This window comes from Homo sapiens, chromosome 3 (assembly GCF_000001405.40).
Source record: "Homo sapiens chromosome 3, GRCh38.p14 Primary Assembly".
In the NCBI taxonomy this organism is placed as follows: domain Eukaryota; kingdom Metazoa; phylum Chordata; class Mammalia; order Primates; family Hominidae; genus Homo; species Homo sapiens.
The window spans coordinates 72,533,066-73,076,806 of record NC_000003.12 but is presented as its reverse complement, the minus strand read 5'-3'; the positions used below and the strand labels follow the sequence as shown (position 1 = coordinate 73,076,806).

Sequence of the window (543,741 nt, the reverse complement as noted above, 5' to 3'; positions counted from 1 at the left end):
TATAGATGATATAGATAGATGATAGATAGAGATAGATAGATAGATAGAGACTAGACATTTTCTTTTTACTGTTTTGGGTGTTTTTGAGACCAGGGTTTTTGCTGTGTCACCCAGGCTGGAGTGCAGTGGCTATTCACAGGCAAGATTGTCGCACATCACAGCTTCCAACTCCTGAGCTCCAGTGATCCTCCCACCTCAGCTTCCCAAGTAGCTGGGACTACAGGTGCATGCCAACATACCCAGCTAATTTTTATTTTTGGTAGAGATGGGAGTCTTGCTATATTGCTCAGGTTGGCCCTCAAGTGATACTCCTGCCCCAGCCTCCCAAAGTGCTAGGATTACAGGTATGAGCCGCCAAACTCAGCTCTAAGATAATAGGTTTTAATTCTTTTTTTTGAGACAGGGTCTTGCCCAGCCACCCAATGGCACAATCATGGCTCACTGCAACCTCAATCTCCTGGGCTCAAGCAATCCTCCTGCCTTGGCCTCCCAAAGTGCTGGAATTATAGGCATAAGCCACAGCACCCAGCCACTATATATTTTAATTTGCTTGTATTTGCATCAGGAAATACTAAAAGCAAGAAACTAATAAAAATGGTTACCTATAGATTGGGAGCAAGGGGGATAAGGACAAGAGTGGGAAGGAGAATTTTGTGTCATTTTGACATTTTAACCATTTAAAATTGTCTAATTTTCTTTTAATGAGTTCACTTATTTAACAAACTTTAATTGAGCAATGCCCCAGGCACTCATGAATACCTGGGTGTCAAGGAGTGGATGCAGACAGAGAATGTGACAGTAGGCCAGGTGCAGTGGCTCATACCTATAATCCCAGCATGTTGGGAGGCCAAGATGGGCGGATCATTTGAGGTCAGGAGTTTGAAACCAGCCTGGCCAACATGGTGAAACCCCATCTCTACTAAAAATACAAAAAAAAATTAGCCGGGCGTGGTGGTGGGTGCCTGTAATCCCAGCTACTCAGGAGGCTGAGGCAGAAGAATTGCTTGAGCCCAGGAGGCGGAGGGTGCAGTAAGCAGAGACCGCGCCACTGCACTCCAGCCTAGGCAACAGAGCAAGACTCTGTCTCCAAAAAAAAAAAAGAGAGAATGTGACAGTATGCTCATAAATATGTATACTTCTACATATTAAAAATATATCTCTGAATATCTGCTTTGGTGCAATGGAAAATAATTCAGTTACATGATTAAGAAACCAAATCTAATTAGTAATTGAAAGTGCATGTGTATGAGAAAGAGAGATGGAAGAATTAGAGACCCTATTCGAGATGCAAGTGCGTTCTCAGAGATGGCAGTTGCTGTCTTCAAGGGAACCGAGCCCCTCTGTGGGGGACAACCACTGCACTCAACATAAAATGTCATTTCAGAGACACCATGTTTGAAATAGAACTACCTCCTCCCACAACCCTTCTTTCTTTCTTGCTTTATTTAGGATCATTGAACTTATCACCATCTTACATATATTTTTACTTATCTTGTTTGTCTGTCTTCATTAACTACCCCAGGGCCATACTCATAAGAAATCCCTTAATAAACATCTGTGGATGAACAAATGAGCAGATCGCTGCCTGGATTGATTGATGGCTCTTTCTGAGATGTTTGACTCCAGAACGCTGGTTTTGTTGTCTCAGAAATCTCGATGCATAAATCCCTGTGGCTGCTGCTGTTGCAAGAACGTATGCAAAGTTGGTCATCGCGGTTGATCCAATCGAAGTTATGTGCGTTGCTGGCGTAGCACACATACTGAAATTAATCACCACTGGAAATGTCTTTAGGAGGACTATACTGACTCCACAGTGAGACAAAAAGTTAGCATGTCCTTCCAAAAGTCAAGGAAACAGAGCAGGAAGGAGTAACTTTGACATTAGAAGAGCATGTATTTGTCATTGTGGGGATGACTGAAATTCCACATTTTCTTGCCAAGCCAAAACTAAGAGCTCTGCAGAGCTTAAGAGAGGAAAATACCCACAAAATTCCTCTGAAGAAATGAAAATGTCAAGCCAGGAGAGGCTGTTGTGACCAGTCCATGCATTGTGCAGGCACGTGTCCTGTTTCAGTGGGTGGCTTATTTCCTTACTTTACATAAAATAATGGTGTATGTTACCATCTTAGATGACTGGGAATATAGCATGTGGTTTGCCTGCCAGATAAGGTTCCATTCTCACCTCCAACCACATCCCTAGGTGCAAGGATGTCTATTTCACATTACCTAATAATTCGACAAAGAACACTTAAAAGTTTAATGACTTGTTTTTTTCTTTCCAGAGGGCGCTGATTTTAAATGTCTCCATCTCAAACTGCTTGAACCGAGCCAGTAATAGTCACAAGTCAAAATACTATGAGATCACTTAGTAGGGGACTGGTTAAATTAATTATGGTTCATCTATATACTGAAAGACTATGAAGCTGCTAAGGTGACTAGAGCACTTTCTAGGTACTGATTTGGAATATCACAAAACTCCAGTAAATGGGGAAGGAAAAAAAAGACCAGGTGCATCCATCTCAATGGGTTCAGTGTGAACTCACTATGAAAAGGGGAGTGGGATAGGCTGGGCACATTGGCTTACACCTGTAATCCCAGCACTTTGGGAGGCCAAGGCTGGTGGATCACCTGAGATCAGGAGTTCGAGACCAGCCTGACCAACATGGTGAAACCTGTCTCTACTAAAAAGACAAAAATTAGCCGGGTGTGGTGGTGGGCGCCTGTAGTCACAGGTACTCGGGAGGCTGAGGCAGGAGAATCGCTTGGACCCCGGAGGCGGAGGTTGCAGTGAGCCGAGATCATGCACTCCGGCCTGGGCAACAAGAACGAAACTCCATCTCAAAAAAAAAAAAAAAAAAAAAAAAAAAAAAAACAAGAAAGAAAAGAGGAGTAGGGGAGAGGTAGTGATGGCCACCTTGTGCTTGCCAGAGTATGCAGTTATCTCTAGAAAGGTACAGCACATTTCTTTTCTTTTTTCTTTTTTTTTTTTTTATGGTGAGACGGAGTCTTGCTGTCACCCAGGCTGAAGGATACAGGACATTTCTGCAAAATGCTTTTTTTTCTTTTGAGACAGGGTCTCACTCTGTCACCCAGACTGAAGTACAGTGGCGTGATCTCAGCTCACTGCAACCTCCACCTCCTGGGTTCAAGTGATTCTTTGTGCCTCAGCCTCATGAGCAGCTGGGATTACAGGCACACACCACCATTCCTAGCTCATGTTTTTGTATTTTTAGTAGAGATAAGGTTTCACCATGTTGGCCAGGCTGGTCTTGAACTCCTGACCTCAAATGATCCACCCACTTTGGCCTCTCAAAGTGATGTGATTACAGGCATTAGCCACCACTTCCGGCCTGCAAAATGCTGTTTTTTTGAACTCATTTGTAGGTAGGGCTTACTATCTACCAGTTAGTAATTGAAAGTGCATAAGTATGTTTTTTTCTAGTAGTTAACGATTGATCCTTTTCTAACGGTTAATCCTCTTAACAGCCCTGTGAGGTAAGGGCCTCATCCCCCTTTTCTACAGATGCACAGAGATCACACAGCCAGAAAATGGCAGAGCTGGGATGAAAACCCAGGGAATCTGGCTCCTAGTCCTGGAGCATTCTGCCCCACTGTTAAGACTGGCCTGGGGCATGGGGGAGAGGGGTGTAACCAAGGGATCTGGAAGCAAGGGTAGGTGGATGGAAATAGTATATACTATTTTGTTCTATTTGAATTTTTGTCAGGTGTAAACATTACCTATTTTTAAATAATTTTTAAATTTTATTTTTAAAATAGATAATGCATTCAAAATGTCTAGCTGGAAAATCATGGGTGATCCATTTAGAAGGATCAGGTGAAAACAGATGGTGAAATACATGGAATGTGAAACCAAGAGCTTGGGTTTGTTGTGAATGATGAGGAAGCTTTTTGATGTTCTGAATGTGGGCAACTAACTGGAAGTGGCTCTGAGAATCTTCAGCCACCAGGCATGGCTTCCTCTCTGCGGTTCACCTCCTCAGGGTCACCCTCCCCCTAATTCTACAAGTCCTCCAAGACTAGCCAGCACCTAAGCATAATGGATAACAACCACTGGGCTTTGGAGGCAGAGCCACTGATTCTCATTCTGACCCTCCACTTTTAAAGGGTCCCTGGGCAAGTTGCCTTTCTTCACCTTATCTCATCCATAAAATGGGCATAAGATTAAGCACCTCACAGGGTTGATAGTATGGTTAAATTAGGTAATACGTGATATGTGCTAAGGATAATGTCATGCATAAAGTAAGTGTTCAATTAGTGCTTATTATTATCCTAGCATTGACCAGGATTGAAATCTCAACTTTGATTCCAAAAAAACTGTTGTCTTCCCCAGGGACAACCAGTATCTTCCCCTCTTCCCTTCATGTTTCTCCTTTCTCCCTTAAAAGAAACATCAGGTGCTGGACCAGATGTAGTTTATACCCATAGTCACTTAATGTTTCCAACAATCCTACCAGGTAGATATAACTATACCCATTTTCCAGATGAGAAAACTAGGCTCAAAGAAATATTGTAACTTACACAAAATGCCTCAGCTGGGAATGGTGAAGTTGTGACTTAACCCATATCGTGCAACTCCCATGCCACTCTCCTCTGCCCATTACACCATGCTACCTGATGGTCCTGCTCACCTAAGGCCAAGCAGAACCTGCCTCAACTGAGAAGCCTTCCCAGACTGCCACAGCTGCACCAATATGGTTCTCCTGTGCACCTATGCAAGTCACACACCAATTTGTTAAAATCTTGCATTGCTTATTTTCTTCAGGGTGATTGAATTCCTCAAATATGAAATTGGACTAAATCTACTCTTTTTAGCCCCCCAAATACACAATTCATGAAAGTTGCTACCTAACAACAGACATGCTTTTCTCCATCTGTATGTTTTGTCTACCTCTTCTTAACTCCCTTTGTTGGGATAAGTGAAATCTGATAGTCATCATTTCATGAAATTCCAAATGAATACTCAAAACACCTGGAAATCTTTCTGTGCTGTTGTTTTTTAGAGGGAACTTATGAAATATACTGGAAAATATTCCCTACCTCCTATATCTGGATACACTTCTAATATTCAAAACACCACCATCATAATGATCCCAAGACACTGCAAATTCTATTGCAGTTTGAATCACCCAATATTGAGATATATTTAGTTTATGCTAAATCCCTGACTTTAAAATAACTGACATATTTGGCGAGCTGCTGGATCTTAACACACTTCCACCTTCAGTCTTTACTTGCACTGCCAAAGCTGTGGGAGAGGCATTTTCGACAAACCCACAGTGGAAACTGACCCACATATTTCAATAGAAATGTTACAATTGCTACATTTAACCACAGTAATACACTCAACATTAAGGCCTAAACAGCTTCTTGTATAATAGCCTCAAAGTTAGCCACATTTTAAATAATTTACATGAGAAACTGTATTCTGAATTCCAATCAAGTAACGTTTTCAGGTTGAAAGTGGGAAACTGCATGCATTCTTAAATACACATGGGAATTGTTAGTCACCAACTAAGCTTACCCTTCCACTCTGTAGCATTGCATGAAATGCAAAGAAAAACAGTTATCATCCAAAATGAAGACAGAATACTGAACCCATATTTATCTTTCAAATTCTCAGCGATTATAGGCAGCATCAAAAGTCTCACAAGCCTACTCAACTGCAAAAATTTCTTGCTGCAAGTATTACTGAATATCAAGTCCCATTATACCATGTCTAAAGCAGGACTTGGGTAATTTAATGATATATCCTCCTGTAGCAGCACCTATCCCCTGTAAGAGGCGGGTGTGCTATTGTGCTTTCTATAGGCAGGGGGTAGCTGGTCTCATTCACGGAAATTTCCTTTGTTAAGATGCTCACTTTCTGGTGATACCATCCAACTGCCCACTGATTTCCTGGCAAGGGCATTCAACAGAATGTACTGCTCCCAATCCCACAAACCTAGTAGCAAAGTTGCAGGGGTGACCTTAGCACACTTGAAGTGGGCAAAGTAGACACAGAATCGGTAAAACATAGGAATCTAAAGTGGGCTGTGGACCTACCACTTGCTTTCAATTTTGTTATCACTTGTCAAGCATGGGGCTAGCCTGTGAGGTTACAAAGATGAGTAAAACAGTGGAGATGGCAGACTAGTATACAGGGAATTGCTGGCATTTTGGAATATTCATTACTTTTAGTTATGGGAAGAAAAACTCTGAAAATGTACAAACAAAACCTAAAGATGACAAACTACTGCTAAAGTTTAAACTTAAAACGTTCTGAAGAATAAAAGGGAATTGCATACTCTTCATTTTAAATAGGGAAGAGTTCACGCAGTTTATTCCTAGCCAGTGGAAAAATCAGTCTTCCCATCATTAGCCCTGAACTACGTACTAGTTATACTATTTAGTAAACAAAATTAAGTGGGGGTAAGAGATCAAATATGAGAAGCTGAAAACTAAGACATTCTTAAGGTTAGAAACACACCGACTAGTACTCTCCTTAGTTCAGAGCCACAGATCTTACCCTCTACTGTAGCTACTGTGCGATAATATGCCTAGAGGGCCAGTCATGGTGGCTCATGTCTGTAATCCCAGCACTGTGGGAGGCTGAGGCGGGCAGATCACCTGATGTCAGGAGTTCAAGACCACCCTGGCCAACACTGTGAAACCCCATCTCTACGAAAAACATATATATACAAAAATGAGACGGGCATGGTGGTGCATGCCTGTAGTCCTAGCTACTCAGGAGGCTGAGGCAGGAGAATTGTTTGAACCCGGGAGGCAGAGGTTCCAGTGAGCCGAGACCGAGATCATACCACTGCACTCCAGCCTGGGCAACGGAGGAAGATTCCGTCCCAAAAACAAAAACAAAAAGAAGCATAGGAAAGGAGACCCACAGTTGAAAACAGAACCCTCCTCTCCACTTCAGGTAATTCTACACTTCTTACCATGTAGTTGCCTGAAGGTGGGATTTCAAAAATGATTTTTTTTATTTTTAAAGACGGACTCTCGATCTGTCGCCCAGGCTGGAGTGCAGTGGTGTGATCTCGGCTCACTGCAACCTCTGCCTCCCAGGTTCAAGCAATTCTCCTGCCTCAGCCTCCTGAGTAGCCGGGATTACAGGTGCCCACCACCACACCTGGCTAATTTTTGTTATTTTTAGTAGAGACGGGGTTTCATCATGTTGGCCAGGCTGGTCTCGAACTTCTGGCCTCAAGAGATCTACCTGCCTTGGCCTCAAGTGCTGGGATTACAGGCGTGAGCCACTGCGCCCAGCCTTTAAAATGATTAACACAAATATTGTAAATATATACATGTAAGCTAGTGCCAAATTATACCAGTGGAGACTTATTTAAATCTGGATTTTGTTGACAATCAGCATGACTTGCCTGGCAAAGAACCACAACTGTCAAGTCCTGCTGGAACACTTTGTCACCATGTAAGAAACAGGGCTGTAACAAAGTCACACATTGAGTTTCCTCAGTTAAGGATTTGAGGTGGGTGGTGGCGCAGGGTCGGGGGGGGTTGGGGGGGTTGGGGGGGAGTCGGAGTGGCAGCAGGGCAAATAAACCATTATGGCACATAAAATAATTACACACATAGAAATATTCTAATTTATATTTTATTGCATTATGAAAATAATACATTTGGCAAAGTAATCTAGGCTCCAAGTTGAAATAAAAGAAAATCCTGAAGAGTGTACTGATTTTTAAAATGTGAAATAGTAAGATGTAGTCTAACCAATACATACTAGCACTCTTATTAGGCCAAAACCCAGCAAACCTAATTTTTATAATTCCATATGAAATTACAAGGTGTTTTGCATTCATTCATTTTATGATTAGCACAAATCTTGAGAACTGACCCTCACCTTCATCAAAACCAATGTTAAATTCCTGTTCAGAAGACAATTTGAAACACTACCGAAAATTTTTAATTCCTTTGGTTTTGTAAGTTGCATTTTCATCCTTACCATGTTACATTTTTTTCATAATCAAACATTGTAGCAGCTTTAGATTCTGCCCAAGTACCTTTAAGTAAACTAGTATATTACATTTACATTATTTGAAAAGTTGATTTTACAAATGCAAAAATGCATAAATACATGCCTATCTACACCGGCAAAACAAAATACTCTGAATCTCAATGCTTTAACAAGCCACACCTTCTGGCCGAGGATTTCTGGGATGCCTTTCCAAGCCACAGGGCCTGGCTGGCAATTCCACTACTCCAAAACACACGTCTGAAAGGTGTAGTTACAATAAACCCTAAGCAGGTTAAATTTATCTAATAATCAACATTTAAAATATGACATTTTCACTACTTCTGCTACATTTTTCAGAACTGAAAATATATTTTTCAAAAATGTACAAGGATATTTTCACTTTTTAAAAGGGAAAAGTGCTAGAAACATAATACATATATATATATATATCTCACTTTCCTCATCACCATCTTCAAATTTTTTTTACATGTTGGGTTATAGTCTAGAGAACAGGTAAGCAATCTGCTCAAGGTCAGAAACAAAATATCTTTAATCACTGAGGTCTCCATTCTTCATTTAGATCTTTTAACAGGACTTTGCTTGATATATGTTAAGAAATATGCCTAAAATCACTTCTGTTCAGAAGTGAATCAGTTACTATTAGAACTGACATTTTCATTAAGCAAAGTCTGTGTTAAGTGCACCTATGAATACCTGCGGAAATTTACTTCCAAATGGCCATCAATATCTAAAACCAGCTGAACAAGGTTTCCCAATTTAACTACAGAAGTATTCCACCTACCCTAAAGATATTCCATGAGCATTCTACAATTATCTGTATAAACAGCAACAAGTTTGATCTATGATCAACATATGAATATCTAATAAATATTAAAACTATTAAACTATAGATTAAAATGCAGATCTCTCATAGAGTTAAGTGATGTCATTTTGGTACATTCACCATTATTGTACTTTATTTAATAAAGAAATACATTTGCCCTTGCAAATATAGCAATTGCAAGTTTACAAATAAAACCACAGACCTCAAAGTCATAATGCTAAATCTTCAACTTACAACCAACAAAAGTAAATCAATTTGTTTACAAATGGTCCATGGCACTACAATTAAAATAAAAAATATCAAAAGGTCACAGGATCTTAGGTAAGTTTACTGACAATTTCATAAATATTCAAAAGAAAATTTCAAAATTTGTAAACTTAAATTTGCCTCATTTTAACATTTTTGAAAAATTTTTTAAAAATTTACAATGGTTAATTTTTCTCCCCTCTTGGGTATAGTAAATCAATATTCAGATTTTATTTCAACTATTAGACATAGTCATAAATATATCATCTAGCTGTTGTGAACCTGACAGTCAAGTCAGTCAGTAGTATATTATCCTACAAACATAAATGGATCCAAATCGTTTTGGTATTTATAGCCATGATGATTTAAGTAGTCAAAACGCAAAACTTGTGGTTGCCCCCCAAATCACCCAAAAGCATATTATACAGTGTCAGAAACTGTTTGCATCAGTTTTAGAAGCTCATCTGTGTAGTTCAGGTATCTGAAACTAAAAAAGGGGGGATTCTTTCATATTTTGATAAAAATGTAGTCAAATATTTCATAACATTAATATTTATTGCTTTATATGAATACTGTATTGAAAGCCCAAGCATTCAGTTTACACACAGAAATTATACAATTATATACCGCTTCACAAAGGCAGTGAACACATTACATTCTACAAAATCTACTTTACAGAAATTTAAAAACTTTAAATATCAAAAGGTACAGCTGAAGAAACAGGTATAAATTTGGCAGCCAGTAATTTTGACAGGGAAGTTACAGCTTGCATGACTTTAAATATGTAAATTTGAAAATACTGAATTTCGAGTAATCATTGTGCTTTGTGTTGATCTGAAAAATATAACACTGGCTGTCGAAGAAGCATGTTCAAAAATATTTAATTCACTTCAAAATGTCATACAAATTATGGTGGTTTCTATGCACCCCTAAAGCTTCAGTCATTTAGCTCAGGTACATACTAAAGTAATATATTAATTCTTCCAGTACAGTGGTGTTTCATACCATTGACATTTGCATACCCTAGAATAATTTAGAAAGACATGTGTAATATTCACAATGTTCAGAAAAGCAAGCAAAAGGTCAAGGAACCTACTTGGTTCTTCTGAGATGGTCTCATATCAGCTTCATAAACATTCATTCTACAAAATAGTAAGCTAACATTTGAACACAATTTCCAAGATAAAGCATATTTTCTCATAAATAATGAAGTCTTTTTCTCAGGCACCTCAGAAGTATACAAAAGAATTTGAGTTTGAACAGATCTCTTGGAATGTGTTTAACCTGGTATTTCAACAGACTTAAGATTTCCAGGGTTTCACAAGGGCCAGATTTTATTTCAATTACTCAGAAGAGAAAGAAAATGTCTTCTGAAAGAGGTGAACTCAATCATTACCAATAGAAAAAGTATCCACTGTATTCATCTCTTATAGAAACAGAAAAATATAACATTTCCCCCCTTAGAATTATATATATATATATATATATATGTATGTATATATGACTTAAAGTTCCATTGTACGTAGCCAAACAATAAAATCTGGAAACCAGCATGAAACCCTATAATTCACATGTTAAAATGTTGAAACTATGACCAAAATATGAAAACTGCTAGAGCTATCAGAAAGAGACAAGACAAAAAGCTTCTTGCATATGTATAAACTAAATGTGATAATCTCAAAAAACTTTTCAAAATTGTAATTACTTTCCAGTTTAAAAACTTCAATCCTAAATTAAAAAAAAAAAAAAATCTATACACAAACCACTGATTTGCCCAGACCAAAAAAAGAAAGAAAGAAAAGTCAGCGGTAAGGTAAGCAGGACCCAGAGGAGCTGATATTCACAGTTCTTACATGTACAACTCTTTCAGGAATTATCCATAAAGTACTTTATTTTACAACCTGCTTCTCTTGTAAAACTAAAGGTCCATTTTATTACACAAAAGTTTTATACAGTGTTAAAACCAGAACTGTATGTAAAATACTGCATCTAAATGTTTCTAAATAGTTAGTCTTGTTCCATTGGTTCATCGGTGACTTCTGTGGCTTCGTCATCATTTTCCATGGATGATTCTGAAAGAATCTCTCCAGTTTTACTGGAATTGGATCCTACTAATTCTTCTGTTTCACGGCAGTCAGAAGAACTACTACTTACAGGGCCTTCGTTTTCACTACCTTCAGAATGTAGCAAATCTTTCTCAGCTTGAGACACATCAGATTCCTCCATTTGATTATTTTCCTCAGAAGTCTCTTCATTCACAGTTAAGGCATCATCAGATTCTTTTTCTTGATTTTTTCTTTCTGGGATCATTTCTCTTGATGTCATAAAAGACTCTAAAAATAAGCAAATGTTGTTGTAGTTAAATTGTATTTTCAAAATACCTCCACAGTTAAGTTTCATGAATTCTGATATTCTATAGTTCAAATCACATCCCCTGAAATTCAGCAGCAACTACATACAGGTGGGAGAAAAGCCCAACATCAGCATTATAAGGAGTTCCATTACGTAAAATTCTTTCACGAAAAAAATGAAGTACAAGAATTTGAGGATCTCCTTACTCCACCCTTTTACAGATGGTCTCTAAATACCTTCTTCTTCCTCTTCATCCTCTTCTTCATCCTCTTCTGTACAGTGCTGCCGGGTACAACGGCTATCTTTGTCTTTATCCTGAGATGAAGATGATGCTTCTGTTTCTCCTACCATAACTGAAGAAATTTCGCTGGAAGTCGTTTGACTGGCTGTTTCTCTGACTTCACCTTCTTTGTCAAACCTGAGTCTTTTTACCTCATGCCCCTCAGCTTCCACAGCATCTTCATCTGGATGTTTATTTTTCAAAGGGCTCACTGAGGAAACTTCTGATTCAGAGGTCGAAGAGTCACTGTAAATGTTTTTTTAAAGTGTCATTAATAAGATTATTTTCCCCATCTTCTACATCCCCATTTTTAAGGTTAAATAATGTTTTAAATTGTATTTCAGTGTCAAAGTTAAATTATAACACCTGAACAAAGAAAAACACAAGAGAATAATTTCAAGGTAAACTAAACTGTTTGATGAATAATTCCCAGTAGGACTCAGAAAAGCTATATGACCTTTCTGTGCAATTCTCCAGTAAGTTAAATATTCTCCTACAATAAACCCGCAAGTCTTCCATACGGACATACTCTCTTAAGTCCTCTCCCTCATTTAGTCTTCCTTCCCTTAATGTGATACAGAAAATTTGAAGATATAAACAAAAGGTGTCCTTTTATGAACTACAATGAGAAACGACTCACAAAAATCAACTTATTTATAAAGATCATTTCTTTTCAAGTAACTTTCAGAAACAACAAATGAAATGGATCATCATATCTACGTTACTTTTAGACCCTACATAAACAGTCTCCACAAATTAGCAGTTTTAAGTCTTGTCTATGTCCACCTTCAACATTTGCTACAGCTGCAAAGAGAAGCCAGTGCTCCTATAAACCGCATGAAAACCTTGTTCTGTCCCTCAGAACTTATAAATAGTAAGTGATAAGTACTGATTAAATGTTAACTTTAACTTTTAATAAAAACACTGTTTTTAAATATAAAACATACAAACCTGTGATTTTTCTCCTCATTTTGCTGCAAATTTGCCTCTTTGCTGTCTGTGCTCTCAGGCAACCCATTTGTTGTCATGGGGGCTGACAAAGAAACCTTTGGTCGATTAAGTGGCCTGGGTGTCCCAGGCCCATTTATATTAGACCTATAATAAGATAAATGAACATCATTTCCTATTTTTATAAAAAGTCATCCCTCTTAAGGTATGTTGATGTGAATACATCACAGAAGTATTTGCTGCAACTTTGTTTTCAGGCCCATGCCTTACCAAATTAACTAATTCTATGTAGTTCATCCTATGGTGTCCATAAAATGCCCAATTTTTAAAAAGTACACTAAGCCTGCTACTCAAAATCAGGACAATGCAAACTCTGTAGGTATTAAAAATCTAGAATCTCACCTCTCAGTATAGCTTGGTGAATTTCCAGGAAACATAACACCATTCATTCGATTTAAACTATTGGAATTGTTTTTCCTATAAGAAAAGAAAATACACTTGTGGATGACTTAATTTTTTTTTAGATGGAGTCTGGCTCTGTCACCCAAGGTGGAATGGAGTGCAGTGGTGCAATCTCAGCTCACTGCAACCTCCACTTCCCAGGTTCAAGCAATTCTTATGCCTCAGCCTCCCAAGTAGCTGGGATGACAGACGTGTGATGCCATGCGCAGCTATTTTTTTTATTTTTAGTAGAGACGGGGTTTTGCCATGTTGGCCAGGCTAGCCTCAAACTCATGACCTCAAGTGATCGGCCCACCTCGGCCTCCCAAAGTGCTGGGATTACAGGCGTTAAGCCACCACACCTGGACTTTTTTTTTTTTTTTTTTTTTTAAATAATGAGAATTAGTTCATGTTAGGAGTGCATGGATCTATGATTCCACCCAACACTCCCCCCTCAAGATCTTACGGGGTAGATGCCATTTGAAGCAAAGGGAGTGTGATGGTTGATCCTGGTATAACATCAGGAGCTTTAAATCCCAAAAATGTGGGGTTGCTCATCTTGGCCCAGTAGTTTGCCGCTGTTGCTAAGTTTGGGAACATTCGTGGTGACAGCTCCCCAATAATGGGGTGGCAAAGTACACCCCCAAACTCAAAATATTTCCCCAATGCCTTTTTAACCATTGTTTTTTTTCTCCTCAAAGACTGGGATCTCAGACACAATGGCCCGTAGAGCAATGGAGCCATCCATGCACTGATCTAGAAACATTCTCACAGCATTAATAGGTTGTCATCTGTGCTTTCTTGGCAACTAACTTGACTTGCGTAGCTTGTGTAGAGGGGATTCAAAGTCTCCAAATAGAAGTGTGAACATTAATTCTCCAACCCATGGTCTTGAGCTGATCCAACCTATGGCTGATTCTGCATTGCAGCTGATTAGCAGATCAGCACTCTCACCATGTGAAAGTCTTCCAATAGATGCCATCATTGCCTTGAATCGTCTCTGAACTTGGAGACTGCTGGTGCAAATCTTATCACTTGATCCAGCCGCAATGCCTATCAAAAGGTCACAGCAGTGGCGGAGAACTGATGACTTCTCAAGGGCAATAAAGTTAGGCATATCTTTGAATCTGCTAGCATAAGGAGTACCCCTTTCCTCGTTCTCATTCCCAACCACAGTATTAGACCTCTTGCTCACACCAACACTCAGTAATGCCTGGTGTAACCCATCAAATATGAAACACAAGAATACTAAACTTGGGGTCACAGGGTGGAAATGAGATTTATGTGCTGGGTCTAGCATAGACTTGGCTGCTTTTTTAATGTCCTTAATATCCCCAATGCTGGGTTGGGGTTCCAATGCATCCAGTGGATACTGTCTGTTTTTCCCAGATAGCTCAAATCTTCCTTGAAGGTCAGGGAGCCCACTCCTGTCCATTGCGTCATCTCCTGGGCTGCTGGGCTGTGAGTCCTTTCTTAGATGAGACATTGTGGAAAATTGGTTCCGACTTAATTCTTTAATTTTGTTAAGAATCATAGGTCTAAAAGATCTTTTGTAAGATCTGTCACAGACCCAAACAAAAAGACTGTGAGAATTAACATAAGCATACAATTTAAGAAAATAACCCATTATTAGTCGCTATGACTTGACTCTGCACTTCTTTACCATTTTTCCAAAATACCTCACGTTCATGAGCAAAACAAAACATATTTTGCTTCATAAAAGAAATTTTTATCATGTATACATTTTAATAGTTTTTCTGTCAAGAAATATAGTATGGGATTATTTTAGTATCTTATTTAGCAACATAACTATATTCTTGGGAACATTCTAAAAACAAATTGACTGGGCTGGGTGTGGTGGTTCACATCTGTAATCTCAGCACTTTGGAAGGCCAAGGCGGGAGGATCACTAGAGTTTAAGGCTGCAGTGAGCTATGATCACTCATCACCGCACTCCAGCCTGGGTAACAGAGTAGTCTATGAAAGCAGAGCCAGATTAACCTTAAACCAATGGTTCTCAGCAGGGGACAACCTCCCCTCCCTGCCTTTCACATCTCCAAGAGACATTTGGCAATGTCTAAAGATATTTGGAGAGGGGAACACTACTGGCATAAGTGGGTAGAGGTCAAGGACAGTGCTAAACCTCTTATAATCCCCAGGACACCCACTCACAACAGAATTATCTGGTACAAAATGTCCATAGTTCCAAGGTTGAGAAATTGTATCCAAATTTAATTCTTACTTTGCTATATCTAAATCTTGACAACTGGAAATATTTTCCATCATAAAGAGAAAAGCCATCAAGTAGTTATTCCAAACATGGGAATTATGCCCTAGAGACACCCTGGAAAGGCATCTAGAATGGCATCTCAGGGCAATGAGTGCCACCACAGTATGTAAATCCAACAATATTAAAATTACAGTAAATCACCAATCTCTTTAATCCAAATCTCTTTAATGGAAAAAACATATAGATAATGTTATTAGTAATATTCTACTTTGGGGACTGAATGGTAGGTTCACAAGTATGTTATCACACTTAATTACATATTAAATAAATTCAGTCTATTTTAAGAATAATATATTAGAAGCAATAAAATGATTAAATATAGTAAATAATATACTAGAAATAGAAAAAATATACTTACTCTGAAGAAGGATAAACACAGCTAACAACCATCACATTCTGCAATAACAAAAATCAGTGATTTAGTATGAAGAAAAGTACTACAACATAAAGTTTCATCATTTTTGTTTCTAAAATCACTCTGGTGGGTTAAATTCCCATTGATTCTAATTTTGCTAGTAAAGGAAAATGGTTAAAAATGAAAACTGGTGAAACAGCAAAAACTAAAACAATAACAAAGGACCAAAAGAGAATATCCTACTCAGCCACTAATTTTTTTTTTCCTATACTTATTTTTTACCCTAATCTAGTTATTCTAGACCCGTAACATCATACACTATACGTAGTAGAGTAACTAAGCTCAGATGGAATCAACAAAGATGTTGAGAGATTGAAGTACTTAAGACATATGTAATTGATTTTCCTTACAAAGCAACACCCAATCCACGGCTTGTTGTGTTGCATCATATATCCCACAGAAAGAGACTCAAACCTTTTTTGTAATATATTTATGATCTTCCCAGTAAAAATAACTTTACTAATATTCAGTGTTCACTGAAAGTTTAGTATGAGTCACAGTAAGTGTTTTGCATTTAATCCCCCTCCCAGCCCTATTATTAACCACATTTTACAGAGGAGAAAACTAACTGGCCCAAGGTCACACAACTATGAAACACTGCAACCCTGATTTAAAGGCAGGGCACCTGGTATGACTACTGTAACATATTGCTACTTTATCTGAAAATCTCCAAAATGTAATTATTACAACTCCTGGAGCTGAAAAGTAAGTACTGATGAGCCATCTCAGTTTCCTGGCCTTTGGGGATATTATTCAATTGAGTGTACAGAGGATCAACAAAATATATTAATCCAGTATGGCCACAAAAACTACTGTAAATCACTATGTAATGGTTTTTGATTCCTGTTCCCAGGGTAAAATAAAGTGGATTTGAACCAGATCCTTAAATGAACAGGGGAGTGTTTCCGGACCAACCATCAACTGAAAATTAGAACTCATTAGTCCAATCTTGGTTCTCACAGGGCTTCCTTCATTTTTCACTCAAGACAAGTCAATTTCTTACTTTTCATTCCCTTAAACACCTTGAATCTTTGTTCTTCACACCATTTCCTTTTTTTTTTTTTTTTCTGAGACAGAGTCTCACTTTGTTGCCCAGGCTGGAGTGCAATGGTGCCATCTCAGCTCTCTGCAACCTCCGTCTCCCAGGTTCTAGCAATTCTCCTGCCTCAGCCTCCTGGGTAGCTAGGATTACAGGCGTGCACCACCACGCCCGGCTAGTTTTTGTATTTTTTGCAGAGACAGGGTTTCACCATGTTGGCCAGCCTGGTCTCGAACTCCTGACCGTGATCCACCCACCTCAGCCTCCCAAAGTGCTGGAATTACAGGCATGAGCCACCACACCCAGCCCACACCATTTCCTTTATTCAGAATACCCTTCCCTTATTCTAACACTCCCTCAACCCCCTCCACACACAAACACTAATGTTTATCTCTAAATCTGACCTGCATCTTTCTACTCAATACCTCATTTACATGCTTGGCACCAGTAAGTTTCCAAAGTTATGTACCTTTGAACTCCAGAATTGAGAAAATGAATTCCATGTGTAAGTTTATAAAACACTCTATAAAGTTAAAATAGCAATTATAACTTCACAGAACCTTTAATAAGTTGATATACACTATGAATTTCCAAGAAATAATAAGCTGCTTTCACCAAACTTCAATGACCAACACACAAACCCTCCTCTACCCGGTCCTATTAAATCTCTCTGTAAAACAGAATGCAATTTGGAAAACAATTTGGGAAACTCAAGGTAGGCTGAAAAACATATTTCAAGAAGTGGTACCCGAAACAGATCTTACTCAATGTTCTTTTCTAAAATAAAAGCTATTACACCACAGCATAATATAATTCCAATAATAAAATAAATACCTTTTCTACTCCTCTGAGAAATTTGTCTGTTCCTGTATAGTTTCTCCTTGGATCTGTTAACAATTCACATAGTCGCTGAATAGTAAAAGGGATACTGCAAAAAAATATAATTTTACAGTGTGAGATCACTGATAATCAAGAAAACGAGGAACATTATTTCTTTTGCTAGGTAAAGCTGTATCTAGTCACCCATGTATTAAGCTACAAAAGAAAATGCTATAATAGGGAAATAAATGGATGAGTCATTTAAAAAAAGACAATAAAATAAGCATACCTTTCTATTTAACAAAAAAACCATTCTCCCTTCCTTTAAAAAGCAATAAAGGTGGGGGGGGAGGGAGGGGGGAATGGTTAACGGGTACAAAAATATAGTTAGAATGAATAAGATCTAGTATTTGATAGCACAACAGGTTGACTACAATAATTTATCGTACATTTTAAAATAACTAAGAGTATAAGTGTACTGTTTGTAACACAAAGCATAAAGAAACGCTTGAGGTGATGGATAACCCATTTACCCTGATGTGATTATAATGCATTGTATGGCTCTATCAAAATATCTCATGTACCCCATAAATATGTAAACCTACTATTTACCAACAGAAATTCTTTTTTAAAAAAAAAGCAACTTAGAACACCCAAAATCAACAGAAAGCTTCAAAACTGAGGAAAAAATTTTTATATAATAGAAAATTCTAAATCCTGATAATTTGATTTTTAAGTTTACAAGAGAGGTAACACAAATAATAATCAAGTTGGGGGTTATTTAATATATGTATTTTTCCTCAAGTATTCTTCTGCACTCAAAGGTTTCTTTAAAATGTTCAAACAAAACTACAAATATTTTAAATGTGGTTCTGCTCCATTATTGCAATTTCATATATAATCTAAGTTTAATCCAACTTAAAATATACACAACTTTTATTTAACTTTACCAAATAATTTCACTATACCTCAATTTTTCCTTGACCACAGTAAATACAAAACTGATATAAGTTGGAACTAAAATCATTTTATAAATATTTTTAAGTTTTGAGCTCATGTAGCTATTAGCATTCATAAGAATTACAAGCTGAACAGAACAGCAAAGTTATGAGCACGAGGTACGACAAACGCAGCTAACAAATACAAACAAATCTTCAGACTTCAGTGTCTGCCATACCAATCTATTTATTCTCTTTAATGAAAAGAATTACAAAGCCTCAAATTAATAGTTAACATTCACAAAGGTCTTCATTTTTTATAGGCAGTGTGATACAGAATTTTCTTCCACCACAAGGTATAGTAGTTAGTGAGTTAAAATGCCAGGACTCAAACTCAGTCTCTCTAACTTCAAATCTCATGTCCTTTCCATTGTACCACACGTATTTTACAAAATTATAGTTGTTTATTTTCTAACTGGATAAACTACATTTGGTTCTCATATTCTTTGTGTCAATACTATTCTTATGTTCAAAGTATAAGATGTGCAAAAAATTCTGAAAGTGCTTAAAGTGCATGTTATTCATATGAGAACAAATGTTTTTAGATAAATTTGAGAGTCCAAGAATCAATCTTTTGTCTCAAACCTAAAATCGAATCCAAACCTAAAAGTGAGAAAACTGTTCTACCAAAAGACAAGGCACAGAATAAAAGATTAAATGTTTGCCTGATATTCCAAACATTCAGAAGCAACTAGAAATTCCTCTGGGTTTCTGAGGAAGAATACTTTTTTGCTTTTGAAAATCTACTCAGAGTGAAGTACAATGTCAAAATGAAGAATCCTTTTAAATGGGGAAGTACAAAGCACACCAACAGCGTTACTAAGTATGAAACAATAAGCTTATACATCTTTTGTTTCATTCCTATAAAGACAACCATTAGAAATCTATAGCTAATACACAAAACTAACTCTACTTTAAAAATGTTTAAGCATTTTCCACATGTATAACAAACAGTATTAGTTTCTCAATTGTCTGTCCGTGAAACCCAGTATTATCGTGGATTTCAGATTAGTGGTATAACTCACCTTAGCTCCTCTTCTAGTTCATGGCTCTTCAAACCTTACACACACAACACACCTAAGCTATTTCCTCATTAATCACCCCATAGTGATACTGTCATTAAAATTTATTATTCAAAATATACAAAATAGCACCAACAGTTTGGGTATTCAACAAGTGTTTGGGTATTCAAATAGTACTTAACTGAAAAATACTGTCTAGTCATTATGCTTTTTCTTCCTACTAAAATTCTTTCCCACATTAAAACCTAATGTTTTCTCACTAATTAAAATTAGTTTTAACAGATGAATATTTTAAAACTTCTTGTTTAACAACATGTACACTGAATGCTTTGGCTAATTTTCTTTAGAAATGTAAGTTAAATTGTAGCCAATTATTAATATTTTATGTGTTGTTTAATATTAATACTGCTTTGGGAGGGGGGTATGTGTTTACATAGCAATACCAGCAATGATAAAACGAGTTTAAGTTCTTAGACAATTTCAGAAGCTTTTTTCAAAAGATCCTTATTTCAAAAAGTAAAAGAAGCTTTAAAAGTCATTTTACCAAGTATCCAATAGATGGCACTAAAATGTCACACAACACTTCCTTTTCTCACACGACAGGCTAAATCCCAACCAAACACTTTCTGCAAATCAATGGATCCACTGGAAATATTAGTATGATAAATGAACGTAACAGCATTGAAAGGTCTCTTTACATACAGACTGTACTTTTAAACTTATTCCATAAATATAAGAGCCTATTATAAACTAGAAATACCAACCTTGTTCAACAGCAGTCAAAAGACATGTAAATAATTACAATTACAGTAATAAATAACAACACTGTATAAAAAGTGCCATGGAGACAGAATAAACTGTATGCCAAGCTTAGTAAGCGTGACACTGGGAAAACTTAGTGTGAGGTAGGCCTCTAAAAGGAGGCACAAGAATAAACCAGAAAAACCAGTACAAAATGAAAGCATTTGGTACAAGTATATGAAAGCTCTGCTCTCTGATACTCATCCATTAGACATAGCATACAAAATAGTTTATTCTAACTTCTGAAAATATTAAGGCTTTTCCCACACATACTAAGAAAAGCAAATATAGGGAGAGGAGCGTTAAACACACATGCCACTCATTCTCAATGAAAAGTCTATTCAGAAATCCTTAAATTTGGGGGGAAGTGGTGATCAGATGTTCATTAGCAAAGTTATACTGTAAAATAAAAAACCCTGGGCCAGGCACGGTGGCTCACGCCTGTAATCCCAGGACTTTGGGAAGCCGAAGCAGGCGATCCCCTGAGGTCAGGAGTTCAAGAACCAGCCTGGCCTGTAATCCTAGCTACTCGGGAGGCTGAGGCAAAAGAATTGCTTGAACCTGGGCGGTGGAGGTTGCAAGTTGCAGTGAGTCGAGATTGAGCCACTGCACTCCAGCCTGGGTGATAAGAGTGAGACTGTCTCCAAAAAAAAAAAAGCGTTTGGTTTACTCTGCAATGATATATCATCTGATTTATTCATATTGTAAAATGGAAAACTAAGATGATATAAGGAACTGAAAAAAGGACATGACTAGCTAGCATCTCAAATTTTTTAAAACAGTGCCTACAACATCCAGTAACATTTTTTAAACCCCCCGCCCCACACATTAAGGATCCACCTTTGCTAAATATATATATATATTTTAATACACACACACACACACACACACACACACACACACACACGCTACCCCACTAGGAGACCTTACTCAAAACTGAATTTACCTGAGTCTTCATGGGTCTCATGGGTCTTGTCTGAAAACAAGGGTTCTACAAGTACACTTCAAAGATTATCATGACGACTAAATACGACATAATGTATATGGTATATTAAATCACCTAACAGTGCCTAAAATATTTCAGAAAGTTCAATAAATCTTAGTTCTTATTGTCATCATTCCATCTACTCTTTGATAGAGATTGTGGGAAGGCACACATGGTCCAAAGACCAACAAAACCAAAAGTATAGGTCTGTCTTTAAAAATACTCCCTTTAATTCCAAGGAAAATAACTTACCCTAATTAATAGGACCACACATTTTACCTTATATATCTTAATTTAAATGCAAGCTGTCCCTATTTACTTTTTTTTAAAAGCAGAAGTCTTGTACACCTAAAAGCTATGGAAATTCAAATACCAAGAAAGTTGCTGAATATCAGGGAAAGACATCTTAACATAAAGTAGCAATTCAATGCTATTTTTTAAAAGATAAATTTTAAGTCATAAGGCTAAACACTAAAGAAATAATGTCTTAAGCATGTATTTTAACCTAAATTTCTATAAAAGTACTAAGTTGACAAGGCACTCAAAAAATAAGTGCGCACTTCATTCAGACTCTAAAAAAATCAGTTTAACTACCTTAACTTTAAATTATATAAGCAACTTTTCCACATGAAAAAGACAAAGGAATGTAACATGTAGCACAGAGGCTACTGGAGTAAACAGCTAAAGAAATGACCATAAAAATCTGACATCCTACTAAAAAAAAAGTCAAAACAGTCATTCACTTTTGTTTTACCCATGTATATGTGGATTTTACTGTCTTTTCTGACTAAATGACCACATTAGTGGTGTCTTAGTTAACAGAAATACTGAGTTAAACTTAACTGTCAACATGGAAACTAACAATATCTCTGTTACCAAAGACTAAGTTCATAATTTTGTTTACACCTACAAAGTCTTACAAAAGTCAGAAATACCATTAGAATCCTGTGATACTAGCTTTACTTGAAGCAGTATGTTCTTTCTCTACTCAGGCTTTAATATTTACATAAACATACACATTCATAAATATTTATATTTATGAATTTTGGGTTAAGGAGTGGTGCAGACACTAGTTTACTTACATCATTGGGGTTCCTTATCATTATTAAAAGAGGCGAAATTAGCTGAGCACGGCGGCTCACGCCTGTAATCCCAGCATTTTGGGGGACCGAGGCGGGTGGATCACCTGAGGTCAGAAGTTCGAGACCAGCCTGGCCAACATGGCGAAACCCTGTCTCTACTAAAAATACAAAAATTAGCCGGGCATGGTTGATGCATGCCTGTAATCCCAGCTACTCAGGTGCTTGAGGCAGGAGAATTGTTTAAACCCAGGTAATAGAGCAACACTCTGTCCCCACCAAAAGAAAATTCATACACATATAATCTTATGTCTCAAATCAAATGACAGATTTCGCTTTTTTTTTTTTTTTTGAGATGGTGTCTCGCTCTGTCACCCACGCTGGAGTGCAGTGGCACCATCTCGGCTCACTGCAACCTCTGCCTCCTGGGTTCAAGCAATTCTCTTGCCTCAGCCTCCCGAGTAGCTGGGACTACAGGCGCCTGCCACCACGCCCAGCTAATTTTTTGTATTTTTAGTAGAGACGGGGTTTCACAGTGTTAGCCAGGATGGTCTCCATCTCCTGACCTCATGATCCGCCTGCCTGGGCCTCCCAAAGTGCTGAGATTACAGGTGTGAGCCACCACGCCCAGCTAATTTCGCCTCTTTTAATAATGATAAGGAACCCCAATGATGTAAGTAAACTAATGTCTGCACCACTCCTTGACCCAAAATTAATCTATAGCAATTGTCAAAGCTTTTAATAAAGTTAATCATCTCTTGGAGTTCCTATAGTCTGAACTGTTATTTTATTTGCATCAAATATAACTAGCAAGAAAAAGTTAATTAGGCTTTCTGTTAATTTCAATTTTTAAGTTTATTAAAGAGAGTATCACATCAAGCCATATTACCACTAGACAAGACCAGGTGGGGAATAGTAAGGAGGGATGGTTACAAAGTCATGCTAATTCTCAAGTAATTATTCTAAGAGAAAGAAAGGGGATAAAGAAAAAACAAGTAAGTAGGGGTGGGTGGGTGTGGGTTTGTGTATGTGAGAGAGACAGAAATCTGCCACAAATAAGTACATTTTAACTAATATACTCAACAAACACTGACACAAATAATTAACAGCACAAAAACCTATTTTCCCCAGGCAACTGGGGAGCACAAAAATCAGGAAGCAATAAAGTGAATCAACAGTGTCAGAGAACAAAGTAATAAACGGCTAAGGACCCATTCTCTCAGTCCCTGAATCATCTGGAGCTAACCGTAAAGCAAACAACACACAAACTGAAAATCAAATGTGGGTTGTTTTATTCTACAATCCAGACTTTGGAGTATAAAAGTCTCATATATAACTTTAAAAGATCATGAGCAGTACTCTCAGCTGTGACTGACTGTACCTGCTTAACAGATGATATAAAGATTATTAGGTATCAAAAGTTTTCCACTTTTTCCAGACCTCCTCATAAATATATAGGAACACTATTTTAGTTTACTATTCACAGAGTGAGGAGGCCGACTGCCTACTTTAGAGAGGACTTAGAGGTAACAGCAATGACAAGAAAGGGTCAAGACTTGAGAGATTAACTTACTTTTATATTCATTATTCTTTCATTTTGAAAAATTCAGAGAACATAAAATGGTATCTTTTAAAACTGCCAGGAATGTAACTTACATGCTCTCTATCCCTCAACAAAATGCCTCTTTGTGTATACCATTATAGGAATGAACCATTACCTATTAGCAATTCCTAAATTATATTCATGGTCTCTGTAATAGGAGGAGGATTTTCATAAATGGCCCTGGTTTGAGTAAACCCATATACTCTTTTTTATTATAATTCCAGAGGGCATAAAATGGTCTTTTAATTGACCATTTCATTAAAATTTTTAGTTTCGTTCATTTTAATTTTTGGTGTTTCTCATCTGACAAACTGTAACTTCACTTTTGGAGAGTAGTTATAATCCATCTTCTATGAAATTTTAAAGTTCCAAAGTAATTTTAAAAGACAAGAAAATGACCAAAAAAAAAAAGAAAAGAAAGAAATTAAGCATTCCATTGTGATTCTTCTATGCCTCAATAGACAAAATAGATATAAATATACTTTTATTCTTTTTTTTCTAGTCCCCAGTTATTCAATATTCTTTTCTTTACTCATTCATTCATTTATCCATCCACGCACCTAGTCATTCCATACTTGTCTGTTTAAGAACCTACTATATTCAGGCACTCACTCTTCTAGGCCTTGTTTGGAAAAGACTGTTACCCCAGCTCTCCAGAAGCTTATAGTTCAGGAAATCAAGTAAACAAGTGCATGGACAATTTCCACTTCAAAGAGGGAAAAATCTGTACTTTGGCCGGGCGCAGTGGTTCACGCCTGTAATCCCAGCACTTTGGGAGGCCGAGGTGGGTGGGTCACAAGGTCAGGAGATCGAGACCATCCTGGCTAACAGGGTGAAACCCCATCTCTACTAAAAATACAAAAAATTAGCCGGGCGTGGTGGCGGGTGCCTGTAGTCCCAGCTACTGGGGAGGCTGAGGCAGGAGAATGGCATGAACCCGGGAGGCGGAGGTTGCAATGAGCTGAGATTGAGCCATTGCACTCCAGCCTGGGCAAAGAGCGAGACTCCATCTCGAAAACCAAACAAACAAACAAACTTGTACTTTGGTAATATACTAAAATAATTTTAGAAAGCGGATAATCTTTCTTACGGCAAAATACTAGGAAGCATTTAATATAAAACTTTTACAAACTAAAAGCAAAAACAACAAAAACTTACCAGTAAGAAAATTAGCAAAAGAAAGTCAAAAGAAGATATAAAGGGCAATTCACAGAAAGGCTGTAAGTACACAAAAAGATGTTCCATTTCACTTGCAATCAAAGAAACACAAATACAGACACATATACAGTACCGAAGAATTACAATATCTGCACTTATTACAAAAGAAAGCATCAACAACCACATTTTGCTAAGTCAATTTTGCAGCACTGATAAACTGAAAATTAAGTGTTCATAAGCTAACCTAGCAATTACATTTCTACAAATTAAAAAAAGTAACAATCTGGCCAGGTGCGGTGGCTCATGCCTGTAATCCCAGCACTTTGGGAGGCCAAGGTGGGTGGATCACCTGAGGTCTGGAATTCAAGACCAGCTTGACCAACATGGAGAAACCCCATCTCTACTAAAAATACAAAAATTAGCCGGGTGTGGTGGCGCATGCCAGTAAACGCGGCTACTCGGGAGGCTGAGGCAGGAGAATCGCCTGAACCCAGGAGGGGGAGGATGTGGTGAGCCGAGATCGTTCCATTGCACTCCAGCCTGAGCAGCAAGAGCGAAACTCTGTCTCCAGAAAAAAATAAAAAAAAGGCAACAATCTATACGTATATTCAAAACATGACATTCATCAACAAAAGATACGTGGAAGGATGCTCACTACAAGCACTGCTTGTTAACAGCCAAAAAAATAAATGCCTACCATCAATCAGGACAGGCAAATAAAAACCTATTATTCACATAATAGAAAACAATGTAGCCATTTCAAATAAATAAAAAGATAGCTTTAAATGTACTAATATAGACATGTTGAAGCTTCTCTAAAAGGAAAATACCACTAGCATATAGCATGATTCTACTTTCATTCTTTATGTACTTCTGTAACAGTGGGGATCTTTTTAAAAGCGTGAACATACACCGCTTTTGTAATTTAAAGATTATCTATTACAAATGGGGGGAGGAGTGTATAAGAATGGACAAACCCTCAAACTGGTGGAAAACCAACAAAATGTTACTTCTTAGTAAATATTTTAAAAAACTATATATATATAAAAAACACAAAAATTGAACATTTTGTAAACATGTTTCAACATACCAATATATTAAAATACAGACAAAAAAAGAGTAAATTAAAAATAGAAAAATCTTGATGTATCACTGATTAAATAAGACTTAGATTCTGCCTGCTCAGAGAAAGTGATTCATAAACTGAAAAATCAAATTTAAAAAATGTAAGTTCGGGCCAGGCGCGGTGGCTCAAGCTTGTAATCCCAGCACTTTGGGAGGCTGAGGCAGGTAGATTACTTGAGGTCAGGAGTTCCAGACCAGCCTGGCCAACATGGTAAAACCCCGTCTCTACTAAAACTACAAAACAAATAAACAAACAAACAAAAAAAACATAGCTGGGTGTGGTGATGCACCCTGTAATGCCAGCTACTCGAGAGGTTGAGGCTGGAGAATAGCTTGAACTTGGGAGGCGGAAGTTGCAGTGAGCCCAGATGGTGCCACTGCACTCCAGCCTGGGTGACAAAGACTCCATCTCTAAATAAATAAAATAAAACAAAACAAAACAAAATTTCAAAATACGGTTCAAAAATAAAGTTGTAAAAGAAGAATGCTCAGGCATTTAATGACTGTTCAAATCATTTTCTGAAGTAGGTGAATTACCTCTTTTACAGATTAAGAAATTACAAATATTTAGATTTATGTAATAAATAATACACAATATTAATTTTATTATATTTATATATAATATATAATACATGTATTTGTTTCTAGCCCAACTTAATGTGAATGAACTGAAAATGGTATTTGCTATTACTAATTCAGAATAACAAGTAAATATGCTTACAAAGCAGCAGTATAATTTGACCTGTTTCACCTTAACTTTTATTTTTGAATGACGGCCATAATTTATTGAAATAAAAGACGACTCACTATGTCTAAGTACTATTTATATATATGTACAATTTATAAATAACCCCGAGAAGTATTCTCTTTTTTTTTGAGATGGAGTCTCACTCTGTCACCCAGGCTGAAATGCAGTAGCGAGATCTTGGCTCACTGCAGGCTCTGCCTCCTGGGTTCACCCCATTTTCCTGCCTCAGTCTCCCGAGTAGCTGGGATTATGGGCGTCCGCGACAACGCCCAGCTGATTTTTCTGTATTTTTAGTAGAGACGGGGTTTCACCGTGTTAGCCAGGATGGTCTCAATCTCCTGACCTAGTGATCTGCCCACCTCGGCCTCCCAAAGTGCTGGGATTACAGGCGTGAGCCACCACACCTGGCCCCGAGAAGTATTCTAATCTTGAATGTATTCATTTAGTTCAACAGTAAATCTTATGCAACATGCTTCTAAAATGTATCATGTGGCTATTTCTTGGATAAGTGCCTTTAAAATGTTTTTTTTCCTTTTTCTGAAAAATTTTAAAATATTGATATGGAAATATACACATATTGGTTAAATAATTTCAACAGTCCAACAGGGTGCACAGTGAAAATAGGTCTCCTTCCCATCCCAGGCCCCCAGGGGTAACTATAACTGATGAACCTCAAAGACAAAAGCTATGATTTCTCCCCCACAAAATATTTTTGTAACAGACCCCAAGTCAAGGCCTAAGGGTTTGACATTTCAAGCAAAATTCTTAAACCTAAAAACAGTGGAATATGATATAAAGCAAACCGTTAACTGGATTACACTATCTTATTTCAAAATCCCATGCAATTAAATACCTAAAGAATCAAGCCATTTATGCCATCTAAAAATACAACTGAAACCCTTCAAATACTATCTAATTCTAACTATGAATTCACTGGTTAGAAAAACCACAATTCATTATATTTGGTATTGTTGTTCCACACCCTAAGTTAACGCCAAACTAAATATCGAATAATTCAACTTCACAAACACTTCTTCCCTTCAATAAAGGAAACCGTAAAAATACAAAGTCCTGGCTGGGCGCGGGGGCTCACGCCTGTAATCCCAACACTGTGGGAGGCTGAGGTGGGCGGATCACAAGGTCAGGAGTTGGAGACCAGCCTGGCCAGCATGGTGAAACCCCATCTCTATTAAAAAATAAAAAAATTAGCCGAGCACCGTGGCGCGCACCTGTGGTCCTAGCCTAGCTACCCGGGGGGCTGAGGCAGAATTGCTTGAACCTGGCAGGCGGAGGTTGCGGTGAGCCGAGATCATGCCACTGCACTCCACCCTGGGTGACAGCGAGACTCTGTCTCAAAACAAAACAAAATAAAACAAAAAACAAAGTCCTACAAAAATAGAATTTAAAATGACAGAGTATGAGACACAGTAACATTTCTTTAAAAATGAGTACTGCCGGGCGTGGTGGCTCACGCCTGTAATTCCAGCACTTTGGGAGGCCGAGGCAGGCGGATCATGAGGTCAGGAGATCGAGACCATCCTGGCTAACATGGTGAAACCCTGTCTCTACTAAAAATACAAAAATTAGCCGGGTGTGGTGGCATGCGCCTACAGTCTCAGTTACTCGCGAAGCTGAGGGAGGAGAATTGCTTGAACCCAGGAGACAGAGACTGCAGCGAGCCAAGATCACGCCACTGTATTCCAGCCTAGGTGACAGAGCGAGACACCTTCTCAAAAACAAACAAAACAAAACAAAAAAACCGGGGAGTTTTACTTTTGTACAGAATATCTTTTTAGTGTTTTTAATGTTTTACAAGCGGCCAAAAATGGTTACTTGTAACTAACAAGCAAGCCGTTACTTAGGAGAGAAATGATGACTCCAAAAAAAGTCTAAACAAAAACTCACTAAAATACTTCCATAAATTAGTATTTCGTTTTAAAAGAAATGTGATTTCTCAATGATATAAAGGTTCTATATAAAGTATGAAGACATAACACCAAATATAAAACAGGAAAGAAAAACCATTAAAATGTTTCCTGATAAATGACTGTTTCCACTGATACCTATAAAAAGGTGGTTCAAGTTTTTTAAGAGGCTACAAATATTTTAAATAGTTGTAAGCTAAAAATCATCAACTACTACATGTCACTAGAAACAAGGAATTTATTCTAATGGATAATCAATCATCAACCAGACACATCAAAACTAAAAGAAAAATCTATTCATCTTCTGCTAAAAATTAAATCTTTAAAACAGTATTAAGTGCATACCCATTAAATCCAGTGACAATTTTCAGTATTCTTTCCTTCATTTCATCAAAGGGAATATATTCGACATTAGGGTTGGGAGGACCTCTTGGCTCAGGAGCTGAAGTTCTGAAATCATCCATCACTTTCTCCAGTTTGAAAATAAAATAGCCTTTAAATTGGGACCACTGAATCCTATAAGCAAAAAATTAAAAAATATATAATACCATGTAGCTTCACAATTCTTGAACACAAAACACAAATATAAAATATACTATGACACTAATACTAACAAAATTAAGATGTGAATAATTAGTAATGAGAATGCCGTCATTGAAGAGCACACATCATGCCTCATTTATCACAAGCTCCATCCTGATGCTATCCAACTCCCAACCCAAACAAAACCCAGATCTCTCATTTAGATCTTTTAAATGAACTACCTCTGCCTGAAAGTCTATGGTGTGTTAGGTCCTATTCTTAGTATGTTTAAAATAATATTTTGACTCTTTCACTCATAACAAACCTAACCAGGTGGGCATTAGTTACACTATCCTATTAAGTCAGAATGAATCCATACCTTAATCATCCAAGTTACAATGTTTGCATGGACTAGTAAAATTTGTCTATTATCTACTAAATAACAAAATAAACTTTACTTTCTCCTTTTTTTTCCCCTTTCAGTTAATATCTTCAGGCTCTTTTGTCACTTAAGAGACAAAAGGCATGTACCTATGATTAAGGCACATAATCACAGGTTCTATCCAACCAGTACTTGCACAATAAAAATACATAATTTGCTTAGGTACTTTTCACATCTATTCATTTATCAAATTAACATAAACACCTTTTTATCCCTCTTTCCTCACATTTCACCAGTAATATAAAAGGAAATTTTGTGAGGATACCTGCCTGAATAGTGTAAATTCCAGGAGACACGGGAGTCAGGAATGCTAACCATTTCCTCAGGCAGACAGTACTACCATTAGTGACAGCAGATCAATCTCTTTACACAGGTTGACTACTTAAACAAATTTACACAAATTAACGGGAGCCCATCTGTAATCACCTTCCATCCCATGCAGCAACCCTATAAACTAGGGTAGCAGTTTTCAAATTGTGGTCCAAGAGGTCAAAGCTATTGTCAAAAGAATAAGGGCTGACTAGTTCACTGTTAATGTGTGCACTGATGGTATAAAAGCAAGGTGGATAAAACTGATAATCCATGTAGCAAGAGTCAGGACAGCAGCACCAAACTGTATTACTAGCTGTAGCAGAAGCCAGAATTTTCACAAACTCGTAATTTTAAAAATCTGTTCCACTTAAAGTGTAAAAGATATAAAAATTACTAATTTCATTAAATCCCAACCCTTGAATACATCTTTTACATATTCTGTGTAACAAAATGAGAAACAGGTATTAAAAAAATTATGCTGCATATCAAAGAGGTATGAGATTCTCAAAGAACAATACCTTTATTTAGACCGCTGCCAGCTGAACTAGCTATTTTTCATAGAACAGCATTTTAACCTGAAAGGACTGCCACACAAATAAAGCTTATTTAGATTAGCAGACTGGGTGTGATGGCTCACACCTGTAAACCCAGCAGGCGGATCACCTGAGGTCAGGAGTTCGAGATCAGCCTGGCCAACATGGTGAAACCCTGTCTTTACTAAAAATACAAAAATTAGCCAGGCGGGGTGGTGCATGCCTGTAATCCCAGCTACACAGGAGGCTGAGGCAAGGAGAATCACTTGAACTGAGGAGGTGGAGGTTGTAGTGAGCTGAGGATTGCATCACTGCACGCCAGCCCGGGCGATGAGCAAGACTCCATTTCCAAAAAAAAAAAAAAAATTAGGAGAATGTGGTAGACATTTTCTCAAAAATAAATAAAGTGAACCTGTCATTTCAAGATAAATAACTGACAGTATTTGTTACCAATGATAAAAATTTGAACTTCTAAGCAAAAAACTAAAAGTCTGGACAATTTTTATTCTTCACTGTGAGCTTGAAAGCTTCCTGATATAGTCCCAAAATATTCTGAAGGCAACCAGTGTCGACATAAAAATATTATACGAGGCCAGGTGTGGTGGCTCACGCCTGTAATCCCAGCACTTTGGGAAGCCGAGACAGGAAGATCACTTGGGCCCAGGAGTTGGAAGCCAGCCTGGGCAAACAGCAATACTCCGTCTCTACAAAATAATTAATTACTAATTAATTTAAATTAGGCATGGTGGTATGCACCTGTAGTCCCAGCTACTCAAGAGGCCGAGGCAACAGGATTGCTTGAGCCCAGGAGGTAGAGGCTGCAGTAAGCCAAGATCACACCACTGGAATCCAGCCTGAGCGACAGAGCAAGACCCTGTCTCTTAAAGATACTGTGTGATACCAAAAGCACAAGCAACAAAATTGATAAATTGAATTACATCAAAATTTAAAATTTTGTGCATCAAAGGACACTATCAACAGAGCAGAAAGTCAAATCGTGAAATGGGAGAAAATATTTGCAAATCTTTTATCTGATAAGGGGTTAATATCCAGATTATATAAAGAACACCTACAACTTAACAAAAAAGATGACCCAATTTAAAAATGGGCAAAGTACTTAAATACGCACTTCTCCAAAGAAGATATACAAATAGCAAACACACAAGATGCTTAACACCATTAATCTTGGGGAAATGTAAATCCAAATCACAATACCACTTTACACCCATTAGGGTTGGCTATTATCTAAAAAACAAGTGAACAAGTATTGGCTGGCCAAGGATGTAGAGAAACTGAAACTTTCCTTTCTGAGACAGTGTCACTCCGTTGCCAGGGCTGGAGAGTGGTGGTGCAACCTCGGCTCACTGCAACCTCTGCCTCCTGGGTTCAAGCAATTCTCCTGCTTCAGCCTCCCAAGTAGCTAGGATTACAGGTGCCTACCACTACGTCCAGCTAACTTTTTGTATTTTTAGTAGAGACGGGGTTTCACCATGTTGGCCAGGCTGGTCTCGAACTCCTGACCTCGTGATCAGCCCACCTCAGCCTCCCAAAGTGCGTGAGCCACTGCCCCCAGCCAAGAAACCAAAACTCTTGTGCATTGCTGGTAGGAACAATGCAGTCACTGTGGAAAGCAGTTTGGTTGCTCCAAAAACAACAACAACAACAACAACAAAAATTATGAAACCACCCTATGATTCAGGAATCCCATTTCTCCATAGATCCCCAAAAGGTGAAAACAACCCAAATGTGCCAACAGCACATGAATGGATAAGCAAAATGTGAGAGATAAACACACACACACACACGAATATTATCCAGTCTTTAATCTGAAAGAAATTCTGACATGGATTAAGCTTGATGGCATTATGCAAAGTGAAATAAGCCAGACACAAAAAGAACGACTATTGTATGATTCCACTTATATGAGCTATCAAGAATAGTCAATTTAGAGTCGTCTGGAACTGTGGGGAGGAAGGTGAAGGGACTTATTCTTTAATGTGTACAATGTTTCAAGTTTGTGTAAATGAAAAGTTCTGCAGATGGATGATAGTGATGGTAACATACATCGTGAGTGTACTTACTGGCAATAAATTGTACACTTCAAATAGTTAAAATGGTAAGGTTTACATTAGGTATATTTCAATAGGTATTTCCCCACAAAGAAGATACACAAATGGCCAATAAGCATATGAAAAGATGCTCAGCATTATTATCTATTAGAGAAATGCAAATCAAAACCACCCATTTCACACCCACTAGGGTGGCTATAATCAAAAAGATGAATAATGAACGAGTGCTGGGTTGATGTGGGGAAACTGGTAATGTCATACATTACTGGTGGGAAAGTAAAATGGTGTAGTTGCTTTGGAAAGTACTTGGGCAGTTCCTCAGAAAGGTAAATGCAGATTTGTAATCCAACAATTCCATTCTATTAAATGAGTGAATTATGTATTTTAAAAGTATGCTATTACTTTTAAAAATGGTGAGGATAATTAAAAGCTATTTGCATGATTAGTTTTTTCCACCTTTCCCTATCCTATTTTAGAAAGGGGAATTTGAGGTTTAACAAGCAGAATTTTTAATTTTTAATTTCACAGAATTTTTGATATGCCTAATATTAATCCTTATTAATGTACAATTGCTTTTGGTTCCTAAAATTTATCTTTAAATTTTATGAGACTCTCCACATGCACTTCATACTTAAACATACCAGGGCAAGTTATACTGAAATAGGACGCTTATACTTTTCATTTCTTAAATTAATAATTTTTTGTGCTTTTAATAATCACCAATTCATAGCGTGAGTTCAGATTTCCATATGCACAGAGTCTTGTGGTGTGTTTTAATCTCATCTTTCCATTAACCATCTGACATGACATGTTTGCGGTCCAAAAAAAGCACATTAATGGGAACAGCCAGACAAGAGGTATGGGATCCCAGGTAATGGAAATTCTGAAGAGATTCAAAGACTCTATGGCACTAACTCATGAGACAGAAATTAAGCCCCATAAATTGACATGAATTATGAACACACTGTAGTCTTAACTTTCAAATAAATCAAGCAGTTACTCTAAATTAGATCAATACGATGCAATTCAAGTGATACTATTCCACATATATATATGGGGAGGGCATTCATAAAATGTGAAAGATACAGCTTTTTGATGGAGGACAACTATTTGATAAAAACAAAAACAGAAAATGCTTCCCTAAAAGTTATATAATTCAGGGGCCAGGCGCGGTGGCTCACGGATGTAATCCCAGCACTTTGGGAGGCCGAGGCGGGCTTATCACAAGGTCAAGAGACCAAGACCATCCTGGCCAACATGGTGAAATCCTGTCTCTACTAAAAATACAAAAATTAGCTGGGTGTGGTGGCACAAACCTGTATTCCCAGCTACTCGGGAGGCTGAGACAGGAGAATTGTTTGAACCCAGGAGGCGGAGGTTGCAGTGAGCCAAGATTGCAGCACCGCACTCCAGCCTGGGTGACACAGCGAGACTCCATCTCAAAAAAAAAAAAAAAAAAAAAGAAATTATATTCAGGCACAAAAAACAGGCCATGCGCAAATCAACTAAAAACTTGGCAACAAAAACAATTTCTTAGGAATGTACACTCACTGGATGAGTAGAAATGAGAACAAAAAAACCCTTGGCTTTCAATATGAAAATCAAATTATTCTAAAAAGATGCTCATAAGACATAAACACATTTTCAACTTCAGAACAAATTTCTCCACATAAAATCCCCTCCAATAAAATACATACTCAAAATTTAAATCTACTTTACTGAAATTAACTCAATAATGTACTGAAATTAATCACCATTAACTAAGTAGCTTCACCTCCCTTCACTTCCTTTTTCTTCTCCCCTTCCATTTTCCCATTTTTGCAGTTTCTCCTGTAGGAAAGTACAATTCATATCTCTAATAAATATATCCTGGTGCTAGATTTTACATTGACCTTTTTTCTCCATAGGAACTCACAAGTTCATATTCAAACATGTTTCTCTCACAATTCTCTAAAGGCTAAAGGTATTTTCCAGAGGCTTAAGGACAGAAAATCCATCTTTTCTTTTCCCAAGTGGTGCTACAACAATTTAGTGGCCAGCGGCCAACCACCTTAACGTACTGGTTCCTAACATTTCCAGTTCTACTAAGATTACTCTCTACTCAGCCTATCTGCATTGCACACAAAGTGTGAGGAACACTAAGAGCACAACAAAGCTCAGGAGAGTCCTACTACTATTAGCTACTCCAAAGGATAGCAAATACTGCACCATTTATAAACATCAAACGGGAATCTGAGAAGAATGAATAAATAAAATCTAATGGAGATGATCATTCATTAAAGGTGACAGGCTTAAAATACACTTAATGTTTAAAAGGCAGATATTTCAATCAGATGACTTAAAATGTCAAATAATTCAGTCTTAATTATATGACTGAGGCAAACAAAACAAGTATATTTAATCTGAATACTGAATTAAATAAGTGAAAGATCTGCAAAAGTAAGAAAACACTGAGTTGCTTACATAAAATTATGACATTTTTAAAAGGACTAATTTTAAAACACAAATTACTCTCTCTATAAATGGGGCACGAAACAAGAGATTCTTTTACATTATCATTCCACATCATATTACATCTTGTCGACTAACTGAACATTAAAATAGATCAGTGGAACAGAAGAGAGCGGAGAAGCACACCCACACATATATGAAAATCTGATATATGGTAAAGGACAGATTAGTCAGTAAACTGAAAAATATTGAGACTACTCCAAAATGTTAATAGGATTTAAAAACTAAATAATGTGTTTTTTCTGATTACATTAATAGTACAGCCATTATAAGAAATAATAAAGACATAGAAGTATGTATCCATAATCTGCAGTCAACCATCATCACTAAAGTAACATTTTAATATATTTTTCAAATTTGACATCCTAATATTCCTTTTTCCCTCCTCCTTACTCACTACGGGTATTTGCATGGGACAAACAGTCTTTGAGGGCAAGATTTTTAACTGCACCACGTATTTGTGCCATAATTTATTAATCACAGTTTAAAAAAATATTTAGGGCTGGGTGCGATGGCTCACGCCTGTAATGCAAGCACTTTCGGGGGCTGAGGCAGGCAGATCACCTGAGATCAGCAGTTCAAGACCAGCCCGGCCAACATGGTAAAATCCCACCTCTACTAAAAATACAAAAATTAGCCAGGCATGGTGGTGAGCGCCTATAATTCCAGCTACTGGAATTACAGACAGGCTGAGACAGAAGAATCGCTTGAACCCAGGAGGCAGAGGTTGCAGTGCGCCAAGGTTATGCCACTGCACTGCACTCCAGCCTGAGTGACAGAGCAAGACTGTCTCCAAAAAAAAAAAAAAAAAAATTAGGTCACATCTACTTCATTACAATTAAAAATAATTATGTAGTTATGTGATTAACAGCCTAATAATAAACCCTGTAGGCATCTATTTATCACCTGAGGATAGATTTCTGTAAGTGAAATTATTGAGTCCGAAGTATGAAGTACATACGTCAAGACTTTTGTTTCAACCTTCAGAAACTCCCCAGACACCATGTACCATACTTTGTAGTGTCATCAGTAATATAAAGCAACATGTTACATTTGAGTATGATAACCTTTCAAAAATTCTGTCAATATGCTAGTAGAGAAACAGTTTAATTTACATTTCCTTCATTGCTAGTGAAATGGAATATTTTTACCTGATTTTGACCACAAGACACTTGTTTTATGTGTTAACAGGTCCTTTGCAATCCCTCATCCCAGGGCTTCTTCAATTTTGGCACTACTGACATTTTCTTTTTTCTTTTGGAGACAGAGTTTCACTCTTGTCGCCCAGGCTGGAGTGCAATGGCGATCTCGGCTCACTACAACCTCCGCCTCCCTGGTTCAAGCAATTCTCCTGCCTCAGCCTCCTAAGTAGCTGGGATTACAGGCACCTGCCACCATGCCTGGCTAATTTTTGTATTTTTAGTAGAGACGGTGTTTCGCCATGTTGGCCAGGCTGGTCTCAAACTCCTGACACTTCAGGTGATTCGCCGCCTTGGCCTCCCAAAGTGCTGGGATTACAGACGTGAGCCACCAGGCCCGGCCACTGCTGACATTTTCAAGTTGGATAGAATTCTTTGTCACAGGAGGATGTCCTTTGTACTGGAGGATGTGGAGCTACATCCCTGGCCTCTACCCACTAGAAACCTGCAGCACACCACCCACTCCAGTTGTGACAACCATAAATGTCTCCCAACATTATCAAATGTTCCTTGGGAGTCAAAAATTGTCCCCAGTTAAGAACCATGGGCCCATTCCCCACCTCTCTAAAATTATCTGTCTTTTGCTTATTTTTGTGTTATGGAAAAGGTAAATTATGTGATACAATTATGAACAGAATTTTTGGATTCTCATTTTGTACTGACTGCTTCAAAGGTAAAAAGTATTGTTTTTGGCCAGGCATGGTGGCTCACACCTGTAATCCCTGCACTTTGGGAGGCCCAGGTGGATGGATCACTTGAGGTCAGGAGTTTGAGACCAGCCTAGCCAACATGGTGAAACCCCATTTCTACTAAAAATACAAAAATGAGCTGGCATGGTGGGGCATGCCTGTAATCCCAGCTACTCAGGAGGCTGAGGCAGGAGAATCACTTGAACCTGGGAGGCCGAGGTTGCAGTGAGCCAAGATGGCGCCACTGCACTCCAGCCTGGGCAACAAAAGCAAAACTCAGTCTCATAAAAAAAGTATTGTTTTTTATATAAATGAAATGACACTAAAATATTTCTCATGTTTCCTATTTTGAAATTATCCTTGAAGTGTTACATATTTTCTTGCTCATAAACTTCTATCTGAAGATGGCATAGTACCTGCTTTGAAACAATAAAGTTTTGACAAAAATTCTGAAGGGAAAGTATTTGCCACTGAAAGTGACAAATTTTTCAAATTAGAGTGCTAAATGGTTGTACACATAAAGGATCCAATCAGATGAAAAAGAAAGCTTCAGAAGGTAACACAAACTTTCAGACAATAGCTCAGTGTAAACCTGGGTTTCTTTCTTGGCAACTTACATATTCATGATAAGGATTCTAAAAATGCCTAAAGATTCAAATTACTACCTATTCATCCACCTCTCCCTACCAATTAAAACAAAAAGTCCAACCAACAGTATATTCCGGTTAGCCTGACTTGTGCTTAATTTTTAGCCTTTGAGCCCTTATAGAAAATGTCCCTGGCTGGGCGGATCACAAGGTCAGGATTTTGAAACCAACCTGGCCAGAATGGTGAAACCCTGTCTCTACTAAAAATACAAAAATTAGCCAGGCTTGGTGGCACGCACCTGTAGTCCCAGCTACTCAGGAGTCTGAGGCAGGAGAATTGCTTGAACCTGGGAGGTGGAGGTTGCTGTGAGCCAAGATCATGCCACTGCACTCCAGCCTGGGTGACACTGCACTCCACTGGGTGACAGAGTGAGACTCCATCTCCAAAAAAAAAGAAAAAACAAAAAGAAAAAAAAATGTCCCTAGAATCTATTACTATACCAACATAGACTCCTCCCTTCTATGTCAGTGCTGTACCAAAGATGACTCTTCTAACAGCACGGCTCACAATGACCACAGCCAACAAAGAGATGTTGAGTTTTTTAACTTGTACTAGCTTAATGGCTGAAGTGGATCTACCTTCCTCCCTGAAACTAGAGTGTCACTTTTCTCACCACTTTTGCTCCTGCTTTTTACCACCCCCTCTACAATCTAGTTGATAACCAATTCCAATCTGCCATCAAAAGGGACTGATCTATCCCTTCACCCCCACATGTGTCAGACAGGACCGGGTTGGTAGGACCTGGGCCCTTTTTTTCATTCTACCAACTCAGCCCTAACATGAAGGTCAACAGCAGTTAGCAAGTCCTGAAGAAATATGTAACAATCCTTGACTAACAAAATTACTTTGTTACTGCCAGCAGGTGTGCTTAAAACAATAAAACAAAATTCATTTGGAAAACCAGACTTACAGATATTAAATAGAAAATAAAACATCATAAACACTTAATTGCCGAGATTTCAGTGATGGTACAAGAGAACCTAAAGATCACAGTGTAGGTTTAGGGCTCAACAAGGAAGGGCCTCAGGACAAAGTTGGAACTTTAAGCTGAACCTTACAGAAAAAGGAATTGGAAATATATTGACTAAAGTAAAGCCAAGAAGCAGGTGTTTAATATAAACAATAAATGAGTTTCTCAAACTCAGCACTATGGACATCTTGAGCCAAAGGGTTTTAGCTTGTGATGTGCTGCTGTCTGTGTGCACTGTAGGATATTTGCATCCCTGACCTCTATCTAGCAGCAATCCTCACTCCAAGTGGTAAAAAAAAGTCTCTAGTCATTGCCAAATGAACCATGGGAGGGAAGTGGTTCCTGGTGGAGAACACTGCAATACACAATCCCTTTTGTTAACATCTTAACTGGTTACCTTAAAATAATAAGGCTGGGGAAATCAGAACTGCCAAGATCAAAGTCACAAAATTTGAGGAATAAGATTTGTAGCACATGTATATACATCTTTTTAAAGAAAGAGGGAAAGAGAAATCTAAATAATCTAAACCTAATATACAGATGATTCATTTAAAAAAATATACTCATTAGCATTAAAATCTCATGAATCACTTTCAGTTGTACAGGACAATGTGCTATGAAGATCTAATCTAGAATTTTTTTCTTGGGTGTAGTCGTCTGTGTATTAAGTGGAGGGGGAAAAAAAATCCCCCTTCTATCCAACCCAAAGACCAATCCATGTGATATACAGCAAAGAAGACAATAATCATTTCATTTTTAAATTTAGGGAGACTGAAAGACATATGTAAATGATTAAAGCTTAAAATATCTGTTACTGAAATATAAAAATGAGTTAGCACTGCCACAAGTGGTGAGAGATTACTGTATATTTTAATACAAAGGTTTTATCCTGAAGAATCTTGAGTTTGACAGTAAAACAAAAGTATCTTAACAATGTCTGCTATGTTAGCTAATATTTTGGTATTCGTTTATTTTGTGTAATTTTATATACAGATTACTTTCACTGCTACTTTAAAGTATATCCCAGAGTTATGTGCTACTTTAAAAATGCCAATCACGTAAGTAATAATTATCTGGAATGCATCTGGAATGTATCTCATACTTTCAAAAAAAGAAGAAAAAAATCATTAAAAGCAAAGTACCTATCACAAGAACAATTTGTACTTTGGTTTAAGGACTGAATACATGGAAAATGAACATGTCAACGCTACTAAATGAATTAACGCTTCCTGGGAATCTCCATTTACATATGACAAAACTAAAAAGATAAACTGGAAATTTGTACTGATACATAATTATACATATTTATGGGATACATGTGATACTTTTCATACATGTTTGCAACGTGTATTGGTCAAATCGATATTTGGGCTATCCATTTCAAACATTTATCATTTGTGCTGGGAACATTTCAAATCTTCTCTAGCTATTTTGAAATATACAATAAATTGTTAACTATAGTCATCCTACTGTGCTATCAAATACTAAAACTTATTCCTTTTATCTGACTGTACTTTTGTACCCAGTAACCAATTTCTATTCATTCCTGGCCCCCCACCCTTCTCAGCCTCTGATAACCCTCATTCTACTCTCTACCTCCGTTAAGATCAACTTTTTTAGCTCCAACATAATGCATGAGAACATGTGATATTTGTCTTTCTGTGCCTGGCTTATTTCACTTAACATAATGACCTCCAGTTCCATCCACATTGGTGCAAAGGATGGGACTTCATTCATTCTTTTTATATCTGAATTGGACTGTATTTCACTGTGTGTGTGCGTATATATACACCATTTTCTTTATCCATGCATCCATTTGTAGATACTTAGATTGATTCTCTATCTTGGCTACTGTAAATAATGCTGCAATAAATATTAAAGTGCAGGTATTGGCCGGGCGCAGTGGCTCATGCCTGTAATCCCAGCACTTTGGGAGGCAGAGGTGGGCGGATCAGGAGTTCAAGACCAGCCTGGCCAACATGGTGAAAGCCCGTCTCTACTAAAAATATAAAAATTAGCCAGGCGTTGTGGTGTGTGCCTGTAGTCCCAGCTACTTGGGGAGGCCGAAGCAGGAGAATCACTTGAACTCAGGAGGCAGAGGTTGCAGTGAGCCGAGATTGTGCCACTGCACTCCAGCCTGGGCAACAGAGCGAAACTCCATCTCAAAAATGGAAAAAAAAAGAAAGTGCAGGTATCTCTTTGACACACTGATTTCTTTTCTTTTGGACATTTATCCAGCAGTGGGGATTGCTAGGTCAGATGGTAGACCTATTTTTAGGTTTCTGAGGAATCTCTACACTGTTTCCCATAGTGGCTGTACCAATCTACATTTCCACTAGCAGTGTACTAGTGTTTCCCTTTTTCTGCACCCTTGCCAGAATCTGCCATTTCTTTTTCTTTCCTTTTTTAGACAGGGTCTCACTCTGTCACCCAGGCTGGAGTGCAGTGATGCAATCTCACCTCACTGCAACCTCTGCCTCCTCGGCTCAAGTGATGCTCCCACCTCAGCTTCCCGAGTAGCTGGGACTACAGGTGTGTGCCACCATGCCTGGCTTGTCTTTTTGATAATGGTCATTTAACTGGGGTGTATAACATCTCATCGTGGTTGCGATTTACATTTTCCTGATGATTACTAATGTTGAACATATTTTCACATACCTGTATGTCTTCTGAAAATGTTCAGATAATTAGCCCATTTTAATTGGATAATTTGGTGTTTTTGCTTTTGAGTTGAATTCCTTACATATTCTAGTTATTAATCCCTTGTCAGAAAGATAGTTGGCAAATATTTTCTCCCATTTCATTTTCTTCACTCTACTGACTCTTCCCTTGTGCGGAAGCTTTTTAGCTTGATGTAATCCCATTCATCTGTTTTTGCTTTCGTTCCCTGTGCTTTTGAGGTCTCACCTACCTTTGCCCAGACCAATGATCTGAACTGTTGGAAATGTTTTTTTTTTTTTAAGAACAAAACTAGGGCCAGGCAGAGTAGCCAATGCCTGTAACCCCAACACTTTGGAAGGCTGAGGCAGGAAGACTGCTTGAGCCCAGGAGTTTGAGTCCAGCCTGGGCAACATAGCGAGATCCCATCTCTACAAAAAATTTAAAAATTATCCAGGCATGGTGGCATGTACCTATAATCCTAGCTACCTGGGAGGCTGAGGTAGGAGGATTGCTTGAACCCAGAAGTTCAAGGCTGCAGTGAGCTATGACTGTGCCACTGCACTGCAGCCTGGGCAAAAGAGGAACAGTCTCTAAAAAACAAAACAAAACTATAGCTTGCTGCAGTCTCATCCCTCCAAAAGAAGTTATTCAAAAAGCACTACTCATAGTTATCAAATGGAGCTAGGATTCTTGAAGACTAAGAAATTGGAGGAAAATATGTGTCCACTAACTGGTAGGAATCTCCATAGCCTGAGTAATAATAGTCAGCAAGTGTTCTGCGTTACCTGGAAAATTCTACACACACAAAAACTATAGATTTGGAGGGAAGAGGAGGAGTTAAAATAAAACAAAACTACTAACTCAATGATGGCACCATTTAACACTCTTTTTTAAAGGTGCATTGTTTAAAGACATTTATAAAAAGGAGGGAAGTAATCAGAAAACTGTAATAGTAGTACAAGAGGTTCAAAGTCTAAATGACCAGTTTAAAAAGAAAAAAATACACACACCCACACACAGAAAAGTGGAGAAGAAACCAATGATTATTTTAAATCAAAAACATTTTCTAAAATGAAAAATAACAAGCACTGGTGAGGATATGGAGAAACTGGGACCAATGGGCACTGCTGATGGGAACGTAAAATGGCGCGGCCATTGTGGAATACAGTTCCTCGAAAAGTTAAACACAGAACTACCGTATGATCCAGCAATTCTACTTCTAGGTGTATACCCAAAAGAAGTAAAAGTACAGACTTAGACACTCGCACACCAACATTCACGGCAGTGTTATTCACAATGGCTAAAAGGTGAAAACAACCCTGAACCCTGAAAGCATTACGTGAAGTAAAATAAGCCAGACACGAAATATTTTATAATGTCACTTAAGTGAGGTACCTAAAATCCATCAAACTCAAAGACACAAAAGCTAGACAGGGATTGGAAGGAAGGAGGAATGGTCATTATTGTTTAATGGGTACAGAATTTATATTTGGGACAATAAAAAGGTTCTGGAAATGAATAATGATGATGGCTCTACAACACTGTGAATGTACTTAATGCCACTGAACTGTACATTTAGCAACGGTTAAAAAGTGGTAAATTTCATTTTATGCATGTTTTGCCTCAACCAAGCAATCCATAAATAATTCCCAGAATTAAAAAATACTAGTTTTCAAATTAAGAGAACTCACAAGAGTTGCTGAAGAGTGACCAACACAAGAGTTGACAAATAGTCTCACAGCAAAGCACACTGCAGTAAAACTGTGTAATTCTGGAATCAAAGAGAAGATTCTACAAAACTCCAGGGACATAAACCAGGTCACATACAAAGAGGGCTCCAGATTTATCAACAGGTGTCAAAGAAAGCAATGAAAAAATTCCTTCAAAATTCAGAGAGACAATAATTTTCAACCTAGAATAACCAGACTATCAAATAAGTAGGTAGAATAAACACATTTTCAGACACTAAAAGTACAAAACAAAAAAAATTGTTATTGTGCCTCCTCTCATTCCACCAAAACAATGATGTAAACCAAGAAAGAGCATGATATGGTATCTAGAATACTGAGACTCCAACACAAAAAGTTAATTACAGGATGATAAAAATGGGTCTCCCACCGTAAGATGGTAGAATTTCCATTTTCATCATAACTTGGTAGGATTCAGGCAGGTCTAGAGAGCAACCAGTCCAGAATGGAGCAGTTAAGAAGGCTCAACAAGAGATTTTTTTTAAAACATGAAATTGATATATAAACAACTAAAATTTGGGGTTGAATTAGTCATAAGCATACAGAAAATTAAATGAAAAAAATAGCATTAACAGAGACAACGTATATATTGAATGCTAATGTGACCAAAATTTCAATGTAATTATACTGGAAAAAATGAGCAGTTAAAGTGGGAAGTTTGTGTGCATGCTTGGAGAAGGAGTACGTAAAAGAAACTAAATCTTAACTTTCATTACTAAGAAATCAGACATTAAGGGAAAAAGTAACTAGACTGTAAAATTAAGAGAAAAAGTAACTAGTAAAAAGACTGTACCTTAGAAATAGGAAGGTAGGCTGGGCACGGTGGCTCACGCCTGTAATCCCAGCACTTTGGGAGGCCAGGGCGGGCAGATCACAAGGTCAGGAAATCAAGACCATCCTGGCCAACATGGTAAAACCCCGCCTCTACTAAAAATACAAAAATTAGCTGGGCATGGTGGTGCCTGCCTGTAATCTCAGCTACTCAGGAGGCTGAGGCAGGAGAATCGCTTGAACCAGGGAGTTGGAGGTTGCAATGAGCCGAGATCATGCTACTCTACTGCACTCCAGCCTGGCAGCAGAGCGAGACTCCGTCTCAAAAAAAAAAAAAGAAATAATTTTAAAGCAGTTTTACTTGTAGCTCAAAAAATAAAAAACAAAGAAAATTTAAAGTGGGTGTCTCTCAGGAGAAAAAGAAATAAAAGAAAGTACACAGACTTTTTTGTGACCTTTATCGTATTAATAAATTCACTAATGTGTGTGCATATAACTTTAATAAAAGTAAAAACTAAATAATAAAAAAAATCAATTTAAAAAGAGTCAGGTGGTGCTCTGGAGTCTGGAAGCCTGACCAGGTATTTCAAACACTTTCTCATTTGTAGGGCCTAAGGCAGATAACCCTAGCCTCTCTGTTTCCCCCATCTGTGAAACAGGGATAATAATATTTAGTTCTGTTGCTGTAAGGGTTAACATTAGTGTAAGCAAAGTGCTTAGCAAAATGGCTGACACCTAGTAAGCACCCAATGGTCGTTATTCCTCAAGAAACTCAGGATGGGGAGAACATCTGAGTAATACAGTAGATATATGCAGACAGCTTTGGGTATGAGGGTAGTGTTCTGAGATGGCATTAAGTAAGGAAGACTGCAACAGTGAGAAAGACCTGTGTTAGACCACAGTAAGATGCTTGGGCTTATATTGGCATTCTCTCTGGCCTAGAAATACTTCTAAAGGCACTTTAAATATCCTCTTTCATCAGAGAGGATAAAGTCTCCACCCAACGTTGCTTTTCCACCCATCACAAAACTGCTTGTTTTTTAAAAATAAATGAAATATTTCTTTCTTTTTTTCTTTTCTTTTTTGAGACACAGTTTCACTCTGTTGCCCAGGGTGGAGTGCCATGACACAATCTCGGCTCACTACAACCTCCACCTCCTGGTTCAAGTGGTTCTCCTGCCTCAGCCTCCCGAGTAGCTGGGATTACAGGTGCATGCCACCATGTCCAGCTAATTCTTTTTGTATTATTAGCAGAGACAGGGTTTCACCATGTTGGCCAGGCTGGTCTCGAACTCCTGGCCTCAGGTGATCCACCTGCCTTGGCCTCCCAAAGTGCCGGGATTACAAGCGTGAACCACCGCGCCCAGCCATAAAAATAAATGAAATATGTCAACTAACAGAAAAGTATAGAGAAGAGGTGTATCACTTAGCTTTGTCAAACCTTAGCTACATTTTTATAGTTCTTGATGAGCTAAAAGACATTTACATATGTTATACTTACTCCAAAAATTTTGACTCCACCAGGATTTCCTATCCATTGATTCTATTACCTTTTTACTGTCCCTCAACCCTCTGACAACCTCTCTCCCTTCATTACCCAGCTTCAACTGTAAAAATTATAATCTGGCCCAGTGCGGTGGCTCACACATGTAACCCCAGCATTTTGGGAGGCCGAGGCGGGCAGATCACCTGAGCTCAGGAGTTCGAGACCAGCCTGCTCAACATGGTGAAACCCCGTCTCTACTAAAAATACAAAAATTAGCCAGGCATGGTGGCGCGTGCTTGTAATCCCAGCTACTCAGGAGGCTGAGGCAGGATAATTGCTTGAATCCGGGAGGCGTAGGATGCAGTGACTGAGATCACGCCACTGCACTCCGGCCTGGGCAACAGAGTGAGACTCCATCTCAAAAAAAGAAAAAAAGAGGAAAGAGAAAAAAAAATATAATCACTCCCTCAGATATAGTTGGTTCTCTAGCCCTTCTCTGGCTTCACTGTAATTAAAAAAAAAAAAAAATCAACGTAATCCCCACCAAATCTGTGCCTACATAGGGAAGAAAGCAAAGACAAAGAAAAATCCACAACCATGCTGGCTGATCTTGAGTACGCTACAAATGCTACCAGACATTATCCCCAGTCTATTTCATTCTCTGACTCTCCCAGTAACTATTTCATATCTTCTCACCTCAACCCTACATTGAGTTTTCCCTCCCTCACACTCAATGACCTTGCTTCTTGTTGCACTTATAAAACTGAAAACAATAGGGAATTTCCAGGGTCCCACCAGTTACCTACTGTCATGTACATGTACACACCCTGAACTCCCACCTGTTATCATAGATGGAACTATCCATGCTCTGGTCTATTTATATACCACATTTGCCATTTGATCACCTACTCAAGAGCATCACTTGAGCAATTCTCCCCTTTCTCCTATCATCTACATCAACTTTTTATTTGCTAATAATGGATCATTCCCACCAGCATACAAATATAAATACACTGATATTTCTCCCTTTTAAAATTTATTCTTTATTCCACTTACCCTCCCAGTTCCAATACCATTTAAAAATTTGCTGTGCTTTGTAATAAAAGTCCTTAAAACAGCTGTCTCCCTCCCATTATCTCTCAAATCTACTCCAAGCTTTCTGTCCCACCACTAAACCTAATCTGCATTTATCAAGATCACCAACGAACTCCAATTGCTAAATCCACTGGTTAGTGGACAATTTTCTTAAATGTCTCACTAACAATATTTTACAGTTGATCACTCCTCCTTAATTACTTTCCTGGGTTTCCTTTTATCTTTCTTGTTCATTTTCCTTTTCTGGTTTCCCAAACTGCTTAATGCTGGAGCACTCACAATTCAGTCTCTCTTTTCTATCTACACTTGGTGATCTCATCCAGTCTGGAGTTTTTAATACTATCTGCATGCCAATTTTATCAGGATGACTCCTGATCCCCAATCATCCACCCAACCATTTGGCCAAGTAATATTTGGCATGTCCAAAACTGAACTTCTGATCTTTCCCACATATTGCTCCTCCTACAGCCTTTCACCTCTCAGATGTGATGAAATTCCACACTTCGGATGCTCAGACAAACTCCTGAGTCACTACTGACTCCTTTCTTTCTTTTTCACATCACACTCTATCTTGCCTGGAAATCCTGTTGGTTGTACCTTCAAAATACATACACAATGTGACTAATTCTTAACACCTCCTGCTACCACTTAATTCAAACCACAAACATCTCTTAGCCTGATTTCAATACCCCTGCCTCTAGCTTACTTTACCTCAAATATATTTTCAGCACAGCCATTCATTGGACAATTCTTTTAATGCTTAAGTCTGATAGTGTCACTTCTCTGCTCAAAACTCTGTAATACTAGCCAGGCGAAGTGGCTCACGCCTGTAATCCCAACACTTTGGGAGGACAAGGTGGGAGGATTGTTTGCATCCAGGGGTTCAAAACCAGCCTGGGCAACAAGATCCTGTCTCTACAAAAAAATTAAAAATTTGCCAGGCATGGCGGTGCAAGCCTGTAGTCTCAGCTACTCAGGAGACTGAGGAAGGAGGACTGCTTGAGCCCAGGAGTTCGAGGCTGCAGTGAGCCATGATCACATCACTGCACTCACACTGCATGACAGAGTGAGACTGTCTCAAAAAAACAACAACAAAAAACTGCGACGGCTCTGGATTTCACTCAAAGGCCAAAGCCTTTACAGTGCTCCACATTGCCCTACATTATATTTCCCCCATTCCCTTTACCTCCTCCTCTCCTTGATCAGTCTACTTCAGCCACAGTGGCCTCCTTGTTAGTCTGTGAAAGGGCTAGACACACTAGTCCTACTTAAGGCTTTTGCACTGAAAGATTCTTCTACCTTGGCCGGGCGCAGTGGCTCACAAAAGTGCCTGTAATCCCAGCACTTTGGGAGGCCTAGGCGGGCGGATCACGAGGTCAGGAGATCAAACCATCCTGGTCAACATGGTGAAACTCCGTCTCTACCAAAAATACAACAATTAGCTGGGCATGGTGGCGCGCATCTGTAGTCCCAGCTACTCGGGAGGCTGAGGCAGGGGAATTGCTTGAAACCAGGAGGCACAGATTGCACCACTGCACTCGAGCCTGGTGGAAGAGCGAGACTCCATCTCAAAAACAAAAAAAGTCTTCTACCTGGATTTATCTTCTATATATTGCACGGCTGACTCCCTTATTCTTGGGCCTCGATCAAATGTCACCTTCTAAATGAGACTTCCCCTGACCATCTTATTTAAAATTCCAACTACCTGGGCCAGGCATGGTGGCTCACACCTGTAATCCCAGCCTTTGGGAGGCTGAGTAAGACCCCGTCTTTTTTTTTTTTTTTTTTTGAGACGGAGTCTTGCTCTGACACCCAGGCTGGAATATGGTGGTGTGATCTCAGCTCACTGCAACCTCCACCTCCTGGGTTCAAGCTATTCTCCTGCCTCAGCTTCCTGAGTAGCTAGGATGACAGGCGTGTGCCACCACGCCTGGCTAATTTTTGTATTTTTAGTAGAGATGAGGTTTCACCATGTTGGCCAGGCTGGTCTCAAACTCCTGACCTCAGGTGATCCACCTGCCTCAGCCTCCTAAAGTGCTGGAATTAGAGGCGTGACTCACTAGTGCCCAGCCCACCCCGTCTCTTAAAAAAAAAAAAAAAATCCAACTACCTATTCACTCATAAAAAAAAAAAAAAGTTTTTTTTAACATGGGAGTTTGAGGGGAGCGGTGGGGAGGCTTTCTGGTAAAGACCTCCCAGAAAGCCTACTAGACAAATTCTAAAAGAGCTGTAACATTCTCCACTCTTAACCCTCATTTCCCTTACCCTTTTTCTTATTTTTGCATTGCCCTTACTATCCAGTAACATAATATATAATTTATTTATCTACTGTCTGCTCACATATTTATTCACACACACAAACACACACACACACACACACACACACCTCACAAGTACCAAGAATTTATTCATATATATAAAACAAATACAAAGTCTGGCAAATAGTAGGCACTCAATAATTATCTGGTGATTGAATAAATGAATATCCTGAAGCCCACTCTGTGGGAATAATGTCTACAAACCATCTACAGTAGAAAAAACAAATCAGGTAGAAAAAATGCCACCTTCCAAGCAGATCTGGGAATTATGTGTAGAACTGCTTTGGCAATTAATAGGGGAATAGCTGGGAGCGGGGCTCACGCCTGTAATCCCAGCACTTTAGGAGGCCAAGGCTGGCGGATCATGAGGTCAGGAGATTGAGATCACCCTGGCCAACATGGTGAAACCCCGTCTCTACTAAAATGCAAAAAATTAGCCAGGCAATGGTGGCGCACGCCTGTAGTCCCAGCTACTTGGGAGGCTGAGGCAGGGGAAGAGCTTCAACCTGGGAGGTGGAGGTTCAGTGAGCTGAGATCATGCCACTGCACACCAACCTGGTGACAGAGCAAGACTCTGTCTCAAAAACAAAAAAACAGGGGAATAGATTCATATTTGAACTGTAATGCATAATAAAAATAGCAAGCACATACATAATCACAAATGCCAGGTACTGTTCTAAGCACTTTGGACATATTAACTCAATCTTCAGAAGCATATGTATGAGTTGGGTGGTACTACTCTCCGCATTTTATTATCAATAAGACAACTTCGAAACAGGTTAAATAAACTGCCCATAATTGCACAGGTAATAAGTAACAGGGCTGGGATTTCAACCCAGGCTTTATGGCTTCAGAATCCATACTCTAATTACATCATGACATCTAGTTACAGGAACAGTATAGGCCAGGATTGTCCAATGTTTTGGCTTCCCTGGGTCACACTGGAAGAGAAATTGTCTTAGGCTGCACATAAAATACACTAACACTAACACTAATGATAGCTGATGTGCTTTTTTTAAAAAAAAATCGCAAAAATCTCATAATGTTTCAAGAAAGTTTATGAATTTGTGTTGGGTCACATTCAAAGCTGCCCTGGGCTGCATGCAGCCTGCGGGCTGTATAAGCTCGGTATAGGCCAAAAAACATTTAATGCAAATATGCATCCCTAAGCTATTATGTGGTAAGAAAAGATATATAAAGAATTTAGTTGTCCTCAGGGAACTCACTCTAAACAAAAAATAATGGCACGGCAAATTTTATATATGATGATAGAAGTGGGCTGAGTCACATCTAATTCAGGGTCAATGGAGGTTTTCTAGAAGAGATGACCCCTTGCATGTATCTTTTAAAATGAGCACAAAGTCAAGAGCAACACAGAAGAGGGAGAAAAAATGTACACAAAGGAAAAGTAAGGTCTTTGTTCCAGCAAAGGGAACAATATGTACAAAGTCACTGGGACGAGGCAGTACGAATTTACTAGAGAATTGAGTAATTTAGGAGAAAAGAAAAACACAGGGAACAAATAGAAAAATATCAAATTAAATAGAGCTACAATTATTTATTTATGCCTTAAATCTCATAAGAACTTTAACTTGAGCAAGGGAGAAGGTGCAGAAAGATTTTAATCATGGGAATAACATACTTATATTGTAGCATGACTACTACTAATAGCATATATTAGACAAGACTAGAAAGGGCAAGCAAAATCAAGTTAGGAAACCTATAAAAACCCAGGCAAGGTGAGAATGATGAACAGATATTATCTACAGATCCATAACCTAATGTTGTCTGTGAACCCTCATGTTCATTCCCACTAATGCTGCACCATTACAAATTCTCATCTCCTCTAGCTTAAATACCATAATCATCTCCTGAGTGATTTCCCTAATTCCTTTGAATTAGACTCAATTTCTCCAAGGCAAAGCTCTGATTTATCTTTTCTCTGCTCAAAAGCCTTCATTAATTTCTAATGTCTTTCTAAAGCCAAAATTCTATGCATTAGCAAGACCCTTTCTAATCTATCCTAATTCTTCCTCCACAGCTCTGAACTTTACTATTCCTTTGCTCACTGTTCCCTCTGCCCAGACTAAGTTGAAATGCCTCCTTGCACCATGATGCACTGCTAAATATTCCTTGTCAGAAATAAACTTTTTAAGTTACTGCTCCCAAAGCACTTTGTTTATAACTTCCTTAAAGCAACTATTATATTCTTCCCCAGACCATAATCACCAGTTCTACGTCTTTTTTTCCTTATAAAGATGAGGTTCCATGATACTAGGCTAACAGAAGCTACAGTATCAAGAAATATAAGCATTTCAACAATTCAAAGATCTTAGTAAGAACAATAAACGTCTCACAATAATAGAACAAGGGTCAGTGCTAAATTTATCTGGACCCTTAAAGGTCAGAAGGTGATTCCCACTGACACAGTAAGTTGCCATTATAACCTTCACAACAGTTTTAAGATAATAATTTTAACATATTTTACCAATATGATGAATTGCAGGTACTGTATACACATATATGCTGGTTATAGCACATACTAATGAGTCAGCTCCCCAGCTCATGGTTCCCATTTTCTTTAAAAGGTACTGAATACACAAGGATGGGCCTCCAGTAGCCAGCTCTGTTTCTCTCATCACCCCACCTGACCAGGGCCAGGCCAATCAGATTATTTTCCTCCAAAAATGTGAAATATGGAAGACACCAAGACTGGAACTCAGTCCTTTGCTAGAACCTGAAGAACAAGTCTAACAACTTCTGCTGCTGAGGTCCCTGGGCTCCATCCTCATACCCTTTGGCTTGGTAGTGTAGCTCAACCCTTGTTTCTAAGTGTTATTTCAATATCCTTCTAATAAATATTTCTTTCCCTTCTTTTCTAGTTTTCTTTTGGGCTTACGTGAACCACAATCAGTTGTGCTGCTTGGAAGCAAAAATTTTTAAATGAATTTGATGCTTTCAAAAAGCCAAGTATTATTTTGGGACTAAATCTTAAATGCTTTAGCTTAAAAGCAGAAATCTGAGCTGTGAAGAAAAAAACAAAGGGAAAGGAAAGGAAAGGAGAAGGAGGGAGGGAGGCAGGAAGGAAGGAGAGAGAAAAGAAACTCCTTTGGGCTTTCAAATTATAATTTAGAAGTTTATTTACCATTTAATATTTAAAATGCTGTGAGACTACTAAATTAATTCAAATCTGGGTGGACATTCCCAAATGAACCATTTAAAACACTGAGTCCAGCAGACTACCCAACACCTTAAGATCCACCAAAATATTCAGAGAATTTAGGTTTTAGTTTGGTTCTCCGCAGGTAACCCTACAGAATGTACAAGATCCTCTATGTTGTTATACACATTGACAATCCTCCTAAGACAGATCACTACCAATAAAGTAACTTTATTGCTATTTTCCTTTCTTCCTAGAAATTTATCCCTTGATTTTAGTTTGATAAATTTTCCTTTCTACCCTTGATTATAAATTGGTGAATTTTACCTTTTTCCAATATAAGTATCATAGATCTTCAAAATATATAAATGTTCCTGCATCAGACCCAAACACTGATTTTCCTACATTAGAAATTAGATCTGAATTTATTATGTATATATTTATGAATTTAAGTTTCTAGTCTGAAAAAGGCTGTTCATTTCAGCCAATCATATCTATAAAATCTATTTTATTTTTAATATAAGCTTTTTACCTTTTAAAAGTATTAAAAAGGTAAATGCTTAGTGAAAATACAAATTAAGAAAAATTAAGCTACTAATGATGAAACTTTGTAATTCAGAAACAAAAACATTCAAACTGAATATCAAAAAGCAAAGGTAATCCAAATTATTCTTTTAAGTGGCTTCTGGCATTTCTCTTCCAAGTATATTATACCTGAAAAATCTGAATTTAATTCCTTAACATACAAAGGTTTGCTCAAGTATACTTTCATTTTTCACGGTGACTTTTTAAAAAGCAACTTACTAAATGGTCCACTTCCATTTTTTATTTTACTGAATGCACATAAATATTAAGTATATTCTAAATTAATATGCTATATTACATCGGATAGAAATGGAGGGACTGTCATGTCTTCCTTTGATGAACTACTGCACTGTTTAAATTGTTTTAAACAAGGTTTCCTACTTTTGTAATAAAAAACATATTTTAAATATGCAGCTGTGTTTTTTAACACCTTATGCCTCATCTCAATACCAAATTCAGTGATTTTTAAAAAGGGCACATTAAAGAAATCTTATTCTGGCCAGGCACTGTGGCTCATGCCTCTAATCCCAGCACTTTGTGAGGCCAAGGCGGGTGGATCACCTGAGGTCAGCAGTTCCAGGCCAGCCTGACCAACATGGAGAAACCCTGTCTCTACTAAAAATACAAAATTAGCCAGGCATGGTGGCGCATGCCCGTAATCTGAGCTACTCGGGAGGCTGAGGCAGAATTGCTTGAACCCAGGAGGCAGAGGTTGCAGTGAGCAGAGGTTGAGATCGCGCCATTGCACTCCAGTCAGGGCAACAAGAGCGAAATTCCATCTCAAAAAAAAAACAAAAAAAAGGAAAAGAAAAGAAACCTCACTCCATAATGATTCCATAATTTAAAGTTTTTGTATTGTTCCATTAACAATTTTAAAAAGGCAAAATCTCTTAAACAGTCACAAAGTAAGGATGCAATTTTACCCACAAATCCTCATAATGATCTGAACTTCTGAGCAAACAATACCAACTAAATATAAAAGCAACATACTAAACTGTCTCTTAAAACATTTTCTTACCTGAAACACACCATTATTTAAATCAGCCTATTTACACTGAATACTCAGAAGTCTTTCCTTCAAGAGTGAATGTCTCTTCCAAGTTGCTTGTACTATCCAATATCCTAAGGCTTCCAAGAGTTATTAATATTGTATCCATTAAATATAAGTCAGCATCAACTGTAAGACTGCATTGTTTAAAAAAAAAAAAAAAAAAGAAATGCGGCAAGCTGCAATTCTAGGTCGCTATTGATGTTTCAAAGACTTTCCAATTTCAGAGATATTAAAATGTGGAGAAAAACATAATGATGATATTTATTGACGTTCTTAAACTTGGTAGCAAAGATATTATAGGATTAAACTTCATTTTACTGAAGTTTGTAATTGTGTCAAAATCTTTGGAATTTACATATGTAACAGAAAAAATTCTAAAGGAAAAAATTTAAATTTCAATTTTATTCCCATCTAATCTAACCAAGCTCTCTCACATTATGAACTAAGCACTTCACACATTATGAGGCTTCTATCACTTGACACTGTAACTTTCACCTTGTAACTAAAACTTTTCAATGCATAACAAAAGTAATAATTGTTTGTTGACCTTCTATATACCTCATCAGTCTTAGGCCCCTAACCTAAGCTTATTTAAAAATCAACTGAAAAAAATTACTCTCTTAAAGGGCTACATTTATAAAAGATTTCCTCCAGGCCTAATTTTTAAAATGAAGTTAATGTATTTTGTACAGGCCAATGCTGATAAAAGCAATAAGCAAAATATTAAAAGAAACAGGCTGGGCGCAGTGGTTCGTGCCTGTAATCACAGCACTTTAGGAGGCCAAGGAGAGCAAACCACTTGAAGTCAGGAGTTCGAGACCAGCCTGGCCAACATGGTGAAACTCCATCTCCACCAAAAATACAAAAACTACCCAGAAGTGGTGGCAGGCACCTCTAGACCCAGCTACTTGGGAACCTAAGGCAGGAGAATCACTTGAACCTGGGAAGCGGAGGCTACAGTGAGCCAAGACTGTGCCACTGCACTCCAACCTGAACAACAGAGCGAGATTGTTTCAAAAAAAAAAAAAAAATATATATATATGCATATATACACACACACACACACACACACACACACACACATATAGAAATGTAATACTTCACTGTTAAAGTAATTTTTAAAATTACTACCAGATACTGTGGTTTGCTCACCACAGCACCCGCAATACCTAGCGCAGTACTTGGAACAGAATATATACTCAATAAATATTTGTTGACTTAAGTGATACCTTAATAAACATGAGAAGGAATGTGAGCAAACAATGTAAAATCAGGAATTACACAAATACTGTGATAAACAGAGCTTCCCCTTTGAGAAAATTCACACCAGTATTTTTTTCCTAATTTATGTTGAAAGTATCTAACCTGTCACATGGTATACATTTAATAAATTCCAGGCTGGGCGTGATGGCTTATGCTTGTAATCCTAACACTCTGGAGTCAGAGGTGGGAGGAAGGCTTCAGCCCAGGAATTTGAGACCAGCCTGGGCAAAAGGGCAAAACCCTATCTCCACAAAAAAATATATAAAAATTAGCCAGGCATGGTGTTGCAAATCTGTAGTCCCAGCTACTCAGGAGGCTGAGGCGGGAGGATCACCTGAGCCAGGGAGATTGAGGCTACAGTGAGTAGTGATCTTGCCACTGCACCCCCAGCCTGGGTGAAACAGTAAGATCCTGTTACAAAAAAAAAAAAAAAAATTTTTTTTTAATGAAATAAAATGAATCCAAGCCCCTTCTCCTTCCTACTCTTTTTAAGTGAGCTATATGAGTTCACTTAAAACATTTACTACACACAACTTAGTTAACATAATTTTCAAAAACATATCTGCATAAAGCAATCCATACCTGAATTTAACCAGTAAACATTAAGCAACATAGACTAATGCACAAATCTTTGACAAGTGTTACATACCAAATGTGTGCCCTTACCCGCCTGCCCCACACCACTAAAATTCATGTGTTGAAACCCACCTCCTAATATGATAGTACTTGGAGCCCAAGCCTTTAGGAGGAGCCCTCATAATCGGATTAGGACCCTTATAAGAAGACACCTGAGAACTTATACTCTCTCCACCATGTGAGGACACACCAATTATGCCAGAAACACCAGGCACGGTAGATCACACCTATAATCCCAGCACTTTAGGAGGCCAAGGTGAGAGGACTGTTTCAGCACAAGAGCTCAAGACCAGCCTGGGCAACACAGCAACACCCTGTCTCTACAAAAAAAGTTTTTTAACTTTTTTTTTTTTTTTTTTTAAAGAGACAGGGTCTCACTCTGTGGCCCAGGCTGGAGTGCAGTGGTGCCATCTTGGCCCCATGCATCCCTGACCTCCCAGGCTCAAGTGATCCTCCCACCTCAGCCTCCTGAGTAGCTGAGACTACAGGCACACACCACCACACCCAGCTATATTTTTGCATTTCTTTGTAGTGACAGGGTTTCAGCATGTTATGTTACCCAGGCTGGTCTCAAAACTCCTGGGCTCAAGCGATCCGCCTGACTCTGCCTCCCAAAGTGTTGGGATTACAGGCGTGAGCCACCCACCACAACTGGCCAAAATAATGTTTTTAAAATATAAGCCAGGCGTGGGGATGTGTGCTTGTAGTCTCAGCTACTCAGGAGGCTGAGGACAGGAGGACTGCTTGAGCCTAGGACTACAGTGAGCTATTGTCCCACCACTACACTCCAACCTGGGTGATGGAACAAGACCCTGTCTCAAAAACAAATGAAACAAAAAAACAGGGCCAGGAAGAAAGCCTTACCACATAACCTGACTATGCTGGCACACTTATCTTAGACTGCCAGCCTCCAAAACCATGAGGAAATAAATTTCTATTAAGTCACCAAGTCAATGGTATTTTGTTATAGCATCCCAAGCTAAGACAGTAAATTTGTATTTTGAAGAAATCGTGACATATGATGCAGAAGGAAATAATGATAAAACAACCAAATTATGCCCTCTAGAAGAAGCCTACACCTTGGCAGAATAATATTTATAACAAAATACCCCTAATATAGAGTGGAAAATAAGACAAAATTGTAAATGGCAAGGCTATTATATTCTAGGAAAATCTGGGAAGCTCTCAGACAAGAGCCAAGTGGACAAATAGACAGAATCTGGACATATGGAAATTGGGAGAGAAGAGAGAGAGCAAGTATACTTCACTCAGAATACACTTTCACCCACTCACACTCATGACTCCAATCCCAATAATAATTTCTATTATTTTCTAAAGTTACAAATAATAGCTTCTAGGGGCCGGGCATGGTTGCTCACACCTGTAATCCCAGCACTTTGGGAAGCCAAAGGGAGCAGATCATCTGAGGTCAGGAGTTCGAGACCAGCCTAGCCAACATGGCAAAACCCCGTCTCTACTAAAAATACAAAAATTAGCCGGGTGTGGTGGCACATGCCTATAATCCCAGCTACTAGGGAGGCTGAGGCAGGAGAATCACTTGAACCCAGGAGGAGGAGGTTGCAGTGAGCTGAGATCACACCACTGCACTCCAGCCTGGGCAACAGAGTAAGACTCCGTCCCAAAAATAAATAAATAAATAAAATAATAGTTCCTTTGTAGATGAAGACAGTGTTCTGTTTTTCATCTACAGTGATGTATCTTTTAATGACGAGGGTATGTTCTGAGAAATGTGTCATCAGATGATTCCAATGTGTGAACATCACAGAGTGCACTTACACAAACCCACATGGTATAGTCTACTATACACCTAGACTATATGGTATATGGCTTATTGCTCCTAGCCTGCAAACCTGTAATGGTAAGTATTCGTATGTCTGAACATAGGTAAAATAGAAAAAGTACAGTAAAAATACGGCATTATACTATTATAGGACCACCATCATATATGTGGTCCATCGATGACTAAAATGTCATTATATGGTACATATCTCTATTCATTTATCTAACCCAGCTCCTACTGTGTGACACATTCTGAGTAACATAAGTTCAGCCCCCTCAAAACTTACAGAACCACAAGTAGAAACAGACTAGTAAGCAAACAGCTATAACAGAAAATGCAATTGATACATGTCAGAAATATGGCAGTTTTTATTGAGAAAAGGAGATCCAAGAAAACTTCTCAGTAAATAATATATATTTGAATGGGGGCCATCTGAACAGTCTTAAAAGACAAGTTGAAGGTATCCCATAAGGAAGAACATATGAGGCAATTAACAACAAAGTGCTATGAGAATTTAACACCAGCACAGTAGAACACTGCATATTCAGTGAACTTCAAGTAATGTGAAAAAGTTACAAATGGTGGAAAGAGAAGACTGGAAAGGTAAGAAGAACCTAGGTGAAGAAAAAATTTTAAAGACCAAGACACTACATGGGAGGCTGGGGTGGGAGAACTGCTTGTGCCCGGGTGGTTGAGGCTGCCATGAGCCATGGACACATCACTGCACTCCAGCCTGGGCAACAGAGCAAGACCCTGTTTCGGATACTAACATAACATAAATAACATAACATAACATAACATAACATAACATAACATAACATAACGACTATGACAGCAGAGTCATCCCTTGGTATACTTTAGGAACTGGTTCCAAGACTCCTGTGTATACCAAAATCTGCACATACTTAAATCCCGCTGTCAACCCTGTAGAACCCACGAATACAAAAAAAGCAGTCCATTGTGTAGGCAGGTTTCACACATCCTACAAATATTGTACTTTCAATCTATGTTTAAGTTGACCCCCACAGTTGAAACCTGTGTTGTGTAAGGGTCAAGTGTATATCTGCCTGGCTAAAAGTATAAGAAAGATAGGATAAAAATATAAGAAATATATTAACTAGGAATGATGTACAAAGGACATCAAAGAAACAAAATAGAGTGACCATACCTCCTAGTTTCCCCAAAACCAACCTGGTCTGTATCTGCACGCCCAGTGTCCCAGCCAGTTTACCATCTCTACCATACAGTAACAAAATATTGTTAATAGTTGCATTAAAACATGCTGGTATGAGCCTGGCCAACATGGTGAAACCCTGTCTCTACTAAAAATACAAAAATTAGCCGGGTGTGGTGGTGGTCGCCTGTAATCCCAGCTACACGGAAGGCTGAAGCAGGGAGAATTGCTAGAACCCAGGAGGTGGAGGTTATAGTAAGCCAAGACTGAGCCACTACACTCCAGCCTGGGCGACAGAGCAAGACTCCATCTCAAAAAAAAAAAGCTGGTATGGATTTAGTAGACTTCTCCACACTTCCAGCTTCTTCCAAAGTTCTTCCAACTTTGTCAAGAGTTTCCAAAATGCATATATATGATGCATACATAAGGAACAGAGTCCTCACTTTAACATACACTTAATTCTGAAAGATGACAGAAATAACCAATCTCTTTCTCTCTCACTCTTTCTAGACTCAATATATCTAACTCTTCCCTTTCAAGGACAGCATGCAGGGGACCCACCAGTGGCTAGGGCAGCTAGCTCCTTTGGGTGCTAATTGGGGGTGGGGGAAGTGGTCAGCACTGCTGTCACTGAAGACTGGTTGGTGTATCAGCAGTGGCCTGTGACCTGGACTGTAAAATACACACAGCTTCCAGGCTACAACAGGCAGAATTTATGGGAAACTAAAGGTTAGGTATACCTCTATGGTTACCTGTGGTTAATGAAGCCATGAGGCTACTAATCCATCAAGAAAGTGAGGAATTGAAGGCTCTCTCCCCACAGATATGAAGAATGACCTGGCTGGGCACAGTGGCTGATGTCTGTAATCCCAGCACTTTGTGAGGCTGAGGTGGTAAATAGCTTGTGCCCAGAGCTTGGGACCAGCCTAAGCAACATAGGCCATATCCCATTCTCTATTAATCCCAGCACTGGGAGGCCAAAGCAAGCAGATCACTTGAGCTCAGGAGTTCAGGACCAGCCTGGGCAACATGACAAAACCCTATCTGTACTAAAAATACAAAAATTAGCTAGATGTGGTGACACATGCCTGTAATCCCAGCTACTCGGGTGGCTGAAGCATGAAAATCTCTTGAACCCGGGAGGTGGAGGTTTCAGTGGGAGGTGGAGGTTTCAGTGAGCCACTGAACTCCAGCCTGGGCGACAGAGTGAGACTCTGTATTTAAAAAAAAAAAAAAAAAAAAAAGAAACAATGAACCAGTAAAGCCAGTTAACAGAATGGGTGACAGAGTGAGACTCTGTATTAAAAAAAAAAAATAATAAAAATAAACAATGAACCAATAAAGCTAGTTAACAGACACCATATTTAAATAAACACAAAAACATCTAGGACATTCATATTATTTATTTCTCAAAATTATACTTTACCGTCTCAAATAGAATTCTGATAGGTAAAACTAAGACTTGGTTAAAGACCTTAATTGGTGGTCTTACCATTTTTTTAAATTTCAGAGGTCCTAGAAGAAAACTTCAAGACACTTTTAAAATCTTCAGGTATGCTTTCTCCTATAAAGCAGTCTCTCAACCTTGACACTACTGACATTTGGGGCCAGACAATTCTTCATTGCTGGGGAGTGTCCTAAGCAATATAGGATGTTTGGAGGCATCCCTGCCCTCTACCCCACTAGATGCCGGCAGCATGCCCCCAAACTGTAGCAACCAAAAACATCTCTAGACATTGTCAGCCCTGGTTTAGAACCACTGCTATAAGGCATTGAAAAAAAAAAGTGAACGAGAATATTATAGAATTAAAGGAAAATGTGGAAAAAAAACTCCCACATCTCAAAGAATCTCACACATCTTCAAATAATTTCAGATCTAATTTATTGTCAAGGGTTATTATTAGCTTAATTAAACAGCATTGGTCAAATTAAATGTTTTATTTATATTTAGATTAAAATATGTCATTTAAAACTATGTTTCAGATAGTAGAGGCCAGGCATGGTGGCTCACACCTGTATTCCCAGCACTTTGGGAGGCCGAAGCAGGCAGATACTTGAGGTCAGGAGTTCGAGACCAGCCTGGATAACATGGTGAAACCCTGTCTCTACTCAAAAAAACAGGGCGGGTGCAGTAGTTCACGTCTGTAATCCCAGCACTTTGGGAGGCCAAAGCAGGTAGATCACGAGGTCAGGAGATCGAGACCGTCCTGGCTAACATGGTGAAACCCCGTCTCTACTAAACACACAAAAAAATTAATCGGGCATGGTGGCGGGAGCCTGTAGTCCCAGCTACTCAGGAGGATAAGGCAGGACAATGGCATGAACCCAGGGGGTGGAGCTTGCAGTGAGCCGAGATGGCGCCACTGCACTCCAGTCTGGGCGACACAGCGAAACTCCGTCTCAAAAAAAAAAAAAAAAGCTGGGCATGGTGGCACACGCCTGTAGTGCCAGCTAATCGAGAGGCTGAGGTAGAAGAATCGCTCGAACCAGGGAGGCAGAGGTTGCAGTGAGCCGAGATCATGCCACTGCACTCCAGCCTGGGCGACAGAGCGAGACCCTAAAAAAAAAAAAAAAAAGACAGTAGGCTGGGCACGGTGGCTCATGCCTGTAATCCCAACTTTGGGAGGCCAACGCGGGTGGATTACTTGAGGCCAGGAGTTCAAGACCAGCATGGCCAACATGGCAAAACCCTGTCTCTACTAAAAATGTAAAAATCAGCTGGGCATGATACACACCTGTAATCCCAGCTACTCAGGAGGCTGAGGCAGGAGAACTGCTTGAACCAGGGAGGCAGAGGTGGCAGTGAGCTGAGATCAAGTCACTGCACTCCACCCTGGGCAACAGAGAGAGACTCTGTCTCAAAAAAAGATAGCAGAGAGCAATCTTAGATCTTGTGGGTAGTGTTTTCATTCCTTCTGTTTTATAGGACTTTATGACATTTCTGAGATCTCAGAGTGCTCTCAGTATTTATTTTCTTCCTATATCCTAAATGGCTTGCTTTGGCATGTTTATTAATAAACAGGCCAGGAGTATATTTCGAGGAAAAAAAATTACGACTGGGTGAGGCTGCTTACATCTGCAATCCCCGCAGTTTGGGAAGTTGAGGCAGGTGGATCACTTGAGGCCAGGGTTTCGAGGCCAGCCTGGGCAACACAGCAAGACCCCATCTCATTAAAATGAATAAATAAATACACAAGGATTCCAACTAATAAATGATAAAGCAATGCTAGATTTAGAATATTATCACTTTCAAATCTCCAATGAAACAAATGATACAGGCAATTTTTTTAGTCTAGCCAAAAAATCTGAAAAAGGAACAACTCTATCAATGAGGCATCAGATAGAAAATTACAAGTGGCAATAAAAAAAAACTATAAGATGTTAGCACAAAATAAAACAATGCAAATTAAATAAAGCATTTTTCACCTACCAGATTTTCAGATTTAAAAGCCTAATAATGGGCTCTGCACAATGGCTCATGCCTGTAATCCCAGCACTTTGGGAGGCCAAGGTGGGAGAATTGCTTGAGTTCAGCAATTCTCAGTTGAGACCAGCCTGGGCAACCAGCCTGAGCAAGACCCCATCTCTACAAAAAAATTAATAAATTAGCTGGGTGTGGTGGTGCATACCTGTAGTCCTAGCTACTGGGGAAGCTCAGGTGGGAAAATCACTTGAGCCTAGGAGTTTGAGGTTGCAGTAAGCTATGATCATGCCACTGCACTCCAGCCTGGGCCAGAGTGAGACCCGGTCTCAAAAATAAATATAAAAATAAAAATAATTTTAAAATCTGAATAATGCTTGGTGCTAACATGGATATAGAGATAACTTTCATATACTGCTAGTAGAAGCACATACTGAACAAGTTTTTTGGAAAGCCAGCTGGCAGTATCTGTCAAACATAGTAACGTACATAATCATGAACCCATAAATCCCACTCTTACATCTGTGCCAGTATATTAACTTAAGCACTGTTTGAATTGGTTGGTAACTGTAAACTGCCCAAAAAACCATCAAAGAAGACAGGTTAAATAAAGAACACCCAAAACAATAAAATATTATGCAGCCCATGAAGACAACGAGGTAAATTTTTGTGTTTTGGTAAGATATCCAAATACAAGCCCGGGCGCGGTGGTTCATGCCTGAAATCCCAGCATTTTGGGAGGCCAAGGCAGGCGGATCAACTGGGATCAAGAGTTTGAGACCAGCCTGGCCAACATGGCAAAACCCTGTCTCTACTAAAAATACAAAAAAATTAGCTGGGCACGGTGGCACGTGCCCGTAATCCCACCTACTCGGGAGGCTGAGGCAGAAAAATTGCTTGAAACCAGGAGGTGGAGGCTGCAGTGAGCTGAGGTTGTGCCACTGCACTCCTGCCTAGGCAACAGAGCAAGACTGTCTCAAAAAAAAAAAAGAAAAAGAAAAAAGGTATCTAAATAAAGAAAATAACAAAAGGCAAACTGAAGTTTCATGGCATTTAACAAGAGGATTAACACACATACACTTATGTGTACAGAACATTCTGTTAAGAATATACAAGAAATAGGTAACAGTATAGTTTGATTTTTTTTCTTACATTTTTGTAAAATGAGACAGAAACATCTAAAGCAGTATCAATTTCAATCATCTTTGCACATGAGTTTTCCACATTTATAGGCACAAGAATTACCTAATTTGTGTGATCCATTACACTCAAAATGCAGTTATTCTCACCAAATTCCTCCTTAACCAAAATGAAGATGTAAATAGAAAAAGCATATATCAAGATATTCTCCATATTTTAAATCCAAGTTTTTAAAGCTACTTTTAAAATTTTACCTGTTCATCTAACCATCTAATATTTTGTCAGAAATAATTTTTAAAGTAACCACATGCTGGCTATGGCACTGATTTTAGCCATATCCTACCAAAAGCAACATAGCAAAACCAAAGACCACACACAATATTTACAAGAAAACTGAATGACAACTTAACAAGGTATCATCCCCAAAAACTCTCTACTATGAACAAGCAGGCAGGGCAAGACTAGAAAAGTATCAGTATCTACACAAGAGGAAAAGAAACACGACTTGTCTTGCAATGACCCTACAAACATGAAAATCTCAAATTCACCACTAGTATTCACTGGTAAGGGTGGTTTAAAAAAAAAAAAAAAAAAGCCTACATTCTACCTACATTTAAGATTGCTCCTTACAGCAAGACACACTCTAGTATGCAAAAGCCCTAGAAAAGGTGGACCAGTCTCCAGTTAACAAATCTCTTTGAAACAAAAACGGCCACCACCTCAAAAGCCACCCTGGAAATCACCATAGACAACAGTATCCCTAATAAAACAATCTCTAAAAATATTAAATTCCCTTTAGTTGCACAATTTTAAATAGAAATACAGTGCGCCCTCTGTATCTACGAGTTCCACATTCGCGAATCCAACCAACCTCAGATTGAAAATATTTGAGAAAGGGCTGGGCGCAGTGGCTCACGCCTGTAGCCCCAGCACTTTGGAGGGCAGAGGTGGGTGGATCATGAGGTCAGGAGATCAAGACCATCCTGGCTAACATGGTGAAACACAGTCTTTACTAAAAATATTTAAAAAATTATCCAGGTGTGGTGGCAGGCGCTCGTAGTCCCAGCTAAGCGGGAGGCTGAGGCAGGAGAATGGCGTGAACCCGGAAGCCAGAGGTTGCAGTGAGCTGAGATTGCGCCGCTGCACTCCAGCCTGGGTGACAGAGCAAGACTCCGTCTCAAAAAAAAAGAAGGAGAAAATATTTGAGAAAAATTGTACTGAAATGTGGAGACATTTCTCGTCATTACTTCCTAAACAATATAAGGTATAAAAACTATTTACGTATCATTTATATTGTATTACGTATTATAAGTAATCTAGAGATGCACCAAGGATGTGCAAAGGTTATATGCAAATATTATACCACTTTACATCAGGGACTGAGCATCCACAGATTTTATGTCCAAAGGAGGTCCTGGAACCAATCACCCACATATAACAAGGGACAACCGTACTTTGCCATTAGTTGATAGAAAGCTACCTCACTCTCCCCCTTCCTCCCAGATATACACAATAGTGCAAAAATTACAAATGTTAAGACCTCGCACTTTCCTTAAATTTCAAATTCTATAGCATATATTTTTCTCCAGTTTCATCACCTACAAATGGGAATATTAGAACTACCTCCCAATATTGGTGTGGTAAGATTTTTACTTAACTGAGAATAACAAATCCAAGATGCATATATTAAATAGAAAGCTTAGAGTCACTTCAAGTTAAAATACACGTATCAGTCTCATCACCTGTATGTTTCAAATTTATGTCTCTACAAAATTACAATTACTTAAAAGTTTTTTTCCTTGAGGTGACTGGAAAATAGTCAAAATTACAAATGTTAAGGGTACATCAGTCATCTATCTTATTGACCCACACTCAACCTTCTCATAATTGCCCCAAAATACCCCACAGTACATGAGGTCAAGCTTAGGTAAGCCACTTGAAAAATCTCAGAAATTACAGAAATAACGATTATAAGAGTCCTAACAAAAGCAAAAAGCTCCAAATTTTTTTTTTTCTGAGACACTGTCTCACCCTTTCGCCCAAGCTGGAGTGTGGTGGTGCAATCTTGGCTCACTGCAACCTCTGCCTCCCGCGTTCCAGCGATTCTCCTGCCTCAGCCTCCCGAGCAGCTGCGACTAAAAGCGCCTGCCACCATGCCCAGCTAATTTTTTCTATTTTCAGTAGAGGCAGGGTTTCACCATGTTAGCCAGGCTAGTCTCGAACTCCTGACCTCAGATGATCCACCCGCCTCGGCCTCCCAAAGTGCTGCGATTACAGGCGTGAGCCACCGCACCTGGCCTGAAAGCTCCGCATTCTAACAGTGGTTTTGAAAAGATTCTGGCACTGTTACAGTAGAGGAGGAGGATGTAAGACAACTGAACAAGGGGCAAATGGTATATATTAATAAAATGCAAATTACAAGAGGATTTGGAGCCAGAATGCCTGAGTATAAAACCCAGTTCCATTACTTAGCTGTACAACCTTGGACAAATTATTTAAGCCTTCTAAGACTCAACAGCCTCATTTTTAAAAAAGAGAAAGACCTACTTCAGATAGTAGTTGTAAAGACTAAATCAGGTTATGCATATGAAATATTTGATAATGTCTGACACAAAATAAATGTTCATTAAATATTTGCCATTTAGGAATAAAAGAAAGGCTGAGCCCAGTGGCTCATGCCTGTAATCCCAGCACTCTGAGAGGCCGAGGCAGGTGGATCATCTGAGGTCAGGAGTTGAAGGCCAGCCTGGCCAACATGGTGTACTAAAAATACAAAAATTAGCGGTGATGGGCGCCTGTAATCCCAGCTACTTAGGAGGCTGAGGCAAGAGAATCGCTCGAAACCGGGAGGCAGAGGCTGCAGTGAGCTGAGACTGCACCACTGCACTCCAGCCTGGGAGACAGAGTGAGACTCTGTCTTAAAAAAAAAAAAGAGAGCGAGAGAGACAAGTAAATTATACTGAAAGAAGTAGAGTTTTAACCATGACTGTCTTCTAAGCAACGGTCAAACAAATTACAAGCATAGAGACAAGAGAGATACTATGACACTTATAGCTGCAAATGGCTCTTCACTCTACAGAGCCTCTCAATAAAGCTTTTTATTTTTCTAGCCAGGCATGGTGGCACATGCCTCTGGCAGCTACTGCGGGCGGGGGCTGAGGCAGGAGGATCATTTAAGCCCGGGAGGTCAAGGCTGCAGTGGGCCATGATGGCACCACTGTACTCCAGCCTGGATGACAGAGCAAGACCTTGTCTCAAAAAAAACAAAACAAAAAAGTTTTCTATTTTTTTGCGTTAAGTGGTTAACTGATAACGAAAAAGCCCTACTTCCATGCCACATTTTAAAAAATACCACTAAGGGCATTATTACTACTGTTTCATATCATTACTAATTTGAGACTTGAATTAGCTATTATTCACTTTATAGTCAATGGTGTGAGTTCTCAAAAATATTTAATATTCAGGTAATAGGTTACCCAAGGTATCCGATAGGGATGGAATGTGCAAGTGGTTACATGTAGATTTCCACACACATGTATTACAAGCAATGCAAAACCTGGGCAGCCTGACACATCAACAGGACTGCTCATGGGTGAAACCAGAGAGAAGACAAGCAAACGAACACATCAGAGAGCTGGTGAAAATGAAGATCTAAAATACATTTCTCAACATATAATGTTTTCCATAGGCACATGTAATTAAACAGTAAACACTCTCAATTATCTACACTGTTAGTTTTAGTCAGCGATTCAGTTTTTTGCTATGGATCCTGAATAACAAACTTCTACATCAAAAAGGGAAAAGACCTTTAGTCTACAAGCAGAGAGAAAGCAAGGTGCTCTGTGGACTATAAATTCCTTATCTTCTTACTAATGAGATCTGAAGCTTACTAATGATGTTTTGAAGCAACATGAAGTTTTTGACAGGTATCCAGTAATGTCATATACAGTAATAGTCCATAAACATTATGATTCCATACATTCACTGGCAGACACTAAGTGGATCTGTAGATACAGATACACATGTGCATACAGGTAAAACTAACAGATATTTTAAGAACCTCTTTGTGACTTTAAAGAGTTTAGTAGTAGTGGTGACTGCTCTTTCTCATGCAATATAGACAACTGCTTCTCAACTTTTTAATGTCTCCACACCATTCACCAATTACTAATTACTCCCGAACAGTTAACATCTCATATTATTATCAGACACTTTAACACTAAGCACTATCACCATGTCCCATTCCCCACTCGTAGTCGCTACTGCTACAATACCACCCCCAGACAAACAGTGCTGCAGCACAGAGATTCCTCTAAGCTTTCAAGCTGGAAGGAACCTTGGAGATCATCTATTACAAGCCTCTCATTTAGTATCTGAGGAAACTGTGACCAACAGTAACTTAAGTGATGAAAATCACTAAAAGTAGAATAATTAGTTACAGTAACTCCCACTTACAGGACACTCACTATCTGCCTGTCGCTGCATTAAGCACCTTATAAACTCATTTAATCCCCACAACATCCCTTTAAATAGACCTACTTTATTACCTATATTTACACACCTGGAAATTAAGGGAGAGAAGTCAGCCTTGGTCATATAGTAACTACGTGATGAAATTCAGAATTCAAACCTAAATCTGTTTTGTGCTCTCCTGACTGTCCAATCAGAGTTCATTCCACAAGATTAAGTACTTTAGACTCGTTTCTTTAGCCATATTCATTCTATTTATGCCCAGCATACAGATAATTTTTACTGTCCCCCAAGTTTTCTTATCTATAGCTATATACTTTATTATTCAAGTCCTCACAACAGTTGAAACAACTAAAGGTACAAACCCCATTTTTTTAAGTGAGGAAACAAGCTCACAAATAATTTGTCCAAAGTCTCACCAAGAAGTAGAAAAGCTAAGTTTGGAACTCAAGCAATGTTCTCTCCAAGACATGACATTACTCCGCCATCACCACATGCTAACTCACATGCAATTAGGAAACTAGCCAACGACTAGTAAAAACTAAACCGACCATGGAAAACATGAGCTTATTTGGGCACCCGAAAGAATGAAGATAAGAAAAATTAACTCTACTCAGAAAGTTGGCGTGCCTAACTTCCAGTGTACCATTCAGGTTTACATGATGTGATGAAAAAGAAAACTATAATTTTATTCATGTTCATATCTTAATAACTTCACTCACTGGAATATACAGAAGCAAAAGGGCATCTATTCAACTTATATTTACTGAAAATCTATTGTGCTTCCTCTGTGTACCACTGTGATGACAGCACATGAGAGGACTTTAGGTGACACATGGATAATTCATATTTTAGTAATTTTAGTATTTATAGATTGTAAAGTGACTCAGAAAACGTAACCACTATACCAAGCCAATGGCTTCAGATCTTATTTCCCAAAGCAAGATTAAGGGAAAAAAATTAACACAGTGGTTATGGGAGGGGGGGTGGGGGCTGGGGGTTGAGGGTTTGACCTTTATCTGTAATAGTCTTTCCACTTAAAAAAAATTTTGAGGGAAAAAAACTCAGCTGACCTGAAAAAAAGCATTAAAGAAGTAATTGTACAGATGTTACAAGAATGTGGAAAAATTCATAAAGGTAGTATTTGGCTGACATTTTAGAAATAATTTTCAAAGTGTTTCAAGAAATACTACGTTAGACAAAATAAAACAAAATTCCCTCTTAAGAAACCCCATAGAGGCCGGGCGCGGTGGCTCACACCTGTTATCCCAGCACTTCGGGAAGCCGAGACGGGTCGATCACTTGAGGTCAAGAGTTCGAGACCAGCCTGGCCAACATGGTGAAACCCCATCTCTACTAAAAATACAAAAATTAACTGGGCGTGGTGGTGCGCACCTGTAGTTCCAGCTACTTGGGAGGCTGAGGCAGGAGAATCGCTTGAACCTGGGAGCTTGAACCCGGGAGCCAGAGGTTCAAATGAGCCAAGACACCACTGTACTCCAGCCTGGGTGACAGAGTGAGACTCTGTCTCACAAAAAAAAACAAAAAACAAAAAACAGAAAAAAACAGAAAAGAAAAAGATAAAAGAAACCTCACAAAAGGATCTAACAGCCTCATGGGCTTAAGGAGAATTTCTTTGTAATAATGCGGGTCTTAGTTGTCGATAACTACTTTTAAACCACCTTTTATTTTCTTACTGTTTTGTCAAAATACCTGAACACAAAGAACTTCAAACTGTAGAGGGGGAAAAAAAAGCAGAATCAAAATATGCATTATCAACAACATAACAACGAGTATTATTATCAAGCATTTACTCTGCATACCAAGCACTGTGCTGAGTTTCCTATGTATTGCCTGCCCACACTTCAAGGTACTATTATTATCTCATTTTATAAATGAGGGAAGTGACTTAACAGGGATGTAAAAGTTTTCCTAAAAAGCAGAATTCTAAGAAAGTGGCAGTGGTGCTACAGTTTTTCATCTCTCTAAAACCTTATGGCTGACCAAACTAGAGAGCAGAACCAAAAACCAGTGGACCATATTTACAACAAAACTAGCTGACACAGTATTCCCACAGACTCAAAAAGTGGATGAGGAAAAACTGATAGTCACATGACCTCAACATTACTGGGATCTGTGACAGAGAGAAGTCAAGGTGTATTTCAAAGGCCTAGGAACAGGAGAATCATAAAATAGCCAACAGGTACTCATTGGAAATCACTGCAGACCAATTTGAGAACAGCAGCTGAAACTGAGATGGATTTTGCCAACTCTAGCAATGAGTGAATAGACTGCTCTGAGTTCGAAAAGACGAAGCAGGTCTTGCTCACTTGAGCTCTTGAAAGTGACCCAACAGTGCTCCAATCTAGAGGTAAGCCCCACAATGAGGAGAAAGAGTCAAGAGAAATGAAGACAAGGTTCAAAAAAAAGCAGAAGTGGAGAACACAGCCTGGAATTTCAGAATGCAAACTGCCGTGTTCTTAAAACACTTCACAAAACCAACGAGAGTGCTCCATGTAGTTAGAAAAGCTACTCTGGGCCAAGTGTGGTGGCTCACGCCTGTAATCCCAGCACTTTGGGAGGCCGAGGCAGGTGGATTACGAGGTCAGGAGTCAGCCTGGCCCATGTGGTAAAACCCCGTCTCTACTAAAAATACAAAAACTAGCCAGGCATGGTGGCGCGCGCCTGTGGCCCCAGCTACCAGGGAGGCTGAGACGGAAGAATAGCTTGAACCTGGAGGCAGAGGTTGCAGTGAGCCGAGATCATACCACTGTATTCCAGCCTGGGCAACAGGGCGACACTCCATCTCAAAAAAAAAAAAAAAAAAAAAAAAAAATTGTGGCATATTCATACGATGCATCTACTCAGAAATAAAAAGAAATACAAACTATGTTGAATAGAAGAAGCCAAAGAATACATACTGTATGGTTCCATTTACATAAAATTCTAGAACTCACAAACTAATCTACATTGACAAAAAGTTGCTTGGAGGGAAGGCAGCACACACAGGGAGGGAAGATTACAATGGGGCATGAGCAAACTTCTGGGAGTAATGAATGAACATGTTCACAATCTTGATTGTTGTGATGGTTTCCTGAGTGTAGATATGAAAACTTAGCAACCTGTACATTTCGAATAAATACAGTGTATTGTATGTCAATTATACCTCAATAACACTGATTTTTTTTTTTTTGCAGACAGAGTTTCACTCTTGTTGCCCAGACTGGAGTGCAACGACGTGAGCTCGGCTCACTGTAACCTCTGCCTCCCGGGATCAGGTGATTCTCCCGAGTAGCTGGGATTACAAGCATGCACCGCACCCAGCAAATTTTGTATTTTTAGTAGAGATGGGGTTTCTCCATGTTGGTCAGGCTGGTCTTGAACTCCCGACCTCAGGTGATCCGCCGGCCTCAGCCTCCCAAACTGCTGGGATTACAGGCGTGAGCCACCGCACCCGGCCCGTAACACTGCTTTTTAAAAAAGGACTCAAAAGAAGAATTCAAGACAAAATGATAAGTACTGAAGATATGCAAAGATGCAGCAATATAGTCTCCCTCCCCTCCCCAACAAAAAAACCAAAGACAACAATTCACTTTCTTGAAATATTTAATATTTTTTAAAAATTTAAAAATTCATATTGAAAGACTACACCACCAGTGTGTAGATAAGTGGATAAAAAAAAAAAAAAAGACCACACCATATACCTGAGTACAATGACTCCAAAATATCCAACATTGATTTTCAAAATGCTTTTAAAGATCTAGTCTATAAAAACCACTGTATTTTGGCCGGGCGCAGTGGCTCACACCTGTAATCCTGACACTTTGGGAGGCGAAGGCGGGGAGATCACGAGGTCAAGAGTTTGAGACCAGCCTGGCCAATATGGTGAAACCCCGTCTCTACTAAACATACAAAAATTAGCCAGGCATAGTGGTGGGCACCTGTAATGCCAGCTACTGGGAGGCGGAGATTGCGGTTAGCGGAGATGGCGCCACTGCACTCCAGCTTGGGCAACAGAGCAAGACTCCGACTCAAAACACACACACACACACACACACACACACACACACACACACACACACGACTCCGACTCAAAACACACAAACACACACACATGACTCCGACTCAAAACACACACACACAAACAAACAAACAAACACACACACACACACACACACACACCCCACACTGTATTTTAAAGAAAAAAATCTTTTAGGAAGGTAGGCAAAAAGATTGGGCAGTTTATAAGGTAAAAAAAATTATCATCAGATGTTAACAGCTGGCCAGGCATGGTGACACCTCTGTAATCCCTGCACTTTAAGAGGCCAACAAAGTGGGCAGATCACTTAAGCTCGGGAGTTCAAGCTCAGGAGACCAGCCTAAAAACATGGTGAAACCCCATCTCTACAGAAAACACAAAAATTAGCCAGGTGTGGTGGCATATACCTGTAGTCCCAGCTACCGGGAAGGATGAGGTGGGAAGACAGAGTTTACAGTGAACCAAGATTGCATCACTGCACTCCAACCGGGGCAAAAGAGCAAGACTCTGTCTCAAAAATAAATAGATTTTAACAGTTTTACTGGGGGGAAACAATAGAATTAACAAACTTAAGACACTCAAGGATAGAAAATGTGAACCAAAGATTTTACTTCCAGCCAAAGTGACCTTCAAGATTAAAGGGCACATGCCAGGCACGGTGGCTCATGCCTATAATTCCAGCTCTTAGGGAGGCACAGGCGGGAGGATAGCCTGAGCCCAGGAGTTTGAGACCTGCCTGGGCAATATAGCGAGACCCCATGCTCAACAAAAAGGGGAAATAAAAAGGGGGGCAAAAAAAAAAAAAGAATAAAAGGCACAGACAACATACAAGACATACACATAAGAACTCCAGGCCAGGCGCAGTGGCTCATGCCTGTAATCCCAACACTTTGGGAGGCCGAGACAGGCAGATCACTTGAAGTCAGGAAATTGAGACCAACCTGGCCAACACGATGAAACCCCATCTCTACTAAAAATACAAAAGTTAGGCCAGGCACAGTGGCTCACGCCTGTAATCCCAGCACTTTGGGAGGCCAAGACAGGCAGATCACCTGAGGTCAGGAGTTCGAGACCAGCCCAGCCATCACAGAGAAACCCCGTCTCAACTGAAAATACAAAAAAGTAGCCGGGCGTGGTGGCATGCACCTGTAATCCCAGATACTCAGGAGGCTGTGGCAGAAAAATCGCTTGAACCCAGGAGGTGGAGGTTGTAGTGAGTCAAGATCGCACCACTGCACTCCAGCCTGGGCAACAGAGCAAGACTCTGTCTCAAAAAAAAACAAAACAAAAAAAAACTCCAGAAATATTGTTTCAATTAGCCGCTTTTCAATAATCTATTAAAGAATAAGCTTCATTCAGACAACCAAACTGACGAGAGACAGAGAGAATACAATGACAATGACATAAGGACTGGTTGTAGGCATGAGATATATACCTACTGTAAAACTAAGATTGACAGTTAAAAGGGAAAGTCAGCCGGGGCAGTGACTATGCCCGTAATCCCAGCACCTTTGGAGGCAAAGGCAGGGGGAGGATCACTTGAGGCCAGGAGTTCGAGAACAGCCTGTTCAACACAGCGAAACCCCGTCTCTACTAAAAACACAAAAATTAGCCAGGCAATGGTGGCACGTGCCAGTAACCCCAGCTACTCAGGAGGCTGAGGCACAAGAATCACTTGAACCCAAGAGGCAGAGGTTGCGGTGAGCTGTGATCGCACCACTGCACTCCAGCCTGGGCAACAGAGTGAGACTCTGTCTCAAAAAAAAAAAACAAAAGGGAAAGTTACGTAATAGCAATATGCTCAGACAAGGGAGACAGAAAAACTTTTAAATGGGGGCTAGAAATAGAGAATATGTAAAAAAAAAAAAATTTAACATTCCTAGTAATTATATTGGTGGCAGTAATATTCGCATTATTATTTTAGACTTTCTGATGTGTAATGTTGGTTACAATCAGTAATTACAAGACATCCTGATTCTATCATACCCTGCCTGTGTTCTTGAGAGAACCAGGATTCCTGGTATGCAAAAAGTTATAAAAACCCTGGGCCAGGCGCAGTGGTTCACACCTGTAATCCCAGCACTTTGGGAGGCCAAGGTGGATGGATCACGAGGTCAGGAGATCGAGACCATCCTGGCTAACACAGTGAAACCCCATCTCTACTAAAAATACAAAAAAATTAGCCAGGCGTGGTGGCGCATGCCTGTAATCCCAGCTACTCACGAGGCTGAGGCAGGAAAATCGCTTGAACCCAGGAGGCAGAGGTTGTAGCGAGCCGAGATCGCGCCACTGCACTCCAGCCTGGGTGACAGAGCGAGACTCCGTCTCAAAAAAAAAAAAAAAAAAAAAAAAAGAAAAGAAAAGAAAAGAAAAGAAAAGAAAAATCCCTGTGCACTCCCATGTTTACTGCAGCACTATTCACAACAGCCAAAATATGAAACCAGCTCAGTGCAATGGCTCATGCTTTGTAATCTTTGCACTCTGGGAGGATTGCTTAAGGCCAGGAGTTGGAGATCAGCCTAGGCAACATAGCAAGACTTTGTCTCTACAAAAAAAATTATAAATTAGCCAGGCATCGTGGCATGTACCCTATCTGTAAGTCCTAGCTATTCAGGAGGCTGAGGCAAGAGGATCCCTTGAGCCTAAGAGTTTGAGGTTGCAGTGAGCTATGACTGAGTTGCTGCACTAAAGCCTGGGCAACAGCAAGACCTTGCCTCAAAAATACATTTTTTTAAAACAAGGAACCAACCTGAGTTCCCATCAATGGAAAAGAAAATGTGGTATATTATTCAGCAATAAAAAAGAATTAGATCCTGTCATTTGCAACAACATGGATGGAACTATAGGCCATTATGTTAAGTGAAGTTAAGTCAAGCACAGAAAGACAAACATCACGTTTTCACATATGTGGGAGCTACAACAGTGGATCTCACAAAGGTAAGAGTCTAAAGACTGATGATTACTAGAGACTGAGCAAGGAACAGGAGAGATAAAAGGGGAGAAAAAAGAATATACATGTATTTATTACCACCAAACTGTACACTTAAAATGCTAAAGATGGGGCCGGGGGCGATGGTTCACGCCTGTAATCCCAGCAGTTTGGGAGGCCAAGGCAGGTGGATCACGAGGTCAAGAGATAGAGATCATCCTGGCCAACATGGTGAAACCCTGTCTCTACTAAAAACACAATAATTAGTTGTGTGTGCCTGTAGTCCCAGCTACTCAGGAGGCTGAGGCAGGAGAATCGCTTGAACTCAGGAGGTGGGGGATGAAGTGAGCCGAGATCGCGCCACTACGATCCAGTGTGGCATAGGGCGAGACTCCATCTCAAAAAAATAAAAAAAAAGAAGAAAGAAAACTAAAATGGTAAAGATGGTAAATTACATAAGTGTGCAAGTGTGCATGTGTGTGTTTGAGACAAGGTCTTACTCTGTTGCCCAGACTGGAGTGCTGTGGCACAATCACGGCTCACTGCAGCCTCAACCTCCCAGGCTCAGGTGATCCTCCTACCTCCTCCTCCCAAGTAGCTGGGAGTAGCTGGGACTACAGGCGCATGCCACCACGTTAGGCTAATTTTTTATATTTTTTGTAAAGACGGGTTTCACCATGTTGCCCAGGCTGGTCTCGAACTCCTGGGCTCAAGTGACCCTGGGCCACCTGCCTCAGCCTCTCAAAGTTCTGGGATTACAGACATGAATCACTGCACCTGGCCAGTAAATTATATAAGTATATTTTACCTAAACAAAAAAAAAACTTTTTAAAACGCTGTATTCCTCATTCTGAATTGCAAGTCTTAGTATTTTATGTAGCTGAGTAATAATAAACTTCTCTACCACCAAGATTGTAGTCTTGAAATGCCATTTCCCACTAAAAGGCAGGTCTTCTTGAGAAATATCTGATTCACATCTGGGGCAGGAAATGAGCTTGGAACATATTCTTATACCAGAGAATAAGGATACTATCAAAAACTACTAAGGTCACGTCAAAAGGACTCTGGAGCCAACTGGAAAAGGCTACCACTGACCAAATGGGAGACAACTTGACCGTCAAAAAGGATAATAATTGCAACTCAAACCCATCAAATACCTTTAAATCCATGACTGAAATGCATCAAGTGTTTAAATTCATGATTGAAACACACCATATGTTCCTGTTTATTCAGCGCATACTATATATTTAGCATGATGTCAGAAACTACATTACCTTCAGAAGAGTGTATTCTTTCCAACATAAAAACAATTTTTTGAAGTGGCCAGAAACAATTCACCTGGGGATTAATTATTTTAGTTATATACATATATAGTTTCCCTCTTCACATCAATTTAGTATGTCTTGGCATCTTTCCTAACTTCCTACATCAGATGTTTACAGGTAATTTTAATAGACTAAGAAGTAAAAATGTTCAAATTTTTCCTACGGCCTCCTCCATTTTTCCTACAACCTCCTCCATTGTAAAAGCCTATACTTACAATTCTAAAACCTCTCTAAAGCTAAAAGCAAGTGTCAAATCAATTGTCTTTTGAAAAGAAAACTAAGCAGCCTGGGGGGTCACTGATTTTGATCCATAAACAGTTTCACATACTACTTCTGTTAATGCTTTCTTGCTATAATGCATCAGTGAAAATAAAAACAACTATGAAATTTTTTTTTGAGACAGAGTCTCACTCTGTCACTCAGGCTGCAGTACAGTGGCACCAACCATCATGGCTCACTGCAGCCTCAACCTCCCACATTCCAACAATCCTTCTGCCTCAGCCTCTGGAGAAGCTGGGACTATAGGCATGTACCAACACACTCAGGTAACTTAAATTTTTTGTCCTGAGCTCAAGTGACCCACTGTTTCCCAAAGTGCTGAGATACAGGCATGAGCCACCACATCCGGTGGAAATGCTTATCTTAAGCAATCCACCCATCCTAAAACATCAGAAAAGTCTAAATTGCTGTTCTTTAAATTTTCATTTTCATTCTCTCGTTACAATCTCACATACTAGACAAAGCTTAGTTTAGCCATAAATAGGTAGCAGAAACTCTGCAAATGTCAGTATCAAAGATATGCCATGTTGATAAAAAGAAATCAAAGCTTAAAGCTAAATGCATAAACACTGGCTGCTATTTACATAATAAAATAAAAAATATTTTCCAAATTCCATTGAATATAAGAATCTAACTACACCAATCATTTCAGTACAAAACATGCTTAGTGAATACATAAACACCGAATATGGGGTGGAGGATTGGGAATTTTAAGTCCTCTTCTACCAGGATAAAATAACTGTCCAAAAAAAATCAGATAACTTCCCCAGCCACTTGGTGTTCCAGTAAGACAGGATATTAAAAAGCTATCTTTTAGAAACTTTCAATTATTTATACATTTATAGGCAATGTACTTTATCAAAAAGGGAAAGCAGTGTGTACAAACCTGATAAACTGAGTAAGACGTTTTAAGTACTCATCTCCAAATAGTTTGATATCATCTTGTATATCAAAAAACAGCCAAAAGTAAAATGCTATTTGGCTTGACATTGTTGACAGGGCTAAGTCTGTGCCGACTAGCAATTCAAGAGGAATAGTGGCAGTCTAAGCATTTATGTTTTAGGGATTAATTTATTTTTGAAAGATGGCATGTGGTCATTTTTAGGCTTATCTATATAAGCACAAATTAACAGTTTTACATTGTTCTAAATCAAGATGTTCTATATGAAACCCTAATGCGAAGGTAAAAATGACTTCCCCCGCCCAGAGGGTCCCATTTTTTAATGTAATAAATAGAAATACAACATTGAACACATCACACTGACGTTCTCAAAATGACTGGTGTATTTTAATAGAATACTAAGGAGACTCAGCTTGCAGGCATGACCATTAAATCAAGCACTGAGGCAGCAAAGGTTTTTTTCTTTCTAAAATTAGGCTAGTTGTTAAAAGGCTAGACTACAAATAAGCAAATCTTGTGAGAAATGAACACTTGCTAATAATAAAGCCAGAGAAATTATACAATTCTTGCTGAAAGCTACACTCATACTGGGCAGATAACCCACTTATTAACATTGAAACCATAGAAACCTACCCCTTTCCTGCTGCCCCAGCCCCCACCCAAAGACTACAAAAAGAAGTCATCAAAGATGCACTGTTGTCTACAAATAAACTTAGCCAGATTGTGTCTACCACACAAACTGCAAAACAATGACCTGGAATGTTCCTTCTGAACACAGCCCTAACTTTATAGCGTAAGTTTCAGATTCAGAACATTTGGAAACGAGCTGAATAAAATGCTGAGCATATGTAACAAGTCAGCTATCTTAGAAAGTCTACAAGTCAAAACTGTAGCATCTGGAATTTGTCAGATAATAACAGAGTCCTCCAGACGATAAATAGAAGTGACACTTTAAACACCTACATATGCAAATATGACCAAAAAAAGGCTGGACACACGACAATATGAGAAAATACCACCAAGACTCTGAAACAGAATCAAAGCCACAAAATTCTAGGAATAAGCCTATTTGTTATGGCCAAAAAGGGTCATAATGGAATAGGCATTCTTCCTTTCTCTGGCTCGTTAAGACTAATACATTCTCTAAGCGTGCCAAAGCCTAGCTATAAAGAAAATTTTAACATACACAGGTTTTTAAAATCCGTTACAGACCATGTATAAAGTAAGTAAGCGTATACGTTCTTTAAATGTAAATATATAAATTATTTAAATGACCAGGACTTCTACAATTTAGAATGAATTATTTAATTATCCCAAAATATACTTTTTTCCCTTTCCTGAGCAATTCTTAATAATGCACTGGTCTATAACGACAAATGCATGTTTTCAACTCACATTGTTTCTCCAGTCTTGGCTACATGACAAAGAAACTGATCCAGGACAGGACAAACTTCCTTTTTCCCCCTCTTCTCAAAATCTAGATGAAGGAAGAAAAAAAAACGTTATCAGTTTTCTCAAAAGCGCTCTAAAAACAAACTTTCCTCCTAGTCCTTTACCTTATTAAAAATCAATTAAATACAAAATTAAAAAAATAAGGCCTCTCAACCAAATTACCACCTCAATCCTCCAAGTTCTACTTCCAACATGTCACCCTCTTTACAGATAACAAGAATCCTCCTAAAGGGGGCACTCAACTTCACAAACCATTTTTAACGCAGTGCTTCTCGAAGTGTGGTCCGGGGGAACACCAGCATTATATTAAGCTGGGAATCCAGTGAAAATAAAAATCCCCAGGCCCCGACTCCCACCAATTGTTCATCTAAGTCCATAAATCTGCCTTTCTAAGAAGCACCAACTACCCCAAGTTGCCGTCCCCAAATGATTCTGAATGTCAAAGAATAATTCTCAAAACGCTGAAATCTCTCTACTCGAAGTTTGTAAGCCACTGTTCTCAAGCCTGTTGCGTGGAAGGCGTGCAATCAAGAACAGTGAAGGCAACCACCTCGAAATTAGGGCGCGGAAAGATGACTTCAAAAGCCCTGAAAAAGGCATACTGAGACAACTTAAAAGTTGCGATGCTACCCCCTACCCCCGCCCCCACCAACCGTTTACTTTTTCTCCCACCCCAACGCCTAGCGTACGGGTAGCCTGGTGGAGAAAAGAGGATATCTGGGAGGGAGGGGTCTGCGGGTCCGCCACTCGTCCCCTGAACGGGTGGGAGAAAGACTGGGGCCCCCGCAAGAGTTTCCCCGGCTCCCCTCCCCCAGCCCAGACGCCGGCGGCCGACACAAAGCCAGAGCGGGGCGGGAGAGAGCTGCCCACAGGGCTCCCCGCCCCTGGGGAGGTGGAGGGGGATGGGAGCCCGGGAAGCACTCTCCCCACGCCGCGCCCGGCCCCGGTCCTCGGAACCATCCGCCCTGAAAGGAGAGAAGAGCGAGCCGGAGAAGGTGAGGGGGAATGGAGAGGGGGCAGCTACCCCCACCTTTCAGCGCCTCCTGGAGCCTCTCGACGTCCATGGCTTCCCGGAGTCCCTCACAGCCTCCGCCTCCCTCCGCGGGTCTCTTGGGGACCGGAACGCCTCCCCCCACCCCCCCGACGCCCTCCCCCTCCCTCGCACACACTCCGGCACGCAGGCGACCGGGGGGGGGAAACGAAGGGAGCCGGGGGAAGCGTGCGAGAGAGCAAGACCGACAGAGCGAGCACCTCCCCAAGCCGCTACCACCAACCCTCCAACATGGCGCCCGGTACGTCACCGCGCGCACGCTCCCTGCCGCCGTCCTCGCTCCCGCCGCGCGCTCCGGCCCGGAACCCGAGAGCGCGTGCGCGGCCGAGGTGTGACGCTGGGGCCCAGTGGCGTCTGCGTCCCGGCGGCTTCCAGAGCCTCAGCCCCAGCCCCAGCCCCAGGCCCAGGCTCCGCGGAGCTGAAGACTGGACGGTCAGGCGAGAGGGTTGCAGGCGGACTCCTAGGCTTTGAATCCCTGCCATTTCCTCTCTGTGTGAACTTAAGCTACTTACTTCGCCTGTCTGAGCCTCATTTTCCCCATCTGTACAGTAAGGGCACTGGTACTGATGCCCTATGCAGTTGCTGTGAGAATTCAGTGTATACACTTCACGTTCAGAATGCGCCTAAAAAACGTAGAGCGAGGCCGGGCAGGGGGCTCAGGCCGGTGATCCCAACACTTTGGGAGGGAGGCCGAGGCGAGAGGATCGCTTGAGCCCAGGAGTTCGAGACCAGTCTGGGTAACAAAATGACCCCGCTCCCTCGCCCTTCTCTATATAAAAATAAATACAGGCCGGGCGCGGTGACTCAAGCCTGTAATCCCAGCACTTTGGGAGGCTGGGGCGGGCGGAGCACCTGAAGTCAGGAGTTGAAGACCAACCTGGCCAACATGGCGAAACCCCGTCTCTACTAAAAATACAAAATGTAGTCGGGCGTGGTCGCTCGTGCCTGTAATCCCAGTTACTCGGGAGGCTGAGGCACGAGAATCGCTTGAATCCAGGAGGCGGAGGTTGCAGTGAGCCGATATCGCGCCACTGCCTCCAGCCTAGGCGACAAAGCGAGACTGTTTCAAAAAAATAATAATAAAATTAACAATACATACATACACTAAGCATTGCTAATAATCCTAACAAGAATACCTCCCTGCTTAACCCAACGTTCGTTCGTCACTGGCCCACCTGTGGCAAGAAGTAATGTATACAGCAAAGTCATTAAGAGCTCAAGGTTTGGAATCAATATTCAAATCCCAACTCAACTACTTACTCCTTGTGTGGCCCTGAAGTAGTTACCTAAACTCAGGCAGCTTCAGGGTTCTTATTTATAAAATGAGGGTTGTAAAACGGCCACGAGGATTGAGTGAAATGGCAAATGTGAAACATTTGGCACAGTGCGTGAAACCTGGAACACTCAACGTGGCTGGGTTTTTATTACCACTGTTAGCATTATTACATGACATAATCTCCCAGGAGGTAGGAGAGGGCGGAAACCTCAGAAGTCCTCTGCAGCCCTGACATTTTACAAATGGGAAAGCTGTGTCACAGACAGCAAGTCTGGGGAGACAGAACTAGAACCCAGAACCCAAATCATCTGGCTCCCAGCCAGTGCGTGGACATTTTTATACTCATCTGTGAGCTTTTAAAAGAAAAGGTACTGCCCGGGCACGGTGGCTCACACCTGTATTCCCAACACTTCGGGAGTCTGAGGCAGGCGGATCACCTGAGGTCAGGAGTTTGATACCAGCCAGGCCAACATGGCAAAACCCTGTCTCTGCTAAAAATACAAAAAAAAAAAAATTAGCTGGGCTTGGTGGCGGGCACCTGTAATCGCAGCTACTCGGGAGGCTGAGGCAGGAGAATCCCTTGAACCCTGGAGGCTGAGGTTGCAGTGAGCCGAGATACTCCAGCCACTGTACTCCAGCCTGGGCACGACAGAATGGGACTCCGTCTCAAAAAAAAAAAAAAAAAAAAAAAAAAGAGAGAGAGAGAAAGAAAAGAAAAGGTACTGCGTTGTTCCACCTCCTCTTCCCAAAACCCAGCATAGCACAAAGTCATGGAAGGAAGGAGGGGAGAGAAGGACCAAGGGAGGGAAGGAAGGTTATTGTTTGGTCTAAGAAGATGCAAGTTTGGACACAGCCTTTACACTGTTGACCCTCTTAAAAGACAGTGGGTCTGACCCTGATCCTAGGTGGTAGATGTAGGCAAAAGACATTCACACCCAAAATAGCTCTCTCAAATTGTGCCATCAGAGAACCAGTCCCCTGTGTCTTTAGACCTTCGTTGTTCAGAGCATCTAGCTCAATTACAAATATCCTTGCAGAGAGAGGGAATAGGGTAGCACATCAAGCACTTGGCCAGCACTTGCCAGGCACCAGGTTTAGTTTATCCAGGTCCCTTCCAGTCTGAAAGGGCCTACTGCCTACATGGCAAAGCTTAGCCTCTCCTTCTATCTGCCACTCTACTATTCAGAAGGGTCTCTTACTGTAAGAGCTCTGCTGTACAGTAGATATTAGCCATGTGTGAATATTGAAATTTAAATTAATTAAAATTAAATAAAATTTAAAATTCAGTTCCTGAGTTCTTCAATAAAAATCCAATTCTTTTTTTTTTCTTTTTTCTTTTCCTTTTTTTTTTTTTGAGACGGAGTCTTGCTCTGTCGTCCAGGCTGGAGTGCAGTGGCGTGATCTCAGCTCACTGCAACCTGTGCCTCCCGGGTTCAAGCAGTTCTCTGCCTCAGCCTCTCGAGTAGCTGGGATTACAGGCTCCCACCACCACGCCCAGCTAATTTTTGTATTTTTAGTAGAGACGGGGTTTCACCATATTGTCCAGGCTGGTCTTGAACTCTGGACCTTGTGATCCACCCGCCGCAGCCTCCCAAAGTGCTGGGATTACAGGTGTGAGCCACCGCCCCTGGCCTAAAAATCCAATTCTTTGGTCACACCAGCCACATTTTAAGTGCTCAGTAGCTACATGTGGCTAGTGGCTCCTGTATTGGATAGTTCAGATAAAGAAAATTTCATTATTGCAAAAAGTTCTATTGGAACTTTCTGTTGGAGAACACATTATGCTAATTTCTAACACTGTTTTGTCCCTTTCATTGCTGTCAGCTTAACTGAATTTCTTATGGTTTTTCAGATCCCACCTGGTCTTCAGATAATCAAGGCTTGTGCCCCTCTGGTTAGCTCCTCCTCTCCAATGCACTTTGCTACATTCCTCTGCAAATTCAGATCTCTACTTAAACACCACTTCCTCTGGTACACTTTCCACGATTCCCTTAGGCTGTCATTGCTGTGTGCACTTTGTCGCCCGTCATAGACCTTATCCAGTGTCTGGAAGTCAAGATTACAAGGGGAGAAGAGGCAAAAGATGAGGCTGAAAAAATAACTTCGTTTGGTTCATTCCTTCCTTCTTCCTTGAATTCTTCTCCAGCCGGCCTGTATCACAATGTCTGCAATTACTAGAGCCTCCTACTGGCTGGGCATGGTGGCTCACACCTGTAATCTCGGTACTCTGGGAAGCCAAGGCTGGAGGATCACTTGAGACCAGCCCAGCAACATGTCTCTACAAAAAATAAAAAATTACCAGGGGTAGTGGCGCACACCTGTAGTACTAGCTACTTGGGAGGCTAGGAGGATTACTTGAGCCCAGGAATTTAAGTCTGCAGTGAGCCGGGATCATGCCACTGTAATCCATCCTGGGCCACAAACATAGTGAGACCCTGACTCAAAAATAAAAAATAGAATAATAAGCCTCCTACTGATGCCGATTTCCTGGGAAGAAAACAGAATACAAATGTGGCAACCAGCCCCCACAATTACCCCTCATGATCCTCACTTGCTGAGATTCATGCCCTAGTATAATCAGGCACACCAAATCACAGCTGTCTGTGTGAAGGCACTAGGGCTTCTGCCTTGGCCTCTTGAATTGGTAAATGGGGCCTCAATGGGGGAAGCCAGCTGCCATGTCATGAGAACATTAGACAGTCTTGTGGAAAGGCCCCACAGAGAGAAGAACTGTCCTTGAAGGTGGATCCTCCAGCCTCAGGAATTCCTTCAGGTAACTGCAGCCCCAGCTGACATCTGGATCACAACCTTAGCAGACATCCCACACTAGAGCAGCCCATCTAAGTCACTTCCCAATACCTGATCCACAGAAACTGTAAAAGGTGACAATGTCTATAACTGTTCTAAGCCTCTAAATTTTAGAAACTAATGCAACAAATAAGAAATTTAATAGTAACAGCTAATATTTATTAAATACTTTCATGTGTCTGGCATTCTCCTAAGCAGTTTACAAAACTATCAAAAAGTGTCTCCTAAGCAGTTTACAAAAGTATTTAATTGAATCCTCACAAAATCCTATGAGGATCCTCCTCACTTAACAGAAAAGAAAACTGAAATATAGAGGCCCAGCACAGTGGCTCACGCCTGTAATTCCAGCACTTTGAAAGGCCGAGGCGGGTGGATCACCTGAGGTGAGAAGCTGGAGACCAGCCTGGCCAACGTGATGAAACCCCATCTCTACTAAAAATATGAAAATTAGCTGGGCGTGGTGGTGGGCGCCTGTAATCCGAGCTACTCGGGAAGCTGAGGCAGGAGAATTGCTTGAACCCAAGAGGCAGAGCTTGCAATGAGCCAAGATCACGCCACTGCACTCCAGCCTGGGTGACAAGAGCGAAACTCAAGAAAGAGAGAGAGAGAGAGAGAGAGAGAGAGAAGGGAGGGAGGGAGGGAAGGAAAGAAGGAAAAGAAAAGAAAAGAAAGAAAGAAAAAGAAAGAAAGGGAAAGAAAGAAAACGGAAATATAAAGAGGTGAAATTGCTTGCACAAAATCACACAACTACATAGGCAGGTGACTGACCCATGATTCAAACCTAGACTGGCTTCAGAGCCCCCAAACACTTTCTTGTCCTCAAGAAGTTTGCAAAATACTAGGAAAGATAAGATGTAAGTGTAGGCCCTCATGCAAGGTAGAAGGCAAAGCTGTGTATCAGATATTCAGAGGCCTGCAAAATTTCTTCCAGGAAGAGATGGAAGGGTCTCACTTAAAGACTGGAAAAGATTTGTACGGACAGAGAAGAGCCCTCCTGGCAGAGGGAATGGTATTAACAAGGTAAACAGTCTGTGAGGGTCTCCAAGGTGCTCGGGAAAGTTGATGCATAGTCTCTTTTCCCCCACGGAGCTCATAGTCTAATAGGGGAGGTAGACCTTAAATAAATATGAACATTCAGGAAGACTGGCAAGATGAAGGCCCATGTTCTGGGTGTGCACAAGAGGGAAAAGGCCTGAACAGGGAGGAGACACAGAGTAGGCTGTAGAACATGGAGACACAAAGAGATGGGAGGGAGAAAACAGCCAGAACTATGTCAGATAACATGTGGGTGGATCTTTTTTTAACCCCAGGGAAAAGTACTGGAGCTTGGCTGTCCTTCTGAGATGGGTCTGTGGGAAGGGACAAGAAGAGACTGAAGAAAAATCTAGAAAAACCAATATCCAGTCTAAACAAGCTGCAGAACAGAGGACAGACTGGGTTACAATACCACTACACAAAGCTTTAGACGTTCTTTGATTCTCGTGGCTTTTTATTCATGCCCTGAAGTCCTTATTTGTATATATAATGGGTACCAAATGAAGTTGAGATAGGAAGATAAACTAAACTGAATACATTTTTCTAAACAAGTATGAGGGCAGTTTCACAAACCATCAGGCTTCACTTTTTTCCCAGAGACTTTCCACTTTTTTAGTGGAAACAAGGGTGACAAAGGGTCTATGCAAAAAACCATGGGTTGTTTTCTCTGGAGTCACCACAGGCATGATGGCTGCTGGTGGCCATGGTGGGTGTTTAAGAGCAGTGTCAGAGAAGGGAACTGGCAGAGTGAAGCTGCCTAGGTGGCCATCTTGATTAGGTCTGACTGTAGTAGTGGAAGTTGGCTTCGAGTTGTGTGAAAGAAAATGGGAATATATGAGGAGAGTAGGGTATTCCACAGATTAAGGACGCTCACTGAACCCAACAGCCATTCTCTTCTTCAACTCTGCACACTTTCTGTCTCTTTCTCTGTCTCTCTCTCTCTTTCCCTTTCTCCACACCCACACCCACACATCCTATAGGTTGTGTTTCTTTGAAGAACCCTGATTATACATATACAGTCATGTGTCACTTAATAACAGAGATAGATTCTGAGAAACGTGCTATTGGGCAATTTCATTGTTGTGCAAGCATCGTAGAGTGTACTTACACAAACCTAGATGGTATAGCCTCCTACACACCTAGGCTATGGTACTTTCTATTGCTTCTAGGCTACAAACCAATACAGCGTGTTACTGTCCTGAATATTGTAAGCAACTGTAACACAACAGTAAATGTTTGTTTATCTAAACATACCTAAACATAGAAAGGCATAGTAAAAATACAGTATTATAATCTTATGAGACCATTGTCATTTATGTGATCTGTTGTCGAATGAAACATTGTTATGTGGTGCATGACTGTATATACACAAATACACACACATATATATATTCGATAATTGAATATAATAAAATCAAATAGTGTATTAAGAGAAAAAGGTCTAAAATCAGATATCTAGTTTAATTCCTGGCTTATTACTTCCTAGCTGTTTGAATTCAGGTAAATGATTAATATCAAAATGCCTCAGTTTCCTTATGTATAAATTGAAGTTAATAGTGGTGACTTACTCATTGGTTTGCTGAGAGAATTAAGCCAGTGATCTGACTCAATCAATATTAGGTATTGTTCATACTTACATAGGTTAAGAATTACAAAAATAATTTATGGTTTTTCTTTCTCTTTTGAAATGATTTCAAACTCACATAAAAGTTGCAAGTACAGGCCAGGCGTGGTGACTCAAGCCTGTAATCCCAGCACTTCGGGAGGCTGAGGCGGGCAGATCACTTGAGTTCAGGAATTCAAGACCAACCTAGCCAACATGGTGAAACCCCGTCTCTACTAAAAATACAAAAAATTCACCAGGCATAGTGGCACATGCCTGTAGTCCCAGCTACTCGGGAGGCTGAGGCAGGAGAATTGCTTGAACCCAGGTGCTGGAGGTTGCAGTGAGCCAAGATCTTGCCACTGCACTCCAGGCTGGGTGATGGAGCAAGACTCCATCTCAAAACCCAACCAACAAACAAACAAGTTGCAAGTACACTACGAACATTTCTTTTCCTGAACTATTTGAGAGTAAGTTGCTGAAGAGATACTCCCAACCCCCCGAAAACTTTAGTATATAATTGCTAAACATAATGGTGCAACAATTATTATTATACAACAATTGAGGCCGGGCGCAGTGGCTCACACCTGTAATCCCAGCACTTTGGGAGGTCGAGGCAGGCGGATCACGAGGTCAGGAGATCGAGACCATCCTGGCTAACACGGTGAAACCCTGTCTTTACTAAAAATACAAAAAATTAGCCGGGCGTGGTGGCGGGTGCCTGTGGTCCCAGCTACTCGGGAGGCTGAGGCAGGAGAATGGCGTGAACCCAGGAGGCGGAGCTTGCAGTGAGCCGAGATCGCACCACTGCACTCCAGCCTGGACGACAGAGTGAGACTCCATCTCAAAAAAAAAAAAAAAGCAATATATGTAGTTTATTCTATTTCAATTGTATCTTAAAAGAGTTGTACAAAAATACTGACTCCCTAAACACAAGTCAGAAATTAAAAAAAAAAAAACTAGAATACAATGCGTTTAAAATACATACCTTAAAAGGGGAAATAGGGATAATAAAAGCATTGGGGGATTTTTGGAGTTAAAAATAAATCACCCAACTATGTTATCATTTGTAATAAAATTAAAGTAATAGCCATGCTACAAACTGGAGGAGAAATGTTATAAACCTTGAATATGTAACATCATAATAGCTAGTAAAATCCAATGATGAGAGAAAAATAAGAGAATATATAAGTATGCTAAATTCTAAATACTTTGTGCAGAGTTGATTCAAACTTTCCAAAATAGAAACAGAGATTGGCCGGGCACAGTGGTTCATGCCTGTAATCCCAGCACTTTGGAAGGCTGAGGCGGATGGATCACTTGAGGTCAGGAGTTCGAGACCAGCCTGGCCAACATGGTAAAACCCTGTCTCTTCTAAAAATACAAAAACTAGCCAGGCTTAGTGGCAAGCACATGTAATCCCAGCTACTCGGGAGGCTGAGGCAGGAGAATCACTTGAACCCAGGAGACGGAGGTTGCAGTGAGCTGAGATCGTGCCATTGCACTCCAGCCTGGGCAGCACAGCCAAAGCTCCATCTCAAAAAAATAAATAAATAAAAATAAAAATAGAAACAGAGATGAAGGGCCAGGTGCAGTAGCTCATGCCTGTAGTCCCAGCACTTTGGGAGGCCGAGGTGGGCAGATCACCTGAGGTCAGGAGTTCAAGACCAGCCTGGCCAACATGGTGAAACCCCATCTCTACTAAAAATACAAAAATTAGCTGGGCATAGTGGCTCACGCCTGCAGTCCCAGCTACTTGGGAAGCTGAGGCAGGAGACTCGCTTGAACCTGGGAGGTGGAGGTTGCAGTGAGCCAAGATCACACCACTGCACTCCAGCCTGGGCAACAGAGGGAGACTTGGTCTCAAAAACAAAACAACAACAACAACAACAACAACAAACAGAAACAGACGTGAAGAAGGAGTAGAGCGGGGAGGAGAATAATTATTCTTACGGTTAGTAAACTTAGACACAATATAGGTATTATTATTTAAGTTTTTTTTTTTTTTGAGACTGAATTTCACTCTGTTGTCCAGGCTGGAGTACAGTGGCGGGATCTCGGCTCACTGCAACATCTGCCTCCCGGGTTCAAGCAATTCTCCTGCCTCAGCCTCCCAAGTAGCAGGGATTACAGGCACGTGCCACCACGCTCAGCTACTTTTTGTGTTTTTAGTAGAGATGGGGGTTTCACCATGTTGGCCAGGCTGGTCTCAAACTCCTGACCTCAGGTGATCCTCCTGCCTTGGCATCCCAAAGTGCTGGGATTACAGGTGTAAGCCATCTGCACCCGGCCAAAATTCCATTTTTTATTCACATGAACAAAAATTACCAATTGCAAATGACAAGACAAAGATTTGAGTTCAAGTGGTCTATTTGGGGGCCAAATCCAAGAAAACACTGGCAGGAGTGGGGAAGTGTGATGGGGATGGCAAGAAGGCCAATAAAGAATATATATTATTAAAGAAGTTACTACTGTGGGCAACTTGAGCTTCTTCACACTGGGAAATTCTGGGATGCAATTCTGGAACAGACCAGAGTTACCCTTCCAGAGAAGATGAGGAGCTGAGGTATTTATCTACCAACTCCTGTCAGTCAGTGATTGTTACTACTCCCAGAGGTGTTAATTTCCCAATACTTTGAGCCTGCCTGTAGGCAAGTGGAGCAGGCTGCAGTGGCAGAAGGGAGCCTTCGGGCAGAGTCACAGGTTGGGAATCAGAATTTTGAGCTGGCATGCATGGAAATAATGTATGTTAAGGGAATAAGACAGGGCATGCTATGCTGGTCATCTATTCTGTGCCAGAAATTGTGGGTTCTAAATAGGCAGATGGCAGCCTTAGGAAGCTTAAATTCTGACACACCATACACCAACTATTTTCTTAATTAGTTATTGACTTTATTTGAATTTCCTCTCATTTGAGCACGTATTGGTTTTATGTTTTAAAACCTCCATACACATACAAACAATAAATATCAGAGAAGCTGTTATAAACGGTGATCAAGTTTTAAACATTTAATTTTTTTTTAAACGCTACTATCGGCCGGGCGCGGTGGCTCAAGCCTGTAATCCCAGCACTTTGGGAGGCCGAGGCAGGCGGATCACGAGGTCAGGAGATCGAGACCATCCTGGCTAACACGGTGAAACCCCATCTCTACTAAAAATACAGAAAACTTAGCCTGGCGCGGTGGCAGGCGCCTGTAGTCCCAGCTATTCGGGAGGCTGAGGCAGGAGAATGGCGTGAACCCAGGAGGCGGAGCTTGCAGTGAGCCGAGATCACACCACTGCACTCCAGCTTGGGCGACAGACTGAGACTCCGTCTCAAAAAAAAAAAACAACAAAAAACAAAAAACAAACAAACAAACAAAAAGCTAGTATCAGTCCTTTTACTTTTCTTTCAACTGTGTGCTTGCAATCTTTTCTTTTCTTTTTTTTTTTTTTTTTTGAGATGGAGTTTCGCTCTGTCACCCAGGCTGGTGTGCAGTGGCGTGATCTCGGCTCACTGCAACCTCCGCCTCCTGGGTTAAAGCAACTCTCCTGCCTCAGCCTCCCGAGTAGCTGAGATTACAGGTGCCCGCCATGGTTTCTGGCTATTTTTTTTTTTTTTTTGTAATTTTAGTAGAGACTGGCATTCTGCCATGCTGGCCAGGCTGTTCTTAAACTCCTGACTTCAGGTGATTCACCCACTTTGGCCTCCCAGAATGCTGGGATGGATACAGGCATGAGCCACTGTGCCTTGCCGCTTGCAATCTTTTCTAATAACAATAATTTAGAAGAATTCAATTTCCTAATATGATATTTAGACTTGCATTGTCACTTGACCCAGAATAGCAATCCTGAAAAAAGAAATGCTATTGTTTTGATAAACTCTAAGTGCTCCATAATGAGACAGGCATAGGTGTTCCCAGGTGTCTCTTTATAGTTACAGCCTATATGCATATACATGACATAGAGCCTATATAAGTATAGTGGATACATCAACATTTATGATTTTGACTGTCACCTCTAGGAGTCTATGGGGACTGTGGAACTGAGGAATTGTTGAAGTGCTCTTGTCCAACAGATCAAATTTATGATAAGGAACCACCCCCTCCCAAATCATTCATTCATTTTAGATTATTGAATTGTTTCTGGTACGAGGGGTTTATTTGGTTAATGATAGTTTTCAATGAGGGGAAAAAGATATATTATAGTTGTCTTAAGTTAAACACCAGGAGAACAATTTTCTTGATATTTTGACCCAGGTTGGCAATACCATTTTTCATCTGAACATGGAGACAAGGTATTTTTCCAAAGATGGAATGATTCTATTAAAATGACATGAAAATTTTATGGCTGGAATCCTAGAAGGATGTGTGGTTTTCAATAAAATATTAATGAAAAAAGCATTGTTAAAATGATACATTTCCCTTGGCATCTTTTGAGCCTTTGAATATAGAGCTATTTCCAGATTTTTCACTTACACAAGACCTTTTTTTTTCTCTGTACTTGTTTGAGTTGTGTTTGCTGTCACTTACAATTTAAAGAGTTTTAATGACTAAAGAAATTGGTACCAGGAGTGGGGTGGTTTCCAGGCAGCCAAAATCCCACAAATATCTATTATAGAGCTATAAAAAACAGATTATGGAAATAGAGAGCATTTACACAAAAAGGAACTTTAACCTCATCTGACCTAACCATGTCATTTTATGAATAAGTAAATAAACTGACTCAATCAATACATTCTCTCTCTTTCTTTTTTTTTTTAGGGACACGGTCTTGTTCTCTCACCCAGGCTGGAGTATAGTGGTACAATTACAGCTCATTACAGCCTTGACCTCCTGGGTTCAAGTGATCCTCCTGACTCAGCCTCCCAAGTACCTAGGACTACAAGCATGCGCCATCACTCCCAGCAAATTGAAGTGTGTTTTTTTTTTGATATGGGGTCTTGCCATGTTGCCCAGGCTGGTCTTGAACTCCTGGCCTCATGATCCTCCTGCCTAGCCTCCCAAAGTGCTGGGATTACAGGCATCAGGCACCACACCTGGCCTCAATATACTTTCACCGACTGAGACTTTATTTATTTATTTATTTGAGACAGCGTCTCACTCTGTTGCCCAGGCTGGAGTGCACCTGGCCTCAACATACTTCCACTGAATGAGACTTTATTTATTTATTTATTTATGTAAGACAGAGTCTCGCTCTGTTACCCAAGCTGGAGTGCAATGGTGCGATCTCGGCTCACTGCAACCTCCACTTCCTGGTTCAAGCAATTCTCCCACCTCAGCTTCCCAAGTAGCTAGGACTACAGGTGTGCAGTACCACGCCCGGGTAATTTTTGTATTTTTAGTAGAGACGGAGTTTCACTCCCACAGTGCTGGGATTACAGGTGTGAGCCACCAAGGCTGGCTGAGACTTTATAGGATGGGTTATTATAGTCCAGCACCAACATTTACAGGAAAAGTAGTTTCTGAGAACACTGAAAATCAATACAGGGTATTGTGAAGCTTTGCCAATAGGAATTGGTCCCAATTCATGATGCAGATGAATAACTTCATTTATTTATTCCTTAAAGTTTTTTTTTTTTTTGAGACAGAGTTTTGTTCTTGTCACTCAGGCTGGAGTGCAATAGCACGATCTCGGCTCACTGCAACCTCTGCCTCCCTGGTTCAAGCGATACTCCCGCCTCGGCCTCCTGAGTAGCGAGGATTACAGGTGCCAACCATCATGCCCAGCTAATTTTTTTTTTTTTTTGAGACCAAGTCTCACTCTGTCGCCCAGGCTAGAGTGCAGTGGCGCAATCTCAGCTTACTGCAACCTCCACCTTCTGGGTTCAAGCAATTCTCCTGCCTCAGCCTCCTGAGTAGCTGGGATTACAGGCACATGCCACCATGCCTGGCTAATTTTTTTATATTTTTAGTAGAGATGGGGTTTCACTGTGTTAGCCAGGATGATCTCGATCACCTGACCTCATGATCCGCCCGCCTCAGCCTCCCAAAGTGCTGGGATTATAGTCATGAGCCACCGCGCCTGGCCTAATTTTTGTATTTTTAGTAGAGGCAGGGTTTCGCCATGTTAGCCAGACTAGTCTCAAACTCCTGACCTCAGGTGATCGCCTGCCTTGACCTCCCAAAGTGCTGGGATTACAGGCATGAGCCACCGCGCCCGGCCCTCAAATATTTTTTGAGCATGAGAAATGTGTTGGCTGGCCCTCAAATATTTTTTGAGCATTGAGTTGATGATGGGCATAGAGCAGAGAACAGGATCAGCAAGGACCATACCCTCAAGGAACTATGTGTCTACTGGGGCAGGTATTCAATAAATTAATATTTTAATACAAATAAGTATTATTATTGTTATAATAATGCAAATAAAAAGTGCAGGTTGATATGAGTCAATATAAAACAAGGACCTGCCCTTATGTGGCATAATAAGAGAAGGCTTCCATGAGGAAATGGCATTTAAATTCAGACCTGAAAGATAGTGGAAATTTGCCAGGTGAAAGAAGGTGCGAGGCAAGGTGTAGGATTCCAGGTACATACGAAAACCCTGTGGGAGGAAAAAAGCTTGTATACTTAAAAGAGAAAACAAACCAGCATAAATAGAAATTAGTGTAGTGGGGGAGAATAACTCAAGATGAGAATAGGGAGATAGGAGATAGATTATACAGGAACTTTCTGAAACATTTGTTTTTCTTTAGTTTTGTTTTTGAGACAGAGTCTCACCCTGTCGCCCAGGCTGGAGTGTAGTGGCACAATCTCAGCTCACTGCAGCCTCCATCTCCCGGGTTCAAGTGATTCTCCTGTCTCAGCCTCCTGAGTAGCTGGGACTACAGGTGTGCACACCATGCCCGGCTAATTTTTGTATTTTTAGTAGAGATGGGGTTTCACTGTGTTGGCCACGCTGGTCTCAAACTCCTGACCTCAGATGATCCACCTGCCTTGGCCTCCCAAAGTGCTGGGATTACAGGCGTGAGCCACTATGCCTGGCCTCTGAGACATTTGGAAAGGAGCTTAGGCATTATCGTAAGAGCAAAGGGGAATATGGGGTAGGGGTGGGTTATGGTTTAGAGGAAACCAGAGGGAATGTAGAGAGTGAAGAGAGACATAGGGCACAATGCAGGCTGGAGATGACAGGGACTCAAAGGGTTCTGAGCAGAGATAGCAGTAAAGATAAAAAGAGGAAGCTGACTCAGTTAATATTCAGGAGGTAGACATAGTCCATTCTCTTCTTTTCTGTGCTAGTTTGAGCTGTGTTTGCTGTCAGTGGAAATTCAAAGGGCTTTAACTTACCACAGAAATCGGTACTGGGAGTGGGGTGGTTTAGTGGCAAAGTAATGATTTAGTGATGACAATGATGTAAAACCAGGGGGAGGAAAGAGACAAGGATAATGCCCAGGTTTCTGGGATAAGGCAGGGGGTAGGTGTTAGTGACATTTATGACTTAATGGAACAATGAAGAAGGAGAAGGAAGAGAAATATGAGATTGTGATGAAAGAGGGTGAGGCTGCTTTTGAGCTGTGTTCCAACTAAAGGACTTGATTAGGAAGCAAACAGAAACAGGACTGCAGTGAGAATTGTAAAGTGCAGCCAGAGAGTCACGCTTTTCTAGCTAAGTTCCTCTAAAAAGATAAAGAAGGCAGAACTTCTGCATATGAACCCCCTGGGAAGTAAACATAGGACATCATGGTAGACTGGTAAATTGTCATTCCTTAAATCTGATATTTAAAAAAATCTATTAGCCATTTATTTAGTTGAGGCAGGGAGCACAAATAAGATATTTTTAATATTCTGAAATTTCATGTTTTGCTTTATTTATTGTTTTTGAGAAAGGGCTCACTGCAGCCTCAACCTTCTGGGCTCAAATGATCAATCCCCTCAAGTAGCTGGGACTGTAGGCGCATGCCACCATGTCCAGCTAATTTTTTGTATTTTCGGTAGAGACGGGGTTTCGCCATGTTGCCCAGGCTGGTCTTGAACTCCTGAGCTCAAGCGATCCACCTGCCTCAATCTCCCAAGGTGCTAGGATTACAAGCATAAGCCAGTGTGCCTGGCCTCATGTTTTACTCAAATGCACCCAGACTTTACTTTTCTACAGTAACAATGTAGATGTGATAATAAAGCATGCTTTTAAAATTAGCAAGTGCTTTGAATCAGCATTATGCTAAAAGTCTTATTTTTATATCTCTTGTCACAATAACCCTTATAAGGTAGACATTTTAATGTCTGTTGTTTAAGGCACAGAGAGGTTAAGCTACTTCTACAAGGTTACACGACTAATAATTTATAAGCTAGGATTTGAGTCCAAGTTTATCTGAATATAGAAAGTTTTTTGTTTGTTTGTTTTTTGAGATGGAGTCTTGCTCTGTCGCCCAGGCTGGAGTGCAGTAGTGCATTCTTGGCTCACTGCAACCTCCACCTTCTGGGTTCAAGCAATTCTCCTGCTTCAGCCTACCGAGTAGCTAGGATTACAAGCGCCTGCTACCACGCCTGGCTAATTTTTGTATTTTTAGTATAGACTAAACATGGTTTCACCATGTTGGGCAGGCTGGTCTCGAACTCCTGACCTCATGATCTGCTTGCCTCAGCCTCCCAAAGTGCTGGGATTACAGGCATGGGCTACCGTGCCTGACCTTTTTTTTTTTTTTTTTTTTTTTGACAGGGTCTCACTCTGTTGCACAGGCTGGAATGTAGTGGTATGATCATGGCTCACTGCAGCCTTGACTCCCCTGGCTCATGATCCTCCCACCTCAGCTTTCTGAGGAGCTGGACTACAGGTGTGCACCACCGCACCCACCTAATTTTTAAAAAAAGATTTTTTTCTTGAGAGATGGGGGCTTGCTTTGTTGCTCAGGTTGGTCTAGAACTCCTGGCCTCAAGCAATTCTCAAGCCTCAGTCTCCCAAAGTTTGGGATTACAGGCATGAGCCACGGTATTTGGCTTAGTCAGTTATTTTTGATGTGTGTACTAGCTAGCAAGTTAGGCTCAATTTTGTTAAATAAAATGTAGGAACATAGATAACTAATTTTCACATTCTTCAAACTCTATTTATTCTATCTTAAACACAAAACACCATTAAAACCAAATAACATCATTTGTAGTATGGCATTCTTAAAAACAAAGCAAATTTTAATGATTTTTTAAAATAGACTAAGCTAATTACTAAACCAAATATTTCATTACTTGTTATAAGAATTTAAATATTATTACTTATTGTAAATGTTTAAACTTGAAATCTTATATAAAAGAAACATACCTCCAGAATAATACCCAAAGACATGTTTTTAAAGCTTTTATTTAAAAAAAGGGTAAAACAAGAGATGACATTTTAAAAAGACAAGACAGTAATTAAATCATAGTACCGTGTCCCTTTTAATTTGCCATAATAATTCCTTTTCTTTGGAGTATTCATTTTTATGCTCATTTCTTTGCAAAGAAAAATTACAAAAAAAATGTTTTCCAGTATAAAAAATGAATACGGGGCCAGGCGCGGTGGCTCACTCCTGTAATCCCAGCACTTTCGGAGGCCGAGGTGGGTGGATCACCTGAGGTCAGGAGTTTGAGATCAGCCTGGCCAACATGGTGAAAGCCTGTCTCTACTAAAAATACAAAAATTAGCCAGGCATGGTAGCGGGCACCTGTAAATCCCAGCTACTGGGGAGGCTGAGGCAGGAGAATCACTTGAACCCAGGAGGTGGGGGTTGCAGTGAGCTGAGATCGCGCTACTGCTCTCCAGCCTGGGCAACAAGAGCAAGACTCCATCTCAAAAGAAAAAAAAAGGATTTGGGGTCTCCTTGGGAGCTATAAACAGTAGATGCATTTTTTCAGTGACAACATGAACATGTGAAACTGATGAAGCAGAAATTGTATCTGATTCTTACATGTTCATGCATATGGTGATAGAAGCACAAACACTTTATCTTGCAGACAAGAGAATATTGCCAGTTTTGACCTATGAAGAACAAAAACTAGGACAAAGCTCTCTGTCAGAGAAATCTCATCATTTTTCAATACCACCAATGCAATTGTGAAATGATTTGACCTAAGGTTTATCTATAATTCCTCAGTTCACAGGTACAACAAATATTGGCTCCTCCTTTTAAAGGCAGTGTGTGTGTATGTATGTGTGTGTGTGTTGTGTTGATTGATTTTTTTTTTTTTTTTGAATTCTGGAAAACTCTTAACATAAAGATTTGGTCTAAGGGTCAGAACTTTGTTCTAGCCTGCAAGGGATCCCTAAGTTCTGTCATTCTACCACTAAAGCCAAGCTTCTTGGTTCTCCTCAGAAGCCTACATCATAGACAGAAACGGAAAGGCAAAAATGAAAAAGAGGAATATGAAAAAGTGGGAGAGAAAAAGAAAAACATGAAAAATTTCTCTATAATTCTATTAAGTGAGAATATGTCAGCTGGGCACAGTGGCTCATGCCTGTAGTCCCAGTACTTTGGGAGGCCAAGGCAGGTGGATCACTTGAGCTCAGGAGTTTGAGACCAGCCTGGCCAACATGGTGAAATCCCATCTCTACTAAACATTCAAAAATTAGCTGGGCATGGTGGTGCACACCTGTAGTCCCAGCTACTCGGAAGCCTGAGGCATGAGAATCGTTTGAACCTGGGAGGCGGAGGCTGCAGTGAGCTGAGATTGTGCCACTGCACTCCAGCCTAGGTGACAGACGGAGACTCCATCTCAAAAAAAAAAAAAAAAGAGAGAATATGTCCTGTGTTAGCTTGCTTAGGAAATAAAGAGAGAGAGAGAGAGGGAGGGAGGGAAAGAGAGAAAGAGAGAGAGAGAAAGAGAGTGAGAGAAAGAGAGAGCAAGAGAGCAAGAGTAAGAAAGAAAGAAAAAGAAAGAAAGAAAAGAGGCCGGGCGCAGTGGCTCACGCCTGTAATCCCAGCACTTTGGGAGGCCGAGGCGGGCGGATCACGAGGTCGGGAGATCAAGACCATCCTGGCTAACACGGTGAAACCCCTTCTCTACTAAAAATACAAAAAATTAGCTGGGCGTGGTGGCGCCTGTGGTCCCAGCTACTCGGGAGGCTGAAGCAGGAGAATGGCGTGAACCCGGGAGGTGGAGCTTGCAGTGAGCCGAGATCGTACCACTGCACTCCAGGCTGGGTGACAGAGCGAGACTCCATCTCAAAAAAAAAAAAAAAAAAAAAAAAAAAAAAGAAAGAAAGAAAGGAAATATGATTTGTGCTGTCATAGAACTCAACATATTTCTGATTTCAGTGATGAAATCATGTTCATGTTGGTTTATCAAACACATGTAATTTATCTTTTATACGTATAAATATCAGATAATAATGTATAAATATCAGATAATATTTATACATGAATCTAAATTTGTATGAATGTCCTGCTTTCAGGCTGGGCTGCGAGTGATTATTTTGTTACTGGATCATTATTTTGTTTTCAATCACTGTGAATAATAATGTTTTGTATGATTTGGTTTATTTGTTTTTGCTCATGAACACCATAACTGCAAATAAAAGAAATACTCTCAAACGTCTGAGTCCATATAAATACCCATTTCAATACCAAATTTGGTAAAAGTCACAATAATTTGCAATGGAAGCACTGAATATGAACTAGACATATCCCATAAATAGTAAAGCTTGGAGCTTTGTATCCAAAGTGCTAAATTGCCATTTTGGAAGTTGAAGAAAAACTTAAATTGCTTTTCTAGCCAGTTAATTGTTTAAATATTAGAATTTTCAATGTAAGCCATGATTACTGAGATTTATATTGGAGAAACACTCAGCAAGAAAAATATTGGCAGCATTTCCAGTGACACTGCTGTTGAAAAACCTCAATCTCGATGCATATAAAAATACTGTCACCTTTTGCTATCAGAAAGTGCTCTTTTCTTCTTTAATGGAAGTCCATAGTTATATGCATTAAACAGAAATTAAAAAGAAATGAGTAAAGAAGAAAAGAGAGGGAAGAGAGAAAAGGCAGGGCAGGAGGAGAGGAGAGAACTGGCCCACCTTCTTCCCAGTATTCTTTTTTTTTTTTTGAGACGGAGTCTCGCTCTGTCGCCCAGGCTGGAGTGCAGGGGCGCAATCTCGGCTCCCTGCAAGCTCCGCCTCCCGGGTTCACGCCATTCTCCTGCCTCAGCCTCGCGAGTAGCTGGGACCACAGGCGCCACCACGCCCGGCTAATTTTTTGTATTTTTAGTAGATACTGGGTTTCACCGTGTTCGAAAGGATGGTCTTGATCTGCTGACCTCGTGATCCGCCCGCCTCGGCCTCCCAAAGTGCTGGGATTACAGGCGTGAGCCACCGTGCCCGGCCCTTCCCAGTATTCAATGTGGCATATGGGGCAGCACCACCTCTGGCAAACTTTAAACCAGAGAGTGCATGTTTTAGCAGGCCACTGAATTAAAATTTGTGGCTCCTGGATTTCAAAGGCGGTTAATGTAGTAATTTGCTGGGAGTTATCAAAGGCAGAGAAAATATTGCTCCATGGTAATATCCTAGCTATGGAAAATAATTAGCACTTTCAGGCAGCAAGGATTAGAAAAGCAAATTTTCTCTGAATTCTCTGCCAAATTCAGCTAAAATTTCAGGATACAGCACAGGAATTCCAAGGCAGACAACCGCACGAGGTTCTAAGGTTTCACATTCTCAAAATTCATCATTCTAGAATGTTCTAGGGTGATATCATTGACCTTTGCGGGCAACCCTTTTCTGCACAGTCAGACCAGTACTGGTAGTTGAGAGTTGTGGGTAAACTTGGCTCTCATAAAAAAGAAAGGCATTGTATTTCAAGTCTTTACAGTAGATGTTTTTGTGGGACTTATCAAAGGAGAGAAGGAACCTCTTTGAGTTGGTGAGCCATCAACAAATCTGAGTGCCATTTGTGTGTTTCACTGGCCATTCTGAACAAGTAGAAAGGAAACTAGGATGGAAGTTAGGAAATTATGTTCCATCCTGGCTCTTTCACTAAAACCCAATTTATGGGTATATAAGATGCAATTTCCCCTATGTGAAAGACAATTCAAAAATTGCTCCATATCATACGTGTCCATACCACAAATGGAAAGCCTAGTACTAAAGTTACAAAATAATGATGTCACCTCTAGTGGTGAAATAAGGAAACAAAATATAACAGCAAAAATAAGAGTTTCCCGTCATAATGGTAGTTTCCTTAACAAAAATAACCACAGGGCAACTGATCAGAAGGAAAGTATTACTCTAAAATTTTAGATTTAAATTTGTTACTACTATAATAATGCTGCATACCAAAACTGATTGACATCTAAACATTTCTGTGTAGTGCTGAGATTTTCATATCTATTTTTTTTTCAGGGTAAGACTGACTTTTTTTTGCTAATATTGCGCCCATGATATCTTATTGGATTCTAATATATATAAGGATATCATATTTACATCAACAAGATAATATTTTTCTTTTTATACTTCCAGATCATTGTCTCTATATAACAAAAAGTATTTAATATTTTAATTTTCAAAAATGTCTCTGTAAATAAGATACATCTTACACAGACTGTATGTCTTACAGAATAGCAATTATATTCAATATGTTTATTTCTTTGTGTTACAATTTCCTTGTTTGCCTTATAGAGATGATTCAGGACCCTACCAAATCCACTAGGCTGTTGCAAATATCAAGATCATCTATGCAATAGTCATTTGAGAAAAATAAAGCATTATGCAAAATATTGCTATGCTGATACCAACTATATGAGCAACTAGGGATTAAGCCAGATCCCCGTGGGGAACAGAATATTCAACTTCCTCCTTGCAGTGAGGTGATAAAACCTGTATGGACCAGCTAGGTAACCCTAGGGGGAAAGAAATTGTTTAAAGAGACCTTTCTAAGGCTGGTAGGAAGTTGAATTTTCTTACCAATAGAAGCAGCTGAACTATTTGTTTTTTACACATTAAATTTGAAGTTGGTCTCTGATTTCCACCCATTGCCCAAGAGTTTAAGAAAGAGAGATGACCACAGCTACTGATGATTAACAGATCAAATGTTTTTGTCTGTGGTAAACACAAACATTCCTGAATTTCCTCTCAGAAGCTATTGTTGCATAGAAATGTATTATGATTTAGTCCTCCACAAATCAAAGTAATTTTTTTCTTTAGAAATACTCCCAGATTGGCTGAGTGCAGTGGCTCACACTTGTAATCCCAGCACTTTGGGAGGCTGAGGCAGGCAGATCACTTGAGGTCTGGAGATCAAGACCAGCCTGGCCAACATGGTAAAACCGTGTCTCTACTAAAAATACAAAAATTAGCCGGGTGTGGTGGCACACACTTGTAATCCCAGCTACTGGGGAGGCTGAGGCATGAGAATCACTTGAACCCAGGAGGTGGAAGCTGCAGTGAGCCGAGATCCTGCCACTGCATTCTAGCCTGGGCTACAGAGTGAGATTCCGTCTCAAAAAAAAAAAAAAAAAAAAAAAGAAAGAAAGAAAAAGAAGAAATACCCCCAGATACATGCTTCATCCTTTAACACTACCCAAGTATCTGAATGATTCTCTCAGATGTATTTTAAATAAAATTCTGTACACATAATCATCTCATCTAATATTTTAGTCTCCCACATAAAAATCTCAGCAAAAAGGCCAGCTTTTACTGAGATTACCTGTTTTAGATGTGTGTTAGAGTGGAAAATGCAAAAGTAGAGAAAAAAGGTTGTAAGGAACTGCTTTAAAATGGAAACAATCTTTTCCACTGGTCAATAGGATTATGGCTAATCTAATCTTGATGTTGAGCCCTTGACCCATATGCTCTACAAGTGTGTCTCTCTGTTTCAAAAGTGTGTATTACTTTTATAACACGGGTGTGGGGGAGTCAGTTGCATAGAAAGAGTCTCAGGAATGCTAGATCAATATAACACCTCAGGTGCCACTGAAATGGTCTCAGACGTTTAGGAATTAGAAGGCTCACAAAAGCTATTTTCACAGCTAGCTCAACCTGCTTAAACAATGTTAAATGAGTAATAGTCTTTTTTTTTTTTCCTTAGAGATAAATAGCATTTTAGAAAAAAAAATAAGGAAAAGCATATTCCCTTTTGGGGGCAACTGATTTGGCAAAATTTAACGAGGTTTTTAAAACTCAACAGTCATGGAGCACCATTAAATATTCACACAAAAAGACCCAGGCAGCTTAGAGATTAGTATTTCCTTGGTCACAAGACACCTAATTGACTTGCAACAAGACAAAATATTCAGTGCATCTGGTTGGGGCCAACATGGATGATGACGTGTTTCTCATAAGCCCTTTTCATTGTTTTCTCAATTTGCTTCAGAAAAACTTGCGGGATTCGTCCACATAAAGTGTGCACAGTCTCCAAAAACTTCAGCTGAAGGGGGTAATACATGGATTGAAAGAGATTGTCTTGAAAGGGAAACTGAAAGATGACAAAAAAAAAGTTTATTTAGTAACGGAAATGCCATTTTAAATGCAGATCATTTTTACTAAGAAATGACACAGGAATTACGATAAGCCCACAGGCACAGGTTTGGACAAGTGAAAAGACCTTTGAGGATCTAACTTAAAATCCTGTCTCAGCTGTGCAACCCCAGGTAATCATTTAAACTCTCCGAACCTCAGTTTCTTTACCTCTTTAAAAAGAAAAAGGCTAGGCATGGTGGCTTACACCTGTAACCCCAGCACTTTGAGAGGCCGAGGTGGGAGGACCACTTGAGCCCAGGAGTTTGAGACCAGCCTGAGCAACATGGCAAGACCCCATCTCATTAAAAAAGAATAGTAATAAAATTAAAAAAAAATTTGGGTCCTTAAGGGTCTTACAATCTAAAAATGATGCATGTCTCTAAGGACAGGAAAGTCCATATATCATAGCATGTTTACGCTGAGTAGAAGGAAGGCTCAAGATACTCACTTGAAATCTACTACAACAAAACAATGAATTCTTCATCTTTTTTGACCTTAATGAAGAAACTTTAGGGTATGTCTATGGTAATCTCGTGAAGTTCAGGGTTTAACAATTACTAGTAAAATTTATTGGCAATAAACCAGATTTTAATAATTCAGGTACCAAATATTAGTGGTTGTTTATTTCCCTCTTAATATTGGGCTTTTGAGATCATCACTGCCATTTTTTAAAATTCTTTTGTTTTCTTCATGGAATACGTCTATGAGCAGTATAACCCAAAATAAATCTTTCAGACCACTTAGTTACGCACATGTATCAAAGTTTTATTACAATCTTGTTGAAAGGGAAAAGTCTGGTAGTAGATCAAGTCAAAGATCCACTCTTGGTCAGGACATTTTATATGGAAAGACTAGTGAGAAATGAAAGAAGAATGGTTAAAGATCAGTACACTCTTGCCTAACAGGAGAGGTGGGTGTCTGGTTTCCTAGAACAAATGTTAATCCTTTAAAATTAATCAGAAATACTGCTTACACAGGTTTATCAGAGATGCCAGTTTCTTCTCGGAAGGAGATTATGCATTATGTAATGCAAGAAGGTTCTCTCCCAGACCAGGTTGGTTTGGGATACTTTTTCTTTAATCATGAAATTTAAATCATTGATAAACCCCTTGAAGCCAGTCCTGAATCTGTCCTTTTCACCACTGTAGCTCCAGTAATGGGAACAGGATAGGTCAAAACCTTGGAATCACCCTCAATTCCTCTCTTTCCCCCCACAACCCTCATCCAATTCATCAGCAAGTCCTGTAAACTCTATCTCAACAGCATATCCCAAATATGGCGACTTCTTCCCATTTCCTGCCACCACGCAAGCCCATGCTGGCCCCATTGCTCACCCAGGTGGCTGCGATTAGTCTCACAAATAAATAGCCTTTGTGTTTTCACTCTTGCATCCCTTCCACCACATTACCAAGGTGATATTTCTAAATCATAAATCAGAGCCTATCACTTTCCCGAAGGGGCTTTCCACTGCCATTAGAATGAGATTCCAACTCCTCCCTTGTTCTAAAGGTTCAAGGTGACCTGGAAACTCTCCCCTCTCAGTTCCTCCTCTCTCCTCTTATCTGGCCATTCCTGTCTTTCCAGCACACCAAATTCATTCCTGCCTCCGGGACTTTCCCCTGGTCATTCCTTCTGTTTCACGGGATTTTCCCCAGATTTCCCCTGGGCTGCCTCCATCTGATAAGTCTAGGACTTACAAGCAGCCTCCCTGGTGCCCCTCCCCCAGCTGGTAGAACACTCCTCTCCAGCCCAGGACTTTGGACCCATCAGCCCACTCTTTTTACACCTTTTGAACTCCTTTCACCTTTCACTATCTCAGAGGATTTTTTTTTCTTTTGAGATAGGGTCTTGCTGTGTCACCCAGGCTGGAGTACAGAGGGGCAATCACGGCTCACTGCAGCCTTGAACTCCTGGGCTCAAGTGATCCTCCATCTCAGCCTCACAATTAGCTGGGACCACAGGCACTTGCCATGACGCCCAGTTGTTACTATTTTTTTTCCTAAAGAGGCAAAGTCTTGCTCTGGCTGGAGTACAGTGGGGCCATCCTAGCTCACTGTAGCCTTGGCCTCCTAAGCTCAAGAGATCTTCCCACCCCAGCCCCAACCCCTCCCCACCCAGTAGCTGGGACTACCTGCATGTGCCACCAGGCTAATTTTTTTTTTTTTTTTTTAATTTTTGTAGAGACGCATCTCACTATGTCGCCCAGGCTGAATTTTTCTTTCTTTTTCTCAATCAGTATTGTCTGGCTTCCCCCACCAGAATATATGCTTCTTTTTTTTTTTTTTTTTTTCCGAGACAGAGTCTTGCTCTGTCACCCAGGCTGGACTGCAGTGGTGCGATCTTGGCTCACTGCAACTTCCACTTCCTGGGTTCAAGAAATTCTCCTGCCTCAGCCTCCTGAGTAGCTGGGATTACAGGTGCCTGCCACCACGCCCGGCTGATTTCTGTATTTTTAGTAGAGATGGGGTTTCACCATGTTGGCCAGGCTGGTCTCGAACTCATGACCTCAGGTGATCCACCTGCCTCGGTCTCCCAAAGTGCTGGGAGGTGTGACCCACTGCGCCCAGCTCAGAATATATGCTTCTTAAAGACTAGGGCTTTGTTCATCTTATTACCTTCCAAATTCCTAGAAACTAGAATTGTTCCTGCATAAAATAGATGCTTCATAAGTGACTGTCAAGAGAATTACTGCAAAAATGTCTATATGATAGATGCCTTCTTGTGGGGAGGCTGCACTGCCCTTTCACACAAACACGTACACACAAACACACAGGTTAGGATGTCTATGAGCACCTGAAACAGAGAGAGAAATAGAGAGAAAGAGAGAGAATATTTTCAGAGACAGATGAAGGGAGAAAAAGAAAAAGGTATATAGAGAGAAACTGTTTATAAGCAAGAAGAGAGAGAGAAATGTGAAAAAGCTAGAGAAAGTGTGAAATTGTTATCATCAAAACAACTTCCTTATATCTTTTTTTTTTTTTTTTTAGATGGAGTGTCACTCTGTCGCCCAGGCTGGAGTGCAGTGGCACGATCCTGGCTTGCTGTAACCTCTGCCTCCCGGTTTCAAGCCATTCTCCTACCTCAGCCTCCCAAGTAGCTGGGATTACAGGCATGCGCCACCACGCCCGGCTAATTTTCATGTTTTTAGTAGAGACAGGGTTTCGCCATTTTGGCCACGCTGTTCTCGAACTCCCGACCTCAAGTGATCCACCTGCCTCAGCCTCCCAAAGTGCTGGGATTACAGGTGTGAGCCACCGCACCTGGCCAAAACAACTTCTAATTATTGCACAAACTGTATGTCAGGCTCTGTACTAAAAGCATAAAGACTATCATTTTGTTGAATTTTCATAACACTTGTTTGAGGTAGATAATCTTATTATCTACACTTGACTGATGAAAAAACTGAGGCCCAGCAAGGTAAGGGCACAGTTAATGGCAAATCACCAGAAAGCGGCAAAATTGGGATTTGAACCTGTCTGTCCAGGCCCAAAGCCAAGCTCTGACCCACTACACAATGGTTCACAGCATTGTAGAGAATGGGGAAATACATCTTTTATGATGGAGTCTCTTTACATTTACTCACATTTTGGGTCAGGGTTAGTCATTTTTCTGATTGAAATGCCTGAATGAAAACTATATTTTCAGGCCCAACTGAGGAAAATCATGGAGTGTACTAAGCAGAATCATTTATGAAACAAAGTTGTTCAGCCCTCTTTCTGATCCCCCAGAAAACAAACAAGATGAGTTGCAACTCAAGAACCACAACTGCTCAACTCCAAACCAGGGGTGACAGATCACAAAAGAAACCCAAGAGTGGCTCTGATAGACACACGGCTGCTGTGTACTTATTTAACTTCTGCTCGTACTCCTGAATGAGTTTGCCCCTGGAGTCAGTGTTTGAATATTTAAATGTGAGGATATCATTAAGCACAGAACAAATTTTCTGCATAATTAAATCACCTGGCCTTTGAAAACCAAATAGCAGGAAATGCAGAAGGAAAAGCTTGGATGCATGCTAAACACTTTCCCTGTACAGAAGTCAACTCTAGAAATTGCTTTTTTCTTTTTTTGAGATGGAGTTTCACTCTTGTTGCCCAGGCTGGAGTGCAATGGCATGATCTTGGCTCACTGCAACCTCTGCTTCCCAGGTTCAAGTGATTCTCCTGCCTCAGCCACCCGAGTAGCTGGGATTACAGGCATGCGCCACAACGCCCAGCTAATTTTGTATTTTTAGTAGAGACGGGGGGATTTCTCCATGTTGGTCAGGCTGGTCTCGAACTCCCGACCTCAGGTGATCCACCCACCTCGGCCTCCCAAAGTGCTGGGATTACAGATGTGAGCCACCACGCTCAGCCAACTCTGCGAATTTCAGAGTTAGAATTCTCCAGGACTCTCCCTAGCAAATGCATACTTTCTTTTTTTCATTTATTTTCTTTTTTTTAATTTGTTTTTTCAGAGACAGGGTCTTACTATGTTGCCCAGGCTGGTCTTGAACTCCTCACCTCAGCCTCCAAAGTGCTGGGATTATAGGCGTGAGCTTCTGTACCGGGCCTATTTAATTAATTAATTAATTGGTTTTTTTGAGATGGAGTGTCGCTCTGTCACTCAGGCTGGAGTGTAGTAGTGCAATCAAGACTCACTGCAACCTCTGCCTCCCAGGTTCAAGCAATTCACCTGTCTCAGCCTCCCTAATAGCTGGGATTATAGGCGTGCACCACCATACCCGGCTAATTTTTGTATTTTTAGTAGAGATGGGGTTTTACCATGTTGGCCAGGCTGGTCTTGAATTCCTAACCTCAAGTGATCTGCCTGTCTCAGCCTCCCAATGTGCTAGGATTACAGGCATAAACCACCACACCAGGCCGATTTTATTTTTTTTTGAGATGGGGTCTCACTATGTTGGCTGCGCTGACCTCAAACTCCTGACCTCAAGCAATCCTCTCACTTCTTAGCCTCTTGAAGTGCTGGGATTACAGGCATGAGTCACTGTGCTGGGCCTTAAATGTTTTTGTTTTTTTTTTTTCAAATGCACATTTTCATACACAAAAAATTGTTACTATGTTACAGGATTTACCCCCTACCTCACTTCTACCAAAGCCTGTTCATGAAACTTAGAGAATTCGATCTTTAACAACAAAGCCTAATAAATTCTACATGTTTTATGTCAGGGGCTGGCTAACTTTTTCTGTAAAGGAGTAGATGGTAAATATTTTAGACTCTGTAGACCATATGTCCTTTGTCACAACTAATCATCCTGTTATTATAGTGCCAACATAACCATAGATAATACATAAATGGCCAGGCACGATGGCTCAGACCTGTAGTCCTAGCACTTTGTGAGGCTGGGATGGAAAGATCACTTGAGGCCAGGAGTTTGAAATCAGCCTGGGCAACAAAGCAAGATCCCATCTCCACCAAAAGAAAAATGACAATACATAAATGAATAGGTGTCACTGGTTCCCAATATGACTTTATTTACCAGTGCTGACATTTGAATTTCATATAGTTTTCTTCTGTCGTGAATTTTTTTTTTTTTTTTTGAGACAGGGTCTTGCTCTGTTGCCCAAGCTGGAGTGAAGTGGTGCAATCATAGCTCACTGCAGCCTTGAACTCCTGGGGTCAAGTGATCCTCCTGCTTCAGCCTCCCAAGTCACTCAGATTACAGCATGAGGCTTGCCTTATTTTTTAAATTTTTTGTACAGATGGGGTCTTACTATGTTGTAGTTTTCTTGAGAAAGTTGCATAAAGGGCTCCAGACAGCCATGTTCATACACATACCTGCATTCCCACCCTATTTTCTCCTCTCTTTTCCCATCCCTAGCCCACGAGTCCATAAAGAGGCAAGAACCTTCTTTTTTTTTTGAGATGGAGTCTTGCTCTGTCACCCAGGCTGGAGTGCAGTGGCGCCATCTCAGCTCCCTGCAAGCTCCGCCTCCTGGGTTCATGCCATTCTCCTGCCTCAGCCTCCCGAGTAGCTGGGACTACAGGCGCTCGCCACCACACCCAGCACCAAAAAAAAATTTTTTTTTTGTATTTTTTAGTAGAGATGGGGTTTCACCATGTTAGGAAAGTCTCGATCTCCTGACCTCGTGATCCGCCAACCTTGCCCTCCCAAAGTGCAGGGATTACAGGCATGAGCCACTGCGCCAAGCCTAATTTTTGTATTTTTAGTAGAGACAGGGTTTCACCATATTGGCCAGGCTGGTCTCGAACTCCTGACCTCGTGATCCACCTGCCTTGGCCTCCCCAAGTGCTGGGATTACAGGCATGAGCCACTGCATCCAGCCAAGAACCTTTTCTTCAGTGCCCCTTGGCAGTGAGAAGGTTCCTGCCATGTGTGCTGTATGCACTTGACTCTTATCTTGTACCCTTTGGTGGGGAAAAATGGAAGACTGGGGAGTCAGGGCCTCTTTCTGCTGCTTGCATGCACTTCTGCAGTTAAGCAAATAAAGGCTTGATTGTTACTTTTAGTTTGGCTCCTTGTTGTAACTGAACACCTTGACCCCTGATTGAGTAACAGATTGGAGTTGGCAACCAGGCAACGTATTTAGCTAGAACTGAGTAATATCATTTTCTTTTTATTGTCTAATCTTGATCCTATGTGTTACCTTACACTATGGCAAAAGGCACAGAAGTTGTCTTTGTGACATGAAATTTCCTCCTAAAGTAGGTGGCTCACACCTGTAATACCAACATTTTGGGAGGCTAAGGCAAGTGGATCACTTGAGGTCAGGAGTTCGAGACCAGCCTGGCCAACATGGTGAAACCCCATCTCTACTAAAAATACAAAAATTTGCCAGGCATGGCGGCGCGTGTCTGTAGTCCCAGCTACTTGGGAGGCTGAGGCAGGAAAATCACTTGAACCCAGGAGGTGGAGGTTGCAGTAAGCCAAGATCCCACCACTGCACTCCAGCCTGGGTAACAGAGCAAGACTCCATCTCAGAAAACAAAAACAAAAAACAGAAATTTCCTCCTAAAGTAAATTTGGTTAAGTAAAAGATAATGAATGGTGTACGTGGAAATAAGTCAAGTAGATATGACATAGTACAAGGTGGCAAGAGGATATAGTGACAGAGCGTGACTGAGGTCGGGAATAACTGGTATAACTCTATGCTTTGGGAATATTTGGCCTTCAAAGGGACAGGTGACTAAAGCGCCAATATTGCTTCATGCTGATAAGCACATCTGCTAACAGCAGCAAGGGCACACTTACATCCCGTATTGCTTCATAGAGTGCTCTGAACGTTGGTTGCTTATCGTCATGGTAGACGCCTCGGTTTCCATGCAGAACAGACACACCTTCATGCTCAGCCTCTCTGCAGTTGCTTCCGTACATGCAGTGATCGGGACGGTAGTTCCACTGGCAGGGGAATACATAGAGACACTCTGGTGGTAAAAAGAGAAAGACATATATGTCCACGGTTAGTGCCAGCTCTCATGCACATGTGGCACGATTAAACTGTTTCCACTAACTGTACACAGCATGTAATTTCAAAGTACAGGAGTGTGATTTTTTACTCATAGATCAAATTTTGCCCCATTTGTCAAAATTCTGAGATCAAGAATTGAAGGGGCACACAGTGATGATGTAGGTTTCATCCAAAAAAAGAAGAGAGTGTTGCATCTTAAATAAGAAAGCAAACACAGGCACGAGGCAGCCTGGGTCCAAATCTCAACTCTCTCACTCAAAACCACTGAAATCCATGTCTAGTCACTTAACTTCCTGTACTTCTGTTTTCTCATCTGTAAATGGGAATAATACAACCTCTATCTTATTTTGATGATTAAACTTTAAACATACATGTAAAATGATTAGCAGGGTATCAAACATACAGTAGTGGTTCAATAATGTTAGCAGTTGCACTGGCTGGGTGTGGTGGCTCACACCTGTAATCCCAGAGTTTGGGAGGCCAAGGTGGAAGGATCACTTGAGGTCAGGAGTTTGAGAACAGCTTGGGCAACATAGCAAGACCCCTGTCTCCATACAAATTTTAAAAATTAGCAGCTGGGCCAGGCATGGTGGCTCACGCCTGTAATCCCAGCACTTTGGGAGGCCAAGGCAGGCAAATCACCTGAGGTCAGGAGTTTGAGATCAGTCTGGCCAACATGGCGAAACCTGTCTCTACTAAAAATACAAAAATTAGCCAGCCATGGTGGCACGCACCTGTAATCCCACCTACTTGGGAGGCTGAGGCGGGAGAATAGCCAGGAGGTGGCAGAGGTTGCAGTGATCCAAGATCGCACCACTACACTCCACCCTGAGCAACAAAATAAGACTGTCTCAAAACAAAAAAAAACGAACAAACCAAAAAAATTACAAAAATAAATTAGCCAGGCATGGTGGCACACTTGAAGCTACTTGGCAGGATTCCTTGAGCCCAGGAGTTAGAGGTTACAGTGAGCTATGATCATGCCACTGCACTCTAGCCTGTGACGGAGTGAGATCCTGTATCAAAAAAAAAAAAAAAAAAAAAGATACACACAAAAAAATGTCAAAAATAGTGTTAGCAGTTGTAATCAACTCTTTGGAAAGGTTTTATAAAATGGACAGAACTAAAAAAGAGGAGTCAAGATTAAAGTAAAGATTCTGCTTCAGATTAAGAACAAACAAAAAACCAAAGAAAAAAAAAAAAACAGCAAAAACCCCCACCTTCGGCTGGGTACAGTGGCTCACACCTGTAATCCCAGCACTTTGGAAGGCTGAGGTTGGTGGATAACTTGAGGTCAGGAGTTCGAGACCAACCTGACCAACATGATGAAACCCTGTCTCTACTAAAAATACAAACATTAGCCAGGCATGGAGGCAGGAGCCTGTAAACCCAGCTACTCAGGAGGCTGAGGCACGAGAATCTAGAACCCGGAAGGCAGGGGTTGCAGTGAGCTGAGATCACACACTGCACTCCAGCCTGGGTGACGGAGTAAGACTCCATCTCAAAAACAAAAACCAACACAACAAAAAAACCCCACCTACAACAGGAAAGAGAAAAACCCCAAAGCAAAAAGCAAAGAAAAAAAAGCCCTGTGCCAAGGTAACTATATGCACCATGGCCATATGTGCACATATGTACACAGGTGTGTTTGTATCTCTAAACCCTGGTTGGTTCTCAACCAGGGGCAATTTTGCCCCCTCCCTACTCCTCTACCCCAGGGCCATTTGGCAATATTTGGAGGGAAACACTGTTGACTGTTATACATGGGGGAGGCTGCTACTGGCATCTAGTGGGTGCTCTGAACATCCTATAATGAACAGGACAGTCCCCAACAATAGCAATAGTGCTGATGTTGAGAAACTCTGCCCTAATCCTATTGGATTCAGAAAATTTCCTCTTGGTGACCAGAATTATACAATTAGCAATAAATTCATGACCCCCTAGCTTCCTGGCTTCTCGGCTTGATGCTTTTCAGGGTTGGGGGCAGAGGAGTATGGATCAAAGCTCTCTGCAAATGTGTGTTGCTGATCATGAGAAAGACCCTGTGAGAGAGCACAAGAGAGGATTACAGCAAATCAGTAACACCACCACCATTGGAAAAGCAACTTCAAGATGTGCTTGTTCATTGGGTTGATGGCATTCCTGTCTCACAGAAAAAAATCATTGCTTAGTGATTACTTACAGAAAGCTTCAAGATGGAAAGCAAATAATGAAGTGATTGTCACCCATCCCATCTGGCAGGCTGTGTATGTTTTCAGGGCTCAGTCTTTTATAGGACAGTGACATTTAGGCATCCTTTATCAAATTTCTAATTGCTCATAACACACTGTGACATTTCTCTTTTCTCAGGAGAACTCCATTCCACCATGACATTCCCTTACTTGCATTTACCTGAACATTTGCACATACATAGTCCCTAAGTGGGATGGAGTAGTGGCCATCCTCAAGTCACCCTATATAGATTTGAATCACAACTCCTCTATTAGCTGCCTGACCTTTCTGCAATTTAATGCAGAGGCTGGATGTGAGGATTAAATAAAGGAAAATATCTAAAAGTGCTTTTGAACTGTGCCTGGCCACACCCAACTGCTTCCTTTTGTCACCCAATGGGTCATATCACTCATTAATGATGCTCACCCAAGCATTTACATTGTCTTGTTTAAGCACCTTCTAAAGTTTCCAGTTGAATAAACTGTGCTTGAGTCTGTTTTTGTAAACACACTGATTGATTGAATCAATGACTATTTGTTGAGTGTCTGCTGTGTGCACTGTGGACAAATAATAGAAAAATCCAGTCCCTGCTTTCATGGAGTTTAGATTAGTGATGAGAGTTTTTGCCTCTTTCCAAGTAGTTTAGGGCTTACAAAAAGAAACCTTTTCTCGGCTGGGTGCAATGGCTCACGCCTGTAATCCCAGCACTTTGGGAGGCCAAGGCGGGCGGATCACGAGGTCAGGAGTTCGAGACCAGCCTGGCCAACATGGTGAAACCCCACCTCTACTAAAAATACAAAAATTAGCCAGGCATGATGGCATGTGCCTGTAGTCCCAGCTACTCGGGGGGCTGAGGCAGGAGAATTGTTTGAACCTGGGAGGTGGAGGTTGTGGTGAGCCGAGATCGCACCACTGCACTCCAGCCCGAACGACAAAGCAAGACTCTGTCTCAAAAAAAAGAAAAGAAAAAAAAAGAGAGAAACCTTTTCTCTCTTTGCAACCTCCTTAGAGGACTGAGCCCAGTGAGGGGCACTCCAAGGCAGAAAACAAACAGAAAGGGCAAAGACTCTGGAATCAGAAGTGCAGAGGTGTAAATCTGGCTTCTACCCCCATCTAGCTCTATAATCGTGGTAAGTTAGAAAAACATTTCACCTCGATTTAACAGCAGTAAAGAGAAGCCAAGGCCGGGCATGGTGGCTCATGCCTATAATCCCAGCACTTTGGGAGGCCAAGGTGGGAGGATTGCTTTAGCTCAGGAGTTTGAGACCAGCCTGGGCAACACAGCGAGACTCCCGTCTCTACAAAATTAAAAAATTTGTCCGGGTATGGTGGCTCACGCCTGTAATCCCAGCACTTTGGGACGCCAAGGCAGGTAGATCACCTGAGGTCGGGAGTTCGAGACCAGCCTGACCAACATGGAGAAACCCTGTCTCTACTAAAAATACAAAAAAATTAGCTGGGCGTGGTGGCACATGACTGTAATTGCAGCTACTTGGGAGGGTGAGGCAGGAAAATTGCTTGGACCTGGGAGGCAGAGGTTGCGGTGAGCCAAGATCGTGCCATTGCCCTCCAGCCTGGGCAACAACAGTGAAACTCTTGTCTCAAAAAAAAAAAAAAAAAAATTAGCTAGGCATGGTGGTACACACCTGTAATCCCAGCTACTCAGGAGGCTAAGGCAGGAGACTCACTTGAGCCCAGGATGTGGAGGTTGCATTGAGCCAAGATTGTGCCACTGCACTCCAGCCTGGGCAACAGGGTGAGACTCTGTCTCAAAAAAAAAAAAACAAAAAACTCCGGACCTCAGGTGATCTGCCTGCCTCGGCCTCCCAAAGTGCTGGTATTACAGGCCTCTACTGTGCCCAGCCAGAGTTTCGTATTTTTAGTAGAAACAGGGTTTCGCCATGTTGGCCAGGCTGGTCTCGAACTCCTTATCTCAAGTAATCTGCCCGCCTCAGCCTCCCAGTGCTGGGATTACAGGTGTCAGCCACTGTGCCCAGCCTACTCCTCTCCTTATATTTCTGATTATTTCATACTCTTGGGATCTCTAAGATTATGAACTAGTTTATGCCTGATCATTTTAACTTCATGGTAATACAGGCTTGCTACATTTTTATTTTTATTTTTTATGTATTTTTATTTTTTAGTAGAGATGGGGTCTTGCCACGTTGCCCAGGCTGGTCTTGGACTCCTGGCCTCAAGCAATACTCCCTGCTCAGCCTCCTAAAGCGTTGAGATTACAGGCATAAGCTCCCACACCCGGCCTCGCTTAATACTCTGTATCAATAGAACGGAGGCTGTTCAACTGCTCTGCTAATAGTTTTTTTGTTTTTTTTTTTTAATGTCCCATCCTGGAACTGAGATTTCCTAGCATTCTCTTTTTCCTTATTTCAGAATGCTCCTTGTTCCAAAAAAGGCAATTACTTTTTTTGAGAAGGCTTTTCTGATCACACAATCTAAGGAAGCTCTTCTCTCTCCAGCCTTGAGGGTCTCTCTCTCAACCCCTCATTTGTTTCCTCCATCTCATTTATCACAATTTGTGATTTTGAACAACTAGTTATTCTTTAGGAGTCTACCTTCTACCTCCTCCAACAAAAGGTAGGCTTCATGAAACCAGTAACTTTGTTTAACTCATCTGTTGCCATATTCCTGGGACCTAGCCCTGTGGCTGGCACATAGTGCTCAAAAACTAGTGCTGAATGAATGAATGAAATGCAACTTATACCTCCTTTCACCAAATGCATCTTTTCCCTTTCTCCAGCTTTCTATCTCCTTTCTCTCCTGAACTTCTCTTTTCTCTCATTTTCCTTGCTGTGGCTCTTTCTCTTCCATTTATTAATACTTTTCCCCTTCACTCCCTTCTCTTAATTCCATTCATTCAACCAAACAACACTTCTGAACACCAACTCCATTTAAAGCACTGAGCCTTGCACTGTGAAAGACACAAAGTTGACACAACCCCTTCTCACACAGACCATACAATTTTTATCCTTTTCTCTTGCGTTTTACATCAGGGCTCATGAACTTCCTAGACTCCTGAAACAGTGATTTGTTACCAGTTTCCTAGAACAGTCCCAATATGAAATAACTGGGCTTGTCAATCCCACAATGCAGCACTCATAACTGCCTGTTGCTGGGTGCTTTGGTGTGGTGAATATACAGTGTGGTTGCACGCTCAAGGGCAGGGCTCCAGTGACCCCAGGCAGGATGAGAATAAGGCCCTCCTGGAGCCATTGAAGAGACTTGTCCCATGTGAGTGAGTCCTGCTCCTTGAGGTTCCCATGAACTCCTCCTGCCTCCCTAGTATCACACACTTGACTCACAATCTACGTGTACTCCATGGGCATTTCAGCTCTTCTCTCTTCCCTCAGGCAGAATTCTGCCTCTACGCTAGCCTGATGCCCTGCCTTATCACTTATACTTGGCTGGTTTCATTTTCTTCCCTACCCACATCTCAGTTTTCTAGAAATTGCCCTTGTAGAAGGAGCAGACCTATGTGGTCACGTTTGAGAGAGGAAAATGCCTCATGACTTTGCCCTTCTAGAGCCTGATCAAGGGTGGTCTCCCAAATTAAAGAGAATTCAGTCGCAGCTGGGCTGGGCCAGTCTCTCTCTCTCTCTTTTTTTTTTTTTTTTGCTAAGAATTCAAATTAGGAAACAGAGGAGATCCATCATCATTGATTGTGGACTTGTGAAAATGTATTCACTTGGGGTTGACAATCAGGTTGGGCCATGGGCAAACAGAGAATGTGGTCTGAGAGACAGAATAGAATCAGACTGGCACGGAGAGAAGCAAAGATCACAGAAACCATGAGGCCTCTGAGAGATGAAGAAACTACTTTGGTCCTTGGCAACTTCCCAAGGCCAGTTCTCATGAAGCCTGGCTTGATTTGACTCGTGTGATCATGAGACTGCCCCTGGCCTCTTACAGTATCTGCCCTCACTTAGCTGGCCTGAGTGGAGCTGTGTTCCCTGAAACCTAAGTGCATTCATCTAAACACATCTTCCTATATAGAATTCTCTTTTGGTTCCTGTCAGATTTATCCCTTCTATAGAACTCTGCTCTTGACTCAGACTCACCTTTAAGAGTGTGAACTCAGTTTTCCACCCCTTGATGAAGCTGCGTTGGCTCACCTGCCAGGAAATGTCCTGTGAACTGTCCTGAAAGCCCCCACGCGTTTCAGCTATCTCAAGTCAGTCTATTACCCAGCACTGCAATTATGCACCCACAGGCATTTACTATCTAATTATAGCAAGAGTTTTAAAACACTTTCTAGCTAATGACTTTTAAACACATTTTAAAAAGCGGTGTTATCAGATACAAGACACTATAATAATGACAACATTTCCTGATGTGTGCTACAGGTTTTATGTGCATTGGTTCACCCATGGCAACCTGAAGAACCATAACAATAAACATGTTTATCTGCTGTGCCGTGGCCAATACTGTCTCCCTCTCTCCTTTCCAGGGATAAAGGTGACAAATCTTTTTTTCAAATACAGTTTGTTCTGGTTTGTGGAAAGTACTCTGCAATCAATATACATGAAGAGAAACCTTACAATGTGATAGATATTGCTGGATCTCAGTTCAAAGATCCCATGTTTAATCAAGTACCTGGGTAAAGTATGAAATAGGAAGATCAAATGCAGGCTGTACGAAGGACAGTCAGGGAGTTAACCTAACAATCACTCATCTAAAACCAGAAAACTTGGTTATTTACTTGATACTGTGCAGAACCAGGATTTAGAACAACGTCACGATTATTTTCCAATATCCTGTTTTACTCAATGGATCTCAGATGGAGAGTGAAGAAGCAATTAAACTCCTCTGGTTTCAGCCCCAGTTAAAGACAAGGGACTCCTGTTTAATTGCAAAGCTGCTTACGACTGCCTTCGGGTATTATTTATTTACTCACTAATCACATCCTCAAATAATCAGCAACAGGCTAAGAGGAACTGGGGAGGCAACTGTGTGAATCTTTTGGATTCCTCAATTTGGGAATATGGACAGGGAGACTTAAATTAGATCGTTTTGGCCACATGACAAAGAGGAAAATGCAGTATTTAAAGAAAAGGGCCGGGTGTGGTGGCTCACGCCTATAATCCCTCAAGTGATCCACCAGGAGGATCAAAAAATTACCTGGGCATGGTGGCGGATGCCTATAATACAAAAATTACAAAAATTAGCTGGGTGTGGTGGCAGGTGCCTGTAATCCCAGCTGCTCGGGAGGCTGAGGCAGAAGAATCGCTTGAACCCAGGAGGCAGAGGTTGCAGTGAGCCGAGATCGTGCCACCACACTCCAGCCTGGGTGACAGAGTGAGATTCCGTCTCAAAACAAACAAACAAACAAACAAACACAAAACCGGTCATGGTGGCTCATGCCTGTAATCCCAGCATTTTAGGAGGCCAAGGAGGGTGGATCACCTGAGGTCAGGAGTTCGAGACCAGCCTGGCCAACATGGCGAAACCCTGTCTCTACTAAAAGCACAAAAATTAGCCAGGGGTGATGGTGCATGCCTGTAGTCCCAGCTACTTGGGAGGCTGAGATAGGAGAATTGCTTGAACCTGGGGGGCAGAGATTGCAGTCAGACGAGATGGTGCCATTGCACTCCAGCCTGGGTGACAGAGCCAGATTCCATCTCAAGAAAAAAAAAAGATGAAACCTACCTAAGAAGAAAAAGGAAGAGATGCAGACCTACTGTCACAGTGAAATGGATTAAGGCATGAACTAAGAGGCTGGGCCTGGTTACTCATGCCTGAAATCCCAGCACTTTGGGAGGCCGAGGCCGGAAGATCGCTTGAGCCCAGGAGTTCCAGATGACCTTGGGCAACATAATGAGACTGCCCCCCAATCTCTATAAAAAATTAAAAAAATTTGGCTGGGTACAGTGGCTGATGCCTGTAATCCCAACACTTTGGGAGGCCGAGGCAGGTGGATCACATGAGGTCAGGAGTTTGAGACCAGCCTGGCCAACATGGTGAAATACTGTCTCTACTAAATATACAAAAATTAGTTGGGTGTGGTGTTGGGTGCCTGTAATCCCAGCTACTCGGGAGGCTGAGGCAGAAGAATTGCTCAAACCTGGGAGGCAGAAGTTACAGTGAGCCGAGATCATGCCACTGCACTCCAGCCTAGGTGACAGAGCAAGACTCCCTCTCAAAAAAAAAAAAAAAAAAAAAAAAAAAAAGCTGGGTGTGGTGATGCACACCTATAGTCCCAGCTACTTGGGAGGCTGAGGTGGGAGGATCACTTGAGCCCAGGAGGTCAAGGCTACAGTGAGCCATAATTGCACCACTGCACACCAGCCTGCAAGACAGAGTGAAACTTCATCTCATTAAGAAAAAAAAAAAAGAAAAAAAAATACCTGGGCACCGTGGCTGATGCCTACAATCCCAGCACTTTGGGAGGAGGAGGTGGGCAGATCACCTGAGGTCAGGAGCTCGAGACCAGCCTGGCCAACATGGGGAAACCCCATCTCTACTAAAAATACAAAAATCAGCCAGGCATAGTGGCACACTCCTGTAATCTCCGCTACTTGGGAGGCTGAGGCAGAAGAATTACCGGAACCCAGGAGGCAGAGATTGCAGTGAGCTGAGATTGTGTCACTGCACTCCAGCCTGGGCGACAGAGCCAGACTCTGTCCCAAAAAAAAAAAAAAAAAAAAGCCACAAGTGAACAGCTAAGACATTCCCCTTTCCTCTACTAAATTGGTATTGGGAATCTTTCCAAGAAACTCTGTATCAACCTGCTTTTTTTTCTTTTCGAGGATTTGATCCTTTTTGATCCAAAGACATATGAAATTGAGTTTTATTCCAGAATTTTTTTTAAAAAGGTACACAATATGTGTTCCAAGGGTGACATACAAACAAACACAGGCAAAGTCTTTCTGAACAGCAGTCTCTACTTCAGGATTTTTAAATCAAAAGGAAAGGCCTGAAAAGGGTAGGGTAAGGATTGCTTTTTTTGCCCAAAGATCTCTCTCAAGAAGAAAACATAGTTTTAATTTTTTTTTTTTTTTTTTGAGACAGAGTCTCGCTCTGTTGCCCAGGCTGGAGTGCAGTGGAGCAATCTTGGCTCACTGCAACCTCCACTTCCCGGGTTCAAGTGATTCTCCTGCCTCAGCCTCCCAGTAGCTGGGATTACAGGTGCCTACCACCACATCTGGCTAATTTTTTTTGTATTTTTAGTAGAGATGGGATTTCACCATGTTGGGTAGGCTGGTCTCAAACTCTCGACCTCAAGTGATCCGCCCAACTTGGCCTCCCAAAGTGCTGGGATTACAGGTGTGAGCCACTGTGCCTGGGAGTTTTAATTTTTAATAAGAATAAAGTTTTAACAAGGAAGAGGAAAAAAGAATTTTATTAGCTTTACGTGTTAATATAAACACACAGACCAGAAATGTTCATCTCCCTTTTTCCCTCTACCCCACCAAATCATCCACCTAACAATATAAGAAGAATTTCTTTTGCCTCAGATGAAAAGCAAAACGGATTTGGGGATCTGAGTTCTTTTTCTAGGATGTTTTGACCCTGAATATGTTCCTGAACTCCAAGGACCCTGAGAATCAATTCCCTTCAATCTAGCAATTGTTCAGGCTACAGGGTCTCCCGCCTAGATTATAATATTTCCATTTAGTTTCACGCCTCACATCAATTTTAACTGCACTTCTTAGAAGAATGGTATAGCAAAACCTAAAAGATACTCTCTAAAAATGAGTCCAGTGTTGGAAGTTTCAACATTTGGCCTTTTGTGTCAGTAGTGCAAGGCCCCGCCTCCATCAGATACCCAGGGGGGCGGATGAAAGGGCAAACTTCGCTGGGGAACACAGGCTCCTCTGTGCACAATTCAAGCCTAGTCAATAGCAACCCGGGCATGGAATGTGCTCCGTGGGGTGTGCTGAGTGTACTCCTACACAAAAGGCATTCTCCAAAGATAACCTACCTGGGTTGAAATAAAAAATAATATTTAATAAATCCTGGTCTCCCCACGTGATGGCATTCTTGTACTTCTGGTACAGAGGGTACAACATGTCCTCCCAAGCCAGGCCTGTTGGAATCATGCTGTTCTGGAAAAAAGAAAACCATCAGAACAGCTGAAGCAAAGCAAATACATTTTGTCCACTGAGAAACAATGTAAAGGGACTAGTTTTCTTCCCTTCAGAGGAGGGAAACAAATACAGGAGGGGTCCTGCTATTCTCAGGTCACAGAACAAAGCAAAATTTGGGCTGTTGATTGTATCGCTTTTTTCAGCTGTACACACGGATACTAGATAGACCAGGGACTGAAAGTTGAACCTATGGTTTCTACTCAGAAAACCATGCCTGGAATTGAACCCCTTCCTTTCTTCTCTTCCCTCCCTCCCTCCCTCCCTTCCTTCCTGTGTTTTTGTTTTTGTTTTTGTTTTGAGACAGAGTCTTGCTCTGTCGCCCAGGCTGGCATGCAGTGGCACAATCTTGGCTTACTGCAACCTCCACCTCCCGGGTTCAAGCGATTCTCGTGCCTCAGCCTCCCAGGCAGCTGAGACTACGGGTGCACGCCATCACGCCCGGCTAACTTTTTGTATTTTTAGTAGAGATGGGGTTTCCCCCTGTTGGCGAGGCTGATATCAAACTCCTGACCTCGAGTGACCCACCTCCCTCCCAAAGTGCTGGGATTATAGGCGTGAGTCCCCACACCTAAGAGGCGAAGTCTTTCTCAACAGCAGTCTCTACTTCAGGATTCTCTACTCTACTTCACCTTTCTTAGGTGAACATCTTTCTTAGGCTTATTTCCTCACTGTGAGGTGAAGGAACAAAATACAGATAACAGAGTTCAGGTATCTTAAGGAAAAACACCTTTCCTTGTCTTAAACAATGATTTACTTTTAAAATAAAAGTAACATATTCACAGACTGAATTATTCAAACAGCACACAAAAATATAAAATAAAAAAGTAAAAATATTCTTCTTCCATATCCCATTCCCATTTTCCCCAGACGTATCCACAGTTAACAATTAATGGTCTCTTAGGTATTCTTCTGGACATGTCTTTTTCTTTCTTTCTTTCTTTTTTTAGAGACAGGGTCTCACTCTGTTGTTTAGGGTGAAGTGCAGTGGCTATAATGCAGCCTCGACCTCCTGGGCTCAAGCGATCCTCCCATCTCAGCCTCCCAAGTAGCTGAGACTACAGCCACGTGACACCATGCCCCATTAATTCTTCTGGAAATTTCTAAGGCATACAAATAATCACAGTCTCTGTCGCCAGGCTGGAGTACAGTGGCGTGATCTTGGCTCACTGCAACCTCTGCTGTTCGGGTTCACACGATTCTCCTGCCTTAGGCTCCTGAATAGCTAGGACTACAGGTGTGCGCCATCATTCCTGGCTAATTTTTGTGTTTTTAATAGAGACAGGGTTTCGCCATGTTGGTCAGGCTGGTCTCAAACTCCTGGCCTCAAGTGATCCACCTGCCTTGGTCTTCCAAAGTGCTGGGATTACAAGTGTGAGCCACCACCCCTGGCCAGGAGGATAATTTTTTTTGACTAGTTCTCTACTGATGTTCTTTTAGCTTCTTTCCACTTCTTTGCTAGGATAAAAGATGAGATCACGAACATCCTTATACAAATATCGTCACGGACTTACATAAATAATCCCTAGGGTAATTTGAAGAAATTTTACATAGTCTTTGAAGCATTGGGTATGAAGCGTTCAAACATTATGGAATTCAGAAATGCAACATAGTATTCCTGAATGGCGACTTTGCTGAAGCTTTAAATTCCATTGCCATCTGAGCTTTTCCTGAATAAACAAATATTCTATAATTTTCTAAATACTTTTCTCTGGTTCCTTTTATCCTCACCTATAGGCCACCCAATTTCCAAAATCAGCATATTGACACTCTGGTAGTGCCACTGTTGACAAGACCAACTCCCAGTCTTTAAACAAGGAATTTTAAAGCACTCGTTTACCTTGAACTGGGTACTTCTTATCCGAGTTAAATTCATTAACATGACTCCTGAATTAACTCCTGCAGAGCCATAGAAAGGATGCCTAGCAAAGCGGCTGTACCAGCCAATCTTGGGGATTTCGTGCTCAGGGGCCATGGCTGCAAGCTGGGTGGAATTAAACAGCCTCAGAAGCTTCCAGATGTCATCAACAGGTCTCAGAAAGAGGACATCGGTGTCCACGTAGAGAAGTGAGTCCACATCCTTTAAAATCACCTTTGTGTGTAAGGAGTGGGTGTAAAGGGGAGAGGAGGGAAGAAAACAAAACAAAAACAGGTCAGAAACAAAGGAAGTAGCCTGATAGGTAAATAATGCTACCAACTTTTGTTGATTCGTATTAAATTCTGGAAAGGTACCACTCTTAGCTTCCATTCCTTCCTTCTCCTTTGACTTGAGGAATGAGTGTCAATCAAGAGGTAGAGACTTAAAAGAAGATAAATCTTGGTCTGGATTAGCCCAATTCTGGGACCCTGGACTATATTTGATAAGGGTTGAACTTACAAAAAAAAGAAAACATCAGCAAATTATTGTGGCTCTCACTTCTTCCATCTTCCAATAAGGCCACTTGTTTTTCTCTCTTAGGTTTTCCTTGGAACATCCAGTGTGGCATTAGAAAACCTGAAGTGGACAATCTCTATTTATTTATTTATTTATTTATTTATTTATTTATTTATTTTTGAGATGGAGTCTCACTCTGTCGCCCAGGCTGGAGTGCAGTGGCCTGATCTTGGCTTACTGCAACCTGAAGTGGACAATCTCTAAAGCAGCTCATACCAAGCCTTGGGGGTAAATACTCTCCATCTTTGGATCCATTTCTTCTAGTGTTAATGGGGGGCCCTGCATCTTTTAAAATATATATAAATATATATAAATACAAATACACACACACACACACACACACACACACACACACAGGCTGGGAGCAGTGGCCTGTAATTCCAGCACTTTGGGAGGCCAAGGCAGGCGGATCACGAGGTCAAGAGATCGAGACCATCCTGGCCAACATGTTGAAACCCTGTCTCTACTAAAAATACAAAAATTAGCTGGGCGTGGTGGTGTGCGCCTGTAGTCCCACCTACTCAGGAGGCTGAGGCAGAAGAATCGCTTGAACCCGGGGAGGGGGCGGAGGTTCCAGTGAACCAAGATAGCACCACTACACTCTAGCCTGGCAACAGAGCAAGACTCCATTTCAAAATAAAAAATTAAAAAAATATATAGTTTGCAGATGAGGGTCTTGCTCTGTTGTCCGGGTTGCAGTGCAGTGGCATGCTCTTGGCTCACTGCACTCTCAATCTCCTGGACTCAAGTGGTCGTCCCACCTCAGCCTCCCGAGTAGCTAGGACGACAGCTACACACCACCATGCCTGGCTTTTTAAATTATTTGTGGAGACGAGGTGTTGTTATGTTGTCTGGGCTGGTCTTAAACTCCTGGACTGAAGTGATCCTCCCACCCTGGCCTCCCAAAGTGCTGGGATCACAGGTGTGAGTCACTGTGACCCGCCTAAAATGTATTTTTAGCTAAGACTTGGTCTTGGGATTAGGCAATGCAAGTCATTGGCTAGCTTTGTTTGTGTATCAGCATGCGGCAACCTTTTTCCTCTAAAGGGCCAGATAGTAAATATTTCAGGCTCTGTTGCAACTCCTCAAATCTGCTGTTGTAACATGAAAGCAGCCACTGATAACAGATAAACAATGAGAGTGGGCCGGGCACAGTTTCTTCAAAACAACAGAATTTGAAGATTCTAATTTCAATCCTAGCACTTTGGGAGGCCGAGGCAGGCAGATAGCTTGAGCCCAGGAGTTCAAGACCAGCCTGGGCAAATGGTGAAACCCCATCTTTATCAAAAAATAGAAAAATTAGCCAGGCATGGTGGCATGCGTCTATAGTCCCAGCTACTCAGGGAGCTAAGGTGGGAGGGTTGCTTGAACCTGGGAGGCAGAGGTTGCAGTGAGCCAAGATCACACCACTGCACTCCAGCCTGTGCGACAGAGACTCTGTCTCAAAATAATAATAATAATGACAATAATAATATTAAGAGAGTGGCTGTGTGTCCTAATAAAAGTTTATTTCAGGACACGGAAGTTTGAATTTCATATAATTTTCAGATGTCACAAAACATCCTTCTTTTGATTTTTCAACCATATGAAATGTAAAAGCCACTCCTGGCTCACAGGCTGTGGTTTGCTAACCTCTGCTTGGATGATTCAAGCCACCTTAGGTAAATTAGTTCTCCTGTGCGAACTGCTTAGCTTTCCAGAGCTTTGCTGGGTGATTTGAGACTTCAAAGCCTTAGCTAGTAGTAGCATTATTTGCTTTGTTTTGCCATTGTTCCTCAAACTTTGGGGTAGCTTAACCAAGGAAGGATTTGAATCTTCCTGTATCCTTGGCCTAACATCATCCCAACACCATAACACTTATGGACTGAATGTCTGTGTCCCCAACATTCATATGTTGAAGTCCTAACCCACAATGTGATGGCTTTTGGAAAGGGGCCTTTGGGAGATAATTGGGTTTAGCTGAGGTCAGAAGGATAGGGCTCTCAAGATGGGATCAGTGCCCTTATAAGAAGAGACACCAGAGAGTGCTCTCTCTCTCTCTGCCATGTGAGGACAGAGGGAGAAGGTGGCCATTTGCAAGCCAGGAAGAGGCTCCATCACCACAACCTGACCATGCTGACACCCTGATCTCAGACTTCCAGCCTCCAGAACCATGAGAAAATAAATTTCTGTTGTTTCAGCCACCCAGTCTTGTATTTTGTTACGGCAGCCCAAGCAGACTAGTATAACATGCCACTGGGATCCCCAATATTTAAAACTGATGAACATGGGTGCTACACGATACAAGTATCAAAGGAACTTCAGACCTGAGTAATTCTGAAGCCCACAGAATTAGCCACAGGATTTATCTTTTGTTCTTCACCTACTAGAGAAATGGATGTTGCAAACCAATAAAATGAAATTAAAAATACTGATCATCTACCATTTCATAAATGAAGATTATCTTAACATCCATTTTAAGAATTTGAAGATTCTAAGCCAGGCACGGTGCCTGGGAGGCTGAGGCAGGCAGATCACTTTAGGTCAGGAGTTTGAGACCAGCCTGGCCAATATGCTGAAACCCTGTCTCTACTAAAAATACAAAAATTAGCCGGGGGTTGTGGTGTGTGCCTGTAATTCAAGATACTCGAGAGGCTGAGGTACAAGAATTGCTTGAGCCCGGGAGGTGAGCGTTGCAGTGAGCCGAAATGATGACACTGCACTCCAGCCTGGGTGACAGAGTGAGACTCTGTCTCAAAAAAAAAAAAAAAGCTGGGCATGGTGTCACGTGCCTATAATTCCAGCTACTCAGGAGGCTGAGGCAGGAGAATCCCTTGAACCCGGGAGGCAGAGGTTACAGTGAGCTGAGATTGTGCCACTGCACTGCAGCCTGGGAGACAGAGTGAGTAAGACTCTGTCTCAAAAACAAATAAAACAAAACAAAAAAACAAAAAAATAAACAAAACAAAACAAAACAAAAAAACAGAATTTGAAGATTCTAATTTCAAAATTAGGAAGAATTCTGAATATTGACTGCTTCTTAAACTAAGCATTTAAAGTTTCAGCATGCTCATTTTGGTATGTAGATCATATTTCAAAGGAACACACAAAAGTAGCCCTAAGGGTACATCTCAGAGAAATGTGAGAAAACAGCACTTAAGAATCGTGAGTCTGGTATTCCTGAGTTCAAGTCTTGGCAGCCTGAGGTAATACCCTCGTGACTTCAGACAAGTTCCTCAGTTTACCACCCACCCAAGTTGTTAAAAGGATGCAGTGAAATGAAACCCACGAAGTACTCAGTACAGTGGCTGGCACATAGTAAGTACTCAATAAATAGTGGTTTTGTAAGAAGTCTCTGTGTTTTCGCTTTTAAAATGTCAAGTATAATTAGTTACCATTCGCATCAATGCTCACAGCACTTCAAAACACGTGTCAACCACAAAAAGCCTTTTATGTAGTCAGAGTCAAGCAGTGCAATGAAGTTTTTGAACCTTCCTAATATGATCCACTCAGTACCTGGACTGAAAATAAGTACATAAGGACTTTTTACTCTTTATCTGAAAAAACAAAAGACCAAAAAAAAAATCACTTTTTGATAACATTGCATCTCTAGAGGCTAATTCTGCAGCAATTACTGCTGGTATTAATTTGAAGAGGATCATTGTTGGCCATGTTATAATGGGATGTGGGATATTTATCGAAAGGATATAAAATTAGCCATTCTAATTCCTTTATGGAAATTAGCCAGCACTAGCAATGAGGCCTTTGTTTTTTTAGAGTGAGGGGCGGGGTTAAAAGGCAGCACACAATAGTACTCTGTACCCGATGCTGCTGGCTATAATGTAATGGATCTTCCTGCTCCTGCTCCATGCACCACCCTAACCTGGGCACCCACCTCCAGTGAACCCTGCTCAGCCATCTGCACCAAGTGTGAGCCAAAGACTGGCCATGGGCAGCAAGACGATCAGGGGCTCACCAGTGCACCTTCAAATTCATTTTCAATTTGTTGTAATTCTAGTCTGAGTTTGACAGTATGACTTGGTGGTTAAAAGTTTTAGGTTTGAAATCTGGCAACCTACGTTCAAATTCCATTTCCACCACTAACTATGTGATCTTGAACAAGCTCTTTTGGCCCATTTTTTTTTTTTAGACAGGGTTTCACTCTGTCACCCAGGTTGGAGTGCAGTGGTGCAATCATAGCTCACTGAGCCTTGACCTCCTAGGCTCAAGTGTTCCTCTCATATCAGCCTCCTGTGTAGCTGGGTCCACAGGCATGAGTTACCGCGGCCAGCTAATTTTTTCTTTTTTCTTTTTTTGAGATGAAGTCTCGCACTGTCGCCTGGGCTGGAGTGCAATGGCGTGATCTCGGCTCACTGCAACCTCTGCCTCCTGGGTTCAAGCGATTCTCCTGCCTCAACGTCTGGAGTAGCTGGGATTACAGGTCTGTGACACCATACCTGGCTAATTTTTGTATTTTTATTAGAGACGAGGTTTCACCATGTTGGCCAGGCTGGTCTTGAACTCCTGACCTCAAGTGATTCGCCCGCCTCAGCCTCCCAAAGTCCTGGGATTACAGGTGTAAGCCACTGTGCCCAGCTGCTAATTTTTTTGTTTTTTTGTAGAGACAGGCTCTTGGTTTGTTGCCAGGTTGGTCTTGAACTCCTGGGCTCAAGTCATCCTCCTGCCTTGGCCTCCCAAAGTGCTGGGATTACATGCCTGGCCTGCTTAAGCATTCTAAGTCTCAGTTTCCTCTTCCTGTAAATGGGATTGATAACCCATTTCATAATGCTGCCAGGATGATTAAATGAGATGATGTGTGTGAAGCCCCTGGCACACACACAGCAAGGACTCAATAAATGCTATGTGATCTTATTCTCATCCCACTCTCATGAGGGCTAGGTTTCCTGACTGACAGCCCAGGTAACCAGCAACTGGCTATGGTAGTAGTAGTAATGAAAGAATGAGGCCGGGCACTGTGGCTCACACCTGTAGTCCCAGCACTTTGGGAGGCTAAGGCGAGCGGATCATGAGGTCAAGACATAAAGACCATCCTGGCCAACGTGGTGAGACCCCATCTCTACTAAAAATACAAGAAAAGTTGGCTGGGCATGGTGTCACGTGCCTGTGGTCTCAGCTACTCCGGAGGCTGAGGCAGGAGAATCGCCTGAACCCGGGAGGCGGAGGTTGCAGTCAGCTGAGATCGCCCCATGGCACTCCAGCCTGGTGATGGAGCAAGACTCCATCTCAAAAAAAAAAAAAAAAAAAAAAAAAAAAGAAAAAGAAAGAAAGAATGATACATATTCCCTGTTCACAGGAGCTTTAATGGGGGAGACAGAAAAGGGGCAAAGCAAAGTGATGATGAGAAGGTTAGCACAGAAGCACAAAGCAGAGCCCTTAAGCCAGGCTGGAGGAAAAGTAAGGAAAGCTTCCCAGCAGAAGTGACATCTAAGCTAAGAGATAAATAAGCGGAGAGCAGGGCAAACATGGAAGAGCATGTGAAAAGAGAGGGCATGGCAAAGGGAGGACTGCCAGTTGCTCCAGGGCTGGAGTTTACAGTGGGAGGAGGGGTGAGAGATCAGGCTGTCCAAGTGGGCAGGTGCCCGATCAGGAACTATGTTGACAAATTTGGACTTAATCCTGAGAGCAACAGGAAGATATGTTCAATGACTTGACCCAGACACCTCTAGGTCATCCTTGCTTCCTCGCCTACCCATACTGCCCGCATCCAATCCTCAGCAAGTCACACAGGCTCTACCTCCAAAATGTCTGAGTCTGTCCATTTCTCTCCTTCTCTGCTTCCTCACCCGAAGTCCAAGGCACCATGACAGTTCTCCTAGAATTCTGTAAAGTTCTGTTCCCTGGGCTCCCTGTGTCTGCACTTGCCCCCTCCAATCCACTCCTCACAGAGCAGTCAAAGGGATTTTTTTTTTTTTTTTTTTTTGAGACAGAATCTTGCTCTGTCACCAGGCTGGAGTGCAGTGGCATGATCTTGGCGCACTGCAACCTCCACCTCCCAGGTTCAAGCCATTCTCCTGCCTCAGCCTCCCAAGTAGCTGGGATTACAGGCGCCCACCACCACGCCCAGCTAATTTTTGTATTTTCAGTAGAGACGGGGTTTCACCATGTTGGCCAGGATGGTCTCGATCTCATGACCTCGTGATCCACCCGCCTTGGCCTCCCAAAGTGCTGGGATTACAGGCGTGAGCCACTGCGCCTGGCCCGGGATTTTTAATTTCCATTGTGACTTGTTCTTCAACCCATCAGTTCTGTACAAGTGTCTTGTTTAATTTCCAAATATTTGGAATTTTCCAGATATCTTTTTGTTATCCACTTCTAAGTTAACTCCCTTGTAGTCAGGGAGCACACTGCAGGATTGCCATCTTTTCGAATTGACTGAGACTTGTTTTATGGCCCAGGATACGGCCTATCTTGGTGAATGTTCCCTGTACATTTGATAAAAAAAAGTTTATGCTGCAGTTGCTGGGAGGAGTAGTCTATAAATGCTATAGCTGTTGATGAGGTCACTTGGTTGATAGTGTTGTCAAGGTCTTCTATATCCTCACTGGTTTTCACGAGCTCCATGGAGCTTTACATCCAGACACAAAGAAAAAGGGATGGAGAAATGTGGAGTTACTGCAAATTCATTTATATCAACAGGTATAATTAGGGAATCATTAATCATTTTCCCACTAATGATAGTTAGTTATTAAAAGAGGAATGTTGGAATCTCCAACTCTGTGAATTTATCTTTTTCTCTATTTGTCTAGGAATGTTTTTGCTTCGTGGAACTGGAAGCTTTGTTATGAAGTGTACACTCATTTGAGATGGTTACGCCTTCCTGATGGGTTGATCCTTACATCGTTATGCAATGTCCAGAGGGCTTTGAAACAAAAACAAAAACCTACAATAAATCATCCTACTTTTATCCTCAAACCCCTCCAAGGCCTTTCACTGCATTTCTTTCTTTTTTTTTAGAGATGGAGTTTTGCTCCTGTTGCCCAGGCTGGAAGTGCAATGGTGTGACCTTGGCTCACTGCAACCTCCGCCTCCTGGGTTCAAGCGATTCTCCTGCCTCAGCTTCCTGAGTAGCTGGGAACACAGGTGCCCACCACCACACTTGGCTACTTTTTTGCATTTTTAGTAGAGGCAAGGTTTCACCATGTTGGCTAGGCTGGTCTAGAACTCCTGACCTCAAGTGATCCACCCATCTCCACCTCCCAAAGTGCTGGGATTACAGGTGTGAGCCACTGTGCCCGGTCTTCACTGCATTTCAAATAGTCACACCTGTACCATAGTCTATGAAAGGCTCCATAGGATATACACACTCCGTCTACCTCTCCAACTTAGTTTGCTGTCACCAGTGTTCCTCCACCGCGTAGCACAATCCATTTTTTTTTGGCTCCAGGGCCTTACACCTTTCATTACTGCTCTATTACCGTCAAAGTCAGCAGTGGATAGGGAGCTAAATAATCCTAATAGAAAGCCAATGAGCTCCTAATTCTCTCCCCGTCTACAGCCAGGGTCTTCTCTATCTGAGATGCGCTTAAATATTTGTTTCTATCTTTGTCTTTGCTTAGATAGAAACAAATATTTAAGTCCCCTCTGTCAGAAAGAAAACACAAAATTGAAACAATAGGCCAGGTGTGGTAGCTCATCGGGCACTTTGGGAGCAGGAGGTGGGAGGATCGCTTGAGGCCAGGAGTTTGAAAACAGCCTGGGCCATGTAGTAAGGCCTCATCTCTTCAATAATATTAATAATAGTAATAATAGCAATAATAGTAATAAAGTAGCTGGGTGTGGTACTGTGCACCTGTAGTCCTAGCTACTTCGGAGGCTGAAGTGGGAGGATCATTTGAGCCCTGGAGTTTGAGGCTGCAGTGAGCTATGATCACACCACTGCACAGAGGCCTAGGCAACAGATGGAGACCTGTCTCTTAAACAAATAAAAACAAAATTAAAGCTATAAATTTCTAATTTAACAAAGGAATCATCTTATCATGGACTAAATGTTTATGTTTCCCCCAAGTTCATATGTTAAAATCTTAACCCACAAGGTGATGGTATTAAGAGGTAGAGTCCTAAAAGGTGATAAGGTTATAAGGGTGGAGCCCTCACGAATAGGATTAGCACCCTTATAAAGAAGGCCTCGGAGAGCTCTCTCACCCCTTCCACCACAGGAGGACACGGTGAGAAGGCACCATCTATGAATCAGGAAGCAGGTCCTCACCAGACAGATGCTGAATCAATCTTTTGGTGCCTTTATCTTAGACTTCCCAGCCTCTGGAACCGAGAAGTAAATTTCTGTTGTTTATAAGCTACCTAACTTATGGTCTTGTGTTCTTGCCGCCTGAACTAAGACATGCCTTCTGGAATGACTTAGTCTTCTCTACGACTGGGATGTCTTCTCTCTCACTTTATTTCCTAAGTTCATTAAGATGATAAGGCCCTCAAATGTACTTTAAAATGACATCCTTTTTTTTTTTTTTTTTTTTTTTTTTTTCAGACAGGGTCTTGCTCTGTCACCCAGGCTGGAGTGCAGTGTCACAATCGTGGCTCACTGCAGCCTCAACTTCCTGGGTTCAGCTGACCCTCCCATCTCAGCCTCTCCAGTAGCTGGGACCGCAGGCATATATCATCAGGCCTAGCTAATTTTTAAATTTTTTGGAGAGACAAGGTCTCGCTATGTTGCCCGGATTGATCTCAAACTCCTGAGCTCAAGCAACCCTCCCATCTTGGCCTCCAAAAGTGCTGGTATTACAGGTGTGAGCCACCACACCCAGCCAAAAGAAATGGCATCTTTATTGATTATGAAATACATGTATTGCCCCTGATGCTTTAGTCAGTTTCTAGGTTTGTGAACTCTTGTTTTTGATCATTGCCTAAAGTACTAAAACTGTGATTAGTGCAGTATTAAAACTGTGATTAGTGTGAAAATTAATGCTTCCCAATCATATCTGCTGATGTAGGTGAATTAGCAGTCACTGCGCATTCTGCCCTCTTTCCCTGAGACTGCAGGTAAAGCTTCAGGGAGCTCCTGCTGTTCATGATAAGCAACTTCCCAGGCCTGCTGGTGAAGTGTCACCAAATGCTTCCCAAATGCCAGGCAGAGCACTTCACTCATTATTCTTGAACACTCAGGTCTGACTCATCCCTTCTTAGAAAGATTTTCCCAGAGGGCTCCCCCTTCCTTCCTTCCATTTTCTCTTCATCATACCACCCGACTTCCTTCCTTCCGTCATGTCTCACAGTCAATGGCCTTTGGTTAAATTATTTTCTCATCTGTTGCTTGCCTCCTCTAACTAGAATAGAAACCCCTTGAGGGCTGGGATCTTCTGTATCTAGGTAACATCTAAAGTCTGTGTGCCTGGCCCATGCCTGACATAATATATGCTAGGCATCCAATAAATATTTACACAAGCTAAGGAATTCAACTGTTGAGCTCACTCAGAAACACTATTATTTTATTTTATTTTTATTTTTTTATTTTTTGAGATGGAGTCTTGCTCAGTCGCCCAGGCTGGAGTGCAGTGGCGCGATCTCAGCTCGCTGCAAGCTCCGCCTCCCGGGTTCACACCATTCTCCTGCCTCAGCCTCCTTAGTAGCAGGGACTACAGGCGCCTGCCACCACACCCGGCTGATTTTTTTTTTTTTTTTGTAGTTTTAGTAGAGACAGGGTTTCACCGTGTTAGCCAGGATGGATAACCACTATAATTTTAAATACGCTTTGAGGCTGATTGTAGAAGAGAAGGACAGGTTCTAAGTGACGAGAAGATCTGTGAACAAATGAAGTGCAGAAGACTCAAGTTCATGAAGGAAAACCACTGCATTGCCAATCACGGGAATATCCTGCTTTTGCTTGCATGTCTGGGACGTCACCCTCTAGGCCTCTGTTGACAAGACAGCTAGGTTGCTACGCACATCATTCCACTTCCTTACCTCTCATGCATTTCGAAAATGCCCTGCAAACTAAAGGGCTAGAAAGAGAGCTAGGGGAGGAAAAGAACAGAAGCAAAGACAAAGTTGTCATTCAGATTCAAGCAGAAGTGAATTTCAGAGAGGGAAACTTTGGAAAATGAGCCTGCTGATAATCAGGAGAGAGAGGAAATATTAAAGAGGATTAATTCAGGAGGTGGAAACAGAGAAGAGCAAACAACAGTTTCAGAAGAAAAAGAGAAACACTCTTTTTGTGCCAAGAGAAGATATCACCTACATACATAAAAAACAAACAGCTGGGGCCGGGTGCGGTGTACTCCCAGCACTTTTGGAGGCTGAGGCGGGCGGATCACTCGAGGTCAGGAGTTCAAGACCAGCCTGGCCAAGATGGTGAAACCCCATCTCCACTAAAAATACAAAAATTAGCTGGGCATGGTGGCACACGTTTGTAATCCCAGCTACTCGGGAGGCTGAGGCAGGAGAATCACTTGAACCTGGGAGTTGGAGGTTGCAGTAAACTGAGATTGTGTCACTGCACTCCAGCCTGGGCAACAGAGCCAGACAGTCTCAAAAAAAAAAAGAAAAAAAAAGAGCCAGGTGTGGTGACATGTGCCTGTGGTCCTAGCTACTTGGGAGGCTGAGGCAGGAGGATTGCTTGAACCCAGGAGGTTGAGGCTGCAGTGAACTATGATCACACTACTGCACTCCAGCCTGGGTGAGAGAAAGAGACCCTGTCTTTAAACAAACAAACAAAAAGACTTGAATATAATGAAAATATCAACTATTAATCTATACAGAATCAGAAAGTCACAGTCTTGATGTATAAAAAATCAAATTATAACTAAAGAAATGATGCTCCCAGCCAGGCATGGTGGCTCACGCCTGTAATCCCAGCACTTTGGAAGGCCAAAATGGGAGGACAGCTTGAGCCCAGGAGTTTGAGACTAGCCTGGGCAACATAGCAAGGCTCCACCTCTAAAAAAAAAAAATGATGCTCTCAATGGAAAGGTGCAAGCAATACAGACACTAGTTTCAGCTCGGGAAGATGCAAACATTTTAGCACAACAGTGTGTCTGTCCTTAATGCCACAGAACTGGACACTTAGATATGGTTAAAATGGTACATTTTATGTGATTTCTATTTATCATAATAAAGAACAGGAAAAAGAGGCTGGGTGCTGTAATCACGCCTGTAATCCCAGCACTTTGGGAGGCCAAGGCAGGAGGATCACTTGAGGCCAGGAGTTCCAGACCAGCCTGGGCAACATGGTGAAACCCCATCTCTACAAAAAAATAAAAAGTTAGCCAGGCGTGGTGGGGCGTGCCTGTGGTCCCAGCTACTCGGGAGGCTGAGGAGGGAGGATCACTTGAGCTCAGGAGATCAAGTCTAGAGTGAGGCATGTTCATGCCACTGCACTCCAGCCTGGGCAACAGAGGGAGACCCTGTCTCCAAAAAAAAAAAAAAGGAAAAAGAGAAATACAGATACCATTACTGCATTTTTTCAGTTAAAATAAAGATTGCTTTATGTGTACTCTATTGTATTTATTCACCCATTTTTATCTTTGTAAATTTTCACTTCCTTAAGCCAAATACATTTTGAGAAGTTATTCCAAGATAATACTTAATTTCTGTAATTATATGAGGTCCCTGTCCTCCTTTTTCCCCCTTTTCCTTTTTGAAGCATCCATCATTTCTGAAACACACATCTCTTTGGGTAAAATGTGTTGTCAAAGCTGCTTGACTGTGCTGATTTTCACCCACTGTGTCTGGCTGTGTTTTTAAATTTTTTATTGTGAGATCATTTTAAATTTACAGAAGAGGTGTAAAAAGTTCAGAGAGTTCCCATATATTCTTCACTCAGCTTTCTCTTGTGTTAACATCTTACATAACAAGAGAACAGTAATCAAATCTAAGAAATTAACCCTGGTATAAATACTACTAAATAAACTAAAGAACTTATTCAGATGTCACCAGTTTTTCCACAAATCTCCTCTTTCAGTTCCAAGATCCAAACACTGAATTTATTTGTCACATCTCCTTAGTCTCCTCCAATCTGTAACAATTTCTCAGCCTTTCCTTTTTTTTTTTTTTTATAACCTGGACAGCTTTGAAAACACTGGCCGGTTATTTAGAACAAAGTCCCTCAATTTGGGTGTCTGATGTTTTCGCATGTTTAGATTGAGGTTATGCTTTATTGGGAAGAACAGAGGTGAAACACGCCTGGGCATATACGATGTTGACCGGGCCAAGTGATATCAGTCTTGATTGCTTGGCAAAGGTGGAGTCTGACAATATTCTCCACAGTCAACTAAGGATTTCCCCTTTTTCTTTACTAAATATTTTGGAGGAGATACTTTAAAAATCATACAAATATCATGTTTCTGGTTAAACTTTCACTCCTTAATTTTAGCATTCACAGGTAGATCTTACCCGCAGTAATTATTACTATGGTGCTCTAACAATGATTTTCTATTTGCCTCCTTCTTTCTACATGTATTAACTGGAATTTTCTATAAGGAAGAGGTGTGATTTTTCTCCATTTATTTATTTATTTATTCAGTTATGTATTTATTTTTTTAATTCAGTTATTTATTTAGATTGGTGTGGACTTATGAAAAATTATTTTAAGTGTTATAATTAAATACTATCATTATTTATTTTGTTGCTCAAGTTGTTCCAGCTCAAGTCATTTGGAGCTCTTTCAGGTTGGCTCCTACCTCTTCCAATATGAACCCCCTCCTTTTAAAAATTATTTTTATTATTAAAAAATATTTTTTAGCACATCCTTACCTTCTGGCACCATAAGGTTAACTCCAGGGGCATCTTGCATTTTCCCTGCCTTCAGCCAGGAATGAACAGTTCTCCCAGGAGCCCTGGGTTCCTTTGGAGGATGGAATTCAGAAACCAATATCTAGGTGCTAGGTGTGTTCATTGCTACTCAGGTGTCACTGCTTCTAGCCTCCTAACAGTAGACAGAGCTAGGAAATACATGTATGTATACAAACCCATGTATACATACATATCCATAATTACTTCTTTTTCTTATTTTTATCTTTTCCTTTTTTTCACAGATGTTGAGTATCCATAATTACTTCTTTACTTATCTGTACCTATATATTTATTTAAAAAAACATGAGTCCACATTGACACTGATCTCAGGACTGTGCGGGCATGTGTGTATGTGTGTGTGTGTCTGCCTGTGAGAAATAATTTGTTAAAGGCAAAGAGAATTCTGAGCTTAGATTACTAGGGTGTTGGGCTAAGATTACTAGGTGTGATTTTAATAAGTGAGGCTGGAGGTAGGGGCGTAGAATGGCCAGGTTATTGTCTCCAGGCAACAGTATGGCAGAGGGTAATGTGCACAGCATCTGGGAAAGAGTGACACACACTAGAGTGGCTGGAATGGGAAATTCATGACTTGGAATAATGCTGAAAGTTAGTATGTAAACTCAGAATGCAAAGGGCCCTCAACATCAGGCCCAGAGGCCTGGACTTGACTCTGCAACAGGGACTCTAGGAGGATTCTGGGCCAGAATCCATCTGATGAGGATAGCATTCAAAAACCAAAAATGCAGGAGTAGTAACAGGAGAATAGAGACACATGTAGCAGGGAGATGAGTAAACAGGATAATATAATAACCCTTTTCTCTATTATCATTGCCACCTTTATTTTTTGTCTTAATTGTAAATACATGCAGACCCAGAACACATGGTCAGAAAGAGGCCTATACCTTCACGGCTCTGTACTTCTGGTGCATGCGAATGTCTTTGCAAATGTGAACAGATAGCTTGCATACATTACGTAAAGCTCTGATGCTCTTTGTCTTTTTTCTCTTTCTTACTGGTTTACTATTTTTAAAAATTGGGCCAGTGCGGTGGCTCATGCCTGTAATCCCAGCACTTTGGGAGACCGAGGTGGGAGTATTGCTTGAGGCCAGGAGTTCAGTTCCAGCCTGGGCAACATACAGATCCAATCTTTACAAAAAATTAAAAAATTAGTCAGGTGTGGTAGTTTGGGTGGGTAATTCCAGCTACTCAGGAGGCTGAGACAGGAGGGTCCTCTGAGCTCAGGAGGTGGAGGCTGCAATGAGCCATGATTGCACCACTGCACTCTAGCCTGGATGACAGAGGGAGACCCTGTCTCAGAAACAAACAAACAAACAAAACACGAGTTGTCTGAATTCCACAATACACAAATTCATGCATGTGTGTTGTAAAAACATACAAACAATTCAGCAATCAACAGAGTAAGTTCAAGTTGCTCTTTACCTGTCCTTATCCTCACCACACCACCACTCCAAACCCCCATAACCAACCCCCGCTCTCTCTTCAGAATTAACCAACATTAACAGTGAACCTCATCCCAGTCTGTTCCATGGGGTCTTCATATGGCCAGGAAGTCAGATCTCAACTCAATCAATCCATCACTCTTTAAACTCTTTTTTCTGTAATTCTTATTACTGCCTGAAATTAACTAATTTACTTGCTTTTTGTCATTCTTTTCTGACTTGGATATAAGCTCCATGAGATTAGGATATTTGGATATCTTATTCACAGTCATACTTCTAGGGCCAGTCACATAACTGAGGCTCAATAAATATTACCGAATAAATGGTTGTATGTGTAAATGTTTATAAACACACACGAACACATACATTTTTGCATTTTCATTTTATTTACTTTTTTGAGGTAAGGTCTTGTTCTGTCACCCAGGCTGGAGTACAGTGACACAATCATGGCTCATTGCAGCCTCCACCTCCTGGGCTTAGGCAATCCTCCTGCCTCAGCCTCCCAGGTAGCTGGGATTAAAGGTGTGAGCCACAGCGCCTGGCCATTTCTTTGCATTTAAAAAATACTGGCTGAGTGCAGTGGCTCAAGTCTGTAATCCTAGCACTCTGGGAGGCCAAGGCAGGCGGAGTGGATTGCTTGAGCCTAGGAGTTCAAGAATAGCCTGGGCAACATGGCAAAACCTTATCTCTACAAAAAATACAAAAATTAGCCAGGTGTGGTGGTGCATGCCTGTAGTCTCAGCTACTCAGGAGGCTGAGGTGAGGGAATCACCTGAGCCTGGGGAGGTTGAGGCTGCAGTGAGCTCTGATAGCACCACTGCACTCCAGCCTGGGCGACAGACTGAGACCCATGTTTAAAAAAAAAAAAAAGGAAAGAAAAGACTACCTATAGAATCATACTATACATGCCATACTTTCTAATTGTCTACTTTGAGATACTTCCCTTTAATTTTATGTGTGCAGACAACAAAGAACATTCTGTTTGATGCTGCATATTCTCAAGTATCCTCTTTGATATTCTTGAAATAGTTTAAGATAGTTTAGAGAATAATGAATACTTGGAAAATAATGTTGCTATATAATGCTTCCTTTTCTGTTTTGTTGTTGTAGTTGTTGTTGTTTTTGAAAGTCTTGCTCTGTCACCCAGGCTGGAGTGCAGTGGTGTGATCTCGGCTCACTGCAACCTCTGCCTCCTGGGTTCAAATAATTCTCCTGCCTCAGCCTCCCAGGTAGCTGGGTGCCACCACGCCCGGCTAATTTTTGTATTTTTAGTAGAGACAGGGTTTCACCATGTTGGCCAGGCTGGTCATGATCTTTTCTGTTTTAAAATATATATATAATTGGGAGTTTGTAATAAAATAAATATGCATTCTTAAGTAGTGTTCCACACTGTTTTAATCTGAGATTTTAAGATTGCTCATTTTGTTAAATTATTACCTTAAAATGGGGTGGCACAGGAGAAAATTAAAGCCTATCAATTTTTATTTTTGTTTCTATTGTGCCCCCTTGTGGAATTACATATAACTTACATATTCATTTTTGTGACGTTCTAACAAAGAGCAGGGTGTACCAATGTCATGGCTGCATTCAGGCATGCACCAATCAATGAAGTAGCCTCTTCTGATCAGTTTAGTCTTTGCAAACAAGATTCTGATTGCTTCTGAGTTGAGCAAAGCAATGATGGCTTTGTTCAAGATGGTTCTTCTAAAATTCTGGCTCATTAAACTTGTGTTTGGTCTTTGATTTCATCATTTCAGCTGTGTGGCCAACTGTTAGAACTGCATGCAGGACGTTTTCCACAGGCCTTGCGTAACTGAAAAGTATCTGGTTTCTCCGGCATGTTCTGAGATAATGGCTCTCTAAGATGTTCCATCTGCTTCCATGCTTGCTTTTGGCTTGCTTCCTCCTCTTATCAGGTGTTGCAATCCCAGCCAGCAAGCACACAGTATCTTTCCTTGTTGGCTGTAGACATTCCGTTAGCCATGGCAACTGTCATTTAAAGCAGAGTCTAGTTTCTTAGTCAGATGGTGCCTCCCCAGAGAATGTGTTGCTGAAAACAGGATCATTGGATCACAAGGAACTGTAGCTCTTTACTCAAATTAGACTGATTTTCAAAGAAGCTTTTCCCTTTTCTTATATTTGAGACTCTAATATAGCCAACATTTACTGAGTAGACACTGGGTTCAGGGCTCAGCACTTTTATAAGTTATATCTTTAAATCCTCTCTGTCACTTTTTGAAGCAGTGGTTAAAGCCCTTTTTATAAGACCATCCATCCATTTGTCCGTCTTTCCATCCATTGTCCATCCCCCTATCCATCTATACATCCATCTTTCCTTCCACCCATTCATCCATCAAAAGAGTTTTACAGAGTGCCTTCTGTTAGTATGTACCAAATATTTCTGTAGGTGCAGAAGATCAAAGACCTTTTACATTTTTTTCTTTTTTTAAAATTAAATTTTTGTAGAGAGGATCTCACTGTGTTGCCCAGGCCAGTCTTGAACTCCTGGCCTCAAGCATCCTCCCACCTCTGCCTCCCAAAATGCTGGGACTGTAGGCATGAACCACCATGCCTGGCCAAGATTAAAGATCCTTGCCCTGAGAGGGCTTACATGCTCCTGAGAAAAGCGAAAAAATAAATGAGTAAAGTGTGTAGTATTCCAACTTTGAAGATGGTAGGATATGGAAAACTAAAGCAGGGATGGGGAGCAATGATAAATACAAACACCTCACTAAACTGGCGAGTCTGAGCAAAGACATATGTTCTATTTCTTTTTTCTTTATCCATTTAACAGTTAAAGAATGGAAGGTTCAGGGGAATTTTCCTAAGGAGGTATTTTGGGAACACTTTAGGAATGTCTTCTACAAGTAGAGGAGAAAATGCTGTCACTAATATTCTAAGAAGTAGGGCAGAATGACTATTCTTTAGGAGAATCTTGGGCTTCAATCCAGACTCCAAGATTTACCCCAGGAAAAGGATTTAGTTTTCCTCAATTTCAGTTTCCTCATTTGTAAAGAGGATGCAAATGAGCATATTCCTCAAAGAGTTGGGGAAGAGTTAATGAAATCATAAACCTAAAGATCGCAGCCTGGGTTAAGTGCAGTAGGCATTGGGTGGTCATTGGCCACCTACCATACATTTCCCTTTTTTCAGTGTTATGTCCTGAAGACATATTTTAAAGCAGCATTTCTTAAACTATTTTCAACTGTACCTCATAGTAAAAAACGCATTTTCATCACAATTCTAGTTTATGCATACATAAATATATAAGACAGAAATGTCAAAAAGAATACTTGTTTTTACTAAATGCAATGCATATTTATTCTATTCTATTTCTTTTTTTAAAAAAAAGCTGATAATAATCCACTAAACTGGTTCCAAGAGTCACTGGTGGGTTATTCCTCGCAATTAGGGGAAACTCAGAATAGTCAAATAGTTAACCAAAACTTAGTAAATAATATACATAGATAGGTAGGCAGACATATGGAAAAAGAAGTAAAAATGGTCCTTCCTCTATGTCCTCCACCATATTCTCTACTATTTTCTTCCCAGAGAAAACCACCAATTCCAATTATTTAAATTGATTCTGTAGGTATATACCTCTGTGTGTCTAAATAATATACCTTATCTATTAACTTCCTACCCTGGAAGAATAGGTTTTAGCTCTCTTTCACACAAATTCCCAACCCCACACATATACCTTCCCATCCCCCAATACAATTGTATCAAAATATCATTTAGATCAATACACAGTATTATGATGGCCATGAAAACATTATTTCCAGTGAAGCCACAAAATGAGTAGCAATACTTTCCCTCTCTGTACAAGTGTTTTTCCTGGAATTAATGACTCTTTTTGCTGTTGTTAATTTGTTTCGGTTTTTTTTTGTTGTTTTTTTGTTGTTGTTGTTTTTTGAGATGGAGTCTCACTCTGTCACCCAGACTGGAGTGCAATGGTGCGATCTCAGCTCACTACATCTTCTGCCTCCTGGGTTCAGGTGATTCTCCTGCCTCAGCCTCCCGAGTAGCTGGGACTACAGGCATACTACACCACACTTGGCTAATTTTTGTATTTTTAGTAGAGACAGAGTTTCACCATGTTGGCCAGGCTAGTCTCAAGTGATTCATCTGCCTCGGCCTCCCAAAGTGCTGGGATTATAGGCATGAGCCACTGTGCTGGCCAGTTTTCTATGTTTATTAAAGTTTCTTCCACGACTTCCTGATTTTCTCTTCTTTTTCTTTTTTTTTTTTTTTCTTTTTTTTGAGATGGAGTCTTGCTCTGTCACCCAGGCTGGAGCGCAATGGCGCAATCTTGGCTCACTGCAACCTCCGCCTCCCAGGTTCAAGCAATTCTCCTGCCTCAGCCTCGGGAAATAGCTGGGACTACAGGCGCGTGCCACCACACCTGGCTAATTTTTTGTATTTTTAGTAGAGATGGAGTTTCACTGTGTTAGCTAGGATGGTCTTGATCTCCTGACCTCGTGATCCACCCACTTTGGCCTCCCAAAGTGCTGGGATTACAGACGTGAGCCACCGCGCCCGGCGGGCTTCCTGATTTTCTCCAACCAGGATGCTGTGCAGCTATCATCTCCTTTCCCCTGATACTCCTTTCACGTCCCCTTTGAGTAGTATTCCCTGCTTCTAGGATCTCACATCTTCATATTTCTTAATGTACTCCATTTCAGTGGAGTACATTAGACTCACAGAAGGAATTACAGAAGACTCACAGGAGGTAAATATTTTGAAGCGGTGCACATCTGAAAATGTCTTGCGACCTAGACACTTAATTTGTAGTTTGGTTGAGTATAGAATTCTAGATTGAAAATAATGTTGCCTGTGAATTTTAAAGGTATTGCTCCAATATTTTGGCACTTTGCCCACTACTGTTGAAGAGTTTGAAGTCCTTTTGATTTCTGGTTTGGGGAATGTGACTTTTTCTTCCCTTTCTGATAGCTAATATTATCTTCTATTTCACCTGTTGTTCTGAAAGTTCAGTCAATATGCCTGATACGGTATGGTTTTTTCCATTATATGTGATGTCTTCTGATGGATTCTCTCAATCTGGGAATTTATGTCTGCTTGTTCTGGGAAATTTTCTTGAATTAATTTCACGGTTGATTCCCTATCCTGTGCGTTGATTTTTCTTTCCAGAGCTCCTATTGTTCAGATGTTGAACCAGTCCTCTAAGTTTCTGATCATTTTATTGCTATTCTCCTTCTATTTAGTTTTTGTTTTTTGCTGTACTTTCAGAAAGAGTTCAATTTTCCCAGTTCTTCTATTGAGTTCTATTCTGCTGTACTTTTAATGTACAAGAGGTTTTTTTAATCCTCTAAATATTCCATTCTTGACATAGAATCCCATGCTTCTTTAATACATATTGTGTTTTATTTTATTCCTCTAGGATCCTAATAATAATTTCTTTAGAAGTTTTATTCATCTTCCATATATGATTTTCTGTAGGTTGATAAGCTCCCTTTGTTTGTTTTGAACCCTGTCTTTCCTATTAGAGGGTTTCTTCAAATGTCTAGCAATCACTGGATCTCTATTCATATTCCAGCTGTTTGGAAGTAGGTGGAGTAAGCCTGTCAGCTATGCACATCATTGGAGGAAGATCTGTGGGCCACTCTAATGGGGAATCCTTCCATGTCAGTGTTCTTAAATCTCCATAGATATGCTTCCAAATCTCTGTAATTTTCTTTGCAAGGTTCTGGGCTCTACATGGTAGAAACAGGCCTGGGGTCTTAACATTCATGTGTAAGTTTTTTACTGAATCTCATGTTTTCAACATAATATCCTTAACTGTGCCTGGATTCTCCTAGTCCAGAGACCCCCTGTTTTACTTTCTTTAGAAACTGAATTTCCAATATTTTGCCCAAGGGAGAATCAAATTCCAAGTTAAACAGTATGAAACAGGCAATCTGAAGGCGTAACTGCTTTTCAAACATAAATGTAACTACACCTCCTGATTTTAGGTTCATCTTCATTGCCATCTCCAGACATAGTGGATGCCGCTAATTCATTGGCTTTGGGGGTCTTTTTGCCATATATATCATTTGCTTCTGCGTTTTTCCCACTGCTGGTTAAAGATTTAGCTGTCTCAAGTCAAGGTTGGTAAATACTATTCTGGTTGTCCTAGAATATATTTATGCTATTAAAAAAATTAATTATCAGCTAGGTGTGGTGGCTGGTGCCTATAATCCCAGCACTTTGGGAGACTGAGGCGGGCAGACTGCTTGAGCCCAGGAGTTTAAGACCAGCCAGGGCAATACAGCAAGACCCTATCTCTACAAAAAAATACAAAAATTAGCCTGGCATGGTGGTGCACACCTGCAGTCCCAGCTACTCCAGAGGCTGAGATGGAAGGATCACTTGAACCCAGGAGGAGGTTGAGGCTTCAATAAGCTGTGATCACACCACTACACTCTAGCCTGGGTGACAGAGCAAGACCCTGTCTCAAAAAAAAAAAAAAAAAAAGAATAAAATTAAAATTAACTATCAATTTTTGTATAGTTTTAGGAAAGAATGAATACAAATACAAATAATTTCCTTGCCATCTTTAATCCAACACAAGTCCAGCTGGCTAAGCTCCTCTTTCATTCTGAGAACTCCCAACATCCTTTCCTTTCTTTATTATTATTATTCTTAATTTTTGAGACAGGATCTCACTCTGTTGCCCGAGTTGGAGTGCAGTGGGGCCATCACAGCTCATCTGCAGCCTCGATCTCCTGGAGCTCAAGTGATCCTCCAAGCTCGGCCCCCCCAGGCTGCTGGGACTACAGACCTGTGCCACCACACCCGGTTAATTCTTTGTAGAGACAGGGTGTCACTTTGTTGCTCAGGCTGGTCTTGAACTCCTGGGCTCAAGTCATCTTCCCATCTTGGCCTTCTAAAGTGTTGGGATTACAGGTACGAGCCACTGTGTCCAGCCCCAACATCCTTTCAATCAAATTCTCTTCTGATTAACTCAGCCTGAATCAATTATGATCACGTTCATTTATTTTTCTTTTTTCTTAATATTTGTACTTACTATAGCCAACATCATATATGATCACTTTCAACCAAAGAACTACGTTACAGTAAGTAATCAACATATATTATTGTGATTCTTACACTAGGCTTCGTAAGAAATATAATGACTCTTCAGTTGTAGAACTATTGCATCTATTAGCATTTACTAGCAACTACTGCAACTATTAGCATCTAATACTATGATGCTAATTATGCTGGAGTCAAAAAGACAATTCCCTACAATGTGACTGATGTTTTAATAGGAGCGTTACCTGCTGGGACATGTTTACAATTGTTCATGGTTAGTTATGGCTTGGCCGACTGGGTCAAAAAAAATGATGTTGCTATTAATCAAGATAAAGTCCTTTTCGGAAAGAGAATTAACTGTCTCAGTAGTTTCATGCTACATATCAGTCCTAAAAAAATAGGTATAATAATAAAAATAGTATCTAACACTTTCTATGTGCCAGGCATTGTTTCCAAGGGTGTTAAATGTATTCACTAATTTGAATTTTCACAACACTATGAGATAGGCAATATTATTATTCTCTTTTTACAGATGAGTAAATGGAGGCAAGGAAAGTTGAAATTATTTCTTCTGGTTACAAAGTGGTAAGTGGTAGAAACAAGATTTAAATGTATTTGGGCTGCTTCCAGAGCCTGGGGTCTTAACAACTATACCATACTGTCTCTATATAATAATATCTCAAATTAATTTGTCTCCATTAAATGCTTCCTAACACTGTGGCTATTACATTTTCTAAAGGCCACACTTTGTATATTATCTCATATTCCTCATCTTAACAAAGTAACTGGACCTCTCTGAAGGCCTGAGAAGAAATGTTATATAACTATTCATTGTTAAGCCAAACAGATGTTTATTGTTTGCCCTCCCCTTCATATCTTTCTCCATCTCCTGACAAGAGCCACTCTCTTGTGGTAAAACCCAATCCATGTGGCTTAAATGTTGTTGGCCCCTGTGGCCCATGGAGGAGAATGTGATTCAAGTCAAGCCAATCTGAGTATCCTGTCTTCCTGGACATAATGATTGGTTCAGAAATAAGCATGACTTTGGATTAAACAATGGTTTCTTAGATATGACACCAAAAGTACAACAAAAATGGAAATAGATAACTTTGAATTAAACAAAATTAAATACTTTTGTGTTGCCAATGACACTATTAAAGTGGGCCACGTACGGTGGCTCATGTCTGTAATCCCAGCACTTTGGGAGGCTGAGGCAGGTGGATCAACTGAGGTTAGGAGTTTGAGACCAGCCTGGCCAACATGGTGAAACCCCATCTCTACTAAAAATACACACAAAAAATTAGCTGGGCGTGGTGGTGGGCACCTGTAATCACAGCTACTGGGGAGGCTGAGGCAAGAGAATTGCTTGAACCCAGAAGGCGGAGGTTGGTGTGAGCCAAGATCGTGCCATTGCACTCCAGAAAACTCCATCTCAAAAAAAAAAAAAAAGTTAAAAGACAATCCACAGAATTCAAATTTGTCCATTTCATCTAAATTACCTAATTGATTGAAATACAATTATTCATAGTATTGCTTTATAATCCTTTTATTTTGGTAATGTTGGTAGTTATGTTCCCTCTTTCCTTCCTGATTTTAGTAGTTTGAGTCTTCCCTTGTTTTCTAGCTCAGTCTACCTAAAGGTTTGTCAATTTTGTTGATCTTTTCAAAGTACCAATTTTTAGTTTTGGTGTTACTCCTCTACTGTTTTTTCTCTTCTCTGTATCATTAATTTTCAGTTGAATCTTTATTATTTCCATCCTTCTGCTTGCTTGGATTTAGTTTGCTCTTCTGAGGTGCTGTAAAGTGGAAGGTTAGGCTATTGACTTGAGGCCTTTCCTCATTTGTACTGCTGAAGTTTATAAATTTCCCTCTAAACCCTGTGTTAGGTGTCTGCCATAAGTACTGGTATGTTGTATCTTCATTTTCATTGTAGTTTCCCTTGTAGTTTCTTCTTAAAGCAATTGGCTATTTAGAAAGAAGTATGTTACTTAGGCCGGGCGCGGTGGCTCACGCCTGTAATCCTAGCACTTTGAGAGGCCGAGGCAGGTGAATCACGAGGTCAGGAGATCGAGACCATCCTGGCTAACATGGTGAAACCCCGTCTCTACTAAAAATACAAAAAATTAGCCATGTGTGGTGACGGGCACCTGTAGTCCCAGCTACTCGGCAAGCTGAGGCAGGAGAATGGGGGGTGAACCTGGGAGGCGGAGCTTGCAGTGAGCGGAGATGGAGCCACTGCACTCCAGCCTGGGGACAGTGCAAGACTCCGTCTCAAAAAAAAAATAGAAAATAAAATAAAAAAATAAAGAAGTATGTTACTTAATTTCTACATTTTTGTTAACTTCCCAAATTTCTTTCTGTTATTGACTTCTAATTCCATTCCACTGTGGTCAGAGAACATACATTGTATAACTTCAATCCTTTTATGCTTTTTACAGCTTCTTTTATGGTACAACATATGGTCCATTCTGGAGAAAGTTTCATGTGCACTCACAAGAACGTATTCTACTGGTGTTGGGTGGAGTGTCCTAAAGAAGTCGGTTGGTTCAGCTGGTTTATGGTGTTGTTCTTCTATTTCCGTGTTGACATTCAGCCTAGTTGTTCAATCCATTATTGAAAGTAAGGCAGCTGGGTGCAGTGGCTCATGCCTGTAATCCTAGCACTTTGGGAGGCTGAGGCAGGTGGATCACTTGAGCCCAGGGGTTCGAGACCAGCCTGGGCAACAGGGTGAAACCCCATCTCTACAAAAAGTATGAAAATTAGTTGGGCTTGGTGGTGCACACCTGTAGTCCCAGCTACTTGAGAGGCTGAGGTGGGAGGATCACCTGAGCCTGGGAGGTCAAGGCTGCAGTGAGCCATGATCATACCACTGTACTCTAGCCTGGGTGACAGAGTGAAACCCTGTGTCAAAAAAAAAAAAAAAAAAAGAAGAAGAAGAAAAAGAAAAAGAAAAGAGGGGCACTCATATCTCCTACTACTGTTGATGAATTGCTTATTTATATCTTTTTTTTTTTTTTGAGACAGGGTTTCACTCCTGTTACCCAGGCTGGAGTGCAGTGGCATGATCTTGGCTCACTGCAATCTCCGCCTCCTGGGCTCAAGCAATTCTCCTGCCTCAGTCTCCTGAGTAGCTGGGACTATAGGCACATGCCACCACGCCCAGCTAATTTTTGTGTTTTTAGGAGAGATGAGGTTTCACCATGTTGGCCAGGCTGGTCTTGAACTCCTGAGCTCAAGTGATCTGCCCGCATCAGCTAGAATTACAGGCATGAACACCTCCTATAGAGAGCACACAGTTCGACTGTATTCTTTATCAACTATAACTGCAACTCTGTTTTTTTTTTTGTTTTTTTGAGATGGAGTTTCGCCCTTTTTGCCCAAGCTAGAGTGCAATGACGCAATCTCAACTCACTGCACCCTCTGCTTCCTGGGTTCAAGTGATTCTCCTGGCTCACCCTCTCGAGTAGCTGGGATTACAGGTGCACGCCACCACGCCCAGCTAATTTTGTATTTTTAGTAGAGACACCATTTCACCATGTTGGCCAGGCTGGTTTTGAACTTCTGACCTCAGGTGATCCACCTGCCTTGGCCTCCCAAAGTGCTGGGATTACAGGCATGAGCCACTGCAGCGGGCCTGCAACTCTGTGTTTTTATTTGATTGTCGAATCCATTCACATTCAATGCTATTATTTATATAGTCGAATTTATGTCTGCCATTTTACTATTTGTTTTCTATATGTCTAATATTTTTGTTGTTCCTCTATTCTTTCTTTTCTGCTTTATTTTGCATTAAGTGAATATTTTCTTTTTTCTGGATGTTGTGGTGCAACTTATAGAAAAAGTAAAGGAAACCCCAACATGCATGCACTGCCTTGGTGACCAGGGAAGTCACCCCATGGCTATGGGGAAATTAGCCTGAGGCTTAGCTTTCGTTATCACTGTCTCCCAGCGTGTGCTTGTCAAAGAGATATTCTGCCGAGCCAGATTCGGGTGCTCCCATCTTGCACAAGTTGGTCACGTGGCCACCCAATTCTTTGATGGCTTTCACCTGCTCATTCAGGTAATGTGTCTCAATGAAGTCACACAAATGGGGGTCATTTTTGTCACTGGCCAGTTTGTGCAGTTCCAGTAGTGACTGACTCATATTTTTTTTTCCCCAAATGTAATGCACACTCCATCGCATTCAGCCCGCTCTCCCAGTCGTCACAGTCTGGTTTCTTGATATCCTGAAGGAAGATTCGGCCACCTCGTTGGTTCTGCAACGTCATCAGTTTCTCGGCATGTTCCCTCTCCTCATGAGATTGGTGAAGAAAGTATTTGGCAAAGTTCTTCAAAGCCACATCATCGCGGTCAAAGTAGTAAGACATGGACAGGTAAACGTAGGAGGCGTAGAGCTCCAGGTTGATCTAGCGGTTGATGACGGCCTCTGAGTCCTGGTGGTAGCTCTGGCGCACCTGCGAGGTGGACGCGGTCGTCACGGCGGCGGCTAAGGAGAGGCGGCGGTGGCTGCGCGGCGCTGGAGCGGCGGCGGGCCTTGGGGCGGTACCGAGGGCGCGGTGAAGTGGTGACGGAGGACTGGCTATGGGCGGCCGGCCGGGATGGGGGACGAACGCCGGGTTCCGTCCAAGCACTGTTGAAGCAGGAAACCCCGACGACTCCCGGCGAGGAACGTCTGGCAAAGTGAATATTTTCTAATAGAGCATTTTAATTTATTTTTTTATGGGGTTTTTTTTTGGAGTTATTTCCTCAGTGGAGCACAAATTGCCCCCACAGTCTGATCCAATTAAATTAAGGACCATTTGAATTTTTGAGGCTAGTCTGTGATATCTGTTATGACTCCAGGAGGGCACGTTTTACCTGCATTGTCCTCTGGCTCTCCCTTGTAAACTAACTGGCCTATGGTTTAGCTTGCTGTTCTCATTAAGGTGCAAGCCTCCTCTTAATTAAGAAACACCCTGGCTTCTAGGCCACACCTCCATGGAATTTAGGCTCTGCAACACATAGCTAGCTAGTAGCAATAAGAAATGCTGATGGCCTGTGCCTCCCAAGGAGATACCATGTTCCTCAACTGGGAGCTGGAGAGAGAGGAATCCCTGTGTTCTTGAATGAACTTCAGGTAGAAGGTGAATTTTTATCACACTGAACTGGAAGGGGGAAGGAGGGAGGCTGTGGTTCAAATGTCACCGATTCTCACTCTTCTTACCAAGTTTTAGTAGATTTTCTTGAATAAATGTTCCTTCATTTGCCTAGGTCCTTAGGACAATTTCCAAAGTATTTAGATAGTTATTTTAAAAATTATTTTCACAAGTTATGCTTGTTTCACTGGGGAGCAATTCCACAGGGCTCCTAATGTCACCATTTTGGAAGTTGCTACCTTGCCATGCTCTTTTTCTGCCGTAGCTGCTAAGCTGCTAGAATTTGGATTTCAGGCTGCTTTGAGCAATCATTATGCTTATGGAGTAGCCTTGCAAGGGACTGAAAGAGAGAGACAGAGTCCTGATGACATTATGTTAGCCTCTGGATCTAGCTGTGCTTGGAATCAGCCCTACAGTGTGGACTTTGCAGTTAGATAAGCCAATAAATTAATTTCCTTCTTTGCTAGTTGGAGTTGAGTTTCTCTCACATATAACCAAGAGTTGTAGCTAATATCCTGAATGTCAAACTTTTAATAGTGTATGAGTAAATGATAAGTACTGTGGAAAGCTTGTTCAACAAAATTGGTATCTAAGGTCATTTCATGTAATCATTTAGGTGGCTAATCTCATCCAAATAATTTATGGCCTCTTGGTGCTTGATGAAATGTATAAACATCATTTATGGTGATTCTAATTGGTGTTCCCCTTAATAAGGATTTTTAATATATTCCTATATGTGTGTCAATATTTGTTAATATCCAAAGGGTTTGTTGCAAGGATGTCTCAATGTTAATTGCAAATACTGAGGTGTAATATTAATAATAATATAGAGGTCTGACCTTAATTATAAAAAGTTCTAAAAAGTATGATAAGCTTCCTTTTTCCATTAGCCTACAGCTAACTCATGAAGACATCATTGGTAAGCATGCAGATTTCAAAACATTAGAACCAGTTACCGGTCTCTTTAACAAGCCGTAAGTAGAAAAGAGAAGATTATACATTGTTGCTTTCACTACATAAAATAAAGATTTATCTTTATTTGGCATGGTAGTCCTTTGAAATATTAAGGAGTGGGACAAGTTTCTTGGAAATATGGAGTCAGAAAACTTTCAGAATACATTTACAGGTTAAAGCTATAACTAATTTGGCCAGGTGCGGTGGCTCACACCTGTAATCCCAGCACTTTAGGAGGCCTAGGAAGGAGGATCACTTGAGCCCAGGAGTTTGAGACCAGCCTGGGCAACATGGTGAGACTCTTGTCTCTACAAAAATTTTAAAAATTAGCTGGGCATGGTGGTGTGTACCTGTGGTCCCAGCTACTCAGGAGGCTTAGGTGGGAGGATCACTTGAGCCCAGGAGGTTGACGCTGCAGTGATCCATGATTGCACCACTGCACTCTAGCCTGGGCAACACAGTGAGACCCTCTCTAACTCCTTCCTTAAATATGGCTATCTATGGTGAATGTTGGGAGCAAAAAAGACATCAGACATTATCATAACCTTGGAGCTTATTAAAACTTGGTAAAAACAAAACCAAAAACATTTATCCCTGGATACAACCTTACCCTACCTCAAATTACCATATTGGGTACCACTCACTAATAATGTCTCTAAAGGTTCTGCAATCCAGTGATGTCTGTCATGTTTTACCTATCTCTAGGATTCCCAGAAGACCACAGTTATTGAGGAGAGAAATCTTCATAATTTCTCTCCTCACAGCGTGTAGCAAAATGTACAGATCTATTATAAAATCTCACTACTTCCAATTAATTGGGGGAAAGGTGATGTGAATTCATACAACTCAATTACTCTTACAGATGTAAAGGATTTCTGGCCTGTACTAAGAAAATAAAAGTATTCCAGAATCAATTTTAATGAACACATTTGATTTATTTGTAATTGGCATATTGTTTTAAATATTTTAAGCTTCTGAATTACCTGAAATATGCATTTTAGAACGCTTAACCAAGCCATCTGCAGTTTAGTTTGCATTCATAATGATCCCATGTCATAGGACCATTAGTCACAGAAGTAGAGGAGTAAATGTCCACTGATTTGTAGGAGTTCATAAATTTTGAATTGGTGGGATCTGAATCACACTAATTGTACCTGAGAATCTAATTGGCTTGAGTTGCAAAGACTTATGCTCTGATATTATTCAGATAGTAAAATCTTAGTTGAGAAAGGGTCTCTTCCACAGTTTTGGGTAGATGACAGCCTCTTGGAAAATGGGTGGGACCATGGTCCTCAGTCAACTGACTACCTGATAGAATGTTTGCACTTTAGGATCTCCATTTTCTCTGTGCTCCTGAGGCAGCACACCTGATATGGTTTTAAAGAGATGAATTCCAAGGAAAACACAACCTAGACTTTAAAATTACCCTCAAGATCAATACATCTCACTGATGCCCAAAAATGCCATGTTCATAATCTGCTGTTGTGATATACAACTAGGAAAAGGTAAATGTCCTGTCAACCACAATCTCTCTTTATTATTTTTAAAGAGGGCTCGTTTCCATTATCAGAAGCAGATAAGGAATGCCAGCACCCATTTGTCATTCAAAACCAAGCACCTACTTAGCTGGGAAAGAATTAAGGCCATTAGGTGATGAATTTGTTTTTTTTTAAATAATGGTAATAAAGTCACAATTCAAGGTCAACAAAAATTCAAATGTAGTTCCATTGGGTAGCTAATATTTTGGATAGAATGGGAAGACCATTTCCCAACATTACCTTTGGTTTTCTAATACTTATTTTTTGCAAAAATGGAGACAAGCAACAAACCTAACATTTTCTCTCACCTCAAAGAGTAATCAGTTTTTATATCACCAACCTAGAGATTTTCGTGTCAATTGGAGGGAGTCTTTTCCTACCCCAGTTTTTATGCGATTATATATAAAGGTCTGTGACATGTGAAGAACAGACGATGTGGCCAGGCGCAGTGGCTCATGCCTGTAATCTCAGCACTTTGGGAGGCCGAGGCGGGCGGATCACCTGAAGTCAGGAGTTCAAGATCAGCCTGACCAACATGGTGAAACCCTGTCTCTACTAAAAATACAAAAATTAGCGGGGCATGGTGGTATGCGCCAAAATCCCAGCTACTTGGGGGATTGAGGCAGGAGAATTGTTTGAACCCAGGAGGTGGAGGTTGCAGTGAGCTGAGATTGTGCCACTGCACTCCAGCCTGGGCGACAGAGTGAGACTCTGTCTCAAAAAAAAAAAAAAGAAAGAAAAAGAAAAATAGATGACATAATGAGCAAGTGAGCTTGGGCAGCTGATCGCTGCCAACAATTCATCCAGGGTTTATTCTGCTCACAGGTCTCTGCGTAGGAAATGCCAAAAGGGCTACTCCCCAGTTAGTGTTTCCAGACCGATAGATGTGACGATTCCTTCTGCTTGAGTATCCTCAGCCACCTCAAAATCAAAGTATGACCCAAATTAAACTCATTTGACCCCTTTACCAAAACTGCTTTTCCCTGTCTTTTCTATCCCTAAATGATTCTGCCATTTATTTCTTACGTTGAGCCATAAGAAATTACCTTTTTGTAGGTCATTAATGGTTGAATACTGGCAATTTCAAATGGATCAACCTTAACAGTTGTTCAGGTTAAAAAAAAAATCTGGTAAAATCCTTTTCATGTCACTCCCCCTTCAACTCTTACAACGAGCCAATCATGAAGGTTGGTAAATTCCGTTTCAGGCAGGTCCATTATCCATCTCTAAGGCAACCATCAAAGCCCAAACCAAGTTAGTGACCTGGCTTCACCAACCCTGTCTGCGCTGCCATAAACCAGAGTGTCTTCTCTAAAACACAAGTTAGAACATGCCACTTGCTGCAAAAAATCATCCAGTGGCTTCCCACTGCCCTTAAGAAAAAGACTGGGCTGAGTGCTGTGGCTCTCATCTGCAATTCCAGCACTGTGGGAGGTCAAGGTGGGAGGACCGCTTGAGCCCAGGAGTATGTGAGGAGTATGTGACCAGGCTGGCAACATAGCAAGACATCATCTCTACAAAAAATAAAAAAATTAGCTAAGCATGGTGGCTCACACCTGTAGTCCCAGCTACTTGTGAGGCTCGGGTGGGAGGATCACTTAAGCCCAGGAGTTGGAGGCTGCAGTAAGCCATGACTGCACCACTGCACTCCAGCAGGGGCGACAGAGAGTGACCTTATCTCTTAAAAAAAAAAAAAAAAAGACAAAGACCAGACACTTCTAGATGGCTTGCTGAGCCTGCAAGCTCCAGTCTCTGCTGATTGCTTCATTCTCATCTCACTTTCTATTTTTTGGTTACTATGACCTTCTTTTATTTTCTTAAACATGGCCCTTCCCACCTTAGGGCCTTTGTATATACTGTTCCATCTGCCTGGACCCCTCTTTTCTCTCATTACCCCCAAGGCCCTTGTCACCTAGTAACCCTTACTTCTCCTTCATTCATGTCTGCATAAATGCCACTGCTGGACAGGCATGGTGGCTCATGCCTGTAATCCTACTACTTTGGGAGGCCAAGGCGAGAGGATCACTTAAGCACAGGAGTTCAAGATCAGCCTGAGCAATATAGCGAGACCCCATCTCCACAAAAAAATATGCCACTGCCTCAGGAGAACCTTCTATGATCTCTCTCAGACCAGGATGGAACCCCATGTTACATACATCCATGAGATTATCTCCTCTTAGTACTGGTCATACTTCTAATTATTTGTTCAAGGCCCTACTAGACTCAAGCTTCAAGGAAACAGGACCATGGCTGTCTTATTACCATGTCATCATCACTGAGCCAGGGCCCAGCACCCTGGTGGGCACTCAACAAATGTCTACTGAAGGCATGAATCCCTCACAAAAATTAAGGCAGCAACTGACAATTCAAAGTTGCTATCCCTGTGCAATATTATTCTCACTTTTGAAATATCTTTTTCTATTGAATATTTTTATTATTATTTGATTTTTAAAATTTTATTTCTTTATTTACTTTTTTGAGACACGGTCTCAGTCTGTCAGGTAGGCTGGAGTGTGATGGTGCGATCATGGCTCACTGCAGCCTCAACCTCTTGAGCTCAGATGATCCTCCCACCTCAGCCTCCCAAGTAGCTGGGACTACAGGCATGCGCCACCATGCCCAGGTAATTTTTTTTTTGAGATGTAGTTTAGCTCTTGTTGCCCAGGCTGGAGTGCAGTGGCGTGATCTTGGCTCACTGCAAGCTCTGCCTCCTGGGTTCAAGCGATTTTCTTGCCTCAGCCTCCTGAGTAGCTGGGATTACAGACATACACCACCAAGCCTGGCTAATTTTTGTATTTTTAGTAGAGACAGGGTTTCACCATGTTGGCCAGGCTGGTCTTGAACTCCTAACCTCAGGTGACTCACTCGCCTCAGCCTCCCAAAGTGCTGGGATTATAGGTCTAAGCCAACACACCCCGCCTAATTTTTGTATTTTTTGTAGAGATGGGATTTCACCCTGTTGCCCAGGCTGGTCTCAAACTCCTGTGCTCAAGTGATCCGCCTGCCTTGGCCTCCCCAAGTACTGGGATTATAGGTGTGAGCCGCCATGCCGGCCTCAAGATTTTAAAAAAGCAACCAAAAACATGCAATTTAAAAATTCATTAAACTAAAAGACTAAACCAAAATTCTGGACCCTTTTGGAATGATAGCCTAGTATGGCCATAACTAGTAGTTGTTATTGTGATAAGAGAAATAACAATAATCCAGGCTAATATTTATTGAGGGCCAGCTATGTGCCAAGCCTATGGATAAAACTGAAGTTAGTAAAGTTGGGGGATTTAACGAGGTTCACAGGAGCCAGTAAATAATGGAACCATAGTCACAAAGACCAATGATCCAAGACAGGATTTGAATGCTCACAGTCCCTCAGTCTTTCGGTATGACAACCTCCAGAACACAGGGATCCTCTCTACATGCTGCAGACTTAGAGCATCAGCTCCAGAATCCAAGAGACACAGGTTTTCAGCTGTTAAGTTAAATGTTTCTACACACATCTCAGCTAATTTTACCTTATTTCCAGGAGCAAGCTACAACTTATTAAAAACAGGTGTTCCTACCGGAAGAAAGAGTCTCTGGGCAGCACAGGGTTTGAACAATTTCTTCCACTCCTGAGGGTTTCCAACAGAAAATGTGATGGGGTAGATTCTGTGCTCAAACTTCTTTGTATATGAGTCAGGCCACTGGCGTAACTGAAAAACATGGGAAGCAAGGGAAGGGTGATTAGGCCCTAGGAAATATGGAAAATGCCTGCGAAGCTTCTGGATGGTCAAATGGAAATTATTCAGGCAACTTACACAGAAAGTCTAACTTCATCACCACTATGAATGTTCACTAAATGAAAGAGTATTTGCTCCTACTAAAATTGCTAAGATTTTAAAAAATAACATTCACCGTTGGCAACAGTGTTGAGAAACTGCAGAGGGGAGTATAGATTTGAACAAACTTCCAAAAGGTTAACTTGGAAACTGGTAACAACACCCCAAAAGACAGAGGTACAAGGACATTCACCACAACCTAGTTTGTAATAACAAGACTTGAGAACTTTGCAGCTTGGAAGAGGAAAAAAACCCAACAAACTTGGGAACAATCAAAATGTCCAATAATAAGGAATTGGGACAATTAAGTATGACAGAACTATATAATAAAATAATGTACCGTTAGAGGGACCAGGGATGGTGGCTCATGCCTGTAATCCCAGCACTTTGGGAGGCTGAAGTGGGTGGATCTCTTCAGGCCAGAAGTTTGAGACCAGCCTGGCCACACAGCAAAACCCCATCTCTACTAAAAAACACAAAAATTAGCTGGGCATGGTGGCACATGCCTGTAGTCCCAGCTACTCGGGAGGCTGAGACACGAGAATTGCTTTGAACCAGGGAGGCGGAGGTTGCAGTGAGATCGTGCCACAGTACTCCAGCCTGGGTGACAGAGCGAGACTGTGTCTCAAAAAAATTAAATTAAATTAAATTAAATTGAAAAAGAAAAATAGAATAATGTACAGTTAGAATAAAGTAGATGTCTTTTGTGTTATTTGTGGCAGGCTGGATTTGGCTCTTGTACTCCCATAGTTTGCTGACCTCAGTTCTATATCATTGTCACTAATGACTGCATTGTGTTCTGTTATGTAGATATGTACTGACATGGAAAACAGTTATAACATATAGTTGGGTTTTGGAAAAAGCAAAGTGCAAAAAAACTATAAATTTTTTTTTTTTTATTTCTTCACTACTGTCTGAATGAATGGTTCTGTCTTATAGGAAAAAATATATGCATGAGGCCGGGCGTGGTGGCTCACACCTGTAATCTCAGCACTTTGGGAGGCCCAGGCAGGGGGATCACTTGAGGTCAGGAGTTTGAGACCAGCCTGGCCAACATGGCGAAACCCCGTCTCTACTAAAAATACAAAAATTAGCTGGCGTGGTGGTGGGCGCCTGTAATCCCAGCTACTTCAGGAGGCTGAGGCAGGAGAATCACTTGAATCCGGGAGGCAGAGGTGGAGGTTGCAGTGAGCTGAGATCATGCCACTGCACTCCAGTCTGACGGACAGAGTGAGACTCTGACTAAAAAAAAAAAAAAATACATATATATATATATATGCATGTACATTTTATATGTAAAGAAAAACCTAGATGGATATGCACCAAATTATTAAAAGTGGGCACTCTATAGCTGGTGATGGTGGTTTCATTTCCTCGGGCTACATTTCCATATTCTTTAGAATTTTTACAATGAGTATATATTACTTTCTTTGCATATATTAATTTTATAACAAAATTTTTAAAATACACTTTTAGATTTTAGAGCAGTTTAATGTTTACAGAAAGTCAGCCAGGTGTTGGTGGCTCACGCCTGTAATCCTAACACTTTGGGAGGCCAAGGTGGGAAGATTGCTTAAGCCCAGGAATTTGAGACCAGCCAGCGCAGTATAACAAGACCTGCCTCTTAAAAAAATTAAAAACAAGGCCAGGAGTGGTGGCTGACGCCTGTAATCTCATGACTTTGGGAGGCCAAGGCGGGTGGATCACTTGAGGTCAGGAGTTCAAGACCAGCCTGGCCAACATGGTGAAACCCGGTCTCTACTAAAAATTCAAAAATTAGCCAGGAGCGGTGAGGCACGCCTGTAGTCCCAGCTACTCAGGAGGCTGAGGCAGGAGAATCACATCAACTCGGAAGGCGGAGGCTGCAGTGAGCCAAGATTGGACCACTGCACTCCAGCCTGGGTGACAGAGTGAGACTCTGTCTCAAAAAATAAAAAAATAAATAAAAAATAAAAAAAGTAAAAACAAGAACAACAATGAAAACAAACAAGAAAAAAGAAAAATTGAGCAGAAATCAGAGTTTCCAGATAGCCTCTCTCTTCTCCCTCCCCTACAGTTTCCCCTATTATTTATATCTTGCATTCATGTGGTATATTTGTTACAACTGATAAGTCAATATCAATATGCTATTACTAACTAAAGTCCACAGTTTACATTAGTGTTAATTCTTTCTGTTGTACACTCTTTCTATGGATTTTGGCAAATGCACATCATGTATCTATCATTACAGTATACAGAACAGTGTCACTACCGTAAAAATCCTCTCTGCTCCAACTTTTCAACATTCCTGCCTGCCCTCTCACCTGAACTTCTTTTTGTTTTTGAGACAGAGTCTCGCGCTGTCATCCAGACTGGAGTGCAATGGCGCAATCTCAGCTCACTGCAACCGCCGCCTCCCACGTTCCAGCAATTCTCCTGCTTCAGCCTCCTGAGTAGCTGGAATTATAGGTGACTGCCACTACACCCAGTTACTTTTTGTATTTTTAGTAGAGATGAGGTTTCACCATGTTGGTCAGGCTGGTCTCAAACTCCCGACCTCAGGTGATCTACATGCCTTGGCCTCCCAAAGTGTTGGGATTACAGGCGTGAGCCACCGTGCCCAGCCCATTACTGATCTTTTTATATAGTCTCTTCATGTTACCTTTTCCAGAATGTGATATAGTTAGAATCATATAGTACCTTGCCTTTTCAGACTGGCTTCTTTCATTTAGCAATATGCATTTAGGTCTCCTACATGTCTTTTTGTGGCTTGATAGCTCATTTTATTTTAATCATTTAATAATACTGTATGCTATGGTATGAATATATCACAGTTTGTTTATCCATTCACCTACTGAAGGATATCTTGGTTGCTTCCAGTTTTGGGAAACTGTGAATACAGCTGCTACAAACATCTGTGTACCGGTTTTTGTGTGGACATAAGTTTTCAACTCATTTGGGTAAATACTTAGGAGTTCAATTCCTGGATTGTATAGTAAGCCTATATTCAGCTTCCTAAGAAACTGCCAAACCGTCTTCCAAAGTGGCTGCATGATTTTGCATTCTTACCAGCAATGAATGAGAGTTCCTGTTGCTCCACATCCTCACCAGCATTTGGTGTTGTCAGGGTTCTAGATTTTAGCCATTCAAATAGGTGTGTAGTGGTGTTTCATTGTTATCTTAAGTTACAATGCTCTAATCACATATGACACTGAACATCTTTTCATATGCTTGTTTGCCATCTGTGTATCTTAATTTTTTTTTTCTTTTTGAGACAGAGCCTTGCTCTGTTGCCCAAGCTGGAGTGCAGTGGCATGATCTCAGCTCACTGCACTCTCTGCCTCCCGGGTTCAAGCAATTCTTGTGCCTCAGCCTACCCGAGTAGCCTCCCGAGTAGACGCGCACTACTATGCCCAGCTAATTTTTTTGTATTTTCAGTAGAGATGGGGTTTCGCCATGTTTCCCAGGCTGGTCTTGAACTCCTGAGCTCAGGCAATCCGCCCGCCTCATCCTCCCAAAGTGCTAGGATTACACGCATGAGCCACCGTGGCTGGCCCTTCTCAATTTTTTTGAGTTAATGCCTTCCCGTTGCTACAACAATTCTAAGAATTATTCCTAAGGAAAAATTTCAAAAATGGATACTTGTTTATTACAAGGTTGTTTGTTTTAGTGTTGTTTGTAACAATGAAAAATTAGAAACAATCTAAAGAAGAGTTTGGTTAAGTAAGCTCCAGAGTCTATCTATATAACAGAATGCAATGTAGTCATTAGTGATAATGTCATAGAACTGGGGTCAGCAAATTATGGTAGTACCAGAGCCAAATCTAGCCTGCCACAAAGAGTACACAAGCCAACAATGGTTTGGCATTCTAAAATAGTTTTAAAAAATCAAAACAAGAATAATATTTTGTGACAATTATATGAAATTCAAATCTCAGTGCCCATAAGTAAAATGTTACCAGAACACAGCCACACCCATTTGTTTATATATTGTTTGTGGCTGCTTCTACTCTAAATAGCACATTGAGTAGTTGGGATAGAGACCATACAGCCTGCAAAGCCTAAAATAGTTACTATCTGGCGTTTTCCAGGAAACATTGGTCAACTCACTTTAGAGGAAACTCAGTAATATAAGCATCAGTGATATAAAAGAGATCCCATTTCTGATGGTGATATGAAAAGAAAAGGAATGGAAATAAGTATTATATATATACACCAAAACTGTTCTCCCTGAGCATTAGTGTAATGGGTTTTTTTTCCATTTATTATTTATGAATTTACTGGTTTTTACAATGTACATATATTGTTTATATAACCATATAAACTTTTTTTTTTTTTTTTGAGATGGGGCCTCACTCTGTTGCCCAGGCTGGAGTACAGTGGCACGATCATGGCTCACTGCAGCCTTGATCTCTCTGGGCTCAGGTGATCCTCCCACCTCAGCCTCCCAAGTAGCTGGGACCACACATGCATGCCATCATGCCTGGCTAATTTTTCTATTTTTTACTGAGACAAGGTTTTGCCATGTTGCCCAGGCTGGGATATAAACATTTTTTGAAATACATGATTGGAAATACTTTAAAATTCTTAATAGGAAAGGAGTGACAGACAAAGTATTTGACATTTGATATATGAAGGGTACTGACCAATTAGAACCCACACCAGGCATTACCTAGTATTTACCCAGTATAATTGCACAGATCCCATTAGAACTGACGCTAGGCATAAACTCTCAGTATGACAGTACTGACCAGTCAGAATGAACACTGGCACAAATACTGGGCACAAATACCAGTACAATTGTACCACCGCACAACAGCCCAAAATCAGCCCTCGAAAAAGTATGGGAAATTCACATGGTTCACGGGCTCCCTTAGCTCTCGGCATCCTCTAACAGTCTGAGAGGTTGGGGCTGCAGTGAGCTGTGATGGCACCACTGCACTCCACCTGGATGACAATGTGAGACCCTGTCTCAAAAAAACAAACACAAAAACAAAAAAATCCTTGCCACTCTAATTGTTAGCATCCTATCTTCCGAAAGGTTTAACTACCTTTGTCAATCTAACCGCCCACCTCATCCTTTACCTCAGTAGGTAACTCCTCCTTTCTTGCAGGTTCATTCATTCTTTTCAAGTTATAAAAAATATTTTTGAGCATCTACAAATGTTATAGAACAGAAGACTTTTAGGATCTCAAATCCATTACATTGCTTTCACAAGGGTTTGGCTGGTTTACAATAACACACTAGATACAATGAAGCTGTTAAAACTCAACTGCGGCTGGGCGAGGTGGCTCACATCTGTAATCCTAAAATTTGGGAGGCCGAGGTCAGGAGTTCGGGACCAGCCTGGCCAACATGGTGAAACCCCCGTCTCTACTAAAAAATACAAAATTAGCTGGGTGTGGTAGTGCACGACTGTAATCCCAGCTACTAGGGGGGCTGAGGCACAAGAAGCACTGGAACCCAGGAGGCAGAGGTTGCAGTGAGTGGAGATCACGCCACTACACTCCAGCCTGGGCAACAGAGCGAGACTCTATCTCAAAAACAAAAACAAAAACAAACAAACTCAGTTGCATCAGTCAGGATAAACTAGGGTTATCAAGAATTTATGGCCAGGTGTGGTGACTCATACCTATAAACTCAACACTTTGAGAGGTCAAGGTTGGAGGATCACTTGAGACCAGGAGTTAGGGACCAGCCTGGGCAATATAGCAAGACCCCATCTCTACCCCCACCCCCAAAAAAGTTTATTTTAAGGTGTTTTTCTTTTCTTTTTTTTTTTTCCTAAAGTTTGTTTCTTGCTCCTGCTACATCTTCAGACTGGCAAGGGGCTGTGCTCAGTATTCTCACTCAGGGGCCAAACTCATGGAGGCTCCATCTCAACTCACATCAGTGAACGCAGATGCAAGAGAAGGAAGTGTGGCAAAACACATACTAGATCTTAAGTTTCCACCAGGAAGTGACATATTTCATGTTAAAAGTGACGCTCATCACTGTCACCTACATTTCATTGGCCAAAGCAAATCACACAATCACACCCAACTTCAGAGGAGTCAGGGAGGTGCCAAATGACCATGCATCTAAAAGGATCATGGACCATGCATCTAATAATGACCACGAAGGTAAGACAACAAGGACCACACAGGGACAGTGAAGTGCAGCCGTTACCTTTCCCAAGTCCTCCATGGACATCCCTGACACTGCTGGGCCAGCCTCAGCTTGTTCCTCTAGTAATGAGAAACCCAATCTCTCTTTTTTTTTTTTTGAGACAGGGTCTCCCTCTGTCACCCAGGATAGAGTGCAGTGGCGCGATCTTGGCTCACTGCAACCTCTGCCTCCTAGGTTCAAGCAATTCTGCCTCAGCCTCCTGAATAGCTAGGATTACAGGCGCATGCCACAACATGGGCTAATTTTTGTATTTTTAGTAGAGACGGGGTTTCACCATGTTGGCCAGGCTGGTCTCGAACTCCCAACCTCAGGTGATCCGCCCGCCTTGGCCTCCGAAAGCGCTGGGATTACAGGCGTGAGCCACCCGCGCCCAGCTCCCTCAATACCTTTAAAAAGGGCTCCTTGCATGGAATTAGAACCAGCTGCCTGAGACCTCCCCCACATCACCCCTCGTTTTGTTCTGCAGAGCAACACGGAAAAAATCTAATTCCGATTGTATACGTCTTTAAATTACTGAAGAATACCTTATCATCTCTTTCTATGGGCTATTTTTCCTAAATCCCCCCCCCCCCCGCAAAAAAAAAAAAAAAAGGAAATGGGTAACGAAGAGGCATGGTCCCCGTCCTCTAAAAGCACGTGGTACTATTTAAAAGCAGCCCTTTGGTGCTTTTTTTTCTTTCTTTAAAGGAAAAAAAACAACTCCTCACCATGTTTTAGTTACTTTGTGTTACTCTCAGGATGCTAGGTTGCTCGCAATAAAACCAATTCAGGCTCTTTTTGAGATGGAGTCTCACTCTGTTGCCCAGGCTGGAGTGCAGTGGTGCCATCTTGGCTCATTCAACCTCCACTCCCGGGTTCAAGCGATTCTCATGCCTCAGCCTCCTAAGTAGCTGGGATTACAGGTGTGTGTCACCATGCCCAGCTAATTTTTGTATTTTTAGTAGAGACGGGCTCAAACTCCTGGCCTTAGCCTGCCTTGGCCTCCCAAAGTGTTGGGATTACAGGTGTGAGCCACTGCGTCTGGCCCAATTCAGGCTCTTTAAGCCAAAAAGAATTTAATGAAAGGATGTTAGGTAGCTCAGAAGACCAGTGGGAGGGCTGGAGAACCAGACTCAGGGGTCATGCCCTGATCCAGCTTGAGACAGACCCAGGCTCTATGGCGTCGGTATCTTTTCAATCTGTTAGAGCCTACCACAAGCCAGTCTGGTAAGGAAACCCCAGCTACTGTCACCACAAGTGCCACAGTTTGCCCCACTGACTCCAGGCACTGAAAGCTCCTGATGACAATTCTTCCCATGGCAGCTCTCTTCTTGCCACCCCCTCACACACACGCACATGGGCACACATACGCGCATATACATGCGCACGCAAGCGCGCGCGCGCACACACACACACACACACATATATATGTAAATATATATATATAAAAACATACATATATATACTGGCCGCCCCTACCACCAGAATGGATTGGTAGCCTCCTTATTTGTGTGTCCCACTACTTCCTGATTCTGAGTTGGGCAGTAGCACAGTTTAGCCGAATCTCAACCACATGCCTGATCCCAAGCTGCCGGAAAAGCCTAGGAAACCAACTGGCTGGCATCTCCCACTTCTCTGTTGGGAGATGACGAAAATAAATGAAACTTTAAAATATGAAGTATCTACCACATAGATGGCAAATACCACCAGACATCCTGTACATATGCAACTTTAAAAAGTCTAATTAAATACAGAAGAACTCGCCCATACTGCAGCCTTCGGAGGAATCATGACGGTACTGGCATTTTGTTTTGTTTTCACCCTGAGGTAAAAAATATGTGGCCCTGAGCTTCCCAGAAGTTATCCCAAAAAAAACCCTGGGTTGCCCACAATGCCCTGGAGAAGGGTGACAGAGCCCACCCCTTCAGCATGTGCCAGTGGCTTGGCAGGACCCAAAACGGCTGTTCTATTTCTTTAGACCTAACAAAGTGCCCAAAATATAGGAGATGTTCCAGAGAATCTTTGTGGGATTAAAAAAAAATTCTTTATCTGATTTGGCCTCACCACCATAAGCAGGGTATCATTTGCCCCACGACACAGATGACAAACTGAGGCTGAGGAAATTCTATGGCTTACGTAAGGGCAAAGGCAGTATGCAGCTAAACTGGCAACATAATCCCTGCATGGACAAGAAAGTGACGGTAGTATACACCCTGCCTAGTTTTTCTAAAAATTATTTTTATTTATTTATTTTTTGAGACAGAGTCTTGCTCTGTCACCCAGGCTGGAGTACAGTGGCGTAATCTTGGCTCACTGCAACCTCCACCTCCCAGGTTCAAGTGATTCTCATGCCTCAGACTCCCGAGTAGCTGGGACTACAGGCACACACCACTAAGCCTGGCTAATTTTTGTATTTTTAGTAGAGATGGGGTTTTGACACGTTGGCCAGACTGGTCTCGAACTCCGGACCTCAGGTGATCCACTGGCCTTGGCCTCCCAAAGTGCTGGGATTACAGGCGTGAGCCATCATGCCCATCCCCTGCCTAGTTTTTAACACCCTGTCATAATTTCCTTCATTAGATGAGCTTCACTGGTTTAATAAAAACCTGAGGAGGCCGGGCGCGGTGGCTCACGCTTGTAATCCCAGCACTTTGGGAGGCCGAGGCGGGCGGATCACGAGGTCAGGAGATCGAGACCATCCTGGCTAACACGGTGAAACCCCGTCTCTACTAAAAATACAAAAAAATTAGCCGGGCGTGGTGGCGGGCGCCTGTAGTCCCAGCTACTCGGGAGGCTGAGGCAGGAGAATGGCGTGAACCTGGGAGGCGGAGCTTGCAGTGAGCCGAGATTGCGCCACTGCACTCCCACCTGGGCCACAGAGCAAGACTCCGTCTCAAAAAAAACAAAAAAAAAAACAAAAAAAAAACCTGAGGAAATGAACCATCAAAGGGATAAAGTCATCAGGAAAATTCAACACCTAGCACAACTTCACAACTATCTGCAATAATTTTCCCATATAATTTAGCTCTTAATTTATAATGTTCCAGTTCTTACAGCTCATAAAAAATTACCCCAAAACTTAGTGGTATAAAACAATCATTTATTATGCTTACAGATTTCATGGATCAGGAATTCAGACAAGGCAGAGGAGGGGACAGGTTGACTCTGCTCCACAGTGTCTGGGGCCTCAGCTGGAAGCCTTGAAGGCTGGCGGCTGGAATCTTCTGAAAGCTTATTCACTCACATGTCTAGACGTTGGGGCTGGCTGTTGGCTGGAGGCCTCAGTTCTTTTCAGGGGCAGGCATCCTCACAAAGAGCCAGGCAGAAGCTGTATCCTTTTTTTGTCACATAGCATTACATTTGGCATAATGTATTTCATACATACATATATGTTTGTGTATGTATATGTGTATGTACATGTGTATGTACATATATATGTAATATATTAACTGTTGCCTTATAACCAATTACCTCAAAACTTAGTAACGTACAATCACAAACAGGCAAGGCATGGTGGCATGTGCCTATAATCCCAGTACTTTGGGAGGCCAAGGCAGGAGAATCACTTGAGCCCAGAGTTCAAAACCAGCCTGGGCAACATAGGGAGACCGCATCTCTACAAAAAATAAAATATTAGCCAGTGCTGGGCACAGTGACTCATGCCTGTAATCCCAGCACTTTGAGAGACTGAGGCAGGTAGATTACTTGAGGTCAGGTGTTCGAGACAAGCCTGGCCAATGTGACGAAACCCTGTCTCTACTAAAAATACAAAAATTAGCCGGGCGTGGTGGCGCAGTTTGTAGTCCCAGCTACTTGGGAGGCTGAGGCATGAGAACTTCTTGAATCCAGGAGGCGGAGAATGCTGTGAGCTAAGATCATGCCACTGCACTTCAGCCTGGGAGACAGAGCGAGACGCTGTCTCAAAAAAAAAAAAAAATATATATATATATATATATACACACACACACACACATGCACACACACACACACACACCCAACTTATATATTATATACATTTAAGTATATATAATATATATTTTTATTAGCCAGGCATGGAGGGGATACTGAGGCAGGAGGATTGCTTGAGCCCAGGCGTTCAAGGATGCAGTAAGCTATGATTGTGTCACTGCAATGGGCAACAGAGTGAGACCCTGTCTCAAAAAAATAAAAATAAAAGTAAATAAAACCACAAACATGTATGATTTTACATAGTTTCTTAGGGTTGAGAATGTACAAGCTGGGTTGTTCTGTTTCAGGGCCTCTCATGAGATTACAGGACTATGGTCATCTGAAGGCTTGAAGGGGTTGGAGGATCTTCCATCCAGCTCACACACAAGTGTTGGCAAGGGTCCTCTGTTCCTCACCATGCAGGCCTCTCCAGAGGGCTACTCTGACATGGTAGCTGGCTTCCCCCAGACCCACTGATCCGAGATGGAAGGTGAAGTGCCTTTTGTAACTTAATCTCAGAAGTGACATACCATCCCTTCTGCCCTGTCCTATTAGTTACACAGAGGACCCTGGGACAATGTAGGAGGGAAGTATACCAGCATGAGAATAACAGAAGGTGGGACCATTGGGGGCCTCCTTGGAAAGTACAACCTGCTAAACAGATATGGTTGCACGTATACATCTTCCTTCCCTTCCCTTTCGTTATTTTTTTTGAGACAGAGTCTTTCTCTGTCGCCCAGGCTAGAGTGCAATGGCACAATCTCAGCTCACTGCAACTCCGCCTCCCAGGTTTGAGCAATTCTCCTGCCTCAACCTCCTGAGTAGCTGGGACTATGGCGCACTCCACTACACCCAGCTAATTTTTGTATTTTTAGTAGAGACAGGGTTTTACTATGTTGACCAGGCTGGTCTCGAACTCCTGACCTCAGGTGATCCGCCCGCCTCAGCTTCGCAAAGTGCTGGGATTACAGGTGTGAGCCACCACGCCTGGCCCTTCCCTTCCCCTTTTAAAGTCCAAGTCTGTATTTTGTTCTGCTCCATCCCCACATCCTTGCTTTTTAGTATGCAGCAGGTACTCATTAAGTACTGGGTAGACAGATATTGTACAAGACATGAGTAGTGTTTGCACATAGCCAGCTTCCCTTTGTTCCGCCACATAGAGCACTTCTCAGTCCCCTGCAGTTGGATGGGCTTGTGACTACTAGCCAGTTAAACATGCATGGAAAGACCTGTGTCACTGCCACACTGAGGGAATGAAAGGCGGGGTTATGACTCTCTAGTCTCTTTCCTGCCATGGCATCCCACGAACTACAGATGTCAAATGCTCTGGCAAGTGTAGCTAACACATGAATAGCCTCAGTCTACTTCCGTCCCAAACCTAAGAGGCTGTACAGAATGGAGGCTCTGTCCCCTGGGAAGCAAGCTGCAGGCACATGAAAAGTGTCTGAGTTTTGGGGGAGTTGTTACTGAAGCCTGACCTGACCTATCCATATTACAGATCTACCATCTCTTTTAGCAAACCCGCTAGCCTCAAGTTGCAGATGGGGAAACTGAGGCTCAAAAAGGCCAAAAGACTAACCCAAGGTCATATAGCAAGTACATAGTGGAGGTGAGTTTTGAATTTGAGTCTTCTGTCTACTAGTTGAGGAGGTGGTATGGCATATCGATTAATTCCATGGAAGGGTGAGCCATAAACTTGACCTGAACCCTGAGGAGCAAATCACTAAAATTCTCTAAGCTCAATGATCTCAGTCTGTAAAATTGGGACATAATAATTACCTTCTTCAAAGGTTACCTTTGAAGATTATGAGGATTAAATGAGATGAACTCATAAATCATAAGCCCTTAACAAATGCTATATATTCTCATTATCATTTCCCTTATACTTCACCCTCTGAGCTAACTATATAGAGTTTCAGCCCTTTTCCTTCACCCTTCCCCTGATTCAGATCCTTTACAAGGCATTTTCCAATCAATTCCAAAGCCCCAAGACTATTTCCTCCATGGTTTCTCTTGGTAAAGATGTCAAGGTACTTTTTTTTTCCTACTCAAACATAACACATTTTCCATCTTTCTATTATTAGCCTTTCTCTGCCCAACATGCTTTTTTTGGGCATTTCTCATTAGTCCAGCTAGCCTGGTGACAGGATACAGCACTGTTGACTCAAGTTGGTAGACACAAAGCAAACCAGCTTCTCGCTCTGCCACCATTTGAGAACTTACAGCAAGAGAAAACTCTCAAGGAAAACAAAGCTTGATCTGCAAAGGTCACGTGTGTACCTACGCTGGGGGAAGAGACCTTTCCAAAGCTCTTTTTGTGTACTGGAAAAAACTCATTACCTGTTCTTCAGTATGGGAATAGTCAAATAAATGAGGACCCAGCCCCATAATAAAATACTATGTAGTCACCAAAAAGAATGAGGTAAGAATGTAGGAGTACTGACTGGGAACAATGCTGATGATACAGTTTTCAATGCAAAAAGCAAGTTCCACAACAATATACAGAGTACAATCCTGATTTTCGTAAAAGAAATACAATTTAATCAGGATACATACATATGTATGTAATTATACATATGCATGTCTATATGTACAAACATAGACAGACAACTATATATGGGGAAAAAAAAACCGGCCAGGCGCAGTGGCTCATGCCTGTAATCCCAGCACTTTGGGAGGGACAGGCAGGTGGATCATTTGAGGTCAGAAGTTCAAGACCAGCCTAGGCAACATGGTGAGACCCCCATCTCTACTAAAAATACAAAAATTAGCCAGGCATGGGGGCACAGTCCTGTAATCACAGCTACTCGGGAGGCTGAGGCAGAAGAATCGCTTGAACCCAGGAAACAGAGGGTGCAATGAGCTAAGATCGCACCACTGGACTCCAGCCTGGGCAACAGAGTGAGCCGCTGTCTCAAAAAAAAAAAAAAAAAAAAAAAAGAAAGGAAGAAAGAAAGAAAGAAAAGGAAAAAACGGGGGCTGGGCATGGTGGCACATGCCTATAACCCCAGCACTTTGGGAGGCCAAGGTGGGTAGACTGCTTAAGCCAACCTGGGCAACACGGCAAAATTCTGTCTCTATTAAAAAATACACAAAAATTAGCCAGACATGGTGGTGCATGCCTGTAGTCCCAGCTACTTGGGAGGCTAAGGCGGGAGGATCACTTGAGCCTGGAAGGTTGAGGCTGCAGTGAGCCGAGATTGCACCACTGTACTCTACCCTTGGCAATAGAGTGAGACCCTCGTCTCATTCAATCCTCACCATGTCTCTATGAGGTAGGTATAATTATCCCTGTTTTACCAAAAACTGAGGCTCAGAGTCAAGTGTTCAAAGTCACACAATTGAACATGCAGCAAAATACATTAGTTAACAGAATATGCAGTTCCTAAAATGTAGTCTGTTTGTACTTAGTAAACACTGTGCCATGATTTCTGCAAATTCACCTGCTTATCAAACTCGGGCTTCAGAGAGTCTTCAGTGAAGATGTGGAATTGGATCTTCCTGTGGCTAAAAAGCACAGCTGATTTGAGCATGACCAGCGTCTCCTCCAGCCGATTGCCACAGGCCACCACAGCCAGGTGGATCCAGAGCTCGGGTGGCAGCACAGCTTGGAAACTCCTGGGTTCTCCAGGCCTCCTAGAAAGAGGGAAAACAAGTGAAAGCTATTACTAAACTCAAAAAAGTAAAAACAACAAAAAACCGGCGAGTGAATGGTTAGAACATTTCAAAACATGATCAGGCACAATCTGTTATATTTTATAAAGTGATAAGCATTTTGACAATTCTTCCTGCTTAGAGAAAAATACCATTTATTCCCATATTTATCCTGGCAATAGCAGGATGAGTCACTGTTTGGACTGCTATAGGTGTCTGAGGCTTTTTCTGCCAGCACTCAGCTGTCTGGTGCCTGCTGGCTGCCTACTGGCCCATGTTTGGAAATAGTATTGCTAAACTTCGACAGCTGACACAAGGGCTGTGGAGCTCCCACTCGCACAGGCCGTGGAAATTAGATTTGAATGCAACTTGAACAAGAGGAGTGTGGGTTGTGGCTTTCCCATGTGAAACGAGCAACATGATATTCCCATCATCTGGATGTTTTTAGGTTGGGGTGGAATGCATGACCACTGGACCAAAGCAAGTCATGCAAGTCTGGGAGGTGAGCAAAGAAAACAACATATGCGCCCTGACGACATCTCAGGAGAGTCTTGAAGAAACAGGTGTTAATCCTGACCGTCTCGCCAATACTGGTGAGGTGGTGGGTATGAAATTCATCTTCCAGTATGAAATTCACATTAATGAGAAACAGGCAGGAGAGGGGGTAGGTTAATCTGAAAATGATCAAGGTATCAAATATTGAGTCAACAGCTGACAGAGGGATAGGGTCCAAGGGTCCAGAATCATCATCCAGCTATTTCCTAGTAATAAAAGATTTGTTCCAGACGAAGGGATGCAGCCAAGCCTCAAACACACCACTGAGAAACATTTGCAGTCAAGTTGGAAGAAGTTGGCCTGGAAAAGGTGCCCTGAGACAAATGAAACTAATTTACTTGCACAAAAGATTTGGAGACCAGGGGAACTTGGATGTCAAATGCTACCTTCCTTCCAAAAACTTCGAGTTCAATCAGCTTGCTGCTCCATTATTCACTGCATGGTTGAATAATGGCAGTCTTGCTCCAGATTTCTTTCACCAGGAGGAAAGTTGAAGATGTGGGTGGAGCATTTTGGAAAGGCTCCCAGTTTGATTACTTATGAGCATGCTTAGTAGAAGCACAGCCTCATGGCTCAGCTAAGACCAGATGCGGAGAGTTACTTGGATTCCATTTACTTCGGGGATCACAGGAAAAGACAGTAGAGACATCCCAAGTATCTCTGGAAATTGTCCACTTCTCTCCATTCTCCCTGCCATTATCTGGTGAGGCCACCATCTGCCTTCCCTTGGATCACTGAGACAGCCCTCTGGGTGGTCCACCTGTCTCCAATCTTATCTTTAACCCCCAGCCTATGCTTTCTCCTGGTTGGTGCCAGGGTGATGTTTCTCTAAAGTGCAAATAGGATTGTGTTATTCTCTTGATTAAAATCATGCAAGGGCTCCCCGCTGTCCCCAAGATCAAGTCCAAGCTGCTGACTATGGCTCCTACTTGTATCTCTCACAACTGCCCACAGCACTCCAACCTGGAGAGACGGCCATTCATAATCATAGTCATATTCTGTTTCACTTCCAGTGCAGGTGACCACACTGTGTTGGCTCCAGGTCTTGGCACATACATTGCCTGTCTCTCTTTATTTCAGAAATGCTCTTCTTTGCCCTCTTTTCCTTGCTAACTTCAGACCATTTATTAATCAACAAATCTTTACTAAGTACTGTTATGTGTAGGCATTATTCTAGGAAGACAGTGAACAAAACAAAGACGCCTGCACTGGAAGAACTTACGTTCTGCAGGGAATAAGGGAAACACAAAAATAAGTAAGAGTCAAAGTGGATGGTAACTAAATAATTTATATAGAAAGCTAGACAGTAATAAGTACTATGAAGGTAATACATAGTGAAGCAGGATGGGGGTGCCAGGAGTGGCTGGCGGGCTGGGGCAGTATATTCCCTACAGTGCCAAGTTGGAAAAGGCCGCACTAAGGTGAGCTCTGCAAATGACCTGCAGGAGGGGAGGTAGCGAGCCATGTGCACGTCTAGGGGGAGGAGCATGCCACGCAGAGGGGACAGCAGAACAAAGGCACTAAATCAGGGATCTTCCTGAACAAAGTGAGGACCCCCGCCTGCAAGACTCACAGGCCTGGTCTCTTCCTTGGCTTCATGGTTGGGTTTTCATGTTTGCTATTTAAGTCAACTCCCAAGTCACATGTAAAGGGATGTGGAGATGTTAAAGATAATGCTAAAATGACAGTCAATTTCTAAAAATCAGTCAAGACACTAGCTGAAATACACTACGAAAAATTATGCCCAATATTTAGGGATATGCATATGATTCAAATGGACTAACACCATAAAGGCAATCACTTAGATATCTTAAATATGAATACCCTCACCTGCCCCCAAACAGAATGACTCCATCTAGTTTAGCTTTACATATTGGGCTTCTGCCAAGGATAACAAGTTTTAATCTTAGTAATCAGGGAAGTACAAATCCAAATAATAAAGAGATTTATTTTTATTTTCAGATTGGCAAAAACTACAAAGTAAAATAGAAGCTGCACCATATTGAGCTTTCATGTGGATATGGGGCAGGGAACAGCTCAGGCGCTGGTGGGGGCAGTGTAAGTTGGACTGAACACTTTGGAGAGCCATTTGGCAACATAGAGCACAGGTGAAGATGGATGTACACCTTCCACCCCCGCAGTCCAACTCCTGCATATATAACCTGAAGAAACTCTTGCACATTTGCACAAGACCTATGCAAGAATGTTCACAGCAGCTCTGTTTATTGAAAATGAAAAATAGGAAATAAACTTCAGTGACTATGCAAAGGAGAAAAGTGAATATATTTGCTATGTTTTTAAAGTGAATACCATATAGCAGTGAAAAAAAATAAACCAGACTGGCATGTACCAACGTAAGGCCAAAGAGAATGAAAAACAACAGGCCAGTGCGGTGGCTCATGCCTATAATCCCAGCAGGAGTTCGAGGCGGGCAGACCACTTGAGGTCAGGAGTTCGAGACCAGCCTGGCCATCATGATGAAACCTCGTCTCTACTAAAAATACAAAAATTAGCTGGTTGTGGTGGCGTGTGCCTGTAATCCCAGCTACTTGGGAGGCTGAGGCAGGAGAATTGCTTGAACCTGGGAGACTGAGGTTACAATGAGCTGAGATCGTGCCACTGCACTCCAGCCTGGGTGAGAGTGAGACTCTGTCTCAAAGAAAACAAATGCAGGACAGTGGTTATTTTCTTTTTCTTTTCTTTCCTTTTTTTTTTTTTTTTTTTTTTTTGAGACAGAATCTCACTCTGTTGCCCAGGCTGGAGTGCAGTGGTGCAATTTCAGCTCACTGCAACCTCAGCTCACTGCAACCTCCATTTCCCAGGCTCAAGCAATTCTCATGCCTCAGCCTCCCAAGTAGCTGGGACTACAAACCGAAGGCCATCACACCTGGTTAATTTTTTTTTTTTTTTTTTTTTGTATCTTTAGTAGAGATGGGGTTTTGCCAGGCTGGTCTCGAATGCCTCGCCTCAAGTGATCCGCCCACCTTGGCCTCCCAAATTGCTGGGATTACAGGGGTGAGCCACCATGCCTGGCCGGATAGTGGTTATTTCTGATTAAAATCTTATTCCTTAAGCCAAGTGGTGGGCACTTCATTTTGTTATTATCTATATTTTTTGTGGCCCCAAACCATTTGACTTTTTTTTTTTTTAATTAAAAAAAAAGCATGCACTGTTCTGCAAGACAGCAGGCCACCTCTTCTCTTCTTTGCAGGCTTCAGTGATTTGGGTCTGCACAGTACAAAAAGCAGGGGCTAGGGACGACAATCATTCACAGTGTCTGGTGACAGGTACTAAAGAAAAATAAAACCTCTCCTGGTGCCAGTTCAAGTATCAGTGGTTGGGATTTAATGAGACCTTTGCTGGCCTCACCCTATTACTTCTCACATTACATGAAAAATCTCAGGCTTTAGGTAATCAGTGTTAGTGCTGTGCAGTCACAATGCATAATAAAGTTTAAGGGCACTGGCACGGTGTGCCTTTCACCAGCTCCTACTGATGGCACTCTCAAATGTCAATCAAGATTGTGAGGATCCAGGGGAGGAGTGCAGTCTAGGGACCTAGGACTTCTTAACCCCTTGAATGACTAGGATTGGGCAGGGAATGGGTGATAGGGAATTCTAGCACTGCTGTGACTGATGGTTAATAACGTTCTTATTTTTACTTTATAAAAGGGGACTGGAGTGAACATTTGCTGTCCAGGAATTTTAAGGACCTGTTGCTAAGGCAGGGGCTGATGGCAACGATCCTGGTAACCATGCTGGTACAGCCTGAACAGGAGTCAGCTTATCACAGTGGAAAAGCAGAGTCAGATGATGGCAGGGCAGATCTCTGGTGATACCACCTGGATCTAGGTGCATCTGACCCTAATCTTAGGTAGTTTAGTTATTAAGCCAATAAACTCCCTTTTGCTTAAACCAATTTGAAACAAACTTACAACTTAGCAATCAAAATAAGAGTCGTAACGAAGGTCCTAAAAAGATGTTCCCAATCAACTTTGACTCTTCCTGCCTCGCTCATATTCACCTGATTTATCCTTTGAAATGCCCACTGAACCCATTCCCTCCTTGTTGCTCACTGCTATGACCCTTACCCAAATCCTGACCATTCTTCCAGTTTTGTGGCTGGAAGAGATGCCAAACACCATGTAGGGCAGGGGATTCCCTACCTGGCCATGCATCATAATCATCTGCAGTGTTTGTTATTTTGCAGACTCCCAACTCACAGAGATTCTGATTCCATGGGTCTTGGGTGAGGCCCTGGAGTCTGCATATTAACACACTTGTACTACACACCACCCATAGTTCAGCTATGGTCAGGAACCAGGGATCTGAGCTCAAATCTCACCTCTCCTCCTTTCCTTAAGACTTACATTCCCAGAAATGGAATTACTGGGTTAATATCTATGATCCTTTCAAGAAAGTAGCAATTTTGATAGTTTCTCAAGTTTACCCAAGTTCTAAAGGAAAGCATCAGACTATGAGAAGAAAACAAAAAGCGTAACAAACACTACCCTAGCCATCTCTGGATTACTTGTATTATGTAAGTGGAAATGGTCTTGCGTAAGACCTATTGCCTCCTAATTCCATGTATTCCAATGGGGTGATGCATAGGTGCTAGTAAACATTGAGACTCCAATGCAGCAAATAACACTGAGTCACACAGGGAGAAAGCTATTCCATTTTCAGTGCTTTTTCAACAACACCAACAACAATAAAGTCTCAGCTTGATGCTTTTTAAGAATTTTAATATTTTCCTATTATTTTTTGTTTTGTTTTGTTTTTTGAGACGGAGTCTCACCCTGTGGCAAAGGCTGGAGTGCAATGGTGTGATCCCAGCTCACTGCAACTCTATCTCCCAGGTTCAAACGATTCTCCTGCCTCAGCCTCCCGAGTAGCTGGGATTACAGGTGCCCACCACCACACCCAGCTAATTTTTGTATTTTTAGTAGAGATGGGGTTTCATCATCTTGGCCAGGCTGGTCTCAAACTCCTGACCTCGTGATCCTCCTGCCTTGGCCTCCCAAAGTGCTGGGATTACAGGCATGAGCCACCATGCCTGGAAGTACAGGCATGAGCCACCGCACCTGGCCTTTCTTATTTATTTTATTTATTTATTTATTTATTTTGGTAGAGATGGGATCTCACTATATTGCCCAGACTGAACTCCTGGGCTCAAATGATCCTCCCACCTTGGCCTATCAAAGTATTGGGATTACAGGCGTGAGCCACTGCACTCGGCTCAGCTTGCTGCTTACATGTCTTGAACACTTTTCTGATATTATCTAATCCTCCCTTTCAATTGAAAAGACACTGTAACCTTCAGCAGGAAAGAATACCAAGCTAAAAATGACAACATTCAGTGTTCTTAGTGTTTGATTTGACAATTATCTTCTATTTATGTTATCACTGACAATTTCTGGCTTTCTGATATAAAGTTTCTTTTAAAAATAAATGTACTTAGGATGTGGAGAAACTAGGATCCTCAAACATTGCTGGTGGGATTAGAAACTGGTACAGCCACTTTGGAAAACAGTTTGGTAGTTCCTGAGAATGTTAAATATAGAAGGTACCATATGACCCAGAAGTTCCTTTTCTAGTTATATACCTACAGGAATTGAAAACATGTGTCCACATAAAAGGTTGTACACAAATGTTCAAATAGCAGCATTATTCCCAATAGCCAAAAAGTCCAACTTAAATGTCCATCAACTGGTAAACTGATACATCAAATATGGTATATCCATACAATGGAATAGTATTTGGCAATAAAAAGGAATCAAGTATGATAACGATGCATGCTACAACATAAATGAACCTTGAAAACAGTAAACCTGTGAACATAATGACAATGTAAAAAGCCACATATTTTATGATTCCACATATATGAAAAGTCCAAAATAGGCAAAGCCACAGAGACAGGAAGTAGATTAATGAGGCTGGGTGCGGTGGCTCACCCCTGTAATCCCAGCACTTTGGGAGGCTGAGGCGGGCGGATCACTTGAGGTCAGTAGTTTGAGACCAGCCTGACCAACATGGAGAAACCCCATCTCTACTAAAAATATACAAATTAGCTAGGTGTGGTGGTGCATGCCTGTAATCCCAGCTACTCGTGTGGCTGAGGCAGGAGAATTGCTTGAACCCAGGAGGCGGAGCTTGCAGTGAGCTGAGATCATGCCACTGCACTCCAGCCTGGGCGACAGAGTGAGACTCTGTCTCAAAAAAAAAAAAAAAAAAAAAAAAGCGAAAATGTTCTGAAATTCTATGGTGATGATGGAACAATTATTTGAATAAACTAAAAACGATGGAATAGTATACTTTTTTTTTTTCTTTTGATGCAGAGTCTTGCTCTGTAGCCCAGGCTGGAGTGCAGTGGTGCGATCTTGGCTTACTGCAACCTCTGCCTCTCGGGTCCCAGTTCAAGCAATTCTCCTGCCTCAGCCTCCTGACTAGCTGAGATTACAGGCATGTGCCACAATGCCCAGCTAATTGTTTTTTTTTTTTTTTTTGAGACAGAGTCTAGATCTGTCACCCAGGCTGGAGTACAGTGGCATGATCTCACCTCACTGCAACCTCCGCTTTCCAGGTTCAAGCAATTCTCCTGTCTCAGCCTCCTGAATAGCTGGGACTACAGGCACCTGCCACCACGCCTAGCTAATTTTTGTATTTTTAATAGAGACGGGGTTTCATCATATTGATCAGGCTGGTCTTGAACTCCTGACCTCAGGTGATCTGCCCACCTCAGCCTCCCAAAGTGCTGGGATTACAGGGGTGAGCCACCATACCCGGCCAATTTTTTGTATTTTTAGTAGAGATGGGGTTGCACCATGTTGGCCAGGCTGGTCTTGAACTCCTGACCTCATGATCTACCCACCTTGGCCTCCCAAAGTGCTGGGATTACAGGCGTGAGCCACCGTACCTGGGCCGAATTGTATACTTTTAAAATGTACTTGAGTTAAACTGCAATAAAGTTATTAAATAAATAAATACATTAATGCACTTAACATTTATAACATGGATAGATGTCGTAAAAATTTTTAAAGCAGGTAATGGTAGTATAGCAATATTATAAGAATTGTGGGCTGGGTGTGGTAACTCATGCCTGTATTCCCAGCACTTTGGGAGGCCGAGGCGGGTGGATCACCTGAGGTCAGGAGTTTGAGACCAGACTGGCCAACATGGTGAAACCTGGTCTCTACTAAAAACACAAAAAGAAGTAGCTGGGTGTGGTTGCGGGTGCTTGTAATCCCAGCTACTTGGAAGGCTGAGGCAGGAGAATCGCTTGAACTGGGGAGGTGGAGGTTGCAGTGAGCCGAGATTGTGCCATTTGCATTCCAGCCTGGGCAACAAGAGTGAAACTCCGTCTCAAAAAAAAAATAAAATTGTGATGCCATGTGGGAATGAGTGAAGTTTGTAAAACGTTGCCCTAGTTGTCCTGGCTCAAGTGTTCCCCATGCTCAAATGAAAAATGATATTCAGAATAACACAGAAGCCTAGGAGGGAGAAGCAACTTCCATGCTTCCTCTCCAGGGTGCCTGAGACAAGCGTCTCCTTAATCGCTTAAAAGTCTCAAACGTGCGACTTAATTAAACTTCAATTTCTGGAGTGTATAAATAATGAAATACGGCATTTATGTGTAGTGCTATTTACTTTGTAGCCTATTACTGCAAAACACACTGAATTATTAAAGTGAGTAATTGGTTCTACTCAGACCCTCTTTTCTGCCATCTCCTGCTACTTCTCTTATCAGCGCTTCTCCTGAACTGTCAAGCTAAATTAACTCAGGTGAACCTGAGGCTGCCATACAGACTAGCAGGGTAAGTTGGATGGAAAATCGCACTTCTTTCAAATACAGCCCTAACCCATGCTGTTGGCCACTAGTTTTACTTACAGAAGGAAACAGAAATATGTGGGGGAAAAATGGTAGAAGATGAATTTTAAGAAGCTGAATACCCTCACCTTATGGGAAGAATAGATTAGTGATGTCCCCCTCCCTAGTGGAGTATTTTGCAAGATGAAACCGTTTTTGCTATTTTAACAAGGAGAAAGTCTGCAAATGAGGAGAGAGTGGCAGTTCAGGAAGCAGAAACAACACCTTGATATGGCCCCTAGAAGAAGAGTCCGGCGATGGATAATTATAGCCATGTCAAGTGTTGGCAGTTGAGAGTTACTACTAAAGTTCCCTGCAAACCACAGGCTTTGGAAAGCATGAATCCCGACAAAAATTTTCTCCCTTGACGTCATGATTAGACTCTTCGCTCAGAACCCACACATGACACTAAGGACTTTGCTAACAGTTAAATCACTTTTAATGACCCATGGTTTCGAGTTAAATCAAATATCATAAATCTTTCAAGATAGAAGAGCTGGCATTTGCCTTGAAGTCATGGTGTTACATGAATAATGCCAAGAGAGTGCCAAAAAACTCCATGAAGGGGGCTTCATGACATTATTTGATAAATGCATTTAGTTATTAATAGTACATATTTAGCTTGGCTCATGATATCTGAAATGAGGCTGTATTCTTAAACAAAGTCTAGGTCTAACGCATGGGAGGTGTTCAGAGCCTAAAGTTGGTAATTACAGCTATGTGTATACGTGTGTGTGTTTGCTTTTAGACATCATCGTGCACATACATAAGCTTTAAAACTAGTAAGTGTCACAGCAAGGATTCAAACCCAGAGAGGGGGACTTAAGAGGCCATGCCTTTAATCTTTATGTTGTATTTGGAACCACATACAAGTAAGTTAGAAAAAGAGCCCTCTCTGGCCGGGCGCGGTGGCTCACGTCTGTAATCCCAGCACTTTGGGAGGCCAAGGCAGGCGGATCACCTGAGGTCGGGAGTTCAAGACCAGCCTGACCAACATGGTGAAACCCTGTCTCTACTAAAAATACAAAATTAGCCGGGCATGGTGGCACATGCCTGTAGTCCTAGCTCCTCAGGAGGCTTAGGCAGGAGAATCACTTTAACCCGGAAGGCGGAGGTTGCAGTGAGCTGAGATCGCACCATTACACTCCAGCGTGGGCAACAAGAATGAAACTCCATCTGAAAAAAAAAGAAAAGAAAAGAAAAAGAGCCCTCTCTGAGCAGATGAAGCCCCTACGCAAGGCTCCTGGCATGGACTGGATTTCAGTCTCCCATGCCTCCCCGGGTGCTCGGGTGCAGGGAACGATCTCCACAACAGACCTTTGCCAACTCTACCTTCCTAACCCACCCCATCTGCCATTCGCAGAGGTTATTCACATTTGTGTTGATTTATTCCCCCTCCAGAATTCTATGAAGGCACCTGGACTATTCTCATTTCATTTTTTCCCTTATGATTGTTCCTGACATATAGGAGATTCTATTTCTCCATCTCCTTCTTCTTTCCAAATTAACATGTTATTGAGATTTTAAAATATGAATCTGCAGCGCTAGTTTGAAATAAATGGCTGTTGACATACGAGGGAGAAGAATTAGATGAGGATTACATATTTCACAAAGGGGCATTTCTGTCTCATTTCCTGAAAAAGAACATGAAAGACTTTAAAGCTTAGAGGGGGGAAACGAAGAAAAATGGTCTCCCCAACTAATTTCCAGCTTCCTAAGCCTCAGGCCATCAAGGGATTTTTAATTTTTATGGTAATTTATATACTTTAAATTGCTTAATGCATATACAAGTAGTGCATATATCATAGAAAAAATTTTAAATACCACTAGCAAAAATGAGGGGCACTCAATTCCAATTTCATAACTACTGTTAAAATTTTGGTATACTGTCTTCCAGAGTTATACCCAATATATGTGGGTGTGTGTATATAAATATGTAAATATATAAAAACTTTTAAACTTGAAGTAGGATAATTTTCATACCTTGCTTTTTTCCTTACAAATCTGAACAATTACAAAAAACTAGAGAGGTTCTAACAAAAAACTAGAGAGGTTCTAGAAAGCTATCAAATGGTTCAAATTGTGAGATTTGTTCTCAGCTACAGCATGGTGGTTAGCAATTTTGCTGTAAAAGCACATGGACCTGGCTTCAAATTCTAGGCCTGCCACTTGACTGTCCTATCTTGGGCAAGTGCTTTAACCACCTTTAGCCCTCAGTTTCCTCATCTGTAAAATGGGCATACCACTGATAATGGACATCTGCTTTGGGTTTTGGGGTTTCTTACTGGCATCCATTTTTAGGACTTTTTGGTAAAAGCATCTTAATTTTATTTTGGGGACACCACTCTTTTTCTGTTCTCAGTCCATGAGGCTTGGAGGGGATGAATGAGCTGCCCCTCACCCCACCAGCTGTAAGCACATTTCACTTGTAGCCATCGGTGATTGGAAACACATGTTATTCAAGTGAGGTCAACAGAGGCAGCCCTGGGACTTTTGCTGGATGGAATTTTTCCCTTAGGGGCTACCAGAAGAGGAGGTTGCACACCCAGACCTATTGGGAATTGTTACATGGAGAAAATTTACCTGAGAGTGTCACCCACACAGAAGGAAGCAGAGCTAAAAGGAGGCAAGATTGTTAGAAATCCTGGCTTCACTTGCGACTGAAGCTTTATCTCTTTGCACTTTCCAGTTTTATGAGCCAGTTAAAACCCCTTTTATGACTAAGTGATACAAACAGATGAGCTGGTATTCTATCACGTGCAACTGAAAGAGTTCTGCCCTATCCAATATGAGTTCCTACCTCCTAGGTTATTATGAAGATTAAGTGAAATAATGCAGTGAAGTGCTTAATAAGGTACGTGGCATATTTTAAGTCATCATTCAATATTAGTTATCATCATCATTATTACTATTAACATGACATTCATCAAAAGCCTTCATTTTTCTCTAAATATGTTATATCCATGCCAAAACCAGGCTAGGCAGGGCAGCAAAAAGCATGTTATTTTATGTGTCAACATTCTACCTTACTACAAAACGGATTTGAACTGCTAGTAAACATTTTTTTTTTTTTAATGTGAGACAAGGTCTCACTCTGTCACTCAGGCTGGAGTGCAGTGGCGCTATCTCGGCTCACTGCAACCTCTGCCTCCCGGGTTCAAGCAATATCTCTTGCCTCAGCCTCCAGAGTAGCTGGGATTACAGGCACCTGCCACCATGCCCGGCTAATTTTTGTATTTTTGGTAGAGACCAGGTTTCACCATATTGGCCAGGATGGTCTCGAACTCCTGATCTCAAGCGATCTGCCCGCCTCAGCCTCCCAAAGTGCTGGGATTACAGTCTTAAGCCACCGCGCCTGGCCACACTCCTTCAGCTTTTAATGAGTACCAGGAGACTGAGATTGGTGTATCCTTTATTATATATAGAAGCTGAGTCTCAGTTTCCTCAAGTCATACCTACCCCCACAAGAAAAGGCTGCTTGAATCTGCATCTTTTTTAAAAGATATAAAACTGAAATAGAGATGGGTGTCTCACTATATTGCCTAGGGTGGTCTCTAACTCCTGGGCTCAACCAATCCTCCTGCCTCAGCCTCCCAAAGTGCTGGGATTACAGGCATGAGCCACCAGGCCCAGCCTTGAATCTGTAGCTTAGCCCTTGCTAACACTTGCTGGGAGTTTCTGGTGTGGCATGTTCGGTGTCAGCACTTTACCTGCATTGTCTCATTTTGTCACTGAGCTTATTTCTGAGAAAGCCACAATTTGCTGAGGACCGACTTGTTCAAAGTCACGCGGGTACTTAGCTGGGTCTAGTTATGGCTCAATTCCTAATGCAATGATGGATAATAATAGTACCCAGAACAGCAAATCATTTGGTGACTCCTATGAGCTAATCTACTGTGCTAGGTGCTTTATGTACATTATTATTTCACCTCTCGGATCTCAGTTTTCTGACTCATAAAAGAGAGCCATATTTTGGATTATGTATTCTCTATTGTCTTATGTAAAGCTTGGATTATAAATTGTACCATATGAGATTACAGTCTCTCATGTTGCTAAAAGAGATGGGGGATCATCTAAAAGTCACTTGAAATATATCAAGGTTACTCTTTTCTGGCACAAAATCAGCAACTCCCAATGAAGGTATCATGTCAAAAAACTTCTTTTTCCAAGAGGAGTTTTCGGAACTTCATAATTTGAAATAAATGCTGGGGAATATTTAAGGGAAACATAAAATGAATAAATGAATTCTATCTTCAACAGAAGTCTCTTTTCTTTTTATTATTTGTAAAATTGTGCTAAAATACATACAACATAAAATTTTGTCTTTTTTTTCTTTACAGTGAATTATAAATGAAGTATTCCTAAGGAAAACAAATCTGTTCTCAAATTCTCTTCCAAAGACTCTCACCTGTGAGTTTTAAAAGGAACCGTGTCAATATGGCCAATATTTACTGAATTTAGTAAAGGTGTTAAAAGCAGGTGCTACATATTCAAATTAGTCAGGACTCTCTGGTAGCAAGTAACAAATGCAAGTCAAACTAGATTAAGAAAAAAAGGGGAACTCATTACATCACAGAATCTAGAAAAGGTTGAGACAGCACAGCCAGTGAAAGGCAAGAAGCTGGCCTTGGGAACAGTGTTGGGAGCTGCCCCCCAACCCCGCCACCAGCCCACCTGACCCCACTCCGCCCTACCCCATCTGGGTTGCTCTGCGTCACTTCTCATCTCTCCATATCATCTTGGTTTTCATGAGCTCCTATTGCAGAACAGCCTTCTCCACTGGCAGAAATACAGTTGCAATCCCTGAGTTGCATAATGTAAAGCTTCAGCCACTAGAAACAGTTTGCCCTTACGCTGTTCCCTTAGCCCTCTGTTGTGCCAAACCCCTATTAACCTCAATGGGGAAAGCACCAGGTTCAAGAGGCTGAAGAAAAGACCCAGAGCCAGCAAACGAGACCTGGCGTTTTACTGGGGGCTTCCATACAGGGGAGAGAGTCCAGTGGCAATGGGCTGGGCAGGAGGACCGCCTTACATACAGTCCAGTGGCAGTGGGTTGGACAAGATGACTGCACAGCCCAGTGGGGAAGGGCTGGGCAGAAGAACCACAATTGTTTGCAAAAGGTGTGCAGTTTACATATTATAGCGTTTTCACTTGCCATCCTCCCCTCAACAACCTCCACCTGGCAATCTTCATGCAACCCAAAACTCAAGGCCTTAATCCCCTGTATAGCCCGTGTTCCACGGGGCAGGACGAGGGCTCAGATGTTCCTCACTGAATGTAAGACTGACTCTCTGGGTTGGCCACTCCAGGATTCCCTAGGTTGGAACACACATTCAGGTGCGGCTGGCATGCAGGGTCATTCTAAGGGTATGCTCAAGCTATTGCTATCAGGTACATTTACCATATAGTCTCTGATCCCAATTTTTAAAAATCCTTAAGAAAAGTCTGATTTTGCTCAGGAACCTACCTCTGGTAAGTCACCCGCAGGTTTTGATAAAGTCAAGTGCACATAACGGCTGCTCTAGGGTGTGGTGGATGCTCACTTCCTGGGTGCCCCCACCCAACTATTCCCCTTTCTCTCCATCAATAGTCCCAAGATTTTGATTTAAAAGAACCATCTAGTTCAGCTAAGATGATTTTGGATGCAGTAACAGAACCCTCAACTCCAACACAGGGCCCAAGAAACGTTAGACCTCAGGATGCCTTGATTCTGGGACTCAGCAGTGTCCTCAAGGACCTGTATTTTCTTTTTCTACTGCCCAAACAGATGGCTTCATCCTAAAGGCGATTCCCTTATGAATATGGTGGCAGCTGGGGCTATTTATTTCCTTGGTTGTATCTAGAAGATGGAGTCTTTTGTTTAATAATGTAAAATAAGTTCTTTCCTTCTGGCTGATTGGGCCAGTTTGGGTCATATGACATACCTGTGGACCAATAGCTGTTGGCAGAGAAATGAATGTATTGACAGGCTTAGTACTGGATACAAGAAGCTCACACTATGAAAGGCATGGATCATGATGGTGGGCTTAGACACTCCCTTGGGGTGACACAGTGAGACACTATCTCAAAAAAAAAAACCCAAATAATAAAAGTAATAAAAAATAAAACCTATTTAAAAGGAAAAACATTCCTCTCTTTTAATGGTGTTACTATTAAAGACCCTCACTATTCTTCGAAAGGGTATGGGACTATTTTGAATATTATTAGATAATAAGGAACTTAATACTATAAGTAAATCTTGGAACACGGCTGGCACAGGCAGGTCCTGCACCCATTCATTAGTTCATTCAACAAGTATTTATTGAATATCTGCTATGAGATCATCTATCTCTGTTTTAGGAGTTAGTGAAACAGTGATTTAAGGAGATCACTGTTAAGTGTACATGAGGGGGCAGGAGCAAATAACATACAATATTCACACAATGAGTGCTGTGAAAAACAAAAGACTACACAGGGTAAGGAAGAAGAGAGTGATGGAGAGGAGTACTCGAGCGGCTAGCAGGACCCCTCTCAGGAGAAAACATTTGAGCATAGTCCTGAAAAAAATGGAGGAGTTAGCCGTGTTAGGATGTGCACAAACATTCCAGCACAGAGAGATGCATGCTGCTGAAGCAGGAATGGGCTTGGTGTATTTGAAGCCCAGTGTGGCTGAAGCAGAGCAAGTGAATGGAGAGTGGTAGGAGAGGAGGCCAGAAAACTAAATGGAGTTGAGATCAGGCAAGGGCTCAAAGGCCACACTGGGAAACTTAAAGTTATTCTTAGTGTGACAGGAAGTCAGTCACTGGAGGGCTTTAACCAGCAAATAGGTGGACCCCATCTGGTCTACCTATCAGATTATTGAAGCGGCCGTAAGGAAAATGGACTGTAGAGGGCGCTAGAGTGGACCCACACAAACCAGAGAGTAGGCACCTGCAGGTGTCCAGCTAGGGAATGATGGTGGTTAGGAGCTCAGTAAGTAACTATGGAGTGGAAATGGTGGAACTGGGGACATATTTTTGAGACAGAACCAATAGGGCTTACTGACTGAGTAGGTGTGGAGGGTGATCGAGGGGATTCATGGACCAATCAACAAAAATGAATTGTGGATAGAATCAAGACTCACACTACATAATATCATAGATGGTACTCAAGATCCAGACACCTTTAATGTGCTCTGGGGCTATTAGCTAATTATAGGATGGCCATAGATGAAGCATTTTGCTACAGAACACCATCTCTTTTTAGCGAGACCTTTATTCAGGTTTGAACACTCTGAGAAGACTTATCTCAGACACTAAAGGGAACTGCAGGAAATGGTGCCTCTTGATGAGACACATGCTTCCTTTCATTGGAGCAGCTGGGGAGGCTGCCAAGTGTAATGTGTTTCTGTATTGTCTCCTTTCCCTCAAATTCTGGGAGGGCAGCAACTCCATTCACCATTGTACCAGGAGTGCCTGGCAGAGTAAATGTGCAATCACGTTTGCTGAATGACTATGGAATAAAATGGCAGAGGAAAACTACAGGGCTTAGAGGTATCTTAAGTCTCCCTTAGAAGCCATATTTTAAGAGAAACAACAATATCCAGGCCAACACAGAAAAAAAGAATAAAGTTCAGGACAGGGTTGCGGTTGAGTAATCAGTAAGAGCGCTAGGATGGAGCCCATAAATGAGAAACAGTGATTTTGCAAGAGTTAGCACAAAGGGCCATGCAATAACCATTGTTGGGATTTTGCTGCTAAACTTGATGATCTCATCATAGGATCATCAAATGTCTGAGCTGGAAGATATCTTAGACAACTTTTGGATTAACTTGCTCATTTCACAGATGAAGAAAATAAGGTGAAATGGCTTTGGACTAGAACCCAATTTGCTGGACTCCACATGCCAAATTCTTTTCAATATTGCACTGATTAGCAGTTAACCTTCCTTTTCTGTATGTAGGCTCAAGGAGGAGTTTTCAGAAGCAAGCTAGAGTCTTCTAATGTCTAAAATCTGTTCCCAAGTACAATTCTCATTTTATCATTCAGTTTCATGAAAAAAAAAAATCTCTCTTGATAAACCTTTCCTCTTGTTCAGTGAAAATGAGGCAGCCCATCATGGTTCCCTTTTTGAAATGGCTGCCAGGCTTAAATTGAACACTTAATCCTACTAACAAAGGTACTGTTTATTTTTGACAAACAGTATTTATTTACCCCTCTTCTTTATGACTTTTCATTTTTTATACCATTTCAATGGACTTATTGTATATGTGTCTTTTACTATACGTTGTCTTAGACTCTTTTTGGAAGTCAGCCAGCTGTAAATCACCAATAAGCCAAAATAGAAGGAAGATTTCATTTGTTTTGTGCACTGGGACTGCTGCTTCCAGAATGGTGTCCATTTTCAAATCCCCCCTTGACAGAAAAGCTCAGACCTTACTTACCTCTTGGCTTTATATTTATAGAGAAGGAGGCCACCACAGGGCAGATTGCATACAAATGACTAGTTACAAAATTGAAGGGTCTGCCTACTAACGAGGCAAATCCTTGGAAACTTCTGTGAAATGAAAACAAGATGTGGAAGGAGAGTGCTATGTTTCCTGCGTTGACGTGGCAGAATTTCACTTACAGCAGCCCCCTGTGGGAGGCGAGGCAGCACAGGCTGTGGATGGTAAGCAGGTGGTGGACTGTGTCACATCCAACTCCAGGCTCTCAGCTAACTACAACCACAAGCCTGACCCTCCCCAGGCCAGAGAAATGAGATCACGTAGCCTTCATCTCTTCTGGATTCTAGCCATGTAAAGAGATTAAAGCACTCGTTTTCTGAAAACACGAGGCTTTCTCTTCCCTCCCTAAATGAAATTCCTCCTAAACCACAAAAATTTAACCCAAGCAGAATTAGGAAAGCAATAAAGGAGACCGAGCAGAGATCTTTCCTCCTGCTCCCTCACAACTTCAGAATCTTCTGTTGCCATTTCTGTGGAGGTAGCAAGAGAAACAATAAATAAGTCCCAGAAAATGTCAACTGTTTATGCATTTGAGCCTGAGACTTCCTGTGGCTTTTGTTTTTTACTCCTTCCCCAGTTTTAAAATTTTGTTCTGTATTCCTATGGTGTTGGCCATAATTTCCACGATAATCTAAGAGATATGTTCAAAAGAAAAATGGCTTCAAGGGTACTGTTACTCCTGGAAATAGAAACACTCCTTCCCTAAAACATCCATTTGGATTCTGTTCATGATCTCCTCCTAGTCAGAGACACTTTGTTCAGATAGACACAAAAAGATGCTGCGCCACTGTTCTCGACACCTTGAAGAATGAGACAGATCCAAAAATCTACAGTGTTTCTTTAAAAGACATCTCAGTAAAATTACGAATTGCAGGCAAGTCTATGGCCTGACATCAGCATAGCAGGTAAGTGCTCAACCTGAGCCCACACTGCCTGGATCTTTATCCTTCTCTACCAGGTTACCTGTGAACCTTGGACAAACTGCTAACCCTTGTGCAATACTTTCCTCATCTGAAAAGTGGGGATACCATTGGTGCTTACTTTGCAGAGCAGGTTCTCAAACTTTGTTGTGCATGAGAAACAATGGGAGGGACGTGTTAAAACACGGTTGCTGACCCCCCAAAGCTTCTGATTCTGTAGGGTTGGGGTGGGGCCCAGGAATCTGCATTTCTAACAAGTTCCCAGATGATGCCTGTGCCACTGGTCTGAAGTCCACACTTTGAGAACCACTGTCAAAGGGTTATGGTTGGGCCCGGCGCGGTGGCTCACGCCTGTAATCCTAGCACTTTGGGAAAGGCTGAGGCAGATGGATCACTGGGCTCAGGAGTTCCTGGCCAATATGGTGAAACCCCGTCTCTCTACTAAAAATACAAAAATCAGCTGGGCATGGTGGCACACGCCTGTTTGCCAGCTACCTGGCAGGCTGAGGCACAAGAATCACTTGAATCTGGGAGGCCTGAACCCGGGAGGCAGCGGTTGCAGTGAGCAGAGATCGCAGCACGGCACTCCAGCCTGGGCGACAGAGGAAGACTTTGTCACAAAAAAAAAAAAAAAACAAAAAAAAAACCAAAAGAAAAACAGCGGTGGGGGGGAAGGTTATGGTGTGGATTATGTAGTTGTATATGTTAAGTGTTAACTGTGACTATTTGTATGTACTGCGGTTAGCACTGTCCCTGGCAATAGGTTAGCGATGTTAAGGATGACAGTTATTATTATCTTACCAGTTGTCCCATCAAACTTAGCAATCATATTAAACTTGCAGTTAAACCCTAATTAATCTCTTACAAGAAACTCCAGTATAGAAGAGGGGAAATCCTATTAATTTCCTAACAAAGATATCCTTAAAGACTGTATACATCCAGAAAGGGCTGTAAAGTGTTATAAGTACTTTAAAGCGACAGATTGTTGGGGTTTTTTCCCCCTAAAACTTGTCAGTACCCATTTGTACTGAGACAGAAGGGAAACAAAGGCTGACACAGCTACTTCTTGAGGTTTCGTGTCTTTTAGTTACAGTAAAGGCACCAAAGAGATTTAGTCATTATGGTCAAAAATAATTTTTCAACTCCTTTCAGGTTGAAATTAAGGAGCCCAGCAAACAAGGACGTTGCAATGGCAGTTAGAAACAACAGTTTTGAAAGGGCAGATGAAACAGACTCGCTACAAGACAAGGGGATTGTTGAAAAGCCCTCCACAACAAAGGAAATGAACTCAAATCCCTAACCTGCGGGGCGTTCCAGCAACCCTGAGGCCAAAAATAAAGCTCTCTGATGAAAAGCCTCCGCGTGTTAGGCTTTGTGTAGGGAAAGAGAGTATCAAACAGAAGGTCGAAGGTTAAGTTGTTTTTCTTGTAGGAGGACCCTTTGACCACACTCGAGCCTGAAACAGAATGAGGATCTGGAAACCCCCACTCTGTCTTTTCTGTGCCACGCATCAGTCCTTTCAAGGAGAAAACTTCTTTTTAATAAACTTAGGTCAAGTGTCCCTTCTGTTCTAAGCATGGGGGTACTCGAGGTTAAATGAGAGGCTGCCAGTCCTTGGTAAACATCTAACTTTTCCAACTCAACCATATCTAAGGTTTCGGTAAAATTCTCCAGTGAAACATGAGAATTAGATAAAACATTCTTGCACCGTGATGGCTTTTGACAAATTAAACAAAGGGTGCATGTTTGCAAGAGTGCAAAAATACGCCTTGCCTTGACAGTTAAAAAATGTAATGTACGAAACCACTTTCCTTGACACTTCAAAAAATGTACGTGATTATCAACACCGAGCTGTTAGGGGGACTCCACCAAGGTGGGTCTTCTTTTCTATCGGGTTAAGAAACAGAAGTGGGCAGCCCGTGGGTGAAACTTGGAAATCTGTCTCTCCAGCGCAAAGCCTCCCTTGGACTTGGCACGGGTGTAGGGAGCGAGACACGGGTCCGCAGATGGGATTCTGGGGTTGCCACGACTCACCTCGCCAACTTCTCCAGTCTCGCAGCGCCCCGGCGGCCCGCTCGGGGGCGCGGACGCGGGGGCCGGCGCCTCCGAACTCCCGGGCTGGCCCCGGGGAGGGCGCCCGGCCCCGGCCAGCGCGCGGGGACAGGCGCGGGGTGGCGCTGCGGGGCGGACGCGGGGCGCGCGGGCAGCGCTGGGGGCTCAGCGCGGCCAGCGCGCAGGGACAGCAGCGCCAGCAGCAGCGCGGCCAGCGCGAGCAAGAGCAGCGCCGCCGCCTTGCTGCGGAGCTTCATGGTGCGGCGCGGCGGCGGCGGCGGCCCCCAGGCGGCTCGGCCCCTCTGCGCATCGCGGCGGCGGCAGGATGAGTGCAGCAGCGCGCGGCGGTCGCCTCCTCCGCCCGCCCGCCGGGGACTGGGGTCGTGGCGGCCGGCGGGCGGCCGGCGGCGGCGGCGACGGCGAAGGAGGAGGAGAGAGAGGAGAGGAGGGGGAGGCGGTGAGAGCTGGGTTACAGGAGGAGCAGCCTGCGCCTACCGTACTGTGTGGAGTAGCCGCCCCTCCGCCCGCCCGCAGCCAGGCTCTCGGGCTTCTGGTAGCTCAGACTCAAAACCACTTCATTCATTCATTCGTTCGTTCGTTCGTTTACTTCCCCATTCACTCACACACCCATGCCATCCACTGTTCCCGCTGATTCTCTCATACCATGATTCACTTATTTGTTGATGTATTCCATGTGCTTCCTCCTTATTTATTTTATCCATCTATCCACACATTTGTGCACTTATCCACACATCCTTTCAGGCAGGAACATCTCTGTCCTGTTTGCCCAGTGCAGGGATCTGCGGGTGGTGGTGCCCAATAAATATCTGTTGAATAAACCCCTATTGCCGCCTCTGTCTTGCCACCTCCCTTTTTCCTGGAGGAGGACATATTCAACAAGGACACATGCAAAATAAGGCAAAGCGAGTAAAAGTAACACGTGATTAGTAGTTGGGGTTTCAGACTCAAAACACCAAAGTAGAACTTGGGACAGCTAGACTGGACCGAACCGATCCATGTAGTCTGAAGAAATTAGAGAATGAATTTCAAAGTTTGGATTTGAAATCTGACACTGTGCTTAACTGGCTTGGTGATCCTGAGGAAGCTGCACAACTTTCTTAAGCCTTAACTTCCTTACGTGCAAAATGGGAATGACAATACTGCTCACTACAGAGGCGTTTTGTGAGCATTAAATTAAATAATGCCTTCAAAGAAACTAGCACAGTGCCTGGCTCACAGTCGGTGCCCAATAAAAGTTCTGTAATGATTAGTTCAATAAAACATAGCTTATAATATACACATAAACACACATTTTATTTTCTTTCTGGCACAGATTTGAGATAGAGTAATAATTTCACAACACAATGTAAGAATGGCTTCTTTGGAGACTTTAACAGCTGCAATCGCCAGATGAAGGTCGTAATTTCCAGACGATTCTTCCAGGGGATCCCCAGTTACAAATCTGAAACATTAGGACACATCCTCTTATGACTCACGGTGAACTGACAGCCAGGACTCCATTAACTCTCTTTTCAGCACACCACAGAACAAAGAACACTAGTTAAGTTATAACAACGTCCCTGAGTTTTTCAGTTTTTTTTTTTTTTTTTTTTTTGGATCACTCTGTAGCCCAGGCAGGAGTGCAATGGTGCAATCTTAACTCACCGCAGCCTCCGCCTCCCGGGTTCAAGCCATTCTCCTGCCTCAGCCTCCCAAGTAGCTGGGATTACAGGCTGCGCCACCACACCCGGCTGATTTTTGTATATTTAGTAGAGACGGGGTTTCACCACGTTGGCCAGGCTGGTCTTGAACACCTGACCTCAAGTGATCCGCCCGTCTCGTTCTTCCAAAGTGCTGGGATTACAGGCATGAGCCACCGCGCCCAGCCCGTCCCTGAGTTTCTACAAGATTCCATGTTGCTTTATAAATAATCTAAAATTTAGTTATATTCTGAATTATTCTCATATTAGCATTTTATTTTAATTCCTTGAGAACCCATTGTATTAAAAGTTCTAGAGATGAGAATATTTAGTAATTTGGAAGCTCTTGCCAAGCAGACATCTAGGAAATGGCAGGGTGCAAGTTCAGTGTGGGGGACATGTTGTAGGTGAGTAAGCGCAAAGAATCCATTAGTTCTCAAAGATGAGGGAGAAGGTTCCATCCTACCAGGAAGCATCTGGAATTGTGGGAAGGCTGACAGGTTCTACTAGCATATGCAAAACCTCCTGCAATGCTCAGGACATACCAACAACGAAAACTATCCTGGCCCAATGTGGGACCCTGTTGAGAAACACTAGGCCAGGCTAAGGCATGATGTTTAGATCTTTCAGGTTTAGAAATGGCCACCACTCTGTTGACATGTGGCCCAGAGAAGCAGGCATTCCCAACTCTGTCTTGCCCCCTCCCTTCTACCTCTAGGAGGACAGATGCAACAAGGATAAACAAAGGCAGAGTGAGTCAAAGTAACACTTGATTAGTAGCCAGGGTTTTAGCCTCAAACACCAAAGAATCATGGACCAAAGAGAGGACTCAGTTTTCTTGAACCTCACTGAAGCCAAAAAAAAAAGCCTAATCTGCCTCCTTCCACTGAGTCCAAACTCAACTTTTGGATTTGTTTGGATTGCTCTGATTGGTGGAAAACTACATCCTCTAATTTTTTTTTCTTTGGATGTGGTCAAATCTCATTTTAGTTGCAAAAGACTTCATTTACAGCACATTCAATAATGAACCAACAGGAGAGTTGCTGACTTTGGAACATATGAATATATAAAAATCCCTCGCAATTCAGGTAGTCAAGATAATAAGCACATACAAGGAAAGCAAACCTCATTTCTCTGAAAACGTTTACATTTTAAAAGATGACTAGGCATACTTGGACGTTCAAAGCAGTAGGATGTCCCTTGCAGGGAAAGAAGGAGGAAAACCCTTTTCCGTGTTGTTAGGCAAATGTATATCAAATATATCCCAATTCCACTTGATAAAGTCAGTTGGATGACCTCCTTGAACCAGGCTAGGGCAGAACACTTAAGAGGGCCTTGGGTGGGGATGTGAATCCAGGAGAAGAGGAACACCAGATCCCATGCAGTGCCAAACACATCTGTTCCACCCTCTAACACAGATGAGGCACGTCGCCCATGTCCCTGGACACCAGATGCACAAGAACAGTCATCAGATGGTTACTGCTCCCATGGCCTGGTGTTTTCTAATGGTCTTAATTCAGGCCATGGAGAAAATCCTTTACCACCAAGCGCAAACTGTCATCGAACTTAAATCATAAAGGATGTTATGGGGGAAATTCTTGTAACACATACATAAGGACTTCTATTTAACTAATTAGAATAATGATTACATAATTGACATTCCTGTTTTCATAAGGTTTTGTTTTCTACACTGGAATGGCTTAAGAAAAAGTTGTCTATTTTTGATTTTATTTTACACTTTCAAAAGAGAGGGAACAGAGAGAAAAAATGTGACTAACTGCTCAACTTTGGGTCCCAGCAGGTACAAAAGTGGACTTCTCTGACTCTAGGTCCATCAGATTTGGGGGAAGTTTCAGTGCCTAGGGAAGGTTAGTGAAGCCCGTTACACCCCCAATCCTACAGAAAGAATTCTATAGCTAATCTATCACAGTGTTCTAGCAAAGCATACGTTAAAAACTACAGGCTTCAACCTAACATCTAAACTTTTAAAAGTAGCATTTCAGCAACAAACAAGCTCAGAGAGCTCATTGCAGAAGTGAAATAACAGAACTATTTCGCAGATGTCCTAAAAGTCAAGCTGCTGCCCTCAGCTCTGCCCACTTGAAGGCTTAGGCAGACATGGAAGGTGGTGGTGGCTCCTTGGCAGCACCATTCACAGTGGTATCATCATACAGGGGCAGTGTCATTGCTGGTAATGTAAGTCAGGACATCAGAGGAGTTCCTGGCATTGATAGCAGTTCCAAAACAGCTAATCAAGTAACCCTTAAAAGTCAAGATAATGCTAATAAACAGAAGAATAATAAGGACCAAACAGGTAGGATTCACTGACATGACATCATCTCTGTAGGGAAAATTCGGAGGCAGTTGTCGTATGTATTCCTGAATGCCGTTTGGATAAACAAGCACAGTGATTGCAACCAAGGTATTCAGGGCAAAATTAAAGATCTGGTAACAGAAGAATGGGAGGATCTAGGCTATGTGTTGCTTGTATGCTCTGTAAGTAGCCAATAGCACATATCAGGATCATGAGAAGAGAAATCACAATGGCAATGCACATGTAGTTCCACATGGCTGGGGAGGCCTCAGAATCATGGCAGAGGGTGAAAGGCACTTCTTACCTGGTGGTGACAAGACAGAATGAGCTACATCCTCTAATGTTATAGAAAAGGCTTCTAGACTCCCTTACCCATGGCTTACCCAATGTCTCACTTAGATGTCTGATAGAAAAAAAATGCTTAATTTTAATGCTTTATAAATCATCTAAAATTCAATTATATTCTAAATCATTGTCATATTAGCATTTTATTTTAATTCGTTGAGAATCCACTGTATTAAAAGTTCTGGATGTGGGAATATTTAATAATTTGGAAGCTCTGAAATCTATTTTTTCTCCTAGAATCTTGACACCTCTAGTTACCTAGTTGCTCAAGCCAGAAATTAGGTGGAAACCATCCTCTTTCCCTCACCTCTTATATTACTGATCTATTGTTGCAAAAAAAATGACCCCAACATTTAGTGGCTTAAGATAATATGCATAATCTCATAGTTTCTGTCAGTCAGGAATCTAGGGATAGCTTAGTTGAGCCCTCTGCTTCACAGTCTCTCACAAGGCTATAATCAATTGTTGGCCCAGGTCTGTGGTCTCATCTGAAGGCTCAGCTGGGGAAAGATCTGCTCCTGGTTTCACTCACATGATTGTTGGAAGGATCCAGTTTCTTTTTTTTTTTTGAAATTCAGCTTATCAGTCTTTTCTCTCAGGGTTAGTAGGTTTGGTGTTTTGTCTAAGAAATCTTTGCCTACCTCTTGGTCTCAAGAAATTCTTTTATCTTCTTTTACAATAGAGCTGTCTGGGCTGGGCATGGTGGTTCACACCTGTAATCCTAGTACTTTGGGACAGGAGATGGGAGAATCACTTGAGGCCAGAAGTTCAAGACTAGCCTGGGCAACAAAGTGAGACCCTATGTCTACAAAAATAAAAATAATAAATAAAAGATAGAAGTTTCTGTGATAATGGTAATGTTCAATATCTTTTCCATCCAATATGGTAGTCCAACAACCCCATGTGGCTGTGGAGCACTTGAAATGTGGCTGGTACAACTAAGGAAATGATTTTTAATTTTATTTAATTTAAATAGTAACATGGGGCTAATGGCTGCCATGTTGGAAAGCATAGTTCTAGACTCTATATTATTTGATTTTTCACAGGTAGATCTACAACCGATCGTGGATTATTTTTACCTGTAAGGTATAAAGGCAGAGGACAGGATTTATGTTTTTCTATGGATATTTAATTAACCCATTTGTTAAAAAGATCATCTTTCTCTCAGTGAATATTATTAGTATTTGTTGTAAATCAGCTGACCATTTATACCATTGTAGAATATTATACAGCTTTTAAAAAATAATAAATTAGAAGGCAGAAAAATATGAGCTCACGTTCTGTAGTAAAATTTCTTAGGGTCAAATATTAGCTCCATTCCTTACTAGCTGCACACTTCTGGGCAAGTTACTTTCTCTTCCTAAGCTTCATGTCCTCATGTATCAAATGAGGATAATAATAGCATTTATATATTTCTTGTGAGAATTAAGTGCAGCAATTCTATGTGAAATTAATGGTTACCATAAAGCATTCATTGTCAACTACTAGTTGTTAGCTATTCATCCTAACTTGGCCCAATCTGGAGCCCTATCCAGCAAACATTGATCTAATAAAGCAGCGATTAAGGAGTAATATATATTTATTGATATTATAAAATATTTATTATATCTGTGTATATATATATATACATATATTCCTATTTTGAAGTTACATCACAAATGCACTAATAGTAGTAGTCATTATTAACATTCATTATGTCTTACTAAATGCTAGTTCCATTCTAAGAACTTTACATGTGTTAACTCATATAATCTAAGGGGTAGATGCTATTATGTCATTTATTGATAAGGAGATTAAGACACAGAAGAGTTAGCTAATTTGCTCAGCTAAAAAGAAAAAGCAGATACGACTTCTGGTTTCCAGTCTGTCAAACAACAAGTGAAAAGTTGCACGAACTGAAATTTAACAATTATTTTTAGGTCCATCAGAGAAGTAACATCACAGGGCAAACCATTGTCCCAGAATTTGAAAAGCCAGGGAAATACAGAGAATTAAGTGCAACTTAACCCAAGCAGAAACCTCTGCAGGAACCAGTGCTGGGGTAGGAAAACCTAAACTATAATTCACAAATTGCTGAAGGCTTAGTGTGGAAAAGTCAGAAAGTTAAAAATCCTGGTGGTTGGTGGGGCTCAGTCTTACAGGACCCACACTTCTGTGAGTTTACCTCCAGGAGCTCTGCCAGGTTCTCACAGTGAACACTAGAGGAAAATCCCCTACTGCTCTGGCAAGGGGAGGAAAACGTAATCATTTTTAAATACATCAGGTCTTCTTCCTGCCCTCAAGAGAAACTATTTTTTATCATCCTATTGGGGTTTATCGGAGCTTAAGTGAACTGGGGAAGGGAAATACCCAACTTCAGCTCCCTTTAACCATCCTGTCCCACCTACGTAGAGGGGGACTGGAAGCACTTGTGAAGTTTCTAGCCAAGGGGCATAGGCTCATTAAAATCAGCGACCTAATCATAGGACTATAGAATGCTTCCCCTCCCGACACCTTACCACCATATCACTAAAAGCCTATTTACCATAGTTTATTTTCTCTATTACATTGTATACAGCATGTAACAAAAAATTGCATGGCATACTAGAAGACTAAAAATACAGTTTGAAGAGACAATGCAAACACTAGAACTAGACTCAGATATGCCACAGATGTTGGAATTATCAGACTGGAAATTTATTTATTTAATTTTTTTGGTAGATAGATTTTACTTTTTTTTTTATTTCAATAGGTTTTTGAGGAACTGGTGGTGTTTGGTTACATGAATAAGTTCTTTAGTGGTAATTTCTGAGCTTTTGGTGCACCCATCACCTGAGCAGTGTACACTGTACCCAATGTGTAGTTTTTGTTTGTTTGTTTGTTTTGAGACGGAGTCTTGCTCTGTCGCCCAGGCTAGAGTGCAGTGGCACAATCTCGGCTCACTGCAAGCTCCGCCTCCCGGGTTCACCCCATTCTCCTGCCTTAGCCTCCCCAGTAGCTGAGACTACAGGCACCTGCCACCATGCCTGGCTAATTTTTTGTATTTTTAGTAGAGACGGGGTTTCACCGTGTTAGCCAGGATGGTCTCGATCTCCTGACTTCGTGATCCGCCCACCTCGGCCTCCCAAAGTGCTGGGATTACAGTTGTGAGCCACTGCGACTGGCCCCCAATGTGTAGTTTTTATTCCTTGCCACTCCCCACCCTTTCCCCCATGTCCCCAAAGTCCAATGTATCATTCTTATGCCTTTGCGACCTCATAGCTTAGCTCCCACATATGAGTGAGAACATACAATGTTTGGTTTTCCATTCCTGAGTTACTTCACTTAGAATAATAGTCTCCAATTCCATCCATGTTGCAGAGAATGCCATTATTTCATTCCTTTTTATGGCTGAGTAGTGTTCCATGGTATACATGTTCATTGATCGATGGGCATTTGGGCTGGTTCCATATTTTCGTAATTGCAATTTTGCTGCCTAAACATGCAAGTGCAAGTATCTTTTTCGTACAATGACTTCTTTTCCTCGGGTAGATACCTAGCAGTGGGATTGCTAGATCAAACAGTAGAACTACTCTTATTTCTTTAAGAAATCTCCACACTGTTTTCCATAGTGGTTGTACTAGTTTATATTCCCATCAACAGCGTAAAAGTGTTCCCTTTTAACCACATCCACGCCAACATCTATTATTTTTTGATTTTGTTTTATTATGGCCATTCTTGTAGGAGTGAAGTGGTATTGTATTGTGGATTTGATTTGCATTTCCCTGATAATTAGTGATGTTGAGCATTTTTCCATATGCTTGTTGGCCATTTGTATATCTTCTTTTGAGAACTGATCAGACTGGAAATTTAAAACAACTATGATTTATAATCTAAGGGCTTTGTCTTAGTCCACTTAGTGTTGCTATAAAATGATGCCTGAAACTGGATAATTTATTTTTTATTTTTATTTTTTTGAGATGGAGTCTCGCTCTGCTGCCCAGGCTGGAGTACAGTGGCAAGAGCTCGGCTCACTGCAACCTCCACCTCCTGGGTTGAAGCGATTCTTCTGCCTCAGCCTCCCAAGTAGCTGGGATTACAGGTACCTGCCACCATGCCCAGCTAAGTTTTGTATTTTTTAGTAGAGACAGCGTTTCACCATGTTGGCCAGGCTGGTCTCGAACTCCTGACCTCAAGTGATTCACCCATCTTGGCCTCCCAAAGTGCTGGGATTACAGGTGTTAGCCACCATGCTTTGCCTATTTTTTTAAAGAGGTTTATTTGGCTCACAGTTCTGCAGGCTATAGAAGAAGCATGGCATCAGCATCTGCTTCTGGTGAGGGCATCAAGCTCCTTCCACTCATGGTGAAAGGTTAAGGGGAGCCAGCCATGTGCAGAGATCACATGGCCAGAGAAGAAGCAATAGAGCAAAAGGGAGGAACCAGGCTGAAAAAGAAATGGAACAGAATATCCAAAAAGTGTGGGGTAACTACAAAGGTATATGTAATTTATGTGTAATGAGAATACCAGAAGGAGAAGAAAGAAACAGAAGAAATATTTGAAGCAATAATGACTCAGAATTTCTTCAAGTTAATGTCAGACATTGTCTTAGTTTATTTTGTGTTGATATAACAGACTGGATAATTTATTTTAAAAAGAGATTTACTTAGCTCAATTTTTTTTTTTTTTGAGACAGAATCTCACATTGTTGCCCAGGCTGGAGTGCAGGCACGATCTTGGCTCACTGCAACCTCTACCTGCTCGGTTAAAGTGATTCTTGTGCCTCAGTCTCCTGAGGAGCATACTTCCACGCCTGGCTAATTTTTGTATTTTTAATAGAGACTGGGTTTCACCATCTTGCCCAGGCTGGACTCGAACTCTGACTTTAAGTGAGCCATCCGCCTCAGCCTCCCAAAGTGCTGGGATTACAGGCGTGAGCCACTGTGCTCAGCCTACTTAGCTTAATGTTCTGTAAGCTAGGAAGTTAAGGGTGTGTGGCTTCTGGCAAAGGCTTTTGCACTGTGTCATAACATGGCGGAGAAAGTAAAAGGGGAAGTAGACACATCCAGAGAGAAAACCCAAGGGGCATTCTGGCTTTATAATAACCCACTTTTGAGGGAACAAATCCATTTTCTCAAAAATGAATTTAGTCTCGCCAGAGTGAGCACTCACTTACACCCACAAGAACAGCACCAAGCAATTCATGAGGGATCTGCCACCTTGACCCAAACACCTCCCAGGAGGTCCCATCTCCCCACACCACCACATTGAAGATTAAATTTCAACACGAGTTTTGGCAGGGACAAACAAACCATATTCAAACCATAGCAGACCCTAAGCCACAGATCCAAGAAGCTCAGAAAACTAAGCAATGTAAGTGTGAAAGAGAAAAAGAAAGAAAGAGACTATACCTAGGCATATCATATTTAAACTGCATAAAATCAAAGGTAAAGAAAAAAACTTGAAAGAAGTCAGAAAATAAAATCTTAACTGTAAAGGAGTAAAGATGAGAATTACATCTGACTTCTCCTCAGAAATCATGCAAGCGAGAACAGAGTAAGGAAATACATGAAGTGTTGAAGAAAAAAAAAACACGAGTCTAGAACTCTGTATCCTGATAAATTATCCTTCAAAAGTGAAGGAGAAATAAAGAATTTCTTAGACAAACAAAAATTGAGGGAATTTGTTGCCAGTATAATTGCTTTGCAGGAATCGTGAAAAGAAATTCTTCAGAGAGAAGGAAAATGATGTAGGTCCAAACCTCGGATCTACATAAAGAAAGGAAGAGCTTAAGAGAATGAATAAGTGAAGATAAAATACAACACATATTTTTAAAAATTCTTAATTGATATAACAAAAGGTTTGTTCAAAATAATAACAATGTATTTGATGATTAAAGCTTATGTATAAGTGGAAGGAATGACAGTAATAACACAAGGGATGGGAGGGAAGTATTAGGAATATTTTGTTATTATAAGACATTTGCGGAGCAGGTGCGCGGGCAGCTTCCGGTGTGGGTGATGAGTGGTGGCCAAAGCAGGGGGACAGCAAGGGACACTCAGGCAGAGACCATGGCAGACGGCCACTTGCAGCAGGCTGACGGGCGCATATTCAAAATGGAAGTGGACTACAACGCCACGGTAGATCAGTGCCTACCCGAGTGTGAGAAGCTGGCCAAGGAAGGAAGACTTCAAGAAGTCATGGAAACCCTTCTCTCTTTGGAAAAACAGACTCGTACTGCTTCTGATATGGGGTCAACATCCCAAATCTTAGTTGCAGTAGTGAAGATGTGCTATGAGGCTAAAGAATGGGATTTACTTAATGAAAATATTACACTTTTGTCCAAAAGGCGGAGTCAGTTAATACAAGCTGTTGCCAAAATGGTTCAATAGTACTGTATTTATGTTGAGGAAATCACAGACCTTCCTATCAAACTTCAATTAACTGATACTCTATGAATGGTTACCGAAGGCAAGATTTATGTTGAAATTGAGTGTGCTCGACTGACTAAAACATTAGCAACTATAAAAGAACAAAATGGTGATGTGAAAGAGGCAGCCTCCGTTTATAGGAGCTACAGGTGGAAACCTATGGATCAATGTAAAAGAAAGAGCAAGTGGAATTTATTTTGGAGCAAATGAGGCTCTGCCTAGCTGTAAAGGATTACATTCGAACATAAATCATCAGTAAGAAAATTAATACCAAGTTTTTCCAGGAAGAAAATACAGCGAAATTAAAGTTGAAGTACGATAATTTAATGACTCAGCTGGATGAACATGAGGGATCCTATTTGTTTATTTGTAAGCACTACAGAGCAATATATAATACTCCCTGTATACAGGCAGAAAGTGAAAAATGGCAGCAGGCTATGAAGAGTGTTGTACCCTATGTTACCCTGGCTCCTTTTGACAATGAACAGTCAGATTTGGTTCACTGAATAAGTGGTGACAAGAAGTCAGAAGAAATTCCCAAATACAAGGATCTTCTAAAGCTTTTTACCACAATGGAGTTGATGCGTTGGTCCACACTTGTGGAGGACTATGGAATGGAATTAAGAAAAGGTTCCGTTGGCAGTCCTGCAACTGATGCTTTTGGTTCTACAGAGGAAGGCGAAAAAAGGTGGAAAGATTTGAATAACAGAGTTGTTGAACATAATATTAGAATAATGGCCAAGTATTATACTCGGATGACAATGAAAAGGATGGTACAGCTTCTGGATCTATCTGTTGATGAGTCCGAAGCCTTTCTCTCAAATCTAGTAGTTAACAAGACCATATTTGCTAAAGTAGACAGATTAGCAGGAATTAACAACTTCCAGAGACCCAAGGATCCAAATAATTTATGAAATGACTGGTCTCAGAAACTGAACTCATTAATGTCTCTAGTTAACAAAACTACACATCTCATAGCTAAAGAGGAGATGATACATAATCTACAATAAGGGTCTTAATGCTTTTAAAAAAGAGTTAAAATTTGAAGTCATTTTTTGTTTAAAAAAAACTGTTTAAAAAAAAGACATTTGCATTACCAGCGAAATGATACAGTGTTATTTGAAAATGGGCTGGATGTAGTGGCTCACATGTGTTAATTCCTGAACATTAGGAGGCTGAGGTGGGAGGATGTAATCCTAGCACTTTGGGAGGCTGAGACAGGAGGATCACTTGAGCCCAGGAGTTTGAGACCAGACTGAGCAACACAGGAAGGCTGTATCTCTAAAAAAATAAAAATAAATTAGCTGGATGTGGTGGCTTGTGCCTGTGGTCTCTCAGCTACTTGGGAGGCTCAGGTGAGAGGACTGCTTGAGTCCGGAAGGTCAAGGCTGCAGTGGACTATGATTGCACCACTTTACTCCAGCCAGGGCAACAGAGCAAGACCCTGTCTCTAAATGAATAAATGAATGAATGAATGAATAAATAAATAAATAAATAACTCAGTCTGTGGTATTCTGTTGTAGCAGCACAAAATGAACTAAACAGTGGAGAATATAGTATATGGAAAAATATATGTGCATGAGTGGGGGCAAAGACCATATGAAAACTCTCCTTTCTACTCAATTTTGATGTGAACCTGAAACTGCTCTATTAAAAACTCAATTTTTATTTTTGGTTTTTCACTCAGGTATTCTGGCTCCACTGTCTATGGTTTTGCTTTTTTTTTTTTATTTTTTTTTTATTTTTTTGTTTTTTTTGAGGCAGTCTCACCTCACTTTGTTGCCCAGGCTGGAGTAGTGCAGTGGTGTGATCTTGGCTTACTGCAGGCTCCATTGCCCAGGCTCAAGCAATCCTTGCACCTAGGCCTCCAGGGTAGCTGGGACCACAGGTGTGCACTACCAATCCCGGCTAATTTTTGTATTTTTTGTAGAGACAGGGTTTTGCCATGTTGTCCACGCTGGTCTCAAACTCCTAAACTCAAGTGATCTGCCTGCCTCGGCCTCCCAAAGTGCTGGAATTGCCGGCATGCAACACTGTGTCTGGCCTCTAGGTGTCTATGCCTGGCCGCTAGGTGTCTATGTTCTTTTTGCTTTTTTTTTTTTTCTTTTGCGATAGTCTCGCTCTGTCGCCAGGCTAGAGTGCAGTATTGCGCACTGCAACCTCTGCCTCCCGGGTTCAAGCGATTGTCCTGCCTCAGCCTCCCGAGTAGCTGGGACTACAGGCATGCACCACCACGCCCGGCTAATTTTTGTATTTTTAGAAGAGACAGGGTTTCCACCATGCTGGTCAGGATGGTCTCGATCTCTTGACATTGTGATCCGCCCGCCTCAGACTCCCACGTGTCTATGTTCTTAAACATACTTCCCAGGGGGTGTGTGTGTGTGTGTGTGTGTGTGTGTGTGTGTGTGTGTGTGTATGTTTGCTTGAGCAAAGAGAAGGCTGTAAACTGACATATATGAGGTAGTAGTCAATGAATAACTTGGGTGGGAAAGATATTTTTGGCTATGTCTATATTAGTTAGAATGTTTTCAACTGCACGGAAGAGAATACTTGAATAACAATGGCTTAAACTAGGGCTTTCTAACTTTATGGTGTGGATGAATTATCTGAGGATCTCATAAAATTGCAGGTATGAATGTAGTATATCTGGGCATAACCTGATATTCTGCACTTCTGACAAGCTGTAGTAACCTGTTAGATCCTGCTGCTGCTGCTGGTCCAACACTTTAATTAGCAGGATTTGAATAATGAAGACATTTTTATGTTATACAGTAAGAAGCCCAGAGCAGATGGAGGACAGGGGTGAAAGGAAATCTCTTCAGTGTATACCTTCTTTGTACATAATTGTGTACATTTCTGCTGGGTATACACCTACGAGGGAAATCACTGTGTCTCCACGTAAGCATATATTTAGCTTTTGTGGATGCTGTGCAACATTTTCCCCAAGTGATTGCATCAACTTACCTACCCATCAGCAGGGTATAAGAGTTGTGGTTAATGCACATCTTTTTCATTACTTAGTATCATTAGGCTTTTTTTTTTTTTTAACCATTCTGGTGGGTATGTAGTAGTATTTCATTATGGGTTTAATTTGCACTTCCCCAATGACTAATGAAGTTAAACATCTTTTCATTTATTTACTGGCCAATTAGACGTCTTTTTTCTTAATTATTATTTTTTGAGATGCAGTCTTGCTCTGTCGCCCAAGCTGGAGTGCAACGGTGTGATCTTGGCTCACTGCAACCTCCGCCTCCCAAGTTCAAGTGATTCTCCTGCCTCAGCCTCCCTAGTAGCTGGGATTACAGGTGTGTGCCACCATGCCCAGCTAATTTTTTTGTAGTTTTAGTAGAGACGGAGTTTCACCATGTTGATCAGGCTGGTCATGAACTCCTGAACTCAGGTTAGCCACCCACCTCAGCCTCTCAAAGTGCTGGGATTACAGACGTGAGCCACCGTGTGCGGCCTAGACATCTTATTTTATGATGTATTTGCTCAAGTCTTTCGCCCATTTTTCTTTTGAGTTACTTCTCTTTTATTGATTTGTAGGACTATCCAGAATATATATAAATAACTCTTATCAGTAAATATAGTTTCATTTTAAAATTTAAATCTTTGATCCACTTGGAGTTCATCCTGATGGAGGTATGGGCCCAACTTAATTTTTTTTCAGGTGGTTACTCAGTTGTCTCAAACAAATACCATATAGTCTGTCTTTGCCACATCAATTTGAGATGCCACCTTTGTCATGTAAGACCCTCTCATGTGTATGTGGAATATTTTTGGGCTTTCAATCTTATTCTATGTCTGTTTCCCAGATACAAATGCAATTTTATGTACTTAACATTTTTAATGTGTTTAAATGTTTAGTAGAATAAGTCTCACAGTTTTAAAGCTTTCCAGGCTATTTTATTTTTCCATCTGAACTCAAAACTAGTTTGTCTCATTCTAAAATTAAAAAAAAAAACTTTATTGGTACTGAGACAAATTTATAAATTAAATTAGGGAGAATTAAAATCTTCATGATGTTGAGTTTTTCTATTCAACATGATTACACACCTCTTATTTGTTCAAATTTTAGTTGGTGTCCTTCAATTGTGCATAAACTTCTTTTGATATGCATGACTGAGCTGGTGGGAAAATGAAGAAAATCTCTGAGGCAAAGACACTATAAGAAAATCAGAAACCAGAACGGTTATTCAGCATTAAAATCAAACTTTTCTTTTCTTTGAACAGGAGACAGCTTAGATCCCAAGCAAGGTGTGAGGTTAGAGTTGGGATAGTTAAAACAAAATGAGGTCCTTCATAGATTAGCATTTTGATTAAGAATCTAGAAAACACCTAGGGGGTGGTGGCTTACGCCTGTAATCCCAGCACTTTGGGAGGCTGAGGCTGGTGGATCACCTGAGGTCAGGAGTTTGAGACCAGCCTGACTAACATGGTGAAATCCCGTAACTACTAAAAATACAAAAATTACCCAGGCATAGTGGTGGACGCCTGTAATCCCAGCTACTTGGGAGGCTGAGGCAGGAGAATTGCTTGAACCTGGGAGGCGGAGGTTGCAGTGAGCCGAGATTGCACCATTGCACTCCAGCCTGGGTGACAGAGGGAGACTCCATCTCAAAAAAAAAAAAAAAAACTAGACTCTAGAAAACACTTCACAGAAGATGGGAGAAATATTGTTTGTGTCAACTGTGTTTCTCAAAGGAGGGAAAGGGAAAAAAAATAATTTGAGAATTCTTAATAACTCACCTTCAAATGGGGTTGTCTTCTATGAGTTAAAAAAAAAAAAAAATCCGGCCAGGTGTGGTGGCTCACACATGTAATCCCAGCATTTTGGGAGGCCAAAGTGGGAGGAATGCTTGAGCCTAGGAGTTTAAGACCAGCCAGGGCAACATAGTGAGACCCCGTCTCTACCAAAAATCTAAAAGTTAGCCAGACATGGTGGCACACACCTGGTAGTCCCAGCTACTCAGGAGGCTAAAGTGGGGGGATCTCTTGAGCCCAGGAGGTCAAAGCTTCAGTGAGCTGTGATTGCACCACTGCACTCCAGCCTGGGTGACAGAGTGAGACTTTGTCTCAAAACAAAAACAAAAACAAAAATGAAACCCCAAAAAACAAAAAATAACAGCAAAAAAACCCCAAGCCAAAATGTTAGGTTAAAACAGTTCCAGGTTGGTAGTTCCTCCAATTTCCAAAAGCAAAAACAAATTTTCATTGGCCACAGATATTCTAATCCTCATTGTAGTGGGTTGAAGAGTGTCTCCTTAAAATGCATGTCTACCCAGCACCGTCAGAATGTGACCTAATTTGGAACTAGGTTCTTAGCAGATGTAATTAATTAAGGATCTCAAGATGAATCATCCCGGATTTAAAGTGGGCCCTTATGACTGATATCCTCATCCTTACAAGAAGAGGAAAGGAGGACACAGAGAGTCCTCTCTGTGAAAGAAGGCCATGTGAAGACGGACAGAGAAATTAGCATCATGCTGCCACAAACCAAAGAATGCTACGAGCCACAGAACCTGGAAGAGGCAAGGATGGATTCTCCAGAGAGCCGTCAGAGGAAGCATAGCCTTGCTGGCATTTTGATTTCAGACTTTTTGCCTCCTGAACTGTGGGAGAATAAATTTCTGTTGTTTAAGCCCTCCAGTTTAATTTGCTATGGCAGCCCTAGGAAGCTACTACACTAGGTTTCAAGGGATTTACACATACAAAATTTCAAGGACCCTCATTTCGTAATCCCAAACTATAGAACACACAAAGAAATAAGCCATGATAAGCAAGAATGAGCAGAGATAACAAACTGCAGAGAATAACCTCCAGTATAGGCCTTGGAATGGCCAGTGTGGAATATTAAATAAGTATGCTCAATAGTTCTAAAAAAATTAGAAGGTTATGGAAACTATGATGTAGGTATAAGAGATTATCAAAAGGGATAAGGAAGATTAGAAAAAAATGTATAACTTCTAAAATACAGAATATGTGATGATTAAAACTAGAAACAATTTATGGGCTAAATAGTACATAAAATGTAGCTAAGGGCCAGGCACGGTGGCTCACACCTGTAATCCCAGCACTTTGGGAGGCCGAGGTGGGCGGATCACGAGGTGAGGAGTTTGAGACAAGCCTGACCAACATGAGGAAACCCCGTCTCTACTAAAAATACAAAAATTAGCCAGGCCTGGTGGTGCGCGCCTGTAATTCCAGCTACTCAGGAGGCTGAGGCAGGACGATCACTTGAACCTGGGAGGTGGAGGTTACAGTGAGCTGAAATCACGCCATGCACTCCAGCCTGGGCGACAGAGTGAGACTCCGTCTCAAAAAAAAAAAAAAAAAGGAGCTAAGGAGGAAACTAAAAAAACTGGAAGATAGATCTAAGAAAGTTACTGAAAATAGAGCACTAAGAGATTTTAAAAATTAAAAATTAAGACATTAAAGACAGGATAGAGTGAAAAGATTTAGTATACTTCTAATCAGAGTTCTAGAAGGAAAGACTGAGGGTCAGAGGAAAGGGAGGTGATATTAAAAGTGAAAATGGTTGAGAGGTCTATAGAACTGAAAAAGATACAAATATTTAGATTGAAAAAGCAAAGGCTGGCATGGTGGCTCACACTTGTAATCCCAGCACTTTGGGAGGCTCCGGTGGGCAGATCACTTGAACACAGGAGTTTGAGACCAGCCTGGGGTATACGGTAAAACCGTCTCTACAAAAAATACAAAAATTAGCTGGATGTGGTGGTGCATGCCTATAGTCCCAGCTACTTGGGAGGTTGAGACAGGAGGTTCACCTGAACCCAGAAGGTTGAGGCTGCAGTAAGCTTTGATTGCGCCACTGCACTCCAGCCTAGGCAACAGAGCGTGACTCTGTCTCAAAAAAAGAAAGAAAGAAAGAAAATGGTAAAATATTTTGACAAATGTAAAAACAGCCACAAAAAATATTTTGGAGGTGGTTTATAATCAACATGTGATGGACATCTATAAACAAAAACTTGGAAGATAGGTGGGAATAATTCAGAGTAGATTTAAAAAGTTGGCCGGGCGCGGTGGCTCACGCCTGTAATCCCAGCACTTTGGGAGGCCGAGGCGGGTGGATCATGAGGTCAGGAGATCGAGACCATCCTGGCTAACAAGGTGAAACCCCGTCTCTACTAAAAATACAAAAAATTAGCCGGGCGCGGTGGCGGGCGCCTGTAGTCCCAGCTACTCGGGAGGCTGAGGCAGGAGAATGGCGTGAACCCGGGAAGCGGAGCTTGCAGTGAGCCGAGATTGCGCCACTGCAGTCCGCAGTCCGGCCTGGGCGACAGAGCGAGACTCTGTCTCAAAAAAAAAACAAAAAAAAAAACAAAAAGTTAAGACCTGGTGCAATGACTCATGCCTGTAATCCCAGTGTTTTGGGAGGCCAAGGCAGGAGTCTCATTTGAGGCCAGGAGTTTGAGACCAGCCTGAGCAACATAGCAAGACCCTGTTTCTACAAAAAAATAAAAAAATTAGTTGGGTGTGCTGACACATATCTGTGATTCCAGTTACTCAGGAAGCTGAGGTGGGAGGATCACTTGAGCCCAGGAGTTGCAGGCTGCAGTGTGCTAAGATCATGCCACTGCACTCCAGCCTAGGCAACAGAGTGAGACCCTGTTACTTAAAAGAAGAAGAAGAAGAAGAAAAGCAAAAAGTTAAGGTTCCTGTTTTGTTCAGAAGGAAAATAGTAATATTAGCTATATTTTTCCTAACAAAATCTAAAGTTAGTTGTTTGTTTTTTTAACAGAATGTATAGCTAATGATAAATGGAAATATTAAAAATATAAGAGTATAGGTGAATATACAATATTCATTATAATGTTTCTTTAGACTTCTCTGTGTGCTTGAAACAGTTCTTTTTAATTATTTATTTGTTTTTTTTGAGACAGAGTTTCACTCTGCCGCCCAGGCTGGAGTGCAATGGCGCAATCTCAGCTCGCTATAACCTCTGCCTTCTGGGTTCAAGCGATTCTCCTGCCTCAGCCTCCTGAGTAGCTGGGATTACACGTGTGCACCACCACGCCTAGCTAATTTTTGTATTTTTAGTAGAGATGGGGTTTTACCGTGTTGGCCAGGCTGGTCTTGAACTCCCAACCTCGGGTGATCCGTCCACCTTGGCCTCCCAAAGTGCTGGGATTACAGGTGTGAGCCACTGTGGCTGGCCAAAAAATTTCATAACAAAATATTGGGAGGCATAACCAATGATGACATATCTTTCAGAATAGCTAAAATGAAGAAGACTGATAATATCTAGCATTGGTGAGATTGTGAAGCAACGAAAACTCATACACTCCCAGTGGGAGTGTAAACTGGTCCAACCAATTTGAAAAACTCTTCGACAGAATCTATTAAAACTAAATATATGCATAGTCTATGACTAGAAATTCCACTCCCAGATGTAATATACATTTAATAGGAATCATACTTAAGTGCATCAAAAGATACACAAAAGAAAGTTCAGAGCAACTTTATCTATGATAGCTAAAAACTGGAAATTATTCAAATGCCCAACAAAAGTAGAGTGGATACATGAGCATATTCAAGTGATGAAATACTACATGTCAATGAGATTAAATAAAGCTGCTGCTATGTCCAACTGTGGGTGAATTGCATTAACCTAATATTGAGGGTAAAAAGCCAAAGACAAAAGAGTGCACACTATCTTATTTTATTCATATAAAGCTCAAAAACAGGTCAAACGAATCTCTGGTATTAGAAGTCAGGTTATTGGTTTTTTCTGGGAAGGTGGAAGAGGAAGCACATTTACTTTGTGATATGTACATTTGATATGCTTTCCTAAACCTAAAAAAGATTATTGTTTTAAACATTTCAAGATAATTTCTGAGTCTATTAGCCTATGGTAATTTCAAAAGAAACACTAGAATAGTGGCTCACGCCTCTAATCCCAGCACTTTGGGAGGCTGAGGTGGGTGGATGACCTGAGGTCAAGAGTTCGAGACCAGCTGGCCAAGAGGGTGAATACAAAATACAAAATTACTAAAAATACAAAAATTACAACATGGTGAATACAAAATACGAAATCACTAAAAATACAAAAATTACTACTAAAAATACAAAAAATTAGCTGGGTGTGGTGGCAGGCGCCTGTAGTCCCAGTTACTCAGGAGGCTGAGGCAGGGGAATCTCTTGAACCCGGGAGGAGGAGACTGCAGTGAACCGAGATCACGCCATTGCACTCCAGCCTGGGCGACAGAGTGAGACTCTGTCTCAAATAAAAAAAAAAAAAAAAAAAAAAGAAAAGAAAAGAAATTCTAGAGTGAATCCCTAAGGTGTGGTGAACAATATACAGTTATTTTGAGGAAATTGAGGCTAAAGGACACTTGAATCTGCTTTGCTGCTGGAGCCCTGGGAGGTGTTGATCTCAAAGGTGTTCCCTGGGCTCCACAGAGCAAGAATAATAAGGTGGAGTGGGATGGCTGAGACCTTCAGAGGAGAGAAACCTGAGGTAGCCTCCCATGGCCCTGGAGTAGGTCATGGCACGGCCAAAATTTCTATGTCCCAGGGAGAATATTAGGTTTCTGAGCCAGAGAGTCCTATCTGGCTCACCCCTAGTATTCACAGGCTCTGGGGCAGGAGTACAAATGAAGGCCTCCTACTATATGTTTACACAGAAGTTATAAGTCAAACTAACCACTGTCAAATGAGTTATATGCTTCTGCTTGACCAACATGCTTTTATAATGACCTTGAAGGCCATAACGCACATTGAGTTCTAGACTTGTACATGGCCATGGTGGAAGGCCAGTCCCCAGTTCCCAGCTTTTGCTCTATCCCTTTTCCCTCCACCCTGGGAATGCATGGACACCCCTGTCCACATGTCCAAGCTTCATCCGTGCCTTTGCAGACAACTGCTGTACACCAGAGGCACAGTTTGCCTTCAGGAGGACCACTTGGCAAAGAGGTCAATACCAGCCCTGGAAACAGACTCAGGATCATTAATGTAGGGAATTATATTGGGAATTATGGGGTCTTGGCTATCCAGTGTGTGTTCTAGAAGTGGGGATGGGCTTGGTCTCTAGACAGGAGGGCACTGCCTGAGGAAGGCCAAACTGGGAGCTGGTAAAACATAGGGTCCACTAGGGACCCTGATACGGTTTGGCTGTGTCCCCACCCAAATCTCATCTTGAATTGTAGCGTGGGAGGAACACAGTGGGAGGTAACTGAATCACGGGGGCTGGTCTTTCCCATGTTGTTCTTGTGATAGTGAATAAGTCTCAGGAGATTTGATGGTTTTATAAAGAGGAGTTCCCCTGCACAAGTTCTCTCTCTTTGCCTGCCGCCATCCATCTAAGACATGACTTGCTCCTCCTTGCCTTCTGCCATGATTGTGAGGCCTCCCCAGCCATGTGGAACTGTGAGTCCATTAAACCTCTTTCCTTTATAAATTACCCAGTCTCTGGTATGTCTTTATTAGCAGCATGAGAACAGACTAATACAGATCCCCCCTCTAGCTAGGGTATAAGGAATAGTGTAGGTCCTTGTGCCAATGAGGGAATGTCTCAGACTGTAGAGCTATGAAATAGGACTTTGGATGCGTCAGCAAACACTAGTCTTCATGCCTGGAGACCATATGGGACTGGACATTCCTGCACATGTCTGTGTAAGACAGGACTCCAAGGATCAGATGTCCTCTCAGGCTACCCCAACTCTGTGATTCTTTGAAAACGTCCTAGAAATGAAATGGCACCTTGAGGGGAATTATGGAGGAAGAAAATAACCTTAACTTTTTGAATGTTCTCCAAAGAAATTGAGGAAAAATTCTGAAGTGATGGAGTTTACTATGAATTTACTGGCAAACTGCAGCTAAAGAGAGAAATTAAGTTCAGAGATGGAAAATCAAAGTTACTTTTTTGCACGCCTGAGTCTTGTGCATTGAAAGTTCATACTTAATACACATTTTATCAATGCTGCTTAGGTCTACTATGGTTTTAAGATTCATCCACTTTTTAGAGGCTGGGCATGGTGGCTCACACCTGTAATCCCAGCACTTTGGGAGGCTGAAGCGGGTGGATCACCTAAGGTCAGGAGTTCAAGACCAGCCTGCCCAATATGGTGAAACCCCATCTCCACTAAAAAATACACAAATTAGCCAGACATGGTGGTGTGTGCTTGTAGTCCCAGCTACTTGGGAGGCTGAGATAGGAGAATTGCTTGAATCCACGAGGCAGAGGTTGCAGTAAGCTGAGATTGCACCACTGTACTCCAGCGTGGGGCTACAGAGCGAGACTCCATCTCAGGAAAAAAAAAAAAAAAAAAGATTTACCCACTTTTTAGAAAACCTTGACTCATAGTTCATGTCCCTCTCATCACAGGGAAAGGGGAAGAAGTTCACCAGTTTTGCCTGGTTAGAAGATGGAGAAAGAGGGAGGAGAAAAGACCATGATTATGTATGCTACACATAGATCACCCAAGAGGTATTTCAATCAGTGAACTGGTGAACTCAGTTGTTCATCAGTCACTGGTTCTTGTCACGGTAAACTCCGAATACAATTTTGCCCCCAGTTGTTCACTAGTTCACCAGTTCTTGTCATGGTGAACTAAGACACGATTTTGCAATTAAAATGTGTAATTTTTTGGGGTGAGGGGACAGGGTCTCTGTCTCCCAGGCTGGAGTGCAGTGGCACAATCTTAGCTCGCTGCAACCTCTGTCTCCCAGGTTCAAGTGATTCTCCTGCCTCAGCCTCCTGAGTGGCTGGGATTACAGACATGTGCCACCATGCCCAGCTAATTTTTGTTTTAGTAGAGACAGGGTTTCACCATGTTGGCCAGGCTGGTCTCAAACTCCTGACCTCAAGTGATCCACCCGCTTCGACCTCCCAAAGTGCTGGGATTACAGGCATGAACAACCATGCCTGGCCTAAAATGTGTAAATTCTATCCCAAATTCCCAGGACATACATATAACTAAAATTAGACATCTTGGGATTATTTTTGGGGGGGAACTGGACAATATGAAACAGGATAATGGTGAAGGAAGACTGATGTTGCTATGTGTTAGTAATGGACTTGCTCACTACAATAATTAAAACAAGATGCCATTGGCACAAGTAGCTTCATCAAACAGCATAAAACCCAAGAAAACAGGCCAGGTGCAGTGGCTCACAACCGTAGTCCCAGCACTTTGGGAGGCCAAGGTGGGAGGATCTCTTGGGTCCAGGAGTTCAAGACCAGCCTGGGCAACATAGTGAGACCTGCCTCTACAAAAAATAAAAATTAGCTGGGCATGGTGGTGTGTGCCTGTAGTTCCAAGTACTTGGGAAGCACAGGTGGGAGGATCTCGAGCCCAGGAGTATCAGGATGCAGTGAGCCATGATTGCATGGAGCCACTGCACTCCAGCCTGGGTGACAGTGAGACTCTCTTTCCAAAAGCAGAAGCAGCAACAAGAACAACCCTCCAAGAAAACCCCAGGAAAACATTCTGGCCAATATTAATCTGTGCAGTACAATAAAGAATGCTGTTCAAATCAGTGTGGAAGGATAGCTTTGGGGTGAACTGATGCCAAAATGCACTCAGGATGAAATAAAAAGTTGCATGTAAACAATAAACCATAACATAACTGAAAGAAAATAGAACTAAATAGTTTTATGATTTTAGTTAGTTTAGTTTAGATAGATTTTGTGAGTATAGCAACAGTCAATGTTGTTTATAATGACAAATTGGATATAACTGAATTATCTAATAATTGCAATTAGATAATGGATGATGATACATCAATTCAATAAAATGTTACTGACGTAGATTTTTTTATGACGTGAATTTAAAAATAAGCTATCAAAAAGTAAGTACAACTTAGTCTTATACAGAAAGAAAGCATAGAGGCTTAGAAAAAAGAATGTAGATGTGGGCTGGGCACGGTGCCTCACACCTATAATCCTAGCATTTTGGGAGGCCGAGGCGGGTGAATTACCTGAGGTCAGGAGTTGGAGACCAGCCTGGCCAATATGGCAAAACCCTGTCTCTACTAAATATATAAAAATTAGCCAGGTGTGGTCGTGGGCGCCTATAATCCCAGCTACTCGGGAGGCTGAGGCAGGAGAATCGCTTGAACCTGGGAGGCAGGGGTTGCAGTGAGCCGAGATTGCACCACTGCCCTCCAGCCTGGGGGACAGGGAGAGACTCCGTCTTAAAAAAAGAAAAAAATGTAGATGTTAGTTAACGTGGTTATCTCTAAAAGCTGAATTTATTTACTTTGTGTTCTCCTGTTTCTTTTTTTTTCTTTAATAAGGAATTCCCTCAGAAAACCCTAAATTCTTTAAGAGATTGGGGGGGGTCTCCCTATGTTTCCCTGGCTGGTCTTGAACTCCTGGGCTAAAGTGATCCTCCTGTCTCAGCCTCCCAAAGTGCTGGGATTACAACTGTGAGCCCCCAAGCCCAGCCAAAATTTCTATATGTAGCTTCTCTTACTAAGCAATGCTTACTACTTTTAAAACTTAATGGATGGCTGGGTGCGGTGGCTTAGGCCTGTAATCCCAGCAGTTTGGGAGGCTGAGGCAGGCGGATCACAAGATCAGGAATTCGAGACCATCCTGGCTCACATGGTGAAACCCTGTCCCTACTAAAAATACACACACAAAAAAAATTAGCTAGGTGTGGTGACAGGCGCCTGTAGTCCCAGCTACTCAGGAGGCTGAGGCAGGAGAATGGTGTGAACCCGGGAGGTGGAGCTTGCAGTGAGCCGAGATCACGCCACTGCACTCCCAGCCTGGGGGACAGAGTGAGACTCTGTCACAAAAAAAACAAAAAACAAAAACAAAAACAAAAACAAAAAACACTTAACGGATGCAGACTTATGAATATGAGACGAAAAACTAGGAATGAGCCAAACATCCCTCAAGGGGTAAATGGACACACAAAATATGGTAGACCCATCCACAAATACAATTCCTCAATCGAAGGGAATGAACTACGGGCACACGTTACAGCATGGATGGACCCTAAAAAACGTTGTTATGTGAAAATACCACATATTGTATGATTGCATTTACATGAAATATCCAGAAAAGACAAATCTACAGAGACAGAAAGTAGATTAGTAGCCTGCAGCTGGAGGCTGGACCAAGGGTTAACTGTTATGAGCAGAGAGATTTTATTGGGGAGATGGAAATGTTCTGAAATTGGACTATGTTGATGATTACACAAATTGATACTAGAAATCACTGAATAATAAGTACAATTAAAACAGAGTGATTATTATGAAATGTAAATTATACGTCAGTAAAGTTGTTTCAAAAAACTTAATGGAGAATTTGGTGAAAGTTTAGAGACCTAAAGGTTTAGAGGTTTGGTTCTGTTTTATTTTTAATATGAAGGAGAGGAGGAGGAAAAACTGATAGAGATTTTACAACTACAAAATTAGAGAATCTTGCTTTCAACATGATAGCGTCTGTACGGATGTTTAGAGTGGCTACACCACAGTACTTTTAATGCTAGGGGAGAAAGCCTATCTAGATTTAGACACAGAACAGTGATGCTCTTTCCCTAACCAACTGTGGGTTCCTGGAGGAAAGAAACCACTCCTTGGCCTCAAGTATTAACATCTCTGGCCGGGCGCGGTGGCTCACGCCTATAATCCCAGCACTTTGGGAGGCTGAGGTGGGCGGATCACTTGAGGTGAGGAGTTTGAGACCAGCCTGGCCAACGTGGTGAAACCCTATCTCTACTAAAAAATACAAAAATTAGCCGAGTGTAGTGGCATGCGTCTGTAATCCCAGCTACTGGGGAGGCTGAGGCACGAGATCACTTGAACTTGGGAGGCGAAGGTTGCAGTGGGCTGGGATTGCACTACTGCACTCTAGCCTGAGTAACAGGGCAAGACTCCATCTCAAAAAATAAAAAACAAACAAAAAAAAAACCTCCCACCAACCAGCTGGGTAACCTTCCAGGGTTACTTTCTCCAGCTTTCAGTTTCGTCTGTTAAAAAAAAAAGGGGGGGGTTGGACTAAATGATTTTTAAGGTTGGACTAAATGATTTCTATAGTTCTGTTCAGCTATAGAATTATTCTCCTTGCCATTCACCACCCTCAGCAATTTGCCCTAGACTCCGTTCCAATCCCATTGCTTGTTGCTTCAGTTCCTGTATCCTTTACATCAGATAAGGTGACCTGGTTCTACCCCATTTATCTGCATTTTTTTCTCCCCAGAGCCTTTACTGGGGCCCCAGACTTTCTTACTAGAAATGTGATTTTTCTAATTGTTTCAACCCTCAAGCATTTCTCTATCTCTGGATCTCTCAGACATGAATTTGTACACTGTTGTTTCTTGCTGCTGTGCCATTTATCAACTGCTACATTATAAACTTCCTCCAAACCCACTGACTTAAAACAACAGCTATTTTATTATGCTCACAAGTTTGTGAATTAGGAATTAGATCAGGCACAGTGGGGATGGCTCTGTCTCATCTGACATAACTGGACCCTCTGCTGGGGTGGGTCTGATGATTGGAGGTAGCTGGGATGGGGCCTTAAGCCTGGAGCCTTCTTTCCGGCTGTTAGCTAGATTTTCTCCACATGGCATCTGCTAGGGTTTGAATGTCCAAAATGGCTTCTTTACTCACGTGAACCGCACCTGGGCTGAAATGGCTGGGACAGCTGGGATGGCCACATAGCCTCTCCATGCGGCTAGGCTGGGTTTCCCCACAGCATTGCGGTTTTAGGATACTGGATTTCTGATACCATGGCTGGCTTCCATCAGAGCACAGGTTCTAAGAGTTGAGGATGGGAGCAGCAAGGCCTTCTATGACCTGGTCTTTGGAAGTCACACAGTGTTCTTTTCTGCTGCATTCTGTTTGCTTCACAGGGCCAACTCAGATTCATTCTGGGAGGGTACTACACAAGGTGCGGGTAAGTGTTGGGTGTAGTGCTCATGGTGGCAGGGGGCATCTTTAGAAACTGGCTGTCACAACTGTGAATGCTTCTGTGTTTTATTTTCATAACTAAAGTCTAAATTATTTGAGATTAGGAAAGATTTCTTTCCTCTTTTATTACCTTCACTGTCTCCTCCTTCTCTCTTCCCACAGCATAAAGAAGAGAAACACATGTTTTATAGACTATAGGCAGGATGGCTGGGCACTATGGCTCATGCCTGTAGTCCCAGCACTTTGGGAGGCCGAGGTGGGCAAACCACATGAGGTCAGAAGTTCAAGACCAGCCTAGCCAACATGGTGAAACCCCATCTCTACTAAAAATACAAAAATTAGCCAGGCTTGGTGGTGTGCACCTGTAGTCCCAGCTACTTGGGAGGCTAAGGCATGAGAATCGCTTGAACCTGGGAGGTGGAGGTTACAGTGAGCCAAGATTGTCCCACTGCACTCCAGCCTAGGTGACAGAGTAAAACTGTGTCTCAAAAAATAAATAAATAAATAAATAAAAGAATATAGGCAGGAGTCTGGATAAGCTCAAGGGTCCCAATCCTGGCTGTGTCATTTACTAGCCATGGGACAATCACTCAACCTCTCCATATCCAAGTTTCCTCATTTACACAATGGTGGTGGTGGTGGTGGTGACATGATAGCACTTTTTCTCATATAAATGATAGGAGGATGAAATAGTGATATTGTTAGCAAATCAGTTAGAAGAAAAGGCTACTATACAACAAGCAACCAATGAATACCAGCTATTATTGTTGTTGATTTAATTTAGACCATCAATTTATCATGATTTGGGGGCAGCGTTGCCCAAAGGAAAAAGGAAGAATCTAACCATTGTTTTCTGAAATGAAAAAAACAAATTATCCCACAAACTGTGATGATGAAGGCAACTGGCTCTACAGCATCTGTTCAGACACTATCCCAGAGGCTGGAGACTTCTGAAGTCAAGAAGACATGTTTACATTTTCTTATTTCTTCATGTCTTATCTAAAGATATATTTAGATAAGAGAGTATAAGTGGATACAAAGGCCTTACTCCTTGCCTCAATATGGGACAACTCTGAAAAAGCTGTTAAAAACTGAAGAGGAAAAAAGCCATCCCAGCTCCAGAGCTCCCAGTAGAAATGGTTTCTTTTTTTTTTTTTTTGGGACGGAGTCTCGTTGGAGTGCAGTGGCTTGATCTTGGCTCACTGCAACCTCTGCCTCCCGGGTTGACGCCATTCTCCTATCTCAGCTTCCCGAGTAGCTGGCACTACAGGCGCCCGCCACCATGCCCGGCTAATTTTTTTTGTATTTTTAGTAGAGACGGGGCTTCACCGTGTTAGCCAGGATGGTCTCAATCTCCTGACCTCGTGATCCTCCCGCCTCAGTCTCCCAAAGTGCTGGGATTACAGGCATGAGCCACTGCGCCCGGCCAGAAACGGTTTTTTCATGTCTTATCTAAAGAGAGTATATGCTTAATTGGCTATAAATTACAATGTAAAAATCACAACCAAAGGAAAAAAATAAAAAGAGAAAAAAAAATCACAACCAAAAGGCTGTTAAATACTGAGATGACCACGAAAAACAAGTGTAAATAAACAAAACCTGTAAGGCAAAAAAAAAAAAAAAAAAATTCATCAAAAAACTGATGTGAAACAAAGAAAATGTCAACGCAGAGAAAAGAAGTTCAAGTAAATGGAAGCATGAATGAACACTTGCAGAGGATATGCAAAAAGCAGGGTAGAGAATGGAGCACAAATCAAAAGAAGAAGATTAGAAGAAGGATCTGAAGGCATGTTTTGATTATGTACAATTGACAATACCAAAATTGCTAACTGCATTTTAAACACTAAGACATCCTGTTGAAAGGATTGGTCCTTATTTTGGAAAAAAAGCAACTAATGTGAACTCTTCTGGGAAAACAATATAAAACAAGCCAGTAATACTATTTTAACTTTACAGAGAAGTGCCTGTAATGAGTTTACAATACATATAATCTACAGAAATAGTTTCAAATTGCAGGAGGGCCAATTTTCCTCCTACTTAGAGCTCGTTTTGTTTTGTTTTTTTCCTTCAACAAGATTGGCTTTCTTTTGGGAGGCTGCAATAATCAAAAGACATTCAGGAAGATAGAACGCCCTGGCAATGGATTTTTTCCCCCTAGAGACAGGGCCTCGCTGTGCTGCCTAGGCTGGAGTGCAGCAGTGCAATCATAGCTCACTGAAGCCTCAACCTCCTGGGCTTAAGTGATCCTCCCATCTCAGCCTCCCAAGTAGCTATGACTACAGGTGCACGCCACCACACCCAGCTAATTTTTTTTCTTTTTTTGAGATGGAGTCTCACTCTGTCACCCAGGCTGGAGTGCAGTGGCATGATCTCAGCTCACTGCAACCTCCGTCTCCCGGGTTCAAGTGATTCTCCTGCCTCAGCCTCCCCAGTAGCTGGGATTACAGGCATGTGCCAGCACACCCAGCTAATTTTTTTGTATTTTTAGTAGAGACGGGGTTTCATCATGTTGGCCAAGCTGGTCTAGAACTCCTGATCTGAAATGATCCACCCGCCTCAGCCTCCCAAAGTGCTGGGATTACAGGTGTGAGCCACTGCGCCCAGCCCCAGCTATTTTTTTAAAAATATTTTTTTGTAGAGACAGAGTCTTGATCTGCTGTCCAAGTTGGTCTTGAACTCCCGGCCTCAAGTGATCCTCCTGCTTTGTCCTCCCAAAGTGCTGGGATTACAGGCATGAGCCACCATGCCTGGATGGATTTTTAAAGTAAAGTCATGCATCATGTAATGACAGGGACACGTTCTGGAAAATGTGTCATTAAGTGATTCTGTCTTTAAGTGATTGTGTGAACATCAGAGCATACTTACAAACTTGGATGGCCTAGCCTCCTATACACCTGAGCTGCATGGTATAGGCTTTTGCTCCTAGGCAACAAACCTGCACAGCATGTTGCTGTACTAAATAATGTAGGAAATTGTAACAGAATGATAGGTATTTGTATATCTAAATATATCTAAACATAGAAAAGGTACAGTCAAAATACAGTATTATAATCTTATGGGGCCACTGTCTTTTATATGTGGTCTGTTGTTGACTGGAAAGTCATTATGGGGCACATGACTGTACAGGCAAACTCATGGCTTTAAGACCCCTCAGTGAAGAAATGCCGGGAAAGGACACTGCAGGAAAATCAAGAAGGAGGCTGCAGAGTTAATTTGGGGAATTTCAGTATTGAAGGGAAGGTCAGCATTCCAGTCTAAGACTCTAAGAAGGAAAGTTGAGTGCTGATGGTTTTGGGGGATGCTTTTGGAGATACACCTATACAAAGAGATGGAGTCTTGCTCTGTCACCCAGGCTGGAGTGCAGTGGTGTGATCTCGGCTCACTGCAAGCTCTGCCTCCGGGTTCATGCCACTCTCCTGCCTCAGCCTCCCTAGGAGCTGGGACTACAGGCACCCACCACCAAGCCCAGCTAATTTTTTGTATTTTTAGTAGAGACGGGGTTTCACCATGTTAGCCAGGATGGTCTCGATCTCCTGAACTCGTGACCCACCCGCCTCGGCCTCCCAAAGTGCTGGTATTACAGGCGTGAGCCACCGCGCCCGGCCATACCATTTCTACCAGGAGCTCTGGAGTTGGGATGACTTTTTTCTTCTTCAGTATTTAACAGCCTTTTCGGAGTTGTCTCATATCAGGGCAAGGAGTTAAGGACTTTGTATCCACATCAGCACTCTGGAGGAGGGTAACTGGATAAGGTAGTTCTCTCTAGGTAAGGGCAGTGCCCTGTGAGGAACACAGCTATAAGCCAACAGCAGCAGCATCCTTTCCCAGCATCCAGAGTCTTCTGACTGTTGTCCAGGCACCCACAGATTCTCTTTTTTATTGAGATATTACACAGAGTAATGTGCACAAATCTTAAATCCATGGCTCTATGAATTTTTGTGTATGAATAGACTCATATAATTCCCATTCAAACTAAGATAAAAACCAAATTTTCAGTACTCCAGCGGGCTGTCTCATGTCCCCTCAATAACCATTCACACAGATGTAATCACTATTCTCACATCTATGAGCATACACTGGTTTTGCCTGTTTTTGAATTTCATATAAGTGGAAATATCTAATATATACTCTCTTGGGTCTTGCCTTTTTGGCTTAATGTGCCTAATGTGATTCATGTATGTTGCCATGCATAGCAGTAATTTATTCTTACTGCTGTGTGGCAATATTGAGTGAATATACCACAATTTGCTCATTCTACTCTTTTTTTTTTTTTTTTTTTTTTTTTTTGAGGCAGAGTTTCACTCTTGTTGCCCAGGCTGAATTCCAATGGTGGGATCTTGGCTCACTGCAACCTCCGCCTTCCGGGTTCAAGTGATTCTCCTGCCTCAGCCTTCTGAGTAGCTGGGATTAGAGGCATATGCCACCACGCCTGGCTAATTTTGTATTTTTAGTAAAGATGGGGTTTCTCCATGTTGGTCAGGCTGGTCTTGAACTCCCGACCTCAGGTGATCTGCCCACCTTGGCCTCCCAAAGCACTGGGATTACAGGTGTGAGCCACCACACCTGGCCCTTACACCTGGCCCTTGACCATTCTACTCTTTCTTTTTTTCCTTTTTTTTTTTTTTGTTGAGACAGAGTCTCGCTTTGTCACCCAGGCTGGAGTGCAGTGGAGTGATCTCGGCTCACTGCAAGCTCCGCCTCCCGGGTTCAGGCCATTCTCCTGCCTCAGCCTCCCAAGTAGCTGGGACTACAGGCACCCGCCACCACACCCAGCTAATTTTTTGTATTTTTAGTAGAGGCGGGGTTTCACCGTGTTAGCCAGGATGGTCCTGATTTCCTGACCTCGTGATCCGCCCACCTCAGCCTCCCAAAGTACTGGGATTATAGGTGTGAGCCACTGCGCCCGGCTCCGCCCATTCTACTCTGAATGAGCACTTGAATTGTATCCAGTTTTGACTATTATGAATAATGTATCCATGAACCCTCTGGTACGTGTCTCTCGACTGAATATTACTTCAGTTCTGTTATGTATAAAAGAGGAATTTCAAGGTATACATATGTTTAGCCTTAGTAGATACTGCCAAACAATTTTTTAAGGTAGTTATACCAGTTTACAATCCCACCACAATCTTTCTAGCCAAAAAAGGTACATTTAAATCATTTCTGCATGAGGGAATAAAAATATGTTCACACCCATCTGTACTAAACAATACAAAAATTAGCCGGGTGTGGTGGCATGTGCCTGTAATCCCAGCTACTTGGGAGGCTGAGGTGGGAGAATCCCTTGAACCCCAGGAGGCGGAGATTGCAGTGAGCCGAGATCGCGCCACTGCGCTCCAGCCTGGGCGATACAGCAAGACTCCAACTCAAAAAAAATTATAATAAAAATAAAAATATGTTCACTCTGAATCAAGGAAAACATTAGTTAGGCTAAGGATAACTAGACTGTAAGAACTTTTTAATAAGTAAGATAAAGACTTGAATCAGCTGTTCTCCATGGGTACTGTAGAAACTTTTCTCCAGTAATTTTGCAGGAGTGTGAAGAATGTTTAAGGGGTTCCGTAAGTGTGGTCATAGGTCAGGTTCCTTAGAAGCAGATCCTGACAGATTTTTTTTTTTTTTGAGACAGAGTCTTGTTCTGTCGCTCAGGCTAGAGTGCAGTCGTGCGATCTCCATTCACTGCAACCTATACCTCCCAGGTTCAAGCAATTCTCCTGCCTCAGCCTCCCAAGTAGCTGGGACTACAGGCATGCGCCACCACGCCCGGCTAATTTTTGTATTTTTATTTATTTATTTATTGTTATTTATTTATTTTTGAGATGGAGTTTCACTCTTGTTGCCCAGGCTGGAGTGCACTGGTGCGATGTCGGCTCACTGCAACCTCTGCCTCCCAGGTTCAAGTGATTCTCCTGCCTCAGCCTCCCGAGTAGCTGGGATTACAGGTGCCCACCACCATGCCCAGCTAATTTTTGTATTTTTAGTAGAGATAGGGTTTTACCATGTTGGCCAGGCTGGTCTCGAACTCCTGACCTCAGGTGATCCACCCATCTCGGCCTCCCAAAGTGCTGGGATTACAGGCGTGAGCCACCATGCCCAGCCTATTTTTGTATTTTTAATAGAGACGTGGTTTCTCCCTGTTGGCCAGGCTGGTCTTGAACTCCTGACCTCTGGTGATCTGCCCACCCCTGCCTCCCACAGTGCTGAGATTACAGGCGTGAGCCACTGTACCCAGCCAGATCCTGAGAGATTTTGATGCATGTGATCTATGAGGAAGGGTTCTCTGGAGAAATTTATTAAGGAGGAGGTGAAAGGGAATGGGAAAAGGGAAGACAGCCAAAGAAAGATGTGGGTTTGGGGAAAATCTAGCCTCGGCTGGATCCCATTAAAAAAAACAAAACAAAACTCTGGAGCATAAGCCATGCCACAGAGTCACCTTCCCTTTTGAGGTGGTCTTCTGAACCCCATATCGCTCTTCATGATTGCAGGCTTGGGCAAGGGGGTAGCGGTCGTCGTGGTAGTAATTAAATCCTGGAGGTTTCTTCTATCAATCTAGAGCAGCTGTTCTCAGCCCTGGGCAATTTTGTCCCCTCAAGGGCATTTGGCAAAGTCTGGAGAAGTTTTGTGATTGTTACACCAGGAAAACTCGTGCTTGTATTGAGAGATTAGACGATAAGGATGCTGCTAAACATCCTACAGTGCATAGGACAGCCTTCTGCAACAAAGAATGATCCTGCACAAAATACTGGAGTGAAGAAACCCTGAGCTAAGGCAATTCTTTGGCGGGATCAGTGGCAAGCCATTACATTCACTGCTAGTGACAGATGAGCTTCCTGGCTCCATAAAGGGAATCTGGGCAGGGCATCAGAATAGTACCTTTTGCAGATGCTTTTTCAAAATATGATGTTAAACAATGAAGGAGGCTTGAAATGCTGTTCAGTTAGCATTCTTTTGTGATCCTGCATTTCATTTAATGGGATAAGACTAGCATCTTGATATATATATCACTAAGCCCTTAGGTACATTGCTCAGAAATCTTGTCAAAAAACACTCTTATGTCAGCTGTAGCCATTTTGGATTTTCTTTGGAGCTTTATCGAACTTGTGCAAAATTGGAATTGGGCTGAATCCTCCCTGAAATACTCATTACTATGCTACATTAGTGCTAACACTGTGCTCCTTAGCAAGTTTAACTCTAACAACTGTAATGTGAATGGGCTAAAGGATTGGGGAAAAGAACAAAAATAGCTGCACTTAAATCCAGAGGGGTTTGAAAACCACTGGAGGTCACCAGTGTCAGACTCATGGTCTTCTTAGTCTACATCCTGTTGGGACCATCCCTTAAACCTCTTTTACAGTCCTGTATTTATCTGTCAGTTACCCACGAATTTATCTGTGTCCTCTTAGAAGCAGTTTATAGCTTGGAATTGCAAAACTCAGGGTATCAATGGCAGGAAATATTTGCAAATTATGCCTCCAACAAAAGACTAATATCCAGAATTTACAAGGAACTCAAACAACTCAACAAGGGGGAAAAAACCCAGTAAAAAGTGGGCAAAGGACACGAACAGACATTTCTCCAAAGAAGACATACAAGTAGCCAATAAACATGAAAAAATGTTCAACATCACTAATTAGAGAAATGTAAATTAAAACAACAATAAGACATTATCTTAACACCAGTCAGAATGGCCATTATTAGAAAGTCAAACAACAACAGATGTTGGCATGGATGTGGAGAGAAGAGAATGCTTATGCACTGTTGGTGGGGATGGAAATTAGTACAACCTCTACAGAAAACGGTATGGAGATTTCTCAAATAAATAAAAATAGAAATATAATTTGAACTTGCAATCCCACTACTGGGTATCTACCCAAAGGAAAATAAATCATTGTATTACAAAAAGACACTTGGCTGAGTGCAGTGGCTCATGCCTGTAATCCTAGTACTTTGGGAGGCTGAGGTGGGCGGACTGCCTGAGCTCAGGAGTTCGAGACCAGCCTGGGCAACATGGTGAAATCCTATCTCTACTAAAATACAAAAAAATTTAGCCAGGTGCGCACCTGTAGTCCCAGCTACTCGGGAGGCTGAGGCAGAAGAATCACTTGAACCCGGGAGGCAGAGGTTTCAGTGAACCAAGATCGCACCATTGTACTCCAGCCTGGGCAACAGAGCAAGATTCCATCTCATAAAAAAAAAAAAAAAAGAAACCTGTACTCATATATGTATTGCTGCACTATTCATGATAGCAGTCATGAAATCAACCTAAGTGTCCATCAGTGGTTGACTGGATAAGGAAAATGTGGTGGCTGGGTGCAGTGGCTAACGCCTATAATCCCAGCACTTTGGGAGGCCAACGTGGGTGGATCACTTGAGGTCAGGAGTTCAAAATCAGCCTGGCCAGCATGATGAAACCCGTCTCTACTAAAAATACAAAAAATTAGCTGGGTGTGGTGGCACACGCCTGTAGTCCCAGCCACTCGGGAGGCTGAGGCAGGAGAATTGCTTGAACCCGAGAGGCAAAGGTTGCGGTGAGCCGAGACGGCGCCACTGCACTCCAGCCTGGGCGACAGAGCGAGACTCTGTCCCAAATAAATAAAATAAAAAATGTGGTATAATTACACCATGAAATACTATGCAGCCATAAACAAGAATGAAATCAAGTCCTTTGCAGCAATATGGATGGAGCTGGAGGCCATTATCTTAAGTGAAATAACTCAGAAATAGAAAATCAAATACTATAAGTTCTCATTTATAAGTAGGAGCCTAAACAATGGGTACACATGAACATGAAGATGGAAATAGTAGACACTGGGGACTCCAAAGGGGGGAGAGTGAGAGGGGTAAGGGCTGAAAAATTACCTAATGGGTACTGTGTTCACTATTTGGGTGATGGCTAACTAGAAGGACAACCCCACCATTATGCAATATATCCATGTAACAGAATTGCACATGAACCCCCGAACCTAAAATAAAATAAATTTAAATAAAAAACTCATGAGTGCCATTGTATTACCACTGTTATACAAAAGGATTTTTTTCAAACTTCAAAATGTGTTATCCAGTTTGTACTCTAACTTTTGTATTTTTTTAATTTTTTTTAAATTATACTTTAAGTTTTAGGGTACATGTGCATATTGTGCAGGTTAGTTACATATGTATACATGTGCCATGCTGGTGCGCTGCACCCACTAACTCGTCATCTAGCATTAGGTATTTTTACTCTAGTTTCATGATCCTAGTATTAGTTTTTTTTTTCCTTTCTTAAAATGAATCATCACTGTGTTCAATTCTGTTTTTAAGAGTTCTAACACTAGGCCAGGAGTGGTGGCTCACTCTTATAATTCCAGTGCTTTGGGAGGCTGAAGTGGGAAGAGTGCTTGAGGCCAGGAGTTTGAGACCAGCCTTCACAACATAGCAAGACCCCGTCTCTACTAAAAAAAAAAAAAAAGTTAGCTGCGTGTGGTGAAACATACCTGTAGTCCTAGCTATTTGGGAGGCTGAGGTGGGAGGATTGCTTGAGCCTAGGAGGTTGAGGCTGCAGTGAGCTATGATCCTGCCACTGCACTCCAACCTGGGAAACAGCACAAGACCCTGTCTCTGAAAAAAAAAACAACAAAAAAACAAAGAGTACAATTGTGGATAAACTTATTCTTGACAAAAATGTAGTCAAATGGAAATATTGTAATGCCACATATGTATTTTATATATTATATATATATATATATATATATATATATATATATATATAGAGAGAGAGAGAGAGAGAGAGAGAGAGAGAGAGAGAGAGAGAGAGAGAGATATGGAGTCTTGCTCTGTCACCCAGGCTGGAGTGCAATGGTGCAATCTCAGCTCACTGCAACCTCCACCTCCCAGGTTCAAAGGATTCTTTTGCCTCACAGCCTTCCGAGTAGCTGGGATTACAGGTGGTGCCACCACACCTGGCTAATTTTTTTGTATTTTTAGTAGAAACAAAGTTTTCCCATGTTGGCCACAGCAGTCTCAAATTCTTGACCTCAAGTGATCCACCCGCCTAGGCCTCCCAAAGTGCTGGGATTACAGGCATGGGCGACCGTGCCCAGCCTGTAATCCTATATTAAGTGAAGAAAGCAAATATAGATTATGACATTCTTTTGTTGAAAATACTTCCCATACTTTTATGAATAGGAGTCTGAAAAGATGTATGCCAAAATAATAACAGTGGTTAAGACGTAGTTTGCAAATACTGTGTAAGATTCCACCACCTCCCCAAAATGGCTCAGAGAATGAACTAGCGCTATAAACAACTTATTCAGGAAGCTATTTTTCAACATAGGTTAAAGCTCCATTCTTTGAGATAACATTGTTTTAATCACCTATATGCATGCCACCTTCTGGAAACAAGGAGTATTTCACCATTAAAAGACTTCTAACAATAGAACTTGGTAATAAAGCTGACATTGGAATTGTTTATAAAAACCATTTTTAATTTAACATTTAATTTGGAAGCTTATGGATCACAATCAGGGTTGTTAGACCAGAGGAGGGGCCAATTTAATATAATGAAAGATGATAGGTTACACACTTGTCCTACATAAGTTGGTCATGGAAAAAACTTTATCTTATTATTTTATTTCATGTTCTCTATAGGCCAGAAGGAAAAACTATTTTTAAAACAGTGGAAGGCCATTCAAAAGTAAGCTTTCAGAAAATGAAAAGATAAAAAACACTGCAACATTTGAATGCTCAAAAATGATGAAAAATTGCATTCCTGTTTTCCCCTCTAAACCAGAGCTAATTTAAAACATTAAAATAATGTCTTTATTCTCAAGCAATGTCTGTATTCAGAAATAGAAACTCAATTTGATCTATGAATCAATATAGCTATGTCTCAAAAATGAACCAAAGTAGGAAAAAAAGCATGTTGCAGAATTACTTTCATAGTGTGAGAATGTGCCCATATAAAGTGGGTCTAAACACAAAGCAACAGGGTCCATAGAAATGGATGTAGAAATAGAAAAGGGTCTGAAGTGATAGCTAGGACTGCCTTTGAGGAAGCAGGAGAAAGAACCAAAGTTGCATGGCAGCCAAAAGGAACTTTATGTTCTTAAGTGAGAATGAATCTATAACTTATATTTACCACTAATAGAAATGCAAAAATAAGAGAACTATTGCCTGCAAGAAAACAAAAACCAACAGAAACCCAAAACAACAAAACCTTGTTATATACTTGAAACTATCCGTATTTTGTGATTTAGCAGATGCAGTATATATTTCTTATAATGACGGCAGCACTGAACCATGTTGTCTGTTTTCCTGTGTTGCAGTCCTGTGTGTGTGTGTGTTGCCAGACACATAATAAAGTACCCAGGAAATGCACAGCTCTAGTTTGCAAAGTGCTTTCAATTAGAATTTCCTCATGGATAGCATAGCTTGTTTCAGTTGATTCTCTGGCATTAATAATTTAAAAATATTAATGCTTGTGACCTACAGGAATGAGGTCCCATGGCAGATGTAAAGATTATTTCTTTTTTTTTTTTTTGAGATGGAGTTTCACTCTTGTCACCCAGGCTGGAGTGAAATGGCACAATCTCGGCTTACTGCAACTTCCGCCTCCTGGGTTCAAGGGATTCTCCTGCCTCAGCCTCCTGAGTAGCTGGGATTATAGGCACACACCACCATGCCTGGCTAATTTTTGTATTTTTAGTAGAGACGGAGTTTCACCATCTTGGCCAGGCTAGTCTCGAACTCCTGACCTCAGGTGATCCACCCCCTCGGCCTCCCAAAGTGGTGGGATTACAGGTGTGAGCCACCGCTCCCGGCCAAGATTCTTTGTAAAGAAGCTAATTTGGAATAGTTTAGTCACAGGCCTATCTCAAGGGACCTTTTGAGAGCTTTATTAAATCAAAGTTGGCATCAATTCATTGTCAATATTGAGTGCCTATTACTTGTAAGGCTCAGTATGGTCTAAAGCAGGCAGGCTTGGCTTTAGAATGTGAAACAAAGTAGGTGGTAATAACAGAGGGAGTCAACTCTGTAATAGTGTAGAGCCTGGGCCTAGGAATCAGACTCACCTGGGTTTCAATTCCCATTGCACCACTTACTAGCTGTGAGATCCTGTGCAAGCCAAGGGAATATATAATGCCTACTTCATAGAGCGGTCAGGAGGGAGAATGAGATCATTACAAAGGGTTTGCTGCAGTGCTGGCACATAGTAAATATTCAGTTAATGTTAGCCCCTGTTACTATTAATTTTTTTTCTGAGTCCTAATGAAGTTTCAAGAATGTCTCCTTAGAATCATAAAACAGCTGGAGATTGAAAAGACTTTTGAAGTTTTCTGGTTATCTCCACTGTCCTAGGAGAGTACTTTTCATCCCTTTTCCACTGATACTTAAAACCACGGAATAAATACCACAACTGGATTATTCTAATTAGTGGTGGAATAACAGGAAACAACATGTGTGGAAAGGCCAAGGGAATATGTGGGGGAAGAGGGAAACCAGCGGGAGAGGCACTGAGAGAGTGTAAGGGGCACACTCCAAAGGGAGAAAATACAAGGAAGACAAGTAGAAAAAAAGACAGAAAAGATGTCCTCAGACAAGTGTAAGGACAAGAGTGAGAAAAAGGAAAGAAGGGGAATACAGAGGGACCTTAATTTGTGAATGCAGTCACCGACACGGTTTAAGAGTCAAACGTTCTGAGTTCTAATTACTGTAAAATGCATGGTTATAAAACGTACTGATTAACCTCTCTGAGCCGTTTTCTTTAGAGTTTGCAGCGTAGATTAGATGAGATTAGCGGGACGGACGCTCTGTTAAAGAGAAAACTCTTCAAATAAGCCGTTAAGAATGAGAGAGAAAGCTGCAGAAAAAGAGAAGTGGAAAGAGAGAGGGAGGAAAGGGAAAGTGTAAGAGGAATTGTTCACAAGGCAGGTGAGAACTAAGGGAAACCACTGTAACGGTGCTGCTGTGGCTACTGCGGTGACTACTTCAGCACATCAAGCGTTGACAACTTGCCAAGTTCGTTATTAGAGTTCTACATGCACAATTTCATGCTACCCTCACAGCATTTCTATGGGGCTAGGTTCTCGCATTATCCGCGTTTTACAGAAGATATAGAGAGGTTTTGTAACTTTCCCAAGGTCTTACAGCTGAGAAGTTGTGGCCAGGAAGGGATTCAAACGCACGTCTGTTTACCTGTCAAGCCAGTGCTGTTAAAATCATCTCTAAGAACCTCGAAAAAGGCTCGGTTGCTAGTCATCCCGCCGGTTCAACGCCGGCTCCCAGGCACCACTCGCCACGCCCTTTCTCCGCCCGGGGGTTTTGAAAGTTCCGCCTCTTCTCGAACGGCGTCCCGTCTCCATGGAGATTGGCGTGGGGAGAGACTTCCTGCCTTACGCGCGAGCACTTCCGCCTCGAGCCGGAAGCTCCGTCCCTCACACCGAGAGTTCCTGCGCGTGGGGAGTTGGAGAGTTTGCGTGGCGGGAACGCGGCGGCAGTGAGAGCGAGCGGCGCCGGCCCTTGCGTCCGGTGCGGCGATGCTGACCCCGGCGTTCGACCTCAGCCAGGATCCGGACTTCCTGACTATCGCCATCCGCGTGCCCTACGCCCGGGTCTCCGAGTTCGACGTCTACTTCGAGGGGTCTGACTTCAAGTTCTACGCCAAGCCATACTTTCTCAGGCGAGTTCGGGGTGCCTGGCCGCAGGAAAGGCGCATTCGTTAGATAGCTGCTTTAGAGGGAGAATGCAAGGTCGAGAGAGCAGTGCTCGATTGCGCGAATGCCTTTTCCCGACGTTTCCGCAGCTTCTCTTGGTGCCAGGGAACTGCCCTCTTCCAGGGGTGCGTTTTAGATGCTGCGGAAGCCCTTTTCCTTCTTGAGCTTTCTTAAATCCCATATCAAAGGATTGCGGAATCACTTGAAAAAGTGACGTTTGGACCGTGTCACTTTCCCGTTTCTGCCCTGTCGCCCTAGTTCTCGTCCCGTTCTGACTTGTTCTGTTCTTTCCTTTCACTCCGCGTTTGCTCTCCCAGTCTCTCCCTTCCTGGGAACGGCGCGCGCTGACATCTCCGTGACTTCCCAACCCGTCGGTCCTTTTAACTTTGCCCAGGCCGCCTTCTGTTGATCTATCTCTTGTCTGTCCGCTCCCTACTTACCGAAATTCTTACCTTTTTTGGACCTCTTGACACCAAATTAGCCTAGTTCTCCTGCTTCCCTGCTGTCTGCTGCTCTTCTGTTTGGTTTTGTCCCTGAAGTGTGGTTGTTTCCCCCAAGTCTCCGTGAGGGTCTGTCAGCACTTGATCTGTTTAAATTATTCTCCTTGCAGAATCGTAACCTTGGTAGCAGCTAACACTGATAACTCGTAGTGTGGTGGACAAGCAGTTCCGTTAAGTGCTTTATGATGGTGTATCTCATTTAACTTTGACGGTGATCCTTAGGGATAAGCACTGCTATTAACCCCATTCCACAGAACCCGCTGCTACATATTCATCCTAAAGTATTGCCAATCTCTTGTCCTTCTCTTTATCCATCCTCCTAATCTTTCTGAAGTGTAGCTGCATCCTACTTTTCCCACCCAAGTACTTTTGTGGTACAAACCTTCTCCACCAGTCAAGGTGGTTTTTTCACTGTTGCTGAACCAGTTTTGCTCAGATTTCCCTTAGACCATATAACGTCCGTATTTGAATTATTGCACTTTCCAGTTTTTTAATTCACTTATTTCTTTAATTTATTTATTGAGTTTCAGTGTTGGTATTATTGTGCTGAACAAGACAAAGTCCTGCCCTCATGTACTTTTCACTGGGGAGAGGAAAACAATAAACAGTGTACTTAATTGTGGTGAGTGCTATGAGGAGAAAGAAGTGCACTAATAGAGAATGAAAAAGGGCCCATGTTTTATAAAGTGGTCAGGAAAAGCCTTTCTGGGGAGGCGATATTTAAGCCAAGATGTGAAGAATAGGAAGAAGATTATGGTGGTAGCAAATATTTATTGAATTTTTACTCCAGGTTAGTGCTTTATACGGATTATCTCATTTGTTATTAGGACAGTGTTACAACGAGGCTTTATTATTTACCCGTTGCCGTGGATGGATTATTTGTGGGCACCCCCCCAACTCTTGTCCCCAAATTCATATGTTAAAGGTCTAATTCCTGTGTCACTTCTGCTTTATTGTATTCATCAAAACAGTCCCAGAGCCTGCTGAATTTTAAGGGGAGGGAACATAGACCTTCATGGTTGGGAAGAGTGCTGTGAGATGGGCATTCTTTGATAATACAGTTTGCCCCCAGATGTGGTGGCTCACTCCTGTAATCCCAGCACTTTGGGATGCCGAGGTGGGCAGATCACTTGAGGTCAGGAGTTTGAGACCGGCCTGACCAACATGGTTAAACCCCATCTGTACTAAAAATACAAAAAAATTATCTGGGCTTGATGGCACGCGCTTGTAGTCCTAGCTACTTGGGAAGCTTGAGGTGAGAGAATCGCTTGAACCTGGGGGGCGAAGGTTGCAGTGAGCCAAGATTGCGCTATCGCACTCCAGCCTGAGTAACAGAGCGAGACTGTCTAAAAAAAAAAAAAAAAAGAACATACAGTTTGCTATACCAAGGATGAATAAAACCTGGTCCCTCTCCTTGAAGAATGGAGACTGTAGCTGCGGAGGCCCCATGTAAGCAAATATAATTTTCTCTGCAGTAAGAATTTAACTCTAGGCTTATAGAGTTTAGGGGAAGGGAGCTGGTAATAATAGCTCACATTTTCTGAATGCTCACCTGTTGTGCCGGCCACTAAGCTCTTTGCATTATCATTTCATGCTCATAGTAACGCTTGGATAGTTACTGTTATTTCCCCCCTTTACAGAAGAGGGATTTATGATTCTTGAAGAATAATTAACTTGTACAAAGAAGGTTGTTACACATCTGGTAAATGGCAGATCTAGGAGTTAATTCAGATTCTGACACTAAAGTTAGCGTTTGTAACCATTATAACAAACTCATCCATAAACTGACCCCTTATTCTGGCTTAGAGGGATTTTCATTCTGAAAATGTATTGAAGCTTGAGGAAACCTTGGGATTAAAGGTCCTGGGCCTTTTGGGACTGTCAGCTGTTTTTGTTTTTAATCATATTTAGTAGGAAACAAGGGGGAGGGCCATGGGAAGAAAGGAAGCTCAAATTTCAAGTTTGGAATGATATGGAGTGGGCCTGATATGCCCTTCTGATAAGTTTAAATTATCTAGGCAACATGAGGCAGCCATAGACACTTTTTAAAATAGAAAAGTGACAATTAGATTCCTGTTTTAGAAAAATTATTTTGGAGCCTCAGTGGAAGACTGATTGAACTAGGGTAAAACTGGAAGCAGGGAAATCACTTCATTTCTTTTTTCTTTTTTTTTTTTTGGACACAGAATCTCACTCTGTTGCCCAGGCTGGAGTGCAGTGGCAAATGATCTCGGCTCACTGCAACCTCCCCTTCCTGGGTTCAAGTGATTCTTCTGCCTCAGCCTCCTGACTGGCTGGGGTTACAGGTGTGCACCACTATGCCTGGCTAATTTTGTATTTTTAGTAGATATAGGGTTTCTCCATTTTGGCCATGTTGGTCTTGAACTCCTGACCTAAGGTGATCGACCCACCTCGGCCTCCCAAAGTGCTAGGATTACAGGCGTAAGCCACCACGCCCAGCCAATCACTTCATTTCTTTTAGTACAAAAGAGGGGTAAATCCCTACATAATAATGATGAGATTTGACACTTTTGCTTTCTGCTTTTTTTTTAAAGTAGTAATTTGCCTGATAAAATCAATTGGTTTTGTGTTTCTTTATTGTTTCCCATTGAGTATCCCTTATCTGTACAGATTGAGTGTCCCTTATATGAAATTTCAGATTTTCTAGAGTTTTGGAATATTTTTGCATACATAATGAGATATCTTGAGGATGGAACTCAAGTTTAAACACAAAATTTATTTGTTTTATATACACCTTATACATATAGCCAGAAGATAGTTTTATGTAATTTTTTAATACTTTTGTGTATGCAGCCAAGTTTTGACTGCTTTTTGACTGTGACTCATCACATGAGGTCAAGTGTGGAGTTTTCCACTTTGTGGTGTCATGTTGGTGCTCAAAAAGTTTCAGATTTTGGAGCATTTCAGATTTTCAGATTAGGGATACTCAACTTGTGTTATAACAATAGTGATAACTACTATTTATTATGGCTTTTCTTTTTCAGTATCTATTTTGTTGGTGACTAGGGGTATTCAAATAGAAAGATGAGTCATCTCTAATTTCTACTTTCTTGGTTGGGGAAAGAATCTAACTTAGTTTATTAAAATGTGAAAGAAATACTGAGGAACTTCTTAAAAAATGATTGATATATTTTGATGGTTAAATGTTTGCAAGTATTGATGGCCACTTATGTTACGTTATAATTTAAGGACTTCATGAGACCTGTGTTAAATCTGCAGATTAACCCTTCCTGGAAGAATTGTAGAAAATGGAAGTGAGCAAGGGTCCTATGATGCAGATAAAGGTATTGTCTTTGGAATTTTTGTTAGTTTATTTCTTGGGATTTTTCACATTATTTACATAATAATCTTACAAGATACCATGGGGACCTTTTGATGTCTTTCAAATACAATCTGTTCCTATCACTCTTTCTTGTTTCTTAGTGTCCAGTGCCTGTTATTGATGTTCCCCACCCCTCACAAGTCTTTTAAAGTATTTCACAATGTTCTTCAAAGTAAAGTTAACTGCTCCGGTTCTATTTCCTAGAGTACTTCCCCTACATTTAGTAGACATTTAAAAGTAAAAATTAGAACATGTGAAATGATTGATCATAAAAAATGTAGATGACTTATGAGCTTATGAATGGAATCTTTCTGGTATAATTTTCAAACTTGAACTTTAATAACAGGTAGGTGAGAGAGAAACTATGCATGGGTGGCATTTAAAGGCTAATTGAATTTTCTCCTCATGATTGATAAGCCCTTCATTTCAGCTAGCCATGAACCCATTTATTTTTCCTTTATAGAAGCCACTGGCTTCCTTTGTCATCGGATTTAGAACACCTTGTGTAGTCTTGTGTACTTTATTCAATGAATATTGACCTCAGTGAACTAGGCTAAGGGTAGGGTATGGGGGGGTGGGTTAAATGACAGAGATCTAACCCATAATGCAGTGTAATTAATGTGTAATGAAGTATAGTGAAACTGCCTTCCTAGGTAGTAAACCAGCTTTTAGTTATAGGTAAGTTGCATATTGAAACAAAATTATTAAATTTTTAAAGTACACAGGAGTTAAGGAAGATTGTGTATGCGGAGATATTTGGGCTGAGTTGTATTTGATATGTTGGAATTCAGTTCAGTACACTGAAAGAGGCAAAATGTTTTAAAATGTCAAAGTGCTAAATAATGTAGTAAGTTCCCAGGGAAGCCTAAATAAGATAGATAAACTCAGTCAAGGAAAGAAAAGAAGTACATAGACTTTAGGGATTTGAGTCTGCCATAGACTTTAGGGATAGATCTCCTGACATGCCAGAAAACCTTATTAAGCCATAATTGTTGTATCTAAGATTCTGTGTATTTTTAAAACTGTTGCCATTCTCCATTGGATTAGGTATTCTGATTTTTTCCTCCTTTCCCAGAAGTCTAATTAGTAACTCCTGGTTAATTCTAAGCTATTACCTTCTTAGGCCATTGATTTTTATAAGTTTTAACTTGGATTTTTAATATTATCAGTAGGTAAAGGTCATACTGTATAAGACTAAAGTATTCTGTAGCTTTCACAGATAAATAATTTTTTTTTTTTTTTTTGAGACAGAATCTCGCTCTGTTGCCCAGGCTGGAGTGCAGTGGCGCGATCTCGGCTCACAGCAACCTCTTCCTCCTGGGTTCAAGCGATTATCCTGCCTCAGCCTCCCAAGTAGCTGGGACTACAGGTGCACATGCCACCACTCCCAGCTAATTTTTGTATTTTTTAGTAGAGATGGGGTTTCACCATGTTGGCCAGGATGGTGTTGATCTCTTGACCTCATGATCCGCCTGCCTCGGCCTCCCGAAGTGCTGGTATTACAGGCGTGAGCCACCTTACCCAGCCAGATTAATAATTTTTGATAGAAATGACAGCTTCTGAAAAACCCTTGTTAAGAACCTTTTTCTATCTTGACTTGTATTCACCAAATCTATGAGGGCATAGTTTTAGAGCCTGTAAAATAGAATTATGTTTTACCAAGACATGTATTTCTCAGATATATTTGTGAAGTCTTTGACTATTTTATTTATTTATTTTTTTCTTTTAATTAAAATGATTTTATTATTATTTTCTGTAGAGATGGGGTCTTGGTATGTTGCCCAGGCTGGTCTTGAACTCCTGGGCTAAAATGATCCTCCTGCCTCAGACTGCCAGAGTATTGGGATTACTGGTGTAAGCTATTGTGCCCAGCTTTTTAAATATTTTAATCTAAGCATAAAACAAATTTATCTTTAAGGAATTTTTACCATTCGCCTGCCCAAAGAAACCCCTGGCCAGCATTTTGAGGGGCTGAACATGTTAACTGCTCTTCTGGCACCAAGAAAATCCAGGACAGCAAAACCACTTGTGGAAGAAATAGGTATGTTTATTACAGTTGGGAGGAAATTAGGATAAATAGAAATATTTGGAATGCTGTGTATTTGTAGGGGAAATGGGATATAGTGAATAGGAAATTGAAGAAAATACTTCAGGTATAAGGTGATCATGTGAAACCATATGAAAATAGCTTCTTTGGTGATATAATTAAGACATTAAAAATCCTATTGAACCAGATCACTCACATTTTTGGACCAATTGAAACAACATTTTGTGGTTGGCAAAATATTAGCATCTTGAGCTAAGATCAGAAGTATACAGTTAAGTGAGTTACGTAAAACAGGGGTCCCCAACCCTCAGGTTGCAGACCAGTACTGATCCATGGCCCGTTAGGAACCTGGCTGCACAACAGGAGGTGAGCGGAGGGCCAGGAGTATTACTGCCTGAGCTCTGGCTCCTGTCAGATCAGATTAGATTCTCATAGGAGCATGAACTTACTGTGAACTGTGCCTGCGAAGGGTCTAGGTTGTGTGCTCCCTATGAGAATCTAAAGCCTGATGATCTGAGGTAGAACAGTTTCATCCCCCAAAACTATCTCTTTACCTCTTTGATCTGTGGAAAAGTTGTCTTCCACAAATCCGGTCTCTGGTGCCAAAAAGTTTGGGAACCACTGATGTAAAGTGAACACCACCTCTGTCAAGAAATGGAGCATTTCCAACACCCGAAGAATACCATCCTGTATTCTTCCATTACTTTGCCCTCTCTCCAGGGTAACCACTATCCTCTGTTTTGCCTGTTTTTACGTTGCATATGTAGATCATACAGTATGTGTTCTTTTTGTCTGGCTGCTTTCACTTAACATTATTTTTGTGAGATTTATTCATATTCTAGCTGAGATTCGTTTGCTTTCATTGCTCTGTAATATTCCATTGTATGAACATACCACATTTTTGGTTCTTTTTTTTTTTTTGCTGTCACGAATAGCGGAGCTATGAATATTCTTTTAGTACATTTGGTATATGTCTTTTGGTACATCTTTGTGGGCATTTTTTCCTATACTTTTTCTTCCCCTAGTTGTACTTAAATCCAATACTTAAAAAAAATTAAAATTTAACACATTCAGGTGCTTCTGAGATTCCTGAGGAAGTAGTTGACGATGAAGAGTTTGATTGGGAAATTGAGCAGACACCCTGTGAAGAGGTATCAGAAAGTGCTTTGAATCCGCAGTGCCACTATGGATTTGGAAACTTACGATCAGGAGTGTTGCAACGGTTACAGGTATGTTGTCTTTCTGAAAGATCTTGATCTATAGGGTTTTTCCATTTGGATATTTTAATTTCAGTTATGCTTACACTTGGTAGTTTTTAAAAATAATATTACAGGAGGTGATTGTATTTAAAGCACTTAGCACAGCTAAAGTACATAGATGTGCATTCCCTTCCATTTCATTGGCTGTTCTGCCTAACTGTACTGCTCTTACAGACACCCCGTGGCTTTCTTTTTTCTCCCCTTTATTCAGTATTCTAGACATGAAGTTTCCCAAGTACAAAGCAGAACTCCTCTCTCATACTTCCTGCAAAGCTTTATGTTTTATACTTCTGAAAAGTGAGATCATGTACTTACGGCATGATGTCTCTTCTTTTCTGTATATAAATGAAATAGAATGTTCCTGGCGAGAATGAGATTGTGTGTTTTGATCAAATTGTCTAATTCTTGGTGTATAGTAGGCACCATTTTCTATTCTCTTTTTTTTTTTTTTTTTGAGACGGAGTCTTACCCTGTCGCCAAGGCTGGAGTGCAGTGCAGTGGCACGATCTCGGCTGATGGCAGCCTCTGCCTCTAGGGTTCAAGCAATTCTTCTGCCTCAGCCTCCTGAGTAGCTGGGATTACAGGTGCCTACCACCACGCCTGGCTAGTTTTTGTATTTTTTGCGGAGATGGGGTTTTACCATGTTGGCCAGGATGGTCTCAAACTCAAGTGATTTGCCTGCCTTGGCCTCCCAAAGTTCTGGGATTATAGGCATGAGCCACTGTGACCAGCCTATTGTTTATTTATTCTTTTTTTTTTTTTTTTTTTTTTTAAGACAGAGTCTCACTTTGCTGGAGTGCAGTGGCACGATCTTGGCTCACTGCAACCTCTGCCTCCCGGGTCCAAGTGATTGTCCTGCCTCAGCCTCCCAAGTAGCTGGGATTACAGGCGCCCATCACCACGCCTGGCTAATTTTTCTATTTTTAGTAGAGATGGAGTTTTGCCATGTTGGCCAAATTAGCCGGATGTGGTGGTGCGTGTAATCCCAGCAGTTTGGGAGGCTGAGGCGGGTGGATCACGAGGTCAGGAGCTCGTGACCATCTTGGCTAACACGGTGAAACCCCATCTCTACTAAAAATACAAAAAATTAGCCAGGCATGGTGGCACCCACCTGTAGTCCCAGCTACTCAGGAGGCTGAGGCAGGAGAATCCCTTGAACCCGGGAAGCAGAGGTTGCAGTGAGCTGAGATCTCGCCACTGCACTCCAGCCTGGGCAACAGTGTGAGACTCTGTCTCAAAGAACAAACACAACAAAACAAAACCTGTTTAGAATGTGGTTTATTATCTTAAGACATATTTGAATTTACGAAGGAGAGGGAAAAGACCTGGGTTCTGGTCCCGCTCCTACCTCTGTTAAGATTTGGGATACCAGGCCAGTTATTTGACCACAAGTAAGTTTTGTCTCCTCTTTGGAAAGTGGAGATAAATTTGCCCACCTACTTTATAAGGCTGTCTTGAAAATTTAAAAAGATAATGCATGTGAAAACTCTTTGGAAAGTGTAGAATGCTGTAAAGACTCCTGCCTTTGAAAAATATAAAATGGTCTCAAAATTCCTTAAAGGGAACAACATTGAGATTTACTTAGGAGCAAATGCTGGTGAAATAGCCTTCCTTCTAAAAACTTAGGTGTTTTTCTGCTGAGTTGTGGTCTGCCCATATTCTCTGCTTGATCACAATCGCTGGTGATCTCAGAGGTAATTAGAGTAGAGTCAGTTTTGTCTGTAGCAGGAACTACAGTGAATGGCCCTCAATTGTTGGCCAAGAGATAGTTTGTGGTCAGGCTGTTTTGGGCTTGCCAATCTAACGCTGTACATGAATGATAATAAATGTCACACAGGCTAAGTATGGATTTTACATTTACATTAGAAGTGCTTCTTTGAGGCCAGGGATTTGTTACTTAATTGTTGCTTCTGTTTACGGAAAATCCTTTTGAAAGATTTCTGACAGGTTGCTGAGATGTTGTAGGAATGCCATAATGTGAGCCTAGAATGAGTGCCTTTTAGGTCAGAAATTCTTGTATCTTGAAAATGTTCACTTAATAATTTAGGTTTTTTTTTTTTTTTAAGCTGCTATACTTTCTTTTTGGATGTCTTAACTAATGTATCAAATACCTAGACATCTATTACTTAGGTTAAAAACATTAAACATTAACCAATATAGTTGACTCCTGTCTAATCCCTTTTTGTTTACATCCCTCTGTTTCCCATCAGAAATAAACCACTGTGGCTGGGTGCAGTGGCTCACACCTGTAATTCCAGCACTTTGGGAGGCTGAGGCAGGCGGGTCAGGAGTTTGAGACCAGTCTAGCCAACATGGCAAAACCCTGTCTCTACTTAAAAATACAAAAATTAGCTGAGCGTGGTGGCGCATGCCTGTAATCCCAGCCATTTTGGAGGCTGGCAGGAGAATCGCTTGAACCCAGGAGGCAGAGGTTGCAGGGAGCCGAGATTGCGCCACTGCACTCCATCCAGTCTGGGTGACAGAGTGAGACTACATCTCAAAAAAATAAAAAAGGAAATGAACCACTGAATTTAATGTTTATTATTCTAAGCTTTTAAAATGGCTTAATCATCTAAAATCATTAAACTCTTCTTCAAATTTTAATTGCAAGAGCATTGCTTTTCTAAACAATTTGAATGAATATTCCCTAATGTAGGGGAAAAACAACTGAGCATTTGGGAAAACTCTAAGGGTTTTATAACGTAAATAGTATACTACTTGTAGTACAGGTTTATAACCCCATATGTGCAATACTGGGATCACACAAAGTTCTGAAAACTAAAAGTTAAAATATTTAATTTGGTGGCAAAACTTAACCTGAACCGATACAGATTTTTAAATCCCACTTAGTGTACGTATTCAAAAATTTCCTGTAGAAGTAGTGTTTGGATATGGGCGCTGCCCCAGACATCTTAGAGGTTATTACATAAAGTATGGTGTGTGCACCATGTTACCTTTCTAAACTCTGAAAGAGTGAATCCTGAAGCTCACCTTGCTCCAGGGGATTTGGATAGCACTGTGCTGAGCACTGCGTGTGCAGCAACCAGACTTAGAAATCAAGTGTAAGCCCAAGATTCCAAAAATTGAAATGTATCCTCTTGAAGATATTAAGGTAGATAGGTTTTATGAAATATTGCCACAGAAATCTTGCATAATTGGTTAATTACTTGTAGAGTTCTTCTTCATTCACAGCTGCTGTTTATGGCAGCCGTAACAAGTGGTTCAAAACTGAGTGATCATGTAAGGTTAATAATATGACCCTAATTCTATGAGTAAAGCAGCTAGAAGAAACTGAAATGATGATCACAAATAAGAGATTTTAGAACATCTTTTCTAATTTAAAATGATTTTGAAAACTTCACCATTTTCTCAAATAGTATTTTCTCACAAGTTTATTTTTTCTAGTTCTGCCTATAGATGAAGAGATGTCCATACAGCTTCATTGACTACTCATATGAGTATTTTTACAGCTTTTTCCTCCCCCTGTAGATGAAAAATGGCTTTTTTGTTTCTAATAATAAAAGCAATACAGATTTATTATAAAAATATACAAAGAAGAAAGTAAAAAAATTATTCATAATTTCAACACTGAGGGATCTTTTCTTCATTGAATAATTTAGCCCTTTACAGAAGTCTTTCATATTTTTTTGCCTCCAACTTTTTAGACAGGATTTGTTTGTAAACATCTATATTTTATACTGATAATAAGAAAATAAAATATTTTTGCTGAAACAAATTCTCTTTGAACATTCCTCCCTCCACTCCCCATACCCAGAGATATATTCTTCCTATCCCCAGTCTTTTTTTCCTTTCTGAAATTGCTGCCAGCCACCAGGGTGCCTTTGGAAAACTGCCCTAGCTGCTCAAAGTCAGGACTTCACAACAAGCTTCTGGCAGTGGTGGCTGCCAGCAGCAACAATCCTAGAGTCTCTGGGCGCCAACCCAGCAAGCTCCTGGGACTGCTGCTGCCAGTGCTGCAGGACGCCAGGCTTGCTGGCCCTGTCCTTTTGGCTACACAGGGACCTGAGGCCATTGTTTCCGGGATACCCACTAGCCAGATGTGTTCATTGTTCTTTATTTTCTTTCTGGATTGTCTCTGCCTAACCTGTGCCTAAACTTCCATAAACTTAATTTAAATCCTACCTGACCTTTTCTTGGCAATGTCTATCTTTAAATAGCTCTAATAACTAGTGGCCATAGCAATTGTTTAAAAGAAAAAGGAACCTTTTTTTCCTACTGTAGTTGAACACTTCTCATCCTCTTTCTTCCCTTTGGTTGATTAATGCCTTCTACTTCTAAACCCCAAGCTACCTTTGCTTTTAGTTTGTTTCTGTTTCTTTTTAGAGTCCAGTTTGAACAGGGCTGCTGCATGTGACTGTGCATAGAACAAGCCTGGGTGGGGCTTGCACTGCTCTGAACACTCATGTTCTGCTGTGTACATGTTGCATGACTATAGTGGAGGCCCTGAATCTGGAGGCCAGGGGGAAGAGGAAAGAGGAAAAAGAGCTGCTTTCTTTTTTTTTTTTGAGACGGAGTCTTGCTTTGTTGCCCAGGCTGGAGTGCAGTGGCGTGATCTCAGCTCACTGCAAGCTCCGCCTCCCGGGTTCACCCCATTTTCCTGCCTCAGCCTCCCGAGTAGCTGGGACTACAGGTGCCCGCCACCACACCCGGCTAATTTTTTGTATTTTTAGTAGAGACGGGGTTTCACCGTGTTAGCCAGGATGATCTCTATCTCCTGACCTGGTGATCTGCCCGCCTTGGCCTCCCAAAGTGCTGGGATTACAGGCGTGAGCCACAATGCCTGTCCAAGAGCTGCTTTCTTATTGGTCAGTTCTCCTTCCCATGAGAGTAGAGACCTGGTCTGTGTGCTGTGTGTTTATTACTGGATTTCCACTTTGGCACCCAGAACAGTTTCTACTCCATAGCAGGCCCTCTAGCACTATTTGCAGAATAGATGATTTAATATTGGACACCGGGCACAGTGATGGGGATACAGTGAAGAAGATGATAGATGAGATCTCTACCCTCAGAGAACATTCTAGTGAGGAGATGGACAGTAATTATGTAAACACATAACAAGTAAACAGGATAATGACAGATAGTTACAGGTAAAGGGAAAGGATGGGGTGAGGTGAAAGACTGGGGGTACTACTTTGGCTAGGATGCCCAGAGAAGACTCCTTTGAGAAAGTGACATTTGCACTGAGTTCTCAATGATGAGAAGGGTACTGTAAGCGTAAAGGCTCAGGATTGGAATTGATTGACGTTATCTAGAAATGGAAAGAATAGTGAGTGGCTTGAGCGTATTTGAGCCAGAAGAGGACGGTGAACATGGGGTTGAAGAACAAGATGGGCTAGATTGTGCAGAGCTGTGCTCACAGTCTGGGGCTACTCTCAGCGCAGTTAGAGTTTTTAAATTTCTGGGGTTATGTCGGTCCATTTACCCTCTGAAATGTAGAGTTGTCTACAGAGACTCACAGGTTATACCCCATTTATGACTTTATTTCTGGTCAAGGTGAAATAATGAAGCAGAACATGTAAGTCTGTGTTTTAAAATTGCTATTAGCAAGTGAGGAAATGGAAGTGGAGGGGAGGCTTTGTACTCAGTAGGAAGTTTGCCAGTGAGTAACAGGGAGCAGCAGTGGAAGAGGGAGACAGAGAGAAAGGAAACCGACATTATTGAATGTATTGAGGCCTCTGCTTGTTCCTTACTTGTATTATCTCATTTAATCCTCACAACAGCCTGTAGTACAGAAAACTGTCCCCTTCCCCAAAAAAATGTCCTTGTGCTTCTCCCCAGAATATGTTACATTATGTTGCAAAAGGTATTTTGCAGATTTGGTTATGTTGAGGATGTTGAGATGGGGAGAGTATCCTGGATACTCTGTCTCAAAAAAAAAAAAAAAAAAGAAGCTGATGGAGGAATGGTATTATGATGTGGGGCTGCAAACCAAGGAATGAGGACAGCTTCTAAGATGGTATGGACAAACAATCTCTCCTAGAACCTCTAGAAAGGAGTGTAGCCCTTGATTTTAGCTCAGGGAGACTGATTTTGGTCTTCTGACTTCCAGAACTGTAAGATAATAAATGTGCATTGTGTTAAGCCCAAGTTTGTGCAAATTTGTTATAGCACAGGAAGCAAAGAGGAAACTAATACCTAGTGCTGTGATAGAGATGTTACTGGACTTGACAGTAAGAAAGCTGAGGTTCAGAGAGTCTGCATGATTCCACTGGAGCTGAGATGTAGATCCAGAACTTTTTGAGCACCAGCATGGCACTCAAAGGAAAATACTACATAATAGTATTTCAGTAGGATATGGTATAATATATTCTAATTCTCCAAAAAGTAAATTGCAAAGGAACTTTTGGAATGTAAATTTTTGTAAGTTTGGAGACAGCCAGTAATCTGGTTTTTGCCCAGAATGTTTGTACTTGACAACATTAAGATGTTCTGGATGTTCCAGTGACGACGACTTCTTTTTTTTTGAGATGGAGTCTTGCTCTATTGCCCAAGCTGGAGTGCAGTGGCACGATCTCATCTCACTGCAACCTCCACCTTCTGGGTTCAAAGAATTCTCCTGCCTCAGCCTCCTGAGTAGCTGGGATTACAGGTGCACGCCACCACACCTGGCTAATTTTTGTATTTTTTAGTAGAGACGGGGTTTCGCCATGTTGGCCAGACTGGTCTTGAACTCCTGACCTCAGGTGATCCGCCCGCCTTGGCCTCCCGAAGTGCTGGGATTACAGGCATGAGCCACTGGGCCCGGCCTGTTCCAGTGACTTCTAAAAAGGTCTCTGGACCCTTTTTATTATATTAGTATGTGCTTAGATGAAATATTATTGATACTACTTAAGCTAAATGGATTGTGATAGGGATGAGAGAATTTTAAAATTATTATATGGAAATTTTGATTGGAGAGGCTCTATCCTATCTCTAACTGATTCAGCATTGCTCACATTTGTTGCAGTGGTTTTTGCATTACAGCCATCAACTTTTAAACTTGCCTATTAGGCACCAACCTATAAGTCTGTTTATAAATGTCTTAACAGTTTGCTTTCTCAACTCTCTAAGTTATTTCCCTTGATTTCTTTTCAGCTAATATTCTTTAAGCTTCTTCCAGTTTCTGTACTTCTCACTTGTGGTTGGTAGCAGGAGTAGTGAGACAGAAGAAAGAAAAAAAGACACAATTTTAGGAGTATTTCACATTGTATAAGGTTTCTTTGCTTCGCAATTCTGGTGAAACGAATAAAGACCATATGGCATCCTAGGCAGTTTTCCTAATGTCCATTTATTCTGTAGGATTTGGCTTGGGAAACATGTTCCATATCAGTATGTATGCATCTAGGCAAAGGCAATGACAGGAAAACTGATTCTTAGGATTCGACTTTTACATTTTTCAATGGAAAGTCATATACTGTGCATCAAAATTGCCCGTAAAAATTCTATCTATCTATCTATCTATCTATCTATCTATCTATCTGTCTATCATCCATCTATCTGTCTGTCTGTCTGTCTATCTATCTATCTATCTATCTATCTATCTATCTATCTATCTATCTATCTATCTATCATCTCTGATAGAGTCTGGCTCTGTCGCCCAGGCCAGAGTGCAGTGGCATGATCTTGGCTCACTGCAGCCTCCATCTCCTGGGCTCAAGCCATCCTCCCACCTCAGCCTCCCTTGTAGCTGGGACTACAAGCATGAGCCACCATGCCTGGCTAATTTTTGTATTTTTTGTGGAGATGGGGTTTCTCCATGTTGCCCAGGGTGGTTCGAACTCCTGGGCTCAAGCAGTCTGCCTGCCTTGGCCTCCCAAAGTGCTGGGGTTACAGGAGTGAGCCACCACACCCAGCTTGTATGTAGTCTTTTACAGGATCTGAAATCTGAAATGGTCCAAAATCCAAAACTTTTTGAGCACAAACATGGCACTCAAAGGAAATACTCTTTGGAGCATTTCGCATGTGGGATTATTGGAATAGGGCTGCTTAACTGGTATAATGCAAGTATTCCAAAATTTAGAAATATTCAAGATCCAAAACACTCTCTTCCCAAGCATTTTGTATAAGGGATATTCAATCTGTACGGTAATGCTTCTTTAGACCAGCTGAGCTAGACTATAGGAAGAAAGAAGAGACCGTGTAGATGTCTGAAAATCCAGCCACTCTACGTTTAATAACTTTCAAATCTCTAGGTGTAAATGGGGAAATGGATGTTGAGTTAAATGTTCCTGCTTGCTTGTAGGGGTTTATTCCATTCTGTTTTTTATGTTAAACTTTTATAGCCTTAATATCTGTCAGTCAGCTTGTTTGTTGTAAGGATTAAATGAGATAATTTATGAGAAAGATCTCACAGGCCCTACCAAGTAGTAGGTGCTTAAACATTTGTTGGATTTGAATCTAAATGTCACAGGTGGCATCATGGTTTACTGATCAGTTAGGTTCTTCCTGTGCTTTGGCATTTTGTATAAAATTTGAGTTTTAAATGCTAAAAATAGGAGATAGCAATTATTCTTTCTTTTCTGGGTGTCCTCAGGATGAACTGAGTGATGTTATTGATATTAAGGATCCAGATTTCACCCCTGCAGCTGAACGAAGACAGAAGCGCCTGGCCGCTGAGCTGGCCAAGTTTGATCCTGATCATTATCTGTGAGTAATGAGATTTTTGAGGATTAAATAATTTACTTGACATTTATTTTAAAATTTTTGAGTGTCTTTTAAACTCTGCTAGGGATGTGCATTTCGGATTCCAGAAATTATTGATGACTGAAGACCTTAATGGACATTTGAATTAACCTACAATGGTTGTACCTCTGTAATCTTTGTAAGATGTTGCCTCTTATATCTCAAGTTGTTCATCTTAGCAACAGAGAACTCTTCTAACATACTTTTTAGTTTTTTTCTCGCCAGGCTTAAAAATATAATACTGAATTCATGAGACTATTACACTTCTTTTAAGTAAACTTTTGGTTGTGATTAATGGTATGCATAAATGAAAATATGTTTCAATTTCTTTAAGAATTTAAATGTACCTGTACCACATTTCTTGGCTGATCCCAGGATCTTCCTAATAACTTTCATCCACTAGCCCTTGTAATCAGTGATATGTTTCCAATGAACAAATAATTATTCTTCGTGGTAGAGAATAAATAGAATCTAATTTGAAGTTTTGCTGTATTATTTCCCACTGGCATTAATTGTGTTTTTGGCTATAATGTATCTCCATCAGGCTTAAATTTGCATAAAGAACTTATCTAATTAACAGATAGGTACATGATGACTTGAGAGATTGTGATACCTCCCACTGGCCAGGATAGCAGCATTTCTTCCAAGGATTGTCGCTTGACCTCTCTTGGACATGTGGCTCTGCTAGGATGCGTGGAGAATGAGGGTTTTATGTTGATGTAGACCTTAATTATTAATTCTGGGTCAAGATTTTCCAAACTGTTACATATATAGCTATAATCATCATATCTCCTTATATTGGTATAGTACCTGCAGCTTATAAAGTGCACTCATGTGATTATTCAGTTTTCACAACAGATGAGGAGAGGAGTTTAAGGGACTTGCTCAAGGTCACACTACTACTAAGTGGCTTGGCCAAGACTTGAAAAGAGTCTCTCCATTTGTCATTTTGTATATCCTTTTCATGTACACTATTTCAGTTTAACTGCTGTAGCTCTCGTGATTAACATTCTATCTCCTGTGACACAGTAGGATACTAATTGGAATGGCAGGGATATATCTTGTGATGTGCAAATGGAATGAGTGATGTGTAATGATAAATGGTTGAACTGTTCAACATCCTAAGGGAAACTGGGTAAGAGCAGGGTATGTTACATTTTGGAGGACATCTGAGAGATTCAACTCCATTTACACTGCTATTTCTAATTACCTTTATCTCTCCAATTGTGGTTTTAAAGGTCCACTGAAGAGCAATTTGAAGAAACCCATTTAAAATCATGCTGAATATTTAAAGTGGAAATTTCATTGTCAGCAAATTTCTCAGGCTAGCATAAAAACAGAATGAACTTTACAAGACTGAAATTTCAAGTGGGAGGGAGCTTAATTAGAAGAACTGCCTATCTCCTCTCTTCTAAAACTAGAAGAATAACTATGGCCTGAGAGAATTAGGAAATTGGAATTTATAGTTAGCAGTGTGATATTATAAGCAGCCCTTATTTTTCTCCATCTTCTGTGTGTCTTTATCCAGAAGCTCATTTTCTTTAATACTATGCATGAAATATTCTTTCCACTTCTCAAAGAACTGTTCTTACAAGAATGGTTTAAATTTAGTTATGGGCTAAGTGAGGAGAGTGGGAGTCATGAGGTAAAGATTCTTTGTGACTTTTCTGATAGCAGTAAGACTTTGGCTCAGTGTAATTTTTGTGTTACTACTCACTATTTATATTAGCTGACTGACTCACCCAAATGTATTAATATTAAATGAAATGCAACTAAAATTCTTTTTAATTTTTATTTAAAAATTCTTTTTTTTAGCTCAGTGCTTTTTTTTCTTGTTGTTAGTGGTTAAAACAGTGGAGAAAAAAAGGCTCACTTTAAATTACTATCACCATGCAGATAATACATTGTGATATACACATGTAATACATAATGTATATAATATTAGCATAATAATGTATATAAGATTAGCATAATATTACCTATTTGTAAGTTGTTTGACTTGTCTTTACAAGTCATAGTGTTTCCTCATGTTGTCAGGATTTGGGGGGCTTTAGGAAAATGAATTTTAATTTCAGCCTAAGCAGAACACGGTGAAGTCAGTTGATTGTAAAGAAAAATTTATACATTTCAAAGGCACATATATGATTTTAGATTGTTATTTAAAAGTCTTTTATTGTAAAATCTGGATGTTATTTTGGTATAATCTGTTTTTTTTTTTTTGGCATGTTTTGCAGCTCACTATAGTGCTGGGCATGTAACAGATGATCCATAAATGTTGATTGTTTTTTATTATCCATTTCTTATTTGTAATTCCTTTGGGGTATTATTTTTACACTAAAATATGTTGACAGCATCTTGAAGCATTTCTTAATAGTCATTCCTCACTGCTTATTATTATAGCCAAGTATTCATACTTCTCTTGCTGAGAGTGTTTGGTTTTCTTCTTCCCAAATAGTTTTCTAATTGTTGGCATACATTTTACATTAACCAGTTCATAAAATCTTGCCTATTTCTTTGGGAGAAAACAAAAGAATTCAGTCAGTATTCTAAACATCTGTGAGATAAGAAAAGGGACAAAAATGATCTTATACCATTTGTTGTACCATTTTAAATTGTGATAATTTTTCATTACTCTAAATTTGTGAAAAAAGATGTATATTAATTAAGTTCTTGGGTTTATTGAGTAGATATTAAGACAACAAATAGTAATTGGATGGCTGGGAGCAAGATCACCTGCTTCTGAGGTGGCTCTCAATTCAAAACACAGAACTTGAGAAAAAGCATTAGAATACAATTTTATGTATCCCTTCTTTCATTTATGTATTTATTTGTTCAACAAATATTTGTCTGAATGAAGTACATGCTAAGCAGTGTCATAGATACCAAAGACACCGTGGTGCCTACGGCAAGATCTCAATCTCTGTGTTGTCCATGGGGCTTCCATTGTAGTGGAGGAAGTAGACACTATTTTTATTGTAATTAAGTGCTATGAAGAAGAAGCGTACTAAAGGGGTTTTATTGTAATCAAGTGCTATGAAGAAGAAGCATATTGAAGAGAGTGACTAGGCATCCCACTGACTTGACTCCTCTGTTCAACATGTCCAAAATTGAACTCATCCTTTTACTTCTAAAGTCTTTGTGAATTTTCTAACTTGATTGATGCCCCATTTTTCACTCTATTCACCCAGGTTAGAAAGCGGGGATTCATCTTTGCCTTCTTTCTTATCCCACACATTCAATCAATCCTGAAGTTGTACCATTTTTCTCTGTAGTATTTTTTTTTTTTTTCACTTCATCAGTTTCTGGCCCTCATCTGTGTCTGGTTTAGTGCAGCACTCACTAACTGCCTAACTGGCATCCCTGCTTCTAGTCTGGACTTCTTCAGATCCATCAACCATGAACCATTAGTATGATGTCTTACGTGCTGAAAATGAAAATCTGCTTAACTCTGTCCTTGGTGCTCTTCTGCTTAAAGTACCTAACTCCTTTGTGTGTCATCGCAATTTCTCTGTGATCCCGACCCTGCCTACCTCTGTAGCTTCACTTTTGCCACTCCCTGCTCACGTTTTACACCACAGCAATAATGAATGTTTGCATTTCCCCACCTATACCACACGGCTTTTCTCTCTCTTTTTTTTGAGACAGAGTCTTGCTCTGTCGCCCAGGCTGGAGTGCAGTGGTGCGATCTTGGCTCACCACAGCCTCTGCCTCCCGGGGTTCAAGTCATTCTCCCGCCTCAGCCTCCTGAGTAGCTTAGATTACAGGTGTGCACCACCATGCCCAGCTAACTTGTATTTTTAATAGAGACCAGAGTTTCACCATGTTGGCCAGGCTGGTCTTGAACTCCTGACCTCAAGTGATCCACCTGCCTTGGCCTCCCAAAGTGTTGGGATTACAGACATGAGCCACCACGCCCAACCCACACTGCTTCTCATATATTTCCTTTTATCATGGTATCCCTTTGCCATTTATTTCCCCTGACCCCACATTGCCTGAATAGTGGTTGCTTATCTCCTCAGACTAGGCTCATTGTTTCTTCCATGCACTTGCCCTGTTAGACTGGCTTAGGAAGCCCACCTCAGTGCTCCCCTGTTACAGTTTGTCTTGTTTTTTACCGCATTGTTTTATAATGTTCTGTATTTGTGTACATGGTTCTCCTTAAATTGTGGAGTCCTTAAGGGCAGAAGTGAGTTTTACAGATCTTCATCTTCCTGATGATGCACGTAGAGGGCATTCAGTGAATGCTTGTTCAATTAGTGACCTTGAAAGTCTTGAAAAAGGCGGGGCATGGTGGCTCACGCCTGTAATCCCAGCACTTTGGGAGGCTGAGGGGGTGGGTCATGAGGTCAGGAGATTGAGACCATCCTGGCTAACATGGTGAAACCCCATCTCTACTAAAAATACAAAAAAATTAGCTGGGCATGGTGGCGGGCGCCTGTAGTCCCCGCTACTTGGGAGGCTGAGGCAGGAGAATGGCGTGAACCCAGGAGGCGGAGCTTGCAGTGAGCCGAGATTGCGCCACTGCACTCCAGCCTGGGCAACAGAGTGAGACTCTGTCTCAAAAAAAAAAAAAAAAAAAGTCTTGAAAAAAAATTGAGATCTCAGATGAAAAAACAGACAAAACTTGAAAGTAATTTATTATGAAAAGTAAAACATTAGTCACCGTCAGCGCTTGTTCATGAAACTCTTAATTCATGGACAATTCAAGCATAGACCACAGTTCAGATTACTAGGACTGTATTAGTGAAATTTTACTCAAAATAATCAAACATTTTGGAGGTGTTTTTGGTGGGGAGGGGGATGGAGGTGGTAGAAATACCATGTTACCAAGCCAGTTTTCTTTTTCCCTTCATCATGGTCCCTTGGGGAGGAAAACAGCATCTTTTCAGTTAGGCTCCTTTACTCTTGCCTTTGGTGTCCTCTGCGCTGTGGTGTCCAAGGCCCTTTTCTCTCACTGTGCCAGTTCTTCCTGGGCAATTTTATCCTCTTCTTGGTTTAAATGCTTATGACTCTCATATCTCTGTCTTGAGCATCAGACTTGTATGTCCACCTACCTATTGGATGGGTCTGTTTGTAAATCCTAAAAAAAGGCATGTCATACTCAACCTATCCCAAGCAGGAGTCGTTATTTCTCACTCATGTCTGTTAGCTTCCCTGTCTCAACGAAGGACACTGTTGTCCACTGAGTTGTGGAGGCCAGAATTCTCAGTGTCATTTTTCACTCCTCGAGCTCTTCATTCCCTACAACCTGAGGGTTCTGTCATCTACGTATAGGTCAGATTCATCCACTTTTCTCCATGTCCACTGCCACTCTCTTATCCTAGGCCACCATTATGTCTGCTTCTCCAGGTTTCTCCCTTTAAATCATTTTCCAGGCTGCAATAAGAGTGATGTTTCTAAACCATGCTAATGTCATTCCCCTATGTAAAAAGCTTTTAAGTGTTTAGTTGGTAGGGATAATCTTTGAGATTTTTTAAACATGGCTTACAAGGTGGTTGCCACTATATTATGTTCAGCTTCTTTCAACTTTTTTTCCCTTAAATGTGCCTTCTTGTTTTCTAGCCTTCGCCAACCAGTTTTTCATTACAGAATACTCTGTCCCACCCCCTTCATCTGGTTAACTGTTCATTATCATTCAACCATTGGTTTAGGTATTATATCCTCCAGGGTCCTTGCCTGTCATTCTAATTTATTTTGCCCTAGAATCCTGTACTGCTGATATGTCATAGCATTTTGCTATATTGTAATTGCTTGACTCTCCCATGGGATTGTAAGTTGTGTGAGGGCCAGGACTGTCTGTGTCTTGTCATGAATGGAACTCCAGTGCCTAACATGGATCATGGAACATGGGACAATGTCAGTACTTTCTGTTGAATGAATGACTTATTTAGCATTTTAGCCATTTATTGTTATTGTTTATCCCTTTGAAATTCATATCCTAGAAAAAAGCTCACGTTCTGATTTGTGGATGAGTTTATAGTAGAACTTCAATTCAAAAGAGTTCCTTCACTTTAAGGAGAAAGAGATAGCTAATAAGAAAATAGGCTTAGCAGGATTAGTTTATGAAGCAGCTATTTTGTCCTTGTCTCATATGTCTGTGCACCTGTTGGAAATTGTTATTGAGAATTCCTATTTCAAGATATTAGCTGTTCAGTTTTGTCTAATATGTACTTTATTTCCTCATATATAAAAATGGAATATTTATGTTGGTTAAGAGCTTGGAGTCTGAAGTAAGAGTTCAGTATGTCTACATCCTAGCTATGGTTTTTACTTGTTCTCTGAACTTGGCCAAGATACAAAACTTTTCTGAGCCTCAGTTTCTACCTTTGTAAAATGAGGATATTGATAGTACCCCATGCCTATAGTGATGGTGTGAGGATTCAAGGAAATAATGGATGCAAAGCTTTTAGTGCGGTGCCTGGAACATACAAAGAACTCCGTAAGTTGTCTGTGATCTTTCTAATTTTTAAGTGATTTCAGTATCTCAGTTGAAAGGGAAGGCTGTGGAAAACTATCAGTTAGAAACTGATATAAGATTATAGTTTACAACTATAAGGTTGTAAAACTATCAGTTAGAAAATTCAGTGTATCAAAGCAACCAATTCCTTGAGTTTCTAGTTAACTAAAATATAAATAAAATTTTCACCATGAGTTATACCTTGTTAATGCTTTTCCCAAGAATACCAATTTCCAACTTTGAATGCAAGATAGAATCATTTCTGAATAAGTGTCCTCCAAGAGTGAGAGGTGTATTTTGAATGTGGCTGTTATTTTTCTAGTTAAAACAGGAATGTAGAGTGCAGGAAAATTAGCTTTCTGTTCTCTACAAATGTTGCTTTTATCTTCTTCAGTAGTTTAAGGAACTTTAAAATTAGTATCTTAATAAAATAGATTTTATCTTGGTAGAAAATATGAGTGCACATGCCAAAAATGGTGTGTGTGTGTGTGTGTGTGTGTGTGTGTGTGTGTGTAGCCCCTTTTAGCCTCTTTGTGGAGATGCAGTATCCTGAATTTCCTACTCATCTGCTTGTTTTTCTTTGCTGGTTGAGTTCAAAAATTTTTTCCTTTATTGAAATTTTACTAAAGTCTGTAGTACTTGCATACCTAGCACAAGTGCTAGATTTCAGTCCAATGTGTCTTCAGATTTGCTTCATTTCACATCATCGAATATGGGATGGGACTTCAGGGTAGGACCAGTCTTCTATGTACCTTCTATTTAAAGAGATCAGAGGTTGGACACAGTGGGTCAAGCCTGTAATCCCATCACACTTTGGGAGGCTGCGGTGGGAGGGTCACTTGAGGCCGAGAGTTTAAGACCTGTCTGGGCAAGGAAGCAAGACCCTGTTTCTATGAAAAAATAGAAATTAGCCAGGCACAGTAGCATGTGCCTATAGTCATAGCTACTTGAGAGGCTGAGACAGGAGGATTGCTTGACCCCAGGAGTTTGAGGCTGCAGTGAGCTGTGATTATGTTACTACTGTACTCTAGCCTGAATGACAGAGTGAGACCCATCTCTTTTAAAAAAAGTTAAAAAAAAAAAAAAAAGAGATCAGCAATGTTATATATCCCTTTAGGCAGATACTTACTTTTGTTTTATGGTAAATAACTTATGTTTGTGGTTAGTAACTACAAAGAAAGTAAATATAGTGTTCAGTCTTTCCTTGAAATGTACTTTGAATTAAAATCTGTATTTCTAGTACAAATATGAGTTAAGATAAAATGTTAAAAAGTAAAAGCCAGTGAAATCCTGTATAGTAAGTTCTTTCAATGTTTTTTCCTAGAGCTGACTTTTTTGAAGATGAGGCGATTGAACAGATTTTGAAGTATAATCCTTGGTGGACTGACAAATATTCAAAAATGATGGCCTTTTTGGAAAAGAGTCAGGAACAAGAAAATCATGCTACATTAGGTAAGAAACTCAAATTCGGCTAATTTGTTTCATTTTAAAATCTCATGGTGTACCACGTTTACTGCCTTCCATATTATTAAGCGTATAGTTGTAATTGCCTTATAATGTTAAAATATGAGTTTGAATTGCTAATTTTGGAAATGACTTCTTTGCCCCTGACTGGAAAATGCCGCTAAATAATTAGGCTTATTTGTGTTGGAAAATTCTTTTGAAGTATGGTTTCCTTTAGAATCATTGGAGTTCTTTTATAATTAATTATTTTTTAAAACCTAAATTTAGGGATATTATCACACAGGACATTTGTAGTTTCTCAATAACCTGCTTAAGAGGTATGAACATTCTTCTTTGGTAAGGACATTTGAGTATTAGTAACGGGCGGGGGGAAGACCCAAGTGGGAAAAGACCTAGATGGACATGTTATTACCAGCTTCTCTAAGTGCAGTGTAGCATTGATATATTAAGACTATACATTAGAAATATAACATTTGCAGACAGATCAAGAAGAGAACACCCATGTTTTCTGTCACACTGATTTGGCTTTTATTTACATATTAAAAATAAAATTTCAATGTTTAAATGGAAAGAATACATATATATGTACATTCTGAAGAGTATTAAATGGAATATAGACTCTTCCCACCCCAAGTTCTTCTTCCCGGAAGTAATCACTATTAGCAATTTTGGGGATATTTTAAAAATATATATTCCCACATCTAAACAGTCGCTTTAAGAAATGTCTACACATAGACTCACGTATACCCGGTTTGTACCTTGTTTTCAATTTGTAGTGTGTGTTGCACATCTTCCATATTAGTATGTAGAGATCTACCTGAAGCTTTTCATGATTACATAGTATCCGGTTGGATATTTTTTTCATGATTGATGGATATTTGGGCTGTTTACTACTGGTGGACATTTGGGTGACTTCCTGTTTTCTGCAGTTGCAAATAGTATATATAGTGGCCTTCTTTGACCACTCATTCTGAAGTAGCTACAGGGTCTCTAATGCATCACAGTTTTTTATTTTCTGCATATCAATGCAATAGCCTGTTATCTGCTATTTTTTCAGTGTCTAGTATAGTGCCTGTTATATAAAGGTACTCAGTAAATATCTATAAATATTGTAATAAATGTTTTTATGGTTAAGTTTTATTAAAGTTTAGGTGAGTTCTACCAGATCAAAAAATTGCTACTATAATATTTTAGAAAATAGAGGATTAGCTTTATTGCATAACAGAAGCTCATTATAGTGACTCTTTTTTTTTTTTTTTTTTTGAGACGGAGTCTTGCTCTGTCGCCCAGGCTGGAGTGCAGTGGCACAATGTCGGCTTACTGCAAGCTCTGCCTCCCGGTTTCACGCCATTCTCCTACCTCAGCCTCCCAAGTAGCTGGGACTACAGGCACCGGCCACCGCGCCTGGCTAATTTTTTGTGTTTTTACTAGAGACGGGGTTTCACCCTGTTAGCCAGGATGGTCTCGATCTCCTGACCTTGTGATCCGCCAGCCTCGGCCTCCCAAAGTGCTGGGATTACAGGTGTGAGCTCCCGCGCCCGGCCTATAGTGACTCTTTGTTATAGATTTATTGTCGTTTTCAACAAATCCTGACTTTTATATTTGAGTTTAAGCAGCTTTCAGAGACTTCTCACATTATGTATATATAGACAAATTTTCAGGTTTAGGATTGCTAACAGAATATAGATAGTTAATTGTACATGCTAGGTAGATCTGATCATGAAGTTTGAACAAACTTAAATCATCAAGTGTGTCAACTGGTTTGAGTCAGTTTCCCTAATTTTAGCACGGTATTTTAATGAGGTGGTGTGGGAGAAAATTGATGGTTGCGTAGTTGAGTTTTCTGTCCACCAGGGTGAGCTAGTTGCCCTAAAAATCAAGAGAAGGCGTTCCCTTTGATTTAAATTCTAACTTGCTCTACTTTGATAAACTGTAGCTTGTTCTCAGTCCAGTTTTCTGTGTCAGCAATGCTCTTAGTCTTCTTTGTGTAATTTTAGCAGGAGATCAAGCCACTCAGTCCTTTTAACCACCTGCCCTCCTGACCCTTCATCTGACCCATGACTGATAGCCAGGCTGGTGCATCAGGAACAGTCATAGTCTGCAAAGCCATTATGGTGATTCATTCTAAAAACCACCTTTAAAAATAGCAAGGACATGTGATCTAAGGTAGACGAACTTGAGCTTTGTGTCGAACAGCGTGTCTCTTCTAATAATACCAAATGTAAGATATAAACTAAATGTAGGCTTGGGGTTGGACTTCTTGTTCCACCACATGCCTGCGATATGATCTTGCACCTTTGGGTTGCTGTGGAATGCTGTACCTACCTCAGAGTTGTCCTGAGATTGAATGAAACGATGTATTTAAAATCCTGTAAATGTTAGAAATTATTATTGTAGAGTAAAATCAGTCACAGGAGAGCCAGGAGTTGGATGGTTTCTCTGTGAAATTACAATTTTTATACATTTAGAAAGCTTTAAGGGAAAGTTCCTTGTTAACAAGATTTCTCTCTCATTTGAAAAATCCTGGTTCAAATATTTGGGGCACTCAGAATTGGAGGAATAAATTGAAGTGTGTTGAGCCAGGATAAAATATGGGGGAAAAGAAATAAACCAAGAAATAAACATCACAGTTTTCTGCTGAACTATGGTGCATGCTGCTGTACCTTTTCTCCTCTTCCTCTTTGTTCTTTGCCTCTCTGGCCTTCTTCCTCTTTGTGTCATAGCGTGGGCTGTTGTCTGTTTAACACCTCCTCATCAGGTGTCGCCAGGCAGATACAACAGTGCAGGTGAGGGGTGTACCTTTGATTCATTCTGTATCATAAAATATTAACCTAGATTGCTTTGAATTCCAGATAAGCCTTAGGTGGTGAACTTTGCTCCCTCTTTTTCTCCCTTGGTTGTAATTCTTGTCGTTTTCATCACAGCCCTGAGTTACAACAGGGAGACTTTTCTCCAGCTTTGTAGTGATCCAGATTTTCCTCCCCAAAGGCTTGTAAATGGAAGTGTTAAACGCCGTGCTTCCCCTGAGCTCTGGTTTCATGAGGATGAACTCACCGCATTTCCCATGTTGTCTTTCAGTGGTTAATCTGAAGCTCCAGAGTCTTGGCACGTTATTGCTTGTTATGACACCACGTAACATTTATAGTCAATGAACTTCCTAGCAGGGACATCCTGTTTGGCACCAGTGAGCCCTTCAGTGTTTGTAGAGATAACTGTCAGTGTCAACTTTGAAAGTTGTAGCACTGCAGGGCTACCCATTTAGGCTGAAGGTTTGAATGCAGCACAATTTTTTCTGGTTCCCTTGATCTGGTTCCAGTGAATGTACAATGTAATAGACAGATGTGCGTTACTCTGAGAGCATTGAGATCCTTTGTGATTTAATTGTTGACCCAGATAAGAGGGATGTTTGGGAGGGGGATTTAGAGAGGAAGGGAGGATTTAAAAGTAACAAAATTAGAAAATATTTGGAAGAGAAAAGTGACTACCTTGCAGACATCTTTCATTTTGATAGTCCCTTTGCAGCCTTCAGACATATTGGTGGGGTTTTTGATGTTGGGAGGTGGTCCTTGGCCATTTGCTTCAATGCTAGGGCACCAGTTTCCTCCTCAAATGTATTGAGAGTTCAGCTGACTTTTGTTTCACTGGAGATTATTTTTAAAAGTATAATTAGCCAAAACATTGTGAACTATATAGCAAAGCTGCTTTGTAGTGTAGCTAAGTCATACAAATGCTTGACAAATGTTATTCATGGTGGCAATCATCCAAGCATTGTTGGCACTGCATCTGTAGTTATTTCCAGTACTGCTGCTAGGTTAGACTTGATTGTGTGCAAACTTCCCCCAAGTTCCCCTTTGGGTGATATGATTTACAGCTCTAATAAAAAAGGCCTTAGGGAGCTCAGACTTTTGGTTTCTCTAGTGATTTCCTGGTTTGTTGTTATTGTTATTTATCATCTCTGATTTCTTTGCTTGAATTTCAGAATTTAAATGCATTTGTGTGTTATTAATGAAGTAGGCCACAGTGGAACTTATAAATGCTCAGTAAAAGGTGGAAGTGTTTTAGGGAAAGTCTAGCAGCTCCTAGTATCCAAGAATTCAGAAGAATAATTCAAGTAGGTTTTTCTTCTGTGCACAGTTATTGAAAATGACTAATGTAGAAATACTTACATGTGGATAATGTAACGTCAGAACCTACATTGCCTAGGTCAACTTTTATAAATGGATAAACGTCGATAGGTATGATTACTTAAAAATGAAGGCATAAATATGTAGAGAGTTGACATGTTGCTAAATAGTTTCTGGGCATGCTTACTTTGTGATTGAGAATTATGTGGGAGCAGGGGTCTATTAGTCAACTAGGATATAAAGACTTTTCTCTAGTCAGAGATCATGAACACCTGGCATTTTCCCATTAGCTAAATTAATGAACATCTCAAAAACCATACCTAAGGGAATACTGTCTCTAACCTTCTTGCTAAATACAAGGAGTCATAAAATATTTTGTCAGGTATGCTTTCTTCCTGCAGTGAGTATATGCCTTCATGCCATTTCCTTAAATCAAATTGCTTAAAATGAACTGAGAGCTTTTATTTAAATTAAGGAACTTCAGATGCGTCCTCCAATGAGGCAGTCAACACTCAGTTTATCTGTCTTATTAATTAAATCCAGTAAATTTTAAATTAAATACAGTTGACCCTTGAACAAAACATGTTTGAAATGCATAGGTCTGCTTATATGGGGATTTTCTTTTGCCTCTGCCACCCCTGAGATAGCAAAACCAACCCTTCCTCTTCCTCTTATTCCTCAGCCTACTCAATATGAAGACCAGGATGAGGACCTTTGTTTATGATGCTGTACCTCCACTTAATGGATAATAAATTTAATCTTAAAGAGACTTCATGTACAATTCAAGGATTGGGGAAACCTTAACTAAAGCTATAAATCCAGAATCTTGTCTTAAAAAAAAAATGGACATATTTGACTACATGAAAAATAAGTGTTTCAATGGCAAAAGGTACCATAAACAAAGTCAGTAGAGATATGGTAGCTTTGGAAAGATGATTAGGGTTTATATCTATAATATACAGGATTCTTAATTTGACAAGACAAGCCATCCAATAGAAAAAAACTGGACAAAACACATTCGAATGGGTCACTCATAAGAGTGCAAATCCAGATTGCCTACAAACCAAGGAACTAGTGCTTAAAGTTGAGCAATTGGAGAAATACTAAGTGAAATAACAATGATAAGTCACTGTTTTAGTTTTCTCTTGCTGCATAACAAATTATCACAAGCTTCACACAGTGTACATTCATGATCTCAGTTTCCATGAGTCAGAAGTTGGGCCAGGCTTAGCTGGGTCCACTGTGTAAGGTCTTGCAAGGCTGTAGCCAAAGATATCCATCTTATTTTTTTAAAAAACAGATGTTGGAGGCTGTGTTCTTTCCTGGAGCTCAAGGTCTTCTTCCAATCTCACATGATTGTTGGCAGAATTTAGTTCCTTGCAGATATAGAACTGAGGCCCCTACTTTGTTGCTGGCTGTTAGCTGGGGGCCACTCTTAGATCTTAGAGGCCTCTACAGGTCCCTGCCACATAGCCTTCTCACAGGCTCTCTCACTTCACCATGTGACATCTTATTTCTTCAAAACTAGCAGGCGAGTCCCTGGCTTTGGTCTGCTAATAATGGAATATAATCATGGAAATGACTGTCCCATTGCCTTGGTCGTATTCTGTTGGACAGAAGCAGGTCACAAGCTCCATCCCCACATAATGATATGACTCATTGGAAGTCATCTTAGAATTCTGCCTACTATACTCAATTTATTAACCTGGAAATGATTGTAAAAAAGCTATTACATTTCTTGCCAGGGGGAGGTGGGAGGTATGTGTAGGAAGAGGAACTTCTATTCATGACTGTGAGAAAGGAGAGTTATTGTAGCCTTTAAGTAAAGTGTCTTTCTAAAACAGATACTTTTTTAACCCAGTCAATACAGTCTCGAGAGTCTACTTTATGGAAATAAAGCCTCTAATAATCAAGGACATAGGATAAGGATATTTATTGCAGCATTATTAGCAGTGGCAGAAAACTAGAAGCAAAGTGAGTGCCCATCAGTAGGGGGAGTGATTGGACAGAGCATGGTACATTTTGGAATATTATACTCCTTTACAAAAATTAGTTACACACCAGTTGACTTTTAGGGATTTGCCAGAGGTATTGTTGAGTGAGAAGGGCTAGATGGAGAAAAATGACCTAGTTATTTGGGTTGAGGGAGGGTGTAGGAAGTATAAACTCCCTAGTAGGTATGCTTGTGTGTCTGTATGTGATTACATGTCTAGAGAAAACTATGGAATGGTATATACTAGATTTTCAGTGTGTGAGAGGCTGTTGACGAATATTCAGGAGGCGAGAAGGTGCCAAGCAGAAGAAGAAAAGCAAAAAGGAACTGTGTTGTAAAGAAACAATCTTTTCCCACAAGTCTAACGTATGTGATGTGGTCATATGTAAAACTTGATTTATATGGTAAACAATATGAGATTTTAATGGATTAATTTGAATTGAAATTTAATCTAATTAAATTAAATTTAAATTTAACAATTTTAATTGATTAATATCTGGGAGTATTCCTATTTCTTGGTATAGAACTTTCAAAATGGATAACGAATATTTTCAGTGTGCTTTATTTAGCACTTTCTGTTGTCAAAATGTATTATCTTAATTTTAAAGACAGTAACTGGCATTCAGACGTCTTAAGTACAGAACAGTGTAGCAAAAAAGGGAGGGTCAGGAATTAAGGAATAGGTATTATTTAGAAAAATCTTCTTTATTCAGCCCTATTAGAATTTGAGCAGACTCATAGCTCTTACTAAAACTGTGAAGTCTACTTAAGTTATTTATATATCCATAGTTAAGTAGAAAGAACTTTTATTTCAGTTTCTATAATCAAAGTTCTAATTTTGACAAATCTTCCATTGGGAGTTTTACAAAACTGAATGAAACATCTAGTTTTTAAATGCGTTTTCTTCTAGTGTCTTTTTCTGAAGAAGAGAAGTATCAGCTACGAAAATTTGTCAATAAATCTTATCTGCTGGACAAGAGAGCCTGTCGTCAAGTGTGCTACAGTTTGATTGATATCCTTCTGGCATATTGCTATGAAACCCGTGTCACTGAAGGAGAGAAGAATGTAAGTGCATGTATGTGTGCATGTTGCCATAGATGACTGTGCTGAGTAAACTGCATTAAAGCATCAGTCTTTCTTGTCTAGAGTAGAACTGGTGGTGATCAGTTATTCAGGGGATGCCCCCAGCAGAGTTGCATGTGTGTGGTGGTGGTGGTGGGTACCCACATGCAATCATACATTACTTAGTTGGTCTTTTTCACTTTTCTCTTGGCATTAGTCTCTGCAAAAATAGCAGAGTAGGGAAGTTTAAGGGAGTGAAACTGAGAGTAGAGAGGAAGGCTACTCTGAGCTCTCATCTCTTTTAGGCCAGAGAAGTGCTCTGTCACATGACACTTCACATTGGCAAGGGGGTAAACTGCCATACCCATTTATATTCTTTCTCTCAGCCAGAAGTCAGCAGATGCAAAATATGGCATTTTACAAAATAGAGAAATCTTAGTATTTACCTGCAAGTGTCCCTCAATTCATAGAGTATGTGTACTCTGAAAAATTATATGTAAATCAGATTTTTTAAAACCTGAATTATATCTTTTTTTGCTATTTAAAGGGATCATATTATAAAAGTAAATCCTTTTGTAAATTATTTCTTCATCTTTTAAAAAATAATATAGACTTTGTTGTATCTCTTCTTAAACCATATTTGATTTTGTAAATGAAGAGCTAAACTTCCTTTTCACCTGTACCATTGATTGTATATTTAAAAAGGCTGGAAACCAAAAAAAACAGCCTTTCTAGTTAGTGTGGCCCTGCAGCTGTTTATAATTGTCCTTGCTCAAAAGGTTATTTTTGATCTGAGCATAGCTTTCCTTTTTTGAATTACACAAATAATTCACATATGAAGGAAAATATACACATGAAGAAAATAATTAAGATTTCCTGTAATTTCAGTCATCAGAAATATAACCGCTGTTACATGGTGATGTATCTATTTCCAATCTTCTTTCAGTGTGCGCGTGTGTCTATATTGTGTGTATTTACCTTAGGTCCTAACGTGTATACTATTTAACCTGCTTTTTTCACTTGACATTATAGCACTAGGATGGTATTAGAGTTAGAATTTTCTATGTACCAATTTTTTTTGTTGTCATGATTCTGAAAATTTCTAGGGTGCCTCTTGACATTTGTGTCTGACTCCAAGATGACTATTAATTTAGTGTGTTAAGGGCATAATATATCTGAAAATACTTTTTGTTTTCACTCGTCTTTTAAAGATACTGTAATTGGAGAAAATGTTTTCTTTGACCAAAAAATGCTTCATATTAAATCTTGAAAAGATGAGTGTTTAGGTATATTTGAAAAAATTTACCATTTTTTATTCTTGTATTTGTGTATTTGAAATCATGAAGTCTTACAACTTGAGACCTTCTCTAGCATTTACTTATTCTCACCAGCATTCTCTGAAAGATCAAATTTTCTAGCAGCTTCTTAAGTGCCACAGGTAATACTTCAACATTATCTTTGATTCCTTTGATAGATTATTTATGGATTGTTTGGGAGGCATGTAACTTAGTGGAAAAAGGACAGAAATTGAGCAGGGATTACTTTGCTTTAACTTTTAGTTTCAAAACCCCTGGTTGTTTGCTCTTGTGTTCTGGTACTCTTATCAGTAGAAAAGTTTTATTTTCGAAAATCCCAAGGAGAGTAAACAGAAACTTCCCACTGGTAGTCTCTGTATCAGCAAAATAATTATTTTTCTATAGTCGTGAACACTTCTTAGTTCTCATATGTCAGTGATCCTCAGACACTGGTTGAATAAATGGATTTGTTTGGTCTATTTAAATGACTTCACCTCTAATGTGATGGTATTCTTTTCTCCAAAACAAATAAAGGTTGAATCTGCATGGAATATCAGGAAACTGAGTCCAACACTATGCTGGTTTGAGGTATGATTTCCAGTTGCAATTGTTTAGAATTTGTTGTTCAGGAAGTTATTTTTGTTGTTTTTACATCATTTGGGGTAATTCAAGCAATTCCTTGAATTTTTAAAAGTAGAAGCTCTATTGTACAAGTATGTTTTCCATCTTTTTAATAAAATTCTGATAATGAACCAGGTAGAGTACTTTGGAAGCTGGGGGAGGGAAACACACTTTGGAGAGAGGATGGAGACATGGTTTGTTGGGAAAGAATGTGGGGGCAGAGTGAGAGGTGTGTTTGTAAGTTGGCATGTATTGGAGCTTGAAACTCAGAGATGGAAGCAAACCTAGGTGATAAGTGACTGTCAGGGTCTATGCTAAGAACACACACACACACACGAAAAATAATGTTTTTTATATGATTTTTTATATATATGTGTATATGTAAAAAAACTTCACCTATTCTCAGTATGTCTGTGAGGTAAGTATTGCAGGTTTTACAGGTGAGGATCCTTAGATCATATAGCTTAAATCTCTTATCTTAGGTCCTACAATTCAAATGTAGTCTGGTTACATTTGATAACTCTTTTAGTATAGTAATAATGTTTCTGGTTTCTGAAAAATAGTTGTGCAGGTCTCACCAAAAATACCAAAGATAATATCTTTAAATTTGTGAGTTTTTAACAAACTTGTGCATCAAAACAGTAATTAAAAGCAGAAACTTTAAAAAAGTATCGAGATTATATCATCAGTTAAAACAACCAGTATTTTTTAAGCTGTAAAATCAAGGTTATTTCATTGACGTCACTTTGTTGAAATAATAGGTAAGATGTAAACAGGAACTGAAACACTTACTTCATATAGAATCTTACTACTCCAAAAATGATTCAAGGACCAACAACCTGACCAGCAGCTTCAGCTGGGAGCTCATTAGAAAGACAGAATTTCAGTCCCACCTCACACTCACTGAATCAGAACCAGGATTTGTAGCAAGATCTCTACGGAGTTTGTATGCATATTGAAGACAAAAAGTGCTGCTCTCTAGGCTTCATTGGAGTTCCTCATGTTGCCATGATCAGCATATAATAGAGGAATCGGTTTCTGTGTTAGCATTTATTAATATGTTGAAAGTAGTTGGTGACTGGATAATTTTGTAGTATAGTTATTAAAAATCTACATGAAAATTCACCTATTTATGATTTTTAAGTTCCTAATTCTCTTTAAATTATGTCAAATACTAAGTGTTCTTAATCAGATTCCTCATAGTTTTAAGGATTAATGTACATGTAAATTATCTTTCTCCCTTGGTTTTAATTTTAAATTTTACATATGGTTTACATTTTTTATACTTTGTTTATCAAAAAACAATTTTGTGGAAATTTTCTTTTGTTTAGTGTTTTTAGTAAGTTTTGAATTGCTAATGTTATCAGTTTGATACCGTTCAAGATACAACACCTTTTTTCCTAGAAATCAGTTTGATAAGCAAAAGCAAATTACTCAAGTAAATGTCTTGTATTACCCATGTCCAGTGCAAAAAAAAAAAAAAAAAGAAAAAGAGGAGAGGAAACTGAACATACTTTACTAAAGAGTTCTATGTATTTTTTTTTTTTTTTTTTTTTGAGATGGTGTCTCGCTCTGTCACCTAGGCTGGAGTGCAGTGGCGCGATCTTGGCTCACTGCAAGCTCCGCCTCCTGGGTTCACGCCATTCTCCTGCCTCAGCTTCCCGAGTAGCTGGGACTACAGGCACCTGCCACCACGCCCGGCTAATTTTGTAGTTTTAGTAGAGACGGGGTTTCATCGTGTTAGCCAGGGTGGTCTCGATCTCCTGGCCTTGTGGTCCGCCCGTCGGCCTCCCAAAGTGCTGAGATCACAGGCATGAGCCACCGCACCCGGCCTTTTTTTTTTTTTTTTTTGAGATGGAGTCTCACTCTATTGTCCAGGCTGGAGTGCAGTAGCGCCATCTTGACTCACTGCAGCCTCTGCCTCCCAGGATCGAGCTATTCTCTGCTTCACCCTCTTGAGTAGCTGGGATTACAGGTGCCTGTCACCACACCTGGCTAATTTTTGTATTTTTAGTAGAGACGGGGTTTTGCCATGTTGGCCAGGGAGGTCTCGAACTCCTGACCTCAGGTGATCCACCCGCCTGGAGTCCCAAAGTGCTTTACAGGCATGAGCCACCACTCCCGGTGAGTTCTACATTTTTGATCTGTGCCATCTTGAATAGCCTTAGCTGACAAAAACATGAAATGTAAATTATATTAAAATGTCCTTTATGTGCATCTGTATTTTGTTAATGCCATGTGTTTTAGATTCTTATTTGTAATCTTTAGGACTTTATTTAAAAGCTTTCTTGTGACATTTGTGATGTATTGATAGTGTGAGAAATTACAAAAACTAAGATTCTGTTTTATTGTAAAGTATACAAAAAGAATCTTATTTCATGGTTTTATGTTTCTCTTCTACTTGGCTTCACAATGATCCGAACTTGCAGCTTTTAAATGAGAAAAGCTTCCTATTTCATTGTGTACTTTTGTTTGTGTAACATTTTGTGGAAATGACTGCTTATTAAAATGACACTTCACAGACTTGGACTAACGTTCATGATATCATGGTGTCTTTTGGAAGAAGGGTGTTGTGTTACCCACTCTATCGCCATTTCAAGCTGGTGATGAAGGCCTACAGGGACACTATAAAGATATTGCAACTGGGTAAGATATTACTGTACTTGCAAATTTGGGAGGGAAAAAGTTGTAAGTTTTTAGTCTGTGAAGATATAATAATGATTTTTGCTTTTTTACTGTATATAAATAAGTAATGAAAAATGAATCCAACCACTTTTAAAGTATAGAATTCCTGTGTATAAGACATATGTAGATAAGTAATTGCATAGAGGCATAATAAAGACTCTTTTCCGAGAGGAGTAAGGAAGGTAAACAGAGAAGGCACACATAGTATTGCAAACCGTTTTACATTATAATAGCTGCATCATTCAGTATTTCTTGGCTGCCTATAATCTTCTAGGCTCTATGGTGGGACTGTGGGTCTAATAATAAAGAAGGCAGAAAAGTTCCCTGCTCTGTTGAAGTTTACAGTTTTGTCAGACAGATGATGGGTAAGTTAGCAATTCCAAAGAGAGTGAAAAGTACTCTGCTGGGAGAAGTCCAGGGATCGTTTAGGAGGGGACATGTAACCTAGATTCGGCATGTCAAGAAAGATTTTCCAACAAAAAGCTCAGCTACTCTGAGCACTTTTGACTTGCTAAATTCAACCTGAAAAGACAAACACTCGTTAGCTTTAAGGATGTGGAAAATTCTGGGCTCTGAAACAAATTCCAAAGTGCCCATAGTATCATCATTAGAATAAGTATATAATTTCCAAGATAATGACTTTGAAGGGGGCAACATCCATTTGTATGTATTAGTTCTGGCACATTTATTTAAAAGTCACTTTTAGTACTTTATGGTCATTTCTTATATTCTCCCCCTGGGGAGACTCATCATTCCTTTGCCCTTAGATAAAAGTGTTTCTGGGAGCTTGGTTTTCAGACTTCAGAATAAGAAGGGGAAAGAAAGGAAGTTCTTCCTTCTACCTCCAGGTGACTTCACTGGCCTAAAGAAGAGAATCACATCTCAAATGTTTTGTCTCACCTGGAAGTGTACTTCGCTTTCTGTGTAACCTGTAGTCTTCTTGCCCTGGTGGTGGGGATGGGGGAAGAAAATCATGTTTGAAATAGATTATTTTAAAGTAGACAGTAATTGTAAAAATGAATCATGGTTAGATGAAAGATGCCTTTTTATTCATCCAGTTGGTTTAGACTAGCTGTATTTTATTTTGAAGGATTGTTGATTATAGGATGAAAGAGCTATCATTGAGAAATCTATCTTCTTTAACTTAACAGTGGGAAACAAACTGCTTTGTTTTTTCATGTGTTATTTCTTCTTGCCTTCCATCTAAGATATTTTTTGAATTGCTAAAAGTACCTTGGAAAATCAATCTACTATAAATGACTGTGTGAGCCTCAGTTACACGTCACAATTCATTTCTTTTTTAAGTCATGCTAGATTATCTGGGCATTATTCATGGACTTAAACCAGTGAGAATGCAGTTTGCGATTATCCTGTTATATCATGGCTTCCAGATGGAGAATTGGCAAAACCTCCACATGCCTGTTTGCACACACACTCACACACTCTCACTCTCACTCACATATACAGACTATTGCTTGTTACTTTTTATTCTGGGAAGTAATCTAGTTCTTTTGACTTTCATTGGAAAAGTAATCAGTACTATGATTGCATAACCAAAAATAAATTCGATTGCCTTGACTTACACAGGAATCAATTACCCAGTTTTAGTAGGTCAGAATTGAAATTGAGACTTAATTTTTATTCATTATCACTCTGACAAGAAATAGTTTTATCAGCTGTGTTATGATAGTAACATAAAACTTGAAGTAACACACTGGAGGCCTCTGCTAAAAATGAACCTGAACCCTCTATGTACCATGTACAGTGTGTTCTGTGACTAATTTGGGTTGTGGCTAGTTAGTGCTAAAACTGAGGGCTGGGTTGTCTAGAATTTGTGCCAGAAGCTGTAGAGATGACATGTTCTGGATGAGAATCGTCACCTGTCTTTGTACAGGTGGATGGCACGGGGATGCCATTATTGCCGCTGAAGAGGCTCATTTGTTTGAACACCCCATAATTTAAATAAAGGTAGCTCTGGTTTGGCATTTAGTGTTTTCCAAGAATGAATTCATGCCTACTTATAATTCAAAATGCAGTCAGTGTTCACACTTTTTATTATAAAGGTCAGTATAGTGTTCCATAGTTGAAAGTAATGAATAACCCTGGCTCCAAAGAAGGATTGATCTTAAATGGAATGAGCTTTCAAAACCAATGTAGGAATGCTTCAGAAACTACAGAATATTTCATTATAACTGATTGACTAAGATCTGAGTTTTCAAAGAGCCAGGAATTTGCCTCATGTGACTTCACAGTAGCCTTTACAAGGATTCTTTACTAGGCCTTTGGCTCTTTTCAGGTTTGCATTTCTTCTCATTCCCTCCCCTCCTCCAGAAGACTGTATGTTTATCTCTGGAGGTTGCTGTTCTGTTTAATCCAAACTCTTTAAGGGCAGGAAATCCTGCTTTGCCCCTTAAGTACTGTTTTAGTGCTTAACAAAGGACCTTGCTCTCCTTGGATCAGTCATCTTGGGGCACATGACTCCTTTTTTTTCCCCTGTCTCTGTCTCTTCAACTTTTATTGCCTCTGTTCCATTCTTTTTGGAAGAATGGGTAAAGTTTTTCATGGGAGCATCACTTAGTTGCTGTTAGTCAATTAAAAATAAAAGTAAAAGAGAAAAAGCAGATTTTCTAATGTATCTTCAGAAGAGTTATTCTTTTTTTTTTTTTTTCCTTTGGACAGAATTTTGCTCTGTTGCCCAAGGCTGGAGTACAGTGGCGCGATCTTGACTCACTGCAACCTCCGCTTCCTGGGTTCAAGAAATTCTCATGCCCCAGCCTCCCAAGTAGCTGGGATTACAGACATGCACCACCACGCCTGGCTAATATTTGTATGTTTAGGAGAGGCGGGGTTTTGCCGTGTTGACCAGGCTGGTCTGGAACTCCTGGCCTCAAGTGATCTGCCTGCCTTGGCTTCCCAAAGTGCTGGGATTACAGGTGTGAGCCACCGCACCTGGCCCACTCAGAAGAGTTATTCATTTTAGAAGTGACAAGTCATAGTTTAATACTTGATCATACGTTATTTATGTAATTTAGTGAGTGTATTGTCTACATCTTATTAATGTATAGAAGGTATTCCTTACTTTACTTCCATTAGAAGGGTAGGATGGGATGGGATGGAAGAGAAACATCAACTTAATTTTTGCTTTCACTTCCGCCTTTGAGCTCATTCTGTGGGTTCTTTTTTTTTCCTTCTTCTTGGATGGAATATATATCCTATATATATCATATCATATATTTGTCTCCTATAATATATATCCTATAACTTTTTCTATCACTTTAGATTTTAAAAAAGTTCTTTTACCACTTCTAGTCACAAGAGGAGTCTAATTTCAGTGCTTAAAATGTCCACTTTGAACTTCATTACAAAAGAAATTCTTCCCTTCCCCAGCTGGGACCTGCCTGAGGGTGGGTGACCAGCGGCAGGGAGGAGGACCCCTTTCACTTTGGCAGGACATACCACTTACCTCCACTTGGCCACCCCATGTTGCTCTGTCCTGCTTCTTAATGGAAGCCAGACACCAATCTTTGTACTCTCCAGTTGGTATCTACGGTTAAAATTTCCAGGGTAAGCAGGTTGTACTCTCTTAGGGCCTCTTAAAACCCCCTTTCTCTTGGTTTAAGGTAACAGAAAAGCACCTCCTTCCTGCACCCACACCACCTTTATCCATGGACATTTTTTCTGGACCTCTTTACTCTTAAGCTCCTGAAGGTGAATATTCAGTGAATGAATTACAAATCATTTTTAGTTTCTCTCTCTACAAGTTCAGCATAGAGAGGTTAGCATCTCTTTAAAATAAAGGGATACTTGATACCAGTTATTTTCTTTGTGAGCCTCATTAGAAAAGAGTCAGAGTTCTGTCCTGATGTGTTAATAATACATACAGGTGGATGGCACAGGGATGCCATTATTGCCACTGAAGAGGCTCGTTTGTTCGGACACCCCATAATTTAAATAGAGGTAGCTCTGGTTTGGCTAGTTTGTTAATAATAACCACAGCTGCGTGTGTTAGCTACCTTCTGTGTGCCAGCGCTAGGTTCAGTTCTTTAGATACCATATCTCATTTTGCTCATATTGCAGTCCTGTGAAGCAGGCATTACTATCCCCATTTTGCAAATAGAAGACAGGCTCAAAGAAGTGAAGTCAGTGGCCCAGGGTCTTACAGCTAGTAGGTGGGAGAGCCTAGATTTGACTCCAGATCTGTGTAACTTAGAGTCTGTGCACTTACATATATTGAAATAGTTATAAATGAAATTATATGAAGCCTGGAATTTGCTTCAAAATAGTCCAGAGTGGGTTGTGGGAAAGTGGGTGGGGTGTAGCTGAAACAAGGTTGGCTACAAGTTGATTGCTGCCTGGGTGATGAGTATGTGGGATTCATGATACTGTCTTCCCTATTTTTGTACATGTTGTGATTTTCCTTTAGACAAAGTCTTTTTTTTTCCTTAAGTCTGGACTCTTAACCACCATACTACCAAGTTTCAAATTTGAATTTATCCACCATTTTGTGGAAAACATGATTTCTATTAATATTTGGACAGTTTTCTAAATTTTTTTGGCTAAGAAAAACGTATACAATTGTTCTTTCTATTTGCTGTTTTGTTTTTAAGGTTAATAGAAACCTACTTTCTAATAACATGTGAAGTCTGATGAATAGTAGCTACCTAGCAGGTAGTAACCCAAGAAACAGCCTTCAGGAGTTTAGTTGTTGTCCCCAATTAAAACCAGGTATTACTTCAGGTAATTAATAGCCCTTACTTATCAATTATTAATTGGGCTCAATAAACAAATTTTCAGAAATTACTGCTTTACTAACCTCTTCCATAGATAAAATAACACAATCAATGAGAAAGGAAAGAAGAGCTATGGTACCAAGCACAGGGCTTGTGACTGATCAATTTTTTAAAAGAATAATGGATGTTTAAAACATTGAGGTTTGGCAAGTGTATTGTATGAGCTCCAAGTTTGGAGGAGACTTTAAAGGTGAATTTCTTTTTAATATTTACATTTTATTTATTCCAGAGTCAGTTTAGCAAATGACTTTTAAAAAAATTGAATTGTAGAGGAGATATTGCAAACTCGAAAACTAAAAGATGAAATCACTGCCATTTTCCAGTGTTGACATTTATCTATATTTAACTTCTGTAAGTTCCCAGTTCTGGACATTTTAAAGAATTGTTAGGCCTTTTAATTTTTACTCTTTAAATACATTGTATGAAACTATTTTGAGATTTATTCAACAAGTATTTGTTGAGAACCTGCCATGTGAGGCTGCTGAGCTGGATCCTGAAGATATAATAGTTCTAATGGGGGCACAGGGCACAGAATTACACAACTACCAGGGTTTTTGAAAAATTGCATTTGTAATAAGTAGCTCAAAAGAGAAATATGGAGAGTGAAAATATAAGCCAGGGAAACTGACCTACATTTAAGTCACTGAAGACATGTAACTTCCTACTGTGGGAGCCTCTGCCTTATTTGACCTCTAATTCTCAGCTCCTACTAGTTTCCTAACACCCTCAAGTACTTGTTAATTGCTTGATGAGTTCATTTATTCATTGATTTGTTCAACACATATTTTGAATGTATGCCTACTCAGGAGCCAGTCCATACAAAGCACCCTGTAAATATAAAGAGCACTAGAAAAATAATTTAGATGTGTGGGCTGTATTTGGGGACGTGTTCACTAGCCGGGGAGCGTGTTCACTACCTAGGGAGCTAAGATGTCCATCAGTAACATAAAATATATAGTCAGCCGTGGTAAGTGCCTTACAAGAAATGTGGATTAAGTAGTTCAAAAAAGAGAGAGACGACACATTTCACTAGGGGTCAGGGAAATTTTCATAGAGGCTGTGAGATTTGAATTGGGACTTGAAGGATGGAGGGAATGTTGTAAACATTGTGAGTAAACCATGTGAGGAGGTTCATGGGATAGTGTAGTTTCTGCTATGAAAATGTGTTTGTTGGAATTAGATGATGGAAAATCGATATGCTATCTGATGCTGAGATTTGCTCTACAGCCTCTAAAACTAGTTGATAGTTTCTTTCCTATCTGAGTTAACTGGTCACTGGAATTTATGTCTCTACTTTTTAAATATTATTGCTTAATTCCCTGCTCCTCACCCGGGAGATTGTAATTCCTTGTGTTTTCTTCCTCCTATTCTAAATTGTTCTTGAACTTTTTTTTTCTGGCTTAATTCCCCATACCAGTTAATGTTTCTAAGAATAGAACAATCATAGTGCTCTCAGAAACTAGCATGGAATTAAAGTCAGATACTGAAGTAGCATTTGTACCTGTTTTTGCTGACCATTTTACATACCAACTTATCGAAGAAAGGAGAGAACTTCAGAGTACAGCAGGAGTTAACTCCTGGAAATCATGAACTGCTGCTGAATGTTTGAAAGGGAGAACTCCGGATTCTCCTTCCATGAGGCAAAGTGAATTCTTTTTACTCTTGTCTCTTCCTTGGAGTACAAGTCTATGTTCCCAGTCTCCTAAATTAGTACATTCTTCCCATTCATATGTATTATTTAACCTCAGAGCATTTGCGGGTTTATACTTATAACTCTGTATAGAAGGATATTATATATAAACGTAAACATTAAAGGAAAGAATATCAAGTTCTAGTCATCTCCATAGAATCTCTTTCCCCCTAATACTTCTAAATATTGTTAATCACCGAAAATGTTTAGATTGCTCTCATGGTAATTTCTGGGTTACATTTGTATAAAACATTCTTGGTTCTCTTAAAATACACCATAGAGGGAAGCATTTCCCATATGGCTTACAAATAATAAATTGCCTTTTAATTGCCACAAATGATGAATAGCTTGTGGTTATTTGGCTTCAAAAATATCACTTAAAATATTTTAAAATGTTAGTATTCTTTGAAAACTGGAGTTATATAGAAATGCTTACTGATGGGTGATGGCTTCAAGTCAGCTGACCTCTTAAATATTACATACAATTTAAATCTACACTATATTTTCTGTACTATTTATTTTTGTTAATTTCAGCAGTTTCTGAGCTGAGCAGTGTAGAAATCCCTAGAACTTAGTTACATGGTTTGAATGTATGGCTTAAAAAAAACTTCTATAATTAGTGCCTCTTTAAATAAATTTAAAGTCAGTTTTGAGATTATTTTTATGGATCTGAATTTTTATGGAAGTAACTTTCTATAAGAAAATAGCAGCAGAAAATTGTATGTATTTAAGACAACTTTGGGGGAACAAAGAGAAAACCTTCTATTTGACCCTAGTGAATCAAAGTCCTATTGTATATTAATACTGAGGCCTTGATGAAGTGAATTGAATAATACTTTATGTTTTACCAGGAATACATGTAAGAATTACAATTATGTACCACATAACGACTTTCAGTCAGTGATGGACCACATGTACAACAGTGGTCCCATAACATTGTAATACTGTGATATTACTGTGTCTTTATTTTCTTATTAATTTTTTTTTGTTTTTCTTTTAATCAGAAAAGAGCTGAAGTATACTGTATCTTTTCTATGCTTAGATATGTTTAGATACAAAAATACTTAGCATTGTGTTACAATTGCTTACAGCATTCAGGACAGTCATATGCTATACTGGCTATACCATAGCCTAGGTGTGTAGTGGACTCTACCATCTAGGTTTGTGTAAGTACATTCTGTGACGTTCACATGACAGAATTACCTAATGACGCATTTCTCAGAACATATCCAAATCATTAAGCAACACCTGATTATGTATATATTTAGGTAATTTAGAGTTTCATTTATTTTTTAGGGACAAGGTCTCACTCTGTCACTCAGCCTGGGGTACAGTATGGCATAATCATGGCTCATTGCAACTTCAAACTCTTGGGCTCAAGCTATCCTCCTGCCTCAGCCTCCCAAAGTGCTGGTTGACAGGTGTGAGCCACCATATCCCAACTTAAAGTTTCTTTAAGTAAGAAGTTAATGTTGGAAAATAACAAGTGGCAGATATTTATTTATTCAGCAGACATGAATCAAATCTATTCTCCGTGCAAGGGAGTATAACAGAATTGGTGAAGAGTTACAAGGATATTTATGACTTGGTCTTAGCTCTTAGGGAGTTTATTGTGTAATAGGAATGATAGGTCAAAAGATAAGGTACAAAATGTAAGTATTTATGATGAGAACACATGGACACGGGCAACAACACCCATTGGGGCCTTTCGGAGGGTGGCGGGGTGGGGGGGTGGTGCCGGAGGAGGGAGAGGATCAGGAAGAACAGCTAGTGGATACTGGGCTTAATACCTGGGTGATGGGATGATCTGTGCAGTAAACCACCATGACACACATACCTCTGAACTTAAAAGTTCAAAACAAAAACAAAATATAAGTGTTTATAATATAAGATACAAAGGGGAGACTCCCTTAAAAACATACCTTAATGGACAGGTATGGTGGCTCATGCCTGTAAACTCAGCACTTTGGGAGGTAAAAGTGGGAAGATCTCTTGAAGCCAGGAGTTTGAGACCAGCCTGGGCAACATAGTGAGACCTTGTTTCTAGAAAAAAAAAATGTTTTTTAAATTAGCAGGGCGTAGTTGTGTGTGCCTATAGTCCTAACTACTTGGGATCCCGAGGCAGGAGGATTGCTTGAGCCCAGGAGTTCGAGGTTACAGTGAGCTATGATCATGCCACTGCGCTGCAGCTTGGGTGACAGGGTAAGACCTTGTCTCTAACAAGAAAAGAAAAAAGAAATTACCTTAATGGCCATCCACAGGCCAAATCCATCTTGTATTGCCCTTGAGCTAACAATGCTTTTTACATTTTTAAATCGTTGAAAAAAAATAATATTTTGTTACTTGGGAAAATTATTTGAAATTCTCATTTTAGAGTCCATAAATAAAGTTTTATTGAAACACAGGCTCATTCACTTACATATTGTCTATGGCTGCTTTTGCGGTAAGATGACAGAATTGAGTAAGTGCATCAGAGATTGTCCTGCAAAGCCAAAATATTTACTTTCTATCTCTTTACAGAGAAAATTTACCACCTCTGCCTTAGGTATGTACATGGAGGTTGGAGGGGAGCCCTTTTGTAGGGAGCCGAGGTCTTTGGCTGCTTGCCATTCCAAATAGTGGCCAGCATTGAAGTAGATCATTTCAGCTATTTTCTCTCGCCTTCCCACAAGGTGAGACTTAGCTGATATAGTTGGCTCACATTAGAGTAGGCTTCTGTACATTAGGAGAAGCAAACTGAGATGCCTACTTCGCCAAGCAGGTAAATGAATAAGGATGCTAGGGTTTAAGGAAATAGAGACTAATGAGGCCTGTGTGAACTGAAGAGATACATGGCTCGACTGTAGCCTACTGTTGCTGTGTGAATATATAGTATTGCCAGTTTTAAAAAGAAGTAGAAAGTAAAATGATCTTTAAAATTTTTTTAAAGCTTAAGTATGAACAAAGAAGTAAAGTAATGTAAAATCACACTGTAAGAGCCATAGCATGTCTGAGAGCCCAGGTCAGCCTGGGAGGCCCCCAGTTTTCAGTCTCTGCTCTAAAGCAAGCTAAGTGCCAGCGTGTCTTTCTCATACCCTCTTGGACCTGCCAGTTTTAGCTGCAGTGAAGGCTTGCACCAGGTCTTTGCTCCTTCAGTCCTAGCTTGAGACTGAGTCTCAACCTGATACAGGTTCTAAGATTGGGGCAGGCAAAGGAGGTAAGAGATGTCCCGCATTGTCTAATGTAGTTAATACCAGAAAGCTTTTTTAAAAAAGTGGATCCCCTGCCTCTCTTTTGACTACTTTGTATTGTTACTCTTGTCAGCCAGAGCCTGGTCAGGGTGGAGGAGATGAGTGATAGGATTTCAGTACCTCCAGTACCACACCTCACTCTGACCCTGATAGAGTGCTTGTTAGTAGTGGGAGGAGGGATTAATAGGGAAGGAGCAAACAGCATAGACCTAATGAGTGATATATAATGGTAGTTACTAAAGAATGTGTAGGATTTAGAAAAGAAGATGTGGAGGAGCGGTATTCCCTGAGAAAGTAGAAGGCAAAAAAATCAGAAAAAGGAATATAAAAGAGTTCCATGTCCAAGAAAGGGCAAATTCCCATCTGTCTGGAGGCCAGAGGTGTGAAGGGGAATGGTAGGATAAAGGTAGAAACAGTGTGCTGGGACCGGGCTGAAAGGAGCCTGCAATGGCTTGCTGATGAGTTTGGGTCTTATTCAGGGAGGAACCACTGAAGAGTTTGGCATTGGAGCCGGTGAGAGGCTTATGAAATTAGATTCATCTGGCAGCAGCACTTAGGATAGAGTCATTGAGAAGGGTGAGGTTAGTGGGCATGGAGAAGAGAGGAGACCTATTCTTGCCTAGACCCAAGGAAGTCTGGGGACAGACAGTATGGTCTGAACTAGAGTGCTAGCCACGGCACCGAGGAGGAAGGAATATGTGGGCAGGTGCTTCACAGGTAGTGGGGCAGGGACCAGTAATGGGAGTGCCAGGGCTGATCCATACTACCCGTTGTCCTCCTTCCCTTTTCATATGTAAAGTACTTACATGTTTGTTGTCTCATTTAATTTCCATAGCAATTCTTAAGAATTTTTCTTCCAATTTATCCCTGTGGAAACAGATTCAGATTAAGTACCGAACGGTTAAGAAGTGGTACCAGAAGCAAAGCAAACTCTGGGCTGCACAGCTGGTCCACAGTGGAACTGTTGGGATTGTTACCATTTTTACTTCGTGAGAAATTAGCTAAGAACTGCATAAGATTATTTATGTGTAGCTTTTTAATGATCTTTCCTTGGCTTTTTAGAATTGGGGAACACAGTTCTAAGATCTTAATTTCATAGTCAAAATTTTCATGCATCCTTTTCATATAAATTAAACTTATATGTAGAGATAAATATCTAATCAGCTTTACTAAATTATATTTATTATCCATTGATTAAAATATAAAGAAGCATAGCTCAGTTCTACCAGTGTGCAGACCATTTAGCAGAAAGCAAACATATTCACTGAAACACAGTGAGGGTTTCAAAATGGTTTGGTTTTTCTCCTTTTTTACCTTGACATACTTATCAGTACTTGAGATCACCAAAATAAATTCATCAGTGGTAGGATTAGGTTTAGGTTTGTTTTTTCCTTTTATGAGCCATTTGAGATATCCAGTTGTCTTTCTTCCTATATACTCCTATTTCTTCTTTCCAACCTCATGCAATTTTAGTTTTTTTCATTTTGAAATAAAACTAATTTCAAAGAATTAGAACTCTATTAAGTGGTATCTGTTGGAAAAAAATGAAGTGTAATTGTTTTAATTAAAACCACAAAGGGCATTGAAATACATACTGTAATTCTTAAGATGGAAAAATTGAATAAAAATTTTACCCACAAAATTTTGAAGTTTTCTATGCCTATGGGTTTTTTAAAAGTTCAGGTTTAGGTTGCAGCTGTTTCAAAGAGCTTTTTTCCATGCATCTTCAGCTTCTTAATCTACTTTTCTCCTTACTGTGTAGACAGAGATTTTTTTTTTTAATGTTCTACCTTGAACTTGGATGCCTCATTCTTAGTTGTCTGAAGAAATTGAAATTAGTCATGTTACCATTATGTAGTTTTGATGACATCTGGTCATGTATTTCTAAACTGAAACAATCACTGTTTTGACAAGTTACTTAAGAAAGAGGACAGAGTTAATGTCAAGGCTGTCCTTTCAAACTGGCACATCTTGCAGGGATTGTTAGAGCAGAAAAGGCAAAAAGCAGCCTTGGGTTAAATTTATTATTTGAACTTATGGTGGTACAGTGATGTAATAAAGTTTGTACAGCTACATTCTTTTCTTGTCAGGGAAATATATAATTAGGGAAGGAGTAAACAAATTGTATATGCCACATTTGTCATGATGCAAATAACTTTAAATCTGTAGACCACAGAGATGTTATAACTAGTACATGCTAACTGAGCAATTTGACTAGGTGTGTTTAAAGTTAGATTCTTTGTACTCCAGACTGGATTAACAACCAGCGTTTATTAAACAGGATCATACAATTTGCTGGACATTGTTCTAGGCCAAGGAAGAAAGATGAAAAGTCATGTCCTTTCCTGTCAAGGACTTCATCACACATGGTGATAAATACTGACAGTGGATTTATTGCATAGTGGTTGAGGGTCAGACAACTTATTTCCAGTTCTGATTCTTGCTTCCTAGCTGTGATCTTGGCCAACTGCTTCATATCCTTGAGCCTCAGTTTTCTCATTTATGAAACAAGGAAGAAAGTACCTAACTCGTAGGGTTAAATCATGTAATTATATGAAGTATCTGGTGCAGAGCAAGTGGGTAGCTCCTAATTACTTAACGTCTGTTTCGTGCTGCTGTAACAGAATACCACAGACTGGGTAGTTTATAAAGAACATAAATTATTGGCTCATGGTTCTGGAGGCTGTGAAATCCAAGATCAAGGGGCTGGTGAGGGCCTTCTTGCTGTATCAGAACGTGGCAGAGGGTATCACATGGTGAGAAGGCAGGCAAGAGGTTGAACTGGCAGCTTGAAGTCCTAATTGTCGTTAACATTCATGAGGGTAGAGCCCTCATGACCTAAATACCTCTCATTAGGCCCCATCTTCCAACACTGTTGCATTGGGGATTAACTTTCCAACAGATGCTTTTTGTGGGGTGCATTCAAATGGTAGCACTACTGTAATAGAGGGGTATGTCAGGTATATGAGGGAACCTTAAACCAGCTGGGGGAAGAGTTAGAACCCTGTTTCCAGAAAAAGTAATGCCTGATTTGAGACTTGGATAGATGGTAAATTATGAGTTGAATTGAGGGTTGTACATGAGTTGAATTGAGGGTTGTACATTCCAGGCAAAGGGGACATATAAAAAGTACATGTTTGCTTCATGTTAATTTTGTTTGCGAGTATACAGATAATATATGTAATTTTAATAACAATACTTTTTAAATGGATAGGACTATAAGTTTGTGCTCAAAATAGTAATTCATTGCTTCAAGGGTGTGTTTCTTAATATAAGTCAAAAATTGAAGCTTAAATGGCATCTGAGAAATTTGAGGATAAAAAAATCACATAGACCTAGAAGCCTTCTTAATGCTAAATTTAATGTGCGTGTTTGTGTTAATTGCTAGGGATTTGACTTTATTCTACTTCCCGATAGGGCCTGGTATTAAAGCAAATTACCCCACTTTGGTTCTCTTAATTTAGATTAATTTGACAGAATTTTTCTTCCTTCTCTCTTTTTATGGTCAAATGACATATGAAAATTAGTGTTAAAATACTTCATATCTGTTTTGATAATATGGTCTCATCAGAATCCCAGAATTCTAGCCATTTTCTAGCCAGGTATCTATTATACTAAGTTTTGTATTTTAAATGATAGTAATGTTGGCTGTTATTTTCAGATGATTTTACAAATAAAGACCAAGCAGTGCTTTCCCTCAGGTGTTTTGAATAACCACTCTTTTTTTCTTTACTTATTGTTTTAAAATTATTATTATTTTTTTTTTTGTAGAGATGGAGTCCCACTGTGTTGCCCGGTCTCAGACTCCCAGGTTCAAGTGATCCTCCTGTATTGGCGCCTCCTATAGTGTTGGGATTATAGGTGTGAGCCACCAGGCCTGGTCCCTTTACTTATTTTGGCCTCTTGTCTTGATAAGGACAGATATGACATTTGATCTTAGCCAGAAGGCCAAGAAGCAATTGGCTTCTTGTCTTGGGTAACTCAAAACTTCAAAGGGCAGAATAGATACCCAGAAAACCACAGCCACATAGCTGTAATGTACCAGCAGTTGAAAAGAAATTTAGCTCTTATTGTATAGAATTAGCAACTTACATTGTTTTTCCGATGCTGGCTTTTAGCCAGCAAAAACATCCACTACCCTGATCATCTCCTAGAGATGGAAACCATTTCTTAAGTGCCTCCAGCCATGAGCTGGTCTGTCAGTGAAAGATTATTCCCAACCCTGCTCTACTAATAGGAGGATTTCAGGAAGCCAAGGGATTCTATTTAAAACAGCTCAATCTTGTCTTTGTATTAAGATGTATTAACCTGAGATGCCACTTCTGTCCAGACAGGAAATCACATTGTTCTTAGTTTACCTTCCCTTTAAAGGAAAGCTGGGGAATATGTTAAATCCTATTTACTACCCACCTACTTATTACTGTCATCCATATTTTCTTTATCTTGTCATTACGTTTCTCTGTGTTGTCATTAGTCTTTCCCCGAAGTAAAACATTCATGGCACTTGTCATTTGTAATACCAGGATACAGTGTTAAACTGCTTTCATGAGTGAACAAGAGTTCTTGGTCTTCGAGTCATTCTTCCATGGATAGGGTTGGCTTACTCAGCCAAGTCCATCCTAGAGAATCCCTAACTCTTGGGATTTAACGTCCTGGAGAGAGCTGTTAGTGCCATTTTGTGGTGCAAATAGTTACCGTGGTTACTGTGCAAGGCACTGTTTTTTTTTTCTGCTTTGAACCAGGCAGTGAACTGCCTAAAAATGGTCACTTTCCTGCAGTGCCTTTGAGCAGAAATGATTATCTTGGACTTAGGCCTTAGCATTTTTTTATGCCCATATCGTGTATGATGAGCCCACGACTGGATAGATCCCCACAGGAACCGTGTACTTTGAGTCCCCATAGGCTTCTGGCCACCGGCCATGTGACAGCCTGGAAGAGGGCCAGATTTTTCCTTTGCTCATAGCTGCTAGATAAGTGGCTGAGGGTCTGATAGAAAGAGCAGTCAGTACAAAAGAGACTGAAAAAAAAAGCCCAGCCACATGCTTGGTGAGTCTCCTGGCTGTGATGCTGTAGTCATCTACGGTGACATAGTCGGAACAAAAGAGATCAAGTACGACCTCAGAGTAACAATGCATATTGTTGGGAGGAGAATAGTTTTCATGTACTTTTTATTCTAGATTGTCAACTGCAAGTAGCCTGGTTATCTTTACCATATTTGTCACATCACATACTATGAAAGTAGTTTAAGGCTTACAGTTAAAACACAGCTTGTGAAGAGAGCATGTAACTTTCCCTTTCAAAACTGCCTTGCAATATAATTTTTAAATATTAATCTAAATATTGCTTCTCAGTTGTTTAAAAATATAATTTAAAATGTGAATTCAAATTTGTAACCTTCATTTGTCAATTTTTCAGGGTTTGGCTGTGTAGTTGAACATGTCTTAATTTTTGTTAAACAAATAATGTTTCTTGTGGACAATTTTGAAAATAGAGGAAAGTATAGAAAAGAATAAACAACTGTACTCCCACATGTAGAACAATGCCAGGTGCATGATGGGCTCTCACATATTTGCTCAGTGGATGTAGAGACAGATACTGTTAATATCATTTGGGTATATATGTCTAGGTTTTTTTATTTTTTATTTTATTTATTTATTTTTTGAGATGGAGTCTCGCTCTCAAGTCGTGCAGGCTTGAGTGCAATGGCGTGATCTTAGCTCACTGCAGCCTCCGCCTCCTGGGTTTAAGTGATTCTCTCGCCTCAGCCTCCCAAGTAGCTGGGGCTACAGGCACCTGCTATCATGCCCGGCTAATTTTTGTATTTTTAGTAGAGACAGGGTTTCACCATGTTGGCCAGGCTGGTCTTGAACTCCTGACTTCAGGTGATCTGCCCGCCTCGGCCTCCCAGAGTGCTGGGATTACAAGCATGAGCCACTGTGCCTGGCCCAGCATTTTTTAAATGAGTATTAGTCTTTTTTTTTTTTTTTTTTTTTAAGAAAATAGGGATCAGAACATGCAAATACAATGTAATTTCTTCTCTTTAAATTAAAAAAATATTTTGACATTTCTTATTTTTTGTTATTTGACATTTCTTTTGTTTTTGAGACAGAGTCTCACTCTGTTGCTCAGGCTGGAGTGCAGTGGTGTGATCTCTGCTCACTGCAACGTCCACCTCCTGGGTTCAAGCGATTCTCCTGCCTCAGCCTCCCGAGTAGCAGGGATTACAGACGTATGCCACCATGCCCGACTAATTTTTTTATTGTTGTAGAGATGGGGTTTCACCATGTTGACCAGGCTGGTCTCGGACTCCTGACCTCAGGTGATCTGCCCACCTCGGCTTTCCAAAGTGCTGGGATTAGAGGCATGAGCCACCATGCCCTGCCTGTTATTTGACATTTCTTTTCATTGTTATTCTTATTTTTTTTGTGATAGCTGGAAGATTTAAATTTGCCTGTGGCCTTTAGCAAGAGGGCAGCCTCACTTTAGGCATGTCTGGTAAGTGAAGCTGTGTATAATTTTATCAGGTAATGGCTGCTGTGGATCCTCATTAAATATGTGACCTTAACTCCATACCTTTTTACATTATGATCTCGGGAGTAGGGTCCTTTATTCCTACTGCCCACACCTAAGTTTAGAGACGTTCTCACTCAGTCTGTCCAAGTGCATTCTTCTCTTCCTCCTTGTTAGTGTCTGATTTCTACCAAACTCATCTGCTTATTCTCCTTTTTTTCCTTACATGAACTCTTTGCTCTAGCCAAATGGTTTTCTCCAAATCCTGCATTTTCTTTTTCTCTTTCTTTTTTTTTTTTTTTTTTTTTTTGAGATGGAGTCTCACTCTGTCACCTAGACTGGAGTGAGTGGCGCAATCTTGGCTCACTGCAACCTCTGCCTCCCCGGGTCCAGTGATTCTCCTGCCTCAGCCTCCCGAGTAGCTGGGACTACAGGCGTGCACTACCACGCCTGGCTCATTTTTGTATTTTTAGTAGAGATGGGGTTTCACCATGCTGGCCAAGCTGGTCTCGAACTTCTGACCTCGTAATCCGCCTGCCTTGGCCTCCCAAAGTGCTGGGATTACAGGCGTGAGCCACCACGCCTAGCCCCAATCCTGCATTTTCTGTTAACCTGTTTATATTAGTAAAGTGTGGGATCTTGAGAGAGAGTATTCTGGAGGTGTCACACAGCAGAGAAGCTTATTCAAGTTACAAGAGAATAGTTCGTTTTTCCAGTAAAGACTTACGATTGACATTTAAAACTTTTAGTAGTTCTAAAACTAACTCCTTCCCTCTGCACCCTCCTTCCTCTAAAAAGAGAGAGAGAAGGAAAGCAAGAAAGAAATTAGTTGGCCTATGCTTACTGTGACATTTGTCTTCTCTGTGGCAATTAAAACTTCAAAACATTCTTACAGGTCAGTTGTTCCTTGATTCTTTGGGTAACATGGCTAGTGTGGCAAACATGGTTTCATCATGCCTGCAAATTTTGATTATATTTCCTCCTCCTTTCATCAAACCCTGCTCTCAACATTACCTAGTTTGTAATTAAAATAGGCTTGTGCTGGGGTGATCCACACTAATCATTTGACATAGTTAACCTGTGCCACTTTGATAAGCCATAGCACTGACCTTGCCTTAACCAAATGAACTTGACATCTTGTAGCTTTAGGCCTTCTAAGTGTTAGTTTCTCTTCACAGTCAGTCTAGCAGTGGAGCTTTCATTGACATTCTTCATTCATTCTTTATTGTATCTGCATATGAGGAAGCCACAAAGTTAATATTTTTTAAAAAGGTATGGACTCTGTTTTCAGACTTACTACCTACTTAGGGGTTAAAGTCAGTAATAAGTCCTTGAGTAATAAAAACGTTGTGATATAGACTGGATGAGGCAAGAACATACAGGTAGCATGGCACAGTGGGTAGCCTCTGGAGCCATTAAGATTGGAATTTAGATCTTGGTCCCTCAACTCAGTGGCCCTGTATCTTACCCATCCTGAAGCCTCCAGTTTTCCTTCTGGGAATTGAACAGGAGAGGTTATGGGGAGGACTTTCCCCATTTTGAGTTTCCTTTCCACTTCTTGGCAGCATTATAGTAAAGGACCGTGAAGACTAGGAAAGTCAGCCCAGAACTTCCCGAAGGAATGAAGACTGGAGCTAGACCTTGATAGTGGGCTAGGTCACATGGAGAAGGGAAAAAGGCATGGAAACAAGTCTGTAGAAAGAGCATTGAGAACATATGCAGGGAAGAGACTCCATGAAAGCAGTGCATTAAAAAATGTGTGTTTGAAGGGGTAGAGTCTGGAATCTGAAAGATGGGAAAGAGGATTCTTAAAATCGAGGCATGAGATGAGAATATGAGTGAACATAGGAGCTCAGGCAATGGCATAGAAAGGGCAGATACAAGGAGCATCTCCAAGGAAAAATCATCAGGATTTGACGGGTGAGACCGTAGAATGAAAGAAATTTTCAAGGTTTAAGCTGGGTGATTACTGTGTCTATCATGTATTCATTCATTCTTAGAACACTTAAATGGAAAACCTGCTGTTGCGGTGTTCTGTTCTAGGTATTGGGGATTAACCACTAAATAAAACAGAAGCCCCTGCTCTTTTGAAACTTACTTTCTAGTGTTAATTATGTTAAAAAATTTAGTGTCAGCAATTTTAGGATCTTGAGATGTCATCATCTAGCTCATGATTCTTTTATGATCTAAAAGTTAAATGGGAAATGTCAATGAAAGTGCATCCAGTATCTTCATGAACTCAGTATACAGTATTTCCGCGTTTCAGAACTGTAAAGATAAGAATGAAACTGTTAAACTGAAAATACTGAATTTCACAGATCAAAGAAAATGGTACTACTCTAGATGTAGAATTAATAGTTCACCTTATAATTAATAAATTTCAGGAAATATCATGAAGTTTGGAACACCTAGGGAATTGCTGAGTTGTAAAAGGCTCCTTTTGTAGACTTTGGTTGGGTTAAAACTAGGTTCATTTAAAAACCAGGAGGAAGTAGTTAGGTTGAACAAGGCTTTAATACTTGATGGCTTTTGTTCATGTGAGTTTTGTCAGCTTATTTCTGAAGTAGTGCTATGATGTTTTAGTGTTCAGTTTTCTTCAATTCTTTAAGGTAAAATAATTTGTTATTAGTAGATAACTCCTTGACAGAAAATGTTGACATAAGAAATAAAGAAGTTTGAAATTTAGAATACAGTTTTCCATGTTATGTTGAAAGCTTGAATTGGAAGAACATTATCTAATAAAAATTATGATGCATTTAGATATTCATTTGGTTTAGAAAACTTTCCTGCCTTTCATTTAATTGACCTAGTTGTATTTCATAGCATTTTAATGATAACCACAACTAGTCAGCTGTAACAACAGAATATAAAGATTATATGTAATTCTTTTTTTTTTTTTTTTTTCGAGATGGAGTCTTTCTCTGTCGCCCAGGCTGGAGTGCAGTGGCGCGATCTTGGCTCACGGCAAGCTCCACCTCCCCAGTTCACGCCGTTCTCCTGCCTCAGCCTCCCGAGTAGCTGGGACTATAGGTGCCTGTCACCACGCCTGGCTAATTTTTTGTATTTTTAGTAGAGACAGGGTTTCACCGTGTTAGCCAGGATGGTCTCGATCTCCTGACCTCGTGATCTGCCCGCCTCGGCCTCCCAAAGTGCTGGAATTACAGGTGTGAGCCACTGTGCCTGGCCAAAGATTGTATGTAATTCTTAAGGAAATCAGTAAAGGGGTTTGGACCTAATAGGACTCATAAATTTTTTTGCATTTAAAAATGTTCTTAAGAAATGATCAGGATTCTGAGCTGCTTTAGATATATTACCTCTCAGGGTCTGAATTTCTTTTTCTTAAGGATAATTTTATGTTTTTTCAATTTTCTTTAGGTAAAAGTGCAGTTTTAAAGTGTCTCCTGGATATTCACAAAATTTTTCAGGAAAATGACCCAGCGTACATACTGAATGATCTCTACATCTCAGACTACTGTGTGTGGATTCAGAAAGTCAAGTAAGTTTTCATAGAGTTACTTACGAATTTTTAGATGTTCACATTGCTGAAATACCTATTTACCCAGGAGGAAGAAAACGAAATAACCTGAGGAGTAAGTTGTGTTTTTTTTTTTTTTTTTTTTTTTTTTTGAGATGGAGGTTTGCCCTTGTCACCCAGGCTGGAGTGCATTGGTGTGATCTCAGCTACTGCAACCTCCGTCTCCCAAGTTCAAGTGATTCTTGTGCCTCTGCCTCCCGAGTAGCTGGGATTACAGGCGTGTGCCACCACGCCTAGCTAATTTTTTATTTTTAGTAGAGACGGGGTTTCACCACATTGACCAGGCTGGTCTTGAACTCCTGACCTCAGGTGATCCACCCACCTCGGCCTCCCAGAGTGCTGGGATTACAGGTGTGAGCCACTGTGCCTGGCCAGGAATAAGTTTTAATGAGAAGGAAACCCATAGACCTACCAAACACTAAAAAGCAACTGGATTAACATGGGGAGCTTGGTGAATTTGCTTAGGGAAGGAGGTACACAGATGGTAAAAAGTTAATTTTATTAGAAAAAATTGGTATTGGTATGTCCTGGAAAACAGGTATTAAAACAGTTGTGATATTGATTGCCTTGCTATTGACTGTCCAGTATGAAATCTCAAGACTGGGTATCTGAACTTGTATCTGTATTTCACTTACAGTAGAGTGTGAGTGTGTGTAGATGTATGTGCATTCATGTTTGTGTGTGCAAACATTTTAGTATGCAAACTGCATCAGTTGAATCCAGATGAGAGCTCTGCATTTATTGGCTAGCCACTGGCTTACCACCTGCAGAGCCTAATAGCATGATTCTTGATAATGCATGTATGGAAGGGTCTGAACACTCACAAATGAGCTCCAGCACTTGGTATATAAAAATTTTTAAAAGTGTTTACCATTGCGTCAATCAAAGAAACATAGTAGATTAACGATTACATTTTAAAATGCAGTGAATTTTTATTTCGTGAAGTTCTGTAGATCTGATTCTTATTAGACATGACAAAATTCCATTTCAGTAGCAAGAGGCTATTAATTAAGAATCTATAAATGGGCCAGGCATGTTGGTTCATGCCTGTAATCCCAGCACTTTGGGAGGCTGAGGCAGGAGGATCGCTTGAGTTCAGGAGTTCAAGACCAGCCTGGGCAACATAGTGAGACCCTGTCTGTATTAAAAAAAAAACAAAACAAAAAACCTATAAAGGGAACTCTTAATTGGAATGACTCCTAGGTGCTATAGAAAATGATAGCTACAATGTCAATTGTGACTTAGAAGAAAAATAGTCTTGATATTTTTGCTACCGCCATGATTGATAAATAAATGCTTTAGTGTGGATTTTAATGTCTGTTTTGAATGAGCCATTATATGGGATTTATTTTTTATTTCTCTTCATGGGGGAGCAATTATATTGCAGAATGAAATATGAAAAAACTTGAGGCTATACCTGTTGTACAGAAAATGCTTAGGGATTGCTCAAGATAATGCCTAATAACATACAGCAGGTGGTGTCAGCATTTGTGTTGGAAATCTAGATTTCGCCAGATGGAAAATTGAATGTTTAACCCCTGAGGTCATAATGGCATGTCATCACTTCATTTGATCCTCCTGCTAATTGAGCTTATCAAATACCCTGCTGCCATTTCCTGTTGTTACTTTCATTTTCATAATAAAATTAAATGGGGATAGTCTATTTGTGTGGGTTTTGGTTTTTCTTTTTTTTAGGAATGATGATTTTGTAAACATGTAATGAATATTGAGGTATGTACCAGGATCTCATTTCTGTGAGTGCCTGTTTCTCTCTTTGTGATATTCTTTATTAGCTAGAGAGAAGTTTATTTTTCATTAAAGAAGAAAGATATAGGCTGCCAAGTAGATGTAGGGATTATCAGACCTTCCCTGAAAAAACTTTTTCTCTTGGTTTTATGTTGTGGGAAATGAAGTGAAATTCTTAGGTTCTTTGTAATTGTTGTGCTAATAGTACTTTTAAAAAATGGGATAATGTATTGGGGAGTGAGGTAGGAGAGAGAAACCAGCAGGAACTCTTCAAATTACTTTGCAAAAGTTGTTTTTTCAACTTTACCAATTTGAACATAACTTTCTTTTCCCTAAACAGGCGTGTTGCTTTCAGTTTGTATGTTAAATTTTAACTGTAGCCCAGCTATTTTTTTCTCTCTTTTGAAATAAAACATTTGTTTATCTAATTTTTATAAAAATTTCTAGTTTTATTCTTAATTTTACAAGCACAACATGATTGAGCTTTCTAGTATTTTCTTTACTGTGAACTTCTTAGGTCTAAATAATTCTACTGCAGTGTAGATCCATGATTTTCGTAAGGAATTTTTTCCTCACTTTTACCTTCTGGTTTATTTCTTCTACATATAGTTTATCAGTGAAATCTAGCACCTTATTTTTATGTTTGAAAAGAGCCATGTATTTTTCTTAGTTTAGTTTGATGTTTTTGATTATAATAATAAAAACTATGTAAGGTTTTGTTTGAAATACCAGGTAATTGCTAAATTCTGACTAGCACAAAAACAGCATTCCATTTTTACAGTCAGATATATGCTTTGGCAAAAACCTATTGAAACGTAGGTAGCAAAGTCATTCTTACATTGAATCGATGAAGTTATAACAACATCTATTGTTACTTCTGCTTTCGTACTAGGTTTCCCTATGTTATTTTTCCCTATGATATCTGTGTCTTGTAATGCATATTTGCAAAGCTGAGAAACTGAAGCTCCTGGCCTCTCATTCTGAGTTACAGATTTTACCAATTGTTTTTCTGAAAAGAACGCTCCCTACCACCCTTCACTATAAGCTTCACTGGAAGTTTTGAGTGTGGTGCTCACTACAGCAAATGTTCTGTGGTTGGCAGCCTTAGAAAGTGATTTGTTTGAGGTTATATGTCTTATAAGAGATAGGTCAGGTCTTCTGGTTCCAGATTTCATATTTTTCAAGATATGCCACTTATGCAACCAGTTGTCTCCACCCATACCATGTGGAAGAAAAAAGATAAAAGCCCTTTCTTCAGAGAGATTTTCCTATAGGAAAAGGAATGAATGAAACATCTGTCTTTCTCATGGATGTTCCCATAGCACTTGGTTGAGAGATCATTGGGCACCTCTCATGCCTGCCTTATATTGTAGGAATCTAGATGTGTATCTCTTTCCCCTCTAAAATGCTAAGGTCTATGTGAATAAGCACCTGTCTGGACCCATCACAGTTTGTGAGCACAATCAGTTTTACTCAAATTGAATGATACCTATTAGACCGGATTAAAGGAACGTTTTTCATTTTTGTTTTAAATGTAGCACTTTAAAAATATAAATCAATTCTAACTTATTTTTATTGGTATTTCAGCTACATATACAAGTTGCCCCATTCTTTGCTGGTGGGCTGCCATCAGTAGCAGTGATAGTTCTGACCCTCTGAAATTTAACAGTTCCATGGTATCCAACCCTTTGGCTTCCATGGGCCATACTGGAAGAATTGTCTTGGGCCACGCATAAAATACACTAACACTAATGATAGCATGGACCAAAAAAAAGATCCATGCATAATTTTTATGATATCCATCACTACAGATAAGCAAAAAAGTCCTTGCATTCAAATAGTTGGCACCTTTTTATATAAGGTGGGATAGAAAATAATGAACTGTAATACATTCCAGCTCTACTTCTCATTGACCGTATGACCTTAGCAAGTCACTTTGTCACTTAATCTAATTCAACCAATATTAGTATTTTGATATTTCCTGTATTTGTTTCCCAATGCATTTTTTAAATATGTAACAAGTTTATTTTTCTTTTTTTTTTTTTTTTTAGTGTTTATTGATCATTCTTGAGTGTTTCTCGGAGAGGGGGATTTGGCAGGGTCATAGGACAATAGTGGAGGGAAGGTCAGCAGATAAACATGTGAACAAAGGTCTCTGGTTTTCCTAGGCAGAGGGCCCTGCCACCTTCTGCAGTGTTTGTGTCCCTGGGTACTTGAGATTAGGGAGTGGTGATGACTCTTAACGAGTATGCTGCCTTCAAGCATCTGTTTAACAAAGCACATCTTGCACCGCCCTTAATCCATTTAACCCTTAGTGGACACAGTACATGTTTCAGAGAGCACGGGGTTGGGGGTAAGGTTATAGATTAACAGCATCCCAAGGCAGAAGAATTTTTCTTAGTACAGAACAAAATGGAGTCTCCTATGTCTACTTCTTTCTACACAGACACAGTAACAATCTGATCTCTCTTTCTTTTCTCCACATTTCCCCCTTTTCTGTTCGACAAAACTGCCATCGTCATCATGGCCTGTTCTCAATGAGCTATTGGGTACACCTCCCAGACGGGGTGGCGGCTGGGCAGAGGAGGTCCTCACTTCCCCGACGGGGCGGCAGGGCAGAGGCGCCCCCCCTACCTCCCGGACGCGGCGGCTGCCGGGCGGAGACGCTCCTCACTTCCCTGACAGGGCGGCTGCCGGGCAGAGAGGCTCCTCACTTCTCAGACGGGGCGGCTGGTCAGAGATGCTCCTCACCTCCCAGATGGGGTGGCGGCGGGGCAGAGACACTCCTCAGTTCCCAGATGGGGTCGCAGCCGGGCAGAGGCGCTCCTCACTTCCCAGACTGGGCGGCTGGGCAGAGGGGCTCCTCACATCCCAGACGATGGGCGGCCAGACAGAGACACTCCTCACTTCCCAGACTGGGCGGCCGGGCAGAGGGGCTCCTCACATCCCAGACGATGGGCGGCCAGGCAGAGACGCTCCTCACTTACTAGACGGGGTGGCGGCCGGGCAGAGGCTGCAAACTTGGCACTTTGGGAGGCCAAGGCAGGCAGCTGGGAGGTTGAGGTTGTAGCGAGCCGAGATCACGCCACTGCACTCCAGCCTGGGCAACATTGAGCACTGAGTGAGCGAGACTCCGTCTGCAATCCCGGCACCTCGGGAGGCTGAGGCTGGCAGATCACTCGCGGTCAGGAGCTGGAGACCAGCCCGGCCAGCACGGCGAAACCCCGTCTGCACCAAAAAATATGAAAACCAGTCAGGCGTGGCGGCGCACGCCTGCAATCCCAGGCACTTGGCAGGCTGAGGCAGGAGAATCAGGCAGGGAGGTTGCAGTGAGTCGAGATGGCGGCAGTACAGTCCAGCCTCCGCTCGGCATCAGAGGGAGACCGTGCAAAGGGAGAGGGGAGAGGGAGGGGGAGGGGGAGAGGGAGAGCCCCAATGCATTTTTAAACCAGTGGAAGCAATACTGCACATACCATTCTGTAGCCTGTTTTATACTCATGATAATACCTTATAAACCATTTCCCTTTATAACATAATATCCATTACAGAGTTTTTTTTAAGTAACTAATTTATTCCTCATTATAAAAAGAGTACATATATGCTCACTGAGAAAATTTCACATTAAAACTGTATGGTTTTAATACATAGCACATTTTGAAATGACAAGGGATCAAGAACGGTGTTCTTTTGTTTTTGCTACATGGAAAAATTTTATTGTTTTTAAATGAAACTAAAATCTAAAATCCTGACTCTTATCAGTACAAATGTGAACCTGTAATTAAGATGTTAAATCACACTTTTCCTCTCTAGTATAGTTTTTTTAAGTAGGTAGTTCTGGGGAAAAAGAAAAAAAGTGTTTTTGAAATTCTAAACCCTCTTTGCATTAAACTGATTAATGGTTAATTAACTCTAATAGTGCAATTAACTTTTTTTGCTGAAATCTTCTGACCTTTTGGACACTAATGTGGGAAGTTTGTAGAGGGAAACAGCTATATCACAAGATAGTTATCTGTCATTTCATAAGTCATGAACCTTAATTTCCTCAGTTGTAAGTAAACCTAAGTCATTTCAGCACTGAAGTTCTAAAATTTTAGAAAGCTTAAGACCTTATGATTGCTTTAGATTCTTGAGTTGCTTTCTATGTGCATGTGCTTTTGAAGGGGATAGGATTATGCTAAGAACAGGGTAGATAACATACATCTCTTCCTTCTGGCTCTCTGTTGTTCCTGGTTCCTCTGCCAAAATGAGGTAGTGAGAGAGACTCATATGCAGAGGTGCAACATCAGAATTGCATGTAAAAGTGGAGTCATGTATTTTTTTTCAACCAGTAGTTATTGAGCTCTATTATGTGCCAGGTGGTGAGATAGGTGCTGGGAATACTGTGGTGAACAAGAGAGACACGTCGTTGTGAAGTTGGTCTTCTAGTGGGAAATGCAGATGTAATGTATTATACCCAATAGCGGCTACAGTGGGCAAGTATGGGAGCTGTGGAAGCATCTAAGAGGACACAGGGCTGTAGGAAAAGGCTTCCAGAGGAAGAGTTTAAGCTGAGAGCTGAAAGGTTTGTAAGAATTGGTCAGATGCAGGTGGGGAAGTGGGGATGAAGAGTATTTCAGACAGTAGACAAAAGAATATGGCCCATTTGAACAGCCTGAAAACCCAGGATGCATAGGTTATAGTACAGAAGGGATAGGAAAGAAGTGAGGCTAGAGGTTCATGTAGAGGCTTGGCCACCTAAAGATGCTTGGCCTTTGTCCTGGGAGAATATGGAGCATCTGAAGAGTTTTAAGCGATGAACTGCCTGTGTGAGTGAGGGTATGAGACTGACATTCTGGGAAGATCCATCAGGTGATTGTGGGGAATGAATTGTGGTGGGGCAGAGCTCAGAGCTCCAGACTTAAAGGCCAGTTAAGAAGCAGGGTAATCCAGGAAAAATAGCCTGAGCCAGGTGAGTGAGAATGGGGAAGGAGACTAGTCATCAGATTTGAGAGGCAGGTGAGACAGACTTAGTAATTGATTGGATGCTGCTGGGAGAGAGAGAAGGGGAGGAGCCAAGATGAGATGTGGGTTTTGACTTGGGCATCTAACTGGGCTGTTAAAGGTGGCATATGCCAAGATTAAATAGTAATGAAGAAGGTGTAGTTTGGGAGAGAAGGTGAGGAGTTCAGTTTTGGAAATGTTGATTTAATGCCTCTAAGGAATATCAGTAAAGAGGGAGCCAGGAACATTTGGAGCACAGCTGGGACAGATGTATAAAGAAGAGTTTAGACAAGAAGGGAAATGAATTAAGTCACAAAACATAAAAAATGTTCTCTGGTTACATGGTACTGTGTTACCTATAAGTATAATAATAATCGGAGTGGATGCATTTCAAGCTGGGAAAATAACATCATGCAGATGAGTAGACAAGGAGAACATGTATGCAACATGGTGAACAAATTTTCTTGTTCTAGCTACAGTGTATAGGTAGGACAAGAGTGGATGTGAGGCTTTTTGCATTTGGATCATAGTTTATCCTTGCTGTCTCCCTTTATTGTTGAACAAGAGGGTCTACTGTTAACATTTCAGGGGTCACGATGTTATAGTAATAGGGTCAGATAAGAAATCCTATCTCTCTAGTCTGTGTGCCGGAGCCTGCCAGTATTCTTAACTAATTCTTTTTGTTTTTTAAGAGGTGGAATTTCGCTATGTGACCTCCAGCTCCAGAGCTCAAGTGAACCTCTTGCCTCTGCCTCTGGAGTAGCTGGGAATACAGGAGCACGGCTCATGACTACTTCTTGTCAATTGTTCCCATAAGAGAAACTCACTCAGACTTTTACAGCAAAACTGGGGAGCTTTATTGGTGACTATAGGTTATCCCCTGGAACTGTACATTCAAGAGTACAGCTGGATACCAGGAGGTCAGATGATGAGAAAGTGAGGCATTCGGCTTGCTCTTGCATATGGTCTTGCATGATGCTGCTTTCTGCAAGGCACTGCCACTCTTCTCTCTCACTGCACATGGAGGATGGCCACTCCACAGATCTGAGTTTACATGTCTTTACTTTCAGTGGGGATAGATTCCCTTGTTTGTAATTCCAGGGGAGGAAGAATGTGATTGGCTCAGCAAGGGTAAGTGTGTTTTCCTGGTCCAGTTGCCTTGGTCACACTGGGATCAGAAGTAGTGAGTGGCATTTCTAAGAAAGTGAAGCTGGAGGACATACAGCCACCTCAAGAAGACACTGCTGTAATTTCACAGTACCATTTTGAGCCATAGCTGGAGGAAAGCCATGACACCTACCACCCCCCAAGTCACTGATGTTTATAATAAATCTACAGAGTGGAAGGTGATTTTGGGGATCTGTTAAATTCAGGCACGCAGAGCGATAATCAGACACTCTAGGTGGTTTTACATTGGTATGGGAAGTTACTTCTGACAAATGGTGAAATGCTAAGTGTTAAATTAGCTGCTAATGATTAGCATGTAGAAGTTTCAAGAAACAATTGTGCGTAATTTCAAGCAAGTTAAACCTTGGATTAAAATCATTCTTGGTAAGGTGCTTATTCTGGCATGTCAAGTTGCTCTTTAGTTTTACTGTTTATTTTTAATTAAATCCACAAATTCATCCTGGATGGAAGTGGGTTTTTATCTCCATAAGAAAAGATTAGTACAAGGCAGTATCCATTCACTTGGATCCATTCAGCGTGGTTTCATATAGAAAGGATTTACTTAATGGTTCTGTACCTTATCACCAGTAGCTCAGCAGTGCCCACTGGGGACTGTTGCTCTTCATTAGACTTCTCTTACAAGAAATGTGCCAATAAATCACAGGATTACAAATGTTCCTACAGATCTAAGACTAAAATAACCTTTTATAAAGATATGAATGCTTCCTGTAACTAAGTGTATTGAAAAAACTAACAAAAGAATTATATATTTGAATGTTAAAGGTTTATGGGATATTTTTGTTGTTCTTTTTTTTTTTAATTTGTAATTTGTATCTTTTTTTTTTTTAGGTAGACTTTTTATTTTAGAATAGTTTTAGATTTGCAGAAAAATTGCAGAGATAGTACAGAGTTCCCATGTACCCTACCCAGGTTTCTCTGTTAACCTCTTATATTGGAATGATATATTTGTCACAATTAATGAACGAATATTGATGTTATTATTAACTAAAGTTTATTTAGATTTTCTTAGTTTTTACCTAATGTCCTTTTTCTCTTCTATGAGACCACATTTTGTTTTGCTTTTACTAAAGAACTGGAAATTGAGTAGTGCTCAATTTCTTGGACATTTTGGTTATTCAAGAGCTTAAATGCTATGAAAGGTAAGTGAAATATTGTTGAGATACTCAGATACCTGAGGAGCTTAATACATACAAACATTCTAATCATCATGAATCCAGACTTGGAAAAAATGGGTTTGACGTATTTGAGAATTTTTAGAAATAGAAACATAATTCATTTATCATTTTTACTTACATATGTACCATGGACATCATGATTATGATACATTGATAAAAATAGAGAAAGCTTAGGGCTGGGCATGCTGGCTCATGCCTATAATCCCATCACTTTGGGAGGCTGAAGTGGGAGGATCAGTTGAGGACAGGAGTTCGAGACCAGCTTGGGCACCATAATGAGACCGTGTCTCAACAAAGCAAAACTGGGCATGATGGCATGTGCTTGAACCCAGGAGTTCAAGGCTGTAGTGAGCCAAGATCATGCCACAGCACTCCAGCCTGAGTGACAGAGGGAGACCCCATCTCAAAAAAAAAAAAAAAAAAAGTGTATAAAAATAAATTGGGCAAGGCCTTTATAGTTTCATGTTAATTTTCTTAAGGTGGAGGAGGTTAGAGGAGAAGATGTGGAGATACATATGAACCATTTTCAGAGGTGAATAAGCGTGGAAAATACTCTACCTTTATCTAGGGAGTAGTATGTATATCAAGCCCATTTTATAGCTGTGGCTGGGTGGCTGTGTTAGAAGTCTCTGTTCTTTCTTGTTTTAGTCCCTGATACTTGGCTGTAGACTGCCCAAGTCCTTGGTTTTGGCTTGGTGGAGCCATGGCTTTTTACAGAGTAAGCAAATTGCTATTTTCCTTCATCTCCTTGTTCTTGTGTATTTTTGTACCTCAAAGCTCTTTGGAGGATTCTCTTTGGAGGGAGACCCACAGGATCAAGTGAGTTAGGGTGGTGATTGATTTAGTCAGGTTTTATAAACCAGTATTCTCTACTTCACGTAGAATTTTCACTGTGCTTGAATAGTCTTAACATCTTATTCAGAGAAAAGGCTTACATTGATTAATGTGGCATATGTGTGGTTATCATACTTAGAAAGTGCTCTGTTTAAGGAGAGCTTTGTCAAGAGCATTCTTTCAATGGAGTCACGAGAAAGCTTTTTAAAAAAGCTGACAACTTCAAGTACAATTTCCTTTTTCTTCTGTCTATTATGATTGAAACCCAATCTTTGTTATAACATAATTATCTCAGCTGAAGCCAACAGGGAGTTGCTGCCTTAATGTAAGGGGTGTGAAGTCCCCTAAATAAATAGAGGATTAATTACATTCCCAGCATGTTGCAAAGGTGATGAGATTGATTGTGATCATTTGACTTGTCCCATTTCCTGCTCTGACTACTTTCTTTAATAAATAGAAGCTGGGAAAATAATAAACAGAGCTGTGGAACATATCTTTGGGCATGGAGTGTTGGAAAAGGACCTTCTTGAGGTATATTTCTGGATTTTAAGTGATTTATATGACATTTTACAGTTTTTTTCATTGATTATTCTTGTACTGTTTCAATTTAAACAGCTTTCAAGGAAATTGTTTTTGCTTAAGAAAACATAGATATTAGCAGAGCATTGAGAGAAATTGATAAATTCTATTTTAATGGTTGGATATAAGCAAATTTCTGATCCAATTTTAGATGTTTTCATTTAGTGTGGCATTATGGAAGGTTTAAACTAAAGGAAATATTAGCTATTACATGTTTCTATTGTCCTTTTCACATAAGAGCTTTATACTTCTGTTAAGCTTAAAGTGATAAATTAGGACTTTCATGAAGTGGATCATGTTTTCTGTTTTGTGCTTGTCTTACTGTCTTTTCCTGGAGAGTTTTATAATATCCTGAAATTGTGATTTAGAGTATTTATTTATTCTCTAAATTTTCTATTGCTGTGGCTTCCTATGGAGGTCCACTTTTTCCAGGGAGTACATAAAACAATCTTTTTGGGGTATAGGAAAACTGTAATAGACCTTCTACCTATAATTATTTTTTGAGAATGAAATTAAGCTTCATAAATATTTTATACAGGGATTGATGGCAAAAATGATTTTTAGTGGCTACTTACCATACCTTTTTTTTTAGTGATGTGATATTTGATTAGAAGCTTAAAAGGCCACTGCTTCATGGAACAGCCATTCCTATTTTCAAAGAGAGTCATACACCTTTTTTCTCAAAGCCTAAGTTATGGCAGGGCTGGGATTGCCTCTGCCAGGAAATTAGTGTTGGGGTTCGGGGACTCTAGTCAGTCTCTGCCAATTAAAGACTCCTGATGATATGGTCTCTTCTTTCTGCTCTGTAATTTTATGTAAATAATAAAATGGTGCACCAAAACAATGAGAAAAACTGCATTTGTAGTGTCAAATTAACTACCTGACTTAAATGCTAAGTTCATATTTGGGAAAACTCAAGCACTGAAGAATTATCTAATTATTGTGTTTATTTCATTTCATGTAGGGTATAAGGGCCGTCTTTTTCTGAAATGCGAGCCCTTCTTGAAAATCTCACCTGAGGCTGTGCATGGTGTCTCACGCCCATAATCCCAGCACTTTGGGAGACCAAGGTGAGCGGATCACCTGGGGTCGAGAGTTCAAGACCAGCCTGGTCAACATGGTGAAACCCCATCTCTACTTAAGAATACAAAAATTAGCATGGTGGCACGTGCCTGTAATCCCAGCTACTTGGGAGGCTGAGGCACGAGAATCGCTGGAACCTGGGAGGTAGAGGTTGCAGTGAGCCAAGATTGCGTCACTGCACTCTAGCCTGGGTGACAGAGTGAGACTGTCTCAAAAAAAAAAAAAAGAAAAAAAAAAAGAGAAGAAAATTGCCTTGAGTGCACACCACCATACTTTTTACTTTATTTGCTTCTATATTCTGCCTCTACTAAAAATACAAAATTAGCCGGGTGTAGTGGTGGGCACCTGTAATCCCAGTTACTCAGAAGGCTGAGGCAGGAGAATTGCTTGTTCTCTGAGTTGTGTAGCACATCAAGTGATGGAATACACCTCTAATATCATGGCATGTTTGTCTTTTGTTTGGTTTGCCTGATTTTAGTCTTGTGATGGATGAGATATTACTTTACATCCCAGATTTGTAATTATGTGGTATACTTTAAGTGACAGAGTGAAAGGTGAAAAGTGATGTCTCTTTTGATGATCATCTCTTCTCCTGACTCTTGCCACTTTCGGTGTGTATGTATCCTATAAACCCAGAGCATTTACACCCCCAAAGATGTTCTTTGTGGATGTCACTTTTGACACCTTAAGAACCCAAAGACACATTCTTTTGGCAAAGAATAAAACACCTTCTCGCATATGGTATTAAGTACCTTTGTGCCATTCCAAATAAGCTTGCCAGCCAATTTAGATTTTATTTCTATCCTTAGATTATCCTAATGCTTCAGAAAAATAAGGGTTTAGTTCTTACTAGAAGAAATTGACTTCACTTTCAACTTGATATTTAAAATTACAGTTGTCAGCATTTGTCCTGTCTGCTTGTTTAAGGGACATAACAGTTAAAAGGACTTCACTTAATGCTGTATAAGTTAGTGATCTGAATAAAACTATTGGCAAAGGATCTCCACTCTGTATTAAATACTGGATTAATCATACAGGTCAAGCTTTCACAATTCTAGTTGTGAAGCTTGTGTTCTGAATGTGGCAGCACTACATATCCTTATGTTTCAGAAGCTTTATTGTGATCCATGGTTTCAGATGCATATTTCAAATCCAGAAATTTTGCCTGGTAAGTAAGGCTTATCATACCTTTTTTAAAAAATTAAATATTTTTTAAATAGTAGAGGCAGGGTCTTGCTGTGTTGCTCAGGCTGGTCTCGAACTCCTGGCCTCAAGCAGTCCTCCTGCCTTGGCCTCCCAAAAGTGCTAGGATTATAGGCATGAGCCACCTCGCCTGGCCTTGTACCTTTTTATCAGAAAGATCCAACCTTGCTCCAGGTTTGTGTGAAAACAGTTTTGCTTTGTTTTTAAACCAGAGCCACATAGATCTTTCCATCTTCTGTATAGGTCAGTGTTACTTGTTTCTGTTAATCATACTATTTCAAAGTCCCCTGCCATTTTAAGGTGGGCTCTCCTCTTGAGGCTTGGGCATGAGAGTTAAGCCAGATACTGACTTCGTTTTCTATCTTTTGGGGTCTTGTTATCCTAGGTGGAAATGGTGGTTGTTTAATTGTGACTGCTTTAGACTTGAGTATCTGTTCATCAGTCCATTCATTCAACAAATAGTTTATGAGTTCCTACTGTGTGCAGGGTTCTCTGCCAGGGGCCTGCCAATGGTAAACAAAACTTGACTTGGCTTCTGCCCTTCTAGAATTTGTGGTCTGATGAGGAGAGAAGTATTAATCAAATACTTGCATACACAAAAAGTAAAATTAAAACCTTGGAAAGTGGTGCAAAAGAAAAGATTCATACTGCCACGAGAGATGGCTGACCTCGCCTGGTGAGGGGATTAGGAGGAGAAGGAGGATCCCCTGGGGAAATGTTTGGTTTGAGTACTGAAGTACAAGTAGGAGTTAACCTAAAAAAGGTGGTGGACTTCAGGAATACATAGTAGTTCCATCATGTGCAAAGGCTCTGTGGCAGGAGGAGGGAATTTTATATGTTTTCAAGAAATTGCAAGAAGGTCAAGGTGGCTGTAACCTAGAGAAAGGGTATATGTGTTGGGGGAGGGGTCAAGAAAAGGCTGATGATTTAGTCAGAGCCCAGACAGTATAGTGCCTTTTAAGTAATGTTAAGAATTTTTATCCTTATTCTAAGAGTAGCGAGAAGCCAGCGAAGGATTTTCAGCATATGATGGGAGATGACTGGTGTAGTGTAAAGAGCTTTTTAGGCCAGTTTCAAGACTATTAATAATGCCCTTATGAGGCGTGAGTGTAGCCTGACTAGGGAATTAGGATTTTTAGGAACTCAAATGGATTTAGAGAATGAGGAAGAAGGCAACATGGAGGATGATGCCTGGGTTTGTAGCCTGCACAGCTGAATGAATGATAAAACCTAATTTTGGAAAAGGAATCTCAGGGTTTTGGCTTTTGTTAGAGGAATCTTTTCTATACAGAACTTAAACTCTTTTGTGGTGATCTGTACTTTAATCATAATTCTGGATAATGGCCAGTTTTCTTTATTTGCCTCTGTTATTGTTGCCTTTATTATTTAATGAACTACTGGGTTCAGTTATCTATGGAGGTTTGCCGTTTGTATGTGTTTTTTGAATGTTTGTAGAGTTTAGTTATTTTCTTAAAATGTTTTCTTATGAAATATAAAATACAATAATATTTGAAGTGTATACAAATTATGCAAATTAAGTGTATACAATTACACAAATGAAAGAATAGTAATGAACTGAATATTCATGTAACTACCACTGATTTCTTTTTTTTCTTTTCTTTTCTTTTCTTTTCTTTTTTTAAAGAGACAGGGTTTCTGTCACCCAGGCTGGAGTGCAGTGATATGATCATAGGTCACTGCAGCCTCAAACTCCTGAGCTCAAGTGATCCTGCCATCTCATCCTCCCGAGTAGTTAGGACTACAGGCATGCCCAGCTAATTTTTTATTTTTTGTAGAGATAGAGTCTTGCTTTGTTACCCCAGGCTGGTTGAACAACTGGGCTCAAATGATCCTCCCATTTCAACCTCTCAAAAGTGCTCAAAGTGGATCGATTATAGGTGTGAGCCACCATGCCTGGCCTCCAATCTTAAGAAATAGAATATCACCAATTTCCTAGAGATTCCCTATGGGACCATTCCCAATTGTATTAACTTCTGGTAACCACAACTCTAAATTTTATGTCAATCATTACTTTACTTTTCCATATAGTTTTACCATTTGTGCATATATCTCAAGTTTAGTTTTTAGCTTTGCTTTCTTTTGGACTTTATGTAATGGAATCATGCTATATGTATGGTTCTTCTATTACTTGTTTCTTTTGATTTTAAAAAGATTTATCCATGATGATGCATAGAGTTGTAGATGGTTCTTTTCTGTCCTGCAGTGTACTATCCCATTGTCTGAATATAGTGCTGTTTGTCTGTCTGTTATTCTGTGGAACCACTAATAAATGGTTTCCAGTTTGGGCTATTCAGAAAATGCTGCTGCAGATATCACTATACGTGTTTCATGGTGTACTTGTGCAACTTTTTGGTTAAGCCCTATACCTAGGAATGGAATTTCTGGGATTAGGGACAATGATATGTTAGCCTTTAATGGGCAGTGTCAAACTGTTTTCCAAAGTGGCCATACCAGTTTATTTCAACTTATACTTTAACCAGCAATGTATAATAATTTTCCTGATTCCACCTTCATGCCAACACTTACATGGTTCAGATTTTACGATTTGACAATCTGAAGGGGTATGAAATAGTTTCTGTTGTAATTTTAATTTGCATTTTCCTAATTACTAGTGAAGCTGAGCATCTTTTCATGTGTTTATGAGCCATTGGTGTTTCCTCTACTATGAAATGTCTGTCTATTGTATCCCCTGTTTTTCAATAGGACTTCCTTTCTTTTTGATTTATAGGATTCCTTCCAGTATTCTGGATACTAGTCCTTTATGGGTTAAATATGTTGCAAATATTTTCTTCCAGTTTATAGTTTATGTTTCAGTCTCCTTGTAGTGTTTTCATAAACAGAAGTTTTTAATCTCAATGCTGTAGAATTTCTCAATGTGTTCCTTTATGGGTGTGCTTTTGGTTCTCGTTTAAGAAAGTTTTTATGATTTGGATGTTATAGAGATATTCTCCTATAGTATCTTCTAAATTTTTTATTCTTTTGCATTTTGCATTTAAGTCCTTAGTCCACCTGGAATAGATTTTTTGTATGTTATGCAATAGGGGATCCAGTTTCTTTTTTCCCATATGGATAACCATATCCTGGCTTCATTTATTAAATAGTCTATCCTTTCCTCATACATCCTGCAGTGCTCACTCTTATAAATCAAGTTAACATGTATGTGTGGATCTGTTTCTAGGTTGTCTGTTCAGCCCCACTGATTTACTTGTCTGTCATGCGAGAGTGCCATACTTTCTTAATTACTGTAGCTTTATATCTTAGAATCAGCTTGTCAAGTTCCATGAAAAACATTTTGATTGGAATTGCTTTGAATCTGTTAATCAGTTTGGAGAGACTAAAACATTTTGTGTCTCTTTCCAATAATATGGTATGACTCTCTTAAGTTTTCTTTAATGTCTTTCAATAAAATTTTATAATTTTTTTCCATTAAAGGTTTACTCATTTTTTTGTTCGATTTATTGCTGATGTAAATACTTTTTTAAAAAAATTACTTACAAACTGCCTGTTTAAAGTACAGTCATGCATTGCTTAATGATAGGGATACGTTCTAAGAAGTGTATCATTAGGCAGTTTTGTTGTGTGAGCATCATAGATTGCACTTACACAAACCTAGATGGCATAGCCTACTACACACCTAGGCTCTATGGTGTAGCCTATTGCTTCTAGGCTACAAACCTGTACAGCATGTGACCATCCTGAATACTGTAGACAGTTGTAACACAGTGGTATTTGTATATCTCAACATATCTAAATATGGAAAAGGTACAGTAAAATCAGAGTATTATACTCTTATGGGACCACCATATGTAGTTCATCATTGACCACAACGTTGTTATGTGGCACATTAATGTGTATAGAAATGTAATTCACTTTTAAAAATTGATTTCATATCCAGCTACGTTGTCAGACTCTACTATTAACTCTTATGTATCATTTCTGTCCAGTTTTCTATATAGGCAGTAGTAATGCAAGTAATGACAGTTTGGTTTCTTCCTTTTCAGTCTTTATATTCTTCATTTCTTTTTCTTTTTCATTTTATTGCACTGGCCTAGGCCCTTCAGTACAATCCCGAATAGATATGGTGGTAATATATTTATCTTATTCTTTATCTTTAAGAAAATGCTTTCAACATTTTATCATTAAATATGATATTTGCTTTTGTAGATAGGCTTTATCAAGAAAGATTCATGTTATTCTTATTTTGCATGGAGTTTTTTATTCTAAATAGTTTTGAATTTTATTGCATTTTTTCCTCATCCTTGGGATGATCTTAAAAATTTTTTCCTTTAATTTGTTAATGTAATGAATGGCATGTGTAAAATTTCGAACAAATTCGGCCTTGCATTCCTGGGATAAACCTATCTTGATTATGATGTATTATTTAAACATGATGCTGGATTTGGCTTGCAAACTCTGTGGGTGCCTACAATCAGGAAGAGGGTATGTATGGGAAGAGAAATTGGCCTATAATTTCCCATTATTGTACTGTCCTTTCCTGATAAAATGACTTAACATTGCCTTTTCTGTTCTCTGAAACAGTGCACGTAATATTGAAATGATACATTCCTTGAACCTTCAGTAGCATTCACCAAAAAAAAAAAAAAAAAAGCCATTGTGTCTTTCTTTCTTTATGGGAAAATTCTTAACTATTTATTCAGATTTTCTAATTGTTATAGGACTATTCCGGTTCTTTATTTCTCTGAGTCAGTTTTGATAGGTTTTATTTTTCTAAAACTTTGTCCATTTCTTCTAAATTTTCAAACTTTCTGGCATAGAGTTGTTTTTATTTGCTCTTATCTGTTTTATCCACAGCATCTGTAATTGTTGTCTTTTACATTTCTGATAATCATGCTGTCTCTCTCTTTGTTTTTTTGTTTTTAAATTATTTTTGTAAGAGGGTATATTTGATTAGCTAATTTTTAAAAAATTATTTTATTTTATTTTTTATTTTTGGAGACGGAGTCTCATTCTGGTGCCCAGGCTGGACTGCAGTGGCATGATCTCTGCTCACTGCAACCTCTGCTTCCCTGGTTCAAGCGATTCTCCTGTCTCAGCTTCCCGAGTAGCTGGGATTACAGGTGCCCACCACCATGCCCAGCTAATTTTTCTATTTTTAGTAGAGATGGGGTTTCACCATGATGGTCAGGCTGGTCTTGAACTCCTTATTTCAGGTGATCCACCTGCCTCAGCCTCCCAAAGTGCTGGGATTACAGGCATGAGCCACTGTGCCCAGCCCATTTCACGCTCTTGATCCTCTCTTTGTCTGTCTTCTATTTCATTACTTTTGCTTTTATCTGTATCATTTTATTTCTTCTACATTTTGGAAGTTTGTTAGATTCTGCATGTAGATGTTAGTAACTTGCTAACATTGACTCTTTCTTCATGTAAAACTAAATTTTCAAATATATGCTTTATATTCTTCTCACAGGTTTGGAAATGTACTGAATTTTCATTACTGTTTCATTCCACATATTTTCTGATTTTACTCATGAAATTTTGGAAATATTTTTCTCCTTTCCAAGCATATGGATTTTTATAGAAAAGTTTTTGTTGTTGATTTCTAACTTAATTGCATTTCTGCCAGAGAATTATATCATTGTTTAGAAATTTGTTGAGATTAATTTTATGTCTAGAATGGTGTCAGTTTTCATACACTTTTGGTTTTATTCTTAAAAGTAATGTTGATCTTCGAATTGTTAGCTGCTGTGTTGCATGTCTGTGCATTGGATGAAACTTGTTGGTTGGGCTGTTTGTTTTTTGTATCTTTACTGATATATTTTGTCTATTTAATCTGTCCGTTTTGAATTGAAAGAGGTGTGTGAAAATCTCCTATGTTGTCAGTCTTGTCAGTTTCTTCCTGTAGACCTGTCAGTTTTTACTTTATATTTTGAGGCATGTTATTTGGTGTTATTAGTTTATAATTGTTATATCTTCTTGGTAGGTTAAAATGTATCACTAATAATGCTTTTTGCCTTACCATCTATTTTGTCTGATAGTAATATGGCTATCCCAGCTTTCTTTTGATTAGTATTGGCCTGGAATATCTTCTTGTCCTCGGAGGATTTAATTTTTGTGAACATCTCTTCAATAAACCTTTGATGACTGGCTTCCAGTAAATTCAAACCTAACTACAAAAATCTTACATTTTGTATGTGTGAGAAATATGCTCTGAACATATGATGTAAAGCTGTGATGAATCAGTAATTTGGGAACCAGTTGTGACTTCAGATGTTTTTGGGTTTTTGGTCTTGTCGTTATGCAGGTTGACATGTTTGGGTTCTGTAAGTCATGTGTTTCTGTCTTTGATTCCCTACTCCACATTGACTCAGTCAGCAGATCTTTTTAATTCTTCCTATACAATCCCTTTCATATAAATCCCTCTTTTTGGTCTCACCACCTTTCTTTGAATTCAGGCCTTAATTTCCTCTTCTCTTGCCACAGTGTCCTCCCTGTTGTCCTTGCCACCACAGTCTCACTCCCCATCTTGTTTCTTTCCTATAGTAGTGCCAGTCTGACAGTTCTGAAATGCCATTTTGGATATGGCTGTCTTCGTGGAAGTTCTTTTTTTTCTTTTTTTTTTTTTTAAGCTGTCTTTATGAGGTCTTTCTGAACACTCTGATCACTCCGATTTTGGTGATGGGGATTTCACTCATCTACCACCACTGCTACTGTGAGATAGGCTGAGGGATGTACTGTGTCATCTTTTCCTTTCCTTCCTTGTTGGAGTATACTCATTTTTTTCCTTCTTGTCTTTGGAGCTAGATTCCAATTTTTCTTTATCTTTCTTGTCCCTTTCTCTTTCTTGTCTCTTTCTCATTCTCCTTCTAACTCTTTCTCTCGTTGAAGATGTTTATCTCTGTAGTGTTCTACTTGCTCCTGAAAACTCTGGACTGGTTTTTTATGTCTTTTTCCAAAATTCCAACTCATCCTGAAACTTCATGACTTTGAGCTCAATTTCACGAAGTTTGGCCTGTTTTTCCTCACTCATTTCCGAGTACTTAGAGAACATGGACTCAGTCATTTCTTCTTTGATTGGATTAGAGTACAGATGATGTTCTTCAGATTTGGAACTTTGAGTATCTTCTTCATCTTCACTTTCTTCTTCTTGATTTTGTTTTTCTTCCGATTCTTCATGCTGGTCAAATAACTCCCATTTAGAAGTTGTAACAGCCTGTGCTTCCAATTCAGATTTGTCCACAGCTTCCCATTTTGATGGGGCAACTTTAGATATAGGCTCATTCTTCTCTGAGTTTTCAGTTGCATCCAAAGGCACTCCATCAAGATCATCATCAGGACTTTTTATAGGGATTCCATGAAGATCATCCACGGGAGTAGCATCAATAGGAATTCCATCTACATCTTCCAGAGGTGCACCATCAAGCTCTTACTTGATGGAAGCACCATCAAGATTGTCTAGTACATCTTCTGTTTCCTTTTGTACAATAATATATGCAAGTCCTAAGAAAATGTTTTTTAGTTTAATCAAAAATGGTTCTGGATAAATTGCCCAATCTTCCCATGCTCTAAAGCTTAGGTTGTGTACGACTTGTCATATCACTGTCTGAGGGTCCAGATGCATCTGTATGTGCATTTGAAGATCCAGATGAGTGAACATCTGACAATCTCATCTTTGAACTGGTCTCCTCAGAAGTTCTTGATGGTTTGCCTGCAGGACAAAAGCCTAAATGCCTGGGCTGAGTTGGATTCCACACCGTCTGCATCTTTCTCCTCATCTTCTAAGCTTAATCCCTCATTCTTGCTGATCAGGCACCCTCCCTCTCCTGCCAAGTAGATGAACTCACTATTTCCCAAATTTGCCATAAACTGGAGCTTTTTTTTTTTTTCGCTTTGGCACATTCCATTTTCTCTACCATATTTGTTACATTTTGCTTTAAGCTTTTTCTGACGAACCCAACTAAATCATCTCTGCATTGTAAGGCTTAAAGTTAACACTGACATCACTCCTCTTGATGATGACTATCTGTAATGCAGCCAGTCACAGAACTGAAAAGTCTTGCAAACTCTTCTCTTTCGTAAGCCTTTATTTTGTGGATTAATTCCCCCTGCACTGTCGCTGCTGTGTGATTGCTTAGTCTTGGCATGGCTGACTCTGATACCCGCAAATTCACTTATAAATGAGAACCCTCCTACTCTTAAGCAGGCTAGAGGGCTTAAAAGTTGTCCTTTAAATCTGATTGAAATCTGCTTTCTTCACGTTAATTTCAATTCTGGACCCATATAGAGTAAGTTCTCTTTTCAAATGTCTGCCTTCAGCTATCTGGAGGATTACTATTGTATCCCTTCTCAGTCTTCCCGATCAACCTCTTCTGCCTTAAATTATTCTTATAGGTCCAAATTTCCAACCTTTGTCCATCTTGGTCTCTTTTTGGGCAGACTACTTTGTCAGTGTCCCTCAACCCCTCCCTTTATTTTTTGGTCCAGACCCTTTTAAAGTATCCTCCAGTTTAAATAAAATGCTTCAGGTTTGACCAGAGAGAAGCAATTGCTTTTGGTTTTTGTGAATATTACTTTGTCAGTCATCTGCTTATCACTGGAAACCTTAACTCACTATATTCTTAGTTTATGACTAGCTGAAATTCTTCATATTCGTCTTTAAGTATAATTCCTCTTCTTTGCTAGCTAGTTCACAATCTTTGCATTTGTCCCTGTTTAGTTTCACCTTGTTAGATTTGGCATATCCCATCCACCTGTTACTAACTTTTTGGAACTGGAATCTGTCACCTAGGTTATTTCCTGATCTTTGTCACCTTTGTAACACTGTTTATAAACTTGACTCTTGAAATCTAATGAGCAGTCATTTTTTGGAGCAAGCACAAGGTTAGGCGCTGTGGAACTAAAGAAGAATTAGATACGGCTTCTGGCCTTAAGGAATTAGAGTGAGCATTCTCTGTTTTCACCTAAGACAGTGAGTAGAATGTAAAATGAGGAAGGCTGAGGTCAGAACTTTGTACTCTTCCACTAGATACCTTCCTTCAGGTTGAAATCAGTCTGACCTCTAAGGTCAAATATGAGTCTAGACAACTGTATAATCATACACTCATACTCTGTATTTTGCCCATAAAGAGACTACAGGAGATTGTTATATGTTTTGTTAAAATCCAGACACAATCTTTGCACAGGGTTCCCAGGTGCGGGCTAGTCCAAGGGATGGCATCAGTTTGTGAATCCATAGTAACTTCTGGGGATCACCTACTTCGTCTCTTATCTGCCTATATGCAGTTCACATATTTTGAGTTCATGGTCTATGGTTTCATCACTTTCCTCCTTCTTTTCAAAAGTTAAGGAAGACACATTTGCCTCTTTCCTGTCTTCTATGTGGATATTCGAGGCTAGGTGTATTGTTCTGATTCCCTCTTCTTTTATTCTGTGATTAGCAGAACACCTTTGTCTTTAGTATTCATCTATATCACAGTTTTTGCCTTCTATAATACTAGATATCATCTTGTACTTTCTGGGCATTTTTCTTCTTTCCTTATCATTCTTAGTTTATTGAACAAACTGACAGCCCTTGGTGAAACTGGCAAAAGCAAACTCCTTCCTGGAACTTCTGAGATGTAGTCTGGCTCAAACCAGGCCCTGATCATTCTGTCATCTTAAGCCATGGTCCACAAAGCCAAATCCTGTTTCTGATTTGGGAAGGCTGAGGTCAGAAAGCTGTCCCCTGTCATTAGAAATGTAGTGAGGCCATAGAGTATTATGGTTAAGAGTATGGGCTCTGGAGCCAGCTGGCAGCTTCAGATCTCTTCTCTGTCTGTATGGCCTTGGACAAGCCATTTAAACTCTCTGTGCTTCTGCTATCCATAAAATGGGGGAGAATTAGGAAAATTAGATGAGCTAACACATGCAATTTGTTTAGAACATGTTAACACAGAGTAAGTGGTCAATAATATTTGCTAAGAACAAAGCTCCATTGATGCACTGCTTGTTTAACAATAGCATTGGCTGAATCAGGCAATCAGTCCATAACAATAATAGCTAGCATTTATCAAGGGCTTACTGCATACCAGGCATTGTGCTAAGTGCTTTATAGAGATTATCTCTCTTGATGATCTCACAAGCCCCATATGAATTTGGGTTATGTCCTCATTTTGTTATCACCCCAGGTTACAATTAGGGAAATTGAGGCTCAGAGAGATTAAGTTAACCCAGAGCTGTGTGACTTCAGAGCCTGAGCTCTTAACCTCCTTGCTGTGGTCAGTCAGTTGTTTGCCGACTTCAGAACACATGACCCCTGATAAACACAGGACATTTTCTTGGTGAAGTAGCCCATGTGGTCTCTGTTATGGAGCATTTAGACTGGTTGTAGAGACAAGACAAGATTTGCAGAGGGCAGAATTAGAGGACTGCTGAGCAAACCCTGGCCCCGTTGCAAGAGACATAGTGATTCAAAGAAGAGGAGGCCAGGCTGGTCTGCAAGGCCTAGTGGAGTAGAAGTCTTGAACAGGGAACTAAAGATGGGTGGGATCTGACCAGGCACAGAAAGAAAGGGGGAAGATGTGCTAGGCAGGGATGCAACTTGAGGCAAATCCCAAAGTAAAAATAATTGTTCTGGGTCTGGAAGCAGTGGTACCAGTCACATTAGTGTAGCAGGTACGTATTGAGATATACAGACTATGTTAGGGAACTGGGGAGATGGAACTAAGTCTGCAGACGTAGAAGTTGCAAGCTAGTGACCCTTGGGTCACTTTTGGCTCTCAGTGAGTTTTTAAAGACTTTAAATTGGTTGTCAACACTTAAAAATTGGAAGATTTTGTGTAAAAGTCTGGATTTATAGCTGCTCTTGAAATAACGGAAGTTCTGGCAGTTGCTGGGCCCACATCCCCACATGGTAACAATTGGCTAGAGCTGGGGCCAGCTGTCTCCATTATGTGGGACAAGTGCTCTCCATTCTGCCACAGACCCCCACCTGCCTGCTAGACTCCATCTGTTTGGCTTCTAGGGGCAGCAGTTTGTGGCCTTGGCCTAATGTATAAGGGCTCTGTTACTTGATCAAAGGACCTGCACTTTTTTCCTGCCAAACTGCAGGTCCCATTCAAGCAGGAGCCATGTTTTTCTTGTGCACTGCTGTATAGCTGGGTCCTAGCAAAATGCCCAGCAAATACTGGCCACTCAATAAATGTGGCACCTGGATGGCAGCAGTGACCGTATTATAGTGCAATCAATTTTGGAAGCTGCAGCGGGGTTCTAGAATGCTTAGGGAAAAACATACTGGGGGCACACAGCATTTGACCTGGTGGCTCATGTTGAACGCTGTTGTAAAGGCACACTATGGATGACCATTAAGCAGCAAATAGGCTGCTTATAAAGCAGAGAACAATCTGTGTTTGTGTCGAGGAAAAAACTGCTGGCCATGCAGTGCTCTGTTTCCAACTCCTCTCACTGACATGGATAGCAGCCCTGTTGTTGTTTTCTTCTTTGGACACGTACTAAACAATAGGAATAGAAAATGCATAAGTAAGGCTTATGGCACATACTTATTTGCCTCACTCAGCAGGACAACAGAATCACAAAGATCACAGCCACAGCTCTGCGCTCTGTGTGTTTTAGTAAAAACCTGTAAAACCGAGTTGCTTTCGACTAGGGATATGATCTTTCTTCCTAGATGCTGATGGCAGCTCTTCTCCGCGGTTTAGCCTGTGTTCTTGTTTTGTTTATTTATTTATTTCCCTTTCTTCTGCACTTGGTATTCCTCAGGCTCCATCTGAATGTGCCTTGCCATCGGGAGCACTAGGAAAGAAGAAAGTCAAACTGCCTCTCCCTCAGGCTCAGGCTTTGGAAAATCAAAGCTAGCAGAGGCAGCTCTTCTCTGCCTGCAGCAGGGTCAGCGATTTGTGTAATGTTTTCCCTGTCGGCTTATCTCTGCTGATTTCTTCTGTTTTTGAGCAAGGGAATGAAGAGTTGTATCATTGCTGCTGCCTTTTTAAGCAGGTGGGATCTGCAGCTGTGATCACAGCCAAGCTCTGTGCTCCCTGCTGACAGCATTCCCTGCTTTTTTGTAAACTGCTCCTTCTAGGGCTGGATTTGTCTCAGTGGAATGAAGTGGCTGCAAGAAAAAAAACCACCCAGACTCCCTGACAAGGAATGAAAGGAGCAAAGCACTTATATCTCCCGCCCCACGCAGGAAGCATTTTGATAGCATCGTTTGAATCAAACCATAATTAGGCTTTTGCATCCAGTTCTTGTAGGAACATGAAATGCTAGGCAGCCAACAGGTTTGGTTCTGGCAACCACCTAACCATGGAGGATTAAGTTGTACTGTGTATTCCTATATTTAGTAAAGTAGTATCTCAGAGACCCTTTTTCATTCTTATTTTTAGTAATCAGTAATTTTTGTAGATAGTAATTTGGGTCTGATTGGGACATGTTGGCAACTCTTCAGTTCTAATTATAGAAGAGTTTTTGCCAGTAAGTCTTGAGGACAGAGTGAACGTAGGATTTTAAAAAGGTATCCAGCAAATTAGTTGAGTCCTAATTGTTGAGGGTTGTGATCACTATAATAGAATATATGAGATTAATTGTAGCTCCCTACCTCGTAAAACTATTCTAGGAGACTTAATTTGCATAAACGTTTTGTCAAGGACTGGGCCCAGTGATATAGGACAGATTCTCCAGTGGTTCTGCTGGCAAATGTCATCTTCCAGCATCTTGTTCAACTTGTATGTCGGTAATCAACTCTTTAGTTACCCAGATGGTGTCCCTGCTTCAGAGCGTGAGCCAGCACAGCATAGTGCATAGTGGGTCTGCACATGAGGAGCTCTGGCTAATCAGGGATGAACCCTCTGGCATGGGGCAGGTTTTTGCTTCTGAACATTGGTGGAATATGGAGAATTCAACCTGCTTATGTTTCTGATGAAAGGATCAGATGGGTTCGTACATATGAAAGCAATTTGGAAGCCCTCAAGTCTGATGGCCGTGTGGAGGATTAGTGCTTGGGTTTGTGGCTAGCCCTGTGGTGTACCTATGCCGCTAAAGTCTCTAGGCTTCATCTTTGTCAAACAAATTAGGGCTTTAGATTAGATCTGTGTGGTCTGATTTGGTATTCATTGCCACATGTGGCTATTTTCATTTAAATTAGTTCAAATTAAATACAATTTAAGGTATAGTTCTTCAGTCAAGCTGACATTCTGAATGCCCGACAGCCACATGGGGTTAGTGGCCCATATTGGACAGCACGTTTCCATCATTATGTGAAGCCCGCTGGACAACCTGGACTCAGTTATCTAGCAGGTTTCCTCCAGCTGGGGATTGATTAGACTTCAATAAAATGGCTCATGAAGTCCTTAAAAGAGGCCTGTGCTTTCAGTTCCCCCCTCCCTTCACCGGCAGACCTGCACCAGGGGCTTGGATGTGCTGAAATCTTTCCTCCTTGTTTGCCTGGTGTCTGAGGCATGAGCCCTTCCTGTGATACCTTCTCCAGTGAGTTTCTTAGAAGAGGTAAGTTGTAGAATGACACATTCCTGAGCCCTCAAATAGTTTTATCTTGTTTACATAAAATTCTGACTTGGACAGAATTTTCCTTCTCTTTTATTAAACCTCTATGTCTTACTTTTCAAGAACAAGATGACCTGTGGTCATTTTCTGTGTACATGGGACAGCTTAGGTTCAGGGTCGGGCTCAGGCAGCAGTGGTGTAGTATGAACTTGGGCAGCAGATGAGGGTTTGGAGGTGCAGGTTGGCCCACAGAGGTGGATGGATGGTACAAGAACTATGGTTTAGAGATGGATACATGATCTGGAGACTAGCAATTAGCTATGTCAGAATCGGCATCCAGATGGCTTGTAGAACTGGGAGCAGGGGATTGTTGTGAGTGTCTTACACTAAGCTTGATAGACTGGAGGTTCAAGCTGAGAAGAGGTGGAATAGCTGAAAACAGGAATAAGCTAGGTCCCACAGTTTAGGCTGTTCAGTGATGTATAGGGTCCCCAAGGTCACCTTTCAGTGAGGCCTTCCCTAAATACTCACAAAAAATTGAACACCCCCTGGCCCAAGTGCACCCTGGCTACCTTTTGAGTTCTGTGTTGTTTTTTCATGGCACTTATATCATCTAGCACACTATATTTTACTTACTTTTTATGATCTGTTATTATTTTAGTATTTATTATCTTTTCTTACACAAGAATATAAGCTCCATGAGCACAGGAATTGGTCTGTTTTGTTCGGGGCTTGAACACATAGTACTTTCAAGTATTTATTTGGCCAGGCACAGTGGCTCATGCCTGTAATCCTAGAACTTTGGGAGGCCAAGGCAGGCAGATCACCTGAGGTCAGGAGTTCGAGACCAACCTGGCCAACATGGCGAAACCCCGTCTCTACTAAAATACAAAAATTAGCTGGGTGTAGTGGCACGTGCCTGTAATCCCAGCCACTCAGGAGGCTGGGGCACAAGAACTGCTTGAATCTGGGAGGCGGAGGTTGCAGTGAGCCGAGATTGCACCACTGCACGCCAGCCTGGGTGACAGAGTGAGACTGTCTCAAAAAAAAAAAAAAAATATATATATATATATATATATATATATGTCATGTGAATCTGGGAGGCAGAGGTTGCAGTGTGCTGAGATCGTGCCACTGCATTCCAGCCTGGGCGACAGAAGGAAACTGTCTTTAAAAAAAAAAAAAAATGAATCAGTGAAAAATGCAGCCCTGATGCACTGTTTCAGTGCAGTCTGGAGGTAGAGCTACTCTTGGGAGGCTAGTGCCATAGAAGGAAGTAACAGGTAGAGGTCTGAGGAGACAGGCAAGTGGTGGCATCTGAATGGACAGAAATGGGTTCAGGGGCAGGCATGTGGACCGTAACTTCAGGCAAGGTCCCTGTGAAAGTTGAAGATCTTGTACAAGAAGGCAGCTAATGGGCAGAAAGCCCAGCTTTGCAGAGTCAGGGTTTTGAGATAAAATGTTTCTGAGTCTGGGCCTCAGGACCAGTCTGACCTAGAAGGGGGGCTAAGGAAAGAACTCTTGAGCAATGGAACCATTAGAGTAGGGCCCCATGCATCTTTTTACTTAAAGCCAAGATTGGTGAGTAAATGCAAGGTGGAGATTCATCCTCATGCTCTGGGTGTAAGAGGGATGGGACAGAGTCAGGCTGCCCTGTACACAATGTGTGAAGTCAGCAATGCCTCACCACAACAGTTGACCCAGGAACAGGGGGAACCTCCCACCATTCCCATCCCACTGTTTGATCAGATCCAAGAATCCACAATATTGAGAGTGAATGAAAAGTGTCAGCTGGTAATGATGACTTCAACATAGTCAGAACTCTTTGGGGTGTTCCAAACATCATGGTGCATATGTATTACCTGGGAGTCTTGTTAAAAAGACTCCTGTTCAGAGACCTGGGTTGGGGGCTGAGATTCTGCATTTCTAAGAAGTTCCAAGATGATGCTGCTGCTCCTGGTCCAGGGTTATGCTTTCAGAAGCAAGGCTTTATCAAAGAAAGAAACTAAATATTAGCCATTGAAGTCAATTGCCTTTATTAAAAGTATTTTAAAATTCTCCTTAGATAGTCTAGGGGCTGTCATTTAAGGGTATTCTGGTAGACAGATGCTTTTCACTTCGGTTTAGTTTTTGAGAGTATAAGCAAGCATAAAATACACTTTCCCAAGTTTGATTTTCTATAGACGACCACTTGTCAGAACTGTTGTCAAGTCTGGCTTTCAGATCCCATGTTTCCTGAGGCAGTCGTTGAATACTTCAAACCTTAGTAGTCTGGGCACCGTGGCTCATGCAAATAATCTAGCACTCTGGAAGGCCAAGGCGGGAGGATCGCTTGAGCCTAGGAGTTCTAGGCTGCCATCAGCTGTGATTGCGCCACTGCACTCCACCTCTTCTACTTGTAAGTAAGTGGTTCTGCCTAGTGTGGTATGTGGGCACTGGGTAGGGTTTGTAACAGGGGTACATTGTGATCATAGTGTAAAAGCATAGCATTTTGGGCTTGGAGGGGAATTAGAAACAAACTAATCTATTCCCCTCATGTTATTACGCAAAGAAAACTTTTCTGTGCCTTGCTGTTGCTATTTTTAGTGGTGTCTTTTTTTTTTTTCCATTTGTAAACTCAGGAACATACTATGCAATGCTTTCTAATTTCTGTTCTGCTGTAAGGATCTTCATCACTGATGTTCTTCTATATTCATTTCCTAAGGCTGCTGTAACAAATTACCACAGACTGGGTGGCTTAAAACCACAGACCTTTATTCCTTGCATTCCTAGAGGCTAGAATTCCAAAATCAAGGTGTCATTTGGGTTGGTTCCTCCTGTGAACTCTGCAGGAGAATCTGTTCCGTGCCTCTCTGCTGGCTTCAGCAGTGCTGGCAACCCTAGACATCCCCTGGCATATGAACACATCACACCAATCTCTGCCTCTGTCTTCACATGGCATTCTCTGTGTCCCTGTGTCTTTACATTGTGTTTTTTATAAGGACACCAGTTGGTGGACTGAGGTCCTTCCCTAATCCGGTGTGACCTAATCTTGATTACATCTGCAAAGACCCTGTTTCCAAAACAGGTGACATTCACAGCTTCCAGGGCTTAGGACATCAACACATCTTTGTCAGGGACACAGTTCAACCCATAGTATCTTCCTTCTACCACCAACTTTATAGTGATACCTTCTCCATTTAGTTGGCTGACCTCCACTTAGTTGAATTGAATCCAAACAGCCGTTTCATTTGGACAGTTAACAGGTCAAAATCTACATCATTAAACAACACTATTTGCCCTTTTTTCACACAGATGAAATGTAGGAATGTTGTCAGAATTGTTCAAGTCTTATGTGCCCAAATACCATGCTTCATGGAATAGTCATAGAGAAGAAAATGGATTGGAGAGCTCTGCTTCAGCCTGCGACTTGCAGTCCCCATTTCTTCTGTCCTTTCCTATCCTACAAAGGTGTTTTTTACTTAACCAGATAATTGGTTTCATTAATAATTTATTCTCTGCCTTGTACTAGAAATTATTTAAAGCATTTCTCTCTCTCTCTCTCTCTCTCTCTGTGTGTGTGTGTGTGTGTGTGTGTGTGTGTGTGTGTGTGTAAAACAAGATGGCATAATAAAGGTGAAGGTAAAAGAAGAAAATTAAAAGTAGAAACAGGCCGGGCTTGGTGGCTCATCCCAGCACTTTGGGAGGCTGAGGCAGATGGATCACCGGAGGTAAGGGGTTCAAGAGCAGCCTGGCCAACATGGTGAAACCCTGTCTCTACTAAAAATACAAAAATTAGCCAGGCGTGGTGGTGCGTGCCTGTAATCCCCATTATTCGGGAGGCTGAGGCAGGAGAATTGCTCTAACCTAGGAGGCAGAGGTTGCAGTGAGCCAAGATTACGCCACTGCACTCCAGCCTGGGTGACAGAGCGAGACTCTGTCTCAAGAAAAAAAACTGGAGGCAAGAAGGAGCTGCAGGTACATTCTGTCATGTTGAGTGAGTCACAGATTTGAATTCACCAGCAGCCCGTATGGAACGGGAGACCTTGCGAGGTACACAATTCAAGTGAGGTATACAATTCCAAGAGGTTCATGGGACTGTTATTTAAATCAGCTTTTGGGATCACAGCGAAGCACATTTCAGCAATAGCATTTCTGCTAGGGAGTAGAGAGAAATGTGGCAAATTTATGAGACCCACATTTCCATCTCTGTGAATTTGATCTGGCCTGGCAAAAATGTAAAACAGTTGCAAAGCTGGGGTGAACTGCATTTCTTTCACACAGTTCTTTATGGACATTGTACCTTTCTTAACCTATTTGTCACCCTCACCCTTGAATTTCTTAAGTGGAGGTTGGGGTTGAGCCAAATGGTGGCTTCTCTGCATTTGGATAAACCTTATGAGAGCCATTCTTTTCAGCATTTAGCGTTGCCATAGCGAGTGTTTTTTTCTAAGTCATTTATTTTTCTCAAAAAATGGATGTGTGTGTATGTGTGTACTAATGTGTGTGGGCAGATGTATGTATAGGCATGTGTGTGCACATGTATGTATGTACATGTTTGTGGGCACATGTATGTATGTACATGTTTATGTGCAGACTGTCCTCAAAAAAACTGCTGGAGCTAGAGCCTGTCTCCTTGCCTTTAGCTCCCCTGCTTTCACCCCTTCTGTGCGAGAGTCATTCTGATGGAGGACTTTTTAAACATGTAGCCCACCTGTTTATCGTTTGACGATTAAAGTAAATGACTCTCTATATAATTGTGAACCAGGGGAAACTGTATGTGAGTTCACACATAATTAACATAAAAAGTAAGAAGTGTTCTACTTGAGGTCTTTAGAGTTGTCTTTCTGTGATAATATGACATCTTTGGTCCTCCATGGCTCAAAGAAGGTGCCACATTATTTTCTTATTTTACCAGTAGGGATAATAATAGTACCTATCTCACAGGGTTGCTGTAAGTACTTCATGAGTTTACCATGTGAAATACTTAGAAAGCCTGCACAGAGTTACTGCACAGGAAGTGCAAGCCTTTTGTATTAACGGATACTGTCAAGGAACCTTTGTCCTTTTGCATAGCATCCAAGAGGTGGTTGAGTCTTTATTATTGCTGTTTGCCATAGTGATTTGACTATATTATTCAAATACATCTAAAAATTTTATTCCTTGGCCCGGCGCAGTAGCTTATGCCTATAATCTCAGCTCTTTGGGAGGCTGGGGCAGGAGGGTCGCTTGAGCCCAGGAGTTTGAGACAAGCCTGGACAATGTAGCAAGACGCTGTCACTACAAAAAATTTATAAATTAGCCAGGCGTGGTGGTGTGTGCTTCTAATCCTGGCTACTTGGTAGGCTGAAGTGGGAGGATTGCTTGAACACAGTAGGTTGAGGCTGCAGTGAGCTGTGATTGAGCCACTGCACTCCAGCCTGGGCGATGGAACAAGACTCCATCTCTAAAAGAATAAAAAAAATTTTAAAAATAAGTAAAAATAAAAATTTTATTTCCCCCACCTTCTTGGGATCTGTAGTCTGTGTCAGATATATATTAATGCGTTCATGAATATTTGTATTCTCTACTAAAGCACTAAGGACTAGAGCTCATAAACTTTTTTGAAAAGTGGCATAGTTGTTGAATCGTTGGAATCGTCTTGAGAGCTTTTATCGATCTAATTATAAGAAACCTACAATTGGCTTTTCATAAAAGGATATGAAGGTCTATTTTGTGATTTTTAAAACCTTGATATATTTTGTAATATTTCAAGAAGACAGAGTTATTTTCTGCCAGGGACTTTTGGAAAGTGGTCACTGTCATTTCCTTAAGGAATGATTTGATACTGATTATTTTCTAGCTCCACATTGTATTTTTCCTAAGCTTAGTACATCACAGTCAAGCTGACTTCTCCATAGGAATTAAGTAGCATTGAAGTTTTCAACAGTCATTTTCAAAGATTAAATAATTTATATTACTCTCATAACAACTACCCTGTAAGCAGTTGAAAGAGAGCAGATGAGAGAGAAGAGCCCTTTAAGCTTGGAACTTTGGGATTAATATCTTGTAGCAACTCTTCCAGTTTAAGTCACACAAACTTTCAAGCTGCATCAAAGTACCCAGTCATGTCAACTACGTTTATAAAGTGGAAGAATTGGAGTAGATGACTTCTGTGCTCCCTTAAAGAATGAAATTTCAGTGGATCTCTCTAGCATAGCCACTTATATGTGTCATGCAGGAAGTCCTTTCTGAATATTCATTGAGTTTCTGCACTTAGAAAGTTACAAAGAAACGCGATGGTAGTCAAACCTCACAAAAATTCACTAATGAGCAAGCCTCTTAATAAATTTCATCCACATTCTAGTATATCATTTCCTTCCCAGCATCTTTCCCATCCATCTTGCCAGTATTTTTATTGTTTGACTTACTGTTGATCATTGATATTGTACAGTGCAAATAAATTGCAAGTCAACCAAAAGATCAAGGATTTCACGAAAACATTGGAAGTGATATGGGGGATGTGCTTGAACCACATGGAACCACTCACCATAGTAAACAATTGAAGAAGAAAACTCTACAATAATAGTGAAATTAGTGGAAAGTCCTTATTTTGAATATTAAAGGATTGATTAAAAGATTGATTTGAGCATCACATGATTGAGAGGCCCTTGAGGAAACTGATGATACCCTTGATTTTTTTCTGTAAGAATTACCTTCTCTGATTCTGCTACAAAAAGACCAACATGAAGTGATGAATGTTAGATGGTGCTGTAATATAATTTTGTTAGAACAATTACAAATACAATTAATATTTGGTTCATTCTTTGCTGTTTTTGAGAATTAGTACATGGTTGCAGTTTTAACCTACATATTGTTAACATTGTTAAATATTTCATCAATTTATTTTTGTAGTTTGTAGTTTTGTTTCAAGGTGAAGTATTTGGTTTTTGTTGTTGTTTTTTTGACACAAGAGTCTCCCTCTGTTGCTGAGGCTGGAGTGTAGTGCTGCAGTCTCTGCTCACTACAACCTCCGCCTCCCAGGTACAAGTGATTCTCCTGCCTCAGCCTCCTGAGTAGCTGGGATTACAGGCACCTGCTACCACACCCGGCTAATTTTTATATTTTTAGTAGAGACAGGATTTCCCCATGTTGGCCAGGCTGGTCTCGAACTCCTGACCTCAAGTGATCCGCCCACCTTGGCCTCCCAAAGTGCTGGGATTACAGGTGTGAGCTGCTGCCTCCAGCCTCAAGGTGAAGTTTTAACCTTATCATCATTATTTACTATTAAATTTTGGTCTCCATTTTAAGTTGATTTACTTTTTTCTGGTCTATTATCCTCTATTAATGAGCATCTCCACTATTGATTTCAGCTCTACAGGGTGTACTGTGTTATAGTGATGCCCTGTGATGTCCCTCCAAACTTCATGTCCTTGCAGAACCTCACAATGTGACCTTATTTAGAAATAGAGTCATTGCATATGTAATTAGTTAAGATGAGGTCATGCTAGAGTAGGGTGGGCCTTTAATCCACCATAACTGGTAACCTCATAAGAAAAGAAGAGACACTAAGACACAAACAGAGTGAAGATGGCCATGTGAAGTCACAAACACATAGGGAGAACACCCTGAACAACAGAGGCAGAGCTTGGAGTGATGCATTTACAAGCCAAGGAACTCCAAGGATTGCCAGCAACACCAAAAGCTAAGAGAAGGGCATGGAAGGGATTCTGCCCTGAGAAGGAGCCAAACCTGCTGACTCCTTAATTCTGGACTATTAATAGTAGCCTTGGCCAGGTGCGGTGGCTCACGCCTGTAATCCCAGCTCTTTGGAAGGCCAAGGCAGGCAGATCATGAGGTCAGGAGTTTGAGACCAGCCTGGCCAACATGGTGAAACCCTGTCTCTACCAAAATACAAAAATTAGCCGGGCGTGGTGGTGAGTGCCTGTAATCCCAGCTACTCAGGAGGCTGAGGCAGGAGAACTGCTTGAACCCAGGAGGTGGAGGTTGCAGTGAGCCGAGATCGTGCCATTGCATTCCAGCTTGGGCAATAGAATGAGACTCCATCTCGGAAAAAAAAAAAAAAAAAAGAAAAAATAGTAGCCTCAGGAGCTGTGAAAAATAAATTTATATATTTTGTTTTCTGCTACCAGTTTTTGGTGGTTTGTTATGGCAGCCTTAGGAAACTAATACAGGGAGTTTTCAGAAAATGATTCTGCTGATCCATGGACTAGATGATGTTTCTCAGAGCCTATGCCCACGAAATGGCATAAAAACCAGTTGAAATTTGTATGAGAAGTTGTGTTATTGGCCCAAACTAGATATGGTTTAAATAACTCTTTAGCTTGCAGCCTTCCTTGTGTTAAGTTAGTCGTTTCTTGTTCTTAGAGATTGAATGTTTTTGTTAATGGCTGCGCTGGAAGTGCTTCTCACTGTTATAGAATAAGAAGAGACAGCTTCAGGTTCCTCTGTGCATCCATTGGTATTTGTTTTTCTTGGCGGCTCTCAGATTCAAGATAGGAATTTCACCAGCAACTTCTACTTAAAGCCAGTGCATTACCTTTAGATCAGGCTACATACATGTGTTTTGGGCCAAGGAACCTAAAGTATGGAACTGGTTCTTTTCAATAGAGAGGAATTATGATATGTCATTATCATAAAAGCCCTTTTAAAAAAATTTAACTTTTAAGTTCAGGGACACGTGCAGGTTTGTTATATAGGTAAACTTGTGTCATGGGAGTTTGATGTACAGATTATTTTCACCACCCAGGTATTAAGCCTAGTACTTATTAGTTGTTTTTCCTGATCATCTCCCTCTACCTATCCTCCACCCTCTGATAGGCCCTGGTGTGTGTTGTTCCCCTCTATGTGTCCATGTGTTCTTATCATTTAGCTCCCACTTACAAGTGACAACATGCGGTAATTGGTTTTCTGTTCCTGCATTAGTTTGCTAAGGAAAATGGCCTCCAGCTCCATCCATGTTGCTACAAAGGACATGATCCTGTTCCTTTTATGGCTGCATGGTATTCCATGGTGTATATGTACCACATTTTCTTTATCCAGTCTACCATTGATGTGCAGTAAATGCCCTTCAGAAAGTTGAAGCCGGGCTCAGTGGCACGTACCCGTAGTTCCACCTACTTGGGAAGCTGAGGCAGGAGGGCTGCTGAGGCCAGTAGTTCAACATTGTATTGTGGTATTACTGCTCCTTTGACTACTGGTCTCCAGCCTGGGCAATGCAGTGAGACCCCATCTTTCAAAAAAAAAAAAAAAAAAGGAAAGAGAAGAAATTTGATCTACTGTTTGGTCCCAGATAGAACCTGAGATTGTGTGTTTTGTATGCTATGAAATTAAAAGGCCGAGTTAGCCAGTAAGCATCCAGTTTGAACTGTCTGGAATTGCCTCACTGGAGTCTTGTCCTCTGTGATCAATTGTGGGCTCTAGTCTCAGTATGTCATGCCTGGCAGGCTTCTAGGTTTGGGCAGAGGAAATGAAACCTAGTCGGTTACTCTGAGATTTATAGTAGACCTGCTATTGCAGGAAGTGGTGAAAAGTTGATTGATAGTTTGAGACAAAACTCTACAGCAAAAAAACAGGATGTATGCTTTCCATTTATACCCAGTTCCCCCTGCCCCTACATTTCAGGCTCCTTTTGCATTTTGTTTTGGTTGCTTCATAAGGCTGCGGAGGCTTTCCCCCTCCTACAGTCACCAAATGTAAAATAATTGAGGAAATTTTGTATCAGCTTAGCCATAGTAAAGGCAAGTACTTTCTGCTGTTGCAATTACTCTTTCGTGGTAGTTACATGTAGCATAACTTGTCTGCAGTCTTTAAAGAGAAATTCTCCAAATAGGATATTATTTCACATATGCAGAAAGAATGAAAGGTCTTTTTTAAGTTACATTGTAGGATTACATTTCCAGTAACTTTCTAAGAAAAATCTATTTTGAGTGTGGTTTTATTAAAATATGACAGCAGTGGTATCCAATTGTCTCTTTTAAATGCAGCGTCTCTTCATTCTATAATAAATATATTCTTAACAGGTAGGTGATCCTCACTTAGATATAAAACATGTAACTAGCCAGGCATGGTGGCTTACTCCTGTAATCCCCAGCACTTTGAGAGACCAAGGTGGGTGGATCACTGTGAGGTCAGGAGTTTGAGACCAGCCTGGCCAACATGGCAAAACCCCATCTCTACTAAAAATAACAAAAATTAGCCGGGCGTGGTGGCGCATGCCTGTAATCCCAGCTACTCGGGAGGCTGATGCAGGAGAATCACTTGAACCAGGGAGGTGGAGGTTGCAGTGAGCTGAGATCGCTCCACTGCACTCCACACTCCAGACTGGAAGGCAGAGTGAGAGTCTGTCTCAAGAAAAACCTAACCAGACAAACAAAAAACATATACTATAACTAGTAACTCAGCCTATGTGTTTGTTGAGAGTATCAAAATGTACCATGCCCAGGGCTGCCGCTCATGCCTGTAATCACAGAACTCTGGGAAAGCCAAGGTGGGAGGATCACTTGAGCCCAGGAGTTGGAGACCAGCCTGGGCAACATAGGGAGAACCTGTCTTTACAAAAAATATAAAAATTAGCTGGGTGTGGTGGCATGTGCCTGTAGTCCCAGCTACTCAGGAGGCTGAGGTGGGAGGATCACTTTTGCCCAGGAGGTCAAAGCTACAGGGAGCGCTGATTGCACCACTGCACTCCAGAGCCCAGGCAATAAAGCGAGAACCTGTCTCTAAATAAAGAAATAAATAGTACCTGATGTTTGTAAGAGTGGTTATCTAATAATGCCATTTGACCAAGCTTTTGGACATGAACTAGCCTAGTCAGTTTTGAGTACGACAGAGAAAAACTACTACCTACCTTAAGTGAGCTGCTTTCTGAAAAGGTAAGTCTGTTACAAAAGTAGATTGTGTAATTGACAAGGAGTGGCAGATTAGAACCAACTCTAATTGTACTAGTGGTTGAAAAAAACAAAACAGCTACTCTTTCATGGCTTAATTTTTTTTCCCTACAGGAATAATTTCCCTTTTTGTGAACAGTGATTGCTAGGTTATCTGTGCTAAGTAATTGAATAAAAACAAACCCAACTTTAATTCCTCAGACTACTGGGGCACATTCTACACCAATGCTATTTTGAAATTTTAATCAGTTTTTATCCTAGCATTCTTTAAGAATGGGAGAGAGTTCAGAATGTTTCTTTTATTAAAGTTTCTTTCAGAACTTTAGTATTAATTTAGGAAGCTAGCCAGCTTGAGGTATTAAAGGTGGGATAATAAAATAGAAATGAAGCTTGGCAAAGGATCAAAAATCAATTTATCTGTCTATCTATCTATCATCCATCCATCTATCCATCCATCCATCCATCCATCCATCTATCCATCTATCCATCCATCCATCCATCCATCAACTTATTGTATAACCTGGTAATTTTAAACATAATATAATGCCGAAAGTGAAAAACTTTTTCCTGAAGGATAAAAGTTCGCATCAGCTGGTTACAGGCAGGAGTTCCTGTTTGGGCCCCTGGACTCAGCTTCACCACTTTTCTGCCTGTTACACTTGTTACTTTCAGTCCCCCTGTGTGTGGGGTATGCTTTCTGAGAAGAGCCAGGATTCTAGGGGAGGAGCTTTGGAATTCCACATTTCTACTGTTATAAAAGACAGGACACAATATCTGTATAGTAGACAATAACAAAGATCCAAATAATATCAACTTGAGAATTGGCATGTTTAATATATTCAGCAATATTCACAAAAATGATTCAAATTTTACCCTTGTTTTCTAAACCTCCATAGATGATGCTTATATGTATACTTCATTTAACATTGTTAAGCTAAATATATTAGTCACAGTTCCTTTGGAGGATTCTGGGCTTTGTGCAAGTCAGAACTTGCTCAGTTGGAAGATGCTGAGTGGAGCTCAAGTTAGGAAGAAGTAAAGAATGTGGCCTTAAGAAAGGACACTTTGGCCAGGTGCAGTGGCTCATGCCTGTAATCCCAGCACTTTGGAAGGCCTAGGCGGGCAGATCACCTGAGGTCGGGAGTTCAAGACCAGCCTGACCAACATGGAAAAACCCTGTCTCTACTAAAAATATAAAATTAGTCGGGCATGGTGGCTCATGTCTGTAATTCCAGCTACTCGGGAGGCGGAGGCAGGAGAATCTCTTGAACCCAGGAAGTGAAGGTTGTGGTGAGCCGAGATCGTGCTGTTGCACTCCAGCCTGGGCAACGAGAGTGAAAATCCATCTCAAAAAAAAAAAAAAGAAGAAGAAAAAGAAGAGAAGAACACTTTGCAGAGCCTGTATATTCATGGGAGGCCCTTTGGTGGAACGGGAAGAGGGCTGGAGTTTTGAGGCTTGGGTTTCCAGTCGTGACCGCCCCTTGTTGGCTGAGTGAACCTCAGCGGCTCTCCTACCCCTGCAAGCTCTAGTTCCCTCATCTGTAATGTAGGGATAACAATGGCACTGATTCACAAGGTGGTTAATGGAGCAAGTGCAGTGATGTTAGTGGAGCATCATCCTTTGTATATTGTTGAGAAGTATTTGTCATGACAATTAAAATGAGATATATAGTCAGTAAAGTAAAAGCTTTTATTTTATATTTTTTATTTCTAGTATTAGAGTTAGAGGCAGTATCCACTTTCCCAAATTTATTACTCTTTATTTCTTAAGTTGTGTGTCACTACCCAGAGAGAACTCCCCTTCATGGAGAAACAGAGTGGTGTACTAGTTCTTTGACTGAACTTTGCAGCAGCTCAGACTGAATCCTTTACCACTGGTAGTCAAGGTTTCAAAATATATGGTGGACATTATCTACAACTGTCTTGGGTATAAATGCAAATTATGTTGCAGCCGTCATATTCCATAGCTATGCTTTTAAAAATGCCTCAGACTGATAAAAGATTAGCCAGGGGTTATAATGCTTTGGTGAATCATTAACTGACTCTAGTGGATCTCACCTTGGTTTTCCTCTTTACCCTAAACCCCTCCCTTTCTCTAAGCGCTCTGGAAGTTCTGGCACTGAAACCCAGGGCTAAGAGAAAGCTACCCATCAACGATGGTGACTGCCCTTGTCCCACTCACCGCACTGTGCCTCCCGCTCACCCTTGGACACTGCAGTGGTGCTTCTGTGGCCTGATTACACATGTGAAGAGGCAGCAGGGGTTGTGGGGGGTGGGGGGCAATCCCTGCACAATCTCATTATTGTGCTGAGTACTTTGAGAAATAGCATTTCAGGTACATGCAGGCACCCAGATTAAAATACCATCTTTGTTCGGTATTTCCCATTGTACCATCAGCTCCACTGAAATGAAGCCTCATTTTCCTGATATTATGGGATGGACTATACTTTTACAAATGAATTTATCTTGTAAACTCACCGTCATCCAGTTTGTCTCAAAGCCACTCAATGTTTTGTATGTTCATTTAATCTTTGGAGTCAGGGAAACATAGAAACCATGTCAGCATGTTTACCACTTTCACTCACTGTCACCTTTCTTCAGTTGTCACATCAGATTTCCCCTTAAGAATAGTAGTCATCTTTGGAGAATGCCAGTTTGTGTCATGTTGGTTCTTTTAGAAACAAAAAACAACTAAATGCATCCAAGTTAATAATGGAAAAGTTTATTTACTCGATACAATGTAATATTATAAATCTAGCAGGTAATTTAGAGGAAAAGCGTCTTCGGCTGGTCATGGTGGCTCACGCCTGTAATCCCAGCACTTTGGGAGGCCGAGGTAGGTGGATCACGAGGTCAGGAGATCAAGACCATCTCGGCCAACATGGTGAAACCTCATCTCTACTAAAAATACAAAAAAAATTAGCTGGGCCTGGTGACTCATGCCTGTAATCCCAGCACTTTGGGAGGCCGAGGCTGGCAGATCACGAGGTCAGGAGATGAAGACCATCCTGGCCAACATGGTGAAACCCTGTCTCTACTAAAAATACAAAAAAATTAGCTGGGCATGGTGGTACGCGCCTGTAGTCCAAGCTACTCGGGATGCTGAGGCAGGAGAATCACTTGAACCTGGGAGGCGGAGGTTGCAGTGAGCCGAGATCACACCACTGCACTCCAGCCTGGCGACACAGTGAGACTCTGTCTCAAAAAAAAAAAATCTTCTGAAATAATATGAAATGGTTTTCTCATAAAAAGAAAAAGCACTCCATGCTGCTGATATTGCTTTTCCTCCTTGTACATTTTAAGATTATGAACATTTATATAGGTTTAAAAAATAAAACAATAGGCAGTGAAAAGGCTCCGTCACGCCATCATCCTGTGTCATCCCCCATATTTCCAGTTCCCACCTTATCTCCTTTACAGAAGTTACTGTTTTCTGTGACTTTGGAGAGTTTATTAAGAAGTATACAAGCAAATAGAAATATCTGTTTTGATATCTTTCCTGTTATTTTCCCTTTTTATATATATGTAGCATATACATATGGTGAGCCTTTTGTGTTGCTAAGCAGTAAGTCTGGATTGGCCCATGGAGAGCTTCATTCATTGTACAGCTGTAGGCTATTCCGTTGTATGGATATGTCATAACTTATTTCACCAGTCAACCAGTCTTATAACAAGGACATTTGGCTGTTTCCCATTTTTAGGTATTAAAAAACGATGTCATAGTAAATAACCTCAGACCTATGTCATACATGACATAGGTTTACTACATGTGTTTAATTTTCAGACATGGGGCTTTCTGGGTCCAGGGTATATACATTTTCCATTTTGAAAGTTATTCAGACATGGGGCTTGCTGGGTCCAGGGTATATACATTTTCCATTTTGAAAGTTATTGCCAAGTTCTCCTTCATGGGGATTGTAGCTATTTAATCTCCCTGCATCAGTATATGAAAGTGCCTTTTCTCCTGCAGTCTTGTTAACAGAATAATATCAAATGTTTGGGTATTTGCCAATAAAAAATATATCTGACATATGACTTTAATTTGTATGTCTCTTATTTGACTGGAGTTGAACATCTAATATATTTAAGAGTTACTTATATTTCCTTTTTTGAAAATTGTCTGCTTGTATCTTCTGTCCATTTTTCTGTTGGATTGTTATATATCCATTATTAGGAACTCTGTTAGGAGAGTTAGGCTTTATTAGTGTATGTATATGTATATATATATATATATATATACACACACACACACACACACACACACACACACATATGTGCTTATTATAGATATATTACCCAGAAGAAATTGATATTTCTATTTTTCTTTTTGAGATGGAGTCTCACTGTGTTGTCTAGCTGGAGTGCAGTGGTGTGATCTTGGCTCACTGCAACCTCCACCTCCTGAATTCAAGTGATTCTCCTGCCTCAGCCCCCCCTCCACCCAAGTGGCTGGGATTACAGGTGCCTGCCACTGTGCCCAGCTAATTTTTTGTATTTTTAGTAGAGACAGGGTTTCACCATGTTGGCCAGGCTGGTCTTGAACTCCTGACCTCAGGTGATCCACCCGCCTCAGCCTCCCAAAGTGCTGGGGTTACAGGCGTGAGCCACTGTGCCTGGCCAAGAAATTGATTTTATTTAGTTGAATTTATCAGTCTTTTGTGGCTTCTGAATTTTGAGTCATAGTTAGAAAAGTCTTCCTCCTTCTTAGGGTCATAAAAGAAATCTGTGTTTCCCTGTAATACTTTTAATAGCTTCATTTTTTACATAAATATCTTGGATCTGTTATGATATATATCCTGGTGTGCCATTTAAAATATGGATTCAACTTTATTTTTTTGGAAGCTGTATAACCTGTTATCCCCAGGCCAATTAATAAATAATTCTAATCTTTCTTTTTAAAATGTTTTCAAGATCCAAAAAGTTGGCAGCTCTTGCAGAAGCCTTAAAGGAAGTCTCCCTTACAAAGGCCCAGCTGGGGTTAGAACTGGAAGAACTAGAAGCAGCAGCACTGCTTGTCCAGGAGGAAGAAACTGCATTAAAAGCAGCCCATTCAGTTTCTGGGCAGCAGACACTTTGCTCCAGCTCTGAGGCAAGTGATTCGGAGGACTCAGACAGCAGCGTGTCATCTGGAAACGAAGACTCAGGCTCAGATTCAGAACAAGATGAACTCAAAGATAGTCCATCTGAGACAGTCAGTTCTTTGCAAGGTCCCTTTCTTGAAGAAAGCAGTGCCTTTCTTATTGTTGATGGTGGAGTACGCAGAAACACAGCCATCCAGGAGTCTGATGCCAGTCAGGGAAAGCCACTTGCCTCTTCCTGGCCTCTTGGAGTGTCTGGGCCTCTGATAGAGGAGCTTGGGGAACAACTGAAGACTACAGTTCAGGTTTCTGAACCCAAGGGCACCACTGCTGTAAACCGCAGCAATATTCAGGAGAGAGACGGCTGTCAGACACCAAATAATTGACTCTTAGGTGGTTTTATTCATTGTTGAGAAATATGGTAGATTGGGTTTCATTTACCGAATGAGAATTCTTCATTTTCACTTTGTAATTTTTCTTAGTATATAGTCAGCCCACTGTATTTGTGTGTTCCACATCTGTGGATTCAACCAACTGCAGATCAAAAATATTGAAGAAAAAATCGCATCTGTACCAAACATGTACAGACTTTTTTCTTGTTATTATTCTCTAAATAATACAGTATGACAACTATTTCCACAGCATTTACATTGTATTGGGTAATATAAGTAATCTAGTGATGATTTAAACTGTGCAGGAGGATGTGGGTAGGTTATATGCAAATACTGCACCATTTTTTATCAGGGGCTTGAGCATCTGAGGATTTTAGTATCCTCAGGAGTCCTGGAACCAACCCCCCACAGATACGGGGACAACTTTATGACATTGTTTTTCAACCAATGAATGTTTATACCTTTTGTTTTCCTTGCCGCGACTGTGAAGATAAAGTTCAAAAGTATTTTTACCAAAGTGTAGCTAATATTTCAAGCTGAAAATAATAGTTCTACTGCCCGTGTCTCCAGAATGTAGAGCCCATCAATATTTTTATTTTAGGAGGTGTACTTGACACCCAATAAACTGCACGTATCAAAAGTGTACAATGTGTTGGCGTATGTATACCCTGCGTAAAACTATCACCACAACTGAAGTGAGGAACGGACCCATCATTCCCAAGTGCCCTTGTGCCCTGTTATTAGTTTGCATGTCCTAGAATTCTATGTAAATTGAATCATACAATATGTATCCCTTTTTTGGTCAGGCATATTTTACTCAGTATAGTTATTTTGAGATTCATCCATGTGGTAGCATGTGTCACGAGTTTTTGTTTTTATGTTTTTCATTGCTGAGTACTGCTTCATTGAATAGATTTGTTCATTGACCTATCGATGGACACCTGGGTTGTTTCCAGTTTGGGGCTGTTATAAATAAAGCTGTTATGAACATTTGTGTACAAGTCTTCATGTGGACGTATGCTTTCCTTTCTTTAGTCAAATACCTGAGAGTGGAATGACCAAGCCATATGGTAGGTATATGTTTAATGTTTTAAGAAAATGCTGAACTGTTCTCCAGCATGGCTGTACCATTTTACATTCCCACCAAAAGTGATAGTTTATGCGAGTTCCAGTCTTCCACATGATGGTTATTGATATGGTCAGTCTCTTAAACTTTTACCATTTTTATAGATGGATAGTGGTGTTTTGTTGTGGAAGTGTCTGTTCAAATCTTCTGCCTGTGTGTGTGTGTGTGTGTGTGTGTGTGCGTGTGCGTGTGTGTTTGAGACAGGGTCTTACGCTGTCTCCCAGAGTGGAGTGCAATGGTGCAATCTCCGCTTGCTGCAGCCTCACCCTCCCAGGTTCAAGCAATCCTCGCACCTCCTCCTGACCACAGGCTTGCTCCACCACACCCAGCTAATCTTTGTAGTTTTTATAGAGATGGGGTTTCGTCATATTGCCCAGGCTGGGATGTGATTTTTTAGAGTTCTTTTGTTTGGTTGGTTTTGTTTTGTGTGTTTTTTTGCCTTGTTTTGTTTTGTTTTGTTTGAGCTGGAATCTCACTTTGTCACCCAGGCTGGCATGCAGTGGCGTGATCTCAGCTCACTGCAACATCTGCCTTCCAGGCTGAAGCGATTCTCATGCCTCAGCCCCCCAAGTACCTGGGACTACAGATGTGTGCCACCGTGCTGGGCTAATTTTTGTATTTTTGGTAGAGACGGGGTTTTGCCATGTTGCCCAGACTGGTCTTGAACTCCTGAGCTCAAGCAATCTGTCCACCTCGGTCTCCCAAAGTGCTGGGATTACAGGCATGAGCGACCACGCCCGGCAGTTTGAGAGTTCTTTATAAATTCTGGATACAAGTCCTCATATGAGTCTTTTTTTTTTTTTTTTTTTTTTTTTTTTTTTTGCATGCCTCATAGTCTTTGATTGGATGCCACACTTTGTGAATTTTACCTTCTTAGGTGCTAGATATGCATTCTTATATATACTCTTGATCTTTGTTTAGGGATGCAGTCCAGTGACATGGAAGTAGTTTGATCCTTATGGGTCTTGCTTTGTAATTTGTTAGGCAGGTCTGGAGTGGTGCTCAGTCTAGGGCAAATTATTCCCCAGTGCTGATATTCCTGAGTGCTCCACCATGCCTTATGAATTATGAGTTTTTCAGCCTGGCTGATTGAACTCACACTGTTCCCAGTGTGCGTACTGAGGACTCTTCTCTCTAATGTGAGTGTGTGTTTTTTTTTTTCCTTGAGACAGTCTTGTTCTGTCACTCAGGCTGGAGTGCAGTGATATGATCTCAGCTCACTGCAACCTCTGTCTCTCGGGTTCAAGTGATTCTCCTGCCTCAGCCTCCCGAACACCTGGGATTACAGGCATGCACCACCACACCTGGCTAATTTTTTGTATTTTTAGTAGAGATGGGTTTTCGCCATGTTGGCCAGGCTGGTCTCGAACTCCTGACCTCAGGTGATCCACCCGCCTTAGACTCCCAAAGTGCTGGGATTACAGGCATGAGCCACCGCACCCAGCCCCCTCTCATCTTTTCAGATGGTTCTAGAAGAGGGCTCTCCTCTCTCTCTCCAGATATCCAGCGTTCTCTGTGCAGCTCTCTCCTCTCTGGAGCTCTGTGCTGCAAATGTTAGCTGCCTTGGTCACCCCAAGTCCTCAGCCCTGTCTTTGAACTCCATAACCCCCTGGGTTCTGCCTTGATTGTCCTTCCCTACATAGCATGGAAAGTCTTTCAAAGCAGTAGATCTCACCTTGTTTTCTGTCTCTCAGGATCACTGTCTTTCATTGCCTGAAGTTCAGAGTTTGGAAAGCCATGGTTTTGTGTATTGCTCCCATTTTTCTGCTTTGGTTATGTCTGACGGGAGAGTAAATCTGGTCCCTGTTAATCCATCGGGATTGGAAGTGTAATTCTCCATTAATAGTTTAAATATGGGTTTTCCCACTTGAGTTTAAGCTGCTGGGGAGGTAGGGTCTTGTTAACACTGAATCATCAGTGTCCGTATTCTCAAGCACTCCATAAATATTTGTTGAATGAATGAACAAATAAGATAAACCAATTTGCTTTGAGGAGGAAATGAAATCTCATCTATTAATCTCAGTAGCATCATTAATTTCAAGAAAGGGTATGATGCTTTTTACTTAGGGTTTGTGAAGGTTGTGAATGTTTGTACTTTTCCAGGTTGTATTAACATGATCCTGGGGTGACTACGGCACTTAAAATGCTTGTGAACTCCTGAACACTATAACTGCTTTGTTGGAATGTGTTCACAAGACTTCTCTCAGCTTCCCTGGAGAGCTTCCAAATCCTTATGACCATTGAAAATGCATTTCTTCTCACTAGTACATTATCTGAAGCCAGTTTGAAAAAGTATTATCTGTAACTCCCCTCATTTACTTCCACTGAAGTCAAGCCAGTTAAGCAAATCCTCTCGTCTAAAAATTTAACGCCATGGAAGTTTTCTTCCTTCCATCAATTTTTGTTCTTAGGAATCTTGACAGGATCTACTTCAGTGAGACTTGTCTTGGGTAGAAAAACCTGTTATTCCCTTCCTCAAAGAATGAGCAAACATGATCCTTCCCGGACATCCTCAAAGCCAGGCAGCTCATTAAACAACCCTCATGAGTATTAAAGACAACGTGAGTGAGCTCCTTAATTTCAGAGTCCGTGTCGGCAGTGTTTCTCCTACCCTTTCTTTGTTCATGGAGGTTGAAGCTTTGTTATATCACGTTACTCTGTCTTTGTTTAAGATGGGCTGAGAACACTATACTACACTAGCTCAGTAACCCAAAACACCTCCAGAGGTGCTGCCTTTCATTTATTTTTTTAAACTAGACAACCTGCCAGGCAACTTTAGGGATCTCCTATAACCATATGGGTTTCCCAAAACTCCTAGATGATGGGAGAAAAAAATAAGTTGGGGCAAGAATAGGGAAGAGACCCAGTGACTGCCTAGTCGCAGCTCAGTGGGAAAAACCAAGACTTTGCAGTTGACAAGAGGCAGCCTCCAATTCAACCCAGCTCCACTGTAGCTGGCTCACGAGGGGGGGACTCCAAACGACACCTTTCCCTTCATCTTAGAAACGGGGCTGGGCGCGATGGCTCATGTCTGTAATCTCAGCACTTTGGGAGGCCGAGGCAGACAGATCACTTGAGGTCAGGAGTTCGAGACCAGCCTGGCCAACATGGTGAAACCCTGTGTCTACTAAAAATACAAACAACTTACCTGGGGGTGGTGGCGGGCCCGTGTAATCCCAGCTACTCGAGGCTGAGGCAGGAGAATCACTTGAACCTGGGAGGCGGAGATTGCAGTGAGCCGAGATTGTGCCACTGCACTCCAGCCTGGGCGACAGAGTGAGGCTCTGTCTCAAAGGAAAAAAAAAAAAAAGGAATAGATGAGATCAGGCGCGTTCAGGGTGGTATGGCCGTAGACAGAAATGGAAATAGAACTGCTTTTATTGCTGGCCTTCCAGTGCTAGGAGACTGTATGTTCAAAGCACTTTTATAAACTGGAAAGTGTTAAACCAACGTAAGGGTTTATTATTATTGTCTGACTTCCCAGAGCTGAACAGGGCTCTATTTAGCTACCTAACAACAGGTCGCTGGGGGAGCCGGCACTGTGAAAATGAGTCAGCCCTGTTAATCTCTACAGAGGCCGGCTAGTGGTAAAAGTCTACACAGTTCAGCAGATTAGATAGAAATATTAATTATGCCAATGAATCACAGCACTGCCTCATCTTCTAGGCTTGCATTATCATTGACCTATTTTTCTATGTTCTGTCTCTCTTGTCCCATTATCCTTGAAGAATAATCGGAGGCCTTGCTGTGGGCATGGCCAGGTTTTAGGTGCCGGTAACTAAGCTGGTATCACCTTTCACTGGCACAAGATTAATCTGCAAATGAGACAAGAGTGCTCCCTACCACATTCTAAATTGGTTGACAGCTGGGGAGCGGTTTTCACACCTGCTAATGAAAAATCCACTTTGGTTACGTGGATCAAATTCTATTATTAATACCAAGAATTGGGAGGAGTAGAGAGAGGGCCATATTTAAGACTTTATAAAATTATTTAAAAAAAAAAACCAGACTCCTGGATATCTACTTTGTTACAAAGGGATTTTTATTACTTTATATGTTATAACTGGAAATTGACTTATATAGTCAATGATGACAAAACAGATATCTCTAAAATAAATGGAAATGAGTTTAAAACTTAGTATAGGAATAAAATTATAAATATACATCAGATCCTAAGAGTGTATTAATTATAAAATCCTTAAAGATGCAGAAACCACCCCCCCCCCCCAATGTATCAAATGACCTGTCATGGAATGTCATTGCATGTCAGGTAAATTCAAATGAAGCTTCATAAACGCAAATCTCTGATTGTTTGGTCAGGGGTCTCCATTAGAGCAAATGAAAGATTGCAAATGTTTCTCTAACATCATTCCATCTAAATCCCTGATGGAATTTTTGTGATCTGCTGCTTTTCTCTCCTGTTTTCTGAGTGTGTTATATATAGTTTCAATCCATACCAAATGAAGGAAGCATTGATTAGACTTGATTTAAGGCAGCAAGTGATAAATGCAGCTGGAAATTGATTCATGTCTCTCAAGTGACTGGGGCACAGCCATCCACAGTTGACACAACTCTTGTCTCAAGGCTGGAGAAAACAAACAGGCAAACACATGTCAAACAGATAAATGACTTTGCTGTTTTGAGCTCTCCGGGGAGGCCATTTGTTTCTTAGATAAGGAAGACTGCTTTCCAAAGTCATGAAAAGATAAGTTAGAGGAAAAGGATGAATGTGGGATTGGATGCCCAAGCACTGGGAAGAAAACAACAGGATTTACCTCTGGGAAGGGTCTTGCTTCTTTTCCCTCCAACATGCTGGGAGCAGTACTCCAAATGCTCTGTCTCCATATTTTAAGTGTTCATAGTGGTATGTTGGTGTCTTTGAAGCTATTTCCCAAGAAACATTTCCTGACTGCTCTTATTGGAGTGAGTATTCAGGAGAAGAATTGGCAAGAACAGCTAAGACTTGTGAGCCCGGCTTGGTCTGAAATAGTGATAGTTCCAGTAGTTTGACCACCAGCCCAGAGGGCCCCTGGAAACAATAGTCCCATTGCAATCCAGTGCCTCTTGTAGAGCCTCGCCCATAATACAAAATATTGCATTTGTGTTTCCCCTACATGCTTTGTGTTTTCCCATCTTGATGTTTGCTCCTGCGTTGCTCTCCCGTTTCCCTTGCTGATAGTTTGCATGTTTAAATCTCACCCATCCTTCAAGGCCCCCATTCAACTGCCACTTCCTCCAGGAGGTCACCCTTCATTGCTCTGGACTAGAAATAAATTCCCTCCTCTGAACTCCCAGAACAATTTGTAATGGTCTTAGAGTATTTATTGCTCCCTGTGGGGTAAATATGCGTGTCCTATCTTATTTACTAGAGCACAGACTTAAGTATCTGTTTCAGCTTTGGATCCCACACAACGTTCTGTCCACACAACACCTTCAGACGACACTTGTTGAATGAAAAACTAGGCAACTGGAGAGCTCAAATGAATAAATGGCATCAAACACTCGACAGCTCTTTACTAGCTAGTAATCCCCACCTAGCATCGGCCGTGTTGCCTTTCTTTGGTTTTCTTTTGTTTCATAAGTCTTGATTCTCTTATCTTTTGAATATGACTTCTGCCAACATTCTAAGCAGGAAGATCAAGTGTGTCTTTCTTCTTCCTCCTTCTTCCGGGTCTGGGGTCCTCATCTCCTGGCCTAATTGGCACATATGTTCAATCTTTTCCTGTTGCTGTCCCTCCTCCCCAACCCTGAATTCCCAGCGTTCTCCACTCACTGCCCCCTAGGCTGGCAGGTGGAAGATTAGTTGGTAGAGAATATGAAAAGTACCCCCTCTGGGCAGTGCCCCTGGACATGGTGGACATTATCCCAGTGAATCAGGGCCAGGTCCTTCTGGAAGAGCCTTAAATCCAAGGCAAGCCAGAATGATCGGAGCAGGAAAGAGATTCTTATCTTCTAAAGCAGTGGGTTCCAGAGTTCTGTATTGATTTCTACAAAATTAAAATTAGAAACAAAACCAAACAGGGTAGCGTGCAGAGGGTGCTGACATAAGGCTGCCGACTTTTCATTCTGGATGTGCATCTCTAACCCAACCCAGGCAGTATTCTACTGAAACAATCCTTTCATAAAAGCCTGTTAATGCCAAAAAGTAGAAGGATAGTATTTAGAATAAAGATTAGCCCTCTAAATTGGACATAATTAGCTTTAAGAAAAACTCTCGGCTGGGTGCAGTGGCTCACGCCTGTAATCCCGGCACTTTGGGAGGCCGAGGCAGGTGGATCGAAGCCGAGGACTGAGCTCAGCAGTTCGAGACCAGCCTGGCCAACATGGCAAAACCCCATCTCTACTAAAAATACAAAAAAATTAGCCGGACATGGTGGTGCATGCCTGTAGTCCCAGCTACTTGGGAGGCTGAGGCAGGAGAATCGCTTGAACGCTTGAAGTTGGGAGGCAGAGGTTGCAGTGAGCCGAGATTATGCCACTGCACTCCAGCCTGGACAACAGAGTGAGACTCCATCTCAAAAAAAAAAAAAAAGAAAAAAAGAAAAAAAAAGAACAACTCTTTCTCCTGAGAAACCACAGATACCTTTTCAGTTTCTCTATTTTTCTTTGTAGAAACATGAGTAAACACATGTAGTTTTTAAACAAAATTTGAATCATATACTACATAAATTTATATCCTTCTTTCTCTTAACATGAGGTCCTGTTTCCCATGTCATCAAATAACCTCCTGAAATATAACACTCATAACTGCATTTATTCCTATTGCACTGGCAGCAATTGCTCTCAAATGTAAATCTGATTAGCGAGGATTTTCCTGTTTTTGTAGTAAATTTGCTAAGCATGGATGCCTAGATCCTCTAGGTGCTTCCTCAGCAGCTCTTCCTCTGTTGTGTTATAGCAGCATAGTTTATTTCGTTTTACGTTATTATTTTTTACGTTTTTTTTTTTTTTTAAGAGATAGGGTCTCACTCTGTTGCCCAGGCTGGAGTGCAGTAATGTGATCAGAACTCAAGGGATCTTCCCACCTCAGTCTCCCGAGTAGCTGGGACTACAGATGCATGCCACCACACCCAGATGCATAGTTTATTTTAAAGACAATACAGTCGTCCCTCGGTATCTGTGGGAGATTGGTTCCAGGACTTCCTCAGATACCAAAATCCAGCGATGTGCAAGTCCCTTATATAAAATGGCATAATAGTTGTGTATAACCTACCTCCATTCTCTTGTATGCTTTAAATCATCTCTAGATTACTTATAATACCTAATACAATGTAAATGCTTTGGAAATTGTTAGTATACTATATTATTTTTAAAATATGCATTTTTTATTGTATTTTATTATTTATCTGAATATTTTCAGTCTGTGGTTGGTTGAAGTCATGGATGTGAAACCCCAGGATACGGAGGGCCAACTGCATCCCCTTGAATTACAGAAGAGACAGGAATGTAATAACATCTGTCATTTGTTGAGCGACTGCATGAAGCCAAGCGCTGTGCTAGGCTTGTTTGTCCTCAGCATGTCAAGCAGGGGCCTATCTCCTCTCACTCCTTCTTTTTTTTTTTATTTGAGACAGAGTCTCACTCTGTTGCCAGGCTAGAATGCAGTGGCACGATCTCAGCTCACTGCAACCTCCGCCTCCTGGGTTCAAGCAATTCTACTGCCTCAGCCTCCTGAGTAGCTGGGATTACAGGCGTCTGCCACCACATCTGGCTAATTTTTGTATTTTTAGTCGAGATGGGGTTTTGCCTTGTTGGCCAGGCTAGTCTCGAACTCCTGACCTCAGGTGATCCACCTGCCTTGGCCTCCCAAGATGCTAGGATTACAGGCATGAGCCACTGTGCCTGGCCTCCTCTCACTCCTTCTGTAGCCACAGATTCTGCCAATGGAAGGGACTTTGGGCATAGTGAGACCCTGTGGCTCTGCTCTTAGCTGACTGGATTGAGCTTGAACTTGACCCAAGGGCCGACTGTGGGGTCAGCTGGCCTGGAAAGCTCTACTAATCCAGGGGTTCTTGACTCTGGCTGCACACTTGAACCATCCAAGAAACTTTTCAAAAGTACCAATACTCAGTCCCCTCCACATACAGTGGAAATAGAATCTCTGAGGTTGTCTAAATAGGCAAGAGCTGGGATAATCCAAGTCCTGCTCCCGGAAATTTGAATTGGGAAATGAAGAGAGGATAAGGCCCTTGGAAGTTATTGAAGGTAAGAGATGCGTTAGGATAATCACAAGGTGAATCTGGAATCAGTCTTGCAAACTCGACTCAGGAAGGAGGAAGTGTGAGTTAGGAGGATCTATGTAATGGAGAAAAGATACAGGCGAGAGGGTGAAGACAGCAGCTGGTCATAGGAAAGGGAGTGGCTGGGCGTAAAAGGATGCAGACACGTGGAGTTGCTGTCATTACTCTGAAATGAACATTCACACACTGCTCCCCTGAGGTCCCAAAAGCAGTCATGGATGCCCATACCACCCTTTCATCAGTCCGAGGCTCCATAACGCCTGAGCATTAGGCCTGTGCTGACTTTTGGAGCTCAGAGGACATCCAGTTCCCTATTGCTGATCAAATCAGAGGCCTTTCTTATACGTAACAGGACACCTGACACAACTGCTTCAAACAGTAAAGAGGATTTATTAGTTTATGAACTGTAAAGTCCAGCAGTAGAATGGATTTCAGGAGAGGCTTAACCAGCCATCCAACAATGTGATCAAAGGCCCTATCTCCTGTTTCTCTGTACCACCATCTTCAGTGCTGAATTCATCCCAATTTGGACACCTTTCATGTCTCAAGATGGCTGCCAGCAGCCCCTGCAGCTACCTACTTTCTTGTTACCATCTGTCAGAAAAGAGATTATCTGTGTCCCAGCCTCCCCAGCAAATGTCCTCAGATTCACCCTGATTGGATGCGTTTGGGTAAACACTGAATCATTCATCACTGGCCACTGAAATGGGATGGCTGGTTGGCTTTGTCTGAGTCATGTGGCCATTCCTGGAGCTGAAGGCAAGGTCAGGGGGACTTTGGGAGATGGAGGATGGAGCACAAAACCAGTAAGGTTACTGATAAACGTCTACCACCCTTTTCACCAATGCTCCCATGTGCAGGGCTCAGCTCTCTCTTCAGAAGAGGAGTGGTGAAGTGACAGCTTCCAGCGGCCACACCTTCATCTCGAGATCCACCCCAGTGTTTGCGCTAAGGCCACACTCTTCCTGGCCTGTTCCCAGCAGCTGGCTGGTCATAGCAAGGTGCTGGAGCTGGGCCATTCCTGCCCAGTGAGTGACTCCCATCCTCTCCACACCTTCTTAAGCTTACACTGCACTGTGGGGCTCCTTCTCACACTTGTCTGTCTTCCTTTTGGTCTGCCCCCTGCCCCACTCCTGTTTCCTTTTCCCTTTATTCTTCCTTCACAGACATTGCACTTCTAATTCTATCTTGGCTTCTGCTTCCCAGCAAATGAAACTGACACATCCTGGTTTTCTGAGCTACTCTCTGAGTGTGCCTCTGATTTTCAGAGGAGCTCAGCTCAAACCCACTTGCTCCACAAGTGCCTGTGGGGCCGATACTGTCTCCAGTATACAGAAGGGGAAGCCAGGGTTAGAGGTTGAGTAGCTTGCCTGATGTCACCCATGCAACAAGGGGAGCCTTGGCTTCCGAACCCCATCTTTACCTCTCTGCAGCCCGTGCTCTCTACCAGCTGTAGACGCTGTTCCTGGTAGAGCCTGGTGAGGTGGCCTGAGTCTCTCAAGGTCACCCCTGGCTCAATGGAAGAGGAGAGGGTGCATCGCAGCGTGTGTTCCCTCCAGTCGGATTTCCTTGAATCACTCGCACCTGGGGGAAGGAAGATGAGGAGGGGGATTGTCGGTGGATGGGCAGGATCTCTGTACTGGGGGCGGGAGGGGCGTTGCCACGTTGAGCACCGACACTTGAGAAGTGACACGGCTTCGTTTGTACACAAACCATCCTGCATGGTGTTTAAAAACAAAGGGCAAAGTCAGACGTTGCTCGAGGGCCCGGAAAGCCAACTGCGAAGCAGGCGGGCAGCTCCCGGATGGCCCCGCGTTGCCCCTGCTCCCACGCTCCCGGATCAGTGAGAAAGCCTGCGCCCCGCCCTGAGAGCCAACCCGCTAATCCGCGGCATCGTCCACCAATGTGTCTAATGAGGTGGCATAACCACCCAGCTCTCCCCGGAGCCGCGCAGGGCCTCCTGGCTGAACTAGCGGGTGTAGCTCCGTCGGGTCCTCGGGCGTCGCGGGGCGGGGCGGGGTGGGGCCACTGCGCGTGCGCGCGGACCGGGCGGGGCGGGGCCCAGGGCAGGTGCCTGGAGGAGGGTCTCCCAGCGGCAGGGGCAGACGCCAAGCTTGCTGAGGCTGGAGTGTATGCTTAATCACAGTCGACTGAGGGGCTGTTTAAGAATTGTAAGAAGCTGTTCCAGGTGAAGTTCTGAGCAGAGCTACAGAAGGTCGCGGTCTGGAAGCTGCTGGGAGGAGAGGGGCGACATCAGTGGCTTTCGTTGGGGGAAGGCACCCGCAGGATTTCCTGGGATGGGGAAACAATAACCTGGAATACGAGGAGGCTGTCCTAGAAGAGTCAGATTGCCCACTCCCATCCCACCCCCATCCCCAAGCTGATGAAATTGGCGCGAAGCAGATCCCTAAATTCACAAGCTTATCTAATTCCTGCCAATAACACAGTATTTCTGTTTCTGCGGATACCTGGCTCTCGGGGCACATTGAAGCTTCACCTGGAGAGGATGGAACAGAGAAGACGATCAAAAACAGGGCCTTCCTGGAACCAAATGCCAATAACAGCCCTCAGGTGCCTAGCTAGCCCTTTACAGATTGCAAAGGGCTTTCTTCTACCTTGCCTCGTTTTCAGCAGGGGCAGGCAAGTGATCCCATTTTAAAGCGAGGAACCCGAGAGAGCTCAGGCTTTTCCCAGGTTGGGCACAGGGTGCAGTGGGAACTAAGGACTCAGTGAGTAGGGGTCACCCAGGGAGCCATGGAAGATCTCCCAAAGAAAGGATGAACAGGAGTTGGATGAGCAGAGGGACGTTAGGGTGGGGTGTTCATGTCTCAGGTGGAGAGATGTGGTGGGTGAGGGAACAAGATTGCTCAGGGTGGCTGAACACGGGAGGGTTAGCAGAGCTGGGGAATTGGGGGGCAACCCACGGAAAGACACATCCACTTGTGGGCCCAGATCAGCATTGTGTCACATTAAGAAAAAGGGAGAACTCAATTCACTATCCATAGTAATTGAAAAGCAATTGAATATTTATTGTAGCCTCTGGTGCACTTCATTTGTAAGGCACAGCCAATACAGCTGGCCCTCCATATCCATGGGTTCCACGTTCCTGGATTCAGCCAGCTGTGGGTGGAAAACCACTCAGAAAAAATAAAAAGGATAATTCCATACTGAACATTCACAGACTTTTTTTCGTGTCATTATTCCCTAAACAGTACCGTGTAACAACTATTTCCATAGCACTTACATTGTATTAGGTATTATAAGTAATCTAGCGATGACTGGAAGTATATAGGAGGATGCACATAGGTTATATGCAACTTCTATGCCAATTTTTATCAGGGACTTGAGCATTGGCAAATTTTGGTATCCTGGGGGTCCTGGAACCAATCGCTTGCAGATATTGAGGGACAGCTGCATTGTAAAAATCTTCTTTTTCTTTCTTTCATTCTCTTACTCTCTTATCCTAGCCACTGCCCCCAAAGATGCATCTTTCCCCTTCCAAATTTCCCCAGTTCTCCTTCAGACTCTGCCTTCAGAGGGTTCCTGCCTCTCCTCTCCTTCTCCCCTTCCGTGGCTGTGGTTTTAACCCTACAGTACCTTTTTAATTAATTAATTATTATTTTTTCTTTTTTGGGAGACAGAATCTTGCTTTGTCGCCCAGGCTGGAGTACAGTGGCACGATCTCAGCTCACTGCAACCTCTACCTCCTGGGTTCAAGCAATTCTCATGCCTCAGTCTCCTGAGTAGCTAGGACTACAGATGCACCCCAGCACACCCGGCTAATATTTTTATTTTTTTATTTTTAGTAGAGATGGGGTTTCATTATGTTAGGCCAGCTGGTCTCGAACTCCTGAGCTTAGGCAATCCACCCACCTCAGCCTCCCAAAGTGCTAGGATTACAGGCATGAGCCACCACCCCCGGCCTAACCCTACAGTACCCTTAGATTTCCTTCCCAGTATAAACTCTGCTTTCCCTGTGGCTTTTTGCACTTCGGAAAGTGGAAAGAGATTAGTGCAGGAGTCAGCAAACCAGGGCACTGAGGCCATATCCATCCCACTGCCTGTTTTTGTATAGCCTGCAAACTGAGGATCTTTTAATTTCTTTTTTTTTTTTTTTTTGAAACGGAGTCTCACTCTGTCACCCAGGCTGGAGTGCAGTGGCACAATCTCGGCTCACTACAACTTCTGCCTCCTGGGTTCAAGCAATTCTCTTGCCTCAGCCTCCCAAGTAGCTGGGATTACAGGTGCCTGCCACCATTCCTGCCTAGTTTTCTTGTAATTTTAGTATAGATGGGGTTTCACCATGTTGGCCAGGCTGGTTTCAAACTCCTGACCTCAAGTGATCCATCTGTCTCGGCCTCCCAAAGTGCTAGGATTACAGGCATGTGCCACCGTGCCCAGCCCAAACTGAGGATTTTTTTAAAAAAATTTTTAATGATTGAAAAGAATTTATGGAGATGTCTTTTCTCTTTTGTTATGTAGGTACTTACCTAATAGCCTTGATTCTGCCCCTTGGTCCATAAAACTTAGAATATTGTACCATCTGGACCTTTACAGAAAAAGGTTGCCAATCCCTGGTTTAAGAGAAGGGGTTTGTGAATACCTATCCAGTAGCATTTTGGATGCCTGGCCCATGGCTTCTGGGGTTTCCATGCCCTCCTGGGGGAGGCTGTGCAGAAAGCTGGGACAAGAGGAATGAGGCTGATACTACCCCGAATCCCACCACAGGGGTGGTCCCATGGCTCAGGTCTGGCCAATCAGAGTACCCTGTTCTTCTGGCCACAGTGATTGGTTCAGCAATAAGCAGGTGTCTCAAGCCTAGTCAATCAAAGTCCTCTTGGGGCTTTGGCCAGAGCTACTAGAAATGATACTTTTTCTGAGTTGGTAAGCTGGAAGGAAGCCATTATTCAGAGGATGATTATCTTTGTATCTATGTGAGGAAAACCTTTCTGGAAAAGAAATTGCATATACCAGAAAGCAGACATGGAAGGAAGAAGGGAGGAAGAGAGAGAGAGAGAGAGATTGACACATTTGACATTGTTTGAGACTCAGCACCCAGCCACCCCTAAAGCTCCTTCCACCCTGGACCTTCAGTCATGCAAGCCAGTAAAATGCCTGCCTGCCTGCCTGCCTGCCTGCCTGCCTGCCTGCCTGCCTGCCTTCCTTCCTTCCTTCCTTCCTTCCTTCCTTCCTTCCTTCCTCTCTCTCTCTCTTTAGCTGAATTGGGCAGAGTTCAGTTACTTGTATCCAAACACATTCTGAGCAATATATGGGCTTTACCAGGTACTTTGGAACCTTGGATTTCTCCCCTTGGTACCCACAACCCCTGCCATGTAACTTTCAGTGCCCTCTCACTCTGACTCTGGACTCCAAGTGACTTGCTTTGGCCAATAGCATGTTTGCAAACATTATGTAGACACAGTGGGACTTGTATTGTCTTTAGTAGCCCTTGGAGCTCCTCCAAGCCCATATAACAGTCCCAGTCTGGGCCACTACATGATGATAGACATATAGAGCCAAGATGAGCCTTCCCATCCTCTTGACCAACAAGCCTCGAGCTAGGATGGCTGGAAGCCAACTGTAGGCACATGAATGATCACAGCAGAGGCCAGCGGAAGAACCGCCCCCACTGAGCCCAGCCCACAGAATTATGAGATAAACAAATGGTAGGTGTTTTAAAGCACTAAGTTTTGGGGTGATATGTTAGGCAGCAAAAGCTGATCCATAGGCAAAAGGTGAAAAAAGGATTATGAAAGGCTCTAAAGGAGAGCAGCTTATCACTTGCTGGCACTTTTAGTGTATAAGAAAAACAAAGCACCGTAGTATTGAAATATTGCCCAAGCTTAAAACAACCACAGTTCTAGAACACCAACACTTAAACAAGCAGTCTGGAACACATACTGAATTCCTTGGCAGGAACCCCACTGAGAAATCCACGCCTGGCACTCCCATTCCACAGCCATACTGGGCAGCTCCTACTGCAGGGATCATGGCCGGCACAAATGTTGTCTCTAGGATGAGGGGATCAGGTACATCTGTGAAAATGTAGAATTCCTCTTACTTGTGTCGTAAAGGCATGACAGTAAGAGTTAAAATGCAATAGTGCGACGATCCCTGGTGGTCTACTGGTTAGGATTCAGTGCTCTCAAAATGCAATAGCATATTGAGCACCTACTGTATTCATAATGTTCACAGCAACCATGTTTTTCTTCTATAGGTCTGACTTAGTACACTTTCATTCTCATTTATTAGGGGTGAATTGCTAGATGCAATGTACCATTTTCTCTTTATGTGAGGTTGTTCATGTCAAATACTAAAGGTATGACTACTACTACTATTAATGATGGCTTACTGTAGGCCGGGCTCAGTGGCTCACGCCTGCAATCCCAGCACTTTGGGAGGCTGAGGTGGGCGGATCACTTCAGGTCAGGAAATAGAGACCAGCCTGGCCAACATGATGAAACCCTGTCTCTACTAAAAATACAAAAATTAGCTGGGCATGGTGGCATGCTCCTGTAATCCCAGCTGCTTGGGAGGCTGAAGCAGGAGAATCACCGAACCTGGGAGACAGAGGTTGTAGTGAGTCGAGATCACATCACTGCACTCCAGCCTGGGCAACAGAGCGAGACTCCATCTCAATATAAATAAATAAATAAATAAAATAAAAATGATGGCTTGCATTTGTGAACACACACTTAGCACCAGGCTCTGGACAAGGGGCTTTACAGGCCTGATATCTTTTTTTGTTTTTTGAGACAGAGTCTCGCTGTGTCACCCAGGCTGGAGTGCAGTGGCAAGATCTCGGCTCACTGCAACCTCTGTTCCTGGGCTCAAATCATCCTCCCACCTCAGCCTTCTGAGTAGCTAGGACTACAGGCACACACTGTGCCTAATTTTTGTATTTTTGGTAGAGATTGGGTTTTGCCATGTTGCCTAGGCTGGTTGAACTCCTGGGCTCAAGTGATCAGCCCATTCAGGCCTGATATCTAGTCCTGACTACAACCCAGGAAGATGGGTACTATCAATCCCATTTTGCAGATGAGAAAACTGAGTCCCTTGCCTAAGTGCACCACGTCATTAAGTGTTGGCATTGGCAACTAAACTTACATTTTATTTTAAAGGGAGACTATTACTGTGGCCTACAGAAATGGGGAGGCTTCATGAAGGACACACTTCGCCTGCTTTGAAGGCAGGTTGGGATTTACCGCCTACCAGCTCTGTGACCTTGGGTGTCTTATTAAATGTTCCCGGGCTTCAATTTATATGTCTGTGAAATGTGGGTGATAATCCTTTCTTTCAAGGATTCTCAAGGGGGAGGGAATAAAGTGAGACACCTAAAGCTCTCAGCACAGTGCTAGGCTTGGGGCTGGAGCTCGAGCCCTTATACTTTTTCTTCCTCCAGGGGAGACTAGACCATACTGGTTTCTAGTGACTCTATCTGATAGAATGTAAACCTCATGAGAATTTGGTTTTTTTTCATTATTTTGTTTAGGTTGTATCCCCTGCACCAGAGTGGTGCCTAGCACATCATAGAGACTCAATCCATGCTTTTTGAATTGAGTTCTGTATTTCTGTGACTGTGATTCTGTGAGATGGGACTGGCAGTGGTTTCCTAGGTGCTGGTTGGAATGGGAGGTGGAAGGGATCCAGGAACAAAGCTTTGTGAGAAGGAAGGGAGAGATGTCCCAGTCAACAGTGCCCTGGGAGCTGGGCTGCATGGCTTGCCATGTTGATAATGTCTCATCCATTGCTGCCCAGCCTGGGAGGGCAGCTCAGGGGTTGCTAGAGATGCCCGTTGAGTGTACTGGGAGCACAGTCTGTGCACTGGGCTCCACCCCACCTCTCTCCTCCTCCTCCTTTCAAGCTCTCCTGGCCTCTGCTCAGCACCCCCACCCATCTGCACCGTGGCCAGGCTTAGAAAGAATCCTTCCTTGGTGCCAAGTATCAGCAGGGCTTTCTGAGGGTGTGAATTATTCCCCGACAAACCCAGCACCCATCTGTCCCCTTTAAAACACCTACCATTTGTTTATCTCATAATTCTGTGGGCTGGGCTCAGTGGGGGCGGTTCTTCCGCTGGCCTCTGCTGTGATCATTCATGTGCCTACAGTTGGCTTCCAGCCATCCTAGCTCGAGGCTTGTTGGTCAAGAGGATGGGAAGGCTCATCTTGGCTCTATATGTCTATCATCATGTAGTGGCCCAGACTGGGACTGTTATATGGGCTTGGAGGAGCTCCAAGAGCTACTAAAGACAATACAAGTCCCACTGTGTCTACATAATGTTTGCAAACATGCTATTGGCCAAAGCAAGTCACTTGGAGTCCAGAGTCAGAGTGAGAGGGCACTGAAAGTTACATGGCAGGGGTTGTGGGTACCAAGGGGAGAAATCCAAGGTTCCAAAGTACCTGGTAAAGCCCATATATTGCTCAGAATGTGTTTGGATACAAGTAACTGAACTCTGCCCAATTCAGCTAAAGAGAGAGAGAGAGGAAGGAAGGAAGGAAGGAAGGAAGGAAGGAAGGAAGGCAGGCAGGCAGGCAGGCAGGCAGGCAGGCAGGCAGGCAGGCATTTTACTGGCTTGCATGACTGAAGGTCCAGGGTGGAAGGAGCTTTAGGGGTGGCTGGGTGCTGAGTCTCAAACAATGCCGGCACTGCTGGCATCTCCCTAGGCCTGGAAGCTGCCCAGGGCACCTCCAAGCCAGGCCTGCACGGGGCTTCCTCCCAGTGAAGACATGGCTGCCCTGAGCCTTAATTGGAGAGATGATGCAGTGAGCCCGGGAGATTTTAAAGTGTGTATTTACAATCTGCTTGCTCCTTGAAGTGGCATGAAAACAAAAATCCAAGGAAAGCGCTCAGTGAGGGGATTTCCCTGGTGACCTGTGGCTAATGGCCTTTGCCTACCTCTTGCTCTGGAGAGGCCCTCCGAAGCCTGAATGGGGGTGGGAAGTGGCTTCCAGGGAAGAAGGGCCTTTCTGAGGTGGCTGTGCTCACAGGACGCAGCCTTTGAGAATCAGGATCAGAAGATGTAAGTAGCCCCCATAACTGGCACATTGGTAGTGGATGCTCTGGGAGGATGATGCTTTCCCTGTGGCTTTTTGCACTTTGGAAAGTGGAAAGAGATTAGTGCAGGAGTCAGCAAACCAGGGCACTGAGGCCATATCCATCCCACTGCCTGTTTTTGTATAGCCTGCAAACTGAGGATCTTTTAATTTCTTTTTTTTTTTTTTGAAACGGAGTCTCACTCTGTCACCCAGGCTGGAGTGCAGTGGCACAATCTCGGCTCACTACAACCTCTGCCTCCTGGGTTCAAGCAATTCTCTTGCCTCAGCCTCCCAAGTAGCTGGGATTACAGGTGCCTGCCACCATTCCTGCCTAGTTTTCTTGTAATTTTAGTATAGATGGGGTTTCACCATGTTGGCCAGGCTGGTTTCAAACTCCTGACCTCAAGTGATCCATCTGTCTCGGCCTCCCAAAGTGCTAGGATTACAGGCATGTGCCACCGCGCCCAGCCCAAACTGAGGATTTTTTAAAAAAACTTTTTAATGATTGAAAAGAATTTATGGAAATGTCTTTTCTCTTTTGTTATGTAGGTACTTACCTAATAGCCTTGATTCTGCCCCTTGGTCCATAAAACTTAGAATATTGTACCATCTGGACCTTTACAGAAAAAGGTTGCCAATCCCTGGTTTAAGAGAAGGGGTTTGTGAATACCTATCCAGTAGCATTTTGGATGCCTGGCCCATGGCTTCTGGGGTTTCCATGCCCTCCTGGGGGAGGCTGTGCAGAAAGCTGGGACAAGAGGAATGAGGCTGATACTACCCCGAATCCCACCACAGGGGTGGTCCCATGGCTCAGGTCTGGCCAATCAGAGTACCCTGTTCTTCTGGCCACAGTGATTGGTTCAGCAATAAGCAGGTGTCTCAAGCCTAGTCAATCAAAGTCCTCTTGGGGCTTTGGCCAGAGCTACTAGAAATGATACTTTTTCTGAGTTGGTAAGCTGGAAGGAAGCCATTTTTCAGAGGATGATTATCTTTGTATCTATGTGAGGAAAACCTTTCTGGAAAAGAAATTGCATATACCAGAAAGCAGACATGGAAGGAAGAAGGGAGGAAGAGAGAGAGAGAGAGAGAGATTGACACATTTGACATTGACAAGAGGCTGGATGAAGGTGTGTGTACTGCTGGTCATGAAGTGTCTTAATTCTAAGAGATGAAAGGGCCATTTTCGTCCACTGAAATAATAGGCATTATTTGTATGTATCTGTAGTGGCCAGTGACTGACTTCCCAGGAGAAATCGGCATCTCCAGGAGAGAAAAGTAGGGACTTCCTAGTAAAGAGTTCCCCAAGAACCAATAACAGTCACATGGCCCTACAGCAGAGGCATTTTAAGATGTCCGTTGGCTCTGGTTCCTTTTAGAAGCCTCTCCCACATTATATATCAAGTATCCAGTGTACCTATATCATATGTTTGTTAATGTAAATACATTTTAAAGAATTTTTAAACCTGGCACAGTGGCTTATGCCTGTAATCTCAGCACTTTGGGAGGCTGAGGCAGGGGATCACTTGAGGCCAGGAATTCAAGATCAGCCTGCACAACATAGTGATACCCCATCTCTACACAAAATAAAAAATTATCCAGGTGTGGTGACACATGTCTGTAGTCCCAGCTACTCGGGAGGCTGAGGTGGGAGGATCACTTGAACCCAGGAGTTCAGGGCTACAGTGAGTTATGATTGCATCACTGTGCCCCAGCCTGGGCAACAGTGAGACCCTGTCTCTAAAAAAATAAAATTTAGGGCCGGGCACGGTGGCTCACGCCTGTAATTCCAGCACTTTGGGAAGCCGAGGCAGGCGGATCACGAGGTCAGGAGATCGAGACCATCCTGGCTAACACGGTGAAACCCCGTCTCTACTAAAAATACAAAAAATTAGCCTGGTGAGGTGGCGGGCGCCTGTAGTCCCAGCTACTCGGGAGGCCGAGGCAGGAGAATGGCGTGAACCCCGGGGGGCAGAGCCTGCAGTGAGACGAGATCGCGCCACTGCACTCCAGCCTGGGCGACAGTGAGACTCCGTCTCAAAAATAAATAAATAAAATAAAATAAAATTTAATTTGAAAATTAAAAATAAAAAAATAATTTGTGGAATTTTGCTTTTGAACTTACTTGGCTATGAGTAGTAATTCCTTCACTGTATAATGCTATTGGCTGTGCTTTCTCATGCAAACTCAGGAGTTATTACAAAGTGAGGGAACCAACCCATAAATTGTGTTTAGATGTAATAAGATTTTAATGAAAACAAACTTAATGAACAAAGTGGACCTAGTGTTTTTTAGACATTTAATTAAGCATTTCTTCATTTCAATTTTGCATCTTTTTCTTTATTTCGAGCCAATGCCTTTTATTTTTTTCCTGGTCCTCAATGTGTTTGCAAGACCTGGAATTTGTGGCTATAGGCGTGTGTTTCCTGGTGGGTAATGCAGCCTTATCTGGACTGGTCGATCAGGAGGCTGGAGGCAGCACGAGCAGCGGCCCCAGGCTCCAAGAATCTTCATTCTCACAGGTCACATTGGCGATTTCTCTAGGGTGGAATAATCAGCTCAGCAGGGTCTGTGCTTAAGTTCGGAGGCCTGTGACTCACGTTGAAATCAGCACCTCCAGGTGAGGAAAGCCTGGGGTGGCTCAAAACCCAATAGGAGCCACTAACGAATCCAGGGGCAACCGTGACTATTTATGCTCCTGGCACACAAGTCACAAGATAAAAGCTCGGGGCCTCCCCTGGCATTGGAATCTCTCAGAGGTTTATTTGTTCATTCACGCATCAGTTTACTCAGCAAAGAGGAATCACGGAGTTGTTTTTCGTGCCCAACCTGGAGTGGAGGGAGGGGAAGAACAGATGGGACGTGAGGTTTGTCACCGTCACCTGGTCGGCTGGCTTCCTTGCACATTAACATTTTATATCTGGGCTCTCAGTAGCAGCGAGAATCCAACAACAGCATGGCACTGACCTGGTTCTGAGCGTCAAGGAGCCTCAGAGGCTTCTGCTTCTGGGTCCCACTTGGGCGTGGCCCTGTAGTGAACCCCTCAGGCCATTTGGGGGAAGAATGAGGAGGGACTTACACTGAAAGGGCACCTTCTGATCTCCAGGCACTGCATCTATGCTGTTGATTTGCTTCCTAACTTGTGCCTCAAGCAATTGCATCCCTTTTCCAGGTGAGGCAATGGAAGCTCCAGACAGGTGAAATACTTTACCCCAAGTCACACGGCAAGGAAGTGGTAGAGGCAGATTTGACTTCAGAGCAGCCGCACCCCAAACTCTGCACTGTTGGCTTCCATGCTCTTCTCCCTCCCTGAATTTTCAGGAGGGTTCAGAGTCTGTTGGTGGAATTTCTGGTATGCCTCAGATGTAGACTTGTTGCTCCTTTCAGATTAACTGTTTCTGTCCAAAGCCAAGAAGACAGAAGTGGTGGATGTGTCTATAGCTGCCTCGGGCCTCTAGTGCAGGGCAAAGATGCCCCTCAGAGGAGTCAGGTGAGGCTGAAATCGAGCCCACATGTCACCTACCTGTTGGTACGTGGTGTGGGAATTCGTCAGACTGACAGGAAAGGGTTGCTTGCCAGGCTCTGCACCCCTGAAGCCCCATCAACCCAGAGGGGTTCCTCTTAATAAATTGCACAAAAGCACCGCCTTGCTTTGGGTTTTCCTGGAAGCAGACTCCGAGGCAGATATTGCAGTGCAAATCCTTTTGTTTGGGAGGTGACTCCAGGAAGTACTGGTAAGAGAGTAGGGAAGTAAGACAGGGAGGGGAAGCAAAGCATTCACCGTGTGTTGCCATCGTGGACAACTAGACCACAGTCCCACTGGAGAGCCCTGGGGAACAGTAGGGAACATGCCCCTAAATTATCCCAGTGCCCCATCTTTGGTGATGGCTGCTTCCAGGGACTCCACGGCTTGCTCTTCACGCAGGCTGAGTGCACTCTCATGGCCAGAGTAATGCCCTCCTGAAGGATCAGGGTTGTGCCTGATGAACTGCTTGGGTGGCATGTGTGTGCTGATGAGCCGTGTTGGTTGCAGGTGTGAGCGGAGGTGATCTGGTCAGAATGGCAACAGCACCCATCCCACTACCCACAAGGTGAGCCTGACACCGTTACCAAGACTTCTGTCCTTCTGGATTCAACAGGCTCAAGAGATTGTCTGTGCCTCTTCTCCACTGTTTCATTAGCTGAGGTATGAATTTAGGCATCCACCTGTACCGTTGCCCTCCCAAAGGCTGACTTGCGATTGAAAACAAAACAAAACGCTTCTGAAAACAAAACAAAAACGCATTCTGCTCAAACACCATCCCAGGAAACCTCAGGACTTTATAATCAAGTCTGGGATCTGTTCCTAGCTCTGATGTGTGGCCATTTCCTTTGGCTTCTCTTCACTTTCTGCCTCTTTCTCTTCCTCCCCTTTGTCTTTAGAAGCCAATAAGGAAATCCACGTGTCCTGGCTTCTTGCCTTCCTGTTTTTATCCTGTAGACCTCCGGAGGGTTGTTTGGCAAGAGCAGGAGTGGCTGCCTTGGAACTGCACGAGGTTGGGTGGTGAGGCTTGGGAGGGGGCAGCCGCATGGGGTGGGGCTGCTTTGAAGCCATGTTTGTGTATGGTTTACTGATTGGGGGTGACGGGTGGAAACTACGGGGAGCCTCAAACCCCCCTTGGCATTGTCCCCAACAAAGCTGAATTCTTGCTATTGCTGAATCCCCAAGCCCCAGAACTCACAGCCCCGCCTCCATGGCCCTTCGTGGACCCCCTGGTTCCATGGTTTTGCTTGTTCTGGGGCTACATAGCAGACTTCAGTAAGAACTGGAGCAGGAGTTTGGCAGAGATGTCAAGAGTTGACTGAAATCAGAAACCTCCAGCACTAAATTGTGACTGTTTTAGTCTCTGTTCCTCTGACTAGACTGCTGCTGCTCCTTGGAGGCTTTCTGATGTGCCTTTCCAGTTACCCTTTACGATTTTTGCCTATAACACAAATAGCTCCGAAGGAGGCGCAGAACCCTGTTGCTTCATTTGGCACCAATGATCTAATGAGGTGGAAATCCCAGGGATGCTCTCAGGGGGCCGACGCAGTAATTGATATCAATTGGTGTGATTAGAGAAAGCCCTCAATCATCCCGAGGTGTCTCACTGCAATCTGTCATGGTCCTCATCAGATGAGCTTCGCCCTGAGCTTGTGCTGGAATGAGCACCGCTTTCCTGTATTCAGCCCAAAAGCCCAAATGTGGCCCGGCGTGGTGGCTCACACCTGTAATCCCAGCACTTTGGGAGGCAGAGGTGGGCAGATCACCTGAGGTCAGGAGTTCGAGACCAGCCTGGCCAACATGGCAAAACCCCGTTGCTACTAAAAATACAAAAATTAGCTGACGTGGTGGCATGCACCTGTAATCTCAGCTACTCCAGAGGCTGAGGCAGGAGAATTGCTTGAGCCTGGGAGGCAGAGGTTGCAGTGAGCCAAGATCACGCCATTGCTGATCTCAACCTGGGCGACAGAGCTGGTCTCTGTCTCCAAAAAAAAAAGAAAGGGCCTAACGTAAGCATGAGAGATACATATCTTACTGCCCTGCCCAAGAAGTGAGGACGTGCTTTTCCCACTTGCCTGGGAGGCGGCCTGGCTGAGAGGTCACAGGCCCAGGCTTAAAATCTGACTCCCTGGGCGGGAGTCTTTGCTATGCCTTTATAGGCTGGTGGCCTTGGAACAGTGACTTCACTCCTGGTGCCTCAGTTTCTTTATCTGTAACATATGGTGATAATAGTACTACATTTCTTTTTGGTAGAGACTGGATCTTAATGTTTTTCTCAGGCTGGTCTCAAACTCTGGGGCTCAAGCAATCCTCCTGCCTTGGCCTCCTGAGTAGCTGGGACTATAGCTGCATCACCCCACCCAGCTATCATATTACGTTATTAGCCCTCACACGATTGTTGGGAGGGTTAAATAATATGCGTAAAGTGCTTAGAAACATACCTAGTACATAGTATTTGTTAAGTAAATTCTCTTATTTTTTTCTTCTGCCCATTCCAGAAAGGCTCTGGGGAGTCTAACAGCCAGGACAGACAAAGAGCAGTAAAACAAATACTGAGGAACTCAAGAACCATGTGAGGTTGACACCTGAGGTATTACTTGGACTCTGTACTGCAAAGAACATTTATTCATTCAACAAGCATCTACTGAGTACCTCCGGTGTCCCAGGCACTGTGCTCGTGGCTGGGCTTACAGCTGTGACTTCATAGAGGTTAGATTTGAGTGTGTGCGTGTACACCTGGCATAGGTAAACAAGCAAGTCATTAAGATAATTTCAGAGTGATAAAGATGGTGAAGAAAATGAGCAGGACGAAGTGAAACGGAGGAGTGGGGTGGGGGCAACTCCAGGATGTGCGGTTGGGAAAGGCCTCTCTGAGGAGATGAGGGGACAAGAAAGAAGCAGCCCTGTGAGGCCCCAGGATGAGAACTTTCCACAGAGCGAGCAGCAAGTGCAAAGGCCCTGGGCTGCATGGGAGCTCAGAGAATCAGGAGGATAGCAAGGAGGCTGCCATGCTGGAGGAGAATGAGGGAAGAGAGTGCAGAGGCCAGTTTGGAGAGGCTGAATAAAGCCTGAGTGTGCGTGGTGCAGTGTTCAATTTTTATTTTTGAGGATTTATTTATGTATTTACTTGAGACAGAGGTCTTGCTCTGCCACCAGGCTAGAGGGCAGTGGTACCATCACGGCTCACTACCGCCTCGACCTCCCTGGGTGCAACTAATCCTTCCACCTTAGCCTCCTGAGTAACTGAGAACACAGGTGCATGCCATCTTGCTCTGCCAATTTTTGTATTTTTTGTAGAGATGGCTTTTTGCTATGTTGCCCAGGCTGGTCTTGAACTCCTGAAGTCAAGCAATCCGCCCACCTTGGCCTCCCACCATGCTGGGATTACAGGCGTGAGCCACCGCACCCGGTTTTTTGAGGACTTCAAACAGCAAACAACATAGTTTCCGTTACCAGTTAAAAAGTTTAGAAACCCAGCTGGGTGCGGTGGCTCACGCCTGTAATCCCAGCACTTTGGGAGGCCAAGGCGGGCGGATCACGAGGTCAGGAGACCGAAACCATCCTGGCTAACAAGGTGAAACCCTGTCTCTACTAAAAATACAAAAAAAATTAGCTGGGCATGGTGGTAAGCGCCTGTAGTCCCAGCTACTCGGGAGGCTGAGGCAGGAGAATGGCGTGAACCCGGGAGGCGGAGCTTGCAGTGAGCCGAGATCGCGCCACTGCACTCCAGCCTGGGCAACAGAGTGAGACGCCGTCTCAAAAAAAAAAACAAGTTTAGAAACCCAACTCAAGGTAGCTTAAACAAAAGGAGGGATATATTAAAGAACAGCAACAGTGTCTCAGGGAAGCCAGGGGGAGGAACAGAGCTGGGCTTGAAACTGGGAGGGCGATTTCTCCATCCCCATTGCCGGTTTTCTTTATACTGTTTGTGACCCAGTCCATGTTGTGGAACACAGCTGCCGACTACTCCTGAAATTTGTGAAATTGACTTCTGTAGTCTGGCATCTCAAGGGTGACTCATCTCTCAGTGCCAACACGCCTCAGGTAAGGACTCAGGAACTGGCTTGAGCCAGGAGTCCACTCCTGGACCAATCAGCTATGGCCAGGGTGGAATTGAGTCACACTCCACCTCCTAGTTGTTCTTAAGTAAGGATGGGGGCTGGGCACGGTGGCTCAGGCCTTCAATGCCAGCACTTTGGGAGTCCGAGGTGGGCGGATCACGTGAGATCAGGAGTTCGAGACCAGCCTGGCCAACGTGGTGAAACCCCTTCTCTAATAAAAATATAAAAATTAGCCGAGTGTGGTGGCAGGCGCCTGTAGTCCCAGCTACTCGGGAGGCTGAGGCAGGAGAATCACTTGAACCCAGGAGGCGAAGCTTGCAGAGAGCCGAGATCATGCCACTGCACTCCAGCCTGTGTGACGGAGTGAGATGTTGTCTCAAAAAAAAAAAAAAAAAAAAAGTAAGGATGGGGCTCTGGGCAGGGAGAAATAATTCTCAAAGAGGGGAATGAGGGAAGAGTAAACAAAGGATCTAAGTTGCCAGAAAACCAGAAACTAAAGAATGAATGTACCTAGAAGCAAGCTCAGAATTTAGCTCTGAGCTTTGTGGTAGCCAAAGCTTTAAAAAAAAGAAAAAAAAGGAAAGAAAGAAAACAACGAATAAGCATCTGAGTTCTGATTGGCTAATAAAATAAGGCACAGCAGATCACGAGGAGAGAGAAGCATTTTCTTCCATGAAAGCTGAGAGGACATTCTTTAGGTTTCTATGTGGAAGGGGACTAAGAAATACAATAAATGACTCATTCAGCAACAGTTGAATTTAGATTTCTGAGATGATTAAGTTTTTCACAATGTGTGGGGAGTCCCTCCTGGTGAATTCTGAAAGTAGAGGGGACATTATTAAATTTCAGTGCAAGGGTAGGCAGGGTGTGTTTGAGGGGGAACCAAAGTCATGCTCATTATGTTTTCTTTCGATGACCTCATTGGCTCTTGGAGACCTCAGTGCCGTGGTAAAAAACTCAGGGTTTACCTACAGGACTGGGGAGAGGGGTGTGGAGTGGGTTGGGTGTGAGGAAAACATCAGGATAAAGGGCAGCTGACAATCCATCTCTGTCAGCAGGGGGAACTTGAGAAATAGCTGCTCCTTGGTGGTAGCCAAGTGGTGCCTCTTGGGCCTAATGATATTCTACCAGGAACTGGAAAGTCTGGACTATTAAAACATGACTGTTGACAATGAATTTAAATTCCAAGAGCCAAACAAAACGTGGTGAGGGTGAATGTAGCCCTCGGCCATGGGCGTGCAGGCCCCACCCCTCTGGCGTTGCAAGGACTGGGTAGCCTGTGTTCATATGAGCTTCCTGGAACACAGATGGCTCTGCCAGGCTCTTGGCCAGAACTGGGCACAGTGAGAGCCCCAAGTGCAGAAATTCTGTGTCCTGTAGAGCCAAGAATGCCACACCTCTTACTCCTTTCCTTCTTTTTCTTTTTCTATTTTTTTTTTCCAGACAGGATCTCACTCTGGGGTGCAGTGCATGATCACAGCCCACTGCAGCCTGGACCTCCCAGGCTTAAGCGATCCTCCCACCTTAACCTCATGAGTAGCTGGGGCAACAGGCATGTGCCACCATGCCTGGCTAATATATATATATATATTTTTTGAGACAGAGTCTCCCTCTGTTGCCAGGCTAGAGTGCAGTGGTGCGATCCCAGCTCACTGCAACCTCTGCCTCCCGGGTTCAAGAGATTCCCCTGCCTCAGCCTCCTGAGTAGCTGGGAATACAGGCACATGCCACCATGCTTGGCTAATTTTTTGTATTTTTTAGTAGAGACGGGGTTTCACCATGTTGGCCAGGATGGTCTCGATCTCTTGACCTCGTGATCCGCCCACCTCGGCCTCCCAAAGTACTGAGATTACAGGTGTGAGCCACCACGCCCGGCCAAATTTTTAAAAAAATCTTTAGTAGAGATGAGGCCTCTCCCTATGTTGACCAAGCCAGTCTTGAACTCCGGAGCTCAAGCAATCCTCCCGTTTTGGCCTCCCAAAGTGCTGGGATTACAGGTGGCATGGGTGACAGCACCCTCCCTCCCTTCCTCCCTTCCTCCCTTCCTCTCTCTTTCTTCCTCCCTCCCTCCTTCCCTCCCTTCTCCTTTCTCCCTTCTCTCTCTCCTTCCTTCCTTCCTTCCTTCCTTCCTTCCTTCCTTCCTTCCTCCTTCCTTCCTTCCTGTTGGGCCCCAGGTATCCAATGATGAGTAAAACAGGCCCTCCATTCTCTCAGGGAGTTTACATTCCAGTTAGGGAGCCAGACTTTCACAACTAATTACACAGTGAAGTGGTTCATCCAAGTTGTAAGATGTGCCAGGAGGGGAGCCTGCCGAAAGCCACCTTAGAGTGCTTACAAGGGAATCTGATCAAGTCTATGTTTAGGAAAATTCCCCGAGGAAATGACTTAAGCCGAGATCTTAAGGAGAATAAGGGAGGGTTGTGATTCCAGACAAAGCAGGCTGCTGTGACTGCTGTGAATTGGGAAGGAACTTGTCACTTGTCACTTGTCACCGGAGGGCAGAGTTACCAGATGGGGCTGGGGACCGAGGAAGGAGCCAGGCAGATTTTGTTAGCCATGTTGAAGATTTAGAACTCAAGCAAACTTATCCAAAACTTAGAAATATGGCAGAAAGGAAGACTGCAGTTTCTTTCCACGTCGGCTTAGAGCATTATTTGCCAGGCCTGCCCAAGGATTAGTTAATTCTATATGGGAATTGTACCTTGGTTTGATTTTGCTATTTACTGATTGAACTTGATCTCTATTAAGTTACATGTAAATTTGTGAATAGCTGTCCTGTTGAGATGCAAATGGTTTATGTGTGATAGAGGAGGCAACCCTAAAGGTTTTGGCTTTATCACCCTGAAGGACATTAGTCATTTTTGTTCCTAACTTAAAAAATGAACAAATAAATTAAACTTTACATCAGTACCCCCTCTCTGGGGGACTGTAGAAACCCCTGTCATCAAATGCTTTTTGAAGCAGCTCTACCGTGCTGCTGGCTCTCTTATTAATCAGTTAAATATTTGACACATGCTTGTTCTATATATTAATCAGTTAAATATTTGACACATGCTTGTTCTATATTAGTTTCAAAGCCAGGTTTTTATCTTCTCAACATTATTCTTTGACGGAACTCTCTCCAAAGTGTGATGAAAGCTGGAGGGTTTTAAGCAGGCAGCTGCCACGATTAAATTTGCCAGTGGACGCCAATGTTAAGGTTCTTCTGTGAAAATTAAGAAATGCAGGCTTCTATTTTTACCTTCAAGTGGAGGCTTTACCTCTAGGGAAAAATAACTGGTTTGGTTGAGGACCAATCTTCTGTTGTTATCACCAAGTGTGGGTTTATTATAGGGTCTTTCTGCAAACATAGGGGCCTCTAATCATTGCAGTGTCCATTTTGTTAAGACTTAAAGCATCAGATGATAATTTATTGTAATGGGATCTAAACTAATGAACTCCACTTACAATTAAAATGTTTTAGAAAGCTTTCTTTTCTCCTGGGTCTCCCCAGGAGGCCCAGCTCTGACAAAAGTAGAACCACTCTGCTGTGGGATAGATTGCTCATCAGCTCTGTCAAGTGTCAGGAGATGGGCCATCTCTTTAAAGTGCTTAAAAAGGGGGAGGGGGGAAGCATCCATTTCTATAAATTATTGAATATGGATTTAAAATCACCTATTTGGAGAAGTGTTGAAATTGCACGTGCTAATTGAAGAGCCAGAGAAACAGCATTGGGACTGCAGCGAGGAGGCCAGTAATTGTTCCCGAGCTTTTGGTGGTCAGAATGAAGGTGACAGCACCCTGGGCAGCCACAGGATCTAAATGGAGTCCCAAGTAGAAAGGCAGCACTTCGTGCACCGGGAATTATGCTAGAGCCCGACCTCTCTGCTATCTCCTCTAATCCCTAAGGTATTGGCAAGGGGACCGTTGTTGCCTTCCTGCAGGTAGGAAACTGAGCCCCTCAGAGGTCGAGTGACTTGCCAGAGGTCACTCAGCTAGTAGGTGGCTGAGGTGACTTCTGAATCCAGGTGTTTCAGATTCAGTGTGTCAATATGCCTTTCTGTAATTTGCAGACATTCTTCACCTCAGTTGTCATTTTCTCAGTGTTTATGCTCCAATGATATCATTCAAACTGATATAGCAGAAAGAGCATGACCACCCCCCAACATGCCCCCAGAGAATTAATGCTCAGCTTTAGGCAATTGACAGATAATTGGGAAATTATGATCCTCATTTCTTCCCTCCCTGCCGGCCTCTCTTCCTTCTTTCATAATTCTGTTGAATACCTCCTTCAAGTTTTTGCTCAAGGCTGAGCGTGGTGGCTTACGCCTGTAATCCCAGCACTTTGGGAGTCGGAGGAGGGTGAGTCACTTCAGATTGGAAGTTCGAGACCAGCCTGGCCAACATGGTGAAACCCCGTCTCTACTAAAAATACAAAAATTAGCTGGGCGTGGTGGTGGGCATCTGTAGTCCCAGCTACTTGGGAGGCTGAGGCAGGAGAATCGCTTGAACCCAGGAGGGAGGTTGCAGTGAGCTGAGATAGTACCAAGGCATTTCAGCCTGGGTGACAGAGTGAGACTCCATCTCAAAAAAAAAAAAAAAAAAAAAAAAAGGTTTTGCTCAAATATCATCTATTCAGTAAAGCCTCCCATGGCCACCTTCCTTAAAATTGCAGCCTACATGAGCCCTCAACCCTCTTTTCTGTTACCCTATTCTATTGCTTTTCCCCCATATCATGTATCTTCTAATATGCTACATAATCTACTTATTTATTTTCTTATTATTTATTGTTTGTCTTCCTTTAACAGCATGGAGACACTAAGCAAGAATCTTCATCTATTTTGTTCACTAGTGTCTTTCCTTCTTTCCTTTCTTCCTTCCTTGCTCCCTCCCTCCCTCCTTCCTTCCTCCCTCCCCTCCCCTTCCTTCCTTCTTTCCTTCCTTCCTTCCTGCCTTCCTGCCTTCCTTCCTTGCTTCCTTCCTCTCTTTCTCTTTGCTTCTTCCTTTTCTTCTCTCTCTCTCTCTTTTCCTTTCCTTTCCTTTCCTTTCTTTCCCTTCCCTTCCCTACCCTTACCCTTCCTTCCTTCCTTCCTTCCTTCCTTCCTTCCTTCCTTCCTTCCTTCCTTCCTTCCTTCCTTTCTATTTTTGAGACTGGGTCTCAGTCTGTCACCCAGGTTGGAGTGCAGAGGTACAATCACAGCTCACTGCAGCCTCACCTTCCCAGGCCCAGGTAATCCTCCCATCTCAGCCTCCCAAGAAGCTGAGACAACAGGCACGTGTCACCATGCCTGGCTTTGTTGTATTTTTTGTAGAGACAGGATTTTGCTATGTTGCCCAGGCTGATCTTGAACTCCTGATCCAAGGCCTCGCAAAGTGCTGGGATTATAGGCGTGAGCCACTGCACTTAGCCCACTTTTGCATTTCAAGTGTTTAGAACAATGCCTAGAATGTAGTAGGTGCTTAATAAATATTTGTTGATTTATTGCATGAATGAATACCTGTTACTGGATTAGTTATAGTTTAACAAAAACCAACAAGCAACGTAAACTAGTACAATAGTTTCCTTTTATCCATGGTTTTGCTTTCGGAGATTTTAGTTACTTTCAATCGACTGCAGTCTGAAAACAGGTGACTACAGTAAAATAAGATATTTGAGATAGAAAGACCACATTCACATAACTTTTATTATAGCATATTGCTATAATCGTTTGATTTTATTATTATTTATTTTATTATTTATTTATTATTATTGTTGCTAATCTCTTACTGTGCCTAATTTATAAACTTAATCATAGGTATATATATATATAAGGGAAAGAACATAGTGTATATGCAGGGTTTAGAACTAACTGAAGTTAGGCCGGGCGCAGTGGCTCAAGTCTTTAATCCCAGCACTTTGGGAGGCCGAGGCAGATGGATCAAGAGGTCAGGAGATCGAGACCATCCTTGTTAACACGGTGAAACCCTGTCTCTACTAAAAATACAAAAAAAAAAAAAAAAAAAAAAGAACTAACTGAAGTTGGATGGGCACAGTGACGCACACCTGTAAACCCAGTACTTTGGGAGGCTGAGGCAGGTGGATACCTGAGGTCAGGAGTTTGAGACCAGCTTAGGCAACATGGTAAAACGCCATCTCTACTAAAAATACAAAAGTTAGCTGGGTGTGATGGCACACAGCTGTAATCCTATCTACGAGGCTGAGGCAGGAGAATCACTTGAACCTGGGAGGCGGAGGTTGCAGTGAGCCAAGATTGTGCCACTGCACTCCAGCCTGGGTGACAGAGTGAGACTCCGTCTCAAAAAAAAAAAAAAAAAAGAAAAGAAAAGAAAAGAAAAGAAAAGAAAAGAAAAAAGAACTATCTGAAGTTTCAGGCATGCACTGAGGGTCTTGGAACATATTCTCCTGGATAAGGGGGCACTGCTGTATTAATTGTACACACCTGTGTGTGAGGCATTGTTCTAAGGGTTTACCCATAGTCTCTTCTTTAATCTTCACAGTATAGCAACTATTATTACATTTTACAGATGAGGAAACTGAGGCCCAGGAAAGCAGAATAACTTGACCAAGGTTACATACCTAGTACTTTTAAAATCAGCTTTGGTGAGGTATAGCTTTCATATAATAAAATGCACTCATGTTCAAGCACAGTTTTGGCAAGTGGGTACACCTGTGGAATCCTCACCAAACTCAAGATATGTAGCCTTTCCATCCTCCAACAATTCCCTCCCCTCTGCCACTTAGCAGTCTGTCCCTTCCAGTACCCAGCAAATACTAACCTGGTTTCTGTCCTTCAATGTTTGGCTTTTCTAGAATGTTATATAAAGTGGAATCACACAGCATGCACTCATTTATGTTTGGCTCTTTTACTCAGCATAATTATTTGAAATTCATCCATATTTTTCTGTGGATCAATGGTCCATTCATTTTTATTGCTGAGTAGTATTCTATTATGTGGAATATATCACAGTTTGTTTATCCAGTGCCTTTTGATGGACATTTGGGTTGTTTCCAGTTTGGGGATATTGGGAATAAATCTGCTATGAGCATTCATATGTAAGTTTTGTGGGCACATATGTTTTTATTTCTCTTGGGTAAATACCTAGAAATGAAATTGCTGGATTTTGTTTAGCTGTATGTTTAACTTCATATGATTTTATGCACCTCTTATGATTTATGGCTTAGCTATTTGTATGGCACCCAGACGGTTTCAGGAATAATTGTAAATGGTTGAACCCCAGAGAATTTTCCTGTCTCACTGGGCCATCCTTTTACAATCCCCCCTGGAAGGGCTGGTATTAGATGGCAGAAGTAGCCTTGATGGGGTGGGAGGAGCAGGGTGGGGGTCATGGATCCGCCCATGTCTTGGGCGGGCATGTCTACCCTCTGGGGCCCAATCTCCTCAAATGGGGAGAGTTTAATGCAATGGTGTGCCAGTAAATGTTTAATAAATGCTGCTTCAGAAAAGCTACATATGCTCTTGCATATATTTTTAAGAAATTTTACTGAGTAAACAATTTGAGAATAATAAAATGTGCAAAAGTCTTTCTTATAAATTCCACACAGCCAGTTGATTTTCACAAAATACTTTTATAGACTTTGCTCAACTCCCATATCAGTAGCCAACCAATAGTTGCAAATCATGAGTGAGTGCAGTTTGGATACGAATGTTGGTTGATATTTTTGCTTATGTTAAAGAGTAAGAGGCCAGGCGCAGTGGCTCATACCTGTAATCCCAGTACTTTGGGAGGCCAAGGCAGGCAGATCACCTGAGGTCAGGAGTTTGAGACCAGCCTGGGCAACGTGGTGAAACCCCATCTCTGCGGTTCCAAGATGGCCGAATAGGAACAGCTCCAGTCTATAGCTCCCAGCATGAGCAACGCAGAAGACGGGTGATTTCTGCATTTCCAACTGAGGTACTGGGTTCATCTCACTGGGTCTCATTGGACAGTGGGGGCAGGACAGTGGGTGCAGCCCACTGAGTGTGAGCCAAAGCAGGGTGAGGCATCGCCTCACCCAGGAAGTGCAAGGGGTCAGGGAATTCCCTTTCCTAGCCAAGGGAAGGGGTTACAGACGGCACCTGGAAAATCGGGTCACTCTCACCCTAATACTGCACTTTTCCAATGGTCTCAGCAAATGGCACACCAGGAGATTATATCCCGCGCCTGGCTTGGAGGGTCCCACGCCCATGGAGCCTTGCTCATTGCTAGCACAGCAGTCTGAGTTCGAACTGCAAGGCGGCAGTGAGGCTTGGGGAGGGGCGCCCACTATTGCTGAGGCTTGAGTAGGTAAACAAAGTGGCCAGGAAGCTCGAACTGGGTGGAGCCCACCGCAGCTCAAGGAGGCCTGCCTGCCTCTGTAGACTCCACCTCTGGGGGCAGGGCATAGCCGAACAAAAGACAGCAGAAACCTCTGCAGACTTAAATGTCCCTGTCTGACAGGGACTTGAAGAGAGTAGTGGTTCTCCCAGCATGGAGTTTGAGATCTGAGAACGGACAGACTGCTTCCTCAAGTGGGTCCCTGACCTCTGAGTAGCCTGCAAGTAGCCTAACTGGGAGGCACACCGCAGTAGGGGCAGACTGACGCCTCACATGGCTGGGTACCCCTCTGAGATGAAGCTTCCAGAGGAATGATCAGGCAGCAACATTTGCTGTACAGCAATATGTGCTGTTCTGCAGGCTCCGCTGCTGATACCCAGGCAAACAGGGTCTGGAGTGGACCTCTAGCAAACTCCAACAGACCTGCAGCTGAGGGTCCTGACTGTTAGAAGGAAAACTAACAAACAGAAAGGACATCCACACCAAAACCCCATCTGTCGGTCACCATCATCAAAGTCCAAAAGTAGATAAAACCACAAAGATGGGGAAAAAACAGAGCAGAAAAGCTGAAAATTCTAAAAATCAGAGCACGTCTCCCCCTCCAAAGGAACACAGCTCCTCACCAGCAACGCAACAAAACTGGATGGACAATGACTTTGACGAGTTGAGAGAAGAAGTCTTCAGACACTCGAACTTCTCTGAGCTAAAGGAGGAAGCTCCAACCCAACGCAAAGAAGTTAAAAACCTTGGAAAAAGATTAGATGAATGGCTAACTAGAATAACCAGTGTGGAGAAGTCCTTAAATGACCTGATTGAGCTGAAAACCATGGCACGAGAACTACGTGACGAATGCACAAGCTTCAGTAGCCAATTTGATCAACTGGAAGAAAGGGTATCAGTGATTGAAGATCAAATGAATGAAATGAAGTGAGAACAGAAGTGTAGAGAAAAAAGAATAAAAAGAAATGAACAAAGCCTCCAAGAAATATGGGACTATGTGAAAAGACAACTCTACGTCTGATTGGTGTACCTGAAAGTGATGGGGAGAATGGAACCAAGTTGGAAAACACTCTTCAGGATATTATGCAGGAGAACTTCCCCAACCTAGCAAGGCAGGCCAACATTCAAATTAAGGAAATAGAGAGAACACCCCAAAGATACTCCTTGAGAAGAGCACCTCCAAGACACATAATCGTCAGATTCACCAAAGTTGAAATGAGGGAAAAAATGTTAAGGGCAGCCAGAGGGAAAGGTCAGGTTACCCAGAAAGGGAAACCCATCAGACTAACAGTGGATCTCTTGGCAGAAACTCTACAAGCCAGAAGAGAGTTGGGCCAATATTCAATATTCATAAAGAAAAGAATTTTCAACCCAGAATTTCATATCCAGCCAAACTAAGCTTCATAAGTGAAGGAGAAATAAAATCCTTTACAGACAAGCAAATGCTGAGAGATTTTGTCACCGCCAGGCCTGCCCTACAAGAGCTCCTGAAGGAAGCACTAAACATGGAAAGGAACAACCGGTACCAGCCACTGCAAAAACATGCCAAATTGTAAAGACCATCGATGCTAGGAAGAAACTGCATCAACTAACGAGCAAAATAACCAGCTAACATCATAATGAGAGGATCAAATTCACATATAACAATATTAACCTTAAATGTAAATGGGCTAAATCCTCCAATTAAAAGACACTGACTGGCAAATTGGATAAAGAGTCAAGACCCATCAGATTGCTGTATTCAGGAGACCCATCTCACATGCAGAGACACACATAGGCTCAAAATAAAGGGATGGAGGAAGATCTACCAAGCAAATGGAAAACAAAAAAAGGCAGGGGTTGCAATCCTAGTCTCTGATAAAACAGGCTTTAAACCAACAAAGATCAAAAGAGACAAAGAAGGCCATTACATAATGGTAAAGGGATCAATTCAACAAGAAGAGCTAACTATCTTAAATATATATGCACCCAATACAGGGACACCCACATTCATAAAGCAAGTCCTTAGAGACCTATAAAGAGACTTAGACTCACACACAATAATAATGGGAGAATTTAACACCCCACTGTCAACATTAGACAGATCAATGAGACAGAAAGTTAACAAGGATATCCAGGAATTGAACTCAGCTCTGCACCAAGCAGACCTAATAGACATCTACAGAACTCTCCACCCCAAATCAACAGAATATACATTCTTCTCAGCACCACATCGCACTTATTCCAAAATTGACCACATAGTTAGAAGTAAAGCACTCCTCAGCAAATGTAAAAGAACAGAAATTATAATCAACTGTCTCTCAGACCACAGTGCAATCAAACTAGAACTCATGATTAAGAAACTCACTCAAAACCGCTCAACTACATGGAAACTGAACAACCTGCTCCTGAGTGACTACTGGGTACATAACGAAATGAAGGCAGAAATAAAGATGTTCTTTGAAACCAATGAGAACAAAGACAACATACCAGAATCGCTGGGACACATTCAAAGCAGTGTGTAGAGGGAAATTTATAGCACTAAATGCCCACAAGAGAAAGCAGGAAAGATCTAAAATTGACACCCTAACATCACAATTAAAAGAACTAGAGAAGCAAGAGCAAACACATTCAAAAGCTAGCAGAAGGCAAGAAAGAACTAAGATCAGAGAAGAACTGAAGGAGATAGAGACACAAAAAAACCCTTCAGAAAATCAATGAATCCAGGATCTGGTTTTTTGAAAAGATCAACAAAATTGATAGACCACTAGCAAGACTAATAAAGAAGAAAAGAGAGAAGAATCAAATAGATGCAATAAAAAATGATAAAGGGGATATCACCACTGATCCCACAGAAATACAAACTACCATCAGAGAATACTATAAACACCTCTACACAAATAAATTAGAAAATCTAGAAGAAATGGATAAATTCCTGGTCACATACACCCTCCCGAGACTAAACCAGGAAGAAGTTGAATCCCTGAATAGACCAATAACAGGCTCTGAATTTGAGGCAATAATTAATAGCCTACCAACCAAAAAAAGTCCAGGACCAGACGGATTCACAGCCAAATTCTACCAGAGGTACAAGAAGGAGCTGGTACCGTTCCTTCTGAAACTATTCCAATCAATAGAAAAAGAGGGAATCCTCCCTAACTCATTTTATGAGGCCAGTATCATCCTGATACCAAAGGCTGGCAGAGACACAACAAAAAAAGAGAATTTTAGACCAATATCCCTGATGAAGATCGATGCAAAAATCCTCAATAAAATACTGGCAAACTGAATCCAGAAGTACCTCTAAAAGCTTATCCACCATGATGACGTGGGCTTCATCCCTGGGATGCAAGGCTGGTTCAACATACGCAAATCAATAAACGTAATCCAGCATATAAACAGAACCAAAGACAAAAACTGCATGATTATCTCAATAGATGCAGAAAAGACCTTTGACAAAATTCAACAGCCCTTCATGCTAAAAACTCTCAATAAATTAGGTATTGATGGGACATATCTCAAAATAATAAGAACTATTTATGACAAACCCACAGCCAATATCATACTGAATGGGCAAAAACTGGGAGCATTCCCTTTGAAAACTGGCACAAGACAGGGATGCCCTCTCTCACCACTCCTATTCAACATAGTGTTGGAAGTTCTGGCCAGGACAATCAGGCAGGAGAAAGAAATAAAGAGTATTCAGTTAGGAAAAGAGGAAGTCAAATTGTCCCTGTTTGCAGATGACGTGATTATATATTTAGAAAACCCCATCGTCTCAGCCCAAAATCTCCGTAAGCTGATAAGCAACTTTAGCAAAGTCTCAGGATACAAAATCAATGTGCAAAAATCACAAGCATTCTTATACACCAATAACAGACAGAAAGCCAAATCATGAGTGAACTCCCATTCACAATTGCTTCAAAGAGAAGAAAATACCTAGGAATCCAACTTCCAAGGGATGTGAAGGACCTCTTCAAGGAGAACTACAAACCACTGCTCAAGGAAATAAAAGAGGATACAAACAAATGGAAGAACATTCCATGCTCATGGGTAGGAAGAATCAATATCATGAAAATGGCCATACTACCCAAGGTAATTTATAGATTCAATGCCATCCCCATCAAGCTACCAATGACTTTCTTCACAGAATTGGAAAAAACTACTTTAAAGTTCATATGGAACCAAAAAAGAGCCCACATTTCCAAGACAATCCTAAGCCAAAAGAACAAAGCTGGAGGCATCACGCTACCTGACTTCAAACTATACTACAAGACTACAGTAACCAAAACAGCATGGTACTGGTACCAAAACAGAGATATAGACCAATGAAACAGAACAGAGCCCTCAGAAATAATACCACACATCTACAACCATCTGATCTTTGACAAACCTGACAAAAACAAGCAATGGGGAAAGGATTCCCTATTTAATAAATGGTGCTGGGAAAACTGGCTAGCCATATGTAGAAAGCTGAAACTGGATCCCTTCCTTACACCTTATACAAAAATTAATTCAAGATGGATCAAAGACTTAAATGTTAGACCTAAAACCATAAAAACCTTAGAAGAAAACCTAGGCGATACCATTCAGGACATAGGCATGGGCAAGGACTTCATGTCTAAAACACCAAAAGCAATGGCAACAAAAGCCAAAATTGACAAATGGGATCTAATTTACTAAGGAGCTTCTGCACAGCAAAGAAACTACCATCAGAGTGAACAGGCAACCTACAAAATGGGAGAAAATTTTTGCAATCTGCTCATCTGACAAAGGGCTAATATCCAGAATCTACAAAGAACTCAAACAAATTTACAAGAAAAACACAAACAACCCATCAATAAGTGGGCGAAGGGTATGAACAGACACTTCTCAAAAGAAGACATTTATGCAGCCAACAGACACATGAAAAAATGCTCATCATCACTGGCCATCAGAGAAATGCCAATTAAAACCACAATGAGATATCATCTCACACCAGTTAGAATGGCAATCATTAAAAAGTCAGGAAACAACAGGTGCTGGAGAGGATGTGGAGAAGTAGGAACACTTTTACACTGTTGGTGGGACTGTAAACTAGTTCAACCATTGTGGAAGACACTGTGGTGATTCCTCAAGGATCTAGAACTAGAAATACCATTTGACCCAGCCATCCCATTACTGGGTATATACCCAAAGGATTACAAATCATGCTGCTATAAAGACACATGAATACATATGTTTATTGCGGCACTATTCACAATAGCAAAGACTTGGAACCAACCCAAATGTCCATCAATGATAGACTGGATTAAGAAAATGTGGCACATATACACCATGGAATAGTATGCAGCCATAAAAAAGGATGAGTTCATGTCCTTTGTAGGGATATGGTTGAAGCTGGAAACCATCATTCTGAGCAAACTATCGCAAGGACAAAAAACCAAACACTGCATGTTCTCACTCATAGGTGGGAATTGAACAAGGAGAACACTTGGACGCAGGAAGGGGAACATCATACACCGGGGCCTGTTGTGGGGTGGGGGAAGGGGGGAGGGAAAGCATTAGGAGATATACCTAATATAAATGGCAAGTTAATGGGTGCAGCACACCAACATGGCACATGTATACATATGTAACAAACCTGCACATTGTGTACATGTACCCTAGAACTTAAAGTATAATAATAATAATAAAAGAAACCCCATCTCTACTAAAAATACAAAAATTTAGCTGAGTGTGGTGGTGGGAGCCTGTAATCCCAGCTACTCAGGAGGCTGAGGCAGAAGACTCACTTGAACCTGGGAAGTGCAGGTTGCAGTGAGCCGAGATCACATGCCATTGCACTCCAGCCTGGGGAATAAGAACGAAGCTTCGTCTCAAAAAAAAAAAAAAAAAAAAGAGTAAGATGACAGTGAAACAACAAAGAAATATGCATTTATCAATGGCATAGAGACTTCTTTGCTTAATTGGTTAATAGTTCTTCAGTATTGGAAGAGTATTTTCTAATTCTTTGTGCTATTCATAATGTAACAGCTGCATACACAAGACACTTGGTATCAACATTTTCTTTATCACTTTCCTAAGTCTAGACAGTTGACGATGGTAGCTTAACCTCTGATTCACAGTGTTTGCCACTGTCTGTGGTGTAAATGCTCCTACCTTGATGTGTGGTGTCACTGAATGTGGATGTGGGAAGAGATGCATAATAGCACACCATTATGTGGTGTATCCACTACAGATAACAGTAGATATAAATAATCTCAATCACACATAATAGTAAAATATAGCAAAATACTTAGGAAGGGATGGTTCGTAGTATTATTACCTTTATTTTTTATTTTTTTTTTCTTTTTTCACTTTAGTAAACTGGTCTATATTACCTTTATTTTTAACATACTTTGTTTAGTGAAGGTTTCTGTTATTTTTAATAATGGCTGTGTTTAATAAGCAGCTTGCAAAATTCCTGGAAATTTTCAAATCAGCTCTTGGGAGCATGTGAGCTGGCTGATGCACACCCCTGGTTTGATGAGATTCTTCCAGAGGCCCAACCCAGTGCCCACCTCCAGGCAAGATTTTCAAGAAGGGCCCACATTTCAGACCTTTCCTCTCTGAGTCACTGTCTCTCCCAGCCAGGGCCAGGTCAGCTTCGTCCCTAAAAGGAGCAGATGTCTAGCAGTGTGTTAGCTTCCTAGATTGTAATAATAAAATATCACACACTAGGTGGCTTAAACAACAGAATTTATGTCTCACAGTTCTGGAGACTGGAAGGCCAAGATCAAGTGTGAGCAGGTTTGTTTTTCTCTTCTCCTTTCGGCTTGCCTATGGCCACTTTCTTGCTGTGTCCTCTTGTGGCCTTTTCCCAGTGCAGGTGCTTCCCTGGTGTCTGTCCTTATTCTCATAAGGGCACAGTCCTATTAGATTAGGGTCCCACTCTCATGACCTCATTTACCTTTAATTATCTCTTTAAAGGCCCTATCTACAAATGCAGTCACATTGGGGGTTAGGGTTTTAACAGATGAGTTGGGGAGGGACACACTTTAATCCACAACACACTGTGGTGTTTCTACTTTGCTGCAGGAGAGAAAGAGAAGCAGAGAGGTCACGACGCAGAACTTGATTCTGGAGCCAGAGCTGGGGCATCTTTTCCTGGGGTCTCCAGGTTGTGATCATGGACAGAGGCTGGCAAGGGGAAGGTATGATGACAGAACTCAAGTTGTGCAAGGGGAGACATGAGAGTACCCTCAGTTCTTATGCTCCTGCCATTCCAGAACTCCATGACATTGGAGCAGTATCGCCCTGAATGGGCAATTGAGCATAGTGGTCAAAGCCGTGGACCCCAGAGCCAGGCTTCCTGGGCTTCAAGTCTCAGCATGCCATTTACTAGCTGTGTGACCTCAGGCAAGTTACTGACCCACTCTGTGCATCAGTGTTCCCACCTAAAGAATGAAAATATGCCAGTACCTCCCTCAAGGGTTGCTGTGAAGATTACATGAACAAAATGTATATACAAATATATAGGCATGCATATTTATAATTAGACTGGAGATCATTCTTTGTGCCTGGCACAATTGTAAGTGAAGTATAAGTGTTAGCTATTGCAGCTGCAATTATTATCTGTTTCCTTCTCTCAAGTGTGTGTCTTTGAGAAGATCAACTGCTTGTCTCCTATGTCTTTGAAAACCTCCAGTCCCAATTACTATATCTGAAACTTAATAGATGTCCAATAAATGTGTTGGATTAAATTGAATTAAAAATATGTACCAAAGGGTATCAGAGTGATTAAACAGCCAGGAAACAAGAATATTCATTCATACATGGAATCATCTAATGATTTAATCATTAATTGATTTAATGAATAATTGTTACAGCTTTATTGAAATATAATTCACACATCATACAATTCACCCATTGAAAATGTACAATTTAGTGGTTTTTTTTCTTTTTGAGACCGAGTCTCGCTCTGTCCCCAGGCTGGAGTGCAGTGGCGGGATCTCGGCTCACTGCAACCTCCACCTCCCGGGTTCAAGTGATTCTCCTGCCTCAGCCTCCCAAGTAGCTGGGACTACAGGCATGCACCACCATGCCCAGCTAATTTTTTGTGTATTTTTAGTAGAAACGGGGTGTCACCATTTTGGCCAGGATGGTCTTGATCTCTTGACTTCGTGATCTGCCCGCCTCAGCCTCCCAAAGTGCTGGGATTACAGGCATGAGCCACCGTGCCCGGCCCAATTCCATGGTTTTTTGTGTATTCACAGAGTTGTGAAAACATGATCACACAATGAATTTTAGAACATTGTCTCACCCTGAAAAGAAACTCCGCATTCATTAGCAGTCATTCTTCATTTCCCCCCAAATCCACCAGGCCTGGGCAAACACTGATCTACTTTCTGTCTGTATAGATTTGCCTATTCTGGATGTTTTTTGTAAGCGGGATTGTACTATATGTGTTTTTTAATGGGTGGCTTCTTTCATTTAGCGCAGTGTTTTCAAAGATCATCCATATTGTAGCATGTATTAGTAGAACAAATAACTTTTAAACGTCTGCTGCACACCATGAGATAAACCAGAGAGAACCTGTGTAAAATGCTTATAGTCTAGAACACACGTGTACACAAAGAACTGTCCGTGATTGTTCAGAGCAGCTTAGTCAAAAAATTAGAAGCAGCCCTAATGTCCATGAACTGTGAATGGAAAAGCAAATTGTGGTACATTCATACAATAGAATACTACTGGGGAATATCAACGAAGAAAATACTAATAGCCCCCAACATGAATGAATCTCAGAATCAGTATGTTAACTTCAAGAAGTCAAACACAAAAGACAAAAGATGCTGTGTGGTTCCAGATATATGAAATTCTAAAAAAGGTGAAGCGATGTTGACAGAAAGGCTAGTGGTTGCCCCTGGGGCTGGGGCACCAGAGGAGGGGCTCAGCTGCAGAGGGGCCTGGGGGAACTTCTAAGGTGACGGAGCTGCTCTCTATACAGGCGATTATACCGATGTATACAATTACCAAAATCCATCAAACTATATAGTTAAAATGGATAGATTTTACTGTATATCAGTCAAAAAAATAAAAACATAGGTTTTTGCACTAGCACTACAGGCATGCGCCACCACACCGGGCTAATTTTTTATTTTTTTTTGTAGAGATGGGGTCTCACTGTGTTGCCCAGGCTGGTCTTGAATTCCTGGGCTCAAACAATCCTCCCACCTGAGCCTCTCAAATTGCTGGGATTACAGGTGTGAGCTGCCATGCCCCACAAAAACATACTTTTTGTGCTCCTGTTTATTAACTGGTACTTACTAAAAGCCAAATACTCCTAGAACTTTGTAGTATTATCCCTTTTAATTCCCACATCAACTAAGGTAGATGCTGTCTGTTATTGACTAAATTGTGTCTTCCCACAAAATTCAAATGTTGTAGCCCTAACTCTCAATGTGATGGTATTTAGAGACGGGGCTTTTGGGAGGTCATTAGGATTACATGAGGTCGTGGGGTAAGGCCTTGGTGATGGGATTAGTGCCTGTAGAAGAAGATGAAGAACTCTCTCTCCGTCTCTCTGTACATGCACTAAGGAAAGGCCATGTGAGGACACAGTGAGAAGGCCTCCTGTCTGCAGTCAGGAGGAAAACCATCACCAGAACCTGACCACGCTGGAACCCTGGTCTTGGACTTTCAGCCTCTAGGACTGTGAGAAAATACAGTTAATGCTTGAACAATTCAGAGGTTGGGACACTGACCCCCCATGTAGTAAAAAATCTATGTATAGCTTGAGACTCCCCAGAAACTTAACTCCTAATAGCCTACTGTTTACAGGAAGCCTTACCAATAACATAAATGGTCGATTGACACATATTTTATATGTTACATGTATTATATTCTATATTCTTACAATAAAGTAAGCTAGAGAAAAGAAAATGTTATTAAGAAAATCATGGCCAGGTGTGGTGGCTCACCTAAGGTCAGGAGTTCAAGACCAGCCTGACCAACATGGAGGAACCCCATCTCTACTAAAAATACAAAATTAGCCAGGTGTGGTGGCACATGCCTGTAATCCCAGCTACTCGGGAGGCTGAGGCAGGAGAATCGCTTGAACCCTGGAGGTGGAGGTTGTGGTGAGCTGAGATTGCGCCATTGCACTCCAGCCTGGGCAACTACAGCGAAACTGCGTCTCAAAAAAAAAGAAAAGAAAATATATTTACTATTCATTAAGTGGAAGTGGATCATCATGAAGGTCTTCATCCTCATCATCTTCATGTTGAGTAGGCTGAGGAGGAGGAAGAAGAGGAGGGCTTGGTCTTGCTGTCTCAGGGGTGGTAAGACAAAAGAAAATCCATGTGTAAGTGGACTCATGCACTTCAAACCCATGTTGTTCAAGGGTCAACTGTAGATTATTGTTGTGGTTTTTTTTGTTTTTTTTGTTTTTTGTTTTGGGACAGGGTCTTTCTCTGTTGCCCAGGCTAGAATGCAGTGGCATAATCATGGCTTGCTGCAGCCTTGACCTGCTGGGCATAAGCAATCCTCCCACCTCAGCTCCTGAGTAGCTGGGACCACAGGCATGCGCCACAACACCTGGCTGATTTTTAAAATGTTTTGTAGAGATGGGGTCTCGCTATGTTGCCCAGGCTGGTCTTGAAATCCTGAGCTCAAGTGATCCTCCCACCTTGGCCTCCCAAAGTATAGGGTTATAGGCAAGAGCCACTGTGCCCGGCTGGTTACTGTTGTTTAAGTCACCTGGATTATAGTATTTTGTTATGGCAGCCCACACTGACTAAGGCACTATCATAATTCCCATTTTACCAAAGTGGGAATTTAAGCATGGAGAGATTGCCCTTTTGTCAAGCATGTCTGGAATCCATTCAGACTTTGAATAATTGTTTCTTAATTTCCCCCCACCCCAAAACCACTCCTCTCCCCATATTCAGCAAATGCCCCTAGGAGGTGGTGCTATCTCCAACTGAGATTTAAAGCTCATCACTTGGTCGAAGCCGATCAGCTCATCATGATCCTCTGACCCCAAGGATTGGTTCAGGGCTGGGCAGTGGCCCCATTCGTGCCACTAAAACATAATACAACTTCTGCTGGGACTGCTGGAACTGCGGCACTTTCCTGATAGACAGGAATCTAGGAGGATGTAGGGCAGGAGCTGCAGCAGCTATGTTGCCACCATGCAGGGAAAACCCCTCTAAGGTGGAGCCGACCCTCTGGAAGTAGAGCTATTAGAGATGGAGAGGGAGAAAACAGGTTTGAGCCCCTATGTCAAACTGACCTGAAGTTAGGGTATCCCTGGACTCTTCAATTATACATGCCATTAGCCTCACCCCTCCCCCTGCACCCTCCTTTTTTTGCTTAAGCCAAAAAGATGTACTCAAGGTTGTCGCACAGCTGGTATTTACTCAGGGACACCATATTCAAGCCAAAGTTGATTCTACTGTGCTCACTCTTTTAGGTATTTAGCTCTAGGGGAGAAGGAAGAAAGAAGGATGTTGTATAAAAGGAGAGCAACTTTGGAAGATCTATTCAGATTTTGAATAGTTGTTTCTTAATTTCCCCCCACCACAACCCTACTCCTCTCCCCGCTGTCAGCAGATGTCCCTAGGAGGTGGTGCTATCTCCAGCTCAGATTTAAAGCTCATCACTTGGTCCAAGCCAACTGCAGCTTTGGGAAACTAAAGCAAGGATGTTGGAGTCATCCTATGTGTGTCGGAAGCATGGTCCGTCCTTATGGGTGGCATCTGTGGCTAAATTACTTGATCCTTTGGAGTCTCAGTTTCTTCCTCTATATAATGGGGATAACAATGCATCCATCCCTGTGGACCGTTGTGCGGTTTAAGCAAGACAATAAGTAAAAAATATTCAGTGCAGCATCTAGGAAATGCTCAAAAACAGTAACTATTTTATTGCCCAAAAATATTTACACGGTGACCCGTGAACTCCCTGGGCCACCCAGTAGTGGATTAGGTTATCTAATCATGCTGTAAATACTTTGTCTTGTCTTGTTTTGTTTTTGAATGTTTTGAATTGTTGTAATGATTTTAATACCACTGGGCTCCTCTGTGGACGCTTAGACTTGAAGGGCAGCAGGGATGAAAGAGCAGTATCATCCATGCCCCTATCTTTCCTTGAAAGTCAGTTCCTCCTAAACACTGCTGTTGGATTTGTCTTGCTCTTTTTTTTTTTTTTTTTTTTTTTTTTTTTGAGATGGAGTCTTGCTCTGTCGCCCAGGCTGGAGTGCAGTGGCGCAATCTCGGCTCACTGCAAGCTCTGCCTCCCAAGTTCAGGCCATTCTCCTGCCTCAGCCTCCCGAGTAGCTGGGACTACAGGCACCCGCCACCGCGCCCAGCTAATTTTTTGTATTTTTAATAGAGATGGGGTTTCACTGTGGTCTCGATCTCCTGACCTTGTGATCCGCCCACCTCGGCCTCCCAAAGTGCTGGGATTACAGTCGTGAGCCACCACGCCCAGCCCTGTCTTGCTCTTTATTCCTCATGATGCATAGGATGTTGGGAGGAGTAAATTAGTTAATTCATGTAAAGTGCTTAGCTTGGGGGTGGCAGGTTTTAGCAACTAAGTGCGGCCCTGTGCTAAGAATTTGACATTCTTTCCTTTATTCCTCTTACCTTCTCAATGAGGCAGGCATTACTGTTTGCCCATTTTGCAGATAAGAAAACCGAGGCTTGGAGAGTTAAGGAGGTTGATCAAGGTCCTCACACAGCAAGGAAATAACCAAGCTAGGACTGAGCCTTTTGCTTCCAAAACCTGGCTGTGCTCTCTTCGACCAGACAGAATGCTTGCAGGAAGTCTAATGGCCACATGTCCCCCAGATGCATATGCAAAAATGTGGTCATCACAGCTACGCTGTTACCTGCGTTCTCAGATTGATCCCCAGGCTAAAAGTCAGTTTTACTTAATGAAAGGTACCAAAAAGGAGGATGCAACCTCCCCCTCATCCTTTCTGGGTAGAATTAACTTGGTTTTCCCAGATCTCCTGGTTTCCCAAGACAAGCCAGAAATCTGCATTCTTTATGAACACTCCATATTTCCCGGGACAGATATTTAGCAGAGTGTCTTCCCATCCTTATGCACTGGATGGGAACTTCAAATGAATGTGTGTGGAACAGTGAGTCTAATGGCAGAACCTGGGGTGCCTTTGGAGCAGACCTCCTTTTGGAGCTCACTGGTGTTGTGAACCAATGCTGGGGAAGTGAATGTCAGGGCATGTTTCTAAGGGTGACCCTGATAGATAGAAACAAGCACCTCCCCTTCCCAGGGAAGGAATTTTAACCCGCAGCATGTAGAACCCCTTCAGCCATCCAACAGTGGTTTATTTCAGCCTGCAGACTTCAGAGAGGAGTGCGCCAAGGTCAGGTCATCCCCAGGAGAGGCCTGCAGCTGAACAAGGTCATGGCCAGGAGATATTTGCTTGTGATTTAGTTATCACAGGGTGAGGCCCACACAGTCCCAACTGTCACAGTGTTCTTGGCAGCCCGACACCAGCCAACAGAGAACAGACGACAGATGAGGGTGGCATGAAGAGCTGTTGCTCTGGGACGCCCACGGCATGCCTGGCCTTTGCAGGCCATGCCTCTGCCCCTCAACTTATCTGACAACGGCTTTCCAGATGAGGAAACTGAGTCACTAGAGGCAAAGTGACCTCCTCTGGTTCATACAGCTAGTACGTGGCAGAAGTGGAATTTTTAACCTAGGTTGATCTGGCTCCCAGTTAATGCTAAGGGATTCATTGACCACAAGAAATAGAAATGTCCTTTGGGCAGGACTGTTGTAGCTCCTCATAAGGAAGAAATACAGTTGCAGGTTACAAACTGCAGATTTATAGTCCAATCCCACCTGCAGAAATGTTTTGTTTGGCCTAAAGAAAGTTTAAAAAAATGTTTAAATTCATTATCAACTTTTAAAACTATGGAGTGTTCATAAAGAATGCAGATTTCTGGCTAGTCTTGGGAAACCAGGAGATCTGGGAAAAGCCAGCTGGAGCTGAGGGTGACAGCCTCCTTTAGAAGAGACACAGCCGGGCGCAGTGGCTCACCCCCGTAATTCCAGCACTTTGGGAGGCCTAGGCAAGCGGATCACGAGGTCAGGAGTTCGAGACCAGCCTGGCCAACATGGTGAAACCCCGTCTCTACTAAAAAATACAAAAAATTAGCCGGACGTGGTGGTGTGTGCCTGTAATCACAGCTACTCAGGGAGCTGAGGGAGGAGAATCGCTTGAACCTGGGAGGTGGAGGTTGCATTGAGCCAAGATCACAGCATTGCACTCTAGCCTGGGCAATAGAGTTAGACTCCATCTCAATAAATAAATAAATAAATAAATAAATAAATAAATAAATAAATAAATAAAAGGTACATGAGCCCCCTAGAGTGACAAAGCCCCCATCAACTTGGGGCCCTGTTCAGTGGGAAGTAAGATGACCCCAAGGCTGCAGAAGGAGGCTGGATTACAGCCAAGGGGAGTCCTTGGACACCAATAGTTAAGGGTACCAGCCTCTCAGATCTTCAGTGTGTTTGCTAGGGCTTCTATAGCAAAGTACCATAGACTGGGTGGCTCACACAACAGAAATGCACTTCCTTGCAGTTCTGCCAGCAAGAAGTCCAAGATCGAGGTGTGAGCAGGATTGGTTTCTTGGCCTCTCTCTTTGGCTTGCCTTCTTCCTGTGTCTTCACAGGAAGGCCTTTCACAGGAGGTCTTTCCTCCGTGTCTGTGTCCAAATCTCCTTATAAGGACACCAGTCAGACTAGATTAGGGCCCACCCTAATTACCTCATTTTACTTTAAGTACTTCTTTAAAGACCCTTTCTCCAAATACAGTCACATTCTGAGGTACTGGCAGTTAAGGACTTCAAGATATAAATCTTAGGGGTACATAATTCAACCCTTAACAATCAGTTACTGATTGTCTTCCCATAGGGGTAGAGCCAGTTTTGTAGGATCAGAAGCAGTTTTGGAGGAATTCTTTATAGGAATTCTTTATAAAAATTCTTTATTATAAAAAAGTGCAATTATGCATGTAAAATTAGGTATAGGGAGCAGAGCTGTTGGTGCCCCACCCATATTCCAGAGATTCTAGCACTTCAGCATGTCCCAGACACTTCAGCTGCCAGGATCACCAGCCTTTTGTCCATAAAAGTACTGGGGAGGCCGGGCACGGTGGCTCACGCCTGTAATCCCAGAACTTTGGGAGGCCGAGGCAGGCGGATCACGAGGTCAGGAGATTGAGACCAGCCTGGCTAACATGGTGAAACCCCGTCTCTACTAAAACTACAAAAAATTAGCTGGCCTTGATGGTGGGCGCCTGTAGTCTCAGCTACTAGGGAGGCTGAGGCAGGAGAATGGTGTGAACCCGGGAGGTGGAGCTTGCGGTGAGCCGAGATCATGCCACTGCACTCCAGCCTGGGTGACAAAGTGAGACTCAGTCTCAAAAAAAAAAAAAAAAAAGTGCTTGGGAATGACTGCTACTCCCTGTTCTTGCCCTGCAGAAGCCCTCAGCCAATGACTCCTTGGGATCATTCTGAGGTGTGTGTTCTCTCCTGTGTCTTAACCATGTCTTTTATTTTCTGTATTTCTGATGCTTTGACATCTGAGATCTTGCTGACACTGGAGGGACTGCCCTTTCCAGGGCTAGCCAATTCCTAGAGAGGGTAAGCAACTCAACCCAACCAGCCCGTCCAGAGCCCATACTCCCAACCACCTTTACTGAGCTCTGCCCAGCCACTATCTACCTGGCCCAATCAATCTCCCTGGGGCCAGGGACCAGACAACTAGGGACAGCCCCTATACCCCAGAGCCTGCTGAATTATTCAAACTAGCCAACCCTGCCTTGGCCGATCATTCTCATGGAGACCCAATAAAGGCTATGGCTCATGCTTTCCTCCTGCTCTTTCTGCCTCCTGACCCACCCCAGTGCTTCCCTATGGGGCCCCTTGTGGCATGGCGGGTCCCCTCCCGTTGGGAGGTATAACAAGATAACTTTCAATGACAGTGATCCCCTGAGCTGTTGGCTTTGCCATAGCTAAATAATAATAAAACCTACATTTTAAAACACGCCGTCTCCCAAAGGCCCTCATGGGATAAGCTCCCGTTGCCCACAGTGGGAGCTGCCTGGATAACGCAGCCTTTGTTGGCCGTCTGCCCTTCCTGTTCTCATTTCCCCACTTCCCTGCCAGTGTTTCCTGTGCCTCCCAAATAAGCCAACCATATTCCTATCCTTGCCCCAGGGGCTGCTTCCAGAGGAACAAAATTAAGTCAGCACAAAAGTGAATATTTATTTTAAATACAGAGAGGAAATGAAAATGGAGACAGTGGACTTAATGGATGGCCATTGAGGTATCTTATATGGGCAAATTCTACAAAACCATGTGACCACACATGCACATACTGTGAGGGCTTTTGGAAGGGGTCCAGGTCTTGATGCAGGATAAATCTGCCTCTACCTCCCTGCCTAGGGTGCAGGCTCCGTGGGTACCAGGACAGTGCCCAGTGCAGGGGCTAACACATAGTAGTTGCTCCATAAATAATAGTTTAATAGGATAGGTGCAGTGGCTCATGCCTGTAATCCCTGGACTTTGGGAGGCCGAGGTGGAAGGGTCACTCAAGTCCAGGAGTTTGAGACCAGCCTAGGCAACATAGCAAGGTGCTGTCTCTACAAAAAGTTCTTAAAAAATTAGCCAGATGTGGTAACATGTGCCTGTAGTCCCATCTACTTGGGAGGCTGAGGTAGGAGGATTGTGTGTGTCCAGGAGTTCAAGCTGTAGTGAGCTATGATTGCACCACTGTGCTGGCCAACAGAGTAAGACTCTGTCTCTAAAACAATAATAATAATAGCTTAATAAATGAACAGTGTAACAAGGATATGCCAATTAGGCAGAGAAGACTCTGATGTACTCTCCTCTCTCCTGGGTGGTGCTTGGGTAGACATCCTTTGAATTCCCTTTTTGATGATCAAGTCTCCATTAGATGGACACAATTTTTTTCTGTAAATGCACTAATATCTTTATTCTCACAGACCTGGGAGCCAGGATATGTCTTTAGAACCACTTTGCAATTTGCTGATCTGATCCATTGTGTACTGACTGTGGTTTATCTCCCAGATGGCAACTCTATCTCCATTATTTCTAAGTTCCTTGTTGGGTAGGTGGGACATCATGACCCCTACACAAGGAGCCAGGCATGGTATTGACTAACATATGATGTGTAACTGCGCAGCCTGCATGGTTGGAAGCTTCTCCACTCCCTAGCAGAATCTGATTTTGGGCAAGTTACTTAGACTCCCTGCCCCTCAGTTTTCTCAGCTATAAAATGGGGATAATGACAGTACCACCTTTCAGATTAGTGGGAAAATTCAATGAGATAAGGCATTCAAGCCCTTAGCACAATGTCTGATGATAGCTAGTGCTTAGTACATGAAGACTGTTTATGGGAAATGTAATGCTATGCCCAAAGACTGTTAATTCTATAAGGCTAAGTTTTTCTGTTGCAATCCACAGGCCTAGGGCAGCATGGAGTTAATTCTAAAACAGACTTTTTATTAGTCTCTGGGAGCTTGTGAAGTACAGATAGGGAATGCTCTAACGTGAACAAGGCACCATAAATGATGTGCTTTGTTTCCTGTAGGGGTGGTTTCCTAGTGACTCTCAGGGAGCCAGGTCCCTCTTGCCTAAACAGTGGGGCTTCCTGAGGGAAACAGCCCTCCTGTGGTGGGTCAGTCAAGAAGGAATTGCTGGCCCATGGAATGTTGTTTACCACCAACGGCTTTTGGCAACACAGAGGGGGATAAACTTAATGGATGAACTGCAGAAGCAGAGAGGCAGAGAGCATGAGTGAGCACTCCTGGCAAGCTTCATACAAGGAGGGTGCAATCTATAGAAAACAAGATTTACTGAGATGACAAACGTGTGTGAGGTAAAGAAACAAAAAGAGAAAGTGCGTGGAGTGAATATGAAGAAGGAAGGAGCAAAAGAAAGAAGTACAGGAGAAAGGCACATGAATCTAGGAGGGTCTGTCCTAAGGACAGCAGAAGCTGGAAGCGGAGTAAATAACAGAATTGACAGGCATACTTATCATTAGTCTCCATGCCTATGTCTGTGGCAGGCATCACCAGTCAATCACAGCAATCCTCCAGCTGGCCTCAGAAATAGCCTCAGAATCCTCCTCAATCCAGTGATCCAGGTTATCACTACTAAACCACCATGTTGGTGTTTGAGTTGAAACCTTCCTCTTGTTTGGGTTATAAGCTCTTGCCAAACATTTAGGAAGAAAACTTGGACCAGAAAAGCAGATCAAGGCAATGAGGACACAAGAGCAGTAAGGAAGGGGGCGTTCGGACTGCCACATTCCTGGCTGAAGGGCAGAAGGAGTGGGCCCTTTGCAGTCTCAGAGACTGGAGCTCTGTCTCCAACCCTGTTCCACTTATCAGACAGTCCCATTTCCCTGACAGTAAAATAGGGAGATGAAGGGGCTGGATTGAAGCCATAGCCTCAGAGTTGAGTATAGGAGATCCTTGGAGATGGAACATAGAGAGAAAAAAGGCTTATTCTAGTCATCTCTAGCAGTGGCTTGAAATAGTAGGTGCTCAATAAAAAATCATCGAAAGAATTGAGCAAGGAATGTGCAGGGCTGGAAAAGAATATTGATTCACCACTGGTGGGAGCGATGTACCCTTTTGGAAGGATGCCGTGGACCTATATATAAGCTTAAAAATGTGGAGAACTTTTGACCTTTATTTCTAGGAATTTATCCTAGGGAGAATTGCTTGACCCTGATAGGTGGAGGTTGCAGTGAGCCGAGATTGCCCCACTGCACTCCAGCCTGGGCAAAAGAGCGACACTCCATCTCAAAAAAAAAAAAAAAAAAAAAAATTCTCCGCCTGAAGTGTGTTTTTTATGCTTATAACAAGCAAAGGGTCAGACTTTTGCTGAGGACAGGTAAAATCAAAATGCGCATGCTCCCTACAGGGGAGATTCCCAACTGGAGGGAGCTTTGCTTGAATGAGCTTGACTACAGTGAGGATGCTGGGGCTTATTGTGTTGACCGTAGGTCCCCACTGTTGCTGTGTCCTGAGGACATGGTTACTTCCTTGACTACCTAACCTGCTTCAGGTGAAGACCACACAGCCGTTAAAAATGATGCTGCCTAGAAATGTTTAATGACAGGGGACTACATTTATGTCATTAGTGAATAGAAAAAAGTTATTAAAAAAGCAAGTACTTACTGAAAAAAATTAAATATATTTATGCACAGTAAAAACAATTGGAAGTATATGGGCCAAAATGTTAAAAAATATTTATCTGAAGGTAGTTGTATGATAGGTGGTGTTTAGTTTTTCCTCCTACTTTTCTATGTTTAAAACATTTTTTCACAATAAGCAAATTAGTTTTGTAATAATTAGAAGGTTTAAGAATAATTGACAAGCTGGGCATCGTGGTGTGCACCTGTAGTCCCAGCTGCTCCGAAGGCTGAAGTGGAAAGATCATTTCAGCCCAGGAGTTCGAGGCTGCAGTAAGCTGTGATTGCACCACTGCACTCCAGCCTGGGCAACAGAGCAAGACCCTGTCTCTAAATAAATACATACTTTTTTTATTTTTTATTTTTATTTTTAAATTTACAGCAACACCAGCCTGAAAATTAATTTTTTAATTAAAAAAAAGATCGACAGGCATTTATACTTGGTCATTTTTACACAGAGACATGCCCTTATACACATGGTATATGTGACTTTAGATATCTGAACTCTTTTGGCTACTTTAATCATGATGTGCAATTAGCTAATGTTTAATAGGCATGAACACTTAGTATGTAAATGCCAGGCACTGTGTGAAGCTTGCTTCATGTTTGCCTCATTTAACTCTCACAGCAGCACTGGGAGGGAGGTTCTGCTGCCCTCTCCGTTTTAGGTATGAGGAAACCGAGGCACAGGGCATAAGTTACCCACTCCTCCCACCCCCCTCCCCTGGCTGCTGAGGGCTGAGAGCTGAGGCAGACAGGCTATCTCCAAAACTCACACTGTCAACTTTCTGTTGCTGCCTCCAGAATCTTAGCAGGAAATTGTCAACATTCTAAGATTGAACCAAGGGGGATTAAGTAATCACGTTTGCAGTAATTTTGAGAGCCCAAAATTAAATTCACATTTTTGTGTACGTGTGTGAGTTCTTGTCAGGAAAGAAAATGATAGAATTAAAGTATCATGAGAAGATTCCTTTTTATAATGAAGCCTTCCTCGCCTGCTTTCTGTTACCCAGGCTGACACATTACAGCAATAAAAAGTGCCTGAAAAGGCTGTGCCTCATGGTATATCAGCTTGGAAAGGATGAGAGATAGTGCACTGAAAGCCCCTTGCTTTAGTCAGCTGTTTTCCTTGTCCTGCATACAGGTCTTCGAAGTTGCCCGCTGCATTGGAGAACCACTGAGAGTCATATATATTTATTGTTTCTGAATGGCATCTGTAGTTTCAATGTCCCAGCAGAGCGTTTTAAGGAAATTGGGCCTTCAGGGTGGACAGATGGAGGGGAACCTTCTCCGGCCATCCTAGCTGACCCCTGTAATCACTCATTTCCCTTTGAACAAACCAGAGCTGTCCCTGAGAGAAGAAAACTGTTTAGCACCCTTTTTGGGGCAGCCCTTTCTGGCAACTGGGGTTTCTTTTGTTTGTTTGTTTCATGTTTTTGGAGACAGAGTCCCACTCTGTCACCCAGGCTGGAGTGCAGTGGCATGATCTTGGCTCACTGCAACCTCCGCCTCCTGGGTTGAAGCGATTCTTGTGCCTCAGCCTCCTGAGTAGCTGGGACTACAGGCATGTGCCACCACACCTGGCTAATTTTTGTATTTTTAGTAGAGACAGGGTTTGGCCATGTTGCCCAGGCTGGTCTCAAGCTTGTGAGCTCAAGCAATCTGCCCACCTCCGCCTCCCAAAGTGCTGAGATTACAGGCATGAGCCACCACACCTGGCCTGGGGTTTCTTTAAGCAAGGGTGAAGGCCCCAGGGACACCCTTCATACACCAGGGCTGTGTTTGGGAACTGGGAAAAGTATAGCCACGGACTTGCCAGGGGGAGGGTTTCAGACCCAGAAGGAAGGACGAAGGAAGGAGGGAAGAACAGGGACTTGGAGTCCTGACTTTGACCCTCACTTAGCCATGCAGTCTTGGACAAGGGACTTCACTTCTCCCAGCTGCAGTTTCTTCATCTGTGAAGGGGCAGAAATCTGTGCCTCCTAGGTTTCCTCCCCTCTCCCTTCCTTCCTTTCCTGTCCTTCCTTCTTTATCTCCCTCTCTTTCTTGCTTTTAGGAATGAGTAAAACAGGATATATAAATGTGTCAGATGCTTGGCACAGAGGGGATGCTCAGCAAAGACCAGTGAAGCAGTATCTGTTTGTGGTTACCGCTGACAGCTCTGGAATCCAACAAAAACAAAACGTGGTAAAAATGGCTGCAAACGCTTTGATCCTTCTCCCATTGAGAGGCCAGTGTCCTGTCTCCTTCAATCTGGCCAGGCTCTGACAGCCTCGAGGTGTTGCTTTGCTAGACTGTGGATGCGGGCCTGAGGCGGTCCCCACTTGCTCTCCCCTGGGCCCCTCTCTGCAGCCCTGAGCTGCCCTGTGAAAAGGTTAACTACCCTGAGACTGCTGTAGGAGATCACCCCTGGGCACTGCAGGCAACAGTCCCAGCTGGGCTGCCCACCCTGCCACCCCCTGCCATGGCACCAGCCCCGTGAGAGGAGCTGTCTTGGATCCTTCAACTGAGCCCCTCTGCCCGCTGAAGACCACAAATGACCTGGGTGACCCTCCGTAGAGCTGATCCCTTCCCAAGTGGTCATTGTTTTAAACCATGAAGTTTTGGGGTAATTTGTGACACAGCAATAGATACTTGGAACACCAGGGTTTGAGTTATTCCTTTACCAATAGCTAACTAGTTGTTTGATCTTTAAAGATTACCACTGGATGCTCTACTCTCCTCACCTTTAAATGGGGACAAGAATAGTCCCCACCCTCTAGGATCTTAGCAAAGTTTAAATGAGGTAACTTGGCCAGGCACGGTGGCTCACGCCTGTACCCCAGAGCTTTGGGGAGGCCAAGGTGGGAGGATCACTTGAGCCTAGGAGTTTGAGACCAGCCTGAGCAACATAGTGAGACCCCCATCTCTACAAAAAATTTAAAAATTAGCCAGACGTGGTGGTGCATGCCTGTAGTCCCAGCTACTCAGGAGGCTGAGGCTGGAGGATCACTTGAGCCTGGGAGGTTGAGGCTGCAGAGAGCTACGATTACACCACTGTACTCCGGCCTGGGTGACAGAGTAAGACCCTGTCTCAAAAAATAATAATAATAAATAAAAAAAAGAAATTCCAGCAAAGTGCTTGAGGCAGGGCCTCGTACACATGAGCACTTGAAAGTGCTAACTATGACTGCTATCATTCCTCTCCTAGACTTTGCCAGCAGGATAATGAAAGAGCAAAAGGAAGGAAGCACTCAGACCACGTACACTGGGGGGCAGTGGGCCCTGGGCAATGCTCTCTGTTTCCCAATGAATAGAATTATCTTAATCATACTTAATCCTGTTCTCATGAGGGTGTTTAAAATTGGAAGGGTAATCTATTAGATTTCCTCTGAAAAAAGTTGCCCTAGTGAACCTGTGGGGCTGGCAAGGGAGTTAAGAGCCTCTTCTCCGTCTGCACGTCATGCCCCGCCCTTCTCTCCTGGAAGATGTTAGTGCAGGTGGATCAGGCTGTTTGCACAGCCTCCTTCTTGTTTTCCCTTTCTCCTTTTGCTTCACAGGCTTTTCTTCGCCCAGTGGTGGGGCAGCCAGGCCTGCGCCGAGGGAAACACTTGGGCTGCTGATCTCCTGGCTGCTGGTGGAGCCCATGGGAAATTTGCTCAGTCAGCAGGCTGGTACCTCACCATTCCCAGCTGTGCCTGCGTTCCACAGCCCTTGGCCCCCGCAACGACTCCAGGCTCCCCTTGGCTTCCTTTTATACTGATTGCAAGTCTTAGAGACTGGAGGTGTTACATCAGGCTGCTGAGCTGTTTGTTTTCTAGGAGAGGCTGGGGCCTGTGATGTGGAGAGCCTGGGACTGAGGTGGAGGCAACAGCAGAATAATGTAAAGAACAACTGTGAGCTTTGGGGTCATTCATTCATTAATTCAGCAAATACACCTGAGCACCCACCAAGTACCAGGCACTAGGCCAGGCACCAAGCTAGAAAATTTGGGTTTGATGCCCGATTCCTCAACTTAAAAGTTATATCCAACATCCATCCAGCAGAATGGCTAAAACAAAAAGGTAGACAATCCTGAGTTCCTTTTTTTTTTGAGATGGGAGTCTTGCTCTTTTGCCGAGGCTGGAGTGCAGTGGGGTGATCTCGGCTCACTGCAACCTCTGCTTCCCCGGTTCAAGTGATTCTCCTGCCTCAGCCTCCCAAGTAGCTGGGATTACAGGCACATGCTACCATGCCTGGCTGATTTTTGTGTTGTTAGTAGAGACATGGTTTCACCATGTTGGTCAGGCTGGTCTTGAACTCCTGACCTCGTGATCCTCCCATCTTGGCCTCCCAACGTGCTGGGATTACAGGCCTGAGCCACCGCGCCCGGCCTCAATCCCAAATTCTAAGGAGGCAAATAAGCAATTGGGATTCTCAGATGCTGCTGATGGGAGTGTAAATTGGACTACCACCTTTGGAAAGCAGAATCTCCTAAAGCTGAACATATGTTTCCCTTCTAAATGCATGAGAAGAAATGCCTGAGAAGGTTCATAGCTGTGTCTTTTGTAGGAGCCACCAACTGGGAACAACCCATAGGCCCAACAGCTCCAGAACGGGCATCCACACCACAGAATTCATGCTGCAACGAGAATGAATAAGACGAGTGCTACGCGCAACAACACTGGTGACTGTCGCAAACACCATGTTGCAGGAAGGACATTACGGATAAGAGAGTAAACATGGTATGATTCCATAGATGTGGATTTTAAAACAGGCAAAGTGAGTGGACGGTGTAAGTGAGGGCGGTAGTCACCCTTGGGAATTAAGGGGTGGGAGGGCGCAGGAGAGGGGCTGGCAGGGACGTCCTGTTTCTTGGTTGGAGGCTGGAAGGGACGTCTTGTTTCTTGGTTGAGATACTGGTTACACGATGTGTTCACTTGGTGAAATCCATCCAGCTGTTTCCTGACAATGTGTATATTTTTCTGGGGTGCACTTTAATAAAAGGTTGGAAAAATGTTATCCGTCTGTGGCCATACCACCCAGAACGCACTCGATCTCATCTTATCTCCAAAGCTAAGCATGGTTGGCCTGGTTAGTACTTGGATGGGAGAAAACTGTTATCCTACCTTGACCAAATGGCTTTCCCTCTTTAAGCTTGGTTTCCTCTTCTACAAAATATGGATAATGTTGCCTTGGTCATAGGGCTAAGGTTATATAGAGGTTTAATTAATATGAACACTGTCATGAACTACCTAAAACAGGTTAGGTGCTTCATAAATTTTGACTATTGGCCAAGCACGGTGGCTCGTGCCTATAATCCCAGCACTTTGGCAGGCCGAGGCAGACAAATCACTTGAGGCCAAGAGTTCAAGACCAGCCTGGGCAACATGGTAAGACTCTGTCTTTACAAAAATAAAAATAAATGACTCTTATTATGATTTTTATTACTAATAATATCTTTTTCATAGACTTACATGTCTCTGAATGCCTAAGGTGTTTTTTAAAAAAAAAAAAAAAACTGGGGAAAATGCCATTATTATTCAAGTGAGAAAGAAAAAAACACCCCTAAAAAAGGCTACTCTGTGGGTTGAAATTATTTTGCTGAAAATAGCTCCCTCTTTTGAAAATGCTCATTTTTTATGCTCCCCAAATCCCTTTTCCTATATGTGCTCTGTGGCTGAAATTTTGGGGAGAGAATGTCACACCGCTTGGAAGAAATGTCCCCCGTCCTTTCTCCACACATTTAGAGAACGTGACTAAGGATGGATTTTTCAATTCCTCAGGAGCTGAAAACATGTTGCAATAGAGTTTATACCTCTCAGCCCAGATTTTCCTCCACTTTTTATGGAGCTGTGTGTCATGAAAAGGTTTAGTGGTTCACCCATGCCCTTCCACGGCCTGAATGCGATTTCCAGCCCCTGGAGAAATTCCCCATGCTTCACGGCTGGAAGCAAAGCTTTTGCACTCTGGATATCACATTACATCAACTTAGAAAGTGTAATCCTGGAATTAGCCATTGGCCGCTGAAAAACAGACACAGCTAGTCACAGCTGAGGGAGGAGAAAGGCCTCAGAAGGAAGCCTGGGCTCCAGATCAAGGGGAGGCCCAAAGGATCAGCAGTGAGGGACCTCAGTCCTCCCTGTAAAGGGCTGGCTGATGCTGGCTGGTCCCAGGCATTTCCCTCACCCTCTGCGAGACAGGCCTGTCTGCCCACAGGCACAGGGTCTGCGGGTCCAGGATAGAGATGCCTAAGGGTCCTGCTGATGCACTTGGGCAGACTTGACTTCAATGTCCAGGCAAGTCTGATGTGATGTATCACAGAAATGGTGGCTGCCTCTCTGCCACATCACTGGCTCACTCTTCCTTAAAAGGATGGGATTCAGACCGGGCACAGTGGCTCACACCTGTAATCCCAACACTTTGGGAGGCCGAGGCGGGTGGATCACCTGAGGTCAGGAGTTGGAGACCAGCCTGACCAACACGGTGAAACCATGTCTCTACTAAAAATGCAAAAATTAGCCAGGCGTGGTGGTACGTGCCTGTAATCCCAGCTACTCGGGAGGCTGAGGCAGGAGAATCGCTTGAACCTGGGAGGCGGAGGTTGCAGTGAGCTGACATCGCACCATTGCACTCCAGTCTGGGCGACAGAGCGAGAAGCTGTCTCAAAAAAAAAAAAAAAAAAGATGCGATTCAAGTCAGCCTTACCTAAATGACCTCAAGCAATTGCTGTACTGAACTCCCTCCATCCCCCAGCCTCCTGTGTTTTCCCTCATCGAAGAGAGGGAACAATTATCACAGATTCCCCCTCCTTGGGCTTATGGGGCAGTGAGAAACCAGAATTTTGTGGAGGTCACAGCATTCCTGGAGGAGAATTTAATAGCATGAATTGAAAGTCTTTAAGAAGTATAACCCTTCTTATCTTAGGAATTGATCCTAAGGAATTTTGACTAATGTGCAAATGTATTTATTTATATTTTAGTTCATTAAATATTTGGTAAGTGCTTGGTAAGTAACTGAGACTTAACAGGTGGTAGGCACCATGTAAGATGTCCCATGCATTATCTGGCAGGCTGCTCAGGGTGACCCCATGAGATGCCATGTCACCATCTCCATTTTACAGACAGAGAAACTGAAGCCTTCCAAGGTTAATTCACTGCTCACAGCCCAGAGCTAATTGCAGGCAGAGCTGGGTTTGCACCTGGTGCCTCTGAATCGACAGCATAAACTCCGGATCATTTCTAACCTGTTTCGTTGCATAGGCTCTGTGCAAAGGGTGGGCTTAGGCAGGCACAGCCTTGATCTCTCAGAGCGTTCTGCATTCCAAAGGAGACCAACACTGAACAAAATCTACATGTGTGGTTACTTAAGGAAACACGCAGGGCGCCACAGGAACATGCGACTTGGATGTTCCTGAAATTGTCAATTACCAGTCTGTAAGAAAGGAAATAACCGGCCGGGCGCGGTGGCTCACGCCTGTAATCCCAGCACTTTGGGAGGCCGAGGCGGGCAGATCACAAGGTCAGGAGATCAAGACCAGCCTGGCTAACAGGTGAAAACCCGTCTCTACTAAAAATACAAAAAATTAACCAGGCATGGTGGCGGGAGCTTGTAGTCCCAGCTACTCAGGAGGCTGAGGCAGGACAGTGGCGTGAACCTGGGAGGCGGAGCTTGCAGTGAGCTGAGATTGTGCCACTGCATTCCAGCCCAGGTGACAGAGCAAGACTGTGTCTCAAAAAAAAAAAAAAAAAAAAAAGAAAGGAAATAACCAAAATGTCTGACAATTAGGGTTTGGCTAAATAAATTATGTAAGTCCACACTTTGGAATAGTGAGCAGCATTAAAATAAACATCACAGGGCTGTGTTTATTGACATGGAAAGATGTTCCTGTCACATTTAAGGGAAAAGGGTGATTACAATAAAAAAATTCTGTGTGTGTGTTTGTGTGTGTGTGTGTAGGCATAGAAACGACACATTACAAGTTTTCTCTGGGTTTGGGGATTATTTATAGATAGTTTTTTCTTTCCATCTCTCTGACCTTTCTGATTTAGGGGGGTAATTAGCATGTATTCCATGTCTAATTGGAATAACCAGCTATTTCCATTTGAGGGGAAAATAGCTGCTGCCTTTTGAGGCACACAGATGGCTGGGACAGAAGACCCTAGCTCCTTGTTCTTATGAAAGGTAAAGGAATCACTTATAGATGATGAAGGCTGGTCCGTGTTCTGTAGAACCGAGGTCCTCAAGTGCAGGCCATAGATCTGCATTCGAATCACCCAGGGCTGCTGGTTAAAATGTAGCTTCCTGGGCTCCACCCTGATATCACTAACAACTCACATTTACTGAGCATTTGTTATTATTATTGTTGTTGTTTAGATGGAGTCTCGTTCTGTTGCCCAGGCTGGAGTGCAGTGGCGCGATCTTGGCTCACTGCTAGCTCCACCTCCTGGGTTCACGCCATTCTCCTGCCTCAGCCTCACCAAGTAGCTGGGACTACAGGTGCCCGGAACCACGCCTGGCTAATTTTTTGTATTTTTAGTAGAGACGGGGTTTCACCATGTTAGTCAGGATGGTCTCGATCTCTGACCTCATGATCCACCCGCCTCGGCCTCCCAAAGTGCTGGGATTACAGATGTGAGCCAATGCGCCTGGCCTACTGAGCATTTTTTATGGACTAGCCATTGTTCTAAGTGCTTGACACTTACTAACTCATGTAATCCTCATGAATCCTAAGGTATATACATAATTATACCCATTTCACTGATGAGAAAGCTGAGGCACAGACTGTTTGACCAGCATGCCCCAGTGAGAGAGCTGGTGGCCGGTAGAGGGGATGCCAGTCCTTGTTCTCAGCTGCAAGTCTGAACTCAAATCACTACCCTGAGAGGGCGGGGTCTTAGGAATCTGGAGTTCTAACCAGCTCTTCAGGTGGTCCACGCACACACTGAAGTGAAGTAGCACCACTTTAAAGAATCTTTTCCTCTCAGAACCACTTTCAGTGCTTTGGTAAGAAGCAGTGGCTGGGCGTGGTGGCTGACGCTTGTAATCCCAGCACTTTGGGAGGCCGAGGCGGGCAGATCACTTGAGGCCAGGAGTTCGAGACCAGTATCTACAAAAAAAATACAAAAATTAGCTGGAAGTGGTGTCGCACGCCTGTAGTTCAAGCTACTTGGGAGGCTGAGGCAAGAGAATCGCTTGAACTCGGGAGGCAGAGGTTGAAGTGAGCAGAGATCATGCCATGCACTCCAGCCTGGGTGACACAGTGAGACTCCGTCTCAAAAAAAAAAAAAAAGTAGCGGATCCATTTTACTCAACATCTGCTACGAAAAAACTGTCTTCTTGAAGTCATTAGAACAAAAATATATCTGAGATTCTCAGCCGTGGTTAAGTCATCATGTGTAAAAAGTGGACGGGGACCAGGCACAGTGGCGCATGCCTGTAATCCCAGCACTTTGGGAGGCCAAGGTGAAAGGATTGCTTGAGCTCAGGAATTCGAGATCAGCCTAGGCAACATAGTGAGACCTCATCTCTACAAGAGAGAAAAAATAATAGCTGGGCATGGTGGCATGCACTTGTAATCCCAGCTACTCCAGAGGCTGAGGTGTAAGGATTGCTTGAGCCCAGGAGGTCAAGGCTTCAGTGAGCTGTGATCGCACCACTGCACTCCAGCCTTGGCAACAGAGTGAGACCCTGTCTCAAGAAAAAAAAAAAGTTGAATGGGCTGTGCCAACTCACTAGCCTAATTATTCCTCCTCTTCTTCCCTTCTTTGGAAAATTTCTTTCAGGCAAACTTTTATTCAGAATCCAACTTGTAAAATGTTAAAAAGTGGTGCTGCTCTATCTGAAGTTGGGAGGTGGGGGTAGATGTGTGTGCAGGGTTCCATAGGCCCCTGAAGATCTCCTTTCTGTTTCCAAAGGCTGAAGGGCTTTGGAAACAGTTTGAAAGGTGGGGACAGTTGAGGAGAGGAGGCCATGACTGCCCAAGGCCACCCAGCTAGCTGGTTTCAGTCTCAGGACCAGACCCTGCTGCCCATCTCCAACTAAAGACTAACACAAATTGCTTTACAAGGTTGACCTGCTGTGTAAAGATACCCACTGGTGGCCAGGCGCAGTGGCTCATGCCTGTAATCCCAGCACTTTGGGAGGCCAAGGTGGGCAGATCACTAGGTTAAGAGATCGAGACCATCCTGGCCAACATGGTGAAACCCTGTCTCTACTAAAAAATACAAAAATTAGCTGGGTGTGGTGATGCGTGCCTGTAGTCCCAGCTACTTGGGAGGCTGAGGCAAGAGAATCGCTTGAATCCGGGAGGTGGAGGTTGCAGTGAGCTGAGATCACACCACTGCACTCCAGTCTGGCGAAAGAGTGTGACTCCTTCTCCAAAAAAAAAAAAAAAAAGAAAAGAAAAGATACCCACTGGCCCAAAGGGTAGCTTGGCAGAGTTACTATGTTGAAATATTGCCTTGCAGGTGCCCTACCCTGGGTGGCACAATTCCATGGGCCCTGTTTCCATCATGTGCCATGGAGTTGGCTTTAGGGGGTTGCTACGCATATACATTACAGATAGATATATGGTGGCTTCTAAAGTGACGAAGGTCCAAGAACCCACGGAAGTTCCTTGATTTTGGAATTAAGGTGAAGTCGGGCCCTTGAAGGAGCAGATTAGTCAGCCTCCAGCATGAAAGTGACAGCCTGTGAGCACAAGTCTTCCAACCTGAGGTGGCAAACCACAACAGTGACCCTTCCAATTAGCACATGTGTCCTGGGCCTAGCTCTGGAAGCTGTCATGGTGGACATGAGATGGGAGTATGGGTGGCATGGAACCCAAAGAAAGAGAACTGGGAGATTTGGTCTCTGTGCTTGGGGCTGGAGAATGGGGCCTGAGGACCCTAGTCGAATGGAAGTGTGAGACTGTGGATCATGACTGGATGCTGGAGCGTGCTTCCTGGCCTATTCACAACATCACCTTTGATGCACCCAAGCCCTCTGAGGCAGGTACGACTCAGTGTGTATTTTTTCCATTTTGCAGATTAGGAGATTGAAGCTCAGAGACTTGTTGGAGCTCACAGCGGCACTGGGACATTTGGACCAAGAGCTTTTCTCCCTTCCGAGTCAGTGCATGATGCCAGAGAACATCCCTGGGTGAGGTTCGAAGAGAGTGGCCTGAGAGACTTTTCTATCTGGGGAGTGTGAGGTCCATATTTCCTGCAGGGCTTCCCCACTTACAGTGTCTCTCAGCCTCACTGATGACCTGCACCTGGCTGGGAGTTCTTTTGGTCCCTTCCCTACCTCAAGACCTGATTTGACTGCTCCAATTTACACAGGGAGGGAAGGAATTAAGAAGAAAAGAAAACACTCCTAAACATGAAAGAAATCACAGTCTTTCTCCGGAACTAAAGGCTTTTACAGGAGTGCAGGGGGAAAAAAATCTGATCATTCTTGGCAGCTTTTGAACAAATTAGGGTGTTGGAAGAATGGATGAAAGACTGAGGGGTATGTTGGAGTGTGGAACAGTTGCACAGTCCTAATGAAACAGAGCAGGCTTCCCCAGTGAGTGCCTGTCCCCTGCTACGTCTGTGAAGTCAGGGGTAACATTGGAGTCTAATGCTGGGAAACAGCCATTGCCCTTTCAAGCTCAGCTTGAACCACATTTCCTCAGGGACTCTTCTTGATTCCTACACTAGGCTGGCCGGTTTATTTATGTGGTCTTCGTGTCCCCTGCACTTGACCTTTGTAACCCACATTGTTCTTGTAATTCTTTGTCCGGTACCTGTCTCCCTGTTTTGACTGTGAACTCCATAAGGGCACAGGCTTGTCTACCTTGTTTGCCACTTGTACTCCTTAGGAATCTTTTAGGTACAATAAACAGAAGATACAAACCAAGGTGAACTAGCAAAAAGGAACTTTTTTTCTGCCCAAGGGTAGAGTTAGCTTCAGCCTAGGTTGGATTTAGGGGTTCTGAATTAGCCAGCCAGATTTGATCTCTTTCCCTCTCTTGGATCCACTTCATTTTTCTCTTTGTGTTGGCTTTATTCTCAGGGTTCCCATGGTGCTGTTATGGCTGTCCTGTTTCTTACCCTAGATGCTTTCAGGAAAGACTAAGATCCTTTTCCTGGTGAGTACAGCAAAATTCCCAAGACTAACTCTGATTGGCTTGGCTTGAGTAATATGTCCATCCTGAACCAATCACCATAGCCCAGACAGCATGGTGCCCTGATTGACCAGTGTAGCACACATGGATCATTGTTTACCCAAAAGCTATCCCCTCTTCTTCCTTGATAACAAGAACCCATCAGGTATCTTTTTGTTTGTTTTTTTTTTTTTTTTTTTTTGCCCACCTCTTGATACCCATTAGGTATCAAGAGTTGGGCAAGATCCTCACAGAAGGTGACCTCTTCCCAATCCAGGAAACTATTCATGGTAATCTCATTCCCTTTTGGTGGGAATTGGTTTAAAAGGGTGCATTGTAGGCTGTGCACGGTGGCTCATGCCTGTAATCCCAACACTGTGGGAGTGCTAGGTGGGCTGATCACTTGAGGTCAGGAGTTCAAGACCAGCCTGGCCAACATGGTGAAACCCTGTCTCTACTAAAAATACAAAAATTAGCCAGACATGGTGGCACACGCCTGTAATCCCAGCTACTCAGGAGGCTGAAGCAGGAGAATCATTTGCACCCGGAAGGCGGAGGTTGCAGTGAACCGAGATCGTGCCATTGCACTCCAGCCTGGGCAACAGAATGAGACCCTGTCTGAAAAAAAAAGGGTGCATTGCCCCACTTCTGACAAAGAGGACACAATGCAAAGTGTACTGGAGAAATGTTCTTCTCTGGCAAGTCAGGTCTGTAGGGGTGGGGCTAGCTGCCTGCCCAACCCTTCTTGCCTTTGGATATTGTTGTAAGAGGATGGAAGTTTGGAGCGGCTGCAGCCATCTTGCAACCATGAAGCAAGATAATGCTAATATATAGAGGTTGGCAGAGTGGGAAAAGGTCTGCCCCTGGCTATTTTGTTGTTTTACTTGTACTAGCATGTACCTGTGGCTTAAAACAAAGAAGAAAAAATACTGTACACAGGCTCCTGGAACCCATTTGCCTGCATGTGCAGTGTCAGAAATGCCTGGGATTTACATTTCTACCAGGGCAGCCTTTACCCATAACTGTCTGATGCAGAAGTCTGAAAGCCTAGCACCTTTGCTTTGAATTGGGACAACCTCTGAGGCATACTTTACACTCCAGAGCTTGCTGAAGGATCAGGCTGAGGCCTGGACTTTGCTTGAAATCAACCTTTGACTGGAGTCTTCCCTTCCCTGTCCTGCTCCCCCCACCCCCACCCCCTGCCAGACACCCCTGGGAGCACTTCCTTAATCAATCGCTTGCACACAAATCGTTAGCTTCTTCTGGGGGACCTGTCGTATCACCAGGGCTTACACATCACAGCTGCTCTGTAAATATTTGTTGCCTGAGTGAATGAATACATGAATGGATGAACAAGCTGGGGAAATCACAGGCAGGTGGAATCTGAACAGGTTATTATACTAATTACAGGCTGTCTACTTTTTTTCCCTTTGCCTCTGTGAAACAGGTTGGCCCTTTGGGGAATTTCCCCAAAGCTTTTGAAGCAGACAAGGTGTCTTCTCGCTAGACTCATATGCTTCCTAATTGGGCAGGCCATTAGAAAATGAGTTCATCTCCCCAGGGAAGGAGGAGGGGACTTATCACTCAGGACAAGGGCCCTGGGGTGGGGACAAAACTGCCTGAACATCTGCAATGTCTATTGTTACTTGAGCAGCTGGAGGGAATGACCATTCTGGAATAAATCAACTAAACCTTTGACCTGAACTCCAGTTTAATTCACTCTTCCCCTCCATTAGCTAGTGTGAGGGATGGTGGGGGGGCAGAAGGGGAGGGATAACATATTTTATTTTTATGGCATTTTTATTCCAAATGACCTGTTGGGTCAAACCCACTCTCCTTTCATGAATTATGCATTAAAGGAGCCCTTTTGCTTTCCTAATGGCTTTAGTTGAGTTCACCTCCCAGAAAGATAAAACAAAAAATCAAGAATTTCAGTTAAAAAGTTCACCTCTTGCCATATCAATTGACATGGTTTTAATTGGGTCATTCCATAAAGAGTCTCTGTTGATACAATTTTCAAGCTTCCTAGGGTCTTAGAAATCATCCAACTCTATCCTTGTATTTCAGGAGGGAGGATAAAGAACCTGGAGATGAGAAATGACATGCCCAAGTTCACACAGCTACTGAGTGTCAACAGCTATTAAGAGAAAGGGATGGGAATATTCCACTCACTTTATTTCCAGTCCAGTGTTCTTTTGTGCAAGGAAACCTAGAGAGGTAATATAGTTGCCATGGCTGCAGAACAAATTGTTCCAAAACCTAGTGGCATAAAACAATCACTCGTGGATTCGGTGGATTGGGAATTCGATAGGGCAAATGCTTCTCCATGCTTCTTGGTGTCTGCGGACTGAGCTGAAAGGGACAAAGGCTTGGGGCTGGGTTCATCTGAAGACCTGTTCATTCACGTGAATGCTGTCTGTTGACTGAGGCTTTAGCTGGAGTCATTGGCTAGAACCTCTATATGTGGCCTCTCCATGTGGTCTGGGCTTCCTCACAACATGGTGACTGGATCCCAAAGGAGAGAGTCCTGAGAAAAAGAGAGAGAGAGAGAGAAATAAAGATTGGTGGAAACTTTTATTGACTTAAAGTCACTCAGTGTCACTTCCACAACATTCTATTGGTCATAGCAGTCCAACCGGTTTCAAGGACAGGGAACGCAGATCCTGTATCTCAATGGAATAGTGTTAGTCACATTGAAAGAGAGCATATTGAAGCCATCTTTGGAAAATACAATCTGCCACAAGAGAGTTAGGGCTAGTACCCATTAAGTTTGGCTGAACTGTTAATTTAGTATCTGTCTTTCCTATTGGATTATAATTTCCTAAAAGGCAAGGCGTGTGTCTGTCTTGTTTGCTGGCAAACCTGTGTCCAGCACAGGTGCCGCTGACTCAGAGTAAGAAATTAATATATTTTTGTTTGGAAAGTAAGTATCAAAAAGAAAGTCTTCATTGGCTAAAAATATACTCAAAGATTTTCCTCTCCTCTTCTCAGTAAACTTTCCCATTCATCAAGAACTTGACAGCCGGGTGCGGTGGCTCATGCATCTAATCCCAGCACTTTGGGAGGCCGAGGAGGGTGGATCATTTGAGGTCAGGAGTTTGAGACCCGCCTAGCCAACATGGTGAAACCCTGTCTCTACTAAAAATACAAAAATTACCGAGGTGTGGTGGTGGGCGCCTGTAGTACCAGTTACTAAGGCGGCTGAGGCAGGAGAATTGCTTGAACCCAGGAGGCAGAGGTTACAGTGAGCCAAGATCATGCCACTGCACTCCAGCCTGGGTGGCAGAACGAGGCTCCATCTCAAAAAAAAAAAAAAAAAAAGAAAAGAAAAGAAAAGAACTTGAACACCAGTACCATCTTCCCTAGAGAGTTGATTGATTGGGAGAGATACTTAGCTTAGTCTTAGTCAGAGACGTTGTCCTGGGGGGTGTTATATGTAAGAGGAGCCCTGGAGGATGAGAAGGGGAAGCCAAATGAAGAGGCAGGAGGAAGAGCACCCCAAACAGAGGTAATAGCCTGTGCAAAGGTGGGAGTCAAGCCGTTCAGCATGGTGGGCACAGAGTTTGAGAGATTTGAGAGATGAGTAGCAAAAAGTCAGTAGGCTGGAGGGGCAGGCAGGACCTGGGTTATAAGGAGGACTTAAATGTCACCTGGAGGAGTTTGACTCATCCCTCAGAGTGGTGGGAAGCCACTAAGGAAGTGGCACCATCACATTTATGTTGGAAGGATCTGACTGCAGGGTGGGTGGTAGGATGTGGGGTGAGGAGGTGGACATCGTGGGAAGTGGGAGGCAGGTTGGGACATTGCTGGCAGAGATCATGATGCCAGAGCCGCATTAGAGGGCCGTGGGGCTGGCAGGAAGTGGGGGGATATTTCCAAGGAGGATTTAGTGACTAGTGACTAAATGGTGTAGGGCTGAGGCGGGGGCTGGGCCTGTCTGTCCTCAGTCTCTGGTTCAGGTAAGCACGTGGACAGTGGTCCTAGGCATCCAGCAGGGAACTCTGGAGGAGATGCAAGCTTTGAAACGGGGCTGAGGAGGAGTTCAGTGCTTTGGACACGTTTAGTTCCAGATGCCAGAGAGACATCCAAGAGTGAAGGTTCTAGTAGGCATTTGGATTCAGGAGACCAAAACTCACAGAGTAGTCCTGGCTATAAATTTGGACTGGGACCCAATACAGAGATGGAAACTGAAGGCACAGGAGTAAATGTACTCACAGTGGGAGGATGGGAAGAATGGGAGCAGAGCCATGGGTAAAGCATGTTTCCAGAAGGTTCTCCTGAGAGACCCAGGAAGGAAAGGAGCAAAATTCCATAGGATCCACAAGAGAGGAGTCATTGGCAATTTTCATAAGGACAGTTCCCCTTGTGATATATGGGAAGAAGGCAGATGGCAGAGTTGAAGAATAAGAAGGAGGTGAGAGAGTGATGAATGAATGAATAGCATTCCAGCAAAGTCTTCACATGCCTCCTCTAGGTCTGCTAATTCTGGAGATTCAGAATGGATTTGCCAAGAAAACTCCCAACGACCAGCCAGGAGAGGAATCTTTTCCACCAAGCTCTCTCTGTTTCAGAAAATAACCAATGTGTGTGTTGACCTCAGCATCCCTCCCTAGCAACCAGCATCTGTGTTTAAATTCGTGGGGGAGGGGTGCTATTATCTTGTGGCTATCCACACAGCTTCTGTGGTTACATCTGTTGTTTTTGTCTGTACAATAGCCATTTGTCATCATTTGGCTATTAACACCTCGATCTGGCTGGGACTCACTCCTTATCCCTGGCTCTGGGGATGGCACGTGTCCCAACCGTGGCCAATAAGACTCAGGCCTGAGATTTTTTGGAAACTATTGAGAAAGAGAAGCACCCCTTAGGCAGGGATGGCTGCCACCACCCCTATTAGGACTGGAGACATCCTGCCAGCAGAGACAGAAACAGATCCAAGAGACAGAGGGAGAAAAACAGTCTTGATAGCACTTCATGAGCTCCTGGATCCAGCCATGCCTGATACCATTTAATCCTTGGGCTTTTCAATTACATGAGTCAGTAAATTATCTATGTTTGCCTGTCAGAAAGGGTTTTGTGAGTTCTAGCACTGAACGAATGGTCCCAGCAGGAACAAACTGCCTAGGGATGGGGGCATAGGAGTGGAGTTGGTGGAGGAGGTTTACTTGATTTCCCCTCAGACATTTCACCAGGCATCTCATCCCCCAAGTTGCTACCTTAGCAATTCTCCCTCCTTTTTGCAGTCATCCTTCCTATTGTTTTTGCTTGTATTCCTATCTTTTTGTAAACTCCTCCTTGCTTAAAAAGCAGCATCTGAGATGCTGGCCTGAGGCCGTCTGCCCTTCCCAAGAGAATACACATGCTTGCTATTCTTTACAGTAAAACCAAGGTCCACATTGTGTTTCCCCAGGGCTCCCAGAACCTGAGTTGAGAGGTGGGGATTTTGCAGGGACTCCATCAGTGTGCAGCATCTGTACCTGCCTCCAGCGACTGCTGACACGAGCGGCCACATCTCCACACTTTCGCCCCACTACCTTATGTGTGCCACAACCCCTCCAACAATGCAAACTCTTGTTCATTTGCTCAGAACATGAATGAATCATGCCAGGGAAACTCCTGGCCACTGGACCACATTTTGCTGTGTTAGCAATAAACATCCCTTCATATTGTCATCATAGCCACAGGGGAAGACAGAGGTCTCCTGGCAGAGGAAGGGCGTGACACATTCCGCACTCTTTCTACTCCCTCCCTATGTCAGCCCTGATCTTTGTTTCCTTCTTTTTGCTTCAGAGCAAGCCTCCTTCTAAGGCCTTTAATTCCATGGATCATATTTTCTGTCTAGCTTCCATTTAATGGCCTGTCATGGGCCCATACCATGCCAGCTCCTGGGCGTAGTGGGGTTTGTGTATTTCAGTGTGGGCTTGCAGAATGACCCTGCATTATTTACTTTCCATCCTCATTGAGAATTATCAGGCTTAGGTGGGTTCCTCCCACCCTTCTTGAACTCTTCTTCCTATCCTCCATCCACCCTCTTCCCTCTATTTTATTCTTCCTGTCTGTCTTTCCTTCTCTCTTTCCTTCCTTTATTTTTTCCGTTTCTGTCGCTTCCTGTCTCCCCCCATGCCCTGGACTTTGGTCCTGTGGTTCCAGTAAAAGGAAAACATAGGGAATAATACGAAAAGCAGCCAGGCTTAGCCAATAAATCCTCTAATGCTTGTAATGGTTTTATTTTCTTCATGTTCATTCTAGTTTAAGAGGTCAATCAACATCTTTGAAATGCTTGTGGTTTACTACATGGAATCTTTAATTGAGGCACAGAAAACTCCTCTCTCCCTCTCTCCGTCTTCCTTCCCTCTCTCTCTTCCTTTCATTTGTTTAATAAATGTTTTTTGAGGGTTTTTTCTGGGGCAGGCCCTGGGCTAACTGCTAGGAATGGTGACTAGAAACATGGGTATGATCCTTGCTCTGATGATCTTACATCTATTGGGAGACACATGTTTTCACCAGATAATTCCACGTAAATGTATTCTCATAACCTCAGCAAATGCTTTGAGTTTCCACGATGGTCTACAGAGACACTGACCCCGACTATGGAGGTGTGGAGGGTTCCTCAAGGAGCTGATTTGAAGGATGAGTTTGCTTTTCTTTTTTTTGAGGGGTGAGGCGGGATGAAATCTCGTTCTGTCCCCCAGGTTGGAGTGCAGTGGCGTGTTCTCGTCTCACTGCAACCTTCGCCTCTCGGGTTCAAGCGATTCTCCCACCTCAGTCTCCCAAGTAGCTGAGACTACAGGCACCTTCCACCATGCATGGCTGATTTGTGTATTTTTAGAAGAAATGGGGTTTGACTATATTGGCCAGGCTGGTCTTGAACTCTTGACCTCAAGTGATCTGCCTGCCTCAGCCTCCTAATGTGTTAGGATTACAGGCATGAGCCACTGCCCCTGGCTTGAAGGGTGAGTTTTCTAGGTGAAGATCAGAGGAAAGAGCATTCCAAGCAGAAGGAACAGAATATGCAAAGGTCCTGGGGTGAGAGGAAGCAAAGCACCTTCATGGAATGTAAGAACAGTGTTACTGGGACAGAGAATGGAGAAGAAGAGGCCAGCGGGTGAACGGGGGCCAGATGTTCAGGACCTTTACCCTAGGTAAGAGTTTGGGTCTTCACTCCAAAAGCAAAGGAATGCCATGGCAGAGTTTCACCTGCCAGTGGAGGTGAGTGGGGATAATCAGTGCTGCATTCCTAAGCTCCAGCCTGGCTCTTGCTGCAATCTGGGTCGGGACGGGAGGCTCCTTGGGTGACCTGGGTGTGCTGGGTCAGATGTGGCATTGGTGCCAGGGTCTGGATTGAGGGTGCCAGGTTATTGTTCTGGCTTTTGGAAAGGGAGATAATCCTGCCTATAAACTTCCTGCGTGGGTTAGAGGATCCTATGAGATTAGCAGGTGGAAGAAGCATCACTGAGTACTGATGAGACCTTTGAACTGGAGACAGACATATTTGACTTTGTTAGGAGATCTTGGGCGGGTTTGCAGTTTCTCTAATCTCAATTACCTTTTCTATAAAATGGGGATATTAACACTAATGAATCTGGGTTATTTCTCTCTGCTGGTCATCCCTTTTTCAATTAGGATATGACCATCCCATGTGTGTCTGGTGGGACTGGCAACCCCTGTTCCCCCAATCCCTATTGGGTGAAGGGAGTGAGCATGTGATCTAGTCCCAGAAAATCATTGTGCCCCATGTCCCTGTCCACAGAAACTGATTTAAGGGAGTGGCCTAATCAGAGTCCCTCCATGAGATATGACATGGGGCTGTTGGAAGACAGCGTATCTTGCTTTTATATTATGAGTTGTAAGAGCACAGACTTGAGCTACTGGTATCCAATTTTCCTGGAAATAAAAAAAAAGAAAGAAACAGGGAGATTGGTGGGGATGGGGGAGGAGAGGGAGACAGAGAGGGAGAGAGAATCCCGTTTGAGAAACTTTGTTTGAGACCCTGGATTTAGTGGTTCCTGAAGCCAAGAATACTCCCTTGAATCTCTCAGTTAAGGAACCCATAAATGCCCATTTTGGCATAAGCCAGTTTGAGTTGGGGTTTGTCACCCACAACAGATGTGCTCTGCCTGATGCATCAAGTCATTGGGTTAATGGCAGTAAAGCACTGAAAGTCAGTATGAAATCTAGGCATGCAGAGTGCTCAGTAGTCACTATTGTTACTGTATTGGTGATAATTCATAGCTATAGAATGCATCGCTAAAGTATGGGCTGCTTCTCATCCCTGGGGTGTGGCCTCATGTTGCCCCACAAAAGGCTGTTAGCCACCACCATGATGCTTTCCTATTTGAAAGCCTTAGACAATGACTTGAGTTCTCCTTCTCTGCCTCCTCATCTCCCTCCAAAATTTGTGACTCCAGGCCAGGCTCAGTGGCTTATGCCTATAATCCTAACACTTTGGGAGGCCATGGCAGGCGGATCACTTGAGGTCAGGAGTTCGAGACTACCCTGGCCAACATGGCTAAACCGTGTCTCTACTAAAAATACAATAATTATCTGGGTGTGGTTGGGGGAGCCTGTAATCCCAGCTATTTGGGAGGCTGAGGCAGGAGAATTGCTTGAACTGGGGAGGCAGAGGTTGCAGTGAGCTGAGATAGTGCCACTGTATTCCAGCCTGGGTGACAGAGCAAGACTCTGTCTCAAAAAAAAAAAAAAATTAATCGTGACTCCAGTGTCCCCTGAGACTCTCTTGAAGTGACAGTGTTAGCCACTAGAGAGTGACCTGAAAGACGTGACTATGTTTAGATCTAATTCCAGAAGACCAGTCCCCTCCCAATCCAGTGGATTTCCCACTAACTTTTTTTTTTTTTAACAAAATGTAACAGCTATCTACTGCTGTATAATAAATTAGCCCAAAACTTGGTGACTTACAACAACAGAGATCTATTATTTCAAACCTTCTATTGGTCCGGAATTCAGAAAAGCTTAGTTGAGTAGTTCTGGCTCAAGGTCTCTCATGAGGCTTAAGTCATGACATTGGCCAGGGCTGAGGTCATCTGAAGGCTCAATAGGGGCTGGAAGATTCACTTCCAAAATAGAGCACTCATGGCTATTGGAAGAAGACTTCAGGTACTTGACATGGGAACTTCTCCATAGGACTGTTGAGTGTCCTTACAATATGGCAGCTAGCTTCCCACTCACCCCCCTACCCTCCCAGTGAGTTACCTAAGAGAGAGGAAGATAGAAACTGCCATGTTTTTTATGACCTAATCTGAGGAGTCACACTCTGTTATTTTTGCAATATCCTACTGATTGCACAGATGGGCCCCATTCAGTGTGGGAGGAGGTTGCACAAGGGCATGATCCCAGGAGGCCCAGGAATCACTCGGGGCCATCTTGGAGGATGGCCACTGCACTTATGAGGGGCAGTGGTTATCATTAAGTATCATTAAAGTTAGCAGTTTCTTCTTAGTCTGGTGGGACTTCTCTTCCCTGAGGAGTCCTTTGGATGCTCAGGATAACATAGCATCACCGAGGCACAAAAAAAACAAAAAAAAACCACTCTTCCTACAACTTTTGCTGGAAAGAGCTTTTAGCAGAGCTTGCAAATAACTCCTTAAATAAACTAGTGAAATGATGAAACTAATTTGCTGGTCTGTAATTTCCTGGCACATCTGGAGATTTACTAATAAATAGTAGCTGCAGCTTGGAAACCTGCCAGAATTACAGCCCTCTCCTGAGGGCTCCTTTTTTTGTCAATAAGGGATGTGTAAAAGCATCTTGGAGGGTTGGGAAGGCTGGTATATTGAGGAGAAAGAGCATTGGATGCCTGGGTTTGAGAGATGTCTTTGTCTCTTAACCACTGTCGTATTTCAAGTGAAACACATTCTTCTCTGTGCCTAAGTTTCTCCCTCTGGGAAAAGTGATGATAACCATGGACTTTCCTGACTTGCAGGGCTATGATGAGGTTTGAATGAGATGATGTAGCGTTTCTAAAAGAGTGGTACCTGGGATGATAGCACCATGGACTGTTCACCCCAAAAGGGGTCCTGTGCTGAAGTGAACGTGGAGAATTGTGTTAAATGAAGTCCAACCTTCACTTGCCTTCCCTGGCCACAGGTGGGTCCAGCTTCTTGGATGAGGGCCCAGTGCATCTGCACAGGGCCCCGTGCTCAGAAGGGCCTGCATTTGGAGTTTAATGCTTTGCAGTTGCTGTCTTGAAAATGTTTTATTAATTTATTTACTTATTTATTTTTGGAGAAAGGGTCTTGCTCTGTTGCCAAGGCTGGAGTACAGTGGCTTGATCTTGGCACACTGCAGCTTCCATCTCTCGGGCTCAGGCGATCCCCTGCCTCAGCCTCCCAAGCAGCTGGGACCACAGACATGCACTACCATGCCCGGCTAATATTTTGTATTTTTGGTAGAAATACGGTTTCGCCATGTTGCTTGGGCTGGCCTCAGACTCCTGGGTTCAAGTCATCCACCCGCCTCAGCTGGGATTACAGGCATGAGCCACCATGCCCCGCTGAAATTCTTAATACTTTTTTTTCTTTTTATTTCAGGCAGTGGCAATGTTAGACAAGATATTTTTATTTATTTATTTAGAGATCGCGTCTTCACTCTGTCGCCCAGGCTGGAGTGCAGTGGTGCAATCTGGGCTCACTGCAACCTCTGCCTCCTGGGCTCAAGCAATTCTCCCACCCCAGCCACCCAAGGAGCTGGGACTACAGGTGCCTGGCACCATGCCCAGATAATTTTTGTATTTTTAGTAGAGACGGGGTTTCACATGTTGGCCAGGCTGGTCTCAAACTCCTAACCTCAAGTGATCTGCCTGCCTTGGCCTCCCAAAGTGTTGGGATTACAGGTGTGAGCCACAGAGCCCAGCCTAGACAAGATATTCTTAGTAATTTTATCCTTGAAGTTGTGTTTTTTAAGTGAAGTCTGATGGGACAATGAAATGTGTGTCAGTGGCTTGGGGTCTTGACTCACATGTAGCCCCCTGCCCCACTGCTCCCTAGGGTGGGTTCTCAGCGGCCTGCTCCCCTTCACCGGCCTCCACTGGCTGGCTGTGCCCTGAGACCATACCACCCAGGGCCCCAAACCATGGTGCTCAAGGCCCATTGGCCTGAGAGGAGGCCCCATTTGTTGTCATCCTCTGCCCCGCTCAGGGGCCTGTGTGTAGGTAAGGAGAGGGCTGGGATCCAGTGCCCGATGCACAGTGTCTCAGGTCAGGGCAAGGTGGCAGCTATTCCAGTGTGGAGCTGACAGCACCTCTGCACATTTAGCAGGCAACTCAGTGGGGACCTCTCACCTACCTCTAACCCCGGTACTGAGGAAGTTGCAACCCCTTGGGGATTGTCTGTATGCTGTGATTTGAGGTGCCCATGAGAAGAGGAAAACGACTTCCCCACTGCCAGCCAGGGTGGTACATTTTCACTTTGCATTGGGTGCTGCAAATTATGCAGCAGGTCCTGCCTGCAGGACCTGTCAGATCCTTTGATAAAAATGTGTAGCAGGTCAGAATGCAGACATGGGAGCCAAACTGCCTGGGTTCAGGTCATGGCTCCACCACATACTGCAGTTTTGTCCTTGGCTAAGTCACCTGACTTTTCGGAGCCTCTGTATTTCCTCCCTCTTTCTTTCCTTTCTTTTCCTTCCTTCCTTCCTTCCTTCCTCCCTCCCTTCCTTCCTTCCTTTCTTCTTTCTTTCTCTTTCTCTCTTTCCTTCTTTCCCCCTTTCCTCCCATCCCCTCCCATCCTGTCACCTCTCCTCCCCTCCCCTTTCTTTTCCACAGAATCTCACTCTGTCACCCAGGCTGGAGTGAAGTGGCGAGATCTTGGCTCACTGCAACCTCTGCCTCCCGGGTTCAAGCATTTGTCCTGCTTCAGTATCCTGAGTATCTGAGATTACAGGCACCCACCACCACGCCCAGCTAATTTTTTTTTTTTTTGTATTTTTAGTAGAGATGGGGTTTCGCCATGCTGGCCAGGCTGGTCTCGACTCCTGATCTCCAGTGATCCATCCACCTCGGCCTCCCAAAGTGTTGGGATTACAGGTGTGAGCCACCGTGCCGGCCTCTGTGTTCTCATCTCTAAAATAATGATTGTGAAGTTCCTACCTTGAGGTTTGTTCTGAGGATTCAATCGGGTAGTACATGTAAACTCTTGCCCTCCATGCAGTGAGTTTTAGCTAATACCGTGTTTCTTGTTTAATCCTTGTTTCCCCCAGAGTCTGCAATGTTCCTGGGGCAGAACTGTCTGTCTGGTGTCCTGCTATGATCCTGGTGCCCAGCACCATGCCTAGAATAGATTAGGTACTCCATGAGCACTTGTTGAATGAATGACTCTCCAAGAGGGGGCTTCCCCCCACCCATACTCACCCCATCCGCTTTTTATCCAGAGAACCTTACAGAATCAGTGTCCTGCAGACTGCACATTTAGGGAACGCTGAGCTTGCCTGTGGCGCAAAACACCTCGCAGGTGCAGGCAGCAGTATCAGTAGCCTTTGGAAGGTCCTTTCCCTCCTCTTTGTCCTCTGGGACTCGGTGTCTCATCCCTGCTGGGAATGGCTCTTCTAGACCGCCCACAAGCCAAAGCCAGGGCTTCATAACTCACTCTGCCTCCCCAGCCTCCCCTGTCCTTAACTGGACCAATCTGTCTGCTTGACATCGCGCTCTGGTTCGTTTTCTTCACAAAGCCCTCTCCTGTCAGTTGACAGATTCTCAACTGTCTAGGCACATTTTTCAATGTGTGCTCTTCCAGTGATTCCTCGGCCAGGTTTCTGTTCTTTTTCAACCTACTGAATTTTATAATTTCACAATGGTTTACCTCGCCTTTCATGATTCTTCTCCATCTCCACTCTCCAACGTTTTTCCTGCGGGCTTCCAGCTTCTTGCCAATGAAGCCATGGGTTCTGGGGACCCTTTAAGGAAGCCTGATGTATTCAGCTATGTGGTGAACCACAGCCTTAACTGGGATGCCTCCAAAAGCTGGCCCTGAGACAAGGGTTGGGTGCAATTGTTTATCTGGAAAGCTACCCAGAAAGCAAGAGTGAGGGAGAAGGAGAGAGGGAAGAGAGAAAGGCTGCTAACCATGCCTTATTTTACTGCTTAGCCGCTGGGTAACTTGCAAGGCATCATAGATGTAGAATGTGCCTTTGCATTGTCCTTTTGTGGGGAGGAGAGGCTGGGGCATTTATCCACTGACTCTCACTCCCTTAATGTTGAGGTGTTGTCCCTGGGAAAATGAACATCCTTGCGCTTCTACCTGTGCCCATCAACTAAGTGGCTTTTCCCTGCTTTGGGGAAAACCTCTGCAAGTGTGCTTGAGGTGGGATTCTGGAAATGTCTGCCAAACTCTCCATCAGAGCTTCAGTGAAATCAGGTGGCCATGAGGATGTGATCTGGTGCACGCAGATGTCTGCTGTGGCTGGTCACACGCATAGGACTCCTTGAGTTTGGGATTGTCACTTGGGGTGCAGACTCCCTGAGCATACATTTCTTTGTCTTCTGTTTAAGCATCCAATTATTAAGGCTTTCTGCTGTCTTTGGGGCAGACTCCAGTCAGTTGGCACCCCTACCAGAAGGACTGTCAAGTCCCCAAAAAGAAAGCGAGGTCTAACCAGGCAGTTCTGTAAGTTCTGTCTCTGGTCATCAGGCTGCTGAGAGGGAAGGTGCTGGTGCTCTCAGATCATAGGAGGGAATGGGTCTCCCCATGACTTCCTTGGTCCATAACTGCATTTGGGTGGTGTCCTGGATGCAACTGTAATGCAAGTCACACTTTATGTATTGATGATTCTGAAGATGATGAGATGAATTAGATTATTTTCCTCCAATTGATCTATCTCCCCTGTCTTGTCCCTTAACATCCTGGGTGGATTTCATAGGTTGACTGCAACCTTTTTCTGCCTCACAGACTCCAATTCTCTCCTGCTTTTTCTGGAATGGATTTGAAAATCCTGTTTCTCATGGGAGTCCAACCAGGAATGAAATGCCTGGCTTCCCTTGCAAGCACCCCCAATCTCTACAAGCTACTCTCCTCTCTTAACTGGAGGAAAGAGAAGCAGTTCCCACCAGCAGTACCAACCCTGTTCCATCCCTGAGTCTGTTAATAAAAGTTGGAGGGGGGGAAGTAAGTGATCGTGGTTGGGCCAATTTGGGCACCTCTTAATATGCCTGGGTGGGCCAGGTGCAGTGGTTCATGCCTGTAATCCCCGCGCTTTACAAGGCTGAGGTGGGAGGCTGGCTTGAGCCCAGAAGTTTGAGACCAGCCTGGTCAAGATGGAGAGACCCCATCTCTACACATGCGCGTGCACACACACAAGCCTAGATGATGAACTCATGGCCTCTTAGTGGCTCCCTTTAGGAATGGGGTTTTTGTTTTTGCCTGGGGTCTGTAAGCTTGGATGGGAAGATTTATTTTTTATATTTGTTCATCTCTAGGTAAAAGCTGACATTTCTTTCTGTTCAAAATGTAAACACCAACCCCCCCATAGTATTAGTAGTGCCTATGACTTTGTTACCCTTCACAATCAGAAATCACACTACAGTTGTCACAGATATTTAAAAGTAACATTTTACACTCATCTCTATGTAAAAATTACAGTAGTAATTAGACTCATTGCTAGATCTTGTTATTTAATGTATTAATAAAGAAGAAACAAGAGTATTACTATATCATAAATTTGTGGGGGTTTTTTTGGGTTTTTTTGTTGTTGTTTTTTGAGACGGAGTCTCGCTGTCGCCCAGGCTGGAGTGCAGTGACGCGATTTCGGCTCACTTCAAGCTCCGCCTCCCGGGTTCACGCCATTCTCCTGCCTCAGCCTCCTGAGTAGCTGGGACTACAGGCGCCGCCACCACGCCCGGCTAATTTTTTTTTGTATTTTTGGTAGAGACAGGGTTTCACCATATTAGCCAGATGGTCTCGATCTCCTGACCTCGTGATCCGCCCGCCTCAGCCTCCCAAAGTGCTGGGATTACAGGCGTGAGCCACCGCGCCCGGCCCATAAATTTGTTTAATATTTTGACAGCTGTATCGTGAGTTCTCTGCAATCCTATGTATTTTGTTTTGTGCATTTAAAACCATTAGTTTGAAAAGGGATCGATTGCTTCACTGATACCAACAGGATTCATGGCACAAGAAAAGATCAGAAACTGTGCTTTGGAGCATGTGGGCTCTTTGTGCCTAATGTCTAGCTTGGGGCTTAGGCCACAATGCTAGGACTAAAGGAAAAGTCATCTTCAACTTCCTGTCACCCATAGGCAGAGGGACTCCATGTCATGGTTTGCCTGGGACAGTCCCTTTTACTCCAGCTGTCTGGACTTCATTATTCACATTGCTCCCTTTCATTCTTAAAGTCACCATGGTTTGGAGTAGGTGGAGTGGTCATTCACACGTTTGTGGTAAGATTGGAAGAATCTCTTGCTTACCTAGTGCCTGAAATCCCACTATTGTTTTGGGTTAAGCATTGCAATAGGATCTTGCTTAAAATGCAGAGTCGTGTGATTGATTGTGTGTATGTGCACTCACTTGTGTGGGTGTGGGGGGAATGGGTGAATACCATGAGTCCTAGTTTGAATTGGTTTTTCAGATTGCATTCCTGAATAGTGGGGAGGACCTGGACAAAGTTAAACCCACGAAGTGGGGAGGGGGATCCATGGGAGGAAGACGTTTGGCCTCTCTCAGCCCCACGAGGTCCCCGAGGGAGAGTTCCCAGACTAGGCTGGCCTCGGACCCAAAGCAGACAGATGAACCTTGTGACTTTTGGCCCTGGGCAGGCGCCTAAGCTTGGCTGTGAACTTGGTTTTACTCTGATGGTGAGAAAAGCCCAGGTAATATGTGAGCCCCTCATAAGAGCCAGTATTGCTCCCTGATACTCTCCTGGCAAACCCTCATCCTTCCCACAGTCCCTTCCAAGCAAGAGGAGGAGCACCAAGACAGGAAAGGCACCTGAGGAGGGATCAAGTCCCAGATCCCAAAGGGACCCCTCCAGGCCTTGAACAATTTGCTCATCACACTGATCGAGCCCTCCTGGGTTCCAGTGCTGCCTCCTCTCCTCCCGAGTGTCCTTGGGTGAGGTACCTTTTTGAGCCTCAGTTTCCTCATCTGTAGAATGGGGGTAAATAGTAACCATTGGGGAGTGTCCCAACTGAGACCAATGCCCCCTCATATAAGGATACTTCCAGGAGGGCTGATTTACAAAGGAGCCTGGTGTGGGGGAAGAGTAGGGAAGGTGCAGTCTCCCACAGTAGCCATGTTTCTAGGCCAGGAGGGGACAGCAGGAGGGAGCAGATACTAGAAATGGGAGGATGGGTCCCATACGGAAGGCTGCTGTGAGACGATCAGTGACTTCTGGTGGAGGGACAGGTCCAGCAGAAGTCAGGGAAGGTACCAGGGGGATAAGTACCCCAGCCTCAACCTTCTCCCTCCCTCCACTTTCCTGCCAGGGCTGTTCAACTGGTCCAACCAACAGGATGCCAGAGGCAAGAAGGCACGTTAACATAGCGCTCGCCAGTCAGACTTCTGGGCACAAAGCAGGGTGGAGAAGGGCAGAGCATGGACCTGAAGGGCAGCAGAAGCCCACCCACATGTGATCCTGTAGCTGATGGCTGAGCATTAGCCCACTAGAGCCTCGCAATAGCCCCATTCCTCATTCAGGGGCTGGCACATAAAAGTCTCATTAAATAGTCACCAAATGAATGAATGAATGCATACCTCCTACCTGCTAACAGAAGTGCCTGTGCCAGCTCCTTACTATACTGTGAACCCCAAGAGAGAGGTGTTGGGGCCAAGAGCAGCCTGAATCTACCCTGTGGCTGGCCATGAGGAAGGTATTGGACGGAACTGATGAACTTGCTTTGTGTGGAGTGTGGATGCCAAATGGCCTTGCAATGTGAATCCTTGGGACCCCACAGGCCACCAAGAACACAGAAAACTTATGTTCAAGTTCCCTTTCTCTGTTGATGTGAAGGCTATATTAGTCCATTTTCATGCTGCAATGAAGAAATACCCGAGACTGGGTAATTTATAAAGAAAAAGAGGTTTAATGGACTCACAGTTCCACATGGCTGGGGGGTCCTCACAATCATGGTGGAAAGTGAAGGAAGAGCAAAGGCACATCTTACATGGCGACAGGCAAGAGAGCGTGTGCAGGGGAACTGCCCTTTATAAAACCATCACATCTCATGAGACTTATTCACTATCTTGAGAACAGCAGAGGAAAAAGCCACCCCCATGATTCAGTTACCTCCCACCATGTCCCTCCCATGACATGTGGAGATTATGGGAGCTAAGATTCAAGACGAATTTGGGTGGGGACACAGCTAAACCATATCAGAGACAGAATGGAAGCTTCTTGGTGTGGGAATTCCAGAAGGCACAGGCAAAGCTGGTTTGTGTGGCGTTTTCAGGGGAGCCTAGATTCTACAATTTCCTTGCAGTGCTAGTGGGGAATGGCACAGAAAACCCACTGCAGTCCAGCTTTCCTTCTCTTCTTTATTACTCTTAGAGTAAGCTTATAGAGGTCATATAACTTTATTGTAAAGAAAACCAAATCAGCAATCACAAATAAGCAGAAAAGAAACAATAAAAAATGATCACTGTCATATAATTGATTAATATTTTGGTGCATATCTTTCTAGATTCTTTTCTACTCTGGCTTTCTTTTTATCAGGATCCTGTTGTTTCCAACCAAAGCCAAAATAGCTAACATGCTGGCTGAGCACGGTGGCTCACATCTGTAATCCCAGCACTTTGGGAGGCCTAGGAGGCGGGTGGATCATTTGAGATTAGGGGTTCAAGACCAGCCTGGCCAACATGGTGAAACCCTGTCTCTACTAAAGATACAAAAATTAGCCAGGTGGTAGTGGCATGTGCCTGTAATCCCAGCTACTCGGGAGGCTGAGGCAGGAGAATAGCTTGATTGGAGGTGGAGGTTGCAGTGAGCCGAGATTGCACCACTGCACTCCAGTCTGGGCGACAGAGTGAGACCCTGTCTCAGGAAAAAAAAAAAAAAAAAGCTAACATGCTTTAAGCACTTTTTCTGTGCAGGTATGGTGCAAAATACTTTACATGCACTAGCTCATTAGATTCTCATTTTTTTAATGGCGGCACAGAGAGGTTAAATGACTTGTCCAAGGGCACACAGCTAGTAAGTAAGGAAATTGGGATTTGAACCTAGGCAGGCTGATTCCAGAGCCCCCATTCTTATATGGGCTGATTGCAAACCAGGTAAGAGATAGCTAGTTTTTCGAAGATCCCATGCCACTGTCTCCTAAGTGACATGGTGCCAGCTAGTGCAATATTAATCACTGCAGCATACAGCCAAAAAAAACTTTTCAGCGCCCCAGTTGAGAAATGAACACTGAACCACAGCGCCCCCTGGCTTACATAGTAATTCTGATTGGCTCACTCTAGGGTCACACTGGCCAGCAAAAATTCAAGACAAACCTTTATTGGGCATCTACTATGTGGCGAGCTCTCTGCCAGCCATTGGGTGTAAAAAGTAGAATAAGGTATAGCTTCTGCCCTCCAGGTATTCTTGCATAGCCAGGAGAGACGCACCTAGAAGACGCACAATAGACGCACCTTCTATTGTGTCAATAGAAGGAGAGCTATGCTCTAATGGAGGGTGTGTACCCGCCAAAGCCCTGCAGACACTATGGGGGAAGGGACTTTCACAAGATCACAGAAAGATCAGGTTTCTGCTCTCACCTCCCTTGAGGCCCCCTCCTCTGATGCCACCTTGAGCTCCCTGGCCTGGCCCCAGTGATAAGATTTCCTTTGGTCCTTCCTCCCTCCAACTGAAACGTATGTGTCTTCCCACTTTTTCTCTCAGCGTGCTGCCAGATGGCCATCTCGCTAATCTCAGAACCTCATTCAAAATCAGGGGGTAATGACTTCTGAGTTTTAACAAGAGCTTTCAGAGCTGAACACCAGGAATCACAAACACAGATGCCCACGGGTTAGGCCGATAACATCAGCGCACTCAGCAGACCAGTATTTGGATGTTAAATATGCAGGAATATTCTTTACTTGCACAAAGAGATATACTCTCACCTATTTTTTTTTTCCTGAAGCACATTGTCCTTTGAGTCTATCTTTTCGTTTTCTATTCATTTTTAATAAATATTAAATACAGCTAACATGCTGTATTTAAATGAGAAATATAAATATTTCTCTACCAGAAGAAAAAAAAATAACAGCACAGCTGATGATAAATGCTAATATTTGGTGGAAAACCAAAGGGACTGGTGACTTAAGGTTCCCTAGGGCAGGCTCTGAGACTTAGGTTCCTCGAGGGCAGGATTTGAATATAAGCAGTTGATTTGGAAGGTGATCCAGGAAATGGCAGCCAGTCAATAAAGGGTGTGAGTTATGGTGAGTTAAACCACTGTGGGCAACTGTGACACAGACTCCAGAGGCCAGCGTCAAAGGTGCCCTTCAGCTGCCCATCTGTGAAATGGGTATTTCTCCATCAGCTCCCACCAGTCATTCATTGGGGTTGCTGAGGATGCTTTAATTTTTCCAGTGTCTCTGGTCTACAATGCGTGTGTGCCAAGCAGGCAAGTCCTCAGGCGAAAGACTACAGGCCTTGGGGATTGGAAGTCAGGCCATCAGACCTCCAAATGGCAAGATCCCAGGACCCAATAGCATTTGCCATAGGCACTGATGATGGTGAGCTGAAGCACGCTCACTCCATCTAAAGGGACAATGTAGCATCCGCTGAATTTCACCAAGGAAGATGTGGACCTAGGGTGGTCAGACCTTCAGCTTTCTCAAGAAAAGCTAGTCCTTTAGATTTTTATGTGAAATTTCTCAACATGTAAATGTTGACAATGAATTCAAATTTTTAAAAATGCACTATAGGAGCCAACCAAAGCATGTCTGTGGACTGAATCTGGCTTACAGGCAGCGAGATGATGAAATCCAATCTACTCTGAAGGCTGATCTTGGCTCCAGACCGTTCTTGCTCCAGACAAGATCTGAAGATGAATTTTGATAAAGGAAAGTGAATGTTTTAGTCAGGAGTAGACTGCATTGATGTAATAAAGGGACCCCCAAGTACAGTGGTGGTAACCAGACAGAAGTGTGTTTCTTTCTCATGTAACAATCTGGAGGTTGGTGGGTGGTTCAGGACATTTCTGCTATATGAGGCTGTCCAGGGACTAGGTTTCTTCTATCTTGTTGCTCAGAGTGTTGTCTTCCTCCACGGGGGTCAAAACTGGCTCCCCAACTTCTTGTCCACATTCCAGCCAATAGGAAAGGAGAAAGAGAAGCTTAATCATTTTAAGGGTCAGATCTGGTCATTGCACAGTTCATGTCCTCTCACATCCCATTGGTGGGGACTTAGTCACATGGTCATGTCTGGCTGCAAGGGATGTTGGGAAATGTAGAATGTGGTCTCTCTCTGTCTCAGTAGCCATAAGGTTCTGTTTAAACTTAGGAATTCTGTTTCTATAGAATTAGGGGAAGACCAATATTAGCAACAAGAAGCCTCTGCCACCATGGAAGAAGGATCTGGAAAGAAGGATGGGATCTCAGCCTGATGGCAGGTCTTACCCAAGAGGGAATTTTTTTCTCAGGAGAGTGAAGAAAGCCTGGCTTTCCTCATCAGCTCTCTTTGTGTTGAATTCATCAGTCATGACAATCATTTGAGAAACCTTAGAAGATCATCCCAAACCTGGAAAAAGTCAGTTACATTAGGAAAGGAGTGAGCATAAAGAGCACCTACTAGAGAGAGGGTCCTTTCACACACATGACCTCATGTAACCTTCACAATCATGCCATGAGGTGGGTAGTATTATCACCACCCCTATCCCCTTTTTTGGAAGAAAGGTTGAGTACCAGAGAAGCAGGGGTGATATTCAAACTCTTTAATTAGGGTTAAGGTATGGGGGCTGACCAATCAGAGCTGCCATACAGATTTGTTTTATCAGAGAAGTAAAGGCCTTGGTCAGGATTTGAAATGAGGCTCATATGACTGCAAAGCTCACATTCTTTTCACCGCAATTTGATTTCCTTATGCCAGCTGCTTCCCCAGAGACAGTGACACCAACTCTTCTGGGTTGTTGAGAGGGTAAACAAACCGTGATGAATGAATCTCCTCTCCTAATATGAATGCCTTATTGTTGTTATTCTTCATGCCCTGACAGAGTATTTACAGCCTCTGCTGTTGCTCTGCTTCTATCTGGTGGATTAAGGAAAGTCACAACTCACAGCCCTAGTGGAAAGTTACAACTGGGATTTGAGCTAACGAAGAGTTGAAGACTCAGCAACAGGCGCTTGGCTTCACTATTAACCTGGACAAGGCCATTAACTCGCCTGTACTTAATTGGCTTGTTCTGTGACACACTGTTGCCCCAGAAACACCCATATGGGTGTACCCCACATTAAAGAAGCCCGCTCTATGAAAACCGAGACTTGTTGAAAAGATAAATGGGAGTTAATTATTTAATTAACCACAAAAGACTTTGCTCTGAAAAATGGGATTTCTGGATAGCTAGTTTCAAAATAATACTGAAAATTTTGATTCTGGGAGAAAGGGAGGATACAAAAATGTGTCAGTTCTTTTTTGGTCCATCTGGGAATGTTCTGGAATAGATTAGATTTCAAGAACTCTGTAATGATGCTTCAGAGGGAACTTGTGAAATCTGAATTGGGTTGGGGGTTGTTTATGGTGGATATATTTGGGGTGCCTGCCAAGGCCCTGTCCGACCTCTGAGAGTCTAGTCCCTCACCACCTAATGGAAGGAGGAGGTATGTCTAAGCCGTCATGTCTATGCCACCTAACTCCATCCCCCCATCTCCCACTACTGACTGTATCAAAAGTAAACTCCTCACCAGGAACCAATCCATAGGCCCAGTCTGTGAGCCAACCAACTTGTCTGTCAAATGTGTGAACTAAGAGACACATAACTACACTTAGATAGTGCTTGGCATTTGACCTGAAAGATCATGTACAGCCGGGTTGGGGCAGTGACTTTAATGCTGTGTACTGTCTCTTAGGAAGGCAGAGAGAAGGCATGCTAGTCTGTAAAGGGAAAAGGGGACTGAGTTGACATGCAGTGGCGGGCCTGGCTATCTTGATCTCCCGTTGCTGGGTGCCCACCGGATTGCCTACTATATACTTTGAATAAGCACGTCTGGAGCCCCAGTCAATGAGGATTTCAAACTGATCTCAACTTATCCACCTTGATCAGGAATAAGACCTTATTTTTATTCCACTCACTACTCTCAGTGGGTTCAGTGGTCTCAGCTGGTCACCTGTCCAAGAAGGCTTTTGTCCTGCCCATTGTTGTGGGGTGGGCATGATGGGGGGAGGGTGTTAGCCATGGGACATGTCACTGCAAACTGGATGATTATTGAGGTCTGGTGGTCCTTGCCAGACAAGAGAGATGATTTGGTTGTGACTGAAGAAATCCCAAGCTCCTTGGAGCAAACCTAGTGGAGCCTGTGATTTTCATTCTCCCACTGTGCTGCCCGGGAGTAAATGCAGTCCTTGCTTTATTTCCCTACGGAGTAACTGACTCGTTTCTTGCTGAGCAGGCTGGGGATAGCAGTTGGGGGAGAGAGGTTTTTAGGATGCAGCAGAGAAATTTGATGAGTACAGAAGTATGGTGTGAACCCACCATTAAATGCCCCAAATGTTACTCTACCCCATTATCTTAGGCGGTTCTATTCTTTGCAACCAAACGTGGCCTACAACACATCAACACAATAGTCTTCTATTGCTTTCCCTCCCTTCCCTCTTGAATTTCTATAGGTAGCAGAAATCCAATCTTACTACCCAGGAGTCCTGGGAATATCATATCCAAATTTACACTGCGGCCCAATCAAAATCCATCATGCCTAGGGGTTTAGCAATGGGGCTTTGTATATTCATAAGTCATTAGAGAAACAACCAACTTACATTCCACTATTATGAGAGTTTCTTATAAAAGGGGTTGGCTATCCCTTTGTCCCCTTCACCTAATCCCTTTCTCCTTTTTAATTCCACCTGGTTGAACCACCTCTATTTGCCAGGCATTTCCCCTTCAGTTAATAGTATCCATTGTGCAGGCTTTACTCATGTTTTCGATATGCCAGCCATTGTGCAAAATGATTTGCAGGTAGCACGCTGTTCAATTGTCACAGGCCCCTTCATTGCAGCTACTAATGACGATTCCCATTTTACAGATGGGGAAATTGAGAGGCTAAGTCATCCATCTGACTCCATAGCCTGAAATTTTTTGGCCACTCTGCTTTACTACTGCTCTGGCTTCCCTGGGTTTCCTTCTGCCATTTTCAGTAACTAGGGGAGAGAAGGTCCAGGTGTCCTGCCTGGCAGCAGGGCCCCCGGAACTTGGCTCTTTTCTGGCCTCCTTTCCAGCTAGCACAGCTGCCAATCTGGAACACAGCCCTTTCCAAGAAAGCCCAGGAGAGAAGCCAAATGTTGACTCACCTGCCAGACTCGGGGATGCTGCTGCCAAGATGCCTCAGGGCCTGTGCAGGAGGGCTGGCAGGGCTGGCCCATTGTGGGGCCTGGCAGGGGCAGCTTCAAAGGGCCAGGCCTTCTTTCCTGAGTGCTTCAGGTTCCAGAGGCTAAAGAGATCCAGATGGGTTCCTCCCCTCCTCCTTCTGCCCCATCCTTCAGCCCTGGAAGTTTCTGAAAGAGAATGTCTCCTCTACATCTCCCCTTGGGTGGCAGGCAAAATTCTAAGGAAGCACGCAAGACTTTCTGCCGTCTCACCCCACCCCACTGTGTGTACCCTGCTTAATCCCCAGACCTGTGAATATGCTGGATTTTGCTCCCATGATTAGGTGATGTCCTATGGCACACTTGATCCTAAGAAGGGGAGATTATTCAAGGAGGCCTGATCTAATCCTAGAGTTTTCTCTGACTGGTGGCAGAAGAGGAAGTGAGAAGTTGGAAGCAGGAGAAGAATTTGACCCAGGCTTTCTGGCTTGAAGTTGAAAGGAGTCCTGCAGTAAGGACTATGGGAAGCTTCTGGAAGCTAAGAGTGGCCCATAGCTGACAGCCACCAAGGGAACAGGGAGCTTGGGCCCACGCATGCAAGGAACAGAGTCTTCCAACACAGAGAATACATTTGCAATGAGATGCTTCCTCAGAGCGTTCACACAGGACCCTAGGCCAGCTACCACCTGATTTCAGCCTTCTGATAACCTGCCCAGAGAACTCAGTTGAGTCTACCTGGACTACTGACTTCCAGAACTATGAGCTAATACATGGGCATTGTTTTAGCTGCAAAGTGTGGGGTAATCTGTTATCCAGTCACAGAAAATGAGTGTACTTCAGATATGTAACAGGCATTTCAAACCCTACATGTCCAGCTATTCCCCACTTGAGTCTTCCCCAGGTGGTCAGTGGTAGCTTTATTCTTCTTGGCATAGGCCCCAAATCTTCAAGTCGGTCTTGCCTCCTCTCCTTCTTGTAACTCTTTGTTGAATTCATCAGCAAGTTCTTTTCACTCTCCCTTCATACTGTCTCCAGACTCTGACTACTCACCACCCCCGATGACCTGTTCCTTCTCTTTTCTGCCCTGACAGCACAGTAGTTCATTACTGAAATGGCCAAGTCCTTGCCCCTCCCTGGCAGGAGGCAAGGACACTCCTGGATGATGGTTGGCTGGCCTCCTCTTCAGCTTCTGTACCCAACCCATTGGGGTGGCTGATAAATTCAAACACAGACACAAAGCAGAGGGTGGCAGAAGAAGGGGGCTCCCATGTGGAGGCCTAATGGGGAGCAGCAGACATTTGAGTTCTGGCTACCCTTGGGCTTGGTAGGCTCACAGAGCCGGCTGCCTGGCATGTTTCCAGATATAACACAGTTGTCACCCAGGAGGAGTTCCCAAGCCTCCTTCAGAATCAATTATGTTCAGGAGTCATGCTGTGGAATACTTTCTGGGGATCAGGATTTTATTTATTGTTCAAGGTTTTGAGCCAAGAGTGAAAAATTGTTGTTGATGATGATGGGGGAATTCCCAGGAGGCCCAGAAGAACTCACAGGCAACCAGCCTCCTGGAGTCACTAAGATGAATGGCTGTCAAGTCAGCCAGAGTGCGAGGCCAGCTTGTCCTTCCTCGATGGCTTTTCTGGGCTCTCAGTCTCTTCAGTGAGGATCAGAGAAGATACATTTTCTTGTTTGGTCAAACCTTTAGCACAGTACTGGGCGTACGGTAAGTTCTCATCAGATGGTGGTGGTTATGACTGATATATTGACTGTAATTTACTTCTAAACATAAAGCATATTTCATACACCATGTCTCTGTGCACATGTATGCATGGGGTGTGTGTGTATGTGTTAGCTTTCATCTACATTGTAGGGGCTGTTAACATTCGAAAGATCACAACCCCACACTCCAGAGGAAGGTACCATAAGTGCTTCAATTATCTGTCCTAGCTCAGCATCCATGGGTGTGTTAATTAGCATAATGGATTTCTAAAATGGTTTTTCATTGATGAAAAGAATGGCGTTCAAGAATGGTAGATGGCTGGAAATGTTTCATAGTGCGTTTGCCTTGCCTGAAGACATTATAAATAAGTCTAGCCAGACCAGTTGCTTATTCTTTTAGAAAGGCTCCAGCCTTGGAAGTCCAAACAGTCCTATGTCTATATATTAAAGGGTTGATTTGATCACCTGCCTGACTAGGCTAGATACTGCGCTGACAATAGTGTCACGTGTGCCTTGACTACACTTTTTGTGAAAGAGGCTGTCGAAGTGTCTAAAGTGAGAGGGCTGACATGTCCCCGGGTTAACAGAATGGGTGGTGTGGCTGTTTATGTGCCTGCTTGCTGGCCTTGAAACCAGTTAGCAAAATGTGGAATTTGGTCTGAGACAGACTGTCTTTGTAACATACTATCTGATTAGGTGATCGGGGGAGGTAGCTTGTAGCCTTCATGGACTTCTTACCTATTGCAGGAAGCCATCATGATCAAACACCTAGTAGTTTGAATAGCCAAATTGCTTAGGCTAGTTTGCAACAACTACTTTAAAATAAGTAAGATAATTACAACTGGAACGAGGAATAACTGGTTTCCTTTAGCTTAGAAAAGACATGTTACAACAAGAAGTCAGGAAAGTATGAGTATAAACCTCTGTATAGCATGTCCTGGGGTGAGTTCTGGTGCCATTTTAGATGATGGTCAATCTTGAAATGTGTGTGTGTGTGTGTAGACAAACAGATGAGCAGGTAGATGATAGGAGAAGAGGAAGGTGAATGGAGAATTACAATTCTATTTTTCTCTCAAGAAAAGAAACGCCATGGAACCTTCTAGAAGTGGTGTGGCTGAATGTGATAAGCTGGAGTTTGGACCTCAGACCAGGATTCGGATGCTGCCTCTCTTTCTTTCTAAGGGGCCTCAGGCTAGCTTCTTAAGTTCTCTGAGTCCACTTTGTCATCTACAAAATGGGTATTGGAATACTTCCCTTGAGTTGTGATTAAAGTAACTGGCCTTGAAACCACTTAGCAAAACGTCAGGCACAAAGTGAGCCTTCAATAAATAATTTCCTCCCGGAATATTTACAGAGCATTAGGACTCTGCACACAGTATCTGGGTTATAGTAGCAAATAAGGCATATAGATTCCTAGAGCTCACAAACTCACAGTGATGATGAACTTCATTAAGGAGACACACGAGGACCCCCTGGCGTGTTTGTTAAAAAGGCAGATTCTAAGTATCAAGACCTCCTGAATCTGAGGATAAGTGGGTGGGGCCAGGAACCCATTTATAATAAGCTCTGCAGGTGATCGAATGGGCGGCCAGGTTGGGGAACCACTGACTTAACCACTGTAATTCTCTACTGAAGCCTTGGTTTGGCAATGCTCCAGTCTCCCTTCAAAGGCTCTTCAGTCATGAGTTTGAACTGACTGCACCCACAGTGATGGGAAGTGCTGCCCTCTTCCTACCCTGAACCGCTCCACTGCAGGGGGTGGGGCAGAGAGAGTTACCCCTTGTCTTGCTTATTTTATAGGCAGTGCTCATACATCATTATCAGAAACTTCAAAGACTTCACTGAGCATCGAATTGACAGGCTACAACTTGAATTATGAAGTCTTCAGTAGCTAAATCTCTAAACTTGGAAAGCCTCTGCTCCTCAGATCATCACCTAAAAACAATGAACATCTAGTCTGGAGACTGCTATTGTCTGCATGTGACTTAGGAACCATTTTTTTCTGTTCTTCCCCTCCTTAGAATAATATATCATATATACATACCAGTAGAAAATTCAGGTAATATAGTACTGGCACAGAAAATAAAAAATAGTAATCCAGCCCTCCTGAGATAATCACCATTAATATTATTTGGTATACTTCCTTCCAGTTTTTTTTTTTTTTTTTTTTGAGACAGAGTCTAGCTCTGTCACCGAGGCTGGAGTGCAGTGGCTCAATCTTGGCTCACTGCAACCTCCACCTCCCAAGTTCAAGCAATTCTCCTGCCTGAGCCTCCTGAGTAGCTGGGACTACAGGGGTACACCACCACACACAGCTAATTTTTGTGTTTTTTAGTAGAGACGGGGTTTCACCATGTTGGCCAGGCTGGTCTCAAATTCCTGACCTCAAGTGATCCGCCTGCCTTGGCCTCCCAAAGTGCTGGGATTACAGGCATAAGCCACCATGCCTGGCCTTCCTTTCAGTCTTTTTTCTTTGTATGTGAGTACATGTATTTTGTTGTTGTTGTTCATAAAATCAAGATCGTACCATAAGTGCTATTTTTTGAATTGCTCTTTTCATTTCATAACATGTTTTAAAGTAAAAAGTTAATATTTTTTAATGCAATTAAATATTCCTCTTTAACAGTGGTTTTTCACACTGGGATGGACGAAACCCTCAGGGTTCCTTAGATGTACCTACTGCTTACCTGGGGTGGGGAAAGGAGTTGGGTGGGGGGAGTTCCAGGCCCTAGAGCCCAGTTTTCATCACAGCAGTTCCACTCATATCAGGTTGTAACTGGAATACTATGTAGGATTCCATCAGAAACTTAAAAAATTTGTAAACTATTGCCCTAAATTATCATTAAAATGTTTTTAAACCATTTCTTTCCTTCTTTTTAAAAAACTTAAATGGAATGACTCTTTAAAAATTATAAAACAAATATTTGCTGATAGTTTTAAAAAGCTCAGGTTTTTATTATATATTTTTAAAAATGATATATGTTCTTTGTAAAAATGTCAGATACAGATTTGATGACAAACCTACCTTTACTTCCTCCTCCAAATACCCAAGGAGTCCAGCACTGCCCCACTGCCCACCTTTAGAGGGCTCAGCTCACAGAGAATACCCAGTTAAGCCAGGTGTGGTGGCCCACACTTGTAATCCCAGCACCTTCATATCCACTTCGGAAGGATCACTTGAGGCCAGGAGTTGGAGACCAGCCTGGGCAACATAGTGAGACCCCATGTCTATTAAAAGAAAAAAAACCCAGTTAAGATTTATGTCTCATTCCAGACTCTTCCCAGCATAGGGATTATTCCGTAGGTCGAGGTACCCCAGAAGCCAACCTGAGACTAGGATTTCGGTGCAAGTGTTTTATGTGGGAGGCAAGCTGACCACTGTCCTGGTTTGCCTGGGGCTGGGGGTTCCCAGGATGAGGTGTTTGCCCTCTGTCGGGAGATAATCCCAGGAAGCACTGATGGAGAAGTGGGGAAGTGAGATGGACAGGGCTGGGAAGCCTGTGATTAACAGGTTAGCCCCATGCACAGCTGAGCTCAGTCCTGTTTGGGACCTGTGGGGGGCGCTCTAGAACACCCTCCCCAAGGTGCTTTTTCTCCCGTAGGGCGTCCCTGCCTGGTTGCAGGCTCCCCCTGACTTCAGGCCTGCCCACCTCCTGCAGTCCTAGAGAGGCCTGGGCAGAGAGCCCCAGGAGCACCAATGCCAAGAGGGTAGCGGCAGAGCGCCAGTAGCATCTGCTATGAGAGTATTTCTGTACATATATTTAAAAAAAATAAAAATAGGATCACTCCATTTTTGATTTACTGGCACCTTGATTTATGTAAGGTGTCTGAAGGAAAGACATTCTAGACCACAAATCTAATACGGCAGTCATTTCAAGGGTCCAGGCTTGGAATTGCCCTTGGGTTAATTATATCAGAGGCTGATCATGTAAATGACTAGCATTGGAATCGGATGAAATGGTATCACTACTACTTAAAACAAAAAACAAAAAACCTCCGATGAGTTCTCTGCTGGATTCAGTTCAAAATTGTCCGCTGAACCACTGGAAGAAACTAACAATGGAAGTCTAGTGATTCCAATTCTTCTAGCGCTTGCGGTCAGCCCAAGTCCCCGCAGGAGCCCACGTGCTAATCCCGGGTCCTGACAGCCATGGACGAGGCCCGGCGGTGCTCACGGGGGGCCAAGGGCTGCCCCGGTGCAGGAATTCAGGTGTGTGCGACCGCAGGCGGCGCCGGCCTCCCCGCTGCAAGGACAGCAGCTCCTTGATTGCTCTGTCTAAACAAGGGAGCGAAGGCATAAGTTCCTTTTGTCACCCCGTTTCCATGGTTATTTGACACGTGATCGTCTTTTTTGGCGTCCTCCCGGCAAAATCGCGGTAGGTTTGGCTAATACATTCCTGTCTGTGAAGGAATGGGAGGGGTCCAATTACCCTTCCGGAGAGCCTCGGGTTGTTCCACAGAACAATTTTGGAGGTGTATTTCTTCCCTAATGGGTTTAGGAACCCCAACCCTGATTTGTCAAAACGGATGCTGTTGAAAATTTGAACTCTGATAGGATTGAAGGCAATTTGATGATATAAAGGAATCATTTTTTTTTTAAGTTGCGTTCATGGTACTGTGTTTTAAAAGACCATTCTTAGCCTTTAGAAACACACACTGATATTTACAGATGAAATGATAGGATCTCTGAGATACGCTTCAAAATATGTGGTAGGGATGGGCCAAGCCGAATTTGCCATGGGTCCGAGAGTGTTTACGGTCCTGTTCTGTCTACTTATATATATATATATATGTTTGACGTTTTCTATAAATGCAAACATTTTTGTTAGTGTAAAAAGATGGTGGCTGAAAAGCAAATCTGCTTTTGTTTTCAAAGGTCATGATAAGGATTGAGTGAATGAATGTGGCTGCAGGATAAACTCTGAAATGTTGTAGGAGAGTAATATGCCAGAAAATTCTAACCTGTGGATAATGATGATGGAGGTGGTGGGAGTGTGTGTGTCGGGGGTGGGGGGGTGTGGGTCAGAGTTATTGCAGGGCAGCTCTTAGGGTCTCAGACAGAACTGTCCACCTATGACTAGGCAGGGTAGAATTTTGAGATATTAACCATACTCCAACCCCAATTTGTGAAGCCAGACAATTTGCCTGTATTGTATATGGGAAGAAAGGGTGCTACAGAATTCAGAGAATAGAAAGATTAAAGTTTTGGCTTTTTGTTTAATAAATTTTTCGTAGAGACAGGGTTTTCTTGTGTTGCCCAGGGTGGTCTTGAACTCCTGGGCTCAAGTGATCCTCCCACCTCAGCCTCCCAAACTGCTGGGATTACAGGCATGAGTCAGCATGCCTGGCCAGTTTTGGCATTTTGAATGTTAAAAGCTACTCTCCAGGCATAAGAAAAAGACTTAATTAGTGAGAGTCATTTTTTCCCTCCCTCCTGTTCCCCCAAAATGGTAGTTAGCTTTAGTTAAGCATTTATGATGGGCCAGGCACTGTTCTAAGCATTCCGCAAATATTGTCTTTTTAAATCCTCTAAGAAGCCCGTGAGATAATCAGTTTTACAGATGGAGAAATCGAGGCACAAACTGGTTAAGTAACTTGCCCAGAGTCCCATAACTCACCTGACTCCAGAGCTTAGCTAATCCCCGGATAGATGAGGGAAGACCAGCTTATCATGGGAGCTGTTGGCTGAGATGGTGGATCAGGGAGGCTAGGCGGAAAGGACCTGAGGAGTCCCAGTGTGGAAGGGAGAGCATGAACCGGGTATGGAAGACTCAAGGAAGCTGCAACCACCCTCGCCTCCCATGCCTGGGTGCTCCTGAGGGCCTCCAGAACTTGGACTCAACCTAAGGGAGACTCAAGGAAATTCTTAAATAACAGTGATTTTGTTTCTCCCACCTCCAGGATCAGGGACCTGATAAAGAAATTCACTTTAGTTGTCAAAAAACTGGAGAAATGTTCACTCATGGTTGAGTTTGCAGCCTGTGATTCTCCATGCATAACAGTGTGATGTGGTTTCTGCTGTTGTGATAAGGCATTCTAAAGGAATCAGGGTCCTGGTTAGAGTATTAGATTTTCAAGTCAAAGTAACCTAGGTTTGAACCCTAACTCTGTCAGTTAGTTGCTATGTGGCCTTGGTGGGAGCCTTAATTTCTTGTCAGCAAAGTAGGGATGAGAGTACTAACTGTGCCCACCAAACAGGGTGGTATAAGCATGAGATGAAAGCCCAGCTCACTGCCTGGCACAAGGAAGGCGGTTGCAGCTTCCTTGAGGCTTCCATACCCGGTTCATGCTCTCCCTTCCACGCTAGGACTCCTCGGGTCCTTTCCACCTAGACTCCCTGATCCACCATCTCAGCCAACAGCTCCCATGATAAGCTGGTCTTTTCTCATCTATCCAGGGATTAGCTAAGCACCCAGGCTCTGGAGTCAGGTGAGTTATGGGACTCTGGGCAAGTTACAAGTACATTGTAACCTGTGTGTCTCAATTCATTGGTGGTATAACAAGAACTGGTTTTATTGTTTCCAACTATTGCTCCTAACCCAGCTTCCATAACATTTTCCATGGCTAAACATCCTTAGTAGTAATTCAGCTGGATTCTGTAATTTACCAGTTCCTTTACTAAAACCATCACTTTAGTTTTTAAAGGCCCTGTCCTGCTCATTTTAATACTTCAGTCTATATTGCTGAAATGGGGGTGTAGTTAAAAAAAAAACCCATGAAAGAAAGAAAGAAAAAAGAAGAAAAAAGAAAGAAAGAAAGAAAAAGAGAAAGAGAAAGAAAAGAAAAGAAAAAGAACGCTTCAGTCTTACATTGGATAGAAAGCCTTTTCCTGCACTTGCCCTGGGGCACGCATGAACTATGATTCCTGGGGTGAGGAGGGGAAGTGAGGATGATTCTCTCATACCCTTTGCCCTCTCTCCTCCTTTTGTTGACTCCTCGAGGGTGGGGGCTGGCAGGAAGGAGAGGAAATGCCTCCCACATCTCTTGCCTGGACCTGCTGGTGAGGCTGTGGGCCTCTCTTTGGTGGCTTAGAGCTTTCATTGCTCCAGGGTTCTGTGGGCTTCATGTCGTTGGCCTTGCAAGGGGCTCACTTCTCAGCATCTCCCAGGGTGTTGTTGGTTCCTTCCTAGACCTGCCCACACCTCCTAGCTGACCCCACCATAATCCTCTCTGTGAGGATGTAGGGTCTTTGCTCTTCTATCTTCCATGGCCAACTTTGGGACCTCTGGGTTTGTATGAACTCCAACTGTACACTTCTGAAAAACTAGGGAACTAGACTGAGCTAGGGACTCTCTTTCTCATGGACTCCATTATGCCATCCCACCCCAATTTTATCATCTTCTTTCTGGTCACACAGAGGAAAGTCAGCAGGTCCTCCCATTAGGAAGTGAAATTCCAATCTTCTTTACCTATGGATACTGCTAGTCATTAGCAGGATACTCTCTGGGTCTCCTCTCCTTTCTTTGGAGGTCACAACACACTTTGTTATCAAAAGGAAAGGAGGAAGGAAAAGGCTTCTCTTCAAAAATACTGCACTATCCCAAAATATGAGGTCCTCTCTCCACAGTGCTGATGGTGGTGGTGGTGACAGTGATGGAGATAGTGCTGGAGGTGATGGTGGAAATAGTGATGATGGTGATGGTGATGAAGGCATTGACGGTGGTGGCTGGTGGAGATGGCGATGAGGGTAGTGGAGGTGGTGGTGGTAGAGGTGGTAATGATGGTGATGGTGGTGGATGTGATGGTATAGATGGTGGTGATGGTAGAGATGTTGATGATGGTGATGGTGTTGAAGGCATTGACTGTGGTGGCTGTGGTGGAGATGGTGATGAGGGTAGTGGAGGTAGTGGTGGTAGAGGTGGTAATGATGGTGATGGTAGATGTGATGACACAGGTGGCAGGGATGGTGGAGATGCTGCTGATGGTGATGGTGATGAAGGCATTGATGGTGGTGAGGGTAGTGGAGATGATGGTAGTAGGGGTGGATGTGATAATACAGATGGTGGTGATGGTAGAGATGTTGATGATGGTGATGGTGATGGTGGTGAAGGCATTGACGGTGGTGGCCATGGTGGAGATGGTGGTGAAGATAGCGGAGGTGATGGTAGTAGAGGTGGTAATTGTGGTAAGAGTGGTAGAAGTGATGGTGGAGGTGGTGATTCTCCTACAGTTACCCCAAATAAAGCCCTGAGGGAAGGTAGCTGGTCCTTTTGATTCTCAAGGGTCAGAGCTCTGAATTTGGAAGATGGGTATCCTTTGTCTTCAGCTCTGGGCCTTAGCAGAAATTTCAGAACAACAGGAAAAATCCCACTCAGCCATTAACACAGTCCAGTTACATTAGGTGTAGTGCTACCAATAAAAGTAATTCTTCCACAGTTCTTTTAAAGTGGTACTGAAAATATGGTAGCTTCTTGTTATTTCCTCAGCCAACAGAAGCTGAAGTACAACTACTACAGTGTAAAGGTCTATAACAGTTCTTGGCATTGGAAGAGAGTTCTTTATATCTGAAAACTTTCGAACTAGTGCTCTGACTGGGTTGCTCACAGTCTCTTCTTGGGCTGGGTGAGAGGTCTTTTGAACTTGGGGTATAAGCTGTTGTCCCAGAAGGAGCACAAGTGAATAAATGATCAATAAGAGGCTGAAACAAGAACTCTGGCCTTGCTAACTCTACAGTCTGGTCAATGGGATGAAGCAAGATGGAGGTGGTTACCTAGATGAGGAGGAAAGTTAGGCTCCTGGTTTTCTTTACTAGTGCCTTATGATGAGTTAATTTCTCTCTGTACAGCTAGGACTTCCTGTAGGCCAAGGTTTCTTGACCTTGGCACTATTGACATTTGGGGCTAGATAATTCTATGTTGGGGATTGGCTGGGGCGGGGCTGTGCTGTGCATTGTAGGATGTCTAGCAGCATCCCTGGCCTCTACCCATTAGATGCAAGTAGCACCCTCCCTACATTGTGACAACTTTACATGTTCCCAGACATTGCCAAATTTCCTTTGAGGGGATCCTTTGAGCACTGCCACTGTAGATCCTACCCAGGCCAAGGCTGCCCCTTCTCTGGGAAGGGTCTGGGTACTGATGCAGCAGATATGATTTTTATTTTATTTTATTTTTTGTAGAGATAGGATCTTATTTTGTTGCACAGGCTAGTCTTGAACTCTTGTCCTTAAGCAGTCCTCCTATCTCGGCCTCCCAAGGTGCTGAGATTACAGGAATGAGCCAGCCTAGGTTTGATGTTTTTGAGCCATGTATTCAAGTCATATAGCAAATTTAACTCTCTCACTCTCTCTCTCTCAATCTCTCTCTCTCTCTCTCTCTATATATATATATACACATGAGGTTTTTTTGTTTTGTTTTGTCTCTTTTGTTTTGAGATGGATTCTCGCTCTGTGGCCCAGGCTGGAGTGCAGTGGCACGATCTTGGCTCACAGTAGCCTCCACATCCTGGGATCAAGCGATTCTCATGCCTCAGCCTTCCAAGTAGCTGGGATTACAGGTGCCCGCCATCACTCCTGGCTAATTTTTGTATTTTCAGTAGAGATGGGGTTTCGCCGTATTGGCAAGACTGGTCTCAAACTCCTGAACTCAAGTGGTCTGCCTGCCTCAGCCTCCCAGAATGCTGGGATCACACGCATGAGCCACCATGCCTGGCCAACATTCTTTATATTTCTGTTCCCCATTTCTATAACTCATTTATATATATCACCCTTTGAGCCCTCATTCTTCCTGTTGGCATCTGTGGGGAAATGCTCTCTTTTTAAGTTTAAACTCAAGTCAATTCAGGATCCTTTTATTCTCTTTCCCTCCTGTACTGATCAAAGATTTACGGGGTTTCTGGCATTGGTGAGGGAGTGGTGGGAACTAATTTCTGATCTATGCCACTATCTTCTGAAATGTGTGATCCTTCTGGATGGTTCCTTGTGTGGGGGACTCTCGTATTGATTTCTGTGTCGTCTGAACCAATGGATATGTCTGTTCTCATCTTATTTGATTCCATTTGATTCCTTCCTTCCTCCTCTACTGACTTTATTCTGGTTTCTGTGACCCCATAGACCCCAGGTTTTCTTCCCACTTTACTAGCTATTCTTTCTTTGCCTCTGTGGCTAAATCTTCCTTCCCCTTATCTCCAAATATCAGAGCACCCTGGATTTCAGTCCAGAGCCCCATTTTCTTCCCTATCTAAACATTTCTCTTTAAATCCATGGCTTCAAATGTCATGCTTTTCCCATAACTCCCACATCTCTCCAGCAGTGACCCTGCCTTATGTCCCTCATCCTTATAGTCGACTGTCCACTTGATATTTCCGCTTGGATATCTTACTGATGCCTCAAACTTGACATGGTTAGAACCACTCTTGTTTTCTTTTCTCTAAACCCGCTCCTGCTCCCCAGTCTTCTCTATCTTAGAGAATAGTGTGCCATCAGCTCAGTTCCTCAAGCCAAAGATCATTTAATTATTTTCAGTCTTCATTTCCCTTCCCTAACACATTCCATCTAGCAAGATCTGACTTCGACTTTATCTCCAAAACAACATGAATCAGTTCACCGAATTTTCACTGCTACCACCTTGGTCCAATTAGCCATCATCTCTTGCTGACATTACCACAACAGCTACCTGACTGAAGTTTCCTTGCTTTTATTTTTGCTCTGATCATCCTACGAATCATTCCCCATGCAGCAGCCAGAATAAGCTTTACAAAATATAGAAATCATAAGATCATGTCACACTCCTACTTAAACTTTCTTTTTTTTTTTTTCCACTCTGTCGCCCAGGCTGGAGTGCAGTGATGCGATCTTGGCTCACTGCAACTTCTGCCTCCCAGGTTCAAGCAATTCTCCTGCCTCAGCCTCCTGAGTAGCTGTGATTACAGGTGCCCACCCCCACACCCGGCTCACTTTTGTATTATTAGTAGAGATGGGGTTTCACCATGTTGGCCAGCTGGCCTCAAACTCCTGACCTCAGGTGATCCACTCACCTCAGCCTCCCAAAGTGCTGGGATTACAGGCGTGAGCCACGGTGCCCGGCCACCTGCTTAAACCTGATTGCTCCTAATCACACTTCAGATAAAATCCTGACTGCTGGCTGGGTGCAGTGGCTCATTGGCACTTTGGGAGGTCAAGGCAGGAGGATCATTTGAGCCCAGGAGTTTGAGACCAGCCTGGGCAACATAGTGAGACCCTGTCTCTACGAAATTTTTAAAAATTAGCCAGATGTGGAGGCATGCACCTGTAGTCACAGCTACTTGGGAGGCCATGGTGGGAGGACCACTTGAGCCTAAGAGGTCAAAGCTACAGTGTGCCAGCCTAGGTAACGAAGTGAGACCCTGTCTCAAAAAAAAAAAAAAAAAGAAAGAAAGGAAGAAAGTTAGGAAAAAAGGAAGGAAGGGAGGGAGGAAGGAAAAGAAATCCATCCTCACTGCATATGCTGGCTTACAGGCCCAGCCTGATCAGCCCCTGTCAACCGCTCCAGCATCATCATCTACCACACCACCCTTTGCTCCATTGAACTTCGGCCACACTGGCTGTTTTAATGATCTACTGCGGCAAGACAAACCATCCTGAAACCTAGTGGCTTGAAACAGCAACTGTGGATTATTCCTCATGATTCTGTGAATTGGTGGAGCTCAGCTGGGAGGTTCATCTCTGTTCTACTCTGATGTTGGTGGAGGTGACTCGTGGCCTCATTTGGCCTGGACTTTTGCAGGAACTGGAGCAACCTCTCTCACATGGAGGACACCTGGACATCTCTTTCTCTCCACCTTGTCTCTGGATCCCTTTACATGCTGGCTCAGGAATCCAGGTGAGTGAAATTGGGAATTGCCAGACTTCTTAAGGCCTTAGCGTGGAGCTGAAATGTTACTACATCTGCATTCTACTGGTCAAAGCAAGTAACATGGTATAACCAGAGTCAAAGAGGTGGGGGGAGTGGCAAATAGACTAAGATGTGGCCATCCTGAATCTGCAGGCCTGACCTTCTTTCTGTTCCTTGCTCGTGACCAGTTCATTCCTTCCTTGGGACCCCTGCACCTGCTGCCCCTTGGCGGGGATTTTCTCCTCCTTGATCTCAGCATTGCCGGCATCGTCTCGTCATTCACATCTCAGCTCACATGCCATCTCTTAAGAGGTGACCATCCAATGAATAAAGTCACCAGTTACTATCATGTTACCCTTTAAATATTCTCTGCAGAGCATTACCACTCTGTTTGTTGGTTTGTTTATTTGCTTATCAGTTGTCTCTTTTCCCTGGAATGAAAACCCCATGATGGCAGGAACCTGGCTATTTTGTTTACACTGTATTATCTTTAGCCCCTACAACACCTGGTACAGAGCAGGCAGAGGCCCCCAGTTAATATGTGTTGAAATAAATAAATGATAGAGGCCTCTCTACCATTTGGAAGTGAAGAACCTGGGAATCACTCAGGTCTGGGTTCTTATTATTTGCTGTGTAACCCTGAGGACATTATCTAACTTCTTTGTGCTTCAATTTCTAAAACAGAGTGAGAATTAAGAGTGCCTACCTCATCCTCATGGGGGAGTTGTAAAGACCAATGAAAATGATCTATATCTAACTTATCAAATGATCTGGAACTTGGTAAGCCCTTATTATCATTTATTTTTAGATTTTATTTTTAATTGACACATAATCATATATATGTATAGGGTATAATGTGAGCTTTCATGGATATGTTCTGTAGGGATCAAATCATATGTAGCATTTTTATCACCACACACATCAGTTCTTTGTGGTGAAAACATTCAAATTCCTCCCGTCTACCTTTTTTAAAATATACAATACATTATTGTTAACTATAGTCACCTTACTGTGCATTAGAACACCAGAACCCATTCCTCTTACCTACCTATAACACTGTACCCATTGTCCAATATCTTCCCCTCCCTCCATCTCCCCTACCCTGCCCAGCCTCTGGTAACCTTTATTCTACTCTCTACTTCTATGAGCTCCACATATGAAGGAGATCGTGTGGTATTGTCTTTCTATGCCTGGCTTATTTCACTTAATGTTACTCCAAGTTGTTGCACATGGCAGGATTTCATTCTTTTTTATGGCTGAATAGTATTCCATTGTGTATATGTACCACATTTTCTTTATCAATTCATCTGTTGATGGGCACTTAGGTCACTGATTGTGAACAGTGCTGCAATAAACACAGGAGTGCAGATACCCCCTTGTAATTTCGTAATTTTAATTAATTACTTTAATGCAAACACTAACTTACTCCCTCCTTCTTATCTCCCTTCCCTGAGCTCCAAAGGCAGGAGAGAAACCAGTAGAGAAAAATTCCATGTAATTCCAGAAAGCAAGAATCACATTTCGTTGCTATCTTTAAAATAGCTTCAAGTGACTGCCTGCTGGCTCCAGCCACAGAGCAGGAGATGGGATAAGGAGATGGGTCCTTATGTTGTTCTTGGTGGTGGAAGGTGGGTCAGTCAAGGTCTGGGCCCCACTCTCTGCTTCTTACAGAAACGTGGAGCTCCTGAGCTGCAAGGGTCTGGCAGGCTTCTAAGAAGTTCCCTGTTGATTTGAATCCTGCTGAAGGCTGTGCTGGACTTCTCTAGTTTGTCCCAATTAGAGTCTTTTGAAACCACTGTACTTAATTTACCACCTAATTACTCTTACCTTGTTTGTTTAATGAAGCTTACATAATGATTCTGGTGATCTGTACAAAACCTTAGGTGGAGATTTTACTTTTCACTTGATAATTTGTGATTTTTATATTAATGTTTTATAACCTTGGGTTCTTAATCATAAAGTCATAAGGAGCTTAATTGATTTGAAACTAACCATGCCCTGAAGTGTGTACATGTCAAATTGATTCAAATTGATCCAGTGAGTTTAAATAAAGCTTAGGCCAGGGAGCATGATGACACCTGATAGAAATTTTCCTAAAGCACTTGACTTGGGGGACTCAATTATGCTGCCATCTCCACACAGTAAATTATTAGATAAATACTGTTTTTTTTTCCATTTATCACAGACTGAAAAGATAGGACAGTTCAAAGAAAAAAAAACACTAGGAAAAGTTAGATAAGTGTAAAATGTTCTATTTATAATTCTTCCTTCTGAAAAGCCGCAGAGAACTCACATTTTAGAGCATGCTGGTTTGAAATATATATATGTTTACAGGCTTTGTTTCAGAGCCTGATAGTCAACATCACAGTCTCAAGTTGAAAATGGTTGGAAATGAAGCACTGATAATAGAAGCACTGGAAAAACACAAGCCTTGTCCGGGATGAGTGATCCTTCTTCAGGGGTGATCAATTCAAGCACTTTCCCAAAGAGAACTTTCTCTGAGCAGATGAACTCACAGGAGAAATCCTCAGCTTTCCAGGACAGGGTGCTGTTCCACATTTCTGCCAAATGACAGGCCAATTTAGTTCTAATTGGCCCTAATTGGCACTTCTTCCCCTGAGAGGCTACATTCTTGTACCTGCCTTCCAGCAGTCCTCACAAAGGTGTGAAATCCCTTTCTGGCTTTGAAAAATATCAGACATAATTTCCCAGTGGATCCCTTTATACCCAATGAAACTGATTGCTGGGCCCGGGGAGATGAGCCTGACTCCAGAAAGATGTAATTCCCAGGGCTCAGGGCTCCCTGAGGTCCCAGCAGTGAACAGCCGCACGAAATTCTGCTGTAATTGATCTCTCCAAAAACATTTTCCTTTGTAAGCAGTTCCGATGGTTCCTGACTTTCTTTCATATCTCCAGTTGCCATTTCTTGCAAGTCAGTCATTTTGTTTTACTCTTTTTAAGAATTTTTATAGAAATATGTCTTGGACTTGAATGTCTGCAGTCTCTTGTGTCCTGCCTCACTGGTGCTGCCCTGCTCAGTGGGAACGCCGTGCCAGCTTCCTAATGAGCCTCCTTGTCTTAGTCTCATGTTCTAGAGCATCCTCTTTGCTGCATGTCCCTTGAAGATGGTGTCCCTGATTGCATCTTTCACCCCAGTGCGCCCAGGGCTGAGCACAGCATTTGACATGCAGCACATGCTCAGTAAATACTTTTAAAAAATTTTTTCACGTGGAGGTAAATAAGGTGTCCAAACCTTAGGTGATATCACAAAAGACTTTTTTACTCATGTAATCACCACCTGCCTCAAATATAGAATGTTCTTAGCAACCCCAGGGAGCCTCTTCATGTCCTCTCTCAGTTAAATCCCCAACCCTAATCCATTCTGGAAATAACCACCATTCTGGTTTTATCACATTGCATTACATTGATTTTGCCTGTTCTTGACCTTTCTGTGTGGAACTGTTCACTGCTATGGTGGCCATAAAAATGCATCTCCCAGACTTCTGGTTGCTGGGATTGACCCACAGTCGGTTTTGCTGGGCTCTAAAATCCATCAGAACATTTGGGCAGGGAAATCTTCCCACAGGCTGCTCCTCCCTTGGACTGGGTATAGCAGGGATGCTAGTGCGGGCCCATTCCCAGGAGGTAGGGAACTCCTCTGACAGCAATTTTGGCTCAAGGACTCCCAACGGGCCTTGCCAACCTTCCTTAGAACTGCACTGTAGGCCGGGCGCAGTAGCTCACGCCTGTAATCCCAGCACTTTGGGAGGTCGACGTGGGAGGATCACTTGAGATCAGGAGCTCGAGACTAGCCTGGCCAACATGGTGAAACCTCATCTCTACTAAAAATACAAAAATTAGCCTGCTGTGGTGGTGGGTGCCTATAATCCCAGCTGCTCTGGAGGCTGAGGCAGGAGAATTGCTTGAACGTGGGAGGCAGAGGTTGCAGTAAGCTGAGATCGTGCCTCTGCACTCCAGCCTGGGTGACAGAGTGGAAAAAAAAAAAAAGAAAAAGAACTGCCCTGCACTGTAGTCTAAGATGTTCCCATCCAATGTTCCTTCTTTCCCTCTTTCCTTCCTGAGGGGCAGACCTGCATCTCAGTTTGATGATTTCCTGCTTCTCCTGGCTCCCTCCTCATCTTCCCTCTCAGGTGTTTCTCTTAATACAGCTCTTGGACATTTAATCCTGGCATCTGCTTCTTGGATTGACACAAATGTGAACTCTTCTCTGAAGCCTTCACTAGGCCCATGATTTTCACTCATGTTGCATGTAGCAATCATGTATCCTTTTCATTTATTGCCGTGTGGGATTCCAGTGCAAGAGTATGTGCACAGTTTAGCTCTCTTAGACCTGATGGGCATTTCGGCTGTGACCGGTTTTTGGCTCTCATGAATAAAGCTGCTAGGAGCATTCTTGGATTCCTCTCTTGGTGGACATGTGCATTCATTTCTCTTGGGTGTGTACTTGGTAGTGAGAGTGTTGGCTTGTAGGGTAATGGATGTTTAGTATTAGATAGTATTAGATACTTCAGTACAGCTTTCCAAAGTAGTTGGACCAGTTTGCTTTCCCATGCTCATAAGGTATTTACTGAATAAGTGAACTCTAGCCAGAAGCATCTTTTAAGGACTTAACTTTGTCCCAGTCACTACCCTGATTAGACACACACACACACACACACGTGTACACACACACAGCTTTCCATAGTGCCCCATTGTTATAATGTCCAAGTTCTAAACTCAAAAGTTGTACAAGGCCGTGCCTGACATAGCCCCTGTGTAACTGTCCAGTCATATTGCTCGCCACAGCCAGCACCCACTAGCCACCAGTCACACCAGCAACATGAACTTTGGTTACATTGCTTCTGTTTTCTTTGAAAATGCCGCAGTCTTCTACCATCTAGATTTCTGCACACATTAGACCCTCTGCCTGGAACATGTTAGCTTGTGTGTCTCCCTATCTATATTTTCCACTTTGCCTAGTGTATAAGTTAGAAATGTTTTCAATCGCAAGGGATTGGGGAAAAACGGACTTAAAGTGAGTCAAATAGCAGCTCTTTCCCTGCAGCTCTTTGGCAGATAAGACCCTCCCATGACATTAGAAATGTAGAAGTGGGCAGTAACTAGCATTGCTTCAGCAGTATGATGATGCCAGGGCTGATTCTGTGCCATTCTCTTATCTTTCGTCCCAACCTTGATTACCTCATGGTCATAAGATGGTTGCTGCAGCTCCAGGCATTACATCCATCTTCAAGGCAGGAAGAACAAGAAAGGGCCAAGCCAGCCATTTCTGTCTCTTTCATGAGAAAAGTGAAATTTTTTTCAGAAACACCTCTAGCAGGCTTCTGTTGGAGTTACCTTGGCTGAACTTGGACACCTCTAGCTTCAAGGAAGATTGGGAAGCTATTTATTTACATATATATTTATTTATTTATAGACAGAGTCTCACTCTGTAGCCCATGCTGGAGTGCAGTGGTGTGATCTTGGCTCACTGCAACCTCCACCTCCTGGGTTCAAACGATGCTGTCTCCTCAGCCTCCCAGGCTCCTGAGTAGCTGGGATTACAGGTGTGAGCCACTGCGCCCGTCTAATTTTTGTATTTTGTGGTAGAGATGGGGTTTCACCATATTGGCCAGGCTGGTCTCGAACTCCTGGCCTCAGGTTATCCACCTACCTTGGCCTCCCAAAGTGCTGGGATTATAGGCGTGAGCCACTATGCCCGGCCCTGGGAGCTATTTAGCTCTTCAAGGCTCCACAGGGGAGGACAGGGGAGAAAAGGTTTGGAAATGACTGTTGAGTGAACCTCCTCAAAGTGTCTTCCCTAGTAAGCAGACTCTGACTCAGCCTCTGGTTTCAGTTTGGCTGTCCCTTCCTCTTGGAAGCCTTCCTTGATCCCTCACCTTTTTAGGACTAATTTAGATGTTTCACCATCATAGAGGTCTCTGAAGTTTTCCTTAGTCATGAAGTTATTTACTGACTCTCACCTTGAGGTATGTGTTAAATCAAGCCCTTCAAGAAAAAATGGGAAAATATGTATGGCCATGGTAAAATACATGCACAGACCACCCCCCGCCTCCCGACAAGGAAGCCTCCCTACCCCATCAGCATTTTACCTGTTTTTTTTTTTTTATCAAGTCTATGTGCAAGCTCAAAGTGGCCATGGCTTCTTGGGGGAGTCCCTACCACTTCCCCGAATTGAATAAACTCCCAGGAAAGCACTGGCAAACTTATCCCAACATTTGTGCCTGACAAAATCCTGTCAATCCAGACTGGCCACTCCCAGCCTCTTTGTTTTGTTACTACTTAAAAGCTTTAAAAATCCCCTCTTTGGGGGGGGCAATCTGTAAGATCTGTAAGCAGGTAAGATCTTGGACTTTGGATCCCAGAATGCCTGGGTTCGATTCCTGACTCTGCACTTATCTGATACATGGCTTTGGGCGAGTCACTCCGCCTCCCTGGGCCTCAGTTTTTTCATCTGTAAAATGGGGATAATAACAGCACTTACTTCTCAGTGTGGTTGTGAGGTTAATTCATCTTGGAAACCCTGTCACATGACAAGCACTCACTCCACATTGGCTGCATTTATTCCCTCTGAGCCCTACTTCCATCTACTGCTCCCGCCAGTCCCCTTTCTCCTCTCTTCCTCTCCAAACTCAGTCAGTGAAATGCCTAATCCAATCACTGCCTGAATCAGTGAGGATTACATTTCCTGGGAAAATTTACACCCAGGTGAAGGAGCTCAAACAAGCACCCAAATAACTAGAAAGCAGCAGCCGACATGGATTGCACTCTTGCTCTGTGCCTTGCATGCGTTAGTTGGCGTGTTGCTTGCTCACACCGGGTTGTTTCATTCTTCCCACATTTATAGACGAGGAATCTGAGTCTTGGAGTGATTTGTAAATTTATAGTGTTCCAGCAGAGGATGAAATGCAACTTTGGCAGCCAGCCTTGGTGGCTGATGCCTGTAATCCCAGCAATTTGGGAGGCTGAGGTGGAAGGACCGCTTGAGCCCAGCAGTTTAAGACCAGCCAGGGCAACATAGTGAGAGCCCCCTGCCACAACCATGTCTACTAAAAATAAGAAAAAAATATTAGCATGGTGTGGTGGTGTGAGCCTGTAGTCCCAGATACTTGGGAGGCTGAGGTGGGAGGATTGCTTGAACCCAGGGGTTCAAGGCTGCAGGGACTTGTGATTGCACCACTGCACTCCAGCCTGGGTGACAGAGCGAGACCCTGTCTCAAAATAAAAACAAACAAACAAACAAAATCCGACAACAACAAATTTGTCTCATTTAAAGCTTGGGCTCCTAACCATCATACTAAACTGTCTTTATTATGGTTGGTCAGCCCCAGAGGAGCACAAGACATTTTGGAGTTCAGAGGTGGCAGAAATCTCAACAGATTTGGGGGTTTCCAAAAAGCCTTCATGGACACATAAAATCCAGCTTGGAGAGTGGGGAATATTTCATCAGGTGGCTGGAGGAAATATAGAGATAGTGGGAAAGGCTTTTTGGATGCATGGAACAGCAAAAGCAAAGACACAAATTCTCAAAGCACAGGATAAATTTTGAGGAGAATAGTGGTTAGGAATATAGGCTCTGGCATTGACAAAACCCTTGGTTTAAATCCCAGCTCTGCCACTACTAGCTGTGTGACCTGGGTTAAGTTGCTTAACTTCTTTGTGCCTTAGTTTTCTTGCCTGTACAATGAGACACAGCAACCCCTTTGAAATGGTTTGGCAGGATAAAATGAGATGATGCTCAAAACCTCATACAGTGTAAGCACTCAGGAAATGCCATCTATATTCACTACGTCACACAGACTGGTGACCTGTATGTCACCTGCTCCCAGGAGATCAGGACGAGAAGAACAGAGGAAACAGCTTTTGAGTTTTCTCTGTCTTTAGGTAAAAAAAAAAATGGAAGCACTTGTTCCTCTTGCAGCAAATGACAGCATGAATCATGCTTTATTTATCCAGTCTCTTCTAGTCAGCCTTCTGCAACATGCCAGCATTAGTAGAATGTAGATAGGAACATGACCATTAAAAAATGAATACTCCAAGGCCAGGCGTGGTGGCTCACACCTGTAATCCCAGCACTTTGGGAGGCTGAGGTGAGTGGATCACTTGAGGTCAAGAGTTGAAGACCAGCCTGGCCAACATGGTAAAACTCCATCTCTACTAAAAATACAAAAATTACCTGGGCATGGTGGCATGCGCCAGTAATCCCAGCTACTTGGGAGGCTGAGGTGGGAGAATCTCTTGAACCTGGGCGGCAGAGGTTGCAGTGAGCTGAGATTGTGCCACTGCACTCCAGCCTGGGTGACAGAGTGTGTGAGACTTCGTCTCAACAATAAATAAATAAATAAATAAATAAATAAATAAATAAATAAATAAAAAATGAACAAACACTCCAGTATGGGCAACATAGTGAGACTTCATCTCTACAAAAAAAATTGTAAAAAATTAGCCGGGCACGGTGGCACAGGCCTGTAATCCCAGCTTCTTGAGGGGCCGAAGTGGGAGGATTGCTTGAGCCCAGGACGTGGAGGCTGCAGTGAACCGTGATCATGCCACCACACTCCAGCCTGGGTGACAGAGTGAGACCCTGTCTCAAAAAACAAAACAAAACAAAAACACTCACCTTGAGTACTAGTTTACAAATATTTGGCTTCAGCAGATATTTCAGACCCTTTCCTCGGGGAGAGACTTAAAGGTTGATTTCTGAAATAAATTATACAAGCTTAATGTCCATCCACTACCCTTTTACTGGTCACTAACAAGACCCCAGTGCTTGGGCCAATGTGGGGAGGGGAAACCAGGAGAAAAGAAACAGGGTGTTTTGTGTTTTTTTAAGTTCACATTTTCCTCCTTGTTGAGCCAGTTGGAATGTGGTCAACAAATTGCTTTGAAGGACCTGAGACATCTCGGTGGGTCCTTCCCACACCGTCTTTGTGTTGGTAAAAATCAATGCTGACTTCCACCACCATCCCTTCTGCCCTAACCCCGCTCCCTGCTCCCATTTCCCCCTAGGAGATCTAAGGAGAATTTAATCCATATGGTTTTGATTCCCTCACTCATCAAAATGCAGTTTTCCAAGAGCCATTTGATCTCCAAGATGTTATGTGAGTGTCTTTTTGTATTTTATTTTTTCCCTTAGAAAAGAAAAGCTGATGGTTTGCCAAAAGAAAATGAACTCCAAACTCTTGGGGTCTGAACTGGGTTCAAGCATCAGATCCAGGGGAGCCCAGGGGGATGCTGCTTAGTCAGGGGCCTCAAATGTTCTCTGCACAAGCCAGGTGAGTCTAAGCAAAATGGGGGCACTTTCTTTGCTTTCCTTTCTCGTGTGTGTTTGTGTGTGTGTGCACATGTGTGTGCGTGTGTGTGTGCATGTGTGCATGCGTGTGCATGTGGGCATTCTACCCACTCTTCTATCCCAGAAACTGAATAATAATGACCATGTATTAAGTATTTCCTGGGGTCCAGGCTCTGTGCCTAGACTGATTGACTGATTGACTGATTGATTGATTGATTGATTGATTTTTTGAGATGGTGTCTTGCTCTGTCGCCCAGGCTGGAGTACAGTGGCGCGATCTTAGCTCACTGGAACCTCCGCCTCCCAGGTTCAAGCAATTCTCCTACCTCAGCCTCCCAAGTAGCTGGGATTACAGGCATGTGCCACCACGCCCGGCTAATTTTTGTATTTTTAGTAGAGACAGGGTTTCACCATGTTGGCTAGGCTGGTCTCGAACTCCTGACCTCAAGTGATCCGCCCACCTCAGCCTCCCAAAGTGCTGGGATTACAGGCTTGAGTCACAGTTCCCGGTCTGTGCCTGGATTTATGATCTATGTGCTTTATGTAAATGCTCGAGTCTTTATAATCACCCTTTGAGGGAGGTGCTCCTTCCCTCCCTCCCTCCTTTCTTTCCTTCCTCCTTTCATTCATCAAATATTTATTGAGCATTTATTATGTGTCAGGTGCTATTCTAGGGTCTGGAGACAAAGTGGTGAACAAGACAAATTTCATCCCTGCCTTTGTGAAGCTTACATTCTAGTTCACGTGCAATTAAGCAAATGAGTAAGATGGCTTGAAGTAGTAATCAGTGTTATGAAGGAAATAAAACAGGAAGGTGGCAGAGAGCTTGTGCTCTGCTCAATTTAGAATGAGTGGTCAGGGAAGGCCCCGCTGAGCTGATTGCTGAATGACACCAAGGATTCAGCTGCAGAGATACAGGAGGAGCGAGCTCTCCTGCAGAGGGAATAAGAGGGGGCAGAGTCCCAAGATAGGAGCATCTTGGGCACGTGCAGGGGGTGAATAAAGGCCAGCAAGCTGGAACAGAGGAAGCAGGTGGGTGGGGAGTGGAGTCCACATGGAGGGGAAGGAAGCTGGGTTAAGCATGGAGGGCATTGCGGCCATGGGGAAAGCCCCTGGAGTTTTAGGCAGGAGAGTCTGGGGTCTGACTCTGTGTTTACACCATTGCTCTGGGGGCTGGCTAGGGAAGAGGTTGAAAGACCCGCGACAGGATAAAGAAGGAAGGAAACTGTCCAGGAAGCTGCTGCTGACCTCAGGGTATGGTTCTCCCTCTCTATCATGGCTCAGACGCAGGCAGACTCAGATGAGTGTTGGAAGTGAAGCTCACTGCCCCACCCAACTCCACTGCTTGGTAATAGAACTTAAGGAACTGAGTATTTTTCAAGGGGTTCTTGTCACAGTGGTGGTCCAGATGGAAGTTCGGAAGTAGGAGTCTAGATGTAGCAGGTGGGCTTGCTGACAGATTGAAGGTGTGGGGGAAAAAGAAGAGAGACATCAAGGATAGCGGGTCAATGGAGGCCTGAGGCAGCTCATGGGGTGATGGTCCCCATTTTCCAAACAAGAAAATGGAGGCCCAGAGAGGTTGAATATCCTGACTGAGATCCCATAGGAAGGGGCAAAGTCAAGACTCCAGTGCAGGACTCTGTCTTTTAAATCTGATTTCTGAATTGTGCTTTCACAACTCATTGATACGCCCTAGACCATGCTGAGCATTGCACCTGGCGGACAAACCCAGCACATTTCCTCCCCCAGACATCACGGTGGCTTTTCGGGATCTTTTAGGCCCTCGTTCCCCTTCCTGAGGGTATAGCTCCCTCACAAGAATGGATGTACAGCCGGGCACAGTGGCTAACACCTGTAATCCCAGCACTTTGGGAGGCTGAGCTGGGTGGATCACTTGAGGTCAGGAGTTTGAGACCAGCCTGGCCAACCTGGTGAAACCCTATCTCTACTAGGAATATAAAAATTAGTCTGGGCATGGTGGCTCACACCTGTAATCCTAGCACTTTGGGAGGCTGAGGTGGGCGAATTGCCTGAGCTCAGGAGGTTAAGACCAGCCTAGGCAACATGGCGAAACCCCTTCTCTACTAAAAATACAAAAAAAAAATTCACCAGGCATGGTGATGCACACCTGTAATCCCAGCTACTCAGGAGGCTGAGGCATAAGAATCACTTGAACCCGTGGAGTGGAGGTTGCAGTGAGCTGAGATCGTGCTGCTGCACTCCAGCCTGGGTGACAGAGTGAGACTCTGTCTCCAAAAGAAAAATAAATAAATAAAAATACAAAAATAACAATACAAAAATTAGCCGAGCATGGTGACGTGTACCTGTAATCCCAGCTACTAAGGCTGAGGCAGGAGAATTGCTTGAACCCGGGAGGTGGAGGTTGCAGTGAGCTGAGATTGTGCCACTGCACTCTAGCCTGGGCAACAGAGTGAGACTCTGTCTCAAAAAGAAAAAAAAAAAAAAAAAGCACATTCTTTTTATTTCAGGGCATTGCTATTTTGAAATGCGCAGGATACATATACCATTGCTTTTCCTTTTACTGATTTTATTTTCAATCGTTTGTGTCTGTTGTCTACACAATAGGAGTTTACTAAATACTGTTGATTGACTAAATGTCCTAATGCATGCTGTGATGTTTGTTTAATGGTATAGAGCTGTAGAAAGTTTTCATTCATTCATTCATTCATTCATTCATTCATTCACTCAGTCATTCATTCCTGAATACTATCCCTGATGTTATGCTGCACATTAGGGGCTCAGAGAAGAACGAAAGCAAACCTCTGTCCTCAAACAGCTTCTAATCTGGTTAGGTGTGAGTGGAGTGAGCATGTGTGAGTACGGAATATAAGGGACAGGTGTGCAAATACTTTCAATATGATGTGTGTACAAATTTTGTGAGTACATAAAAGAGGGACTTTTGACTCTTGGGGAAGGTGGGAAGGTATGGATTTTATTAGAGATGGCTTCAGGGAAAGCATCATATTCAAGCTCAGATGCAAGGGACAAGGGGAGGAATCCTCTAAGAACAGAGTGGAAAACTGAAGGGGATTGTGTTGGGAGGCACATTTTCCACCTTTGTAGCCCCTTCTCCAAATTAAAAAGGTCGGGATAGGTGGAAACAGCTGGGGGAGGTGAGTGGGAGGAGATTACTGACAAGTCCCCAAATTCTGTGGCTTGGAGAACTTTGGGATTCCTGTAGCCAGTTTCTGGGCTGTGGAGGTTCCCTGGTCCATATTTCTGGTATTGATGACTGTTGATAAGATATTGATGACTATGGCAGACGTGGGCTGTTTTTTCCCCAGCATCCTTTCTCCATTCTTTTGGCAGCAGCCCTCGTGCTTCTATAGGATCATCCCTTTTCCAGTTTCAGTCCTTGTGGTGTAGGAGAGGGTCAAACCCTGCCCCCACTGGGATATTCCATTCCCTTGGCCATAGTAGCCCTGTGATCCACACCATGCCAATCAGGGCCCAAGAGACTTAATGCTAGGATTTTCATTTGAATTACTGAAGCAGTACAATCCTGCTTTTCTGCTGGATATGATGCTGGATGGAGTGTGGTCCAAGGAGCTGTTGGCAACCACTTGGCAACTACATGAGGCTTAGAATGAGGCCAACATCAAGCGAGTACTGTCAAGACACAGAGAGGGAAGCTGGTTCCTGGTGACACCCTTTGAGCCCTGAATCAATGGATACCTGAAGCCAGCCTTATCCTAGGACATGAGCTAACAGATTGCCTTTTTAGCTTTAGCCAGTCTGAGTTGGATTTCCTTCAGTTTGTTCTGGGCAGAATCTCAACTAATACCACGGCCCATAACCCTGTGAGATATCATTGCTTCAGGAAAACCTTTTCTTTTTCTCCTAGAAACTTCAGTCTTAGAATGCAGAGGAGGGATGAAAGTGGGAGTTTTAGGCGTGATGGCCAGGAATACAGTTAAGAGGGGCAGAACATATTTGCCCCTGATTTTCGATTGCTGGTGCTATTCTCACTGATGTCAATCACCTTAGTGTCACTCAGTGGAAGGATTTACTGCAGTGGTAAATTTCAATGGAAAGAGTTTTGTTATTTCAGCACAAATTTTTGTTGTTAGTGGTGGGGACTTTTTATAGTTCTGTTTTTACAAATCAAAAGTAATGGTTAAAGTAGTGACTGCATTAGAGTCTATTCTGATTTCAAAGGATCCTAGAAGTCAACTAGTTCAACCTCATTAAACCTCTGGTTCTTCAACAGTAAAACTGAAATCATCAGAATATGCACCTCATGGGGGCATGAGCTGTCATGTATCTTAAACTCTAATATAGATTTGTATTTACAACTCAATAGAAATAGCTTACTTCCAATAATTTGGGTAACAGGAAATCATCTCATTTTAGAGGATCTAAGCAGTACTTCTTTACAAATTTATATATTTTAAATATGTAAATGGTTTCATGGCTCTCTCTGGGCCTCAGTTTCCCCATTTGTAAAAGGGGGGGTAATAATGGTACCTAATTCATAAGGTAGTTGTTGAGGATTAAGTGAATAAAGCCCTATGCTCCCCCTACCCAGTCACTCTCCACTTTTTTTGACCCTGCTCAGTGTCTGGGAGGCTGATCTGACTCAGGTGGGTTGTGGTCACGGGGCTCCACTGCCCTCTGGTTCTGGTAGGTTTCAGCCTATGAAAAACATGAGGCTGGAGCAGGAGAGCGGTGACTCTGCTGGGGTCAGCGTGAGCTGGCCATGTCTTGTCACCAAAGGCCCTAGCTCCTGGTGGGGAGCCCTCTCCAAAGGCCCTGGTAAAGGCTTTGTCTCCTTGTTGCTTCAGTCCCAGAGGCTGTCAGCTCCACTGTCACCTGTGTTTTCTCTACGTCTCACCCACACCTTTGCAAATGGTCTCTCTATTGAGCCGTTCTCAAAGCTCCCAATTCGAGTGCACCCCTCTGCTTCTGCTGGCTGCTGACTGATTCACTCCCTCGACAAGACCCAGGACAGTGCCTGGAACACACTCAATGCAGTCCCTACTGTAGTTATTTTGTTATTTACAAAGCAAAAAATCACATGCATCATGGATATGTGGTTCGACCATCAATTTCATAGTTCGAGGTCTTCTTTTCTTAATCAGATGTTGTGGTTTTACTTTCATGAGTTAGGAATGGCTTTGATGAATGACTGACCCTCCCATTGAAGTGCCGCCAGAAAGAATGGGTTATGGGCACAATCTCCAATGCCCAGTCATCACATTACACTCTTAGTCCTCCAGGATTCTCATCTCCCCTTATCATAACCCTCAGGACTCAACTATAACCCAGGAGGTTTCCCACTTGTACTAATGTAAATTAAGCAAACTCAGATACACCCTTTTGGTAGGGTCCATGGATGTTGTAGATTGAAAGTCTGTATTTCCCCTAAGTTCATACATTGCAGTCCTAACCTCCAAAATGATGATATTTTGATGTGGGGCCTTTGGGAGGTGATTAGATTTATTTTATTTATTTGTTTGATTTTTGAGACAGTCTCTCATTTTGTGGCTGGAGTGCAGTGGTGCAATCATAGCTCACTGCAGCCTTGACCTCCCTGGGCTCAGGTGATCCTCCCATCTCAGCCTCCTGAGTAGCTGGGACCACAGGCATGGTGCCACCACACCTGGCTAATTTTGAATTTTTTGATAGAGATGGGGTTTGCCATGTTGCCCAGGCTGGTCTCAAACTCCTGGGCTCAAGCAATCTTCCTGCCTTGGCTTCCCAGAGTTCTGGGATTACAGACATGAGCCACTGTGCCCGACTGTGATTAGATTTAGATGAGGTCATGAGAGTGGGGTCCCCCTGATGCAATGAGTGTCCTTTTACGAATAGGAAAAGGGAGCAGAGTTCTTTCCCTTTCTCTCCACCATGTGAGCACACAGTGAGAAGGTGGCTATCTGCAGGTTAGGAAGAGACCTCTCACCAGGGAACCAAATGGGCCAGCGCCCTGGTCTTGGACTTCACAGCCTTAAGAACTGTGAGAAATAAATATCTATTGCCTAAGCCACCTAGTCTATGGTATTTTGTTACAGCAGCCCGAGCTGACTAAGACGATGTAAATATTTCATGTGCATAAGAACAATGTGAACTCTTCTGCCCTAAGTGCTCACTGTGGGCCAGGTGCTGGGCTAAGCACTTTACATGAATGACCTCATTCAACGACCACAGTAACATGTATGACTACTTGTATTAGGAATTGCCTTTAGTTTTTAGAAAGAAACCAGGAATAACAATGATTCAAAAGATAATTTTTCTCACACACACAAAAAGCCGGGAGCTTGGTAGCCATGGGCTTAATAGTAGCTCTGTGGTCATCACAGTCTTGTGCTCTTTTTGTTTTATAGTGCAGGTGTTCCATCTTCAAGGTTACCTCATGCTCCAATGTGGCTGCTGTAGCTCCAGCCATTATGTCTACATTTCTGACTATGAAGGAAGGGAGGAAGGCCAAAAAAATTGTTTTAAGTGCCAGCTTAACAAATCCCACCTTATGACACTTTCTCAGAAATCCCACCCAACAACTCTGCTTATATCTCATGGGCCAGAGATTGCTCTCATGGCCATACCTAGCCATGAGGTGGGCTGGTCAAGGTAGTCTCTTGGCCAGGCTCACTGCAGTGCTTAGTAATGCCAAGGTTCTGTTCCTTAAAAAAAAAAGGGAAATTAAGATGAGGCAGGTGGTTTCTGCCATAGGACTGCTGTTGTCCTCGTTTTACCAATGAGCAACATGAGGCTCTGAGAGTCAGGTGTCTTGCCCGAGACTGTATCAATAGTAAGATGGAGGCTGCATTTGGATGGATGTCTGCCCGACTCCAGTCTTTATTCACTATTGATAAAGTTTGCCTAAGAAGAAAGGCAGGAAGCAAAGTAGGCAGCCACATGCAAGCTCACATGTTTCCAATGCTGCTTGACGGGCACCCACTGAATGGGCCAGAGTTTTAATCCATCTGGCTTATGTGCAAAACTGACTCACAGAAGGCTTTCCAGAGGGTACTCTCACATAGATGGAGGACTCTCTTAACACGCTGGCTTGTCTCTCGTTCCCGGTAGACTGTAGGCGTTGAGTGGGCTGTCATGGGCACCGTTGTATGCCCAGTAGCCAGCACGGGGCCTCGCACGTCACAGGGACTCAATAAGTGTTTGCTGAATCCATGAAGGGAGTGAATGAGTGAGTGAACTAATGAACTTGGATATGGATGACAGTCATGAAAGCCAGCCAACTTATTTTTCTTGGATGGCATTTACCACCAGCTGACCAATTGTGTTGAAACCATCCCTGAAGAGGTAAAATTTCACCGAGAAAACCACCCATTGTCAACCACGAGTCCCAGGAGTCTCTCTCTGTGAAAAATAGCATGTGTGGCCCCCCATGAAACCTTTTTTTTTTTTCCTGGTAGATTTTCTGAATATCCTTTTTTTCTGACTGGCCTATAAAATGCATTGAGAAATTATGCTAATGCTAGTATCTCTCCAACCAAGTCCTACTGAGGATTGAATCTATTTTTCAAAGACAAAACTGAGTTTTAATTTAGTGCCCCCTTGACATTTTCCCTTTCAAGCACATGAAGGATGCTTCTGCAGAGGGAGAGGTCTTGGGAAATCTTTCACGGATGGCTACGCTTCACGCCTGGGTGGAGTAACCCTCAGCACGCCAGCTTTCAATTAGAAGTAAATAAATGGAGACAGCTTTGCGGTGTGCCCGATACTCTGAAAGATCAACCCCCGGCCTCGGGGCTGCCTTTCTCCCACTGCAGCTAAAAATGTTCATTTACATTTTTTTGGTGTTTTCTGAGCAGCTTTAATGTGCCAGGTTTAACCTTTAAGGCCCTCTCCCCTTCTTCCTTCTGCTTCTCCCCCAACCCCTGGCTTTGAGGATGCCACAAGCCTTGAAGCACTTGCAGGAAACAGCTGCACACAAGTGGATTTCCAACTGAATTCTTTAGATGGAAGTTTGGCTCTTGTAGGATCATGTAAAGGAGTCTTTCATTTCCCCTCTGTGATTGTCATTCTGTTTGGAATAAGGGCAGCTGGGGATGCCTCTCCTTTGCCCATTACATCCTAAGGCAGAGGTGGATTTGGGGGCCTTGGGTTAGGATTGGGGATAGGGGATGTCTGGGGAGGGACTCCTTGCTGTGCCATTCCTCCACATTTGGAGACCGGAGGGGAAGACCTTGGTGTCATTTTGAGATTCTTCTATTAGGGAACTATATCCATTAGTTATTGCTGCAAAGCAAATGACTCCAAAACTTGATAGCTTAAAACATCATTTACTCACCTTTAGCTCACAATTGTGTAGGTCAGCAATTTGGCCAGCCTCAGCCAGGCAGTCCTTTGGGTCTGTACTGGGCTGGTCTGGTCTCAGATGGGCATGATCAGCTGCCAGGTTGGCTTGCGACGGTCTCAGCTGAGATGACTGGGGCTGTCGCCATCCAGCAGGCCATCCTGCTCTCGCACAATGAGAGCTGGGCTGAGATGACTGAGGTTGTCACCGTCCAGCAGGCCAACCTGGGCTTGCTCACTTGGTGGTGGAAGGGTTCCAAGAGCAAGCACAGAAGAGCATGAAGTCTCTTGAGGCGTCAACTGAGAACTGGCGCCATGTCACTTTTGCTGCATTCTGTCAAAGCAAGTCACAAGGCCCACCCCAGTTCTGGGAGTAGAGAAAATAGCTCTGCCTCTTGATGGGAGAAGCTGCAATGCATTTTGGCAATTTTTGCAATCAACAACAAGGAGTGATTTTCCAGATCTGCTTCTCAAGGCCTAGGGCTTCCATGGAAAAGCCACAGGGGCCACTGTAGGTTCAAGATTAAAGTTTGGGCTATCCTCTCGCACCTTTAACCCGAGGAACTCACTTTTATCTGCAGAATATATTGGACTTCCAAGTAAGATCTCACTTGAACAAAGGTTGCCATGGTTAAAAGACATTGAATACCAATTAGTTAGAAGTAATTGTCAGGCTCTCCCTACCTGCTTCTGACCTCTGTGACTCATAGAATTGCACTTCCTGTTTTCTGATAAAAGAGAACTAGTGCCAAGAAGTAGGAAGATTCTGGCCTTGCTCATTCACTCATCAGTCTCTGTATCTCCAATCCTCATACAATCTCAGTGTTCTAGGCTGCAAAAAGAAGTGGAAGACAGTAATGCATAGAAGAGTTCAAACTAAAGCCAGGCTTTCAGGGTTCAGATCTCAACTTCCTCCGTTGCAGTGTGGTCATAGGAAGGTTACTTAACCTCTCTAAGCCACAGCTTCTGCATCTATAAAATGGGGTGAGAATATCTATTGCATGGATTAAAAAAAGATAATTTGTACAGCATAAAAATTACTCAAATCATGTTTACTATTTTTATGATGTAGTCTTCAAGTTCCCTTAACATTCTAACAGATTATATTCCCTATGAAATTATGGTGGGCAGTGCCAATTTCCAGTTGCTAGGTGTTCTGGTTTGGGATTTTTTTTAGGAAGGCATTCAGCAAAACAAGCCTCTGCTCACTGGCCTGCCACCAAATGGTAAAATTCAGCTGTTTGAGATTCATACCTTTGGCTGAGTACATTAAGGTGTTCTTATTCGTTAATACGTAGTTTGATTAGATCATTTTCTCCATGAATATTAAGCTGAACCCTAGGCAATGAGCAATGTGAACTTTGATGGAATGTTTTTCAGAGGAAGGGAAGATGATGTATGGGTGAACAGGAGAGAAGATAAGTTTGGGCTGGCCATAGCAGAGTTAGCGGGTGGGGAGCAAGGAGGTTGGTGCCTGAATGAAGGAGGGGACCCCTTACGCTTCCAGGAGAAGTGCCAAGAGGCACTTGGCATACTTTCCTGCTGTGCCTGGAGCTGAGAGTCTTCGTACCTGGTGCACAAGAAAGGAAAATGTATCCTCCAGCTTTGCCCATCATGATTCTGAAATGCTTTCAGGCACCCCAGGCTGTGCGGGAATATTTAAAGCCACCATGATTACCATTTGCCATCTGACAGGAAGCAACTCTGTGCCCCTGTATGAGAGAAGAGCAGTTATTTTCTAAGGTCCCCTGGGGCACGTTTTGGTGTCTCGGGGAGGAGAATCTGCACCCTCACCCCGCCTTCCTTTGGCAATGAGCAGGTCATCCATCAAGTTGGTCCTGCCCAACAGGATCTTCCAGATCTCTCAGCAGAGGCCTCCACTCCACTAGGTCTAGGCAAACAGGCTCCAGCTTGCTAAGGCCGCGGGCCTGATGGGAAGGGCAGGGCCAAATGGCCCCAGCCTGACTTTTCAGATGCTGCACGCAGACTGGGGTGCACTGAGGAGCAGTGCCTCATCTTGGGATGACAAGATGTGGCCAGGGGGTGTGTGCCTGGATTCCACAGGCATCAGCAAACACCTGGCTTCCTTTGGTATCAGGCAGAGGTGCATCTGGCTCTCAGCCAGCTGTCTATGTGGAAATATTCCACCCCTCTTTTAAAATTGCATTTTCATATCAAAGACAAGCTAGGGAACCAAGAGGCCCTTATTGGAGGGGAGCATTGTTTTTCAGGATTTGCCTTAGCATTTTTTTTACCTAGCAAATTCTCCTAAAATATTTTAGAGTTGTACTTTTTTGGTTTTGTTTTTTGGAATGTCTATCATTTTTATCAAACAAGTCATCTGTGGGTGCTCACTATGGAGAAATCTGAGGAAGAACAGATAAGTAAAAGTTTTGTTTACAGTGAAAAATTGCTTATAAATAATTTTTATTAAATTATCTATTTTTGTTTTTTCATCATTTTCTGTTGAGAGCATATCCTATCATTTGTTTACAGAATTCCCTGTGTTTAGGAATTTAGGGGTCTTTACAGGCTCCCTGCCCCTGCAAAAATCCCCGTGAGATGAAGCCCCAGTTGCTGGCAGTGGTAGTGGGGTGGTAACTCACTCTTCTCACTCTTTATTAACTGCCTGCTCTTGCCTGTCTCATTTCTCCACTTCCTTACTCATTTCTGTTTCACCTCCCAAATAAACCACCTGCACTGAGATCCTGGTCTCAAGGGCTGCTTCTCAGGAAACCCAAACCAATGCAGCTATCTACTGTTTTTGAGTATACAGTCACGTGCCACACAACGACTTTTCAGTCAATGATAGACTGCATATACGATGGTGGTCTCCTAAGATTATAATAGAGCTGAAAAATTTCTATCACCTAGTGACATCTTGATGGTCCTGACCCTGTGCAGGCCTAGGCTAACATGTATGTTTGTGTCTTTGTTTTTTTGTCTGTTTGGTTGGTTTTAGTTTTTTGTTTGTTTGTCTTTTTGAGACAAGGTCTTGCTCTGTCACCCAGGGTAGAGGGCAGGGCAGCAATCATGGCCCACTGCAGCCTCAGACTTCTGGCCCCAAGTGATCCTCCCACCTCAGTCTTCCCAGTATCTAGAATGACATACTGGAGCCACCATGCCCAGCTAATTTTTATTTTTTTTTTTATAGAGACCAAGGTCTCACTATATTGTACAAGTTGGTTTCAAACTCCTGGCTGCAAGCGATCCTCTCACCTTGGCTTCTCAAAATGCTGGGATTACAGGCATGAGCCACCATGCCTGGCTCTTTTTCCTTTTGCAGGGAGTGGGGTCTTGCTATGTTGCCCAGGCTCATCTTGAACTCCTGGCCTCAAGTGATCCTCCTACCTCACCCTCTCAAAAACTGTTTAAAGAGTTTAAAAAAAAATAATTTTTAAATAGAAAAAGGCTTATAGAATAAGAATACAAAGAAAGAAAATATTTTTGTACAGTTGAAAAATGTGTTTGTGTTTGTGTTTTGTTTTTTGAGACAGAGTCTCACTCTGTCACCCAGGCTGGAGTGTAGTGGCACAATCTCTGCTCACTGTAGCCTCTGCCTCCACCTCCTGGGTTCAAGCAATTCTCGTGCCTCAGCCTCCCAAGTAGCTGGGACTACAGGTGTGCGCCAACACACCCAGCTAATTTTTGTATTTTTTAATAGAGACGAGGTTTTGCCATGTTGGCCAGGCTGGTCTTGAACTCCTGGGCTCAAGTGATTGCCCGCCTCAGCCTCCCAAAGTGCTGGGATTACAGGCGTGAGCCACCACGCCCGGCCTGTGTTTGTGTTTGAAGTCTTATTATAAAAGAGTCAAAAAGCTTTAAAAAAATTAGAAAGTTTATGACATTAAAAAGTTACAGTAAGCTAAGGTTAATTATTGAAGAAAGAAAAGTGTATTTTAAAATAAATTTGGTATAGCCTAAGTGTACAGTGTCTATAAAGTCTACTGTAGGGTACAGTAATGTCGTAGGCCCTCGCATTCACTCACCACTCACTCAATGACTCACCCAGAGCAACCTCCAGTCCTGCAAGCTCCGTTCATGGTAAGTCCCCTATACAGGTGTATCATTTCTTATCTTTTACACAGTGTCTTTACCGTACCTTTTCTGTGTTTAGATGCACAAATACTTACCACAGTATTACAATTGCCTGCAGCGTTCAGGACAGTTACGTGCTGTACAGGTTGGTAGCCTAGGAGCAACAGGCTACACCATCTAGCCTAGGTGTGTAGGAGGCTCTCCCACCTAGGTTTGTGTAAGTGCACTCTGAAATGCTTGCACAATGATGAAATTGCCCAATGATGCATTTCTCAGAGCATAGCCTTTTCACGAAGCGATGCATGACTGTACACCATGTCTCCCTTGACCAGCATTGGATTCGCATACAGCTTTTCAGGAGTGCTCTTGCCTAATGTGGATTACTCAGAGGTCGGGGCTTTCCTGATTCACTTAGGCTACGTTTCAGTGCACCACCCGGGTTTGGCAACTTAACCTTCGGCCTCCAAGTTTCTCATCCTATGCTAGACTTTCGCCAAGGCCTCCTTGTTACTAATGGCCAGTGCTTGGCCATCAGTAATGACCAACCTCCTGTAACCTACTGCCAGTACTAATGGCCAACCCTAACCCTAACCCTCCTTTTCCTCCTTGTCACTTTGCCCCTGAGTTAATCGTCTCCTACAATTCTGCTATCTCTTCTTTGTTTTTTTCTTATCAAAAAATCTTTAGCAGCCTTAGCCTGAATGCAGGAGGCCCCAGGCCATACTGTGATCTAGGTGAAGGGTTTCTTTGGGGATTCTCTTTACCTGGCTCTGAAAACCCTGCTTTTTCTTGTAGTCCTCCCTGGAAAGAATTTTTTTTTATTAGGTTGTCCTCTGAGGTGATGTCTCCTCCTGGTAGAAAGAAAAATAATATTCTTTGCAAAGCATTGACATATATTCTTTAACTTTACTTTCCCTCCACCTCCCAAAACTTGCCAGTTTCAGGGTCCAAAGTTCCGGACCTCTGACAAAGCATGCACCCACTTACAGATGGAATACATGGGCATTGGCCTGGGACCTGATGCTGTCCTCGTTGAAGGACATTTGTAATCTGGTGACCTTAGTCCAAAGACATGAACTTAAAGGTGGGAATATGGGGCACTGTGGTGGGAAAAGTTTGTAGTGACCTTTCAAGAAACAACATTCACATTTTGACAGAGGATGCCTTGGCTAGTGATAAAGAATTATAATGCTTTTTTTCCTTCCTTCCTTCCTTCATTCCTTCCTTCCTTCCTTCTTTCCTTCCTTCGTTCCTTCCTTCCTTCCTTCATTCCTTCCTTCCTTCCTTCCCTTCTTCCCTCCCTCCCTCCTTCCTGTTTTCCCCCTTCCCTTCTCTTCCTGTCTCCCTCTACCCCGCTCCCTTCCTCCCTTCCTTCCTTCCTTCTTTCCTATCTTGTCAAGAGGGGTAGTATGGTTGACTCTACCAGTTACTAGCTCTGTGATCTTGGACAAATTACTTAATCTTTCCATTTCTCTGCCTGTAAAATGAGTTTACTAATTAGATCGACCTCATAGAGTCTTTGTGAGGATTAAATTAGTATCTATACAGTGTATAAGATAGTACCTGGCAAAGAGTAATCTTTCAAAACGTATTTGCTCTCTTTGTTAATTCATTCATAAAATATATAAAACACCTACTGCTTGACAGGTCGTGCGGCAACGGGGTGGACTAAGCCCTGAAGAGCTTAGGGAGGAAGGTAGTGTAGAATATGGCTACTCAAGCTGCCTTGAGATGGAAACCATAATTTTAAGTTCTCTTTCTTCATTACATTAAAAAAACTCAGCCCATTTTCGCTGGGAAACTGAGCACTCCTCCAGGAAGCTGTCCCTGATAAGTGCAGCAAACATCATCTCAACTCATGAGTGCCAGAAGGAAGGAAAGCAGAACTGTGCTTCTGGTAGCTGATGATTGGGCGCTGGTTTCAATGGCTCCCAAGGCCTATTGGGAAAGAAGATAAAAGAGAGGTTCTAGAAGGGGCTGGAGTGGGGCCTGAGGCTCTGGGATGGATGTCCATGAAAGGGGTTCAAACAGTGATGGGTGGACAAGAGAAGGGGCCCTGCAAGGGCGCTAGTCCCAGGCTCAGTGTTCTCAGCTGCTGGCCTCACCTGCTCTGGAGCAAGTGCAGCAGGCTGGTTAACAGTATGGACTCTGGGGCCTGGCCGTGCAGGTTCAAATCCCTGCTTCCTCACTAACAAGTGGTGGCCAACTGCATCTTCCAAAGATGTCACAGCTCATCCCGCGGACTCTTCTCACAATGTGGCTGCCACTTCTCCCACCAGAGGAGGGTGTCTGTGTCCCCTCTCCTTGAATACGAGTGGGGGCTTGTGACTCCTCTGACCAAAGGACTGTGGCAGAGGTGATTCTATGTGACTTCCAAAGCTAAGTCATAAATGATCTAGGGTCTTTCTGGCTCTCTGTCTCTACCTGGGGACACTCACTCTTGGAACCCAGCCACCATATTTTAAGGAAGCTGAGGCGACATGGGGAGGTACATCTGGGCATTCCGGCTGATAGCCATTACTAGGCCCTCAGGCAACAGCCAGCATCAATCACCAGGCTTGTGCGTGAAGGAGCCTTCAGATTATTCCAGGTGCACACTATTGAAATGTGTGCCTCATAGCAGTAGTGACTTAATATATGTAAATAATTTAGACATGGCACCAAGTAAGTGCTATGCGTTCACTATTAAAATTGCTGTTATTGCTGTAGTTGTTACGATCACATGTATTCCATGTGGTCTGCAGGCATCTGCAGGGTGGCCCCATCTACAGAGGGCTTCCCCAGTACTGGCTGGTGACACAGGCCATGCCACCCCTGACAGACCAGGTGTACTCTACTCTACAATGCCCCAGGTTACCCATGACTCAAAGAGGGACCCTGGACATGTAGCAGATGATGTCAGGCTTTCAGAGCTGAACTTGTTAGGGGGAGCCAGAACTGGGCAGAAGTGAGAGCCTTGGATGGGACACTGGTCAACGACAGCAGAGTACAGCTATGTTTTATTTTTTAGAGACAAGGTCTTGCTATGTTGCTCAGGCTGGTCTCAAACTCCTGGGCTCAAGGAGTCATCCTGCCTCAGCTTCCCAAGTTGCTGTGATTCCAGGTGTGAGCCACTGTGCACAATAGAGTTTGACAGATGCTCAGATGGGCCAAGCTTGGGTGGTAAAAGCCTACAGGAGGGGCTTTCATCTTAGTCCTAGGGGGCCATAAGAAAGGGTATCAGAGAAAGTTGAGTAGGAATTGCCCAGTGAAAGAGAAAGGAAAGGGGATTCCAGGTGGAGGGTTTTGTGCAAACAAAAGCGTGGTGGGGAGAAAACATTTCATTTCTGAGGATTTGCAAATCTGATGGTGGTAAGAGTATATACAGTGACAAGTTCAAGGGCATTCTATAGAACCAGTGGTCTGCACTCTTCAAAATGCCAATATTATGAAAGAGAAAGAAAGGCTAAAAAACAGTATTAGATTAAAAGAGATAATACATGCGTGTACACTAAATGTAATGCCTGGTCCTAGACTGGCCCTGGGTAAGGAGAAGCGGGAGTAGTACAAATGACATTATCGAGACAGCTGGAGACATTTACATATGAACTATGTATTAGATAACAGGTCAGAATAGTGCATTTTGGGGGGTGTTGATTTTGAGGGGGAGAGAGTAGGAGAGAGCCATCTGGGGTGCTGGGATTTGATACCTTCATCTGGGTGGTGATTACACAAGTAGGACTTGAATATTTAGCTGAACGTAAATTATACATAGTAGAAAAATAAACATTGATATTAAATACAGTTCTATTTTATCTTATATAAAAGGATGTCCTTTTCTAAGGAAATGCATGCTGAAATACTAGGGGTAAGTGGGTGTGATGTCTACAATGAACTCTCAAATGTTTTAGGGGAAGATGATATTTATTTTGACAGGGGGAGTGATACAACAAATATGGCAAAATGTTAATTGGTGAAGTTGGGCAAAGGGTAGAAAGGAGTTCCTTCTATTCTTCAATTCTGTAAGTTACTTCAAAATAAAAAGTCTTAAAAAATGAATGGAGAAACAGAACTTGCAGGCAAAGAGGAGGGAGGGGAAAGAGGAAAGTCTGGAAGTCAGGCCGCCCGTTTATTGGAAGGGACATTGAGTTGTAGAAAGGCTAAATGGCTGGTCAAGGGTCAGTGAGCGATTAGTGTGGGCTTTGTGCCCCTGACCATACCTCTGAGACCCAAGTCTCACCTCTTTCCAGTCAACCAAAGGGTCCCAGGAGGGAGGTGTGAGTGTTAATATATGGCCTCCGATGTGGAGAAGACCTCAGGGGTGTAATTTGACAGAGCTCCTATTATTTCAGGTTACCATTAATGTGAGTTGTGCCATGAATTCCCCATGCATGGCCCAGAAATTTGCCCCATATGTTTGTAAAAGTTGATTACATCTTTGGGAGCTTTTTTCTAATGTGAACAGAAGCTATTAATATATAGATGCAATTGTTGCAGCTCATTGGGACCAGGTGTCTTTTCTGGTGTGTCATAAAAGGGCTCTGTATCCTTTTATTGTCAATACCTGAAGGCAAACAACCAGGTATTGACAATCTATTGATTTCAGATGATGTGTAATGCCATCATTTCTTGGATAAGAAATTAGGAGAAAATCTCTCTTTCTCTTTCCAAAGGAGAGCAACTCAGTAAAGAGTAATGGAATCCTGGCTAACTATGGGGCTAGGCTTAAAAAGAGTCCCCACTCTCACACATTTTAGCAGCAGTATAAATTGGTACAACCACTTGGAAAAACTGTTTGACAGTAGCTAATATAACTTAATATATGTTGGGCCAGGTGCAGTGGCTCACACCTGTAATCCCAACATTTTCGGAGGCCGAGGTAGGTGGATCACTTGAGATAGGGAGTTTGAGATCAGCCTGGCTAACATGGCGAAATCCCATCTCTACTAAAAATACAAAAAAAAAAAAAAAAATTGCGGGCAAGGTGGTGTGCACCTGTAATCCCAGCTACTTGGGAGGCTGAGGCACAAGAATCTCTTGAATCCGGGAGGCAGAGGTTGCTGTGAGCTGAGATCACACCCGGGCACTCCAACCTGGGTGACAGACAGAAACTCTGTCTCAAAAAGAAAAACCCAAACAAACAACAACAAAACAACTTAATATATGCTGAATAAAAGCAATTCCATGCTTGTGCACTTAATCTAAGAGAAATGAGCGTGGATGTCTACCCAAAAACAGGTACGGAAATATCCATAGCAGCTTTATTAATAATATCCCCCAAACAGAAACAACACAGAAACTGTGGTGTGTTCATGTATGGAGTACTACTGAGTAATGAAAGAGAATGAAATACTGAAATATACAGTAACATGGCCGAATGTCACAGATACATCAATACAAAAGAAAACATTCAGGGTGATTCTATTTAGTTGAAGTTTAGAAACAGGTGAACTGAATCTATGATAATAGAGGTCATTTTGGAGGGTGTTGATTTTGAGGGGGATAGAGTAGGAGAGAGCCATCTGGAGTGCAGGGAATGTTGATACCTTCACTGGGGTAGTGATTACATGAGTAAAACTTGAGTATTTAGCCGAATGTAAATTATACATAGTAGAAAACTAAACATTTTACAAAGAATTTCTTTCCACTGGTAACGTTGTCTTGAGGGGCTGCAGAATGGGACATCCCAATGACTGTGCTTGATAGCAGCAATCTGGGGTCGGTTGTGTCCTCAACCCCATTCTACAATGGTCAATTGCATATGCTCTTGCCCACCTGTGCTGGGCAACAATCACCAATCAGCCAAGGCTCTGTCAATGCCTGTGCATTAAGCCAGTGCCCTCAGGACTGCTTCCACCTGGAGGACAAAGGCTGAGGCCACACAAGCTCTAGGACAGCGGACAGCTTTTCTCAAACTTCAGTGTGTAAAATAATCACCTGGTGATGTTATAAAAATACTGATTCTGATCTAATAGGTCCTGGGGTGGGGATGTCCTCAAATGTATTTCCAATAAGCTCCTAGGTGATACTGATGCTGCTTGACCAACTTTGAGTATCAAGGCTCTAGAAGCTGACAGGCCAGGGTAAGAATCTTGGCTCTGCCATGTATGAGCTCTGTAATCTTTGTTTTTTTGTTTGTTTGTTTTCTTTTTTCTTTTTTTTTTGAGATGGAGTCTCACTCCATCACTCAGGCTGGAGTGCAGTGGCACTATCTCAGCTCACTGCAACCTCTGCCTCCCGGGTTAAAGCGATCCTTTTGCCTCAGCCTCCCTTGTAGCTGGGATTACAGGCCTGCACCACCACACCTGGCTAATTTTTATATTTTTAGTAGAGACGGAGTTTCACTATGTTAGCCAGGCTGGTCTTGAACTCCTGATCTCAGGTGATCTGCCCTCCTCAGCCTCCCAAAGTGGTGGAATTACAGGTGTGAGCCATCTTTTCTGGCCTGAGCTCTGTAATCTTTGCCAAACTACTTGACCTCTCTGAACCTCAGTTTCTTTTTCCATAAAATGGCAGGGGTGGGATGGCTTAGCTGAGGTGGAGTGGGGAGGGACAGGTAAGACAACCATCTCCCAGAATGGTGCAGATTAAGCAGGATAATATACATAAAGTGTTTAGCAGAGTACCTGCTCTATAGCAAGCACTCACTAATTGATAACTCTTGTTATATTATTTTTAATAAAGAAGAAGGCTTGGGTCATGATTTGGAGAAAGGTGAGTGAAGTAGTTAATGAGAGCAGGAACGAATGAGCAGTTCCCTTGTATCTTATCTAGGAAGGATATTTTCTCTTCTTTTTCTTCCACTTCATCCATCATCCTTCCCTTGAATTCATTCCCCGGGTCTTCACTATCAAGATAAGATGTGTTTCTTCTTCATTCTTCCTCCCACCCCAAGCCACCTAAAATCTAACAAAGCTGGAAGAACTCAGGCAGAACTGAAGCTTGAAGCCAGACAGATTGTCAGATTGTGCCCGGAGGTGATATCTTTGTTAAGGAAACATCCTCCCCACCTTGGCTGTTTCTAGAGGGGCAGGCTTGGCCCTTGAGAGTAGAGGTCCATGGCTGGGTCTCCACGCATGCCCACGCCCAGCTGCCCTCCTCAGAAACCGCCCATGCTTCTCCACACGCAAGGCCCCTCTGGAGGAAGACATATGTTTCTCAATCTGTGGGGCTGTCAGTTGGCATCTTTTTCAAGAACTGAATTAACTTGTCGTCCTAGAGGGAAAAAAGAGAAGTGCTTTGTTTTGTGTTGTCTGTAGGGTAACAGGCCTGGACTGGGTCCAAGTTTGGGGGTGCTCCTCTTTCAGTTGGTGGTGGGGGAGCCATCTGATTGGAGCCTTGAGGCTGGGGGAGCTCTAAGTCACAGTTTGGCTCAATTCTATAAAGTGACGTGTGTTTAGTGAGTGCCAGGCACAAGACCAGGCACCAAAGGCTCAAAAATAGTTAAACAACAGCACTCATGGTGGAGTAGAGAGACAGAAGAGAAGCAACTGTAAAGTCCTAAGATAAGTTCTTAGGTAGGATGTACATGATGTGCAGAGAACGGGGAAAGACCAGAAGGTGTGGTAGCCAGTCTTCAAGATGGCTCTCAATGAGACACACTGCTTGACATTCATGCCTTTTTTTTAGTTCCTTCCCGTGTTGAGTCTGGGCTGGCCTATATAACCAACAGAACGTGGTAGAAGTGGCTCTGTGTGACTTCCAAGGCTAGGTCATAAAAGGCCTTGCAGCTTCCACCTTGGTCTCTTGGAATGCATGTTCTGGGAGAAATCAGCTGTCATGTCAAAAGTCTGACTATGCTGAGGCCACCATGCTGTGAGGAAGCCCAACCTAGCCATGGGAAGGCATCACAAGAAGACACAGAAATACCATCTCCATAGCCAGCTTTTCCACCCATCTCACCCAGGCAAGGGACAGGTGTGTGAAGGAGCTATGTTGGATGTCCAGTCCAGTTGAGCCTTCAGATAACTCCATCCCTGGCTGCCATCTGACTGCAACTGGCTGAGAGACCCCGCGTGAGAAACTTTCAGTGGAGCTCAGTCAACTCACAGCACCTCAAATAACCATGAGCAATAAGAATAGTTGAGTTAAGCTGCTAAATCTGGGTGGTTTGTTACACAATGACTGATAGAAGAAGGGTTTCTGGTAGAAAGGATGATGAGGGAGGGAGTAGAACAGTAGATTTCTGGATGGGGAGCAGCATCCCATGGAGAAGTGCATCTTGGAAAACCACATAGAAAGGAGAATCAGAATAGGCTCTTGAGGAATTAGGAGCAGTTAAATATTAACAGAGAGCAAAGGCCAGGCAGAGAGAAGTGGAGAGAGCACTGGGAGAAGTGGGCAGGGGCCAGACCTATGGATTCTGCACAGGGATTTAAACAACGTACCATGTGGTTTGTGGGAGCTTTGTATTTACTTACAATTTTGAGAGGTGAAGATGTGAACTTCCCCTATAAATCTCCCTATGGCTGCTGCTATTATTGACTTCAGCAGCTGCGACAAAAACCACTCGGGAGGCTTGGTGAACACAAATGCTGAATGGCCTCATTGGCTCAAAGAAAGAGGGGAAAGGGCTAAACACTGTTCAGTGTTCTTCCACTGCTTTCCCCGAGTCTGGGAAATGTCGCATGCCTGAGAAGTCCTAGATTCCATCTTAGCAGCAGCCAGAAACCCCCTTCCCTGGATTGATGATTTATCCACAAAGTACCTGCCCACCAGCACTGTCAAATATGTGATTTAACTGATGCTAGCACCAAGCCAGGTCCTCCCTGCAGTCTCACTGGGGGCTACTTCCACCTGCAACCCTGGCTAAAAGAGAAGAGCCCAAGGGAGGACAGTCCCCATGGCTGCAGTTTCCCCTCTGCCATGCCATCTACTTACCTTCCTAGGCCTCTGTGTTCTCTACTGTAAAACGGGGACAGTAATGCCTATCTTACCCTTGACTGGAGAGTATTAAATGAAATACTGTGATTCAAGTAAGCAGCAAAAACCCCATGTACAGGGCGCACTCAGCCTATGGAGGCTGTTGTAAATATCGCCCTTGCCTTGGTGCTCTGGTCTTATACCCCGAGTCTTCTCTCGAGGTAGGAGATACAGAACAAAGGCGCTGTCCTTGGCCAATATCGCTAATGGATTAGACCACTCTTTGTCTCAGCATGCAGACAGCCTCATGGTCTCGGGCAGCCACTAATATTAATTAATAGCACACATTTCTTGAGCTCTCACCATGCTACAAACGAGTTTTCTCCTGTAATCCTCATAAAAGTCCTGCAGAAACATTTTAGATTTGAGAAAACTAAGGTGGAGCGAGGATAACCTACTCAAAACTGTGAAGCCAGGAAGAGCTGGGGCTGGAGTTGGAACACTCCAGAGCCTGCTGCTTAACCACTGCCCCGCACTGCCTCCCAAAGGAGTCTTCCCTAGAAAGGAGGAGCACAGGATGAAAGCGCACACCACCTCCCATTGTTCTCAGAACTTAGATGAACTGTACATTGTCTTTGTTTAGGCATAGCCCGTTCAATTAGCATGCTGGTGATTTTATCTTTTCCTACTAAGTCCAAGTGTTAAAGCAACAGAAGAAGGGCTCTTTTAATCCCAGTTCCCCATAATTACTAGTGAGAAATAGCCTCAGAAAACTCCATACCGTGTTTTGAGGTTTTGAGGAATGATCTGGAGCTTACACTAGAAAATTAAACCAATGAGGACAGGAACTCTATTTTCCTCACCTCTGTACTCTCTATACTTAGCGCAGTGCCTGGCCCATAGTAGATGTTCAATACATATTTATTGAATGGGTGAATGCAGGATCTACTTTTCCATTAGGCCTAGTAGACACAGTGCCAGAGGCCCAGATACTGTTAGGGATACATGATAGTGTTGTTATTTTCCTTTACAAACAGGAAAAAAAAATAAATATAAAAAAATCAATATGTAACAATGAATCCAGCCTAGATGTTATTCTTTATGCCAATGCAGTCGTAAAATATAATTTTTTTTTAAAATGAAGTGACGGCCAACCTAGCCATGAGAATTCTAATGCAGTCCTGAATGAGTGAGGCTTCTGTGTAAGTGCCCAGTTGGGTACAGGGTAGATCGTAGACAAGATCCATTTCTTCCCATCTGTGCTTTAGAAGTAGAAGTGCAGAGCAGGCCATCTGTGACACCACATGTACCCAGTGGCTCCTTCCTTTCATGTCCACGGCCTCTCCTTTGCGCCAGGGATGATTGGACCAGCATGCAACCCTGACCAGGGACAGCCAATAGGAGCTGCTCAGGGGCATAGAGCCGGGCAGGAAATGCTGTGCCCAAGAGGTGCCACAATCAGCAGTGCCAATCCAGAAGGACTGAAGCTGAAATATGAAGAAAGAATCAGTAAACAGTAGAAAAGCTAGAGAAGACACAGAGAAATGGAGACAGAGTAACTGGGTTGTGAGAAGTGTGGAATGGAGTGAGGATCCCTCAACTCTCTCTGCAGCTTGGGCTAGCTGATCTAGTTCCTGTGTGGACTCCAAACACAAGACCCACCTGCATTTACTGAGTGCCTTCTATTTTCTAGGCCCTGGGCTAAGTGGCTTATATATATCATCTCATTTAACCTCCCAACAACCCTATAGAGGTGGTTTTATCTTTATCCTACTTATCAAATGTGGAAAGGAAGCTTAATTCATTTGCTCAAGATCGCATAGCTAGTAACTGGAAGAACCAAGCCTCAAAAACCCAGCCGGTTGGACTCCAAAGTCCACAATTTAACCAACAAACCAACTTGCTTTGTCAAATTCTAAAGTCTATTCCAGACTCCAGGAAGCTCAGCAGTTCACCTTTCTTGGTTTCTCTTGAGATCCCTGTTATCAATATGTTATATGTGTCCTTGCAATTCACTGGAGTAATGGCTTGAGGTAGTCTGAAAATCTGTTCTTTATCTGCAAAAGACCAACGGTCCAGGAGAAGGTCAAAAAAGACAGAGGACCTGGGGTAAACAACAGGCAATAAACATGAAAAACAAAAACAAAAACAAAAAACTGGTGAGGAGCTGTATATTGGTGAAGAGAAGCAGCCCCAGTTTGCCAGGTCATGGTGAGAATGAGCTTCAAGTAGTCAGGAAGAGGCCAGATTAGGGAGAGTCCAGAGAAAAAGACCAAAGAGGTTGTTCTTTCCCCCCATAGACAAGGGGCTTCAATGGTAAGAAACAAGAGGAAGTGTGTACAAAGCGGCATTTAAGAAGCCTCATGTGGTTGGCTTAGCCAGGATGAATTTGCCACAGAGAGGGAAGAAGCAAGAGGTTATTTTTACAACAGTAGGAGAAAGATAACCAAGTGTGAACTTTGATGGTGGTGTGGGGGATGGGAGGTAAGCACATTGCATTGTAAAGAAGGACTGCACAGGAGTAATTAGAAGGCAGAAAGGGAACCAGAGGGAGGAACCATCTGTGGTTATGTCCAGAAAATTAAAATCTCAGTGGCAGAGATTTCTAGTTGTCCACGATATCCTTTTGCACCTTCTTATAAAAGCTCATAGTTTTTAGCTGGGCACGTGACTGCCTAAGATAAAGGCTATATTCTCCAGCCTCCCTTGCAGTTTGGTGTGGCTATGGGCCTGTCTCCTGCGGAAACGGATCTGCCCTGGAGTCCCTGCTGGGCTCTTTCACTGTCAGGGAGCAGCCATGGAAAAAATGGTCTTGGTCACAGTGTGGTGATGGATTCAGATTTGGAGAGCAGCAGCTGGGGCCATTAGTCAACTACCCTCCCCATGACAGGAGATCTGAGAGGGGCATTTTTGTAGCTGCCACATGCTTTCCATCCATTTTGTTGTTGTTGTTGTTGTTTTGTTTGTTTGTTTGTTTCATTTTGTTTCTGTCCTGGCTCAGGTAAGCTCTCACCTAGTGACCACAAGATGGCTGCCACAGCTCCAGTATCACATCTCACTGGGTAAACCAATGGGAAAAAATATTTGCCTTTTTCCCAGCACCCACTGTGAAAACCTCATTGTGTCTCATTGGTTCTGAATGAGTCACGTACTCACTTCTGAACCAATCACTGTGACTAGGGAAATATGACCTGCTGATTGGCTGAGGCCTAGACCACACACTCCACTCCTAGAGGGAGGGATGACACTCTAGCCAGATTCCAGAGTCAGAGTGTAGGGGAGGGTGAGTCCCCAAAGAAAAATGGAAGGTGGGGGAACTATGCTAGGGAGACAGCAACAAAATATCCTTGATAATAGTGTTAAATGTCCCCACACTTGTTTCCTCCTAGAACCCTATTTGCTGAGTTACTTGTGCAGAGCACATATTGAGAGATGTTGGACCTTAGAAATACAAGACATGCATAATATCTCTGTAATTACACCTTCTGCTTATTCTTTACAAATAGGCCATTCGAGTTAGGAATGTTAGCAAAGAGAAAATCTCCTATTAATTAATTAATTTATTTATTTATCTGAGACTGAGTCTTGCTTTGTCACCCAGCCTGGAGTACAGTGGTGTGATCTTGGCTCACTGCAGCCTCAACTTCCTAGGCTCAAGCAATCCTCCCATCTCAGTTTCCTGAGTAGCTGGTACTACAGGCATGCACCATCACGCCTAGCTAATTTTTTTTTTTTTATTTTTGGCGGGGTCGGGGGTGGTCTCACTTTGTTGTCCACCCTGGTCTCGAACTCCTGGCCTCAAGTGATCCTCCTGCCTCAGCCTCTCAAAGTGCTGGGATTACAGATGTGAACCACCACAACTGGCCAAAATCTCCAGGGGAGATGGGGCTACATGGTTGATGGAAACATCCACTTGGCCCTTCTTGATATATTCTATTCTCTTAGATATTTTTTCCAAAACAGATGAAGAGTTTGCCAGATTTTATGTATTTTTAGGAGAAAAGATAATGAGACCCCATAAATTACCCCAAAGTGTCCTTAATGACCTTTCCATTGCCTCTCCTCAAGTACCCCTGTAGCCTCCTCAATAGGAATCGATTAGGAGTCTTCATTCTCCTCTTATCATTGACAGCACCTCTGGGGAAAAAAAGGCCATGCCCTTCCCTCCCACCTGCTGTAGGGATTAATGTCCAGATAAGATCCTAACAGAAAGAAACAATTTGGGTTCAGCAGTTGTGAGCCAGTGGGGCTAGGTGACCACCAGCATTTAAGATATTATGTCCTGGGCATGTGTGAATTGATAATATCTTTATTGATTCTGAGGAGTTACATGACAATAAAAGCATGTTCAAAAATATTTATCACAGAGTATTGTAGCTAACAGACTCCATTTTAAAGTTTACAAAAGATAAATCATAAATGCCGTTCTTGCTTAATATTCTACAGTTTCTCTTTAAAATAAATGAAAAGATTATAAAAAATGATAAGAAAAACAGTAACACTGAGATCTTTCTGTAGGTCAGGCACTCTGCTAAGTACTTCATATGCATTTTCTTGTTTAATCTTTACAACCATATAATGGGGTAGGTAATATTATTGTTCACATTTTATAGATGAGAAAACTGAGGCTCGGATGGGCACAGTGGCTCACGCCTATAATCCCAGCACTTTGGGAGGCCGAGGCAGGAAGATCACTTGAGGCCAGGAGTTCGAGACCAGCCTAACCAACATGGTGAAACCCCGTCTCTAGTAAAAACACAAAAAATTAGCCGGGAGTGATGGTAGGCGCCTGTAATCCCAGCTACTTGCGAGGCTGAGGCAGGAGAATTGCTTGAACCTGGGAAGTGGAGGTTGCAGTGAACCGAGATGGCACCACTGCACTCCAGCCTGGGGGACAGAGACAGACTCCATCTCAAAACAAAAAAAAAAAAAGAAAATTGAGGCTCAGTGAAATTAAGGAACAAATTCAAGACTATATAACTAATAAATAAAAGAATCAGGGCCAGGCATGGTGGCTCACACCTGTAATCCCAGCACTTTGGGAGACTGAGGTGGGTGGATCACTTGAGGTCAGGAGTTTGAGACCAGCCTGGCCAACATGATGAAACCTTGTTTCTACTAAAAATACAAACATTAGTTGGGCATGGTGGTGCATGACTGTAGTCCTAGCTACTCAGGAGGCTGAGGCAGGAGAATTGCTTGAACCCAGGGGGCGGAGGTTGCAGTGAGCCGAGATCATGCCATTGCACTCCAGCCTGGGCAACACAGTGAGACTCCATCTCAAAAAAAAAAAAAAAAAGAGAATTTTTTTTTCTACAGATGAGGTCTCATTCTGCCACCCAGGTTGGAATGCAGTGGTGCAGTCATAGCTTACTGCAGCCTCAAACTCTTGGGCTCGAGCAAACCTCTCACCTCAGCTTCTCCAGTAGCTGGGACTATAAGCACGCACCACCATGCCTGGCTAATTTTTTTTCTTTTTTCTTTTCTTTTTAGACAGGGTCTCACTCTGTCGCCCAGGCTGGAGTATAGTGGTGCAGTGGCACGATCTCAGCTCACTGCAAACTCCACCTCCTGTACTCAAGTGATCCTCCCGCCACAGCCACCCGAGTAGCTGGGACTACAGGCACACACTACCATGCCCGGCTAATTTTTGCATGTTTTGTAGAGATGAGGTTTCACAGTGTTGCCCAGGCTGGTCTGGAACTCCTGGGTTCAAGGGATCCACCAACCATGGCCTCTTAAAGTGGTGGGATTACAGGCATGAGCCACTGCATCCAGCCTATCAGAGTCAGAATTTGAAATCGGGTCTAATTTCAGTATGTGTGTTCTTAGAATTAATGTGCTATACCCTACCACTTAATGACACAAGCTTTTCTCCCCCTAGCATACCTATCTCATCGGGATACTGGGTAAATCAAACGCACTAAAATATGTAAAGATATCAGACACTTTGCAACCTGCAGTGAATGAGCCATTGGAAGCTGTAGGTTTTGTTTTGACCAAACTCTTTGTTTATTGTCGCCTTTAACTTTTGTGGAGTGGCATTGCCAAAGATCCCTGATGCTTCTGTCTCCCTTGAGTTGCCAGACCAGACCCAGTGACATGTACCAGGCTTTTGTCGGCTCTTGCCCCCACTTATAAGGCAGGATCCAGGCTTTTTACTGAATCTTCCCCTAGTAAGTATTTATAGAAGTCATTAGGGTGCCACATATGTGCTCATAAATATGAACAGTCAGTACATCCTGGCATAAACCACTCTATTTCCTTTCTCCTGCTCTTGCCTCCTTATTCTGGGCACCCTTGGTATATGAGGTACCACTGCTGCTTTCCCTGTACAATTGGGTACAATTGTGCCTGATGCAGGGCACTGTGACTTCTCATTTCTGCTTTGCTGGTTCCCCCGAGGACCTGAAGCTGCATGTTTTCAGGAGTCCTCAATGGGCAGGAGTCCTCAAGTGTCATCCCCCCTATAGTATAATAATCTGTTGGAGAGCATGAGGAATCTGAATAAGAGATTTTGGGTAAGCTTTATTAAAGTGTAGTATGTATATAGAAAGAGACATAAATCATAAGTATTCAGCTCCATGGATTTTTCATATTTTTCATAAAATGAACCCACGCATGTAACCAGCACTAAGATCAAGAAGCAGCAGATTCCCAGCACCAGAGAATCTCCTTTGTGCCCCCTTCCATTAGCAAGGGTAGCCCCCCTTCCCCAGGGTAACCGCTATCCTAATTCTTTTTTTTGAAATGGAGTCTTGCTCTGTTGCCCAGGCTGGACTGCAGTGGCGCGATCTCCAATCACTGCAATGTCCGCCTCCCAGGTTCAAGTGATTCTCCTGCCTCAGCCTCCCAAGTAGCTGGGACTACAGGTGTGCACCACCATACCTGGCTAATTTTTTTGTATTTTTGGACTTTTTTTGTATTTTGTACATTTTTTTTTTTGTAACTTACAATTTATGTCTTTTTCTGTATACAGATGGGATTTCGCCATGTTGGCCAGGGCTGGTCTCGAACTCCTGACCTCAGATGATCTGCCAGCCTTGGCCTCCCAAAGTGCTGGGATTACAGGCATGAGCCACCGCTCCTGGCCCTGCTATCCTAACTTCTAACACTATAGATTCTGGTTGCCTCTTTTAAAACTTGATATAAATAGGAATCATATAGACTTTTTAAAATCTAGTTTATTTTGCTTAACATTATGTTCGTAAGATATAGTTACATTAGTGAATACAGCTGTAGCTTATAATTTTCATTTCTGTGTAGTATGCCATTGCGTGGATATAGCACATACAATGTTTAGTTATCCATTCTAGTGTAGATGGGCATTTGGGTAGTTTCCAGTTTGGGACTCTTACGAGTAGTGCTGTTGTGAACATCTTTGTTCATGTCTTTTGGTGAACATATGCAAGCATTTCTGTTAGGGATATATACATATGTGTGTGCATGTACATGTGTGTGTGTATGCGTGTGTGTGTGCATGTGTGTATGTATAAATTGTTGCTAGGTCATAGGCTATGCATATGTTTAGCTTTAGTCAATACTGCCAAACAGACTTTCTTTTTTAAATGTTATTTATTTGTTTATTTTTTATTATTATTATACCTTAAGTTCTAGGGTACATGTGCACAATGTGCAGGTTTGTTACATATGTATACATGTGCCATGTTGGTGTGCTGCACCCATTAACTCGTCATTTACATTAGGTATATCTCCTAATGCTATCCCTCCCCCTTCCCCCGACCCCACGACAGGCCCCAGTGTGTGATGTTCCCCACCCTGTGTGCAAGTGTTATGATTGTTCAATTCCCACCTAGGAGTGAGAACATGCGGTGTTTGGTTTTCTGTCCTTGCGATAGTTTGCTGAGAATGATGGTTTCCAGCTTCATCCATGTCCCTACAAAGGACATGAACTCATCCTTTTTTATGGCTGCATAGTATTCCATGGTGTATATGTGCCACATTTTCTTAATCCAGTCTATCACTGATGGATATTTGGGTTGGTTCCAAGTCTTTGCTATTGTGAATAGTGCCGCAATACACATACGTGTGCAGGTGTCTTTATAGCAGCATGATTTATAATCCTTTGGGTATATACCCAGTAATGGGATTGCTGGGTCAAATGGTATTTCTAGTTCTAGATCCATGAGGAATCGCCACACTGTCTTCCACAATGGTTGAACTAGTTTACCGTCCCACAATAGTGTAAAAGTGTTCCTATTTCTCCACACCCTCTCCAGCACCTGTTGTTTCCTGACTTTTTAATGATTGCCATTCTAACTGGTGTGAGATGGTATCTCATTGTGGTTTTGATTTGCATTTCTCTGATGGCCAGTGATGATGAGCATTTTTTCATGTGTCTGTTCTGCCAAACAGACTTTCAAAGTGATTAGACCAATTTACACTCCCATCAGTGATACATGTATTTGGATAAAGTTGTTATAGTATTATGGTTCATTTTTTTCTTTGTCCAAAAGCCCTTCAAAACTTAAGTCCTGCTCAGGCCAAACTGCCCCCTCTCCATCAGTCTCTTCAGTGTATCAATTAGAGTTTGTGGTTGCAAGCAACAGAGATCAACTCTAGCTAACATATAGGAGATGCTCATACAATGACAGAAGGTAATTTTCCAAAAGGAAATCTGCATGCTGTTAGAATGGGAAATGGATTCTGGACTAATGGATAAGACTTGGATAGGAGCAGAAACTAAGGCAATGTTGGAGGCTATGGCATGAATCACAGCAGCAGTCTCCAAGCAGGAACCTTTCTGCGAGCATGTCACCCTGCATGGAATGGCCTCACTCTTGATCTTTCATTATACAGTAGCCCAGGAAAGAAAATCCAATTGCCTGAGCTTACATGGTGGGCCTGTTCTCCAACATATTAAGCTAGAGAGAGGCAGGGACTGTGCCTTTGAGTTCTGTAGTGGGAGATGATCCCATCCCATGATGCAGTACTTTCCCTGCAGATCTCATTAACCAAAAATGAGATAATTCCCCCAAAAGTAATCTAGAATGAAAGATGAAGATTTCTGGAAAAATCAGAATGTAAAATGAGTGCTGGGCAGCCAAAGAAAAAAGATGACTGTCTACCAATCTAAGAGAGATACGCATACAAGGAGTAATGACCAATAGGAAGCCAAGTCACATTGTTTTGGTAGCTGGGGCTTGGACCCCGAACTGCAACACAGACGACTTTGGTAGCTCAATTGGACCACATGGAACATCCTTGCTTTTCTAAACTATTGTATTAATTTTCTAGGACTGCTGTAACCAAGTACCATGAAGTGCATGGCTTAAAACAACAGCAATGCTTTCTCTCACAGTTCTAGAGGTAGAAGCATGAAGCCAGCTATTGACAGGAGCATGCTCCCACTGAAGGTGAGAGGAAGGATACTTCCTTGACTCCTCCTAGCGTTTGGGGTTGTCGGAAGTCCTTGGGGCTCCCTGGCTTGTAGCTGCCTTGCTTTGATCCCTGCCTCTGTCTTCACATGGCCTTATCTTCTGTGTGTTCCTCTCCTCTTCTTATAAGGACACCAGTCATTGTATTTAGGTCCCACCTTAAACCAGTATAACTTCTTGTTAACTAATTACTTCTGTGAAGAGGCTATTTTCAAATAAGGTCACATTCTGAGGTTGCTGATGAACACAAATTCTGAGGGGATGCCATTCAAACTACTACAGTTGATTCAGCTTCAAACCAGAGAATCTGGTGAGCTCTGATCCCTTTAATTCCTCCCACCACTTGCTGATACAAGTCTAATGTTTTCTTGCATGCTGGCTACATGGAAGAAGTGGAATCTATGAATTGCAATCATGGCCTGATCTTTTAATGCATTATATAACTTCACTCTCCTTCAAACCTGATCCACTCAGTTCCCAGAATTGACCAGATTGGTATGGTTCAGTGGTAAAGAGAAGAGGCTGTAGTGGAACGGCCAAGATTCAAACCCTGGTTTGGGCCGGGCACAGTGGCTCACACCTGTAATCTCAGCACTTTGGGAGGCCGAGGCAAGCGGATCACCTGAGGTCAGAAGTTCAGGACCAGCCTGGCCAACATGGTGAAACCCCATCTCTACTAAAAATGCAAAAATTAGCCAGGCATGGTGGCAGGTGCCTGTAATCCCAGCTAGTTGGGAGGCTGAGGCAGGAGAATCTCTGGAATCCAGGAGGCAGAGGTTGCCATGAGCCAAGATCATACCATTGCACTCCAGCCTGGGCAACAAGAGCGAAACTCCGTCTCAAAAAACAAAACAAAAGACAACAAGAAACCCTGGTTTGACCTTTTTACTATCTGGGTGACACTCCTTGTGTCTTGGCTTTCTTATCCATAAAATGTACTTGATGAAAAATGTACTATTTCATCAGGCTATAGTAGTAAAAGTTAAATGAGAAAATGGATCTAAGTTCTTAGCTCGGTGCCTGGCACAACATAAGCACTAACTCAATGTTGTCGTTATTAATTTGTGTGTTCCCGAGGGAAGTGGGTATGGGAAAGGAGGCTTAAACATGATTCCCCCTCAGAAAGGCCTGATGGAGTTTTAATAAAAAACTTGTAGCTTTTTTCTCCCTGCAGTCTTTATGGCCCTCCTCCCTCCTACCCCAGTCTACAGGAAGCCAGGCTGGAATAGAAAACCTAAGAGCAGACCTCATGGTATATGTGCCCTCCTTAACAATCAAGGCTTTGTTATTAGGCCAAGCTTAAGGCTCCCGGCTCTGTTTTCCCTTAGGGCTAGTCCTCTCTCAGAGGCACTCTGAGCCCACGTGCAAAGACATTTCAGAGGCCCATCCCATCCATTTACCAGGCACACCTGGATGGGCCTGGGGCTCTAGCTGAGGTCACTGCTATGCCTAGAAATAGCTGAACAGGCAGCTCAGTTATCCCTCGGACTGGAGACTGCCCGGCTGGGGCACCTGAGGCCGGAGCAGATCCCTGAGGTTGTAAATCAGGGCTATGCCAAGATCATCCTAGGAAGAGGATTTGGGCTTCTTTCTGTCTGAAGGCTCTGGTGCCCTGGCTTCATCTAGGGGATGGCAAATAAGACTGGCTTGTCCAGAGTGACACAGGACTGGCCAGGGGCCAAACTGCTATTGATTTTTCTTGCTAGGGTCTGAAGCTGAGATAGGAGATGGCTTTTTGCTTCAGTTGTGTGGACCAGCTCGGGGGAGGCAGGGGGTTGGGGGGCAGGTGAGGGGTGAGGGGCTCCTTTGCAGGAGCCTGGGCCCCTGGCTGAAGTCACTGGAGGAGAGGGCACATGTCAGGAGCAGAATAATGACTCTGCAGCCATCATGTGTCATGTGCAATGGAGGATGACCGTGATGGCCCTGTTGCACTCCAGCCAAGGGTCCAGTGGGCTTTTTGTTTTTTTTATAGCTTGCCGAATTATCTTTTAGTGTCTGACTTCACAGTAGGAAAGGGTTTGACACCTCCAACTGCCTTTCCTCCTTCTGCCAGGATGATGGGAGCTAAGCAGAGCAGAACCACAAGCTCTGTGTTCAGGCTGGCCCCTGTGGCAAGAGTGCAAGTGGGGGCTTATGAAAGCGATATCTAAGTATTCAAACATTATCCATCCCAGTACAAAATGCTATGTAAAATAAGTTCTACCCTCCAACTTGGACAAATGTATCTTCCTAATGCCCTGCAACACCAGGATGGACTTTAGATTTCTCGGGCTCCTTGGTCCTCCACACCCAAATGTGATCTTGCAGGGAGAGCAGCCCTGACTCCACCCACTCCCCTTCTGTTCCACCTCTCGTTCCATTTTGCATTGTGAAGAATGTCCCTCACTCATGCATGCTGTCTTTCTCTCTCTGTCTCTGTCTCTGTCTCTGTCTCTCTCTCTCTCTCTCTCTCTCTCTCTCGTTTGTGGACACTCCAGCTGCATATCCATGTCCTTCAAACTCCATGTCCATCCCCGCTGTCCTTCAAACAGCTGCCCCTAAGTCAACTCTCAGACTTGGGTGCACATGCTGGTGGGCAGGTTTGGACTTCCAACAAAGAAAGAAGGGAAGAGGCCAACGCACATTCTGGAAACAGGATTACAGCTACTTGGGCAGAGAAGTAAGGATTCCAGGAACCCAGACTAGGGCCTGGAAGCGGGAGTGCATGGGGCTCAGGTGGGCACATCTCCTTGGTCCCATGGACTCCTTAAACATCTGCCCCTTTGAGGAGGCGCAAACCCAGAGGGGACCCTTTGAAGTGGGAGGCCAGGGCAAGACCCTTGTTGCCTGGTTCAAAAGGCTGTTCTGCCCACGATCACACCACCACGAGACTCCAATCTTGTTCCACGACCACAACACCATGGGCACCATGAGATTCCAATCTTGTACCAGTGCTTCATGGTAGAGAGCATGATTTCTGAAGTCTTGGGGAGATGCATCTTTGACCTCTCTACCTTCCAAAGAACAGTTCCCCGGGATAGTAGGGACTGCCTCGGAATTAGGAAAATGAGAGGAGGAAACAGCATCCCAGCCCTGACCCATGCCTTCGTTTTGGGCTTCCCTAGATCAAGGTTCCCTCGGAAGGCAGCTCTCCCCTCCACGATCCATGTGTTTTTTGTTGTTTCCTAATCCTCAGCTTGGCAGGCCCCTGAGTGCTGCATCCATATTTTTGTCTGCTCTTTTGTCTGATGAGTTTCTCCCTACATGCCTGAGCTGGCAGCAGCAAGCCTGCGAGATGAAGCTCCTGCCCCTTCACAAGAAGATTCATCATGTTCTTTGAAAAAGCCTTTGCAGCCTTCATTTTTGTCCCTCTTGCCTGCCATCTCCCTCGTCTTTTGGTTCTATTATATGTATTTTTTAGCAGCCTTGGTGTTCCCTGCATTTTTTTTTTTAACCACAAAGTTGACTGTTATGTAACAGTCTCATGGACCTGCCTCCCAGAATCTAAAGTGTCTGTTGCTATAACTACAACGCTCATAAATTCAGCCTCCCTTAAAATTATGCATTTTCCAAACTCCCCAAGTGGAGACTCAGAAGGGTTAGGTTAGCTGGATTTTAAACCATAAAATTCATGTCTAGACCCCCAAATCTGTACTGTATATTTTTAAAACATTTATAAAGGGACCTGGGTTTCTTTTCATTTCTGCAGACACTTTAAAGGATAAGTTTTATTTCTGCATCTGGAATCGCAGACTTTCTCAACTCTCCAGGAAAGAGGTTTTTGCCATACTACCAGATCCTACTGAATCATACTACCAGAAACCCACTGAATAGCGGGGAATGAGAGGAAAGGTGTGACTTGGAACTAGCCAGTGGCTTTTGTGCCCAGTCTGTTTTTCCTGCAATGCTTTGGATTTCTGATTTGAGCTCCATTTCTGGAACTCTGTGTAGGAACCAGGTCATGTATGAGAGGAGCTAAGGGGACCTTGCCAACTGGTAATAAGTGAAAGGAAGACTGTTCTAAAAGAAATAAGATTGCTGCTACCTCAGGAACCAGGAATCCAATCGCTACCCTCCATTCCTGCTGCCACTGCCCTGATCCAAGACACTGGCTTCTCCTCCCAGGTATGCCTCAGTGGCTTCTGTGAGATACCTGTGCCTTTCCCAGCAATATCCATTCTCCTCCTTTTTCGTAGGGAACCCCAATTTTGTTGGTGATGGCAATGTACCAAGCTAAAAATTACCTTCCCAGCCTCTCTCAGAGATGAGGGTATGTATTCATTATTCATTGCTGCATAGAAAATTGCCACAAACCTGGCTGCTTAAAACAATGTACGTGGGACTGGGAGCAGTGGCTCACACCTGTAATCCCAGCACTTTGGGAGGCCAAAGCAAGCAGATCACTTGAGGTCAGGAGTTCGAGACCAGCCTGGCCAACATGGCAAAACCCTGTCTCTACTAAAAATACAAAATTAGGCAGGCACGGTGGTGCATGCCTGTAATCCCAGCTACTCGGGAGGCTGAGGCAGGAGAATTGCTTGAACCCGGGTGGCAGAGGTTGCAGTGACCTGAGATTGCACTGCCACACTCCAGTCTGGAAGACAGAGCAAAACCCTGTCTCAAAAAAAACACAAAAACCAAAAAACATACATGGCCAGACATGGTGGCTCACGCCTGTAATCCCAGCACTTTGGGAGGATCGTTTGAGGCCAGAAGTTTAAGATCAACCTGGGCAACAAAGCAAGACTCCATCTCTACGAAAAATATATATATTTAAACACACACACACACACACACACACACACACACACACTCTCTCTCTCTCTCTCTCTCTCTCTCTCTCTCTCTCTCTCTCATTATCTCACAGTTTCCATGGGTCAGGAATCTGGGCGCAGTTCAGCCAGGTCCCCTGCTTCTGGGTCTTTCATCAGTTTGCAAGCAAGATGTCAGCCATAGCTGGCATCTCAGCGGGAGGTTTGATTGAGAAAAGATCTGCACCCAAGCTCACATGGTTGTTGGTGGAATTTGGTTCCTGGGAGGGCTGTTTGATCGAGAGTCTCAGTCCTCACTGGTTGTTGACTGGAAGCTGCCTCCATTTCTGGCCATGCAGGCCCTTCCAACATGGCAGCTATCTTCATCCGAGTGCACAAGCTGAGAAGGCAAGAGAGAGAGTCTGCTAGCAAGACGGAGGTTATAATCTCTTGTAACCTAATCATGAAAATGACAACTCATCACCTTTGCTGTGTTCTGTTGGTTAGAAGCAAGTTGTTTCTAACCGCCATATCATGCTGCTGTTGTTTGAGCTCCTGGGGTCAGCCATGCTTGAAGTCCCTCAATCCCTGGACTTTTCAGTTACAGGAAACAAGAACCCTCTCCCCCGCTTTTTTAGCTGGAGCCCACGTGAGCTGAGTTTTCCATCACTTGCAACAAAAAGAGAATATTCTAATACAGTAGGCTTCTATAAATATTTGATGAGTGGATTTAAAGGAAGTGCTGAAGAATTGATAAGCAATTTTAGAACTCTGAAGGCTCAAGAGCCTAGGAATAACACCCAAGGGTTGGCAAACTTTTTCTGTAAGCAGCCAGCTAGTAAATATTTTAGGCTTTGCAGACCACACAGTCTCTGTTGCAACTAATCAGCTCTGTGTTGTAGTGTGAAAGCAGCCCTTGACAATACAGAACTGAGAGTGGCTGTGTTCCAATAAAACTTTATTTACAAAGTCAGGCAGCAGGTGGGATTATCCCACAGGCTGTAGTTTGCTGACCTCTGCCATAAGCTACTGGCAAGTGTGAGAAGGATTGTTAAGTGTTTCATACTGAAAAAAAAAAAAATCTGAGCAGGCTGGTGACCTTGGGGGTTGCTGCTACAAGGTTGGATGATGTTTCTTCTCAATCTCTTCATATCTGTCAGTCCTCTCCTCTTTTCCCAGTCCCGTCAGTGCCTGAAGGGCTTTGGTAAAAGGGAGAGGACATCCAGGTCCTCGGTGGCTTCACATTCATCCCACCCTCCATCACTGGGTTGGCCACAGGTGTCGTCATCCCCAGCCTTACTTTGTTCTCTTCCCTTCCTGTCATCCTCAACTTTTTTCTTCTGTTCTTCTTCATTCACGAACATTTTATTCCTTCTTCCTTTTGCCCCTTCTTCCATCCAGATAGCAAGGAGGGTGTTCAGAAAGAGGAGAGAGAGGAAGCTAAAGAGAAAAGTAAATGAAACCAGAATGGCCTTCTCCCCAGGACCTCCATCCTGAGCCTTGCAGCGAGAGTGAAGAAGCATCTGAGCTGTCCTCCAGGGACAAGCAAGGAAAAGGATCCCCCATTTTGGGGAGAATCACGTGGTAAGATGGGCATTCCTGTGGGAGTGGGGCCTTTCTCCTAGAATGTAAGCTCCAGGAGGGCAGGGACCATGTCCCCAGTCCATCCCTAAAGCCTGGTGTGGTGCCTGCACTCAGATATAGAGCAAAGAGTTGCTGAATGAATCAGTGAGCAGAGCTCTTGCAGCTGGTGTTCTGAGTGATTTCTCCAATGAAGGCTCACTTTATTTTCAGGCTGCTATAGACTCTGCTTCCTTAGCTTAGCTCCAGGCCAGCTGCAAAGACTCTCTAAGCTGGAGGCAGGAGGGGTGATTCTGTCCTGTGTAATCTTTTTAAGTGACTTCTTTGGAAAAGGCTTTGCATGCATTAAACACTGGGTTCGCAGAGTCTTAGGCATCTTTCAGAGGCAGTGTCAGGCAGCTGCTGCCAATAGGGACCACGCGAGGCTGGGTGAAAGATGGATGAGGGATTATCTCCTCTCTGTGGAGCCAAGGAGGGACAGAGCCGAGGGCTGCTACCGCACAGTCCTCAGAGTGACCAGGCCCCTCATGGTTTCCAGAAAACACTGAGTGTTCCTCCTTCTCCCTCAGGCACAGTGTGGCCTTGCAGTCAGGAACACAGATTTGATACCTAAATGCCTCAGCAACAACCCTACCACCTTCTCCTATTAGCTGTGTGACCCTGAGCAGGTTCTGTTCCCTCTCTGTGCCTCTGTCCTCTTCTCTGTGAGTTGAAACACTGACGGTGCTTCAGACTTAACGTTTTCACACGGGGTTCTGTTGTAAAGTCAGCTGGAAGTCCAAAGTACCCTTGAAAAATGCTCTAAATCACCCTTAAATTTGGTCTATGAGATTTTATATTATCTACAGCTCTTAGAGAAATTTCCAGGCCCACTAAAGGACCCAATGAGAAGTCTCTGTGCAAGTGTCTGGGAAGTCAAATCATTCAGTCTTCCAGACAATTACCATCCCCTGGCAGTGGCTGGTGGTGGAGTGAGGACTCCTCAGGTGTTCTTGCCTGAAGGCTTTTCTCCATGCTAGTTTCATAGCTTCTATAATCGTCATACATGTGAATAACTGTTTTGTTTGGAATTGGAAAGATCAAAGAAAGAGCGGTGTTGCATGGGCTGGGGGTGGAGTGGGAGTTAGAAAACTTGAAAGCCTCAGAAATTTGTCCCATAGATTAAATGAGATACTGCATGGTCCATGTGTAGGGCAGTGGTTGGCTCAAAGTAAGTGCTTGATAAAAGATAGGTTTGGGTCTAACATTATTGTTATTATTATGTCTTTGGAACCTCAATTCCACCTGGCCTATAATTATTTAGACAATGTAGTGGATGCTGTGAGCGCATCCCCTGCGCTCCACCCTTGGGTCCCTTTGCCGTTTTCAGAAAGGCCAGCTCTCACTCCGGCTAGCCTGCACCTGAGTCTCTGTCGAGGGGGCTGTCCTCAGGCTGCTGCAGCCAGTGGAGAGTGGAAGTGCCTGGGAATTTATGGTCTACTCAGCTCCCTCACCCTGATCTTCCCAGTGGGGACAGCTCTGAGGCTCAAGCCACACTGTCCCCAGCACTCCCCTGCAGGATGGAGACAAAAGTACCCTCTATTTGTCTCCTTGTTCCCCAGTTCTATCACCCCACTTCCTAATAAGTCACTTTCACACGAACCCTCATTTCCCACTCTGCTTCTGGGAACTCGGTCTAAGAAAGAGAGGTGCTGGGATTTTCCATATTGTGCGGATGGAAACCAATGTGAGGAATAGTGCAGAGAGGAGAATAGAGAAAAGAAGGAAACACTGGGAAAGAAAGGGACAGGGGGAATCAGAAAATGGGGTGGAGGTGACTTCAGGCATTATAGAAAGCACACCAACCCAGACCTGACAAATGGAGAAACTGAGAACTGAGGAAGAGGGGCTTGCCTGAGGGCTCATGACATTGCTAGACGCAGAACTTGGCTGGTACCTGGCTCGCAAAGGTGCCCGGTATGTATTTGTAGAATGAGTGAATTGAATGGATAAGTGGCCAGGACTGCAGTCCCGTCCCCTGAGCCAACAGGCTCAACTGAGGCTTCAGAGAACATTTTGCCCTGCAACATCTGCCACCCAGGTGCCTGACCTTCCCTGCAGATTAGTCTCTGGGTATCTGCTCCCTGCACACCTGGAGGCCTCTGGTTCTGGGGCGCCCCGGCCAAGGTCCCAGGGTGGGCACATCTATATGACCTTGTCATTGGCCCAAACACATGGGGAGGTTATCTCTTCTTCCTTCCTTCCTTTGCCACAAAGGCATTTCTCAGAGATAGCAGAGATCATCTGTCCTGAGCTCCTCAGACTTTCATCTGCACCCAAACCTCCCAGTTGTTCGAATGCAGATTCTGATCCAGTGGGTCTGGGTGGGACTGAGAATCTGTATTTTGAGCAAGCTCCCGGGTGAAGCAGGTGCTGCTCGTCCATGAACCACACTTCGCAAGGTTCTAGGAATGTGCCTTTGTTTGCCTCGCCCCCTGGTCTCCTTACCCACCCTTTAAGGCTCAGCTCGAATGTCACTTCCAATTCCCTCTTGAGTCTTCCTCATTTTTTTTTAACAGGAAGAAATCTTTTGCCATGTCACTTTTTCTGTGCCTCTTAGAACATTTAAGATATGCTCCTCATGGCATGGTTATTTACATCCTGGACTGTGAGCTCCTAAACGGGCTTTGTCTGATTTCATTTTGTAACCTTGCGGCACCTCTTTTGCTCTCTGGTACACTGTAGCGAATGGTCACTTGCCGGTGCCAGGCACTGGGCTCAGTCCCTAGTGAGCATTATCTGGATAATCCTCAAATAGTCTTGTGAGGTAGGTATGAGTATCCCGGGACTCAGAGAGGTGAGGTGAATTGCCTGAGGCCACATAGCTAGTAAGTAGCCAAACCCGTTAAATCTATCTGTCAAACCGGGCATGGTGGCACACACCTGTAGTCCCAGCTACTTGGGAGGCTGAGGCGGGAGGATCCCTTGGACTCAGGAGTTTGAGTCCTGTCTGGGCAACATAGCAAGACTCTGTCTCTAGAAAAATAATTTTAAAATATTAAAAAATCCAGTGATTAAAGCCCAAGCTCTTATGCATTTTATATTTGTTAAAGGAGTGAATAAGTAAACGAATAAATTAATAGATGGATGAATGCGTATTTCAGATGAAAAAATTGATTCTGTGTAAAGTGCTACACTTGAAAGCCCAGGAATGCACAGATTTTAATTTGAGATGGGACTGATTCTCCCCGAATCCCTCCTTCCTTTCAATCCCAAAATTTCCATGAAATTCTTATTCATAACTGAGACCCCACCCACAAAGAACAGGAAACTGACATATTCAGCCACAGCCATTACACTTCTCAACGCCCTCGGGTTTAGTCCCCAACATCTCATCTGTCACTAAATAGGATCTCCCTCCCCCAGAGTATGAAGGGAGAGCTCCCCGCCTCCTGGGGGTGGAGTGGGGGTGGGTGCTGGAAGGCAAAGCTGCCTTTTAGAAAAGCGCAGCGCTGATGTGGAACCAGGCAGCTGTTGGCCTTTATTTCACTGGAGCAGCTTACCTCAGATCATCTCCTCAATCACAGGCCCTTAAACAGCTTCTGACAATCAATTCATATCCCTGCTGCTGCTGCTACTGCTGGGAGGTGGAGGAAAAGAATTACCGTATTTGCCTGTGTATAAGCAGCAGCCTTCTGGTGGCCAGTGACTCCCTGGCATGAGCCAACCTGCTGCCCCGTGGGAGGACAGCACAGGCAAAGTAGCTGACATTGCATGGAGCCCTTGGCATGGGTCAGAGGCCCATGTAAGTCCTTTCAGGGCCTCATCTTGAATTTTCCCCACATTCCTGCCATTCTCCCTCACTCTGATTGGCACACTCCAGCCCCACTGGGCTTTCTCTATACCTAAAATAGACCAAGTTCCTTCATGCCCCAGGGCTTCTGTACTTGCTGCTCCTGTTGGCTGAACAGCTCTTCCCCAGATCTTTGTCTGCCAGGTTTCTCCCCTCCAACTGGGTATCAGATCCCAGGTTACCTTCACAGACAGCCCCCCCCCGACCACTTTGTCACGGGCAGCCTCCTCCTTCCTGCACCATTGTCCTGTTTTATTTTCTTCCGAATGCTTATCACTATTTGAAAGCCTGACTGTGTGTGGGTGCATGTGTGTGTTGGTCTGTATTTCCCCTTAGAATATAAACTCCATGAGTGCAGGGGCTTGTCTTGCTTACATCATCAGCTCCTACTACCATGCCTGGCAAATAGTAGTTGCTGCATGTGGCTTGCTGAGTGAATGAAGGCAGAGCCCCATAATGATCTCTATTGTGAAGGTAGGAAAGTTCAGAGAAGTTAAGTGACTTACCCAAAATCACACAGCAGATAGGCCAACCCAGATGTGTTTGATTGCAGAGAGAGAGAGGAGGTATGTAGTCAGGCTCCCTCCCTGTCTGGGAAGGAAGGAATTGTGCCCAGGGTACCTAAGCATGAGTCCTTGTTTTCCTTCTTATCCCATTTTCTCATCTGGTCCTGAAAGAGTAGGTGACATAGTGGCTCACGTTTAATGGCTTTCTATGTATTATCCTGTTTAGTGCCCCAAGATATTTTTATCCCCATTTTTTGCGCAACTGAGCCAAGGAGGCAGGTCACCTGCTGAACCACATCAAATATCAGCTTGTTAGTGGCCAAGAGCAGGGCTTGCCACCCCCTCCCTGCTTTTCCACGTCTAGGATTGTCTTTGTGGACCGAGCACTGTGGGGAAGCCAGATTATTCTTCTTAGGCCCAGCTTGCTAATGATGGGTGGTGGAGCAGGTGCTCTGCCCTAAAACAGGGGGCATGGGAATGGGGTGAGGGGTGAACAGAGTGTCTAGGGAGCCTGGGCTTAGATGGCAGGTCTGCTGCTCACAAGCTGTGTGAGTCTTCTCTCTGAGCTGCATTTTCTGCACAGCCTCACCTCGCAGGGTGGTGGTGAGGACTGAGTGAGATCAAGCATGGAAAGCTCAGCAAGTGCCCGGCACATGGAAAGCGCTCAGCAAACGGGAGGTGTGCTCAGACATCGGGCACATTGAAGCAGATTGCTGGACCCCTGGAATCACAGCATGGCAGGCTGGCTTCCTTGACTTCATTGCTGTGCCCCAGACCTCCTGGCCTCCTACTCATCCTCCAGGAATCCTCCTTCAGGGAGCTCCTGGGACCTGGGGTTAAGTGCCCCTTTCTGCTTCCAGGCTGAGCTTCTCCATTGGAGACATTTCACAACATCTGTCTGTCTTTTTTGTCTCCACCTTCCCTGCTCAGTCTATTCCTCCAAGCCAGCACCTGACACATACACAGTAGGCCCTCCATAAATATGTGGGTAAAGAATATCAGAAAAAGGGAACAGCTTGGGCAAAGGCAGAGAAGCATGAGGAGGCATGCGTATTTGGAAAAGCAAGCCATTTGGGTGGGAGGTGGGTGGGAAGGTGAGGCTGAAAAGGCATTTGGGACCAGCTCACAGGGGCAGCTGGAGACCTACGAAGGAGTCAGGACCTGATGCAGGGGAGAATGATGAGGAGGCCAGTGAGTAGTGCAGATCAGAGTTTAAGAAGGCTGTGTGAAGGAAGACTGTGGGAGTCGAGGGATGGAGGGGAATGAAGGAGAGTAGATAGGAAACTGTTGCCAGCCAGGGTGATATTCAAAATATTTAACTACTGGTACCAGATCAATGAGACAACTGGTAGGTCATGAGCATCAACCAATCAGAAGCGGCTGGGTCAGGGTCTTGGAGGCCCCTGCTGCACTCAGCATTAACCCTTCAGTGGCTAGCCTGTGGCAATCTGTGGGATTCAAAAGAGGGCCTGAGTGGCCTAGGTGGGGGAAGCCAGGGACTCAGGCCGGTGGATATTTACCAACAGGTGACGGAAATAGTGCAGTACTTTAACAACGATGGTGGCCATATCAGTGCACACATGCTGATGGTCAGCCCTGGCTGGTGCCCCAGTCACAGAAAGGAAGAAGCAGATGTCTGTGAGATTGTTCAGATAACATTGACAGGAGAGCGTGGTGACTGCTTTGGTTCCCATATTGTTATAAGAAACCTGCTTTGTTCAGAGCTCTTTAGGGTGGGTGGAAGGGTGTGATGTCACCCCTTGACCATGTTGGTTGTTTACTTCTGCCTCCTCAAATCCATGCCTCCTTTTCCTTTTTCTGGTACCAGCACCTCAGTCTTCTTTGGAGAAAAATTCTCCTCCTGCTTTTTTTTTTTTTTTTTTGCTCCTCACTGCAGCCTCGACCTTCCCAGGCTCAGGTGATCCTTCCACTTCAGCCTCCTGAGTAGCTGGGACTACAGGCGCACACCACTGGGCCCAGCTAATTTTTCTATTTTTTGTAGAGACAAGGTTTTGCTATGTTGCCCGGGCTGGTCTCGAACTCCTGGCCACTCAAGCTATCCTCCCACCTTGGCCTCCCAAAGTGCTGGGATAGCAGGCATGAACCACCGTGCCTGGCCATTCTCCTGTTTTTAGTCCATCTGGTTTCAGGGTGCAGTGTCACTCAGGTCTGGCCCATCAGCATTTCCATCCACTGGACAGAGCAACTGGTTCAGCAAGGGGGCTGTGATCTGGGTTGGCTCAGTGAGAGTCAACCCTAGGAATGTGATTGGAACTTCTGGCAGAAAGAAGCCACCTTTCTACTGAGACTGCTAAACTAGAGGATCTAAAGCTGGAGGGAACTTGCCTGAAAATGAAACCAACACAGATCAAAAAAGGGCTGAGCATCAGAATTCCTGACAAAAGAACTTAAGCCCCTGGATCCAGCAATGCCTGATGCCTACCCTTGACTTTTAAGTTACTTGAGGCAAAAAATTTGCTTTTTTTCCTGGAACCAGTTTGATTTGGGTCTTCTAATACTTACCAATCCAGTACTCTCCCTTGTGAATTAGGAACTGAGACATAAAGACTGAAGCCTATTTATATTGGCTTAAACTAAGAGGCCACAGAATGCCAGGTTGGAGTGGCCATGTGCTCACCTGAGCACAAATACCGGAGACACAGAGAGAGGTCGCAGAGAGGAACAAAAATGAGACAGAGATGGAACAGATGAAAAGATAGAGGGGGAGATGAGAGACCATGTGGCTTCAGAAAAAATAGGAAAAGCCTTTTCTCTACCCCTGGGGTCTTAGTGGTCTCTGCTTCTGAACCTAAAGGGAGCCTGGCTACATTTCCTGCCCTCGGTTCTTCCCCCAGCTCTCATATCTTCCCCAAAACTGGCCTCCTGGACTTGAATTAGTTTGAGTGGATTTCTTGCCTTCAAATAATTCACAACCAACACAGCAGCTGATTGGATAGGAGAGACAGGGAACAGAAATATACCAAGGATTACATCAGAGATTACATCATGGGGAGAGGAGAGGGAGGAACACAAGGTTGTGGGTGGGGGTGACCCGGAATTAAAGTCTGTTAAGGCCTTTTTATGTGCCTAAAGCCAAGCCTCCTACAAATACTGCAAATTCTTCTCTCCTGGAAACCAAAAGTCCATGCAGCTCAAACAACCAGAATCCCATGATCCTGCCCTGCATGGATGCTCAGAAGGTTGTTGGCCGGCACATGGCTGTATTTGTGCTGATCTGACCCTGGGGATTAAAGGTTTCACTTGCTCGTGCCCTCAGTCAGCGTGCTGGAGGGTTGCCATCCTCCTTTTGATGGCAACCCTTGCCTCCTCATTTCCATCTGCACCTGTCAATCTCACCACACTCACCAGCCTCTTCCTGGCCTCAGTCTCTCATGCCCTCCATCACTGGGTAAAGACCTAGTCACAGCCTCTGCTGCAGCCTTGTACATGTGCCCTGGGCACCACTGTTCCCACAGCCAGGGATGGTGTCCTTGTAGGTGCCTGTCATTCTCTGCCAGGGAGCTTGCTTTGGCCAGGAGCATGCCTGTGGGAGTGGGGTGGGCAGGCCAGGATGCTGGGGCATTGATGCCTCCAGGAGAGGCCCTGGACCAACACCAGACAGGGGTCTGTGGGCAAATACACCAGTTTCTTCATTCCTTAGGTGGGACAATTCTGACTCCTTTTCTAGACTATCTCAAGGTGTAGGGGAGCCCAGCCTAAGTTAAACTGATACATCCCTGCGTCCAGTCATTGTCATTTCTCACCTGGCTTCCTGTCTGGCTGCGCTCTAGTCCATTCTACAGCTGAAGGAGTTTTCTTTTCTTTTTTTTTTTTTTTGAGACAGAGTTTCGCTCTTTTGCCCAGGATGGAGTGCAATGGCACCATGATCTCGGCTCACTGCAAGCTCCGCCTCCCAGGTTCACGCCCTTCTCTTGCCTCAGCCTCCTGAGTAGCTGGGACTACAGGCACCCACCACCACGCCTGGCTAATTTCTTTGTATTTTTTTTAGTAGAGACGGGGTTTCACCATGTTAGCCAGCATGGTCCTGATCTCCTGACCTCGTGATCTGCCTGCCTCGGCCTCCCAGAGTGCTGGGATTACAGGCGTGAGCCATTGCGCCCGGCCAGGAGTTTTCTAAAATGCAAAATTGGCTGGGCGTGGTGGCTCATGCCTGTAATTCCAGCACTTTGGGAGGCTGAGGCGGGTGCATCACTTGAGCCAGGAGTTTGAGACCAACCTGGGCAACCTAGGGAGACCCCGTCTCTACTAAAAATACAAAAAAAATTAGCTGGGTGTGGTGGCATGCACCTGTCATCCCAACTACTCGAGAGGCTGAGGCACAAGAATCGCTTGAACCCAGGAGGCGGAAGTTGCAGTGAGCCGAGATCATACCACTGCACTCCAGCCTGGGTGACAGAGCGAGTCTCCGTCTCAAAAATACATAAGTAAATTAATTTAAAAATAATAAAATAAAATGCAAAATTAATCATTTCCCTCCTCTGCTCCCTATTGCTTTTAGGCAGTGTTTGAACCCCTTACATGGATGACAAAACACCCTGTTAGTCCCTTAGCAGGGTTGCTCGGCCAGCTGTCTCCTCCATCCCCTGCTCCCTTCTCTCACACACAACTCCAGCCATATGCAATCATCGGAAATTGTCCTACGTGCAATGCTTGCCTTCAACCCAGGCCATTGCTGTGCTGTTCCCATCTCCTGGAATCTTCTCCCCCTTTCTCCTTTCCCAGTACCTTGGCCCATCCCATGCTGACTTCTGTCTTCAGGCCTCCTTCCTCTAGAAAGCCTTCCTGACCTCAGGCAGGGTTAGAGTCCATCTCTCCTTGCATCCACAGAACTTTACTCTTGCCCTCCTCACCCTGGGGCAGAGCTGTCTCCTTATCTGCCCTTCCTTCTTGAGCCGTGGCTTTCAGCCCTGGTTGCACGTTAGAAACATGTGGAAGCCTTTACAAAATGCAGATACCTTGGCCCCACCATGGACTAATCACATCGGAATCTCTGCGGGTGGGGCCTAGTATAGGCTTTTCTTAAAAGCTCCCCGAGTGATCCCAATGTGCAAAACCACATTCTGATAGTATGATCTCACGAAGGCAGAGGCTGGGTTTTATTTATTTCATCTTCAGTTCCTGGTACATAGTAGGAGGTCCCTGATAAATGTTGGCTGTGGATATGAATGACAGCTACTGACATGCTGTCATCCTTCTGTGTCAGGTGCTGTTCCAAAGCAATCAATGAATAAACGAAAGAATAAATAAGTGAGTGAATGAATGTATCAGTGAATGAATGAATGAATGAATAAAAGGCCCACCCACATGCAGCTGGGAACTAGAGGCTCCAAAAAAATGTCTGTCCCTCGAGATGTCTAATTGTCTAAAGGCAGTGAATAGCCTCTTGCCAAACTCCTAGCAGAGATTAAGTAGTCATCCAGCCCTGGGGCACGACCGTGGGTGGTCACTGCTGAGCTGCCAAGTCACCAGCAAGCAGGAGCAGCGGCAGCCACAAAACTGGAAACTGGAGTTGGGAGATGGGGGCTGGGAATTCAGCTAGGAAGGAGCCAACGGGCTCCTTATTTAGGAAGGAATTTGTTTTGGTGTTGCGGGTGCGGGGGTTAAAATTCATTGTTTCTGAGGTTGCTGTGAAGAGTTGGGTCCAACCCAGCAGCATGGGGTTGGAGCAGGGTAATTGGAGGTTGCAGGGCCTGGATTTGCAGCTCTCCTCCCAATGAAAATACACTGGAAAGCAAAACAGAGAGGCTGGAAAATCGTCTCCCAGCGTCACCGGCAAGAATGAAAATATATGGCTTAATAAAAATGGCTGATTCAATTTCAAACAAGTGGCTCATACCCACCTCTAAATAGCTGCTGTTAAAATGCAGACTATAGCCCTGTTTTAAATGAGGCCTAAGGTAGGGAGGAAAAAGGCCTCTCTGCAGGGAGGGGCATGGATCTTTGCTGAGGCCTATTTCAGTCTGAAGTTTTTAAATGGAGTCAAATCAAGGTATTGATGTTGCTTTAATTTTTTTTCCTGTCCGCACAAAGTAGGCTCTAAATGGCATTAGCTGTAATGAGGTAACCCTCTATGCTCCCCGGGGTGGGCACCTGAGCAGGGGCCCCCACAGGACTGCCTGCCGCCCTGGGGTGCTTCACGGGGAAGGGCCACCTCCCTTTGTTCTGTCTCCATGGCCAGAATGAACCCAGGCGGAGTCCAGTGGCATTCAGAGCTGCCCCCAACCCAGCTGCCAGTTCCCTGTTATCTGAATTGAAGAGGTCAGAGGTTAAGTGAGAGATCAGAGTCCCCGGGTCAGGGAAAGAAAAACAAATCCCCGGGGCCTCCGCTGTGCTCTTGAAGCGTGTAGGCCGTGCCCTCCGGTGCAGATGGGGGAATATTTTATACCAGGCCCTGTCCTTTTCTGTTACCATGTAAATTGACTGACTTTTTTTCTTTAACCGAGTTAGGGGAATTTCATGGAGGGGAAAAAAAGGATTGCATGGGCATTTGAATTTTTGCTGAAGACCAAGAGTAGCAACTCCAGTTCTGGCCTCAGCTTCATGACAGGAAGCCGTCGTTGACTGTGGGCCTGTTTTCCTCTTTTCAAACAAGTCCAAGAGGTGATAAGGTAAAAAGGGGTCGAGACACTCATGAATGTATTCAGAAACTAGGTGATCGCACCTGCTATCATGGAGAAGGGAGGCACATTTAAAAGCTTGTTATTGGCTTGGCATGGTGGCTCACGCCTGTAATCCCAGCACTTTGGGAAGCCGAGGCAGGCGGATCATCTGAGGTCAGGAGTTTGAGGCAAGTCTGGCCAACATGGTGAAACCCTGTCTCTACTAAAAATAAAAAAATTAGCCAGGCGTGGTGGTGTTCACCTGTAGTCCCAGCTACTCAGGAGGCTGAGGCAAGAGAATCGCTTGTACCCAGGAGGCCAAAGTTGCAGTGAGCCGAGATCACGCCACTGCACTCCAGCCTGGGCAATAGAGTGAGACTCAGTCTCAAAAACACAAACAAAGAAAAAAAGCCTTGTTATTCTGTGGGTCTAAGAAGCTCCTCATCGTTCAGGCTCCTCAATCAGGAAGCAGTTTTGGATTCTTTACTGGGTTCTTAGCCCTGTGCAAAGAGCTGTAAGGGTTACTGGAGGTTAAGATAAGATAATGCCTCTCAAGGGGCATTTTATGTTGTTTTAGAGCCAGAAAGACTTCAGTTCATCCTGGCTCTGATAGTTCCTAGCCATGTGACCTTGGACTGACTCCTCGAAGCCTCTGTTTACTTATCTGTAATATGGGCGTAGTAGGCCCTCCGTCCTCACCACTTCAGTGTACTCTGGCACCTCCATTTCTTCCCCTGGGGGCTTTCTCAGGCTGCCGATGCCCACTTTGCCTGCCCTTGCAGGTGCCAGCAGTGCCCAGGAATTAGTGCCATTCCCACCTACACACAGCCCTCAACCAGCGTCTGGTGGGAATTGGTGAATAAGCACCCCAACTCCTTCACCCCCTGGGTACGGTGATTCTGAGACGCATTCTATGCCACTTCTCAGAATTTCCCCAGCGGGATTTGGCTCTGGTTTTCCCCCAGGGTGAACTTGACTGATAATACACCCTCCCTTCCATGACCTCCCCACTGACCTGCCCATGTTTCTTTAAACTGCCAAGTAAACCAGGTGCTCTGAGTCCCTGTCTCAGGGTTACTTCCTCCGGGACTAAGACAATGGGATCATGAGAAGAAGAAGAAGGATGGTTGTGAGGATATTGCAATTGCTGAACAGTGTGAGAGCATAGAGACTGCTTGGCACAGGATATGTCCTCAAATCAGTGATAACTATCATTCATAAGACTCAAAATGTACCTGAGAGACGACAGCGCTTTACATTGAGAAAGCAAAGCTGCACAGGATTGAGTAGTTGAGGCAACAGGCAATGTAGATATTAAGAGGAGAAAGGGGAGAGCTGAAAAGGAGAAACACTTACGTTAGGCCCCACGAAGAAAGCAGGGAAGCGACTGAGTTACACAGCCACATCCACGGGCACTGGAAGAGCACCTGGCTCACCAAGGGTCCTCAGCGCTCCCTTTTAAGCTTTCAACACCCCTTGATGCTCCCCTCTTAGCATTGAGTCAAAGCTGGAATTCAATAACTATTTGAGGCTGGGCATGGTGGCTCACACCTGTAATCCCAGCTCTTTGGGAGGCCAAGGAGGGTGGATCACCTGAGGTCAGGAGTTTGAGACCAGCCTGGCCAACATGGTGAAACCCCATATCTACTAAAAATACAAAAATTAGCTGGGCGTGGTGGTGGGCACCTGTAATCCCAGCTACTTGGGAGGCTGAGGCAGGGGATTGCTTGAACGCAGGAGGCAGAGGTTGCAGTGAGCTGAGATTGCTCCACTGCACTCCAGCCTGGGTGACAGAGCAAGACTCTGTCTCAAAAAATAATAATAATAATTAATAAATAAATAACTGAAAATTTGGCAAGTTTGAATAACATTCGTCTTTCTTGCACAATTTTAAGATTCTGAAGCGGAGGACAGGCTGTGTCTGTTCAGCATTGTATCCCCAATGCCCAACACACAGCCTAGTATATGTTAGGTCTACAATAGATGAGGAAACAGATACGTGAATGAATGACTGTCAAAGGAAGGGACAGGCATAGTTAAGAGCTAAGCCGAGCTAGTCTCGGAGCAGGTTGGAGCAGGCCAGCTGAAAGTCCTAGTGAAGGGCTTGGTTTGGCAGGAATGGAAAAAGGAAGAATTGTAAAAAGGGAGGCTCAGGACAGGTTTCGGAGGGCTTTGGGTGCTGAGTTAGGAGTCTGGGCTTTTATTCCAACAGTAATTGGGAGCCATCAAAGGGCCTTGAGCTAGGAGGGAGATGACATGGTAGAAAAAGGATTTTGCTTTGTTTTTTTAAGAAGACTCTTCTGGCACTTTCCTTGGCTGTGATAAAGAGTTTTGATATCCCCTAATGCCAGTGGGTTTCTGGGAACTTGAATGAGATAATATATCGGCAGTGCCTAGCACAGTGCCTGGCATCTACTCATAGGATGCACCCAATAAATGCTAGTTACTGTTCTTGTATGAAGTGTAAATAAAATACTTTATTAGTGTTTTACAAAAGAGATTGTAAATAGAGAAGAGCAGAAGGCCATAGCCTGAGACCAGAGGAAAGTGGTCACCTACACCAGGGAAGGAGCGGCTGGAGAGAAGGAAGGTGTTGTGGACACTGTAGTGTGCTGCCTAGATCCCCTTTTGGGGAGGGACTGATTCCCCCAGCTGCTGGCAACACTGTTGGAATGAATGGCCCGTGGCTAAATAACACCACCTTGCCCAAAGCCTTGCCTACTTCCAGGGAGCCCACCCCCAGCGACTGATCAACCGGGTGTGTAAAGACCTGATTCTTTTGCTCCAACTCAGTGCCCCGAATGCCTGTCCCTGTGGAGCTGGCTGAGGCCTTTGCTGAGACTATTTCACAATTCAGCTTCTCCCTCCCAGTCCTGCTTCCCTCTGCTCCCTCCACGGAGTGATGCTGAGAGCACTCCCTGATCATCTCCATCTTAGAGACAGCTTACCAGGGGAGTCAACCTGCAGCAGGAGAGCTAGGTAGAACAGCGCCATGGAGACCTAGGCAGGAGAGCTGTCTAGAGGGAGGAGGTGAGTGAGAAGACCATATTGAAATGGGAAAAGTTCCCTTGTCCCCTTCACAGGGTGTGTGTGGCTCGCTTCTTCAGTGCCCCGCTGCTCAAACCTCTAGGGGGAGCAGGCAGATGGGCAGGCTGTGGGGCTCCCATCCCAAGGCAGCATCTAGGGGTGAATACTTATAGCTCCTGAAGCCCCAGTGGGCATGTGTTATGGGGTGCTCTTTTAGTTTTGCCATTTGTAGGTGGCTTGTGTTAGTCAGCTCTATTAGACTCCCTGCCTTATCACAAGGACAGAGGGCTTTCTGTATCCCAGGGTTTCTTGCTTTGGTGTACTGGAAGAATCGGATCACATGTGGGCTTGGAGAATGAATGCAAGGTTTTATTGAGTGGAAGTAGCTCTCAGCAGATGGGGGAGCTGAAGGGAGATGGAATGGAAAGGTGGTTTTCCCCTAGAGTCAGGCCGCTCAGCAGTGGGGCTCCCCTCCAACTGCCCCAGCCAAACTCCATGTTGTTGTGCTGGTCGATGGCCTGCCAGCCTGCAGGTGCCTGCCAGTGTGCTCCTGACGTCCAGCTGCTTGTGTGTTCTTCGGCTGGTGTGTTCTGCTCAATGGCTCAGCTACTTCTTGTGTGCATACCCACTAAGGTCTCCGGTTTATTTACAGCACAGGATCAGGGTGTGGCCGACCAGGGTGGCCTTGGGAAATGCAACATTTGTGCATGAAGGCAGGAGTGCCTGTCTTCACCTAGGTCCATAGGCTCGGGGGTGGAGCCGTAGCCAGGCACCATGCCCTTCCCTTCCCAGCACTTCTCTGCCCATCTTCCATATCAAAATGGTGCCATGAGAGCAGGAGAACAAGATCTGAGAAAAGGCCTCTGGATTCAGCAACTAGGAAGCCGGCATGAGCCCAGTGCATTCAATGAGTCCAATTAATGGCAGAGGCTGAAAAGGTGATGCTGGAGTGAAACAAAGACCACAGGTGCAGAGAGTCTAGAAATTAGGCTAGGAAAGAAGACAAACTGTGAGAAGACAGCCTGAGAGGTGCCCGGGTCCTGTCACGCAGCCTCTGGATCTGGCTTATTTTGTTAAAAACAACCAAGGATTCCCATCAGAAAACCCTCCGACCACATGTTCAAGAGACACCAAATATCTCTTTAACCGTGAGACTTTAAAAGGGCAATTTGTTTTTTGAGGATCTAGAATGCAAGCCTTAGGGATGTCATTTCCCCAGCACTGAAAACACTGCAGCAATCTCGATACTGGGCATTTTTGTAAAATGAGAATCACTGTCCACCCTGCTAAGCCTCTCGCACTCTCCCTCGTCCTCCAAGGACTCTTCAGGGTCTGCTCTTTGAACCCCAGTCCTATGCCTCTTCCCTTTTGGCCTCCTTTGGCACAGATTATTTCAACAAATAGTTATTGAAACCAACAAAATGACATCAAGTCAAAAGCAGCTCATTGAAATTCTTTTCCTCCTCTACTTCCACCCCCACTCCCCAGGCTGGGACAAAGAAAGCGTGGAATATATTCAGAGCCCACCAGCTCTCAGACAAAACTGGCCTCCCCAATTTCCTGGTGGACTGTGGCTGATTCCCACCCTAGTGCTGTGTCCCCCACCTCTTCCAGGGCCCTCTCCTAAAGATGCCTATGTAAAGTGTGGCCCTCCTCAGAAGAACCCAGTTTCTGGGGTCCTCAGACCCAGGCTTCTCTCTGGGTTGAAAACAAAGTCCAGATGCCCACTCACTGCTGATGGGAACATTAAATGGTGCAAGCACTTTGGAAGGCAGTTTGGCAGTTTCTTAAAAAGTTAAACTTACCATTTGATCCAGCCATTATACTCTTAGATATTTACCCAAGAGAAAGGAAAGTTGATGTCCATGCAAAGACCTGCACAAGAATGTTCGAATGTCTATAGCAGCTTTATGTGTGATTGCCCCAAACTGAAAACAATCCGAGTGCCCTTCAGTCGCTAAATGCGTAAACAAAACGTTGTGCATCCATACAGTGTCCTGCTACTCAGCAGTCAAAAGGAATAAGTTACCGATGCTGACAACAATACAAAACTCTAGAAAATGGAACCTAATCTATAGTGACAGAAAGCAATGGTTGCTCAAAGGGGAGATTGGGAAGAGGTGGAAAGGAAGGTATATTAGTCTGTTCTCACACTGCTGATAGAGACATATTCAAGACTGGGTAATTTATAAGAAAAAAGAGATTTAATGGACTCACAGTTCCACATGGCTGGGGAGGCCTGACAATCATGGTGGAAGGTGAAAGGCACATGTTACATGGCAGCAGGCAGAAGAAATGAGAGCAAAGCAAAAGGGGTTTCCCCTTATAAAACCATCAGATCTCATGAGACTCATTCACTACCACGACAATATGGGGGAAGCTGCCCCCATGATTCAGTTATCTCCCGCGTGGTCCCTCCCACAACACATGGGAATTGTGGAAGCTATAATTCAAGATGAGATTTGGGTGGGGGCACAGCCAAACCATATCGGAAGGATTAGAAGACACACAAGGAAACTTTTGGGGGGAATGGCTATGTTCATTACCTTGATTGTGGTTATAATCACACCGATGTATGAATAAATCAAAACTCATTGTATTGCATGCCTTAAATATGTGCAGTTTACTATATGTTAATTATACCTCAATAAAGCTGTTCAAAAAAAATTTTTTTAAGCAAAGTCCAGGAGAAGGAAGGCACCATGGCTTAGTTAAAGAGTAAAATCTTTCTCACAGAGAAAGTGCTCTGTTCCTGGGTTGACATGACATGAGCTGACATTTCAGCCTCTACTTCCTGGACATTGGACCAGGTGCTATATTGTTGGAATCACCCCTGCAATTTTATTTTTTTATTTTAAAAATGAAGACAGGATCTTGCTGTGTTGCCCAGGCTGGTCTCAAACTCTCAGGCTCAAGCAATGCTCCCACTTTGGTCTCCCAAAATGCTGGGATTACAAGCATGAGCCACCACACCCAGCCACCCCTGCCAGTTTAGAACTGAGTAGATTTGCTTTCTACTTGATTCCTGTATTCCAAAAAACCAAGCAAAGAATAGTTAGGAAATATTAGGTTTGGTGAACAAACAGTGAAAGGTGGGTCATATTTAAGAGAAAAGAGGAACTGTCTCTATTGGTCAAATTCCTAGAATTTGCCGTATGGTCACAATTAAATTGGGGCCAGTGTGGTGGCTCACATCTGTAATCCCGTGCTTTGAGAGGCCAAGGGAGGAGGACTGCTTGAGCCCAGGAGTTTGAGAGCAGTATGGGAAACCTGGTGTGACCTTGTCTTTACAAAAAATTTAAAAATTAGCTGAGCTTGGTGGTGTGCACCTGTGGTCCCAGCTACTCGGGAGGCTGAGGTGGGAGGATTGCTTGAGCCTAGGAGTTCAAGGCTGCAGTGATCTGTGATCACTCCAGCCTGGGTGACAGAATGAGATCCTGTCTCAAAAAAACAAAAAACAAAACAACAACCAAACCTAAATTGGGCTTATTTGTAAATGTGACTCTTTCCCTAAATGTTTAGAAGCATTCATTTACTCCTTTCAAAAGAAATGTATATGTATGTTGCTTTAAGTGAATGCATGACATTTATTGTATTGATGAACCATGGTTTATTTGGCTTTCTTCAGTAACCTTCTTGTTGGATGTTTAGGTTATTTCCAATGTTTTACTGTTATATATCATAGCAGACAATTTGGTCAAGAGCAATTTGGCTGGAAGCAAATTGATTAAGCTGTCAGTATGGTTGGAATGCTGAATTCGTTGATAATGAAAATTCTCAGTCACTATGTTTATACAAAAAGGAAATTTTTGTTTGCCAAGGGGAAATTTTGCCTGGAATGATATTCCAACTCTTTAAGCATCTTTCAGCAAAATAATCATTTAAAAAAAAATCTAAAGTTTTGTTTTCTTCTTTTCAACACCTCCCTATTTCCAGTCAATTATGCCCTGGTGGCTGGGTGCAGTGGCTCACACCTGTAATCCCAGCACTTTGGGAAGCTGAGGTGGGCGGATCACTTGAGGCTAGGAGTTCGAGACCAGCCTGGTCTGTGGTCAGTGTGCTGGTTAGTAGGCCCAGTGTTAGTAGGGTAGTGGATTTAAAGTGAAATCATATAGCTAGGCCAGATGTTATTAGGAGGGCTGAGAGAGCTCCTGTTAATGGCCAAGGGCTGGGCTTAACTATGTGGTAGGCGTGTGTTTGGTGGGTCATTATGTATTGTCGTGTAGGTAAAGTCTTACTAAAAGTGTGAAGACTTAAGCTTGGATGAAGGCAACAGCGAACTCAGCCTGGCCAACATGGCAAAATCTCGTCTCTACTAAAAATACAAAAATTAGCCAGGCATGGTGTCAGCGCCTGTAATCCCAACTACTTTGGAGGCTGAGGCAGGAGAATCACCTGGGAAGCAGAGGTTGTGTAAGCCAACATTGTGCCACTGCATTCTAGCCTGGGCAACAGAGTGAGACTCTGTCTTTAAAAAAACAAAAAAAACGCTCTGGTTTGGGATTAGACTAACAAAGAAGCAACTGAAGCAACTATCGCCTAAAAGATGGAAACGATCCTAGTGTTCACCATTTCATGTCTTGGATAGAATGCTCAAAATTTATGATATTTGCACTAGTGATTGAAAAACTAATCCTGGTTCAATTTACTAAATTAATACTTTCAGGAAAACATGGCTAAGAAAACAGAGGAAGAATCAGTTACAGAAAATAAAGCCTCTCCAGACTTTTTGTTTTTTTCGGTGCAAGTAAAGTTCCTAGTATTATCCCTATTCAGGTAGAGGGGGAAAAAAAAAAAAAAGGGTAATCTCTGGCACCTGGGAACCAGTGTGATACAGCAGGGCCATGGTGTTCTGCTGTTGGACAGACACAATCTCATAGAACACAGACAAGGTCACTCTGCAACCAGGATAAAGTAAACTGAAAAGAAGGTCATTGTGTAACCCATAAGATACCAAACATCTCTTTTTCTCACCAAACACGAGTGACTGTTGCTTCTTTGTCAATTACAGCTTTATCCTTGATTTAGTTTGCCTTCCGTATACGTAAGACTTATTGTGATACTGAATTCTAGAATTGTGGTTGCTTTCTGACAGCACTGAATCTAGAGTGAGCCTGTTTCCTTAAGCCTTCCGCCAGATCACTCAACCAAAGCCCAAATCCTGTAATAGATTCTTTCTAACACCCTCTACGGAAACTACCACAGTTCCCCATGGTATTCATGCTCTCTAGTTTCTACCAGTAACAAAACCAACTTGTTCAACAACAGGTGTGTTCCTGGGTGGTCTTTGGCTGAAGGGCATTGACAAGGTTCTTTAATTCTTTGTTCCTTTTATTTGTTTTCTTTCAATAGCTAGGCTTTCTCTTTTCAGGCAAAACAGGAAAACCAGACCAGCAGAGAGGAGAGAGACCAGCAATCAGACCCTCCCAGAGACAATCATTGTTAACATATTGGTGCGGACCTTTCCTAATTTCTTTTCTATAGATATGTTATAATTTTCCTCTTTAAAAATAGAACCAAATTATTCTATTTTTTAGTTGATTTTTTTTTCCAACTTATGACAGCGATGGTTAAATTTTATGCGTTACCTTGGCTAGGTTATGGTGCACAGTTGTTTGGTCAAACACCAATCTAGATGCTGCTATGAAGGTATTTCACAGAGGTAATGCGCATCTACAATCAGCTGACTATAAATAAAGGAGATTACCTTTGATAATGTGGGTGGGCTTCATCCAATCATGTGAAGGTCTTAGAGCCGAAACTGAGGTTTCTTGGAGAGGAAGGATCATGGAAATCTTCCTCAGTTTCCAGCCTGACAGCCTGCAGATTTCAGACTGGGATATAACATCAACTCTTGTCTGGGTTTCTAGCCTGCCAGCCTACCCTACAAATTTCAGACTTGGCAGACTCCGCCAATCATGTAAGCCAATTCCTTAAAATCTCTCTCTCTCTTTCTGAATTCTGTTTCCCTGGAGAACCCTGATGGACATAATGACCACCTTTTGATGTAAACAGAGGCATACAGCTCTATCCTGTCTCTACCATATCCCTTAAAATGAGGCACACCCATCGTATGCTTGCGCTGTCCTTTAACCAACTCCCTATTGACAGACATAAAACAATTTGTTTCTTCTTATTATTAGCAGACCAGAGCATATTTAATTGTCTGAAAGGGAATTAGAAATTTTAAAAGTAGAGGAGAATGAAATCCCCCAAATTCTGAAAGATACTTAACTTTTTTTTTTTTGTCTAAAGGAACAAAAAGGTCATAAAGCTACTCCACAGGGGATCGAAATTACCTGCACCCATGATTGCAATATTCTTTTCAACCAAATTGTCACAGAGACTACACTGCTATTGCCACCATTGTGTTTTCAACCAAATCCAATGAAGCCACTGTAAACGAGGCTATGATAGGACATTCTTGTAATATTTCCTTACATTAAATTCTCAGAAGTGGAATTGCTGAGTCAAGCAATCTGCACTTTTAAAGCTTGAGATCTATAATTGTCCCCTTGGGATTAATTCCAATTCATGTGTTTATTAGATAAAGTTTTTGAGCACCTCCTATATATATGCTGGAGTGTGCCAGGCCTGGAAAACAGAGACAAATAAGCTATATCCTTGGCTTTAAGGAGCTCATGGCCTCTTTCAGTTGCCTTTCTGCCTAGCACAGTGAGCCAACAGAAGGCTCTCAACACATATTTGTTAAATAAATAAGTGGATGAATGAATAAATGAATGAATGCATATCAGTTGGCTTTTCCTGTGTAGCAAACTACCTTATCATAGGCTTAAAATGACAGTTATTATTTTTTATGATCCCATGGGTCAGTTGGGTGGTTCCTCTTGTGTGGGGTATGTGGCTGATCTCCATGGGCAGCTGGTGGCTCGGCTGGGGCTGTATGATCTAGCATGGCCTCACTCACCTATCCGGCATTAAGCAGGCTAACTGGTCCTGAAGGGCTTCAGTTGGGAGGGCTCATCTCTGCTCCAGGTAGCCTCTCATCCTCCAGGTGGCTAACTCAGGCTTGTTCATATGGTGGACTCAGGGTTCCAACGAGCAGCAAACAAGGGCAAGTGCCAAGGTACAGTACTATTCAAAGCTCTACTTGCGGGGCTGGGCACAGTGATTCATGCCTGTAATCCCAGCACTTTGGGAGGCTGATGTGGGCAGATCACTTGAGCCCAGGAGTTGGAGACCAGGCTAGGCAACATGGTGAAACTCCATCTCTACAAAAAATAGAAAAATTAGCTGGTCATGGTGGCCTATGCCTGTAGTCCCAGCTAATTGGGAGGCTGAGGTGGGAGGATCACTTGAGCCTGGGAGGTTGAGGCTTTAGTGAGCTGAGACTGTGCCTCTGTACTCCAGCCTGGGCGACACAGTGAAACCCTGTCTCAAAAAAAAAAAAGAAATCTCTACCTGGGCCACATTTGCTGCTTTCCCATCAATCGAATCAAACCTCACAGTAAGCCCAGAGTGAGTATAGAAGGGTGTGGACCTAGGGTATGGCTCTCGGGAGGAAGATTCAGCGGCATTTTGGCAGTCTGTGCAGAAAAGATGTGCCTTTGCTTCTAAGCTCATGGCCTGTGTCCATTTACCTAGATGTTTAAGTGGGAAACTTGGTTCTTTGTTTTTGAAATTACACTTTGAACCCTGAACTTTTCCGCTACATATGTTTAGCTCTGCCTTCAAAGAAATAACCCAGTGTGTGTGATTCCGGAGGCCGTGGCTAAGAAAACCGTTTCTGGGGCCTCAAATGCATGTTCACCACCGTGTGCTTTGACCTTTTCCTTCACAAGTGTGGCGAATGATAACTCATTGTTGCTGAAGCCACTGGTGACTTATCTGATCTCTCCTCACGAGCACAGATAAAGTTCAATCTTTACCCTGGTCCCCCATCACATAGCCTATTGGCACTTCATTTGCTCAGCACTTGGAAGGTGACTGAATGTAAAATTCCTTAGCATCAATTAAACATTTGGCTCAGGATAGCAATGTGAGAGACCTTTTGGGGCAAAAGGGGTGCCTGTCATTAAAAAAAAAACTGTGCCGATTTTCAAAGAACAGTTGCTAAAAGATCCCTTTACTACCACTTCTAGCCTGGAAATCTCTGCCTGCTGTTAAACACACGTGGCATGTTCGAAATGGGAGAAAATAGCTGGTAGAAATCTCTTGCATTCTTTACTTGAGAGGGCACAGAGGTTAATTTGGGAATAGTTCTCTAATGGAAGCCAGATTGGGGAAAGTTAGGAAACAAATTTAAAAATCATGTCTCCAAAGTAAGTGAGAAAGATGCTTTATTTATTTATTTTGCATTCAAGATAAATAATCATTTATCAAAATTTTGGTGTTTTGTTTGTTTGTTTTTTGAGAGAGACACATTTTTATGGCATGGGCCACCACGTGCATGGGGCTGTCTCGGTCAGTTAAATGAATAGGATGATCTTAATAGCTGCAATTTATTCTCCCTTTGGGGACATCAGGTTCAGAAGACCATTCTATAAGCTGTTTATTCTGGCGTATTTGATTCTGAGAAAGTCTTTTGACGTTTTCATATGGAAAAGCTTCCCTGCGAATGCAGATTCAGCCAAGTTTACCTTCTAAATTCTTCCCTTTCCTGTTGTCACCCACTCCACAAACACCACACACACACATACGCACACACTGAGACCCCACACACATTTGTCTTGTTGCCCTAGGAACAGTGTAGAACAGTGCTTCTCAAATTATCTGGGCATAAAAGGTCAGTTTTTGAGATTTCTTTTTTTGTTGTTTGAGACAGAGTCTTGCTCTGTTGCTCAGGCTGGAGTGCTGTGGCACAGTCTTGGCTCACTGCAACCTCCAGCTCCTGGATTCAAGCGATTCTCATGCCTCAGCCTCCCAAGTAGCTGGGGTTACAGGCGCCCGCCACCACTCCCAGCTAATTTTTGTATTTTTAGTAGAGAGGGGCTTTTGCCATGTTGGCCAGTCTGGTCTCGAACTCCTGACCTTAAGTGATCCGCCCGCCTCTGCCTCCCAAAGTGATGGGATTACAGGCATGAGCTACTGCACCCAGCCAATGTTTGAGATTTCTAATCCATTGCAGACCAATACAGTAAAATACAATTGACATAATTTAATGGAAAAAAATAAAACCAAGGCATACAAAATACGAGCTCAGTGTTTTTTATTATTAGATTCAGCAGACATAAAATCACTCAGTTAAAGTGCTTTATAAGTTTTGAAACACACTCAATGTCTGTATTTAATTAGTTGCAAATCGGTAATAGCCAGTGGACAAGCAGTACCAGTTGGTGGCCCCCACTTACACAGCACCTATCTAGAACAACCCCATTTCAGTGGCCAACCGAGTGCCTAGCAAACGTCCATCCGCATACTCATCCACATATCATTCACGCATTTATCGAGCCTGTGTTCCACACTGGGAGCTCTGTGAGACACAGGTAAAACTACAAACCCATCCCTGGCTGCTGTGATTGGGGAGCCCACGGGTAGCATCTCACCCAAGTGTCAGGGGTCAGGCAAGGCCAGCTAGAGGAGGTGGCATCTAAGCAAAGTCTAGAGAAAGGAGGGAAAATGGGTTATGTGAAGAGAGGGGTTTGGGAAGGTGAAGGGGCAAAAGGAAGAAGTCCTTTCCAGGTAGAGGCAAATGTATTTGCAGATGTCTTGGACTGTTAGAGGCGCAGCAGGTAATTCTTTTTGCCGGGATGCAGAATTGGAGGAAAGGAGAGACGGAGCTGGGGCTGGAGAGCTGGGGCCTTGGTGGGAGCTTTGATGTTGTGTCAAGGAGTAAGGGCTTCCTCCCGGAGAGCACAGGGAGCAGCTGATGGCCTTGGTGGAGAAGCCCCCATCAGTACATGTGCATTTAGGAGGCTTCCTGTGACTGCTGTGTGGAGAGGCTGGAGGCCAGCTATGAGGAGCACAGCCTAGACAGATGCAGAGCCCACAGGGCCCTGAGATAGATTATTTGCAAAAGAGAAAGAAAAGAGACTGGGCACAGTGGCTTATGCCTGTAATCTCAGCACTTTGGGAGGTTGAGGCAGGCAGATCACTTGAGGACAGGAGTTCAAGACCAGCCCAGCCAACATGGCAAAACCCCGTCTTTACAAAAAATAGAAAAATTAGTTGGGTGTGGGGGCACGTGCCTGTAGTCAGCTACTCTGGAGACTGAGATATGAGAATTGCTTGAACCTGGGAGGCGGAGGCTGCAGTGAGCCGAGATCATGTGACTTCACTCCAGCCTGGATGACAGACGGAGACTCCATCTCAAAAAAAAGAAAAAAAAAGAAAAAAAAATAGGGAGAGAGAGAAGAGAGGCTTCAAGGAAGCTCTTGAACACAGAACAATGTAGCGTGTGGGTGTGGGTGTGGGTGTGGGTTGCCCAAAGCTGGCCCAATGAAAAATGGGGTTGAGCCAACCTTCAGGCCAGAGCTTCCTCTACTGCCGGCCTGGCACCATTCACGAACCAACACACAGCCTGGATGGATAGCTTTCCTGGGCCTTCCTTTTAAAAAGTGTGAGTTCTCCTTCATCGAAGTTATAGGAAAGCAATAGAGACTTGACTGAAAGAAAAGGATTCACTCCACACCACATTGGAGAAACAAGCTCAGAACAATAGGTCTGCAATTCTCAAAGTGCTAATTCTTGCCTTCTGGATTTTTTTGTTTGTTTTTAGTTCAGTGGAATTTTTATTTATTTATTTTTTAATTTTTATTTTTTAGTAGGGGAGAACATGAACGCAGTCCCCTACCACCAGAAATTATGTAGTCGAGTTTCCCACATTTGGGGAAATTGCATGAGTCAGCACATCTGGAGTGCAACGGATAAGTCTTGCCCTAGGAAAACCACTTTCATGATCACAGTATCTCCTCTGTCAGGTAGTTAAATTTTTTAGAGACAGGGTCTCACTATATTGCTCAGGCTTGAGTGCTGTGGTATGATCATAGCTCACTGCAGCCTCGAATTCCTGGGCTCGGGGATTTCAAATATCCTCCTGCCTCAGCCTCCAGCCTCCAGGGACTATAGGCTTGAACCACTGTGCCTGACATTAAAAACAAAACAAACAGAAAAACAAATAAAAAACAGCAGCAACTACCCAAAGCTCAGTGTTTGATGTTTGTAACACATGCCTCATCTCTGAGAGGCATGAGATGAGAAGTAACCTCATCTCTGTCTTTGTTGCCCGATGGACACGATGATGGAAGTGCAATGTGTTTGATGCTGAAATCACACAACATATTGCCATCATCAGTTAAGTGATGAATCTAGTACAAATTATTTGGTGTTCAGGAGGGAGTCGAACCAGATTTTGTGGATGTCTCTAATTTTAGATGACAAGGGAGCAATGTTTGGGAGTTTTCAAGGTAGCCAGGCAGAAAGGGAGGTAGTGTGATTTTCACAGGTGGACTCCAGGTCCCCTCTTTCCTCTGGGGAACATCAAGGTACTTACAGGCACCACAAAATCCAGAAGAGCCTGGGACTTGAGAACAGAGCCAGAGTGTGCCCTTCTTTTCTTTTTTCTTTTTTTTTTCACACACACAGTCTGTCTGTGTCTCCCAGGCTGGAGTGCAGAGGCACAATCTCAGCTCACTGCAACCTCCTCCTCCCAGGTTCAAGCGATTCTCCTGCCTCAGCCTCCCAAGTAGCTCGGACTACAGGCGTGTACCACCATGCTCAGCTACTTTTTGTAGTTTTAGTAGAGATGGGGTTTCATCATTTTGGCCAGGCTTGTCTCAAACTCTTGGCCTCAAGTGATCTGCCTGCCTCGGCCTCCCAAAGTGCTGGGATTACAGACGTGAGCCACCACGCTTAGCCCAGAGTGTACCCTTCTGCTGCCATTGTTTCAGGAGCAAATTCAGTTAATTGAAGGACAGTCCTCGGGGTCAGTTCTCAGGCTAGAGTTAGCACCCTGGGAGGATGGTGGATGGGGTGGAGAGAGGGGCTTTTCTAGCTAAATGTAAGCAATGGGCCTGTTCTTTAAATATCCTTGCAGCTGGATTTCAGTGTCTCACCCCTCTGGAGCTGTGAGGACTTCGACTAGATTGTTTTCCTTCAAGAAAAAAAAATTCATGAATTGCTTAAGGCCCTACAATTCTTGTTTCATCTATATATTCCCTATGTCTGCAATTATGACCAACACACAATAGGTGCTTACTAAAAGTTCAATGACTAGATGACCAGGTGAATTGTAATTTCCCCTCTGTTGTCAATTTTTGTTTACCTGGTTTTTGTTTGTTTTCCCCACTTGTTCTCATTCTCCTGTGGGAGCAGAGGTTGCATCTGTCTTCATGAGGACTATTTCCCCAGCACCTAGCGAGGGCCTGGCCCTGAGTCCACGAGGTGGAAGTTGGTTGAATGAATGGATGGAAGATTGTGGAGCAGATGCTAGGCCTTACTAGTGCTCGGCCCGAATACCTACTGCTCGGGGCCTTCTCTGGCTGCCACACCCATGGGGGCAGCCCCCATCTTGTGACTGCATTGGGTATAAATACCCCGGCTCTCACCTGAGACATTCTATGTGACTCCAGAGTTTCCCAGGTGTGAAGTCCCCTTGACTTTCAGAGATGGCAGAGACTTGATGATATTCTCCTTTTTGGTTGCCTTCTCCCACCTCACTTCTCCACTGCTGTTTCCTGGATCACTTACGGAATAAACAAGTTGCACTTGAACCTTCATCTCAGGATTTGCTTCTGGGGTAGCCCAAAGTAAGATGATAGACATCTTATCTCCCAGTGATGACAACCTCATCGGGAGAAATAGTGTATTTTCCCTCTCAACATTTTATTTAGAGGGACTTCAAGCCAAAGAAAAATTGAAAAAATATATACACTTTCAACCAGTCTCACCAACCAATAACATTTCTCCATATTTGCTTTATTTATCTGTCTCCCTCTTCTCTCTGTTTATAGATAGATAGACGATAGATAGATAAGATACATTAGATAGATGAAGCTGTGTGAGAAAGAGAGAGAGAGTCTTTATTTTTATTTTTTGTGGAGATGGAGTCTTGCTTGGTAGCCTAGGCTGGTCTTGAACTTCTGGACTCAAGTGATTCTCCTTTTTCAGTGTCCCAAACTGCTGGATTACAAGTGTGAACCACCATGCCCAGCCTGAGTCTTTATTACTTATTTTAATTTTCTCAGAGGGAATTTGTTTTTATTGACACAGTTGTTCATGCGAAGAATCCTGGATTTCCTCTGGTAAAGTCTGACCAATACAAGGTGGTAATAGTGTCCACCTGTCAGTTTTCATTAATAAAGAAATGACTGCAAACTTCCACAGTCAACATGGACTAAAGCCAGCATGAAATAGAGATTACTCCAACCTCAAAGCTGCAATGTTGCACAATTCACAATAAATGCATTATTAGAGAATCTTTAGACTTTAGAATCTAGAGATTTCAGAGGAAAACTCTCATGTAAATATATATATTACATATATCATTTTCTCCCAGAACATTTGAAAGTAAGTTGCAGACTTCATGGAATTTCACCTGTAAATTCTTTAGAATGTGTCTACCAAAACAAGGAGTATCCTCCTCCATAATCAGAAAGACTATCATCACAGCCGAGAAAACAGACATTGATACAATAATAGTGTCAAATATACAGTCGAAACTCAAATTGCCCCAGTTGTCCCAATAAAGTCCCTGAGAGCCATGGGACACTGTGTCTTCACACTCTACCGCTAGCCCCTTCTGTCACTGGGGCTCATACAACACCTTTCTGAACACAGGACTATCCATTATATGCAGGCCAAATTGGTCAGAATGAAATAGCTTCTCTAGGACCGGAAGATAGAGACGTTTAAGTTGTGCTTCTGGCAGAGGGACAAATATTGCCACCAGACTATGGGGCATGGCAGGGTTCCCTGACACCTAGTTAAAATATCTGAAGGTGCAGAGCTGGGCCCCAGCACAGCTCCCCACCCTCTTCTCCAGAGTCTTTTTCCAGAGAGTCCTGGCCTAGGGAGAGGAATTCCTCCTACAGGTAGACCAAGCTTGCAGCTCTGAGTCCAGTTCCTGATTTCGGATGGTTCTGCCATGACCAGCAACAGACTTGAAATTTTGTTTTAATTGGAAGGAAAAGGAAGTCAGGTCTGAGAACCCAGTGGCTATCCTTGGAATTCAGGACTGGCTACGTAATTTGCCAGGCTCGGTACAAAATGAAAATGTAGATCCTGTGTTCAAAATGTATTGTGAATTTCCAGAGGGTGTGGGCAGAGCACTGTGACAAGCGCAGGGCTCTTCTGAGAGTGGGGCCGCGTGTGACTTCAGAGGTCACAAGTCTGTGACGCTGGCTCTGTGGGTATTTGCGTGCAGCCTGGATTCACAGAAGGCCTTTCTGGACTTTGAAGTAGCGAATATTGACCAAAGGCTTGAAGGTCTTGCGGCACGCGGGAAGAAATTAAGGTGGAAAGACTTAGCCCCATGCCAAACTGGTCAGCAACAATTATAACTCATTATTTCCTCAAGAGAACAGCGTCTACAGTTTTTTGGTTTGTTTTCATGTCAGACAGGTAACGTGCTGACTTCAAAATGAGGTTCGAGGGTGGCATATCTCACACATGAGTGTGAGCACCCGATCATCACACTCAAGAACTACAAAAGGATCTGCAGTTCTTACGAATGCATCTGCAGTTGTCACATATTCACTGTCACCTTGCAGCACAATGTCAGGTCTGGGAGGCATTTCTACGGCATCACACAGGCATTCTCGCGCGTGCTGTAACTGCCCTCTTCTGTTCGGGCTGCTTTGACGTGAGGCCACTCCCCTTCCCTGTTACTCAGGGCAAGCTGCACCCCGCTCCCATCCCTTGATGGCCCCCTTCAGCCTCACACCGCATGGAACATTGCAGAAGCGGTATCAGCAGAATCAGAAGTTGAGATTGCCCATCCCTCCGCCTTGGTCCTTTTCGACACGGATGCAGTTCCCCAAAGAGGAAACTGAGGCACTGTCGGCAGAATAACGCATCACAGTTCTGGAAGAGAAACACGTGTTTGTCCTGTCTGGATGTTCCCCTCTGAAGACCCTGGAGGACAGGCTATTTCAGCACGGAGCCACGACCCTGGGAGGGGGAGAGCAGAGAGACAGAAAAATGATGCCAGGACCTCAGCAGAACTGGGGACAGAGGAGAGACAGGAGAAGGGGATCCAGGGAGACCAGAGCCAGGAGGGGCTCCCAAATGCCCATTTTTATGGACTAAATGATGACTTGTGGGGAAAAAGAAATGTTTTGTGTCTCCCTCTGGACTCTACAAGTAAAAGGCTTCCTTTCTGGGAGTAGCCTATGTATAAATTCCCTTCCAGACTTGATGGGCACGACTAACAGGATAAAGCACAGACCCTTAGTGGCAGCCAAAATAAATGTTATGCCGTGTTTGGGATCTGACAGGGCACCTGGGATAGGTTGAATGCCCAATGCTAGCATGAAGGTGTGTGGCTGAAATCAACTGTGAGTTTGTGTCTTGAATCACCGTCCTCAGTAGGACAAGATATGAAGGTTTCAACAAATGCCTGGAAAAATAAACATTGCCAGAGGGAGAAACTAGGACCTTATTGTCAACAGGAAACGTTTCCTTTCTGGTATGTCTGACCCAGAAGCAGTCTTGTTTGGTATGTGATGCCGACAGTTTCTCTTCCTGGGATGTGATAAAAATAGCCGGGAAGTTGATGTTGACTGAAACCAAAGAGTCTGAGACCCTGCGTCCCTGCTCAGCTTGGCTCCCGGAGAGTGCAACAGTGGCCAAGTCTCAGTACTCAAAGGGTAATGAGAAGAGCACCAGCCTCAGCATCATCCGGGAATTTGTTAGTAATGTAGGATCTCGGGCCCCACCCCAGACTTGCGGCATCGGAATCTGCATTTCCACAAGATCCCCGTGTGACGCAGGTGCTCGTTAAGGTCTGAGCAGTGCTGGTTTAAGCACAGGCTTACAGATGGAAAAGGCCAGGGCTCCATGACCTTGGAGAAGCCATAGAGCCTCTCTGAGCCCATTTCCACTTCCGTAAAATAGGCATAAAAATACAATCTATCAGATAGATTTGTTTAACTTCAGAGTTAAATAAAAGGATATGTATGCAGCTCTTAGTACAGCATCCCCCAGAAAAAGTGTTGGAAGTATTATCATTATTAACCCGATTATTACCTTCTGACCATGTTCTTTTGGGCCAGTCACACTGTTTCTAGGAGCCAGCTAAAGGCACTGTAAACAGTGACCCTCTGTCAAGTTCTTGCTTCATCGTAACCCATTTTCCTTGGCTTAATGATTAGTAGAAGTTCAACAGGTCACAGCTGGAAAGGAAGTTAGAGCTTTCCTAGTGAGTCCAGCCCCTTCATTTCCCACCTGAGAAAACTGAGGCCCAGGGCTTGCCTTGCCTAGGCTCACAGAGCTAAGGGGCTGGCAGTGCCAGGCGACAACCATGTTCTTGAATTCCCTGTCCAGAAACTCCCCTCCATAGTAAAAACAATTAGCTCCTGTGCTTTGGGCACCTCCTTGGTGCCAAGCTCTGGGCTCAGGGTTTACCAAAAGAAGCATCTCATTTAATCTGTGGGTCAATCTTCCATTTCAAAGAGAAGATACTCCTGTATCAGCTCCCAGAGTTAACTAATGTGCCCAAGGCCACAGAGCCAGTAAGGGGTCAGCTGGGGTGTTCCCAGTGGACCCTCCCCTTTTACCCCAGACACCCAGGAAGCAGGAGAGACACACAACGCTGTTAGGCACTTTTGGGTATTGACTTTTATTTTTTGGCCTGGGTGGTAGACACAGGGATATTCTTTTTTTTTTTTTTTTTTTTTTTTGAGACAGCGTCTTGCTGTGTTATCCAGGCTGGAATGCAGTGGCACAATTATGGCTCACTGCAGCCTCAACCTCCCAGGCTCAAGCAATCCTCCCATATTGACCTCCCGTAGCTGGGACCACAGGCATGTGCCATCACCCCTGGCTAATTTTTTAAAATTTTATTTTGTGAGGAGATGGGGGTCTCACTATATCGCCCAGGCTGGTCTTGAACTCCTGGGCTGAAGTAGTCCTCCCACCTCGGCCTCCCAAAGTGCTGGGATTACAGGTGTGTGCCACCAGGCTTGTCCAGGGATATTCATTTTATTATCACTCTTTAAACTGTACACATGCATTATATACATCACATATTGTATACCTGTAACTTAAAAACCAAATAGAAGAGGAATCCTGCAGGCACTTGAATACAATGCTGGGTGGTCTCAAGGCAGAAAGAAGGGGACTTGGGCTTGGCGTAAGAGCAGTAAAAGACCAACCTGGGCTTAGCCTAGGAACCATGCCCTACGGTGCTGGTTAGCACGTGACTCAGGACCAGATAAACAAGCAGGGCTGGAGGCGCTGGGGGCAGAGCTTAACAGGAAGAAGGGGATACAATTTGTCTAAAACTGGGTTATGAAGAAAATAATTTGTCTTTTGTTTCGTAAGTCCCAGGTTAGGATAGGTGGATCGGCTTATTCACTTTTACTAATTTCCCCAGACATCAGTGGAAATGATGCATAATTGTATTAATGGTAGAGTGATTTATGATAGTGGAAATTTGGGAACCACCTAAAAGTCCAACTATAGGGCCTAATTTAATAATGTATGGTGTCTGCATATGAGAGATGGCCATAAAAAGCCATTTAAAAATCATGACGTAGGGACCATAACAAGGACATTAAACACAGCTGTGGCCCTTTATTGCGGGTGCCTCCTGTGCCAGAGTCTGCGCTAAGCACAGAACACTTGTCCTGGTCATTGATTCTCACAGTACACCCCCTATTCCGCAAAGGAGGAAATGGAGCTTTAGAGAGGTGAAATGACTTGGTCAACATCCCACAGCTATGACATGGAAAGATGTTCACGATATTTTAAATTTAAAAAGCAGCTTATAAGGCAGGCTGTGCGGTATACATACACAGTGTCCAGTAACGGGACTGGTGATGTACATTACTTCACGTTGAGCCCAACTGACGGAGAGCTCTATGGCCATTGCAAAAAATGGTGTGTAGATTCCTAATAGCTGGCAACAGAAAGAGTTCATGGCATGGTAAATTTTTTTAAAGACAAGAAAGTATTTACAATATGATTTCATTTAGTGTGTGTGTGTGTGTGTGTGTGTGTGTGTGTGTGTGTGTGTCTAAGCAGTGATTTATTTTTATTTTTATTTATTTTATTTTTATCTCACAGAGTGAGATGGGGTCTCACTCTGTTGCCCAGGCTGAAGTGCAGTGGCGTGATCTCAGCTCACCGCAACCTCTGCCTCCCGGGTTCAAGCGATTCTCCTGCCTCAGCCTTTCGAGTAGCTGGGATTACAGGCACTCACCACCACTCCCAGCTAATTTTTGTAATTTTAGTAGAGACGGGGTTTCACCATGTTGGCCAGGCCGGTCTCAAACTCCTGACCTTAAGTGATCTGCCCACCTCAGCCTCCCAAAGTGCTGGGATTACAGGAGTGAGCCACCATGCCTGCCCAAAGCAGTGATTTTAAACAGAGGGTGATTTTGTCCCTCTGTGGACATTTGATAATATCTAGAGATAGGTTTAGTTATCCCAAGTGGGGGTGGGGAGTGCCACTGGCATCTAGTGGGTGGGAAGACCAGGGGTGCTGATAAATATTCTACAGTTCACAGAACAGCCCCCTGCAAAAAAGATTTATCCCATCCAAAATATCAGTGGTGCCTGATTTTATATATATACACGCATATATATAAATACACTCACGCGCGCACGTACACACGCATGCAGAGAGAGAAAAAGTCTAGAAGGAATATCTCAGAATGTTAACAGTGGTTATCTTTGGGTGTAGGGTGGTTTTTTTAATTCATATCTTTATTTTCTAATGTTTTTTTAACAAGGAGCATGATTAAGTGTGGGGAAAAAATAGAAAATTATATAGCTACAATTGCCTTAGAAACAGCCCAGTTAGAGACAAGCAGCAGAGGGAGGAAGGTTTGGGGGGTAAGGTTTTCCAGGGGTTCGACACAATGCCATGTCAAGCCTCTTGGGGAAACGTTTCCCTGATTCTGCAGTCCACAGAAGCCGCTGGGGAAATAGGTCTGAGCCTGCGGGTCCCTGCGTGAAAAGCCACACCCATCCTCCAGGCGATCGGACCCTGAACAGTGGAGGTGAACTTGCAGGGGCGTGATGTGTACACGAGGGTGTGAGGCCCAGGCTTTGCCACAGTTATTCGTACTGGGCTCTCATACCCCTCACCTGCTCCTCACGCTGTTTGATGGCTCTGTTCGCTCTTTGCCCTTTTCTGGACCAATAGCACTGCAGACTTGGCGGCAGCTCAGTAACCACCTGGGTCACGGCTCCTTATGGGAAATAAAGAGAGAGACAATAGTGTCCTGGCTTAAAACAGAAAGGCTCCACCAGCTGCTTAGCAACTCTTGTGCGGGTTCCCTCCCAGGGCCGAGGAGCAGACATAAACCATCCCATAAAAAGAGAGCAAGAGGGGCCCAGACAATGCCTGGAAACTCACAGAGGGTCCTGGCAATCTTCCTACAAGCTCCATGAAGAACCAGAAAAGGCTAACTAAACAAAGGGCCACCCCCTGGCCCACCTCCTAAACCCTGTTCCTCATCAGGGGGAAGTACAGGCCTCTATCCTGAGCCTGTTACTTGAGTGTCTCAACATTTGAACCAGACCAAAGTTTCCCAGGGATGAGTCTAGCCAAGAACACCTCCTATCCTCCAAGATCCTATCCCTGCTTTCCACCCCATTATCCACGTTCATTTATAAAATTGATCATAGCTGTGCCCAGCTCCTTCTCAGTGCATGCTGAAGAAATCTCTGTCTGGCCAGAACTCTAAAGCACTGTCACATGTCAGAACTGGTGGATTCCTGGGCATGTGACCTTAGGTTAAGGATTGCAAATAGGTCACAAGTCCTACGCCAACTGTGAATGGTTAGAGGTGGCTGCCTGGAGTGTTGTGTTGAGAAGCTCCCAGGGACTTGGTCCAGGAGAGTAGAAAACGTGTTGTGATTGCTGCCCTCTCTCCGTGTGGGTGTTCATGGAGAGCTGTGCCCATGTGCTACTTTATTGTGGCCTCTGTCCTTGGCTGACCTTCTAACCACTTAGTTATTCCCAAATGTATTGGAATTTCTAAACTGCCATACCAACTGGCAATTATTGTCAGTTCTGAGGTGGGTATTTTTACAGATTACCAGCACCAAATAACCTTGGGGACTTACCAAAATGCAGATTCCCGGACCTCATCTGTGTTAGAATACCCTGACAACTTAGCAAAATAGGCAAATTTCTGGGCCGTACTCCCAAGCTCCTAATATAGAATATTTTGGAGGTAGGCATAGGAATCTTTCCTTTTACCAAGCACCCCCAGATGATTTGTATGTACAATGAATCTGATAACCATTAACCTAGGAATGTGTCTGCCTGGGCTGTCACACCTGAGAATATTCCTAAAATTATTACTTTAGATTGGCTTATGGTGGCTTAAAAATATGTCCAATATTCTTTGACACTTTTCCCTTCAAAAGATGAACCTACCAACATGGCAAAACCCCATCTCTATTAAAAATACAAAAATTAGGCGGGCATGGTGGCGGTTGCCTATAATCCCAGCTACTCAGGAGGCTGAGGCACAAGAATCGCTTGAACCCAGGAGGTAGAGGTTGCAGTGAGCCGAGATCATGCCACTGCACTCCAGCCTGGGCGACAGAGTGACGCTCCATTTTTAAAAAGCGTTGGCTGGACTTAGGGACTTACTAAGTGTGGGCTGCACTTAGAGACTCACTTGTAATGAATACTGTGGAGGATCTGACAGTAACATCCAAGATCAGAGCATAAAAGGGGTTTCAACCTCCTCCTGGCTCTCTCTTGGATCATCTGCTCTGAGGGAAGTCAGCTGCCATGTTCTGAGGACACTCAATCAGCCCTACAGAGAAGCCCAGGTGGTGAGAAACTGAGGCCTCCTGCCCACAGCCATGTGAGTGAGCAGCTTGGAGGCCCCACTCACCCCACGTGAGCTTTCAGAAGTATTTAGCCCTATTGATATTTGAGCAACCTCATGAGAGACCTTGAGCCAGAACCACTTAGAAAATCAGCTCCCAAATTTCTAACCCACAGAAACTGTGAGATCATAAATGTGTGTTGTTTGAAGCCTCTAAATTTGAGGGTATAGTCATCCCTTGGTATCTGCAGGGATTGGTTCCAGGACCCCTTCAGATACCAAAATCCATGGATGCTCAAGTTCCTGATATAAAAGGGTATAGTATTTGCCTATAATCTATGTACATCTTCCTGTATATTTGAAATTATCTCTAGATTACTTATAATACCTAATACAATGTAATGTTATGTATGAATAGTTGTTATACTGTATTCTTTTTTATTTGTATTATTTTTATTGTATTATTATTTTCGTTGTTATTTTTTGAATATTTTTGGTCCATGGCTGGTTAAATCCACAGATGTGGAATCCAAGGATAGTGTAGTTTGTTTTGCAGCAATAGATAACTAATACATGTGTAAAAAGTCAGTTTCCATTCATTTCTTGCAGGGCTACACTATTAACCTAATAAGCCACCCTTGGACAAAGTGAACTTAGCCTCCCCCAAGAAGGCTTTATTTTCCTCCAGCCAGTCTCCTGGGCTGAGATATAGAGAATATGCAGGGGGCTGTTCCCAGGCTACCTGAGACCCAGCCAGGCTCTTCTTCCATGCAGCTCAGGGGTGCGTTTGCCCAGAGCTTTGTTTGACATCCCACCTGTGTGTGTATACCCTCTGCCCTGCCTGCCAGTGCTGGCGCTAAGCCCTTAACACAGCTCACAAGGCCTTGAAAATCCAGTCCCAATTTCTCCCCAGCCCCATCTCCCACCATTTCACCTCTCTACATGCCTCCCAGTCCCCCCTGCATGGTGAACACTGGCATCTGAGCCTGCGGGTCTCTGCACATGCTCTCCCCCTGCCCAGGACACCCTGCCGTGCCCTGACATCACCTTCTCTGGAGCGTTCCTCAGCTTCCTGTGTCCCTTCCAGGCAGTATTGATTGCTTCTCCTCTGTTCCACCAGTGCTTTGCACACCCTGGGAACGACAAACCTTATTTTACGGTGTAGTTTTTGGTTTGGGGGTCTAGATGGTAGTTCTTTTAAAGGAGAATGGTTTAAGTGCCCAAAATACGAGCTTGTAGAATTTCTCTTTGTGTCTTCCTCCGGTCTAGCTCGGTGGTTCTCAAAGGTTAGTATACCTAAGAATTATTGTACAGGGAAGATGCAACTGGAATTTACATAGAATTCTGAATTTTAGATAAAACTGGAAGGCTTGGGGCAATTCTGACTTCCCTAATTCGCACCTTATGTGCCTGCATTTGAATGCATTCCTTATAGCGAATCCACTGTCGTAAGGCATCTAGAATGACAGATTGCCAAAGCTGAGAAGAACCTTTAAGATAATGTAGGCCTGTACTTCTAAAAATTTTGTGTTACATCTTCCTTTGATAATATAATGGAAACTACGAATAATCTCACTGGAAAACTTTGGCCACCTGAAATTCCTACATGAATTCCAAGTTCAAAATCCCTGAACAGATTACCAGCACCAAATAACTTTGGGGACTATATCCTTTTATATCAGGAACCTGAGCATCCATGGATTTTGGTATCTGAAGGGGTCCTGGAACCAATCCCTGCAGATACCAGGGGACGACTGTACCCTCAAATGTAAAGGCTTCAAAAAACACACATTTATGATCTCATAGTTTCTGTAGGTTAGAATTTGCGAGCTGATTTGCTAAGTGGTTCTGGCTCAAGGTCTCTCATGAGGTTGCTCAAATATCAACCGGGGCTAAAGACTTCTGCAACCTTTTTTACAGATGAAGAAAATGAGGCCCAGAGGAGGGCCAAGGCCTCAGAGCCCTGTGGTGAAAGAGCTGGGACTGTAATGCAGATCTCTTTACTTTCATGTTTCTGGTTTCTTCCCTTGATCAGGGGCCTCCCTTACAGCACCGTGGGTCAGGGCCAGTATAGCCTCTGCTTGGTGATGTTCAGAGACCGAGAACCCTTCCTTCACTGCTTTAGCCTGCTTGACACTTCATCCAAGTTTGGGCGGTTCAGCGGAAGCCTCTGTCCCTGGGGCCATTTCATCACCCAGAGGGTTCAAGTAGTGGGAAGGTTATGGCTTCCTTGGTCCTCTGAGAAGGGAGGACTGGGCCCAGAGTTTTTGACCACTGATTTGTGGCTGATGAGACTGGCATATCAGACAGACCAGAATTCATTATAAAGAAACTCAAGACAACAGTGAGGGCCAGTAGTAGAGCAGAGAGCAAAGAAATACAGGCTGAAATAAAGTCAAAAAATAGTTATCTGCATGAGCTAGCTAGAATCAAAACAGGTGCTTAAGGATACAGGAAGCTATAGTTGATTGTAGGGAAGATAAGAAGTGTAAGGAGAGAAATGGCCAAGAGCCAAGTGGTTCTCCCAGGAAGCTAAACTGTGAGAAAAATTGCCTATATCTGTCCCTGTAACTAGGTACTATAGAGGTGACTGGTTGATGTCTGTTAGGATAGTTTTGCTTTAAAAGTAAAGCATAAAAAACAAAGCTCCTAAAACTGTCTTGAACCAATAAAGAGAATTTATTAGGTTTTATTTACTTTAAGGTTCAGAGGGAGGTTAGACTTCAGGAATAGTTTGATCAAGGACGTGGCTCAGTTTCTCTGTAAGTTTCTCTGTTCTGCCCTTCTCTGTGCACTGGCTTTATCCTCAGACTGGCTTCCCTCATTGTAACAAAGTGGCTACAGCTGTCCCAGGCCTCATATCTGCACACTATACTCTCAGGAATAAGAGAGAGCTCTCTTTCTTCAATCACCAAACAGAAGTCCCTGAACATCATTCTTATTAATCACTGTGGCAAGGGAGATGAGATTATAATGAAGGACTTGGGCCAATCACAGCTCATCCTGGGGATGAGCTGGCTCAATTGCTTCTCCTCCGGAAGCTGTGAAAGGCAGGGAAATGGATTCTTCCCAGAAGCCTCCAGAAGGTACCAGCCCTGCCAATACACTGATCTCAAACTTCAGACCTCTAGGACTGCAAGAGAATAAATTTGTGTTGTGTTAAGCCACAAAATTTATTACAGCAGGAATAGTAAACTAATACAGATTTAATTCCCATGAAACTTTATAAAGTACACACTACTGTCATCATTTCCATTTTACTTATGAGGAAACTGAGCCTCAGACCAGCTAAGTAACTTTCCCAGCAGTTAAGTGGAACTCATACAAACCCTGAGCTACTACACATCAGAGCTGGGCCGGTGGAGGGTGGGGAGGCCACCACAGTGCTCATTCTGTGGATTTAAGGGGGCCATGGCACTATCTACTAGAATTCTGACAGCTGTTATTTTTTATTTTTATTTTTTTATTTTTGAGACGGAGTCTCGCTCTGTCGCCCAGGCTGGCGTGCAGTGGCACGATCTTGGCTCACTGCAACCTCCACCTCTCAGGTTCATGCCATTCTCTTGCCTCAGCCTCCCGAGTAGCTGGGACTACACGCACCCGCCACCACGCCCGGCTAATTTTTATATATATATATTTTTTAATAGAGACGGGGTTTCACCGTGTCAGCCAGGATGGTCTCGGTCTCCTGACCTCGTGATCCGCCCGCCTTGGGCTCCCAAAGTGCTGGGATTACAGGCGTGAGCCATCGCGCCCAGCCCCCTGTTACCTTTTTTAAAGGTCCTGGTTTGGTATGGTCCACACTCCATTTCTGGAGATTTCTTTTGACTCCTTCTTCAGATGTGACTGAGCCCCTCTGAGTCCTACCTGCTCCTCTTGCAAGTTTGGGAACCTGGCACTGAAAGATGCGGATTCAGTGTTTAGAAGTCACAGAAAATTAGGACAGGAAGGGATCGTTTGAAGTCATCTGATCCAACTCCTCATTTCAATTTTTTTATAGAGGTGCTTCCCGTCTGGACTCCAAATCCTGTGGTCTTTCTCTGACCCAGTGGGAGGCTCTAGAGTGTAAGGTTTAGGAGGCCAGTTTTGACATAGTGCTGCCACTTAACTGCTGGGAAAGTTACTTAGCTGGTCTGAGGCTCAGTTTCCTCATAAGTAAAATGGAAATGATGACAGTAGTGTGTACTTTATAAAGTTTCATGGGAATTAAATCTGTATTAGCTTACTATTCCTGCTGTAACAAATTTTGTGGCTTAACACAACACAAATTTATTCTCTTATAGTCCTAGAGGTCTGAAGTATGAGATCAGTGTATTGGCAGGGCTGGTACCTTCTGGAGGCTTCTGAGGAGAATCCATTTCCCTGCCTTTCATAGCTTCCAAAGGCTGCCTGCATTCCTTGGCTTGTGGCCCCTTCCTCCATCTTCACAGCACATCACTTCATCCTGTTTCCATAGTCACATCTCCTTTCTTCGTCTTTGATCCTCCTGCCTCCCTGTTATAAGGAGCCTTGTGATTACATTGGTCTCACCTGGATAATCCAGAATAATCTCTCCATTTAAAGAGCCTTAACTCAATCACATCTTCAAAATTCCCTTTGCTATGTAAGAAAACATATTCACAGGTTCTGGGTATTGAAATGTGCACATCTTTTTGGGGCGGGGGCAGAGGTTGCTTTATTCTGTTTATGATAAAGTAACAACTAATGTAAAAGCATTAATTGCATAGCACCAGGTATGGAATAAGCATTCAACAAATGGCATTAGTATCATTTAGGGACCACCTACTAGTGCCCATAATCAAAATAGATATAGTTTTTGCCTTTGTGTCTTTGTGTCTTATCCAGTGTCCATAAGCCAAGGAATGCAGGCAGCCTTTGGAAGCTGTGAAAGGCAGGGAAATGGATTCTCTCCAGAAGCCTCCAGAAGGTACCAGCCCTGCCAATACCCTCATCTCATTTGATACTAATGCCATTTGTTGAATGCTTATTACATACCTGGTGCTACGCAATTAATGCTTTTACATTAATACTTTATCGTAAACAGAATAAAGCAACCTCTGCCCCCGCCCCAGGTGATTCTATCAGCCAGCCTTTCCTGTGTAATCAACTACCCTAAAGCTTACTAACGCAAAACAACTACCATTTATTTAGCTCTCAGTTTAGTAAGTCATCAGTTTCAGTTCTTCTGGTCTGGTCTGGGTTTAGCTAGTTTCCACTGGGCTCCCCCATGGTCACTGGGGCTGCTGGTTTATAATGGTCTTGGCTGGAATGAATGGGGCCTCTCTCCAAGTGTTTTTTTTTTTTCACCCAACAGGCTAGCCCAGGCTTGTTTGCATGTTGGTGGAAAGGAGCAACAAGAATAGTGAGACCTCTTAAGTCCTAGGCTTCGAACTGACACGTTGTCACATCCGCCACTTCTACGGATCAACAAAAATCACAAGGTCAGCCCTGATTCAAGGGCTTAGAAAATAAACTTAATCTCTGATGAGAGAAGTAGTATTGTGTCCCTTTTTACAATCTACCACAATGACATTGCAGGGAAGAGAAAGGAAGCATTGAAGTTGCATGCCAGTAGAATAGTTACTAGGGAAGAATTTCCCTCTGGAAAGTTCCCCAGGAAGGGAGGCAACAAGGCTTCAACAACCTGTTTAGGAGTGGCCCTGGGGTGGCTAATTATTCTTGTGCTCTCTGTGAAGGACAACACATTAGCATATTTCTTTCTCAGTGTGCTAAAATGCCAGGCCCCAAGATCTCTATTATAAATGACACAATTAAGTCCTTGGCAAGAAAAAGTCAAGTTCACCAGCCTCTCTTCTGTTTTTCAGAAAGCTAGTAGGACAAGCAGAGTTACTACACCAAAGTCCACACGAGTGACAAAAACACAGATTTTGAGAAATTGAGAGAAGTCATTGGAACATTAAATTCCTTTAAAACAAAGGCTTCTATTTGTCATTAGCAAATGTAGTGAAAAAAAGCAGGATGTAAAACAGTTGATCCAGCCTTATCCTAATTCTTTTAAGAGAAAAATATTTACTTATATGTAGGCCTAGAAAAATGATTGGAAAGACATATATGTATGTGTGTGTATATATATATATTTATATATATCTCACAATATTAACAGCAGTTAGATATCTTTGCTGGGATTAGAGATGACTTTTTTCTTTCTACTTCTCCGAAATTTCCTAATTTCTATAATAAACCTGAATTACCTTAGTAATCAGGAAAAAATTTAATTAAAAAAAAAACCCACAATGGATTCTTTTTTTTTTTTTTTTTTTTTTGAGACGGAGTCTTGCTCTATTGCTCAGACTGAAGTGCAGTGGCTCTATCTGAGCTCACTGCAACCTCCGCCCCCCGGGTTCAAGCGATTCTCCTGCCTAAGCCTCTCAAGTAGCTGGCTGGGATTACAGACGCATGCCACCATGCCTGGCTAATTTTTGTATTTTTAGTAGAGATGGGATTTCACCATGTTGGCCAGGTTGGTTTTGAACTCCTGACCTCAAGTGATCTGTCTGCCTTGGCCTCCCAAAGTGCCAGGATTACAGGCGTGAGCCACCGCGCCCAGGCCACAATGGATTCTAATTGCTTCAACATTTTAAAAATGAAGCCCTAAGTTATTTGATTATGTTGTTAATGGTATTTGCTGGAATTGGGACTTTCATATTTTTCCCTTTAAAATTATCCTGGGGCACTAAGTTACACATGTAGGTCTTGAACTCCTAATTTCAAGTTTATAAAATGTATTAATTAGTGCAAGTGCCTTTCATTTGTCCAATCTCTCAATTCTCTAGATGCTGGGAGCTCAAAACTCTTTAGCAAGTTAGGTACCCAGAGGCCATTCCACTGACTTTTTTTGAACAAATTACTCTACAGAGCTGTGATTTAATATCTTGCTCTCAGCTTTTATCAGGGGTCGATGCTGATATACCGAACAGGCCTGCAAAGAACATTTCTGCATCTTTTATAGAACTACTGCCAAAGGCCTTTTCTTTTATTTGGTTCACACTCCTTTCTACAGAGATCCCCTCAGTCAATTCCCCTTGTGTACCTTATGAGGAAGTTTGGTTTCTATAGTGCACTGGTGTGGTTCGTGTTAGGGAACCTTGAGATGAGGTCATTTATCTTGTTTTCCTTTTGCCTTTGCTGCTGGGAAGCTTAGAATCAAATTTTGTGCTCAATGAAGGCAACTATCCTTAACCAAGGTTTTCTATCTTGCTGAATAGTACCACCATCTATCCATCTCACTGAAGCTAGAAATTCCAGACAACATTCTAGAATTTTCTGCTGTCTTGCAGTTATTACCAGATGAAGGCATTCAGGAAATGTCACCCCAAAACATGCTGGTTTGGTATTCTGATTGCTTTGGCCTGAGGGCATTCAGGGAATAGCAATACAGGCAGAGCTTTCTCTGGGTTCCCTTTATCTGCCTAAAGTGGACTCCCCAAAAGAAACTCAGTGGTCATGAATCCCCTCCCTGGACTCTCATCAACCAGGGAAGATTGGCTCCTATCACAGGAGAGGGGACAGGAGGTCGATGCCATGCCAAGACAGACTTTGTCACAGGTTGTTGTGTATTCTTCTGAGGGCCCATTTATCTTTCCCCCAAATCATCCATTTTCCCTTAAGTTGCCAAAACCCCCTCCCCTGTCATACATGAAGACAGGATCTAAACTTCTAGATCTTACTGGATTTGGGGGTATTCACTTTTCTTTCATGTAATGCCTCTGTGCATGTAATCAATGTGTTCACCTTTTCTTCTTTAGTATTAGTCCATTCTCCCATTGCTATAAAGAAATACCTGAAGCAGCCTGGCCAACATGGTGAAATCCCATCTGTACTAAAAACACAAAAATTAGCCGGGCATGGTGGTGCATGTTTGTCATCCCAACTACTTAAGAGACTGAGATATGAGAATTGATTGAACCCAGGAGGCAGAGGTTGCAGTGAGCAGAGATTGCGCCACTGAATTCTAGCCTGGGCAACAGAGTGAGACCCTGCCACAAAAACAAAACAAAACAACAAAAAAACCCTGAGACTGGGTAATTTATAAAGAAAAGAGGTTTAATTGGCTCATGGCTCTTCAACTGTACAGGAAGCATTATGCTGATGTCTGCTTGGCTTCTGGGGTGGCCTCGGGAAACTTACAATCATGGCAGAAGGCAAAAGGGAGTCAGCAGGTCACATGGCGAAAACAGGAGCAAGAGAGAGAGGCAGGAGGTGCTACACACTTTTAAACAACCAGATTGCTTGTGAATTCACTCACCATCTCTATCTTGAGGACAGTACCAGGGGGATGGTACTAAACCATTCATGAGAAATCTGCCCTTATGATCCAATCACCTCCTACCAGGCTGTAGGATATAGTAAATTCCTCTTCCAAGTTTAGCCTGTTAACTTCCTTTAAAATTCAAGAGGGAGAAAAATTGTTAAGTACAATAAGTTCTGAGTTCTTCTTCAAAGAACCAATATGTCAGTACGTTCAGCTTCCCTGTTCTTTGTTCTCCATTTTAAAGCTAACTTCCTCATTCTTTACCTTCCTTGCCCGTAGTTTCAGTAAACAACCCCCTCCTAGCCTCTATCACCTGTTCTGTCCTTAGGCATCCTTAGTCGCCTGTTCTGTCCTTAGTAATCCTTAGTCACCTGCTCTGTAACTGTCCCTCCCGCCAAAACTACTCACCCCACCACTCTGGCTCATACCCTTGCTCTCTTTAAAATAGCCAATCAGAATTAGCTTAGACTGTGCTGTCCAACCCTAGCCAATAGGGGAAAGACACAACAGTAGGGGCTACCTGTGTCAGGAATAAGAACCCCTTCCCCTCCATCGTCCGGTGTGCTCTCGCCATTGCTCCATCTGTGAGACGCACCCTTCTATAGAAGTAAATTGCCTTGCTGAGAGAACTTTTGCCTGAGTGCTATTTTCACTTGGCAGCACCGAGCATTTACTTCCAACAAGGCCCCACCTCCAACATTGGAGATTACAATTCGACATGAGATTTGGACTGGGACACATCCAAACTATATCACCTGTTCATCTGCCTACTATCAGCTGATTTCATAGATGCAATTATCAAGTGCCTCATAGGGTAGAGGGAAAGTCTGCCCTCTCCTACACAATCCTGGAGCATTTTCCTTCTAAGGATCTCTCCAGTGTGTTCACCACTCTGTATTCCTATAGTCTCCTTTTAGTTCAGCCATCATTTTATGCTTGGATTGCTCAGTATTTCCTAAATCTCATCTTCCCCATTCCTACAAAAATCTTCTCCCCAAAATGTCCACCTTCCATACCAAGATGAGCAAGTGGTCTTTGTAACATGCCAATCTAATCTGGCAAGTTAAAAATCTTTCCTCACGCCTGTAATCCCAGCACTTTGGGAGGCTGAGGCGGGTGGATCATGAGGTCAGGAGATCAAGACCATCCTGGCTAACGTGGTGAAACCCCGTCTCTACTAAAAATACAAAAAATTAGCTGGGCGTGGCGATGGGCGCCTGTAGTCCCAGCTACTTGGGAGGCTGAAGCAGGAGAATGGCATGAACCCGGGAGGCGGAGCTTGCAGTGAGCTGAGGTCGCATGCCACTGCGCTCCAGCCTGGGTGACAGAGCGAGACTCCGTCTCAAAAAAAAAAAAATCTTTCCTTGTGAAGTGTTAACTCCTTCACTTCTCTCTCTTTCTTTCTTGTTTTTGAGACAGAATCTCTCTCTGTTGCCCAGGCTGGAGTGCAGTGGTGCGATCTTGGCTCACTGCAACTTTCTCCTCCTGGGTTCAAGCAATTCTCGTGCCTCAGCCTCCCAAGTAGCTGGAATTACAGTCATGCGCTACCACGCCTGACTAATTTTCATATTTTTAGTAGAGACGGGGTTTCACCATGTTGGCCAGGCTGGTCTCGAACTCCTGAGCTCAAGTGATCTACCCACCTTGGCCTCTCAAAGTGCTGGGATTACAGGCATGAACCACCGTGCCCGGCCTCCTTTGCTTCTCTTGCATAAGTCTCTATCTGCTTCTCTCAACTCTCATCTTCCAGCTTTTTACTCCAGCCATACAAGCTGTACTCTCCCTTGTCTCTGGGATTCCATTTTCTCAGTTGCTTTTCTCTCTTCTCCAGCTCCTCTTTGGCATGGTTCATACCATGGATTTTGCTTCAGAGTTTATGACTAAAGCCTTCCCTGGTTCCTTCTGTCATCTGAGACCGGTTAGGTATTCCTACTGTGAGTCCCCAAAGTTGTCCGCACTTCCCCTAACATAGCACTTGCCATGGTGAATTGTAGGGTAGGTTTCCTTTTCTGTCTCCTGCTCTAAACTGTAAGACCCAGGAGGGCAGGTTCTAGGTCTACCTCCTGTTATACCTTCAGGGCCAGCATAGCACCTGGTCCACAGTAGATGCTCACTAAGTATTTGTTAAAAGAATCAATCAATAAATAAACTAGTGTTTTGGCACTAAAAAAAAATCTTCCTCCCCCCACCTCCTCTCCTCTACCCTCATTATTTATCTATTGTTTGTCCCTATTGTTTTATATTTCTGCTTCCATAAACCAATCTGTAAATTTTTTTTCAAAAATGGCCACAATGTCCCACTCCTTGCAGCATGACCTTATCAAGAGGTGGCACCTATTTTCCCACCTCTTGAATCATTGCTGGCACCCCCATGGATAATACGCAGCTGATTGAGTGTGTGGCCGACTGCATCTGTCCTTGCATGTTTCTGCTCCCTCCCTTGGAACTGCACTGCTGCCATGTGAACAAGCCTGAGCTAGCCTGCTGGATGGTGAGAGACACAAGGCTGAAACTCCACCATCACCCCAGCCAACAGCCTGCTGGCCTCCAGATGTGTAAGTGAGGCCATCGAAGACTAGACAGCCCCAGACAACCTGTCACTGATGTTAGATGTCTGAGTGAGCCCAGTGGAGGTCAGCTCCGCTGGACCCAGATCAGTGGACATGCCTAATTTGAGAAATAGACTTGAGAGCAATAACAAAGGCTTGTCTTAAGCCCCCACATATCAAGGTGGTTTCTTATAGTACACCTTGCTATCTTTCCTGGAAACTGACCTCAAGTGACACCATCCAACACACAGGGAGACATTTTGAAGCCTCCAGAGGGTTAGGGTCAACCTGGTCCTCTTTTTCTCCAGCAACTTGGGGCACACACCCCAAATCTGTTTTTTGTTTGTTTGTTTTGTTGTTTTTTTTTTTTCTGAGACAAGGTCTCACTCTGTTGTCCATGCTGGAGTGCAGTGGTGAGATCATAGCTCACTGCAGCCTCAAACTACTGGGCTCAAGCTATCCTCCCACCTCAGCCTCCCGAGTAGATGGGACTACAGGTGCGTGCCACCGTACCTGGCTAACTTTTAAATTTGTTTTGTAGAGATAGGGGTCTTGCTATGTTGCCCACTCTGGTCTCAAACTCTTGGGCTCAGGTGATCCTCCCACCTCAGCCTCCCAAAGTGCTGGGATTACAAGTGTGAGCCACCGCAACCAGCCCCGAATCGTTTTTTAAAGACAGAATTATAAAGTGTGCCCCAATTTTTAGATGATCAAATTCCTCTTACATCCTTCTCATCTCTGCTTTACTTCTTCTAGCCCTTTCTTCTGCCCTAAAAAGCAAAATGAAACTGAATTTAATTTCTCTTCCCTGGTCTCAGAGTGTCTGCATTTTGCTTGCATTGGGATCCTTTCAACTAGCCCAGTGACTGGCTCTGAGTTCGGTGTGGCCTGCTGCTCATAACTGGCTCCTCCATGACCTCCGGCAAATGACTTAATCTCTCTGAGCCTCAACTTTTCTCATCTGTAAAATGGGCTGAGGTGGGAGGATTGCTTGTGTCCAGGAGTTTGAGGCTGCAGTGAGCTATGATCTTGCCACTGCATTCCAGCCTGGGTGACAGAATGAGACCCCATCTTCAAAGATAAAAAGTAAACAAAATAAGAAACCGAGAGCCAGTTGCTCAGGCTAAGGTCTGACGCTTACCAGCCAAGGGATATTGGCCAGGTCATTTAGAAGTAGTCAGCTTTTAGGGCTTTTAGAGAGGTGCTTCTCAAACTTCAAAGTGCAAGATCCTTAGGGGATCTTGTTCAAATGCAAATTCTGATTCAGTGTGTAGGTGCTATGGTTTGAATGATGGTGTCCCCTCCAAAATTCTTGTTCAGAATTAATCTGGCCAGGCACAGTGGTTCATGCCTGTAATCTCAGCATTTTGGGAGGCTGAGGCAGGCGGATCACTTGAGGTCAGGAGTTTGAGACCAGCCTGGCCAACATGGCAAAACCCTGTCTCTACTAAACATACAAAAATTAGCTGAGCGTAGTGGCAGGCACCTGTAGTCCCAGCTACTTGGGAGGCTGAGGCAGGAGAATCACTTGAGCCTAGGAGGCAGAGGTTGCAGTGAGCCGAGATCATGTCATTGCACTCCATCCTGAGTGACAGAGCGAGACTCTGTCTCAAAACATAAATAAATAAGTAAATAAACAAAATTAATCCATAATGCAAGAGTATTAAGAGGTGTAGCCTTTGGGAGGTGATTAAGTCATGAGGATGCCACTCTCATGAATGGGATTAGCACCCTTATAAAAGGGCTCAAGGTTGAAAGGGATGCTCTTTTGTCCTTCCATCCCTTGCGCCATGTGAGGACATAGCATTCCTCCTATCTGGAGAACACAGTGTTCAAGGCATCACCAGATACAAAGACCGATGGCACCTCCACCTTGGACATCCTGACCTCTAGAATTGTGAGAAGTAAGTTTCTTTTCTTTTTATTTTTTTTTTTTTTCATTTTGAGATGGAGTCTTGCTCTGTCACCCAGGCTGGAGCACAGTGGATGTGATCTCGGCTCACTGCAACCTCCATTCCCCAGGTTCAACCCATTCTCGTGCCTCAGCCTCTCGAGTAGCTGGGAAACCAGTGCGTCAGGCTAATTTTTGTATTTTTAGTAGAAACAGGTTTTCCCCATGTCGGCCATGCTGGTCTTGAACTCCTGGCCTCAAGTGATCTGCCTGCTTCAGCCTCCCAAAGTGCTGGGATTAAAGGTGTGAGCCACTGCGCCCAGTTAGAAGTAAGTTTCTATTGCTAGTATATTATCCAATTCGTGGTATTTTGTTACAGCAGCACAAACAGACGAAGACAGTTGGAATGCTGTGGGACCTGAGCTTCCTCATTTACACAAGCTGCCAGGTGATGCTTGTCACTGTTAGTAACTGGCTGCTGTTCAGTGACAGGAGCACCCAATGGCGTGGCTGTAACCCTGGCTGCACATTAGAATCACATAGGAAGCTCCAATCACATTCCATGTCAGGTCCCACCCCTGCAAATCTTGATTTGATTGGTTTAGGGTGGGGTTGAAGCATTGGAAGCTTAGAAACTCTCCCCTAGTGATTCTGTTGTGCAACCAGGATAGAAAACCACTGGCTTGGTCCATACTCCTCGTCATCTACGGCTTTAGGTAAGGGAACTATATAATTTATTGTCCAAGCTGGAGCACATTTTATTTTATTTTATTTATTTTTTAATTTTTATTTTCTAGATGGAGTCTTGCTCTGTTCGCCCAGGCTGGAGTGTAATAGTATGATCTCGGCTCACTGCAACCTCAGCCTCTCAGGTTCAAGTGATTCTCTTGCCTCAGCCTCCCCAGTAGCTGGGATTACAGGCGCCCGCCACCACTCCTGGCTAATTTTTGTATTTTTAGTAGAGACGGGGTTTCACCATGTTGGCCAGGCTGGTCTCAAACTCCTGGCCTCCAGTGATCCGCTCACCTTGGCCTCCCAAAGTGCTGCGATTACAGGCCTGAGCTACCACACCCAGACTGGAACACGTTTTAGAGAAAAAGAAGTCTCAGATGATAACCACACAGGTTCAGCAGGTGTAAACCAGGGTTGTCCTGGGCAAATCTGGATGCATTAACCGTAGCTTTGTGGGGTCCCAGCCTTGCCCAAGGTCACAAAGGTGATTAGTGGTAGAGCCAGGACTTGAAACCAAGTCTGGTGGCCCTCAATTAAGTTCTCATTTCACTTCCTTGTTACCTTAATTATTCAGTCTCTGAAATGGGAATAAGAATGTTTATCTTGTCAACCCAAATCTAGGGTGACTATGGCTATAAAAGGAGGCCATAATCCATGTAAATGTGCTTTAAAAAGTCAAGCAGCTCTACGGAATTGGAAGGCATTTGTATTACTGTGAGTCTGTGGTATTTCCTGTAAACTAATGATGAGCTCCAGAGGCTTGATGAGATTCAGGTTCATCATTTGTGGCAAGACTCTTATAAATGGTGCCTGTACTTGCCGTTGCATCCCATTGAGAGGTTTCTGATGTCATAATATCAGGTTGTATCTGTCACCGATATACATTGTAGTATTCAAAAGTGAAATGAGCCGGGTGCAGTGGCTCACACCTATAATTTCAGCACTTTGGGAGGCTGAGGTGGGAGGACAGCTTGAGGTCAGGAGTTCAAGACCAGCTTGGGCAACATAGCGAGACTTCTGTCTGTACAAAATAAAGAAAAATTAGCCTGGTGCAATGGCACATACTTGTAGTCCCAGCTACTCGGGAGGCTGAGGTGAGCGAATAGCTTGAACCCGGGGGTTTGAGGTTGCACTAAGTCATGATCGTGCCACTGCACTCCAGCCTGGGTGACAGAGTGAGATCCTGTCTCACAAAAAAAAAAAAAAAAAAAAAAGGAAAAGAAAAGAAATGATCACCTGTCAATAGCCATCCCCAAATGGGCTGTGAGTGATGGCACTGCGTCAATGTAGGTTCATCAGCTGTAACAAATGTGCCACTCTGGTACATGCTGATAGTTGGGGGGGCTGTGCATGGGGAGCAGGGGGTATGTGGGAACTCTCTGTACTTTATGCTCAAGTTTGCTGTGTACCTGAAGCTATTCCTACTCTAAAAAATAAAGTATATTACACAATTGCTTTTATTTTGTTTTGCTTTTTGAGATGGAGTCTTGCCCTGTCCCCCAGGCTGGAGTGCAGTGGTGCAATCTCCGCTCACTGCAACCTCTTGCCTCCCAGGTTCAAGCAATTCTCCTGCCTCAACCTCCCAAGTAGCTGGGATTACAGACACCCGCCACCATGCCCAGCTAATTTTTTATGTTTTTAGTGGAGACGGGGTTTTGCCATGTTGGCCAGGCTGCTCTCAAATTCCTGACCTCAGGTGATCCGCCCACCTCAGCCTCCCAAAGTGCTGGGATTACAGGCTTGAGCCACCGTGCCCAGCCTCCAGCTAATTTTTTAAATGCATTATTAGTGGAGACAGGGTTTCACCGTGTTGGCCAGGATGGTCTCTAACTCCTGACCTCAAGTGATCTGCCAGCCAATTGCTTTTAATGATCCAAGGAGGGATGAAAAAGGGGGCTGGGGCAGAGAGAGAGAGAGAGAGAGAGAGAGAGAGATGAAATAAGAATGGCAAAATATGGTTGTTGAAGCTGGGCAATGGTACATGGGGTTCATTGTGCTATTCTCTCCTGTACATTTGAACATTTCTGTAATGAAAATTAAACGGAAGAAAACACTACTGAGGAATGCCCCTAAGAAGATGCAGCAGACACAGTTGGTTGCTTGTAACTCAATATTCACTTTCTGACACCCCTCCACCCACAGCTGGTTGGACACTTGACCAGGCTGAGCCAATCAAATCTGTTTTCACCAGAATTTTAAATAAGAGTAAAAATTCTAGACTAGCTGTTGCTGGGCACCAGAGCTACAAACTTACATGGGGTTATGATCAGTGCAAGCTAAGTAATGGGGCAGCACAAAACAGAAGTTTATGAAATGAGTAAGCTGAGGAAGAGGAGAGGAGAAAGAGAGGAAGAGCAAGAGAGAAAAGGGGAGAGGGTGAGACAAAGGAAGGAGGGAAGGGAAAAGCAGGGGGAGAGAAATGGGTCCGGAGTGGGGGAATGAAGAGTAAGTGTGTGCAGAGAAAGTGAAAGAGTTTAGTTGGTTATAGTGCTCCCCGCCAAGGTATGTTCACCCAGAACCTCGGAATAAGACCTTATTTGGTGCACACTTACTAAGAACCAGGAAGAAAAAAAAGAAAATAACAAATTTAAAAAGAAAAAGAAAAAATACCTTATTGGAGAAAAAGGTCTTGGCAGATGTAATTGAGTTAAAGATCTAGAGATGAGATAATCCTGGATTTAGGGTGGGCCCTAAATCCAATGACTGGTGTCTTCATATGGGAAAGGACGGAGACATGACACCCAGAGACACAGCGGCGGGGCCATGTAAAGATGGAGGCAGAGATTGGAGTAATGTGGCCACAAGCCAAGAAATGCCAAGGATTGCTGAAGCCACCGGAAGCTGGGGGAGGCAGGGGATGGAGGCTGCTTTCTCAGAGCCTCCAGAAGGAACCAACCCAGCCAATACCTTCATTTTGGACTTCAGGCCTCCAGAACTGTGAGAAAACAAACTTCTGTTGTTTGAAGCCACCCAGTTTGTGGTGACTTGCTATGGCAGCCCTAGGAATCTATTTCATCCTAAGAGAGAGGGAAAGGACAAGAGGAGGAGGAGGGAGGGCAAGGGAAGAAAGCAAAAGTGAAAGCAGGAAGGAAGAGGAGAGAGAAAATCGAAGCAGAGGCACAGAGAGAGGTGAGACCGTGGCCTGCTCCTCCCCACAGTACCTGCCCCTGGACTTCCTTGTTCATCTGACGACCGGGCCTTAGGTGCCTATCGTGACATTACCTCCTCACCTTCCACCCTTTTCCTTGAGTGTGTCTACTCCTCACATCCTGGTCTTAGCAAGCCCCCTAGGGAGGGATGCAGCCCTGCAGTTGAGCTCCGTCACCTAGGCAGCCCTAGGCTGGCACTGGGGACAGGGGCAGGGATGCTGACTGAGGCCAGATGGCTTCCAGTGGGGTGGCTGCTGCCAGCAGTGCATATGGGATGCATGGGGAGGGCGTGCTGGTGACAGGCGGCTCTTCACTCCTTGCATCCCTCCATCTCACTGCAGAGGTCCCCCGGGACCCTCTCCAAATGCTGATGAGCCCCACCAAGGGCTGCGTGGCCCCCTCTGAAGTTGGTACCATCAGAGTCTCCACCTCGAATGCTCCAGAACAAAGGCACATCCTTGGGGATTCTATAAAGACTAAGTCTCTTGCTCTCTACCTCTGTCATGTCACGTTATTTTTTATTCGCCACCATAGCCAATATTTTCAAAGCCCTCCTTCTGTGCCAGGTGCAGTACCAAGTGCTGTACAGGCATTGTCTTCGCGGATGCACCTGCTGCGACCTCACATTAAAAGGAGAAACGGACGCTGATCAGGGAGGAAAAGACCCTGCCCGAGGACCCTGGAAGGTGAGAGCCAGGCTCAGAATGTGACCCCAAGGGCTGCCCTTTACCCCCTGTGCTCTGCTGCCTCTCTGTGTGCATGCCTTGAATGAGGATGATCCTCGACTCCAATGTGTTTCCACATACTCAATTGTTAGTGAAATAACAGATTTTTATAAGCTGTTAGCTGGGAAAATGAGGAACTGAATGGTTCTTCCCTGGGCTTCTCAGCCCCAGGAGTTCTCTTCCGTTCATAGCAACTACACCCAGCTGTCTCCATGAGGAGCGCTAAGGAGGGGTGAAGGGAAACAGTGGGAAGGAGGAGGTTTAAATGCACTCTGATGGGAATGTCTGGGAAACAAAGCCCAGGCATGAGCTTACTTCTTTACTTCCTTTCTGCTCTTCCCCCGGACTTTTTTGGGTCTGTATTAGAGCTCATCCCAGTTGCCCTGAGTCTCCCTGCCAACCTGGGACACCCCCATCCCAGCCTTGCCCAGGCTGCCATTAGCGTCACAGATGGTGTGGGGCCCTGGGAGAGTCAACTTCCCCTCTCTGGGCCTCACTGTCCTCATCTCACAAATCAAGACAATAATAATATCTACCTTAAAATCATACCTTAAATATGTGCAGTGTACCGTATGTCAAGTACACTTTAATCAAGAGGTTTTCAAAAGCACAGCACTCTGTGGTTTAGGGGTGCCTGCTTAGGTGTCTTCAACAAAGCAAGGAAGCTATTACCAACTGGGAGGGAAGAGGTGGTGGCCTGGACAGGATGTGAGGCCCCTGGGATATGGACAACTTACCTGGACCTGGGCAGTGAGGAAGCAGATGTTAGTTGATAATACTTTGTTAAACTCTACATTTATGCTTTTGGTGTTTGTGAATACAAATTTTTTGTTTTTTGTTTTTTGTTTTTTTGAGATGGAGTTTCACTCTTGTTGCTCAGGCTGGAGTGCAATGGCGTGATCTCGGCTCACTGCAACCTCCGCCTCCCGGGTTCAAGTGATTCTCTTGCCTCAGCCTCCCAAGTAGCTGGGATTACAGGTGCACACCACCACTCCCAGCTAATTTTTTTTTTGTATTTTTAGTAGAGATGGGGTTTCTCCATGTTGGTCAGGCTGGTCTTGAACTCCTGACCTCAGGTGGTCTGCCCACCTCGGTCTCCCAAAGTGCTAGGATTACAGGTGTGAGCCACTGCACCTGGCTGAATACAAATGTTATATTTCACAACTTTGGAAATGTTCAAAAATAATACAGTTTACCTCCCGGGGTGGTTGGTGCATTCTTTCAGACATGCATCCAGTGCCCTTGCACCTAGTAGGTGCTCAAAGAACAGGGTTGGGGTGGCTCTTCCCTGGTCGTTATTCAGCCAAGGGAGAGCTCAGTGGTTGGTAAGGCTCAGAACCCCAAGAAGAACATTAAAGAGAAGAGGGAGTGGCAGTCGGCAGTGGAGTGAGGAAGAGATAGATAAGTTATTGCCAAATTCATGGGAAAGTGAGAAATTTATTAAGAATCATCTGCATCCCAGGCCAGCGTAGTTTCAGAAAGGAGCTTTGCTAATGGTTTTTAAATTCCTTGTTTGTTCATTCATGCAAGAAATATATATTGAGCACCTGCCATGTGGCAGGCACTGCACTGGCTGAGGGAATACTGGGAGGACAGAGTCCCTTCTCTCAGGGCTTACAGACTGCCAGAGAAGTGCACATTTAATGGGGTGGACTCCATCCGCTGGGCTAAGAACAAGGCTGCAGAAATAGAGTGTGGCTGAGCCCCTAAGGGAGTCCTTCTGCCCAGTGGGTTTTTTTTTCATTTGGGGGACTGGTAATTGTCAGAGAAGTCTTTCTGAAAGAAGTCACACGTAAACTGAGCCCCAGAGTTAGTTGAATCTAGCATATTCCAGGCAGAGCAACAGTACATGCAAAAGCCCAGAGGTGAGAAAGAGAGGGTGGTGACTTTGAGGAACTATAGAAATATTTGCATGGCTAGAGTGCAGAGAGAGAGAGAGAAGGAGAGACCAGTGAGGTAAGCCAAGGTCAGTTCACAAAGGGCCTTCTGTGCCCGGATAAGGAGTCTGGCTGCACTCCTAAAAGCAATGGAGAGCCACTGAAGGATGGCAAGCAGGGAGGGGTGCTATATTGTCCCAAGCTTCCTTTTAGAAGTACGTGGTGACTGCCATGTCTGTTAGAAATGGATGGTTACCCTGGGTGAGCAATGCCAGCCTCCCCTTCTGGAACAAGAGCTGCATGGGGGCCACTAGAACAAAATGCCTGAGGCTGAGTAATTTATAAAGAACAGAAATTTATTTCTCAGAGTTCTGGAGGCTGGAAGTCCAAGATCAAGGCAGGTTCGATGTCTGGTGAGGCCTGGCCTCTGCTTCCAAGATGGCACCTTGTTGCTTCTTCCTCCAGAGGGAACAAAGGCTGTGTCCTCACATGAAGGGCAAAATGGGCCTAGGGAATTCTTCCCAGCCATTTTATAAGGGCATTAATCCCATTCACAAGGGCTCTACCCTCACGACTTAATCACATCCTAAAGACGCCACCTAATAATATCATCACATTGTCGATTAAGTTTTAACATATGGGCCGGGTGTGGTGGCTCACGCCTATAATCCCAGTACTTTGGAAGGCCAAGGCAGGCGGATCACTTCAGGTCAGGAGTTTGAGACCAGCCTGGCCAACATAGTGAAACCCTGTCTCTACTAAAAATACAAAAATTAGCCAGGCGTGGAGGTGGGCATCTGTAATCCCAGCTACTTGGGAGGCTGAGGGAGGAGAATCGCTTGAACCTGGGAGGCAGAGGTTGCAGTGAGCTGAGATTGTGCCATTTGCACTCCAGACTGGGCAGCAGAGTGAGACTCCACAAAAAAAAGAAACTTTCAACCCAGGAGTTTTGGAGAGCACATGCAGACCACAGCACTGCCCAACTCAGAAAAACAAGAATCCTGATTGTCAGGGAACCATGGATGAAAGCCTCACAGGGACAGGGATGCTCGGGCTTGCTGCATGGAGCTCTCTTCAGGGCCAGGGCCAGGGCCTTGCATAGAACAAGAACTCCAAGCTTGCAGATGAGCTAGCGAGGCTGCTTCTGTCTAGCTTTACTTTTCCTTAATTTCTAGGACTGTAATTGGCTGAGCAATTAAGACTTGTATTTACGGGCGGGTGTGGTGGCTCACGCCTGTAATCCCAGCACTTTGGGAGGCAGAGGCAGGCAGATCACGAGGTCAGGAGTTCAAGACCAGCCTGACCAACATGGTGAAACCCCATCTCTACTAAAAATACAAAAATTAGCCAGGTGTGGTGGCGTGCACCTATAATCCCAGCTACTCGGGAGGCTGAGGCAGAAGAATCGCTTGAACCTGGGAGGCAGAGGTTGCAGTGAGCCGAGATCGCACCACTGAACTCCAGCCTGGGCCACAGAGCAAGACCCCATCTCAAACAAACAAACAAACAAACAAACAAAAACTTGTATTTACACAGAACACTCTGCCTTATGGAAACCCGAAACTCTTAAGTGTCTATTTGATTTGTGGCCAGCATTCAACTTTCAGTCTGATGAAAGGCTCACTTCTCAAACGGAATATATCTTATTTGTTTGTTTGGGTGACATTAGTGAGAATCAGGGTCCCATGGGGAAAAATGGAGATTCACAGGATCTACCTTCTCCTCTAGAAATGTTGATTCAGTATGTGTATCAGCTGGCACTTGCTTGGTTATACTGCAGTAACAAATGATTCCTCAAATCTCAGTGGCGTATAATGAAAAAAAGGTTTGTTTTCTACTGACATTTCATATTGGCTGTGTATCAGATCTGCCACACTTTCTTCATTTAAGGACTCACACAGAAGGAACAGCCCCATAGGGGACATACACTTGCATCAGAGATGTATCATCAGGCTGGGTGTGGTGGCTCACGCCTGTAATCCCAGCACTTTGGGAGGCCGAGGCAGGTAGATCACCTGAGGTGAGGAGTTCAAAACCAGCCTGGCCAATATGGTGAAATCCTGTCTCTACCAAACAAAAAAAAAAAAAATTAGCCAGGCATGGTGGTGCACGACTGTAGTCACAGCTACTTGGGAGGCTGAGGCAGGAGAATCACTTGAACCTGGGAGGTGGAGGTTGCAGTGGGCCCAGATAGTGCCACTGTACTCCAGCCTGGGTGTTAAAGTGAGACTCCTCCTCAAAAAAAACCAAAAACAAAAAAAACAAAAAAACCCCATGTATCATTGTCTTATAGGAAAGAAGGAGCAAATGACTGGGAACTGTAATACTGTTTACCATAAGAGGTCTGGGGTGGGGCCCAGGGTTATAAGGCTATGCATTTTTAAAATTTTTTTCTAAGTTTTTTTTATAGAGATGAAGTCTTGCTACATTGCCCAGGCTGGACTCGAACTCCTGGGCTCAAGCAATCCTCATGCCTCGGCCTCTCAAAATGCTGGGATTACAGGAGTGAGCCACTGCACTCAGCCAAGGGCTACACATTTTTAACAATATATGCAGGTGAGTCTGTTGCAGGAGGTCTGAGGGCCATGTGTTCAGATAAAGAAAGGCATTGGTCTGGACTGGTTTCTCCATGGGCAAATTCAGGCAGTTTTCAGCCTCTCTATTTGACACCTAAATCTTCACTTTCAATGCTCTTTCTCCTTGACGAGGTCTCCTCTCAGAAGCCTTCAGAGCCTGAGTGCTCCACAGTTGAGCCTTGAGTCCCGTATCTCTCCCCTATACCTCCAGCTCTGTTTTCCACTAGAGAACACAAATAAATCTGGTTTTCAAAAAACAATGAATGTAAATGGGCATGCATACGTTTATGTGTTTACCCTGCCTGAGTACGTATTTGCATTTTAACCAGACTGTTTTCATGACCCAGAATTCATTGCATGATGAGCATTTCAGGCACTGTAACTAGTTGTAATGGAGGGTAGTATTAGAATGTGTATTCTCCCTCCACCCTCCCAGCTGATGGGCCATCTCTCTGCTCCTTCTTGCTTATCTCTGGTACTGCACTTGCCACTTGATGTTATAATGGTCTATACATTTGTCTCCCTTATGAGGTTCTTAAGGGCGGAAGCTTTGAGTTCTTTTTTCAGTCTCCTGCATCAAACATGTTTGATGAGTGAATACGTATTTGTCATTTGGGTATTATTGCAACCCACTCTTGGACCATTTGAAAACTTGGATTTTTTTTTTTTTTTTTTTTTTTTTGCTCATTTCCTGACACTTCTTCCTGGTTGCTTAAAACTGCTCTGGTCAATATGGTAACCATCAGCCACATATGCCTCTGAGCAATTGAAATGTGGCTCGTCTGAACTGACATGTAAAATATTAGATGTAAAATATTGGGTTTCAGAGACTTAGAATGAAAAAAGTGTAAAATGTCTTATTGCATTTAAAATATTTCATTCATAGTTTTATATTGATTATAGGTGAAAATTATAATATTTTGGATATAGTATATGAAAATAAAATATTGTTAAAATTGAATTACTATTATTTAATATTTATTAATGGTTATTAAAATTATGAAATCCTGTTTCCTCTGACTTTTTAAATGTGCCTACAAGAAAAATTTTAATTTTTTTATGTATTTCACTTTATTTATTTATTTTTTTAGAGAGATGGGGTCTTGCTCTGTTGCCCAGGTTGGAGTGCAGCAGTGTGATCAGAGCTCACTGCAGCTTCAAACTCCTGGGCTCAAGGGATCCTCCTATTTCAGCCTCTGGAGTAGCTGGGACTTATATGTGTGCATCACCATGCCCGGCTACTTTTTTTTTTTTTTTTTTTTTTTTCCATAGAGATGGTGTCTCATTATGTTGCCCAGGCTAGTCTCAAACTCCTGGCCTTAAATGATCTTCCCATTTAGGCTTCCCAACGTGCTGGGATTACAGGCATGAGCCACCAGGCCCAGGTCACCAGAAATTTTTAAATTGCATAATGAGGCTTGTGTTATATTTCTTCTAGACAGTGCTGTTTTAGAGAATTCTAACAGTTTCTCAATCACATCTGCAGTTTTCTTCACTTCCCTGGGGAGTAATTCACTTCGGTGTGGAAATAGGGACATACTTTAAGGAACAAACGAGCACCTAACAGTAGCTTTGCCTCTCTCTGCCTTCAATTCCCTTAAATAGAGTTTTCCCCTTCCAATTTCTCTGGTGGGGAGGATGCCATCACCCAGCAAATTCCAGCAATTCAATCCTACTTGAGCCAAAACATCATTTCTATCAGAATTGGGTCTGTAGCAAAGGTTCTTTTTGGTCCTGGTTGGCTGAGCAGGTTTGGTATCTAAATCCTTAATCCTACAATCTCACAACTTTGTAAGTGAGATTGACAGGCATGAAAAAGTTAGAGGAGGAAGAGAATATCTTAAAATATGCAGCCCTGCCAGGAGTGTGGGCACCCTTGGTGGGGATGGGGGCGTGCACAGTGACTGCCAGGAGGCACAAGGGGCTTTCCAGGAGCCTGAAATATGCTGATTCTTGGTTTGGGTACTGATTATGTGGGTGCAGTCACTTTATGAAAAGTCATCAAACTGTATACATTTACGATTTGTTTGTTTTTCCGTGGGTACGTTACATTTTATTAAAAAGTTTACATACGCCTGGTGCAGTAGCTCATGCCCGTAATCCCAGCAATTTGGGGGGCTGAGGTAGGAGGATCACTTGAAGCCGGGAGTTTGAGACCAGCCTGGGCAACATAGCAAGACCCTGTCTCTGCAAAATATTTAAAAATTGGCTGGGCATGATGGTGCACACCTGTAGTCCTAGCTACTTGGGAGGCTGAAGCAGGAGGATCACTTGAGCCCAGGGATTTGAGGTTACAGCAAGCTATGATCATGCCACTGCACTGTTGCCTGAATGGAACTGCAAGACCTCATCTCTAATAAGCATAAAAGTCAATGTAAAAAAAGTGTACATAGGCCAGGTGCAGTGGCTCATGCCTGTAATCCCAGCACCTTGGGAGGTCAAGGCAGGCAGATCACCTGAGGTCAGGAGTTTGAGACCAGCATGGCCAAGATGGTGAAACCCATCTCTACTAAAAAAAAAAAAAAAAAAAATTTGCCAGTCATGGTGGTGCATTCTTGTAATCCCAGCTACTTGGGAGGCTGAGGCAGGAGAATCACTTGAACCTGGGAGGCGGAGGTTGCAGTGAGCCAACATTGTGCCACTGAACTCCAGCCTGGGTGACAGAGCAAGACTCCATCTCAAAAAAAAAAAAAAAGTGTACATAGTAAAGCAAATAGGATATGAAAGATATGAGTGACAGTCACAAAAATAAGATGAGAGAAAATTGAAGTCCTGTGAAAATAAGTCTCTAGGGCAGGATGTAAAAAAACTTTCATCATTTAGCATTTTAAATGTGTTAAATATGATCAATAAAATTATTTACAGCTTTTGTGACAGTAGCTTATGATGGCCCCCATGATCTGCCTGTGGTCATGCCCTTGTGAGGGTCCACTTTTGAGTGTGGATGGAACTGTGACCTGCTTCTAACCAATAGAATACAGCAAACGTGACAGAATGTGTGCAGTTATATGTACCTGATTACATGACATAGATGTTGGTGTGGTTTCTGCATCCCCCGCTAACTTTGAAGAAGCAAGCGTCATTTTTAGGAAACCCACACGGGAGGGACACCCCAGTGGTATCCTCTAGGAGCTGAGGGTGGCGTCTGTTCAACAGTCAGTAAGTAACTGAGACCTTCAGTCCTAAACCACAAGTAACTGAATTCTGCCAGCAGCCTGAGGGGGCTGGAAAGCAGGTCCTTCCCCAGTCAAGCCTCTAATGAGACCACAGCCCCAGCTGACACCTGGGTTGCATACATGTGAAGACAGAGAGCAAGTAAGCTCTCTGGTATCTCTTCTAAGGATACCAATCCTATTCTAAGAAAGCCCCATCCTTATACCCTTATTTAGCCTTAATTGCCTCATTGTAGTCCCTATTTCCACACACAGTGACATTAGGGGTTAGGGCTTCAGCATTTGAGTAGTGGTGGGAAGGATACAATTCAATCCATAGCAATGTGTGTACAAGTTTTTAGAAATTGAAGGTAGGAGCGGCTGGGCGCGGTGGCTCACACCTGTAATCTCAGCACTTTGGGAGGCCAAGGTGGGCAGATCACGAGGTCAAGAGATCAAGACCATCCTGGCCAACATGGTGAAACCCTGTCTCTACTAAAAATACAAAAAATTAGCCAGGTGTGGTGGTGGGCTCCTGTAATCCCAGCTACTTGAGAGGCTGAGGGAGGAGAATCGCTTGAACCTGGGAGGTGGAGGTTGCAGTGAGCTGAGATCGCACCATTGCACCACTCCAGCCTGGGCAAAAAGAGCGAAACTCCGTCTCAAAAAAAAAAAAAAAAAAAAGAAATTGAAGGTAGGATTTTATTCTCTTTTCACTGAGCAACGTATCCTGACTATATTCTCACATTATTCAATATTCTTCTACATTATTTTTATTGGCTGCATAGTGTTCCCGCATAATGCTGCAGAATGGCTGTGTGAATGAACCATTAGCCACTTAACTGATCTCATTTGGCTGTATATTTAGATGATTTCCACTTGTTTTCATTAGAAATGACATAGGTATCCATGTGCTTGTACATAGAAGTGATTGTAATATGCTTAATTTGTATATCCGGGATTACTTTCTTCTGGATAGGTATTACCTTGAAAAATTTATCAAAAAGGAGCCCCTATATTTTTGCTTTTGTTCTAAGCTATGTTATAGCAGAGAATAGAAAGACAGATATTATTAGGAAATTAGATCTGGGATGCTCCTGTAGCTTTTGGAAGCCTTGGGGCTCAAGGAAGCAGTGTTATTAGGGACTCAGGGAATTACCCGAGATGCTCTGCTTTAAGAGGCAGCTTCCAAGAGTGGCTTGTTTTGCATGTGCTTTTGCCCTGAGGCGATGCATGTGGGGCACAGCCTTCAGGCCCTTTGGAGAGATGTCATGAAGCCGCGTGCCATCTTACAAAGCAGAGAAAAGAAATTGACAAGGATAAGTAAGTCCTACAATTTATAGGAAGAAGTGAGGACATGAAATAAACCATCCCAGCAAACACATGGCCAGGCTCATGGGAAATGGTGATGCTGGAGGGTGTTAAGGAGATGGTTTTGGTCAGGACGTTGGCATACCCAAATCCTGCTTTAGAACATCTCTGCTTGAGAAAGATAAAGATGCAGAGAATGAAACTATGAAATATATTGTGGTCAGCCTTTGTTGGTTTTGCCTTCCCAGCATCCGTTCTCCATTCTTCTGGTAACAGGACCCTGACTATCCTTTGGGAGCCAGACTTCGCCCACTCTCTGTCCAGGAGTGGGCACAGAACCCAGGCCTGACCAGTCCAGCAGAGGGTGCATTGATAGGTTTGCAACCCAGGCCTGGCTGACCTAGGTCTTCCAGGACTCTGGCTTGAATCTAAGAGAATCACAGGGCTTCGTTTGTTTCTACTGGTAGAGCGTGAGCCTTGAGTAGCTGATAGTGGTGCTTACCACTCAGGAATAAAGGCAAGTTGAGGCGAGAAATGGGGAAACAGTGAGTCTTGATGTGATTGTTGAGCTGCTGGACTCAGCTGTATCAGAAGCCACTGAAGCAAAAGCACCCTCTTCCCTTCTCTCATCTTTTTAAATTTTTAAGCCAATTTGAATTGGGCTTCTTTTTGTTGGCAACCAAGAGTCCTGAATGAAATACATTTTTATTTAACTGGGGCTCCCTATGCATGTCCAATGCAGACTGGTGAGCTCTGATATAGAACCTTTTTATCTGAGTTGATGCAACACTTGTGATCTAGAACCAAAGCAGCCCATATAGACTTCCTCATCTTACCACTGCAATGAGAGGAAAGGGCAGAACCCACCCATCAGTGAGCAGAGAGAGAGAGAGAGAGAGAGAGAGAGAGAGAGAGAGAGAGAGAATATGTGTGCAAAGGTAGGGTGAGGGGGGTTCTATGTGGGAGTAGAACAGGAATCTAAAGAGACAGAAATGGCTGGGGTGGTCATTGCTTTTCCTGCTCAGCCACGTAGAAGAAGGGGGCAAGGAGAGACCACCCCCATGTGTGCATAGCTTTTTGAATTCAGTGAGTGTTCTATCTGTTTTGGAGCTGATGGCCCGTCAGAGCATTTGAGTTAGACCCAAACCTCCATCCCTGCTCCATGGGGTGGAATAGAAGGAGGTAATGAGCTCTGCTTATTCAAAAAGCTTTAAGGTCAACAAGCCAGTACGGAATATGGGTGAGGCTACATCAGCAGTTCCAGCGACCTGGCCATCTTGTCACTCCCTCAGAAGGGACTGCCTACTCTAAGACTGTCCTCGCAGGGTGTGATGGCATATGCCTATTATCCTAGCTACTCAGGAGGCTGAGGCGGGATGACTTGAGCCCAAGAATTCAAATCCAGGCTAGGAGATACAATGAGACCCTATCTCTGAACTTAAATAGAGAAGTACATAAATATAAATTAAATTAAACATTAAATTTTGTTTAAAATTTAAAAATAAAAATACAGGCATCAGCCACCACCAGATGCAGTGGCTGACACCTGTAATCCCAACACTTTGGAATGCCAAACAGGGAGTATCACTTTAGCTCAGGAGTTCAAGACCAGCCTAGGCAACATTACCTTGTCTCTACAAAATAAATAAATAAAAAAAAAATCAATAAAAATGCTTATGGTAGAAAAAATACCACGATTTAAAAAAAAAAAAAAGACTGTTGAGTGGTGACTCAGCCCCACCTACTCTTTCTGTCTTCCCTTTCTGCCACCTCGGCTTGTTTCCCTCCACTCTATGTGTCCCCCAGAGGGTAAGCCCTAACTTGGATAGTTCCCATTTGTCTACTGCAGGGCTTCTCTGTCAGTCAGAGTTTTTGCACCAGGCCTCCTCATTGGCTGCCAGGCTCCCTTATGTCTACACGTGGCAGTTTGGGGCTAGCAGATCTGACCAGACTGTGGTCAGGGTGATGGTGATGGGGGTGGTCCCATGACCCAATTTATGGCAACTCAAATGGGACAATGTCTGGCTTCTTGCCTGAGAGCAGAAAAGCCAAAGTAGGTTCCAGAACCCTTGTCTTGGTTCCTCTTTCCCAGCCCAGGTTGAAAGAATATGTATAGTATGCAGTAGTGTCTACGTGTGTCTGTGAGAGCATGTATGAACATGCAAGCATACGGAACATTTGACACTGAGCTCCTCTTTTCTTACACATGTTCATTTCCTCCCTTCCTCCTCACTGTTCTCTTTTTCAAGTAGTCTGTAATTGTATGAGCCAGACTGTGTTGCCTAGGCTACAGGTGTTTTCTATCCATTTCAGGCTCCTGTCAGCCATTGAATGTAGGACCAGGTCCCAGAATGTCGGCCACGAACCGGCAATGTCTTAGTCACACCTGCTAGGCGATGTACCTGCCAAAGGTCGCCCAACACCCAGTCCTGCCATCTGTCATGGCAGGCCACTGGAAGGGCCCCACTCAGTCTGGCCACTTGATCCCAAGTTGGAAGGATTGAAAATCATGTGCCCTTTTGAGTCGTCTTGCCTTGCTTTGTTTACAGAGCTGGTTCGCAAAGTGTGATCCCTGGAACAGCAGCATTAAGAAAGGCAGCTTGTCAGAAAGGCACCTTCTGGATTCCTAACCCAGACCCCAGAAGCTCAGGGGGTGAACCCAGCTTTCTGTGTTTTAACAAGCCCTCCAGGTGACTCTGATGCTTGGTAGAGTTTGAGAACCAGTGGGCGACAGCATGGTGTCATAGGGCTTGAGTTTGCATAGTAAAAATATCCACAGCAGCTGATGCTAACTGGGCTGATTACTGCCCGGCTCTGAGCCCGGTGCTGAGCTACGCACTTTACATGAACCATCGAGTGCAAGGTTCTCCTCCTGCCTGAACACTGGAGCCAATGAGGATCTTTTGAAACATCCTGATGCTTGGGCCCAACTCAGACAAACAGAATGCAGATGGCCTGGCGGAGATCTAGGCAAATTGGTACTTTTTAAAATCTCCCCAGGAGATTCTGATTCACAGGGAGGGTTCAGAGCACACTTTTGGTCCCATCTCTGATGCCCTTCAGCTGTGTGGCTGTGGGAACAGTGCCAAAGCTCACCCTCCCAGCCTTGCTTTCTGCATCTGTAAAATGGGGATGACGATCCTAGCCTCTCACCTCCCAAGGTTGTCACATGCAATAAATTAAATAAAAGATGTAAAATCTTATGGTAATTGCCTTTAAAATTGTAAACAAGTTGGGCTTGAACCCCGAGCTCAAGAACAGGGAAAACCCCGTGTTTCTCTCAGGAGACGGGTGGAGGCAGTGTCGGAGGGAGGGGCTCCTCTCGTCACTGCCTCTGACTTTCCTTTTAGGTTGACGTCTCCATCTTTGCCCACTGCACATGCGCATTAAATATTCAAGGGTCATTCAAACCCCACCCCCATCTCTCCTCTTTCCAAGCTTCCACCAACTCAAGACTATGGTGTGTAACAGACTTGGCTGAACGATCCTAACAACATCAAATGCTTCTAGCCCAACAGAGCCAACACCTAAAACTGTAAGAGTCCATACAGCCTTCCCACCTCCAGGGAAGTTCATCTTCCTCTTCTCCTTGTGGGCTCCAGCACCCACCCCCATCTTGCTTTCTCTTCAGCTTCCAGCCCCTAGATTTACTTGTTCATCTCCCTTGAAGAGTACTTTAGCTATCTCTTTGTCTAATTTGTAGCCCATTCCTGCCTTGCCTGGAGGGAGCGCTTTCCACAACCTAAGTATCTCATCAGGAGGTTTTGCTGAACAAAAGCACTTGCCTCCTGGAAAAGGAATTCTGCCCCAGTTTGTTTGTTTGTTTTCTTCTCCCCACTACATAAACAGACTTTAAAAACATTGGGTTTGAAAGAAGACATTCATATTGTTGAATGTCCCCTTGCTGGTAATTGACCTTAGAGGGATTATCTCATCCCTTGCTACTCCAAGTGTGATCCATGAACCAGCAACATCAGCACCAATTGGGAGTTTGTTACTAGATGCAGAATCTCAGGCCAGCCCAGACCTACTGAGTAAGGATCTGCATTTTAACAGATCCCCAGGTGAGTCGTTCGCCCACAGAAAGCTTCGAAGCAGCTTTCTAACCTCTCTGAGCCTGTTTCCTAGTGGGTAAAATGGAGATAATGCCTCACTGGGAGGCTGTAAAAATTACATGGGATAATGTATGCAAACACTAAGCTCAGTGTCTTGAAGAGAGAGCCTTCAGTAAATGGTAGCTAATATTATTATTAGCTATTAAGCTGAACAGCTCTGTGCCTGCATTGGAGATTGTTATTCTAGCCAAAAATAGAACCTCTCAGGACGCTGGGACTCTCAGGGTAGAGCGATTGCTGTGTGCTGGGGCCAGGAAGCAGGGGGTCAGCAGGCCCTGAGATTGGAGGACTTCAGAAGAGGGGAAGGGAGAGATTGGCCCCGCTGCCACTAAATCAAAAACGACATTTCATGTGGTTCGACTTAGCACACTCACGACTGCACAGTCTGGTGTGTTGGGGGAGATGCAGAGCCACTGGATCAAGGCGGTGTGTGTTCTTCATGTGACCTGCTTACTCATGGAAAGTAATTGCAGACATCATTTGCATGTTAAAAGTGGAGAGAGAGGGAGCATATAGAGTTTGGTACCACTTATAGCAAGTTGTAGAACAGACAAAACTGAACTAAGGTGATAGAAATCAGAATATTGGTTGTCTGTTGAAGGGTGAGGGGATTAACTGGAAAGAGCCATGAGGGGTCTTGGGAGGTGGATGAAAATGTTCTCGATTGGGGTGGTGGTGGCATTTGTCAAAATCCATCGAACTGTAGACAACAATGAATTAGACAATTAATTTTAATTCATTTTTAAAAGTTGGGAGCTGGGCACAGTGGCTCATGCTTGTAATCCCAGCACTTTGGGAGACTGAGGCTGGAGGATCACTTGAGGTGTGTGCTGGGGCCAGGAAGTTCGAGACTAGCCTGACCAACATGGTGAAACCCTGTCTCTACTAAAAATACAAAAATTAGCCAGAAGTCGTGGTGCGTGCCTGTAATTCCAGCTACTCGGGAGGCTGAGGCAGGAGAATCGCTTGAACCTGGGAGGCAGAGGTTGCAGTGAACTGAGATCACACACCACTGCACTCCAACCTGGGTGACAGAGCAAGACTCCCTCCATCTCAAAAAAAAAAAAAAAAAAAAGCTGGGAATAGAAGGGAGAGACCACAGACTCTCACCCCCCAACCCCTGGCCATTTTCATCTGCCCAAAAATGCAGGCCCTAAACCCAACCTTAGCTGGTCATACTTGATTCAGGGTGGGTAGACAATGGCCAGGGCCAGAGTGAACCAACACCTGGGTGAAATTCCTTGGTCAGACCCTCCCAGGGGCCTGGGGGCAGAGTTTCTAGCCCAACTGGACTATGGAGTATACATTTCAGCAAGAAGGAGCCTTAGAAGGTATCCACTTGTACTCCATCTCCTTGTATAAAGCACCCCTGTGTCCCAGGCCACAACAGCCTGTGCCTTCTGTTTGTTCCCCGATTGCTAGGACATAGTCCACAGTGGGTTCACGGTGTGAAATTTCCTCTCCTCAGTTTCCCTGTAGATTCAGAACATTTCTCAGGGTACTGGTTTGCACTTTTGGGCACAGTCCCTCACATTTTCTTTCTCCAGGCTGCTGGCCCTGCTACATTCCTGCATTGGCCTTAGCTGATCACCACTTTCTTCGAGGTCTGCACCTTGGCCGAGAGAGGAGCAGCGAATTCCCTGTCCTCCCTCACCCTGCGTCCTGAGCCATCTCCCAACTCCTCAAAGCCCCTGGAGACCATGCTTCAACCAGACGCAGGCCATTCTCCCCCATTTCCATTCTGAAACCACTCACTCCAGGCCTTTCTTCACCTTGGAGTCTTGGCCCAATAAAAACTTTTCTCTTCTTTAAATCTTTATTTCCTGTCTCAGGATTAACTTCTCCCGGAAGGATCAGCAGTGGGAATATCTGTTCTTTCAGGGGAAACTCCACTTCCACCCTCAGTGGAAAAAATCCCAAAGGGAGGGCGGATTATTCAGACTACATACAACCACAACCACACACAACCACACAAATACACACACAATCATACGCATACACACAACCACATACACACAACCACACACATACACACACAACCACACACATACACAACCACACACACACCACACACAACCACACACACAACCACAAACACACACACACACACATAAACATACAGACCACACACACCACACACAACCACACATATAACCACACACACACACAACCACACACACACAACCACACACAATCACACATACAACCACACATCCACACAACCACACACACAAACATACAATCTCACACCCACACAAAACCACACACATAACACACAACCTCACACAAACACACACACAACCACACACAAAATCACACACATAAACATACAGACCATACAGACACACTACACAGAACCACACAAACACACATACAGCCACACACACAAAACCACACACACACAGCCCCACACACAACCACACACCCACACAACCACACACAAACATACACAATCACACACACCCACACAAAACCACACACACTACTACACAGGCACACACACAAAGACACACACACACAGGCATATCTTCTCTTTTACACACACGCTCTCTCACACACACACACTCTCTTCACACACACACACGCACACGAACACAGAAAAAGGAAGTGACTTCCACTCGGTGGTTAATGACAGAGCTGCCACTGGAACACAGGTCTCCTGATTGACTTTCTGGCCAATCCTGGTTCCTTTGATTGGGGCTGAAATTCATCCTCCGTTCAGGAACTTGCTCTGCCTGGGACTCCACTGCACGATTCTGGCAAGCCACTTAATGTCTCTGCAGCTCAGCGTCTTGACAGTAATTGGGGACAATAATAGTTACCTACTTCATAGGGATATTCAGCGGCTCAATTAGTAAAAGCTTCTAAAGTACTTGAGTCCCATTATTAGTTGTAATGGAGTACATCTGCTGGTGTTGGCCAAATCAGTTGGCTCTTGGTAGGAAATGGTCTTTCTAAGAAAGAGCCATAAAGACACAAGCCCTAGGGACTTGAGAAAATAGGAATAGAGCCCAGTGCTGCTAGGTATTTCAAAACCCTCGTCACTTGATTTTTAAGAGAAGATGTTGGAAATTTCTGCCTCAAGAAGTGATCCTTGAGTTTATAGCTATGGACACATCATCAAAGTGACTGCACTGAATGGATGTGCAGACACCAAATTGGGACAAGGTGATGGAGAGGGGCTACCTCAGGTAAATGGAAATAAAGCTATGCTTAGAGTTGCCCAAGTTGCCCAGGTAAAATTCACAC

The 543,741-nt window shown here is 42.8% G+C and overlaps 4 protein-coding genes, 6 long non-coding RNA genes, 1 other non-coding gene and 8 pseudogenes across 24 annotated transcripts, besides 30 other annotated features; 7 read left to right on the top strand and 12 right to left on the bottom strand.

The window, feature by feature from the left end:
- Window positions 1-7,608: 7,608 nt before the first annotated feature.
- On the bottom strand, window positions 7,609-80,064 carry PPP4R2 (protein phosphatase 4 regulatory subunit 2). 5 transcript variants are annotated; one of them, NM_001318026.2, is made up of 9 exons: window positions 80,007-80,064; window positions 78,649-78,730; window positions 29,451-29,621; window positions 17,677-17,770; window positions 15,747-15,784; window positions 13,060-13,134; window positions 12,661-12,804; window positions 11,666-11,955; window positions 7,609-11,410 (listed from the first exon to the last, which is right to left on the bottom strand). In NM_001318026.2, coding segments are annotated over exons 2-9 (1,140 nt in total). In that variant the 5' UTR covers window positions 78,651-78,730; window positions 80,007-80,064; the 3' UTR covers window positions 7,609-11,084. The 5 variants fall into 5 exon arrangements, with proteins under 5 accessions (NP_001304955.1, NP_777567.1, NP_001304954.1 ...); NM_174907.4 differs by lacking the exon at window positions 80,007-80,064 and adding an exon at window positions 79,736-79,996; NM_001318025.2 differs by lacking the exons at window positions 29,451-29,621; window positions 80,007-80,064 and adding an exon at window positions 79,736-79,996.
- On the bottom strand, window positions 13,470-15,148 carry EBLN2 (endogenous Bornavirus like nucleoprotein 2). The gene has a single exon (NM_018029.4). It carries the CDS (start codon window positions 14,723-14,725, stop codon window positions 13,907-13,909), a length of 819 nt encoding a protein of 272 aa, NP_060499.3. The 5' UTR covers window positions 14,726-15,148; the 3' UTR covers window positions 13,470-13,906.
- Window positions 20,952-21,152: a silencer, noted in NCBI's record as "peak4698 fragment used in MPRA reporter construct". NCBI's record gives its function as "represses an SCP1 promoter by STARR-seq MPRAs in K562 erythroleukemia cells {active_cell/tissue: K562}" and the evidence as "EXISTENCE:reporter gene assay evidence [ECO:0000049][PMID:32103011]".
- Window positions 24,675-24,969: an enhancer, noted in NCBI's record as "tiled region #10785; HepG2 Activating DNase matched - State 8:EnhW". NCBI's record gives its function as "activates a minimal TATA promoter and a strong SV40 promoter by Sharpr-MPRA in HepG2 cells {active_cell/tissue: HepG2}" and the evidence as "EXISTENCE:reporter gene assay evidence [ECO:0000049][PMID:27701403]".
- Window positions 28,398-28,899: an enhancer, noted in NCBI's record as "H3K4me1 hESC enhancer chr3:73097059-73097560 (GRCh37/hg19 assembly coordinates)". NCBI's record gives its function as "activates a minimal SCP1, AML or CMV promoter by ChIP-STARR-seq in primed H9 embryonic stem cells {active_cell/tissue: H9 hESC(primed)}" and the evidence as "EXISTENCE:reporter gene assay evidence [ECO:0000049][PMID:30033119]".
- Window positions 47,531-48,031: an enhancer, noted in NCBI's record as "H3K27ac hESC enhancer chr3:73077927-73078427 (GRCh37/hg19 assembly coordinates)". NCBI's record gives its function as "activates a minimal SCP1, AML or CMV promoter by ChIP-STARR-seq in naive H9 embryonic stem cells {active_cell/tissue: H9 hESC(naive)}" and the evidence as "EXISTENCE:reporter gene assay evidence [ECO:0000049][PMID:30033119]".
- Window positions 48,032-48,532: an enhancer, noted in NCBI's record as "H3K27ac hESC enhancer chr3:73077426-73077926 (GRCh37/hg19 assembly coordinates)". NCBI's record gives its function as "activates a minimal SCP1, AML or CMV promoter by ChIP-STARR-seq in naive H9 embryonic stem cells {active_cell/tissue: H9 hESC(naive)}" and the evidence as "EXISTENCE:reporter gene assay evidence [ECO:0000049][PMID:30033119]".
- RNU7-19P (RNA, U7 small nuclear 19 pseudogene) lies at window positions 48,937-48,996 on the bottom strand (annotated as a pseudogene).
- Window positions 79,012-79,061: an enhancer, noted in NCBI's record as "active region_20097". NCBI's record gives its function as "activates an Ori minimal core promoter by ATAC-STARR-seq in GM12878 lymphoblastoid cells {active_cell/tissue: GM12878}" and the evidence as "EXISTENCE:reporter gene assay evidence [ECO:0000049][PMID:35858748]".
- Window positions 79,512-80,141: a silencer, noted in NCBI's record as "silent region_14534". NCBI's record gives its function as "represses an Ori minimal core promoter by ATAC-STARR-seq in GM12878 lymphoblastoid cells {active_cell/tissue: GM12878}" and the evidence as "EXISTENCE:reporter gene assay evidence [ECO:0000049][PMID:35858748]".
- LOC124909395 (uncharacterized) lies at window positions 79,616-83,347 on the top strand. Of its 2 annotated transcripts, none has more exons than XR_007095961.1 (2): window positions 79,616-79,700; window positions 82,885-83,347. It is a non-coding gene; the product is annotated as an uncharacterized LOC124909395 (long non-coding RNA). The 2 variants fall into 2 exon arrangements; XR_007095962.1 differs by lacking the exon at window positions 79,616-79,700 and adding an exon at window positions 81,180-81,400.
- Window positions 80,322-80,371: an enhancer, noted in NCBI's record as "active region_20096". NCBI's record gives its function as "activates an Ori minimal core promoter by ATAC-STARR-seq in GM12878 lymphoblastoid cells {active_cell/tissue: GM12878}" and the evidence as "EXISTENCE:reporter gene assay evidence [ECO:0000049][PMID:35858748]".
- Window positions 99,336-99,405: an enhancer, noted in NCBI's record as "active region_20095". NCBI's record gives its function as "activates an Ori minimal core promoter by ATAC-STARR-seq in GM12878 lymphoblastoid cells {active_cell/tissue: GM12878}" and the evidence as "EXISTENCE:reporter gene assay evidence [ECO:0000049][PMID:35858748]".
- On the bottom strand, window positions 99,892-188,761 carry GXYLT2 (glucoside xylosyltransferase 2). Of its 2 annotated transcripts, none has more exons than NR_138564.2 (7): window positions 188,299-188,761; window positions 168,248-168,440; window positions 154,472-154,603; window positions 121,458-121,709; window positions 119,455-119,573; window positions 109,088-109,260; window positions 99,892-101,830 (listed from the first exon to the last, which is right to left on the bottom strand). NR_138564.2 is itself a non-coding variant. In NM_001080393.2 (7 exons), the coding sequence occupies exons 1-7, from the start codon at window positions 188,571-188,573 to the stop codon at window positions 101,648-101,650; spliced, it is 1,332 nt and encodes a 443-aa protein (NP_001073862.1). In that variant the 5' UTR covers window positions 188,574-188,761; the 3' UTR covers window positions 99,892-101,647. The 2 variants fall into 2 exon arrangements, 1 of the variants encoding a protein (NP_001073862.1); NM_001080393.2 differs by having other exon boundaries at window positions 119,455-119,578.
- Window positions 105,585-105,714: a silencer, noted in NCBI's record as "silent region_14533". NCBI's record gives its function as "represses an Ori minimal core promoter by ATAC-STARR-seq in GM12878 lymphoblastoid cells {active_cell/tissue: GM12878}" and the evidence as "EXISTENCE:reporter gene assay evidence [ECO:0000049][PMID:35858748]".
- Window positions 119,195-119,489: a silencer, noted in NCBI's record as "tiled region #10271; K562 Repressive non-DNase unmatched - State 23:Low". NCBI's record gives its function as "represses a minimal TATA promoter and a strong SV40 promoter by Sharpr-MPRA in K562 cells {active_cell/tissue: K562}" and the evidence as "EXISTENCE:reporter gene assay evidence [ECO:0000049][PMID:27701403]".
- Window positions 119,195-119,489: an enhancer, noted in NCBI's record as "tiled region #10271; HepG2 Activating DNase matched - State 5:Enh". NCBI's record gives its function as "activates a minimal TATA promoter and a strong SV40 promoter by Sharpr-MPRA in HepG2 cells {active_cell/tissue: HepG2}" and the evidence as "EXISTENCE:reporter gene assay evidence [ECO:0000049][PMID:27701403]".
- Window positions 125,903-126,032: an enhancer, noted in NCBI's record as "active region_20094". NCBI's record gives its function as "activates an Ori minimal core promoter by ATAC-STARR-seq in GM12878 lymphoblastoid cells {active_cell/tissue: GM12878}" and the evidence as "EXISTENCE:reporter gene assay evidence [ECO:0000049][PMID:35858748]".
- Window positions 147,100-147,964, bottom strand: FTH1P23 (ferritin heavy chain 1 pseudogene 23; annotated as a pseudogene).
- Window positions 188,262-188,391: a silencer, noted in NCBI's record as "silent region_14532". NCBI's record gives its function as "represses an Ori minimal core promoter by ATAC-STARR-seq in GM12878 lymphoblastoid cells {active_cell/tissue: GM12878}" and the evidence as "EXISTENCE:reporter gene assay evidence [ECO:0000049][PMID:35858748]".
- Window positions 188,492-188,721: a silencer, noted in NCBI's record as "silent region_14531". NCBI's record gives its function as "represses an Ori minimal core promoter by ATAC-STARR-seq in GM12878 lymphoblastoid cells {active_cell/tissue: GM12878}" and the evidence as "EXISTENCE:reporter gene assay evidence [ECO:0000049][PMID:35858748]".
- Window positions 191,928-192,575, bottom strand: LAPTM4BP2 (lysosomal protein transmembrane 4 beta pseudogene 2; annotated as a pseudogene).
- On the top strand, window positions 198,647-200,138 carry PSMD12P1 (PSMD12 pseudogene 1; annotated as a pseudogene).
- Window positions 228,044-228,143: an enhancer, noted in NCBI's record as "active region_20093". NCBI's record gives its function as "activates an Ori minimal core promoter by ATAC-STARR-seq in GM12878 lymphoblastoid cells {active_cell/tissue: GM12878}" and the evidence as "EXISTENCE:reporter gene assay evidence [ECO:0000049][PMID:35858748]".
- SHQ1 (SHQ1, H/ACA ribonucleoprotein assembly factor) lies at window positions 228,362-351,535 on the top strand. Of its 7 annotated transcripts, XR_001740192.3 has the most exons (12): window positions 228,362-228,609; window positions 232,384-232,448; window positions 234,405-234,527; window positions 235,608-235,762; window positions 244,326-244,438; window positions 252,256-252,383; window positions 259,423-259,577; window positions 261,404-261,457; window positions 264,013-264,136; window positions 283,771-283,891; window positions 348,964-349,116; window positions 350,952-351,535. XR_001740192.3 is itself a non-coding variant. In NM_018130.3 (11 exons), exons 1-11 carry the CDS (start codon window positions 228,467-228,469, stop codon window positions 326,521-326,523), a joined length of 1,734 nt encoding a protein of 577 aa, NP_060600.2. In that variant the 5' UTR covers window positions 228,362-228,466; the 3' UTR covers window positions 326,524-327,530. The 7 variants fall into 7 exon arrangements, 6 of the variants coding, with proteins under 6 accessions (NP_060600.2, XP_011532200.1, XP_011532198.1 ...); NM_018130.3 differs by lacking the exons at window positions 348,964-349,116; window positions 350,952-351,535 and adding an exon at window positions 325,971-327,530; XM_011533898.3 differs by lacking the exons at window positions 348,964-349,116; window positions 350,952-351,535 and adding an exon at window positions 295,397-300,170.
- Window positions 254,211-254,490: an enhancer, noted in NCBI's record as "active region_20092". NCBI's record gives its function as "activates an Ori minimal core promoter by ATAC-STARR-seq in GM12878 lymphoblastoid cells {active_cell/tissue: GM12878}" and the evidence as "EXISTENCE:reporter gene assay evidence [ECO:0000049][PMID:35858748]".
- Window positions 254,511-254,560: an enhancer, noted in NCBI's record as "active region_20091". NCBI's record gives its function as "activates an Ori minimal core promoter by ATAC-STARR-seq in GM12878 lymphoblastoid cells {active_cell/tissue: GM12878}" and the evidence as "EXISTENCE:reporter gene assay evidence [ECO:0000049][PMID:35858748]".
- Window positions 262,351-262,420: an enhancer, noted in NCBI's record as "active region_20090". NCBI's record gives its function as "activates an Ori minimal core promoter by ATAC-STARR-seq in GM12878 lymphoblastoid cells {active_cell/tissue: GM12878}" and the evidence as "EXISTENCE:reporter gene assay evidence [ECO:0000049][PMID:35858748]".
- Window positions 265,537-266,039: an enhancer, noted in NCBI's record as "H3K4me1 hESC enhancer chr3:72859919-72860421 (GRCh37/hg19 assembly coordinates)". NCBI's record gives its function as "activates a minimal SCP1, AML or CMV promoter by ChIP-STARR-seq in naive H9 embryonic stem cells {active_cell/tissue: H9 hESC(naive)}" and the evidence as "EXISTENCE:reporter gene assay evidence [ECO:0000049][PMID:30033119]".
- U2SURPP1 (U2SURP pseudogene 1) lies at window positions 303,212-304,472 on the bottom strand (annotated as a pseudogene).
- Window positions 306,402-306,973: an enhancer, noted in NCBI's record as "NANOG hESC enhancer chr3:72818985-72819556 (GRCh37/hg19 assembly coordinates)". NCBI's record gives its function as "activates a minimal SCP1, AML or CMV promoter by ChIP-STARR-seq in naive H9 embryonic stem cells {active_cell/tissue: H9 hESC(naive)}" and the evidence as "EXISTENCE:reporter gene assay evidence [ECO:0000049][PMID:30033119]".
- Window positions 308,508-309,074: an enhancer, noted in NCBI's record as "OCT4-NANOG-H3K27ac hESC enhancer chr3:72816884-72817450 (GRCh37/hg19 assembly coordinates)". NCBI's record gives its function as "activates a minimal SCP1, AML or CMV promoter by ChIP-STARR-seq in primed H9 embryonic stem cells {active_cell/tissue: H9 hESC(primed)}" and the evidence as "EXISTENCE:reporter gene assay evidence [ECO:0000049][PMID:30033119]".
- Window positions 309,417-310,242: an enhancer, noted in NCBI's record as "OCT4-NANOG-H3K4me1 hESC enhancer chr3:72815716-72816541 (GRCh37/hg19 assembly coordinates)". NCBI's record gives its function as "activates a minimal SCP1, AML or CMV promoter by ChIP-STARR-seq in naive and primed H9 embryonic stem cells {active_cell/tissue: H9 hESC(naive and primed)}" and the evidence as "EXISTENCE:reporter gene assay evidence [ECO:0000049][PMID:30033119]".
- Window positions 336,266-337,901, bottom strand: LOC124909396 (uncharacterized). The gene is made up of 2 exons (XR_007095963.1): window positions 337,773-337,901; window positions 336,266-337,479 (listed from the first exon to the last, which is right to left on the bottom strand). It is a non-coding gene; the product is annotated as an uncharacterized LOC124909396 (long non-coding RNA).
- Window positions 337,090-337,598: an enhancer, noted in NCBI's record as "H3K4me1 hESC enhancer chr3:72788360-72788868 (GRCh37/hg19 assembly coordinates)". NCBI's record gives its function as "activates a minimal SCP1, AML or CMV promoter by ChIP-STARR-seq in primed H9 embryonic stem cells {active_cell/tissue: H9 hESC(primed)}" and the evidence as "EXISTENCE:reporter gene assay evidence [ECO:0000049][PMID:30033119]".
- Window positions 351,536-360,365: 8,830 nt separating the features above from the next.
- On the top strand, window positions 360,366-494,677 carry LOC105377161 (uncharacterized). The gene is made up of 11 exons (XR_940962.3): window positions 360,366-360,407; window positions 367,848-367,963; window positions 384,543-384,715; window positions 391,000-391,112; window positions 392,010-392,085; window positions 428,961-429,056; window positions 429,753-429,848; window positions 438,223-438,361; window positions 468,793-468,911; window positions 475,064-475,246; window positions 494,600-494,677. It is a non-coding gene; the product is annotated as an uncharacterized LOC105377161 (long non-coding RNA).
- On the top strand, window positions 384,996-385,102 carry RNA5SP136 (RNA, 5S ribosomal pseudogene 136; annotated as a pseudogene).
- Window positions 412,558-413,511, top strand: LOC105377162 (uncharacterized). Its single transcript, NR_135531.1, has 2 exons — window positions 412,558-412,877; window positions 413,240-413,511. It is a non-coding gene; the product is annotated as an uncharacterized LOC105377162 (long non-coding RNA).
- On the bottom strand, window positions 460,440-462,653 carry LOC102724817 (uncharacterized). 2 transcript variants are annotated; one of them, XR_427349.4, is made up of 3 exons: window positions 462,548-462,579; window positions 461,490-461,591; window positions 460,874-461,021 (listed from the first exon to the last, which is right to left on the bottom strand). It is a non-coding gene; the product is annotated as an uncharacterized LOC102724817 (long non-coding RNA). The 2 variants fall into 2 exon arrangements; XR_001740751.2 differs by lacking the exon at window positions 461,490-461,591 and having other exon boundaries at window positions 460,440-461,021; window positions 462,548-462,653.
- Window positions 470,482-470,682: a silencer, noted in NCBI's record as "peak4696 fragment used in MPRA reporter construct". NCBI's record gives its function as "represses an SCP1 promoter by STARR-seq MPRAs in K562 erythroleukemia cells {active_cell/tissue: K562}" and the evidence as "EXISTENCE:reporter gene assay evidence [ECO:0000049][PMID:32103011]".
- Window positions 485,420-486,247: an enhancer, noted in NCBI's record as "NANOG-H3K27ac-H3K4me1 hESC enhancer chr3:72639711-72640538 (GRCh37/hg19 assembly coordinates)". NCBI's record gives its function as "activates a minimal SCP1, AML or CMV promoter by ChIP-STARR-seq in primed H9 embryonic stem cells {active_cell/tissue: H9 hESC(primed)}" and the evidence as "EXISTENCE:reporter gene assay evidence [ECO:0000049][PMID:30033119]".
- On the bottom strand, window positions 493,272-493,437 carry MTCO3P47 (MT-CO3 pseudogene 47; annotated as a pseudogene).
- RNU1-62P (RNA, U1 small nuclear 62, pseudogene) lies at window positions 499,953-500,116 on the bottom strand (annotated as a pseudogene).
- LOC124905404 (small nucleolar RNA U13) lies at window positions 503,739-503,842 on the bottom strand. The gene has a single exon (XR_007096322.1). It is a non-coding gene; the product is annotated as a small nucleolar RNA U13 (small nucleolar RNA).
- An 11,145-nt stretch (window positions 503,843-514,987) lies between these two features.
- Window positions 514,988-515,633, top strand: LOC124909394 (uncharacterized). Its single transcript, XR_007095960.1, has 2 exons — window positions 514,988-515,070; window positions 515,458-515,633. It is a non-coding gene; the product is annotated as an uncharacterized LOC124909394 (long non-coding RNA).
- Window positions 521,346-521,536: a silencer, noted in NCBI's record as "fragment chr3:72604422-72604612 (GRCh37/hg19 assembly coordinates)". NCBI's record gives its function as "represses an EF-1alpha promoter that drives an FKBP-Casp9 reporter gene in an ReSE screen in HepG2 liver carcinoma cells {active_cell/tissue: HepG2}" and the evidence as "EXISTENCE:reporter gene assay evidence [ECO:0000049][PMID:32094911]".
- Window positions 526,620-526,759: an enhancer, noted in NCBI's record as "active region_20089". NCBI's record gives its function as "activates an Ori minimal core promoter by ATAC-STARR-seq in GM12878 lymphoblastoid cells {active_cell/tissue: GM12878}" and the evidence as "EXISTENCE:reporter gene assay evidence [ECO:0000049][PMID:35858748]".
- Window positions 539,931-540,572: an enhancer, noted in NCBI's record as "NANOG hESC enhancer chr3:72585386-72586027 (GRCh37/hg19 assembly coordinates)". NCBI's record gives its function as "activates a minimal SCP1, AML or CMV promoter by ChIP-STARR-seq in primed H9 embryonic stem cells {active_cell/tissue: H9 hESC(primed)}" and the evidence as "EXISTENCE:reporter gene assay evidence [ECO:0000049][PMID:30033119]".
- Window positions 543,199-543,308: an enhancer, noted in NCBI's record as "active region_20088". NCBI's record gives its function as "activates an Ori minimal core promoter by ATAC-STARR-seq in GM12878 lymphoblastoid cells {active_cell/tissue: GM12878}" and the evidence as "EXISTENCE:reporter gene assay evidence [ECO:0000049][PMID:35858748]".

What these genes read in the sequence shown, in the direction of transcription:
- EBLN2 (NM_018029.4), bottom strand. Translation starts at nt 14,725, where the DNA reads ATGGGTTATTTTCTTAAATTGTATGCTTATGTTAATTCTCACAGTCTT.
- PPP4R2 (NM_174907.4), bottom strand. Translation starts at nt 79,769, where the DNA reads ATGGACGTCGAGAGGCTCCAGGAGGCGCTGAAAG. An exon ending in GCTCCAGGAGGCGCTGAAAG is followed by an intron (nt 78,731 to 79,735) that starts GTGGGGGTAGCT and finishes TCCTTCATCTAG; the next exon opens with ATTTTGAGAAGAGGGGGAAA. An exon ending in GCCAAGACTGGAGAAACAAT is followed by an intron (nt 29,622 to 78,648) that starts GTGAGTTGAAAA and finishes TTTTGCTTATAG; the next exon opens with GATTCAGTGGTCCCAATTTA.
- GXYLT2 (NM_001080393.2), bottom strand. Translation starts at nt 188,573, where the DNA reads ATGAAGCTCCGCAGCAAGGCGGCGGCGCTGCTCTTGCTCGCGCTGGCC. An exon ending in CCCAGAGACTCTTTCTTCCG is followed by an intron (nt 121,710 to 154,471) that starts GTAGGAACACCT and finishes TTACACACAAAG; the next exon opens with GTGATTTTAAAGGATGTGGA. An exon ending in TCTATGAAGCAATACGGGAT is followed by an intron (nt 101,831 to 109,087) that starts GTAAGTGTGCCC and finishes GTCATCTTTCAG; the next exon opens with TTTCCCTTTCAAGACAATCT.
- SHQ1 (NM_018130.3), top strand. Translation starts at nt 228,467, where the DNA reads ATGCTGACCCCGGCGTTCGACCTCAGCCAGGATCCGGACTTCCTGACT. An exon ending in ACCACTTGTGGAAGAAATAG is followed by an intron (nt 234,528 to 235,607) that starts GTATGTTTATTA and finishes TAACACATTCAG; the next exon opens with GTGCTTCTGAGATTCCTGAG. An exon ending in AGAAAATCATGCTACATTAG is followed by an intron (nt 252,384 to 259,422) that starts GTAAGAAACTCA and finishes GTTTTCTTCTAG; the next exon opens with TGTCTTTTTCTGAAGAAGAG.